The sequence below is a fragment of the Camponotus vicinus genome, unplaced genomic scaffold, assembly GCF_025532165.1.
Source record: "Camponotus vicinus isolate PSW18456_S1 unplaced genomic scaffold, iyCamVici1.0 SCAF_9, whole genome shotgun sequence".
Classification (NCBI taxonomy): Eukaryota; Metazoa; Arthropoda; class Insecta; order Hymenoptera; family Formicidae; genus Camponotus; species Camponotus vicinus.
Genome location: NW_028141981.1, coordinates 7,548,713 through 8,057,681, shown reverse-complemented (window position 1 = coordinate 8,057,681; position 508,969 = coordinate 7,548,713). Strand labels below are relative to the sequence as shown.

At 32.9% G+C, this 508,969-nt stretch overlaps 11 protein-coding genes, 10 long non-coding RNA genes and 3 other non-coding genes across 41 annotated transcripts; 14 read left to right on the top strand and 10 right to left on the bottom strand.

Annotated features, from left to right (window-relative positions):
- The first annotated feature begins 10,495 nt into the window (after positions 1 to 10,495).
- Positions 10,496 to 11,833, top strand: LOC145977392 (uncharacterized). The gene is made up of 3 exons (XR_014440496.1): positions 10,496 to 11,035; positions 11,461 to 11,530; positions 11,764 to 11,833. It is a non-coding gene; the product is annotated as an uncharacterized LOC145977392 (long non-coding RNA).
- Positions 11,834 to 29,592: 17,759 nt separating this feature from the next.
- LOC145977434 (uncharacterized) lies at positions 29,593 to 30,930 on the top strand. The gene is made up of 3 exons (XR_014440501.1): positions 29,593 to 30,132; positions 30,558 to 30,627; positions 30,861 to 30,930. It is a non-coding gene; the product is annotated as an uncharacterized LOC145977434 (long non-coding RNA).
- A 26,884-nt stretch (positions 30,931 to 57,814) lies between these two features.
- On the top strand, positions 57,815 to 65,322 carry Nompb (intraflagellar transport protein 88-like protein nompB). 2 transcript variants are annotated; one of them, XM_083109658.1, is made up of 14 exons: positions 57,815 to 58,179; positions 58,335 to 58,385; positions 58,864 to 59,033; positions 59,156 to 59,351; positions 59,434 to 59,651; positions 59,767 to 59,998; positions 60,381 to 60,538; positions 60,635 to 60,821; positions 60,889 to 61,223; positions 61,394 to 61,505; positions 61,645 to 61,713; positions 61,799 to 62,099; positions 62,420 to 62,536; positions 64,916 to 65,322. In XM_083109658.1, the coding sequence occupies exons 1-14, from the start codon at positions 58,051 to 58,053 to the stop codon at positions 64,927 to 64,929; spliced, it is 2,289 nt and encodes a 762-aa protein (XP_082965784.1). In that variant the 5' UTR covers positions 57,815 to 58,050; the 3' UTR covers positions 64,930 to 65,322. The 2 variants fall into 2 exon arrangements, with proteins under 2 accessions (XP_082965784.1, XP_082965783.1); XM_083109657.1 differs by lacking the exon at positions 64,916 to 65,322 and adding an exon at positions 63,171 to 63,790 and having other exon boundaries at positions 57,816 to 58,179.
- A 1,062-nt stretch (positions 65,323 to 66,384) lies between these two features.
- LOC145976816 (hexokinase-2) lies at positions 66,385 to 80,638 on the top strand. The gene is made up of 10 exons (XM_083108244.1): positions 66,385 to 66,646; positions 73,030 to 73,133; positions 75,907 to 76,060; positions 76,710 to 76,928; positions 77,198 to 77,517; positions 78,622 to 78,734; positions 79,185 to 79,343; positions 79,414 to 79,553; positions 79,632 to 79,765; positions 80,045 to 80,638. Exons 2-10 carry the CDS (start codon positions 73,050 to 73,052, stop codon positions 80,132 to 80,134), a joined length of 1,413 nt encoding a protein of 470 aa, XP_082964370.1. The 5' UTR covers positions 66,385 to 66,646; positions 73,030 to 73,049; the 3' UTR covers positions 80,135 to 80,638.
- A 2,020-nt stretch (positions 80,639 to 82,658) lies between these two features.
- Sesn (Sestrin) lies at positions 82,659 to 273,307 on the top strand. 2 transcript variants are annotated; one of them, XM_083109655.1, is made up of 11 exons: positions 82,659 to 83,061; positions 106,590 to 107,092; positions 108,638 to 109,724; positions 113,532 to 113,597; positions 149,834 to 149,863; positions 253,608 to 253,778; positions 263,870 to 264,052; positions 264,151 to 264,391; positions 264,580 to 264,845; positions 265,484 to 265,858; positions 266,506 to 273,307. In XM_083109655.1, the coding sequence occupies exons 2-11, from the start codon at positions 106,842 to 106,844 to the stop codon at positions 266,590 to 266,592; spliced, it is 2,757 nt and encodes a 918-aa protein (XP_082965781.1). In that variant the 5' UTR covers positions 82,659 to 83,061; positions 106,590 to 106,841; the 3' UTR covers positions 266,593 to 273,307. The 2 variants fall into 2 exon arrangements, with proteins under 2 accessions (XP_082965781.1, XP_082965782.1); XM_083109656.1 differs by lacking the exons at positions 82,659 to 83,061; positions 106,590 to 107,092; positions 108,638 to 109,724; positions 113,532 to 113,597; positions 149,834 to 149,863 and adding an exon at positions 228,845 to 229,375.
- On the bottom strand, positions 113,368 to 113,440 carry Trnak-cuu (transfer RNA lysine (anticodon CUU)). Its single transcript has one exon. It is a non-coding gene; the product is annotated as a tRNA-Lys (tRNA).
- LOC145977550 (uncharacterized) lies at positions 128,930 to 142,349 on the top strand. Of its 2 annotated transcripts, XM_083109660.1 has the most exons (4): positions 128,930 to 129,218; positions 140,296 to 140,393; positions 140,493 to 140,893; positions 141,635 to 142,349. In XM_083109660.1, exon 3 carries the CDS (start codon positions 140,564 to 140,566, stop codon positions 140,834 to 140,836), a length of 273 nt encoding a protein of 90 aa, XP_082965786.1. In that variant the 5' UTR covers positions 128,930 to 129,218; positions 140,296 to 140,393; positions 140,493 to 140,563; the 3' UTR covers positions 140,837 to 140,893; positions 141,635 to 142,349. The 2 variants fall into 2 exon arrangements, with proteins under 2 accessions (XP_082965786.1, XP_082965785.1); XM_083109659.1 differs by lacking the exon at positions 128,930 to 129,218 and having other exon boundaries at positions 140,474 to 140,893.
- Positions 191,035 to 191,107, top strand: Trnak-uuu (transfer RNA lysine (anticodon UUU)). Its single transcript has one exon. It is a non-coding gene; the product is annotated as a tRNA-Lys (tRNA).
- LOC145976957 (uncharacterized) lies at positions 191,144 to 191,986 on the bottom strand. The gene is made up of 2 exons (XR_014440355.1): positions 191,823 to 191,986; positions 191,144 to 191,480 (listed from the first exon to the last, which is right to left on the bottom strand). It is a non-coding gene; the product is annotated as an uncharacterized LOC145976957 (long non-coding RNA).
- Trnaa-agc (transfer RNA alanine (anticodon AGC)) lies at positions 219,466 to 219,538 on the bottom strand. The gene has a single exon. It is a non-coding gene; the product is annotated as a tRNA-Ala (tRNA).
- Positions 270,952 to 407,688, bottom strand: LOC145977546 (glutamate receptor ionotropic, kainate 2). Of its 6 annotated transcripts, none has more exons than XM_083109649.1 (19): positions 407,439 to 407,688; positions 397,418 to 397,624; positions 371,045 to 371,206; positions 350,815 to 351,066; positions 337,701 to 337,876; positions 337,117 to 337,170; positions 336,869 to 337,033; positions 319,864 to 320,016; positions 297,964 to 298,065; positions 297,768 to 297,869; positions 291,834 to 292,037; positions 286,146 to 286,250; positions 281,149 to 281,406; positions 279,603 to 279,800; positions 278,508 to 278,733; positions 277,857 to 278,021; positions 277,350 to 277,450; positions 276,104 to 276,409; positions 270,952 to 275,074 (listed from the first exon to the last, which is right to left on the bottom strand). In XM_083109649.1, exons 2-19 carry the CDS (start codon positions 397,509 to 397,511, stop codon positions 274,985 to 274,987), a joined length of 2,913 nt encoding a protein of 970 aa, XP_082965775.1. In that variant the 5' UTR covers positions 397,512 to 397,624; positions 407,439 to 407,688; the 3' UTR covers positions 270,952 to 274,984. The 6 variants fall into 6 exon arrangements, 5 of the variants coding, with proteins under 5 accessions (XP_082965775.1, XP_082965776.1, XP_082965780.1 ...); XM_083109654.1 differs by lacking the exon at positions 270,952 to 275,074 and adding an exon at positions 276,915 to 276,983 and having other exon boundaries at positions 276,265 to 276,409; XR_014440544.1 differs by lacking the exon at positions 270,952 to 275,074 and adding an exon at positions 276,915 to 277,101 and having other exon boundaries at positions 276,330 to 276,409.
- On the top strand, positions 300,157 to 306,650 carry LOC145977551 (uncharacterized). The gene is made up of 3 exons (XR_014440545.1): positions 300,157 to 300,410; positions 301,805 to 302,079; positions 306,206 to 306,650. It is a non-coding gene; the product is annotated as an uncharacterized LOC145977551 (long non-coding RNA).
- On the top strand, positions 346,259 to 352,057 carry LOC145977552 (uncharacterized). 4 transcript variants are annotated; one of them, XR_014440549.1, is made up of 5 exons: positions 346,259 to 346,489; positions 346,570 to 346,731; positions 347,882 to 348,461; positions 349,038 to 349,520; positions 350,832 to 352,057. It is a non-coding gene; the product is annotated as an uncharacterized LOC145977552 (long non-coding RNA). The 4 variants fall into 4 exon arrangements; XR_014440547.1 differs by having other exon boundaries at positions 347,887 to 348,461; positions 350,832 to 352,056; XR_014440548.1 differs by lacking the exon at positions 347,882 to 348,461 and having other exon boundaries at positions 350,832 to 351,653; positions 351,844 to 352,053.
- Positions 407,689 to 416,628: 8,940 nt separating the features above from the next.
- On the top strand, positions 416,629 to 417,904 carry LOC145976752 (uncharacterized). Its single transcript, XM_083108107.1, has 2 exons — positions 416,629 to 416,682; positions 417,476 to 417,904. Exons 1-2 carry the CDS (start codon positions 416,629 to 416,631, stop codon positions 417,902 to 417,904), a joined length of 483 nt encoding a protein of 160 aa, XP_082964233.1.
- Positions 417,905 to 419,910: 2,006 nt separating this feature from the next.
- Positions 419,911 to 421,711, top strand: LOC145977028 (uncharacterized). Its single transcript, XM_083108648.1, has 3 exons — positions 419,911 to 420,149; positions 420,249 to 420,549; positions 421,142 to 421,711. Exons 1-3 carry the CDS (start codon positions 420,129 to 420,131, stop codon positions 421,177 to 421,179), a joined length of 360 nt encoding a protein of 119 aa, XP_082964774.1. The 5' UTR covers positions 419,911 to 420,128; the 3' UTR covers positions 421,180 to 421,711.
- Positions 421,712 to 424,361: 2,650 nt separating this feature from the next.
- LOC145977027 (uncharacterized) lies at positions 424,362 to 427,932 on the top strand. The gene is made up of 2 exons (XR_014440388.1): positions 424,362 to 425,066; positions 426,969 to 427,932. It is a non-coding gene; the product is annotated as an uncharacterized LOC145977027 (long non-coding RNA).
- Positions 427,933 to 432,349: 4,417 nt separating this feature from the next.
- Positions 432,350 to 433,671, bottom strand: LOC145977026 (uncharacterized). The gene is made up of 2 exons (XM_083108647.1): positions 433,278 to 433,671; positions 432,350 to 432,683 (listed from the first exon to the last, which is right to left on the bottom strand). The coding sequence occupies exons 1-2, from the start codon at positions 433,669 to 433,671 to the stop codon at positions 432,538 to 432,540; spliced, it is 540 nt and encodes a 179-aa protein (XP_082964773.1). The 3' UTR covers positions 432,350 to 432,537.
- A 7,631-nt stretch (positions 433,672 to 441,302) lies between these two features.
- LOC145977162 (uncharacterized) lies at positions 441,303 to 443,142 on the bottom strand. Its single transcript, XM_083108913.1, has 3 exons — positions 443,082 to 443,142; positions 442,237 to 442,702; positions 441,303 to 441,853 (listed from the first exon to the last, which is right to left on the bottom strand). The coding sequence occupies exons 1-3, from the start codon at positions 443,091 to 443,093 to the stop codon at positions 441,585 to 441,587; spliced, it is 747 nt and encodes a 248-aa protein (XP_082965039.1). The 5' UTR covers positions 443,094 to 443,142; the 3' UTR covers positions 441,303 to 441,584.
- A 6,873-nt stretch (positions 443,143 to 450,015) lies between these two features.
- Positions 450,016 to 454,724, bottom strand: Apd-3l (apidermin 3 like). The gene is made up of 4 exons (XM_083109290.1): positions 454,606 to 454,724; positions 452,091 to 452,397; positions 451,634 to 452,008; positions 450,016 to 451,492 (listed from the first exon to the last, which is right to left on the bottom strand). The coding sequence occupies exons 1-4, from the start codon at positions 454,615 to 454,617 to the stop codon at positions 451,308 to 451,310; spliced, it is 879 nt and encodes a 292-aa protein (XP_082965416.1). The 5' UTR covers positions 454,618 to 454,724; the 3' UTR covers positions 450,016 to 451,307.
- LOC145977363 (acyl-CoA Delta-9 desaturase-like) lies at positions 453,770 to 485,172 on the top strand. The gene is made up of 7 exons (XM_083109289.1): positions 453,770 to 453,943; positions 481,793 to 481,994; positions 482,978 to 483,214; positions 483,888 to 484,018; positions 484,105 to 484,310; positions 484,605 to 484,787; positions 484,895 to 485,172. Exons 3-7 carry the CDS (start codon positions 482,992 to 482,994, stop codon positions 485,154 to 485,156), a joined length of 1,005 nt encoding a protein of 334 aa, XP_082965415.1. The 5' UTR covers positions 453,770 to 453,943; positions 481,793 to 481,994; positions 482,978 to 482,991; the 3' UTR covers positions 485,157 to 485,172.
- LOC145977135 (uncharacterized) lies at positions 465,150 to 471,324 on the bottom strand. 3 transcript variants are annotated; one of them, XR_014440425.1, is made up of 4 exons: positions 470,554 to 471,324; positions 468,621 to 469,002; positions 465,927 to 468,064; positions 465,150 to 465,298 (listed from the first exon to the last, which is right to left on the bottom strand). It is a non-coding gene; the product is annotated as an uncharacterized LOC145977135 (long non-coding RNA). The 3 variants fall into 3 exon arrangements; XR_014440423.1 differs by having other exon boundaries at positions 470,642 to 471,324; XR_014440424.1 differs by lacking the exons at positions 465,150 to 465,298; positions 465,927 to 468,064 and having other exon boundaries at positions 468,582 to 469,002; positions 470,642 to 471,324.
- Positions 471,733 to 478,246, bottom strand: LOC145977136 (uncharacterized). 3 transcript variants are annotated; one of them, XR_014440428.1, is made up of 4 exons: positions 478,113 to 478,246; positions 476,670 to 476,842; positions 474,980 to 475,036; positions 471,733 to 472,074 (listed from the first exon to the last, which is right to left on the bottom strand). It is a non-coding gene; the product is annotated as an uncharacterized LOC145977136 (long non-coding RNA). The 3 variants fall into 3 exon arrangements; XR_014440427.1 differs by lacking the exon at positions 471,733 to 472,074 and adding an exon at positions 473,526 to 474,106; XR_014440426.1 differs by lacking the exon at positions 471,733 to 472,074 and adding an exon at positions 474,695 to 474,811.
- A 3,610-nt stretch (positions 485,173 to 488,782) lies between the features above and the next one.
- Positions 488,783 to 489,645, bottom strand: LOC145977367 (uncharacterized). Its single transcript, XR_014440492.1, has 3 exons — positions 489,574 to 489,645; positions 489,068 to 489,296; positions 488,783 to 488,960 (listed from the first exon to the last, which is right to left on the bottom strand). It is a non-coding gene; the product is annotated as an uncharacterized LOC145977367 (long non-coding RNA).
- A 16,807-nt stretch (positions 489,646 to 506,452) lies between these two features.
- On the top strand, positions 506,453 to 508,591 carry LOC145977366 (uncharacterized). 3 transcript variants are annotated; one of them, XR_014440491.1, is made up of 4 exons: positions 506,453 to 506,716; positions 506,844 to 507,026; positions 507,093 to 507,200; positions 507,784 to 508,591. It is a non-coding gene; the product is annotated as an uncharacterized LOC145977366 (long non-coding RNA). The 3 variants fall into 3 exon arrangements; XR_014440490.1 differs by having other exon boundaries at positions 506,457 to 506,716; positions 507,106 to 507,200; XR_014440489.1 differs by lacking the exon at positions 507,093 to 507,200 and having other exon boundaries at positions 506,469 to 506,716.
- Positions 508,592 to 508,969: the final 378 nt, after the last annotated feature.

Genomic DNA, 508,969 nt, shown 5'->3' with positions numbered 1-508,969 from the left:
GATTTCGGTAGTCATTCAACGACGAACGCCATACGCTTCTTTAAAGTCGAATTAATTTAAATAATATATATTTAGATGTGAGAGAAATGCATCTATTTTTTTCTTCTCGTTAAAAATGTTCTGTCATTATTAGGATTGGTATTATTATTGTCTAATGCCAGAAAGATTTAATAGTAGATTAAATATGGATATAGCGTTGTGTCTAAATATCTATTTTTCAAGTAATTTCATATTGTGTAATAGTTTTTATTAACTGTTTGATAAAAATGATTACGAACGAATATATTTTATTAATTATTAATTAATTATTTCTAGGTACTGGGGATATTAATATTAGTTTTTAGTTTCTTTTAAGAAACTATTTGCAGGTATTGGACATCCATCGCCATTTTAGGATATTAGTTTTTAGATATATACCATTTTATATATATGTATAATAAAATACATGCACAAATTAACGTATCCAAAATATTTTTATAATTTTTATTAATATTATATATCATATATACGCGAAATTATACATGAATGTTACATAAAATGTGCGAATACTTAAAAATTTTGAGATGAATCGAATGGGTACCCCTATATCAGTAAGATGATGATTAAAAGAAAAAAAATTATTAATTTAAACGTTATAGGAATAAGAATCTAGAGAATTAATCTAGAATTTATTATTTAAAATTATTTGATTTATTTTATTTTGCAAACTATTCGAATTGAAATTTTTTAAATCTTGCTGTTATCGGGTTCGATTCGTCTCGCGCGCGCAAACGGTACCCCAAAACTATTTGTATTCGCACATTCACTACAAACTTCAATGATGCATGGATTTTATTATTTATAAATATAATCGTTCGTAATCACATTTCTATAAAAAAATTGCTATATCCATTTAATTTTCAATGAAGAAATATATTTCTTAGTAATGGAAGAACATGTTTTCTGACGTGAATATCAATTTCGTGAATTGAAAATAATGACGAGGGATAATTGTCGTTGATTTATTACTGAAATCATTGCTATTGGGAATAGTCCGGAAGATCCGGGATTCGTTCCCTCCTACAGTGAAGTTCCCGACGTTCAATGGATCACTTAACTTTTCTTCGCAAATTGATCTTGCGAAATCTGATGTAGAAACAAGATGTTAATCGTTCTCCATTTTTAAGGTCGCTCCTCTTTTTATCGAATATTACCGGTATGTCATCCGCGTATCAAATGGCGTTGAATTATATTATAAAATTGCGTATGATCGCAATCGATTATTTTGAATATTATAGATTTATTTATTTGTTGCGTTTTATTGCAAATTTTAAATCGCGATTTATCTTATAAAAATTCGCACGTAAATCAGTCGATGAATTATATATTCGCAAACATTACAGACCTCAAATTGTCTATCGAAATATCTTCGCCTTTGTGTGATAATAATTATATCGCGTGCGTGTCTATTGAGGGCGCTTCAATTATTATATTATAAAAATTATAAATATTGCGGAATCGGTTATTCCGAATATTATCAATTTGTTTATTTGTCGCGTTTTCTCGGGAATTTTAAATCGCGATGTGTCTTATATTTTAATATTATCTTATAATTTAATCGTTGACTTATACATCGAAGCTTTGTCTATCTTTTCACGTCTTTGAATATTGTTTCTAATAGTCCGCGCAAAATGCGTTAGTAGTGCAAATATATTTTTCAACTATTTAAAAAACAATCGATAATTTTTTTAATGACTGTTTTAATCGCGATTATTTACAAATTATGTGATAATTTGAGTGATAATAATTATGTCGCGCGCGCGTCTATTGATAATTTCGATTATCATATGATAAAAATTTTTCATTTTATCTTATTTAGTTAGTCATGCGCAATATGTATCTTATTTTCAATCGCGGCGTTCATATAAAATTGCATATTAATCGCAAATAAATCGGATAGTGAATTTTATATTCGCAAATATTACAGATCTCGAATGTCTGTCGAAATATATCTTCGCATTTATATGTGACAGCATAATTACCTTGCGCGCGTATCTATTGAGAACTTCGCGATTATTATATTATAAAAATTATACATATCGAATATTCCGTGTATTATCAATTTATTTATTCGTCGCGTTTTCCCGCGAATTTTAAATCGCGATTTACCTAACTTAATCGCTGACTTACATCGAAGCTTTGTTTATCTTTCCCCGTCTTTGAATATTGTCGTTAATAGTTTGCGCGAGTAGAGCAAATATTTTTTTCTACTTTTTAAAAGACGATTGATAATTTTATTAATGACTGTTTTAATCGCGATTGTTTACATTATTTAAATCTTATTAAACTCTACTATTACATTGATAGTTACAGATATAGTTAAATATGTAGTTAGAGTATTAGAGGGACGTTGATAAAATCATTCGTTCCGTTATTCTCTATTAAACGTGGTGATAACACGATTTTTTAATTATATAATAATTATATATTAAAATTGTAAAGTTTTAAGATTTATTTTATTTCATTGAATTAGTCATGCGCAAGATGTAATATGTATTTTCAATATGCGTTTCTTCAATCGCGACATTTATATAAAATAGCGTATTAATCGCAAATAAATCGCAAATAAATTCGCAAATATTACAGATCTTAAATGTCTATCGAAATATCTTCGCACTTGTGTGTGATAGTAATTATATCGCGCCTGTCTATTAGGGGCTCCGATTATATTATAAAAATTATACATATCGCAATCAAATATTTCGAATATTATCGATTTATTTATTCGTTATCGTATTTATCCGTTTTCTTGAGAATTTTAAATCGTTATTGATCTTGTATTTTAATGTATTTTGACATACATCGAAGCTTGATCTATCTTTTCGCGTTTTGAATAAAATTCTATTATGTCGATTAATAATAATAAATATCGCGTAATTCATCATCGCTAATCAGTCTTGTTTGTAGAACTTTTTAATAAATTTTATAGTATACGTATATTTTAAATACTTTCGTGTAATTCTTTGTAATAAATTAAAATTGTTTTTAAAAAATTAAATGTAATTTATTTTTAAAAATATTTTAAAAATGAAATTTAAATTATCAGTTATTTTCAAAAAGATAAAACAAATTGCATAATTGTAAATGTTCAAAATATATTTTAACATGTTATATTTTATTTAAAAAATTAAAAATTAAATATATAATTTACACATATATGTGATATATAATATTAAGTCCAAATGTTAATGCTGTCAATATCAAATTATTTATGTTATTAAACATTTGATAATAAAACGAATCCATTTATTTGATATTGATAACATCATAAATTCTATTTTGTAAGTTGTAATTTGTAAGTAGTAAATTGTGTTTTATAAATTGTAAATAGTTATAATTGTATATTAATTATAATTTAATATTGATATTTTTAATTATTGATATTTTTGATATTGATATTTGATATTGATATTTTTATTTTATTGAGATAATTGTGTATAAAATACAATTATAACTATAATTATATTATATAAAATTGTATTTAAGATTGTCAATTATATCAATGCATTCTTATGTAAATTACAGGAAAAATGGTCGAAAGTATACGTATAATGGTTATATAATAGTAATTTGTTAAATTAACATATTTGTTTCTATAGTACATATTTTTGAAATATTCATAAAAGAGTAACTATTTATATATTCATATCAAAGAATCATTAATAAATTCGGGAAATTTTTATATGAAATGTAAAAATTCGATGCTAAATTAATGATTAAATGTAAGCTTTATAAAATATGACGAACGTCTTCGTTATAGAATCGCGAGTCAATTATTATAAATTTAATGATATACTTTTCGTTAGATTTATCTATTTATGAATTCCATATTGCGCGGAACTGAATACTCGTCTTCGTAAAATAAATGAATAAATTATGATTACGAAAATACCGTGCATTTCCGCGTTCTATTCGCGTTGTTTTCGCGTTCTTATACAAAATTATTGTTTTAACAAAAGAATTTTCCCTCTCGTTAGATAATATTCCTAAATATTGCTAATTATATATAAAGAAATATCGAATAAGTGAAGATTCGATGTTATAAGTCAACGATTAAATATTAGCTTCACAGAATTTAACGATCACCTTCGATATTATAAAATCGCGAGTTAATTATTATGAATTTAATAATTTGTTTCTTTGGTTATATTTGTGTATTTACGAATTTCGTATCGGAAAATATTTATAAATAAATTAATAAATTACGGTTGCGAAAACACCGTGCTTTTCCCTCGTTCTCTTCGCGTTCTTAGACGAGATTATCGTTTTAATAAAAGAGTAATCGTTGTTCTTTTCGTTAGGTAAACGTTAATGAAAGTTGCGTGACTCGTACCACCGAGGAGTCGAAACGATTTTCATCATGGAGAATTATTTCTTATCGGTTTTTGTAAGATCCATTCGCGACGTCTAGTTCGGTGCCCCGTTGAAAATTGGGAATTTTTATTGTAAGATTGGAACTAATCCCAGGTTTTCCTGGCAATTTCCGACAGCAATGATTTCGGTAGTCATTCAACGACGAACGCCATACGCTTCTTTAAAGTCGAATTAATTTAAATAATATATATTTAGATGTGAGAGAAAATGCATCTATTTTTTTCTTCTCGCTAAAAATATTCTGTCATTATTAGGATTGGTATTATTATTGTCTAATGCCAGAAAGATTTAATAGTAGATTAAATATGGATATAGCGTTGTGTATAAATTTTTATTTTTCAAGTAATTTCATATTGTAATAGTTTTTATTAATTGTTTGATAAAAATGATTACGAACGAATATATTTTATTATTAATTATTAATTATTTCTAGGTACTGGGGATATTAATATTAGTTTTTAGTTTCTTTTAAGAAACTATTTGCAGATATTGGACATCCATCGCCATTTTAGAATATTAGTTTTTAGATATATACCATTTTATATATATGTATAATAAAATACATGCACAAATTAACGTATCCAAAATATTTTTATAATTTTTATTAATATTATATATTATATGTACGCGAAATTATACATGAATGTTACATAAAATGTGCGAGTACTTAAAAATTTTGAGACGAATCGAATGGGTACCCTTATATCAGCAAGATATTGATTAAAAGAAAAAAATTATTAATTTAAACATTATAAGAATAAGAATTTAGAAAATTAATCTAGAATTAATTATATATTTAAAATTATTTTATTTATTTTATTTTGCACACTATTCGAATTGAAATTTTTTAAATCTTGCTGTTATTGGGTTCGATTCGTCTCGCGCGCGCAAACGGTACCCCAAAATTATTGTGTTCGCACATTTAACACAAACTTCAATGGTGCATGGATTTTATTATTTATAAATATAATCGTTCGTAATCACATTTCTATAAAAAAAATCGTTATATCCATTTAATTTTCAATAAAGAAATATATTTCTTAATAATGAAAGAACATGTTTTCTGACGTGAATATCAATTTCGTGAATAGAAGATAATGACGAGGGAATTGTCGTTGATTTATTACTGAAATCATTGCTATTGGGAATAGTCCGGAAGATCCGGGATTCGTTCCCTCCTACAGTGAAGTTCCCGACGTTCAATGGATCACTTAACTTTTCTTCGCAGATTGATCTTGCGAAATCTGATGAGAAACAAGATGTTAATCGTTCTCCATTTTTAAGATCGCTCCTCTTTTATTGGAAATATATTACCGGTATGTCATCCGCGTATCAAATGACGTCGAATTATATTATAAGAATTATGCGCAATCGTATATTTTGAATATTATAGATTTATTTATTCGTCGCGTTTTCTCGTGAATTCAAGTCGCGATTTATCTTATAAAGGATTCGCAAATGAATCGGACAGTGAGTACTATATTCGTAAACATTATAGACATCAAATTGTCTGTCGAAATATTTTCGCATTTATATGATATTAATTATATCGCGCGCGATAATAATGTCTATTGAGGGCGCTTCGATTATTATATTATAAAAGATATACATATCGCAATCGGATATTCCAGATATTATCGATTTAATTATTCGTCGGGAATTTTAAATCGCGATTTATTTTATAATTTAATATTTTATAATTTAATCGTTGACTTACATCGAATCTTTGTCTATCTTTCCACGTCTTTGAATATTGTCTTTAATAGTCCGCGCAAAATGCACCAATAATGCAAATACTTTCTCCTACAATCGAAGAAACGATCAATAATTTTATTAATGACTTTTTTGATCATGATTATTTACGTTTATACGTTATTTATATAAATCTAATTAAATTCTATTAAATTCTATTATTGTATGTCGATTATTAATAATAAATATCGCGTAATTAATCATCACTAATCAGTCTTGTCTGGTCTATATAAAAATTTTTAGTAAATTTTATATTATACGTATACTTTGGACACTTTCGTGTAATTCTGTATAATAAATTTTATTTTGTATTAAATTTCAAATATTTTATATTAAATTTGTATTATATTTTGTAATATACATTGTATATTATATATTCTGTATTAAATTTTGTAATATATTTTGTAATATATTTTGTAATATATATATTTGTAATGTAATTATTTTTATACTACATAATTTAATATTTTGTAATGTGTTTTTTATGTAAATTGCAAATTATTATTATAATTTACGTTGTATACATTATAATTATGTAATATATATTTTATATATGTATTATATTCTCTGTTTGGAAACTCTGTATTAAAAGAAAATAAAAATAAAATAAAAATTTTCCTCCTCAATGTATCTCCCCACCTTAACGAAGACATTTGCTGGGTGAGGAGGTTTCAGTACTCTTATGAACCTGAGAGCTATGCCGGCGGTAACATACGCTGATATTCATATTCTTATATTTAAATTCATTTTAATAATGATCTTAGATCGCGTCTTAAGATTCCGTACAGTTATTAAAATAGTTGTGTAACAATTTCCAACGTATGGGCACACACATACAGGTAAGTACGTATAGGTAAGTAATTTATAAAAATTATTTATCACGTTTATATATTATTTTCAAAATAATGATTTAATTGTTTTATAAATAATCAATTAAATAATCTATAAATATTAAAATTCTTCATTAATATTTCGCGTGTATAATATATAATGCATAGAATATTTCGGCAACGAATTACCAATAATATGTTCAGCTTTGTTGATATAAACAGTAACGCGTTATTGTTTACATATTACGGTCTCGTTGTCATGTGTGTGTGTGTGTGTGTGTGTGTGTGTGTGTGTGTGTGTATGTGTGTGTGTGTGTATAGATGTAAAAATGTTTTAAGGCTTCAAAATTACAGTTATATTAAATTTTAAGATTACCTTTGATTAAATAAATCCCAGTATGGGTCCTAGGTGATTGTGCGAATAGTTCCCAGAGACCGGATATTAGTGTTCAAAGATGAGTCGTCTGAGAGGTTTTTTAGTTGCCCAACACTACCCCATCAGATCCGATCGATGCGCTATAAAGTGTATTTCTCCCTGCGCGAAAAAACAAAATTGAATTAATTAATACATTATTCAAAAACAATCGAATAAATTCAAATAATTAGCTCCGTGATGAATTGTTTAATAAATAATCAAATTTAATCAATAAATTAAAATCTAATAATTTAATATTCCGCTCGTGTATATTTTATAGTATATAAAATATTTCGACGAATTATCAATAACATAATGGTCGACTTTTACAACGTAAACAATAGCGTGCTATTGTTTGTATGTTATGGTTTTGTTATCATTTGCTCGGTGACATTCGAGCAGTAAAGTAATGATGCGAAATGCTTTGTATGTTAATTAATTGTTTAATAAATAATCGTTTAATTAATCTATAAATTGAAAAACTTCTACAATTTAATATTTTCATGTATATATTATAGTACGTAAAATATTTCGGCAACGAATTATCAATAACACGGTGTTCGACTTTTGACAATATAAACAATAGCACGCTATTATTAATATGTTACGGCTTTGTTATCATTCGCACGGTGATACTCGAGCAATAAAGTGGTACGAAACGCTTCGCATATTATCGAATTTCTTTCTAAATACGATTACGATTAATATCGAAACAATTTGATATAATTATTAATAATTAAAAATTAATTAACTTATGAAAAACGACATAAAATTGTATCGCAGCGATAAATCCTTATCGAATCGTAATCATTAATTACTGCGAATAACAATTGAAACAAAGGATACATAAAAGGGGATAAAAGAATTAAGATTTTGTTATAATCTTTCGATTATTAATGCTTATTATAATAATTTCTCTAACGATACTTATTAAAATTAAATATATTTCGATCAATTTTAAATTTTCTTAATCGGCAATCACTCATAGAATATTTCAACGACGAATTATAACAATAACATAGTATAAGTCGGCCTTGGCGATATAAACAGTATCGCGATAATGTTTATGATACGATCATTCGCACAGTATCCTTGAACAATAAAGTAGTGACGTTTCATATATTATCAAATTCTTCCTTTCCATAGTCAACCTTGGCGATATAAACAGTACCGCGGTAATGTTTCTGACTTACGATCATTCGCTCAGTGGCTCTCGAGCAGTGAGGTAGTGATGTGAGACGTTCCATATATTATCAAATTCTTTCTCTAACGACAATTGCAAGTGCAACGAGAAACTTTTCGTGAGTGAGTGTAAGTGCAACGAGGAGTTCAATCGAGTGTAACGAGGATTGAAGTGCCACGAGGAAAAAGCGAAGAAAGCAAAAGAAAAAAGGAGATCTTGGAAATGGATGGATCAATAAGATATGATGTAAGTCATTAATATTTTAATTATTTATTACATTAATTATTTATTATATTGTTGCGTCCCAGCGTCCCATCCCCTTGGATGTATTCGTCACCCGTTGAATTCTTTCGGCGGGAAGTACGTCGACGGAACAAGATTGTTTCCGCGCGCGTTGTCAAGATGTTATAAACAACGACTGTCAGAGAGTCTGAGCCCAGCTGTCAAACTGTGCGGACGCGCGTCTATCTCTGATCCGTTTTACGATTATTCTGAATTTTTCTGAAGCGTGTGTCGATCGATTGTGTCACACGCGTTCGATATATATCGTTTCGCGGACGCAACAATGTATAAATTATTTATCAATAGTATATATTGTTGTATAACAACGACGGTCAGCTGAGTCGAAGGATAGCTGTCAAGCTATTCTTCCGGACGCGTTTTACATTACGGGTCGTTAACGCGAGATTTCCCCTGTTATTATTTGTTGTTTGTGTATTCTGTGTTTCTAATTAAAATTCTTAATTTCCGTTAAGAGTGTCTTGTTATTTTACGCGGTACGCGAGTGCCCGATTGTGTTGAACGCGCTTCGATATCTCGAAGTCGCCGCCGCGGATGTAACAATATATTGAAAATTTATATATTTCTCGTTTGGTTTTATTTCTTTAATTGTGATTCAATAGTGATTTTAAATTGTAATATAGAAAAAATAGAAAAAAATAGAAATTTTTTTATTTATCATATTTTTAAAAGTTTATATCTAAGAAATATAAATTATTTTGTAATATGCAATTTATAACATTAAAATATATCTATTTAAAAGTAAAAATGTAAAAATTAATTGCGCGCAATAATTAGTTTTAAAATCAATTATTTTGAACATTGCTTTATATAATAGATTTTCTCTTATCTTTTATATTTTTATTTATCGTTTATATTTGCGAATTAAAATTTATATAGTATGTTACAAAATAAATTATATATTATATTATATATAAAATTATATATAATATAACCCTCCCATGGGGTACACCTTGTCGCGGTGGGAGGGCTTAGTACTTGGATGGTGCCTTGAGGTTTATCTTAAATTTTTCTATTTATGATAAATCTTAAGGAGCCTGAAGAGGAAGCCAAGTACCCTTTCGCGTCGTCGGTGCCGTCAACGTGCCGCGGACGGCAAGCGCTTCGTTACCGCGTTTTCGCGTTGTAGTATTCTCGCGTCGTCGCGTTTTCGCGAAACTTTTGGACTTTTTCATATAAAATCCCAATTTCATTTATTGTCACGAGTCTCTACTTCAGATGCCAATTAACTGGGATGTTTCACCGAGTTTGCACACGTTGCTATGCAACGTACACTCGCGCCTTGTGCATCGCGGCACTTGGTGATGCCGGCCGCGCAGAACGTATGTCCAGTACAAAATGTACATGGGCGCGCGGGTTCGAGCTTCGCGCTCGATCGGCTTAGTGATGGTCACGCTCTACTTCGTCAAGTGATTCGGCCCGAATTGTCTAGGACTCGATCGATTGTTCGGAATGGTCGTTAATGTGTCCCTTCTCTTTGCTCGTCTACAGCCACACGCCCAGCGTGTGTTAACCCTGTCGAGGAGTCGAGTGGATTCCCCTAGGCACGATTTTCGCTCGGTAAAAGGGGTTGCCTCCCCATTTTCTAAATTGCTGAATGTTAGCATTTAAAAAATGTGGGTATCCTCTTCTTTTACCGTCTACTAGCCTTGTGTACTGCGCTAGTGATATAGCATCCGTGCGGGTCACCTGAAATCGTGCTTAGCGGGTCCAGGTTCGATATGAGATAGGATAATTATGCGCGAAAAAGAGCTGGTGAACTTCATTTTCCTCTATTTCCGTCAATCGTTTCGTCTTCTTTCCGGTTTGGGCCTAGTCCTTGCTCGTTGTATCGTTGCATTCCCGACCGGTTGGCTCGAAGCTGATTCTCAAAAGTGAAATGGGATTTTCGCTCGTACCGAAACCGGGTGCCGTTAAAAGTATATACATATTAAGTATATACACGCGCGATCAAATATACAATTTTTAATCGCATCGAAATAGTGCGGACATCGTTAAGTATCGCGCGTAAAATAGCGGAAATAGCGATATAAAAATATCGCTCGTGAGTGCGGGAGTGTCGTTGAAAGTATCGCGCGTTAACAACATCAGAGAAGGAGGAGGTCTGGGAGAGACATCAGGCACCGGTAAAGCAACTCTATGGTAAATAAATTATATTACTTATATATAATTATTTATTAATTTCTACGCGAGATTTAAATTAAGTAATTAATCGCGTAATTTAACTTTTTATTTACATGACTTAAACAAGAGAAAAAAGCGAGAAATTTTTACATGAAAACTGTAATCTAAAAGTTTTTACTTTTGAATAGCTTTTAATAGTATTATTAAATCATTAAACTTATTAAAAAGAATTATAATTTATTAATAGAATTATAATTATAAACTTCTTAATAGAAATATTAAATTATTAGTTAATAGTAGAATCTTTTTCAAAATTTATAAAATTGTTTATCTGCTTATTGTTATATGCGTTGGATATAAAATTAAATACATATAATAATAATTTTTTGAAATGTTAATTTTTTGACCGTAACTACAATTGGAATCTTCTTTGTATGTTACAGATCAATGAACTATTGTAAGAGGAGGAGGAGGCCTGGGAGAGGCATCTTGCATCGGCGAAGCAACTTGATGGTGAATATTTATTATTTGTATATCGATTGTTATAAATCGCACAATAAAATATTTGTATATCGATTGTTATAAATCGCACAATAATAGTAGAATCTTTTTCAAAAATTATAAAATTGTTTATCTGCTTATTGTTATATGCGTTGGATATAAAATTAAATACATATAATAATAATTTTTTGAAATGTTAATTTTTTGACCGTAACTACAATTGGAATCTTCTTTGTATGTTACAGATCAATGAACTATTGTGAGAGGAGGAGGAGGCCTGGGAGAGGCATCTTGCATCGGCGAAGCAACTTGATGGTGAATATTTATTATTTGTATATCGATTGTTATAAATCGCACAATAAAATATTTGTATATCGATTGTTATAAATCGCACAATAATAGTAAAATCTTTTTCAAAATTTATAAAATTGTTTATCTGCCTATTGTTATATGCGTTGGATATAAAATTAAATACATATAATAATAATTTTTTGAAATGTTAATTTTTTGACCGTAACTACAATTGGAATCTTCTTTGTATGTTACAGATCAATGAACTATTGTGAGAGGAGGAGGAGGCCTGGGAGAGGCATCTTGCATCGGCGAAGCAACTTGATGGTGAATATTTATTATTTGTATATCGATTGTTATAAATCGCACAATAATTCGTTCCTATAATTTAAAGGAATTAAAGAAAAAATTAAAGAGAAAGATTTTTATAAAAATCATATTAAAAATTTCTATTTAAAAAATAATTTCAAACTTTATAAATTCTTTCCATACGTGTTTATATCTGCTTATTATTTTACACACCGGATATGAAATTCCGCACAATAATAATTTTTTGAAATATTGATTGTATTTTGAGTTGTGTTATAAATGAATTTTATATTTGCATGTTACAGACGTAGTTTCAATAACGACAACATAGTTTCGATAAAGACAACTCCGTAACTTCAATAACAACCCTGTAACTTCGATAACGACAACTCCGTTATTGCACATCAATGGCCCGGTGAGTGACAAAAACTTTTATTTAATTTTAATGTAACGGATCCATAGAGATTGCAGATGTAGATTGTAGATAAATCTGTTGCCTTAAAATGGATGAGCTAGGATAGTTTAAATTAAATAATTTTTAATAGATTCGTTCGAAATGTAATGCATCATGAAAATATATTGCAGTATTTTAACTATAAAGAAAGAAGATCGAGAAAAGATTATTTTTGTATAAATTTTACCTAATTTATTGAAAAGAACACTAAAAATTTTATCAATTACATCTGATGCTAATTTATTTTTATAACGCGCATTTATCTTATTCACTTATCTTATTTCTAATATCTTATAGCTCATCCATTATAGAATTTGTTGTAGATATTGTTTTTAAGCTTAATATAAAGCCAAATAAATCATTAATGAAATAACTTGTAATATGATAAATGTAATATGATTAATGTTATACACATATTAATTTTATATTTTATTATAAATTGTGTATTACTATAAAAATTTATTATTTATATATATTATTATAATATCAATCAATCTTTATTGGTAATCTGGACAGAGGTTTTTATATTATCAGAATTTTATATATTATACTAGGCTGCTAACAACTAAAGTCAGGATAACCATTTACAATTGGGCAGGATACATATACAGATTAGATTAATATATACATATTATTTCATTTCGCCGGCATTTATTAAAATAAATATAAACTGCAACGAGATAAAAATAAATATAAGCAGTTATAAAATATTAAAATATAGTATTAAAATAAATATACAAGCAATAATTATATAAATTACAATTGCATCTTTCGAGAGTGACAGTGTTATGTTAAATTCTGTGATACCCGGAATAAATTCTGCCCAATTATAAACGGTTGCTCTTGTTTTATATTTTACCATATGAAATATGGCCGTGTTAGCACTCTAATACAATATATAGAAATTTGTAATTTGGCTTTATTTCAGTTTAAAAAATGAAATTGAATTTATTTTTAAAAATGCTTTAAAAATAAAATCTAAATTATTTAAATTATTTTTTTCAGGAATATTAAGAAAATTGTACATAATTATTAGCGTTTAAAAAATATCATGAATACATTCTTATGCAAATTACACGAAAAATTATCCAAAGTATACGTATAATAATTATATAATAATAATTTATTAAATTAACATATTTAATTCTATATATTTATTGAAATAATCATAAAAGAGTAACTGTTTGTATTTCCATATCAAAGAGTCATTAATAAATTCGGAAAATTTTTATATATAAATTTTAGATATATATGTATAATTTTATATATTTTAAATTTCATAAATATTTGATTAGAAACTTTACAAATATTGCTAATTTTCGTGTCGGTATTAAATATAAAAAATGTAAAAATGTAAAAATACGATGTTAAATTAATGATTAAATACAAGCTTCACAAAATTTGACGAACGTCTTCGTTATAGAATCGCGGCTCAATTATAAATTTAATGATACACTTTTCGTTAGATTTATCTATTTATGAATTCCATATCGCGCGGAACTGAATATTCATTAAATAAATTATGATAGCGAAAATACCGTGCTCTTTCCGCGTTCTTTTCGCGTTTTTAGACGAGATTGCCGTTTTAATAAAGGATCTTATTGCCGTCCCTCTCAAATAATATTCTTAAATATTGCTAATTAAAAATAAAAAAATATCGAATAAGAGTATAAAGAGTCGATGTTAAGTTAGCGATTAAGTATTAGCATCACAAAATTTAACGATCGCCTTCAATATTATAGAATCGCGCGTTAATTATTATGAATTTAATAATTTATTTTTTCAGTTATTATATTGGTACACTTACGAATTTCGTGCCGGAAAATATTCATTAATAAATTAATAAATTACGGTTGCGAAAACACCGTGTTTTTCCTTCGTTCTTCTCGCGTTCTTAGACGAAATTGCCATTTTAATAAAGGATCTTATCGCTGTCCCTTTCGTGAATTAATATTCCTGAATATTGCGCTAATTAAATAAAAGAAATATGGAATAAGAGTGTGAAGATTCGATGTTAAGTCAACGATTAAATATTAGCTTCATAAAATTAAACGATCACCTTCGATATTATAGAATCGCGAGTTAATTATTATGAATTTAATAATTTGTTTCTTCGGTTATATTTGTATTTACGAATTTCGTATCGGAAAATATTTATAAATAAATTAATAAATTACGGTTGCGAAAACACCGTGTTTTTCCCTCGTTCTTTTCGCGTTCTTAGACGAGATTGTCGTTGTAATATAAGAGTCTTATCGTTGTTTTTTTCGTTAGGTAAACGTTAATGAAAGTTGCGTGACTCGTACCGCCGAGGAGTCGAAACGATTTTCATCATGGAGAATTATTTCTTATCGGTTTTTGTAAGATCCATTCGCGACGTCTAGTTCGGTGCCTCGTTGAAAATTGGGAATTTTTATTGTAAGATTGGAACTAATCCCAGGTTTTCCTGGCAATTTCCGACAGCAATGATTTCGGTAGTCATTCAACGACGAACGCCATACGCTTCTTTAAAGTCGAATTAATTTAAATAATATATATTTAGATGTGAGAGAAAATGCATCTATTTTTTTCTTCTCGTTAAAAATGTTCTGTCATTATTAGGATTGGTATTATTATTGTCTAATGCCAGAAAGATTTAATAGTAGATTAAATATGGATATAGCGTTGTGTATAAATATCTATTTTTCAAGTAATTTCATATTGTAATAGTTTTTATTAATTGTTTGATAAAAATGATTACGAACGAATATATTTTATTATTAATTATTAATTATTTCTAGGTACTGGGGATATTAATATTAGTTTTTAGTTTCTTTTAAGAAACTATTTGCAGATATTGGACATCCATCGCCATTTTAGAATATTAGTTTTTAGATATATACCATTTTATATATATGTATAATAAAATACATGCACAAATTAACGTATCCAAAATATTTTTATAATTTTTATTAATATTATATATTATATGTACGCGAAATTATACATGAATGTTACATAAAATGTGCGAGTACTTAAAAATTTTGAGACGAATCGAATGGGTACCCTTATATCAGCAAGATATTGATTAAAAGAAAAAAATTATTAATTTAAACATTATAAGAATAAGAATTTAGAAAATTAATCTAGAATTAATTATATATTTAAAATTATTTTATTTATTTTATTTTGCACACTATTCGAATTGAAATTTTTTAAATCTTGCTGTTATTGGGTTCGATTCGTCTCGCGCGCGCAAACGGTACCCCAAAATTATTGTGTTCGCACATTTAACACAAACTTCAATGGTGCATGGATTTTATTATTTATAAATATAATCGTTCGTAATCACATTTCTATAAAAAAAATCGTTATATCCATTTAATTTTCAATAAAGAAATATATTTCTTAATAATGAAAGAACATGTTTTCTGACGTGAATATCAATTTCGTGAATAGAAGATAATGACGAGGGAATTGTCGTTGATTTATTACTGAAATCATTGCTATTGGGAATAGTCCGGAAGATCCGGGATTCGTTCCCTCCTACAGTGAAGTTCCCGACGTTCAATGGATCACTTAACTTTTCTTCGCAGATTGATCTTGCGAAATCTGATGAGAAACAAGATGTTAATCGTTCTCCATTTTTAAGATCGCTCCTCTTTTATTGGAAATATATTACCGGTATGTCATCCGCGTATCAAATGACGTCGAATTATATTATAAGAATTATGCGCAATCGTATATTTTGAATATTATAGATTTATTTATTCGTGTCTATTGAGGGCGCTTCGATTATCATATTATAAAAATTAATACATGTCGCAATCGGATATTCCGAATATTATCGATTTATTTTATTCGTCGCGTTTTCTCGTAAATTCAAATCGCGATTTTATCTTATAAAGATTCGCAAATGACTCGGATAGTGAGAACTATATTGGCAAACATTATAGACATCAAATTGTCTGTCGAAATATCTTCGCATTTATGATAATAATTATATCGCGCGCGATAATAATGTCTATCGAGAAGCGCTTCGGTTATTATATTATAAAAATTAATATAGATATCGCGCAATCGGATATTCCGAATATTACCGATTTATTTATTTGTCGCGTTTTCTCGGGAATTTTAAATCGTGATTTATCTTATAATTTAATCGTTGACTTATACATTGAACCTTTGTTTATCCTTCCACGTCTTTGAATATTGTTTTTAATAGTCCGCGCAAAAGGCGCTAGTAGTGCGAATATTTTTTGCTACTATTTAAAAGACGATCGATAATTTTCTTAATGAATGTTTTAATCGCGATTATTTACAAATTGTGTGATAATTTGAGTGATAATAATATATCGCGCACGCGTCTTGATGATTTCGATTATCATATTATAAAAATTTTCTATTTTATCTTATTTAACTAATCATACGCGAGATAGGATATGTATCTTATTTGACGGCGTTCATATAAAATTGCGTGTTAATCGCAAATAAATCGGATAGTGAATTTTATATTCGCAAATATTACAGACCTCGAATGTCTGTCGATATATATCTTCGCACTTATATGTGACAGCATAATTATATTGCGCGCGTATCTATTGAGGACTTCGCGATTATTATATTATAAAAATTATACGTATCGAATATTCCGTGTATTATCAATTTATTTATTCGTCGCGTTTTCTCACGAATTTTAAATCACGATTTATCTAACTTAATCGCTGACTTACATCGAAACTTTGTCTATCTTTCCACGTGTTTGAATATTGTCTTTTATAGTCTGCGCTAGTAGTGCAAATATTTTTTTTCTACTATTTAAATAGACGATAATTTTATTAATAATTAATCGCGACTATTTAAATCATTATATAAATCTTATTAAACTCTACTAATACATCGACAATTAGAGATATAGTTAGATAGTTAAATTATTAGAGAGGGACTTTGATAAAATCATTCGTTCCGTTATTCTCTATTAAGCGTGACGAACAACGCGATTTTTTAATTATATGTTAATTATATTCAAAATTGTAAAGTCTTAAGATTCATTTTATTTCATTTAACTAATCATGCGCGAGATGCAACATGTATTTTCAATATGTATTTTTTCAATCGCGACATTTATATAAAATAGCGTATTAATCGCAAATAAATCGCAAATAAATTCGCGAATATTACAGACCTTAAATGTCTGTCGAAATATCTTCGCACTTGTGTGTGATAGTAATTATATCGCGCGTGTCTATAGCGGCACCGATTATATTATAAAAATTATACATATCGCAATCGAATATTCCGAATATTGTCGATTTATTTATTTGTCGCGTCTTCTCGCGAATTGTAAATCGTGATTTATCTTCTAAAAATTCGCAAATAAATCAGACAATAAATTCTATATTAGCAAATATTATAGATCTCGAAATATCTTCGTATTTGTTTGATAATAATTTCGTCGCGCGCTGTCTATCGACGGTTTCAATTTTCATATTATACAAAAATTATGCGTATCGTAATCGAATATTCCTAATATTATCGATTTATTTATTCGTTATTTTTTCTCGCAAATTTTAAATCGTCATTTATCTTGTATTTAAATCACTGATTTATAATCGACGCTTGCTCTATCTTTTCGCGTTTTGAATATTGATAACCTACATAAAATGCGCCAGTAATGCAAATACTTTTCTCTACAATCAAAAAAACGATCAATAATTTTATTAATGACTCTTTTGATCACGATTATTTACGTTTAAACGTTATTTATATAAAACTAATTTCTATTCTTAAATTTTATTATTGTATGTCAATTATTAATAATAAATATCGCGTAATTCATCATTGCTAATCAGTCTTGTTTGGACTATGTAGAAATTTTTAATAAATTTTATATTATTCATATATTTTGGATACTTTCGTGTAATTCTTTGTAATAAATTAAAATTATTTTTAAAAAATTAAATTGAATTTAGTTTTCAAAAAGTTTTAAAAATGAAATTTAAATTATCAAAATTATTTTCAAGAAGATTCAACAAATTGTATAATTATAAATGTTCAAGATATATTTTAAAAATTAAAAATATATCATATATATGTGTAAATTAATATATAGCTATAATATTAAGTCCAAATATTGATGCTATTAATATCAAATTATTTATGTTATTAAACATTTGAATAAATCGAGTACATATATTTGATATTGATAACATCATAAATTGTATTTTGTAAATTGTAACTAGTTATAATTGTATATTAATTATAATCCAATATTGATATTTTTAATTAGTGACATAGTTTTGTATAAAATACAATTATAACTATAATGATATTACATAAAATTGTATTTACGATTTTAAATTACGTGAATACATTCTTATGTAAATTACACGAAAAATAATTGAAAGTATACGTATAACGATTATATAATATTAATGTAAAAATTCGATACTAAATTAATGATCGAATATAAGCTTTACAAAATTTGACGAACGCCTTCGTTATAGAATCGCGATTCAATTATTATAAATTTAATGATATGCTTTTCGTTAGATTTATCTATTTATGAATTTCATGTCACGCGGAACTGAATACTCGTATTCGTAAAATAAATTAATAAATTATGATTGCGAAATTCCGTGCTCTTTCCGCGTTCTTTTCGCGTAATTATACAAGATTATCGTTTTAACAAAAGAATTTTATCCCTGTCCCTCTCGTCAGATAATATTCCTAAATATTGCTATTTAAATATAAAGAAATATCGAATAAGAGAGTGAAGATTCGATGTGATAAGTCAACGATTAAATATTAGCTTCACAAAATTTATCGCGATAACCTTCGCTATTAAAGAATCGCGAATTAATTATTATGAATTTAATAATTTGTTTCTTCAGTTATATTTATATTTACGAATTTCGTATCGGAAAATATTCATAAATAAATTAATAAATTACGGTTGCGAAAACACGGTGTTTTTCCCGCGTTCTTTTCGCATTCTTAGACGATATTGTCGTTGTTTCTTTCATTAAATAAACGTTAATGAAAGTTGCGTGGCTCGTACCGCCGAGGAGTCGAAACGATTTTCATCATGGAGAATTTTTTCTCATCGGTTCTTGTGAGATCCATTCGCGACGTCTAGTTCGGTGCCCTGTTGAAAATTGGGAATTTTTATTGTAAGATCCCACAATGGCTCTTATGTGGCACGTGCATTTAATGCGTTGAACGCATTGCGTCGTCGGTGCCGTCAACGTGTCGCGGACGGCGGCGTCTCGTTACCGCGTTTTCGCGTTTAGCTTTCTCGCGTCATCGCGTTTTCGCGAAACTTTTGGACTTTTTCATATAAAATCCCAATTTCATTTATTGTCACGAGTCTCTACTTCCGATGCCAATTAACTGGGATGTTTCACCGAGTTTGCACACATTGCTATGCAACGTACACTCGCGCCTTGTGCATCGCGGCACTTGGTGATGCCGGCCGCGCAGAACGTATGTCCAGTACAAAATGTACATGGGCGCGCGGGTTCGAGCTTCGCGCTCGATCGGCTTAGTGATGGTCACGCTCTACTTCGTCAAGTGATTCGGCCCGAATTGTCTAGGACTCGATCGATTGTTCGGAATGGTCGTTAATGGGTCCCTTCTCTTTGCTCGTCTACAGCCACACGCCCAGCGTGTGTTAACCCTGTCGAGGAGTCGAGTGGATTCCCCTAGGCACGATTTTCGCTCGGTAAAAGGGGTTGCCTCCCCATTTTCTAAATTGCTGAATGTTAGCATTTAAAAAATGTGGGTATCCTCTTCTTTTACCGTCTACTAGCCTTGTGTACTGCGCTAGTGATATAGCATCCGTGCGGGTCACCTGAAATCGTGCTTAGCGGGTCCAGGTTCGATACGAGATAGGATAATTATGCGCGAAAAAGAGCTGGTGAACTTCATTTTCCTCTATTTCCGTCAATCGTTTCGTCTTCTTTCCAGTTTGGGCCTAGTCCTTGCTCGTTGTATCGTTGCATTCCCGACCGGTTGGCTCGAAGCTGATTTTAGTAAGTGAAATGGGATTTTCGCTCGTACCGAAACCGAGAATGCTGTCCAAAGTATATACATATTAAGTATATACATCGCGCGATCAAATATAAAAATTATATGTATCGTGAACAAATATTCCGCATATTATCGACATATTTATTCGTCGCGTTTTCTCGTGATTTCAAATCATGATTTATCTTATAAAGATTCGCAAATGACTCGGACAGTGAGTACTATATTCGTAAACATTACAGACATCAAATTGTCTGTCGAAATATCTTCGCATTTATGTGATAATAATTATATCGCGCGCGATAATAATGTCTATTGAGAGCGCTTTGATTATTATATTATAAAAGATATACATATCGCAATCGGATATTCCGAATACTATCGATTTATTTAGTCGTCGCGTTTTCTCGAGAATTTTAAATCGCGATTTATCTTATAACTTAATATTATCTTAATTTAATCGTTGACTTGTACGTCGAAGCTTTGTCTATCTTTCCACGTGTTTGAATATTGTCTTTTATAGTCTGCGCTAATAGTGCAAATATTTTTCTTTACTATTTAAAAAGACGATAATTTTATTAATGATTAATCGCGATTGTTTAAATCATTATTTAAATCTTATTAAACTCTACTAATACATCGACAGTTAGAGATATAGTTAGATAGTTAAATTATTAGAGAGGGACTTTGATAAAATCATTCGTTCCGTTATTCCCTATTAAACGTGGCGAACAACGCGATTTTTTAATTATATGTTAATTACATTTAAAATATGTAAAGTCTTAAGATTCATTTTATTTCATTTAACTAATTATGCGCGAGATGCAATATTTATTTTCAACATGTATTTTTTCAATCGCGACATTTATATAAAATAGACATTTATATTAATCGCAAATAAATTCGCAAATATTACAGACCTTAAATGTCTGTTGAAATGTCTTCGCACTTGTGTGTGATAGTAATTATATCGCGCGTGTTTATTAGGGCTCCGATTATATTATAAAAATTATACATACCGCAATCAAATATTCCGAATATTGTCGATTTATTTATTTGTCGCGTCTTCTCGGAAATTGTAAATCGCGATATATCTTCTAAAAATTCGCAAATATATCAGACAATAAATTCTATATCCGCAAATATTATAGATCTCAAATATCTCGAAATATCTTCGCATTTGTTTGATAATAATTATGTCGCGCGCTGTCTGTTGACGGTTTCGATTATCATATTACAAAAATTATGCCTATTGTAATCGAATATTCCTTATATTATCGATTTATTTATTCGTTATCGTATTTATCCGTTTTCTCGCGAATTTTAAATCGTTATTGATCTTGTATTTTAATGTATTTTGACATACATCGAAGCTTGATCTATCTTTTCGCGTTTTGAATAAAATTCTATTATGTCGATTAATAATAATAAATATCGCGTAATTCATCATCGCTAATCAGTCTTGTTTGTAGAACTTTTTAATAAATTTTATAGTATACGTATATTTTAAATACTTTCGTGTAATTCTTTGTAATAAATTAAAATTGTTTTTAAAAAATTAATTGAATTTATTTTTAAAAATATTTTAAAAATGAAATTTAAATTATCAAAGTCATTTTCAAGAAGATTAAACAAATTGCATAATTGTAAATGTTCAAGAACATGTTATATTTTATTTTAAAAATTAAAAATTAAATATATAATTTACACATATATGTGATATATAATATTAAGTCCAAATGTTAATGCTGTCAATATCAAATTATTTATGTTATTAAACATTTGATAATAAAACGAATCCATTTATTTGATATTGATAACATCATAAATTCTATTTTGTAAGTTGTAATTTGTAAGTAGTAAATTGTGTTTTATAAATTGTAAATAGTTATAATTGTATATTAATTATAATTTAATATTGATATTTTTAATTATTGATATTTTTGATATTGATATTTGATATTGATATTTTTATTTTATTGAGATAATTGTGTATAAAATACAATTATAACTATAATTATATTATATAAAATTGTATTTAAGATTGTCAATTATATCAATGCATTCTTATGTAAATTACAGGAAAAATGGTCGAAAGTATACGTATAATGGTTATATAATAGTAATTTGTTAAATTAACATATTTGTTTCTATAGTACATATTTTTGAAATATTCATAAAAGAGTAACTATTTATATATTCATATCAAAGAATCATTAATAAATTCGGGAAATTTTTATATGAAATGTAAAAATTCGATGCTAAATTAATGATTAAATGTAAGCTTTATAAAATATGACGAACGTCTTCGTTATAGAATCGCGAGTCAATTATTATAAATTTAATGATATACTTTTCGTTAGATTTATCTATTTATGAATTCCATATTGCGCGGAACTGAATACTCGTCTTCGTAAAATAAATGAATAAATTATGATTACGAAAATACCGTGCATTTCCGCGTTCTTTTCGCGTTGTTTTCGCGTTCTTATACAAAATTATTGTTTTAACAAAAGAATTTTCCCTCTCGTTAGATAATATTCCTAAATATTGCTAATTATATATAAAGAAATATCGAATAAGTGAAGATTCGATGTTATAAGTCAACGATTAAATATTAGCTTCACAGAATTTAACGATCACCTTCGATATTATAAAATCGCGAGTTAATTATTATGAATTTAATAATTTGTTTCTTTGGTTATATTTGTGTATTTACGAATTTCGTATCGGAAAATATTTATAAATAAATTAATAAATTACGGTTGCGAAAACACCGTGCTTTTCCCTCGTTCTCTTCGCGTTCTTAGACGAGATTATCGTTTTAATAAAAGAGTAATCGTTGTTCTTTTCGTTAGGTAAACGTTAATGAAAGTTGCGTGACTCGTACCACCGAGGAGTCGAAACGATTTTCATCATGGAGAATTATTTCTTATCGGTTTTTGTAAGATCCATTCGCGACGTCTAGTTCGGTGCCCCGTTGAAAATTGGGAATTTTTATTGTAAGATTGGAACTAATCCCAGGTTTTCCTGGCAATTTCCGACAGCAATGATTTCGGTAGTCATTCAACGACGAACGCCATACGCTTCTTTAAAGTCGAATTAATTTAAATAATATATATTTAGATGTGAGAGAAAATGCATCTATTTTTTTCTTCTCGCTAAAAATATTCTGTCATTATTAGGATTGGTATTATTATTGTCTAATGCCAGAAAGATTTAATAGTAGATTAAATATGGATATAGCGTTGTGTATAAATTTTTATTTTTCAAGTAATTTCATATTGTAATAGTTTTTATTAATTGTTTGATAAAAATGATTACGAACGAATATATTTTATTATTAATTATTAATTATTTCTAGGTACTGGGGATATTAATATTAGTTTTTAGTTTCTTTTAAGAAACTATTTGCAGATATTGGACATCCATCGCCATTTTAGAATATTAGTTTTTAGATATATACCATTTTATATATATGTATAATAAAATACATGCACAAATTAACGTATCCAAAATATTTTTATAATTTTTATTAATATTATATATTATATGTACGCGAAATTATACATGAATGTTACATAAAATGTGCGAGTACTTAAAAATTTTGAGACGAATCGAATGGGTACCCTTATATCAGCAAGATATTGATTAAAAGAAAAAAATTATTAATTTAAACATTATAAGAATAAGAATTTAGAAAATTAATCTAGAATTAATTATATATTTAAAATTATTTTATTTATTTTATTTTGCACACTATTCGAATTGAAATTTTTTAAATCTTGCTGTTATTGGGTTCGATTCGTCTCGCGCGCGCAAACGGTACCCCAAAATTATTGTGTTCGCACATTTAACACAAACTTCAATGGTGCATGGATTTTATTATTTATAAATATAATCGTTCGTAATCACATTTCTATAAAAAAAATCGTTATATCCATTTAATTTTCAATAAAGAAATATATTTCTTAATAATGAAAGAACATGTTTTCTGACGTGAATATCAATTTCGTGAATAGAAGATAATGACGAGGGAATTGTCGTTGATTTATTACTGAAATCATTGCTATTGGGAATAGTCCGGAAGATCCGGGATTCGTTCCCTCCTACAGTGAAGTTCCCGACGTTCAATGGATCACTTAACTTTTCTTCGCAGATTGATCTTGCGAAATCTGATGAGAAACAAGATGTTAATCGTTCTCCATTTTTAAGATCGCTCCTCTTTTATTGGAAATATATTACCGGTATGTCATCCGCGTATCAAATGACGTCGAATTATATTATAAGAATTATGCGCAATCGTATATTTTGAATATTATAGATTTATTTATTCGTCGCGTTTTCTCGTGAATTCAAGTCGCGATTTATCTTATAAAGGATTCGCAAATGAATCGGACAGTGAGTACTATATTCGTAAACATTATAGACATCAAATTGTCTGTCGAAATATTTTCGCATTTATATGATATTAATTATATCGCGCGCGATAATAATGTCTATTGAGGGCGCTTCGATTATTATATTATAAAAGATATACATATCGCAATCGGATATTCCAGATATTATCGATTTAATTATTCGTCGGGAATTTTAAATCGCGATTTATTTTATAATTTAATATTTTATAATTTAATCGTTGACTTACATCGAATCTTTGTCTATCTTTCCACGTCTTTGAATATTGTCTTTAATAGTCCGCGCAAAATGCACCAATAATGCAAATACTTTCTCCTACAATCGAAGAAACGATCAATAATTTTATTAATGACTTTTTTGATCATGATTATTTACGTTTATACGTTATTTATATAAATCTAATTAAATTCTATTAAATTCTATTATTGTATGTCGATTATTAATAATAAATATCGCGTAATTAATCATCACTAATCAGTCTTGTCTGGTCTATATAAAAATTTTTAGTAAATTTTATATTATACGTATACTTTGGACACTTTCGTGTAATTCTGTATAATAAATTTTATTTTGTATTAAATTTCAAATATTTTATATTAAATTTGTATTATATTTTGTAATATACATTGTATATTATATATTCTGTATTAAATTTTGTAATATATTTTGTAATATATTTTGTAATATATATATTTGTAATGTAATTATTTTTATACTACATAATTTAATATTTTGTAATGTGTTTTTTATGTAAATTGCAAATTATTATTATAATTTACGTTGTATACATTATAATTATGTAATATATATTTTATATATGTATTATATTCTCTGTTTGGAAACTCTGTATTAAAAGAAAATAAAAATAAAATAAAAATTTTCCTCCTCAATGTATCTCCCCACCTTAACGAAGACATTTGCTGGGTGAGGAGGTTTCAGTACTCTTATGAACCTGAGAGCTATGCCGGCGGTAACATACGCTGATATTCATATTCTTATATTTAAATTCATTTTAATAATGATCTTAGATCGCGTCTTAAGATTCCGTACAGTTATTAAAATAGTTGTGTAACAATTTCCAACGTATGGGCACACACATACAGGTAAGTACGTATAGGTAAGTAATTTATAAAAATTATTTATCACGTTTATATATTATTTTCAAAATAATGATTTAATTGTTTTATAAATAATCAATTAAATAATCTATAAATATTAAAATTCTTCATTAATATTTCGCGTGTATAATATATAATGCATAGAATATTTCGGCAACGAATTACCAATAATATGTTCAGCTTTGTTGATATAAACAGTAACGCGTTATTGTTTACATATTACGGTCTCGTTGTCATGTGTGTGTGTGTGTGTGTGTGTGTGTGTGTGTGTGTGTGTATGTGTGTGTGTGTGTATAGATGTAAAAATGTTTTAAGGCTTCAAAATTACAGTTATATTAAATTTTAAGATTACCTTTGATTAAATAAATCCCAGTATGGGTCCTAGGTGATTGTGCGAATAGTTCCCAGAGACCGGATATTAGTGTTCAAAGATGAGTCGTCTGAGAGGTTTTTTAGTTGCCCAACACTACCCCATCAGATCCGATCGATGCGCTATAAAGTGTATTTCTCCCTGCGCGAAAAAACAAAATTGAATTAATTAATACATTATTCAAAAACAATCGAATAAATTCAAATAATTAGCTCCGTGATGAATTGTTTAATAAATAATCAAATTTAATCAATAAATTAAAATCTAATAATTTAATATTCCGCTCGTGTATATTTTATAGTATATAAAATATTTCGACGAATTATCAATAACATAATGGTCGACTTTTACAACGTAAACAATAGCGTGCTATTGTTTGTATGTTATGGTTTTGTTATCATTTGCTCGGTGACATTCGAGCAGTAAAGTAATGATGCGAAATGCTTTGTATGTTAATTAATTGTTTAATAAATAATCGTTTAATTAATCTATAAATTGAAAAACTTCTACAATTTAATATTTTCATGTATATATTATAGTACGTAAAATATTTCGGCAACGAATTATCAATAACACGGTGTTCGACTTTTGACAATATAAACAATAGCACGCTATTATTAATATGTTACGGCTTTGTTATCATTCGCACGGTGATACTCGAGCAATAAAGTGGTACGAAACGCTTCGCATATTATCGAATTTCTTTCTAAATACGATTACGATTAATATCGAAACAATTTGATATAATTATTAATAATTAAAAATTAATTAACTTATGAAAAACGACATAAAATTGTATCGCAGCGATAAATCCTTATCGAATCGTAATCATTAATTACTGCGAATAACAATTGAAACAAAGGATACATAAAAGGGGATAAAAGAATTAAGATTTTGTTATAATCTTTCGATTATTAATGCTTATTATAATAATTTCTCTAACGATACTTATTAAAATTAAATATATTTCGATCAATTTTAAATTTTCTTAATCGGCAATCACTCATAGAATATTTCAACGACGAATTATAACAATAACATAGTATAAGTCGGCCTTGGCGATATAAACAGTATCGCGATAATGTTTATGATACGATCATTCGCACAGTATCCTTGAACAATAAAGTAGTGACGTTTCATATATTATCAAATTCTTCCTTTCCATAGTCAACCTTGGCGATATAAACAGTACCGCGGTAATGTTTCTGACTTACGATCATTCGCTCAGTGGCTCTCGAGCAGTGAGGTAGTGATGTGAGACGTTCCATATATTATCAAATTCTTTCTCTAACGACAATTGCAAGTGCAACGAGAAACTTTTCGTGAGTGAGTGTAAGTGCAACGAGGAGTTCAATCGAGTGTAACGAGGATTGAAGTGCCACGAGGAAAAAGCGAAGAAAGCAAAAGAAAAAAGGAGATCTTGGAAATGGATGGATCAATAAGATATGATGTAAGTCATTAATATTTTAATTATTTATTACATTAATTATTTATTATATTGTTGCGTCCCAGCGTCCCATCCCCTTGGATGTATTCGTCACCCGTTGAATTCTTTCGGCGGGAAGTACGTCGACGGAACAAGATTGTTTCCGCGCGCGTTGTCAAGATGTTATAAACAACGACTGTCAGAGAGTCTGAGCCCAGCTGTCAAACTGTGCGGACGCGCGTCTATCTCTGATCCGTTTTACGATTATTCTGAATTTTTCTGAAGCGTGTGTCGATCGATTGTGTCACACGCGTTCGATATATATCGTTTCGCGGACGCAACAATGTATAAATTATTTATCAATAGTATATATTGTTGTATAACAACGACGGTCAGCTGAGTCGAAGGATAGCTGTCAAGCTATTCTTCCGGACGCGTTTTACATTACGGGTCGTTAACGCGAGATTTCCCCTGTTATTATTTGTTGTTTGTGTATTCTGTGTTTCTAATTAAAATTCTTAATTTCCGTTAAGAGTGTCTTGTTATTTTACGCGGTACGCGAGTGCCCGATTGTGTTGAACGCGCTTCGATATCTCGAAGTCGCCGCCGCGGATGTAACAATATATTGAAAATTTATATATTTCTCGTTTGGTTTTATTTCTTTAATTGTGATTCAATAGTGATTTTAAATTGTAATATAGAAAAAATAGAAAAAAATAGAAATTTTTTTATTTATCATATTTTTAAAAGTTTATATCTAAGAAATATAAATTATTTTGTAATATGCAATTTATAACATTAAAATATATCTATTTAAAAGTAAAAATGTAAAAATTAATTGCGCGCAATAATTAGTTTTAAAATCAATTATTTTGAACATTGCTTTATATAATAGATTTTCTCTTATCTTTTATATTTTTATTTATCGTTTATATTTGCGAATTAAAATTTATATAGTATGTTACAAAATAAATTATATATTATATTATATATAAAATTATATATAATATAACCCTCCCATGGGGTACACCTTGTCGCGGTGGGAGGGCTTAGTACTTGGATGGTGCCTTGAGGTTTATCTTAAATTTTTCTATTTATGATAAATCTTAAGGAGCCTGAAGAGGAAGCCAAGTACCCTTTCGCGTCGTCGGTGCCGTCAACGTGCCGCGGACGGCAAGCGCTTCGTTACCGCGTTTTCGCGTTGTAGTATTCTCGCGTCGTCGCGTTTTCGCGAAACTTTTGGACTTTTTCATATAAAATCCCAATTTCATTTATTGTCACGAGTCTCTACTTCAGATGCCAATTAACTGGGATGTTTCACCGAGTTTGCACACGTTGCTATGCAACGTACACTCGCGCCTTGTGCATCGCGGCACTTGGTGATGCCGGCCGCGCAGAACGTATGTCCAGTACAAAATGTACATGGGCGCGCGGGTTCGAGCTTCGCGCTCGATCGGCTTAGTGATGGTCACGCTCTACTTCGTCAAGTGATTCGGCCCGAATTGTCTAGGACTCGATCGATTGTTCGGAATGGTCGTTAATGTGTCCCTTCTCTTTGCTCGTCTACAGCCACACGCCCAGCGTGTGTTAACCCTGTCGAGGAGTCGAGTGGATTCCCCTAGGCACGATTTTCGCTCGGTAAAAGGGGTTGCCTCCCCATTTTCTAAATTGCTGAATGTTAGCATTTAAAAAATGTGGGTATCCTCTTCTTTTACCGTCTACTAGCCTTGTGTACTGCGCTAGTGATATAGCATCCGTGCGGGTCACCTGAAATCGTGCTTAGCGGGTCCAGGTTCGATATGAGATAGGATAATTATGCGCGAAAAAGAGCTGGTGAACTTCATTTTCCTCTATTTCCGTCAATCGTTTCGTCTTCTTTCCGGTTTGGGCCTAGTCCTTGCTCGTTGTATCGTTGCATTCCCGACCGGTTGGCTCGAAGCTGATTCTCAAAAGTGAAATGGGATTTTCGCTCGTACCGAAACCGGGTGCCGTTAAAAGTATATACATATTAAGTATATACACGCGCGATCAAATATACAATTTTTAATCGCATCGAAATAGTGCGGACATCGTTAAGTATCGCGCGTAAAATAGCGGAAATAGCGATATAAAAATATCGCTCGTGAGTGCGGGAGTGTCGTTGAAAGTATCGCGCGTTAACAACATCAGAGAAGGAGGAGGTCTGGGAGAGACATCAGGCACCGGTAAAGCAACTCTATGGTAAATAAATTATATTACTTATATATAATTATTTATTAATTTCTACGCGAGATTTAAATTAAGTAATTAATCGCGTAATTTAACTTTTTATTTACATGACTTAAACAAGAGAAAAAAGCGAGAAATTTTTACATGAAAACTGTAATCTAAAAGTTTTTACTTTTGAATAGCTTTTAATAGTATTATTAAATCATTAAACTTATTAAAAAGAATTATAATTTATTAATAGAATTATAATTATAAACTTCTTAATAGAAATATTAAATTATTAGTTAATAGTAGAATCTTTTTCAAAATTTATAAAATTGTTTATCTGCTTATTGTTATATGCGTTGGATATAAAATTAAATACATATAATAATAATTTTTTGAAATGTTAATTTTTTGACCGTAACTACAATTGGAATCTTCTTTGTATGTTACAGATCAATGAACTATTGTAAGAGGAGGAGGAGGCCTGGGAGAGGCATCTTGCATCGGCGAAGCAACTTGATGGTGAATATTTATTATTTGTATATCGATTGTTATAAATCGCACAATAAAATATTTGTATATCGATTGTTATAAATCGCACAATAATAGTAGAATCTTTTTCAAAAATTATAAAATTGTTTATCTGCTTATTGTTATATGCGTTGGATATAAAATTAAATACATATAATAATAATTTTTTGAAATGTTAATTTTTTGACCGTAACTACAATTGGAATCTTCTTTGTATGTTACAGATCAATGAACTATTGTGAGAGGAGGAGGAGGCCTGGGAGAGGCATCTTGCATCGGCGAAGCAACTTGATGGTGAATATTTATTATTTGTATATCGATTGTTATAAATCGCACAATAAAATATTTGTATATCGATTGTTATAAATCGCACAATAATAGTAAAATCTTTTTCAAAATTTATAAAATTGTTTATCTGCCTATTGTTATATGCGTTGGATATAAAATTAAATACATATAATAATAATTTTTTGAAATGTTAATTTTTTGACCGTAACTACAATTGGAATCTTCTTTGTATGTTACAGATCAATGAACTATTGTGAGAGGAGGAGGAGGCCTGGGAGAGGCATCTTGCATCGGCGAAGCAACTTGATGGTGAATATTTATTATTTGTATATCGATTGTTATAAATCGCACAATAATTCGTTCCTATAATTTAAAGGAATTAAAGAAAAAATTAAAGAGAAAGATTTTTATAAAAATCATATTAAAAATTTCTATTTAAAAAATAATTTCAAACTTTATAAATTCTTTCCATACGTGTTTATATCTGCTTATTATTTTACACCGGATATGAAATTCCGCACAATAATAATTTTTTGAAATATTGATTGTATTTTGAGTTGTGTTATAAATGAATTTTATATTTGCATGTTACAGACGTAGTTTCAATAACGACAACATAGTTTCGATAAAGACAACTCCGTAACTTCAATAACAACCCTGTAACTTCGATAACGACAACTCCGTTATTGCACATCAATGGCCCGGTGAGTGACAAAAACTTTTATTTAATTTTAATGTAACGGATCCATAGAGATTGCAGATGTAGATTGTAGATAAATCTGTTGCCTTAAAATGGATGAGCTAGGATAGTTTAAATTAAATAATTTTTAATAGATTCGTTCGAAATGTAATGCATCATGAAAATATATTGCAGTATTTTAACTATAAAGAAAGAAGATCGAGAAAAGATTATTTTTGTATAAATTTTACCTAATTTATTGAAAAGAACACTAAAAATTTTATCAATTACATCTGATGCTAATTTATTTTTATAACGCGCATTTATCTTATTCACTTATCTTATTTCTAATATCTTATAGCTCATCCATTATAGAATTTGTTGTAGATATTGTTTTTAAGCTTAATATAAAGCCAAATAAATCATTAATGAAATAACTTGTAATATGATAAATGTAATATGATTAATGTTATACACATATTAATTTTATATTTTATTATAAATTGTGTATTACTATAAAAATTTATTATTTATATATATTATTATAATATCAATCAATCTTTATTGGTAATCTGGACAGAGGTTTTTATATTATCAGAATTTTATATATTATACTAGGCTGCTAACAACTAAAGTCAGGATAACCATTTACAATTGGGCAGGATACATATACAGATTAGATTAATATATACATATTATTTCATTTCGCCGGCATTTATTAAAATAAATATAAACTGCAACGAGATAAAAATAAATATAAGCAGTTATAAAATATTAAAATATAGTATTAAAATAAATATACAAGCAATAATTATATAAATTACAATTGCATCTTTCGAGAGTGACAGTGTTATGTTAAATTCTGTGATACCCGGAATAAATTCTGCCCAATTATAAACGGTTGCTCTTGTTTTATATTTTACCATATGAAATATGGCCGTGTTAGCACTCTAATACAATATATAGAAATTTGTAATTTGGCTTTATTTCAGTTTAAAAAATGAAATTGAATTTATTTTTAAAAATGCTTTAAAAATAAAATCTAAATTATTTAAATTATTTTTTTCAGGAATATTAAGAAAATTGTACATAATTATTAGCGTTTAAAAAATATCATGAATACATTCTTATGCAAATTACACGAAAAATTATCCAAAGTATACGTATAATAATTATATAATAATAATTTATTAAATTAACATATTTAATTCTATATATTTATTGAAATAATCATAAAAGAGTAACTGTTTGTATTTCCATATCAAAGAGTCATTAATAAATTCGGAAAATTTTTATATATAAATTTTAGATATATATGTATAATTTTATATATTTTAAATTTCATAAATATTTGATTAGAAACTTTACAAATATTGCTAATTTTCGTGTCGGTATTAAATATAAAAAATGTAAAAATGTAAAAATACGATGTTAAATTAATGATTAAATACAAGCTTCACAAAATTTGACGAACGTCTTCGTTATAGAATCGCGGCTCAATTATAAATTTAATGATACACTTTTCGTTAGATTTATCTATTTATGAATTCCATATCGCGCGGAACTGAATATTCATTAAATAAATTATGATAGCGAAAATACCGTGCTCTTTCCGCGTTCTTTTCGCGTTTTTAGACGAGATTGCCGTTTTAATAAAGGATCTTATTGCCGTCCCTCTCAAATAATATTCTTAAATATTGCTAATTAAAAATAAAAAAATATCGAATAAGAGTATAAAGAGTCGATGTTAAGTTAGCGATTAAGTATTAGCATCACAAAATTTAACGATCGCCTTCAATATTATAGAATCGCGCGTTAATTATTATGAATTTAATAATTTATTTTTTCAGTTATTATATTGGTACACTTACGAATTTCGTGCCGGAAAATATTCATTAATAAATTAATAAATTACGGTTGCGAAAACACCGTGTTTTTCCTTCGTTCTTCTCGCGTTCTTAGACGAAATTGCCATTTTAATAAAGGATCTTATCGCTGTCCCTTTCGTGAATTAATATTCCTGAATATTGCGCTAATTAAATAAAAGAAATATGGAATAAGAGTGTGAAGATTCGATGTTAAGTCAACGATTAAATATTAGCTTCATAAAATTAAACGATCACCTTCGATATTATAGAATCGCGAGTTAATTATTATGAATTTAATAATTTGTTTCTTCGGTTATATTTGTATTTACGAATTTCGTATCGGAAAATATTTATAAATAAATTAATAAATTACGGTTGCGAAAACACCGTGTTTTTCCCTCGTTCTTTTCGCGTTCTTAGACGAGATTGTCGTTGTAATATAAGAGTCTTATCGTTGTTTTTTTCGTTAGGTAAACGTTAATGAAAGTTGCGTGACTCGTACCGCCGAGGAGTCGAAACGATTTTCATCATGGAGAATTATTTCTTATCGGTTTTTGTAAGATCCATTCGCGACGTCTAGTTCGGTGCCTCGTTGAAAATTGGGAATTTTTATTGTAAGATTGGAACTAATCCCAGGTTTTCCTGGCAATTTCCGACAGCAATGATTTCGGTAGTCATTCAACGACGAACGCCATACGCTTCTTTAAAGTCGAATTAATTTAAATAATATATATTTAGATGTGAGAGAAAATGCATCTATTTTTTTCTTCTCGTTAAAAATGTTCTGTCATTATTAGGATTGGTATTATTATTGTCTAATGCCAGAAAGATTTAATAGTAGATTAAATATGGATATAGCGTTGTGTATAAATATCTATTTTTCAAGTAATTTCATATTGTAATAGTTTTTATTAATTGTTTGATAAAAATGATTACGAACGAATATATTTTATTATTAATTATTAATTATTTCTAGGTACTGGGGATATTAATATTAGTTTTTAGTTTCTTTTAAGAAACTATTTGCAGATATTGGACATCCATCGCCATTTTAGAATATTAGTTTTTAGATATATACCATTTTATATATATGTATAATAAAATACATGCACAAATTAACGTATCCAAAATATTTTTATAATTTTTATTAATATTATATATTATATGTACGCGAAATTATACATGAATGTTACATAAAATGTGCGAGTACTTAAAAATTTTGAGACGAATCGAATGGGTACCCTTATATCAGCAAGATATTGATTAAAAGAAAAAAATTATTAATTTAAACATTATAAGAATAAGAATTTAGAAAATTAATCTAGAATTAATTATATATTTAAAATTATTTTATTTATTTTATTTTGCACACTATTCGAATTGAAATTTTTTAAATCTTGCTGTTATTGGGTTCGATTCGTCTCGCGCGCGCAAACGGTACCCCAAAATTATTGTGTTCGCACATTTAACACAAACTTCAATGGTGCATGGATTTTATTATTTATAAATATAATCGTTCGTAATCACATTTCTATAAAAAAAATCGTTATATCCATTTAATTTTCAATAAAGAAATATATTTCTTAATAATGAAAGAACATGTTTTCTGACGTGAATATCAATTTCGTGAATAGAAGATAATGACGAGGGAATTGTCGTTGATTTATTACTGAAATCATTGCTATTGGGAATAGTCCGGAAGATCCGGGATTCGTTCCCTCCTACAGTGAAGTTCCCGACGTTCAATGGATCACTTAACTTTTCTTCGCAGATTGATCTTGCGAAATCTGATGAGAAACAAGATGTTAATCGTTCTCCATTTTTAAGATCGCTCCTCTTTTATTGGAAATATATTACCGGTATGTCATCCGCGTATCAAATGACGTCGAATTATATTATAAGAATTATGCGCAATCGTATATTTTGAATATTATAGATTTATTTATTCGTGTCTATTGAGGGCGCTTCGATTATCATATTATAAAAATTAATACATGTCGCAATCGGATATTCCGAATATTATCGATTTATTTTATTCGTCGCGTTTTCTCGTAAATTCAAATCGCGATTTTATCTTATAAAGATTCGCAAATGACTCGGATAGTGAGAACTATATTGGCAAACATTATAGACATCAAATTGTCTGTCGAAATATCTTCGCATTTATGATAATAATTATATCGCGCGCGATAATAATGTCTATCGAGAAGCGCTTCGGTTATTATATTATAAAAATTAATATAGATATCGCGCAATCGGATATTCCGAATATTACCGATTTATTTATTTGTCGCGTTTTCTCGGGAATTTTAAATCGTGATTTATCTTATAATTTAATCGTTGACTTATACATTGAACCTTTGTTTATCCTTCCACGTCTTTGAATATTGTTTTTAATAGTCCGCGCAAAAGGCGCTAGTAGTGCGAATATTTTTTGCTACTATTTAAAAGACGATCGATAATTTTCTTAATGAATGTTTTAATCGCGATTATTTACAAATTGTGTGATAATTTGAGTGATAATAATATATCGCGCACGCGTCTTGATGATTTCGATTATCATATTATAAAAATTTTCTATTTTATCTTATTTAACTAATCATACGCGAGATAGGATATGTATCTTATTTGACGGCGTTCATATAAAATTGCGTGTTAATCGCAAATAAATCGGATAGTGAATTTTATATTCGCAAATATTACAGACCTCGAATGTCTGTCGATATATATCTTCGCACTTATATGTGACAGCATAATTATATTGCGCGCGTATCTATTGAGGACTTCGCGATTATTATATTATAAAAATTATACGTATCGAATATTCCGTGTATTATCAATTTATTTATTCGTCGCGTTTTCTCACGAATTTTAAATCACGATTTATCTAACTTAATCGCTGACTTACATCGAAACTTTGTCTATCTTTCCACGTGTTTGAATATTGTCTTTTATAGTCTGCGCTAGTAGTGCAAATATTTTTTTTCTACTATTTAAATAGACGATAATTTTATTAATAATTAATCGCGACTATTTAAATCATTATATAAATCTTATTAAACTCTACTAATACATCGACAATTAGAGATATAGTTAGATAGTTAAATTATTAGAGAGGGACTTTGATAAAATCATTCGTTCCGTTATTCTCTATTAAGCGTGACGAACAACGCGATTTTTTAATTATATGTTAATTATATTCAAAATTGTAAAGTCTTAAGATTCATTTTATTTCATTTAACTAATCATGCGCGAGATGCAACATGTATTTTCAATATGTATTTTTTCAATCGCGACATTTATATAAAATAGCGTATTAATCGCAAATAAATCGCAAATAAATTCGCGAATATTACAGACCTTAAATGTCTGTCGAAATATCTTCGCACTTGTGTGTGATAGTAATTATATCGCGCGTGTCTATAGCGGCACCGATTATATTATAAAAATTATACATATCGCAATCGAATATTCCGAATATTGTCGATTTATTTATTTGTCGCGTCTTCTCGCGAATTGTAAATCGTGATTTATCTTCTAAAAATTCGCAAATAAATCAGACAATAAATTCTATATTAGCAAATATTATAGATCTCGAAATATCTTCGTATTTGTTTGATAATAATTTCGTCGCGCGCTGTCTATCGACGGTTTCAATTTTCATATTATACAAAAATTATGCGTATCGTAATCGAATATTCCTAATATTATCGATTTATTTATTCGTTATTTTTTCTCGCAAATTTTAAATCGTCATTTATCTTGTATTTAAATCACTGATTTATAATCGACGCTTGCTCTATCTTTTCGCGTTTTGAATATTGATAACCTACATAAAATGCGCCAGTAATGCAAATACTTTTCTCTACAATCAAAAAAACGATCAATAATTTTATTAATGACTCTTTTGATCACGATTATTTACGTTTAAACGTTATTTATATAAAACTAATTTCTATTCTTAAATTTTATTATTGTATGTCAATTATTAATAATAAATATCGCGTAATTCATCATTGCTAATCAGTCTTGTTTGGACTATGTAGAAATTTTTAATAAATTTTATATTATTCATATATTTTGGATACTTTCGTGTAATTCTTTGTAATAAATTAAAATTATTTTTAAAAAATTAAATTGAATTTAGTTTTCAAAAAGTTTTAAAAATGAAATTTAAATTATCAAAATTATTTTCAAGAAGATTCAACAAATTGTATAATTATAAATGTTCAAGATATATTTTAAAAATTAAAAATATATCATATATATGTGTAAATTAATATATAGCTATAATATTAAGTCCAAATATTGATGCTATTAATATCAAATTATTTATGTTATTAAACATTTGAATAAATCGAGTACATATATTTGATATTGATAACATCATAAATTGTATTTTGTAAATTGTAACTAGTTATAATTGTATATTAATTATAATCCAATATTGATATTTTTAATTAGTGACATAGTTTTGTATAAAATACAATTATAACTATAATGATATTACATAAAATTGTATTTACGATTTTAAATTACGTGAATACATTCTTATGTAAATTACACGAAAAATAATTGAAAGTATACGTATAACGATTATATAATATTAATGTAAAAATTCGATACTAAATTAATGATCGAATATAAGCTTTACAAAATTTGACGAACGCCTTCGTTATAGAATCGCGATTCAATTATTATAAATTTAATGATATGCTTTTCGTTAGATTTATCTATTTATGAATTTCATGTCACGCGGAACTGAATACTCGTATTCGTAAAATAAATTAATAAATTATGATTGCGAAATTCCGTGCTCTTTCCGCGTTCTTTTCGCGTAATTATACAAGATTATCGTTTTAACAAAAGAATTTTATCCCTGTCCCTCTCGTCAGATAATATTCCTAAATATTGCTATTTAAATATAAAGAAATATCGAATAAGAGAGTGAAGATTCGATGTGATAAGTCAACGATTAAATATTAGCTTCACAAAATTTATCGCGATAACCTTCGCTATTAAAGAATCGCGAATTAATTATTATGAATTTAATAATTTGTTTCTTCAGTTATATTTATATTTACGAATTTCGTATCGGAAAATATTCATAAATAAATTAATAAATTACGGTTGCGAAAACACGGTGTTTTTCCCGCGTTCTTTTCGCATTCTTAGACGATATTGTCGTTGTTTCTTTCATTAAATAAACGTTAATGAAAGTTGCGTGGCTCGTACCGCCGAGGAGTCGAAACGATTTTCATCATGGAGAATTTTTTCTCATCGGTTCTTGTGAGATCCATTCGCGACGTCTAGTTCGGTGCCCTGTTGAAAATTGGGAATTTTTATTGTAAGATCCCACAATGGCTCTTATGTGGCACGTGCATTTAATGCGTTGAACGCATTGCGTCGTCGGTGCCGTCAACGTGTCGCGGACGGCGGCGTCTCGTTACCGCGTTTTCGCGTTTAGCTTTCTCGCGTCATCGCGTTTTCGCGAAACTTTTGGACTTTTTCATATAAAATCCCAATTTCATTTATTGTCACGAGTCTCTACTTCCGATGCCAATTAACTGGGATGTTTCACCGAGTTTGCACACATTGCTATGCAACGTACACTCGCGCCTTGTGCATCGCGGCACTTGGTGATGCCGGCCGCGCAGAACGTATGTCCAGTACAAAATGTACATGGGCGCGCGGGTTCGAGCTTCGCGCTCGATCGGCTTAGTGATGGTCACGCTCTACTTCGTCAAGTGATTCGGCCCGAATTGTCTAGGACTCGATCGATTGTTCGGAATGGTCGTTAATGGGTCCCTTCTCTTTGCTCGTCTACAGCCACACGCCCAGCGTGTGTTAACCCTGTCGAGGAGTCGAGTGGATTCCCCTAGGCACGATTTTCGCTCGGTAAAAGGGGTTGCCTCCCCATTTTCTAAATTGCTGAATGTTAGCATTTAAAAAATGTGGGTATCCTCTTCTTTTACCGTCTACTAGCCTTGTGTACTGCGCTAGTGATATAGCATCCGTGCGGGTCACCTGAAATCGTGCTTAGCGGGTCCAGGTTCGATACGAGATAGGATAATTATGCGCGAAAAAGAGCTGGTGAACTTCATTTTCCTCTATTTCCGTCAATCGTTTCGTCTTCTTTCCAGTTTGGGCCTAGTCCTTGCTCGTTGTATCGTTGCATTCCCGACCGGTTGGCTCGAAGCTGATTTTAGTAAGTGAAATGGGATTTTCGCTCGTACCGAAACCGAGAATGCTGTCCAAAGTATATACATATTAAGTATATACATCGCGCGATCAAATATAAAAATTATATGTATCGTGAACAAATATTCCGCATATTATCGACATATTTATTCGTCGCGTTTTCTCGTGATTTCAAATCATGATTTATCTTATAAAGATTCGCAAATGACTCGGACAGTGAGTACTATATTCGTAAACATTACAGACATCAAATTGTCTGTCGAAATATCTTCGCATTTATGTGATAATAATTATATCGCGCGCGATAATAATGTCTATTGAGAGCGCTTTGATTATTATATTATAAAAGATATACATATCGCAATCGGATATTCCGAATACTATCGATTTATTTAGTCGTCGCGTTTTCTCGAGAATTTTAAATCGCGATTTATCTTATAACTTAATATTATCTTAATTTAATCGTTGACTTGTACGTCGAAGCTTTGTCTATCTTTCCACGTGTTTGAATATTGTCTTTTATAGTCTGCGCTAATAGTGCAAATATTTTTCTTTACTATTTAAAAAGACGATAATTTTATTAATGATTAATCGCGATTGTTTAAATCATTATTTAAATCTTATTAAACTCTACTAATACATCGACAGTTAGAGATATAGTTAGATAGTTAAATTATTAGAGAGGGACTTTGATAAAATCATTCGTTCCGTTATTCCCTATTAAACGTGGCGAACAACGCGATTTTTTAATTATATGTTAATTACATTTAAAATATGTAAAGTCTTAAGATTCATTTTATTTCATTTAACTAATTATGCGCGAGATGCAATATTTATTTTCAACATGTATTTTTTCAATCGCGACATTTATATAAAATAGACATTTATATTAATCGCAAATAAATTCGCAAATATTACAGACCTTAAATGTCTGTTGAAATGTCTTCGCACTTGTGTGTGATAGTAATTATATCGCGCGTGTTTATTAGGGCTCCGATTATATTATAAAAATTATACATACCGCAATCAAATATTCCGAATATTGTCGATTTATTTATTTGTCGCGTCTTCTCGGAAATTGTAAATCGCGATATATCTTCTAAAAATTCGCAAATATATCAGACAATAAATTCTATATCCGCAAATATTATAGATCTCAAATATCTCGAAATATCTTCGCATTTGTTTGATAATAATTATGTCGCGCGCTGTCTGTTGACGGTTTCGATTATCATATTACAAAAATTATGCCTATTGTAATCGAATATTCCTTATATTATCGATTTATTTATTCGTTATCGTATTTATCCGTTTTCTCGCGAATTTTAAATCGTTATTGATCTTGTATTTTAATGTATTTTGACATACATCGAAGCTTGATCTATCTTTTCGCGTTTTGAATAAAATTCTATTATGTCGATTAATAATAATAAATATCGCGTAATTCATCATCGCTAATCAGTCTTGTTTGTAGAACTTTTTAATAAATTTTATAGTATACGTATATTTTAAATACTTTCGTGTAATTCTTTGTAATAAATTAAAATTGTTTTTAAAAAATTAATTGAATTTATTTTTAAAAATATTTTAAAAATGAAATTTAAATTATCAAAGTCATTTTCAAGAAGATTAAACAAATTGCATAATTGTAAATGTTCAAGAACATGTTATATTTTATTTTAAAAATTAAAAATTAAATATATAATTTACACATATATGTGATATATAATATTAAGTCCAAATGTTAATGCTGTCAATATCAAATTATTTATGTTATTAAACATTTGATAATAAAACGAATCCATTTATTTGATATTGATAACATCATAAATTCTATTTTGTAAGTTGTAATTTGTAAGTAGTAAATTGTGTTTTATAAATTGTAAATAGTTATAATTGTATATTAATTATAATTTAATATTGATATTTTTAATTATTGATATAATTGTGTATAAAATACAATTATAACTATAATTATATTATATGAAATTGTATTTAAGATTGTCAATTATATCAATGCATTCTTATGTAAATTACAGGAAAAATGGTCGAAAGTATACGTATAATGATTATATAATAGTAATTTGTTAAATTAACATATTTGTTTCTATAGTACATATTTTTGAAATATTCATAAAAGAGTAACTATTTATATATTCATATCAAAGAATCATTAATAAATTCGGAAAATTTTTATATGAAATGTAAAAATTCGATGCTAAATTAATGATTAAATGTAAGCTTTATAAAATATGACGAACGTCTTCGTTATAGAATCGCGAGTCAATTATTATAAATTTAATGATATACTTTTCGTTAGATTTATCTATTTATGAATTCCATATTGCGCGGAACTGAATACTCGTATTCGTAAAATAAATGAATAAATTATGATTACGAAAATACCGTGCTTTTTCCGCGTTCTTTTCGCGTTGTTTTCACGTTCTTATACAAAATTATTGTTTTAACAAAAGAATTTTATCCCTCTCGTTAGATAATATTCCTAAATATTGCTAATTAAATATAAAGAAATATCGAATAAGTGAAGATTCGATGTTATAAGTCAACGATTAAATATTAGCTTCACAGAATTTAACGATCACCTTTGATATTATAAAATCGCGAGTTAATTATTATCAATTTAATAATTTGTTTCTTCGGTTATATTTGTATTTACGAATTTCGTATCGGAAAATATTTATAAATAAATTAATAAACTGCGAAAATATCGTGTTTTTCCCTCGTTCTCTTCGCGCTCTTAGACGAGATTGTCGTTGTAATAAAAGAGTATTATCGTTGTTTTTTTCGTTAGGTAAACGCTAATGAAAGTTGCGTGGCTCGTACCGCCGAGGAATCGAAACGATTTTCATCATGGAGAATTATTTCTTATCGGTTTTTTTAAGATCCATTCGCGACATCTAGTTCGGTGCTCTGTTGAAAATTGGAAATTTTTATTGTAGGAATGGAACTAATCCCAGGTTTTCCTGGCAATTTCCGACAGCAATGATTTCGGTAGTCATTCAACGACGAACGCCATACGCTTCTTTAAAGTCGAATTAATTTAAATAATATATATTTAGATGTGAGAGAAATGCATCTATTTTTTTCTTCTCGTTAAAAATGTTCTGTCATTATTAGGATTGGTATTATTATTGTCTAATGCCAGAAAGATTTAATAGTAGATTAAATATGGATATAGCGTTGTGTCTAAATATCTATTTTTCAAGTAATTTCATATTGTGTAATAGTTTTTATTAACTGTTTGATAAAAATGATTACGAACGAATATATTTTATTAATTATTAATTAATTATTTCTAGGTACTGGGGATATTAATATTAGTTTTTAGTTTCTTTTAAGAAACTATTTGCAGGTATTGGACATCCATCGCCATTTTAGGATATTAGTTTTTAGATATATACCATTTTATATATATGTATAATAAAATACATGCACAAATTAACGTATCCAAAATATTTTTATAATTTTTATTAATATTATATATCATATATACGCGAAATTATACATGAATGTTACATAAAATGTGCGAATACTTAAAAATTTTGAGATGAATCGAATGGGTACCCCTATATCAGTAAGATGATGATTAAAAGAAAAAAAATTATTAATTTAAACGTTATAGGAATAAGAATCTAGAGAATTAATCTAGAATTTATTATTTAAAATTATTTGATTTATTTTATTTTGCAAACTATTCGAATTGAAATTTTTTAAATCTTGCTGTTATCGGGTTCGATTCGTCTCGCGCGCGCAAACGGTACCCCAAAACTATTTGTATTCGCACATTCACTACAAACTTCAATGATGCATGGATTTTATTATTTATAAATATAATCGTTCGTAATCACATTTCTATAAAAAAATTGCTATATCCATTTAATTTTCAATGAAGAAATATATTTCTTAGTAATGGAAGAACATGTTTTCTGACGTGAATATCAATTTCGTGAATTGAAAATAATGACGAGGGATAATTGTCGTTGATTTATTACTGAAATCATTGCTATTGGGAATAGTCCGGAAGATCCGGGATTCGTTCCCTCCTACAGTGAAGTTCCCGACGTTCAATGGATCACTTAACTTTTCTTCGCAAATTAATCTTGCGAAATCTGATGTAGAAACAAGATGTTAATCGTTCTCCATTTTTAAGGTCGCTCCTCTTTTTATCGGATATTACCGGTATGTCACTCGCGTATCTGCATTTGAATATTTTGAATATTATCGATTTATTTATTTGTCGTGTTTTATCGCAAATTTTAAATCGCGATTTATTTTATAAAAATTCGCAAATATATCGGTCGGTGAATTGTATATTCACAAACATTACAGACCTCAAATGTTTGTCGAAATATCTTCGATTTTCTATATTTACGTGACAATAATTATATCACGCTCGTGTATATTGAGAGCTTCGATTATTATATCATAAAATGTATACGTATCGCGATCAAATATTCCGCATATTATCGATTTATTTATTCGTCGCGTTTTCTCGTGAATTCGAATCGCGATTTATCTTGTAAAGATTCGTAAATGACAGTGAGTACTATATTCGTAAATATTACAGACATCAAATTGTGATAATAATTATATCGCGCGCGATTATAATGTCTATTGAAGCTTCGATTATTATATTATAAAAATTATACATATCGCAATCAGATATTCCGAATATTATCGATTTATTTAATCGTCGCGTTTTCTCGGGAATTTTAATTCGCGATCTTATAATTTAACGTTATCTTATAATTTAATCGTTGACTTATACATCGAAGCTTTGTCTCTCTTTCCATGTCTTTGAATATTGTCTTTAATTAATCCGCGCAAAATGCGCCAGTAATGCAAATATTTTCTTCTACAATCGTAGAAATGATCAATAATTTTATTAATGACTCTTTTGATCACGGTTATTTACGTTACATATAATTACGTTACATTAAATTCTATTATTGCATATCTATTATTAATAATAAATGTCGCGTAATTAATTGTCGCTAATCATTCTCGTCTGGACTATGTAAAAACTTTTAGTAAATTTTATATTATACGTATATTTTGGACATTTTCGTGTAATAAATTATTCCATGTAATAAATTATTTTGTATTAAATTTTATTTCGTGTAATAAATTATTCCATGTAATAAATTATTTTGTATTAAATTTCAAATTATATTTTACATTAACTTTTTTATTAAACCTAACCCTGTATTGAAAAAAAATAAAAAATAAAAAAAATTTTTCCTCGATACATCTCTACCTTAACGAAAGCATTTGCCTGGTGAGGAGATTTGAGTACTCTAATGAACCTAAGAGCTATGCCGGCGGTAACACACGCCAATATTCATATAGACTATTCTTATATTTAAAATAATCTTAAGTAAAATAATCTTAAGTTTTAGATTGCTTCTTAATATTCCGTTTAGTTAGTAAAATAAGTTATATAATAAGTTATATAATAAATAATTATATAATATTTTCCAATTTACTTAAGACGATCTTAAATATAAGAGTGAATTATGAATACTGGCCATCGTTACCGGCAGGAACACCCATGCCGGACAAGTCGAAGGGGAAGAGTCAGACTAACAATAAGAGAGATACCAAAATTATTATATTATTTATTATATTAATATATTAATTAATACTTATTAATTAATATATAATAATATTTATTATATTATTATATTAATATTTTTGAATAAATTGAATTATTAATATTTTTGAGTAAAATGAAGCAAAAGAGACAATAATCGAAAAAATAAAGAAAAATAGACTTCTGCAATTTGAATATTTGTTAAAAATCCCTGAAGACAACAAATGGCCACAGAAAGTATTCCGATGGACATCACAAGAAGAAGAAGCGTTTCTATAGTTTTTAGGACGAGGCAGTGGGACAGTTCATAACAATCCGAAGACTCTAAGAAAAAGATGCATTGGACAGAGACGCATAATGATTAGACATATAAAAAGACAGCTTGCAAAGAGTTATAAAATTTACTAATAATATAATAATAATATATTTTGTAATTATGTTATACTTTATTATTAAGTACATTGTATTATATAATATAGAGCATTTTAAATATAAAAAATATTGCAGCATTGAAGATTATAATAAAATATTATGTTACAATATTATAATATTATATATATAATATTTTATATTGTTAATCGTGTTGAGAAAGGATCAAAGACGATCCGAAATATTCGTTATTTTTGTAATTTTTTAATTCGAAATAAACAACAATTAATAAGAAGGAAGTATTGTTTTTTTCCTGCGCTTCAACTACCGCGCTGTAGCATTTATGTGCAATTTTGATTTAATTAATATGAAATCAATTTTTACGAGCGAAAATTATTTTTTATTGATATTTATATAGAGTCAAATATAATTCGTTTCCGACGTTTCATCTATTTTTCAATCATTTAAATATAATTCGGATTAAAAACACGCACTTTAAAACGTCGAATGGTAGAATCGTCTAAATAATTAACATATAACGAAAAGCTCCATAAAAGATACATTAATCTTTTAGTAAATAATTATGTAATTAATCTATATAATCTAAAATATTTCTCTATACTTTAATATTTTGCGCATATATTTGTTAAAGAATGTAAAATATTTCGATGATGAACGGACAATAACATCTTGGCCTTGGTGGCGTAAACAACAGCGCGCTAATATTTACATGCCACGACTTTGGTATTATTCGCACAGTCACTCTCGAGCAAAGATAGTGATACAAAATACTTTGTATATTATCGAAAATTAATAATTAAATGATTATTACATATCATGACTTCAATTACATTAATCTTTCGATCTTATAATTCGTGTTAATATACATATATTATACATATATCAACAATGGAAATAGCATTTAACAAGTAGTATTGAATTTGGCCCGATATAAATGTCGAGCGAATACGTCCCTCGTGTGTTCTCTATCTCTTACAATATAATAAAGTGCATTTCTTGTATAATTATTCCGCGATGAGGCATGCCGCAAGGTATCTCACAATCGTTCCATAAATATAATTAGTCATATTTTCGAGAGTGAGTGCCACGAAAAAATAACAAAGGACGAACAAGGGAGGAAAAGGATATTAGGAAAGGCATATAGGACAGGCAACATACGGAGTAATGAAATTGCGTGGTAAGTGTTTTCTAAATTTTTTATATATACTATCGTAATATATTATTAAAAATATTATTACCTGATTAGTAAAATTATGATTACCTGATGGATATATCGTTACGTTTTGAACGGTTTCAACGAATCTAAAATAATAAATTATACTTTATCACGAAATATATTTGACTATATGTATTATTAAAGAAGTAATTTTATTCGTATAGAACATGTAGTAATTTTATTCGTATCACTATCTATATGATGAAAATTCATTGCCGAAATATGTATTTTACGTACTATAAGATATGTATACAGGATGTCTGATAACTTTTGTAGTCCCGAAGTGTGAAGGTAGATTGGCCCAAATTAAGAAGGAAGGTGCTCTGTTTTGCAATATTAGCAATAATTAACGAAAAATAAATTAAAGAAAATCGGCCAATTTGGGTGAGGCAACGAGAGTCGTCCGATTGTAACCTTATACTAGGCGCGCGGCGGAGAGTGGGGAAGGAGTGGTGAGTTCGGGCAAATTGTTTAATAAATAATCAATTTTAATTAATAAATTAAAATACTTCTATAATTTAATATTACGCGATAGTGTATATTTTATAATATATAAGATATTTCAGCAACAAATCAATAACACGGTGTTCGACTTTGGCAATATAAAATATAAACAGTAGCGCGCTATACGTTACCGCTTTGTCATCATTCGCACGGTGACTCTCGAATAATAAAGTAGTGATGAGAAACGCTTCGTATATTGTAATTGTTTTATTAAACACAACTACGATTAATATCGAAACATAATTTGCTTTAAATATTAATAAAAATCAATTAATTAAAAATTAATTAACGACATGAAACTGTATCGAAACGATAAATCTTTATCGAATCGTAATGCTTTATTACCGCGATTAAAAATTGTAACAGGGGATACATAAAAGGAGATAAGAGAATTAATTTTGTTATGATCTTTCGATTATTGATGCTTATTATAATAATTTCCCTAACGATACTTATTGGAATTAAATAAATTTCGACCAATGCTTTAAATTTTCTTAATCGGCAATCCTTGTTAATTAAACAATAGTTATATATTACGACATATCATTACTTTAATCTTTTAATCTTACGATACATTAATGTGTTAAATATATGAGATATATTAATATATTAATACGTTAAAATATTTCATAATAATATAATTGTTCAGATATTTTATAAATGAGAATTATATATAATTATCACTCATAAAATATTTCAACAGTAAATTTTAACAATAACATAATATAAGACAAACTTGGCGATATGTAATGTTTTTGACTTACGATCATTCGCACAGTGAGCTTGAGCACTAAAGTAGGGATGTGAGACGTTTCATATATTATTAAATTCTTTCCTTTCATAGTCAACCTTGGCGATATAAACAGTACCGCGATAATGTTTTTGACTTACGATCATTCGCACAGTGAGCTTGAGTTGAATGATAGGAATCTAAAATATTAAATAATCATTTTGATCGTTACGGATTTTTCGATCTTTACGGATAATAATTATTATTTTAATAATAGAGTCACAAATATATTTCATACGTGTTACTTTATCGATCTACTTGACAATCTAAATATAATTTGGATTATGAGAGAACACGAAGAAAAACAATCGAATTATAGATGCAAATAATTAGCATAATGAAAGGCTCCGTGATAAATTGTTTAAATAATCAATTTTAATCAATAAATTAAAATATTTCTATAATTTAATATTCCGCGTTAATGTATATTTTATAATATATAAAATATTTCGGCAACGAATTATCGATAACACGGTTCGACTTTGGCAATATAAAATATAAACAGTAGCGCTCTATATTATGGTTCTGTTATTATTCGCGCGGTAGGAGCGCGCTATGTTATGGTTTTGTTATTATTCGCGCGGTATATAAAGTAGGAATGTGAGACTTTGTATATATTATCAAATTCTTCCTTTTCATAGTCGACTTTAACTTTGTGACGATATAAACAGTACCGCGGTAATGTTTCGGACTTACGCTCAGTCGCACCGTGGCTCTTGAACAGTGAAGTAGTGATGTGAGACGTTTCATATATTACCAAATTCTTTCTCTAAACACAATTGCAAGTGTAACGAGGAACTTTTCGTGAATGAGTGCAAGTGCAACGAGGAATTCAAATGAGTGCAACGAGGATTGAAGTGCCACGAGAAAAAATCGAAGAAAGCAAAAGAAAAAAGGAGGTTTTGGAAATGGATGGATCAATAAGATGTAAGTCATTAATTTAAATTATTTATCACATTCATTATTTATTATATTGTTGCGTTCCCGCGTTCCCGCGTCCCGTCCTCCTGGATGTATTCGCCACCCGTTGAATTCTTTTGGCAGGAAGTACGTCGACGAAAAAAGATCGTTTCCGCGCGCGTTGTCAAGATGTTAACAACGACTGTCAGAGATTCTGAGCCCAGCTGTCAAGCTGTGCGGACGCGCGTCTACCTGTGATCCGTTTTACATTTATTCTGAATTCTTGTATGTTACTCGTGATTTATTAAAATTCTTGTGTACCTTAAACCGCGTTATTATTTACACGCGCGAGCGTGTGCCGATCGGTTGTGTCGCGCGCATTCGATATATATCGTTCCACGGACGCAACAATATATAAATTATTTATCAATAGTATATATATTCAAAATATACATATTTCTCATTTCGTTTTATTTCTTTCATTGTGATTTAGTAGTGATTTTAAATTGTAACATATATAATACATATACTTATAAAAAATATTCCATTTTATTTTAAAATAATTAAAACATTTATAAAATTTTTTATTAATTAATATTTTCAGATACTTCTTATATTTTATAAAACATTTCAAATTAATATATTTATTTAAATATTTTATATATAAAAGAATAGAAATTTTTTTAAAAGTTTATATCTAAGAAATATAAATTATTTTGTAATTACGCGATTTATAATATTAAAATATATCTATTTAAAAGTAAAAATGTAAAAATTAATTGCGCGCAATAATTAGATTTAAAATCAATTATTTTGAACATTGCTTTATATAATAGATGTTCTCTTATCCTTTATATTTATCGTTTATATTTGCGAATTTAAATTTATGTACTATATTACAAAATAAATTTCAAATTATGTATTATATTATATATAAAATTATATATAATATAACCCTCCCATGGGGTACACCTTGTCGCGGTGGGAGGGCTTAGTACTTGGATGGTGCCTTGAGGTTTATCTTAAATTTTTCTATTTATGATAAATCTTAAGGTGCCTGAATGGGAAGCTAAGTACCCTTTCGCGTCGTCGGTGCCGTCAACGTGCCGCGGACGGCAAGCGCTTCGTTACCGCGTTTTCGCGTTGTAGTATTCTCGCGTCGTCGCGTTTTCGCGGAACTTTTGGACTTTTTCATATAAAATCCCAATTTCATTTATTGTCACGAGTCTCTACTTCCGATGCCAACTAACTGGGATGTTTCGAGTTTGCACACGTTGCTATGCAACGTACACTCGCGCTTCTTGCTTCGTGCTTCGTCAAGTGATTCGGCCCGAATTAGTTAGAACTCGATCGATTGCTCGGAATGGTCGTCAATGGGTCCCTTCTCTTTGCTCGTCTACAGCCACACGCACTGCGTGTGTTAACCCTGTCGAGGAGTCGAGTGGATTCCCCTAGGCACGATTTTCGCTCGGTAAAAGGGGTTGCCTCCCCATTTTCTAAATTGCTGAATGTAAGCATTTAAAAAATGTGGGTATCCTCTTCTTTTGCCGTCTACCAGCCTGGTGTAGCCATGTCCTGCAATCGCGGGAAACTTCGTGTTCCGGGCGAAGCACCTGAAATCGTGCTTAGCGGGTCCAGGTTCGATACGAGATAGGATAATTATGCGCGAAAAAGAGCTGGTGAACTTTATTTTCCTCTATTCCGTCAATCGTTTCGTCTTCTTTCCGGTTCGGGCCTAATCTTTGCTCGTTGTATCGTTGCATTCCCGACCTGTTGGCTCGAAGTTGATTCTCGTAAATGAAATGGGATTTTCGCTCGTACCGAAATCGGGAGTGTCGTTGAAAGTATACATATATTAAATATATACATCGCGCGACCAAATTTTTAATTGTACCGAAATAGTGCGGGAGTGCCGTTCAGTATCGCGCGTAAAGTAACGAAAATAGCGATATAAAAATATCGCTCGTGAGTGCGGGAGTGCCGTTAAATATCGCGCGTCTAAGACTGAGAGGAGGAGGAGGCCTAGGAGAGGCATCGGGCTCCGGCAGGGCAACCTTCTGGTAAGCAATTTATTTATTTGTAATTATATATTAAATATTAAATATATTTATTATAATTTAAATTAAACAATTAATCGCAACAATTAATTTGATGTTTTTATTTATATTTTTTTATTTATATTTAAATAAGAGAGAATTAAAGAAAAAGATTTTTAAATTAAAGCTACAATCTTGTAAAGGTGTAAGCTTTTATAAAGTTATAAGAGAATTATTAGTAATGTTTTTAAAATTTATAGAATTATTTTATTAATCTGCTATTATTATATGCATCGAATATAAAATTCAATGTATACAATAATTTTTGAAATATTAATTATTTTGAACGCTGCTACATTGGAATCTTCTTTTGTATGTTATAGATCGATACAACCCTGATGATCTGAGAGGAGGAGCAGGCCTAGAAGAGGCATCCTGCACCGGCGGAACAACCTGATGGTGAATATTATTATTTATATATTAATTGTTATAAATCGTTAACTTGTTATAAACGAACAATAATTTGATCTTATTATTTAAATGAATTAAAGAGAAAGATCTATATAAAAGTCATATAAAATTTTCTATTTAAAAAACAGTTTTAAAAATTTATAAAATTTTTCTATACGTGTTTATCTGCTTATTATTTTACACATCGGATATAAAATTCCGCGCGATAAAAATTTTTTTAAATATTGATTGCATTTTGTGAGCATTATTATAAATGAATTTTATATTTGTATGTTGCAGACAACTAGCTTCGATAACAACAACTCCGCTGTTGCGCATCAGTGTCGGTGAGTGAGAAAAACTTTTATTTAACTTTAAGGTAACGGATTCGTAGAGATTGCAGATGTAGATGTAGATGTAGATTGTAGATTGTAGATTGTAGATAAATCCGTTGCCTTAAAATGAATGAGCTAGGATGGATTAAATTAAATAAATTTTAATAAGTTCTTTCGAAATGCTTTGCATCTATTACGAAAATATATTGAAATATTAATTAAAAAAAGAAGAAATCAAGAAAAGATTTTTTTTGTAAAGATTTTGTCTAATTTATTAAATAAAGAACATGCATTAACAATTTTATCAATTTTATCAATTTCTCATGCTAATTTATTCTTATAACGCGCACTTATCTTCTAATTCCTTATAGCTCATCCATCGTAGAATTTGTTTGTAGATATTGTTTTTAAACTTTACCTTAACTTAATATAAAGTCAAATGATTAATTAATTAAATAATTTGTAATATAATAAAAATTATACACAAATTAATTTTATATTTTATTACAAAATATAAAATATATAGAAATTTGTAGTAATTTGGCTTTATTTCAGTTAAAATAAAGTTATATTCAAATATTTAACGAACGATCGTAAAATGGAACGATCGTTACTAAATGAGCGTAAATATTTCACGCTCATTTGCTGGTAATTATCCGGCAAAAGAAGGAGTGTTTATCTCCTTTTTCTATCTTTGATTAGAGATCGAGAAAGAAAATGGCCAGGATCAACGAAAGGTAGGTTCAACTGGCCTGAAGAGGACGCAGTTAGGGTACGCGGTTAGGATACGCGGTTAGGGCACGCGGTTAGGGCACGCGATTAAGGCATGTAATTAGGGCACGTGATTAAAATATATACATGATTAGATTAGGTGATGATTAGAAATAGGTTCCACAAATCTCGAATAATTTTAGTTAATCAGGAAGTAGGGTTGTTAGGGCTATATTAAGTAAGATCATTAGAATTCTTCTTTTAATATTAGGGTTGTTAGGGCTATTAAGATCATTAGACTTCTATAATACTAGGGTTGTTAGCGCTATTAGGTAAGATTCATTCTTTCTTTTAATATTCCAATAATCTTAGAGGTAAATTAAATTTATTTTAATTAAATTGAATTTATTTTTAAAAATATTGTAAATATAAATATAACATGTTTTAAAGTAAAAATGTTTTAAAAATGAAATTTAAATTATCAAAATTATCTTCAGGAATATTAAAGAAATTGCATTATTATTAACGTTTAAGAAATATCTTAACATGTTATATTTTATTTTAAAACTTAAAAATATATGTGTATCAAGTTAAATATTAAATTCAAATGTTAATGGTATCAATATCAAATTATTGATGTTATTAAATATTTGAATATTATTATTTGACATTGATAGCATCATAAATTTGTAAATTGTAAATAGTTATAATTGTATTTTAATAATAATCTAATAATGATATTTTAATTGTAAAATATAATACAATTATGACTATAATTATATTATATGAAATTGTATTTACGATTGTAAATTCTTATGTAAATTACACGAAAAATTATCGAAAGTATACGTATAATGATTACATAATAGTAATTAACATAATAGTAATTCATTAAATTGAAGTATTTGTTTCTATAGTATATATTTTTGAAATATTCATAAAAGAGTAATTGTTCGTATTTTCATATCAAAGAGTCATTAATAAAATCGGAAAATTTTTATATAAAATATAAAAATTCGATGCTAAATTAATGATTAAATATAAGCTTTACAAAATTTGACGAACGCCTTCGTTACATAATCGCGAGTCTATTATAAATTTAATGATATGCTTTCCGTTAAACTTATCTATTATATTTATGAACTCTATGTCGCGCGAAACTCAACATTCGTAAAATAAATTAATAAATTATGATTGCAAAAATATCGTCCTCGTTCTTTTCGCGTTCTTATACAAGGTTGTCATTTTAACAAAAGAATTTTATCGCTGTCCCTCTCATCAGATAATATTGCTAAATATTGTTAATTAAATATAAAGAAATATCGAATAAGAGTGAAGATTCGATGTGATAAGTCAACGATTAAATATTAGCTTCAAAAAATTTAACGATCACCTTCGATATTATATAGAATTGCGAGTTAATTATTATGAATTTAATAATTTGTTTTTTCTGTTATATTTGTATTTACGAATTTCGTATCGGAAAATACTAAATAAATTTATAAATTACGGTTACGAAATCACCGTTTTTCCCGCGTTCTTTTCGCGTTCTTAGACGAGATTGTCGTTTTAATGAAAGAGTTATCGTTGTTCCTTCGGTTAAATAAACGTTAATGAAAATTGCGTGGCTCGTACCGCCGAGGAGTCGAAACGATTTTGATCATACAAAATTATTTCTCACCGGTTCTTGGGAGATCCATTTGTGACGTCTAGTTTGGTGCCCTGTTGAAAATTGGGAATTTTTATTGTAAGATTGGAATTAATCCCAGGTTTTCCTGGCAATTTCCGAAAGCAATGATTTCGGTAGTAATTCAACGACGATACGCTTCTTTAACGTCAAATTAATTTTTTAATAATATATATTTAGATAAGAGAAATGTATATTTTTTTTTCTTCATTAAAAATGTTCTATCATTATTAGGATAGGTATTATTATTGTCTATATATATAATGCCAGAAAGATTTAATAGTAGATTAAATATGGATATAGCGTTGTGTATAAATTTTAATTTTTCAAGAAATTTTATATTGTAATTAATTTTTATTAATTTTTTGATAAAAATGATTACGAACGAATATATTTTATTAATTATTAATTAATTATCTCATTTGAAAAATTATTTCTAGGTACTGGGGATATTAATTTTTAGTTTCTTTTAAGAAACTATTTGCAGGTATTGGACATCCATCGCCATTTTAGAATATTAGTTTTTAGATATATACCATTTTATACATATGTATAATAAAATACATGCACAAATTAACATATCCAAAATATTTTTATAATTTTTCTTAATATGATATATTATATATACGCGAAATTATACATGAATGTTACATAAAATGTGCGAATACTTAAAAATTTCGAGACGAATCGAATGGGTACCCCTATGTCAGTAAGATATTGATTAAAAGAAAAAAAAATTATTAATTTATACGTTACAAGAATAAGAATCTAGAGAATTAATCTAGAATTAATTATATATTTAAAATTATTTCATTAATTTTATTTTGAACACTACTCGAATTGAAATTTTTTAAATCTTGCTGTTATCGGGTTCGATTCGTCTCGCGCGCGCGAACAGTACCCCAAATTATATGTGTTCGCACATTTAACACAAACTCCAATAATGCATGTATTTTATTATTTATAAATATAATCGTTCGTAATCACATTTCAATAAAAAAGGTCGTTATATCCATTTAATTTTCAATAAAGAAATATATTTCTTAGTAATGAAAGAACATGTTTTCTGACGTGAATATCAATTTCGTAAATTGAAGATAATGACGAAAGATAATTGTCGTTGATTTATTACTGAAATCATTGTAATCGGGAATAGTCTGGAAGATCCAGGATTCGTTCCCTCCTACAGTGAAATTCCCGGCGTTCAATGGATCACTTAACTTTTCTTTGCAGATTGATCTTGCGAAATCTGATGTAGAAACAAGATGTTAACAAGATGTTAACAAGATGTCGTTCTCCATTTTTAAGATCACTCCACTTTTTATCGGATATTACCGGTATGTCACTCGCGTATCTGCAATTGAATATTATCGATTTATTTATTTGTCGTGTTTTATCGCGAATTTTAAATCGCGATTTATCTTATAAAAATTCGCAAGTAAATCGGTCGGTGAATTGTATATTTGTAAACATTACAGACCTCAAATGTTTGTCGAAATATTTCCGATTTTCTATATTTACGTGATAATAATTATATCGCGCACGTATCTATTGAGAGTTTCGATTATTATATTATAAAAGGTATACATATCACAATCGGATATTCCGAATATTATCGATTTATTTATTCGTCGCGTTTTCTCTGGAATTTTAAATCGCGATTTATCTTATAACTTAATATTATCTTAATTTAATCGTTGACTTGTACGTCGAAGCTTTGTCTATCTTTCCACGTGTTTGAGTATTGTCTTTTATAGTCTGCGCTAATAGTGCAAATATTTTTTTCTACTATTTAAAAAGACGATAATTTTATTAATGATTAATCGCGATTGTTTAAATCATTATTTAAATCTTATTAAACTTTACTATTACATCAATTATTAGAGGAACTTTGAAAATCATTCGTTCCGTTATTTTTTATTAAACGTGGCCACAACGCGATTTTTAATTATATTTTAAAGCTTATAGAGCTCATTTCATCTTATTCAGCTAATCATGCGCGAAATAGGATATGTATTTTATTCTCAATCGTGAAATTCGTATAAAGTCGCGTATTAATCGCAAATAAATCGGACAGTGAATTTTATGTTCATAAACAATACGGATCACAAATATTTGCCAAAATATCTTCGTCTGTCATCATTTGTGTGATAATAATTATATCGTACGCGTGTCTATTGATGGTTTCGATTATCATATTATAAAAATTATGCGTATCTCGCAATCGCGCGAATATTCCGATTATTATCGATTTATTTATTCGTCGCGTTTTCTCGCGAATTTTAAATCGCAATTTATTTAGTAATTTAATTGTTGATTTTTATCGAAGCTTTCTATCTCTTCGCGTTTTGAATATTTCTTTTGATAACACAAAATGCGCCAGTAATGCAAATACTTTCTTCTACAATCGAAGAAATGATCGATAATTTTATTAATGACTCTTTTGATCACGATTATTTACGTTACATAAAACTTATTAAATTCTATTATTGCATATCGATTATTAATAATAAATGTCGCGTAATTAATCATAGGTGATCAGTCTCTTCTGAACTATGTAAAAATTTTTAGTAAATTTTATATTATACGTATATTTTGGACATTTTCGTGTAATAAATTATTCGATGTAATAAATTATTTTGTATTAAATTTCAAATTATATTTTATATTAAATTTGTATTATATTTTGTCATATATTTTGTAATATATATACTTGTAATGTAATTATTTTTATGTTAATTAATAATTTAATATGTTTATGTTAGTATGTTTATATTAATATTTTTTATGTTAGTTAATAATTTAATTTGTAATTTATTTTGTAATGTGTTTTTTATGTAATTGCAAATTAATTGTAATTTATGTTGCATATATTATAATTATGTAATATATATTTTATATGTGTATTATATTTTCTGTTTCGAAACTCTGTATTAAAAGAAAATAAAAATATAATAAAAAAGAAATAAAAAAAAATTTTTTTCCTCGATGTTTCTCTACCTTAACGAAGGCATTTGCCAGATGGGGAAGTTAAAAATGTTTTTATCCCACAGCAGGCATTTTGTGTTTTGTAAATAAAAAGATATAAATATGACAATGAATATAGAAAAATATTTATTTCATCTTTGAATATTACAGTATTTTTCGCGATTGAATAATTTATTTACTATCAATTTACATACATAAGTATCTTGTTATATAACACTGGTGCTACCGGCATTCCGTGCACATAGCACGGAACAAAACCAGAAATTGTGCACATTATATATTATCCTCTGAGAACATTCATGGACATTGGCTTCGTAGTTCATGTCCACCGTTTTTAATGTCCACAGAGGGCGTATCGCTTTCACCTAAAAGCGGCCATGACACCTCTCACAATGGGTCTGTTCTTTTTAGCTGCACTGCTACACTAATGCAATAAGTTAGAAAGAGACAAACATACTTTCTTTCACTCTAACTAATTGCACTAGTGCAGCAGTGTAGCTAAAAAGAACAGGCCCAATCAGTCTTCTCTCTGGTGTGATTGTGGTTGTATTTGATGTAATTTGGTGTGATCCTTCAGCTTTCATTTCTTTTATTCTTTGTAATTTTAGAGGTTTTTTTTATTAAAAGACAGTTTTGTTTAATTTATATAAGATATAAGTTATTCAAAAGTATAGGTTGATTCTCATATAATTATATGTATATAAAACAAATTCTAAGAAAAATTACAATTGTATTGTGAAGTGAAAAATTATAAACCATGGCTGCAGCAGATGTTGAGGATGACATTTATACGGGATATAATGATTACTCGTCGGTGTACAAGGATCTTGAGCAAGATGAATTATTTCAGGAGGTTATCAAAACAAGTTACGGAAAGAGAGCAATAGTAAGTATGATGATAAATCATTATATTTTTATCGCCAAAGAGAGTCAGTTTCTTGTTATAATATATGTATAATATTTATTTATTAGTAAATCTTAATGTATTGTTAATAATACCTCTTGTATTTTACTAATTTCTTGTTTGATATTTGTTGACAGTTTACTCCAAAGACACCGGGTACAGCAATGCGTTTTGGAACAGCAAGCAGAGTAAGAGAACATATAGTTTATATAGTTTAACAATATCCTATCATTATATTATTTAATAGTAATCTTTGTTATTAATTATTTTAAATTTTTTTTGAAGGAAATATTCACAAAATATAATTTTTTAAGTTATTAAAAGAAATAAGTTTTTGTATTATGAAAGAAACAAGTAAATGGTAAAGTTGTATCTTTTAATTCATTTTAGATTAACTTTATTTTAATAGCATTTTAATTTAACTACACAAGAACTATCTAATGTGTTAAAAATTGAGAAATCATAAAAAATGACAGGATAACATCTGCATTTTCATAGAGAAAAAAATTAATTGACTAAAGAGTCTGACATTGGTGGGAAAACATAATCTTTTCTATCTAGCTTTTATCATACTTTTATGATTTATTACTTTTATTATAATATATTATTAAAATTTTTATAACAGTTCCAAGTTTAATAATCTATCTAGTGCTTTTATTTTTCTAGTTTCAGAGAAGTGATACTGCTACATCCATGCAGCCTATGACTGGTGGACTTAGACCTATGACAGCAGTAAGAAGTGCTGGTTATACTAGTCGACAGACTTTTGATCCTCTCAATATGGGGAGTAGCGCCAAAGGTCCTGCACCTCCATTGGAAACTAACAAAGAAGACACGTAAGATTTAATATCTCTGTGTATATTTATCTGTATACTTTAATATATTTTCATTATACACACACATATACCAAAGAGCATGATATTAAAATATTTTGTACAATTTTTTTTTTAAATTTAAGACCGGAAGAAAAAATAAAAGCAACAGAAAGAAAAATAATGGGGTTGATAGAAAGCTCTACAGAAGCAGCTTCTGAAAATAATATGCGGATCGCCTTAGAACGTGCGCGCGAAGCCTCTTCAAGAGAGAGAGCTCTTATACGATTGCAAGAACAAGCTGGTCTCAGTGATAATCATAATATAGACTTGACATTTGCTGTAAGTTCATTGAATCATTAAAATTTCTAACATTTGATTCTACATATATATTTATAAATTTTTTAAATTCCTTTTTCAATAGGTGCTGTTTAATTTGGCGGTTCAATACACAAACAATGAGATGTACACAGAGGCTATAGCAACTTATCAGGCGATAACAAGAAACAGGATGTTTAGCAATAGTGCCAGACTTAAAGTCAATATGGGAAATATTTATGTGAAAATGGGCCAATTATCCCAAGCTATTAAAATGTATAGAATGGCTTTTGATCAAGCACCGACAGTCCATAAGGATCTAAGGTTTTTAAAGAATTTATATTGATCCATTGATTTATTTACATTCGATAACTGCGAAGGAATATAATTGCCTCATGTCATTATCAATAATATTATAAACTTGGCAAATATTTCGCAGAATAAAGATTATGCATAACATGGGAATGTTATTTGTGCAAATGGGTCGGTTAGAAGAAGCGGCTAGTAGCTTTGAATGGGTGATGAGAGAAAGAGCTGAGTTTAAAGCGGGCTTACATGCTGTTTTGTGCCATTTTGCATTATCTCATCGCGATAAAATGAAAAGAGCTTTCTTAGAATTATTAGATGTACAACTTAATGTAGATCAGGAGGACAAGTATAGCATAAATCCTGTGAGTTGTTGGCACAATTGTACTTTGCTTACTAAAGCTATATATTTCACAAAACATTGGCAGCACCTGCACCATGTATCACAGTGTCAACTTATTACCCATAAAGGTGCACATATTTCACATAATGGCACATTTTTACTAAAAATATTTCTTTTCACTAAATATTCAATGTTTAAACTTTTTCTTATATTATTTATCTTCATTAAATTTATTTATTACATGTAAGAATTGAATGAGATGATTATATGTGAATATTTATTCACATATAACTTTTTGTTTATGTATAAATTATAAGTCATATGTTAGTCAATATTAAGAGTATATTTATTATATATTTATTAATATATATTAATCTATATATTTTCTTATTTATATTACATAGGATGATGCTGCATCTAATATATTAAATGAAGTTATAAGGAATGATAATTTATCAATATTGGAAAAAGAAATGAAATTGGAAGCTGAAAAAAGTATTCTTTGTGCAGCAAAGCTTATAGCACCCGTTATTGAAGATACACTTACAGCTGGATTTGCTTGGTATATTTTAAAGAATTATTAACATTTAAGAAATTATATATCACATTGTAATATCTTCATATAAATTCTTTATATAAATTTATACAAATATTTTAGGTGTGTCGATGCGATAAAATCCTCGGCTTATGGTGTCTTAGCCGCTGATTTAGAAATAAATAAAGCTATGGTATTTTTGTATAATCGAGAAACACAACTCGCCATAGATACATTAAAGATGTTCGAAAATCGCGATACTAAAGCTAACAGCGCAGCAGCAACTATGCTTTCGTTCATCTATTATCTCGTGAGTAAAATTTACAAATATTTGTTATATATCGGTTTGTTTCTTTAACCAGAAAATTGTTGTTTAGCAAGGAGATTACGATCAAGCTGAGAAATATGGCGAAGCAGCTCGTAATTCTGACGCTTATAACGCGGCGGCCTATGTTAATTTATCTGCTTGTGCAATTAAAAAAGATGAATTGAACATTGCTAGAGAACTATTGTTATGTGCATTAGAAACAGATGCTAGTCATGTACAAGCTCTTTATAATTTGGGCTTAGTATATAAAAAACAGACTATGTATGAAGAGGCCTTAGAATGTTTCTGGAAAATTCGTAATATCGTTAGGCATGATCCACAAACCTTATATCAAATTGGACATTTATATCAGCTGATGAATGATGTGGACCAAGCATCTGAATGGTATTAAATTGAATTATACATTATTTTTTATTATTGTTTTATATTATTTTTCTTAAACTTTGTATAACTATTTTTTATATTTATATGCTAATGTTACCATTTCACTTAAAAATAAAAATTTTACGTTAATTTATGAACATTTTGAGTCTTGCATTTGAAACATATTGCAGGTATAATCAATTATTAGGTATATTGTCATCTGATCCAGGAGTTTTACAGAAACTAGGAGAATTGTATGACTCAATAGGAGATAAACAACAGGCGTTTCAGTTTTATAATGATGTGAGTGTATACTTTTTTATTTCTATTTATTTCTATTTATTTCTATTAAGTTATCTTTGATTGTCTATAATTGTATTATCAATATTTTAATTTATATTTATTATTTAACTATATATGTATATATATATACTTATTATAGTCGCACAGATTCTATCCTGCAAATTTTGAAGTGATAGACTGGATTGGATCCTATTTTATATCAATGCAGGTGAAAATACTTGTTATTAACAATATATTGCTTTTGTTAATAAATAAAAAATATTCTACATATATTTCTTAATTTCTACTTTAAGGTTGCTGAAAAGGCATTGACTTATTTTGAAAAAGCGGTAGAACTCGCGCCAGACGAACCAAGATGGAGATTATTGGTTGCTGCATGTTTAAGACGCACCGGACAATTTCATAAAGCTCTCATGGAGTATCAAGATATTCACAATAAATTTCCGGATAATATAGAATGCCTAAAATTTTTAATCAGATTATGTAGCGATATGGGTTTGAAAGAAGCACAAATGTATGCAGCTGAATTGAAGAAGGCTGAGAAAGCTAAAGAATTAAAAGATAGGCAAGGTTCAGCAAGGCCGGGCACGACAGGTGTGTACATTTGAATTAACAACATAATAACGGATATATATGTTTTAATTAACAATTTAAAGCTTTATTGTAATAATTTATATATATATATAGCAATTTTTTTCAATCAGTCGTTTTTGTCTTTTATAAAAAGGCAAATCTTTATGGCAAAAAAATTTAAATTTCTTATAAAAAGATAGAATTTATAAAAAATTTTCAACATCGAGATCCAATAAATTATATTTCATTATCAACTATTGCTTTTATTAAGTACGACAATAGTTATTTATTTTCTCTGACTTATATATCGTAATTAAATTTTGGTCGTATATTTTATGCAGGATCTAGAAAAAGTAATAGTGGAACATCATCGCGAGCTGGTTCAGGACTGAGTGTACTATCAGATCACAGGCCAAGTCCGGATCGACGACCGATTTCAGGCCGAACCGATTATCAAGGTACAATCATCCAAAATTTCCTGAAATATAAACATTTTCCACATATTTTGATATTTTCTATTTCGCTCTTTAATAATTTTAAAAATGTTTTGAGTGTAAATATATTGTATATATTGTGATTTTATTTTCATATTTTTTTATATATGTCTCTAATAATTTAATGTTTCATTACTCTGGTGAGATATTTTATCATACAACATTATGTAATTCACGTGGAAAATTCAATGGTTATTCAATTATTAATGCTTTAGCATTATGCACACTTCCATTGAAAATAAACATCGGTAAAAGTGATCTACAGGTGGTGCACGGGCACTCTAATGGATTGAATAAATGATGGATGACTACAGCCACTTTTACTAGTTTATTCTTGTTCCCTCTTTATCATTTAATACTCGGCAAACAGATATATTACTGATTCCAGCTTTGAATCTAGGAACTGACATTACTAGATATTTGTGTTATATTTATATATTGGATCAATCCTTGTTTAATATGTAACATTTATAATAATTATATAATTTCAAGTCTGTTTGAAAATATGTTAATCATTCACTTATTTATTTGAATATTAATAGAATTATAAAAGTATAAAGTTTTTTGTTTTTCTCTTTGCAATTCTAATTGTTTTTAGGTACGAGTTATGTAGATCCTATAGGACCTCTTCCTACTCGGCCTATGACAGCAGCCGGAAAACGAGATGATGATTTTGGTGACGAGGAACTTGGAGATGATCTATTGCCCGAGTAGTAACTTGTGTTGGTTATGTAATTGTATTGTTACATAGATTTATATGTTTTCTAATACTAAATTAATTGGAAGCAGTAAAAAATATAAGTTATGTTATGACAGCACGTATTAATATTTAAACTATATAACGTATTAATATTAAACTATATTTCAAAATAATAAAAATATAAAATCACAATAAGAGAATCGTGAAAAATTGACAATTTTATTATAATAAATATATATATTATATCAATTATATTATTCTTATTTTATTTATTCTTAAATATTCTTGGCAATATGTAGTTTCTTTAATGTAATTTTGATAAATTTATGTAACGATGTCGTGTATATGCATGTGTTAGATGCTTAATTATTTTTTTACAATATTACAGGTTATTATCGTTAAATGTTTATATTAATGTCACAATTAGTGTGAAATATTTTGTATATCAGTTCTATAATAGTATGTCAGTTCTATAGTTCATAAATGTGCAATAAAGTTTGACTCTCTTTTTTTTTATATATATAAGTTATTTATCTAATAATAAGTTTATGATATATATATATATATATATATATATATATATATATATATATATATATAGTATATACACACACACACACACACACACACACACACACATATATATATATATATATATATATATATATATAATATGTATCAAGTTTAAAGCATTAATACTTTTAGAAATTAATTGCTAAGGCACGTCGGCGAAATGCTCTCCACTGTATTTTTGAAGCGCGGTTAGCTCATATGCTGAGATGTCACATTTGATATCTCTTATTAACCTTATGTCAACGCCTCGCAATTCGTAGAATCTCTTTATCGGATGTTGCGTATTACAGAATTATAAAATCATCAGCATTACAGTGACTTTATACAAGATCATAATGTTACTTCTTTACGACTCTTGATAAAGATTTATGATATTAAAATATATTTTTAATAATGTGTGAAATGTATATAAATTTTACACACGAATAATTTATTGTATTTATATTAAAATTCACAATGAAGTTTATTATTTGCTTATAGGATTAATATCACATTATTTAGTTTTTAATTGGTAAAATATTACATATTTTATTCAATCAATTATGAAGCACGATTCAATTCAATCAAAACATATTTAAGGATGTAAGATTGGTCTTTACTAAAGAGGAATGATTTATATAGGCCTGTTAGAGTCAGGCAATTGCAACGGTCTAAATTTAAACATCGGCCGTTCTAATCAAACTCCATTCAGCTTATGTAGTCTGTTGAAACGGATGTTACTTTATTGCTTGTCCGTATATATCTATGTATATTTCATACGCATTGCCATGCATCGCATATGTATTACACGATTTTCTCTTATCAGGTGTTTTTCCAATTTTTATCAGGTCTTCTTGCAAGATTTTATATATATATAAATATATATATATTTATTTATTTATTTATATTTATATTTATTAAAAAATTTTATATCCTTGTATCTTTTTAAATATAATATTTTTCTGTCAAAATTAAAAATATTGTCCAATCAGTATTACTTCTTAATTTGTTTACGTATATTTATGTATACTTTCTGGAATATGCCGATTGTGATTTTTTTTATTCGAGATAACTATTTTTTTTCATTTCAGATAACGTGCGGTAAAAAATTGAATTTGATGATAAAGCAAATGAGAATATGAAAAGACAGGGGACACATCGGATCCGTTTATTCAGATTCGCGCAAAGCCACGTGTGTGTACGATAGATGATGCGTTGGTTTGACGTGCAGAGAATGAATAGATTGATACGGCTGTCACACGATGCGTAAACCACGTGCGATGTAAACGTATCCGACAATATTTTGCTTGGCTTTTTTAATCTAAATTATTTTGTTTAAGGTTTAAATTTTTTTTCAAATTTTACACACAAAAAACAATTTGAGATGGTTTTTCAGAAATTTGTATCTTTTGAAAAACGAAAATTCAGCTAAAATATCAACTAATAACGAATAATAAAATGCTATACCATCAAAATTCATACAGTTTGTAATCTCTTTTTCATAAATAAAAAAATGAACTTGTCATAGAAGAGAAGAATTAATTTCTTTTTATATATAAAAAAGCCGGTTTTTTTCAATTTAAATTTTTAAATTGTTTGCGGCAACATCTATTCATCCGCTTCCTTATCCTTAGTGACAGTGACTTAATTGATCATTTTAAATTTTAACGCTGATTTCAACATTCCTCTAATTGTTAGATTCCAATTAGCGTAACATCAATAACGACAAATAATAGTTTCTAGGTCCAATTAATTATCTCGCTTTTCGCTCGCCCGAATGAGGATTAGGTTTAACGTTTGAATTTACTTTTGAATAACCAAAAGCACATTCTTCGTCGAGCAATCGATAATCGATACACGCGTATCGATTTAATTAATCTGCGTAACTTCTTAAGCGTAATTTATCTTTAATCATTTCAAAAATCGAGTTGTTAGAATTAAGATTTCGGAAAGATTTTCCATTTATAAACATTTCAAGATATATCGGGGAATTATGAGAAACATAAACAACTGTCAAAATGTGCGTAATTCTAAAAGAAACTTCCCTAACAATACACATGTCCATAGAATATCTAGAGGACAGCTAAAGGATATTTTATGTCCTCTGGATGTCCTCTCGATGATCTCTGGACATCTTTTGGACATGTGTGTTGTTAGGGTTTATTTAATTTTATTTTAAATTTTGTTTTATTACGAACTGAAGCAATTTTAATTTGAAAAGTCTACAAAACTTTAGAATATTAACAATAAACTTGTGTGTATTGTCTCGGCCACGTGTTTTGGAATATCAAAAGTCAAAATCACGAAGAGAGAGCAAGGGAGGCAGGAGATAACATGTGCGGTCAAGTATTTCTCAAGATTCCGGGAATCGAGACTCGGGGAATTTATCAGTAAATACGAGTTCGGTATAACAATAATAATATAAAAACAATCGCCGTATATACGACACTGCTCGCCGACTCGCACGTCGAGCCTCTGTTTACATGAAGACGTCACGCGGGCCTCGCGCCGCGACCTCTCGCATGCCCGCGATTTACGCGCTATCGTAACGCGCTCGGCCAGTAGTGGTGGATGGCGCGGGCCGGCCGGTTGGTTGATCGTGCGATACGCGGGGGAAGCTTGCCGGGAGGCACGACCAGTCGACCAGTCGACCAGTCATCGCTCGTCGACCAGTTGTCGCGTGCACATTTCCAGCAGTCTCGTCTATGCGTGTGTTGCGTCCGAAGAGGTTCCTTGATCCTGCGTCCATTGATTTCGCTCGTCTTGGTCGGCATCGATATCGGGGGACGTCGCTAAAACGGAAGCGCGTGTACGAGATCCAGGTACGTTTTATCTCAATCGAAATCGCGAATTATCTCTGTTAAGAACGCGTTCTTCGATCTCGCTGGAGAAACCATTCACCTGTCGATATCGACTCACGAGAGCAGCGGCGTAGTTGAGGTTTCCTCGAGAAAGTACCTGACTCTTTTTTGCCAATTTTCGAATACAGGATGTTTAGTTACGAGAGACTTGTTTTGACGGGACGCTCTTGTATAAATGTATATGATGATCGATTGTGTATAACATAATGACGGGTGGCATGATTCCATTATGGAAATTATACTCTGGTCCTTTTGAATAGGACTCTTTCGATCATGATTATCTTTTTTTCAATAATTACAAACTCGTTGATATAAACATATAATGTATATATATATTTTTAAACTTTTTTAAAAGAGTCTGATATAAAAATTTATTTTTTCGATACATGTTTCTTTTCTTTAAAAAAAAAACGCACAGGCTTTTTTTCCGGTATTTTTGGGATTTTGCTTTTGAAGAAAATATTCATCATATATATGATGTGCATCGATGTAGGATCGATGAATCGCGGAACTTGGTCTTTCAATTCGGATCATTTCCAAGGTTCTGCTCTTGACATTGTAACAGGCAATTTGAATTTGAATTTACGAGCGATATATTCCGATTAGAATGACTTATGACTATTGCTCTCAAAATGGATTATTCGATACAAAAGCCATTTCTTCTTCCACATAATGTTGAAATGATCATTACAAAAATTAAACGAGGTCGCATTATTAGAGAAATCGACGGTAATGGCATCTTTTTTGTCGATAAGTCGCGGCGATTACAAGGACGTATTTCCAACGAGACGTTTTCCAACGAGATAGGCAGATCGCGAATCGCGAGGCAATATTTTTCGAATTGATTTATCGAGATCTATCACCGCTCCAATTTGGCGTTCGTTCAAACTCGCAAACATCAGCTCTTACTCCGACAATCAAAGCGTCATCGCGTTTTAGATATCAGATCCCCCAGCGAGCCCGCTTTTGCGATGTTTACTTTGCCGGCGAGAGAACCACGTGGGTCCTTGAAATATTAAACACGTTGCATACCTTGTCTCGTCGGGCATTATACCGTGTTGTAACACGTGACATTAGAAACGTGGAATGTAATCGCGCGACAGAGAATCTCCCTATAAATATTTACAATTTCCGCTTCTCTATGTTTTTCTAGGCAAACCGCGGAATTATCATGTTATCGGGACGATAAACGCTAAATTACTTCAACCGATAACATTTTTAGATTGTCTGTAGATTGGAGATCTAATTATCGATCTCGCAAACGTTAAGTAGCTCCTTTTGTCTCATTAGAATAATATGTGCTTACGATAAGCAATTGAAAAGAAATGGAAGAAATTTTAAAAAATTCCGCGATATTTGCGATGAGATTACATTGGAATTTTTATACTTTGCAGGAGGCATTTAACTATCTCGATATGTATTTATCGATCAACAGATCGAATCATCGTGACTATCTACGTATTACGTAAACGTATTGTATATCTCATTATGATTAAAGTTTAATTTTTGACATTTCTCAGTTAAAATTGCAAAAAAAGTTAAATTTTGAATTACATCACTTGAAATTATCATATTACGTTAAATTTGCATCTTCTAAAAGAAAAATTCTTTTGCCACCAGTTAATATGATTTAACGATGCGCGTTTATTTGAGAAGCGCAAACGAATTCGTGCGAAAATTTTCGCACAAAAGCGCGAACGTATTCCGGCAAAGTTACGTACTCCGAGAGCGCATTAAGGTTTCTTCCACCTGCGATAGCGTGGTCGTCGTAAAATATACGCAAGGTCTCTCGATCGAAAATACAATCTGCCGTTCCTCTTTATCGCCGCGCGTTTCGCGTGTTTTTTCCATACATACGAGAGTTTCGAAATCATCACACAATTAATGTAAGATCGTTAGCGGTGATATCTCGATCGTTTCCGTCGTTCCTGCCGAATGACAGATGATATCGAATCGTATCCCGTGTTTTTCACGCCGACGATATATTATTACGGCTCCAATTACAATTATAAATAAGGATCGTAATAAAAATCATTGTACGTCAATTCGCGTGACATCCGTTGCGCTTGGTTCACTTGACAGTACGTTATCATTTGACACCACGTGATATCATTTCTGCAACTTTATGCCTCTTATCTTCATTCCAAGAGCTTGGTTTCAGTTTTCGTATGTGTTTTTATATCTTATTTAAAATATACTCTATATTTAAAATCTCTGCCAACCCGTGGTAGATAAAATTATTCTTGTCATCACTGTCTCGCGAATCTCTTAGAAAGATATTTCTTTTTTGATTGCAATTATTCGTAAAAAGTTATCTAATCTAGTCTTAAATCTGCGAGTCGAACGTGATAAATATGTTCAATGGCAAACGCATCCGAGAATGCAAATCCTTGTTTGACATTTATGTATTCTTGCATTTGACATCTACGCATCTCACTGAAATTTATTCGGTGCCTCGCTGATAATAGTCATGAATTACGAAAGCTTCATTATTCAAACGGTAGGCAGCTCTTTGGGGAAGCGCACTCGATTAGATAACCGGAGTGCACTTGACGCCAGGCCTAATCTCTCAAGAGTTGTACAATATCGAATAAGTTCGAGTACATATAGACAGTATTACTCTTTCATTCTCAACGAAGATAAATTATACGTTGCATTTCCTGGTTTTATTTTATCTTAGTTTTATCTCATCTTATCTCGAAAATACAATAAAATCTAAAATAAAATCTCGTTAGAACGTGGAAGATTGAATTTAAAAGAAGTTTGATTTCACTTTAACTGAGAAATAATTAATATTTTTACTTATAAAAGATAAAATTTTTTACTTCGATTTTATAACTCGATAAATTTTCGCATTTGATTATAAAGGAGTTAAAATATACTACGAATGCGACATATTCATCTGTTCAAATACGAGGTGTTTTTTTCTCTTCGTAATAAGTGCATTTGATGCACATAATCTTTTTCGCAAAATTGGTACATTTTTTCTTTTAAAAATATTATGATATAAATAGCTGTTTATTTTGGAATTATAATTTAAGAATTGGAATTGTAATTTAAGAAAAAGCCGCGAATCCCTGCATTTTATTTTTCAGTTAATTATTTAAATGAGTAAAACTGATTTGAGATATTACATACATATAATTATTATAAGATATTTAATATAACAATACTTTAAAAAATATTATTTTAAATATATATATAAGTAAAATTTGTATAAAAATAGAATTAAAACCATATAATCTAAATCGCGAAATATTTTACGCGACATTTATATAGTATTGATAAAGTTGCAAGATAAATTATTTAGAATCCTTGCAGCTTCATTAATCTCGCGGCACGAACAATATTATGCTTACGTCAGATTTGTTAATCGCTGATGGTCGCAAAGTGTGATAAATGAAAGATGGATGGTCGATGGTAAAGTGGCAAGAAACGGCGTCGCCCGTTTACAGAGATGAAAAAGGCGCAGTCTGTGAAATAGCGGACTCGAAAGGATAACAAACGAGTGTGCGTGTTGCGCTCTGGATTAAAATCGTCACGGCAGGTCAACTGGCTGAATTATCTCGGTTGACGTTTTGCACCTTCCAATTGATTTCAATGGAGCCTCATTCGCCATCAGTTTACAGCCAGGAAAGAATATTCTAGCTTCGCTTTTCGCGGCTTCTCGTCTACCTGACTCTCGTCGTAAAATCGTCTTTTACGGTCAAAATCGTGTTACAGTTGACAAATAAATATGCTCATTTACGTCAATTTAAATTTTCAACTCTTTCTGTTACTATATCGAATCTTTATATTAAATCAATTAAGAATGAAATTATTTTTTTATAGAAATCATCGACCCGTTTTTTATTGGAGTAAATTATTTACATCTGCAAAATTTTCTACAGATTTCTATAAATATGCAATGAGCATATATATTGCATTAAATGTATATTCAGACTAAATACTATAACGAGAGCAGAATTTCTTCGAATCACCTTGAGAGTAAAATTGGAGTAACAAAACGAGTAAAAATGAAAACAATTATGCATAACGATGACACGCTATCTGAAACAACCAAACGGACTGAAAAGATGGTGTCGCTATTATATGTAAATGGTCGTTGATAAACGCGTTGTTACACATATAATGTAATACTACCATATATCACTATCATCGACATTACTCGATCGAATTGATATTCAAATGCTCGCGGCTAAATTAACATTCATTCGAATGAACAATCGAGTTTGATTAAGAATCGTTATCGGTAAACCGGTTGAAAGCCAGGCTGTCCTAACACAACAAACTATATATATATATATATATATATATATATATATATATATATATATATATTTATATATTTATATATTTATATATATATAAAATTAAAGTGTTGCTTTCTTCTTTTTGGATATTTTAATATAGCTCATTTGAGACCATAATAGTTCACTATTATTTTACTAATACGTTGCACTCTTCACATCATATTCTATATACTCATGTATTTAAAATTCGGTGATGTTTTATCACAGTTTATCATGAAACATTTAGCTAATTAAGTATTTTTTCATGCATAATCGCTGATGCAACGCGTTCCACTTTTTCGGATTCCTATTAATCGACAACGCATGAAATTCATTTACAGCAATACCCAATGATATGTTACAGTGAGGGGGATTCTATCTCAGTCGACTCACGATTTATAAGCATAATAAATCATGTTATCAGAAATTACGTATCTTAAATTAATCATTATAATTCACATGAAAAAAATAAACATAATTGATTATTGCATATCGTACGACTTTATTAAGTTTAATCACACATTTTCCATATAAATAATATGTCTAATATTATTTTTTTAAGTTTACATCAGTAATAAGTAAAATAATGTTATTTGAGAATTTTTGTTTTTTTAATAAATCAATTTAAAGCTTTTATCGTAGCTAAGAATATTTACTTAAAAAAATAATAAAAAAGAAATAATTTAAAGATTTTTACCCTTTATATTTTTATCTATGATATCTTATCTTCTTACAATTATAAAATTCTTTTAAGAATTTTTAAAATTAATTAAGATAATTAAATTATATTAAGAGTAAAACAAATATATATATATATATATATATATATATATATATATATATAAAATTTATGGGCCGAAGAAATTGTTTAATTATATAAAAAGTTCGTTATATATAATCAGGAAAATTATTAAAGAAAGTCGACTTAAATTGGAATTAGAAGAGAGAATATTGTCAATCTCTCGTTTAGAAGAAGAGAATATTGTCAATCTCTCGTTTAGAAGAAGAGAATATAATACTCTATAGATAGATAAGGACTGTGTTCTCATCATGCGTCACACGTATTGATAAAGCTCTGACCGTTTACCGACCCTGCCGATATATAAAGTTACACTTACGGCGTATAAACTGGCGGATGCATATTACTAAACCGTCTCGTGATAATAGGAAAACGATTATTAAGAAAGTAAACGTTATGTCTACGTGATAATCATTACAACATTTTATTTAGAGTCTAATCAGTATATTGAAAGCATTTATGTAACACACCGTGATAGATTGTATTCTATTGGCAATAAAATTTTATTAGAGGCATGAAGTATCTTTTAGATTTTTTTTGAGATGAAATATCGCCTTTGATAGCACCTTTATTCCTTTAATACCATTTCTTTTCAATGATACAAATTTTTACACAAGTTTTTCTATTTCATATTAGTTCTTTTTTATATATTTCTACAATTTAGGGAATGAATAAACATTGCTAATTATTTTGAAATTATTTCAAAATATTGATAAAATAAAACGATTTTCAATTATTCCGTATTTTATAAAAAATTAACTTTTTATAAAAATTATATACTGAGAAAAAAAGTCTGGTTGCATTAATTAGAAATCTGGTAGATTCGACCAGTATGTCTGTTGGAATCAGAATTCCTTTAGGAATTGCCAGATGAGTACGATTAATATCTTTCTGTTAAATTTACCAAATTTTATTGGTAATAATACCAAATTTACAAAGATCACTGTGTCCATGTTAGTTAATAAAATAAGAAGTTTCAACAGAAGATCCAACTAGAAGATACTAACCAAATCTTTATAAAGTAAAGTCTATTAAACTAAAAAATCGAGTCTTATCGTGATATCTAGAAATTCTGCTTGGTTTAGCCATGCCTTCTATCAGATACGTCTTGTTGGTACAATCAAATGATTTTTCTCAATGTATATGTGATTAAAACGAGATATCTCTTATTTTGCTACTGTTGCCTCGAGTTAACTCTGATGTTTTATAAACATTTTCCTGCTTATAAATCGATATTTTCTCTTTTTTTCCAGAAATTCGATAAGGTTTCGACATGGTCGTTCCAACGGACCATACGCTCCACGAGGCGATTCAAGTATCGCCGTTGACACTCTCTGACGATGTGAGACGACAAAAAGTAAGTATAACGCATGTTTGAATTTTATAGCCAATGCAATTTCGTAAACGTATACGTAACGCTTATGTTTATCTTATAAGATTTATCTCACATTTTAAACGCTTAATTTCATAAATTATTTACCCTGAACTTTTGCTCCTTTACACTTATCGTATGATGCAGTTGAAGGCTGATATTATATCAGACCATGAGAGATAAAAATGTATGTAAATAACAAAGACGATCGACACACATTTTTCAACGAATTCTCTCGTTAAGAAAATAGAAAAATTGCAAGTAAATTATTTCCTATTATTACATTGATCGTTTTCCATATGTAAATATTATTTACCTGAAAATAAAAATAAAAATTAACAAAGAATATTTTATTAAAAGTGCAATATGTCATTAATTCCACTTTTCCAGTCATTTTTCTTTAACTATTATTATTTCCCTTTAATACGACTAAACGAATATTTGATATAAAAATCATACAAATTTATTGCCAGATATAAACAATTCCCTCCTCCTTTTACAAATAATGTATTTAAAATAAAATGTAGTAAAAATGTAGTTTGATTGAAAGAGAATAAAATATATGAAGTAAAGAAAAGGTGTACTTTGTTTAGATTAGGTATCTAAATTTGTTTTCTGATAAAGCATTATTCCTGTCGCCTTTTCATGACACGTAGAGAGAAAATGACCTTTCAATTATTGCATTTCGTTATTAACACAATTCTCAAATATATAAGTGGCAAAGCAAGTGAAATCATTACCCTTGCAATATTAATTCAAAGTTTAGTGACACGAAATGATCGTATAGATATTTTCTCATTTATTAATTATGCTAATTGTATCACGTATACGATTAAATATTGTATGACATGTATTACATGCCATCAGATACAAAACGTTGTATGTAATAAAACCTTTTCTAATGAAAACAATATTTTTATTGAAAAAAGAAAAAAGACTTTATACTCGATTTGATCGCTATATTGAATTGTAAAAAGTTATTACACAACACTTACGCAATGCATAAGGAGATTGGACACATTGGTATTTTCGACAGACATTATCTTGGATCTTAGATCAAATAAATCTTGATAATAAAAGCAATCAGATCTCTTCTTTTCTAAAACTATCTAATACATTGCTTTAACGAAAACTCCTCTTTTAAATTTTTAAATGGGAAATTTATTCGTTTATTGCTTATTTGGTACAAATATATATTTTTATATATAGGAACTCAGTTTTTCTATATAAATGAAATCTATCGAAATCTTCTAAAAACTACAAACATGAGAAAATTAAGCTTGAAAATGAACGAAATTTCGACTTAATATTGATAATATTGTACATCGCAATTACGTTCGTGTGCTTCGCATCGAGAAACAGGATTAAATCGAATTTCGGGTTATCATGGCTTAAACGTCATATATTGTCGATTTTTATCGTTCTCTAAACTACAGGGTTATCGAGAGGTAATCCTGTTATTAAAAGTTCAAGGCATGTTAACAGTTTATCGGTATAGATAACAATGTGGACTCTGAACAACTCCTGGACAACCAATCGAATCGAGGGAAAGAAACTGATCTTTGGCTTACATATTATCCATAACAGATTTTTTTCTAAATTTACAATTACGAAGCAATTTCATTTTTATGGAAAAATCCTTACTCCTTCGATTGTAAACGAACATTCAGCGAGAATTGTATGATGCAAAAATTTATATTTCATCAGATAAATCTCTGGAAAATTTATATCCATTAATAAAGTAATCCATTAAATTGAAAATTAATACTATAATAATATTTCTAAGTTAAGCCTAAATATCATGTACTTCTTTAGAAAATAAAACCGTACTTTTTTAGATGATATAAGGAACTTATTATAGATCGAAAGTTTGCGAATATGCATTTTTTTATGTTTAGCATTTTCCCACAGTTTACTGCATTTATGTATTTGCTTCGATAAAAACGGAATACAGTACAGTCTTGTAGAAATGAATAATATTCAAATAAGTAAATATATGCTTCTTTTTTAAAAACTATTAATTTATTATGTAAGAAAAATAATTTATGTAAATTCATTATATTAATAATCATATTATGTAAATAATTTATGTAAATTCATTATATTAATAATTATATTATGTAAATTCGTTATATTTCCCATATTATTTCAGTTATAAGATTATATTTTATTATGTAAATTCTATTATATTATATTATGTAATGCGATTATATTATATTATGTAAATTCTACTGTCATATGGGAAATATAATGAGAGAGAGAATTTACATAATATAATATTATATTATATTATATAAATTCATTATATTTCCCATATTACACTTATGAATAATAATAAATAACTGTCCTTGATGCACGTGATTAGGACGTACACAATAACTAGATCATAATTTAATGATTCCGGAAGAAAACATGTTATGTTCATCCGGATGTTATAAACCTTTTGTTTGTTAAATATAATTAATTCTCTTAGGCTGCTTTGTACGTTATAAACAAGCATTACTATCTCTCTTTGATCTGTCTATTTAGACTCTTGTCAGAAATTGCGTAATATATAATGCGACGTTGTAAATAATGCATCGTGTTTGAAGTTCCGTGACATATACATATGTCGAGATATCGTCAAGATTTACGAATTGCACTTTTTTTGGTCGCGTGACAAGAATAACATAGATTGATATAAAGATTATTACGAGATACATCACTGTCACGTGCACGTGTAATATGCTTTTTAAAAGGCAAAAAATTCTGTTTGCAGATTGAGAATTATACAGCGAAGATGCGACTCTCCGCGGCAACCGCCAGGAAGATACAAGATGTTTTTATTTCGGAAATGAATAAGGGAATCCATCAACAATCCTCTTCGTTACAAATGGAAAACACCTATATACCGGAACTGCTCGATGGAACAGGTCATTAATGAAGTTCCCGTGTTTAATCCCGCAATGAGATAGCATATATGTGCACTTTACATCCCCTATTATAAGCTTTACCACTACTTAGCAAAGACATTTTCGACAGAGATAAAGAAAACGAAATTAATTTACATCTAATTAATATCTTACGTTGACGATAAAGTAAAATGTTTAGTCAAAATATTATAATGTATCGATTTAATTATTATGGATAATTAATCTTTAATTTGTCTGTAAATTTCACATGCTGAGATTTTTAATAATATTTTTATATCGAATAAAAAGAAGGAGTATCTGAAATATATTTACAAGGTTTATGTAAAGCTATTTTGTAAAATATACTTAATATATTTTAATATATTATAACCATTATCATAATCAACATTAACGTAAGAAAAATACATTTCTTAGTTTTCTGATATAATTTATATAACCTTTTACATAAACTTTATATAATCTGTTATATAAATAAATTTATATATAAACTTTTATTTTAAATTATTTATATAATCATATATATAAGAAATATTATTTCATTAAACATTTAAAAATGGGAAGAATAGGAAAAAGGAAAGAAAACGCAAAATTTTATCACTATTATATTTAGTATTGAGAGATTTTAAAATGCATATTTGAATACTTGCAGAGGAAGGTCTCTATTTGGCTCTCGATCTTGGCGGCACCAACTTTCGTGTACTTCTGTTGGAATTGGCTCACGGTGCTCCCATACGACAAGAAGTGAAGCGATACTACATTGGATCTGAGTTAAGGGTCGGTTCAGCAATCACTCTGTTTGATTATCTGGCTGAATGTGTCAGTGATTTCGTCATCGCTCAGGGTCTTCAGGACGTAGAGCTTCCTCTCGGTAAATTGACCCTTTGGTATTTATATCCCACTTTATTGAACACGCGAAATTTTTAATTAAATGCGACTCACCGCACAATTGTTTATAAATATAAATAACGATCTCGCGATGACACATTGTAGAAAAAATATTTTTTTCTGTTGTAGAAAACTAACGAAAATATTATATATTAATAGCCAGTTATATTAACATAATTATCTACACTTTGAATCATTATTTACATTTCACATTCTTTCCACTTCCAACTCTGATGAGCTTCGTCTATGCAGGTTTCACATTTTCATTTCCAATGATTCATCATTCGCTGGATGTCGGTATTCTCGTGACATGGACCAAGACTTTCAACTGTCCCGATGGCGTGAATAAGGATATTGTAAAACTATTGCGAGAAGCTTTGGATCGACGAGCCGATACGAAGGTGAAGGTCGTTGCAGTCGTGAACGATACCACGGGTACCTTGGTACAGGCTTCGACATTGGATCACAATGTAGCGATCGCACTTATTCTAGGAACTGGCAGCAACGCCTGCTATATGGAACGAGCCGAGCGGGTCGAGCATTGGGAGACTGAAAGACACGGTGAGAGAGAAGTGAGTATCGAATATCGAAAATTTTTTGAGATCGGTTTCTGTTTCTTATTCGATAAAGATATTCTTAAAAAGCAATATAGCGCACAGTTTATTTTCAAATTTAAAATAATTTTGACATTTGTAAATTTTTTTCTATTATTTATTTAATAATTTTTATAGAGGGTGGTCCTCGTAACGGTCGCCACGATTTTTAAGGCACTTACAATAATCTAACAAAAAAATGTTTCAAACAAAAGTTATATGGCTTGAAGGGGGCCATCAGATGGTGGCAATGATTTGACCTTGGAGAGTCATTTGAAGATCACGTAAAGGTCACCGTCAATTTTTTAAATGGAACTCCCTATTTTTTATTACATATTCTTGTAGCTTATCTCGAGGGCTTTCCAAAACACTATAATAAAATATTTTTCCCTCAAGTACTTTTTGAGTTATAAGGCTTGAAATCATTTCTTAATTTTACATAAACCGTAAAATATCTTGTAAAATATTCATTTTTCGATTATTTTACCTTAATACTTTTATGTACAAAATAATGAGAGGAATCAATTGGTGTAAAGAAAACACATAGTTATTTTTAAGAAAAAATATGTAATTGTTAATTGCAAATTACATATTTTTTCTTTGAAACAACTATGTGTTTTCTTTACACTAATTTATTCCTCTCATTATTTTGTACATAAAAGTATTAAGGTAAGATAATCGAAAAATGAATATTTTACAAGATATTTTACGGTTTATGTAAAATTAAGAAATGATTTCAAGCCTTATAACTCAAAAAGTACTTGAGGGAAAAATATTTTATTATAGTGTTTTGGAAAGCCCTCGAGATAAGCTACAAGAATATGTAATAAAAAATAGGGAGTTCCATTTAAGAAATTGACGGTGACCTTTACGTGGCCTTCAAATGACTCTCCAAGGTCAAATCATTGCCACCATCTGATGGCCCCCTTCAAGTCATACAACTTTTGTTTGAAACATTTTTTTATTAGATTATTGTAAGTGCCTTAAAAATCGTGGCGACCGTTACGAGGACCACCCTGTATACTTTTATTATATGCTTGGTGTATAGCCATAAATTATCGGTCTGATTCTTCGTTGCTCTAGGTTATCATTGATATTGAGTGGGGTGCTTTCGGCGACAACGGTGTTTTGGACTTCATCAAAACGGATTTCGATCGCGAAAACGACGCCAATTCCCTTATCGTGAATTCGTTTACGTAAGTGGACAAATCTGGTTGCATTATCTGTAATTATGTTATAATTATTCTGTTTGTGTGCGCGCGTGGAGTGGATATTATTTCTGATAATATCATATTTTAATCAGTTTGTCCGAATCACAACAGAGTTTGTCACAACCGGTTTTATCTGTACGAAAAAAAATTAAGATTTTGGATATCAAACTTGATTAATTAAAATTGACTATAATTAAAATTTAATAATTTAACAATTAGTGTTTTTAATCAATAGATAAATAACGATAACGGTGAATGTCAACGATAAATAAAATTTTTCCGAGAAATTCTTTATCCTCTTATATAAGAAGAACTTTAAAGAAAGATATGCAAAGAAATCTTATACAAGAGTTCTTGGAACAAAATCAGTTCCTAAGACGCTAATTTTAATATCTAAAAAATCCTTGTATATATCATTATAACTTCTTTCTTTAGATTTGAAAAGTACATTGCTGGCAAATATCTCGGTGAAGTGGTACGCGTGATACTTGTGAGGTTGATCAAAGAGGGGCTCTTATTTGTAGGAGAAACTGTACTAAATGGCATTTTGATACCTGACAATCTTACTACTGATCTGGTGTCGCATATCGAACAGTAAGTCTCCAATCGATCGCTTAATCCATAAAAATTCATAATATGTAACGAACTTATCGTTTTATTTCAGGGATTCTGTTGATGGCAGTAATAGCAATACCAAGGAGGTTCTCAAGAAATTTGGCATCATTCCAGATGAAGACGATATCAAAATTGTTCAATATGTGTGCGAAGTTGCTTCTAATCGAGCGGCTCTTTTGGTATCAATATGTATGTTAATAAAGTTATTTTGAAAAAAAACTGCAACTCTATGCAAACATAACATCTCATTGATGATTTTTGTTGAAGGCGTCGCGAGTTTATTGGATCGTATTGATAAGGAACAAGTCACGATTGCCGTAGATGGATCCCTTTATAAACATCATCCTCGATTAGAAAACTGGATGAAGAAATATATCTCGTTACTCACCTCGGGACGACAGGTATGTAAATGAAGCGGGTATCAATAGGAAAATCGATTCGCTTAGAAAAAGATCATCGTAGCTATAAAAATAAAAAAAAATAATTTGTCATTATAAAGTTCTGTTTTTAAAATTCTAAATTCACTATACCTGACATTAATAATTTTACATTTTTCATGATCTTTCTCTTTATAAAGATAGAAAATAATTATTTTTTATTATGCAGGTTTTTTACAAGTTTTCATTATTTTGATGGAATTTCTTTTCCTTTAATAATTTATTTATTTTTTGAATGTGCAGTTCAAATTAATCCACGCGGAAGATGGAAGCGGCAAAGGTGCTGCACTTATTGCTGCTATTGCGCAACGACTCCAGCAGCGATTACAATAATCGCGAATACACTAGAGTTGTCACAGTTATCATCGCAAAACAATATGCAAGTCGATAGTCAGAAATATTTCAACAGGTCCTAAATTACAATATCATAATTTTCCATTAGTATCTGTCAATATCAATCCCAATACTTGCATCGGATTATAATGTATTGTACAAGTGATGATTGAAATTAATCTAGGTGTAAATGCATTATGGAATTGCATTAGAATATACTTGTATCGATTTTGTACAGATGTGATAAAGATAGGGGTATCGATCGACTGAACAATGCGGGAAACGCGTGCGTGTGCCATTTTAGAAAAATAAATATATGCTCGTCAAGTATAATAAGAAGAAGAATCATGAGAAATGGATTATCGATAAAATAAAATGATAAATGATATATATATATTTATTATAATTAATTATTATTAATAATTATTTATTAATAATTGTTATTAATAATTATTTACTAAATGAAATCACAATTGAAATATATACACGTTTGTAAAGTTAAAAGTTGTTGCGTATTGTAAATGTTCTTTTTTGTACAAAAGAAATCAAATTGTTATAATAAAAAATATAATAAAAATTGTAATAAAAGTTAGCAAAAAGTTGAATATATAATAATAAGTAATTTTCTCAAAGGAAGTTTTGTCAATATGTTATTAATTGTATATAAAATTTTAACTATTTTTTAAAAATTCAAAATGTTTAGAGAAAACTTATATGTTCCTAGCTTATCTCTAAGACAATATACAATAATACTTTAATCAACAATAATATTTTAAAGTGATGTTTAAGACTTTAGAAAAAAAAATATTTTATTTTAAAATTTTACTTTTAATGGAACTTAACAGCAATAATAATACTTATAAAGACATTTAGTCTCTTCTTGTTTCATTTTATGATATTTCGTTACCGTTTTAAATATTTGGAGACACTTAAAAAATTACGTAGTTTATTTAATTAGATTAATTAAAACGGTAAATATATGTAAATAAGTTTCAAATATTTAAATTCTACCGCGCGTTCCGATATTTTACTATTATTTTCAAAATAGTGGGAATTATTTCAAATGTATTTTTAACATTAATACATTATTTTTGTGGTATTTATTAAAATATTTAGTATCTTATTTTACATATTGAATAATTCTATTATGACTGAAATACTATTTTGATCGTTTTACATTTTGATGTCTTGAAAATTGAAATTGTAATATAATATTATAAAATTCCAATATCATATATATACGTACATACTTGAACGAGATTTGTATTTCTCGAAATCAGTCACTAAACTATCGCAGAGTTACTTTGAAGTCGTTCTATGCTTTTCGCGATGGTCATGGTTTTAGTGAAATCTTGCACATAAAGAATTATCAAAAGTGTCTCTCTAAAGTAATCATCATAGTTTTTGTATCTCAATATAGGCGATTCTACGATATCAAACGAAATCATCTTTGCATATTTCAAGCTATTTGTTTGAAGTACAATATAAATACAATCTTGATGTACGATCATCAGATACGTCGTCATTAGGTACGTATACACACCTGGTAATTGGTTATATCAATTAAAATTCTCAATCATTTAATGATTTTTATAATCATCTCTAACATTCATTTAATTAAATATTTTATTTCTATATTAAACAGTAGTTTTCTGTTGTTTTTTCTGTTCTTTTTTTGTTCTTCACGAGAGAAAAAAAACAAAGAAAACTGGATGTTACCTTATATTGAGTGTAAATAAAATGAACAGATCTGGTTACTGCGATGTAATTGGTTGGCGCTTCGACTATACTACGAGAATCATATTTCGATAAATTTGAAATTGTCGAGCCACATTCAGGTTATTGTATCTTTACGCGTCCAACAATGAACCTCATCGCGCGCGAAGTATTATCGGAAGTGCCTCATAAAAAATGTCAGCAATTATTATTGTGCCGTTTCGAGTATCGACGATCCGTTTTCGTGTGTTTGAAATCGATTGCAATTCTCTTCGCACAATTCACGCCGTTATTTTCTCGCAATTAGTGCACGGTCATTGTTAGGTACGTTATCGTTCCACGATTAGTAGCAATCGATACCATTTTCACAAATGTTTCTCTTATAAATAATATTCGAATCGCTGCTAGTAATTAATAATACACGACATAATCTATGAAGACAAGACTGAGATCAGTATTTGCCGAGTATGAGTTTAATTCTGGATTCGAGGCAAGATAATTGCCGCCATTATATCGTTATAAAATAAGCAATTACTGCATCGAAATCTGAATCGAAGAAAATTATAAATTTCCCCGGTTTCTCAGTAATTTTTTTTCCACAAAACGTATCGAGGTACGGGATAAAAGAAGCGAGTCTATCGATCTTGTTGCTAGGCGGTCCGCGAATGCCCGCTACCGCCGCGACGCGACGCGACGGCCATCGGCTAATCGTTTCCCCCTAAGCGGCAACAGATGGCGCGGCGCAAGCGGCGCGCGCATCAAGGATCAGTCGGGGCCGCTCGAGGAGTGACAGCTCGCGAGCCCGAACTGTCATCACGGCGGTACCGCGCGCGTCGTCCGTATCGTGTCCGCGTTCCCCGTGCTGCGAGTAAACGCGAGTAAACGTGACGCGACGCGACGTGACGTATCGTGCCAGTGCCGTGTAACGCGACTCGCGAACGCGTCCCGTCCATCACCGAGCGATCGCGTCTCGAAATCGCGTCGTTTCTCCCCTTTTTTTCTTCTCCCCCGTCGAAAAAGCCGAACAGCCGCCGCGCACGGTGGGTGCGCACGCAAGGTAGAACAGCTCGCACCGCTCGCTCGCTGCCGGCTCGGCCTCAGTCTACTGGAAGATTCCATTGTGCGAGAGTGGGCTTTCGAAAAGTTTCGCGGCACCGCCGGCGAGTTTCCCCGGACGTCCACATCGTCGACAAGCCGGGACATCGAGCCAGGTAACGTGTCGAATCATTATCAGCCGGCGCCTTCACGAAATTCGCCGTGAGTGTATGTGTGTGCTTATGTATATGTGCGAATATGTATGTGTGTGTGTGTGCGTGGGAGAAAGAGGGAGACAGGTTGAGGTTATTACAGCGGCCGCTCTCTCTGGGTTCAGCTGGGCTCTCAGCTGATGCACCGACCGACCGGTTCGCTGCCTCCTGCGGTCGATTCCTGCGGACGTGATGTAGCGCTCATTCGCGTTCGTCGTGCTTTGTCGCTGACAGTGACAGCTTCACGGTTCATTCTAGAGCGCTAATTCCGAGATTCGATCCCGCTTTTTAGATTACGTGTAATTTACACGGGAGGGAGAAATTTGTGCTTAATAATTAGCAACGGTCATCTCGCGACAGCCATCCCGACCTTGCTTTTGTATCGAAAATACGAAACGGCCGAGGGGAAGAACGTTCGGTTAACTAGGGTTAGCGCTAACCCGAGGTCGGGCGGAATCGAACGTTCTCGCACTTCCTGGCGAATCGACTCGCGAGTCCAATTTCGACAATAGTTTGTGACAATAGTCATTAATTCCTGTTCGAAACTTTGAAAATAAACGTCCCATTATTTTTCGTTACTTGTAAAAATCTCGTCATTCTTTTGTGAAAATTGTTATGAGTATCACAAAATTCCGTAATGATAAAGGATCTATTCTTTAATTATCGATCTTGGGGACTCGCCCGTTGGTTGAAACTCACTTTTCAAGCACAAACGTTAATGGCTCCTCTAAAGAAATTTTTTTCTAAAATGAATAATTTGCGTGAGTGGTATTGATAAGATCAATAGATTAATTTTTTAGAAATAATTTGGAAAACATAAATATTCCATTTCATTAATGAGTTATATAATATATAGTTATTTTTATAAAGAAGAAAAATACATGTGAGAGACAGAGAGTTATGCCTATCATCCTGTCATTCTAATTGCACCTTTTACGCTCCTGTCGAGAACAGAAACGACTGTTCGCCCTCTCGTACGAATACGTGATACATCGGCGATTTCACCTCGCGAGATTCTCGCAACGCGTCGATTCCCGGTGTTGACCTCGACGACGATGTCACGTCGCATGGTAACCGATTGATACTATTAGAAAGGAACAATCGCGGAGAAATCGGTACCTCATTTCAGAAAGGAAAATCATCTCTCACTATTTATAGATGAAACTTTTACAGTCGGACATGCAGATTTAATGGAGAAACGGATGAAATGATCATGCAAAAATCTCTTTAACGAGTAAACTAATAGTCGCTTATAGCTCTTCATCGGAAACTAATAGTCGCTTATAGCTCTTCATCGGATTCTATTGTATTTTATAAAATATTAGCGCACTCTTGATTTATCTGAGAAACTCTCGTGTACAAGATAAGATTTTTTTAGAAAAAAACAAATTTCGGGAAATTGATACAGATACACCTAAAGTCGCGATGAAGAGTTATTTCATTAAATACCGTGTTTAAGTTGCATGAATAATTGCACAGGTGGGAGCATTCATTCACCATTCGTGGTAACTTTGACCGTCGAACAAAAGCGCGAATCGAATTTACAAAGGGCTAGAATATAATCGTGTGTACTCGTCGTATGTGCATTCGTCACTCTAACCGTAGCTTCAGTCGTGAAATCTTATTATGAATCTCTCGCCAGGATAACGTAAAATAATCCGCCGAGGACCAAAGTAATTTCATGCAATGTCATTCATTCTAAAGTAGCTCGTCTTTATGCTACTCTTGAGAGACATTGCCGAGAACGGCTCCGTACGTTGTGCGAATTTAATTCTGAACCCTCTCTTATTGTAAGATTTAATTATACAGAGAGCATCTCTCTCGTCACTACTACGTTAAATAAACTATTCGAATTAAAAGATTCCGCATGTGAATCATTCTTTATTTAGATACTTCAGATATATGTATTAGATTATTATATATTATATATATTTAAATATTCATTGGAATACTAGTTTTTGGGCGGGTAGCTGTGTAAATATAATGTCAAAAATTGAAAAAGGTCACATTAAGGATTTTTAGAAGAATAAATGGATAGATAAATACATATTTATTTTGTTTCCTTGAGATGTTTTTTTAATGAAACCCTTTATCAACAATAGAAATATGTAGCTGTTATATAAGAGTATTAAAAAAAACTATTATATAAGAATATTAAATGTAAAACGTACAACAGAAAAAGCAAAGTGTGCATGCACGACAAGCGGTAAAAGCGATAACAATACACGATCAGTAATTATTCGAGCGAGTAATTTTGTTTTACAGAAAACAAAGAAGGAAGATAACACAGAATCAACAGCTGTTAAAAGAAAATTAAAAGAGTTTCTTTCAAAGCAATCTACTATATCTATGTAATATGACAGTATAAATTACAGTTATCATCATATGAATATAGTTATCATAAACAATGATCAGTTCTTTTATATTATTTTTATTATCATACATTATTATAATTTTATGAACGCGACAATTTTTTTTATTATTAATTGGATCAATTTTGCTACACGATATCGTTCGATTATATGAATATATATATACCGTGTGTAGCTTAAAGCGACGCTGTATTATCATACCTGCTTTGATGTATCGCGGAAGCTCCTCGGGGGTGGGGAGACGGCAGGACGAGGGGACTGTCATGGCACCGTTATCGCTCGCAAATCGACTCGCTTTTCCGTGAAGCGCCGCTGCCGCCGCGCGTTCTGCAACGTCGAGGTCACCGCGCCCGGCTGCAGCTGAGCTTCCAGCTGACGAGCGGAGGCTGCGACCGGTTCGCCATGCTCGTCCACCCCCTCCCCACTCTTCTGTTTCCCTCACTCTCTCTCTCTTCCTTTTTTATCGCGGTCACCTCCTCCTTTTTCCCTTTAAATCGCCTTTCACGTGCTTCGCGTCGTCGTCCCTCTTCCTCTCCTCCCCCCTCCTCCTCCTCCTCCCTCACTCGCCCGTCTCACCCCTCCTCGCAAGTTTGCATTGTTCGTCCCGCGCGCGCACGGCCGGCAACGGCCGACTTCGTTGAACCAGTTCCGAACCGTTTTGTTCGCGCCTCTTTGGCACGTTCCGCGTGTGACGGCGAACGCGCGTCGAGCGACTTGACGGGGATAAGGAGAGAGAGTACGAGGGAAAAGAGCGGACGCGCGTTAATTCGGGGTGCAATAAGAGATACGTGATACGCACTGACGCATACACGCGCGCCGTGATTTTTGACGGATCCGGGACGAATTCCGCTTTCGAGTAATCATCCCCGAGTGAATCATTCACGGCGGTGGTGGGAGAAAAGTGAATGTTTAGCCAACGTTTTCCACGGTGTATCGCGAGGAACTTTCGCCGGCCGACAAAATGTGAGATACTAAAGATATACGTCTGTAATTGACATGTAAGATATACATTCTATTGGAGATGTGTACATGCTTCACCCTTTGCTTCCTTCATTTTTATTCATGCATTTGTTTATATTTCTAATTTTTTGAGACAATCCGTGGAGCTTACATGTATTCCGGAAGTAAATTGATCGAACAATGTAATATTGAAAATTATAAAATTATAACCAGGGGATGATGCGATGAAAGTCTCGTGCTCGAGTACATTTGATATGTATATATTTTTGTGGGGAAAAAGAGGAGGGAAGGGGACGAAGCGCGGGACACTTTCGAATCAATCTTTGGGGAAAATTTTGCCTTCCCCCTCCTCCTCCCTCTTTCATAGCGAGCGTGACAAACGGTCGATTATGTTCGCGGGAGCTCGTTCCGTGAGAGTAAAAAAAGACGCCGGCGGAGAAATTGCGGTACTTCTGGAAATCTAAACGACTCGAAATTGCGAGCTCGCCGGACACGCGATTCGACGTTGCGCCGTTTCGAGGTAAGGCTTATGTTAGGACACAGACAGAGGCGTGACATGCCTCGCGTAGAGAGAGATTCGTCGGTTTAAACCGCGTGTAGTACAATATATATAGCAAAATTACTCCAGCGCATTTATTCCGCATTTTCACCGCTAACGAGATCATTCGAACGGAGTGATGTAATTCTGTTTTGCTTCATTCATCATCTGGCATTATTTAACTGGATTTCGTGGATTTATTTTCACCCGTCTCGTTCGAACGAGACCAGACACGCGTATCATTAACCTTTCTGTCCATGAACAGATAGCGAACTTAAATGTTAAAATTTTAATATTCTCCGAAGTAGTTTCCTTTGTATTCGGAACCCCTCTAAGAGATACAACGGGAAAGAATTCCCAGCAGTTGCTATAAAGAAATTGTCGCAGTGTATGTAATGTGTCAAAGACACGTGGAAGGTACGCAGGTACCCATACATCGATGGAAAGATGAAAAATTATGCCTTGACAGAAGGGTTAAACGCGCGAGGACGAATCTTCTCGGTCAGCTGATGATCGATGTGACGTTGATCTAACACACGGCTGTATCTCTTGGAGCAAAGTGAATCGATCCGCGGCTTCTGCTGGTCGTATTAAAGCAGCTTGACGTTTGCGCGCGCGGCCGCGGATCGCTCAGAAAGAAATACTCTCCGCGCAGTTAAATTGATCATAATTGGGCTGTTGTCGGCGGCAGTAAAATATCGCGATCCCGTCGTTCGACTGCGTTTTATCGTCGCAACAACCGGTTACATTGTGGATCGCCTCGCTCGTAAAAACGCACGATTGTAAGGGGCTCCGATCTCTCTCGACCATCGGAAGAGAGAAAAATTCACAGACCGGTATTCCCGCCGCATTTAGCGCTAAAACGCTGCCGCAGTCTTCTTCTTCGTTTAGTGTAAACTCGCGCATCATTTCAGCGACGTCCAAGTTGCTTGTTTCAAATTAAATTGCGTGAAAGAGAGGGAATGATAGAGACAGAGAGAGAACGTATAGAGTTCAGTATATAAATTAAAGATTAATCGGGACACTAACTAACTAAGCGTGAAAACGTTCGCTTCTTTTTTTCCTCTTATTTTTGCGAGTTGTTTTTTTATTTTTTTTATTTTGCATCGTCGATACATTATTCATTGCGGTAGAAATTACTGTGCAAAGTGATACGCGCTACTTGGTCGCTATTAAATAATTCAGATTTCACCCCGAAGGTATGTCTGTTCCAGTAATCTCGTCGTTGCCGCGATAACCGCTGATTGCCGTTACATCGTGTCGGTAAACCTGTCATCCTGATCTGCAACCGTGTTACGCGACGACACGCGAAAATCGTATAGTCAACGATGGACAGCTCTTGCACACAAACACAATTCGAAAATAATATATTGCAGAGTGTGTGTATAATTCTAGATCTTTTTACAATCTCAAAATGAATATTGATTAGGTGTGACTGTGCAAGAAGTTTGACAGATATACTTTTCTCGATTGCGTTTGACTCTTGCATCTAGGATTGGTCGACAAAATTCAGTGAGAGAAAAAACTGTGATAAATTTCGAGTTTAATTATTTTAGAAATTTTATCTAATGGAATAAACTGAGAAAAACTATAAAAATAATTATAAAATATATGTAACTCTAAAATATATTTGTATAACTTTATGTAAAGTATATTTTTGCCTTAATAAATCATACTAATCATCACTAGTTTAGAAAATCTAATATATAAAAAAATATAATAATAAATCAATATGTGAAATTTTTAAAACAAAAACTGGAGATATTACTAAATTTTATATTAATTTTTAGTTTAAAAAAAGTGTAATAGTAACAGAATCAAAAATTTTTATCAATATAGATCTCGCGTTTATCTTCTAATAACAGAAAACTAATTTTGCTACGTTGATTCCTAATCTATTACAAATTTTATTTTAGATAGAAAGCTTAAATTAGGAAAATATTCTCTCAATTAATAAGTATCGTTAAAAAAGTTTTTTATTTTAATATTTTTAATAGAAAAGACCGGTTTGTTAGGTTTTTCCTAGAAAATGCCAGTTTTTTTATTACTGGCAGGGCTTTTATTAAAAAAATGTAGAATTTTGCTATATCTGCTTGCATCTGTTTTCTGCATTTGAAATAAAATATTCAGATTGTTCATTTGAGCTTTATAGAGCGGAAGATGAAGAAAAACACAAAGTTGTATGCTATCCAATTTCTTTCGACTTTACGTAATTTCATCTGGGCGTGTGAGAGCTATCCTCTCGTGCAAGCCATGCGAGCTCTTCGCGAGGATTATAACGTATTGCTTCGGTAAAACACTTCGCCGGCCTTCGCAACATGATGGAAATATTGCTCCCCCTCTCGGTTTCCCGGGCCCTCGTGGTAACTCTAGTTATGTAACGTGGATTGCAGCGCTTTAGTTGAGGGTTAATACTCATCCATGGGACCACACAACTTGGCTAAAGTTCATTATCGCGCTACTCAATTTATATCACACGCGAGAATACGAAATAATAGTCCTTATGCCGCGATATATCTCGATCTTTTGTAACTTTTTTATTCGATCGTATAAAATCCTTGTTAAGGAATTGCCACGCGAAATCATATTAATATATGAGTGCTGAAAGAAAAAAATACAACGGATGGCCGTTACGAAACGCGCATTTTTAATTCAGATTGAACCTTAACGAGCCATTCGCCAGTCATTTATGTCCCAGTAAAACGATAAAAGCCTAGTTGACGTTTTGATATATAAAATAATAAAAAAATATGTTAAATATAATTCGATACTTGTCTTACGGTATTTTTATTGCTTTTAGATAAATAAAGATGTAAAAACACGGACAGCGACGCGTGGTTAACACACATGAGCAATATATGTCGATGTAAAAGTAACGCATATATAATTATAAGATCGTTAAATAATTTATCTGCTTTTTATACAACATCTTTAATACTTGAAAAGTGTGTTTCAATAATATATACAATATAATATTCAATAATATATACAATAATACAATATATACAATAATATATATATACAATATATACAATAATATATACAAAAATACGAAGGGAGCTTTAATTTTTAATAAGGATTTTTAATAAGGAAATTCTAATTTTTGATAAGAAATATTGAATAATTTGCGAATCAAAATTCTCATTTGCATTAGTCATTTATTACTGATGATGTCATCAGAATTTTGGTATTCTTCTTTCATTATTAATTTTTAATAGGAGGAAGTTTTTTATATATGAAATTTATCTAAAGAGATAAATTTCATATATGAAAAAGAAATTAGTCTGACAATTTTTAAATAAATCTCCCCTCGAAGCAGTCATTATTATCTCATCGTTTATTTATCTTCCAGATAGTATATATGAAATTTATCTAGTAATTACTGCTTCGAGGGGAGATTTATTTGAAAATTGTCAGAGACTAATTTCTTTTTCATACACGTTTTTATGTTTAAAAGCGCCGTTACTTCTGTATAGCTCTGTTGGAGATATTTTTTGTTTGCTAAAAATAATAAGGATTTTTTAAAATTGAGAATTTACCTCTTTAAACTAACTTGAATATATACATTTATATAAATACATTATTCATTAATACGTGATTCATGCTTATTTCTATCGCTGAGTTAAGTGAAACGCACCGGCAAAAGAGCCACTTGTAATATTTCATTCTCTGTAACGAATGACTAATGACTGATTCAGCTCGTTTTAGCAAAAGGATCGATTGTGTCCAACAGTATTGCTCAACCGGCCGGTCATTCACTGATGTCGGTGCATCTATCTTTGCGGTTGGCAACTGGCGTTCGCTCGCTCGCGTTCGCGTTGTTGCTAAGCGGCCGGATTTCCGCGCGAGGCTGCGGCTTCCGAGAATCACGACAATGAGAACCACTGAGAGTTAGCACTCGCACTCGGTAAAGCGTCCCCCACTTCCTTCTCCCTGACATTAGGCATCGTAGACAGCGAGGCGCGCTGGCTCGCGCAATGACGTGTTACGTGTGTGTGTGTGTGTGTGTGTGATGTGTATGTATGTGTATGCATGTGTGTGTGTGTGGTGTGTCACTCGGGAGATTGAATAATCGCCGCGTTCCGTGCGACTCGAAAAATGCAATCGATATCGGTACACGCAGCCGATAACCGATAACGTCATCGCGCGACAGTCATACACGTGTCTGCGCTCGCGAGGCCACCGTTATTAGCTCTCTTTCGAAGGAGGGTAAACAGAAAATGTTCCCTAAAACGCGCGCCAGAAAAGTCCACGGACGTTGAAACTTGCGCAACACATGTACGATTTTGACTCTCATAATATATGCACGTTGACGTATGACGTGCATACACGCGATTCTTCTCCCGGCTTTCTCGTAAGTCGGTTAATTTTATTACGTAACACGAGATCAGATAATAATCTTTGTCTCTGAGATTTCTCGGTGATTATGCTGATGTATACGTACACTAGATTGATATATGCGCGTATTAATCCTTATCATTATAAACTATCTTAATATCGATTATTGTAAATGTTATTGTAAATGGTTTGGCTATTTATGCACTGAGAAAAAAAAAGTTGTTAACTTGATCAAACCGTTCAACTAAATTATTTTTTTAATTTAAATATTTAAATATTTAAATAAAATAAATGTCATGTTAGATTTAATATGTATTATTTAATTTAAATAGTTAAATATTTCAATTAAAAAAATAATAATTTAGTTGAATGGTTTAGTCAAGTTAACAATTTTTTTTTCTCAGTGCGGGCTACTTTGCATTCTACGGTGTTAATGTGTGTGTACATATACAGACTATCACTTCACTTGTTGATATGAATGAATTAATACACTAATAGCCCGGAGATGGAATTAGTATCAACGCACGCGACACAAAATTCCCGATTTAATTGCAGAAGAATTAATTACATTATCGAGTTCTCTTTACATTCTATAGTTTCTCTCAATGTTAATAATAATTATAATACTCACTTGAGATAGAGTTTTTCATCGTGAAGGTATAAAATGACCATAGAACAAAATGCAAAATAGAGATACATTTTTTTTAATGAGGAGAAATAACTACATTTTTCTTAATTAGTATCAAGGAATTTCTTGCGATTTCAAGAGGTTTCTTGGATATTATAACAAACGAGTACGAGAAAATTAATGGTTTTATATATATGTTGGGGAGAAATGTCTATGGAAGCACCAAGTAAAAGTCAGGTAATACCGAGAGATGAAGTTATCAACTATGATATCTCTACTAGCGCATCACAGCAAATGGAAATATGAGTGCGCTGCAATTAAAACGGTATCTTTCGCTTTCGTCTACTCTTGATATGAATTTTGCGCGATCTCGTGCGACTTATCAATCTCTTTCATTCGCGATGACGTGCCGAGGAAACGCGATCGCAACGGTTCACGTTCTTTTTAGAGTACTCGAGATATATATATATATATATATATATATATATATATATATATATATATATATATATATCTCGTCCTATAAACTGCTACATTAAAAAAAATAAGCATTAAAATTATGTGCAATAAAGAGATCTACTTGAGTCATCGCCTAAATATCATCGATAATATTAAATAATATTTAAACGATGAATCAAATAGATCTATTGCAGGTGAGTCAACAGAGAGATCTACATTATTTACTGTCATCGTTATTTATATCCTCTCCTCCTCCGAAAAGCGCGGACGAGTGGACTTGGATACGCACGTGTTTAAATAGGGTCCCTTTAAATTTTAAAGATTTGTGACGATTTTCATAATCATTTCATGAAATGCACTCGGAATTTAACTGATCATCGTCATCATCAGTACAATGATTTTTGATAATGAAACAAATTCACATATCAATGTTTCATTGAGAACCGTCTATTCTTCGCGTTCGTTAGCTCCGATTCTTCCGAGGCCTCTCTCTTTTCCTCACCTCACACGAAAAGATTTTCGTAAACAAAATTTACGGTCGTTGAACCGGGTGTCCAAGCTGCAGAGTAACTCTTTCTCTTTTTCTTCCTCGTCTTCCCCCCCTGTCGATCAGCGTACGCGACAGAAGTTAGAGCTCTCGTTTATTCTCGTTCGAAATACGATTAAAGTCCATCGTTTCAGTTAATTCGTTCTACTTTTCAATTAATTCGTTCTACTTATTGTTAGATCTAGAATGCGATCTCACCTGTTTATTTTTTTCCCTGATAATTATTAATCGAATAAATCATAATGTAACTTCATAATTTCAATAGCATAGATATAATATGGCTTATTTTGATATTTATCAAAATTGTATCTTTCATTTAAAATTTTTTGATTTCATAAAAATAAAACTTCAATTTCTTACAATTAAAAAAAATATATATTTATTTTAAAATTATTTTGAAAAAATGTATTTGAAAAGAAAAGGAAAAAATGCATTTATACACTTGTTTTCGTTGAAATACATTTTATGATAATATTACTATAATTATGTATCTTTTTTATCAACATGTTCAAATTTTATTAGTATTATTATTTTATTTATTGTTAATCTATGATATCAATCGATGTGTGTTTTATTATTAAAGTATGAGAAAGAAATCGATTGAATTTTCTATTAACGCTATGAACGTTGTTCTATTGACGCTGTTTTATGTGAGTAGTGCACGATTTATATGATTCTATGATACAATGAACTTATATGTTTCTTTGTGCATCATAATTGGAGCGTCATATTAATGACGCTAATTTTAGCGGTAATTCATTATTATCGCGCTCGTTTGAATACCCGCATTATTTTAACTTTATCGTTATTTTATACATATAAATACACACACAAAACTCACTTCACTATTTTCAAGATATCGAGTCACATGTGTTACTTTTTCATATAATTTTTTCGTATCTTATATTTCCTATCCTATTTAACTTCATAATTTATTAAAGGGTTTCCGCGAATTTACAAGGTTTTATTATCATCTGAAACAGCCAGGAAGCAACTAGAGTAACTAGAGTAGAACGCGAGCATTGTCTCTTTGCAATGCTCTTTTTTCACGTTTTCTTTTTCACATTTTATTTTTTATTTTACAAATTCATGTGGCATAATGTGTTCATGTATCCGGATTGTAACAAAGTGTGAGTGCAGAAAATTGTGAATTTTAGCCGAAAGTCGTAATATTATGACTGGATTTCGACCGTGATATTAAGAACTCTTCGTGGCAAATCGCGACCTTTTCTTTCGCGACAAACAGCACGGCTAATAAATTGCATATTAAATGTCATGCGCGATAACAACGTTGACTTGTTAATTATTCTCGTTGGAGCGCGTTATCTTATTTGCCGGACGAACGGACGTGAATACATTGCATCTGATTGGCTTTAGAAGAGGGACGGGAAAAATATTAGGGATTAGATGCGAGCAAAACGAATGATTCACGATAACATTAAGACCGGTATACGTATCGTATAATTCACCTGCGTTGTGCTAAATGAAATTGTTATCTTCATAGTGTGGAAAAATACTCCAAGACACGAGAGAGGGAAAAATAAATGGACTGCGAGTTCCCTACGTTGGATGGCAGAGGGTCATAAAATATCAGGATCGTGCGAAAATTTCCGCAATTCCCTATTCGATGTTTATAAGCTATCGTTGATCCCCCGTGTCCTTTCTCACGGAGGTTCTTGGGAGTGTAGTGTAGCACATCGCTTATTCTCTATGCAAATCGTTCGCGTTAAACGGTAGCGTTATCGCAAAGAAAAGAGCAAGCTTTCAAATCGTGCGTTTCTAACATTTCATGCATTTTAATGACATTATTACGTCATTGTTTGGCTGTAAAGAATATTACAAAATTATTTTAAACAATTAATATTTAAAGTATTAATATTTCAAGTAAAAAAGTATTAATATTTATATATTCTTATAAAGTATTAATATTTCAAGTATTTCTTGTATCTCTTCTCTTGTAGCCTGTGCTCTGTCTTGTGTTTGCAATCTCGTGGATGATCTAACAATTGTATGATAATGCAATAACACATGAGAATGATAATGCGATATATTAACTCCTAGAAAAGAGTAAATTTCACTTTTTAAAAATTCACTTTGGCCGAATAATTAGCTCCAATAAAGTTATATAGAGTGAATAGTTTCGTAGGTGGAGATATTTGTGCGAGATTCTCTGCGCGAATCATTATCGATATAATAACGAGACAGATAGGTCAATTGTCCGGGAAGGGAACGCATCGGATGAATCGCACATAGAAGCTGTTGCACCAGCAGTGTGCCAATCTGACCGCTGTTGCACTCTATGCAATTGCATGTGCTATAGCTGGCAGCACGCAGTATCTACCGTCCTTTTTGCAAACATCGCTCGCCATTTCCTTACGAGTCTACATACTAGCTTTTCCGATACTATTCCCGACTATTTCAACAACAAAGAATATATATTTGTCCTTTTACTCTATCATATAAATATGTAATGACATAGAAAGAGTAAAAGAATTTATATAAATATCTCGAACTCTTTTTAAAGGACTCGTTCGATGATTTTTAAATGAATCTGAAATAAATAATATCCTGAAATCCTAATTAAGGGTCGCAAAGAAAGAGAGAAAGAAAGAGAAAGAAAGGAAAAGAAAAGAAGGAAACTCTTCTAAGGAGGATTATACGAATTGCAATTAGAGTCGCGCGCTATTTTTCTCGCTTCCGCATTTTTTGCTGCCATAAGTGAAATTCTATGACCACATTGATAATCGATATCGCCCCTTTTTATGGGGCTCTATCGATATAATCCTGCGGTATTATACGCGAAACCGTACCGGCGTCGATCGGCGATTATTCCACGTTGCGTTTTACCGGGTAATAATCCTAGCTAGATCAAGATTGAAGCCACCGCATGTTTCCCGCGTCACGTTGTAGAATCGCGAGTTTTTCTTTCTCTCTTTCTTTTTTTTTGTGCCATTGATGGCATCGTTTCTTCGCGCTAACGATTCCACGCTCACAGACACGCCCGGTTTTCACTCATTCGTCTTTCTCGTTCTTACATGGTCTCTCTGCGTGGTCGATGAGAAAATTAGGTGGAAGACGAGACCATATAATTAGAAAGTACATGTACGTGATCACGTGGCTCTTTAGGCGGAGTCCGCAAATATCTCGCCAACCCGCGGAAAGTATGGGACTGGCGGTGGATTTATTTGCACTTTTTGTGTGCGCTCGATGATGCATTCATGTAGATTTTTCGTAATTCTTGCATCGTTGTTGATTTTCCCGAGCACAATTTTTTTCTCTCAATACATCAGAGCTTATTTCAATAAAATCGTGAGTTTACCATTAATAGCTCGATACTAGCATATATATAAATAGCATATATATAAACTAATCATTTTAATTCCTGAATTTTCCCCCTGAATAAATATCTAATTTTATTTCTAATCTTGTTCAATCTCGATGCTTGCGAAAAAAAGGACGATGCCCATCGTAGTAAATGTTTAGTGAGATTAGCATTCTATCTCTGGTAGCGTTCTATCTCTGGGGATATGAAAATTCGTTGCTACGTCGATTACAGGGGCCGATGAACACTTTCGGTCGATTTGACTCAACCGAGGGAAAAAGGGCTGTACCGAGTAGTTTGCAGACAGCCTTGTGTAAAATAGAGACTGTCGCACTGACAGACCGGCCCTTTACTGCGACGAGTTTCTCGTCGGATCGTTAAGTCCGATAATACGACGAGAGTGACTAGATGCGATAGAATTAGATTGTAATTAATTTAATTTTTCCGGCTTTGATGACACCACGGCCATGCCTCTGTAAAGCGAGCTTATTAAAAATATCGAGCTTCGTTTACGCCAATTTATTATCTTCTTTCTCGAGCGGTATCCTAGGATTTAAAGTGAAACGGAGATTAATTTCGAAAAAAGGGTCATGACATTCTAGGGGTCTCGATTCGATCTTCAATCGATCTGCCAGAGCACGTTTCGCTTCGTACATTTTAGAACGGGCTTAAGAGAACGGCGCCTTAAACGGTGCATCGATGCGCGTTGCGGATTACGCAACGGAACGCGCTATTCACGCACGACGCACCTTTCTGGTGTCCCTATACATGTTTCCGACGCGACGCAATCGCGCCTCGAGCATCGATGGATTGAACGGGGACGGGCCATCTCGGCCGGATGATTTACATGAAAGATCATTGAAGATTCTCTCGCCGAGAGAGCCTAAGCTGACACACGCATGTATTGCATCACGTGCTTAGCATGATATTTTTAGCGGATCGGCTCCTCTAGACACATGCAGTCTTTGCATCGACACGTGAACGTCACGGAATAAGCGTCTAGGACAAAGTGGGTTGATAATAATCTCGTTATCGGCGCTTAGCATTTCAAATTTTTAGCTATCTCTTGTTTCTCTTATCTGTCTCATTGTATTTTAAAATACAATATTAATCGTCTCGCAAAAAAATGCATTATCGAAATTGTGTCATCGCTCTATCAAGCACTACGTCGAGGAGATTTAAAGATGACGCAGGCGGAAATATTATATTATCCTCGGAAAGATATAATGCATGTATCAGTATCACGATTACGTTTCAGATATTCAAGTTCGCCAGGCATGCAGTATCTTGTAAGGAAGCGTGTATTTCGAAAACGAACGAATCATTTATGCCTCATTAAAATGCTGATTCATATTCGTACGCGCATAGTCATTTCATGTACGAGGTATCCTCGACATCTATTTTTTCTCGATATCGTGAATATCGGAATTGAAAACATTCATTATTTAAAGTATCAATAGCCTTCTAATTATAGCTTTATTATAGCTGTATAATTATTATTAATTATTATACGAATTACAACATTATTATTAATAAACAATTATTAATAATAATAATTCATATAACTTTTATTTTTTATATTCTGATTTTATATTCTTCTTGCAAACTTTCAAGTTTTCTAGAAATAAATTAATTTTTTTAAGTATATCAGGCAATAAAAAATTATAAAAATATTTTGTTAAAAATATTTTATTTTTCCAAATTTTAGGAACTAAATAATTATAATAATTGAAAATTTTTCGTTATATCGTAGCGCGAGATAACGATTTTAAAAACGACGGTAGATTTTTTTTGTGCAAAAATGAAGACTTACTTATTTTGTATTCAGAGATATGCGATAAAATGTATGATGAAACATTGTTTGTCAAAAATTTAATTTTATATAAACAAACTTTCTATGAAATTTCTTTTTGAATTTTTAAATCAATGTTGAGAAACATTTAATATGAAAAATTGCTAAAAGCGTTTCGTCAGATTTTCTGGGGAAAGTTTTGCGCTCTAGAAATATGCTAAAAAATCCTTATTTGAGAGAAAATACGAAGAATATTCTATATTTAATGTATATTTAATGCGAATGATGTGTGTTCACACACAATTATATTTAATCACATTTAACAGGATAGATATCATTATCTCGAGTGTTCGTTCGACTGTGTTCATTAAAATTCATGAAAAGTCAATTATAGTCAATTAATCATGGCGTCTTTAGGATATAAGGATTACGTATCTTGTCTGCTTAAACATCGCTCGTGAATAACTCTTATAATCAGTCCGTATATCGTAATTGCAACCCTGTTTTACATCAATAATATAAATAAATTATATATCGTATGGTTTTAATAAGATTTAACAATATTACATAACAATGTATCGTACGGTAAAATTACATATGTTGATGAAGGACGTTGATTAGAACGTTAAAGCCAATGTTGGCGAGCTGTTTTACTCGTGACGTGAAACATCTGGATTTTCTCATTGAATTTCAGAATTAAAAAATGAAAAATATATATCTATATAAATTATACATTTATAATAAGAAAATTATTTATACAGAGAATAACACAAATGCATTGAAAAGTCTCAGAGATTTTTTATTATATTTTAAATTAAATATTTATTAGATGTTTTAGTTTTAATTCGACAATGAGTTTAAGAAGTAAAGTCACGACTATACAATTTTATTTTTGCTGAACGAACGTAACTGTACATTTTCTCTTATCGGTCATTTCTCTTTTTCCAAGACGAGTCATTAAATATCGACCTGGATTCGCGCTGTTTGAAAGACCGGCTGCGTCGCTCTACGATAATCGCGAGCCGAGTTTTCCGTGTTCAGTAGCCGTGAAGGCACCGGCTGTGGAAGGGACCTTGTTTGTTTTTTAATCTTTAATCTATACTTCGCCTACGGTTTCGCGTTACTGTATTCATATGTAAGGCTACTCTATACGCGGAGTGCCACCGGTAATAACAACCAACGCTCTTTCTAACCGATGATGCAAGCAGACGCTCTTCAAAGATTTCGACGAACATTCGCGTCTTTTCTTGCAAATCAAAATCTGCCACGTCAATTTTTAATCGTTATCTCGTGCTACGATATAACTACAAAAATTTTCAATTGTTGTAATTTATTTTCTGTCGCTTGATACATTTAAAAAAAATTGATAGTTTCTAGAAAAATTTTCAAGAAGAATAAAATCAAAGTATAAGAAATAAAAATTATTAAATCATTATTATTATTAATAATTATTTATTAATAATATTTCTTTAATTCGTGTAATAATTAAATTTGTATAATAATCAATTTACATAATAATTTACTATATAATAAATTATTAATTATTATTAAATTTAATTATAAGTAATTATACGAATTAGTACAACAATAAAATTAATAATAAATTATTAATAATAAATGTTATTAATTGTTATTATACGAATTATTATTATCCCTTAGAAATTATAGTTTTAGCAGATTTAGGATATTTTTTTTTCATGCCATTGACATGTCCGAAATTTTTCTCCAAAGCGTTGTTCGCCGTCATCGTCACGATCCAGCGGGCCGTATCTATAATTTAATACAGCGTTCTCTTTTCGCGCTCGCCTCGACGAAGACGCATTATGCCTCGCTCGGAGATCACGCTGCAAGATTTCTCCTTGGCAATCAGGATCGTATTCCGCCTCCCGCTACGCTACGCGTCTATCTCGGCCTCCTAAGCCGTGGTAGCCTCGTTTCCGCCTCGACTCTCCTCGCCGCGCGTAATGCTATTATCCATCTCTCACTTGTTATTCCGCCAACGTTCGACCAGCATAACAGAATCAACGTTGCATTTAGGATACGTACAGATCGGTCAACGCCTTGGAACGCGCGAGTACCCTCCCGGAATGATTAATGACGATTAGAATGATAGTCGTATACGAAATTGGGAAGAGATCGATGAAAAGTTGTTTTCAAGCGGTACCACTAAATTTATAACACATCGCTTTTTTAGTAGTCAAAGTCAAGAGATTTATATATCTAGTACTGTAAAAATAAATGTCTAAATTCTTTAAAATTAGTTATTTTAGTCTTGCGAATTTTTTATACATATATATTTTATCGTAAAAAATAAAAATCCATTATTTTCTAGAAAATATAAGAATTGTTGAAAATTGATTTTGACGATCGGCAGAAGAATTATTAGCCAAACAAAATAATGTTGCACGCGATGATTTCGAAAATGGCAGTAATAAAAGCGATATGATGATTGATTGAATTTTTTTAGCGATATACCACCTTTGAGCCCTCATATATATTCATCGCCAACTTATTATGCCGCTCGTGTTTCGGATCGGAGAATCAATGTTGCATTTATGAAGATGGGTCATTGCCTCTCGAACGTGCATCCGCAAACGTTTCGCGGATGATGTTCGTGGATTTCACGCCCACGACGAGTCACACGAAACATTTGTATAACACGGATCTCGCTTCTCCATTTAAACCGTTGAATCCATAAACTCTGGTTTTAATCTTGATAGCAGATATATTTTTTCTAAATTTATATAGTGTGTGGGTTTTTATGAATTAAATTGTTCAATTGAAACATCGAGAAATGTACGTTTTTTAATTTTAAACGATTGCACGCTACGAATTAAATTAAGTAATTGAAAATATGTAATAAATTCAATTAAACTCGACAGAGATTTTTAATTGAAAATTTAATTATCGAGGTACTTTGTATCGAATTTAAAAAAATGTCTTCCAAGGAACCTTTGAAATTTGCGATGGTACCACAATTTTCTAGCTAAAAAATCTCACGGGATCTCTCGGGATAGCATCTCCGCGCTTGTGAGCAAAACCAGGCGACCATAAAATTATCAGGACCTGCGCGTGGCGATGGTAAAAAGCTCGGGCTTTTGCCACGAAGCGAGCAAGGGCTTTTTCGCTTATTTTTCCGAGTCGTCGAATGTTATCGGCGTTTTCTCGCGTGTCACGGGGCCGTAAAAGCGGCGGCGCTTTTGCAATTCGCGCGCTAACCATCGAGCGACATCGGGCCAACTTTTTGTCGCGTTATCATCGTATCGATCGATTCTCGTCCTCTGACGAGAAGTCGAGTCATGCTTGACTCGTCGTCCCTCGGGTTATCTACAAGTGAATTTCGAAGATGCGCGTGCGTACGCGATATCAGTCTGCGAACGGTACTTTGATAGATATCGAGGTACAAAAGTATTCAGATAAGAGCGCTTTTTATCCTCGAGAGATGAAGAAAAGATGTATTATATTTTGTCAAAGCGCGTGTACGAAAAGGAATATACGATTTTGCATGGATTGCAGATGACACGCCATCGTATCAGGCACTACCTCCTTTGCGTTCTTAACGTTGTGCATGTTGGTGCCAGGCGACAAACACGCTAGTGTTTCGGCTTCGCGAAAATAATCCTGATGGTGCCGTTTTTATTGTAGCGTGAATCATTTTTTATTAAGCCGTCGATGCTGAACTTGCACTTTTTCCAGCGAAGGACGTTCTTCCAGTGATTATGCAATCGTAGATCTTCGATTTTACGTGTGTGAATGCTCCGAAAACAGGTTTTTAATATATTGATATAAAATTTAGAAAAAAATAGCGGCGAAACGGGAAAAACGAGTTTTATAAGAGAAGAGTAATGGATCGATTTTTACGGGGGAGGTCCAAGAATCTATATCTCATATCGATCTCGTAAAATTCCACAAAGGGAGGGAGAAGAAACGTGGGAAATCCTCAATCTATAGTAATCTCATGAAGAGCTTACGGCGAGGAAGGAACGCGTGAATTCACTGCCACTCTCAAGTTAATCCTATCTGTGACGTCGGCGTCGTCGGGCTCGTAAATAAGCAGTCGTTACCGAAGAGGAGATGCGATCTTGCGGGAGTGTGTGCATCTCTCTCTCTCTCTCTCTCTCTCTCTTTCCTTCTCGGTCATCGATCCAGTCGTAAAACACGCTCTTTGACGGCGCGGAATAAATTCCGCGCGCGAAATTACGACGAGATATATTATTCCGCGGGGCAGGGTGGGACGTTAATCCGCTTCTGGTTCCGTTTCGTTTAATTCGCTCAAGCGCATCGAGTCGGTCGCGACCGCTTTATCGTCTCGCACGTTCTCCTCGGCGTGCCCTGACCATCCTTATATCTCGAAAGACAAAGTGTGTACGGCATATCGCGAATGCACGGCGCGAGCATGCGGTAGCACGGCGGGCCGTGGCATTAATAATTCATACTCCTCGTCGAGTGGTGGGGTTTAAGGCTTCTGGGCGTTATAAATATTTAGATCGTCATGAAGATATATATCGCGCGCTCGGACGCCCGGGGAGCGGAGCCAGAAGAAGACGACGAACCGCGATGAGAAGGTGCAGCGAGATGACGAGATACCAAGTGGACCAAACTCCAGTTGGAGAGAGAGAGAAAGAGAGGGATTATTTAGGATTATTTCCGAAAAAGAGACGAATATTAGAGTTTCACGCGATACATAATAATATAATATACATAATAATATAATATACATAATAATATAATATACATAATGATATAATAATTATATAATATATACGATAATATATAATAATGAATATATCTCGTCCGAGATCATTTACGAGTATTCTTATTAGAGTTAGCGTATCGGGGCAACAGATCGCTTGTCGGAAATGTTGTCAAGTTAAATACGTACGTTAAAACGAGCGTATAACTTTTTAAATGAAATCATGTCTGCGTTTACTGGTGATGTCACGCGTTAAATACCCTCGCCCGTCTCGTAGTTTCCTGTTAATTTCCAAGAACGGACTATTATTGCTCGGATAAACACAATGATTATTGCGGTCATTTTCTTACTTTACGTAGCGCACAAAGAGGAATGGAATACTGTTATTACCGCTATGATTATCGCCGGTTATAAACTGGTTTGATATGTTTTTTTTAATAATGCGCGAATTATTGTTTATAAGAAAATTTTATCATTTACAATCTCTTAGATTTTTGCAAAAATTCTCTCGAGAGAAACATTATCTCGCGGTTTTTTTTATAGTCGTGTGAGAGAGTTACAACTTGCGGGAATGAGAGATTAAGAGTCTGAATATATCTAGACTGTTTCTAATTATGTTCGATCATTTTCTTGATTATATAGAAGCAAAGCGGATAAATATCAGTCAATCATTGCTCGCTTATATAAATCCATACATCTAATAATAAAATCTTCCGATATTCACTGTACAATTTTTATTACGTATTTAAGTAGACTAAAATTGGAATTGAGCTTCTTTCAAAAATTAATAGCAATTTCGATTCTCTTTCTTTCTTTCCTAATTAATAACGAGAAATCTGAATCTTTTTTTTTTCTTATAAAAGTATCTCATATTTTTTACGTCTTTTAAACTATGTCATGTAAATGTAAATTCTGTAAGAACAGAAATAGAGAGGAAACGCACAATTGAGAGAGTGACCGAGTTTAGAAAATTATATTCTCTTTGTTTGCATGATAATGTATGTATTTTCATACATTACCGGTTATAAACGTGGTCTTATAGACTCTTAGTTTTATGGCAAAGAATATAATCAATCGTTGTTAATCGCGGTAAAAGTGCAGCGCATTTAATATCGGAACTTAAACGTTGTATGTACGCGCTAAGTGGATTATACTTCGACCTATAAAAGCGTTACACCGCGAAACATCATTAATCATCCAATAACGGGTTTGCAAAAATCACACACATAACATACGCATCTCGAATAGGATTTGAGGATTTGAGAAACATCGCTTACCCGATCGGTATATCGTGATAATTTGTATCTTAAATCTATTTATATCGATTCGATAATGAATTCGATAAGTTGATTACTCGGCTGCGACCGAGCAAGAGTGAATTTCAAGCCAAAGTTTCAGAGGGACAGAAATAGTTTTCCCTCTGCGGATATTCTCTTTGACGAAACATCGTCGAGAGCGTAACTTGCTCGTCCGAGGCCTTTTCCACGGTTTACACAATAAGAAAATGAAATATGAAATAATAAATGCGCGAATGTGCGTTTACGCAATCGCGCAAGTGCACCGTGAGACTGAATTTCAGGATCGAGAGAGAATTTCTATTTTTCTCGCGTCTCTACTTTTGCCACTTTATACATTATAGAGAGCGGTATCTCTCATTATTTCCTTTTTTTTTTTTTATTTTCCTCCAACATCGCTTCATCGCTAAAACTGACTGTCGTATTGATTTTCTCTTCCATGCGAGAGCGCATGTTTCTTTATTCCTTTCGATATTTCATTCTTTCGTGATCCCTCGATAAATTGCTACCGTGACGCGACCTTTCTTATTTTCTGACCCCGGAACCTTGACCCAGGCTTTCTCGCACAGCAATCGATTAATCAAATTGTAAACTCGAACTATGATATTGATTAATCATCCGATCTTGATAAAACGTAGCAATTAATTAAGTGCCATTTTGAGCTAGAATCACGAAAGATTATTCGTGTTCAATGTAGAATCGGGCACCCAGTATATTGTTAGCTCGTAATCTGTTAACTCAGCTGATCACTCTGAATTATTGGACATTAGTCAGCAATGGCAGCGAAGCAAATTTATAAATCTCTATATAATGATAAAATGCTTATTTCCATCACGCTTTCAAATGTCCGACGCGCATTGCGTATATATTACATACTTGATAATTTTTTCGTGTTACTCGACAGTAATTGTAAATTAAATCGATGTCAAAAAATTAATCCGTTTCAAGATAGAATTGATTGAGCGTTCGATTGCGAGCGATCGACTCGAGATTCGATTATGCGATCGGCGAAATGCTGGTTTCCTCAAGGTTCGCAAGAATTATGGACTCTCGATTGCCGTTGCATAATGCACGGCCGATAATTCACCGGTTATTACAGTTTTGAAAAGCGTTTCCCTATTAGAGGTGGCCCTCTTACGTCGCTAACGTATTAGATCCGTTTGGCATATAAGAGCGTAAGATTGATCGAGCTAGGCCGACGGTAAATTGAAGTTCAATACGAATGAAATCACTCGGCGAGTGCGCGCTTTTGCTCGCATTATAATCTGTCTTTTTGCCGCGCGCAATTTCATTTCCTTCTTCCCCGATCGACGTCGATCATTTCGCTTTAATGCGCCGCGGTACTTTCCGAGTTTTATTCACGTCCATTTCGCGGAGGAGAGAATCTGCTGGAGAAAAATGATTTCGTCTGTTGAGGAATTTTCTTGACTTTTTTTTCGTCTATAGGAAACTTTTTTCACTTTTTTTATTTTACGTGTAATTTATCCCTGCTGTCTTCCCTTCAGGTATCCTGTGGATGAATCCCAACGTGGGATGAACGCGAGATTAGATGATTCGTTCCGAAGTTTCGTTCGAAAGATTCGGTGGAGAACGCGTGCGGTGATGTAAAGGAAAATGTAATTCGGTCGGTGATTGCGTAACAGCGTTAACACGAAAAAAAAACAGAGATAGAGAGAAAAGCAAATCGCGTGTGATAAAAAAACGGCGATAAGAGATAAAGAGAAAAGTAGGAAAGAAAGACAAAAGCGGAGAAAGAGAGAGAAAGAGAGGCGCGAGTCGATCGGATCCGATCGGGTTAAAACGTTTTCCCGGTCGATCGTTTCCTCTAAGGTTCGTCAGAGAATCGCGTTTCCATTCCCAACATCTCTCCGCTCGAACTCGAATCTCGATAGATCGCGGCCGACGCCTCCTTGCCTACTTTCTATCGCCCTGAAACGTATCCCGAGGTGCAGCCGTCTCGGTAAAATCCTCCGAGAGAAACGAGTTTTATGGCGAAACGCGACGAAACGAGCGTAATTGCGCGAGGATAGCACCGAGATTTACTCTTCTTTCTTTTTCCTTCCCTCGATCCTTTCTTTCAACGCCGGCTGGAGGAGGAAGGGCCCTGGAAAACGAAGGAGCGCCCTGTTTAATCGCATCGGCTCGCGGCGAGCGATCGATCGATGGATCGATCGGCGAAGACGCGATCTCGAAGTGGTCCTTCCTGCGATCGAAAAAGGACCTACGATTTTAATATAGAAAAATTTAGACGAGATTGTAAAGAGCGAACGACTTACCTATATCTCTTCTTGCGTAAAAAATCGCAAAAGTAAAGAAATTTAACATTTCTTCCGTCAGGTTAAAGAGAAAATTTGCGAGTCAAGTGGGAATAACGCGATTATAGAGTCGACGATTTTATGTATTCTCGTTCGCGTTTCACTTTCTTTTTTTGAAAGAGAGAAAGAGGGGACCTAATCGATCTTAAATGCAAAGTGATCTACGCGATCGAGATTAATAAAACGGAAATGGAGGTTTTGATGACACAGCGAACCGTTATTTCTTCTTGCAGCACCAGCGCGGATCGTTTCGAGGGAAGATCGTTCGACGAGCTCGCAAAATAAAAGTATCGTGTCCCTGCAAAAGAGGGGAAACGGCGAATCGGAAGGAAGAAAAATATAGGATATCCCGTCGTTCCATCGCGCGCGCTGTTTATCCTGGGAATCGAGCCGAGCGCGCGGGCGCCTCGACACTCCGCGCGATTGCTTCGAGGCAAGAAGGATCCTGGAAGGATCGGACGGAAGGAAAACAACGTGCGCGGGATATGTACCAAGAGCCGAACAGCTCGTCGGGCAGCAACGCCTCCACCAAGGGCGACGAGGTCGAGCTTGTCAGTAGGTTCCTGGCGCCGCTCTGCGCCAGGGACGAGGCGGCCAGGAACATCGCCCTGGCCGCGGCCAGGACCACCGTCGAGGGATGGCTGGGCAGCGTCGGCAGTCCGAATCGCTGGGAGGACGCCAGCGACATCGAGGACACCAAGACCGCGACCGGCAAGTTCTCCGGTCAAGACGGAAGGTAAGTGTGTCGTTGCCCAACTATCTAAAAATGCTCGTTATAAAAAAAAATATTGTTTATTTCCCCCTTTTATTAGAGAATTATATCAAATTGTTGGAAACGTATGATATATATTCGATTTTACATTTTATTTGATTTTTTAAACCAGACGAGGAATATATTTATATTTCTGATATTTTTAAAAGCTTTCTTTATTCAATCCGCATTTATTGCAATTAAAATCAAATAAAATGGCTTTATTTTCTTTTAGCTTTTTGCTTTTATATCTTTGGTTAGTAGTAAAGATACACATAACAAAAACATTTATTATTTTGGGTAAAATTATATTGAATTGATGCAAAAAAATAATCAATTTGATTAAATTCTACTTGTTTTTTACTCAACTTGTTTTTTAAAAATTTGTATCTTTTTTTCATGCTGTATTTATGGATAAATGGACCAATGTATAATGTTAGATTACGGTATTTCGATTACAATCCCGTTAAAATTTAAAACTATATGTTCGCCGTTGCATGCCTTCATTCATTCGTATTTAGATTTAATTGGATATGCTGTAATAAATTCTCAGTCATTCCATTTTCTGTTTTATTGAATAAATACGGGCGTGTCGTTGGGATGTGTTAAAATTATGCAATCTGTTGAACAACTTTGTTTACCGGTATCAATTATCAATATCATTAATTAATGATTTATCAATTAACGATTTATCAAATAACAAATGATATGCGTACAATACATATTGTGTAATATTTTTTAAAATAATTTGACTTTGCGTATCATAATTTTGATCGAACGGACATGTTTAATCGGTGCAAACATTTCGTTCCATGCACTCTTGGCAAATTATTGGTTCTGGATTTAATATCAGCATTCAGTCACGCAAACACGTAAAACCCGACGTGAACGCGGTACTTAAATAATCACGAGCGGTTCATTAAAATGTGCACGTTATGAGGATTAATAATAAACACGCAGGAGAAATTATATTCATTTAAGCATAACTGCAAGGACTATTATAGAGAAAGAGATCTGCACAATATCTTCCTTTTTTTTTTATATAAAATTCGCTTAAATCGCCTTCGTTTGTTGCTAAAGTTGCAGAATATTTCTCGCGGGATTATTTTAACTCTTTTCAATAATTCAATAATTTCGAGAGAATATATATTTATCATTATAAATTATATAAAAGCTAAAATATTAGAAAAAGACTTATTATTACATAACATGATTATAATTAAAAATATTTGTGAGAAAATGAAAGTCTGTGAAAAATGTGAAGGTGAATTGCCGATCATGAATCGTGATATTTGAGCAGTAATAACAACTTTGGAAAAACATATAACAATCTCTCTTTGTTGGACTTTATTGTTTGTATATTTTTAACGTATTATTTAATCCGTTTCACATTATTTTAAAATTATAAATGATTCCTTATATTATACAGCTGTTATTCAATGGCGACAGTAACAACTCAAAAGTTGGAGACACATACATATATACATACATTTATTTGGTTTTTAATCGATATTTCATGTTTGATCGAAGATACGACATGAATGTCGAGCGGTCGCCGATGAGGTCATCGCCGAGGAGCGTCCATCAGCACCAGCTGCTGCAGGATACGTTCCAGACGGAGGGTTTCTTCCCGCAAAGCGTGAATGATAATTCGGCATCATTTCTCGAGAAGAACAATCCGGAGTCCTCGTACGATTGCGTGGACGGTCGTTTTCTGAACGAGAGGCGATTCCGCGAGCGATACGGCGACGGGGTCGAGAGCAGGTCCGGCCATTCAACGTCCTCCGATGAAAGTAGTAAGGGCTTCAACATCGAGGGCAGATGCCCACGCTTCGGCTCTAACTGCGAGAGCGAGCGAAAGTATCCCGGCTCGTCGTCGAGCGACAGATCGACGAGCGACGACTATTGTCCTGGCAGGACGAAGAATAATTATGCCAAGCTAAAGGGCGCCAAGCAGAAGCAGCTGGAGGATGATGAGCTTGATGCGGACACCCGGGTGTACGGCAAGAGTCCCAAGTTCGACGACAATCTGAGCGGCTTCGCGTCGTTCGACTGTCGGAATCGCCGAGCCAAAATCACCGCCAGCGGCGATTTGCTGACGCACGAGCAGCGCCGATACTATGATGCTGCCGACGACGACGTGTCCTTCAACGAGAGCGAGGCGGCGCGTAATGACGGGGTCGTCTTCAACACGCTCGACGGTTTTGAGAACGAGAACGAACCGTCTTACCGCCAGGACATGAGTCTGGAGAGCCGCGAGACAGCGGCGGGCCACGAGGATAACCCGGAGGATCCTCGTAGTCGGGCGCAGCAGCAGGACTATCTGCGCAAGAACGACGAGAGGAAGTTTAGTGCCGGCCAGATCAAAAGGCCGCTTTCTCAGGACGAAGATGTGTCCACGAAGAGCGGTAGAGTGCTCGAGAGCCCGGAAGTGACGCCCGGCGACGTTGGCAGGATGCTGAATCTCGGTAACGCCCTGGACGGACCCAGACAGGCGCAGGCTAACAAATATCTAAGTTTGGTGACGTTGCATCTGCCGGTGATACTCAGGCTTAGCGTCAACTGTCCCTTTCAGAACGTCAGAATCAAGTGTGCGGAAATCCTTCAGATGGTCAAGGTAAAAATTATTTAATTTCTTCCGCCGACAGTTTCGGATTTCGATTATGTGTGCCAAATAATATACACGTCCTTCGTTTAAATAAATCTACGTTAATATTAATTGGCGATCATTTCATTAGAATTCAAGAGACTACTTTATATATTATAGCCTTATTTCAAGTTTAACCTTTAATATGTATAGAAATTAATTTGTGACATACAATATAAGCATTTCTTTTTAATAAAATACATTTTTTAATATTTTTTTAATTTTTAATTTTGACACAAGTTAATATAATGCTTCTGCAGCTAGTTTAATTATGAAAGTAGTTAGCAAATTGATTGATTTTTCCGCGAAATACAGAAATTTCCTTTTTAATCTTTTTTTTAAAAGTTATAATAGAGGAAGTTGCGAAAATGAAAAGAAAACCGCTTATTGCCCGTGGTTATCTATCCTTTGACAGAAATTAAATACCGCTGTATGCCTTGAGCCAGAGTACACGGGACATTCCGACATTCCGGAACTCCGAAAAAAAGAATCTTAGCAAAACGGTGCAAGAGATAACGGATAGTCTAGATATGGCTGTGCAAGATTTCGCCCGCGAAGTCTCGACGAAGCAGATATTAACGCGACCGCGAAGTTTGCACTCTCGCGTGCACTCGGCCGAAATTCTTTCGCAAGGGTTTCACTAAAGTTTGCACTAGCTCGAACATTCGCTCTTGTATATATATTTGTAAAGTTGATTAGGTAACACGAGACAAAAGTTGAAAACGGCGAACACAAAGAGACATACCGACGCATACATATGGAATATCTTAGGTATATCACCTGTTCTTTAGGATGAACTATCTAACTTTATGACGCGAAATCATTTACAGCGTCATAAGTCTCGCAACGCGAACGAAGACTTAAATTATTATAAAACTTTCATTATATGCTATAATTTCCTGCAGAAACTATTTTAAATGATTCAATATTTAAAAAATATATAATTTTAAATATAACATATAATAAAATATGTAATATATTTAAAATTGAAAAAAAAAGAAACTCCACATGTCATTTGAATTTTACAAAATATAGCTTAATTTAGAAAGTATTAATTTTTGTTTAATTTATATATATATATCTTGGAAATCACTAATGCCGTCTAATTTTGGAGCAAACTCCGGTATTCATGTCTCGAAGAGGAAGTGCACAATTATTCTGAGATATGCTATACACATTCCGCGGCGGAATTGAGATTGTCCAGAATATTTCAAGCTTTATCTCTCTAGCTTTGTGGCAATTTATTCGAGTCCTTCGCGAAGAGTAACTGCCGGGCGCGATTCTTACGCTGTTCTGACTTTGTATCTCCGCTCTTAATGCGCGCCATTGTTTTATAGCTTTCTTAATAAATAAACTACTAGGAGACAGATTTACGGAGTCTCTCGTGGCAGCTGCTCACGCATTCCGGAAGTAACCGCTGCTCAATTTTCGCGCTGAAGTTTTGTTTCTTTAGACGAATTTGATTTTTTTATAATATTATACATTATTGCAATTAATCATGGGAAGTAACTTGAAAATTTTGAGTTTGAGATCTGGATAATCTTTGACGACGAACAAAATGATTACTTCAAATCATAAGCTGTAAAAAAATGAATGCGTGGGAATAATCCGGAGCAAGATGTGCTTATGCATAAAAGATAAACCGGATAGGAGTAACTGTCGGTTATATTAATGGACTTGTTTTGACTGGCTATTTGGGGAGGCGTTTGAACCGCGGCCTAAAAATATCCTGTACCTAGGTAGTTCGCAGTTGAAGCACAACTTCGGCCTATCGCTAGAGTTGCTCTTTCTCTCGTACCGAATAGTTTCACGACGGTCATTAATCTTATTACGACGGCAGTTAATCTTTTCGAAGGACCGTGGCAAATTGGACTAATCTATGTACTTCGGTGTGCCGTTAAAAGAAATACCTGACAATACTAGCGAAACTCGCACGGTAGTTAGTGTCAGAACAGAACGAACGAACGAACGAACGAACGAATGAGCGAACGAGCGAACGAACACGCAATGCATCGCAAATATTCAAGTAACCGAGACGGAAATAGAGGCAAATCGCAGAATGTTGTAAGATTGAATGGCTTTCAAAAAATGTTTCCGACCGGTAACTTCATATTATTTTAGTGTCATTTTTTTTCTCAGCTTTCGCAAGAACTACATTGCGCGCAATAATATATTTGAATTTCATTCGTTTATAATAGTAGGATGAAAGTAAACTGGAAAAATAATCGGCTATTTTTGAGCTTCTCGAGAAGGCCAAAGAAACGTGTATCATTGTGCTTTTTTAATACAAATTTCAAAAACTGTACCATTATAATTAATTCTTGGAAAAATGATTTAATTCTCTTAAGAAGGGATGAAAAATTTTCTCCTTATACGAATTTTGTTTCGTTTTTTATAAATGTGTATTTTTATGAACGTGTAATATATCAAACAAGCTCATAATTATTTTATTTTAATTTTAATTTTATTTTAATAGCATATAAATAATACGATCATTGTTTATGTGCGATCGTTTTTCGAGATAATCATTATAATAAAAAGAGTAAGATACACGCATGTAGGAAAGAATAATATAAGAAACATATTGGTATTTAGTCTCTGATAATAGCAAGGCAAAAAATATATATTATCGTGCGTGGATGTAGAATCCGTTGTTTTGGCCGACAGTTATGCTCACCGATATTGTCACACTCGAGGTCGATCGATACGACTTGTGTGTAAAGCTTTATACATAGTGCAGAACAATTTTCAGGCACGAAGTCGACAGAAACAGAAAGCAGGAAAAGAAGGCTTTACACGCAAAATACAATGTATCATATTGTGACATCCATAATCGCATGTAAAATTTATGAAATATTGTTAATTTCCTTATCTTTTTTTATTTTCGAATATATAATAGATATGTTCAACTAAATTTAGACTAACAATAAGATCATTATTTCATAAAAGTTTCAATCTATGTTATTTCAGTTGAAAGTACTTGATACTTTTGATAGATGTGGAAATAAAAATGTTCTTCTAATAATGCGAAGAAAGTAAAATACGAATTTACAAAAGTAAAATTTTAATTGTGATATAATAGATTATTAATAAACATTTTATCTAAATTCTGATTTTTATATAAAAAATATTAAATATAATTAATCAAGTTATTATTTTTTAAATGATACTCAGTTTTAATTGTACTATAATTATAAATTAAAAGTAATTGATAGTATCAAAATCCATCTATCGCTTATTCCCTCAGTTTTAATATTTTTTTTATTTCTATTTTAAGTACAATTTTTATTATAAATTGATAATATTTGAAAATTATATTTCGATTAATATCTCAAAAACAATTATACGATAAAAACATTTTTATTTCGCAACAAAGTTAAATTATTCAGTGATCTATTTATTTTAATATTGTATTCGTGTATTTGTAGCAACAAAATATTTATTGATTCTATTTTTTACTAAAAGAAAGCTTTTATTTTACAATATATTTTACGAAAATGATGAATAAAATAATAAATATATAATAATTATATATATATATATTTTTTGGTAATTTTCAAATACAGACTATTTACGGTAAATTAAAAATCATTGAAATATAAAAAAGAGAAATCGCCCAACGTGGGGCTCGAACCCACGACCCTGAGATTAAGAGTCTCATGCTCTACCGACTGAGCTAGCCGGGCTGTCGAGAGTCCGTTGTATTTTTTCCTAGTTTTCTTGATATTATATACGAATATAGTACAGTAAGAAACGTAATCTTTCTTTTTGTCACAGGATAGAGGACTTCCAGTACCAGTGCCGGCTTTCGATGGACCTAGTGCCTTCGTCCCTCTTTCGGAGGTAAGTGATTTTGCATGTGTCAATTGCTTTCGTAGATTAGTATATCAAATTGCATTAAAAATCATTCTCTCAAAATAAATGTTAATTAAAATTAATCAAAATTTGACCTATTAATCCTGTATATCTTTCTGTTTGTGTTTTCAAAGAAAGAGACAGAAATTCAATCAAATCATTATGGTTAATATTAATTAGCATTTGTGAAAATGATTTTGTATAAAACTTTATGGCTTAGTATATATTATATCATCGATTTTATCATCGATGCAGCATTATGGTTATCTTATGTGATTTATGCGATTCACTGACAGACAAACAAAGTAAAATCGGTTTTAAGATAAATAAAGATAAGTCATATATTAAATATAATGATAACGACTATTTAAAATACAATCGGTCGCTTTTTGTTTGCAAGGATAAATCATTTTTTTTTTGTAAAATGTTATTATTTTTATTATTATTACAAAATAATGCTATTTGAAATATACTCAAATTTTGATCGTAATATTTTTATCTCGTAATAACGTTAGATATAACTTTTTATTAAAATCATAAATGAAGCATGTGAGCGTCATAAAAATGAAACAATTTATGTCGCGTAATGTACGATCGGCAATGCGTTAAAATAAATACGCGCGACTTTTCTTTTTCTTCTTATTCTTATTTTTATTTTATTTTTTTTTTTCTTTAGAGATTGGCATGGATAGCTGAATTATTTTATTCGCAATCGTGGTCATAAAAAGTAGGACATGAAAAACGAATCGGTTAATGTTGCCGCAAAATCTGGGTCATCGCATTGGCGCCAACAGTGTCAATGATCTCGCCAGCTGATTGGCAATGGTCGGTAATGAGTCGGTCCTGACAATTGGTTCACATTATACCGGGTGTCAAGTCGGTTTATTTGTTCCCCATGACCTTTAATTTACTATAATTAAACGTGAGTATTATGACTATCTGGCTCTGGTTGAAATGTATTTCTTTATTATGTTTCTACATATCTATAGAGATAACTGCATTGCCGATCGAGTAAATGTACGTGGATCTATTGACAGATATTTTGAAAATATTTTTAATAAAATCTGTCAGTACCCGTGTTAGAAAGGTCTACACGAGGATTGCAATTAACATTGATTATTTCATTTTCTTATATTCTCTAGTTTTCTATATATTTTTGGTAAATTATTATATCTATTATAAAAAATAATATTAAACTAAAATACCTTTATCTTTTATCTTTAGCTTATTCTTCGCATATATTTTAAATTTTTATATCTTATCGGTATGGGATAGAAAAGGATATTGATTACAATATCAATTTCCAGATGGCGCCAATGATCAAGTTATCGCGCGATTCTAAAGCATCTAATTAGCGTGACTATTAATGTCATTCGATATATAAATGGGCACTTTTATGCAAATAACGAATGAATTTCCGCGCTGTTAAAAGCCACAAAGGAAATGCAGTTTCCAATATAATCCAGAGCTTTAATTAATTGTCTAATTATCATTGATGTCAATTATTAACTATATGGATTACTAATGTTGTTTCGTCGTTATGAATTTTAATATAATCTAATAATAACACTCGAATCACATTTCGTGCTCGAGAATCGCTGACGCAATGTGCAACGCATTGCATACATTAACGAGAAACTAATTTTGCACTGCAATTTATTTTGATTAATATATGAGTTTATCGCGATTCATACGCCAAAATAAATGGTAATTTTATGATTTATCGTAGTGTAATAATTTGTGGATTATAATTTCGAATCTCTTTTACGCCATTTCACAAAGTGCAATACACGCGAGCGTCCTTGGTTGAGATAAGATTACTAATCGGCGCACATTTTTGTTTTAAGACGAGGGGAAAATATCAGTTCGAATTATCGTAAAAATGTGTGCCGTGCTTGTAATAATTATCCATACATATTATACAATAGTTATCAGTACAGAGACTGTTCCATTGTATAATAAGAGAATACAAATTCCATTGTATAATAAGAGAATACAAATACGTTGTCATTCATAAATAAGTTTGATTATCTTATACATGAGTCTCACAAGTAAAGGTACCCAACTGTTACTCACGGATTCTAATGAAACTTTGTACACTTGTAAAACTATGCAAAATAATAGACACGTATTTTTTTTATCTGCGGAGAAGCGATTTTAAGGGCAGAAACAACCCCTTGTATACAAGGTGGGCCATTTTAATCGACACCTTGGCGACGCCATCCAAGGTCAAACTCATGGCGCCAGTAAATAGATTTTTTTACACCTTACAACTTTTGTCTGAAACAATTTTTTATGAAACTTAAATTTTTTGCGATACGAAGTCCGTATATCCATCCCATATATACAAGGGGTTTTTTCTGCCCTTAAAATCGCTTCTCCGCAGATAAAAAAAAATACGTGTCTATTATTTTACAAGTGTACAAAGTTTCATTAGAATCCGTGAGTGACAGTTGGGTACTTGTCAGAATTAAAAAAAAAAGACCAAGCTGTTATAAAAAAATGTGGTAGGCAACATCAAATTTCCATTCCATTAATTTTTCCTCAATAAAGGTAAAATTACGTGTTGTAAACAGATGTTACATATTTTTTTTAGAAGGAGATCTTACGCCGGTAATTTTTCTGATTTATTACAAAGTGATTATATGTATAAAGTATTGCATCTACCGTTTTTATGAGAGTTACAACATTGCATCTCTATCATAAAGTGTAAGCAGGTAAGTGTAAACAAGTGTATTCTTTTTTTACAAATAAATCGCACACTATGGCTTTACTCGGGCGCATTGTCCGTAATATCTTAAAATAGTTTTGTAAAGCGAAAAAAAATAGATATTCATTATAGATAAAATATATTTCTTTTCTTTGCCATGTTATTCTTAATACATAAAAAATAACATAAGTCAACTAGAAGAATAAAAAAAATTGAAAATTTAAATATTTAGGACTCCTCAGAAATATGGTCGTAATAGTGATTATTTTAACAATGACACTTTAAAATCTTTCAAGTTAAAAGCGAAATTAAAAATTAAAAAAACTCATATACTACGGTACTTTATAGATATGTTTACGACATGTATGAAATTATTTCGACGTATATATAATGAATTGCTTATTGATTCCTTTATGTCTGTCATCTTTATGTTATTCTTATACGTTTCGCAACGTCGACGAAGTTGACGATCGATCATCGAGAGCTCGGATAGCAAGCGATAATATATCGTAATCGCTGATTTTTATCATTACGTTTTTAGATTCGCACAAGATTTCTTATGTGGGTGACAGATGCGTGATTTATTTATTGCAATATATATAATATCATGCTCTCGTGACATCATTCTGAATATCTTTGAATGCACACCAAACTAAATACGTCGTAGTAATTTAAAACGATTTTATAGCGTATTGATTATGAATGTATTTTATTACAGAAAGACGCGTCACGTTACGTTATTATTTTTATCTCAGTATTTTTTATATATTAATTTTACAACTTACTGTGATTATATTTACCTCTTTTCTTTTCGTCTCTTTTTGCAAAATATTTTATTATCCAATTTCATTGGATCGCTTTTATTAGATTATTCAAAAGTATATATCTTCTCTTCTATAACTATCTTACATTCTTACACACCGGTCAATTTCCAAGGGATATTATCGAACGTTCTACTTTGCGGTAGTTCTCCAGATATCGCGGAACCGGTGTCAGATATCAAGAGAATAAGTTGGAATAAACGAAATTTTATTTTTCATCTGTGTAAAATCGTTATTTCTCGAAATTAAATTCGATATAATTCGAGTTTCTAACGCGACCAATTTTCACAACATTTGTTGTAGGGAGATAGTTTAAAATTTTACGAAAAATTAAAGATAAGAAAAGAGGAGAGAAGTATACGTGGAAAAGAAGAGGCTGAAAACTCGCGGGAATCTTGATCGGATCAATGAGTATTGTTCCTAGGTCAAGCGATTACGAATGGCTCATACGTGCTTCATATACAAACTCTATTGGAGCGCGAATTGAATCTTTGATTTCATTTGCACTTTTGAAAATAATTCATATCGCGCAATCTCGTTGATAACGCACTTGAAGATGGGCGATGAATGTTCTATATCTGTGTGTATAAATCTTCGCTTTATGGAATAACGTCGGTTGTCGTTATTTTAATATATTAACATTTTGTTTTAGAGGTGGGACTTTCTGTGAACGAGAAACATTTATTTTTCTGCGATATTTTATTATAATGTCAGTTAAAAATTTATTGAAAATTAAATCAGTATCTTATCGTGTTCCATTTTTTATTCCTCTGTAAATATTTTTTCTCGTCGTAAGCATTAAAGTAACTATTAATTACGTATTGGAGCGCGGAATTTAGCTCGCTTAGCTTAGCCTTAAAGCCCACAGCGTAGTAAAGAGCGCACAGTTTATCCCGTTAATGACGTTAATTAGTGTCTAAACTAGTGCTATTCGATATCTCGCCGCGTGCAGTACGATAAAGTGCGACCAAAGCAAAGTAATCAGTAGACGGTACTAATTTTAAAAATCGTTAATAACGAACATATTAAGATAATTATAGCGAGTATTAAATATTTTTATTTATTGTTTAATCATCATTAATGTAACCGCGAATGTTAATCAAAATAATAATCTTTTCTCACGCTAAGAAAAAAATATACTGATTAGAGCGGTAAAAAAAAGCGACCACTTTATCCGTGACCCCTTATCTCCCTCTGTGATGTCACGCCTTCATCCATATACGATTATCTACAGGTCGTTGACATCGCGCCTCGTCTTCTTTAATGCGCCAATTGTCGTAGTCGGTGCTTGCGTGCGTTTATCAATTCGACGTAATGACTCCTGTGAATAGAAGGTAGCAATTGCTTTAATTTCGCGGACGGTGTTTCGAAAGATCTCACAGAAAAGAATTCGCCGAACGCGACGACGAATGCAATCGTCTTGTCGTATTCGCGAAGCATGTTCTGTTTTTTTTTTGTCCCGTTAATTCGTACTGTTACGATGCGCGTAGGAGATAAAGATAAAACATCGTGATACCGTTCCTTTTTTTCCTCCGTAAAATGTAACTATTTTTCGTACTATTATTCGCTTAAAATTGCAACTCGCATCGGTATAATACGTGCAATGTGCGTTACTGCGCTTAATTATTATATTTAGTTACGAAACCAATAAACCGTCATCAAAGCAATTTCCATGGCAACGATGAAATGCCGTTGCGGAATTCGTGAAACTGTAATTCATTCGCAACAACTGCAAATGACAATTCAAGTCGCGGCAAATTGCAGCACATTATAATCTTCGCTGAGCGTAATCAAAAGTTACAATTCATTTTTTCCCCAATCTCTACGGGATTGCTATCGTATCTTCTTGTATTTTTTTTCGATGATTTTACGGTAACTCGGTCACACGGAGATAGCTCGTTGAATTTTTACAACAAACAAAAATATATAAAAGAAGAATGCGCATATAAAATTTCAGTCTTGTCATATATAAGTATAATTAATTTACATAAATTTATATAAACGACTCTTTTTTTTCCGAGATATAAAATAAATATGATGGGTATCATTATACACGATATATTAAATCCAGACATACAATAATTAACGTATATCTTTACTAATCGATTGATAATGCACAGGCACACAAAACACACAGATATATACATATATTTAAAAAAAATCTATCGATTTCTACATTTAATAATTTCTTACAAAATTCTTATCAGAAAATAAAATCTGGCATATTTTATATGTAATAAGAAAGCATAAATTCTTTAAATAATATTCGCAAAGTAATTAATTTTACAAATTATAAATATATAAGTTAAAATATAAAGTAAAAAAATACCTTCCGCAAATTGCATTCAAAGGTACAATTAGATTTGTCGATTATTCATACAATAAACTATGATTAGATTAAATAAGTGCAAAATTTTAATAGATTACACACACACACATTTAGATATGTATATAAATAGCGATGTATACATTATACATGTATAAATTTTCGTTATTTAAATATAAACTGTACGATTATATGTGTGTTATTTTATGTTCTCGATATTATGATTATGAACATGAACTATATTTAAACTGATAAGTAAACTGTTAACTTACTGTTAGTTTAAACTGATAACAAAATAGTTCAAAGTACGATGCAAGATATATTCGAATCTAAACATATAAAGAAGTATTAATATAAATATCTGGATAAAAAAAACAATATATTTATATAAATAATCTCTTATCAATACTATTACAAATTATTAATCATAGAATTGTTATCATAGAATTATTAATCATAGAATTGTTTCATAGAATTGTTCGGTCGCGTAAATCGCTAATTGCAAAAATTATAAAAGGTAACCTCGCATTTCGAAGAGTAATTTTACGATATACGTAAAGGCTCGCATTACTGACTTCTCGCTCAAGTTTCGCAATGTAAATGCAGAGCCGCACAAAGCATGTCAACAATAGCACTCAATACGCCGCGAAAAGCGAAGGTCAAATACTGCGTAACCGACAATCAATTTGTTATCACGACAAAATATCTACTTGTAAAATATACGTGAAAATACTATTTCAATATTATATTATTAATCAATAATTGATTAGTGTTGATTTTATCAATCTTGATGCTGATTGTTCGTTATTTTAACTATTCAATTCTGTACTTTATACTATTATTTGTTCTTAATTATGTATTATTACACATAAGTGATTAGCATTTAAAATCTAAATGAGAAAAGATTCAAAATATAAAATATATTTTTGAATTTTTTCTCTCCAAGTATGCATAAAGAAATAATTATCATCCAAAAATATATCACAATAATATAATTTATAATCCCTTTGATTATCCTCTGTCGCATTATACTTCGAGACACGATTATTTTATGACACGATTAATGATTATAATTATTAATTCGTATGATTGAGTGACTATCGCGGTAAAAGGCTCATGAGCATCACATGATCGTTATTTATCAAAGTTTTATATTGTTTAGCAACTTAAACTTTATTTGCTATTTTTAGATTGAGAGCGTACAATAACACACTTAGTATTCTATCGATTAGTGTACGCGTGACTGTAATTAACTGTTTTCGCGAATGAGTGCCATAAAGGAACAACAAAGGAAGAAGTCCACGGAGACATCGAGCCAACTATAATTTAGAATTTAATTTACTTTTAAAAATAATTGTTCGTTTATCTTCGCGAGTAATTTATTTAATTTATTTAATTATTACGTATAATGCATGTAAAATATTCCAGAATTAATTATATGTATATATACATGAGGGAGAAAAGATAGTATCGCGCGGAAGATAATTTATAACAGGTAAATAAAATGTGTGTACGTGTGTATGCGTGCACAACATATAGAAAGATTCTAGAGCTTAGTGGGTGGGCCACTAACGAAGTTTGAAATATTCAACATTTATGTAGCGCGTCGCGTGTGGTGCTCTCTTGTAGGGTATGCTCCGCAAGGTTTCTCTGGCTGGTAATTTTATTTAAAAAAAAATATATCGCGCACCTGGCAGCAGCATGATTTATCAAAGGTGTAACGATGCTAGTACGCCGTGTAACGCAATTATATACGCGTGTTTATCGGAACGTTGGCGCACATATAATGATTCTCTTTTTCTCTCTCGGTCTTCATTTTTCGCTGCCAACGATATCATTGACGCGAGATAGATGCACGCGTGGGAGATAACGCAAGAGAAAGGGCCAACAGTCGGGTGGAATAGAGAGATTTTTCATGTAAATCCCACCCCATTTTACGCAGTCCACGCTCGGCTCGGAGGCAAATAAATATCCGCCGCATAACCGGAATACCTATGGAAATATTACCTCAGAAATATGTTCAGGAGCGAATTGAAAATGAGCAGGACATTTGATACAAGCCGTCTGGGTGCCGGCAGACATTTCAAACGTTCTACTACTGTTGGAATCCTGATATTTTATCATTATTTTATACGGACAATTGCATTAATTTTCCATTTTTAGAATTAACTCTGATCACTTAAGCTATATCTTATCTGTATTGCAGATGAAATTTATTTATTATTTAAGCTTAAAAAGGAATAATAAATCGAGCTTATGTAACTCAGATTGTTGGTCCGTAATTTTATTTTTATTATTTAATGTGAAAAATGTTTTACGATATATCGTACATGTATGGAAGAAATATCTCACGAAACTTCTCAGAGTGAAAATAGCTTAAAAGTAATTGATTGAATAAGAAATACATTATTTGCAAACGTTTGACAGAATATTTGACTCGACCGATTTGTAAGAGCTGTCATTTTTATTAGTTCTTATTAGTTCTTATCACACACACAGCACATTTTATCGACATTACGCTTTAAGTGTCACGCTTTAAGTGACAAGTATTTGAAAAATATCGACATTGAAGAGTCGCATGTAATCTTTCGAATGATTTTGTAATCTCTGCGTTGATTATATATTTCTTTACAAGAAACCGTTTTGTGCTACTTTTGCTCCTTGTATTAACAGAGACCATTTTTCACAATTTCTTCCTACTGTGGTTTAATTGTTATATCTTTGGATCAATAGATATGTCGATACAAGTCGATGATATATATACGGCATCGGTGTAGATCGAGATAACAAATAGCTTTTAAGTTTTCTTGCTCTCGATTGTTCTTATAATTCTTTCGGTTCAAGGTAATTACAGTTTGAAGCAAAACATTCTTTAAATTTGTAAAATATAAAATATAACTATGATAGATATTTTTATCAGAATTATTTGATCAAAAATGACTGAGAGGTATATATAAAAAAAGAAAATAAATAAATTTAATAGCGGTTTTTTTTTAATTTTGCAAAAAACTGATTTTAAGATTGTGTTTCACAGCAGAAATTTAATGCATTTGCTTTTGAAACTTTAATTTTAAATATTAAAAATTGATAAAATTGATAATTATCTCTTCATTTAATTTTAATTAAACTTTTTAGTTGAGAAATTAATAAATATATATGTATACCAAAGAAGAATATACTTGAAGGATCAAGATATAATTTTTGAATATCAGAATAATTACTGTAATTGTTAATTAATATACGTGGCTTTAATTAATAATTAATGTACATATTATATGTATATGTGTATTAATAATTAATGATATTATTAAGTTGGCGAGACATATTAATCAGGTTTGGTTTATTGATTCAATCATTCCCAGAGATATTTCTTTCTTCGAATTGTAAGCCGCTAAGAGTATCATATGTTCTCCTTTGTTGGGAATAGAATTTCATTATCGCGTATCGATGTTTGCTGTTATACTTTCTGCGGGTGGTCGAGACATAAGCTAAGCTAAAACACGAGTTCTCTTTATGGAGTAGCATTGTTCAAGCTCTGATTTCTGTCTCGATGACAAACACGGGCGTCAATTTACAGAGGGACTCAATTCCAGAACAGACTCGATTGGTCGAAGTCCGACACGCCTCTATTACATTTTTATCTTAAGTTATCGCTTAAATTGCGTGTTATCGCCTTGATTGACGTAGCCAGTTTATTATTTCATGGTTTTCGTAGTGTCAAAAATGTCTTAAATTACTCATGATTAGTTTTTTAAACTAGTGATGTAGACGTCAAACAAAGACAGATTTATATAATAAGCTCTTTGTGGCCGAGATTCAAATCTAACATAAAATTAAGTAAATGTTTTGCAAAACATTTATCTCATGTCATGTTACCATCTTTCTATAAAGATTTGTAAATTTTACATATTTTCTTATATCTGTTTTTTTGCTATTACTTATCAAATACGCTAAATCTATATAAATATATTATAAACATATATTTCAGTTTAATTTGCTCGGTAGAGAGATATTTTATATCTTCTCTTATGAGACTTATATAAGACTCATATTTTAAGTAATTTAAATACTATAGTTTTTCAAATTTTCATTGTCAAGTTAGACTGTCTGGGAAATTTTTAGAAAGGTTTGATATTAGTAGCAATAGTTATATACCAAGAGCTGGCTGATATGTAGTTAATCAATTACGTATTTATCAGTATCTTTACTTAAACAAAGTAAATTAATCTAAAAAAATTGTTTTAAATTTAGATTATTCAATAAAATATATTTTTTTAACTATATTTTATTTATAATTAAAACAAGAAACAATGGATATTGAATTATTTAATCTTCTATGTAACAAATAATATATGATATAATAAAATAATAATAAATATAAATAATAAATATAAATAATAAATATAAAATAATAATAAAATAATAATAAATATAAATAATAATCTCACGAATATTGCTAAAAATTAAAATAAATAATATATATTTCTTTTTAATAATTTTTTCTATAAATAAATAATTCTGAAACATTTTTCTATTTTTTTTTAATTTTAAGTAAACGTATTTAACATACGCTTGTTTCGTGTTTTTTTTTTTTAAACTTGCCATCATTGTTCTTGTATACATTGGAGTATGTATAGTAAGCAATTTTCTCTTTCACATTTTCTCGGGCGATCTTATCTTTAGGGCAAGTTAACAAAAAAAGAGAAGATAAAGGAAAATGGAAGAATGATAAGACCTTTACGCAAATAATGGAAAAAATATTCGTATTGCCGCTCGAACGATAACACGCTACCGTAAAAATTGCCGTCGTTATATTATTCTTGGACAAAATCGAGCTCAAAGCGAGTGGCCTCTTTAAAACGAATCACGAATATTGCTTCTATCCGGTGTACATCATTTCTTTCCCCTCTCTTTCTCTTTCTGTGTGTGTCTCTTTTTCTCTCTTTCATATGATAATTGATTTTTTTCAATTTGTTCCATTGTATTCGACGTTTATGGCTCAGAATATTTATAAAAGTAGTTTCTTATCTTTGACCCCCCAAGATATATTGATATCGCGTATTATGTAATGAGATTCACGCACACGCGCAATTTATAACGCAGATTGCATTCACAAAGAGATCTAAAAATCATATTGTAAACTCTTTGATACTTGAGTTGAATAGAGATTCTATTATGATTTCCTTTTTATACAATTGAATGTATATTATTATCTCCATATCTTTCGAATTAATTTTTAAAGTAATAGTTTATTTTTTTACATTGAGATATTATTTTTGGAAATTTTCCGAACTACAAACATTTCCGATACAATATAAAGAAAACATACATTATTTTATGAAAAAAAATAAACATTTTCTCGGAAAATTCACGTATATATGTATCAATAAAATGAATGTAAAGCAAAATAGTATGCGAGAATAGAAAAATATCTTGGAAGATTTATTTTTGTACTTTTATACTTTATAAAATATAACTTATAAATTACTATATTAAAATGCAAATAAATAGTAAATATAACATTAGTAAAGTATAAAATTTTTAAATTCTTAAAAGTTCTCTATTTTAAATTCTTAGAAGTATTTTTATCTTTTAAATATATGCGAAAAAAGCTACGCAAAGATGTATTTTTTGTATTTTGTAGTTTCTCTTTAAATTGTTAGTCGTATCTAATTCTGATCGATTTATGCTGACTGCAAGCTTTTTTAGCAATAAAAATTTTTGAATTTATTTCTTGCATTACGATTCTATACTTTTTAAAATGTGAAATATCTTTTCTGTATTTCAAGAATTATATGGTTATATATAAACTACTATTGAAAGAATAAATGTGAGCTTGTGAAGCTAAACGGAATCTGTTTGATAATAGTAATAAGAAAGACAAACATTAGAGGATGTCATATATGACGTAAACATCATTGAATAATATATTTTATTCGTTTGTTTACTTCTCAATCGTGGCTTCTGTCTTCACGTTATTGAAATATAAAGATTATTTAAAATTTTTAAGTATCTTTATATAAAGATAAGCTAATATATTTTTTATGTTATATGGCCTTCTTTAAATTAATCATCTAATTTTATTCGATTTTATAGATTTATTCGATTTATTTCATTAATTGCGGGTTCTCATACTAGTAACAATTACATTAAGAATTGATTGGCAATCGATATTTTTTTAGTTAAAACTTAAATAATTATAATGTGTTATTTAAAGAATAACATATAACAACTTAAATTACAAGTTGAAATAAACATTTTCTATTATTTTTATATCATTCTTTTCTTATTTTTTTCTATAAAAAATAAGAGATTTATTAAGTCTTCAATTCCACAGTTATTTAATAATTCAAGATTGATTTTATTGAGACCTTATATTTATAAAAATCATAAAATTTTATTTATTTAAATCAATTTTTAACAATAATAATTATAAAAATTATTAGTATTAGTATTTCTAAATTTAACATAATTTATTTTCACGAATACATATTTCAAAATTTGAAATATGATTATTAAATAATATATGTATATATAACGAAAAATTTTTCCCATCTTTCCAATCTGTCCAATCTTTTCTAACTTTATATTTTTATAACTTTATATACATTTATTTTTGTTATTTATCTCTATATTTTTTAGAGTATACTCTTGAGATTTGAAAAGGTTCTCAATTTATCGAGTTGTAAAAATTTTTTATTGTACATTTTTATTGACATTTTTGAAGTTTAAAAAATATGAAGTTCTGAAATTTTTTAAATATTTTTTAATTTTTATGAAATTTAAAAATCTACAAAGTTATATTACTTTGCAGAAAGCAGTAAACAGATAAAAATAAATATATTGATTCTTCAACTTGTTTTCCTTCAAAGAGTTGTGCTGGGCAGTATCTAATCGTAATATTAATTTTTATAAAATACACATGTGGTTGTCTATTCCAAGTTCAAAAGTCTAAAATAACTACTTAAGAAACAATTTAATATACTCTCAAGTAAAACAAACATGATTTCATCTGAATGCCAAAAATTGATGAAGAAATACACATTAGATTAGGAAATTGAAATATCCTCTAAAAGAATTCAGAAAGCAAAGTAAAACGAATTTTTCATGACGACAGATTTATTATTTTGACAAGTATATTTCCAGAGAAAAATGGAAAAAATTGCGAAACATTTTATTCAATAGAAAACAGCTACAGCAATTGAATCTTTTCTACAACTTTTTAACAATTAATGAATTAAAAATTTATTAAATATGCTTACTATAGAAACAACACACAAAATAAAAATAATAGTTTAAATGTATCGATTTGAATTTTCGCCCCTAAACAATGATATTGTGAGCCAGGAAGGATTAAAATAGCTAAAAACTTAGCTATTTATATATTACGTATAATGAAAATAAAATCATTAGTTCACAGATAGAAGCATATCCGGGAAACATGGAGCGTTTTAAAAAAATTGAACGGCAGCGTTATTAAAATGAAACCTGAATATTTTACATAACTGAGGCAGTTTTTTTAGCGGAAAATAAAGGAGAAGAGGATATATTATATAACCGTGACATAATTTTTTTTACAATAACAGTAACCTTAATTTATCTACTTTATCTGTGATCTATAATTTTTTTTACGTAAAGTTTTAAACGTATTTTTCTTGAAAACATATTTTCTAAATTAGTTTATATGGTTTCACGAAAACAAACTAATCACTAAAATTTTACATGAACATAAAATACATCATAAGCACGCAGTCATTTATCTATTTAAAAAAGAAAATCATTTTTGTACAAAAAAAAAAATATTGAAATTAATAATTATACATGTCTCTCTCAAATTTAAAAATCATAGAGATATAATTAGTAATTATTTTCAGAAGAGATTTCCTAAAAATTACGCTCTAAAAAGAATTGAAAATTTTATTAAATTCTAATAAACTAATCCATAATTTAAGGACGATAAGGAAATATACATTTTATGTTTCTGTAAAATTTCATCTGATTTTCGAGAAATTATATGAATCAATTTAAAAAACATGGTTTCTCGAAAAACTTTTGCGGTAATGTTTAAGGTAAATGAGAGATCGGATTTATTTTTTAACGTTAATTTAAACGTTATATTTTCTGTGATAAAAAAGATATTTTTTTCCTCAAAACTTTATTGCTGGTAGCAGTCTTTAGTTCTATATTTTTTTCGACGCGTCGAACGTCCATTGTACAGTTTTCTCGATGTCCCATGTCATGCATTAACATATGCTTTTGTTTGCGATTCAATAGAGTGATTTTCATTACAGATATTAATTCAATATTGACACGTAATTCTCGTTGAAAAGCTAAGACTTTGGCTATCCTATTCGTTTCTGACTCACAATATAAACATCTAAGAGCAAAAATACGTAAAAATTTTTATTATGTATTTTATATGTGTGTTTTTAAGCACTTCTTTGATAAATCTTTGCTTGTAAATTTATTAATTATCGAAAAAATTGCAAAAATATGCAGTAGACTAACAGTCAGGATCTTTTGAATTTTTCCATATATTGCGCAGAGACTCGTGTGTATATATACCTATATACATATATATATAGAGCTCTCAACGATAAGTCTATTGCGTCACAAAATTCTTTTCTATCTAACGTATTTTTTTATACCATATCTTGTCTTTAAAATAGTTTTATACAGAGCATGACAGTAGATATTAATCACTCTTTTGTTAAATTAATCACTTATTATTATAATAATAACAATATATATGAAAATATTGGAGCTTGAGACAGTGCACAATAGATATAAATACTTATTGTGTGTGTGTGTATATATATTAAAAATACAGTCATTACATATATTAAAAGTACAGTCTAAACATCTTTCAAAGAAAAGACATGCAAGGATGCAAGATGTAAGTGTATTTTTATCTTTATATATGTGCGCGAGATGCTCTTCCTATAAATATAACTAATACAATATAACTAAAAATATAACTCATAATATATTAATATTTAACTTGGTAAATCTTGTAAGTTTTACTGAAATATTTTCAATGAGAATCAAATAAGACACATTTTCAAAATCTTGAACTTTAAGAAAATTGACCTTTAAAAAACAACAAAAAGAATTTACGACTCCAAAAATTGGAATCCTCCTTCCGCCTGCTTTTTTTCCTAACATTTATAAAAGAAGCTTTCGAAGGTGCTCGAAGGAAACTTGAAGATAACACAGATTAGAGATGCTGAAGACAATACGCTTACATAAAAAAATAAGATTAGATCCTTGGAATGCTCAGTAAACGCCTTTATGTATTTATTGTTACATTGTGGGTGAATCATACGTCACAATCATAGCTTTGACGTGCAGTTGCACGCTGCGCCGACTCGTGGACCAATCAACGCGCATCTCCAGTCGGTCCGGAGTGCAGTCGCAACGTCGGACTTATAGCAGGCGCGCGCAGAGTCCGCCAGTTGGTAGCGATGCCGTCGCCGTCGGCTGTCGCTCGGCCGTTCGCGTTCACCACCTTCCACTTTAGTCTCGCACGCCGTTGAGGCAGGACGTGCTCCGTTCCTCCGGCTCGCTGTCGTGTGTCAAGGCACGCACACGTCAAGTATACGTAACGTCACCCACGCCGCACGGAAACTCGTGCTCGCGGCAGGTTGTAACATCAAAGACGCTCGGGTCTTATTCGCGGATCGCAAGTTGTCATCGCATTGTGGCGACTTTCATGTGGCGAGAAGTAGCAATCTTTTCGGTAGTATTCAAAGGTAAGGATATAGGGTTTAGCGCGATATTTATTCCATTTATTATTTTTATTGTATGAAACAATTATATTTTTTACTTACGGTACTCCCTTGTGAGACGATTAGAAATTATGCATTTTGTTTATTTATTTATTTATTGTATTTCTATAAATAGCAAGTATTTTTATAATTAATCGTATTTGTTAAATGAATAAGTATTTTTATAATATTTTGATAGTGTATTAAAAAAAAAATATTACACGATAAATCGTAAAATCAATTTACTGAACATTTTCGCTACGCTATAATAAAATTGTCAACGTTTTTAAAAACATCATTTAAATAAATAAAATTATAATAAAACCTCATTTCAATAATTTTTACTTTTGAATAGTCAACATTAATATCCGCGAAAAGCCCGTTTATTTCATTATGTGCGAGAACTGTGAAATAAATAACTAATTATCATAATAAACTGCGCTGCAATTGTTACATTTATGTACGCATTTATGTTGCATTCACTCCATTAAAAACATTATGCGCCCGCGGATGTTATGTTTATGTATACGATAGCTGAATAAGCTGCGCTCACGAAATGATCTATGACGATGAGAGTCATTACAATGGATGTTGGATACGATTGCGTGCTAAAATAAAAGTGTGATAGAGAAAATGCGCGCTCCGATTTCGCATCGCATGGCTCGATTTATTTTTCTAGGTCAACCGGCGACGAGAAACGAGCTCTCGTGCGTTTTGGCGACGTGCTTCTTTGTAAAAGAAAAGACTTCTGTGAAAAATTTAAAACGCTAAACTTCTCGTGATAATATCGTGAATTATCGTGTCCATGTTACTTTCGTGTTCGTGATTGCAATCGCGATAAATAATAATCGTTTCCGGTGGAACATACGATTAATATTTTAATTATTGTTGTCAAATAAGATAAAATATTAAAAACAAAGTATTTAAGCACTGTAAAGCACTTTATTCATTATATCTTGTTTGCTTAAGAAATTGCGATCGTTGTATGTGTATTCAGCTGCGCATTATTGCAATATTCAAAAATTTGAATGTTTTTAAAAATTTATTGAATAAAGTTCACATAAAATTGAGTTAAGGGAGTTTTAATAATTAAAAATTAATTAAAAAATATAATTTAATTATTTGATGTAGTTATAATAGGCTTTAAATTTTTCAATCTCAAAATGCTTTGTAATTAATTTAATCTTTTATATATAGGAAAGTTTAAATTCAAATTAGCTTAAATTGTTTTTCTTTCTCTCTATTTATTTTTATTGTATTAATCTTTTTCATATGTACATGATCCTCACGTAACAAAAAAATTAAACATTGAATTATATAATTATTCAAAAAATTATTATTCTAGTCATATTAAAAACACGTGAATTAATAAGTGAATATTCTTTAAAATTATTTATTTATTTTTTAATTATTCTGAAGCAAAGAAACATTATACATAAAACGTTAAAATTGGTTTTAAATACAAGATGAATGATTATGTGCTTGATAAAGATTATGAGCAATTTTGCTGTTTTTACATAAAGGGATTTTTATATAGTTAAAAATTTACATATTTACTAATATTTACATACTAATTCTTCTTCTTCTATACTAATATTTACTTAATTTAATCGTTTATTAGGAGAGAATTGCTTACGGCACATTTCGTGGATTATTATCCCGCGCACTTAGTCGCATCTGAAATGTTAATATCGACTGTTCATCCTTGTAAGCAATGCTAAGTGACGATCCTTATTGCCTATGTAAACGCATATCCGGGATTTATACAGCGTCGTCGCGTAAATTTACGATTAAATATACGCGCGTCAAATCGAGACGAATGTATTCTTGAGAGAAATTTCACGATATGTGGTATAGAAAAAAGACGGAAAGAACTATAATAAAAAGAGAGGCATTATTTATATCATTTTTCCATATTTTATATTTTTTATTATAACTTTGTAATAAAGTATTTATGTAATTTATGTGTTTACATCATCTGATCTAATCTAATCCTTATTGCCTATGTAAACGCATATCCGGGATTTATACAGTGTCGTCGCGTAAATTTACGATTAAATATACGCGCGTCAAATCGAGACGAATGTATTCTTGAGAGAAATTTCACGATATGTGGTATAGAAAAAAGACGGAAAGAACTATAATAAAAAGAGAGGCATTATTTATATCATTTTTCCATATTTTATATTTTTTATTATAACTTTGTAATAAAGTATTTATGTAATTTATGTGTTTACATCATCTGATCTAATCTAATCATATCTAATTTAGATAATGTTTTTTTTTCTACTCATACAAATTTGACGAAGAAGTCTTGGACCATTTACAAAGTGTCCTGTTATCATTTTTTTCTCTATGAAAATGTTCATTAATAGCTTTCAGATAATTATTAATTAAAAAGAAAATTTGTATACTTAAGCTTTAGGCCAATAAAATTATATTCTTCCATTAATTTTTTGTAGATTTAACTTTCATCTAATTTAAATTGATAGTTTTTAGTTATATAGACATGTAATGTTAAAAATAAATTGCAAAAAATTATGATCTTCGATATTTATGTGGAGAAAAAATTCATTCTAAATTAGATAAAGAGAATTTGCTTTAAACATCAGTACAATAATGATGAAAAATTTTGTACAATTTTATGAGACATTTTATATTTAAAAAACATCTTGTGAAAACAATAGCTATGTATGCACAATTAATATATTTTTTTAAGCAATACAGCAATAATTGTAAAAAATGTCAACTAACGTTGATAAAGTGAGATTATATTTTAAATTGATAAAAAATATCTTTGAAAGATTTAAAAAGTTTGATACAAAATATACATACACATAAGAATAATAAACGTGTGATTATAAAATCCTTATGTACACGCACGTAGTTTAATCTAAATGTTTGTCGACTCAGATGATACTCGTTAAAAATTAAAGCATGAAGCTTATAACTTGAGTTAAAACGCAGAAAATGCGAAACAAACTTTAGTATCAAATCAATATTTACAATTACACATTTCCGGCATTATAGTTATTAAAATCATTTTTAATTTATGCCGAAATTATGCAATTATATATAATACAAATATTTAAAAAGGAAATACAGGAGTTGCGTAACTATTTCGTAATTTCGTTAATTGCTTTTGAGATCATACGGAATATAAATGTAGTTCAATTAGGCAATTGACTTTCAAGAAGTTTATTCGGTTAATTGAAAAACTATCTTGACGGTACTCGAAGCTACAACGAGAAGACAATTCTTATGACGCAATTTTTTAAATAACTGCTTATTTCAAAGCGCAGTTTCGCTTTGTCTCATTTACTTAATGAATGCTGAAAGTAAATTGTTTTTTAGTGATTTATTTCTGAAGTCTGGTATGTTGAATATTGTTTACTCTGTATATATTTCGTTTATCTGTTGAATAATTTAGCTTTGACGTCACTCTACTTGACGGATTGTTCTTTTTAAGTCACACATGTAGTGACCATGTAGAATTTCGGAGAAAACAAGGTAAAAAGCATGACTTTTGAAAATAAAATACTTACTCGTATTTTCTTTTAGACGTGAAAAATAAAGCTATATATATATATTATATCTCTTTTATAACTAGAATAAAGTATATTCTTTTTACGCAAAATATATGTACACATATGATATACATAATTTACTATTTAAAATAATCTGTTTTATATAATTTTGTTATTTTGAAAGATTGTATATACTGCATTCTAAGATTGTTATGTTATATTTCTTAATGTGCGAGTTATAGAGTTTACGATTATATATTTCCAAATTTTTTGGACGGAAAGTCGGTGATTGCGAGATGTACATTTTACTATACGTTTTAATTAGATAAAGCCATTTACGCTTTTTACGTCTCTTTAAGTTGCTGAAGTATTTATAAACGTTGCGTAACTCAGTATTGTTTACTTTTCCATTTTACACGAAATCCGTGTAAATACAAAAAACGATGTGATATTCCGACTTTTTACAGCGAGTCCACATTCCTTACAAAAGTGCTAAAAATACCGCGAAAGAATGATATGTTTTAACAAGTACACTGCGATTTAATTCTTTCTTAGAAATCTGTTAATTTTCTGTTTGTTTTAATATTATGACACATAGTTTAATGTTATTACACATGTAATCATACCTCGATATGCGATTAATTTACAAATTAATCGCATTTCTCTCAGAACATTTGATGAATTTCATTAGCAAAGTAATTTTCATTGCCTGTTATTTATTATCAGTGCTACAGTTATCACTATAAAAAAATTAGTATGGAAAGATTTATTTATCTTTTTCGAACTTCAACTGATACGCCAATGTAACTGATGTTTGGTGCTGTACATTTATTTTTGACAGTTTCTCTATATATGTATCGAGCGTTGAGAGATACTGGAAAAATACAAGTTTTAATAATCTTTTTAATGTTAACAGTAAAAATGTTGGATCAGCATTTTTTCATTATTTTTTTTTCTCTGGAGAGATTGTGATTTCGTCCGTGTAAAAAAAATCCGCTTTTATCATCACGTATCTTCACTCGCACAAAACGGCACGTCGTGTGTTCGCGTCTCACGAAGGATATCTATTTTTCCGTCCATCCGTAAAAACGGAGAATTCCGGACGCGCGCGAGAGGTTCCTTTTTTTAACGGGAAAGTAGAGATTTTTGCTATGGGATAAAAGGGACAATGGAATAAAAAGTGTCGCAGGAAGACCGACTCTGTCGCCGAATCCGTCAGAGATCCGGATGATCGACCCGATCATTACGAAACCGAGAATAACAGGCGTGTTTGTTCAGTTTGCGCTTCCGGTGGATGTCATTCTTCGATTTTTGCTTACATTAGTGGCGTAATCAGACGTGCCGATTGCCATTCAGCGATAAGGATGAAATATTATGCGATTAAGAAATTAATGACAAAATGTGCGAAGTATGCATACACATGTTTGATGTGTGAGTAAAAGAGAAAAAATCGAAGTAATTTTCTCACATTTTCTCTTAAATTCTCTTTTAAATTTTTAACGCATTTTTTTCCACTTGTGCTATAATAACAACAAAAAATGAAAAGTGCCTCTGCAAATAATTCTCTCAAATGAAAATTCTGTTCGAGTGAAAACGGCTTAAAATTACACGAAATTCTCTATCTCTCTCGCGACTGCAGTCATCGTCGCTGCTTTTCATCCGCTGCATTTCTCCCACATGACGCACGGCTGGCATTTTTTTCCCGTGTTTTTGCCGCCATGCATTCCGCGCGTACGGAAACGCCGCGCGCTTTTCCGAACGGCATCGTAACGTCAATGACCGCGCGCACCGAGATTTGCCAGTTCGCAGAACAAAAGGGTACAAAGCCTTTGCGAATGGCATGATCCGTGAGCTTTTCGCGTCATACCGCTGCAATTCAATGCGTCCACGAACGCGTACATACATACAGTAGAATTCATGCGCGTATAAAGGACGAGCCGAAAGTCGTTACTTTCCGGAAAAGCTTTGCGTTTTCGTTTATAACTATATCCGCTTGTACTCTCTCTTGTTGAAGAAAATCCTGATTTTTTTTTTATTAAACGAGCACAATCGCGAGGCATTAATATGCGACTGTCACAAAGGCAATCACTGATATCGTCGTATAAATAATAATTAACTTCGTATACGATTAACCTCGCGAAACAAATAATGTCGAGGGAATTTTGCACGAGTCAGAGAGGACAAGAGGGCAAGAAGAGGCCTTCTTCCGCCATTTACTAAATTGGAACGCTCCTGATCTCGTCTTATTCCTTCTGGGAGTACTTGGCGACATTAAACTTGCCGCTGTAAATCTAGCGCGGTGGAATATAATCATCATCGTCTTTCTCTCTTTCTGTGAGATCTCTCACACCAATCCGGTGTCCTGCCATGACTAGAAAATGCGATCGCAATCTCTTTCGTTACGTGTACGATTATCGGAGTTCTCATTTTCGCGATCCAAGCATTTAGAGATAATAAGGGTTCACAGAAATAATAAGTGCGCACACAATTTCTTGATGAATTTCGAGCTATCGTATAAAGTATCTCTTTGTATGACATCACTTATCGATCGAAAGAATTGTAAATCTTTGCATAACACGCGTATTCTGTATTTATTACATTTTTTATCTGGAGATGTTCTAGTACACACTTGTATATATGTCGTCACGAGTAACGGAAAGATCAATCGAATATGATGTTATTACTTTTTAGCGAGCTCTTGCCTACATTAGCATAGATGTGAGTAGCACGTGCTATTTCTGCCGCGATAAAAACGATGAAGATTCTCGGCATTAATGTAGAGAGATCGCGTAAAGAAAGCAAGAGAGAGAGAAAATTTTATCCATGATGGTGTATAATGGTGTGATTAGTGAATGGACGTGTCGTGATGCATGCTTTACCGTACGTATCAATGACCGCACTTTTGGCAAAAATTTTCAACTATCTAGAGAAAGTAGTACAAGTTGCAATTCGAAAGTATCGTCCTAGAATGCAAGTAGAAGTGGTATAGTCTGTATAAATGATGTATGATTCAAAATATTTTCCTGAGGATTATTAATGCATTATTCTCTTTACATTTGAACTTTATTCTTGTTTTTTATTCAAGAAACTTGTTTGTTGTTCGCTCTTTGGATTCTGGACTCGCGATGGCAAAAATGTACGATAGTCTGATACCTTTTATATCGTTTCCTCTTCCTTGAAATGCTTCTAATTTATTTCTAACAGTTCTAATAAAGTAATATACGGACGATAGTTGACTCAGGTAAACGAGACAGTATTTTCAGCAATTCTTTTACGTTACATTGTTATCTAATATTTATTTCTTATTTCTGTGAGCGCTAGCGATTCTCCTACAAATTCTGATTATGCTATTGGCGTAATCTTGTAATCTTTCGAATCACATAACAAATTTAAAGCATCGTTTTTCGAGCATGAATTTCGACGCATTCATCGTCAAGATCCTCAATTGATTCGAGTCCGCAATTTGTCTTATAATTGAATGAGTGCGCTGTCTACTATAATCGAGTTAAAATAATTTCGAGAAAAGGATCTCTAAACTCATCTTCTTTTAATAAAATTTGATAAAATAATTTTCGAATGTGGCAGTCGAAAAAGAGCCCGTCCAGAGCTTGCTTTTGAGAACAACGAGCCTAAAAATTTTATTTTTATGACATGTGGAACTAGTGATATTTTTAATAAATAATCTCGTCTCGCGTCTTTTAAGCTTTAAGCTTTCGGAGCTTTCTTTAGGAACGAGGACAATTTTCCATAAAAGAATAAAGGAGTCTGAAATTATTCGTGAAAATTGATCAATTGGTCTGTTCTGAATTCTACTTTTTCGTCTGTCTATTTTAGGAATTCTTTACTAAAAATTTTACTTTACATTTCATATATCTTATTACTTATAATTTAACGAATATTAGATGTTGGCCGCGACATAAAATAAATCTCGTCATTGATTTTCTTTAGTATGCAAATAGAGATGCAAATAACGGACTGTCGTATGAAATAATTGTCATTTAGAGTGGAGAAAAAAAACATATATAAAAACGTATATTGTCATTTTTAATTTGTCGGATTTAATTGATATCATATATTTTCCCTGTTGATCGTAGAGATTGAAGTAGATGAAACTTTGTAACGCTTCGGTTCTTCTTAATTTTAAGTAGCTGTAAGGCTTGAAATGAAGTCATTGTTCGTCATTAATAGAAACGGACTTTGCCCGATGACACGATATGTCAGTCATTTACAAATCCTTTGAGCAACTACGTCGTGTCCAATCTCATTAATATGTTGATTTCTGCATATTATAATCTTCTTCGGAATTAATGCAGAGAGAGTTTAGCAGTCGATTATTCTTTTGTGGTAAAATAAAAACGGAAGATCGGAGTTTAAGGAAATTCCATTGCCCCTTCATCTTATTAGCTTCAAGAAAGACGACTGTAAATTGTGGTATTTAATCTTCATTTGCATTTTTCTACTCCAAGAGCATTAAGAAATTCGCGACAATGAAGCGATAATGTTGCCTCTTTCACTTATAGTCTACTTATAAACGTGTTATCTCTGGATATCGGATAAGATTATTATAGTTGAACAAATTTTAGCTAATTAAAAGTTTTGTTACACGCGAAAATTATTCGATAAGCTAAACGATATTTGTAGTGCGCAACTTTCCCGAAATAATTATACAAGAGAATTAATATTATAATAAACTGCCTCATTATCCTGAAACATGTCGATATTTATGAAGTTAAGCAATATATTTTGAATTTATATTGTAATTTATAATTAATATATGTAATGTGAATATATATAATTATATGTTGATATGATATTCAATATGCTTAATGAAATAAGTTTTGAATACTTACATTTTGAAATTTTTTGAGGGGATTATTCATTGTGATATAGCGATTAATCGATAGACTAATTGAGTTCGGTATCTGGTCCTGCCATTCTATCGATGGAATTTTAAGTGGGAATACTAGTGTGATTGAACAAACGATCGAGAGAGAGGAAAATAATTTCACTGCGGTGAGAGTATGAGAAATCGTGGTCTCCTTTAATAAGGATGAAAATCCAAGGGAAAAAGGAGCAGAGGAGGACTCTTTACGCTAGGAATATGTGACACAAAAAAACTTATATATTCATGTCACTGTCTGAGAATTCTTTCGGATTTTGAACTTTGATTAAAAATTTCCGAGAGAGTTAGAATAATTAAAAGTGAGAAGTTTTCAAAAGTATTTATAGAAGAGATATATGCATAGGGGTGTCTCATGTAAGATATTATAGACACTTTTCTTTGATATCGTTAAATATAGTGATAAAGATAACATTTTTCTTTTAGTATTTCAGTGTTGGCTTACATAACAGATGTAGGTTATTGATATTAGATTTGCAAATAAAAGGAAGGATCATTTTTTTTAAACAAAATTATTTTATTTTGACATATCGATTCTCGACAGTAATTTTGCATATAAAGAAAAGAAACATATAAAGTATTAATCTAGCAGAAAATTCACAAAATCACAGTACGAGATATTCACAATTTAATTTGACATAAAATACATAATAATTGATACCAAATATAAAGTGCTAGTTTAACTCTCTTCACGTAATGGATATTAATTATAAAAGGTGTGAATAAGAAAAATTTAGTTTTTATAGAATAAGTCATTACTTCACGGAAATTGTTTGTATTATTATAGAACGGTTCTAGACGAGTGCTGATTGCAAAGTCTAAGAGATCCTTGAATATCTCGTTCAAATCGTGAAGGTGATTTATTTCTTTCACTGTTTGTATATTGTGTGTAATTTTCTATAATTACACATTTTGATTTCATATCTTATATATAAAATATATATTTATAGAAATTGTTTATTAAAAATATCAACTTATTCAGAAGCATGTATATTTTTCATATAATTCAAACATGTAGAAAAAGGGTAAATATTTCTTGTATCTTCTTTTTCATCTTATAACTTATTATTTATATCTTATCGAATTATCAAAATCTTATGAAGAGATATAAATTTATTAATATCTGCATTTTTATTTATTCATTGAATATGAACGATAAAGGTCTGCAATTAAGAGAAAAAGTGCGACAGTAATAAACACTCGTTCATTAAAGAAATATATTTTTGTACTTACAAAAAAAAACATGTTTCCTTCAATAATAATAATCGCGCATTTGCTTTCCACATTTATCCGTATCGGTGTGAATCGTCGTCGATTTGTAATTAGGCTGCATTGTCGCTCCCGGCCTGTTTACTCTCGCATGCAAACGGATTTAATTCGACAAGCCCTAATCATCGACACGGCAAATTGCAGTTTAATTATCTGCAGTGCGACGCTATTTCAGGACTTTGCAGAAAATTGAGTCTCTAGCTGAAGCTAGACGTGCAAGTAAAGCAATAAAAAAAATAGATCTGTCTACGGAAGATGGACGTATTTGAGAATGGATTTCGTATTAATCTTTAATGTCTGTGTAAATGTCTAATCGATACGTTTTTTCGGTAAAAATAATTACGATTTATTGCATCGATATCGAAAAGTTCATGATTTTCGACGAATAACAAAAAGATATTTAATAGCGTAGGTGAATTTGCATCTCTATTATACATTTCATGAATGGAAGAAAATTTATCGCAATGAATGCTTATCATTTCGAAAATTTTGCATTATTTTAACTCGTTTAACGTGTGCAAAATTGTTTTCGGGATAATTGCAATATTTAATTAGGATTGCACGAGTGGAATGAAACGTACACCAATGTACGGAATAAAAGCTGGAGTGTTATTTACAGTTTCACGATTGGCATATTTTTGTTACTCTCTGTTATTGGCTCGGTGGAGTTTTTGCTCTCTCTTGATCGTTTTTCGGTTATACTTGCGAGATTGCTGGTAATCGTGAATACGAGCTTGTCAGCGCGCGACGATCGACCTCGGGAATGGTATTAACAGCTGTTCGCGATCTCACTGCCGGAAGCCGCGGCGGAGTTGCCGAAGTTGCTTCGATTAATTCTCGTTTCTCTGCCGGCAGGAAGCCGATAAATCGCCACCGCTACGTTGACCCGACAAAGTACGAAACCGGTTTCTGTCAGAGGCTGCCATGCGTTTTGCAAAACGTGACACGCTCGATTCGTCGTGAAGATTTAGAAACTCTACGACAACTACACAAACTGTGGTGTAATTTAGGAAATGATGTCTGTGCATAAATAGCAGGATGCTCAAAGTACACTTAGTAATGTAAATCAATACGTAAGAATGGAAGACAAATATAATTTATAAGATTATCGTGTCTCGATATCGCGTATTCTTATAAAATTAAATTCAATCATGAGTCGGCAGCCAATAATCTCGGGATCCGTCACGTAATCGTAAAAACAAGGAATACAGGGGAATCTTACAATACCTACCATAGTCACGTGAAAACTTTCCGTCACGTAGAGTCGCTCCTTTGAGCCATCGTGTGCGATCGAACCTGATATTAAACCACCGCCGTGTGTTACAGCGCGCGATTCATCGATTTATGCTAGAACTTTCCTTTGCAGGTACCGGCAAGGTATTCTTGCGACGAACGCTGCATGGAACAACGACAACGCTAGCGAGGATACCGTCTTTGTAAAAGCGACGCAACTTCGGGAACCAAGTAAGCCAACTATCCTCTCCTCTGCTTCCCCTATCCCATAGAGAAAACACATCCCCCTCGCGAAATATTCCCGAACTAAGATTTCGATTTTCGATTCAGGGAGAAGATCTCGCGGGGAGTTCCCGAAGCCCGCTTGCTCCGGAACAATCCCTCGAGGAAGGATACACAAGATGATGCTGATGCAGGAGCCAGGCTGGAAGCTGGAGCGCAAGGGCTCGGGGGCGCAAGTTCTGCGCAAGGACGGCTCTCACTTCAAGAGCAGCACCGCGCGCGTCTGCTTCCGATGCGACGTCGAGGTGCGCGAGTTCGAGCGTGACGAGGATTACGGGACGGCGGAGAACGCGGAAACGGAAACGGCCGCGAGCCCGCTGGCGATGCTGTCCAGCTGCGTGGCGGCGCTTTGCGTCACCATTCTCCTGCCGTGGCTCCTGATCGGGGGCTAAACACGACGTTCCTGTTGTCGATAGCCGCGGCGGAACGTCGCTCCAGTTTAATGAAAGGTTTGCACGACGACTATCCATTATAGGCCGCAGGGTGTCTACTTCCGGGAGAAACATGGAAAACCTGGAATTTTCAGGGATTTCTTTTGTACCAGATGGAAGAATCAGAGAATTCTCATGGAATTTTATTGAAAAATTCACGAGGAATTTTTTAAAGGAAGTGCTCTTCTTGCTCTGATATTTTGCTCTTTTTGTAAACAATCGACAAGCCAAATGAATGTGCTTAAAAGATCTATCTTCGTTTATATGCTCAATGTTTTAACGATGACTGCGTTCGATATTCACCGCCAGTACTGAAAATCTATAGTTTACGTAATGTACACTATAGATTTTCAGTACTGGCAGTGAATATTGGAACAGGCCTAAAATATTGAATATACAGTACGTATTCTTTATTGTACATAATTTTTAAAGATAAAAAATGAAAATGTTATGCAAGTGAAAAATATTTAACTTATGAAAATTCTTTTTTTTTTAATATATTATGCATCTAGCACTTTCTTGAAACTTAAGAGGCTTTGTTTTTTTCTCTGTATGAGTAAAAAATATTGGAAAATGCATACAGTAAAAAATTTACCTTAAAAACTTTCAAAAAATCTTTAAAATATTCTCTCTACATATTTGAAATTTTGAACAAATATACCTGGAAGATCAGAGGATTTTTTACAAGATGCGTAGACATCCTGAGGTTGACTTTCAATTACTGCGAGTATTGATATGTCCGCCAATTGTCACACACAGGTGGTCTCAATAATCACGTTCAAGATGTGAGATCTAACGGTTGACGATGATCGTAACGCGAATCCTTGGATCGAATGGCTCCGCAACGAAATTCCAATCAAGAGCAAGAAAACTCGCGTTCGAATATCGACGATCGGATGATGTCATCCGATAAATAACATCTCAAATTGCGTAGATGCGATTGCCGTGATTATTGTTCGACTGAAGTGGAGAAATGAACAAGTTTTATCGCTATAATATCGTATAGGATTGTGATAACACGTATTTGTATTTGTGGTATCTGGTCGATACGGCGATCTAGAAGTTTGTGTACTCTCTCGTCGATTTTATAGCGTTCTCTGGAAACTCTCTGGAATTTATGTCCGAGCAATGTTTGCAAAATTCGAACGCGTCGAAGAGATTCCTGATTTAATATGTGATCAACGTAGTTATATATATTTATATATAATATAGTGGTCGGATAGAACATATTGCAAATAACAAGAATAATGTGCGATTGATTTTTCTGTACTTGCGTAATAAGAGAAAGAGAAAAGTGTTTGTAAGATATACGCATGTCGATTTTGTAATCGTGATGAAAAATTCAACGTGTGTTTGTATTTTATGCTAAATATTGCATAAACGAACTTTTATAAATATTTTGTACATATATATGTTGTAGAAGGGGAAGGAAGAGGTGATAAGATGATGAATAAAAGTCACTTCAAATTCAGAAGCATCGGTGCGTGATTGATTTCGATTCAACTTGCACTTGCTACAAGTAGCATCGAAACGCAAGTAATTTATTATCTTCTCCCGTTCCAAAAATCAACGGTTACATCGACAGCTGTTAAGATTTAATGGCCCTATGCGGCAGCTGTGCTCCTGCAGATTTATCTACGGCTACTTTATGGCCTCTGTTATATAGGGTGTATCAAAGTTGGCGCGCTATCTGCTAGTGGCAGATTCCGGAAATGGTTTGGAGATGAAAATTCCAATAATAAAATATCAAGGTTGTAATAATTCTTTTAAGCGGTTGTTGTAAAAAATTATTATATTGCAATATTTGAAAGTAAATCGATATTTGGGAGTATCTTTACTACTGTGCGATGTATCGTAAACTTGATACATCGCACGAATTTTAGATAACTTGATTGACTAAATTCAAATGTTTCTCATTTAAAAATTATTACATTTTGGTATTAGAATTTTTATTTTCAAATTATCCCAGAATCCGTTATTAACAGATGATGCGTCAACTTTAAGATTCTCTGTATAGGTTTTAGGTTGAATGACAGTACGGATATTCGCACATCATGACTGTCGGTTCGTAAGAGAACCGACAATCTTATGATTAAACAGTTCTATATAGTTCGTTGTTCGATTTTATAATTAAAATTAAATATAAAATTTTATCTTAAGATTAAAAAGTATAAAATTAACAGAGCATAATACAATAGTGTATTTCTTATTAGGTGATGAAATTGTCAATTTTTGTCATAGCATTACTTTCTTTTTTATTTTTTAGTACTAGAGTTCTACTTTTGAAAGATAAAATGCGACATTAATAATGAGGTTCTTGAAGTGAGAGTCGCTAGGTAGAATAATGTTGAACAAAGTAAAGATTTATATATATATATATATATATATATATATATATATATATATTTAATACAAAATATAAGAAATTGACATGATATAATTCTATTTCTTCAAAATATCATTATTATCATATTATATTTATTAGATTCACATGTTTTGTACATATAAAAGAACTTTATATTGCTAAAAATTATTATTCTATCGAACAATTATTTTTTCCCGCATTACCTACGCAATTATTTTTTCCCGCACTACCTAATTATATACCCATAAACAATCGATTAAAGCAGAATATAGAACATCAACGCAGTTTGAATGATTGCACATAACTATGCTTTAATATATTGTACATTTTATTATACATTTTATTATTTCATCAAAATATACATCTTTAAATTTTTGTTGAGAAAGTTTCAAAATTTATTTACATATAATAATAATGTTATTATTGAGACATTTTAATGATTTTTTGTATGCAATTATTTTTAAGTATAAAGACTGATTAATTATTGTATTTTCTTCCAATCATAATTTCATAATGATTTATAATGGTGTGCTTTTTTTCCCCAAAGAGGAAGAATATCTGAATTTATTCATTCGCGAAAGAAGTGATCTTGAAACTTTTTGATACTTCTTTGATAATTCTTGTTTATTTGATTTTCTTTTTTTATTATAGCATATTTTCATATTAATTTTATCTTGCAATCGTACTTTTCTTTTCTACAAAGTCTCTAAATTTATGCATATATTGTGAGAAAAGAGAATTGCGTAAAATGTTATATCGAGACTCTTATGTAATTCTTTTTCCCACTAAAACATCTATTTAACTTTTTACATTACTTTAATTTGATATTCTATACTAATGATATTTTATTCATCTGAAGTACGTTACATTATTTTATTATAATAAGTAAAGCTCTTATTTATATATAAAAATTGAAAACTTTAAACTGGTTTTCAAGAAAATGGTTCTTTAATTGTCTCATAATTGATTCTTTTTAATTTGATTTAAGTTAAACTTTTTGCATTATTTCTCGCGGATGAGAAAAATGCTCTTTTAATTTTACTGCATTTTTTCAAATCGCGCATATTATCCTAATGCATTATTATATCAAGGATTACAATAATTACGTAATAATTATTCTTAGACATGCATTCATGCAAACTATAACAATACTACAATACTGTGAGTTTCTCTGTTTCTTATTTCCCGGCATGCACATCGTTGATTAAATATACAAAATCTCGGTGAGCGTTTGCAGTCTTCCGTGAAATTGCACGAAGTGCAATACTACTGCAAATTAAAGAGATTTGGAGAAGAATCCCTCTAGTATTACCAGCCTTATTCGGCAGAAAATCTCCTTCGTTTCATCAGAATCGCCGATATCTTCGCGCGAGCGAACAAACGAGAAAGAGAGAGAGAAAGCGAATTTTTCGCACACTGGTGAACTAGCTTCTTCCTTTAGGTATCAAAACAAAAAGAAGAAATTTACCATAGACCTTAGTCGAAATTTATTTCTACTTACCTCTCGCGAAGTCCTCATCCATCTTTCCGGTCTGTAAAATAGAACCCGAGATGCAAAGAACATTCCAAGATTCGCTCTCAAGGACATAAACTCGCGCAAACACGTAGGATTACGCGTAAATTTACGGCCTTCGACAAACGGAAGATACTCATAGAACGACACTGATATTTTCAATCCCATCATTCGACTTTATTCTCGTATCTTGTTCAAATTTTATTTTTTAATTCTAAATTCTAACAATAGGGAAATGATCTTTAAACGATGGTCAATTACGAGGGAAGTCCCAGCCATTGATAGAGAAACAAGAAACTTACATTGACTAGATCACGATTGAAAAAATTATTTGTCTCGTGCTATAAAGTATTATTAAATCGGTTGTTCATCTATTGCAATTGTTTTTTCCGATGTTGACAAATAATTTACTATAATGGTTGAAGGTATTATAAATAGCCGTGTCAAATATAGTCATGCAAGTCATGTTGTATATAGTTGTTGTGTTTATATCGTAAAGAAACAAATCGAATCGATTGATTATTCATTACAATACGAATGATACGACACGGCAATAATTTCGTATTTGTTTTCTTTCTCTTTTTTTATTGTGGATCCATTTAGGCAGAAATTGCGTTCGGCGAAAGAGCGGCAGTAAATCAAAGTTTATTCGTCGCGTAAATCGCAAACACACGTGGCGAAGTACCGTCATCAAGCGGACGACAATGCTGTTCAACAAATTGTGCGCGCATATGGGATTTCGGAGTAAATACCATGCACATATACACGATTATGCATGAGATACCATGGACCGGGAGAATACATAATCAACGTTGTATTATATTTGTGTATATGTTTCTAATAAAATTACAAACAAGATAGGTCCATTGTTTTCGCATTGCTTTTATAGTAATCCGCGAATAATTATCGTATGTTGCGGAAACAAGTCAAATATCTTTATTTAATTACTCGTATCGATGATATATTACAATGCACTTGTATTATATATTTTTTTAAATTATTTTCATATTCTTTATGTTCTTTTTTTCTCTTAATATGTCATTTATCGTTTTTAATTCATAAATTTGATATATTAATTTTATAATCGTTTATTAAAATTAATACAATTTGTGATAGCAATCTGCAAATTCTGAATTATTTAGATTTTCTAATTGTTTGATCGGATACTACAATAGAAATTTGTAAATGTATAACATTTTAACCATTGAAATGTTTTTTTACAATCTTTCGTTTTATGTTTTTTGTAAAATATTGCCATAAACTATTTTTTCTTGTTTTACCATTACTTATTTATGTTTACAGATTAAATATTTTCGTAAATATGACATTACCTTTTCATTTTGATAAATGTTATTACAAATATTATATTTTACCTTATTGTTTTCAAATATAAAATATTAGTTTTCAAATATAAAATATTGCTATATTTAACTATGGCTTCTTCCTGCACTTTTTACTTTCATAAAGTGTTTTTTTTTTTTTTTAATTTGATGTTCTCTATCAATTTCACAAATTTTATCATAAATATCTATCTATATGTATTGTCTTATATCGTTTTTGATATAAAATTAATTGTTACCCTTTATTCTTTCTACGCTTTCTTTTATTTTCATAAGTTGCTTTATACGTGAGTTCATAAATTAAGTATTTTTTTAAATGATATATCGCTCTATTAGTTTCATAACTTTTATTACATTAATAACATTGATCTGTATCGTTATAAAATTGCATATATTTTTTTTCGATTTATATGTTCTCATTAAGCGCTTTTGTTAGCGCTGACATTTATTTATCTCGTCATTCGTTTCATTCAAACCTTTAATTAATTGTTTTTTTTCAGATACATTCTTCATCCATGAAATTACGTGAACTAATCAAATTAAAAAATAATATTGTTTACTAGAATATATTGATATTATATACAAATATTACGATGGAATGATTGAAAATGCCGTGTTATTTTTAAAACTTGATATTTTTCAAATTCCATTATTGGAAATAATTAATGTCCAATATATGCTATCGGAATTTTTTAAATTATTTCGAATTTAACTCTTTAATTGTAATATATTTGAGAAGTACACCTTTTCTGTGATAAATCAATATTAGGTTTATATGTATTCTTAGTCGCAAATAAAAGGAGGGAGACTGAGCGTGAGGAGGGCAGAAAATTGAGATATTGCTAATTTAATTTAATTTGATAACATAAATAACTTTTGTCACGAGCAACACACTTTATATATGATTTATCGGAATTAGCAACACTAATGTTATGTAGAATAAGTAACTTCAATAACTTAATGTAACGTCACGCGACGAACAGAGTGACTCAATTCACGAATGAAGCAAGCAACTTCGAAAGATTGGATCGACTGACTCAGACATACGTGGTTGTGCCTTTTATACGGTTCGAAAATCTCGATGCATCGAAACGTTTTTAGAGGCCGAAAATTCACTGGTCGTCCTTCACAAATTTTCTTCTTACACGAGCGTATTTATTTATTATATTTAACACACACTTATATATTATACATGTAATTTAATAATTACTCTTTACATCAAAAAAGGTAGTACTTTGATCGTTAAATATTCGATAATTTCGAAGATAGATATGTATCATTATTATGTGTTAGCAATATCTTGTTTGTTTTATTACTTGATTTAAGAGAGAAGGATCTCCTTAATCATCATTTTTAATTTAAGTTAATCTTTTAAGTTGTTTACGACCGAAGGTGGTTATTATGTCGTGGCTATAAAATATTCAAAATTACATTCGTTCTACCGTTTTTATCGTACCTGTTCTGGGGGGAGATTGTCTTTCGGGGGAACATTGAATGATTACCATAAATGACTAATTTATATTACATTTTATGTAATTCATAACTATAGTGTAGAAGTATTGCCAAGTAGTAATTTTGATAAATATTTTAGATTGTTGATAAATTATTATATTTCAAATTAATCGATGTAATATATTTCATCATTTTGTGTGTGTGTGTGTGTTTATGTATGAGCTAAAATAAATAAATGTCAATATTAACGTCAATATAATTAATGTCAATATAAAAATATACATTACACATTGCTATAATTCTGACATTTATTATGAAGGATAAAGTTAAATTTTAAATTACTCAATTAGAAGTCACTTTTAATACATTAAATATATCATTTTGAGAAATATATAATTGATACATATATCAGATTCGCGCGATTTAACGTACAAGTGATCTCGTTCGGGCAGATATATAATATCGTCGAGTAAAAATGTAAAATCCGTGGTAAAATCACTGTCGCAGTGAATAATATTAACGAATACTTGTCGTGCAAGACGCCCTCGGACGTTTTAATGAGGGCAATACAGTTAGTATGCGTGACAGTGGAAGAGATCATTGGTAGGAAGAACGAATCTCTTCCGGATCTGCTTTCCTCGCGACTCGCATTCTCGGCGTTCCATCGCGCAAAATATGCACATGCTTTATAGGGCCGATGAAATGTGTGAATTTAATTTCGCGGTGCCGCGGGCGCATAAATATGCATCGCTCCTTCTCCGCGCTGATTTATGCGCGATTACGCATTTACTGGAGCGAGGACGGATTCCGCTGACCGTCCTCGGTCAGCGATTTCGAAATTGTTCGGTAGAAGGTAGTGAGAAAGAGCGAGAGGGAGAGACAGAGAGAGACGGAGAGGCGACATAAAAGGACCGTCGAGAAAACTTTAATTGATAGCCAGGTCCTTCCGATAATCCGATCGGATCGATCCATCTTGCAGCATCGGCGCTTCAAAAATTTAAATTCAGAATCATAGTTATTGCATAGTGAAAATTTTAGAATGATATAGTCTCTCTCTTCCATCTTTTTTTTAGAGAGGAGTCAGAAGATAGATCTTTTTTATTCGATTTCTTCTCTCTTTTATATATTATATATTTCTATATTAAACATTTCTTTTTTATATGTTTCTGTATTAAACACTTTATTATATTTATTATATTTTGCTGTATTAAAAAAAATCCGTTATATTATATATTATTAAATATTATAAATAATATTAAATATTTAATATATTTTCTTATATATATTAAATATTTTATATTATTATTAATATTTATTATACATAATATTTTATTTATTATTATTATTAATATTAATTTTAACATATTTTCCAACAATTTAATTATTCTAATGCAAATATTTGTTTTGAAGTTTTATTTCCCTGAAAGAGCTTTTTGCAAAAGTTAACTCACTTAGCAATAAAATCGACAAAATTAATTATAATTAATTTAATTTAATTAAATTTAATTAATTGTAATTAATTGTTAAATACGAGGGCATTTATTAATGCATGCTCGATAATCGGTATATTGGTATATTGTTTTAATTTCTGTGCAAATAATTTTTTTTATAGAATTCATCTTTTTTTCTCGGAGCACGTACGACGACCATGAAAGTTAATCAAGCGGTCCGACACATCGGGCGTTAAATTAATCCCCGCACGTGTTTGCAGAGTCCGCGAGACTGTCAACCAGCCGCTACAGCTGATTGATACAAATTGACATCAATTTCCTTCAATTTGCGAGGGATCTCGAAGTTTTAGAGATTCTAGGCGGCATCTGCCGACGTTACGATGCGTTTCATCGGCGATTACAGCGAGTCAGTTATACGCAATCGATAACTGGCAGTTGTCGGTAAACTCGGGATGTCATTTCGAAATGTTTAGATAGGTGGCGTGCCGGCTGTATTTTTTTGGCGGCAATAGTACTTGCGCGATTTTCTAAATGGTACCGTTTATATCGAGTTATATCGTAAATTTTTGCACTGAATATTTATGCTGCATCGATGAAATTGCGTCTAAATTGTAAGTTTAAGCGTTTGACTTAATTACTCAATTTAAAAATTTAATTCTTTTTTACTTCCTCATTAATTCCAATAATATGTATGCATGTTTCTCACATTGTGCAGTTAGGTTAGTCTTATTTTCTACTTACAGTTATAGATTAACGATTGACTAAATATAAATTCAATGTCATTTATATGTTAACTCACAAATATCGAAGAATATAAAATTTATGTTCTTTTTTCAGCTGCCGGACCTGAACAATCTCGACGAGAAGGTGAGTCTATTATTACATCATATTAACGTTACGTTCGAAATAACTGTCTGGAGTAAAAAACACGCAACCCATTATTTGCTTAGAAGTAAAAATTATTTGTATAAATATTGTTACAACCAAGTTTTATGTATACAATAATAATTGTTACAAAGTAATAGATGCAAAAAAAGTCTGCATCTATAAGAGAAATATTCGATGGATTTAAATAGTTGTAATAAAAGAACAACATTGTATAATGGATAGATTAAAAAAGTTAAATATAGACGAAAATATTTTATAGACATATAAAGATTACCGACACTGCTAATTGTGCACGGAAAATTACATACCTACTACGTGACTATTATCACACAGTGGTGAGTCAACGCGATGCAAATAATAATGAAAATGTGAAAAAAACTTTAACGACTCCGACGTATCTCTCCGCAGTCTTATCTCTATTACTTTTTATTCGACATTGTCGCTAATAATATCTTAATTAATCATAATATAAAATAGACATAATTCATCTTTTAATCTTCCTAATTTTCATATTGTGCTTTGATGCATTTTAATTTGTTTAAATATCATTATATATGGAAGTTTGTTATCGATTCGTTAATACTGAATTTTGATATTCCATTGCTTTTTTTACATTGAAGACTTTTATATGTATAGTAATTGTTTTTAACGCATTATATATAATTTAGAATTATATTGTGATATATAAAGTTATAAAAATCAAAATTTAAAAAAAATTAATTATATTTATTATATTTTTATTTGATTACATTTATTGTTATTTTACTATTAGTGTTGTTTATTGATATATTTTATTATATATTTTTTATATCGTTTATTTTGTTATATTTATTATAATATTGTTTATATTTTTTTAAACTCTCTAAAAAGGTTCTACAAAATTTTTGCTCGACAAGTTTGATTTTATCAAGAAAATTGTACTTATGTGAATACGAAAGTAATATCAATCAGTGTCAAGAATTATAAAAATATCCGACAAGCAATGTCTTATTTATTTTTCAATGTATTTTTGACGGATCTTTCGCAAATTTGTTTTCATTAAATTTTTAAGTAAAAACAAAATTCGGGAAAAAATATAATGCAAAGTAATGTCCACAGTTGCAAATTGATATCAGAAATATCAGTTTTTTATTTCATATTGCCGACAAAGCCATTTATTTCGAGAAAATCCATATATACTGATGAAAACTGGCATGTGACAATTATCTTAAATGTCGCGTTATCAACTTGTTGCAATCATTATATATGCTTTAAATAGTACTGTGTGAACAATCGGACTTCTCAGAATTCCTATTTTTTTATGCGACTTTCAACAGCGCATGTAATAAAGTGCGAAAATAATATCGCCCGCTAACAAAATACAATTTAATACCGTGCGCAACCTCTCTCTTAATTGATATGATAAAATTAACTCCGCGAATTTTTAAGAATATACAGGAAATGTCTCCCTTAGAAAGAAATTTTTCTTCTCTCCCAGAAGAAAAATCGTGAAAAGTTCAGTCTTACATTAATCAATTAAAAGACTCTCTCTCGCCTTCTCTTATTCATTTCCTGGGTTCTATTAGAATCGTCGCAACCGCAATCGTAATCGTCGTTGCATAATTCGACTCGAGGAACGATTCTCTTCAATTTTACCGCGACACTACTCGTTATCCAATCGCGACGGTCATCGAACCTCTCGTCGTCGAAAATCGGGCGTATTTATTCACCCGGGGGTTCGATTTTCGCATTTTCGCACGTGGATTCATATCCGGAGAGGGGGAGCGGGGGGAGAGAAATGGACCCGGGTACTTTGCGTACGAGTTTCGGATGCGAGAGAATCACATGCGCGTAATTTCGCGCGTGTTCCAGTTATATGACCTTCGTGCGATCATTGCTACCGCTTCGTTCGTATGCACCGGGTAGCATAAACGATCGTACTCTCCTTTGACATGCAAATGAAGCCGCGTAGCATTCAAATTGTAGCTGTGTATAGTTCCGGCCGTATAGTTGAACGCGGTGCGATTTTTGCATCGCGCATAGGAAGCACGTTGCGTTAACGCGACGTCATTAGATCGCATCTCATCGTGGGCTTGCGGGATCTGCGTATAAAGGGAAGTAATGATTCGTGCAATTCTGTTACATTTACATGAGTGTAATAAATCGGCGGAGCGATCTCCCGTAAGTGAGACGCGAATTTCTTTCACTTTGCGTAACGTTCTCACGCGAAGCGCGGATTAAAATACGGAATGAGATTTGATAAGTAGTCGTCGAAATTAATAGTCCGTGTACACAAGGTAACGTAAACAAAGCGATTATCTACTCGTCGATTGTGTAAACACTGTGGCTTTCTACGTGAGTAATGCAGGTAGACAATCGCGTGATTAAAGGCAGTTGTGTGTCCGCTGCTTATCTACTTAAACAGCGTATTGGGTGATTTATTTATCGGGTGATTTAGATATTCGAGCGATGGAGATTACGCGACTGAAAGGTGGACTTGGAGTACAATTAATATGCGTTTGCATACGTCTGATTTAAATCCAATGTCATTAGCGTCTAGTCAGTGTCCGGGGTGAACATTTCATCGGTGTCTGCGATGTCGCACGTGCGTGACTGTTGCATTTGCAGGTGAAAAGTGTCGTGGACTAACGAGGTCGTCGATCGTTCATCGTCCAATCGAGTATTTTCGTTCGCATTCGATGGCGCAACGCGCTCTTCAAAATCGGGATTAAACATATCTTGACAATCAGACAAAGGAAAAAAGATACATGCTAAAGATTGCAATAATTCATAGGCAGATAATAAGTGATGTATGTGAAGTTGAATATAAATATTAAAATGTGAGTAGCTAAAAAAGAATCGATTTATAAAAGATACAAATTTTTGCAAATCGGCCAATAAATCGTATCAATCGTTTTTCGATTGATTTTAAATGATTTTAATCAAATTTATTTGAGACACGGTTGATATTTTTAAATGCTACAGTTTCAAAATTGTTAAAGTTCACTGAGAAAAAGAATCGATTATAATTATATCAATTTATAACTACAATTATTTTTTTCTCAATGTATGATATCCAATTAAATGATGGAAAGAAACCTGTTTAATTTTCAGCAAAGAATATAATATATGTCGAAAAATTGATTTATTGTTTTTGAAGAGTGTTTTTTTCTCTCTCTTTCTTTGTTACTTTTTTTAAGAAATATTTTTTTAAATTATGTATATCCTTCTCGTGCGATATTATTATTTCTGAAATTAATCACCGAATAAATAAAACCGAATGAGCTCCCGTAGCATTTTATCATTATTTTTCACCTCGTGTATAAATCGTTTTTAATAGCATGAAACTCGAGTGAGCATTTCGAGACGCGGTTATTCACTTCTTTGCACAGCAAAGTCATTATAGAAGTTCAGAGGAACAAGCCACACATACTTCGCACGCTTTACATAAACTGCAATCTCTCTAATGTACTTCTAATGTTCCTGTGCAAATGGTTATTTTTAACGATGCGAGCAACAAGTCAACACTTTTAGCTCGAGAGTGTAGTAGCAAGATCGCTATACGGCATTTAAATCACCGAGAACCGCCATTGCCGTCTCTCTTACGACAGAAAAAAAAATTGCGCATAACTGATTAAAATTTTCTGATGTCAAATATATTGTCTCTCAGAGATATATATTATCCTCTTTCTTTTCAACGTTCAAGTCAACATGGAATCGGTGGCTTTTCGCGATTTAAAAATAAACAATGTTGTGCGGCAACTTCGCTCGCTGTTGCGTAACAATCTTGTTTTCAATCGTATAGTGGAATCGCTAAACGTGACGGAGAGACCGGTTTTGAACTTTCGAACTGGCGTTAGCTCGGAAGCCATTATGCCGAGCTAATAACAATATCGCGGAAATAACTTTGAATTGTCGTTGCGTAACGATTTGTTTTTCGATCTGGAACGGAATCGAGGGGAAGATTCGACCCGCGCACACTTCCGAGAATCTTAGAATCGGCTGGCAATTCTTCGCTGGCTCTCGAAAGCCGCACCTTAACGTCGATTTAATGTCGAAGTGGGAACAATTTATCTTGCCGTTGCGCAACGATTTGTTTTCAAACTCAGGGTGGGATTATTTGCTATATGACAGGTAGAGAGAGAAAGAGAGAGAGAGAAGGAAAAGCTGGTTCGCGATATAAGTGCGACGCATTTACTTGGCCGTAGGTGAGCCTTTTAAAGGTTAAGAAAATATCTGTGTCACTCGCGATCACACAGTTGCCACTGTCGTTGAGCTTGCCAGATACTCGTTGTTGTAAACAGGATGGAATTCGCATACATATTCAAGTTGACGTTCGAGTATCGAGGTCGCGGGCTTAATTTTCCGTGGATTTCAAACCGCCAGAGAGTAAAAGCACTCTCGCGCTCTCTTCGGTGAAAGTATTCGGATGATGAGCACCGCGGAGAATCGATCAATTAGGTTAACGACTTTTCGAGTATATTCGCCGTCTCCGAGGATTAATTGAGACGATTATGACGGCGGAATAAATATTGCGCTCAAATAATACCCGATAATAAAATTGATGCTCATTACTTTTTAACGACCGCGTAACGACGTGCAAATAGTCGTAATAATCAAATGAATGGCATAATTTTTTGATAATATCGCTATTGCTCTCGCGCAATGATGATATAATTTATTGATAGTCGTTAATTTTTACAACTTTGTTATGGTGCGAATAAATGTATAAATGAATAACGATACTGTATAATAATTTGTAAATTAATTATTCATATATATTTTAGATGAATGACATTTTTATATTATTTGAATCGTGTGTGATATTTAATTTAATGATTATTATTTTTGAGGAATTTTCTGTCGTTTAATTGGTAAATTAATCAGAGAAATAAATTGCGAAGGAAAGAAAGTTACTTGAAAAAAAAACCGTCTCTATTTTGTTATAATTCCATGCTTTTTATTAAGAAATATATAATTTTATATAATTGACGGTCTCGTAATTGACCTTCTGAAGTGATTTGCATAAAATGTGTGTCATCGGACGTTCACTTACTTAGCATAATAGATATAATCGTTAATATGCGGAGACTATGATTTCCGCTCGTAGGGTATCGAAACGCGAAAATCCGACCGCCATTGTCGCCATCGGCGATGTCTGCTTTGAAATTCCCAAGCTCGCTTTCGCGCATTATGTGCAAATTCGCACGCACTAATACGCGAGGAACGCTCGCTGTCGGCCGTCTACAACGCCATCATTTACAATTTGCGGTCGTGCTCGTTGTGGAGCGAACTAACCGTGTGACTCGCCTTTACATGCGCAAAGTATAAATGTTCAAGAAGTACTATGTAACCCGCAATTCTTATTCGCAATTTTTATTCTTCATTAAAGCGGAGATTTTCAATTTTTGCCGAAGGGACGAAGCGATTTGCAGCAACTGAACAAAAGATGGTTCAGTCATTTTTTTTATAAATTCTACTATCATTTATATTTCAATTAATTTATGTTTTCCTTTATAGAGTATTTAAAGTATAAATATTCAAGAAGCTCGTAGCTCGCAATTTTTATTCTTGCAATTTTTCTTATTATTTTATTATCATTTTATTTTATTATTTTTATGCAATAGAGCGGGGATTTTCAATTTTTGCTTTCACATGAAGCGATTTGCAGCAATTAAAAAAAATGATTAAATCACTTTTATAAATTTTACTATTGTTTATATTAGTTTGTGTTTTCCTATAGAGGAACTTATAATCACCGCGTGTTCTTTCAAGATTCGGCGAATTTAAAATCGAAAATGTCGCATCTTATCAATAATTTTCAAACATTTGAAAAGGAAAAGTTTTTCACAAACTTTGAAAAAACAAAAATATAATAAAACTACATTCTTCAATTAACTTCAGGTGGAATTTACTTTACTGGAATAACAAAACTATATTCTTCAGTTAATTTCAGATGGAATTTACTTTTAATTTGAGGATTAAGTATAAAATACATAAATATATACTTTCAATTTGAGAAATAAGTATAAAAATATATAGAAGAAAAATTTTAAACTTGCAATATATGTGAAAATAATTTCCTTCGATATTTTCGTTAAAGAAAAATCGACTCTAAATTGACAAAAAAAAATCTTAAAAAACGATTCGATAGAGGTATATTCCTCCTCTGCATCTCTTATCATCTACATTATGAATACAATCGAAGAGAGAATTATCTCAAACGTAATTTCTTAAATTTTTACGTCGTTCGAATTGTTATGTCAGAGGTCTCGCGAGTGTTTATGCGCGAAATTTAATATGCGATATTTTATGCGAATAATATCACATCAGAGATTCTCGACTTGCATTACCGTCCGGTGATTAGTGTCCCTGAACGACGCTATACGCATACATACGTTAATTCCATAATAACCTGCGTACGTGTGTCGCACCTCGCGCGCGCGCGCGCGCGACGTATATGGCCGGGCTTGGTAAACAACAGTGGTTGCCAAATCGCGGCTATTAATAAAATGCAAAATCATTTACGTAATGAACCGCATTCAGCTATTCTGACGTGGAATGACCGCGAATTGTCGTGGCGTTCGGTATCGCGCATCGGTTCGTTTATTTCAACGAAATGGATCGGAACGATTAATTTCTCGTGATACATCGCGTGAAACGCGAGTAATCCAGAGAGAAACATTTATCTGAAACGGTAGCTATAACAGATGACTACGTCTAGTGTAGCTAATTGATACTTCAAGGACTCGATAATGCATTACAGGTTTTCACGAGCTTTTCTCGAATCTCCAATCTTATCGGCTCGTCGAATATTGCGTCTTATATGAATTTTCCTTGAGGAAAATTGCAGCGCGTTGAGCAAAAGAGAATCATTAATTTCTCCTGTTGGAAGCGTGAGTTAATTTAAAGTTAGGGTTTATCTGGAACGACAGCTCATAACACGTATGATTACGCCTAGTTTCGCTAATTAATACTTCAAGGACTCGATAATGTGTTGCGGTTCTTACGGGCTTTTCGCGTATCTCCGGCTTTTCGAATATTAAAGTTTACTCTGTCGCGTAACGAAAGTAAAGTGGGTATTTGCAGCAGGCTATATATTTTACTCGAAATGTGATTGGTGATGGCTTCGTAAATACGAATTTTAGTGCTTTGCACAGACCTCTTACTTTTGCATCATTTATTATGTGTATGCCTCAAGTATCAAACAGAAATGAAAAGAGATGATCACTATAAATCAATTTTCTCTCTCTCTCTCTCTTTCTTTCTTTATTATATAATTAAAATTATAAAATTAATATAATTATATAATTATATAATTTCAATCAATAATACATCGAATTATTATCGATATATTGAATGATGTATGTAAATATATCATAGTCAATTATTAAATTAATATTCAAATTAATAAATTACAGAATCAATAATTCATACACTATATTGAAATTGTATAATTTCAATAAATTATTAATTCTGTAATTTATTAATTTGAATATAATTTCTCTATCTTTTAATTTATGATGTTAAAAATGAATTAAAATGTTATATAAAGAATTTGAAGCAGAAAAATCGACCTAGTTTTCGATGTTAGACAGACATTATGATTACGGATACAAATGGATTGATGCGATAATTCCCAGGCGGTCGTTCACCTTTCGAGTACGCAAACAGTTGCAGACAAATTATGCCTTTTACTGCGATGACGCGCACGGCACGTCATACTTGAAATGATAATTCGCTATGACGTGCAACGCGCGTCATTGCACCGACCGCAGTAAAGAATCTATGCACATATGTTCGCGTTACACACAGTCGAACAAGAATGATTATTCTTATTTTTTTCCACCGTTGTAATTTTTCTCTTGACAATTAATAATACGCAAAAGTTTCTGTTGCCGTTCACTTTATTGGCACGTGTATGTGAAAAATATATTTTTAACAGAGGATTAATAAGCATTCCGATTAGCATACGACCATGCAAGATTTATGAGTCCGCATTGCGTGTCCTTTTTTTACGTGGCGCGCGTAAATCGCGTAGAGTTCGAACGAACGAGGAAAGAGCCGAATTTGTGAAATGAAAAGCAGTGAATTAAATAAAGATTGTAGATTACGGCCCTCTTGGATAAACGTCATTAAGCCGACGGTGATAAATGGAGGGGATTAACGTTCAATTAATTTCTCTGTAACCTGTGCGCGCGAATGCTATTTGTTCGTTAATAAATACGCTCGAATCGCCTCTCGAGCGTAACCGTTCGATAGATAAATAATGTAACCGATGCAGGTTACGGGATCGAAGCTGTAACCGGAGCGGGATATGTGCGTGTGTACGTTTCTATCGATGCGTATGTGTATGCATGTGTACGTGTGTGTGTTATGTTCATCGCGTACACGTGGTGTGATTTACATATAGCAATTAACCCTTTGCGGTCGTAGTGCGCGCTACGACGAGGATTTATGTGCCGAAGGGGTATATTACGAGAGACTTGCAAATCAAAGGGCAAGTACCTCTCTCACGATGAACGCGTGCACAAGGAGCTGATCGATTACCTGTGACATCGTTTCGGACATCTTATCGGTATAGTATGTCACATGCGCGGCAACTATCTTCGTTACATATTTGTCTGATTTTCCAGGGCTATTACGGGGGCAACAAGATTTATCATAGTTTGTGATCAGAAAGACTTCTTTTAGAACACAGATATGCTTCAATCTCAACAAGATTGATACAGCGGACGCATTTGTCTATTATTTTTATCAGATCGGTTCGTAAGTTCATGTATATTTACTTGCATCAATTTCTGACGCAGATGGACTATAGAAAATTGCTAGAAAGATAACAAATAATTAATAATGATGACAGAATATAAATGATTGATTAAAAAATTACGTGTGTTTATCTCATGTTCGAAATTATCTTCTCTCTGAGATACTTACATAAATAATATTTATTATAGTTGACTTTATAAATTTAAAATTTAAAATTTAAATTTAACCATTTACGTCGTTTTATTTTTGTATATAAAATAACTTTTTAATTTAAAATATCGCTGATTTTTATATCTATAGTCATTTGTATTATACATGTTCGAAAAAATTTAGTTTTTTATAATTGCTTCGAATTGATGGCACTTGCTAAAAAAATACTATCGAATGTATAGGATTACGAGTCGATAGCTTATACATAAAAACTAGTCAAATATAAATTTGATTTGATTTATTAAATCAAATCAAATACAAATTTTGAAAAAATCAGCAATATATCTTAATGACAGTTCATTTTAACTTCGTTATATATAACAAATACAATGACAAAAATTTTATTGTTTATAGTTTTATAATAAATACTTAATGGCACTCTTGAAATATAAAGACTCGTCTAATCTAAACATAAGGGTATTAGAAATGATTATATTAAAAATCAATCTCTCCAGATGAAAGATATATTTGCTAACATTACAACACATTCTCGATTAATTCTATTGAAATCACGATTCATCTGATTTACGCAATTATTCATATGTATCTTGTACAAGAGCCGTTATTCTTGTGTTTAGAAAGATGATATGCTTTAATGATTATATCCTTAGATGGTGTATCGCGATGTCAATAAGCTTGATTTAACTGCTGCGCCGGCAAACATCTCTTACGGAGTGTCTGGTCGATAATTATCTCGATCGATTGTAACGAGTCGCATTAGTCATTTTCGTCAACAATAGTTCGCAAAAAAATAATTACGGCATCGACCTTCGACGCTGCTGTTATCGTCCAAGAATTTCGACCTTAAAATATAGACTGCGTGCATGGCTCTCGCAATCAGTATCAGTGGTTATCAGTCTCGAGTATTACGAGACGATTGATCGTGATATTAATTTTTAATGATATGAAAGAAATCACAATTGTAATATAATCTTTCACGCAAATTTGTTATTTTTTACATTTATGGGAAATGGTTTTTATTAGATATAACATTAATTACTCTTATTCGTTATTTAAGGCACGAATAATTTATATATTCTCTAGAAATACAGAGAATATAGGAGAAAAAATTAACAATCTTTGATTATTTATTTATTTCGCGTATAAAACCAGCAATCGACAGGCAAAATTTAAGCAGTACGATCTGGAAATATCTTGTTGAGGATTAAAACAAAATTGCAATGAATATATCGCGATTAAATAAATTTGGAATTAATGCAGATTTTAAGATGTTACATAATATAGGATCAACTTAACGATATATTTGTTAAGTGAGACATTTAAGCTCGTGTGACTCTCTTATCTTACATGTCATAATTCGATCAAATATTACGTATTACTGATTACTATTCTGATTACTGATTTGAAACGAATGATTTCGCGTCTTTAAATTCGCGTCGCACAATATGTTCAAAGAAGGAGGGGATGCCGCTTTTATCGCTAATATTTATATATCTCGACATATATTTGTATCAAAAGTTGTTATCTCTTAACTGTACATATCATGAATATATTTTAAAAAATTTAGAAATAAAATTTTTTTTTGGATTTTGCACAAGTGATATACTCTCTATAATTTTAACGTTAAATTCTTTTCAGCTAACAAACATATAAACTAAAAAAAATATTTTTATCCTGTGATATTATTTTCCATGTACGTTTTACGATGCACAAGAAAGACATTGTGTCATTTTTATGTCAAAATATTTTTCATTTCCGACACTACATCTCGTTTAAGCTTAATCTTCCTCTTTTTTTCTCTCTCCCTCTCGCTGCCTCTCCTCGCGCGTTTATTTATAATGCCGTAAACTTTACGAGATTGTGCTTCTCCATGGATATAAGTGCGATTCGTAATACATACGGCACTCGCAATGAATCATGTATAAAGTGAGCGAAAACGGTTCTGCAAAGTAAGATAAACACGATCACACAGTCATCACCGACGATAACGTAACGCGACGACGAGTCCGCATAGAGAAGATAAACTCCGGTTCTCCATCTTTCCCTTTTCCGCGCGTTTCTTCTCATGGCATAAAATGTACAGTTGGTGATATCACACAATAATTTTCCCGAACATTTTCGTTCATTATTGTTCTGCTTTGTCCAAACTTTTTTAAATTAAAGTTGACGCTTTCATGTATGAATTAAATGCAATTAAGGCAATTTACACATAGCTGTGAAAAGACTATATTAAATATATCTATATCTTAAATTCAACTCCAAATAAAATCTATTCAAAATTAATCAGCGAGTAAAAGTTTGTCTATTCTTACAAAGTAATCTAAATTCGCAAAATTTGTAAATTATATATTAATTTTATATTAAATTTTTAGATTTTACATTAAATTAATTTTATATTAAATATCTCTCTATATCTTAAATTAAATTTCAAGTAAAATTTACTTGAAATTAAACAGCGAGTAGAAGAATTTATCTATCGTCTTATAAAGTGTCTAAACTCATAATATTTTTAAATTTTCAAATATTTCTAGAAATTATGAAAAAATTGAAAAAACATGCTTAATTATTAATTAAGCATGTTTTTCAATTTTATTTGTTTAAGACAACAGTTTTTAGTGTCTCGAAATTTTCATAAACAAGACACTGATCTAAAATTGATCGAAAGTGTAATTGAAAAAAAAAACATGAACGGACACCTGGAACGAACATCTTGTATAAAATTCGTTTGAATAAGCCGTTTCGATTCCATCGTTGAATCAGCATTTGACGACAGACAGGCCGCCGGCTTTCCTTTTCCTTTTGGAGCCTCTCGAGTGGCGCCAAAGTGCCAGAAACACCATGTGTCTGTCTGGCATCGAAACATATAACACGTAAGATCGCACATCTTAGTACGCACGTTGTGTACGCGAGAGAAAGAAACGCCGCCAGGGAGAATTTTTAATAGCCGGTTTTTCGTAAGATGACAAGTCAAGGACAAGTCATCTCACTCGTCGAGACCGTTAAATGACCATTAAGCGATATAAAAGGAGTCACGATAACGGATTAACGGGAGATTGCGAAATCCCCGAATGGTTTTGGGCTCGCCCGAAGAAGAAGACGATCTATTTCCGCGTCTATTAAGGTTGCTTAAACTCTGCGCGTTAATACGAAGCGACTGCTGCTCGATGTTATTATGGTTCCGCGAGTGTGATAGGAACAGACTGTTTTCGGCTAATGCGAAAGATAAATGAAAACTCAGATAAAATATTTCAGTGTTTACTTAATGTTAATTTAATCGATGCGCCAAGTTGGTCTTGCAAAGAATGAAAAATAATCCTATTTTTCGAACATTGATTTACAATCATTATTAATCAAAATCAAATTACATTCGTAAATTTGAATTTTCGTTTTTACTTGTATGTTTTTAATATTGAAATAAAAGACACTTTATGTCGGATTTTTTGCTTTTATATTCATCTTGTGCATATATTACGTGATATATTAATTTAACATTTATTCCTCAAAGCTATGTTGTGAGGTAAATCATATTTGTTTGATTATAAAAGGTATAAATAAATTAGACGAGAACAGGCAGAGGGATGAGCAAAAAATAATATTTAAAAATACTTGCATAATAAAGAATACTCGCTATTTTTCTTCTACTTGATTATAAATAATTCCATTTTATTATAATTAATGTGAGAAATAATACATTTTTATATAATAATTAAAATCCTATTTGGAATATTTGTTTTTATGAATCAGGAAAAAATGCATAATTCATATTTCAAAAGTCTTTCTCATTATAGAGTTTAAAAGTAAATAATTAAAACATAATAATGATTTAAAACATGAATTAAAATAATTCTATTACATCGTATGGATAATAAAATACTGAAGAAATATTATTTCCGCGAATTTTTACACATTCTATTTATTTTTCTCTTACGTTTCATATTAATTTTTTAATCTATTTTATTAAATTATATTAATTACTCTTTACAAATTTATATTAAACAGACGATGATTCTTTTGAAATAAATGCAAATTTGCTTTTCTAATTATTTTTCTTATTTATCTTATATTTGATATTAACATTTGAAAAGATGTTATACAAATGTTTCCAATATTACTTCAAAAATATCAAATATATATTATTCCAAATTAAATTCCCTGATTTTTTTTAAACAATTATTTTAGCTGATGTATATAAATATTTTCCACCTATTTATGTGTTATTCGCGTGGAAAATATTTTTAATAATTTGAAATTTGAATTGTGCTCTCTTTCTCTCGACATACACGCACAATATTGGGCGTGAAATATGTAGTACTTTGAAAGGATGAATCCATGCAAATAGTAAACAAGATGCTCTTTGCGACAAACTTAGCTATCGTTAAATTATATCGCCTGACTTTATAGCAGTCGTAAAGATTATTCCGACTCTCTAGTTATTCCAGAATTATAGCGCAGTCTTTGCTGCCTCCCCTTCCGGATGTAGTTTTCATCGCTTGCTATTTTTACGACCATCACCTGTTATCTTTGCACTTATTACTTATCGCTCATTAAAGTTGATAATCTGTTGTTACCACCGTGGGTCATTGTCCCGAAGCATAATGAGACGCTCCTATTCTATGTTGATCCTATCGTTTCTGTCTCTCTCTGAAACGTGCGTCGAGAAGATCGCGTCCGCGCTTAATATTCCAGCCCATCGCGCATTATTTCTATCAAGAGTGTTTGTTATCTCGTTGAGTGTTAGGTTGGGGAGATTATTGCACGCGTCAATACGGTACAGTAAGTTAAAAATTGCGATATATTTAGAATCGTATATATGTAATAAAAATGCTCTCTAATTTTAGGACGTGCAAATGATTATAAAAAAAATTAAATAATGTGTTTTAATAAAATTTAAAAAAATATGTAAAATTACATGAACAATAAGTGTAAAATTACACACTAAATAATGGAATCGTTATACTTGTACTATTTACTGCATAATTTTATAGTTACTTTTTGTTAATACTGTCATATTTTTACAGTGTAGAATTTTTTAATAGATGTAAAAATCTAAAGGATTATTATTATGGACATACATTTGACGTAACATATTGTCATATATTCACGACTTTATTCTCTCCTTTAGGTTACAAATTATAAAACTAGACACGTATAAAAAGAAATAATATTCCTAGACATATTGTAGGATTTTATTTTGATATTATATAGATTTCATCTGGCGACTGCTTTAACCTTGAAGTCCTCGCGTTAGCACAACGTGATATATTTCACGATATCAATTGATTTTTCTTCGTTCTTATGCTGACGATTTCAAAAAGCACTCGTCGGTGGAAGTATATTACGTTCGTGATAGTCGTTTCGCGATATAAATATCGCCATTGGCGCAGATGGTGATGCAATCGCGAAATCACGTTTACGGCACGTGGCGACGGTGGTGTGGGATCCATTGTAATCTCCGTCGATGCCAGAAACCATTGGGAATTGTTCTCGGAGAAGAAGCGCGATGTCTGAGAGCGGAGATTCTCGAAATAATTCCGGCGAAACGTAACGCGACGCCACGTGTTGGCCCTTTCACCGACCGAGGAAATGGGTCTATTAAAAGGCAGTCACGGCTAAGTTTCAAACAAAGCGCCGGCTACACTCGTTGAAGGTTACAGTATGAATCATAGTCTATTCGCATTATATTAGCATGATGTTTTAAAATTTTGACCCAGCAGCGTTTTATAACAATAGAAGAAAACCGATTATAAAATAGTTGTTCATAGATGTTTACGGCTGTAATTTTTACTCAAATTTATATATTATGCATATTCAGATATATTGTCCTTTATGCATTTATAATACATATTACGATAAGCAATGATAGAATTTTTTAACGTACTTGTTTGCCGATTCAGGTTTGACTATTGATGACGTCATTGCTAACTGTCATCTGCTTCGCTCCAGCGCGAGCACGCGACATTTCGTATTCAACCTTTTTAATATTCATTAGTGCTTATCTCCGAACGCTTATCAGCCGGCTTTTCCCTTTGTTTTTTTTTCACAAATCATCATTAAAAGCATGCCGCTTCTTCTCGAGCGCCGCCGCCGACCTTCCTCTGGTGCGCGTTATCATTATTTTGCTTGTTTAGCACGAAGATGATAAGGAGACAAGGTTCTCTCTCTCTCTTTCACTGCACGCGCGTATATGTAAATCGGAGGTGAGTAAAATAGTATTTGAAATATGGAGGATAAAAATACATATGAAAGCTACTTAAAATACATAAAACAGCTAAAATACATAATAAAGCTATTTAAATACATAAAAAAGCTCTTTTATTTTCTAAATTATTTAAACATAGTTCACGTGTAATAATTTATATATGTCTGAATATTAATTAAAATTCAATTTGAAATATTTAATAAATTTTATAAAAATTAGAAGTAAATATTCAAATATGTATTTCTTCATATATATAAAGACACTTCGGTGTTATTTTTCTCATTATATATGCAGTCAGAGAATTTAATACAACTTACTCTAATTTTATTCCATTTATTATTCTCTTATGATTTAGATTCCTTAGATCCGGTTTTGTTCAGATTTCAATAAATTACCTGTTTCTATAAGTTAGCATTTAATAAAGAATGATTATATGCGTAAAATAAATATTTATTTTGTTTCTCTTATCATTTTTCTAATTTTTCTTATATTTAAATTAATATAAGAAATAAAATATTGAAAATGAATATATATATCCCACAGAAATTCATAATTATACTCTATTTTGTAAATAAAAATTTCTAAAAATTCTTTTAATATTTTAAAATGTTATTTTAATTAATAATTTCTATTATTGTAGTAAATTTAAGTAAATATTTTCTACATGTTTTTGTATTTCTGTCATTTTCATTGAAAATTAATTTTGAATCGTTTTGCTGAAAGGAAATATTATTTACATAATAATAATTACAATTTAAAAAAAAATCTTTATTTGAAACGTGTTCACTATGTACGATATAATTGGCCAATTAATTTTGTAACATGCTAGAACTGACATATATTTGCGATTTTCGTTCTTAATTTCATTCGTAACCTGATATTATGACTGTAATTTACCTGAATTTATTATAGTCTAATTTATCTTCCACACTAGCCTGATTTTTCACTGTTCTGACAGCCCGATTAAATCGTACAAAATTGCGAGGTTTTTTTGAGCGGAGCTCTAAACTTTGTTTTACCTCATTTTAAAACAAGTAATACAGATCTGGAGTCCGTTTCTACGTGTAATATTATGTAGTAAGGATTTTTAAATAGTTTATACTTCATAGTTTTACGCTTGACGTGACCGAGAATTTTTATATAATTGCTTGGAAACAAGCTCTTCGGCTTTACATTCTACATTAGAAAATAAAATAAATGCACTTGGTGCCCGCAAAAATTTTAAAAATTCCACTCGTTCTATACAGGAAGATATCTTGTTAAGATATTTATTTTTTGACTTTTATCTATATACAAAAAAAATATAAGCAGAATCAACATATCAAAATCATTCTCGTTTATATATCAAGAGTTCTAAATCTTTGTAAGTTTGCGTTATCATCCATCCGACGCAAATAGAACGACGTAGACGGCCGGGGACGAATCGGCAGCGGAGAGAGAAGTAATGGAGAAAGAGGGAGAGAGAGAGAGACAGAAAAAAAGAAAAAAATCACAATACACTCGCATGCCGACGGCTCGTTCATTGCGCTCTTATCGCGCGAGGGGATTCGACGATTTATTGACGACTGCGTTTGATAAGTAAAAGGCGAATGAGCTACGAGGACCGGGCGAGTGAAAGCGTCCGTTGTGGGGACAAGCGAGTCAATCTTTCGGACGCGAAAAAAGATAAAAAAAAGTCGCGCAATTATCCGATTAATTCCATTATACCTAGTCGGATTATTTTAATCAAACGACTGATATTGTTTGTTTTGATCGCGCTTGGCCGCTCCTATTTTCAGATACGTTAAGATACTTTTTTTTCTTTTTTCCTTTCTTTTTCTTTTTTTTTTAAATAATTCTATTGATGATGGAAACCTTGTTTTAGGATAAATTAATTTAAGGCTTTATTCTAGGAAATATTTTTAAAAACAACTACATCACAATATTTTTAAAAGCGTTGCTTCAGAAAAAAACTACATTTAAAGTTTTTATCTCACGGAAGAGAGTAACTTTATTATTGGTTAATGGAATAGTAAGGTTATAGAGTTATATAAAGTTGTAAGGAAAAAAATATAGAAGTTTTTGATGGGTTTCTCCTACACAGCAGTGATCTTACGCACGTATGTTTTTTTCCAGCTAGTGGCTTGTTAAATACTCGTTATTGATCGCATTCTTTCTTACACTTGCTTTTATGATTTCGAAATTAATTGAATGATTTCACTTTATTAATTTGTTGACATTTTTGCACAGAGTTATAAGTGAAAGCTTCCTCCTGGGCAAGATGCGTTCTTGCGTAACTCGCGAATTCGAAAGAAACACATGTAAAAGTATATTATTCACAATGGGCGAACATTAATTATCGAAAATTCCATATTTCGCCAATCGAAGAATATATCTCTGGAGAATTACAGGCTCGAGATTTTAGACGCGCTATTTTTATTGAGCGAACGTCGTTGTGACAGTTTGCGAATAACGATATCGTCGAATAGAAAATATCAACGAGAAAAAAATCTCAGAAAATCGCGACGCGAGAACATATGTGGCTCGTTGACGTTGTCACTTTTATAATCCTCCGAAACGAAATTAGAGATGTTTCTCTTACAATGGCATCATTGTCGTCGTCGTATGCTCGATTTGTCCATTATCAGAGGTCCGTCTCTCTGTCATCCACGACACACAACACTGCTATATTATTATACACGGCGTTAAATAACGCGAGAGAAGCTGGCGCGTTAAAATATAGCGTGGCTACGTCATCATAACGGTGGATTACAGTCCGATTCGAGATACACCGGGGTCAAACGCCCCGTTATCGCGTGTAGCTGCATACGAGACCGTGCAATCGTACACATGTGTGTTATATACACCATGCGTGTCGATTGATGCTGCACGCTACTTCGCTGTCTCGCGGATTTCAAGGATCGCGTGTGAGGCAACAAATGATATTTTTCGCGCATGATAATTATAGGCGAATAGGTCAAAATCGCCGATTAGGTCTATAAAAAGAGCATAAGAAAGCTTTGATTGTTAGGTGAATTATTAATTAAAATGGAGCGTCGGAAAATCGTGTCAATATTAATCATGATCCAAAAAATTAATTAATTTAAAATACACACATTGACCTCAATTTATTAATTAGGTAAGGTCTCTTTTCAATTATTGGCTGCCTTGTATGTTTCGTTATGTGCGATCGAAAATTATCAATGGAAGCGAATTTGATCAAGTCAGATGCGAATCACAAAAATGCACATATCGCGGTGACCGATATGCGTTTTTGAAATGTATTAAATTATTGCTCGCTACATTTTACGTATGTACATTCCTAGACTCTTTCAACTGCTCCTATCTTAGAAAAGGGATCAAAGTAAGTCGCTTGGAAAGATAGCGTCGTGTGCATTTATACGGTTTCCGGAATGGATAACGATCTGATCCGATTTTCGATCGACATATTGTTATCTTTGTCCATCTAAACTAACTTTTCTTTTAGTCTAATAACCGAGAAAGAACTACTACCTACTTCAAAGAACGATATTTCACTGGAATAATACACTTTATCCTTACTTACGGTTGTATCATCGATATTAAGCCATACGATTATTGGAAGAAAGCAGATGCGACAAGAATATCCTCCAAAATATTTTTCCATTATCTATTTATTGCTTTGTGAAAATAAATAATAATTTTAACACACTGATAATAATTTAAATAGATTATAATTTTCAAAATTATTTAATCTTTAATCGTTATAATTAAAAACATCCTTTGGTGCCTCGAATATTAGTAGCTCTCGTCAAATAGACAAAGGACAGAGAATCTGAGACACTTGGTGCATTCTGATATCACAACAAAGGATACTGAAATGCGGGTTACGGGATTTCGCATATGTACTCTTCCATCCGTATTTGCGGCTATTTTCAGCGAGCGAACACATGATAGCGATCCGCCTCCGCGAACGGACATGTCGCGGAAGAGAGGCTATAGATATATTTCCGCGTTAAATATGCAGAGGCGAGTAAAAAATAGTACTTAAAATAGGAACTAAAAATATTTACGCGTATAAATATTTAAACCATATATTTTTTTTTCTCTATTTTTCTTTCTCTCTCTATCATAGATGTTTAATGTAAAATAGTTTATTTATATATCAATTAAAATTTTATTCCAAATATTTAATTTCTTAATGGATCATTAAATATTGTAAATATTTTATCATACAGAGTTTATTATATAGAGAAATTTCACAAATATTCGATTGAAAATCATTGTATGAGCAATAAGGATATTTTCATGAATTATTTTATTTTTTACTTTTTAAACATTTTTGATAAGCATTTTTTTTTTATAATTCTTTATAATTCTTTTTATTATTCTTTATAATTCTATATTATAATTCTTTTTAAAAATCATTACTTTTATAAATAATTCCAATATTTTAAATAAATCTGATGTATTATTTCTATCTATTATTTTCACAGAAAAAAAGAATATATTATTTTTAAATAACATTCTATTTGGATGAAACATATTTAGATGATTGCTTGTAATTTGTATTTAAAATGAATTTATCACTGATCGTACGTACACGTAAACATAGTGAAGTACAACTTTCGAAGTCTCTCGCGATCTCTGATCAAACATCTGCCAAAAAAACAACGAATCCTCTCATACTTATGTATACTTATTACGTTTCCCTCGATCAGAGATACAGCAGCGGCATCGAATACAATCGCGAATATATTAATAAATACTATTGTAACAACAAGATTACATATAAATAATCCTGCGCGCCACGTTATACATAAATTAAGAGTTTAGTGCAATACGTATATATCATAGTTGAAGCGCGTCAGATTTCGTCGTCACCCTTGAGGAGTTTTTTCCTAGGGTGAGCGGCAGGAGGGGGAGAGAGGGGAGACCCTATTTTCGTAGCGAGAGAGGCCTTGAGATGGGCCCGTAGAAAAAAGACAGGTCCAGCGAGAACGTGCGTCACCAATCGCGTGTATCCCGGCGTCGTCCTCGACCAGGGTCCGAGCCCGAGCCACGTGTCGATCTATTGCGCCGTTCGCTTCGTCTGTCGCACATTCGCGCGTCTGCTGATTCGCGTTGCGCACCAGATACTGGCGCCTTTTAAAGACGGTCGCTACGCGAGCATTATGCATGTGCATGCGCGACGACGCAATCTCAAGCCACGCGTGCAATCGCGGTTATAAGCGCCGGTTAACGACGCGGGGGTGGAGACTGTCTCGCACGCGTCGTTTTGACGTTATTTAAAATAATAAATCTTGGGAAAGGCACACGCACACAGGGCATGATGTGCGATCCTTGGCGGCGATATGTTTGGCACCTGCTATCCATGAATTAAAAGCGAATTCTTCAAAGTCGTGTTAAGTCGGAGTTACGTCTCAATAACGAGTTGATTAATGGAGAGGTCTCTTCTCTCTCTGTCTTTCTCTTGACAGAACAAAATGATACAAAGTTAATTTATTCCCGCGGACTGATACGCGGTGCACGTCGCCGTGATTACAAGCGCCGATGTGTTTGCATCAAAAGCCCTCTTCTCGTGTTGATCTTTTATTCGTTTTTTCGGAAGATGCGATGAAATTCTCGCTAAATTGAACAGGTAGGATATCAACATTCATATCAGCCGTTTTCATCGTGAGGATTTCATCGAGAGGATCCGATTAAGTGCGATTCAATGCGGATTAAGGTGTCATTACGGATTCATAGAGATTGAATCGCTCTTAATCGGATAAATAATCGATACACAGAGCGAGAGAGCGAGAGAGAGAGAAACTACTTTTCTCCATTAATTCTCTCTATTCACTAATCCTTATTTGCATACTTACAAATCCTATAAATAGCATCAGTTTCGGAACTAAAACGCATATTTATGAGCGGTTGAATCTACCGAGAGATTTTCTTTTCTGTTGTCTTTAAAGGAAAGTTTTAACCCTTCTGGCAATGAACGAGTATCCGGGTATTCAAAGGGCTCGATCGTTAAAAATTTTCATGTTAATGTTCAAGCTCCTGAACCAAAAGAGAATTTTCTTTGTTTTTTGAAACCCCCTAGAATATAATGAGAAAAAAATGTTCGTTGCCCAGTAATTGCTACAAAAAAATTGTTATAATATAATATGTCAAAAACACGCAGAAGGTACCCATACATTGATAGAAAGGTGAAAAATCATGCATTGATAGAAGGGTTAAACAGCGTTATTGCATCGATCGCGATAAAGGATTACATAAAGTAGGAGTACATAAAGTAACGAGACGCAACAATGTAGTGGACTGTGGAAATTGTGGCGTTTTCTATATGATTAACGAGATACAGATGCCTCTCGCAGGCAGCTGCGTAGCGCGATTTGATCAAAGGAGAATTTGGCCCGCTGCTCGACGCGCGGAAACGTAATAAACGCGCCGGCGGAAATACCTGGGCCCGCGTCCAAATGCGAATCAAAAGGCGCGTGTTGCTTTGCTCCTCTAATATAATTCCCCTTTGTTTGTCTCACTTAAATGATACTACGATCGCGCGCGCGCGCGCGCGGGCGACTATTTTTCCCGAAAATACGCGGGTTTGTTTATCGAGCAATAATAGCGCAGTTGCACGTGATACCGCATACATTTACACGTGCTCACTTACCGGTGAGAAATATCCTCGCATTCATGAAACCTATTTGCGCTGTTTACGCTTCTCGTCACACCTTGTGTTTACGATTTTGATTTAAGCTTCCCTCTCATCTTGAATTATGACGTCAAGGAATTATGTAAATTTTTTCGCAAGACACGTCAAAATAAGTTAGTTTTCGTTATTTACACGTCTAATACAGAATGAAGGAAAAATATGTCCAAGAGTCTCTGTTTCGGTTCGTGGATTGATAGAGAGATCTGTGAATCTTGATTTGATAAATTATCATATGGTTTATTTTCACTGACAATAGGACACATGTAGATCGAGTTGTATGTGTGCATATATTAACGGAAGATAATAAAAAAGAAATTTCGGTATTTTATTCACCTATATAATCAATGCAATGACAAAAAAATAAAAAAGTAAAATGTAGAAAAAAATTAAGTTATCTCGATAATACAATATCTCAGAAAACAGATGTCTTAAATGAGAAAACAGATGTCTTAAGCGTCATATATCTTTGTATATCGTATACAGTTATCTTGCTGGATTAGCTTTACAACAGATTAGAAAATGAAAATGTTAGAAAATCATTTAGCTCGTTTCTACAAGAGTTCTGTCCAAACCTATTTTTAATTTTAATGGGAAGATTTAACTCGGATACGACTCGTTGAATGATTTAGGAATAACGAATTTTTGGCACGTAAAATCTGTATAAACAAGAAATTTAAAACATTAAACTGAAGACATAATTTAAGCAACCGCGAAAGATTTGCATCGTTTTATTTCATCAACGAGCGTAGTAAAAAATATTTGCGACCTAATAATCCAATCAAAATAATAATTCTATTTATTTTGAATCTTTATTTAAATTCTTTTATCTTGAAACATCAAGAAGATACTATCGATTAACTAATTACAAAACTTTAATTTTCTTTTGGAATTCTCCAAAACCCACTTTACGTTACAGTTTTTTACTTTAAAAAAGTTTAATTTTACTTGAAAAATAAAAACATGAATAAATTCAAAGGGGCTATAAGACGCACCTCGTGATATTTAATGACGTCAAACGGTCGAACTTGCGGAATTGGGTAAAAATATTTTACAGCTCACTAGTGCGTGTCCACGAACGCTTCTTTTATGACGTGGTTACGTTATTTATAATACATATCAGCCAACGGAACATAACATTATCTAATTAGCTTGAAAACTGTACAACCGGATACGTTTGGTTCATCGCATCGTCTTCAACCGGTCGATAACGAGATCGGTGCGTAAGCGCGCTCGCGCGCTGCCATTTTTTCGCACAATGCTGCATTATCGCGCATTGCGCATTGTTTATCGACCACGTTCTCTGCACACAGAGAAAGCACTGTGTGTAATATTATCGTGAAACCGGCTATAACGAGTTACGCTTATCAGTCTCGTTTCACTTCCCTCCGTGATTGCATAGCGCTCATTAGTCGTCTTTGCAACAATAATGAATCGAAGATCTCGCGACTCGAACGAGCGCGTGGCACTTTCGATGAGAGTGTCCCCTCTCTTTCCCACGCGAATAAAGCTGCGAGATATAATTTGTTTTGCATCTCGGGGAACTGCATTGGTAGACTTATTTTTATCGTACATGTAACAGAATATTTGTATAAATAGTGGAAATATTTTTAACTTCTTTAGAATCATTTTAGAGAATCAATATTAGACAAGCACTTCTTCTTAACTAATTCTCTCCTTCAGAATTGAGATTTCTTTTATTAAAATACCGAGGCATTCTTGAATGATTGAAGACACGATATTTTTAACGTAAATTTATTATTGCAAATTTTTTGCAAGTTTTGAAAAGTTACCAATTTAAAAATTCAAAGACTTATGAAACTTTCGGAATATGTTAAGCGATAGAGAATCTTGATAATATTCTATTTTTGTTGACTGCTTAAATTCACTCTGAAGAAATAATATTTTTTAGACACAAGGCTATTTTTATTTTATTATTCGCACAAACTAAAAAGGAAATATAAAGGTTATTTTAGAGAAAGATATATCTTTAATTTTTACTATTTTTAATATACTTATATGAATAATTAACTGTTCGAACAATATTAATAGCCATATTAAAAATTCTAATTCTCGTTAAGAGAAGTATAATTTTCCTTTCATAATTATTTATAAATTACACTGTCTGATTATTTCTTCATTTAGATATCCTGCGTTTTCAACTTTAGCATATTTATGCATATATAAATGTGCAGAAATAAAAGAGATTTTTTTCAAGTGTTGCGGGAATCGTACATACGAGAAAAAATATGGATTTTCCACGATTGTATTTCATTTGTTTTTTGTTTTATGGCAGACCTTGAAACGCGCCGCGTACTATACTGCACGGTTAATTGCAAGCGCAGAGCTGCTGCTCGATCAGTTCGTCGTGCGAGATGATGTCACGCATCAAAAGTACCCGCGCATATAAATATTGAGCTCGTGCGAGTGCGTAAGTGCGTATATGCGTGCGTGGTGGGACACGTGCAAAACACCGACGATAACGATCGTGACTTATCATTCGCATACTGACATGAGCACACGTAGAAAGTGTACGTATGCATGTATAAACACGAGAGTCTTTTTCAAGGAGACACGGACGCGATTGATTCTCATTAATAAGTTCGTTGTTTTCGAGTGGACGGCGTATGCGCCGATCTCTTGTCGGTCGCAGAAATCTCTGCGTACGCACGAGATTCGAACCTCCCGACGATAAGATATAATAGAACTAAAGAAATACGACTTGAATAAACTCTACGCATAATTTAAGTACCTACAAAGCGTTTTGTTATTATATTAAATTATAATGAAAAATATTTATGACAATAAATTAGAGAATAATCAGAGAGAGAGAGAAAGAATTTATCTCTACAATATTTATCGAAATCTATTTTTTTTGAGTATTATAAAATATTAATAATTAGAAAATATTTGATTTTTTTAGAGAGGATAATTTTCTATAACATATTTTATATTTTTTATAAAAAATTGCATTACACAAATTCGCTAAAACATCGGGAATTATAATAACACTCGCGAAATGTGGACTTTAATCACAGGGGATTCGTTTTGAAGGTATATTGTTTCGAAAATTCTGGGAAAAAAATCTTTTATCGCGAAACTAATTATTCATTATGTACGCATATACATACATGTATCACTATTCGCGATCGGTATTTATGTCCGCGCGTGATCCCGACGTTTTCATAGGTCACGACGATGCCATGGGAAAGTCTGGAAAAGCCATTTTATGGGCGGCTGCGGGCGTTTTGAGGTGTGTGTTGTTGCGGCAATGTTATATTAAATACTTGGCGTTCTCGCGACGCGGTGCCTCTTACTCTACGTGCATCGAATGCACACACGAGGGATTCATAACGCAGCCGTAGAGCTCTAATGTGCGTTAGAAGCACGTCGGTTTATTATAGCAAGTAGGTTTACGATTATGTGTGCACGTTGCTGCGCTCGCAATGTTGACTATTTATATATTTGCATCCCTTATGAGAGCGCAATGCATCTCGTAGCCGCAACTTCGACTATTATTTTGCGGAACGATATACATATTTTCTCATCTGAACAGAATAACGGATTTCGATGTGTCAGAATAAATTTCTCCCTGAAATGGTGCAAAATTTTTTTCTTGCTTCTAACGAAAATTCGCCGACGATTATTATATGTAAAGTAATATTTTCCTGGATTCTTTTTCTAATAATATCTACGTATCGTGCATAGTTTGTTATTCACTCGGAGCGAACGAGCGAAATTCCTACGATATCCAGATAAGAACTCGTTTCACCTTGGCCACCGTTTACTGACGCATTATGGCAAATAAAGCCGTCTCGCTTGTTATATATACAATATTTTCTCGCTTTATTTCGCGCAACCGGCGTCGAGTCGACGGCTACTTTTACGCAAGATGGACCCGACATAATAACCGAGGGCGAGCGATATTACTCGCACATTACAGATTTAATTGATACGTTTTGTTTCACCCCGAACGAATTACATAAACTTAATAATGCGGCGTTATTTAATTGAGGCATTACGCTTTCACCGCGAGATGAAACCCTCATATCGTTGCACACGAAGAATTTTTAATACACGATTCCTTTTCCTGAATATAAATTCGGTAAACAAGAAGAGAAGGAAATTACGATCATTTTAAATTGTTAAAGTTAAGTTGCTGTATTATATTATCAGTCTTTAGGAAATAATAGTTGTTATATGTGCATCACAGATTTATTATAAAAATAAATTCATTATATAGATATTTATTACAGATTATTAAAAATATCGTTAATTAATCTGTATATACTATATCCAATATATGCATATAATTATGTGTAAGTTAAACCTTTTAGAATTTTTATTAAATATTTATATCGGGTATTGTTATGTATATATGTGTGTGTATGTATAATACGATATAATATTATTACATACATTATAGTATAATAATATAATAATATTATGTAAAATGATATATACATATGAAATATATACAATGTACATATGAATATATACAATGAATATATACATACATATGAAATATAAATGCATATTTTACAGATTTATTACAATTTTAAATTCGAGTTTCGCCACTTTTGACACCAACAATTCTCACGTAACTCTTCATATCATGGTATATTTATTTAATATTTTGTTACAAATGCACTAGTTTACTCGTGAATTATGAATATCCAGCGATATTATTTCCATCGCGGTGAATAGTGTCACGCGAGACTTCGTTGTCACTCCCACTATGGCTAAATATGAGTATCTATCGAGGAGTCGTAAGTAGGTCAACGAGTCGACGATTCGTTTATCTGTTTGTTTGCTCGCGTCTAGTGCGCGCGGTTGCGTGCTGCGTAATTCTGTATAAAACAAGCAGCTGGATGGCGGCGGAAGTCATTAAAACCGAAAAAGGAGAGCTTTACATGCAGCAGTTTTTACGCATAATTATTTTATATATTGTGATTCGACAAAAAATTTAAAAAAATTTTTCCTTTTTGAAGAAACACAAAATTTATTAGATTTTATATTAGAATGTGGAGGGTAACACAGATAGGAGTCTCAAATAGAAAAATTTTATCGCTTTAATTATTTGAGAAACATATTATAATTTATTTTTTATTATTATTTTATTAATTTATTATTTTTTATTAATTTATTTTTTGTATTCAGGTCTTTCTCACTCTTTTAATCTCTTTTCTTGATTAAATCAAACATTATTCGTTATTTCGGAACAATTGTGACTTTTAATATGCTCTTTATCTTTTTACATCCAAGCATTCTTTTCGCGCGTATGATGTATATTTATCGACGTTTATAAATAAAACTCTCATCACGTGTCCAAGCTATCGTGGGGCGTCGAAAAATCGTAAAGAGAATTTTTACAAAAACTGAAGATAAACTTGTGGTAATAGCGTAAAGTATATTTTCAACACTGTTATGTAAAATGATAATATGAGGAGAATATAGTACTATACACTTTTGCATAATAGTGCTTGAAAATGTAAATCGTATAATGTAATCGTATAAGCATATCTTAAAGATATGTACATAAACATTGAATTTTATTTTTTACTTCTTAAACAATGTGTTTAAAATTTTCGCAAAATATATTAAGAGCTTCAGGAGACTAGATATTTCAAAACAATTTTTTTCTTGCATTATAAAACTTTAAGAGAACAAATAAAAAAAAGAATTATAAAATTGTTAAAATGATTAAATATACAAAACATCTCTCGTGTGCGAAAAATATTTTTAAAAAATAGAGAGATTTTAAAGATTGACGTCAATTTGGTCGAGAGAAAAGTTTTTTTTTTCGAGCAAAAAAAAGCAACGAGTAGTTTTTTGGAAGAAATAGAATTCAACGCGCGATACGTTATTTTCTATTCAGGAACAAGCGAATTCGCGATTTATGGGATTGCAAATTGCGACTTGTGCGTGCGCGAATTGCATTAGCGCAAACTTTTGCCTTACCTTAAGTGCGGACACGTGTAAGCGAAGGCGCCGGCGACGGTTTGCAATCATTCACGATAAGATACATTCACGATGGAGCGCCACACGAGGGAGTTGTCGGAAATGTCCAAGTTTTTCGCGGAAAAGGACGCCGTCGCACGCGGCGAGACAACTTGTTGCTTCGCCGAGAAGACGACAAGAAGCGGGGGAGGGAGAGGAGGAGGGAAGCAGGGGATTCTCGTCGATTGCATAATATCTGCGTTAATCGCAGTAGTGTATCGCACTTTCCTGGTTTCCCTTATTGCAAAGTTTGAACAGTTCTAAATTCGTTTTATTCTATTATTGGTACTCTTGATATTTATTTTGATATTCTATGTTACATTATTTTTTCCTGCGTAATAATATTTTACGAAAAAGAAAGAAAATATATGTACGTGTGTGTGAATTGTAAGCAGATATTAAGTAACTGAAAAAATATTTTTATCTTTATAAATCGTTAATTGAAGAAGAGAAAATTAATTTAAATAACATGTATCTCTCTCTGATATACGTAACTGTAAACACGGGACAAGAAATGTTTTAACACATAAATTTGCATGCGTATCGAGGTATATTCGGCGTGCTTGCTTTGTCTTTAAATCTCTAAATATTTGCGTATCACGACTATTAATTATCCGAGAAAACGATAAAGCTATCTCAAAGTATAATAAAATCATTATTAAAAAATTATATCAATTTTTTAATTAATAATTCATATTTTTATTAATATTTATAAATAAAATTATTATTCATCTCTTGAATAATTAACAGAAAATATAAAAATAGGGATGAATCATGCGCTTTGAATATGCTCCGATATGTGTGCAAATTTATGTATTAAGACGTTACACCATGTTTACACATATGAATCTAGACGTATGCATATATTGGAAATACATACATGCTCCGATATATATGCATAAATTCGTATATTCCCGTCCTTGTGTATATATACGAGATTTTGCAGTGAACTTCAGTGGCTCTTGGAATGAGTAATGTAATTCAAGTTTAAATCTCAGGTTGTAACGCGAGATCACTAAACGTATCAGATTAGTTTTATATACCTACCGGATAGAATATAAATATAGCATGTGTTTTTGATATGTAGACTCAACCAGCCTCGGTTTTTGATTAATATTATACAGAAAACTTATCGCGTCACAAGGAAATGACAAGTCAACAGATAGAAACCTCTTGTAATCAATTGTAATCATAAATTTACACATTTCTGAAATGAAATCTAATTTGTCATATACACCAAAGTATAATAGTACAATTATTAAGTAAAATATATATATATATATATATATATATATATATGTACAATTATTAAGTAATATATATATATATGTTTTGAAAAATATTTCTTATAATAAATTAGCATACATGTTGTGTGTGTTTTCAGGACAAGCAATTTATCGCTGCGGATACAAATCAAGTATAAAATGACGATTAAATTCTTTGCTGCCTAGTGATTTATTTTAACTAGCGTTTTAATTTATTTTTAAAGATAGACATTATCTGTATATTTTTTTATGATAGAGCGCCAACGAGCGATTATCAATATATGTCATTTTTCAAATATGTCAATTTTTAATACATGAAAGTAGCTTTTTATCAAATCTATTATTTCTATCAGTTCTAAAAAATGTTATTACGTTTCTAAAATTTTTTATCTTATCAGAGGCTATAATTTGTCTTAAATAACGCGTCTTCTTCTATTTCCTTTTCTAAAAATTCATATAAATTAATATTTACTTCATACCTATCTTTTAAATAAATTTTTATTAGAGTTTTATTTATCTTTCTTAATATATTATATTCTATTTCCAAGGTAAACGTGATTCTCGCGAATGTTGATATTGCCAGTCGCGTGTGTTAATTTTATTGTACAGCGCGCGATGTCGAAGGCCTCTCTTGCCGGACTAAATATCGCGGTAACGCATTCCTATCGCGTGGACTGAACCTCATTATACGCCAGTGCGTCGATACAATGAGGAATTGTTCACCTTATGCAGTTAAGACAGGCAGACGAGTGTAACTTTTTGTCTGCATAATCATGTAAATGCATTTAACTCAGTCATCGCGTTGACTGTGTCCCATTGTTCGTCGAAACAAAAGGCACGAATGGCGAAAAATTGTTATTCGCAACGACGATCAAACGAATAGAAAGATTGATTCATAATTCATGTTCAACGTATTTATAATGCAGGCACGAAATCGGATATTCTGTAGCTTATGTTATAAAAGTTTGTTCAAAAAGTTGCTTTACAAGCTTTGAGTTGTGTATATTTTGTCTTGTAGTTTTACTCAAAGGATTCTCAAAGAGACATTTGAGTGCATTATCTCGATTGCTCCGCAATCTCACAATCTTGCGACCTGCTATAATTAGATCTTCTAGATGCAAGTAGCGTCGGTCCGTCTGTTTATCCGTATGGTTTGCGGTTCACCAATTTTCCTTACCTCGTGGCAACTTAACGAGGATGAGCAAGCGAAGACATTCGAGTTTGTAATTAGCGTGATTAGCACGACTAGTAAGTAAAGCAGTCAAGTACACTCGCGCTCAAAGTTTGCCGCCTTGATTAAGGAGACAATAATTTAACGCGCGTTTGTTCCCGCAATTAATTATCATTCGTTATATACTGAGCACCGCTTTGGGTAGAATCGCGTAAGGATAGAGAGAGTAAATCAAGATTATCGTTCGATAATCAGCGCATATCTATATCACAATTTTATTAATGTGTGTGTGCTTTATTATTTTATTTTATTAAAAATAACCTGTGGAAGAAAATTAATTTCAAATAAATGAAAGAGCGAACCGGAAGCGATGATTATTAGAAGTATCAAGATTATCGCATTAATCACAATATAGTTGTAATAGATAATATTTGAGATAAATAATTCTTCTGGAAGATATATATTCTTTAAAATATATTTTTAAAAGAGATATTACAGATAATTCGCGATATATATATCTATAATATTTATTTTAAAAACATAGGTAAGACAAAAATAAGTAAATAAACAAATAAATAAATAAATATATAAATTAAAATAAACGTTTTGAAACTAGGTAAAAGTAAATGCTAATGATTAATAATGCGTGTATGATAACGCAAAATTATAGCGTAGAAACAGCTACCTAATCTATCGCATCGAATAAATAAGAAACCGGAAACTGATTTTGATATCTCGCTTAATCAGCTCGGCTTCAGTTTCTTGATTGACGAGGGAGATTCAATCTAAATTCACCACCGGGCCGTCATTAGCCGGGATGTATTCGGTGATCCAAAAATAAAGCCGGACTGGTCCATTACACCGGTACTTGCGCGAACTCGCGCTACTAAGAGCGGTGGGGTTCTATCTTTACTTTGTGTACGAGCTAACGTCGCGCGATATCTTTGGCTTGTTTATACAGGGCGTGTTGCGAAACGCTTTTCTAGGATCGGTCAGATTCACGTCGGGTCTGTAAATTATAATTACCTCACGCCAAGCGTTCTCCATCGCACTTTCTCGCGAGAGTTCTTTGTTCCATCGCTGGCTTACGGCAATATTTAATTATTTGATAGCCGCCACCTTTAATATGGATTAGTCGTTTGTTCAGGTATCGAGACAAATTCGCTTGTATTTTCCTTTCGAGCCTACAATTTAATACGTATTTACACATTTACATTAATGAAATAATTATTAAGTGTCTAAGCAATAATTTCAGTTTTTACATGATTGATCGCTTCTGGTCTCGATGCCTCGGTTCTAGAATCAATATTTAATCTACGAATCTATAACACGCGCTTAAGCAAGATCTTAATCGTTACGACTAATTGGCAATTATAGGAGGCGATAAGCATCGCGTTGATCTCCGACGATTATCTCCGTAACCCTGGCTTTCACCGACTTGTAATTTCGCCGCGTTCACAATGGGAGTGGAATCGGGAATGCCGAGAAAAACAGTAGCCGGAGAACGTGCCTTTCCGCTCTCCATCTTGGCCAACAGTCATCGCAATTAGATGCAGTTCCCGGGATCGAGTCGAGTCGAGGTGGAGAGGAAACGAAAGAGGAAACTCCCTAGGTGATTAGCGGGCGCGAGTCTGCAATTAATACGATCTCGCAAGAAATTGGACACGCGAGTAGCGCGGCTGCTTGCAAAATATCGCGATCACCTGTATTCTACCTCCCAGCGACGCTGCTTTCTCTCGCGAGCGAAGAAAATCGGCCACAGGTCCGACAATAATGATCGCGCGATACGTTTCTTGCATAGTAGGCGTGTCATTAATTAAGAGCTAGCTTTCCAGACGTTTTTTTCCCTTCTTTTCCCATTTCCAATCGTGATTGCCGCTCTCGAACCGGCCGCGAGAGATAGACAGGAAATTACCCGGCACCATTTGTGCGTATCTCGGCCATTTAAGAGCGGAGAGCGCGTAACTCGCTACAATTATAAACGGTTAACGGCCTCTTAAATATACAAAATATCGCTAGGAATCTAATAATAGAGGGTTCACGGCTTGTATATAATTCAACGAGAGACTCTCGGCCAATAGTTTACTCGCAGGAGAGAAAATACGTTTGAAAACAATTGTCTGTAAAAATAGAAAGTTACGTTCGTTAACCCGATATATTTTATACTTTTCAATCGAGACGAGAATAGATGGCCGTGCGTATTTGTTACGCGGTATTCTTACACTTCGCGCTTCGTCGAGGGATTGCGTAAGGATTGGATGCGTGAAACGGTTCTACAGGTATCACGGCCTCGAATGCGCAGACGTTTATTATTTCTGCTATCTATAAATCCACCGTCGTTTAACACGCCTTACAATGTAGAGCAACCACTTGATGCTGGACGTTCTTGCCAACGCAAACAGGAGAATTAAGCACAACACACCCGGTCTATCCACTATGAATACCCTGCTGGGTTTCTTCAGGCGGGAGATATCAAACTTTTCGCGACGGATTTGCCTGAGTTTCGCGAAACGTGACTTCCTTTTTCTGCGTAAACTTGCGAAAATAACGCGGAACGAAATCGTCGAGTTTTTAGGGGGCGACATGCGTTTTTTCTCTCTCTATTTTATCTCGATATAGACGTCGTAAAACGTGAAGCTCTCGGGCACTCGGACAAAGTATGGAGCCAGGTATACTCCGAAATATCCGCTGCTCGTCACCCACATCACACAATATTGTCGTGCAGCGCGTATCGCGCGTACGTGTGCGTAAGATACTCGATTCGATCCACGTTATCACGTGACGACCTCGTGCTTGACGGCAGTTCCAATTTCGCTTCGCGAAGCGTTCCGCGCGAAGGTCTGCGAAAGATACAATTAAGTAACAGAATAATATACAGAATGTCTCGGACTTGGATATTAAAAGCGCTAGACGTTGATGCAAAAAAAAAATACCGTCTCGATATCGAGGCATTAGGACAGTTAGGGGATTATAAAATGTTGAGAGATTTGAAACACGCAAAGAAATGTTACGTATATGAATTGTATCCCTTTCTTAAACATTATTATGTCTGTAATTTAATACATTATTAAATCATTATATTTTTTGCGTCAACTATCAACGCTTGTGGTTGTTTGCATTGTTACTATCAGTTCTTTGATTCTTATCTAAGAAACCACTTTTAATTAATATTTTTTCTTTTGTATCCCTTTCATACCAGAAGTATGTAAGTTTGAGCCAACAGGAACTATTTATATTTCGAATCGCTAATAATAGTTGCACATTTATGAGTTAGAGAGACTTAAAAAGCGAAGTTATGAGACAACAGTTCGTATAATCGCCGTGTAAAAGTGAAGTGAACTATGCGCGACTTGGCAGTTCGTTGGTTCTCCGTTCGTGAACGATCGTAATAAATTCGTTACACGCCTCGTTTTTCTTCACAATTTCGTCATGCACGGCACACGTGATCGGCAAAGTTCTGAAGAGTTCTCTCGTGAGAGATCCTTGTCTTCGAATATTACGCCGTCAGATCGTTGAACGATTCGAAGAAAGAAAAAAAATACCAGCGTCAAAAATACGAAACGAACAAACGCTTTATCTTTAAAACAAAAATGTGAGAATCTGATTTTTTAATTTTTCAAATCCATTTACGTTTACTTATTTTTATTATATTTCAAAGACAACATCGGCGTCGTTTTTTCTACAATTAAGCTTCGCAGAATCTCTGTACGAGTTGTACTTTAATGCATGAGAATAAACAATAAACTACTTCTTGCCTCGGAGGTAGAATCTCAACGCGTGGATTACTCTCGACTCTAAGTTTCTTAAGATGAACTTTTCTCGAGTCCTCGCCATCTGTTGCCACTCGTGTACTCTTGAACTCACGACGAAGCAAAAGAACAAGTCAATAAGCAGCTTGAAGTTTCGCAGTGTGCTTCTCGTAGTTCCGGAATGCTTCGCGATGTGGACCGAGTTTCAGGACCATTGACCTAATTCCGTATCTCGAAATAAAGACACCAGAAGTCCGACGAAATGAGATTGTGAGCTTTGGGTAGCTTACAATGGATCAAATTTAGTATGAAACTCATTGATGTTTATCGTTTGAAATTTGCAAACATTATTTTTTACGAATTATATATAATTATAATATTTTATTTTATATTATATTATATATAATATATAAATATATATATATATATATATATATATATATATATAATTAAAAAAAAATATATATATATATAATTCAAAATTAGAAAATATAATTATATATAATTTATTAATACTATAATTATATATAATTTATTAATCATATATGAATTATATATATTTTTTATGAATCACAATAAATTAAATTATATATGAATTACATTTAAAAAAAAACTCTTTTTAATATAGCTTTGATATTCAATATCTAATTTAAAAAAATTGAATATAATATAAAACATCTTTCACGAAAAATAAAATGGTTACGATAAGGAAGAAGAGAGATTTAAATCTCGATGCGCACACAAATTATTTCGCACATATTGCATGCACACCTAGAACATGAATTGCTATTCCTGAGTTTTCTCAACTCGTCGTTCCGCTTCTCAGGGCCATGTTCGAGTAGATCGATCGATCGGCGAATAAATAAAGGCGCGCCACGCCTGCTATTGGATGTTTACCAGAGAGAATCATGATTCTCCATCACCTCATTTCAATAAACGTACAGCGGCGTTGCTAGTCCGGAAAATATCTAATCTCCGCCGAGATAAACCTAATCGAGATTCTCCAGTCAATTTTATGAGACTCTCATCTACGCAAAATGCATGCTAAGAAAAGGTCGCGCAAAACTCGTAACAATATCATGCCGACAATTGAAAACGAATCGGACACCGAGATATCTCTCATCTTGTTGTTCATCGATAAGAAATCTTGTGTGTGATTTTAAGTTTGGTACGCGAGGTCAACGATCTACTGCGTTTCTAATACAAATAGGTAGATAGAAGACGCGCGCGAGGAATGTAGTTGCTTCCCGAAATAATCGCGAGCGCTCTCGAGAAGTAGTCTGCGAAAATAATCACTCGAATTTTAACCGTTCGCAATCCATAGCGTATTTTTAAACAGATAAAAAACAGAGAGAGAGAGAGAGAGAGAGAGAAATTTTGGCACAAGTTGTATTTTCTAATCCAATAATTTTCGCACATGTCGCTTTACATGACACGAAGAAAGAAAAGAGCGATATTTATTTACTAGAGCGAGCGCGCGTTTATTTCCGGCGCGTCTCGCTTCTCGCGGAAGCTAACGATTGCGCGATCGCGCAATCTCCTCTCGAGCTTCCTTCCTAAACTCTGGGAAAACGATTCCGGTCGAGCGGTTCGATAAACATCTTATTTCGGGCCGTCTCGAAACGTCGCGGTGGTGCGCCGCATGCCGTGGTGTGATCGCTAAAAATACACGACATCCGCGGACGACCCGCCCCCCCGGGTGCCGGTGCACCGGCACTCGCGGGGAAACTGCAATCGAAAATAAACCTCTCGGAACACCTGGCACCTGGCACCCCCGGTGTTCCATTCGGCGCCCGCTTTGGATCCTCGTATCATTCGCACCCCTCCCCCTCCCCCTCCCTCCCTCCCTGTGTTCTCGCACGACACAGGCACCTGTCCCACGCATTCTTTCCGTGTAGGAGATAAGATATTCAGCATCTGTGTGTATTGTTATTTAGGTATCGTCCAACTGGCAATAGTCGCGGTCGACTGCATTTTATATAAAACAATCGCGTTGTCATTACTTAAAATAAAAATCCTATAAAAAATATTAATATTATCCTATAAATATATTAATTTATAATAATACCTCATTCGTAGGAATAATCGTCGCATTGAAGTAATTATTGAATTTAAAACATTAGTTAAAAAAAATGAGCGAATTAATAAAATTGTAAAGAAAATAATTCTAATGAATATAAAAAATAATTATATTCCATACTTTAAAAAAATCAATATATACCCTCGCTAAAATATTCAAACCAGAAACTAACTCTGACTCTCCCTCAATAAAATCTATAATAATATTGGTCTTTTTAATAAAACTTTAATAAAATGTATTAAAAACAAAGAGTACAAAAGTAATCAAAAATATATTTGAAAATTTATAAAAAATCCACTATTGAATACCTCTCTCTTATAATTATATTAAAATTAAAATAATTAAAATATTTCGAAAATCCGTGACACGGAATTCATTTTATAATATTTTAACCCGGAATAAGCACATAAAACAGTTAATTTAATTATTAATATAATAATTAGTATAGAAAGAAGAATTAATGAGCTAATGTTGTAACATATGATGTGATTGAATAGGATCAATCAATGTGCCGCAATGTGAGGAAATATACCGTTGCAATATCGCTCAACGCACTTCTCATCCGCGAAGTCTGTCACGATAAGATTACGGCGCAAAGATTTCACGTGTTTGCGTACTTGAGAAAAATACACTCGGAGATAAGCAAAAATCAATATTTGTCACGCATACATAAAAATGCAATTATTTTTGCGAGCGCTCGTTGGTGATTATATACAATTGATTACTTCTCGATAACCGACGAAACGGCATCCTAGGGCAGTTTTAAACAAGTGACTCATTTCTACACTCAAGAAAAAAAAGGTAGATTTAGACCCTCAGCATGGGGCTCGAATTCTACCATGACATTTAAAGCTACAAGATTTAGAGTCTCATATTCTACTGACTGAATTTGGGCTATTGGTTAACTCCCTTGTCAAAGACAATTTTCCAAAATAGTCAAGAGAGAAAATATATTGTAAAGAAAAGTTTCCACAATCTGGAACACAATTCTGAGATGCAGAATCTTATGCTCTTCAGGTTGATCTAGGTTACTTGCAGTTCATCCCTCAAAGATAGATTTTAGAAATAATCGAGAATTAAAAAAATATTTAATATTCAAGTATGTAATAATAATCTATCATCATATTTTACAATTTATTTGTTAAATATTTTAAAACTGTATTTTATAATCATTTTCTTATACAGATTATTAATTGACATTTTCTTATACAGACAATTAATTGACACTTTTTTATTGATACCGTCGTTTTTTATCATTGCAAAAATTTATCGCCATAGAAAATTGCAAAACGATTCTGGTTGATAATTAAAACTGAATCAGTCATAAGTTGCGTCATCGAGAGTTGGTGTGAGAGTTACATTAACCACCTATATTTGCGATTCGACACGGCTTGGCACCTTTCCAAGAAATGCCCGTTCTAGCACGCTGAGTTTCTTAGAAAGAGTGTGTCGGTGCATCGGATTTCTCTTCTTCCTCATCATTCTATCGTCCCTTTCCTATTCTTTCCGTGCGCAGATCGTTATGCGAGAAAGACAACTCGGATTTTTTTGAGTTAATCCCCGAACTCTTAGTCTCGCATACAAAAACTTCGTCCGATCCGGCTATATTTTACACGTACGATGATATACAGTACGTTGACGGCTGTAGTGTTTAACTTTAATATATATCCCTCGTGTTTCTCTCTTCTTTCATTCTTAATCCTACAAAGGAAAAAGCTAAGAAATTGATTTCATTCAATTTATCTAATTTATCTATTTTGTTGTAACAGATGTTGTAAGATGTTACAAAAGATGTGGAAGAATTTACAAAACTGACGATAAAATTGCAACTCTTACTTCTTTATTTAATCTATTTTTTTAGATTTATTCTAAATTTATATTTCTATCTTTATTCTTTATTTATTTTATATTTATTTTATTTTTGCGAATATGTTGAGAATCGTTTTACTTATTGGATAATCAAGAGATATTGAGATGTGTCACAAATGAAATAATAATTCAGTTATTTTACATGTGTTACGTAGTCTAAGAACTTTGTTGTTGCCGGATTAATCGTTACTCAAGTGTTTTTATTCGATTTTGCTCGGGCTTATCGTACACGATTCCATGAATCGCCGCAATCATTAAAATGACGCGAATTCAATACGGTATTGCCATGAGTCAATAATTACAACCGATGCTGCCAAATAATCACCAGTTATTTCATATTATGTTCCGGTGATAAATCGACATCATCATGTAGTATTGTATAATGTAACACGAGTGGAAAAATTGGATCACGCTCAATTCTGTATTTCAAGATTATAATTCCTGCATTTTTGTGCAAAAAAAAAACATTGCGTTTCTTTCGGCATCTTCTCTCGAATTATTATGTAAAATAAAATCATAAAATCATTTTTCTAAAAGTAATTTTAATCACATCCTCATAATATCATAATTTGTATAAATATAAACTACATTTTAAAAATAGAACAGGCGATATACGAAATAACGTTGGAGTCGAATTGAGGAGAAACTTACGTAAAAGTTACTTCAAAGCTGTTTATTCAAAAACGCGATACGTATACATATATATGTATGCACTCGTAATGATATCGAGGCTACGATAAAACTCTGAAATGTCACTGTGTCCATCATTTCCGATCAATTCAATCGTTAGTTATCGCTGCAGCTGTTCAGAGTCGCGAAATTATTTTGAACAGGGCGTCTATTGTCGCGTCGCATAATATCGGCAAGTTGACATATCGGGAAGTCACTGGCGCGATGCCAGATATATCGTTACGTTGAGAAACTCTGACGTTGGTTCTGGACAACGACCCTGAATCCGCGGAACTCTTATGGTTTATTCACAGTGTTTCATCGACAAGTAAATATCTCTTTTTTTTTTTTTAATAAAAAAACGAAGAAATATGAAGTACACATACGTTATTTCGAGTAATTTATCGCGACTATTCTCGTTGTTGGCTCATCTGAAAATATCGCCAGCGGGGAAATACTTTCATTGTTTCGAAAAAAAAAAAAAAAAAGAAAATTATAAGCGAACACAGCATCGATAAATACGGTATCGAAAACAGAAAAATTCTTTTCATGCATCGCGTTTTCTCGATGCTCGTTTCGGGTTATCGCGAATGTCACCGAGAAAGAAAGAATATACGAACGTCTTCAACCGGCTTATCATTATTAAAGTATTCGGAGTTCACGATTCGATCATCTCGCCGCGTAAAAACTTTATGCTTTCGTCATAAATCACGATAATTCGATTAGCAAAAAAAAACATTGACGGGACGACAGCACTAGATAGGATTTGTAGACGAAAGGCATTGCGTAGAGGCATCGAGTGCAAAGGTCCCTGCATATTACGTTATCCCGTAATATCTCTGAGAGAGTCGCGAGAGGAAAGGGGTGTCTTTGCTGAAACAGCTACAACGCGACGAGAAGCCATACATATTTAATTAATCGCCGATAATCTCCTCGGGGGGGGACTTGACCTCCCCGATCGCCGTGAATCTTCCGAGTCAAGGTCGTGGACCATTACTGCGTCTTCGATTCGATTTCACATTGCAACGAGCGAAAACATAAACAATAGCGCGTGTGAAGGAATTGAGAGGACGTGAACGATTCTCGCATATTTAAGAATATTTAAGAATATTAATATGCAATCGATTATCCTTGCACACGCGCTCTGAAAGATGCAACGCGATGTTTCTTCTTGTGTGCGATATAATCGCGAGAGGATCATCAATCAATTGCATTTTGCTATGAAATCGTCGACTGTGCTCTTTAGAAAAACAGGTCGCTGATACGATTGCACGATCTTGAGTCCGCTCGAGTTCGTCGTTTATCACGTCGGAGATAAAATTCAATGACGCGTAAATTAACATCTGTATTGCACATGCGGATCTGCCGGACACCGATTTGTTATATTTGTTTACGGGGTAGAAAGGAAAGGGAAGAGGAGTGAGTCACAAGAGCGAGGCGATATTTCATAAATGTTTTTTCTTTTTTATCGTGGACGGTTTTTGCTTATCCTTATCTACAAGATAGTTTAACTATCGTCATTATTTTTGATAATAGGAATTATAAATACTAATATCTCAATAAACATGTGATTAATTTCTTTTTTATATTGAAAATTATTGCGTATTAAAGCGAAGAATTATATAATTTTCAATTTGCAAATTTAATAATCATACCTCATTTTTTTGTATTTTTATATAAATATAATAAATTTAGATAAAAGAAGTATATAATTTTATAATGATCCCATATAATTTGGTAATCAAATAATGGTGATGCATGGATGGGATAAAACATCTGCGTGAAATGTCTTGCAGAATTACTGTAATTTATAATCAACGTGTGCGAATTAATGCGTTCGGGCTTGAAAAAAGGGAGCTAAATGCCAAACTTTCTCAGATTAATTCGGGAGATTGATTAACTTGCATTGCAACTGTTGCTTGTAATTTACAATGCGACTCGCTTTATTTATATCCTGAATATCATCTCGCAAATATTCCGTGTTTAACATGCAACGTTATCTTCTATTCGCAGTTATATATAGGAGATATTAATATAAATCAAAGAATTGCAACAATAACATGCTCAGGCACATAGATAAATACTTATAGACACTCTTTTCAAAAGAATAATATACGTTAGAGTATGCTAGTAAATTTAAATTATAATGAAATATATGTGAAAATTTTATATGAGAAAAAATATACTTATATTATTATATATATTAAAATTATTTATTATTAAAATTATATTTAATAATATATTAATATTATAATAATTAAATAACAAGAATTAAATATATCAAAATATTAAATATATAAAATAACAATTAAATATATAAAAATAATTAAATATATCTAATTGTTACACCTATGATATTTTATATACACACACAATATCTCCCTGTACAATTATTATAAAAAATAAATTGAAAAATATATTTTTAAATATATCTAAGGTGAATATTCTTAAGCTGCTCGTGCTTATCAAATTTTATTCCACGTGACTGAGCGTGTTATCTCAAATCCAGGTGAACCGATAGCAATTTCGGCAAGTGCATTATAAGAGTTTAGAGACAGCCTCTCTCTCGAGGCCCGGATAGCTCAGTCGGTAGAGCATCAGACTTTTAATCTGAGGGTCCAGGGTTCGAGTCCCTGTTCGGGCGTTTCTTTTGCCTTGCGCCCCATCGAAATGTCATCTATTACTATCAAAAAGAAAGTATTTTTATTTTGTCGGATGTACAGATTCGCACGATTTGCCTATTCGGCAAGAAAGTTTATTCTTCAATAAAGAGCCTGACGGTTCTTGAATTCCAACGACGATCTCGATAAGATAGAGAGAGAAGGGAAGAGGTTCTAGAGATCGTGATTACATCGTTCGCGTCGTTTCATCTTTTCGAATCGTTCCATTATCTCCGCGAATCCTCTCTCTCGTATTTGCTGCCGTAAAATGGGATATGCTTGCATACCGCCTTCCAGTCCGTTATCCAAGATAGAGCGATTATTGACGCCGTTCCGTAACATAACAGCGGAATTTTGCTGCAGGAGACGAACAGAGTATGAAATTTCGCAATTTCGCGTAAATAACACTGAGATCTTTCGAGGATATGGACAAATAACTGTTTGATCTTGGACAAATAACTTTTTATCGTTGAATCTAAAGTATCTCTTGATTTTACTTCGCTTTTACAGCCACATATTTTACATACATAACATTTTATTCCATCTATAAAAATGTTTCAAGCCACTGTGACTTTTTAATTCAATGACTTGTTAAAAGTTATATTAAAATTATAAATTTTCATAAGCATGGTTATATTTTTAGGTTAATAAGACGCGAGTGAAATATTGCGACAATATAAAGATAAAAATATAATTTACAAAGCAGGAATTCTTTTCACTATTAATCCCCATCTTCTATAAAGCGATGGACGACGACGGGAAATCATCGTGTCGATGATTTATACGCAATTATTTCCCAGAGATCGGCACTCGATGTAGAGAATTCCACTTTATGACATATATATTAATAGTGAACTTTGTGTTAGAACGTTTTGCATTTTTTATCTATTCAATTATTATAACCCGTTGTAATTCGACTAATATCACATCGTTAGACGCACGTGTGGTTTTTATTTATTTTTAAGAGCGAATCTCTAATTAGCCCTTTAATATCCTTTCACCAACCCATTTTGCACGTATCTGAATAAGTAAACCGGAAATTTCATCAATCTAGATGGAATTAAAAATGTGAGAGAAAAAGAATTTATATTTAGTGATTTTAGGAAAATTAAAATACTTAGAAATATTTTATATTATTTCACAATATTACAGAAGAGCTTTTGAAAAATGAAGATAGCGGAAATAATTTGCATACTTGTTCGATTTGTCCGAAAAAAATCGGCTTAATAATATTCGGCCATCGATATATTTTTCCCGATGAAGGGAGAGATTAACGAACGGTTAGAGGAGAAATTGCGCGACTTTTTTTTTTACGAGAATTGCATCTCGTAATACATAATATACGACAATCCTTCTGTGTGGGACGTATAAATGCGTCGCGCGTGAATAGGATCTACATATATGTAAATTAAACGCACACGTGCGCCTGATATTTCTAACGCAGCGTGCTCGGTTGTACAAGTTCCGCTTTCAAACCGCGAAAATATTCCGGTGGGAGCATACATTACGCGCGCGCACGTCGGTATTCCGAGGTTAAGAGAAAGAGCCGGATAAATATGCGTTGGATACGCAATTAAGGATTCATTCAAGACTAAGCGTATAAGCGAATCCTTCCGGCAGATGCCTGAGTCTTTCACGGAAAATCGCATATTAGACGATGTTTATACAGCAATTATCGTAACGCAGTTAATTGAATCTGCAACAGCACTCGATTCACGTCATCCTTTTATCGCTGTGCAAAAATACTAAACGTTAATTAATTGTCGCAGCCGAGAGCTCGAGATTGTCATTATAATAACATCGCCGATTCTGCTCCTGGCTATTTGTAATTGGAATAATTTAGTTGGTTATTGTACATGTCATATATAATATATTATACATATATGTATGTATATGTATAATTGTCAAATGTAATTTTAAACACACGTACATATATGTATGTGTGTATATGTGTGCGTATGTATGTACAATATGCATTATGCTGTTACATTGAAAGATGACAATTGAGTTGCAAACGATTCAGTTCGAATGTAAATTCGTGAACAATATTGGATTTGTGAATAATGTATATGACTGTGTATGTGTGCACACGTGTGCTTACACATACAGTATTTCTCTTTCTCTTCTTCCCCCTCTCTCTTTTTCATTCTCTCTTTACATAATATGTTATCGATGTCAAAACTGATAACTTTATTTATTGGAAATGAGACTCAATTACTTTTATTTTAAATTTTTCAAAAAACAATAATTAATAGCTTTCCAACACAAGAGAGAGAAATATGTCAGGAAGGTATAGTTAATTTTCTCCTATTTGACGATTTTAATGTTAATTATTATCATTCTCTTTCTGAGTGATCAAAAATTAAATGCAAACGAAATGTAATCTATTGGAAATTGGAGCAATGCTGTGAATCAGTTGGAAAGACTTAGAATATAAATCCGTTTTCGCGATAAGTTTGCTCTACCGTAAATGTGAAGCCACGCGCGCGGGTAAAAGAGGGCTACATATGTTCCATCACGTACGTGCAAAGGCGACGTTCTAATTCCTTTGTTTAATACACTGCTTCTCCAATCGTTACACTCCCACGCTTTTTTCCACCATCGCTCCTCTCATCCTCTCATCTTCATCCGTCGGCTTTTTTTTTCTAGAAAATGCCATACACATGTCTGTCTATCTATATCTCCGTCCATTCGTCGAACTAGGATTCTCTGTCCCTTTCCGAGAACTCGTTTTCCTTCCTTTCCCGACAAACGCGCGGCTCCATGTGGCGTCGGTCGAATTAAACTAGACTAGTTTATTTTCCCTTTGCCGGTGTTTTTTTTTCAAAACTATATACATGCTTCTCTATTTTCCTATCGGCCGTGAAAATTAACGTCTTCCCGCAGTCGGTTTGTATAAATGACACTATATATATGCAGGAAAGACGAAGGTGATATTTTGCGCGAAAGTAAATCGAAAATGTAGAATAAATTTCTTTTTACGAAGCTTTAGTTTTAAAAGAGTAGATTTTTAAGAATTGGAAAATTAATAATTTATTAGTTTTTTGAATATTAATTGATTAGTTAATTTTTGAGAAATTTTATATGAAAAACTTTTATTTTCTACATTTTCAACTTTTAGTTTACTATATTTCCCGATTCATCTTATATGTTATTCCGTATATGTAGTTAATTCAAGATTTGCCAAATAATTCTGAATTAATTGGTCAATAATTTAATGTTTCTTAATTTATTAAATAATAAATATCATGTATTATTTTGTTATTTACTTTATATGTATTAATATATATTGCAAGCTTCTTAAAATCAGTCCTTTTGCCACAAAAATCTAGATTTTTCGTAGAAAAAAAAACTGAATTTACAAAGATTTCGTAATATGATATAAAAGAATCGAGATCGTAAAAAATAAGGGTTAAAAAAATGTGTCTGATACTCATAAAGTATATTTTTCTTATTATATTAAGGGATTTATGCACATTTATGGGAAAAATTCTGACATTTTGTATAATACGAAATAATATATTCCTGTGAAAATATATAATATATATATAATTTTAAAATATATAATTTTTTAATTGAAGTATACTTTTAATTAAATACCATATGAATAAATAAAGCTGTTTAAATATAACTTTTGCAGATAAAATTCAGTTGTTGTGCATATATTTAACAAATTTTAACATACAATTTTCGTAGAATTACTTTTACATTTTTCACAAATATCACACATAATTTTCATTTATATTATCGTAATTAAATTGCTTCGTAAACTAATTATTAGCGTTCGTGGAAACACAGTTTTCACAATGTTGCTATGTTATAAAAGTATCATAATCTATTTAAATCATTTTAATTCTATGTGTTGATACGATCGTGTCAAAATATGAATAATTTTGCGTGATATTGAAATACTCGAACACTCCTCTTAATAGCGTTTTTTAATATGTAATTTACGATCTATAATTATTTGAAAAAATGTTGTACGATTACGTCTATTAAACGATTTAAAAGTTATTGTTCATCGTTTTAACTTGTAAATGTATTTTTTTTAATAGTAACTATTATAATAACATATTTGCTGACATAATATTTACTAATCACGCATGCTAAATATGCATAATTCTAAGAATCTAAGTTATTTTCTCGATGTTTAAGGTTGCGCATTCTAGCTATTCTATCTTATGTTCTAAGTATAGAATTTTTTTTCGATGTAAATGATATTTTATCGCTTGCTTAGGGAGAAAAAACCTACCCTATTTAACTTATGACAGAAATTATGTGTTTTTATGTAAAGACTGGTTTCTCTTCCCGGCTTTTTGCCGATGAGATCAGCCAATAATTATGTTAATTGATAATTGTCCTTGGCAAAGACCTGTTACTTGCCTCGGACGTCATCTTTGGAATCGCGTGATCTCGCGATCGATCAGTGCTTGTCAATTATCGATCAATCAAAGCGGCGGCTCCTTCATTCGCATCGCGATTCCTCGATTTCCTGTCATTGTATTTTTCCTGATTTCGATCATCGACGATAGCTAACGATTCGTAACTAAATCAGTGTCTAAAAATCAGCGTTCTTTACCATTTCTGATACTCATTAATTACGTCATTCAATAAGAAACTGTCCGATCGCGGTTAAACGGACATTGGTCAGGAAAAACTGCTCACGTGTCTCTGAATTGCGACAATCTTTTTATGTATATCTGGACGTTTTTGCAACGAAACAGGAAAATGAAAGATTGAGGCTATAAAGACCGACATTGAATTTACGAAGGTGGGTTTAAAATTCTGAATAGCCTTCTATTGAAGCGCTGAAATCGGTATAATTTTGAAGAGTTGTATTTTCGACGCTCGAAACAGCAAATGAGCGTCGTGAATGAAAAGAAACATTCCGATAGTATGAATGCTGGGAAAATGAACCTGGTGAAACACATTTCGTTACGAATAAACGTAGAGATTATTTACATGTATTGTGTTAAGATTCGAAATCGTCGCGAAACGATGACGGTTTCGATTTCTGCTGAGAAGCTTAATAAATATTTTTAAAGAAACTTGTGTATGCAGATTTTTGTTTAAACAAAGGGGCGATACTTGTCAGTTCGCGAATTCAAATAAAAGTCGGAATAAAATAATCCGACAGGTTGATTAATGTCAGAATCTTTCTCTTGCACACTTTGCTCACTTCGGTATTATTTTCACGATGACTGCCAATGAGGAGAATAATGCACTTTCGTAACTCGATAGAATCCCACGATAGAGTCCTGGCTACGCGATCGCGCGTAAATAACTCCCTTAATTAAAGGTAAACCATAGACCGCCCACGTATTGTGTAACAGCGACACGAGGATCATGGATGCTCGAGCGTGGGTATCATATCGGTGTTAGCAATCAATGATATTCAACGGCGTAACCCGTTTATTTGCGAACATTTAAATGCACCCGAGCGATTCCCAGAAGACACTCCCGGCGATTGGTCGGCGCGTCAGGGGTTTCTCGCACCTCGATGCTTCTCGTTCCTCGATGCATCGACATGCAACGGCGAGAGCGTATTCGGATCAATCCCGCGGTCATAAAACGGGAAACGAGCATCGGTGCTTCCCGTCATGGGAGAGAGCGTCTGCGAATTTCATCAAAATCACGGTCACGTCGCACGCGATTGGCCTCTAACTCCGCTCATTTCGGTGAATTCAGACAAATCAGACTCGAAGATGTCGGATTAAAATTAACGGTCCCACTTGATCCAATCCATTGCGCGATTTCTTCCTCTGTCCGACCATGTTATGCCTAAGAGTTTGAAGCGAGCGGCTCGAAACAGTCTTCCAACATCCCGTTCTCTCGGATGCGTAACGAAGGTCGTATCTCGATTTACGTTTTCCTGCCGACTCGTAAAATGGCTTCCGGCGACACCTGCGCCCCCCCCCCCTCTCTGTCCCCCGGAATTCAAGAGAGAGGGAGAGAACTTTATGAGCCGTGGCAAGATCCAGAGTCGTCGCGCGTAAAACGTTAACTGCTCCCGTTCCGACCGAACGAAAGAAACTATCTCTATTTAATTCATCGCGATTCTCTCTTTCTCCCGACGCGAGCGTTTCCTCCGCTCACGTTAATGACCATTCGGAGAAGAAAGTTCTCTCTCCCCTTCTTCCCTTCCCCTCGTTCTTAAAGTATCTTTCTGTCTGTTGGAACGCATTTTATGCGCATTTGAATTTACAAATCCAGGCATATATACAGGGCGTTTCGGTAAAGATAGGCGATCTCTCGTGGGGAAGTAGATAAAAATAATTCCGTAAGTTTCTGTAAAAATTTTTTATACGCATCTCTAAGATATCTGTTTTTAAACTTAAAAGTTGAGAGCATTTTTCTTAAGTAACTTTTATATCACTCTGTATATTTTAATAGTTTGTAATAATTATTTTTAATTATACTAAATAAAAGTCTTTAAAATGTATATTAAATAAAGGTCTTTAAAATGTAGCGTGATAGATTTCTTGCTATAATGTTCGAAAATCAGAGATAGACCATCTATAATTTTTCTAACTTACAAGACTTTGAAGTCGATAGATTTCTTTTATATTTTTAGATTCTTTTCATTTTTTTTCTAAAAAAAAAATAAAAAGGTATTCTTGTTTCATTTCATTATAACTTTTCGAAAGAGATACATTTAATTGGTAGAAAATAAATGATGATAATATGATGATGATGATAAAAGATTGTGGAAATATTTTATAGAGTTCTTACCTGCATGCCCACGAGAAATTGCTATCTTTACCGAACCACTCTATATATATTTCCATTTAATAGTGAAATAATTTTATTTTATTTCCGTGGGAAATAAAATAAAGCGGGCATGATTTCACGGTCGGTTTATATGCAGAGATCTTGTAATAAGTATTATAAATTTAACGGAACTTTAGGTTCCCATAGTCTAACGGAAAAATTTCGCTAATTTCTCTTTTTTTAGTGCGATATATTTAGCGACGCGAGATGCATTTTGTCTCCATCGCGATATTAATAAATTACCGAGAGCAACGATAATTCTTGGCGATGATGCAACATTGTCTCACCATGATTCATCGATGCATTTCGCGAAACGATAACGGCCAGGCAATTCGAAGAAAATAATTAGCCGCTTTCCTCTTATATAATTGGAACAATCTCAGCTCTATGCGAGTTTATTGCATTTTTTTCACATTTCTTATAACACGATTCGCTTTTATTAGCGCTTGAAATTTAATTCGTTGTCTGCGAACGCAGCGAAAAACTTAAGAAGTAAGCAAATATATAGATTGCCGTAAAAAAGGTGTTAAATCTTACATTTCTCGTAGCTAGTAATTCGCGGATATTGTGTTTTATTTTTCAAGATTACGGATTTAATTAGAGATTTTAAATTTTTATGTTGCGTTGAATATACAACCGCGTCTTTTATAGGATGTAAATGTTGTAATCTGCGGTTTTATAAGCTCGCAAGTGTTTTACATACACGGATGAGAAACTCAAGATTGGCGATGAAATCAAAGAACCTTCGAATAGAGACGTTCAATTCGTTCTTGTCGGATTAAAAGAGATGGCTGCTTTAAATCGCAGCGAGTTGCTTGCGGTTTTGAAAAGACGAGTTAACACGCGACACTCGAGTTGTACGATATCATCGCGTGTCAAGGGACCTATAAATGAATGATAGATGCAATACAATATTTATTATTATACACATTATTATACAATGCAGTATTTATTTATACTATTATATTTGTATATTTGTTATATTATTACTTCGGCATTAGCATAATCTTAAGCAAATCGACTTACTCTTTAATATCTTAATAATTTTAAAGAAATAGAGGGAGTTTTACTACTTGCAACAACGTTAAATCCTGCGAGTTAAATCGCTACGCTTTTCAGAACTAATCCGATAGGAATAATCTTACCCGAGAGAGCAGTCGCTCTCTTTTAAATATTCACGAATAGTTTGGAACCGAAGAACTTTTTTCCAAGAATTGACAATGACGATCGGAGGATTGAAAGCTCTTTAAAGAATTTCGAAATCTCTTCTGTCTCGATTACCTCTATCGGAAACGTAATTATATTTAAATATCTTTAATGAAATATATAATCTACGTTATTAATTATAATTTACGTCTATTTATTTACAATAAAGTTTTGAAAAAAAGAATGATAGATATAAATTTATAACAAATTCGCGTAGAATAAATTGGGATCATCTTTTGGGTCATTCGTCGATAAATGAAAATCGAGCATAGTCAAAGTACATCTTTCGATATTCTTCGCTTCGTACAAGTCGAGAGCTCATATCCTGCACGCTCGTGACGTTCACGCGAGCGTGAGTCGTGTACCGAGCGGCAATCTTGGGCTCTGGCAGAGGCCTGGCAATGCTCGAGGGAATACCGAGGTGAGCGGAGTAGACTGCTTGGTGCCAGCAGCCATTCGAGTCCCTCTGCTCTCTTTAGTCCACGTCCGTTTCTTTCTCCCTTCCTCTCTTTTGTCGCTGTCGGTCCATCTTTGTCTTCCCTGGTAACGTCACGGTTACTCTTTCCTCGACGTTTCTCTCTGGGAGTTTCCCACCGTTTTCCCCTTCTCCGCTTGTTTCTTTTTTTTCCTTGCCCTCTCTGGCACTCGAAACCCTCGGGTTATCTTCATCCGTTTTTTATTTGTATAGCACATTCGCTCGCCTTTCGCTGTTATTATTTTTAACTCGTTATATTTTCAAATGCATCTTGTTGCATCACGGTTCTATTCGTTCAGGAACACATTTTTCGGAGCACTTTTCGTACAATAGCTTTCTTTTCTTTTTCTGCATCATTTTGATTTTATATTTAGCTGTTGCCTTTGCATTTTCTTCACATTTTACGTTTCTCTTTGTGCTTTGCATTTCTGTTTTCCACGTCGGCTTTTCATTCTTCCTTTTTTTAATGTAAAGAAATCTCCTCTTCTTTTGTAACATTTTCTCTTCTTGCGCTCGTGGATATTTTTTTCGTCGACCTTTCGCTTCTGGCCGTGTCGAGATCATTCTACGAGCGGCCAAATTCTCATTTTACGCAATCTTATCTCGCGATGTAACTGCAACAACAGTTGCGCTTCATATATATAATCGAGGACACTCTCTACTGAAGGGAATTATGAAAGTATCATTGGTGCTTGCGCGACTTATACATGTAACTTTGGCAAACAGCGCTTTTTTTGTCATATTAGATAATCCGTAGATCGCACGTTTTACAGAGCATGTGCCAACAGTTCTAACAGTTGCATTTGAATTTACATTTTGAAAAGCGCTTGCGTCATTCGGCATTGAAACGCTCGTGATGCAATAATATTACAGCTTGCGTTATACAGAGTGCTCGGAAAGTAATAAATTTAGTGAGAAAGAGAGAACATTTTTTAAAAATTGAGAAAATATTTCCTGTATCGATAGTAGATTAGGTAATACTTTTTCCCATTTTCGATTAAAATTTCGACTTATTGTTAGTATCATGATGATTAAACGTCAATACACTTCAGGTATTCTTTTCACCAAGCACACTGTATATCGCGATTGCTTAAGAACGCTACTGTGAGTCTTCAACTACCACTTGTTTGCTTCTGTTCAGAGGTGATCTAATACAGACCGCTTCTTGATTTTATCCTTCGCTTGGCATAGACTCTTTGGATCTATTCAAATATACATACTTTCAAGACGTCAAGTACGTAAATCAATTCGCCGGGAAATTGTAGCTCTGTTTGTTGTATTGACGTCGAATATTTCTTTTTATATCACGCTGTTTTATAAAATACATCGGTTAGATCCTCGGTTAATTAATTCAAATTAAATATATTTGATTAATCAGGGTATCTACTTTCAGGAAAAATATGGAAAACCTGTCATTTTTAGGGATTTCTTTTTTATATTTAAAAAAATCAGAAAAATCTCATGGAATTTTATTGAGATTCAGGGAATTTAAAGAAAATCGTCTCTTTAATAATTTTATTTTTATATTGTAAGCAATCGGTAATCTATAGATAAGTTAATTATGTCTAAAATATATTATAAGAACATATCTATCTCTGTTTATTCAATGTCTTAACAAAATATTGATTATGTAATACATATTCTTTATTGTAATTTTTGTGCAAGTGAAAAATGTTTATTTTACGAAAGCTACTCAGTTTTTTTTCAATATATTTGCAAATTTAGCACTGAATGACTCTGTATTTTTTCTTTGTACGAGTGAAAAGTATTAGAAAACGCATACAATAAAAAAATTTATTTTAGAAAATAAGACTTGCACTAAAAAATCTCTAAAATATTCTTTTTATCAGGAATTTAGAATAAAAATACTTAGGAGGTCAAGAAATTTTTTTATAAGATTTGAGAAGACTCTATTAATTTTTCCTTCTCTTTCTTACATCAATTGAATAAATCAAATATCGACTGCTCTGCCTCCCATATCCATTTAATAATATATACATGACGTGAAGAAACTTTATGATATAAAAAATATGAACTTATATATCTTAATAATAAATATTCTTTTATAGGATACATCGTCGAAATTCAAAATCCCTTTTTATATCTCACTTCTATCATCACTGCTATTTTATTCATTTTCTCGCATCGCGACATTTCCTTTCATCAATTTCCTTGAGCCCGTCGAAATCATTCTCCCTGAGCACTCTCGAAATGTTAGTTTTATCGCGAAATAAATATTATATGAAACGAGGAAAGATGTTTCCTTATCGTCATGTTATTCTTTACATATTAAATCAATTATCGAATCTTGATACTAGGTGGTCCAGTCGCTGATGATAACCGCGATATTTTAATTAGCAAATATCTGATTACATTAAAATAAAATTAATATGGAAAATAATTCTCATTTTTTACATGAGAGAGATATTCTTGTTACCGTTTGCCCGAGAGTAAAACTCTCAAGAGGCACTCTGTTCAAATCGACGTGTCAGGGACATTCGCGCGTCAGATTTTTCAAACTACTCTACTATTCCAAACTACTTGGTGTATATTTGCGAAGTATTTTTCCGATACATAAGGCACCTACTTTGCGCACGTCGCGCAGTCGAAAACTTATGGCAATCTCTCCGGGTATATCTCGCGCATTAGGGAGAAATATTCGTCGGATGAAATTTCTCCGATGAGAGAGATTAAATTATTTCCATATGTATTCGTTATCACAATAATTGAGATGGCATTCGTATATGTGACGTCTGATGGAACAACGATGAATACATACATCTTGCATTTAGCTTCTTTTGTGATTTATTACAGCCACTAGGCAGAGTTACTAGAATCATTAAACAAGGATTAATTCAATATTCAGATGTACTACTCGTATTCTTTACATCCGCAGCTGTCGTGTAATTTTTGTTTTAAACTTTGGAATTTTTATTTTAATTTTAAATTCCAAGATCTTCTAACTCGCGCGAAATTCTTTGCACGTTTTCTGTGACTTTTCTCAGTTTCTCAAATTTTGCGTATCTTATCATGTTACAATTCAGATGCCAAAGCATCAGACATTTGACAGGAAGAAGCAGAAAATAAAGAGCAAGAATCAACGAACCATTTTCTGTACACGAGACATATAACATATAACCATATATAACGGACAAATATTCTCCGCTTGTTGAGGTACGCTGATCGAATGTGAAGGTCTTTTCGACTATCGTTCGCATGTCCAATCTCGGAATCTCGCACCTCAATCGTTCGTTCCCAGTGACAACGCCAATGCGAAACTTTGAAATTGAAAATGTACAATATCGAAGGATTTCGCTTCGGAATATAAGGTGGAAACGGGGTTATCTTGGGAAAATCTTATCACACTTTCTCGATATACGGATACGAAACGGTCTTATGAATCATATTTTTGTCGTTTTGAAGAATAAAAGCGTTTATGGAGACGCTCGCTCTCAGAAATCCGGCTATTTCGTTAAAGTACTCCTTTTCTTTATCAGAGAATAAAGTTGCTGAATTTTTAATTTTGATGCATTCTCTCTGATCTTCTTGCAATACAATGACTATAATGTAGACAGCGATAGACAATTTAGTTAACACTATGAACTCGCCTTAACTAACAAGTTGACAAGAACGATCTGTCAAATATGTCTGCTTTATGCTGATTCATCGATACAGGATATTGCACATCGTTTCTCAATATTCCCGTTGCGACTCGCAATCGTCTCAAGCACTTTCTCGAAACGACGACTTGCTCTCTGGAGATTCGTTCGACTGCAAATCATTGGAAACGACACGCAGGCAACAAGCAAAACAGGTAGACGATTTCGTGCCTATCTGATAAAATATAGAATACAGAGAAAAAACTACAAAGCTATTCATAAACTTAGCACTCTCACTACGATAAATCAAACTCGATTATACGCCATAATAAAGTGCCAATTTATTGCTGCAATTCCGAAAAAATTTATTGTTCCTACCAATCGAAGAAATTGATGTTGGAGATTTAAAAAAATTTAATATTTTTGAAATTTATTTACAATATCTTTGAATTAATTAACAATTAATTTTTGTTACATTTGTTTCTTGCTTACAATCTATAAATATTTTTCTATAAATATTTTTTGGAAGCGGGAATGTTAGTCTAATGTCAAATCAGATCTCTTCCTTTAATATCAATTTCCTGCTTGATAGGGAAATAAATTGGGAATTAGCGAGAAATTAGCAGTAAATTAGCACTTAATTATGCCGAATACATCCGAATTTGATTTCTCGTGGCACCGGTGGCGGATTAACGGAGATGAGGGACAGAACATGGAACTAATTTTGCGGTCGAGTGGACACGAACGTGTTGTACAGCCGTGTCGAGATACCGCCGACTCTAACGCACATGCGTGCACACGCGAAAGGATTGCGAGCTATCGATTCGCAGTAATAAATTCGGATCGATGACTCTTCGCACGTTGCAGCGGCGACTTACAGGGTTATCGCACCGTTTATTGCATGGATCTTGAAGCGATCGCGCGCACTCAAACTTACGCAACGTTGATCTTGGCACGCACAAACGAAGGATTTACGGATGATTAATGTGGAATAATAAAACTTTCTTATTAATCATATATTCATATCGCAATATTTTTACAGGGAAGATAATTTTATATTTTATATTTTTCGACAGGAAATATCGAAACATGAAATACACTTTTTATTGGGAATTCTGTATAAATAAGGTAAACGTTGTTTAAACAGCGCGCTCGATATTATGTAAGTGGAAAATAACTTTTCTCCGAGCGAAAGAAATGGAGAAATGTTCGCTGAGTATACGAAATATATGTAGGTATATTCGTGTGCCTATATATAAATACGTAAATGTGCGTATTTATATTATACGAAATATATGCGCATATCAAGTTGGAAAGAGTATTGTCGATAGGCAATGACGCAAGAGACGAAGCATCACAAATTCACGAAGAGAAATAAGCAACAGATGGCTGTCAATGAATGTTTACGGAGAATTCCTGCACGGATTCCTGACAAGTATATAAATATTCTTGTTGTTAGCAGAACCGTCTTACCGAACAGCAGAAACGTCTCGCAATTTCTTCCTCGAGGAAGTTCTCTGCACGCAAATGATTGATGTCAATACTTTTCTCTCTTGATACAAGCAACGTTAGCACGGTATTTTACACTCGATATTTTATTTATGTCGTATAAAAATTATTACGAATTTTAAGTGAAATATCGTAATAAATATTGTGTTTAAATTCACGCTTTTTCGCGTGAGTGAATTATTTTTTTTTTTACAATTCCCATTAATAATTTTCAGAATCTTTTTAGAATTAGTGAGCGTAATCTCCTAGGGAGATGTTTCCAAGCAAACTGTCAGCCGAATGATGTATGTGCGGCGAGCATCATGTCTAACTTGTTTGTTCAACTCCGCTTTCGGTGGAAGAGTGCTAATACGTAAACATGCTTACTTGTCCTATTTAGCTTTGTACTTGTATTACTACAAGTTACATTGAATTTAATAAGCAACTTATTTTTTTTTAATAATTATTACGTCATCGGAGCAGCATATATCCGACATAAATAAAATATTATTTAATAACAGTTATTGATTTCATACGTTTCTAGCATACTCATTGATATTGAAATGTAAATATACAAACCAGCAATATTTTAAATTCATTCAATTTAAAAAATTATTTTTAGAAATTTTCATATAAACGTATTGCAAAATGTGCAAGAATGTCGCATTTTTTAAATATTTTTGATGCTGCATAAAAGTTAATAATTATAAAAAAAACTAAAACATAATAAATATATAAAATAATTATAAAAGTAACTATATGAAAAGGTTTTTGGGCTTGATTGTACTATTACCATGAAGTACGCATCATCTCAAATTGCGTATTAGATGAGTCCCTTTCCTTGTCGGTCGCAACGCATATAAATGATGAACAATTCGGGGACTTGGCGAGGACATGTTCCGACTTCGTGGGTGCTCCCTTCCGCGATTATTCGCTTGTATAATATTATTACACGCTGATTACCATTGTACAATACTGACACGATTATCTGCGTTTGGCCTTCGTTTGGGATGGAGGAGGAAATTACATCGGCGGTGTAGGTGGCTCGGCCAATTTCCCCATCTTTCTTCGTCTCGTTCTAAACACTTTAAAGGCTTAGATCTTGAATATGTCTGTATAAAACCGCTGACGCATTTTCTTTTTTTAAAGATAAAAGGATAGATTCTTTTTTTTAATAAGGGTAGATTCTTTTTTTAAAGATAAAAGGATTTTTAAAGATAAAGTATATTTTCGTTCGTTTCCTTGGAAAAATATAAGGTACAACGTCTAGGCCAGTATGAATCATTAGACAATATTTTTTTTCCTTAAAGCTCATCAATGTTTTGCACTGACATTTGGATTCATACTGTATATTTTTGCGCAAATTTAAATAACGATAATATGATTGATTATGAAAATAAAGATTAGAGAATGATAATATGAATTGTTTTATCAAAACGTCTAGACTTGAAAAAGATGCGATACACGATACCTGGCCATATATTAATTCATGAAATAAAATGGAGATTAAAATGGAGACGTCGAGCGTTATGCAGGAATGTGATCTGCAAGTCTCGCTTTTTATCAAAAATCATTGCTTATCGGATAATCGAATAATATCGTGTCGAGTTTGTATCGATTCAATCTACTAATGGTCTAGACGTCTAGACGTCGGTAACACGAACCAAAAGTTCGCAGCGGTTTTTTTTCGCAAGCTTTTCAAGCATCCTGCGCTTCGCTCTGATCCTAGACTTGTTTTTATTCAATAATGCCGCGTAACGATTCCTATTTCCTCGAAACTTTTTACAGCATCCCGCAAGATGCATGTAAACATCCACATAAAATCTCATATCTTATCTATTTTTAATTTTTCGCGTATTATCAATTTAAATCTTTTATCTTACATACATTTTATCTCCATAAATTGATGGAATTTTCCAGAAAGTAATACAAGTTCATAAATTTTATCGTCTCTTTCGATGATTATTTCATGAGATTCCGTAGTGAAAGGTGAGAGAGAGGGAGAGAGATCGATAAACGGTTATTGAACTTTGATCGCCTCTAAAAATTACAGATAAGCCGCTTAAATATCTGCTTTTTCCATCTCGTTTATTATTAGGTTTCTACAGAAATTGACAAATGTTTGCCGAACCTGCGTCACGTGAACACGAAAAATTGGATAGGCAGGGTGTGTATGAACGTAACACGCGCATACCGCGTGGGAATGTTTACGGCAAAAATATTCCATCGTATACCGATACGTACGCGCGATATCGATCGACGATCCGAGTCCGTCAAATCTGCGTGAAATCTCTTCGCGGAACGATTCGCTCGACTCGAAATAATTCGCGGTTACGTTCCACCTCGGTGATATGTAAATGCGCATTATGTAAACCCCGACGTACCATAGATTTGACGGAATTAACGAGTCCCGCGGGCCAGGTTCTACCTCCCAGCTTACCTATTATTTGCCGGCTATCTGCGTCGACCGGTCGTGTTTTGTAAGACAAAGGGAGATACTCGCGTGAATTAGCTCACCCTTATCTCCTTTTTTTTTTTACGCAGCGCGTAGCCGTTGACACGTAACGCACGAGAGGAGGAAAGGGAGAGGGGAGGGAGGGGGAGGAAAGGAAAAGAAATCTAATTAGCTATTGTTAATCACCCTCGCTCACGTCCGCTCGGTCGGACTGGATTTCAAGTTAACCTTGTCGCTTTTATCTGCTCCTCGTCCATGCGAGTGTGAACCATGACTAATTAAATGACAGCGGGAAACACACTCGTCTCTCTTTGGATCGCAATTCACTCGCGACAAAATTGGAATCCATCGTGGAAAGGAATCGATGAATGAAATTTGTATCCTGTTTTCGACGTCGCGCTCGACGGAGCGATTTACGCGCGTATTTGCTCCGCTTCCTCATCGTTTATAGATGCAATAGCATTTTACATGTTATCCATGCACAGCGAACACCTTGATCTCACGAATCCTTTCGTAGTTGTTACAATTACTCTTCGGCTGTCTCGATAATACGCGAGAAATTCAAGAATTATTTCTCGAATCGAAAAGATGTAGTTTTTCTCCTTAAAGACTTGCTAAAAAAGGCCATTAATGGTGACAAGTTTCGTCGATATTAAACATATTGAAAAATTTGATCGATACATATTTTGTTTCCACTTTATTTTCCATTATCGAACGTGTGTTCGGAAAATGATTCGCGCGCTATTCATATTTCAACTATAGATTTTTCCATCAAACGCGAACGATCGATATATTGTACGTCGAGGCGTTTCGCTCTTGCGCAAATCATCTATCGTCCTCCGACGTTAGAACCAATCCGTTCGACAATGAAAGCTGTAAATCGACACGGACGGGGAGCAGGAAGTGTCGCGGTGGCGTTACAACGACAAGATTAATCGACTTGACACTTCCGCTATTAACGAGGGGACCTTCGTACGCGATCGTATGGTGTGTAACAGCCGTGCGAATGAAATGAAAAAATTCTCTGTTCGAGATATTAATTATTTTTCTGGTCCACGTCGCACGAACGAATGTTTTTCTCAAGCTGGCGGGAAGGAAATCCTTTCAGCCGGAAATCACTTTTTATCCTTCGGTAGTTTGCGATAGCGATGATTCATTGATAAAGTCGATGTTCGACTCTCGTCGTCTCGTGAAATCGCGCATAATAAAAACAAGTCTGATTAATATCATTTGGATGCACTTTGGAAACTGTTCGATGAAGAGATGTGAGTCTTGTTAGGAATCTATCATTGAAAGAAATTATATCGTAATGTTTAAAAAAAATATCATTTATGCTATTATTTATGAATGTTATTATTTTACATACGCGAAGCTTCTTACGGTCGCTGGAAATTTATGCCTAGATTAAATCTCACCTTACGCGAGAACGTGTAATAAAAAGGTTCATCCTCAGGGGAGGCTTCCAGTATCGTCCTCAGGGGAGGGAGATTTCCAGCCGTCTTCTATCCTTCGTGCATAAAAGGCCTGTGGAATTTTCCAAGACGGTTGAGGAAAAAAAATGGACTGGTAGGAAGGGTCGTCTGGAAAACCGAGAAAGGTTTCCCTCTGCAACGCTCTCGCGCCAACATCTACAAGACAAAGGATACTCAAAATCATACAGAGTGCATTAATTATTTATCTCTCCGTCTGTATATTTTTCAAATTTCAACTTTATTTTTTTATAGTTTATTGATGGTAAATTTAAACAGACGACAGATTATTCTGTTTAATTTATTGTTTAATTCTGTTTAATTTATTTACTGTTTTATTTTGTTTTATTTATTTAGTCTATTTGTTTTATTTATTTAGTATATTTGTTTTATTTATTTAATCTCTATTTATTCTGTTTTAACAAATAACAGATTGTTCTGTTTTCGTTTTTCATTTCAAAAAATTATGCAACAGGTAGGGAAGGTCGAACTTTTTCGAGAGTACAGAACTAAAATTGTAAAAACAATTTTACAACCGTGAAAAAGCTTTTAAATAAAATAGACCAAGGAATTTCAATATATATTTAAATAGATAAAATATGTAAAAGGTGATATGTGTATCTTTTTTTGAACAAAGTTCAAAACAAAAAACGAGAAAGTTTTACTTTAAATACGAGACCCGAATTGTATTTCTCGCGCTGGTTTATGCATAATGTGTATTATTGCAAAAAAGTAGTAATGTGTGCGTGCACGTTTTATTATATAATATTTTCCATACGTCAACTCGACAAATTACAGCCGCGATCATGTATCTCTCGTTACATAATCCTGTTAGTCGGTAGCGAGGCAATTGCTCGTATAAATAGATCATAATTACGTGCAACTTATCGCGTATGTATTGCGTTATCGTTGTTTTCACGCCACGAGCGTTTCCGAACGCGCAGAGAGAATGAACATTTTTTTTTTTTTTTTTTTACAAATACCTATTTTCGTCGATTATTCATCGTGGCAACGACGATCGCAGAAACTTCTAAACGCGATCCGCGAATGGAATTGTCCATTAATTTCATTGCGTTTTTCCGTTTAAGATCTCGGCGAGTTTAGCCATCGGGTGGGACCGGTTTTGTCGAGTGACTTCATCGTCTCCTCCGCTCATAATCGACTACCGGCTCTGCGCACAGAGGTTCTTTGTTCTCCCCGAACGCAGTCGTGTTATACATGTGCGAGTACATGTGTAGTACAGATTCTTTATTTAATTAACGATATATATTTTTCGACTTTGTGCGTGAATTTTTAACGAGAGTTGCGCGCCTTTGACATAAATCACTATCCTAATATTAGCACAATAGCTTCTCGTTTTAGGCATATATGTATATAGACAAATACACACGTGTGTGTCTCGCCTTTTCTGTAAAAAAGAAAAGACCGTTTGTTAATTATTAATCGCGAATAAATAACGACATTCGATTTCGCTCGTATTATCCGTTGTGTTCTTTTTTTTTCATCCGCTCTCCCGCCAACGCGTGCGATTACATTATCGCAATAATGAGCGCTGAGTAGATTCACTCGGCTAAGCAAAAAACGTTCTAAGCCTGTTGCACATAAATTTACATGAGTGCGTATCGCGTAAACGTGTCTCGAAACATCAAGTTCACGCGGTGACATTGAAACACTGTCGTTGTTCTTTTATAGTCCCGACTTCAAGTATATCCATGATTCCGAGGGAAAGCTCAAAAGGTCTCCTATACTTTGTTTTTTTTCTTAATCACTTATTTACGCACATTTCTGTCAACCAACTACTGGTAATTTTCATGCATTTTAGAGAGGAAAATAAGAAACGTCTCTATATCCCTCTGAGCAGGTAGAAGAATTCCTCATGAGATTTTGAAGGATACTCGAAAGGAGCAGAAGGAAAGAACGAGAAGGAAAAATGGAAGGAAAGAAGGGATAATTGTGGGACGAAATTTTCCTCTGCGCTTTGGGAATATTTTATTTTAAAATCGAATTTTACGTTTTAATTGTTTTTAACTTTTTATTAGAGCTTTTTTCTCCTAAAACATTTCTTTGCAAGAGCACTCGGAAATTCGAGATATATATATGTATCTCATGATAATATATAATATAATATTCGAGATACATGTATCTCATTTCGTCGAAGAAAAATATGCTTCCTGTGATTTATTTCTAATAGTTCAATACGTAATACACATTTTATTTTTATCGAGAAAATAAATTAAGAAATTTAGCGAAAAATATTTAATATTTTCTTCATTTTTTTGTCAATAAATTGATATAGAATAATTGATTAGTTTTATATCTGAAATATTTATTATAAAATTTAAATGTGATAGTCTAAATGAAGTCAAGATAATTTTAGCATAACATCGTAAAAGAGAGAGAAAGAGAGAGGGAGAGATAACTTTATTTATACAATATTTTCGTATTCATTAAATATTATTTATTATACTACCATACAAAAAGTTATATTTTGATTTATGTATTATATATTCTATGTAGCAACGGTAGTTTCGAAAGAATAAATCATTTCTTAAAAAAGTATCAAGTTTCTTGGCACATACGTTTTGTCAGAAGAGGATTAATTTTTTATCGTGTTACTCAAAGCACATCCTATCTATTCGAAGCATATATTTTATGCCATCAGTACACACATTTATATCAATCCCCTCTTCCTAAAGAAAATATCGCCTAGTTGATATTTTTGGATATTAAAACATATGCTTTGAAAAAAAATAATAGGTGTAGAGGAATATTGATTTCGGTAAAGTGTAAAATCCTTCCATATCAAAAATTATTGCAGACAACACGCAACCGTTGGGTTTAAAGCACGATATTCACGCAAACTTATCACGCAGGGAGATTAGTCCTTATACTCGACTGAGTCATCGTAGCTTTCCAGAACAAAGAAACCTTGGAGGGTGTTTCGTGCCGAGCCGGTCGAATCATTATCCAGCTTTTAGTCGGAAAAATGCTTACAATTACCAAGTAATCTATCTACGCTTGTACGCTCTATTTGAAGTGGCTGATGAAACGGATTTCCGCGTTGCATCAGACTACCGATAAACTTGTTGTTTACCGATCGTTAACAATGATTCCGTGCTGTCCGCCACCGCGTTACCCTCCCCCCCCCCCTCGCACTCCTTTCTGCTCTTCGCTTGCAAAATCGGCTATCGCTCGACGAAACCTTGATGTCTCCTAATTAGCATGTTTGAAATTCCACACGAAGTTGCGATTAATTCGTCGGCGCGCTTTCTCTTATCTGCAGTTCCTCGTAACTTGCAGATTCCACAAACATCTTATCAAAATTTCGACATAATAATTGTTTTTTAATTGCGAATGATTAAATTGAGAAAAATTGAGTTTCGGAGTGAATAATAAAAAGCCTCGTCTTTTTGATTAACACTTTTAAATTTAAAGTTTATTTATAAAATATTTAAATATACTTGAATGTATCTGAAAATTCTAAATTTGTCAAGAGAACAAATTACGGATTGTGAAGCTAGAGGTGTCTTAGCGTCCCTAGTGTCGTAATAACGCTCGGAGAAAACATTCGAAGGAAACGGAGGGCGAGGCGTGTCTGCGGTTAACTGTCCTTAATCGTAATCGTCCGGATAATTAGAGGGTTTATGGAGGAGAACGACGGACTTTGTCGAGAGCGAGCTCGATTCGAATACGAAAACGCCGGGAATCTACAGGGACGTCGCGTATTTTGCGAAAGCTCCGCGTCCTCGAATTACGTTTCCCGACGAGTCTCCTTCGCTTCATCACCGATTATTGTCTAGATGTGCACTTGACGAGAGACGTCGTTAAACAATCTCGCCAAACAATCACCGATATGCGTGTTTTTTTCCTCAACACAGAGAGACAGCTTTTATTCGCTTGTGCGTAAACAACTTTGTCTCCTGCCGATTTTCTTCGCATGCCATCCTCCCAGATTGCGTACCGCATAACGTGCGTTAGTCACGATTCTGGCCGCGCCCTGTGCAGGGCTCGGTAAGCGCCCTTTATGTTCCTTACACGAGGAGGAACGTCAGCGTGCCTAACGTGATCTCGGTCGTGCACAAAGGAGCGGAAACGAAGGGTGGCTGCTTGGCAGTCGTATCGGACATTGAATTTATTTTTTCTCCTCTCTCTCTTTCTCTTTCTCTCCTTAACAGGGCTCACGCTAGCGGTGGAAATCACGCGGCTTTTATCCCGCGTAACACTCAAGTTGACGTTTATTCGTTCAATTCAACGTTCTTCGAAAGTGCTCTCGAGTTCCTTAGGTTTTTCTCAGTTTTTGAGAATTTTTGCGGAGAAATCTTTCGGCCAATGTGTAGAGCTCGCTGTTTATTTTGATAGTATTTGATGTTATTTAACGTCTCTCGGGCTTTTAGTTCTAACAGGAGCATGTTATTTCGTTAGGAGAGTAGCGATAAATTAAGATAGTAGGATGAGTTTGCTATTTGACATCGACCATGAACGATTTATAAATCGTATCTAAGATAACAACGGAATCGAATCAACGTGAAAGATCAATATCCCGAAATAACTTCTTATCGCCAGAGTGGAAAAACAAAGAATATGTTGTTTAGCAAATATTCTCCGAATTCTGGAGAAAATAAGATAAAAAGAAAATAAGAGTCTTAAAATTAATTAAAGTCATAAAGAGGTTATTATTCTTAAAATTCTTACGTTAAAATTCCTTTTTAAAAAAATTTACTATCGTTTCAAAATTATTATTTCGTAAAAGTTGAGCGTAAAACAGGGGACAATTTCAGGGGACAATTTGACACTATCAATGTCAAACATTAAGAGACAATGTATTACTCGCATCACGAATTCGTAACGGAAACAACGGAGGGGGGGAGGGGAGAGACTGACGGAACAATAATGCTTATTTATCACGCGCCTCTTCTTCGTCGGTCAGAAAATGTTACGAGCTCCTGTTTACATTCGGAAGCGTAACTCGGGTCGTAAGACCGGTTCCCTCCACCCTCCCTGCTTCTTCCCTCATTCGGATTTTACGCGCCGTAAACGAAAGCGGGCCGATTAAATTCCTTTTCTAGGTTGGCTGCCGGGATGTTATTACCAGAGCGGGGTACGTAATTTCGGCCACGTCCCTCCCCCCCCTTCGGGCTCCCCTTATTACGCCGTTGACACATGAGCGACCGTCACCCCCTTCCGTCCCGGCCGCGTTCCAAAGTGCTTGACTTCATCCTTCGTCGTGACGAAGGGACGCTCCGAGATTTTACCTAACCGGTCCCTCGCCCGACTCCCTTTCTTCCCTCTGTCCGTCCTACTGCAGGTACTAATCTGTCAGAAAATAAATTTGTCCCTCTCGCGCTCGAGTCCCACGATGATTCCTTGAGTGGATAACACCGCATCTCGGGAGTTTTATCGTCGCACTGTGTAGCGCCGTATTTCTTTATACAGGGTGAGCCATTTTAAATTACCTACCCCAATAACTTTTTTATTTTTGAATGTACAACAAAATGTTTCAAATAAAAGTTGCTTGACTTCGAGGGGGACAGAAGATGGTGGCAAAAATTTGACCTTGGATAGTCATTTGAAGGTCACATAAAGGTTACCTTCAATTTCTTAAATGGAACCTACTATTTTTCATTGCATATTCTTGTAGCTTATCTCGAGAGCTTTCCAAAACACTATAATTAAGTACCTTTTCGTTAAGTACTTTTTGAGTTATGAGGCTTGAAATAATTTCTTAATTTTACATAAACCGTAAAATATCTTGTAAAATATTCATTTTTCGATTATCTTACCTTAATACTTTTACGTACAAAATAATGAGAGGAATCAATTGGTGTAAAGAAAACACATAATTGTTTCGAAAAAAAAATGTAATTTGCAATTAACAATTACATTTTTTTTTTCGAAACAATTACGTGTTTTCTTTACACCAATTGATTCCTCTCATTATATTGTACATAAAAGTATTAAGGTAAGATAATCGAAAAATGAATATTTTACAAGATATTTTACGGTTTATGTAAAATTAAGAAATTATTTCAAGCCTCATAACTCAAAAGCCACCATCTTCTGTCCCCCTCGAAGTCAAGCAACTTTTATTTGAAACATTTTGTTGTACATTCAAAAATAAAAAAGTTATTGGGGTGGGTAACTTAAAATGGCTCACCCTGTATATCCGTACTATTTTTCTAGGAAGGTCGATTTTATGGTCTAAACGATTGCGGCAGATTTACCCGAGTAACACCTGAAGCGAGTCATATGTCACATTTATATACGTATCATTCGGCAACTACAGGATGCTCTCCTCGAGGATATCTCTTTTATAAGTCTGGAGTTGCGGCTCTCTTCCTTTTAAAATCTCATAATAATCTTCATAATATTTTATATTCCGCGCAGCTGGAGACAATGCATTTCAATAAAGCCTTATAATTTACGAAGCATCTCGCGCAATTAGAACAAGAGATAAATCTCTAACGTCCAAGAGATCGGAGCAATACAATTTCTCGACTTTATCGCCGCCATTGTTTGACCGAATTTATAATTTAACGGCAAACATTTCTCGATCTGGCGTCGCGGAAGTTATACATACGTATATCGGACGCTGAGAACAATCTGTATAAGACACAATGTACATGTCCAGGCTACATATATATAAATCTTTAGAGACATTCGGGGGCCATAAGTTTTATAGCTCGACGGGAATGTAGTACGAGGTCCGATTTAATTTCGTCAGGATTTCGCGCGCGCGCAATCCGACTAATTTATCGCGATATAAAATTCGTCCGCGCGCGGCTGCGTACGATCGCGATAGATCATTGATCGCGCCGACGAGGGGCGATCCCGTACGACGAGGGGGAAAGAAAAACACATTGTTGATACAGCTCTGGTTTTACGACCCGACGTCCAACCACCGACGTTCTCGTCACCCCGCTATCCTGGCTCCGGAGAAGACACACGAGGCCCCGCGCTCCGACTGCTCTCGCAGGCGGGTTTCCCTTAATTTATCGGCGCATAAAAGTCAGAGAGTCGCAGTTATACGAGCCGCCCGTCGGCATTGATCCGCCGATGATCTCGCTCCGGAAGCGAAAGCGCACGCACGGACGAGGGGAAGGGAAATGCGACGATTAGGATGCGATACTCGCAGCGTCTCTCCTCGTTGATGTAACGTGAAAATCGCACGGCTGCTAGTTTCATCGCCCGATCGGACGGTTTTTATTTAGGGCGTCGTCAAGGCTCTTCTCCTTTATCGCTTGGAACGGTCCTGTGCAGATCCTTTTTTTTTGCACGCAAAAAATTATTCTGAAACTTCAACACCTGGGATATATTAATTCAGAATTATTTAATATTGAATAATAGCTACGAAGAGATACGATTGTACTGAAAAAATGATCATTTTTCTTTCATCGTGTGTGCTTTGTAGTAATTGAAATTAAAGATTTTAGATTGCTCAGTAAAGAAATTTATTTTCGAGCGAGTTATATAATATCTAACCCGCGAGAAAATTAATGCAATTATTCGGTTATCAGATGATCTATCGACCATCAGGAAATTTCACGCGAATCAAAAGTCACACCCAAAAAAAATCGTACGTATAAATATATAAATCATTGAATGTCTACACAATTTTATTAATTCGAGCAGACTGGCTAGTAACTACCGTGCGCGAACAATAGGAAACTCATCGTGGATTTCATTGGCGATTTCATTTCCTCTCCCTCCCTCCCTTCCATCGCATCCTTCCCACGGGGTAGAGAGCGCAAGTTTTCTCGTTAAACCAGCCTTTTGCGCGAGCGGCAAGGGTGGCATTGTCGGAAGAAAATAGTACGAGTGAAATTTCTAGGAGTTTCGTCGACGGGGCGCGGAAAATAAAGCCTGGAAAACTTGACAACGTAAACTCCCCCGCGCCAACTCCGCCTCCCCATCTCCCGCTGCTTCTCGGTACCTCTTTTATTCTCACTCTTTCTCTCTCTTTCTCTCTCCCCGGTCTGTTTACGGATTCGCGAGACGCTTGTTTGCTCCGAATTGCACGAGTGGAAACCTCGAAGCGACGTGCAGATAACTCCGGGGCGTTCGTTAATCGAGTTGCAAGCTGCGACAGGACGGTCCTCCCCTTTTTCTCGAACACGGAGTGTCTCGTGTGTGTCGAGACGGTTGTCCGTCGTTTCCTGTCGCGATTTCAATTTCGTATTAATGCGAAAAAACATGGTTCGAGCTACATTTTTTTCAGAGTTACGTAATTCGTGGATTCTTTATATTAAAAGAAATCTAAGGGGATATTATTATACCTATGTATGCGTCTTTATTTATCGATATCAATATATAATTGATAAAAGAATCGATCGGATTTAATGCTGAATTTTATTTGTTTGTTTTTTAATATCTTATTCAATAACAACGTGAAACGTGAGAATCGGACAAACGCATTTATCGCTAATTGTGCTGTAAGAACGCGGCTTTTTATCAGTTATGCTTATTGTGCGTGTGTTTGTAAGGATCGTTATTAGTTTTATCTCGTATCGCTTGTAATTACTTTGTTTTTTCTAAGATTCAATCTCTGTCTCTCCTTTTTTTCTGTAATTGAGTATGAAACTCACTCTTTGTGATTTTGACTCGATATCACTTTGAACATCGAATCCTACGGTTATTATGCTACGTATATCGAGAAACGTTTTTTAATGTATTTTGCAATTAGTTCGATTTACGTCAATCGAGACTTGACTTGATTACGATTAAATGGCCTCTTATCGTGTTTTTCACGTAATTTCGGGGTGATCATTTTTTTTTTAAATGGAATTCGATTTCTTGGAGAATATATATTGCAATATGTTGTCACGTGTGCAAATGTATTTTTAAGAGATTAGTCGTCTGTAACAAAATATATATTTATATAGTATCGTCAATATATACATATAACTCCAACATTTTGGATAATAGATTATATAACTCAACATTTCGGATAATAGATAATACTAAGAAGTCCTTATCAAAACCCGAAAGTTTTCTCGACGAAAATGTTAACGTACAAATCATTTTTAGATGTGAATTAAAGATTGTACCATGCATTTTTTATTTTGAAAGAAAATCCTGAGAGAAAGATTTCTAACTTTGGCATTTTCTGACTTTATCAGAATATTTCTTAAAACTTTAAGAAACAAGTGTGATGCTTCATTAAATTTTGAGGGCAGGAAAATCGTTCCAATAAGAGAAAAATATATTTTATTAAATATATCTACTCATCAGGCATCCTCTTCTCTCGATTCCTAATAACACTAACGTTCCTTAGAACTCTGAAAAGAAATGTTGGATAATCTAAAGTGCAAGATGTACGAGAAAGGAAGAAGAAAAAAAGGAACCATGTCGATCTCGTAGATTTGCGCGAAGTTTGCACAGGTGCATTCCAAAATAATGCTGCTCGAACAGCTGTATGACTCCTCGTCGCCTTCGCGCTCATTTGCAAATTATATTATCAGATGTTACAACAATGTTGCGACTCATTATTAGCGCCAAAGTGCAGCAATTAAACCGAAGCGACGTGAGAGACGATACGTTCGTAAACAGATTATAGATACCCGCGAGCTGCGTGTGCTTGCAACGTTATGCAAGCAGTTATTTAAGGCTTCAGGCTGTGCGGCTGTGTTAAAAAGTTATCTTCAATCTCGAATGTTCCGCATATTGAGACATCGATGCGATCGCGAATCTCTCGAGCGTTTTTTTTTTCCTTTTCTTTCCGACTGAAAGACCTTTTGTCAAGAGGCCGCTCCTCGCTGCACGTAAACATCGTGACAAAGCCTTTGCGCTTGCAATTCTGACAATGTTACGCAACGATCGGTCACGTATGCTCAAAGAGAGTGCCTCGAAAAAGGAAAAAAAGAAGCTGTAAAATTAAAATTAAATTAATGCCACGCGTTAAACGCGAATTTATAACGTTGCGTCATTTTCATTATTACAAAACTTGGCGACTCCAAGATGATTTATTTAATTTTTTGCTCTCATATTCTTCTCTCATCTCTCTTAATTTTTTCACGCATAATTTAATTTTTTACAGATTATTTATTACTTATCGAGTCTCGATTAAATGCGAGAGATGTTTTTTGAAGGAATTGTACGAAGATGCGAAACATGGGTCGATCGGACGATTGTGATAACGCTTTTTGTTAGCGTGTGTCCAATAAGAAGTTTATTTTTTGACGTTCCATTCGCGCGCGACTTTTCTGTCGTCAATAGTGATACGGCGATAGTAATAGTATGTTTTTCGCGTAACGCGACGAGTGAACGGTCAGCAGCTCGTGCATCGAGTTGACACGGATATCTCCCGTTTTATCAGGGGTCGGCGCGTGCATTGTCGATGCAAAATGTCCGCCGGAGGAAATCACGGATCGTCGGCGGATCTCGTACCTGCTCCACGAAGCTCGCAATCTCGCGGAATTATGTTATACCGTTACCGGGCGTGCTGGATCTCTGCACTACCTATGCATATCTTTGTATTTCTTCTCTTTTCAGCCTCGTATATGCAGCAGGAAGTTCGAGTTGCTCATAGTGATAATAGAGATCGTTATTACGCAATTTTCGAAGATTTTGCATCCATAAAACGATGAACTTTATTTACTTTTTTATAATTTTATTTACTTTTTTATTTTATGAAAAATATGATAAATTGCTTTAAATCTTCAATAATCATCTATCATTAAACGACATCAAGTTATAAAAATCGACTAGTAAATTGCCACAAGACTCGACTCTTAGACGTCAGACGTGTTTTCGATCTTGAGGGTAGCTTTCTCGATGGGATATAAAAAAAAAGAAAAGTTTATTTTTTTCCGTACGATGGCGATGTTTTTTTTATTTTGCCAGATTCTTATTTAATTCTATAAATAAGCAAAAAGAAGTTTCTTGGAGGCGCCGGGTATCGATCCCGGTACCTCTCGCATGCTAAGCGAGCGCTCTACCATCTGAGCTACGCCCCCTTGATGTCAGAGAGAAAGACAGATTGGAAGATTTTCAGCGTTAAACTCGCAGCATTACACTTTCTTTCGCTGTCTTACGTCTTGCAAATTGAAGAGAGTCCGCGTTTAATATATTGACGATAATAAATTTCATTCTGTGTGACATGATATGACGTTTAATCAGACATTTAATTCCTGTCGATTTTTGTTTTCGTTTTTCATGTTTTGATGCAACGTGATCTCTCTTTTCCTGGAGAACCATTTCCGAGTAAACAATACGTCAGAAACAATATGCTATCGAATCGATAAGGGAACAAGCGTTATTTTATCAAAAATATTGGCCACAAATATTTATCGTAATACACACATGAAACTTTGTTGTTTTTCTTCTCTTGTTTAAATGAACTTATCACATAATTTTCGAGCTAGTCATTGGTGAATCACCTGTAGTACATGTCAGATGGTTGCACTTGTAATTAACCGTACATAAAGCGGTTGGTGCAACGAGCTTACAATTGCACTTTATCGCATTGTGAATCAGCTCAACTTTCTTTCCACAATGCATTTTAATTGCTGCATCTAATGATGAAAAAGAGCCTCGACTTATCAATTTATCGCATTTTCGCAAAAGTTTTATTACGTACTTTGTTACATATTTCTGTGTCAAAATTTTTCCACTTCTATTTTTAAATTTAATTTTTTCACATTTATGGATTCTAGAAGATTTTTAAAAGATTGGATTCCTACTTTTCAATAAAGTAAATGGATAGATTCCTACATAAAGATGTAAAAGAGAAGTTTTGAACAAAACTATGGATTAAGTAGTTTCAAAAGAGAGTAGTTTGTTATATTTTTGATATATTAAAATAAATATTAGATTGAAAATTGAGATGGAAAATAGGAGAAAAATTTCGACTAGGAAGATGGCTCTCTGTTATAAAATTATGTATTCTTCTTTCATGCATTTTTTTCTTTCCACTATATCTTTCTCATATCTTTTATTAATATCACAGCAAAACATTTTTATGATTTTAAAAGGATCGAAAATTGGCTCATTAATAGCAAAGAAATAAAGATTGTGGGCTATAAAAATGATTACCGCGTTAATATACGACACTATATATGTATATGATATAATTTACCTAATCACTCGATTCTGCCTATATTTTTTTAAAACCAGATATATTTTTCTTTTTGTATAGAGAATTCGCACGCAAATTAACTCATAATAAAAATATTCATTATTATTGATCAGTTTTTTTTTAATAAGAAAAAACTGACGCGTTTGATTCGGTTCTTCTTTCATTTTAACGAAATAAATCTCGTGTCACGTGAAAACGCGAGATCCGTCAAACCTCTCCGTGCTCCCTTGTTCTCCCCCTTTATGGAACGCAAAAAGGAAACGACGTTACACAGCGCTAACGAACCTTTGTTCGCGATTTTACGATTCCGGTAAATAGCCGGCTCTCTACGAGCACAGCGTGACGTTGTCGTGGCTGTAACAAAGGGACGCAACAACCGCGTTTTCCGGCGCGTCGTCGAAAATTGCACATCTCTCTATCTCGCTTATCCTCGTGTTCTCTTCCGGAAAAGCCTGAAACGACTGTAATACGGGCCTCCTATACAGAAGTTTGCTTTGCTCTGCTTTTCCTCGCGCGTGTCTCCGCCACGTGTGCGTCTGTCATGTGCACGCTTTACATCGCGACGACAACGGTTCCCAAATTGTTGAAAAATCTCTTAATCTGAAATAAAAATATTGCGTTACGTTATGCAAGCAGTAGTATTCTTATCGATTTTTTTTTTTAGATTTCTTCCAATTTAATTTTACGATTTCAATTTCATCTCATCGGTATTTATTGATTTACTCCTTTTTATCTACATTTTTAATATACATTATTATTTTATATGCGATTGCGAATTCTACATTTGATTTATATTGATTTAGCAATACGTCTGATATGATGCGGGATTTCCAAAATATTGTCGTCAAAACGAGGAACGTGATATCGGGTGATATCGCATGCTTGACCCATATCACGCGTCTCGATAAAATGCAAATTATTCAAATCCGCACTGAATAATTCACATTATAAATACAAATATATGTCTGCCTAATGTTTATCCCTTTAATATTAATGGGAAACCAGTATAATCGTTACGCGTGCGCTCCATCTCATATCGCAGAGCCGAGAGAAACGTCCGTTCGATAAAAACAAATATGTATCGGCATTAACTTTTACTTAAACTTGCTTTGCATTATCGGAGATTTATTTGCGCTATCCCGTGGCGTAAACAGGATGTGCTCCAGAATCTCCGATTTCTGATTTTAATGAAAGATTCCGTGGCGAGTCTGGCAAACAGAGGAGCGAGTAGTTTGTCTATCGATTTACGGTATCGTGTAAGCTCTTTCCAAGAGATGTTATAAAAATTACATAACTCTCCGTGCCAGGGATAAACGATTTTCGGGAGCTTTATGCTCGTTTTTACGAACCCGTTTGATATCGAGAATTCCATTTCGTATCGTATATTTTCTTATCCAATAAAAAGTATTGTCGCAACGTACGAGTTTATTTTTCGAGTTATCGTGAGGACAAAAAAAACGTGTGTAAAGATATATCAAAGGCGTAAAAATATTATGTGGGCTGGACTCTGGTCAAGGAACTTTTATGAAAACAACAAAGATATAGCTTTTATTTTATTTTCTATTTTTTATTGAAATTTTTTATTGAATTGGTTGCATGTACGCATTAAAAAAGATGCATTTTAAAAGGATTTAAATATAAACTAAGAAATTATATAATTTTCATGCCTCTTTTTATGAGGTGTGTCGCGTAATCTTGAAGGTATATTTATAGATAATTTATTTTTAATTAAAATATTTTAATTAAAACATGTTGCTGTATGATATTTTGACATCGATTGTGTAATTTAAAGTGCCACAACAAACACACAGCACTAATTAATTATTTAAACTGCATTATGTATTTAAATAATTAATGTTGTGTGAATTTAAGGTTTATAACATTGTTCCCGATTATTTTTTTAACGTATAAATAATAAATTTGCACATATGCATATATATGTATATTTTTCTTTCTCTCTTTCTTGCTCCATCTGTTCTGTTTGTTGTTTTTATTTTTAACGATTTTATACTAATTTGTACATTTTTTGACATTAATATGCATCAGATACTTTGTCTCTATAAAGATTGTACTTAAGATCCCATTTAAGAACATCTGCGCGAATAGCCTTGTACAAAGTAGTCTGATCCTCGCTTAGTGATCCGGGTCGCGGCAGACGTGCCGCCATTATTACGCAAAATTTTACAGCCGACGTGACTCATTGTCGTTCTTAAACAATTTATATCGACGGCTCCGAAGGCGGCTTTTAACGGAAGATTACGCGCAAGGACATCGAGGGACAAGGAGATATAGATAGACTGCATAACTATGTCTGCATGCGTAAAGTGCAACAAAACGGTGACTCATATCACTCTTGATACCGACGTATTTATAAGAATTGTATGAATATTCTCTCACGCATAATGAACTTACTACATCTAACATCGAGATGCATGATCGCTGATTATTTTAGAGGACATCCTTGATTTTTTTTTTCACGCTGTATATATTTAATCCTACATGAGATTTTACGATTGACAGATATTTGCGCGCGTCCAAGGAAAACGTCTTTCAAATGAATTTTAAGCGTAGTTTTTTTTCTTATTTTTAAAATATAATTTTCGTCGATTCGTAACGAGAAAAAATTATCGTCGGCGATATTATAGGACCAGTTCAGTTTTTAACTTTTAACTCGAGCCCGAAATGTGTGCTCGGATGTTGTTTGGCAGCGTGGAACGACTTTATATTTTGATATCGTGATTCACACACACGCACGTTACTTATTAGCTGACAGCTTTTTCGGCATGTGATGGCATATCTTGACTATGCAAATGCGTTTGAAACGAAAAATAGCGAGTTGTTACGATGTATAACCAGCGTGAGTAACACGTGGTAAAATGCGGTTGAATACACACACTCTATGCGATAAAAGTATCGTACGTTTTCGTAAGATGTTTTTTTTGCGCGTATGAATTATCTGTTTTGCTGTTAATTCTACTGCAAATGTTGTCGACATATCCCAAATTCCGTAATACATTCGTAATTCATTCGTTGAAAATAAACGCGGGATACAGTCCAATGAATTTTGAAAAACTGTGGGAAACTTTATTACGACAATAATCTCGAATCGTGATGGTATCATTTCATGAATAAATAGACCTTTACCAACTTGTGTTAATTATTTCCTTTTTATTAGCAATTATCTTCAATTAAATAAAATTAGATGTCAATAATTACTCTAGGAGGGGTTCCAATTTTCTTATGGCTGGAAGATACTTGATATCCTTGGGGACATAAATATATATATGTAGGCCTGCGTATTAGGAACCCACTGACCGAAAGACCGATTGAACGAACTCTGGCTTCTTCCGTTTGAGCATCGCGCAAGGTAAAAGCAATTTTCGTCATTCGAGCGTAGAGCCGGTTATTACTCATCACGAGTTATGGTAGACAAAACTTTCCATTGATTTCGTAGCAACTAACCGTGTAGTATCCTCAATAGTAGGCTGCTCCCTGCTCCGTTATAACGGAACGGTAAAAGAGAGGAGACAGAAAAAGAGAGAGGGAGAGAGAAGGCAAAAGAAGTAAAACAAGTATATCGAGAAGACAAAATATACCGAGAAGACGGATATGAAAATAGGAAAACGATAAGAGCTAATGAAGTGGGAAAGAAAGAAGAATAAGAGGTGAATAGGAAAAATAGAGGGTGTGTATGAATGGTGCTTAACAGAAAAAAGAAGCTTAGCGGGATAAATTGATATGGAGCGATGTTATGACAGACAGCTGACCGACTGACAGTTAATACGAAGGGAAGAGAAGGGCACGCCTTTTTTCTCGGAGGTGTTGATCATATTTGGTTCTATGGCCATGTGATATTCTTAAGTTCTCTTTGCCTTATTGAGAGTAGAGACACATTTATGAAAGAGTCGTCCGTAAATTTGCGAAAACGACACATCAGTTTATTCACTTCATACAAGTAAGGTGCAAAATTTCATTTACATTTATTCATCTATTTTTATAAACATTATAATACGTTTGGTCCTTACAAAGGATCGCAGAATATTTCGTCACAAAATATAGAAAGAAAATAAAAGATGACCTTAATCAGAGTTAATTCGCTAAATCTTCATAGCCCCGGAGTTATAATATAAAAAAAGAGAAGGAACGACGATTCAGTTAACCGTGAGATGACCAATATCTCGTCGACCAATAAACGGCCGTAAGCCAGAATAACAACGCAAGTCAAGAGAAATAGAAACAATGGCGGATTCCTCAACGGATCGACGAGTCTCGGTTCCTGTCATTCGTAAGGGATGAAATCGAGCGAAGAAAACGGCGGAGGAAGGTGGCGGGTGAGGGACGGGATTGCCGTAAGTGCACAGAGGTAAAATGATGGAGCGTTCGCGAGGAAGCGAGAGAGGTGATCGAGCTCGATGGAGATGGACGAATAGAAAGAGAGAAAGAGAGAGAGGGAGGGTGGGAGGAGGGGGCTGACGGGGATATCCAAGCGACGGGCCTTGGTGGTAATATCGTATGGCAGTGCCGTAACGAGAGGCGCTTTTCCGAGCGTTGACCCCTTCGCTCTTCCAATACTAACCTCGCCCAAGAGCCTGTATCCGCCTCTCCTCCCGGGAATACGAAATAATAGAAACTTCACAGCGCGCTCGAGAGAAAGAGAGATCCCTCGTCTTCGCGGAAATCATGATTGACCGGGAGTTCGCGCGAAACTCGACTGAAATATCTATTTCGCCCGCGTGAATGTTGAAGACCTGGAATGAATTCGAACGCATGCACATAGTAGTATGTATGCGCGAGTATATATTAACTAGACAGAAGTGCAAAAATGTAGAAGATATTTAAAAAAAAATAAATATAGAAGGAATTTAAAAAAATAAAAGGTATTTAAAAAAAGTTAGAATGAGACTAGACTGCGATATTAATTTAATAACATAATTAATAATTGGAAAGAGAATCATTTATAATTAAATCTACATTCACCTCGCCTACTTAGGTTTACCAGTTTATATTTTAAATCTAATAATTAATATATTTACAATCCGGTCTCTATGAGAGAGTATCTTATATAATATTAATTATCTCTCCCTCTCTCTTTCTCGAAATGTGGAAAAATTTAACACAATCTTGACTGGAGTACATTCCGATTGTAAGGAATTGAATTCGCAGTATGTTTCTTATATATTGCTTTCTTTCATCTATCTATTTATAATAATCTAGCCTGTCAATTCGCGCATGAAATACGTTTCCTGGAGTTCAATACCTGTTCCTGCGACAGAAAAAATTAGAAAAGAATTTACTGCTATTGCGTTTCATTCGCGAGCGAGAAAACAACAACCTACGTTTCATATGTTAACTCCTTTACATAAAAGAAGAAAAACTACAATGTTTTCTCTCTCTTTTTCTACTGTCAAAAAATAAATTAAATCTTTTCCTTCATCTTCAAGAATTCGTGTAAGAGAGGCTATTTTTATATATTTAAAATTACCGAAATCAATTTTCTGTCACTTGCAAACTATCCGCGATTTGTCCGCGCTGTCAAATTGATCCGGAATCTGATCCACGACTGGAAAATATCCGAACCGTCGGCGATTGTCGCGAAATCAAACGGAGCTGCTCTGCTGATCGTTCCGCGGAAATCGCGTTACGCGATTGTCATTATCGGCGATTAATTAATGCGCAAGATCGTCGCTTTTTCCTCATCGTTCCTCTCGTGGCTTCCTATCGGATCCGCGTGACGCGTGCTTCATTTCCCAGCGATTAACGTAATGTTTATCCGTTATTTATCGACTCAAAAATGCAAAGTAGCTGATAATTAAGTAAATTGAATCGGATGTGATCTAATATTGCTAATATTATCGTTATATGCATGACGTTTTGCAAGAAATGCAGCGAATATAGGATTTCTGCGCAGTAATTTCTCGTTCGAAATATATGAACGTACTTTATACCCTCTCTTTCTCTCTCTTTTTGTCTCTCCTTCTCCCTCTCGCTCGACATCTCGTAACAAAGACTCATTAAAGGACTCGCGGAAATGAAGGGTCGATCCCTCTGGCGCCTTCTTCCTTTCTGAGTATCCTTAGGAGACAAAGGAACAAGGAATCGCGCGGATGCTGATGCGGCTTCGTCCGCGTCTCATTTACTTCGCGAAGGGATGGAAAGGAGTGAGGGGGAGGGGGAGGGGGGAAATGTGGTTTCATTGATCCCAACATTTACGACGCACGAAACTGTTATGTCACATAATACGTTTCCCGTACTTAATTGAATTTCAGGACCCACTTTTGCAGAGGATGACATAGGTGTGTCTCTCATTTATTTCCGACTCTTGTCCCTTAGTTACGGAGTGGATCTAATTTTCTTCGCTCTTCGCGTTATCGACCACGGGCTCGTGTCGCTTGTCGATGGCTTTCTTGACGATTAAGATTAATAATCTATTATCTGCGAATATTAGCTTCGATAATAAGCGGTATTAATCATCAACATAATTGCAGAGTATCAACAATGTGATGACAAATATCATCATCGAAATATGTTTCAGTGAAATCACACTAGTAGCATGGTCGTGTAGTTAGAGATAGCTTATCAGCAATCTGGAAATTATTTTTATAAGCTCTATTTAGGTCAGATTACACTTGTGACTTCTTGCGATTATACTTGTGAATTCTAGGAAAAGAGATGTACAATTTACGAGAATATAATCGATTATTTTATATCGCGCGAAAGTGTTACCATAATCGCATAATATAAACATAATTAACATAAAATTTTTTAACGTATGTATTAATATCTTTTTACGAAAAGATAAATATATATAGAATCTTAGACTGATTATATTTATACTATTTAAATTATATATTCGATTTTTTGCAAAGTATTTTTAAGTTGTAAAATTTTTCAAATTCTTTCTTTTTAATTAGCGATATATATCTTTCTTTGATAAAAAATCTTTAAGAAAAAAATGAAGAATTCTTAATCGATATATGTGCATGTCATAATTAATGTACATGCCAAGTATATTAGTGTACAAGTATATTAATATTAATAATGATTTTTTTAAATATCATGTTAAACATCAATTAATTTTTATAACCGCATCTTTTTTGATTCCCTTCTCATTTCTTTTCGAAATAATATTTTCGACGAAATTCTCATTTATTCTATTTCATTTATTTATTGTAGTCGCAACCGATAAAGTATGTACAAGTAATATTTATCGACGAGAAAGTGCCGTTCTTTAAATCGCTGCGTGCAGCAATTATACGTCATCGACGCGATTATGCGTCGCATTATAATCGTATGACGAAACTATAGTTATCCCTCGATGCGATGTTTCTCTCATCGTTCCTGTCGTTACAAGTTGCATTGTGTCGAGACGTGAACTCCCTCTGATATATTTAGCGCGGTTAATACCACTGTTGCTAAGGCATCAGCTGATCGGGCCGGCCGTCATCGCTCAGGACCGTCTCTTCGACTACGGCCAACGTGCGCTTTTTCCTTGCCTCTTCATTATAAATTCGCAGATAAAACATGCATAGATATTTATAGGTGCAGTTTTAAATCTTTGGAGAAATTGTTGACTTAAGATGTTTAGATTATCATTAAATCCTATGAGTTATATAGAATGAAGTATAAGTTAAAAACTCTCTAAATGCGATTATTCGGAGATTAATAAATATTTTGCTTGCGAATCCATAAAAGTAATAATGAAAATAAGTTTCTATTATATCGCACACACTGTAACTTTAAATCACCTCGTCATAAATGTTACTAAAATTATGGGAGTTTGTCTAATGAGCCTCTTTCTTTTTATATTCACGAGAAAAAAGGAGGAAAGACGAAAGAGAGAACGAGAGAACCGAACAATCAATTAAACTCTAACCCGCACTGATGTTTATCCTTGTGCATATTAATTAAAGAGAAAGCGGAAAGAAACTAAAGAGATAGTTTTTCGGGCTCGACTCTTCGCCAAAAATCTGCCTTCTCCCCTGCTCCTCTCGCGCGAATTGTGCCCAACATCCCGACGGACTAGGACTAGCTAATCGTACGGCCTTGTCCCGACCAATGGCAGACGCGTAAAACCGGCGTGCGTTCCCCTACCGCGCTTCGTCCTGATCTACCCCCTCCCCGGCCTTCCCCCACCACCTCGCCACCCGGCAGCCGGCCAGATGATCGCGACTTGCACGGGCCACCGCTTGGCGGCGTCAGTTGGTAACCGGCTGTCTCGAGGTGCGGATCGTTGCTTTGTACTCTCCTCCCGTAGCGTAGTTTGTCCGATTTCTCTCGTTCGACTTCTCGTCTCACTCGGAGTGCCGGTACGGTACGGTGTGACGTAGTCTCCGCGATTCCCCGGAGACGACTCGAGAGTCCCTTTGTGATAATATTATGACTGGTAATCCCGCGACGTCGAACTTCCTTCTGCTCGTTGCTTGTAGTGATAATCGACGGACGTATCGCACCGAATCTGATCCACCGACTCGCCGGTGATAATTGTCGAGATCTCGGATATAAATATCGTCGTACTTGTCGAGAGAAAGAGAGAGAGAGAGAGAGAGGGAAAGAGCGAGAAATTTGAAATCGTCAGCCGGAGTGCGCGTAGCTATCTTCAGTATCGAAACCCGTCAAGATTCCTATCGCCAACGAGAACAACCTGCAATCGGCAGCTGCCGATACGCTCGCGAATTGCGCAACGATGGGCAGCATGGGTCAAATAGGAACGAACGAGGTGAGTCAGCACCGGTACTTCTCCCTTCCCGGTTTTTCGGCTTTTCCGCTCCTCGAAAGAGCCATCTGAAGTTGGCCGGCGTCGACGCGTCGAATCCTGTAGTCGTTAATGTACGCGCTCGTCACATATTGTGTATTCGATACGAATCGTTCGAATCTTCTGGCTCGAGAGGAGCGGAAAAGGCCGAATTCCCGGAAATGATAACGATATATTCTTCGGATTTACGTTACTTGACATATAACCGGTACACAAATGTCACTCGCACAAATGGAAAGTTTCCTTCGCGAGAAATCGAGAGATTGTTGTCTAAATCTTAGACGCCAGATGGCTTTTAATTCTCTGGAACTTTCCACACGAGATGCGAGTACTTTTGTTATTTACTGATAAGCACTCGTAAATGTGTGTACTTTTGAAGTTAATTTTGTGCGCGCGCGCGTCCCGCATTTTGTTACTCGTATGTGTTATACTTGGGGATATATTTGCACAAATAAAGTGATTTACGCCCACCGATATCTGTTATTGTCGCTATACGCATAACTGACTTTGCAACTAGATAAACGAAATAACGTTTGACACTACGTGATAAAACTACCACGAAAGATACTGCGTTATTTCGTCATGCTTCGGCGTTTTTTTTTTTTTTTTTTAATCATATACATCTTGCAGGGTTAAACGTTGCCAACATATATAATTAATCTGGTCGTTTCTCCGCATCGAGAGAGAATCGCGCAAAAATTTCTCTTTTAATACATAATTTTTCGATTTCGCACATCGCGAGATATAAGTAAATTACGAATAAATTACATATTTAAATGTAAATGAGACGATTAAGGCAGAAATTTAATGTTTCGAATGCTATTCTCGGGGATTAAAATGAGCGATAAAAACTCCTCTCCTCGGATGGGAACGTTCCTCGTAAATTTTTTCATTTCAAAATAATCTTTTATTTTTTTTTCCTCTGTCTAAAATATTTTCTCCGCTCCTCGTTGCAAATTTCTGCGTGGTACGTACGTACATAAATATCGGAGACGATCGACGGTGTCTTTGATGCAACTCGAAGGACTCGAAGGACATCCCTCGCGATTGCCCTCGACTTTCTTTCTTTCTCTCGCGCACGTGCGCCCGGATTCGCAATTCGAAAAGTCACCGAGACCTTACTCGGCTCATCGGCAGAAATAGAGTACAATAACGCTGGTGACGGAGCGAGAGCAGCCGGCCGGGCGACGCGTGAATGCGAGAAAGAGAGAGAGAGAGAGGGAGAAATGAAGAGAGACGGTTGCTTGGCAACGGAGAGAGACGGAGACGGAAGGTCGGAGTCGCGTGATCCGACGTTGCCGGTTGGTCGGGAAACCTCGGGATTTAACAGCGATGAAGAAAGAGAGCGAGTAATTCCTCTTTTCCCTGTTTACGCGTTTGTTTTACACCCGTTTCCGCCCGTCCCTCATCCGATTAATCACTGATCTCGCGACGAGATAACGACACATCATGTGCGTGCGGACCATTTTCTCGGCTTTCTAAAAGTTTCTCGGGTTTTCCGGACGCTCGATGTGCGTGCTTTGCGTAAATACATAATTTGCGTAAAACTTTGGAAAATCCGGGATAATTTATATTAAACGAGACGTAAAAACTTGTTTAGCCCTGCAGATAATCAATCTTTATTCTTGCATGATATAATAATTGTATAAAGGAACCTTGGATACCACCCCACAGTACGTGCCAATTATTGAAATTTGGCACGTATTAGAAAAAGCAAGGTCAGTATAGATGCGAGAGATACATGATTTTCTGGGAAAAGGAACTATAAATGTACTTTACACTTGATAGTTTTGTTTTGAAACAAGCGATCGATTGCGCTTTTGCGTATATTTTACGATTTCTTTAGAGAAACAAATGTAAGATAGATTTTCTCGAACGTTTTAATCTATCTTTTTACAAGTTTTTTATTATAGAAGGCACGAAATTTTGAATCGTTACTTTGTTATGCTCATAAAAGTTGACAACAAGATATTTTTCTTACGAGATTCCGCATTATCAATAATGATGAATAATACTTACGAGGTGCTCTTTGTGCTCTGTCACGAATATAAAGTCTAAATATCTGTTTTTCATTATCTTTCTCGCTTTACAATTTCGATTAGCAATCCGCTGGCGAAGCGATGATTAATTCTACTGATTAATTAATTCTATCCGAATAAAAAAAATGTCGCAATACTAGTTTATACACTAATTTAATCGTGGTTAAGTCGGGACGAGTGTATTCTTCGCCACGTGCCTCATCCAATAAGCGATTGCTAGTAACTTGCTAATCAGGTGATAAAAATCAGGTGATCGCTCGATTTGATCTTGCGCTCGTGTAACAACCATATTTTAAGGCTTTCGATTCCTACGTCGGTTATTTGTAATTATATAATAACGATACAATCTATAATTGACGCAAATAAAATTCGTTATTAGATATTTAGATGATTAGATAATTTGTTTAATAGAAAAAGACGATAATAAAATCTACTTTTTCTTCGTATCATTTTTTCAACGTACGTATTTTCAGAAAGATATATATCGTACACAATTTATTGCTGAATTTTTTTATACATTTTTAAATTGCTTTATTATAAATCGTAACATGTGTCTATGATTAGACGAGTGTAAGAGAAGGGTCAGCTGGTTTGAAATTAACGGTCGTTTTAGAATGACCTACGAATTTAAACTAGGCATCCGGAAGGTTTCTCGTAAACAAAGTTGACATATGAATATTTATTCCTTATCTATTTTTACGGGCACGCTGAGCGTGCCACGAAATCGTGAACCACTATTGCATTTGTAAGAAGCAGCTGTGTTTTCACATAATTTGTCCTTCGTAGCATAAACGAGTGCAAGACGATGATACATAAGATTTTTGATCTTGCGTCAGCTTCAGCCCTCTTTCATCAGCTTGCTCTTTAACATCAGATTGAGAATTTTCGTCCTTGGACGTAAAACGCTCCGCATATAACATTTATAGCTCGATTAAATGTTTACGTGCCGATCATTTTCAATTTTAGGTAAATATAGATTTAATCTCTGCAGCAAATGTATTATATGTGTTATAATGTAACGTATACGATCCAGAATTATCAAATCAAAATTATTAAATGTTTAGAATTGTTAAATATTCCATTAAAATTATTAATAATCTAAAATTATTAAAGATTTATATTAGATTTATATTTATCAGAATAGATAGATTTTTATTTATCAGAAATAATTCAAGTTTTACATTTTCAACAAAATTCTAATTTATTTACTTTTTATTTTTCATTATTTAATCTTATTTTTTCATATTATTCAATTTTCTACATCTTGTGACAATTAGAAAAGAATCGAATCAAAATTTTATTAAAATTAAAAATATAAGGTTTGAATTCAAATAAGTCACAATTAAAGTGAATTAGAAAGATCAAAGTAATGCGTTACATATTTGAAGAATTTAGGATTTGCTGAATTTTCGATTCGCTGTCGAGCGTTTTTCTCAGGCATGCTTGAAACATTTCTTGGTGCGACAAGTCTCTTAGGAGAGAGAGACTAGATATCGAAGTCCATCTTTTTTAATTTCATCAGGCCTTTTCGTTATTCTTCGTCGGATCAAAGATCCTCGAAGGTAGCGGCAAGAAGAGACCATGACAGATTTACTCGAGATATCTCGAACATAACACGTGTTATTTTTTTTAATTATTCGCGTTTTTCACGCATCGCTATATTTACTTATTAACGCAAACGCAAAGTTGCCTCGAGTCAAGGTGATTGACTCATTAGAAACTCGTTAGCGAGTAGTGCTGTTGTTGACTTAAGCTAATTTTTAGCAACACCGTGACCGAAGGTGTAACTTATTACTTAACCGCAGCTCTAAGCGAGTCTAACCGAGCCCTTTTCAACTCGCCTTTTTCCAACAAAGAAAAAAAGGGCCGAGAATCTTTACCTGATTCGAACCTGATACGAACGCACGTTTTGCTCGCTTTTGCATGTTTAATCGTTACGTAATCGAGCAGCGTTGGTTTAATTTCTGCGGGAAATTGGAAATTCGCCTCACACGCTCCCGATGTAGCCGGTTTATTTTCGTTCGCGCCGTTTCTACCGGGAGTGGCAAATAGAGGAGGTGAAATTAAGCGGCCGTCTTTACGCAATATTAGACGCGGTTCGTCTATTTTTATCGCCACCACCGTTTTCGATTTCCCTTCCTTTGTCTTTTCCCGGCCACCCTTGCCTTTTTTCCCTTCCTCTTCGCTTCCTTCAACACGCCTGACAAGTTTCAGCGGTGGATGGCTCGTATCTCTCCGCCGGGATACGTACACGATTATCGAATTTTCTCCTTTTTTTCCCTTCTCGTCTCCCTTTCCCGTCCGGTCGAGCTCTGTCGGGACGTATACCTGTCACGATTACTCGACGTAGCATGTATCCTCTTCCCTCTCGAAATTTATTTCTCCCCTGCCGTACGAGAATCGGAAGATATCGGTTGTTATGTACTATGTTAGGGGGTGAATGGTCTTTTCCACTATGTGTTGTATGGAGTATCATCAGGTGTCGTTTCTCTTCTTTAAACTCGTCGTATTAAATTTTTTGAACATATATCCTGCGTAATGGAAGTTTTTTTATTTACGAGATACGAGGCTGAATTTTTCACATTCTTCGCATCTACGTAGCATCTTTTGTTTCTTAATCTACGCATGCTTCTTCCTGCTCGTCCTTGAAGGATCCTCTCTAAGGCGGAAATAAATGCCACGCTCACCCTTCCTTCCCCTTCCCCTTCCTCTTTCTCTGTTTCTCTATCCCCTTCTCTCGCTCCCCTTCTCTCGTTCCCTTTCTCCCGTTAAGATGTGTCCTTCTTGCTGTTCTCCCCTTATGTCGTAAAATTGTTTTCCAACCGCTGGAACTGGTTTCGGAGATCTGGGTTCTAGTTTCCAACGAGACGAGCCCGGTCATAGGCCACCTTCGCTCTCCTCGCGTATGGCAGGTTCTTCCCGCTATTTTCTATTTTTTTTTTAGCATCGCCATAGCGACGTTAAAGGCTTTTGCTGAATGAAAGACGGAGCCCCTTTTTTCTGATGTTGAACTATTCAAAACCGGTCGCGAGTTTCTGCTTTTTGCGACCCGTGGGCGAAGTCGTCGCGATAAATTTTGTTCCATCGCGCTAATGTTCCGATTAACGATTGCATAAGCGACTGAATATCTTTGATGTACGAGAGATTGTACGAAAAATCGCTAAGAATTTTGATGAAAAGATAAGCATGTTGAATTAATTTGAGAGGAAGAAGATAGAGATATATCTCGAGAGTTATTATAAATTATTCAATTGTTATTATAAATTATTAGAAATATATATTTCGTAGATAAATTCAGAAGAATCTGAAGCCATCAACAATGAAAATTCATTCGCATTTCTTGCCATATAAAGACACATCGCTTTAAACTCTTTATTTAAAATTCCATTCATAGCAATTAAGTTATAAGAGCCAATTTAATCTACGACAAATTTATAATGTTATAATAACATAAACAAACATTACATTAATATTATTATTATTAAAAATAATTTGAATTACTTGTAATGAAATTAACATTAATGAGATTTATTATAATTCAATTAGTTGATTGCAAGTTTTATTTAAGATCTTATTTTCTTACATTACTCGATATATTATCAAGGTCTAGTAAATGAGATTAAAATAAAAAGTGCATCAAATTTTAAAATATGAAGACTTAAAAGTTCGTTGAAAATAAGTTCGCAAATGGAGCAAGGCCAAGTCAGCGGAAATGTTCATCTATTTTGTTTGTATAAAATCTTAGCGACGTCTTGATTATGTACATACGATTTTGCTATATACATCCGTAGCTTTTCGAAATCTAGAGTCTTTTCCGACTTTATCCTGAAATCGCGCATAAACGTTATTTATAATTTATAGGACGAATGGCGCCATCCGGAGACTTTATTCGTCGCGATTTCTCGAGATTTGCGGCCGAGACGGAAGTGTTCGCATGCTTTCTGGTTTAGTACCGGAGAAGACCTAACGTCTCTTTGTGCATCATCGGCCTCGAATCGGCCAGTGGGACACGGGGTAATCTCAAGCGCGACGAGGACAGATCGTAGGAATGGAGAACGAGAGAAAGAGAAAGAGAGAGAGATGCGCGGTCGTCACGTGGCAGGCCGGCAATCGATACGATGACGTCGACTTTGCTGGCGACCAATGAGGCGGCTGCTCTCGCGTCTTGGTTATAACACTACCATCTACTGATAAGAAGGGAGCATCGAACTCGCGAAGTTTCCTTTGTTCGCGACCTCGGTCTTCCTCCTCTTTCTTTCTCTTCGTTTCTTCTCCTTGTTCTCGTATTTTCTCGAGTTTATTTTCTCTCTAGCAATTTCTCTCTCTCTCTTTCTCTTTCTTTCTCTCTTTTTCTCTCTCTCCTTCTTTTCTTAGTCTTCCCACCTTTTTTTTCAAGTTGTCCCAGAAACTCCGCATAACTTTTAATGACAAATTTTTTTAACGAATATGAAAAATTGATTTTTTTCATTGGAAAAAAGTTTAGAAGCTCGAGGATTAGAAAATTGCTGTAGAGAAATAAATCGGCTTTAAATCGTAGACTTCATGTTGGAAGATTTATGACGAAAGTTAAAAATAAACTGGATCACTCTGTATATTCATCGTGACTTTTTTCGTATTAAAAAATATTTCTCGAGAGGATGTGACATCGGGCGTCCGTGACAGAGTGAGAGAGATGGGAGAGTTGGAAGGAAGAGGGATGGTGGAGGGGGAGGGAAGATAAATATTCCGCTCTGGAAATCGGTCGGTCGAATCGCTTGAATTAAATTATCGGATTTTATCCGAGCGACCTTGGGAACCCGCGATATCGGTAGATATGTCGTTGCGAAGCACAGATCATTCGCATGACTCGGTCCGGCAAGGAGAAAAAAAGACCCCCCCCGATCTTTTTGATGATTAATGTGTTTGCTCGCGCGTTGGATAATTCGCAAATATCTTGCCCGGGCATTTATGATTTTATCGCACTTATTTGCGCATTGAATATCACTTATATTATTTTATTTTTATCAAGATTAAAACTAATTAAAATATTTTATTTTACAATGCGTGTGTAAGACGTTGAAAGGAAGATGCATGATACGTATATATTTTAATTTTATGCCATTATCTCTTTCAAAAATACAAAGCAATGAGAATATAATTACCTTCTTTCCTGCATGTTTGACAAAATGCAATATAAATCATCGACACATCGTTACAAGCAAAATGGATAGCGTGGTTTTTTTCTACTGTAATGTTATATATGTGATTAATATTACATTATTATAATGACATATATAATTAATAATAGAATAATATTATATTGTAATGTTTTTATACGTGATATTAATCATTCGAATATAATTATCTTGCCGAATAATAGATGGTAAACAAGTGCAGCGTGCAACAAGTTCTGGACTAGCTCTAATGCTCGAAATTGTGATTATAAATTTGAGCATGACCCTGATTGAGAGTTTAAGTGGCCGAAAGAGAGAAGCCGTGTTGATAATAGTCGGAGCAATCGGTATTCATCGCGCGTAATACGGCGCATGGAGACAGAATTTGTGCGTCCTTGGGAGTCATAATGCGGACACATGTAGAGAGAGAAAGAGACGTACCTTAGATCATTCAGTCGTGGTGGATGACATTTATACGGTAGAATTGATCCATGCATGTTTGGAGGCAGTGGCGTAGTTATACGTACATATAAAGTAAGAGGCTCGAGAATATATAAAGAGAGAATATATATTTTTAAAAGTTCTTTTTATATACATGTATATATATGTAGAAAAATATCAGGGCAATATTATGTCTAGAAAAAGAATTTATTAAATTACGATTTTTTTTTTATTGCGATTTAAAATAATAATCGGATAAATTAATAAATGATTTATTCTGACATATATATTTATATATTAAAGAATTTTATATATATGTATATATAATGTTAAAGAATATAAGGTTGACACGAGATGTCATAAAGATAAAAGAAAAGGTCCATTAGCAAACTTCATTCTATTGTTATTCCTTTCAGGATAACGATTCTCCTTTCAGGATAACGATCTCCGTAAGAGATAATGACTTGTGTCTATTTATGTGCCTACGCCATTGTAATATATGTATAGTGTACATGAACGATGCCTTTCGTCAAATAATAGACAAACGAACGTTCTTTGACAACTTTAAATAGCTTCGAACAAGTTGTGAAAAATTTTCTTTGTGTAGATATGCATAAAAAGACATTTTCTGAATTAAATTTCTATTATTGTCGTTGTTATTGTTTTACAATTTTTTAACAAAACTAGAAAATATACATATATGTATATAACAAAAATTAGAATAATTATATTAGAATATTTTTTAATGCATAAAGAATTATTTACAGTTAAATATTAGCCATAATTGATAATAATTATTAGTATTATCGTATGCAAAATGATTTCATTAATTCATAAAAAAATAAAGAAAAATGTTACTTATTATATATTTTATTCTAAAATATGTTTCTTTAAATGTCGCTGTTTCTCTATTGATCGCATTTTCTTGCAAATCTTCGCGAAAATTTAACTTTAGGTCCTCAGAGTAAATATCTTTTCGTCTCTTATAGAAAAAAAATATATCTGATTAATCTTATGTTTATCATTAATTCATACAAACATCCGTCATTTTTTTGTAATTTTTTATCGATTACTCTAGATTTGCGCTCTCTCACAATACTTACAATAAATCTCTCGTAAGATTAATTTTTTTTCGTCTGCGCGTGCTGTTTTTACTGCCAAAGAGGAGATATATTTTTTCACACGTCCTTTGATATCGAGAGAACGAATCTGCCGCTTCCAGCTTCACCGATCTATGTTTTAGTTCGGCAATGTCTTAATTCGTTCCGCTCGAAATGGCCACACTTTTTGTCGGATCACCGCATGTGGATCGTCGACGAAATGTGTAGCAAATGGCGCACACGCACGCACACATTAGATCTGCCCTAATTTCGATTACGTCTCTCGTAACACTTGTTCTCTTTATAACACATTTTGTTTTAAAAAAAAAGACATTACTTATATTCACACACACACATATAAATTGAAATATATCTATTTATATTTATTATATCTATTTTTAAAAATATTCTTTAAAATATTTTCAAAATAATTTTTTAAAATATTTTTTAAAATAATTTATTAGAAAGAAAAAAATGCACATATATGTATTATTTTGTGTGCGTGTTATATAAATAAATGTTAAAATATTAATTTCACGCCGTTTAATTGTTTACAATTAAGACGTTCAGCATTTTTTGTTAATCGTGCTCGTCGAAATTGTTGGAGGCCAGACTGAAATTTTGCACGTCACACGCGCACGCGCGTGATAAGATCGGCGACGCACGCACATACACGCAGCTTCTTTCTTCAAGCGTACATGCCACTCGAGCAGAAAAGACGTGTTGTTTTAGGCCAAGCAAACAAGTGCCGTAACCCGGTATACTGTTGTCTCACAGCCGGGGCATGTTTAGGCGGGGTTTATCGTCGCTTTAAAAGGATGCGAAATCTTCGTGGAAACTCGTATCCTCGCAAATGCGATGGAAAATGTGTTTGAGCTGCATCATATGCAACGGGACGCCATGAGATATTCTACGTAATATGACGTTGACATAACGATAAAACGACCGTGTCGCGTTGAACACAACAATCATTTTTCTTCACATATGATACGCGTGTCGATACATCCGTGACACTCGATGTATGGCGGATTTTTTTTTTTTAATCAATTATTGTAATATCCTTCTTTGTGTTCTTGATAAGCAACGTCGAAAAGTACGCGTTATCACAATCGCAACAAACACGTTCTGAAAAAAATGTCGATGACCGGAGAGCGCCTTGGTTGTTCAAGGTGCAGTCTGACTCTTTTTTTTCTTACTCTCGTATCGTGTGTTATGTAAGCGGAATCGCCGATCTCGCAAGTGGGTGATGAGATAGACATAATTCATTCACAGGCATGTACACTTGATATTTCTCCTCCCTCCTTATGTATAATTATGAGATTTAAATTGTAGTATAATACACGCATTAAAATATAATGAGTACATTATATTTTATCATTGAAGATTAAAATAGATTTTCTATGATGCTATGAGATATATCTAAATAGCCTTTTCAGTCTATCCAGATAAAGATGACTCACTTCCATTAGATTCTATTAAGTCCATTCTGTCTAATAATATCCTAAACACCAAAGTTGACAAGGCTTATATGGATTATAAGAGGCAAATATTTCTGCTCTTTTATCTGTCGAAGCAAATATTTTAAGAAATAAAAGATTAATGTATTTAATTATATTTTTAATTGAAGTGTTTGTGTCTATAAATAAGCAATTACAGTAAACACTGTAGAAATGTGTGAATAATAGAAAACGCAAACTTTTGATTATATTATAATTTTATTCATTTACGCGTGTGATTTTATGATCTCAATGGTGTTCATAAATTATTTGAAAATATACATTTGAAATATTAATTAAATGCTGTAATTAAAGGCGAAAATTGATTCGCATGAAATGTATTTCTATTAAGAAAATTAGTTATTTTTGCGATAATTTTATAATTATGCAAATGAAATATTTCAGACAAATTACTCAAAAGCGCGTGTCAATTTTGCATTTTGGCTCGCGACAAGTAAGATACCAATGTCGAGCTTGACATTTCGATTTGCTAACCGGTATAACAACCGACATACCCGTAATGACAGTTAAGAATGGCTAGTCGTTCATATATAAACACTACGCGCTGATATTGATAGGGCGTGTCTCAGAAATCATTTCCGATTTTAAATCGTAGAAAAATGTTTCTAACGAGAATAAATTAATAGCCATTACCGGCATGATTCGTACGACATTTTAGTTTGAATGAAGTCTTGCAAATTGCCTTTTTTAGGATTACATAAGATCCATCTTACGAATCGAAAATTAACATGCGGATTCCGGGACACCCTATGCATCCGCGGTTACATCGTAATGCATATCATTAGCGTATTCGTATCGTCTGGCAGACTAATCGGCCATTTGTGGGAAATGGGACGGTGAAGAGAAAACAATTGTTGAATCGTTCAATCGTTGCGAGTGCACGACACACACACACACGCGCATTTTGTCTGCTTGTTGATCATAATTAAGCCGTATCGCGGTAGCTTGCAATAGTCGCCGCGTAGGTGGCAATATCATATTCCATCATTCCCTTCCGCTTCTTATACGGCGACACTTCTCCATCCTTCTTCGAGATGATCCGTCGACTTTTTAGTCACGTAGCGGCGGTAAAAACCCACTGCTTCTTTACGCCACTTTAATTCTCGCTTTATGCTCCCGCACGTAATTGGCACTTTGCTCCGTATTTTCGATGGAATTATTTCTCTGTGGACCGATGGTCGGCCATTACCGTCATTAGCGAATCGATTTCGCAAATCACCTGCCATTAACTCCTTTTCGTGTCCACTTGAACTTACGGCATTTCCATATATGTAATGCTTTCCGAAAAATGAAGCATAATTTGTATTTGAATTATACTCCCTGCAATTTAAAGGATATTAGTTTTTATAAAAGACCTTTCGAACGGAGGTATTATTGGGCGACGTCAATGATGATGACGTTAAACGATGAAAAAATAAAATTTTATTCCCCAATTTATTTCCCGCGCATTCTTTATTTTCAACATAAAGCGGTGGGCTACAAATGCCCTGGTCTTTCTCTCTGTTTTACATATATCGATAAAACAAACATATTACTGAATTTCATTTAAAAATTATTACCGAATTTCATCTAAATTGTATTTCGCAATCACCAAAGGCGATTGTGTGTGTCGATAGACGGTGTGCAAATTCGCGCCAATGTAAAATAACAATGCGGACAACTGGATTTCGCATTTATGCGATTACATTTTAGCGTCGAGTTAACATTTTATCGCGCTATTCGTAATGTCAATCCGAGTTCCGCTTCCTATCGGAGAGATTCGACGGCACTCCACACGCATATTTTACTCGCCCCGGATATTACGATAATGCCTGGTGCTCGCGTATCGACGGTCACCTCGATTTCGCAAGCGACGCGAATAAATTTAACCGTCACATCGAGCTTCCTCATTTTGCTCCGCGATACAAATGAAATCGAATGTGTCTCGATTGAGAGACTGAACTATAAAAATTGAAGAATCTCCGATTTAATCAAACTTTCTCCACTAATCGTTCGATTCCTAATCTAACGATCAAACGCACGTTGATATAAATGTAATAGAGACAATGATATTTTAAGGCAGAGCTCTATTTCGCTCGCTAAATAAGATACGACGCGCCACGAATTTATTTAGTGCATGATATTTTTCTCTACGATATCGTTGCATAAGAGAGGAGAATAATCTTCGATCTTGGCGCCGGCCAGTTCATAGAGCGGTTCGCCGAAAAATTCGGTACCGCTACACGACAGTACGTGTGGAGAGATATATGCAACATGCAATGTGGCACAAGGCCCTTCGGTCAATAATCCACTTTTTTTCTTTCAATCGTGGACGTAAATCTCTCTCTATTTCGCGCTTCTTCTCGAGCGTTTCGCCGTTTAAGGTCGTATGTCCCCACACGAAGATTTATTCTAGCGATTATATACTCATCGTGACGCTTTTACAAGTCTGTTGTAGACTTTGCTTTCGGCTGTCGGGATAATGAAAAAATTTCGCCCGCTGACGAAATGAAACTCGAGATTAATACGAGAGGATTCACGGAGTGGCTTCGAGAAAATCGACGAGAATTATGGTAATCGGCTCACCGGCTCAACTTTATGGACAGGGGGCGAGAAAATCGGAGTCGATAACTGTGAAATGTTACGTTGTAGCGGCGGGATGATATTTGTAGAATGTCCCGAAAGATATTCGGGGAACATTGTCGGAGGGATATTTTGCCGAAAATATTTCTATCTCGCGTCATTCTCAAGACATTGAAGCGATCCCTCCTGTAGACGCAATGCTGACTTAGCGTAGCCCATTGAAAAAATATCAGTCAATTATTTCTTTATTATTCGCGAGGGGGAGAGAGAATAATATGATAAAATTCTTATTTCACCCATCGTTTTCTTAAACAACACTTGACGACACGCCGTCGAAATATACCGTTAAATATTCATCCGCAGAATTTTATAAGGTTCTCCGGAGCTCATATTTTTTTTCCCGATTTACTCGGCGAAGGCTCCTGCCAGGCAGCTCGGTGTAAAGCTCCTATGAAGCGGCATCGCAATTTACTCTACTCAGGTCGAGGGATACCTCTGGTGATCGATAAAATTTTCATTTCATGCGTCTCCCCCTAAGCGAGTATGTCAGAATCTCTCTCTCTCTCTCTTTCTCTCTCCGGTTGCGAAACTAGGCACGCATGACCGAACAATCGAATCGACTTTTAAACAGGCGCTACCGCCCCACCTGTCGCTGCCTGACATTATTTGTCGCGTTTCTGTCCTGTCGCTTGTTCCGCGATGCGAAACGTTGAAAAAATATGCGACATGTATATATACGCGAAACAAGCCTTCCGTCTCTCTCTTTCTCCGCTGGATGAAATTTCAGTCGATATCTTTCGCTCTATCTGTTAATTTGAAGGAACGAATTTACGCTTTCGATCAACTTTGCATTAGTAATTTCTCTCCGGCACCTCTCGCTCGAAACAAGCGACGTTGCTCATTGATCAAGTCCGTGTATATCCGATGTAAATAGCGGATTAAAGCGTCTACAATGTTGAAACGTGGCGGGAATACGTACGACGATGGCGTTTAACTCGGCCAAACGTGACGAGGATTGCGAAGCGCGCGACGCACGTGTGACGATAATTGACAGCTCGCCGGCTACCGCGCGCGGAGAAATTGGGTCATGTTTTTCCAAATCTCCTCAAAGCGCGGGAGTCGAGATATATCGGTGCTCTGTGACCGGACGCGCAGTTTTACGATTGTTTCGTTTTCGGCCATCTGGCGAGCAACGATCCAGCGGAGTGTTGGCTCTCCCTCTTTGAACCTTTCGGCGAAGACGCGAGAAACAGCACGAGTCGTTTTTCTCAAACAGCACGTGTCGTTTTCGCTCGTAACGAGACGAAAAGGCACGCTTAAAAGGCTCTGGCGCTCTTTTTACAAAACAGGTTCGTTAATTACATCAGCGTGTAATAATTGGAGCTGGTGTTTCGAGCAATTAAGTTTTTTCATGCATCGCGTCTTCCATTTATAACAGTAACTTCTTTGTTGTTGTATCTTTTATTTTTTAATTTTACAAAATTGTTACTTCGACAAGAGGAATAAAACATTGATACCTAAAAATAACAGAGCGTTAATTAAACAAGTTTATCGACAAATAAATATATTATTTAATTCGGCGATATAGGGACGATATTAATACGAAATCTGCATTTGAAATCTCCTTGTATGAGGAGCAAAGGGAACAATGGGGAGCCCTACGGGCGTCAGTTCGTCGGCATTTTGCGCGAAATTTCGCGAATAACTCTGTACGTATTGTCTCGGGAATAACTTCGTTAGCGTCGAAATGGGAGAGGCAAAGAAGGGCCATGACCGTCCGCCGAAGCAGAAATCGACGATGGCACGCGAAACGGGTTTCCCATAACGGACTCCGTTCGGAAACGGCGTCAATTACCGGACAACAAAGCGGAGCGTGGATAAATCGCGAGGCTAATAGCTCCTTTGTTCACCTGGATCCAGCACGTCAGTCGCCGCGCGAGCTCGACGATAAAATAAACGGCGCGCGCGAGCGTAACGCTTTATTATTGCGCTTAAACCAAGCTACTCGAATCGCCCATTGAATCGTAATAGGGCGTGTAAGTAGCGCAGTCATGAAGCGAATCTAAGATATCGACTAGTTGACTCGCTCTTTCTATCTTGACGATCTCGATGACGAAAGACTGAACCCGAGAACGAAGATCTCAAGATTATTTTAATATCTTTCACCCAGACTACTGATGTAACCGATGACACTTGAATATAACATAATAGAATAGTTGAATAGTTGAAAATTTCAGCTGCAGCTTCAATCTTTCTTCAGGTCACCGAGAGAAACGAACAACGACTGTATATTCTGTTTTGTTATTTTCGAAATGACTTTATTATTATTTATGCGCGCGCGCCGCGAACAATGATGGACGTGGCGTGACTAAATCGATTAGAAAAACATATTGTGTTTTGTGACTCGTGCACAATACGTGACAATACGTCCATAAGAGACGGACGACAACATGTTTGGGCTTCGACTGTTTTTTATTTGCCTTACATGCTTGCAACGTCGCACATACATCTCCCGCATAGATAATTACCATTTGCCACCGATCGTTAAATAATCTCGCAATACCGGCGGCAATTCCGGACATTGAAAGTATTCGTACACCGAAAAAATTGTATTCTTAACTTAAGAATATATACCACTAAAATAGGCGCCAAGAGGATCCTCTTAAATTAAGAGGAAAATCTTCTAAAGAGATATTCTTAATACACAGAGAAAAATATTTCTTTGGATTTAATAAATTTTGTTGAAGTCAAATAAATTTAATTATTGGTCTAAAAGTTTTTTTCCGCCTAATTTCAAATAATCTGTTTAATATTCTGAATCCCAACAAGGAATCCAGATTATTAAATAAATTATTTTAAATTCAGCTTGAAATTAAACTGATAAACAGTGATGTCAGAAAGAGGATGCAGCTCACATGCACACAGAGAACCTGTGTGTGAGCAGCGTCCTCTCTTTCGCACTACTGCTAAGGGAAGAAAATATACTTTAGATCTTACGTTAATACAAGTCCTTTATATACATTTCATGATAAATATTGAATACGAGAAAAATTAAGAGTGGTGTCGTCGCGTAGCGGCAAATGAAGAAACATGTCGCGCACACAAAAATCGAGTTGCGGCGTAGCAAATTAAGAATATATTCTTATTCATTAAGAATATATTCTTATTTATTAAGAATATTTATTAAGAGGACTTATAAAGTATACATTTCAAGAATACAATTTTTTCGGTGTATATTATTACGGAGATTATTGGGCTTCTCTCCGTTTTCGTGTCCAATAATCGAACCCCAATCACGATCAGTCTCTGCTGATAGCCGTGGATGATCAATGGACTGTGGGGGATAGTAGGTGAAATTGTGGCAATTGAAGGCAGGCGTTTTTAAATTGAACTAATGATTATCAATGTAAAATGATGTTACATCGTGTGATTGCATCGCTAAATTTGTTTCTACAAGATAGTTCGTAAATTTGTATATCTTGTTACTTTTCTAGATTTAATATAGTTAGGATATCGTCACATGCGGAAATCAAATGTTCCTCATCTTCGTATGATGAAACTTTAAATTCTTCAGTATCCCTGCCAAGGGACCTTTCATCACCTGTGCTTTTAACGCAGATGGACGTAAATGTGTTTTGATGACCGTCAGTCACGACGTTACGCTGCACTTTGCCTCGTGTTGCGACAATCTAAGCGAAATGTTAAGTTCGCGTGGCAAATAATCGCGTCGGATAAAAAAATCGCGTAAATATAGCGGGATTGGCAAGACTTCGTATTTATGTGCGGATACAAACACGTCATTCGCGCGTCTTAAGACGTTCAAGCGTGACAAATATACGATCCCCGGGACGCGGTGGTGTTTATTCGCGATAAATGTCGGTGACGCGCGTGGCATTTTTTCTCCCTTCTTTCGCGGAACGCGAAGCTGCATTTGTCCCGATGTATCCCGCCCACACAAAATCGCGTCTGTTAGCGACTCGGTCTGATCTTGCTCGCGCTGTGCAATCGTGAGATTCTATCCAAAATGCCCATCGAATGTCCGCCAACTCGAGCTACTTCCTTGTGGAATGCATGGGGCGATAGTGGTCGAAAATTTTCCGAGCTCGCGTCGAATGTCGTTATTTAATGCGATTTTAATCCGTGATTTTATATCGATAAAAGCTCGAGATTTTCCTACAACATCATTACTCCGTACGTGCAAGTTTGCGCGATAATTTCGCCCGGCAAATGTACCGTGCACTTTTATAAATCACCGTACACTCGGGACATAAATTACAATTCTTCGCGTTACAAACTTTGCCAATAAGATCCCGCTCGCGAGCAACGATTCCGAGATTCTCCTCTCTATCGTATGAATTATTATAAAGAATTATAGAGAAGTTTTCAGACTCTATTTTTCTCCATCGAAAGGAGACATTATGCTTTCATTTCGAAAGATCCTACTTTAGACCAATTTTACTAACCTTCCTCTTGCGGTTCTTATTTGAAATGTATTAGTGTAATCATCAAATACACCGCAAATTCGCAAACCTTGTACCGCAACTTTTTCACAGGTGCTAATTTACAAGTCAAACGTGATCTCCGCTTCTTCTTGCGGAAGATTTCTCCTATATCCTTGAAAATTCTCTTAGAGACTCAAATTTTAGAGGACCGCAAATAAATCTCTTATTTAACTGTTCATTCGCGATGGGAGCGTAAATTTCTTAGCGATCTTCAAATATCTCGGCTGTCATTTGTCAAACTTCAATTTATATTTCCAAAATGCACGAAAACGAAAATTAGGAAGCTCGGAAGCACCTAGAGAACCGTAAACATTTAAGAGATCTTTTTAACGGATTTTTATCTCTTTACGCGGATGTCACACAGTGAAAAATATTATTCTACTGCCAAGAAAAGCAACTCAGTTTATTTTTCTTTTTTTAAGTAATAGTTTTCTTCAACAAAGAATATATTCTTGATAATAGTCTTAAAAATATACTCATCACAAGTGTTAGAAAATCTCATTATCACCAAAAGAAGAATTTATTTTCTCTTCAAGAATATTGTAAAGTTGTATCAGAGAAAAATCAAACTTACTTTACGCCAACTCTTTGTAGTAAGCAAACCAAATTTTTGTTTTGATTTAATATTCTTGACTAAAATATCGCACTTATTAAAATTCAGAATATATTCAATTAAATTTAATGCTTGTGGTGAACTTATGATATATTTGCGGATATACAAACTTACGATATACTTAAAATAAATAATATTTACTTGAATACAGTATACATTTTTCTCTATGCACGAGAATGTCGTTTCCGTTATTCCGAAATTTTCAGCCGCGACACCGACGCATATACATGTCCTTAGTGTGCCGCATACATAATTTACGCAGCTTTGTTCTAGTAATTATTGCCGCGACTGACAATGGACAATAGCGTTTAATGTATCATTATGAAAAGAAATATTCGTCCATCCATGCATTGTCGTCTGTTACAAGAGACGCGCGACGTTGCACATCGGTTATGAAATATGGATATCGCAATAACGATACAATGAAAGCCGAAGGAGATGCACTGTCCTCTGCGTATCGCCATTCATCGTTTGTTTATTGCCTATTGACTGTCGAGATATACGATTCTGGTAGGAATGGACGCTGGTCCAGGCGAAGAACGAGGTTTTCTCCCGACGATAATCGCATCGCTAGGATTTGCTCCCGAATAAAAGGACCGTTTTGCTACTTTCTATACGCGTAGCATCTCTATCTCAGCATTTTCCATCGTATGTCGTCGACGTACAGAAACCACACAGCATAAATTTTCTGGTTTCTATTCATGGCCGCAACTCTGGGGATCATCGAGTCACGATTCGACACGGGCGAATGACCAGTTGTCCTCTTTTTGAAGATCGCGACGCTTCCGGCACTTTTTCATTGTCCTAGTCACGTACGAGGAGATACGGTCACTCTACTTGAAGTAAATGACATTCGATCGCAAGGCGCGCGCATGTTTGGCGAGGGAAAATCTCGACGTGACGCGAAATCCTAGGAGGTGAGCAGGGTCGAGGAAATCGGAGTTCGCCACCAAGTCTCAGCGAGTCTCGGGCCGATCGCCAGGAGTCTCCGCCAAGAGAAAAAGGGTTCTCCCCGGAAGAAGAGAAGGGGGCTACCTGTTTGTCTGTCTGCCTGCCTGCTTGCGACTCTGGCTGTGCTTCTCGAGGGCTTCGGGGAGCGAGATAAAAAGCGAAAGGCTTGCCAAATCGAATGCGCGAATTAATTGAGTAATGTCTAATACCACGTCTATGATGCAGCTGGCTATTTTCGTAAAGCGAATCCCGTCTAATCGCGACTTTCTTCATCTCGAATTGTTGTTATGATTATTTGTTACTCTTTTTATAATTGTTAATTGATTTATCTCTTGAGGAGATTAACTTTTCTTGATCAAAGGTGATACAAAAAATAATTACAAGTGTTTGATATAATAATAAAATAAAAACAAGATACAAAAAAGAAAAATATAACGTAATATAGCATGCAAATATTAAATAATTGTAAGAGATATATTAAATAAGAAAAATTAGAATAAACATATATAAATATGAAATAGTCAATTTAAAAAGTTATATATATTTATATCATATAATAAAAAATTAAAAATTAGAAGCAATGTAAGATAGATTTAAAGTGGCTAGAAAAGATGCAAGGGTAGAAGAGAAATAAATATCGGGAATTATAAGAAATTAAAATACTTTATAGCAAAGTAGAAAAATGAGAAATTCCATAATATGAATAAATAAAGAAGGAAAATGCAATCTAGTAATAACATCTATGTCGACTATTTTCTAAATAAAGCGTTATGATTTTAATGAGTTCTCAATTTCCAGTGCTTTAGATAGACACGGAAGAGAGAACTTTACGTTGAATCATCGCGTTTCCATAATCGCAAATAAGTATAGAAGTCATTTCTGCTAGGTTGTAGTTTCGAAAATTGAGCTCGGCAAAATTATACCGGTTTTAGTCACAAGCTCTTGAATCGTCAGTGAGGAAATTGCGAGGAAATATATGAGAGAAAAAGAGAGAGAGAGAAAATTTCCCTGTGCAGCTTATGTCCATACAAATAACTTCATCAATGGAATTGTTCCGGTTAGGTTGGAATAAAACAGCAATTTCGCGGAGTCCCTGAAAACGCGCTTGTGCGATGAATAGCTGATAGCTAATTTAGTGGGCAGAAAAAAATACGCTGCGAAAAAATAGACTGATGTTGAAAACAACTTAACAACTTGTCTCTCGCGTCAGCGTTTAACGGTTAATGACTGTCGATGGAACATATCGCAATGCTGACTGTTGTTCATGTTTTTTTTTTTTTATGTTCGCCAACGTAACGCAGAAAAACACCAGCTCGAGAAACGAAATGGGTCATCAAGCGGATGTTTACGTAGTAAAATGATGAATGTGTTAGATAATCGTTATTAATATTAATATCAGTTCGTGTGCGTTTCTTGCGATGATCGCACAGTAAAACATTTATGGAGTTTAAGCCAATAAAATGTGTGACGGTCAGTAAAAATATATTTCCCGATAAACAGTTGGAAGAAGATGATTCACGTTCGCGTTGATTAAACAAACGCATGTGCGGATTTCTCTCGGGGATCTTTTTCTCTCTTTTTGCAAGCTTTCTCGAGGTCTGCCGAAAAGTAAATCGAGCAAATTGTTTCGAGTACTCGACTATTCTCTCAATTTCCGGCCGCCACGCCGGTTAACTGACACTGAGTAATTTGTTATTTCCGCCGATGCGTTGAATCCGACTTCTCTCGGCAACGCAAACGTCGCTTAATAATAAATGGGCCGATTCGAGAGCAACTTCCTTAACGAGACGCTCAACTCTCGACTATTAAATTCACTTTCGTACACACATGTGACAGCGAGTCCACGTGTCGATCTGTTCGACAAGGAAATATTAATCGGTAGGGATTGCGTGAAAAACGGATGCATAAGTTATCTCGTGGAGATTGCTTTCGTCGTCGTGTCCAAAATAAACTCTATCCTAAATTTAGAACAAAGTTCGCGCGGAAAGCGAACTTGACATTGTATTATAATGAAAAATATGAAGAAAATTTGAGGGAATTTGCTAAGGTACGAAACTTTTAATTTTTTATAGCACGCAAGAGGAATCTAAATTAAACACGTCTGCGAATTAATTTATATGAATTTACATAAGTGTAGCATATGCATGTCGATCAGTTAAATGCCTGGAGTATAATTTTTACGAAAGCAAAAAGCGGCGATTAATATTTATTTTTATAAAGATTCATATTTATTTGTACAACATATGAGAGGAAAATAAAGCCATATTATACGAGAGATATCCCATGGGATACGATATATACTCCATTTCCTTCCTTTATTTATAAACTCATGCGCTTATCGACCACTAGTAGTAACTTTTGCAAAATACAGTTACGCGTTTACTCGATATTTGATGAAAATTACAGCAAATTCGTCGCTCGGAAAAGATTTTTATTTTATAATCGATCGTACAGCAATAATAATGATAATAAATTGTACGTGTTTGAGTCTTCGATTAATTATTCCATGACGTTGATTTTAGCTTCGTAAGCGCGTTTATTTGAAATCCGTTTTTTATTTCGCTTGTTTGCAACGAAACCGGGGAAACCGATCGCATGACGAGCGAATATATTAATCTCATTTAATTTGTTTTCTTTCTTCATCTGATTTTTTTTCTTCATCTGATAATAACAATTCGAGTCGAAATCGAAGCGCATATAATTGTTTCGACCTGATATTTCGCCGTCACGTAAAATCGTATCCTACTATTATCGCACTTACGATACAGTTGTTCTATACGATTATAACGGGTGATATGACGTGTCCCGTTTGCGTATGTCCGTGAAACATCATTTGATATCTCATCCAGGCGAAAGTTGGCACTGAAAGCTTGAAAGCTTTCAGTGTGTATGTGTGTCTATTACAAGAAGGATGAACCACCAGACTAAAATTTTACACATCAAGTAATGTCCAAGAAAAGAAATGCTTACATCAGAAAAGATAGTTTAACGAAATCTTCTCTTCATCTATTAATACTGAATAATGTTACACAATATCACTCATTTTTTTTAAATTAATGTTTACATTAAAATCAAAACGATATGGATTTATAAACCCTCGAGAACTTACTCCTGATATTATATATATATATATATATATATATATATATATATATATATATATATATATATTTGCACAGGCTAGCGACCCAAGGTCGACCACATCATTGGGGAGCAAATCATGCATTGTATACACTTGCATCACAGCTATTTACTTACAGTTTGTTCGCGACATTCGCACAAATTTGCATTTTAATGTTTACTGGTTAATCAATATTTTTACTATTACTTTGTTTCGACCTGTCATTCGATGAATGGCATAGGATTATCGATATGAAAATCGATAAGAAATATTTATCGAATTGTTAATAAATCGATACAGCGTATATTAACAATATAATAACAATGCTTTAATGATTAAGCAAGCGACAAATGAAGTGCGATGACTTGCGAAATAATACTCGTTATCGATTGTCGAGATATTGCGAGGGAATTTAATGAGAATTATCTACCTACGCCTTTTAGGAAAAAACCATTCTCTTTTACCCTTGTATAGATATCATTGAAACTTAATTTGCGATATTGAGCAATTTTCATGCGTCGAGTTACCGAGGTTTTCGCAAACCTCGTCGTGTATTCTTCTGTTTACGCATATGTGAAAGATAAATAAGCGTCTCATACACGAAGGAATTTTTGCACGTATGCGGAAGAGAGGCATCGCAGGAAGGATTAGGCGAATGCCTATCTCCCACATTCCCGCGAAATGACCTCGAATTTAACAATGGGAGGCAAAGGACTTGGAGCCCGATTTTCTGAGCCTCAATCGACTCACACATACACCGAGTGATCCGCCTATTTCGAAGCGCGACATCCAAAGTACGATCCTAATATGTGATTACGTCAGCGCTCATCGATCGCAGTAGCTCTCCCGACCGGCGAAAGCTTGGCTAATAAGCTTGACAGTAGGCGGAATATTTATAACGGATGAGCTGATTTCAATATCGATGGCACAAGAAACTGGCAAACAGGAACTATGTATAAATATTAACGAGCCGGTAAATCGCATTAAGCGGCGAAACGTGACTCGGTGGAAAAGTCACGTTTGTTTATCCTCTTAACAACTGGTTATTTTCTATGTGTTGTGACTTAGAAATGTAAACGTTTACTTAAAATTTACATTAATAAATCTCCATCATTTATTTTTGAAAACATACAAAGTTGTAATAAAATCATGTAATCTGTGGATACTCGAATATCTCATGGATTAGAAACATGAAACGTCAGTTTGTATAATTTTTTTGTATTTATTTTTGAGTTCTTTTTGATGGCAGATTCTTGGGCCATATTTTGTCTATAAATAATCTCTATAATAATCTTGTACATTGATACATTCTGCCGCGATTAATGGACAACCACAAGTTATAAATGGTGGTCATTAAAATGCGTGATACTCCAATGTAACGTGTCTAGCACGCGGAATTGTAATTTATGTCGATATCTATTTTAGCTGGCTTTATCTCTTGCGACAAGGGCACGAGGTGATATATTAATCAGTAGTAGTCAGGACGAACTGACGAATGATGCAACGCAAACACCTGATTGCGTGGATCACTTTCGGATGACCCGGATATTCCTCCTTTACACTCGAGCACATGTCACAAACGCGATTATGTAATTGATATCGTGATAAACGTGTGTCAATATTTCCTCCCGTTTTTCCCCCACCTGCTCTTTTCGCTCTTTTTACGATGATACAAGCTGTGAAGTAAGTACGATAAGGTAGTAGAATCGATTCGTGTCGTTATGTATGAGTCGCTGACTTTCTAATGCTCAAAATTTATCGCGAGACGCCAGGGAGAGGAGGGAGGAGGAGGGGCAAAGTACGACTAACGGGTTTTAGGCACAACCGAAAATAACGTGACTGGGTTGACCAATTAACAGATAGAGTCTAATGCGGGGATACATTTTTCTACTCGAAAAAAAATAAGCGAAACCCGAATACATTCTAACATTTCTAACGTTTCGAAGCAAAGTGTTGAAGATAATTTCCATAATCCGTTGTAACGATTGAATTCTTAAATAAAACCTCTCGATTATCTCTTCTCGCGCGCCCTCTTTTTCATCTCTATCAAATACTTGTAAATTTTAAGTCGGACAACACGTTATCAGATGCAAGATTATTTCGTTGTACAAAAAATATGTTGACGAAGTGACCTATATTCTAGTGACACTTGACTAGAGCTTTTATTTACGTGCAATGTGTTTTGATTGTGTTGTAGACGCATGTGCTATTGATGGATGCTTTCGTACAGAACAACAGGCTGGATCATGTCTCCAGAGTAATGTCATCGCACCCATCGTATCTGGAACATTTCCTACGGACTCAGCATTTCACCCTTCGAGGTGATGGACCTCTCCCTTATGACTACCGACATCTCATCGCCATTATGGTAAGTTTTCATTCTTGTCCTCCTACAAAAAGTTTCATAAGTCAAGTACATTTCGAGTCGGAAAAGAATTTTTTCTATTCTTGCATTGATTGATTTTTTGAGAGAGAGTCTGAGTTAGTTTCAGGATTTAACATTGAATATTTTAGGGGGAGGTTTATTTTAATTTTTTAAAGAGAATATGGGATAATTATATATTTTAGGATAATAATAATATTTATATTTATAAATTTATTAATATTATCATATATTTATTTAATAATTTGAATTAATTTAATATGTTTGTTAATTATTATAATACGTGGTTTATTACCTCGAATACGATATGATGAACTAATATATTTATGTTGAAAAAAATTATTTTACCTTTAGGATTAATATATATATGTTTTATTTTAGGGTATAAATTTTTATTAATAATAATTATTTAATATAAAGTTAATATAAATTATTTTAATAATTATTATAGTAAAGTTAATAGAAAATTTAGGATTTCTTTATTATATTTTCAAAATATAAACTTTAATCAAGTTCATTAATTTATTTATGGATGTTATTTTAAAAATATTTCTCGTCCTTTTTGAAAGACGTTCATCGTTTTTTCGAAGAACGTTTTCTTTCGCGAAGCTAAGCTTTTCTTCATCGCGCCTTCATCTTTTCTCTAAAGTTCCCCGATCGCCCTCAAGCGGCAGCGGGTCATCGGGTCGAGGGTTATCGTCGTCCGAGTAAATGCAACACGCGTGTGTTTCGTAACGTCACGCACGTTGTCGTAGAAAAGACTCGGTGAAGATGTGAAAAATAACATTGGCTGTTCCTTTATGATCTTTACCACTCGACGATTCATGTGCGCTCGTTCGTCATTACTCTTAGCTATTTTTGCATCAAAATATGCCGTTTTGTTATATCAATTATATAACTATGACACTCTCTTAGATATAGACGCGTATAAAAAATATGACGCGTGTAGGAATCGTCTTGAAAACAACGTTATCTCCTTTCACAAAATTGTGTTATTGTAATTGAGACAGAATTTTAATTTTAAAAGAGCTGGTAGATAAAATTGTGTTTTATTTTTAAATTAGACAATTTTGTTCTATTTCTATTGATGATTTAAATCATAAAATAGAAATAGAACTCGTGTCTGTGAAGCTGGCACGACAATCTACGAATTATAAAAAAATACTAAGAGTTCTGACAGCACTTTTCATAGTTCTATAGTTCCTGATAAAAATTAAAAAGAGTTCCGCATTCCTTATATTAAAAAATCGAAATCGAAAAAATGTCGTGCTAACTTCGCGAATCTAGCACGACACTCTTTCCTCTAAAGTACCAAAACGCGTTGAATATTATTATTTTTAGCAAGAGTTCCCGATAGTTCTGTTCAAGTTCAGCCTATATATGCAATTTCAGATCGATATTTCAAAAATTAATAATTTTTAAACAATTTTTAAGATTCTCGCCCAGCACGACATTCTCCCTCTAAAGTACTAAACCGCGTTGAAAATTATTATTTTTAGCAAGAGTTCCCGATAGTTCTGCTATAGTTCAGCCTATATATGCAATTTCTGATCGATATTTCAATAATTAATAATTTTTTACGAATTTTTAATGTCCTCGACCAGCACGACACTTAGTAAAAATGTGTCGTGCTGATGATTTTCCGTAGTTTTAACGGCAGTTCTAGACAGTTCTATATAAGTTCTATCTTTTAGAAACATTTTTACGCAGAGTTCCGGCCGATTACTATTTTTTAAAATAATTTTTTACAATAACCCAGCACGACACTCTCCCTCTAAAGTATTGAAACGCGTTGAAAATAATTATTTTTCACAACAGTTCTCGATAGTTCTGCTATAGTTCAGCCTATATATGCAATTTTAGGTCGATATTCCAAAAAGTAATAATTTTTAAACAATTTTTAAAATTCTCGCCCAGCACGACATTCTCCCTCTAAAGTATTAAACCGCGTTGAAAATTATTATTTCTAATAACAGTTCTCGATAGTTCTGCTATAGTTCAACCTATATATGCAGGTTTAGGTCGATATTCCAAAAATTAATAATTTTTTATGAATTTTTAATGTTCTTAACCAGCACGACACTTAGTGAAAATGTGTGCTGATGATTTTCCGTAGTTTTAACGGCAGTTCTGGACAGTTCTATATAAGTTCTATCTTTTAGAAACATTTTTACGCAGAGTTCCGACCGATTACTATTTTTTAAAATAATTTTTTACAATAACCCAGCACGACACTCTCCCTCTAAAGTACTGAGACACGTTGAATATTATTATTTTTAGCAAGAGTTTCCGATAGTTCTGCTATAGTTTAGCCTATATATGCAGTTTTAGGTCGATATTCCAAAAATTAATAATTTTTTATGAATTTTTAATGTCCTCGACCAGCACGACACTTAGTAAAAATGTGTCGTGCTGATGATTTTCCGTAGTTTTAACGGCAGTTATCGACAGTTCTATATAAGTTCTATCTTTTAGAAACATTTTTACGCAGAGTTCCGGCCGATTACTATTTTTTAAATAATTTTTTACAATAATTCAGCACGACACTCTCCCTCTAAAGTACTAAGACACGTTGAATATTATTATTTTTAGCAAGAGTTCCCGATAGTTCTGCTACAGTTCAGCCTATGTATGCAATTTCAGACCGATATTTTAATAATTAATAATTTTTTATGAATTTTTAATGTCCTCGATCAGCACGATACTTAGTAAAAATGTGTCGTGCTGATGATTTTCTGTAATTTTAACGGCAGTTCTCGACAGTTCTATAAAAGTTCTATCCTTTAGAAACATTTATACGTAGAGTTCCGACCGTTTATTATTTCATAAATTATTTTTTACAATTATATTATTAATTGTTGGAATATCGACCTAAAATTGCATATATAGGCTGAATTATAGCAGAATTATCGAGAACTCTTGCTAAAAATAATCATGTTCAACGCATTTTAATACTTTAGAGGCAGAGTGTCGTGCTGGGTTATTGTAAAAAATTATTTATAAAATAGTAATCAGTCGGACTCCGCGTAAAAATGTTTCTAAAAGGTAGAACTTATATAGAACTGTCCAGAACTGCCGTTAAAACTACGGAAAATCATCAGCACGACACATTTTTACTAAGTGTTGTGCTGCTCAAGAACATTAAAAATTCATAAAAAATTATTAATTTTTGGAATATCGACCTAAAACTGCATATATAGGTTGAACTATAGTAGAACTATCGAGAACTGTCATTAGGAATAATAATTTTCAACGCGGTTTAGTACTTTAGAGAGAGAATGTCGTGCTGGGCGAGAATCTTAAAAATTGTTTAAAAATTATTACTTTTTGGAATATCGACCTAAAATTGAATATATAGGCTGAACTATAGCAGAACTATCGAGAACTGTTGTCAAAAATAATTATTTTCAACGCGTTTCAGTACTTTAGAGGGAGAGTGTCGTGCTGGGTTATTGTAAAAAATTATTTTAAAAAATAGTAATCGGTCAGAACTCTGCGTAAAAATGTTTCTAAAAGATAGAACTTATATAGAACTGTCGATAACTGCCGTTAAAACTACGGAAAATCATCAGCACGACACATTTTCACTAAGTGTCGTGCTGGTTAAGAACATTAAAAGTTCATAAAAAATTATTAATTTTTGGAATATTGACCTAAAACTGCATATATAGGCTAAACTATAGCAGAACTATCGGAAACTCTTGCTAAAAATAATAATATTCAACGTGTCTTAGTACTTTAGATGGAGAGTGTCGTGCTGGGTTATTGTAAAAAATTATTTAAAAAATAGTAATCGGCCGGAACTCTGCGTAAAAATGTTTCTAAAAGATAGAACTTATATAGAACTGTCGAGAACTGCCGTTAAAACTACGGAAAATCATCAGCACGACACATTTTTACTAAGTGTCGTGCTGGTCGAGAACATTAAAAATTCGTAAAAAATTATTAATTATTGAAATATCAATCAGAAATTGCATATATAGGCTGAACTATAGCAGAACTATCGAGAAATGTTATTAGAAATAATAATTTTCAATGCGGTTTAGTACTTTAGAGGGAGAATGTCGTGCTGGACGAGAATCTTAAAAATTGTTTAAAAATTATTAATTTTTGAAATATCGATCTGAAATTGCATATATAGGCTGAACTTGAACAGAACTATCGGGAACTCTTGCTAAAAATAATAATATTCAACACGTTTTGGTACTTTAGAGGAAAGAGTGTCGTGCTAGATTCGCGAAGTTAGCACGACATTTTTTCGATTTCGATTTTTTAATATAAGGAATGCGGAACTCTTTTTAATTTTTATCAGGAACTATAGAACTATGAAAAGTGCTATCAGAACTCTTAGTATTTTTTTATAATTCGTAGATTGTCGTGCCAGCTTCACAGACACATAGAACTCAATATATGTAAGTTTTATAGAACATAAATAATACATAATTTAATTTCAATATATGTAAGTTTTATAGAATATAAATAATACATAAGTGGAGATATATCTAATCGATCAATCTATTCGTAAGGATCAGACAAGCCAATATTTTTCAGCAAATGAATCATTTATTATATAGCACTTGGAATATACAGATTTGTACGAGAAACAAGTTTATCTAGATAACGCACACAAGCAGAGAGATAAAATATATTTGTTGACTTTACTTTGTACAGCAAGAATCATATAAATTCGTATGTGTTTACTTACGAAAATAAAATTGTAATATATCTTTTTTCGAAACATCATCAAGTTGATATTTTTATTCGTTTTTAAAAATGTGTGGGAAATAATTTATCGATTTTTTTTTCAAGAGCTTTTATAAACAAATATTTCAGTATTTTTTTGGCTTTTCTGCAATATTCGAAAAAAACAAATTTATTTTTTTCCCAATTGTTTGAAGTTTATTTGTTTTTTTATCTTCTTTACAAAATTGTTGTTCCTCGATTAAGATTTCACTTCATCTCGGGAGATATAAGCTCGGATTAGCTGATAAATAATTATTCATTGAATGTATTTCCATGAATGTAGAAACTGCACAATATGAAACTGATGAAAACTATTATGTTGATACATAGCACTCGATGTAAACGCGAGAGTAAGTATGCTAATTTTATGAACTAGTTTAGTTTGAATCGTCGAGTTAACAACTGCTTAACGAGCACTCGCGCGATCGCAACTGTCTTTGTTTATTGCAAAATTTTGGATAAACTGCAGAAACTTGATAAAAATTGCTGTTTTTCCATATATTGTAATATCAAGATTACAGCTTCCGTCTTTGATGTAATCAAAAGTTTAATCAGAAGTCATATGATTCATTGTGAATTTGATCTCGTATTCAGCTGATACAATTTTCGCATATCTTAGGAGATTTTTTTTTAATATATATACTCCAAACTCGAATCGGAAAAAACTCTTGTATTTATATTATTTACATAATATATCTGAGTCTAATTTTATATTAAATCGAAATTTGATTCATTTTAAATTTGTTCCAATTTAAATTTGATTATTGTGCCTTCCGCACGCTTCTTGATTCGGTCTTCGAATTATCTCGATTTGATAATTTGGGAGACATACTGGCAAGTTGCGCGATACAGAAATATCATCACGGCATGTAATGATCATTCGAGAAAGACTTTATCTCGTGAGAGGGTCGAGGGTAAATTGTTGATCGGTACACGTGGATGGAGCGCGATAAAGTGATAAGGTATCTGAAAAACGGCTTTTTACTGATAAATATTTTGCACGGTGCGCGTTCTCTTTGAGATTTACCTCGCAATGAAAATTGGAAAAATTAATTATATCATTGTATCTCATGCACAGATTTATTACAAATTTGAAACGAGATTAAAAATAGCTATGTAATAAAATTAATCGCAAGATCTCGTTTGAATATAGAAATAATAATGAAATATTTCTTTATCTATTTATTCTCTAATACTTTCAGAGAGTTATATTTTATTAATTTTTATCTGAATTAGATGTAATAATTAGTAAATTCCTTTTCTCAAATATGTTAAAATATTTTGAAATCTTATTCTTTTTAGATATAGATATATCTATATCTAATTTATATATATTTAGATTTCTAGATTATATATCTCTAGATGTTTAATTTATATATAAATGATAATGAGAAATTTTATATTTTTTATATAGATAAATATTCTATATTTGTTCTGCAAACAAAAATGTAATTTTGTGATGATAAAAAAATATATATATATTTGAAAAAGTATATATATATTTAAATTTTATTTTTGTAAGCATCAAGCATATTTGTGTAATTCTTGCAATACAAAACAAATACAACATCATGTTGTGCGTGTAAATGAAAGAAAATAATATCAGACTGACTTTGAAAGAGAGAGATAAATCATTTAATTGTCGCCAATCATCTTGTCTCAAATTATATCTATTAATTAATAGATATACATTTTTTGCGGTTATCAATATTTGCTATCGATGATTATAATAGGCTAATTAACTTATTTAGCTTTTTTAAAAATAATGTGCATAATATAAAAAGATAACGATAATGTGAATATCGCGAATCTGCGGATATTTGCCGATTTCGAATTATGACGAAAGGTCGCCGCGAATTTATCGTTATCACGGATTGCTCGTAATTTCGCAGCATATTTGCGATGGGGTTATCAGAGGGTACCAAAGGTATGCTCTTTCGCGATTCGGGAAAGAAAAATAGGATGTGTTTTTCGCGCGATAGTTTCTGCGATTGGCCCCGTAATATCGGGGAGTATCGGATATATCGATTATTGAGATGCGTTTTAAACACGATGGATACATACTCGCGTTTTTCTCACGCTTATCAATCACGTACATGACGATTGTTTTCTGACGATAATGAATTATTTGCAGTACTTGTTTTTGTTTTTTTTTTATCTTCCCAATTTTTCCACGATGGCGCGAAATAAAAATCTATATCGCCATAGTAAAGTCTCGCTGGCAATTAATGCTTATTAATCTCTGATATAAGCATTGCATAAACCGATAAGTTTAAATTTTGCAATCTTTCATAATTGACGAATTTGATGATAATTGGATCTGGATGCTGATTGATTACGCGATAAAATTAATGCTAATAATCTTTATTTTTCTCTTTCAATATCGATGCACGCTGATAATTTTTTCACGCTTCTTTCGAAAATTATAAAATTTCTGGACTCCCTTATATGAATTGGCTTTTCCCTTTTTTATCTTTCTCTCATGAATCAAACTGATAAGCACGATAAAATATTAATAGAATACGCCACACACTCTCTGGATTATTACCAAGTCATGTTTTTCCGAGAAAATCCGTTAGATTCTTAAAGTATTTGCGAACTCTTCTCTTATCTACTTTTGAATCGATTGATTTCCAGAGATGTTTCATGGCAAACAGATGTCTTGTTTGCCTATTTTATCGCACTTTCTTATGTACACATACATACACTCATACATATTCTTTCTCTATCCTCTTTTTTATCCTGCTTTTTTCGCTCGCGTTCTCTCTTTATTGTGATATTGGTACCCTATCCTATCATGATGATCGATCGATTCCGTGGCTGGATCGCGCTGCATCCACCACCTACGTATTCCCCGCGGTCGGGGATGCTGCTAAACTAACACGATCTCCATGCCCATGGGCTTTGCAAAGTTACTCACGCAAAAATAAATAAATCATCGACGAATTCGCATCAGGTAATTTAACCCTCAAATAATTGCGTTTATATAAAATTCATTTCAAAAATAACTTTTTACGTTGATAAAAAAAATCACACATACATAATCGGTTTTAAATTTTCCGTTATTCGAGAATTTATTTTTCTCTCGATATCAATCGAAATATATAGATATTTTTATGACATATGCAATATGATATTACAATGTGGGATTATCACGGGTTTAAAACGTTCATCACATAATTTTTTCACGCAATTCTTTTCGATATTATTTTTCAAATTTACATCTTATTTTATCGTCTTCTCGATTATGCTTATGACTAATTTTCCGTATCTTGGAATTTTTCATTGTTGTCAATTACAAAGCCGATAACGCGACTCGATTCGATAATTCGTAAGTTTTTCTTTAGATTGTTTGTTCGTCAGAGGATTAACCTCTTCACTGTCAGTGACCCCTATAGAGGCCAAAAAAATTCGTGCCACTTTTGCTTTATGACCCCTATAGAGGCATCTTGAAAAAAACATGTTATTACTATTACGATTTGGTTGTCCTTGGGTATTTTAAGGTTTTTGAGGTCGCTGAATTCGAATCTGAAATCAGAATTTCGAACTTCAAAATGGCGGATCAAAATTCAAAATAATTTTGGGTTTGAATAAAAATGGGTTTCTTATCATTTTTGGGGTTGCCGAATTCGAATCTAATATCAGATTTTCCAAATTAAAAATTGCAAATTTAATATGGCGGACCAGAACAAATAGTTGCCATACATAAAAGATGTACACTTTTTTCTTCAATTACTTATAAATCCCGCTATCTGCCGAATCCAGAGTCACGAATTATCAAATCAAGCTGTTTGCACAGAAGTGGAAACGTATACCAGTTTTCAAGAAATAAAAAAAATAAAAAAACGCAGTCAATAACCGCCATGTTCTCGATTCGTGACTCTGGGTTCGGCAGAGAGCGGGATTTAAAAATAATTGAAGAGAGAAATATACAACCTTTATGTATGTCAACTATTTGTTCGAACTCTGATCCGCTATATTGGATTTGCCATTTTCAATTTGGAAAATCTGATATTAGGTTTGGATTTTGCAACCCCAAAAATGATACAAATTTTTATTGAAATCCAAAATTATTTTGAATTTTGATCCGCCATATTGGATTGACCATTTTGAATTTTGTAACTCTGGCTTCAGATTCGGATTCGGCGACCTCAATAATATTTATACTGACGTATTCATGCAATTTTAAAAACTTTTTTCTTCGACACACTTTTGGCACGGAAAGTTTCTTTTCGCTTGACAGTGAAGGGGTTAAGCACAGCGAGCATGAAGCTCGAAACTCCATATCTGTTGGATTCAACACGTGCTGAAAATGATAACGCGATATTGCCGGTCGCGACCTCGCGCAATTTTGCGCCGCGATGCATCATCAATTCGTCTCTCGCCGTTCGAAATTTGCGTTGTATCGAAATTGAAAAACGCAGGGGATGCTCGAGAATGAGAGAGAGAGAGAGAGAGAGAGAGAGAGAGAGAGAGAGAGAGAGAGAGAGAGAGAGCTAGGAGTCTCCACCTTCTTTCGTCCCGAAAATCGAGCCAATAAGCTCGGGCGCTCATCCTCGGAAAATTTGTGAAACGGGAAATCTATCGCGTTTATCGCGCGATATCACACGCATGCATGTACAATATACATGCGCACGTGTATGGGAATACACGTGCAAATTGACGTGCAATAATGCATGGCAGACGCGATCGGCATCCGGCGTTCAATGCTCGAATGGAAATTCCTCGCGGGACGAAATTGCTTTCGGTCGATTCGCGACCTCGGTCGTTTTATTCGCGCTTATTTCCCTATGGATAGTATCTTATCGACGAGCATTATCTGCCCGAGCCAATTCTGCGGGCCTGTATACTACATATCTGCTTATTGTGATGCGTAGCCTGAGGCGAGCGGCAATAATCGAGATTACGAGGCTTGTATCGTCGAAATGCCCATAAATTAAATGATTTATTGCACGTAGTGCGATGTGTGCATTGTAATTAGGCTGTAATTATATTATATCGTTACTCGACATTGCCCGGCATTAGAAGCATTTGGAACAAATTATTTCCATTTCGCGGATCTTCATTTTGCATTCAAATTGTGCTTCATCATAAAGATCAATTGGCGGCGTATTCAGAAAAAAATTGCGGCTTTTTCTCGAAGATTGTGTTTAATCTTTTTTTTAAATCCCTTTCAATGACGTGCGATTTAATGTGGTACAATAAAATTGAGAAATGTATAAGAGAGATTACATTATATGATGGAAAAGCGGCGTCAAGTGGTATCTCGCATAAATCGACAGATAAGTTGATGAGAAAACAGGTTTGAAGATCCATCTATCGTGTAATTTCAGGCCGCTGGTAGACATCAATGTAGCTACCTTATAAACCTGCAGAAGAGAGAGTTCCTTCTTCAGGGCGGTGATCCCTTGTGGCTCCAAGGTCTTAGATCGATCCCGGGGAAACTGCAAGATCTCTATGAGATCAACAAGATCCTAGCTCACAGACCGTGGCTCCTGAACAAATCGCACATAGAGGTAATATTCTCGTATGAATTTGTTGAAATGCCGAATCGTGCTTGAGAATGTTAATAAAATACGTTCGTGTTAATTTTAATTTTGTTTCCTGTTTGTAGAAGTTGACTAAGGGCGATGACAATTGGTCCTTAGCCGAGGTCGTCCAAGCGATAGTGTTATTAGCTCACTTCCACTCATTATCGTCTTTCGTATTTTCCTGTGGAATTAACGAGGAATTGGATAACATAACTGGCCACCACTACAAGGAGAACATACAGGACAATAGTAATAACGTACCGCCCGCCAAAGATAAATTATCCAGCAGTCCGAAGAAAATTCTCAACGGTGACGGTAAGACCGGTACGTTGCACTTTACCTACTCACTATAGATACCTTTCTAGAGATAATATCGATCGTAACTGGACGATTAAATTCGAATCTTTCAATCGTGCGCTTTTAATTGTGCGAATTATACGTGTAATAATTTTATACACGAATATCAAATAATCCGTGATATTAATTTGTGATTTTGTCTTGATTTCACGCAGAAAATATGCCATCACCACCCTCGTCACCGAGCATAGTTGGCGAGCAGGAGGTCGGCGTGGAGACTCTGATGGAACGTATGAAACGCCTCTCGGAAAAGTCCGAGTCCTACCAGATCACGCAAGAGGAACTCTCCAAGAGATTCGAGACTGTTGAAACACAATCGGCCGAGCTGGCGGCGGCGCCGCAGAGGAGTAGCTCGGTCCTCAACTCGGATATCGGTCTATTCATCGAGGATCCCACCTTCATTTATCAGGATTTCGCTAAGGTGAGGTTTACTCATCGCTACCGAAAATAACCGTCAACCGATGGCTGGAGTCCCCATTCTCATAGATTATTGCGATGTGGTCGTGGTCCTTAATTGGATCTTTTATGATAACGTCTTCGTCCTTCTATGATAACGTCGACGTTATTCGCGTTCCTTATATTATTTACTCGACGTTCCGACGATGATTCCGCGCGTTGTTTTGGCATGCCTAACAAGTAGTGCGTAATCGATTAGAGCCGAAAGGATATTCTCAAGGTTTTAGCGTGTGGCTCATCCATGAATATTTAAGTCAGCTGCGCTTGCTTCGCGCTCGCGAAGCTTACGGCGATGCTCGCGTAACTGTCATGAATATTTACCGCGCGACAACAACGTTGTGTACCGGCTGACTCGAGGTAACCGTGCGAAGGCGGGGTAGAGCCGACAGATCATGCCACGCGTTAATTATGCGCAAGTTATTAGAAAAAAAAGTTGCTTTGCGCCGGATATATAATTCAAGTTATATATTTAATTTCTCGCTTTGTTCTTGGGCGTAATTTTTTCATCTCTTTCGCGACTTCTCGACGGTGCAGTTTTTTTTTCTTGTTTTTTTCAGCACCGTGTCCTCTCTTTTAACGTGATTCTTCTGTTCCTTTTTCCAGCGCGGTCAGCTGAACGATATACCGACCTTCCGTGTCCAGGATTACTCTTGGGATGATCATGGTTATTCCCTGGTGAATCGTCTTTACAACGACGTCGGTAATCTTCTCGACGATAAATTCAAGATCGCGTACAATCTAACGTACTACACCATGGGCACGCACAATAAGGTCGACACATCGCGCTTCAGACGGGCGATCTGGAATTACATACAGTGTATGTTTGGCATCAGGCACGATGATTACGATTATAACGAGGTGAATCAATTGCTCGAGCGTAGCCTCAAAACTTTCATCAAGAGCGCCGTTTGCTATCCGGAACGTGTCACTAAAAAGGATTACGATCGCGTCATGAGGGAGTTCAAGCACAGCGAAAAGGTAAGCGTAGATATATCTTTCGAATTAAGATATTTAGTAAAATTAATCTCTTGAGAATTTCTTTAAATTTCATTAAACGTTAATCGAAATAATGTATCAAAATATTCGTTAAACAAAGAATGCCATGCTACGTAACTTTTAAATAATTTTGTCATTGAACAATCACTTTAATCTGCGCGCGTTTGATTAAAATAATTTAACTAAAGAAAAAAAGTTTTTCGTACAATGTCTTTTATTTTGAAGCTGTGCGATGATTTTATATGCATATTATTTCACTGATAAAATGATTGCGATAATGTTGCGTCAATTCTGTTACTTTAAAAATGTCAAATCTTATAGAAATTTAAATGAACAGCAATTTATGCAAATAAGTTCAGAAGTTAAACGTGTTAAATACAAAGTGTACGCTTTACACAGTCCGATTAAAAATAGCTTCTCTGCTACTTAATTCTCGTGATAGTTAAGATTAGATCGCACGAATAGTGTATAAAATGGGGCGCTTAAAATAATTAGCCATTTCGCGTCTTTGAGACATTTAACATGACGAAAAGAAAAAAGAACTATATTAACATAAGATAAATTTATTTTTGCATAAGGCAGTAGAACGAGACATTGCTAAATCATGTTTCTGTTGCGTTCTTTTCCAGGTCCATGTAAACCTGATGATTCTAGAGGCTCGCATGCAAGCGGAATTGCTATATGCTCTTCGTGCCGTGATGCGATACATGACCTAAAGCGGAGTTTTGCGTCATCCCTTCGTCTATCTGCTGTCTGTCAGTTTTGTCGATTTGTTTTCTCAAACCACTCTCCGCGCTATCCGGATTCCCGGGCTCTGCGCAAGAGATGGAAGGAACGAGTGAGCGCGATATCATCGAGTTTCATGTGTGAAACATACATATATACGTGCGCGACATCATGAAGCTACTTCATCGTCAACTTCACCGTGAATCGCGGTGATAAAGAGCAATCGTGATTCTTTAATCAAGGAAAGGCGATAATGAAGAAGCAAGGAAGAAAGAAGAGATGAAATAAAGGAAGATATGAGTCGGTAGGAAAGGAAGATGCAAAGAATCGCAATACTTGGCCGTTTAGCTGCGCTTGCTGCGTGATCTAATGGCGTATTCAATGCATCTTTGTTCCTCGAGCGATTTACTATTAATGACATCCATCGCAAGTTGCGGTTCCGTCTATTCATAATAATGCTAATATAGTTTGTGGCGGATATATAGGATCGGCAGAGTGTTTTTTCTTTCGTATATGTTTGGGAGAGAATTAGAGAGGGAACTAAGAGGAGAGAAAGAGATTGTGCGAACAGACAGAAAAAAGACAAGGCTAGGGATGACAAAGAGAGGAAAGTTTATAATTTGTTTTGTACATAGACACTTGTATTTTTCTACGTTCGACATCGTAGCAGACTGTTATTTGTGCGTTTCGTTTATGTTTCAGATCTGTTAAAAAAAAGTTTGCTCTCGCCTGTTAGTAGCTTTCGCGTCGGGCTTTAACTTTATACACATACACATAATTTTCTCTGCGTTTATGTTTCGATCTTTTGCGCCATTCGCCAACAAGTTCATGGATAAACGCATCATCAAATGCGTGCACACACGAAATAAAATTTTAGCTCCGCGCGCAATATTTTGTTTCTACTTTTGTGTCGGGTGATAACTTGTCGAGAAGGAAAATTAATTGTAAAATTAAATTAAGAAATCTATTAGCGCTGAAGTTCTTGTTGCATGTGACTATTAGTTCTTGTTGCACGCACACGACACATTGCAAGTTATCATCATATAAGTATACAAGAGAGACGATTTCTCTCTCGATGTTGACACCATGTTCATGAAAATTTGACATTTCTGCGACGATAATAGATTTCTTAATTTAGTCTTACAATTAATTTTCCTTCTCAACAAGTTATCACCCGACACAAAAGTAGAAAATATTATACATGTACAATATACACATACACATAATGCGTTTTATCTTCGTTTTATTTCGATGATTTCATCTCATAAAAACAAAAAGAAACGTGAAAGCTAACGTAAAACTGTATCTACTTACCATTCGTTATACGCATATGTCGAGCAAACCTTAGATTGTAGGACGATCCGCGATCACGTGCAGCACCACATACACGTACACATACGCATATACACACATATACACGTTTCGATGCACGCGATCGCGGAGAGAAGCAATGCCTATCGGCTGTGTTTATTTACCGAGGGATGACGCGCTCTATTATCGTTTAGCCGAATGCAAAAAGCATCGCAAATCGCTTGCTTTCAATCATCCAAGAACAAGCTGTCTTTTCATTTTGATATTAAGATACAGTGGATAGATCGGTTTTTGAGAATTGAATATTATTATTTTTGTCGGCAAGTAAATTAAATAAGGGAGATTAAAGTCTTGGTTGGAAACGAAACTTGAAAAATATTTGTCGCCAAACTCGTATTGAATGATAAATATCGATCTACTTCGTTCGCGTATTGCGTATATCGCGTATGTCGAGTTTTGCACGAGAAGAAAATTCGGCTGCTATTTTGAATTGGAGAAAAAAAAATTATTGTACTCGTTCTGTGTCGATGGCACGTAATTTGAAGAAGGAGGGAGGAAGATGGTACGAAGGAAAGCGTGGATCGGGATTACTAGACCTCGTATGAGAACCGCGACCGACCACGAAAACACCAATCTCTCTCGACGCCCAATATCATGCGCACACGCGCGCGTAGGTGTTTATCAACGAATTTCCATGCCTTCTAATAGCCTCCCTCCGTAGCCTCTAATATAATGCACTATAGAGGAGAAAGAGAGAGAGAGAGAGAGAGAGAGAGAGAGAGAGAGAGAGAGAGAGAGAGAGAACTTAATAGAGCGATGGGGTACGCAATACACAATTGACGGAGCCCTGTCTCTCCCTCGGCGATTAATTACGATCGTTAGAACAGCGAGGACACTGAACAAACGGTGTCAAAGTGTTGTGCACGAGTAGGATCGAGGAGAGGCTGTTTAAACACAAATCAAATCCTTATAATAGATTGTTAAGGTATACACACATACACACGAAGAATGTGGCACAAACTATTACACGCGAATTATACGTGTTCTGTGATCGCATATATCTACATTTATATGTATAACACATACAAATACACACACACAAACACACAAAACAAATGTAAATATGTATGTGATATTATATATATATATATGTATATATATATATATATATATATGCATATGTATATAATACACATACATACATACATACATACATACATACATACATACATACATACATATATATATATATATATATATATATATATATATATATATATATATATATATATATATATATACGCATATTTAAAATTAACTTGGCGAAAGAAAGAGAAAGGGAGAACGAGAGAAAAAGCGAGCGCGTATACAGAAGTTTGACAATTCTATGTATATCATTCGTAATTATAATGTCTCTTTATTGTATAACTGTGCATGTGTGCGTGTATTGTGTTCGGCGCGCTCCAAATAATCGATTTACTCGCATGTGTGTTAAACGATATCAGAATGTCGGTACTTTGGAATGCAAATTTATGAACGATTATTATGATCTCGATTGAGCGAACGGTGATAAGTGATGCATAGCGAGCAAAGACGCATGCTAAAAATTGAAACTGGCGTAATTTCGGTGAATTGTGATAATTCGGGCGATAAGAAGGGCGCGAAATAACATTTTTATTAAATATGTATAAATGCAAAATATATATTATTTTATTATATATGTAAATATGAAACTTAAAATTTTTAATAGAAAATAAAATTTTTATCTAATATATGTATAATAACATACAAAGTAAATTCTTTCTACAAAATATCAGAATTTCAAAATAATGTTATGAATGCGTCGTTCAAAATTTTACGAAAATGTTCTCACAATCCCAAATCCATCTATTTTAATCAATTATTAGATATTTAGATTTTCCGATAAATTACACCGGTTCCGATTCTCGATTCTAATTTTCTAGTTTACTGGCATCCGGAAGTGAATTTGTTCCGGCGATATAAAATCGTGTTCCAAAGTACCAGTCCACATATGGAGACATGCATACACACACGCGCACGTCCGAATGATGCGGAACAAAACGTGGATAGCAACAGCGAGACATTTCGACCAACAAAGCGACGCGTTTTTTGTTTCCTTAGATGAAGTCTCTACATATCACTCCGAGAATTTAAGATAGAGAAAGAAAAACGCGTCTCGCGCGATCGCTTAGAGCTCGCCTCGCCAGAGCGGAACAGCCGAATCGGCAGAACCAATAACTTTTTGGCGATCGAACTTTTTCTCTCATTGCTTTGTGTCTTGTCGTTGTTCGTGAATGGCAACTGAAGGAAGGAAGCAACGATTTTGCGACACAGTCGCAGTTTTTGTCATGTTAACGACAATATTTTCAGTTTTTTCTGTTCTTTCTTGTATTTTTCTTTTTTAAGTCATTTTTCGGTCTCCACTTCGAAACTCTTTCTCTTCTCTGCTCTCCCTTATATATCTTTCTATTTATCTATCTCTTCCTCTCCCTTTCGTTCTCCGGACAATTCACGAAATTGTCGATCGCGATCGATGAGTTTAGAAACATCCGGACGTTTTATTTTTTTTACAAGGATACGTACGATGATATCAAATTCTTAAAAATCAAAATTGATCATTGGATTTTATAGTACATTATTTCTTAATCAAACTCACGTCATACGAGTATCCGAAGTTCAAACCAAAGAGATGTATAAGGGGAGTATTGTTGCGATCACCCGAATTTCAATAGTACGTATCAGTTTATAAATTATTTACACAAAATATGTTCACACATAAGTTCAAAAGAAAAATGTACTCCGTTCTGTACTGATGGTGAAATATTCGATAGCTTTTACTCACGAATATTTTATACGATTACTTTATGTGTCTGAATATTCAAGGAACAAAATTATTCGCGCATTTAGTTTATAAGTATCACGATTTCTCTGACATACACAATGGTTTTACGTAACTCCGATCCCTTTTTTTAATACCGTTTTAGGTGACTAATAATATAGGTTTCAATTCATATGTGTTTTCGGCGCGTTATGCAATCACAGATGAGTGAATATTCATTAATTACCATAATAATCACGTTTATCATTTAGGGTAATTGTATCGCGAAAGCTATTTCAATTCTTTTCGAATTTTATAAAAATAATAATATACGTGGATGTGTATTTTTAATACATCCCGATTCTATAAGAAAAGATATAAGATTTTATATAGAATTTTATTTATTCAACATGTTCCGAAAAAAAAACGGCGCTACACGAGTCTTACGAGATCTTAGTCGAATTTTTTCCATTTTCTCTTTTTTCCCTTCTTTCTTCTCTCTTTTAAATCAGTTTTTCTCTCTCTCTCTCTTTCATGTTTTTTATTTATTTCTTTTGCGTTATTTATATTTTACATTATTGCTCTCGAACATAAATCAATATCTTTTGTTCTATCTTTCCAGTTATGTGTCTTTATACTCGCCAATTTTTGTCATTATTAGCATTGTTCATTTTACGATCAGCGAAAGAGAGAGACTTCATAATAAGTTTATCGATGTAAGTGAGAGCAATAACGAATCGCAACAAGTGTTCGCGATAATCGTGTGCGCAGATTGATCTCATAATGTAGTAATTGCGAAAGACAGAGAAAGAGAAAGAGAGTTATAGAAGGAGAGACAAGAGAAAATAGAAATATGCGTAAAATTTGTAAAAGGGAGAAAAAAAATCGTCGTAGTAACGAGAGAAGAGCGTTATAACGATTACGGACGTTTATGAGCGTCTGTTCCATATCTTTTTTCATTATTCTTTTTCTTTTTTGTATTCTAAATGCGAGAAATTCTCATCGAATTCACTCGTGAATGCCGCTGTAGCGAACCACATTTTGCGGCAGATCATAATTTTGCGATTCTAAGAAGAGAAATATGATAGGAGAAAGAGAGAAACAGAGAGCAAGCAAGAGAGAGAGAGAGAGAGAGAAGGGGAGGGATGGAGAGATAAAAAATAGAAGAAATCGAGATTTTTAAGTAAAAACGATTAAGTCGTGCGTGCCGTATATAAGTGAATGCTTTTGCAGCAGGATACGATCAAACATCGGATATTGACAGATCTCTGATTTTCACGTAACGAAACATAAAATTATTGCAAAGTCAACAAGATACTTGAAATACACTTATAACGTCATTATACTATCTTTTCAATAGATCTTTTGAATGCATTTCAAATGTCTATATAAGTTCTTCTACCGGAAGAACAGAGATCTCTGATTGTATCTCGTGTTTGATCATAATTCCACTTTTATCAATTTCTCTGTTTCTCTCTTGGACACGTGAGGCAGGGCGTGTCGAGATTTCGAGTCGAGTTGATGCCTCGGTAAAGTATATAGTGAGAATATTGGAGGTGGACGAGCACAGAGAAAAAGAAAGTGTTAGAGAAAGGAGCAAGAAGATGCGCACGGTGGAATGAAGCATTTTTAAAAAAAGTAAAAAAAAAATAAATTTTTATGTACATATAGACGTTGAATTGGATCTAAGCTCGTCGTTCACTATTGTCTGAAGTGGGTATTCTCAAGAGAGAAAAAGAGAGCGAGAAAGAGAGGGAGAGAATGATAGAAAAAGTGCGAGAGGAAGAGAGAGAGAAAGAGAGAGTGAATAAAAGCACGAACGTGCAAAGCCGAGTGTCCACCTCCGAAAGTCACAAAAAGCATATTAAAAATAGTACATGCCACCGTATCGGGAATGATTGTGTGATAATTACAAGTGATTTGACCAGGCCCCCCCTTCTCGATTATTGAGCGAATTACTATCATCGAGGGTTTTTTTTTAATTGCACATCACTTTTGAGTAATTGGATGTAGAACGATAAAAGGAGAAAAATGTTTTCTCTTTTCTCGTTTTGTGCTCTCTAGATTTAGTCCTTGAATTATAAAAAGAGAAACATCCTTTTTGATAATAATTCACTGATTGCACCGACGAGAAAGAGATTTCGAAAGACACTTAGATCAGATAGAAGGAATTCCTCGCACGCGAAGCTCGTCGTAACATCTCGGTCATGTTGATTCGATTAAGCGTCGCGGTCGTAGCCTAATCTTATCATGGACCGACACGAGCTCGCGACCTCTCTTCGAGGCTCTCACTTAGGAATTCCGCGGAATTTGAGTTCCCGCTAATCTGCGTATTGTCCGGCGATATTTCGTCGTATATCGTGTGTGAATATTCGAGCGATCGCCGCCATAAGTGCGGCTCCTGGAGGGAGGGGGGGTCGTATGTGATGTGATTTCTTTTATATCATAACGAATAATGAACACTAAGAAATATTATAGTTTCATATATATATAAGCGATATGTTATTTGTCATTTATTTTATCCCTTAATAAATGATGTTATATAAAAAAGACAATCTCTGTGTCGATGGCGTTTCTCTGTATTTTGCACCTCTCTAATTTAAGAGCGATTCGTTTGATACAATTCATGTATATTTGGATGTGATATCAAAAGATTAATTTATTTGTAACGTCGATTAATTTAGATAACTTTAATTTTAGTTTGATCTTAAGTTAAATTAGATTGCTTAATTAAACTTATACTTATGGTTTTCTTTTACTAATTTTTTAATAATTTTTTCACAATTTTTATTTTAAATTATAGATTACAATTCGAAGAGGATTAAAAAGAAGAGCGAACAATGATTCTCTTATCTTACATTTATTCGCCGACTATCAGTATTGTTACAGCATACGACGTTACATGACATCAAACATCTAAGTTGTACTCCATTAGTACTAATGATTACTCACTCGCATAACTCACTTTTGCATAAAATATTTCCATTACGAATTTGATTGCTCTGTTTTTTTATCCGCGGCGATATTTACAGAATACTTTGCAAGTACCTTACACTTTAGGCAGTCTTTCATAGAGAAAGAGAGAGCAAGAAAAAGAGAGAGAATGCATTTACAGAATGTATTTAAAATCGTTCTGTGCATGGATCGAGCATTGGATCTCGTGCGAGAGAGTAGCATGAATGTGCTCTATGACAGATATATCGGCGTAATTGCGGATATATCAGATCATTTAGTTCTCTAAACGTAGGACGGAGGATTGTTCATCGTCTATCGTTATAGATTCAGCGTACTACTCTCTTGATAGAACTTGATATTGTATCAGTTTAAATAGAATTGAGGGTTTAATGCCTGACAGATTGATTTCGCAATCTTCTCATAATAATTGAAGACTTGACATAAAAAAGACTGTATGCGCTAAAGAAAAGTCAGAATTGGAAATGGGAAAAAACACATTTCGCTAGATAATTTTTATTTCAAGATGAAAGAAAAAATATAAAAGAGGAGAAAAGTTTTCTTTTTTGTACATCTTAAATTTTTTGATAGATTATACTTAGATCCTTTTATACAATCTCGGCGCGTCTGATAATTTAAATAAAACTTGAGAATGAAGCGTTTACAGTCTATTTACGTAAAATGTTCAATTAGTTGTAACGCATTAAAATTCGTTGTCAAACAGCTTAATTCAATTCGATCTTGACTGCAAGGGAAATTTCTTTTGACAAGGTCGAGAATTAATATGTATACCGCGAATTGATTACAACTTACTTTTCAATTTAGACATTATATTGAATTATTATGTATCTCAACGTATATTTAATATAATAACATACTTTGTCCCAAAATAATTATATCGTTTTAGAAATTGATTAATCGTACAAAACTTGCGGCCAAGAAAAATCATTTTAGAGTTGTTACATTATTTTATCAATTAGATCAGTATCGTGTCGATTTTTCGATGGATTTGTCAAATGTGTGCGAAAAAGCGACACACGCTTACAAAATAAAAATTAAGCTCTTTTCATGATTGCGAATGTCGGGAACGTGACAAACGCTTTTATTAAATATTGTGCAAAATTCTTTGAATGTCGATACTTTTTCTTGATGAGAGTCCATTCTTTATCAATGAATCGATAATTGCTTTCCGTGATGTGCGCATGTGTGATACGCTTTGTAATTATTTCTGACTAATGATTAATGTCATCGAGATTCGTCTTGCTAAAGACGACGTCCCTCTAATTGCCGTCATAATCATGTGGCGGTGCGTGATGATGCATGTGGATGTGTGGAGGCAGTTCGACTACAGGTACAGTCAGGCTGCTTCTCTGTAACACGATTATATAACATTTACATGAATATCAATGACTCAGTCGTCTGTGTAAAATATTTTGAAATTTGAAAATTTTATATAATATTATAATAAGTGTATCCATATATGTGTCCTTTTTTAATCGTAATTTTACCACTGACTGTAATTTTATTTTTTATTACTTAATTATTATATTGTGTGTAATTTAATTCATATAGCATGTTCAATTATTTTAGTCTTTATTATAATTATTTATTTACAATATATTTTATTAACCATTTTGGAATTCGTGATTTTTCCAGGGTCTCAAATTCTAAATTAGAAACTGAAATGTTTGCTTTTAATTTGTAGCAAATTATGAAACATTTTTAATACGAAATTTAATAAATTACGTAGGTCTTTTAATCACATTAATAAAATGTTTCCATCTTGTTATATGTGTGTATATATATATATATATTGCGCGAATTATTTCCCAGAAAGAATGGTAATATAATAAATTCCGTGCCCGTAAATCCGCTTGTTAATTAAAGAACATTTGAATGCAATTATGAGTTTAATGAACATGGGGATATAGAAGCTCGGTGAATATAAAATTGAATAACGATATAACGGGGAGGATTGACTTCTCTCCTGGATAAAGCTATGATAATGGGATATAAAGTCGGCTTCGAATATAAAAGATAGGAATATAAGTTTGATCAAAGAGAAATGTATCGTTATCAGAATCTTTTCTTAAAAAAAAAAAAATGAACATACCCAAGTAATATAGCTATATAATTATATTTCACATATATATTATATTTTCGTTGCACACGAAAGATATACAAATCAATTTTCGAATAAATATTTGAGAAAAAAATATTTTTGGTACTTTTATTATATATTCCGAGTAGATAATTATATCCATTTTTATTTACATATGAGATAAATATATTATTTTTATTATTAATTAATTACGTGCTATTAATTAATCTGTGTTGGCATTTTGCAGAAAAAAGATATCAATTCATAGATTAATAAGGGATAAAGGGGAATTTATTACCTGAGATCTGATCCCATTAATGGGGGTGGCAGTGGGATTGTCTGGCGAGTAGCCGATCACGTGCGTGGAGCATTTATCACAGGTGCGTCGTCGTCGAGATGACGTGTGACAACGTAAAGCACGACAAAATTCACGTGCCATCTCCGAGCAGAGTGACTCTTGATTCGATTGTTGTTGAGATTGAGGCTGATGTTGCTGGCTTTGTTGTTGTTGCTGCTGCTGCTGCTGCTGCTGCTGTTGTTGCACGGCCTGAGAAATCCCCTGAAGAGAACCGGAAATAGGCGTCGAAGGGATCGGAGGCCTTTGCTACATTCACAACCCACGACATATTATTTGTGCATGTTATTGATCGTGATTATTAAAGATAAGAAGCACAATAAGATCTATTATGACATAGAAGGATGTTTTAGAATTAGCGACAAGGAATAAATAATATTATTTCTTATTGTGGAACATTTTTCGAGTTATAAACTGCATTGAATATACAAGCGAAAGTAAATAATTAATCGTACAATTTAAAGAGAACTTTAATATAACAGAAATATATAATCTGAAATATATAATCTTAATTATAGATCTAAAATATTAAAATTTTTATCTTAAAATTTTTGAAAAATAAGTTTCCCTTTCAACATATTAATAAAAAATTAATTTCCACTTTCATTCATCCCACATTTTGTGCTATGATGCACGAATAAAAAATTATTAATATTTTTGCGCAAAATATGTAAATATTTAAAAGTAATATTTTAGAAAGAGCTTGTGTGTGCTGAAGCAAGCGGATTCGTAAAAAGTTTTTATAATGACGGACCTCTCTTTGCAATTGAGTTTAGGGTGAGTTGCAGTCGAGCGGCATGCTTCAATGGACGATGAGCTCATGCTGATACACGGTTGAATCCATGGTGTAGCGATAGAACAAAGTTCAGGGACCGTCATGCAATGCTTACGTACGATTCATGCATATCTCTCAACACTCCAGTTGTCAGATTAATCGTCCGCTTCGATAGATATGATATCCTTGAAAATGCAACCTCTGCTTTGTTTCTTATTACTACGACATTTACTTGACAAGATTTTGCGCTAATTAATTTTAAATACATTATAATAGCGCAACGAAAAATAGTAGCTTGAGAGTTACTCAAACGAGCATCTACAATCGAGAATTTGGATGGAATCATGCAACGCGAACGAACTGACAACAATCGAAAGCTATTTTAATATTGATTTTTAAGTTCGATACACTCACCCGTTCCGCCGGTGCATTCCTTCTGGAATTGTAACAGAATTCGAAGATGGCTATAAGCACGGCAAATGCCAAGCCGCACAGTAAGACCACGAAAATTCCACCTAAGCAGAAACAAGGCGTAATTCTTGAGCAGATGCATAAGACGTCGATAGGGAATTTTGATAAAAGTGAATACAGTACTTCGATATACATATAAATGCAAATAATTAAATAATTTGATAAGATCTGCGTTTAAAATGCTTTGAATAATTTATTAGAAAGTATATATAAATATTACTAAGAAAAAATATATAATTAAATTTGAATGTGTTTATTTTAAACGTCCAGCAATTTCTGTCTCTAAAAGATTATGTTTAATAGTCATTTTTATTGACATAAGAATGATAAGAGAATAGCATAAAAAATATTCGCGAATGTAACGAGGCATTCTTGAGTTATGATTTTACGGAAAACTTATGGCGTGTATAATTTAAACTTTATGCGCTATTTCAGGAAAAAAGCGCTCACCTATGTTGTCGACACCTAGAGAATTGGCTTTATTCTCTTTTCCCTTTTCTGTTTTCATGCAAGTATCTCCAGGACTCTTCCACCATTTGTCATATAGCATCTGAATTTCACCTTTCTCTTGCAATTCCAGAATTGCCAGAGATATCTTGTCTCGCCATGGAGAGCCTAAAGATTTTTCAAAGAATCAGAAAAAGCGGAATTTTTTGAGAATTATATATATTACGCAGATGTGACGAAATATTTTTTACATTTATTTTAAATTTATTTTAAAAAGATTTATTTTACAAAGAATTAAAGTTGTATTTTATATGCATATGAGACAGTCAATATAATATGTTGACACATAATACGCAATACACATAATATAAGATATAAAATTTTTGGAAAACAGAAAATATTGTAGGAACTACATGTTACTCTCTCTCTCAAAATTGAGATAAAAATATATATATTTGCAAATATTGTTCCAATTACAAATTTCAATTTGTTGATCATATTGTTCGTTTTAAAATAAATATCGAGATTTGTTTTTCCAAAACAATAAATAAACTGTTATGAATTAGTGTATAACATTTTTTTATATACACAATCTTTTTATAAAAAAAAAACTGCAACATATATATACATACATACACATACGTATACACTTACCCATAGGTGTAGCGATACCATATCCTTTAGTGTCCAAAAGACTGCCGATTTGCGTGAGATTGCAGTTTCTTTGGACAATGTAATCCAACATAGTCGACTCCATCAGGAAGGCATAATCACCTTGGAGAACCCGTTGAATACCCTCTTCGTAAGTTGGCACGAATACCGATGGCTTCTTGTTTTCCATGAATCGCCACATTTTCTTGTACGTCTCGATCATTGAGTCCTTGACCGAGATTGAAGAAATATAGAAAAAATTATATTCCATTATCATCATATAAATTCGCTATTATTATATCGATCGAATATTATTTTATAATTTAGATTTTTGATTCTTCATTTTATTTATTACAACAGAAGTGAAAAATGTAAATCATTTTTTTCACATTATCAAAGTAAATTAATTTTCTCGTATTCCAGCATTGATAGTATAGATTGATAAAACATACTAAAGTAAAAGACATAAAAAACAGATTGAGTTATATTGTAAGATAATAAAATAGAGAAGTTTCGGTATGTGTTTTAAATTCAATCATGTATTTTAAATTCAATTTATCGAACACATGAGTGGCATTTGAGAAAAATAACAAATGTATTCGATATTTCGCAAGAAAAAATTTTGGAAAATTTCCGTTTTGATTTAATAATTCGATATATTCGAAATGAGGAAAAACATTTTATCAACGAAAACTCCGAAACTTTCGCAAACTCGTGTGAAAACATGATATAAGCATTATCATAATAATTGCAAAAAAATTACTTTTGCATCGATCGCGTGATTATATCGCACATTCATTGTTTCATAAACTTGATACAAACTCGCAAGAATATTAATGTACAATGCAAGTGAAATTTCTTTATACATAAACAAGAATTATAGTTCTTTTATATAATTAAAAAATATAATTTTTAAATATTTTTAAATATTTGTAGAATATTTTGTATGCGGAAGAGACATAGAGTTATGTTCTTATATTTTGCAGATTGCATTGATAATATTGCACAAATGCATTGATAATATTGCACAAATATTAATGCTAGCATATTATTACTCTACCTACTTCGCGAATAAATAAGCAAGAAAATATTAATCACCCTGAAGAAAGTCATTGTGCTTCCACTGTCGAGAGTTCCGTACGCAATGTCAGTTTGGCTGGCAAGATCTTCAGCATTCTCTATCGGTGTAATCATCCTTTCTACCGTGAGGAAAGCTGCCAGATTTGCAGTATAGGATGAGATGATAATCAACGTGAAGAACCACCATATGCCTCCCACGATACGCGTGCTCGTAGCCTGATAAAGCGATCGTTTTATAAAAATTAACTTAGTCCAGTATAATTAACTTGTATTATTTTTTTTCAACTGTCAAACAATGATAGATAGACGTATATGCATCTAAATATTGATTATATTGATTACGATAAAAATTTTAATTATAGATGTTATACAAGGTGTTCAGAAAATAATTATGTACCTGTTACATTTAATTAATAACGTAAAAGTGTAAAATCTTGAAGCTTAAAGATTTTATTAGAGGCATGTCATCAGAAGAGAATTTTTGATAACAAGATTAATTCAGGATTGTTTGCTCGTCAAAATCACTTTCAACATTTTGTGAAGAAAGTCTAATTTGCTAATAATGTTAGATAAGTGTTTTTATTTTTAATATTTGAAATAAATGTATAATTACTTTCCGAACACCCTGTAGTATATTCTGTCTCGCATGTCTATTACAGTGTCTTGTAATAGCATCTTTAAATTTTCATTAACGTTAATTTCTCATTAACGCTGGAGCTAAGCCAATACTCTCATCCCTTTTATATCTTTTAATCGTTTCAGGGATTAACATATTTCACTTTGTTAAATAAAACTCTCAGTGTTTGAAAACCAATTCGAAAGCTAAAGTCCGCAATTGAAAACTGGAGATTACTTTAATGGAAACGCTCGTGTTCGCTTATTAAAAGAATTGTACAATGTTGGGGAATATACCTGACACCTGAAATGAATTTCCTCTGACTCGTTTTTTTAGTTCAAATCCCGCGTTTTATTGCACTAACAAACTTTAGCACATCTTTTGTATACTCATCACCGCAATACAAGACGTTCGTCATCGCGGAAATATCTGTGACAATCACTCAAATACATAATCACTTCAAATACAGGCAATGCGCGCAATTAGGAAAGCAATTTAATTAATAATTATCGTTAGTGACATACATAATGTCAACATTAATTAATACTCCTTTTAGTGTACATATCTCCTATTAATTTAAATAAGAAACAATATAGTTGCTGTAACTAATATGCAATCTATTACGTATTAATGAAACTAGATAATGAATTGTTTGTAAGCTAATTAGTATATTGATTAATGATGTAATAATATTAATGATGATATCACGATAATAAATTCTTATAAATTTCTTATAAATTTCATCTATATGCAATGCTAAAAGGAAATCTACGCAATTTCAAATAAGGTTTCTTTTTAAATAAAAAGGAAAAAGTATGTTTGAAGTAACAATTACTAAATAAGAAATAAATAAGAGCCTGATAATTGGATGAAAGAATCGTATCTCGGTTTTACTCTCCTTTTTTCTCACGCTCTTTTTATGTTTACGATACTCGAGTGGGCGCAAACCTTGGGATTTAAATCGCTGCCCTGTTGCATGAGGGTCCCGATGGTGAACCAGAAGCTGTTCGATAAAGAGAACTGATTTTCGACAATTTCCGATCCGGCGTGACACGGATGCGGATTGTTCCATTCGTAGGGACTGAACCGCGCCACGACGAACATGGTCACCGATACCAGAACGTACGCTGCCAGAACGTACAGCCAGATCTCAATCGCTAATGGATTCATGAAGGAGAAGAGCCGCGCCTGATGGCTGGTTGGCACCTGCAAGGAATTTCATTTTGATACGCGCCGCAATGGACGTTCATCTTACAAAAACTGAAGATATGAATATCTTAAAAAAATATCTACTATTCCTTTACATGCAAAATATATACCACGTATATTTGCACGTATAAATTAATCTTTGCATATTAATTTTGAATAAAAATTAACATCAAAATATAAAATATTCATATATTGTTTGGCAATATTTTGTACGGGAGAAATGAATAAATGATTGTATATATAAAACGAAATCTAAAACACACATGAAAATTTTTATGCAATTTTATTTGAATGATAATTATTGTACTTTATTATTGTGTACATGTACATTCGAGCATATATTCGAATTAATTAAGCTATATCAACGTAAAATTTATTTCCTCTTTTATACGTACACAATAATGAAGTACAACACTTATTCAAGTAAAATAGCATAAAAATTTATATATATATATATATATGAAAAGCAAAACAATTATGCATCAAACGTTTAATGATTTTTAATTAAGTTTAATAATTCTTTTCTTAATTAACATTAAAGGTATAACAATATCAATTAGTATACTCAATATAATATGCGAAATTAATTTTGCTTGCATTCGAATTAATATTCAATTGTACATTTGTTGAGATTTTATATTTATACGCTTCAATTAATGTATAATTTAACCAGTCCATAATTTTTAAATATTTTTCAGAATATTTTTTAAAAAACAACAATCACAATGAACACGAACCACAATATGTATAAAATTTTTTAATTATCACATTGCATTATAAATATATATGTAAAATAATTTGCATGTCAAATATAAATTTATTAAATTTATTTATTTCGTTACATATGTTGCACAAATGTTTAGAAAAACGATAAAACGGATAAAACAGAAAAAATATAAAGAAAAATGATGTAGAAAAGAAATATAAAAATACATATACAGTATATGTGCAAAATAAAAGATACGATAAATTTATTGGAGATCTTTATTAGAGTAGCGAGCTCGTTGTTCAATGAATTTACATTAGTTAATCGATCTCAATGATTTTTTATTCCTAGTGTATCGGATACTAAAAGTTCCCAACTGTGGATTCTTTTTTGCCATCGATAACTTTTGTGCGAGCGAAATTAACTGATGCATAATTTAGCGCTCGCTCTTGAAAGCAAATGTTGATTCCGAGAAAATAAAGCACTCGAGCAAAAAATATCGTTATTATCTATTGACGGCAAAGAGAAATAAAGAGACCATTTGGATCTGTAAAATTACCGATATCGCACTCGAAGAATTTATAATGCTAACATAATAACAGATCGGTTTATTTCATATTTGAAATAATTCTAGCATATAATAAGACGATAATTGTAACATACGTGTGAAGTCGTAAATGGATAGGTGACAGGATAATTAAAGGACGCTTTGAGAATACGGGGAATGGCTAACGGCTGCAACATTAATTGCAATTAAATGATCGCCTTACATTAATTAGAAGATGCGCTCACGCTTGTCGACGTCGATTGGTGCAATCAACGAAAAGAGACTCGCTCTTCCTCCTTTTCTTTCTCTTTCTCTCTCTCTCTCTCTCGTGTTTGTCGGAAGAAAATTCCACTCAGACAGAAACGAACCTTCAGTCTGCATTGGAAAGCAAGCTATCGTCATCAACGCGGTCAGGAAACTTCCGTCGTCTTAATCAATTTATGAGAAGTCCATTTATCGGCTTTTTCACACCGTCATTTTAGTGAAAATGTAATTGTAATGAATTATTTCCAAGTTATCGCAAGTTATAACTAATTAGTCCGATCGATTTCTAAAATTATTCGATAAACAATTGCTTTTTTTTAAGTCGAATATTATGAATGAGAGAAAGAGAAAAAGAGAGTGTCATATATTTTATGTAATATTTATTTTATTATATCGATCTTGACAAGGGAGATTTATAAGTAAAATCTTGAAATTTAAAAACTGTGTAAAATATAATACATAGTTCATGATTAATTCGCAATCAAAGATTATTATGTCACTGTCGCCTAATTGGACAACAACAATTTGCTTAATTGTCTTCATTAAGCAATTGATTTGTGTCGTCGGGAATTGAAATGCAATTTCATTCGGGCATTGTGTGGATCTTTAAGACAATATGTGCAATTATCCTCTTTCCCTCTCTCTCCCTCTTATATCTACTCCCATCATCGTAATAATTTATTTAACAATATGTAACAAGTAAAAGGATTAAATGATAAGAAAAAAAGTATTACAACATAAAAATATAGACAATTCAAGCTAGATAGATAATATTCGGAAAAAAGCGATAAGGGATAAACCTTTTATGCAAATATACACATATGAATTAATTTTATTGATTCTTGGGGAAATTTATTTAACGATTACTTTAATAGGATTTAATAATTCTTCATTATTAATGTAGCTATCTGATAAAATAGAAAAAAATGACTCGATATATAGATAGGTGGTGGAAGAAAATTGTACTTTTATAGCGGGAGAGAGTACAGGCCGGCAGCGAAATAAAAACGCAAAAGCGGAAAAAGAAAATTTTACAACGGCGAAGAGATCGGGAACTGCCCATAAATTTCGTCGGGCCAAATGTCAGGTTTTCCGCGGAAAACCGAGAAATTAAAAATGAATCTAGGTAGGAGCGGAGGGACACAGTGGGGTGAGGCGATCTCGTCGTCGCGAAAATTTTATTACAAAAGCTCGAGAAATTAACTTCTCCATCGGTATCGTTCCGCCCGCCCGCCCGCACCCGCGATCCTACTACTATGGCGCAATACCATTATTAACTTCGGAGTAAGCGAATCCCACCGTCGCTCGTTACGGTATAAAGTGCAGCTGCCCGAGAGAAGTTAACTCCGTAGATCCAAGCATCTCGAATTATTTAGCGCGAGTCGAAACTTCAGGAAGGGATTCTTGCACTGTCGTTGGAATCGATCGCGGGTGGAATCCGCGAGTCGAAAGAAATTCCCTGCGGGACATTGTAAGAATAATTAAAGCTTCAAGCGGATAAGATAGATCGAGAGAAGAGACAATCGGAGTTGGATACAGAAAGAGAGAGAGAGAGAGAGAGGGAGGGAGGGAGAGCAAACTGATGAGAAAACGGTTTGTCGAGCAAATATTGAATTAACCGGCTCGCTAATTCGACGCATAAGCCGATCGATGGTACATTCCGATTATTAAATCACCTACGCGCCATCACTTGCGAGAGCGGCTCTAATTAGTCTGTCTACAGTCCTACAACACGTGCCGCGCCATTATAAGCGAGAACATGTGCACACTGATGCGCGCGGATGCATCGCCAGGATCCAGGATATTACTATGATAGTGCGATTTTATAACCGAAACGAGAGTTATAACGAGGATCAAATCTGTAGAGAGGTACCTGGAAAACTCTTTTTGCCCTCGTTTATAAGACGCGTGCATATTTTTTAAATTAATTTGAATAATCAGATTAGTTTCTTATTCTTTCAAGAACGAATTAGAATCTATAAAAATTAATATGATTCATAATAAAATATATATTAATAATATATATAAATATATTTTATTAAAATATACGTAAATACATACACACATAATAAAATAATATGTTATATAAAATTAAATAAAATATGTAAATATGTTGTCAAATAATTTACTTAAAATATATATTTATACACATTAATATCTCCATATCTTTTTACCAATAATTGTTGTAAATTTTTTCTAGATGTTTAAATAATAATTATTTGTACATTTGTAGGGTTTAAACGTAAACATGAACATAATATGTATCTCGTTTCCGTTTAAAAAAATGGAAATCATATATTATTTGTGAATGATATTCCATATATAAAATATAGATGTTGAGCCGGATCATATGTAATCAGTTACTACTGCCACATGTATAATTAATAATTATTACAATTTTTTTATACACACACGCAGTTGTATTTACACATCCGACTATTAACTAATTGCTTCAGTAAAATACGGTGATATTATATGGCCCCGACTGCTATCAACCAATGGTCGTTTCACGGGCAAGTAGATAAGGACTAGTTATGGTCAGCCAAAGTCAGACGGAATTACAGTCATATGGATAACTGCTCCCTCCGTTATTCTGACGGTATTATCTCAGATAAAATTACCCGCCAGTAAATTCGTTATCAAGCTAGGGAAAGAGAAGGAAAACATACGCCGTCCGTTTTCGATAACAGCCATTTCACTTCGTATCGTCGGACGAATATTTAAAGAAAAAACAAAAACACCAAGACGCAAAATATCGACAGAGATGTCATATTTCACATAACTTTCATCGACATTGCGCTGATCCTTGAGCGCGGAGCGAGTCGGATACGAAAACGAAAATAGCCTAACAACAACAATAGGGGATATACGGCGATAAAAAAAAAAGCAAATAAGAATAACAGATGCGCGATGTGGAAAAATACACAGGATGAGGGAGGAAAGACCAACAAGACCGGACGGGTGAGAGAATCAAGATTCGCCGACAACAATGCGCCGGGATGTGGGGGAAATAAAAATATGAGCTATCAGAGAGTGGCGCCATTTCCAGCACGAACCAGCATTATGTGGTTTATAGGAGGTAGCTTTAAACGTGTCGCTGTTCTCTTCGGTCGGAATTGGATGTGGATGTAATTGCTACTTTGTGTAACGAGATTAATTGCGCGGTTCTACGCGGTTTCGAGAAGATATTATCCTTCTGCGAACCGCCGGTCTACTTACCTTGAAGAGGATCGAGATGCCCAAATTCATGAATGGCTTCGTGAAATCGATGACACTCTCACGCGCGTAGTTAATCGTCATCGATCCGACAGCGAGATCAGCTTTCTATGAAACAGGAGAAAATAATGAAGAGACTACGGTTATTAAAAATCGAGCAAAGAGAAAGAGACATTTCGTTAATTTATTTCTGTTATTATAACAATCATAATCGAGCCGACAGTTGGTTTGTTCGGTCGAAATAGCTGACGATGGTCGAGCATGAGTGCTAACTTCACGATTGAACGAAGCCATCTGGAGAAGAAGCTCTTCATACGCACTTTTGGCGCGATATCTAACTGCTTTTTCAGCGTCTGCGAAGTTGCAGTAGTTTGGGTAGATTTATTTCCGGCTTGCTGTCGCAGCGAGACGGAGGTCGAGGATATCTGGTCTGGCAATGCAACCGAGATAGGGAAATCCCCTGTCTTTTCCCTCGCGCCTATACGTACATCACGGTGCATGTTATATATTTCCGGTAAGTACGCGAATGTACACGTTGCGCGACAATTTTATTGCGCGACGAGTCGGCGAAACACGATTTATGTCCTCGCGTTCTTAATATTCGCGAAACGTCGATTTCTAGTCGCAAAGCGATATGTAACATCGATTTTCATGTCTTACGTATTTATTTCGAAAAGTTATGACTGCATTTCAATCGTGCGATGCGTATTTAAACGAAAAGCTCTGCCTCTTTTGACGATTTGTTTTTTCACCTATTTATTTCATTTGAACATGCAACTGTTACTTGTTACTTGATTTTATTTGCATTTTCTCTATCTACAGGTATACTAAATAATACCTGATATAAAACTATAAATAATATATTGGACATTATATAAAATATTTTACATGCTAAATGGCGCGCTTACACGCATGTACCTATCTCGGTTTTATTTATTGCGCTCCATAAAGCACATGAATTATATTTTCATTATTATTCTTGATGATAAACGGGATTTCAATTATGTATACTATGCACAACTGTCCTCTTGTCAACTATTCTATTATATTATATTGTATATGAAAAAGAAGCATTATTATTTTAAAATTATAAAAAATTAATTTATTTTTATTAATTTTAATTTTATTGTCACTAATATTAATCGTTGCTTATTCATTTATTTTATTATATTTATTTTATATGAATTTTATTTACTTTGATGAAATCAAGAATTAAAGATTTTTTTTAAAGAAGATAAATATTATTAATTTTCTTGTGATGCGATTTTATTAAATTTGAAGTTGAATGCTTTTTTTCGGTGTAAATCTGGCGTTTCAATAAATATAATATAACGGGAATAAAAATATATTCATATTTATAACAATTGTTTAACAGGACATACGAAAATGTTCACGGAAAAAGTTCTGCAACAAAATCCATAACAATCCGCGTTAACAATTTCATTATTATTAAAAATGTTCTAAAAGTTATCAATAAAGCTTTATAAAATACAGTTTTATAAAGGCTTTAAAAACTCATGCGCTTTATATGCTGTATCCTGCGAATGGGGGATTTCGACGCGGGAGATCTATCGAACGACGGTCGATATCGATGTGGCGACGTAAAACGGTAGCTCCGGTTCATTCCGTGAAAGATATTTCAGGTTTGCGACGTCCCTAATTCTCGCGTGTGATTTATGCGACCGATGGATGACGGTCGCAATAATTTGTTGCGGCGTGCTCTCGCGAGCGATGACAGGCACGGCGCCAGTGCGGGGGAGTCGCGCGATGCATCGCGCCGTCATTTGCGAATGTATGTAGTAACGAGCGATGCTGTTTTCGTGCCTCCGATGTGTCCGGGGGAGAAATTGAACGTGCCAGAGGTCGATTAAAGCCGCAGTCGTAGATACACCGGAAAAAAAAGCGCGGTATTAATTTAACATAGGACTTTGCGAGAAATATTTATATACCGCGCGTGGGATGTTTGCATTATTTACTTTAACATTTTTTTTCCGTTGAGAATTCCGCTCTTTGTCGATTAATAATTTCCATGACGACGATGATACATCGCGAGCAAGAATTTTTTTTGTTTTGTTCATTCGTTTTTTAGCTTCGTTACCTTTTCACGTGGCGCCGACAAACGATATCCCATTTATCAACGTGTTCAGATAAAAAAATGAAATATCGATGTATCATCCTATTCAGAAGAATTCACGCGGGGAAAATTAATATCTCGTGTAACATTTTGCATATTTCGCGTGTCAATGAATACTCTAAAACTTGTTGCATTAAATTGCAAATTAATATTATATTTATATATTTTCACATGTAAAATAATATATCTGCTCGAAAAAATGCCTCAACAGTATTTTGAAATGATATGTAAATCGCAATAAAATCCGAGATAGAATTTCTATTCACAATTTTGTCTCATGTAATACGAGAAATACTTGAACAAGCGAGATATACGCACATTTATTAGAATATATTGAACATGAAATCATGAGATTTAGAATTATATAATTATAGAATTATATCTAAAGTCGGATTTATATAATTGCAAGTTTCTAGAAAGAAACAAAATAGTATAAACTATAAGAGAAGATTTAGAATATATTATACGATAATTAAGACCTAATTAGACTTGGTCCCGATTAATCTTCCCTTTGACGTTCCAGACTGTGGACTTCTCGGTGAGATCCGCTTAACTATGTTTAAGTCGCTAAAATACGACGCCGTTTCTAGGCATATTACGCGCCGTCGCCTTTTTATCATCATTTTTCCGTCCTCGGTTTCGCTCTCTTGGTGAACGAGGGCGAGAGGAAGGGTGGCGAGCGGGGGAACGGGCGACGACTGCGGCGAGCATTATTAATGATCATCTGACAAAATTAATACCGCCGTCCGAATAACGTAGTGCTGGTCGCTTTGTAACGACCGGCAGTCCGCGGGTCTCGACGAAAATGAGAAATTTCGCCGACTCGTATCGCGATTTCTCATGATTTCACGTCAGGCCATATGTGCGCGGGCGCGCACGTTTTCACGCTCATCATCGTATCATCGATTGTATAAAGCATCAGAAGGGCTTAATGCGCTCTGATTCGAATCAGGTATACTATAAGTAGTATCTGTAATAATACTAAATAAGATATACTATGTAAAATATTTTACGCGCCAAGTAATACGCTCTTACATATGTATGTATTTATCTTTCCCTATCAAACATGTATAAATTTATATTTTTATTAATGTTTTTCATATTATTCATAAAGAAAAACAAGATTTCAATCACAGCCTTTGTTGCACAATTATTCACAATTATCTTATTGTTTATCTCTTTAGACTGTATATTATAGTATGTGTATGAAGAAGTATTATTATTTTTAATAATTACACAGAAATTAATTTATGAAAAAAGTATCATTATTCTTAAAGACGGAAAAATTATTTTTATTAATTTTATTTTAGTGAAACTGAGAATTAAAGATTTTTTAGAGGAGATAAATCAATTAATTTTCCTACAATGTGATTTTATTAAATTCAAGAATGATTCATTATTAAATATTTTTTTTTTAATTTATCTTTTTACTGATAATTTGGCATTTCAATAAATATAGAATATAGAAAAATGTTGAGAATAAATATAAAGAAATATTAGATGATTAATAATCGTTATGTCGCTTCTTTCTTTTCAAGGTTTGAACATGTCTAATTATTCCATTTGCGTTATCAATGCTACGATATCGACAGCTCCTCGTTCATTATCTGATTAAAGTAAATGCACGTTTAAACATTTTATGTGCACATGTTTTTTTTTCTCTTTTAACGTTATCCGTAAAGCCAACAGTATTACGTCGAGAGCTGTATCGTCTCTCGCGCTTACATTGGAATTAATTATTTCTATACAAGGTTGTAGTTTCTATTACACGCAGGATTATACATTATTCATCGTGATAAAAGTGCGCCCTTGCAGTTTCGCAGCAGTCGGATACTGAACCCAATCCCGAAGTTCGAAATTTATGGCGAAAGTAGTTCTGGAATGTAGATATCGCCGCTAGATACACGACTGGTTACATCCTACTTAGTTCTTTCCGAAAACCGCGAGCGCGCTCTTAAATGTACCGGGGTGAAGAAAGTACGTGCGAAAACAAGGGATGAAAGCGGGCGCGTTTGATCTCTTTCTCTCTCTCTCACTCGTGAGAAAATCTCGTTTGTGAAGCGTAGAAAATATACTCGCGTGTTTCGCACAACGCATCGAGAGAGATCTCGCGATCTACGTTAACGTAGATTCGAACCGGAATCCAATTGATTCTCATCCATGATAAAACCAACTGCAAATTTATACACGGGTTTTTATTGCTTCAACCACGTTAGACTATACGTTGCGATCGGTGCGATGCATAGACGTCACAAATGACGTAAATATAATTAATATAAAAATTAGTAAAAGTATAAATATATTTTATAATGAAATATTATGCATTTAACGTTGGAAAAACTACTTTTATACGATGGTATCTTTGCCTCTATGATACTTTGCGACAGACGAGCCGGTTGACATCGTTATCGCGGCGCTGTCGCCGTCGCATCTGCTACAAATGTCAGCGGGATATTGAAATTCTCTAGAACGGAATTGCGCGCGCGTATGCGGCACTTAATCAATCGGCTACTTGAAATGTAGACGTAGCAATATACGCGGGCTAGTTTCACGCCTTGCCGGTAGAAACGTGCTCATACACGGCATCTGTCCGCCATTTGAATTGCAAAAGCGAACAGTATCCAACGCGTCGCGTCTCTAAGCTCTACGCAAAGTGCACTGATTCGCTGGTTGCCAATCGGAATGCGGTGACAAAATGGCACGATGGCTTCCGATATTACGTTACACCCCACTGTATCGTTCGGCTCTGCAGTTATGGTCGTGTCAATTTGCATGATTAATGCCCTTCTAACATGGAGCGTGTCTGAAACGATATTCCAACCTGTATCGCGTTTTGGGGATGTGTAAGGAAGAGTGATAATTTTTAAAACAAGTAATTGTAACTCGCGTTATTTCGAGTGGCGAAGTCCCCTAGTTTGCTCGTTGACAGGATAACGCCTATACTTATACTATATGGATAATACCAGCAACGTGAAATGTAATTCAATGTAATTCAATGTGTGTAATCCAATATACATCCGCGAGGAAATGTAATTCCCGAGGACGCATCTCCTCGCCAATGTCAATACACGTTCCTTATCGGGATTCGGTTAACCACCCTTTGTTGTGTTTATCAAAACTATCTGTGCTGCATGGGACTTGACAGTCAACAATCTCTAAACATGCTAGATTGTGTAATATACTGCTATGTAAGCATCGTTTCTATTACGGGTAAATTATACCGCCGTATCAGGTAATGTCAGCATCTCATTTCGAAAGTTCATCGCAGTCCATGTTTCATACACTCATCGACACTCACTAATAGCAAGTTAATGTACCTAGAAGATCCACGCGAACGAGAAAATGACGTTGAAACACTAATATCTGTTATCAATATTTCGCTTTAAGAATCATACATACTGGTCTTTATAATAATTGTCATAATTCCTTAGAAAGATCGAGTTTTTTTTCGAGTGTTTCAAATATAAACTGTGTTCTTGTCTTATCGCTAATTCGAATCAATTATTGACGCGTATAAACGCACGAGATTCGTGCGTCTTACCTATCCAGACACTCACCTTGTCCATCAACTGGCGCACTATCCCGTTCCATTCGCCGGTCTCGTAATCGTAAACGCCATACTTGCCGTCCGGCACGAGCTCGATCCTGTAAGCGAAGCCCACCATGTGCGCTATCTCCTTCAGCAGGTCGATGCAGAAGCCCTTGTAGCGAGCGTTTCCGCTGAAATTCCCCTCGCTCCTCAGCATTACATACGGCTGCTCCTACAGGGATCATAAAAAGGAGCTACCGCTCTTTTACTCGCATCCCATACAGGCTTTCTTTCGCGATTCTCCTCTCTCGCTTCCTTTCTCTGTCTCTATTCTCGTCTGTCTCCGCCAGTCTTCCCGCCCATTTCCTTATCCGACATCCGCTTCGCGGAGCTCTCCTACGCCGGATCTATCGATATGATCGGCGAGAAGGTCGGCGCGCAACGATAAGGCATTTACATGTCTGTCATAAGAATTTTACAGGGGAGAGACTGTGTGGAGACGTAAACTCTTTTTTCTTTCTTTCCCGAGTAAAAGGGTCGCGCATGAGGTTCAAGTTTTACGGCTTTGGTCTGCTCGAGAAGATTAAGGAAATTTTACCTTGCTCATTTTGCCGAGAGAAACGACTACAGGCCTGATTAAAAAGTAATAAGCTGCGCCTTATAACTATCGATCAATTAGATAATATAGGTCGATAGTTGAATATAAAACTATCCGTTTATTTCAATTTCGTGACGCGAGTTTTGAATAAATAAATGCATATTTTTTGGGGGAACTGTTCGGGAATAATAAAACAGAATTACAGACTAGTAATATACATTTTTTGGAATTCAGCGAGTGAAACGGAAATATGCGTGTTGCGAAAAAGACTTTTTAAATTGATTTTTGAGATATTTAATGAATTATGCACCTTTGATCGATTTCTTAGACTTGAATGATTGAAGATATTAACCTTTGCGTTTTCACATAAATAAAATAATTGAATAAAAATATCTACACAAAAAAATAAAATAATTAAATAAAAATATCTACACACAAAAAACATAATAAAAAAATTCTTGCAAGTTACAAGCGGCGCTACGGGGTCCCATGACATCTCGACTGAGAAGAAATGCTTGCGTTTTTCGTCAAAGTCAAAACAAAACCCATATGAATTCCGCGTGAAAATGTCATGTCGCCATTCTCAGCACCAAAGAATTGGAACGATAGCAGATCGTGCATCTTCGTAGCGATGTGGACAGCTTTAATTGGTATTTACGACGGCATTCCGAGTATGTTTGGGCCTTCGGTAGCGGAGTGCGCTTGCACATCGCACGCGATTCGATGGCTCTCTCGATGCTGATTACTGGCTAAATGGATTACTCTTCGATAGACTATTACATTGAACATTCGCGCGGGACGGAGAGAAAGGAGAGGCGGAGATGCGCTTTGCATGCATAACAACTGCGTGTCGCAGGTATCGGAGACGCAGGTGCGAGAGTGGCGATCAACGTGCGTAAAGTTATATGTCAGCTAGACGGCAGTTTGCTTAGTAAATCTCGTTTGTTAGGTTTATAAAAAGCGAGTAAAGAAATTTAATTTAATCGACATAGAGATGACATCATCGACAATTAATCTTCGATTCATACATTGACATAATAAGATACATATGATTGATAAGAGAAGTGAAAAACTTTGGATGAATTAATCTCTTTCCACGTGAAAAGTAAAGTATGATTTACAGTCTATATCGCATAACGTTAATTTCTTTCGATAATTTTTTTGATAAATCTAGATTAATGTATTCTTTACCAATGATCTTAATCTTGACTCATGTTAAAATGACGATAACTTCTAAAAGATTTCTCTCACTTGTTGTTTATTAAAAAGTGATTAACAGTTAAAGATTCATGCAAATTAAATATTCGAATATAAGAAGGGTACACTAATTTAGAGATTTACTATTTTTTCACCTTTTACTTCGACGGAATAAATACAATAGCAAATATAATTTTCCTTGAAAAACAGGAAAACTTCAAATATTTAATTTTCATCACATATCAGACATTTAATCCACTATTTTTTCATGCGAGATATGTGGGATTAAATGTTTGGTAAAGCGTCGGTATAAATAATCAATGTTGGAAGGATACGTTTTGTTAACGGAGAATATAGAGAAGAAAGAAAGGGAAAAATTGTGTGGATAATTTCGATAATTGCACGGTAAAAACGTACGCGAGCAAACGAGGGTCTACCGAGTAAATATTATCCTTATGAGGAACGAGCGGTGTTAAAAAGGTAAAAAGTCAGTATTATCACGCGGTCGCTATATATTCAGAGAATTGAGAACTCTAGCGCATGCGCGCGTGCGATCTAGATTTAAATTTAAATTCAAATCGGCTTCTTGAAATGCAATAAAGTAACTTCACTTCATGAAGCTCTCCGTCGTTTTAGATGAAAATGGGGCCAGTTCTGCGTTGCCGCGAAAACGTGAGAGATTTAATTAGAGGAAATGTCGACCAGATTTAATATTTACGAGCTGCATATGAGAATTTCGACCGGATTAATTGTAATAGTAGTATTTATGCAGAAAATACATTTGGCATGGTAATTAAGTCGACAAATAATATATCAGGAAAATAAGTAAAGAATATGTTGATTCACCCAGACTTTTTAACTCATTATCCAATACTTTGTTTTATCAATATTTTTAACTTCGTTATTATAATAGTATTAATTTTGTTAACTAAATTTTCAAAGAGAAAATAGAAACATACACATATTTTATTCATACTATTTGAAATTTTATATTCGTTTGCAAAAACTTGATATGCAGACGTATGTATACATATGCATGGAAAAAGCTTGAAAATTCAAACATAAGATTTAATCCAAATAAGCTGCGCGAATGCACGCATGAAAACAGAGATGAAAAACGTACATAGCTAGAAATAAAATTCTTATGGAGAGAGACATTATTTTTCGCGAGATATGAATCGGACGAAAATATTTATCCTAGATTTCAATGTGAAGGAAACGAAAATCTCCCCTAAAAGACTTGATTCTTTAGACGCGCAAATTAAGAGAAGGACGTATTAAACAGCCGGTGGCTTTTATGAATGATTACTTAATATGGCATATTCTTATGTGAGCTGAGAGAGTATTAAAATCCTCAATGTGAGGAAAAGACAAAAAATGAGATATAAAATTAATTTAAAGCCAATTTAATGGAGATTGCAAGGCCACTTTTAACTCTCCTTTGAATAATACATGAATCTTGAATAAAGCGGCGAAGTACGTGAAGCGTGAAGCTGCAAGACCGTGAAAGATTTAACAAGAGAAGAGCCCAGCACAAATTTCAATATCGAACATGATCATATTATACATTGGTATAGACCGACCCGTATGTATATCCTTAATTATTAATAAAGATTCGTGCGCTATTTTAGGTAGTTTTCTCGTATCTAAGAAACAACAATTGATTATTAAAGTAAATAACTGTTACGAAAAATCCTATTCAGGATAAATACTATTCAGAATTGTAAATTATTTCGTATATAATGGACGAGAAAGAGAATTATATTTGCGCGAATAACGTTATGGAATTTATAAAGCATTTTATTAGTTTTTATTATGTCAACAAAGAATATAATTTTATAAATATTCGCGTTTTTATTTTCATCAAAATATAATTAGACGTCATTACTAAAATGTATTTCACGTATCATGTTTTTAATTAAGAAAAATTTTTCTACTGTTTTTAATACAACATTTAATTTTATGATATGCAAAAATTATCGCATTGTTTTTCACATTTGCATAGAAAAAGAGAAAGAGAGAGATAGAGAGAAAAAAATTGTGCAATTAATTAAATTATTTGCATATACATATATTATAGTCATATTAGTAGACTCGTTTGGTATCAATTTGGCACATAATTAGAATGTTATATTAAGGACATTTTTCTTTACGTACTTATATTATAGTACATACATATACATATATACACATGTATTATGAAACATTAAATAAAAATAGATAAAAATATTATCTTTCATCATTAGAAGTAGAATATATATTTCGTTTATAATATATATTTTAAATGATTCGTTTCGCTTTTATCATTTTACGTTTCGTCATAATTATTATAACATTAAAATGTATAATAAAAGTAGTGAGATGTTGAAGAGCCATTTTATTATATCGAATTTCCACGCTTTTTAAATTAAGAATTTTTCGAAGAATCGCGCGCATATATGTAGGTCAGTGTTCATATATAAAATCGAAAAAAAAACTCAGAATTTAATAACATTAATCTGGAAACTCGACACATTGCTGATAAATTTCACGATGCGATAAACCGTGCCATTAATAATTAACTTGCTATGATCATTGATTGATTTACGATCTTATTTCATATCGACTGGTATTTGCGAGTTGCCAATATCGCGGGCGCATTATGCCGTACACACCGCATTGTGATTTACCTTCACCCATCGCGGCTCCTCTGTTCTATGATACGACGAGATACGCGGTGTAATTGATCATAATGAGTTACTAGGAGAACAGATTCGAGCTGCGCAGCATAATAGAAACATGTAATTGGATACATAAACTAAAATCATAATTGAAAGTAGGGACTACAGCAAAATAGAACATCTAATCGTAATTATATTTTTTACATTCTGAAAAATTTTTTTATAAAAAAAATAATAAATTAATGTTTATTCTTTCTATTAATGAAATTGTATATATATATATATATATATATATATATATATATATATATATATATATATATATATATCTTGATTTTTTCAGTTCAGCCAATTATATTGGGTGGTTAAAAAATTTTTAGTTTCTTTAATTGAATCCACCTACGAATTGTACATCAAATTAAACTACATATTCGTTTATGTTGATTATTCATGATAATTCAATACGCAATGCTTGTGATTCATCGATATCGTACCGGCTGACCAATAGAAAGTTTTACTACTGCGAAAATTTCCTTGTTAGATAAAATCTCCTCAATGCCTTGATAGCTCAATATATATATATGGGCTATCAAGACATTGAGATTTTATCTAACAAAAAAAGTTTCGCAGTAGTAAAACTTTGTATTGATCAGTCACAGTACGCTATCGATGAATCACAAGCATTGAATGTTGAATCAGCATAAATGAACATGTAATCTAATTTGACATACAATTCGTTGTAGATCCAGCTAACAAAGATAACAATTTCTTTCATCCAATATAAGTCGACTGAACTGAAAAAATCGAGATAACCAGTAACATTCTAGCGATACGAGTGGCGCAGAACGGAACAGTGCGAATTAAAACAGAGAGACGAAACTGAAACAAAACAAACCAAATCATACGAGTACATGTCGCATGAGCTCTCTGACGATGCCATTTCACTCGCCGGTTTCCGGGCTTCGCGTGCCATACTTCCTGTCCAGTACCAGCTCCAACTGATACGGGGAACCCACTTCCCTCGCCACTCCCGCCATGAGGTCCACGCAAAAACCGTAAAACCGCGAATTCCCGGTGCAGTTTTTCTCGTGATGCATCATCACATATGGCATCTCTTGCATCTGTGCCGAACGCACGGATTCATGCAAGAATAACGGAAAACGCTTTGAGACCATAATGCGGATTTACGACGAGACACGTTGGCGCCGACCATATCGAGGAACTTTCAACGGACATCGCGCGTACCTTGTTCGATCCGTTTCTTCCAAAATGAGTGGATGGATAATATCGGATAGTCGGTATTGCGATTGACAATTTCATTTTATATCTTTTCGAAAGCAGCGGTTATTGTGCATCAATAATAATTACCGCCAAATAATTTAATTATTTTCGAAGAGAAATGAATATTTTTATCTCGTGTTTTATGTCTTATGTCAACTATGAAATATCTTTTTGTGATGGCATTTTTACCACGCTAGGCGTGTAATGAAACTATCGTGCAACTCACCAGTATAGTGATCACGATTAGAGTTACGTTCCCGATGCTAGGCTCGAAGAAGGCTGCGGTATCCGTGACGTTGATGCCGGTGCCAGGACGCCACTCGCCGACCTAGTTTCGCATATATAATTTTATATATATCCCATCTGCGTGTTATATAGATTCACGTTGGTCTTCCTGTTTTGCTCAGTAAGTCAGGACGTACCTTGACGAGCGAGTGTTGTTTCAGTTTCAGCAGATCCAATTTAAACTGTATTCTGCGTCCTTCTTTAAATTCAATTGGTCCGGAGATCCCTTTCATCTCAACCTGCAACAAAAACCGTTGTCGACGTTTGTGAGACAGCACTCTATGTTCCATGCAGTTAGTTGGATGTTATCTCGCGTGCAGGCTATATTCAAAAAATTCAACTTAAAATAACAAACTTGGTTGAAAACGTACTTCATAAAACTGTTTCGATTTTCTTCGCTTGTTTGACTCTGTTAAATAACATTTCTTTTAAACATCACAGTATATATAACATAATAACACATCAACAAAGAAGAAAATGGGAAATGCGAATTTATTCTGTCATCGGTAATATCACAAAAAATATACGAGATCAGAGTGTGTTGTACTATTTATGATCGTAGGTGAGAAGTCGAAGACCGAAAGAGGATTTTCTCCTTGCGCTCTGTATAAACTGTAGACTGTATTAAAATGCGATGCAAGACGGGCGCGCATCATCGGTGTAAATCTCTCAATCTCGTCGTGCGTATCGGATGCGGAGTCTTCCGGTCGCGGAGACCAAACTCGCACGGTGTAACTAACTGTAAGTCTGTCTAACGGCTTTAAAATCGGGTGTATCACCGGCTCAGAAATTTTCTTCCGGTAGCTTTAAAATTTTCACACTTAGGAAGTCGTTACCGTTCGTGCGAGCTCTGCGAATCTCGTAAAGTCGTTATAAAGCTCCTCCTTCACGGGTATCTCGTGCCGGGGCGGGAGGGTGATGGTTGGGGGCGGCAGGTGGCTTTTCATCGTTTTCGTTTAAAAATGTCACGGAAATCTACGGAGCCATCGATGTTGGGCGATATTAAGAGAGTGACGGGGGCAACAGCGGCGAAGGGAAAGAGACGAGGCGGAGATACGCGTAGCCTCCGCCTCTCAACGGGGATCGTGGAATGCATAAATTTGAGAGAGATCTTCAAAGTTGAATTTTCCGCATCGATGATTTGAGAAACTTTTTAACCTCCGGCTTCTCCCTTTTACCGCGACAAAGTCTAAAGTGAATGCAAATAATGAATGAAATAATAATAATGAGTGAAAAACTGTTTAATCACACGCGCGATATAGAAAAAATTACTGTGTGAAAATGATCAAAAACGTTTAAATATTTTGAAAATTATACGAGTTTTATGCTTTCTCGTGTATAAAATATGCTGATCTAAACCATAATTCAAACGCTTTCCCCATTGTTCCATTGTAATATTGTAAATTTTCATTCTTTTACGCAACAGAATTTTCTATTATATTATATTTATTTTTATTTGGACATTTGTAAAATTACTTTTTAAAATTAAAAGAGTTATAATAAAAATAGTTATAATTAGAACATACTATATATATTTGTAATTATTCATCTATATTTACATTATAAAATTGATAAAGTTGCAATTTATTTAAAGGAGAGATATTTAACAGTGATTTCACTTCGTATTTTTAGTTTTATGTGTTCACTAGAAACTTAAGTCATTTATCTTAAACTGTAAAAAGATTAAATAAATTGTAATGTAAATTTATTTATCTCTAAAAATAGGAGAAGATTACATATATGAAAAAGAAATCGTTGCATATATAAAATTATTGAAACACGCGCGCATAATTTATTATGTAAAATTTGCTGCTTCTGTTATAAAAATGTAATCGGGCTTGATTAAAAGAGATTAATTAGAACCATCAAAAATTAATCATCAAAAAATTAATAGACGCACTAAATAAGATAAAAAAAGTTTCTACTATAATTATAATTTTTGACAACTGGCAGGTTTGTACTTTTGATATAAATATTTAGAAAATGTAATAATTTTATAATTTTATAAATGTATTATAAAACACGCTTTATTCGAAATTTAATGAGAATACGGAACAAGGTGAATTGTTGAGACGCTCTATTCCTTTCATCATCCGAGATGACGACATGGAAGAATTACGCGAATCGGAAGGAAACCGCAGTTAAGTATTTAAGAGCCGAAGTTCTCTCCGCGTATCGCGCTAAAGTTATGACGTGAAGCACGCGCGCAAACGCGTCAATATATTCTCCCACTTTATACAGCGAGATGCGTCTCGTAACAAAATCCCAACAGCAAATAATATCAAACATAAAAAAAACTTTATGAGTTTATTGTGCGGCCGGTCGTGAAAATCAACCCATCTGGGCTTGACGATGTTTGACAACTCGAGTTTTTGACGATTTCCGGGATAAAAGAGCGGCAAAGCAAAGCAAAAGTGCATTTAATCCTTCGTACCATTAAAACCGGGATATAATAAAAACATATCTAAATGGGATATAATAAAAACATATCTAAATGGGACTTGGATAAATACGTCTGGTAAGAATGAAAATATATTCGAGAGTTCCTCCATAGCGTTTCGTTTTTCGCGGGATAACGCAAGAAGTAAGTAAGACGAATGCATAGAAATGGAAAATAAAGTGGAGCGCGGAGAATAAATGCGACCTAAAGTTTGATTACCTCATTTTGCAGCAGCCAGGAGAGAATTCACGATTTCTCATTCCGATTGTAACGCGAAGTTTCCACGCTTTCCTCATTGAACGAATATATAAGAAATATTTTAATATAGCACTCGAGACTTTGTTCTGACGCTGAAAGCTATTAATGAGATTATTATAAATCGTGTCGATTTTTAAGCGACTTCAAACTTTACCTACGTAATGCATAATACGCCAACAGTATAGGATATATAAATATAGTTGTGCCATATTTATCTCGTGCGACTACATTCCTTTGCATAGCTTTGTATTTTTCGCGAATGTGGCCGAGCTCTGGCCAGATTTTTCGTTAGCGCATAACCACAAAGTGTGAAATTAACGTATGAAATGCGACATTGTACTGAATTAGCAACATGGCATGTTTTAAATATATTATATATACCGTTGCTCTGTAAAATATTCATAAAATATACATTATGCTGTTGCATAAATGAATGCAAATGTAAAATGTCATGACAGTTTGCAGACCGCGAATAATAAACATCGTTTTACGCGCGTTTGAACGCGCGTGCTTCACAATAAATTAATAAAATAAATATACTACAGTATTATATGTGTCGCGTGTATTATTACTGAAAAAATTAATTTTGAATCCCTCTCTAAAAGTGTTATGTAACTCTGTTTGTCGCTGAAAAAATTATTATCACCTCCTTCTGCGTGTACGAATACCTTTAGCGAGTAGGACAATGTTTCTTTCCGCACTCGAGAAATTGATTTCACGCCAATAGAAGATTGCAGGCTGTTGGCAAAAAAATCAAGAAAAGAGAAGAAGACGTAGTGATTTTTACATTTGAAAAATTATGACAACGATGATTTTTTTCATTTTCCACGTGAAAGGAAATGCGCGTCGTATTTGATTCTAGATTAATATTTAAATTCTTGTTATAGGATAGCATTCGCACGGTAATATTGATCGTTTCCATTATTAGAACGGACAACTAAAAGCAATAGAGAGAAGATTAAACGAGAAGAGATTTTATTTGAATGCGATTGAAAAATAAACGGATGAGTACTATAAAACCGCGCAATCATTGCATCGCGATAAAAATACAAGAGCAAAGCCCGAATAAATTTTTTTGCATCAATTTTTATTCCGCTCTCTGTCTACCTCAATTATTATTTATTAAATATTAAATGACAAATACTTAAACTGTTCAAAAAGAGAGATGTTAGATTTCCATCATATATATTTATTGTATGTGTATGTGTATTTTTCTGCCAAAAATATAATTTTCAGTGAATGCCTCTTGTAATAAATAATGTGTCGTAAAATTCTTGCAGATGATGCGCGCAATTCATTTATTACATCGAGATTAGAATTCAGGTGCGAAGACGGAAACGGTCGGAACGGACAATCAGGAAATTTAGCGATATTCTCGGTCGTCCTATCCGGCAGTTTCGCTTTTTGTGACGGGTCTAATTAGAGCCAAAGCGGAAGTTACCATGGATTGTCGGGCGTGACTCAAATCCAAGAGTGTGGCGATGGTCAACGAGGACAAACGTCATCACGCGTGGCAACGGGGGCAAAAGTCGGCCCCGCCAGATATATCATCGAGGTAATTATAAATTGTTATTACGAGGAAAATACTCTCCTCTTTTGTCCACGAGAAAATCCCCTTTTATAGCTGAACGTGGCGCGGCGACGACGGCCACGACTTTTATCATTGTGTCCTTTTCGCGAGTCTCGTGTCATGTCGCGTATATTCTGCCCATGCGAGCGGAATATGAGAAGCTGCCTTAAAAGCGAAATGCGCGTTGTATCTATACGAATTTCCAGGATACATTCTCGCCTTACATATGTACAAGATGTATAATAGTACTATTGGATAATAGATGATTCTTACTATTGAAAATAATCATTAATAATAATTATTTTTAAGTATTATTAAAGTAAAATATTATTAAAAAATTTATTTCTTCCGTGAAATAATTTATGTAGATATAGATCTAAAATATAGATCTAAAAATATAGATCTAAAAAAGATATGTAGGAATCATTTATTTTAAGTACGATAAATAAAATAATAATTCTAAAAAAATATTAGAAATTTATATTTTTAGAAAAAGATATTTCAAGTTTTCAAAAATAATTTAAAAAATGACAAAATAAATATGCATTTATTTAAAAAAGAGTCATCAATTTAATGCTAATTGACCAATCAATATTGAATGAAACGTCCATAAAAAACGAAGATGACAATCGTAAGTGACAATTAAATATATAAAATGAGTCAAAATACATGAAAATACTATTCAGATATTTCATTATCCATGTAATAAGAGAAAAAAATATGTGTAATTATTTTAAAAGGTTATTTAATGATTATTTTTTTTAATATGAGAAATATATATTTCAAAAATGTTATTATTAATTAGCAAAATGTACTAAATATTTCGGTTAAATGTACAGATCTCACATTTATAACTCAATAAAATCTTTACGTATAAATATCTTTATTTTATATTATAAATAATAATTATTTTGTTTTGATATATCATGCAGTAAAAGCACAAATATTATTCAGATATTATTGTGTATATATATCTTATAATTTAAAAACTCGATTTATTTTTTAAAAAAAGAGAATAATAAATTATATTAAAATATATATCTTTTTTTGGAAACATAATACCGATATTTAATTAACGAATAAGTTTGAAAATGTAATTAATTATTGTATGCCGTATATATTTTATATTTTTTATCATCATTGCGATTCACTGAATAAGAGATTTGCATCAATGGGTGGTTTTTCGAAACAAAATTCCATTAGTAAATTATTCGCAGTTTAACTTCGTTGCTCCTCTCTCAAAGTTATTCTAGAACGAATGCAAATGCTACGCGTTACATTCTCCAAGCAATCAATAACCATGGTCACTCTTTGCACGCACATGTGTACCTTCGAAATGTCTATACTGTACTTAATTCTTTTTCTTTCTTTTTCCGTCTGATTTACATACTTATTCTCGTAATGAAAGTACACTCTAGCTAAATATCTTCTGAAAATGGAATTTGGCACGAAACGAAACTTGCTCTCGCATAGATTGACCCAATAAGAAATCAAAGCTTTTCTCCATCTGCTAGTATAAACCTGGCTGAACTAGCAGTTAGTAAACAACTCGTGTATGTGACTCGACACTTTTGCTTCCGCAATGTCGCTTGCCTGCGCCGACAGATTGAGCTCTCTCGCCGGCGTCGTAAAAAAGTCACGACTCTAGAGAAAATCGCTTATTTTTCCTTCGCGCGTCTTACGTGAACGTGTAGCAATATTTTTTTCTCTTGACCGAAAATTCAAGATGAAATATCGTGTAAGAGATAACATATAAGATGCAGCAGCGAAATATATCGCTATGACTCGTTATAATTTTTGCCAATCGCGTAAAAGCTTACTTTCATAAATTAATAATATATAATTTAAAATATGTTAAACATTTTAAAGAAAAATTAAATTTTGAAGTCCTATGGGGTTATATTTTTCACATAGACTTTATTGTTTTAGAGATAATCAGTGTATCTTGATTTTATATCATTAGAAATATTCTTTATAAAACAAAAAAAATTTTGATATTTTTTAAGTTTTATTATAAATAACCTTATTTACTTGCTTGCCTATTGTACGTTAAAGAGAATATTTATTTTTATTGTTAAAAAAAAGATAAAAAATATAAACAAAAAGTAGCAAGTAAGCAAGCATTTAGCATGTAGCAAGAAGAGCTGAAGTTTCTCCGGGATCGTGGGAAGGGAAGTCATCCGTATTGCTAAATTTAGACACTTATATTTCAATCGTTCGTGCCGAGATAGCGTCTCCCTCGCGGAATTTTGTTTCGCAGATGAAGTATGTATTTACAGTCGCAAGATTTTATTAGATGAAAGCTTCGTCGAGACGTATCCTCGGAAAAAGTTAAAGAAATAGTATTTAAATTAAAAGTACCTCGCTCCGTGCAAATTTGATACTATATTTCAAGCTAGAGAAAGAAAGAGAAATAGAGAAAGAAAGATATTGTAATTTAAAAAAGAATGTTCGGAGCGCACGATAAATTATCGTTTCATCGATTTTAATTTATAATAGTTTATTTATTTGAATCATTGTATCAATTTTATTTTCTTTCGACGATTTATTTTAAATAATTGTAACAGACGGTATCGTAAATTCACGCGCTGCTGACTATTATAAAATCAATATTGTTGTACGTGTATAAGATGTTTGTGTATACATGTATAAGATATTATGACATTATTTATGACACGTTCATAATTTGATCAAGAATCCTCATTGTAACTCTGTCATGGATATTACATAAATCTCTAATATATGCAGAGTATTAAAATACGCAATTTATTTTTTTCTCTTGTATACATTCCAGTGCGAGTATTATCCGCAAATAAATGAAAATTGAACCGAAATGGCTTCTTGTTTTTAGCACAGCCGACAAATTTTTCATAATAATAGTATTTCGTGTATGGGCGGCGCGACATCAACATTTATAAATTATTCGTTCATGTATATCGATATATCGCCCTAGTATCACGAATACACGATTGTTTTATATCTCTCTGCGGAAAATTCGCAATTTATTGAATAATTTTCACTGCCGTTATATCGGGTGTAATCAGATAACGCCCCGAATCCTGATAACATGAATTCATATTACTTTACAAAGCCATCGTTTATAATATCGAGTCGTCCTCACCGTATATTCTCATCGAGAAATAATTACGAGGATTTCTCCCGACACACTTTGAGATCCTCGATTTCTCGAATTCAAATCATCCAAGTAGCCCGGGCGAGGGGGAGGCAACTCGAGAGTTGCGAACGCGCGCTGATCTTGTAAGGATTACTTTCAATCCCCTTGAGCGATTTAAGATTCCCGGCAGATCCATTTGAAAATTAAATAAGATCGATGAGATAGCAGACACGCGATGGAATCAGCTTCTCGCTTCTACAGACAAGCGATTCGGAATCAATCGAGCTTGACTGTATAAAATTGAATGAGAGCTTACAGAAACGAACAAGAATGGAGGATTGATCGTCTCATCCTTCTAAAGATAAATTTTTTATCACGTGACGGAAAAGCCGAAACTTTTGCTACGACGGATAAAAATGTAACTGCATATAAATGTAATGGTTTCTTTTTTCTACCACAATGATATAAAGTTTGGAAGATATTAACCATATTACCAGCGGGATCTCGTGGAGAGATATCTTTTCAGATGACAATTGGAAACGATAGAAATCACGCAATCAAATCAATATGAGCAATATCGAGCAATTTTTAACCTTGTTTGACAATAAAATTGTAACGCAAATGTCAATAGTTGATGGAATGTGCAAATATTGTGATCCGGATTTAGCTCCAATATGATTCGATAAATTCTAGGTTACATGTTATGGTTTTGGCAAGGATGCAATGTTGTGCAGGCTTTAATAGTTACGCTTGGATAATATACGCGGTTACGCCCGGAGCTTTATTTACAGCTTCCAATCCCTGTGTTCGATAACTGCTACGTGCAAGCACATGCATTTTTCGTCCGTCGATACACGAACAATATCAATTTATTAATAGCGTAATACTTTCGTGAATATTTTGTATTAAATGCGACGTCGCCCAGAGTTTATAGCGTTTCTTTTTCGTCGAACGAGAATGGATTAATTAAAATACCGTTCGCGTGGATCGTTTCAGCAAGGCGCAGGACGCAGTTCCTACGGAACTGGGAACGGAACCGGGGATAACAAAGTACGGCCGTAAATTAATGGACCCGTCCCTGCCCCAGTTAAAGCCTCGAACTTGGACCAAGTCGTGAAACAACGGGGGACAACTCCCAGTGTGTTCCTGACGGGAATGGCCGTCGAGTAAGGCCGTAAACGACCTTTAAAAAGTACCACAGGCCGTACAGAAGCCGCGGCTGAATTAAGCGGTAAACCGCCTGAACGTGAATACCTAATTACGACGGCAGCCTCTATCACGCTTCTCTAAAGACGGAAGTAAATTACAAGGAGCACCGTGCCTTGTAATGTGTGTCGTGGATATTCTTAAATGCCAATGAAACCTGATATCATTGAAATTTACATCGCAATACTGTAAAGAATCAGTTTTCTCATAATATGCGTATCACAATTTAATTAAAATCGACGAAGCGAAGGGGATTAATTAACCGAGAGGTGAATTTGATCTTTGACTACTTTGCGTTGATCTCTAAAGCTGGGTTAGGTAATTTATCATCCACTCTACCCCACTTCCCACGTCATAGATTTTGACGCAAGCAATTCCGTATTCAACAGGTTGTAAGGCATCTATATAGATGCGTACGCGGTATATCATTATAGTTTAGGCATCGTGCGATTAAGCATCGATTTGCCTTTGCTTTGCGGAACCGGAGGCGCAGTCGCGAAGTTGACGCTTGTGTTTGGCACAAGAGGACCGTTTAAATAAATTATTCAACAGCAACATTCTTCCTGTTCCTCCAAGATTTATCTCCCGGAACACGTATCTCGTTCCTCGCGTCTCCTCCGTCTCGTTGGCGCTAAACGTATAAACTGCGCGCGGCTTATCAGCGAACGCTTAATTAAGGGGAAAGTCGGCGGGTCTTCTCTCGCCACGGTGTAATCTTGTCTTCGTGCGCCTGTAGCGTTCCCGCGTGTTCCCGCGATTAATCAAGCGCTTTCATCCCACTAGTTCTCCCCAACGCGGTTGTCTGTGTATGTGTGTGTCTCGTTGTGTTTCTCCGGTCGTGATAAAAACGGGGAAGCTCGTTTGCACGCGCTTTCACGTGCAATCATCCCTCGCGTTTACCCAAAGTAAGCGCTTTAATCACGTCGCTAATTACGTCGTGAACAACGGGGGGTTTGCACGTCGAACATCGCACGGAACGTAACCGGAACTATGTTATTGGCGAACGTCACGTCTCACGGCTGTGATCACTGAGATGAGAGATTACCGCAATGTCAATTGCATTGACAATACAATTAAGTTTAGACGGAATGCTGACTGGCAGGATGTCGATACTGAAACAGTCAGTCGACACATCGCTGTCGCCATCGAGTGATAATTAAATTATTAATTGCTATAATAATCGTGCTGGATCATTAAGTAAAATGAATCATTCTCGCATTTCGGTCGTCTATATTAGAATCGTGGGAGCGCGTCGTCTCTCGTCTGCAATTGTAATTTTACAAGCGGGATTTAGATTACATTCTCGGCGAGAACGACCCGGAAATGCGTCTTCCATTCGCGTGACGCCATTATATTCAGCGCGCGAGCTTCGCCATGGCAATTATTTCTCGTTCGGTTCAATTAAGCTACTCGGGAGGCTGGAGGCATAATGTCGCTCCGGTTAGGATTTAGCAGAATGCTGAAATGCCCTATTAGGGAGCAGAAACTAACTCGGTTATACCGTGAGGCAATTCCCAGCGTCGCCCTGGGTCATACCTCGTGTACGAGGAATTTGGAGGAACGGATCCTCGATAACATCGCCCGCGGGAACGTTTGTATAAGCCAGGAATGTTTTCGTCGCGAAAAACAGACTCGGCATCTCTCTCACATGTTCACACGCCCCACAACGTTGTTTATTCAGAGAATGCATGCTTACAATTATTGACAAAATTATTTTAATAAAAATATCAACTTGTTATTAACAGTTAGTTAATTAGTAAGAAATTTAAATTAATCATTTTAGACAATTTTATACAATATGTAACGCGCACTTTTCAGTAAAAATAAATTTTAAAAATGGAATACGTTTGTTATATTTAAAAATTTAATTAGAAATTAAACCGACAAATTAAATTGAAATGCTTAAATAAATTTATTTTATCGTAATGGAGAAATTTCATATTTTTGAAAAATTATTATTGTGTTAAATTTTCTTTTTTTGATAAGCTAAATATCATTAAAACAATATAACATATATAGATTTCTTTGTAATTAAATTTTAAAAATAAATGTTTGCTTCTTATTCGAGAAAATTAAATTAAATGAATGTTAAATTGAAAGTTGAATTATATTAAATTACAAATTAAAAATAAAAATCACAAATTTAAATACGTTTAAAAGGCTTAAGACCTACGCCAGTTATTAATGCGTGAAAATATTACAAAAACATAATAAATTATATAATAAAATATCAGAAAGATACAAAATACATTAAAACGAACATGACAAACGCTCGCGTTTCGACTCAATTCGAGTCCTTTTCAATGCCAAAATGAAATATAAATTAAAACCGTTGGAGAATAGACTCTATGAATATAAAACCGTAACGCATGAAGGTCGGTAAATATAAGCGCACGGAAATATGGAAAAACGCATGATAAATCGCTCGAAGATCGCCAATACATATGAAAATCGCAAATCATGATCGACTAATTACAAACATTCGGCAAATGCAACGCAAATCCGCGAATTATTTGAAAATATATTATTATTTGTCCGCCTCCGGGGCATTCCATGAAAGAGCCGTTCACCTGTTATCACAGCCATCCAAAAAAGCCAGGAATAAAGCAATCCACAGCTAATACCATCCTTCTGTAGTCATCCCAAAAATTAATAATTAGATCCAAAATTAAAAAGCTCCTGCAGTGCAAAAAATTCCATGATAGAGGATAAAATACTGCGATCAAGCGTATGACGTACCAAGGAGGCTGTATTTTCGAAAATTCACAGACAACGAACCGCAAGGGTCAAACACTATATTATTTGAGAATAATCGCAGTATTTTATCCTCTATCATGGAATTTTTTGCACTGCAGGAGCTTTTTAATTTTGGATCTAATTATTAATTTTTGGGATGACTACAGAAGGATGGTATTAGCTGTGGATTGCTTTATTTCTGGCTTTTTTGGATGGCTGTGATAACAGGTGAACGGCTCTTTCATGGAATGCCCCGGAGGCGGACAAATAATAATATATTTTCAAATAATTCGCGGATTTGCGTTGCATTTGCCGAATGTTTGTAATTAGTCGATCATGATTTGCGATTTTCATATGTATTGGCGATCTTCAAGCGATTTATCATGCGTTTTTCCATATTTCCGTGCGCTTATATTTACCGACCTTCATACGTTACGGTTTTATATTCACAGAGTCTATTCTCCAACGGTTTTAATTTATATTTCATTTTGACATTGAAAAGGACTCGAATTGAGTCGAAACGCGAGCGTTTGTCATGTTCGTTTTAATGTATTTTGTATCTTTCTGATATTTTATTATATAATTTATTATGTTTTTGTAATATTTTCACGCATTAATAACTGGCGTAGGTCTTAAGCCTTTTAAACGTATTTAAATTTGTGATTTGATCATCAGGACCTTTTTTGTAGATTGTTTTCATTTAAAAATAAAAATGTAGTTATTTCTTGTGATGGAAATTTTTGTAATATATGTATATACGACTCATATAATTTCCCTCAAAATAAGTTTGAAAAAGTGTTTATCTTCAAAAAAAATTATATCAAAACGCTTAAAGATAGATCATATCAAATTGAGAATATAATTAATTATATCTATCATGTGTGTGACGAAAATTTCATAAACATTTCATTCTTTTGCAAAAATTACAATAGTGATCCCAAGTAATAATTCTTCTTGACAAACGTCAAACCAATAATTTTCAGGATAACATATTGGATGGTATCTTTTTTGCTCGTACACTCTGGAAGCATATCAGCTGTTTCAGCTGTCGGATATGCCGTAAAACAGAATGTACTATGCGGCAGAGCCGCAGAGTCAATAGAAAAAAATCTATTTAAACGACGTGTCGCAAAAAGGCAGTTTGCGTACCGCAGCTTCACGCGCTGTGCATCCGGCAAGATCTGATATACGCGACAGGATTTGAGGGACGGCGGCGCGAGAGTCCCGGAATTGAATATCGACCATTGTACACGCTTGGGTATCGTCAATAGGAGTAAGCGATCGCGCGTTGGGGAAACTCGGTTACCTTGGCGCGCCTCCAAACGTTATCTAACTAAATGCCAGCCGGCTGTCATTAGCATTGCAAAGCGAGAGCGGGATCATAAATACGGGCGAATAAACAGCGTCGTTTGCGACGTCGGTGGTGTCAGTTCGTAATTGTCGCGTTCAATGCGAATATAATATTCTCGAAGAAAACAGATCCTTAGGGGACCTGTGAAGAAAAAAAAATCCCTTCGCTCTCGGCGAGTCCTCGGCTATCGCAAATAAACCGCGCGAGCGTTGATCATATTTGCTGACACCCTTAGCGACTGAGACTCGGATCGTTTTGTTATACGCTGGAAAATCCGTGTAAATCGTTAGCGCGAAGCTTGTACACAATGGCTTTACCTCTCTCTCTCTTTTTCGTTAATTAACATCCCCGAACAACACTCCGCGAAATAGTCTTGCCGTATAACCGATTAAATAATAATGAATATGTGTGGACCATCGTCGTCGCGCGCGCTTCCGATATACAAAGGCCAAGTAGCCGTAGAGCGTGCTTTACGTCGCGTGTAATCTCCTCAGACCGCTCAACAAGCTCGCTTTTATGAAACGATATATTAATCGCGTTATACCGCCTGTTACGCGCCAGCAAGTAGAACGAGAGCAATTTGGCCGGGCGCAGCAATCCGCGTCCCTGCAAATCCGGCACGTTACGACGTTACGCCGTCCGAGAGAGAGAGAGAGCGAGCGTTAAATCCTACGGGATCTAAGAGCCGTCACAGGCTGGCTTAGGGCAATCACGCGAAGAATGGATATTCTAATCACTTAAGGAAAATCTTCACTTCCAGCCGCGAATAATCGAGCCATCAACGCGTATCCATGCGTCCTTCGCGAGAGGACATTGAAAATTTGACGAACAAAACTATTAACCTACGGCTCCAATTAGGCCTGATGGACGATAAGACGTTTTTCGAAAGCGTATGATGTTGATAATAGAACTACATATATCGGACATCAAGGAATTTTAATATTTATCTACTGAAATAAAGCTTTATACGACAGTTCTTAAAATAGTTTATGCAAAAAATTCTCCAAAAATTTTTACAATGTTAAAATTACAAAATTGAGAGAGATTAACGCACTGAATTATTCGAAAGAGATATTCGGGATTTGAGCTTTCGAGTTAGTAATGGAGTAGAAAATAGAGAAAAAAATAGAGTACTAAAGGGAGACAAGTATGATAGGGAATGAAAAAAGACAGAGCCGGAGGAGGGCAAGGTTGCGGTAGGTAACTGGAGAGCATAACGGAGGGCAATTTCAGTAAGCGGTCATCCAAAACATTGCACAAACTCGGGGGTGCTTCGGGAAAGTGGTATAGCGTAGATGTAGTACTATGCGGAACATGTGAGACAGGATAAAAGAACGACTTGCAATTTTAACGTATCCTAGATCAATAGTCGCCACACGCGCATACATGTACGCATACGCAAAACGCGTCTCTTCTATATATTCATTGTGTTTTCTCGTATTTTGTACTTTATTTTCGTTAAAACTGTGAATTATGCGTGGTTATACAAGCATGCACGATGAAATATCCAACAATACGAAAAAATATCCAATAAAATCGAAATCGATGTGACTTTTGCTCTGCTATCGAAAATTATTCGTCAAATTGTCTGGCAATTTGTGACAGCGGTATAATTCATGATTGGAAATCGATTGTACGCGCATTGCAATACCGTTTACTCGATTTACAATGGTTTTATGGATATGTTAGATTATGAAAACTAGTTACAGCAAAAAAAAAAACACATTTTCATGAATTCAGTTCGGCTACGCAATACAAAGAATGTTGCTTTTATCTTTAAAAAATTCTCTTGTACTTTCATACGCCTGTATTTTTCCTTGAAAAAAAAGCTAAATCGATTAAAAGCAAAGCGTCAACAATGGGAGAAAATCAAATATCATATCTAGTTGTGCAGCGGACAACAATAAAGAAACAAAGCGTTCTCAAAAGAAAAGGTTCCTTGCATGCTGGTATAGGTAGCTGATATTTTCGCATGAGTAGCGAATGAAAACTTCTAAATTGATTCTTGTTTTTATGTTTGATGATTAAAAATACATTTTGCTTTCTAAAATCATTATTGGCTTTCACAAGTTGTTTCTATATATATAAATATTATTATTATATGTGAAAAACAACTTGCAGATAAATATCGCTTTGTGCATAAATATCGCACAAAATTTGAGTGTTTATTTACAACAATTTTTACAATATCTGATGTAGATAATTTTTCGTTAAACACGACTTAGCGTTTTTTATTGATGATAATAACAGCAAATAAATATAAATTATATTTCTAAAGTAGCTACTAAAATGGATATGAATATAAATTTCAAATCATTGTTCGAGATACACATCGATTGCTTGATTGAGAAAGATGGAACGAATATTAGCGAATAAGAAAAGTTTCTAATGAAGGGCGAAGGAGTGAGAAGAACGACCGATTTTACTATTCATACGAATGCAAGTTGAGTTTATTGGTATTTGCACACTTTGAAATCATAGGCATTCAAATGTATTGTGATACATATTTTATCTAGACAAAAGAAATATATATATATATAAATTTAAAATAATTAATTTTAATTTATATTTAACTATTATTTTTTTACTTATAATATTTACATACATGAATAAATTTTTAAACAAATTTTAATTTATATTAATTATTTATACATAAATATATGTAAATTCTATAAATAAATATATGTATATATGTATATATGTATGTATGTAAATTCTATAAATAAATAAGTAATGATTAAATATAATATAAATTCTAAAGAATATAATATTTTGGAGATTCATAATAATCTCTGTATATTTCAACGAGATATAAAAGAAATGTAAAGGCGGAGGAACAAACAGCAAAAAACTTTTTTTGAATGAATTGTTGCAAACATGCCATCAATAACCGACTATGCGAAGGGAATTCCGAGATGAAATCGCAGTTTCAGAGATGCGGGCACATGAAGATAATAAAAGGCTGACCAGGGTGCAATTGTAACATGCGTCAGAACAGCTCTGCTTTCACAGGCGAATTTTCTGTACGCCGTAAAGATGCAAAGTTACGAGCGCAGTGAATTTCGTTTTTGCAGACCGTTTCGTTAAGTACTTGCAAAAGAATGATAACATGGTAGATAACTGGCTGCGCGTTTTGTAACAAAAAATTTACAACAAAATTAAAAAATATGATACATTTTTCGTACAATTTAAAAGAGTGGCTATCTAAAGTTATGAGAATTTTACACGAAACTCCTATTAGAAACTATATGTGATAAATTCTTCTGTCTATTTCATACTCCAAATATTTTAAATATAATTTTTAAAACCATAAGCGTTTTATTTAAAACATTATTTTTAATTTTAATTTAAAAAAACATTTGTGCATATTGAGATTTTTATTTTTTCTCGCAAATTAAAACATGTTTTGATTAGAATTTTATTATTATTACTTTTTATATTTTTATATTATTATTACTTATTATGCTTTTATATTTCATAATACGTTAAAAGAAAGAGAAAGTAACAATAATAGAATTTTAATTAATATAATAAGAAAATAACAACAATAAAATTTTAATTAATATAATAAGAAAATAACAACAATAAAATTTTAATTACAGACTTGTATATTTCTATATAATTATTTATCGATATTAGATACAGAGTAGTTTATATTCGTAGATAAATAATTACATGTGTGATTGATTATGTAAAATTTGTAATCTAATTTATCAAATCAGAAATCCATTTTTGGTATAAATTAATGCGAATATTTATTTAGCAACCTATAAAATACTTTTATTTCGCAAACATATTGTACGGATATATTATTTTATATATCGATTGGATCGTACTTGAAGATAATGTAACGCGAATTACGAGCGCTATAAAATGTGCTTCGACGTGATTTTCAATGTGTAATTTATATCTCTGATATCTCCATTATTGTGTAATTTATTTACAAAACTAAATATGTTGTTTAATTCAGTCGAAAATTTAAATTATTATAATTAGTGAATTAAAATTATTATTATTAGATCGATAATAAAATATCGATCTAAATATAAAATGTTAATGCTTAAAACACATTAATATTTTTTTTATTGTTTTTGTTACATGTAACATTTATTATATAGTAATATCTATTTTTAATTATTAATATAATTTCTTTTTTATTTCTTTTTCAGTTCATCTTTTCGATTATTTTTATTTTATATTTTTATTTTATTTATATTTTAAAATTATATATTTTACAACAACTACTTTATTTTCACCTATTTTATGCTGATACCTTATTTGAATTTTTATTTTCTAGATATCACGTAATGCTCCACTGTAAAAGCTACGCTGAGATAACTTGTCCTTTGTATAAACCCAATTTACTTGTTACGAATGTAGAAGAAGAAATGTCCATCATGTTATGTCGAAAAGCGTGATGTTTTCAAAATATATCACATGTTTTAAAAAATATTCCATATAAAATTATAAATTAAAATTATTATAATTAGAATGATAAAATATCAATCTAATTATAAAATGTAAATGTTTAAAACGTCAATTTACTTCTTCTTTATTGTTTACTCTTTCTTTATTGTTTTATTACATGCAATAATATTATTATAACATAATACAACATTCTATTTTCAATTACTTATTGTAATTTCTTTTTCATTTAGTATTTCAACAAATTATTTTGATTAATTTTTATACTAAAATTATATATTTCATCACGCGACCACTTTATTTTCATCTATTTTGTGCTGATACCTTATTTGAATTTTTATTTTCTCGATTCCACGTAATTCTTACTATTATAATTTTGCGAAATTTACGATCGCGGTCGTCCAATTTTATAAACCACGAGGGATGAACAATTTTTTAGAGCTGAGTTCGTAAAAGCAGGAGCACCGGCGTTAAGTTAAACGGAATGCGCTCGGTTAAGATTTAATTAAACGAAGTTGAGTGTGCAATAGAAAGAGAGAGACAGAGAGAGGGAGAGAGAGAAAGAGAGAGGGGGGAAAAGAGAGAACACACGGATTTGTCTGCGTATACGTGTAAGCCGGGCCGTAAATTTCTGTTGAATAGCATATATAAAAAGATTGTTAGAGGAGTTTGCGAAAACTCGGATCGCGCTACTTGGCGCCTCAACAATCCGCCCACTGTCGCGCACAATATTCGTTTAACTTATTTATGGCAAATTTAGCGAGCGGATGGATTTTAATCCGACGACCCATTTTACATTTGCCCTTGTCGTGGGGACTAAATCGGCGTAAGAAAGTAATATAATGCCAATAGGGCACAAACAAGAATCTACCATGCGTGCCAAAATCCACACAACCAAATGAAAGACGCTCGAAAAGCATCGGGACAAACAACGCGAAATAGCTAATTCGGCAATAAAAATTTCGAGGGGCCGTCAAGTATAGGGTTTTGCGATTTTAATGCTATTCCGTGGCATTTCTACGAAAGGAGAGAGGAAAGCGAGGTGATATTATAAATATATCGAAGGATAAATTTCTCTTTGACTGCGCAACAAATAGAGATGATATTAGCAAATTTCGATAAATTCCATATTTTTATGTTTTTTAATTTCTCAACAAAAAATAAAATTAATATTTATAACGTTAATATTATAGAAATTAATTTTATTTGATGGATCTTTTCTTTTTCTCTTGCAATATATTTTTTACATCTAAAAAATATTGATATAAAAACATTTTCTAAACTAAGATTTTCGCGTATTGATAATGAACACGTAACGATATTTTTCTCACGATTATAAAATTCTAACAATCTTATTGTATCGATAAAAACATGTAGCGTGTCCAAGAGATTCTATAAATTAAGAGCACGAAATCTGAAACGTTTTTTTCTTATCTTAAGGAAATTCTACGTGATATTCTCAGTTATTCGGCTGTGAGCACACATGCTATATCCTTCTGCGGCGCGATAGCTGCATTTACGTGCGAATGTGCACGAATGCGTATTCATAGTTGGTCGCTTGTATGCTGCCGCGTGCGAATCATATCGCGCGCCATGTGATATTTATGGGTCCCGTGCGTCAAGATGGACACATACGTGTGCACAGCATGTAGAACGCGCGTCGCGCGCGTCATTAATTCAATTTCGACATATTCGGCGTCATAATCTAACGTTTGGCACGCATGATGCTATGCCGGAATTTCAGGAACCGGCAGGGGGGGAAATTGACAGCAGACTGCGCAAATATTCCTCAATTAGAGGCTCCACCGACCGATATTGGAATCCCGCTATTAAATTAATGATCGCGCGTAGACATTCGATATCGGCGAGAGGATGCTCGCTTAAAGTTTGCGAGGAGAAGGAGGTGAGATATTACAGACGGTGGGGCATTAAAGGGCCCGGTTTCTCCTACGTTGAAGATGGTCAAATTTGTAGCTTGTACGTGAAAGAGACGGAACAAGACGGACAGACAGGCAGAGAAAGGGAGAGAGAGTCGGAGGAGATAAACTTAACTAATTATGGATGCAGGTACGGCAAGGAGACGCTTTCTACTCTATGCGCGGCAAATTCGGGCGGTCGCATTGTACCGCATCCAAAGTGCACAATGTTATTTCACTCGTGGGACGTGGAGCCGGAGAACGGTACGACGATGTTTGTCGTGCTCTTAAGACGACGCGACGGTTGGTTTAATTCCGCGCCTTGTCTTGGGTTCGCCGCACGCGCTTCCTTTCATCTGCGAGCGCTTTGACTAATCCTCTCGGAGTGGATCTTTTCTTGACGAAGGGGAGAAAAACGAAGGGAATAACGTGCAGATGTACTGACGGCTATTATTTTCTTTCTCGGTATAAGACGATACCCAAGAGATTTTTATTGCTCTTTTTTTCTTTTTTTTTTTAACTGCAAAACTGCGAAACGCGTTTTCGTCTTCGCTTCTCTCCTTCTTCCCCTTTCTCTCTTTATCGCTCGTTATTCGCAATGTCTATATCTTTGTTAGCTCTCCACTTTTCCCATCCCTCTTCTTATACTACAGCCGCGTTCAAATTCTCCAATGGTCTCTCGTGCCGTTGCTTTTACCGTACAAACTTTTTATTTCCTAACAAGCAGCGCGAAAGTCACGTACGCGCCAGGTTACGAAAGTCTGTACAATTCGGGAAAATTGAACTCTATGCGCCGATTCAGATAGTACGACGGACTTTCCGACTTAACGAAGGATCGCCGAATCAAAATCGTGGAAATTGAATCGAACGTGTGTAAAAGAGACTCCGTTAATGTGGTGCACGTTTTGAAGAGATTGGTTGCGCAATTATATTCATCCGGAATCAAATATAACATGAAAAATATAGAAAGAAATATGTAATAAATATGTTACGTGTATAATTATATTTGACGAGGAAAAGTTTGCAAAGAGAATTCCAAAGATATTAAATTCCAAAAAATATTCATATTACATTTGTAAATATTTTAAATAATTTTTCATCATTTATATCAATTTTTCAGTCGGGAGTAGAAAAATTAGAGAAATATAAAAAAAGGTGAAGATTAAATTTAATAAATAAAATCATATTTTATATTTCTTTCTCGTGAGAGAGAGATTAGATTGTATATATGTAATATATTTTACGAGAAAACACATACACACGACATATATATCGCGATATCTTCGCGAGTGGATATCAATCCCGAAACACTATAGCCGGATATCGTACCTTGTCGGACACGGGAACGGGAAGAATGTCGTACAGGTTGAAAAGGGGAAGTACAACATCACGGAAGGATTTGTGGCCTCTGCCTGTGACAGCTTTGGAATCGTCCATCATGGTATTAAACAATTTATCCGTCGCGCTGTGCTATACGCTACGTCGCGGTCCTGCCTCATACGAGCGACGTGCACTCGCGCACAAAACGTTGATTGAAATTTATAAAAGCGCGTTATGGCTGTGTTCGCTTTAACGCGAAATTGTTAGAAATATACGGCGTGTTCGAATATTGATAGTAAATAACAATCCGAGCTTCGATCACGCCAACTCGAATGTTTATCGAATATTCAAAATATATTACGCGTATTTTCGTATCCTTACGCTGCATTGATGGATAAGATAAAATTGATAAGACAACTGTTTGATGGATATAATTTTTTTTTTGTGGAGAAAAGGTTTTTCTTTCCAGATTCCATGTATCTGACATGTGCGCGACGGTAAAAACCGAGGTTTCCTATCGCGTTAAATATTTAATACGAAGCGAGTGCTTGCCACTATATCGGATACTGTTTGTTTTGGACACCGGATCTTACCGGCGGTAATTTACGGTAAGCTTACGCAGCACGTTTCTTCCCCCTCGGGGGGTGTCTGCCTCACCTCCTGGGCGGACCCGACACTGTTTAAAGAGCGATGAGGCGAGCGCGGATTTTCTCTGCTACGACGATACCTATTTTCGCGGGGAAAAGTCGAGAGGCAGATGCCGCGATATAGTCGAGAATGTATGCGAATGGTGTTATGAAAAATTAAAATATGTCCCGCGGGTGTATTTACCGCGCGAACATCGCGAACTTGTGGCACGGATAAGCATCGCTCGACGAGAGGATACATACTTCTCCTGCAATATTTCGAGCGTGCATTTATGAAAATGGACTCTTTCACATTTTACAATTTCGCATCTTCATCTTTAATCCCTGTTGCATAGGTCGTCAAATTAATGGTGGCCTAATTAATTGGAAAAGAGATGATTCCTAATGGAAAAAGTTAGTCGAAAATACGGAATAAAATTCTTTTTTCAAATCAGACATTTCTCCGATAAAATTTATGTTAAAAATTTAAAAGTAATATGCACTCATTTAAGCTTAAAAAAAGGCGGAATAAATTTCCATAAAAAAATAAATCAAAAACGTAGAATAAATTTTTTTTATAGAAAATAAAATTTATTTTATCAATGGTTAATATAAAAATTCTATTATTGAAACAATAAAAAATATCTTCATATTTGCACACATAATATTTTTTTTACATAGAATAATAAAGATTATTTTAACTTGTTTTATATTAAACAGAATGTTATTCTTTTTTATTCGTAATTGTTAATAATTGCTATCAAGATGAGTTCGAATAACAAAGTTAATTTTTTTCGAAAATAAATACATTTCTATAAAACAATTTTATTCTACATTTTCGATTTATTTTTCATGGGAATTTCTCTCTTTTCGATTGTATTTACTTTTTCACTCTCTCTATAAATTATAAGCGCATATAATCTAAATATATATTGTTAAATGTAATTTGAATAATTTTCCAAATATCTTGTGTTATTGTTTCCAAATTTAATATCATATAATTTATGTTGTATATATATTGACATGTTATGTGTAAAGAAATGCAAAAAAGGAAGAGGAAAGGAAAGGACTTACCGAGTTAATGTAGTTGATAAGAGACAATCCTCCATCCCAGGGGTGCTCGAGCTCGCAGGAAATATTGGCGGGTCTTAGCGCATGGGATTGCTCCAGGGTACGTAATCCCACCGCGAACACCTGTACACTGTCGTATATTAATGCTGGTTCGGCCTGCAAAAGATATGATTACTTAATGTTCGTCGAATAACACAAAGCGCGTACCGTTTCAGAAATAGCAGAATATTTTTGATAGTATTACCTTGACGACATTAACCAAGATTAACTAACAATAAGATTGCTCCATTCTACATTTTCAAATGATTGGTAATTATCATCTTAACGTGCGACTAAGATCGCGCTTTATGATGATATATAATCGCCGTCAAGTCGATGAATGGAAGAATTATTCCAAAAGTATTAAACTTAATAAGGCGTATTTAATGGGAATGTGCAAAATTACGATCATTAAAACAGAACTATTGATTACCGTAAATTGATAGAGATTTGAATGAATTCATAGAGAAAGGGAGAGAGGCGAGCGACGAAATGCGAGGATGTGATTTTGGAGAAGAAGTGAATGGACGCGAATTACATATTATTAAAATAGAGAGAGGACGGTAACGAAATGCTCCGGTTATTAATTGTAACGCTGTTAGTCACGCGCATGTATGTGTGTATGTGTACGTTTATTTCCGTAAATTATGAAATTCACAGTACGTTGCCGCGTCGAAGTTGCCGCGCCGGTTCTAATCCACTCATCTCGTCGTCGCGTTCTCGACGGAAACGTCGGCGGAAAATGTAATATTCAACGCGAGAAGACTACGACAGATTTGATAGTGACGTTGCGTGAAATAATTTCGTTCACACGCTATTTATCCCATCTCGTCGAGAGCTCGCCGACACTCGTTGCAATTTTCTTATCGCACTTTAAATTTAATTATGTACAAATATCGTCCAAAGAACGCGCTGTTAGCGAAATAATAAAATATTCCACGCTCGTTTCCCTGCCACTCTATGTATATTTATTAATTTTAACTTCCTCGCGCATTCCTTCGTATAGATGTTTTTGTAAGCAAGTTATATATTTGACATAAAATACATATATACACACCGAAATTTTGCATGATTTTATAGTATATCCATAAATTTATCATTATCATATATCTATAATTTAAAAAATGCATGTAAATATTAATCTTCGCTAAATATTAAATTAATGTGTTGCAAGCGGTGATATTTCATTTCGCACATGCAAATAACGTCATTGAATATTTGCTTAAAATGAATAAATGAATAAATTGATGGATATCAATATAATTAAAAAGATTCTCACTTGAACTGCCAATTCGCAAAAGAACAATTCAAATAATTAAACGGAATTGATATGTTTATCGATTATCGACTTATAGTTTTCAAATCGATATTGATCGATGTAAGATAGACGAGGGGGATTTTCGGAGACAAAACTATTGTCTGCAGACAGCGGATCATCTCCGGGATGTATTTTTAGTGGTTTTTCCGCGGAGAGAGATCGACACGAAAGACGGTCACGTCGCGAATTGATTTCGCTCGTATTTCAGAGTCGCGAAACGCGAGGATTCCGTCCCGTGCGGCCGCTTCCCGTCTTCATTTCCTTCCTTTTCCCTTCGGCGTATCCTTCGCGTCGCGTCTGTGCAGGTACGTGTTTGAGGCGGACAAACACGCAGGAAGCATCCAGTAAACGAGCGGACTCCGTGCTTAGTCTTGCACGTTTCCCTCTCTCTTTCTCTGCTACGAGTAGTTTGCGGAGCTTTAATGTTTGCCTTGGGTTAAAATGTGCGATGTGTCCCCGCACCTTTCCGTTGATTCAATATTTCCGTTGACGACGCGCGAATTTCGTTAGTTCGACTAATCAACTTTTCCGACGCGGTTTTAACCAATTTCAATGTCTTTCCCCGTCTCTCTCTCTCTCTCTTGTTTGTTTTTTCTCTCAATATTCTCTACCTTGTCTGTGATCGACCGTGTCTGTGTTTTTTTTGAGATGATAATATATTTGCCATGAGCAATCTCTAAGAGAGAAATATGCTTATTAATTTGCATACCGTTATAATATATTTTTAAGCACAAAAAGTGAAGCTAAAGCGACTCACGGGCGCCTATACCTCCGTAATGTGACTTTGGACGTGGAGAGAAGCTCTTCTATCTATACATGATAAAGCTTTCTTGCGTGGCACCTCCAGGGAGTTAGGATTCTTAACCTGATGGGAAACTGAAAGCTCGCGATTTTATTTACATAATGTCAAGATTACATTTAGCTGTGCATACAGCAATTTCTTCAGAATATTATTCAATCTCATCAGAGGAAAATGTAAGACTAGAATAGAAATTAGCAACAATTTTCGAAATCTCGAGATTTTCATAACTATTTTCAAAGTTTAAGGAGAATTTTGATAACGCACGATTTTTGAAATGTTGCACACATTGTATCCTAAATGTTCTTACAGTATTATACATATGAATTGTTTGTATAACTCTCTCTATTAATGATCTCAATAATTAAATGAGGAAATGTACAATAATTTCCCGTAGTTTCACCGTAATTTTATGCGAAATGAGTTGTTAAAAGTTTCGCGTGCAACTTCGTTCGATATTAATTTATGAATTATCGAGACAAACAAGCGCGCTGTGGTTTTACAATTACGTTAAAAACCCCCCTGGTGATGTGTGCGGGGCAGTAATAATCCGAAACGAGAATTCGCTGGAAAGTTTGCGAAAGTTGATAAACTGGCGCTAACGTAATTTATATGCGGCAAGACACAAGCAAATGCGCGAGCGTGACATGAGGGATGAAGCAAGTGTGATTCGGACGGACGGAGGATGGGTGGGACGCGAATACACCCTGTCTTACCTCTGCCCGAGGCAAACAATAAAGTTCCAGCAAACTATTTGTAGGCGAGAATTCTCGTCTTGGCGAACTTGAAATCTGTCTGGGATAGCTTACGGGTTCTATAACGAGCAATTATGATCCTTTCTATGTAATTAAATTTTCATCTGTAGAAATATCCTTTTCACTGACTTCAATGACATTGAAACATATGGTCAAAGGCTGAGCAATGCTTAAAAAGTTGTTGTTGTCGCTAATTGTTTATTACAAAGTTATAAACAAGGAAAGTTAGTCATAGTCATGCTTTAAATGGGAAAGTCTAAAAACGTATAATTTTCCCATTTTCCCATTTTCACGTAAAGTGAGATCAGTTTATACTGCATCAAAGCATTCCACTGTCCAGTGTTTTGGATACAAAACGAAGTCTAAAAATGTACAGTTTCGTTTATGTTTTCAACTTTTTAATAAAATGACGTTTATCTCATATCGCAGAAGATAAAAGGGAAATGTGATCAGATATTTTTAGAACTGTAAAACTATGCATTTTTAGAAAGTTTGTTTCGCATTCAAAGTATCGGATGATGACAAGATGATAAAATAAACTTTCATCTTTTGCTTATATTTTCCAGACTAGAGTTGAGCCGGTAAAACCTTCTCTCACATATTTTAAGGTCATTGAAATCGATAAATTCGTATTTTATTCAACTTTATTTCCTATTTTTATAATTTTAGCTAATATATTATTGAAAAATTACGGTAAATAATTAAATATAGATAATTAAATGCAGTTAATAAGCGAATATTTTACATTTCCTGTACGATATATTATTGATATTGATTGATACATAACATTGCTTATGTATTGAATTTTATATTTTCCGATTTTGCAAAATTGCGCTTGAATAATTCATCAGCTATGTATATTATAGCCGTATTTTATAAAATGCTGATAGACTTTTCTATTCTCGATATAAATACCAAAAAAAAAAAAAAAAAATAGAAATTATAATGAAGAAAAAAATTAACCTACTAAGAGCAATCTCGGATTGAAGTTAATAATTAAATCCGAAAAATATTTTATAGGTGTAATAGACATCAATTATTATCATTAGGCTTGATTTTCGGGAATTAATATCACCGAAGAAGGCAGTATCGAATATTCGTCAGTGTCAAAATGTTCCTATCGACGAAGATATCCGATGATGTGTGTTATATCATAGCGGATGATATCAATTTTGGGAGGTTAATATGATTCGAATGCGAATCGAGGATGAATCATGAAGGCAACTGAAATCATTATATATACGCACATCAATCAATTAACGATCATTATTCTATGCAATTTAATTCATTATCGTGTATCTCGTGCCAATATCTCGATCTACGATTATAAATGCAATAACGTATAAAATATGATAATTATACATGTATAATAAAATCGTCATTCTCCTTGTTACACACAGTTACAGACATTTTTGTATTGAAATAATATACAACGTTTAGTTATAAGCGTTGTTGCGTGCGAAAACAGCAGATCAAGCTGATGCGAATAATGCACTTGTCTATAAAATGATCGTTATAGACGATCGAATGAATTTGCGAATTTTTCCAATCGCCGCACTCATTTGCCGATCAGTGCGACGATGCGCGAATCAAAATAAGGCTGACTGCGCAAATAATAATTTAGCACAGCAGAGTAAATAATGATCAATTATTTACGAGAATATTTATGACACAAAATGCAAATATATTTTTCCTCTCATACAGATAAGCATTTCATTTTCGAAAAAAACAGCTAGCTTTATTATTATTATTTTCTTTAAGATTTTTTGCTCTCGTGAGACACTGTCGAGCGCTTTTGTGTCATGCCATTTAATCGGGCCGAGTGAAATATCTTGTTATTGAATTTGTACTCCGTTGTGTCGTGATGATCATACAAAATGCAAACGATAACAAAATCATACAGTTGCCGCCGCATGTCTATGCCAATTTGTATTACACGTACATTTTCCCAGTCGCCGCACTCGTCGTCGACCGGACAACACGATCCGGAAGTGCAATGACACGCGAACGGAATAATAACCGGTATGCGATGCGACAGTACGTACGAGTATTTTGAATCGCTATCGATTTGATGAGAATAATAAAATTGCATGTAGGGCCGGAAATGACAAGTTTTAATCGGCGGCACGTGATCGGGTCGGCGAGACCTGATATATTGATGGGACAAAAATTCGTAAAAATCAACGTTGGACAAGTCGCAATAATAGCGAAACAGTCGGTTCTGCCATCGTGAATCTTTCATTTTTGCCGACAGGATGAATTCCTAATTTTATATCACTTTGATATTGTTGTAATTTCATATTATACATGATATACAATATGATTTAACTTATATGAAGAATATTTTAATGATATTACTGATAGAGACGTGAAGTACAATAATTTAAAATAATAAAATGTAATTTTTTTTAGGTGATCTAATGATATTAATCCTAGAAAAGCTTTTTAATTTTTTTATATATTTTTGTAATATATATATTATGTAATTACATATTAAAATATTATAAAGTGCAAGTATTACACACATTCGCTTTATATCATATATTTTTTAATAAATCATAAAATTAAAAAATATCAAATTATTCAAAATAAACGTGACATGAATTTTATCATACTTCAAATACTTTAAAAAATTTGGTATAAAATTTATGTCTAATAAGAATAGAAAATCTAAAATTGCCCATTGTTAAATTTTTTCCTGTCAAAACATGTAATGACAGCCATTCAACATGTCGTTGTAAACTCGAAAAAAGTATATAACAATTTTCATCTTTAAAAACTTTCTATTAAATTCGCTCGCGCAATAGATAAATAAAATCACTCATATTACTCTCTTCAAACTTAAAATATTACTACTTCAAAATACCACTACTACTTCAATGATGACAGCTATGCTCACGAAGCAATTACAACGAGAAAATCAATCAACATCGCAAGAAAGCAACAACAAACATGAAGAAAAAAACATTATTGATATTTTCCAGTAATCGATTTTATATAGTCTTTTTAAAGAATGAAATTACTTCGAGTATTACACGTTCATCTGTTTTCTGATATCGATATCTGTTATCTGTATTAATGGAGCTAGCTTCGCAAAACGGTACTGCAGCGGCAGCTATAACTCGCATATTGCTCAAAATGCGAACTCGTACAGTCGTGGAATGCAATTGCACTGCAGGTGCGTGCGTGGTCGCGTCGCGGAAAAATTGCACGAACTCCAATGCGTCCGCCGAATGAATTCGGGATGGAACGAGGAGAAATTAATGGCCGGCGATAGACGACACGGTTGTCACTCCCTTTTTTTTTCCTGTTTCGGTGATGGGGACAAGCAAGGGTGCATGAAACGTACGCCTCGATCGAATCGATTGCGGCCGATATCAAAACATTTTATCGACGAGTCTCGTGAGATCGAACAATTCAATGTTTCACTCGCGAAGAGAAGAAGAATCGAATCGAACGCGATTTCCCGCGTCGCACATTTAATTTTACTCTCTTTGAACAAAACTGAGTAGATTATCGTGATTACTATGTAATCAAATTGTAGCCGTGCCAAATTTTATTCATAATGCACGCGATACGTTAAATGCGATTTCACTCGAGAACGGATAAAAAATTCCTGTCTCGATATCAAATTTTTAATTTAATTTATAAAGAGATATGAGTGAGTTTACTTAATTTTCTCTCTATATATTTTACTGCGCGTCAAAAGTAGATTATTTATTTTTTAATTCCCACTTTAAAAACTTGAATAAAAATAAATAATTATTATATTACATCATTTAATAATTATTATATTACACGATCGTGTAAAATAATATTAATTGTAATAAGTAAAATATACATAATTTCCAATATAATTGTAATAAACGATATAGATAGTGTTTCCAAGGTAATAAGAGATTTTTCACAGCGATTTTATATTTTTTAATAAATTCTATTATGAAATATTATATTTGCGTCGAATAAAATCAATTACAAATTGTAATACATAAGATAATTTTAAGATGAATCAGTATTTTAATTTTTTGATATGAAATAAAGATTGCATTTTTCTACATTAAAAAATTTAAAGATATATGTCATATTATCCACTTTTATTATTACACTATGTTGAGAGACGAAAGTGAGGTGGACGAGCACACGCATTATCAGAAATCTCCTAGTTGAATGGAAGTTGCGATAGTTGTTGCACCATGAATACACTCTGGTTATCCGGGGGCTAATTGGAGCGTGCTTTTAATTACACCGAGTTCAACTTAACGCAATGGACGGAAATGGTAGCGTGGCTTTGCCTAATTGCGTTTAATTCGAATGTAATTTAAAGTTATACATTTTTCATGTATATATCTAATGCCTACCAAAATATTTGTCGGCATTATTTGGAATACTACTTACACAAAAATAACTGATAATAATAAGGTAACGAGCTTTGTAATATTCTCGCACTTTATCGCGCTCAAATAATCTGATCGTGGTATATTATGCACGAGCATCTCTCGTAATACTACTTAAAGTTTCGATTAAGCTGTTTTCGAAATTATATTCCTGTGATACATGTTGCTTAAACTTTAGCGTAAGAGATAAGTATATATTAATATTACCTATATTTCCCTGAATTAATTATAAAATTAATTGTTCTTTTATATATCCCCGATTTATATCACGATTGAATTGTATTCAAAGCATTTTGCAATATAATGGAATCTTTGTAAGAGAAACGCTGCTTTCACAATCGTTAAATTTGTACAATTAAAAATGATCGCGTTACGTAAATAAAATATTAACCAGTACAAGTATTCTTTACAAATATTTGCAATATTTGATTTAAATAAAATTGAACATTTCACTGCATCATACGATTCCTATTTATTTAAAAATAATAACTACTTTAAAACTGGATAATTATATATCTGTTCCCATCAAAAGGAACAATAAAAAAGTCTGTGGAATTTTTACGCTTTAATTTTTATATATTTAATATTTGTAAGACATATAAAACAGGAAAATGAAATCTCTGTTTCATATTTAAAAAACTCGAACGCTGACCCATTTATCCTGAAATTACTTTATAGATATATATATAATGTATAATTATGTTACGTTCAAAATGAGGTTGTTGGATCGATACAAACGATCGCACGAGACCACGCGGATTGGCTTCATCGGTCCAACATCTTGACATCTTGGAAATTGGCAATCTCGCGTGAATAATGAAGAAACTGATATACAACTTCGCGGCCAAGCGGTCATCCGGCTACGCCAGATTTAAGCCTTGTCCAGGAGATGCAGGTCCGGATAGATCGAGCGGTTAGTCGCCGGACATCCGTGGTTTTCGTAAGTTCTACCACTAACATCGTGTTCGGCAGAGAAGCCGAAACTGCCGCGCTTTCCCTAATCCGCTATTCTCGTCCGGATAATCGCAATGTGGAATTAATTTGAAAAGATCTATCATTTGTCCAGTCTCGTCTTTCTTGAAACGCGAGTTTCACTTCGCGACGGACAACGACGTGCCCAACGATTTTGGTCCGATTCAGCCTGTTCATTAGCATTTAAAGCGAAATGGAAATGCCTCGGTCGAACTACTTGCTGTCTAACGCGAGGTCTTCACCTTTCCCGCTAGTTAAGTCGGGAACGTTGCAGTTGAGGGATCTGAATAGCTTGCAGATGACAATTAACTTGGCGGAAGTGAAATATTTCTGCCGTCGGGCTACTATGATTAATGGCGATGTTTTAAAGATCAGTCTACCATATGTCTTCATTAAAACATAAAGGACAATCTGTCATTTGTAATCTAAGTTGGCTAATTCATTCGAGCCGGCAATAACGACAATTCATAAGCGCAAAATGTGCGCAAATGGCTTTCGACACACATACACACACACACATACATACATATATGTTTTTCTCGCGTTACACGTATTTTCACTCCTCGTAAATTTTGCCTTCGAATAGTAAGTGTCCATTTATTACAGAAGTCCGAAAAATTCCCGCTATTATGAAGATCGATATTTCCCTTTTACCTGACGTAATTGAAATAAATACTTCTCGGACCGGCGAATTCTGAAACAAATCTTGCTTTGTGTCGCGAAAACCCATGGACGTGTTTCTTCCATTACGCTGACCAAAAATGTTGCGTTTGGTAAATAGAAATTTCTTTATGAAGTCACTGGCTTAACCAATCTTTCGCGTGCAAGCACCGTTCTCATAGTCGGATAACGGAAAGAAAAACGGTTATGGTTCTTATCCTACTTACCACCGAACACAAAGCTACGATCCGAGTTGTTTAAATCTGAGAATGTTCACAATTTTTCCTTAAAGTAAGCTCTAACGTATTTGAGTTATGATTTTAAATAATTTATTAAAGTTTAGGATTTTAAATAATTTATTGTCTTGTATCACGTACTCGACGTGGTACAATAAAAATATAATAAAAATATAAAATTATACAGAAATTATTATTCCATTAGAAATCCTGTCAATGTCTTTTAATATAATTTTACATCATTTATGCATCTTTGAATTCTCCGCTGAAATGATTTTAGAAACAGATGATAAAATATTTCAAATAGAAAATATAAAAATATTTATATAAATTATATTAGTTATTATGTATATATTTAAATAATTATCTTCAATATTTCGCATTTGAAATATATCTTATTGGATTTTAGTCTTGAACTTTAAAATAGAAATTTTAACATTCTTAAATTCTTAAATTTTTTTCTATATATAAAAAATTTAGCAAAAAGCATATCGGAAAAAATCTCTTTTTGATAATGTAATTTCTTTTTTCATATATATATATATATATATATATATATATATATATATATATATATTTTTTTTTTAATTTATTAACATAATAATTTCAATTTTGAATAAATATTTTTTTCAATTTTATATTATTATTTCGTAAAAACATGAAAAGCAAAATGACACAAATCAAATGTCGCATTGTCGCAAATGTTGCATTTTGACACATGCTTTTTAAACGAAAAAAGTTCACATGTGTGTAATATTATATTTTGTAACCAATAACAGCGCCATCAATGTTTATTTTGCTGTCCGCAAATATAATAGATTTCTGTCATGTAATCAATAAATCACCTTGTTTTATACATGACAAAATTTTGAAAAAATTGGCATTATATGCTTTTTTCTATCTCCATCAGTTTTTAATATATTCGATATTGTATATTTCATGTTTTTTCCACAAGAGGTATTTTTATTACAATTTAAAGCAAAATAAGTTTTATTTTCAATTAAATAGTAAGCTTAATTAAGCGTATTTTATATTCTTTTTTTATTTTCAGCTTAATTAAGCGTATTTTATATTCTTTCCGTTTCATGCTTCAATGCGATTCTTTTATTGTGAATTACCGGCGAAATTTTGAATGCCATAGAATATATATTGCATCCGCGACGATAAAATATTCTGCTGCCAAACTGAAGTCCGATTGTCGTTAACCCATTAAAGCATTATGAAAGTGCGAATTACAACCAGTCGAGCGCGAAGAATTAGTTGAATTAGGTAATGCGCATTAATGAACACCTGTATTTTATGTGGAGGAAATTCCAACATTGACCGCGCGCAGCAATGTTCCGCAATGATTCGTAATAATTCGTTAAGCCGTTCGCAGCGGTCGCTGTAAATTGGTTGTTTGCAATCGGCCTGCTATTGACAGTTTAACAAGCAATGGATATGATTTATGATTGCCGGAATGCAACTCAATTTGTACGCGATAGTAGTCTCATACGTGCTATTGCAGCAATAAAACGATTTGTAGGAAAAATCCAAACGCATTTTCTCCGTATTTAATTTCGAAATTATCCCATGTTTAATGGCAAATCTAACTAAATATCCCAATCTAATTATATAATTTTCGATACTAATAAATTGAAAAAATTGCGCGAATGACACACCCATACAACGTATCACGTACATAAAATAGACATTCACAGTTAGCGAAGCGCACGTCAATTTTTTTTTTGGCCAGTCGGTGCAGATTTTTCGCGAAGAGATTCCAGCCCAGGCCAATGTCATGCCAGCCATATTTTTGGCCAGCCACCACAGTCGCTACGGAACTTACCTTCCCAGTGTGACTACACACTCCGGCTGGCAAATAAAATAATAAAACCTTTCGAGTGCGCGAGATAGCATGATTTATAGCGCCAACAGCAAAGGTTATCCACCGCGGTGCAGAGAATTCAGTGATTCATTGGCTAAACGGATCGGAGAAGAGTTTGGAGAAATATGAGACAGAAATCTTGACGCTACGGCTGTTCCTTCCCTTTCTCATTAATCCGCGCATTAAGCGAAAATTCGTAATTAATGAGGCCACCGGTTAAATACACGTTCTGGGACAGCTTACAAATGTACAGCTTTTCCGTTTCCTCCAGAATAAGGGAGGATTTTTTATTCAATGTAATTAATTCTTCTTTCATGGCATGAATCTTTGTGTTTTAAGCGTAACAATTGATAAAAGTAGAAAGCTAATTAATTATTATATTTTAAAATGTTCAGATTGTGTTGTACTTATTTAATTATTATTATTAAAAGGATTATAAATGCTTAAATTAATATATGTTCTTCGATGACATATAAGTCATGATTCACTAAAGTTTATATCTATAAAGAATTTATTATATTCCATTTATTGTATTTTCTAAAAGAACAAAAATAATTTATTTAAATTATAAGTAATTCATTATAGAATTTATATCCTATAAAACGTGCTAAATTAGGAATATCTTAGGATCTGAAGATCTCCCAAAGCGCGAAAGCTTATTCGAAAGAAAACAACTTTTACAAAATTCGAGTTCGAAGAGCGGCTTTACATTAATGTCCCTAAAACATACAATCTTTTTTTTATTCAGGAAAGTCGTTGGAGTTTACGGAATCGCGCAATTAGGCACGCTGTTATCCAACCAGCCCCGGCGGTTTCTTCATCACGGTTTGACGTAGATCCCTCTCGTTACGCCGTTACATCAGCAGCTCTCGCGCACCTCGCACTCGTCTCACCTCGCTTTACCTCGCGTTTTCCACACATAGAAGAGAAGAGACCGAAAAAGTCCATCTCGCCTCAACGCGGGTGTTACCTCGCTCTCTTCTCTTTCTTCCGCTTGAAAACAACCTGCTCGAAGCAGACAGGGGAAAGAAACAGGCAGAGAGGAAACGTTCTGCCGCCGGTAAGCGCAATCAGTATGCATCTGAGGTTTCCACGTTGATGTAACAAGCTTCTTCTTATCCGCGTTCCCACTTTTTCCTATTACGTAACAGTCTGCTTTTCTCCATCTTTCTCTCGGTCTACTTATATCGCGCTTCTTCCAGAAACCACCACCCGCATCTATATTTTTCCCCTTGAAGCTTCTTGCGGTGAATTCGTGGCGAGAAGAGTCGGAGAGAGGCTAACCAGGTATGCCTCCTACTTATCCCGGCGGCTGTTTGCTGGCTAGAATCGCCCGCTTCTCTTTCTCTCTTCGAGAGCCTAAACTGCGTCCTCTTTCTTTTTTCTCTTTCTTTCGCTCCGCTATCGCCAAGCGTTGATTGTGACCGAGCTTTTTGTGCGGCTTTGCCGGAGTTAACTCGGTCGTTTAGTGGCGCGGAAAAGGAAGGTGGCGGTTGACGTGAGGACGTGGCGGTTGACGGGGCCGGAAGAGCGTAAACGACGAGGGTGCATCCGCCTCGAGTGGTGTCGAAACAAAAGCCACCTAGGTAATTTTACCACGTAGTCTGCGGCTCGACGATGCGAACAGGTTGTCCTCGACGATATAGAGGCGTTTGACAATTCGCTCGACTGAAGGCCTCTATTATTCGGACGTCGGTCGAGAGGAATGTCGACATCTTAAACTCGATCACGATCGATCGCAGTAAAGTTAACACATGCTTCTAATTATTGTAGTATTTATTGTAGTATTTATTTTTTTTATTGTGTAATTATTGTACTATTTATTGTAGTATTTTAAATTATTAATATAATAATATTATAAAAGGATTTAAAAATAGTTTTATATAAAATCAAAATATAAATGAAAGCGTATAAATGAATAATTAAAATATATATGTGTCATAATTAAATTTTTACACACATGGTAGACCTTGAAAAATTTTAATCGATGACACCGCGCAAAGATAGTCACTTTTAAAAGCGAAAGGAAGTCATAGGAAAGCAGGGAGTATCTGCGCCCATTTCGCTAACGAGATATAAAATAGTAATAACGGTCGAGCCTAGCTTCTCTTGTGACATCTTTCAGTAAGATTACAAAATCAAAGAGAAGATATACATGTCCTAATTTTTGCGCTGCAATTTTATATGCGATAATTACATAATCATTTGTATTTTGTAATGTTGTAAAATATATTGTATATGATATATTTTCCCGATAGCAATATATATTCCAAATTTTGGTCCTTCATTCCGTTTAACATTTTCACAAGCGCATCTTAAATCTTTCTCTTCCCTGGCAATATTCCCAGGCAACTGTAGAGACGTTAATTCGAGCTATTTCGTTGATATCCGCCGATATCATCACGTTTACAACGTTTTTGCGAGCAATTAGAGTGTTCTTGAATTGCTCGTAACTATGTTGCGGCTAATGTCCGAAATTCCGACAAAGCAATAAACGCGGAAAATTCCACGAGAGGGATAATAATCTTGAATTTTAGCTTCCCAGAATCGAGAGAAAGTGGTACACGGAATTTTTTTGGTGGAAATCTTTTTAAATTTTGTGCATTCTACGCGATGGCAAAATATAAGATTATTGTTTATCCAGATTAAAACAAAAATGCATTTAAGTTAATTAAATCTCGCAGCCCGTTTCTGACAATGAGTATATATTACATTTGAATATTACGCCTCCGCATTATGCCACCTCGGGAAGTTTAACGGCTGTAGCGGAAGTAATTAGAGAACTCTTTTTCTCGTGGATCTGAACCCGGACATTTTCTCATGAATTGTAAATGCGACCAAGTTTTTTAATCTCAGTATCGCATCTGGAAATTCAGGTTGTTTATTTACAATTCTCTCTCGACCATAGATGCGACGAACGGAAGAGAATATTTCGATTATTTGAAGAATGAAGGATTGCGAGAGATTTACTCGAATCTGTATAATTTCTATCTTCGTCTTTTCTTCGCGGACGCACAACTGACAGAGTAACGTGAATTAATTTTATTATGAGTTATAAATTGAAAGAAAATAAATTATCCTTTTAAGTATCTTTTTCAGCCGAAATACATTTATGCAAGGATAAAAAAGTTGATAGATCTAAAATATTTTAGGTGACGTTAGAACGACTTTAAGCGGCACGAAATGCTCACTGAATAAAACATCATTTTCCTTCGTCCTTTCCATCGCAGACTGAGCTAGAGAAATAGCAAATTTCCTTACGAATGCATATTTTTTTCAAAAACGGTAAATATGCGTTTCCAGGAAAATGTTATTTTATCCTTTCGGACAATCGTTCGGACAAAAGATCGCGCTTTTCTCTCAAACCTGACTGAATCCCCTTGGTTTTGTTATACATGCAAATAACCCTTCACAGTTCCTGAAATACCGGTCCTCTGAGCGAACGAGATTGGAGGGTGCGAAAAATAATAATAACCATAAAAAACGCCTCAGGTATAACGCGAATATATTCCCGGAATAATATCGCTCTATTTGAATTATTAGAGGTAATTTCGAAGAGACCCTCCTCGCGCAAATCGTTTCTTGCGTATTGCACGCGCGAAACGCCTCTTTCACTTATCGTAAACATCGCATATTTTGCTTGTAAATCGAAGAGAATTCGACGTTTGTAGAAAGACGAATATGTTCGTGCAGTTCCGTGATGCGAATCGTCCACATGTTTGTGGAAATCCGGCGCGAGATCACGCGCCTGGAAAATCGATTTATTTATTCGGGTTTCAACGCAGGGAAAGGATTATTTGCATTCAAGCAACCACGACGCAGACAGAGCAAATAAAGAGAGATCTGTGTGTATTTATAATCCCATGAACTTATATTCCGTATTTCACGAAACACATTGCGTTACGCGAGAATATTATTTGGTTTTGATACTTTCGCCAAGATTTTTTATAAGACATTATCTATTATAATTATTTATTATTATTATAATTGTTATCACTGCCAGCATAGTCTCTATTTTTGTATCCATGCAATATATATTAAACGAAAGAAGTCAAGAACAAAAGAAGATCTCTTAGATCCCGAAGCTTAAAAATTCAAGAAGTCGATGAAAGTCGAGGGATCTAAGAAACTGAAGACCCAAGAGTCTCTCAGAAGAGCGGAGATATAAGAGCTTAGAGTCGAATATAACAATTCAGATGACCTATTTGAAAATCCAAAGACTTATAGAGGGATATTCAACTAATTAATGTAGAAAAAGTTAAAACCTAAAAAATTGTAAGCTCGATGAATTGCGGGAGCTGAATGAAATCGTGATCTCCCATGTACGTACCGTGCTTCATCGATACACTTTAACGTATTTACACCTGCCCACATGTGCATGATACGAAACGCGATTATGGAACGTCGTCGTCGCGACGACAGCACCGCTGGAGTTTCACGAATGTCGCAACAACATTCTGATCTGCATCTAAATTGGAAAAAAAGCATTAAGCTTCACGCGTCGCGAACGTGTTGCGTTGCTCGCGAACGGACGTTGTTTGCGAATTTTTACATACATAGCGTATGTTGTCGCGTAATTTTGTTATACGTCATCAGGGAGAAGATTCGCACGTTTTTCTTCCGAGTTTCTCTTCCAACATATCATATCGGTTATAAATAATAAGAGGTTATCGGTTATAAATGATAAGAGCATTGGGATTAATTATCCTAAATAATAGGAATTATATGAGAAATGTATGTCTATTTTCATTTCCCATACGTTATACAGATTATTTCTAACGAATAATATTTCGCAAATTTTGTATTAACGGTATAATTTGATGATGAAGAAAATGTCATTTGAATAGACGTATAAATGTATATCTCATGTTATCTCGGCATATTTGCGTATATATTCCATTAGTGGAATTTGCAACAACGTCTTTTGAATAAAATGTTATACAATTTAAATGCAAATGCGATTTTCTTTTTTCATATGCATTACGAGAAACTCATACATCATAATTCAATATAATCGAATCGACTAGAGAAATTGTGTCTCTGTACAAAAGTACGAAGACAAACGCTGGATTTCCATTTTCCGATATCGCAATATCTGAATACTTTGCAAGAGAGATTCTACGATAGAGTGCACTCTTTCTATTGATATATATATGTATGTATATATATATATATATATATATATATATATATATATATATACATATCAGAGATAATAATAAAATTGGAACAATTCTAAAGCCAGTATTTATTTTATGATTCGTTTTTTGCACTCGTTCGACAGTTTATTTCAACATTTACGGCTACATTTACAAGCTTGTTACATAGGAAAAGGATCTTTTGTGCCTCATATTTGTCTGTGCACTTTATTGCTTCAAGAATAGTTTTATTGTTGCTTTGGTAGCCATGTAATTCTATCCTCAACCGGTAAACATGTACGTTATTTCGAATAGCTTTTAACCGATTTTGTAGCTCCATAAAGTATCTGGGTAGCGTTGACGTATCGACATACAGATGCGGTAACGGATATGTAACGCGACAATAAATTGTTACACCTTTCATCGAGATCATGCCAATCTTTCAAAGATACGATACCATTGGCCATCGCTTCGCGAGAAATTATAGTCGATGAGATGTTATCGCGAAATGAAAACGCGCGGTATCTTGGTATAAAACTTTATGAATGTGATCGCAATTTTCTCATTTTGACTAAAGATTTATTTCTCTGAAAATGGATGCGAGAAATATTTTTCTTATCAAATGTAAGATATATATTTTCTGATAAAATTGTGCAATTGCTATGTATATAAAGATGTCAGAGAAGAGCGTTAAAATAAAAATAAAGATTTCACAAGGTGCAATTATATTTGGACTCTCGATTCTTAAATCGAGAATCGCAAGAGTGTTTCCATTTTTTTTCTCAACGCATCTCGCAGCGCGCATGTTTCTGTAAACACAAACAGCTTACCTGAATGATTCTCGATTTATTGAGAATCGTATTCCCTGCTGGTTGATAACGTTCCATGTCCCTCAGGATACTACGTACGCCAAGATCGTCCGCGTCGACCAAACGAAAGGCAGTGATATTGACAAAATTGTACTTGAAGTCCTCGAGGTCGAAGGTTTCGATATCCTATGGAGAAGCCGAGCGGGTGAATCGAATCGCGAACCGAGTGGATCTTCCACTATGCGTTTCAATATCCCTAGGGTACTTACGAAAGTCGTGAAGAGGTAGTGGTACTTGTAATCATTCATCTGCAGCTGCAGGATCTGCAATGTATGCGAAGTGATATGGTCAGCCACTTCCACGAAATAGAATATATAAAATAGCTCTCTCTTTCTCTCTAGCAAGTTTTCATCTCTCGAAATCATAATACTATCAACTTTTTATAAGTTCACAATTCGCGATACATGAATACGAATGTTTTTATTTTTTAAATAATGTACTTTGATGAAAAATCTATAAAAAATATCAATTCAAGATTATTTTATTCTTAAAAATCTGCTGCCATTTTTTTCATAATTTTAAAATTTATAATTCAATTTTTAATATTTTTTCAAGCTGATTAATTTTTTTAAATTTAAATTAACTTAATTGCTTTCAAATATTTATTTGGCCAATATAAATAGAATTAATTAATGCTAATAAATATAATTGATATTAATTATATAAATCTAAATAATTGACGTTACGTATAAATTGATTAATTAATTAGTCGTTTAATAACTTAAAAGCAATTTAAATAAAAATTATAAATAGAGTCCATATCTCTCGAGTGTGAATGTAATGAATGATTTACCATTCGTAGAAAATGATGCATGTGCTCAGGCTTTGTGTCCACGATGAGATTCTGAATTTCCTTGCTCTTCATCTCGGAGAGGACCTGCCTGTACGAATTCGGATCTGCCTGTCTGAGACTGATTTCGATGTCACGGATTTTCGGTGACCTCACCAACTGTCGCAATTTTACCAATCCTGAAAGACCGAAATAAATTATTAGTCACCAAGAATGTATCAATGATATACAAGATATATATCGAGTTAGTGTCTCTAAAGCAGAGTCGAGACTAGAATCATTCGCGACGATACTTGTCCACACGAGAAAATCATCACACGATCTCCACACGAATTACATATTAGGTCGGTCGCTTAATGGCATGGAAACCCGTGAATCGCGCTATCCGACGAAATCAATACTCTCCCGAGCATCTAAGTATAATCAAAGCATCCGACTTGCGGGTCTTCCGGGGGAGGCGCGGATACCGTTGCAAGTTACCGTCAGGAACTTTGACTTTCGTGATTCTAGCGTGGAAAGGGATAGCGTATTAGTTTGCCGGTCCCTTCGGACCAGAAGGACAGATGTCCAGATAATCTGTGAAAATAAACTTTGCATATGCAAACGATTCGCTAATTGATTCGCTCGAGTTTGCGCATATGTGTTTGCATATATTAATTCGTATTTTTATATAGAGACCACGTGTTTAATGGATCATAGTAACAAATCGTGCATCTCTGAAGAAGAACGCAATTTATTTTAAAATTTATGTAATCGTTTAAAAATTCCTGTAGAGATATGAAATAAAATTATACATCAATTAGTATTATAATCAGTTTTACCATTAAATTTATTACATAATTAGCGTTAGAAAAGAATATTTTATTCAGATTCTTGATATTTTTTCTTTTAAGAACGAAGAGAACATTTTAAATGCAAATTATTGAACATATTTATTTAAAATATAATAACATAGAAATTGTTAATTGAAATAATAATTTCAATAAAAATCAGAAATATAAACATTACTTCAAATATTATATATACTAAGAAAAGTTAGAAAATTAATAAAATAAAAATATATATTTTTTTCAAAGTAACCATCAGATCAAAATAGATCAAACATAATATATAAACATACATAATGTAAAAGAGAAAAATGAATTGGATTATATATGTAAAATTTTCCTGGTTGTTTTTATATTTTTTTATTTTTCATATGTGCATATTTATAGGAAAAAGATTGGAAAAATTTTCCAAAATGGAAATCAAATCAAAGTGAAATCTATGAAACTAGTATTCAGATACTCATTATCCATGTAATAAAAATCATTTCATTTATATTAATTATTTAAAATGTTAAACTAAAAATATATATCTAAAATATATTTTTGATTTAAAGTCAACAATATATCTTAAATAAAGTCAACAATATATCTTAAATAAAGTCAACAATATATTTTAAATAAGTTTTTAATTAATATGTAAAAAATAATAATTTATATTAATTCATATACAAAAGTAGGAACAAAAATAGTTAATATAAATATTTTTATTTGTTATTTTAAATATTAAAATTTTGTCTAACAATAAAATGTGCGTATCATTTTAAATATAATAAAGACATAATGTAAAATGATAAATATATATATCTAATGTAATAAAAAGTTCTTTAAAAACAATTTAGAATAATTTCTGACAAAGAAACATGCTTTGTTATGCGTTTCGTCCGAATGTTAGCAATAATTAATTCAGAGGTGAGCAAGAAACCGAGTTTAATTGAAGCCGTGTCGGCGGTAACTCGAGTAAGACCAATGTTCTCATGTAAGCAGATTTTGCATCCTAGGGGACAACACACCGGACGACTATTCTGGGACAACACACTGTGAATATACCGTACAATAGCTCGAAGTTAAGCTATGTCCCGTTAATACAACACCACTATGATAGCCGAGAGTGTAGTATCTCTTTGAGATATATCGCATAATGAGAGCGAAGAAGAAAACGATACCGTGTGATAATTATTTATATGAATAGCATAATAAAAATTTGATTACTTGACATAAACATTAAGTAATTTATCGATAATTTATTGGTATTTCAATATTAATAATTGTAATTTGGCGAACTTGGCAAATGAAAAATCTTGCGTTTTTTTTAAGAAGCGTTTTTATTATTTGAGAGTTCTTCACAGTGAAAGATAGTTAAAATGGTTAAACTGTAGTATGGGTACTGTTGCTTGAGCTGAGAATAATAAGTAGAATATTTCTCGCGGTTTGCGGCGTGACTCGTTGCAGCTCAAATTATTAACACTTCGCGTGCAGCGGGAAACGGACTTTCATGGGAGTCGTTTGAAACGGCGGTTTTAATTAAAATAGCATTTCAAGCGTTCTACTGCGCTTTGCAATTTCACAGGCGACACATGAGAGCGGCACCTCTTATGAAAATTGACATGGCGAGAAGCCATAAAATACGATGCATTATCACGCGAGGTACGTTTCATAAGGTGCTACAACTAGAATAATCCGTGAGCATCAATCAAAGTGAAAGAACGGGACGTCGTTTACGATCTTAGGATGCGAATATTCTGCATCGTTCACAGATTACTACGTAGACAGAATTGTCATCGTTAGACTTTATGTATATTATTTAAAGGATATCGGGGGAAATTGTGTTTCTAGAGAGCGAGCAAACGTCACATGTGAAATACACGCGATGTGAATTTCTCATTACAACCAGTACAAAATATACATATAATGGAAATGATCCATAATTTACAAAAAAGTTTTATCATTCTTTTATTTTATCTTATATTATAATAAGATAAGAATATAATGAGAATTATTAATAACAAGCGAAAAATATAGAGATCATGTATAATATTTAGTATAAAGAAAAGAATTATTAAAGAAAAGAAATTATTATACGTATATAAATGCATGCATAATAGTTTCTTACTAATAATATTAATTTTAATTCTTATTAATAATAATTATATTAATAATAATATATTAATAATAATATATTAATAATCCTAGTAATAATAATATATTAATAATAATTATATATGTATAATAGCTTTTATATATATATTTAATAAAGATTGAACAATAAAAAAAATTTTAAAGACTCTTCTGAATATAATCAAGTCAAAATAAAAAAATATAGTAATTTTTCGTTGTAAATATAAATTTATTGTAACTGTGAAGTGTTATACGTTTCGATTTCTTTTTTTGGTCATCAGCGCAATTAAAAAGTAAATTGAAACATTGATTACATAAATAAATGTTGTTATACGAATAAAAAATAAAAAAGAAAAAAATAAATAAAATTACTGACATAAAGTGAACTGAAGTCTTTCACGTTATTTTTTATATAATTGCGAATTTATTCATGTAACCGATGTTTAAATTTACTTTTTAATTGAGCTGAATTGAGAAGAAACTCAAAAGAAGAAACTGAAACATGACTTTATAGTTACAATTTACAATAATTTTATATTTATAACAAAACATATGCGCTTTATATACTACGCTTGCCATGCTCTTATTGCCATTTTTTTACGTCGATTTAATTATAAAGATTAAAGTATCTATTTTATGAAACTATATAATACTGACCAAATAACTAAGGATTATTATTTTTATGTTAATGTGTGTCGAGATGTCCCTAAATTATTTTACAAAAATATTGTGGTTGTCACACAAATCTTGGAAGAGACCGCTAATCGAAATAATTGACTACATCGCTTGTAGTCTAGAGGACGCGGAACAAGAGAAAAATTGCGAGCTAAATCGAAGCGCGGTTTATCCGACGATAAAGATAATTTCTCCGGGGTTTGAGAATGCGCGGGGACATACGCGTTTCCCAGCGGGAAACAGATTATTATATCCTTTTTTATACACACTCTAATGGCGACCACTTACGATGCGTTCTCGAAATGTCGATATGCCCCCGTATCTCAACGGCACGGCGCGAAATATTGCGCTGAGTCGGCGTGGGCGAAAGGAAGCTGTCAACGACTCTACTTGCTTCCTCCTTTTTCCCTCTTCGCCTCGAGTGGATCGCCGCGGTGACAGACGATCGAAATAATTGGATCGTTGGCTGTCTTAAACATGCACATTTCAAGAGGATGGCCGAATGAATATTGGGAGACGCGAGCGAGCGATTACGTCCGAAAGATTCGATTTAGAAGTATGCATTATAAAATAGCGCCTTATAGAATATATATACAGATAAATTTTTGTGATTATGTAAAAAATACTTGGTAGCGTTTTTAATAATACACCAAGAAAGTAAGAGGGATACAACTTTTCTTGCGTCGTCAGAATTACATTCCGAAAGAAAGAACGAAGGAAGATATAAAAATTGCTTTCGTAAAATTTCCCATAGAAAGCTGCACAACTTATTCCTTGGAATTTACTGCAATATTATGTATCATTCTTAAGAAGAAATATCTCTTAAGATTTATACGATCTTTTTAAAGAAGAAACTACAACGTAGGTTTTACTTTTTTTCGCTGCTCGTCGAAAAGCAATGCTGCAAATAAATTTATCCATTGTGGTTGACATTCAAAAAACCGTCAAAATACGTAATCAATGCGAAAATATGTTTTAATATTTAAATGTTGCAAATTCGAGAGAAGAATATTTTTTCCATTCTTTTCTTAAAAATAAAAGTATTTATATTAAATGAATAAAATTATATATTATATATAACATCTTCAAGTTGTAAAAATTACATGTTCCATAACAAATCTTTATCGGCATGAAATAATGTGTGGTGCATATTCAAATGATCAATCGACATTTCAATAAAAAATAACAATAAAATCTTTAATACTATCAATTTTATATTTTAGTTTTCTTAACCAATATAACCTATAATAGTTAAAATTAGCTACAATACTGAGAAGAAATGAATTTTTGTTAATTTTTCAGTTACGTACATATGTAGCAAATATATTAATTTGCTATAGTAATAATGAAAAAATAAATATATTAATTCTTTGAATGTCATATTAACTTTAAATCAAGATTGCCAATCTTTTTTATGGGGAAAACGCAGAGCAAAAACAAAAATAGGAAAAAAGCGAAAAAAGCTTGCTTATTGCTCTTGGGATAAAACCGCAATACGTAAATGGAGTTTAAAATGTCAATTATAACATGAGCGTATTGTTGAAAAGAGAACTTCAACCAAATAACCGCATAAAAAAAACAGAATATAAAGTAAAATTGTCTAAAAGTAAAAAAAGAGAAGTAAAAATTCGAAACATTTGTTTAAATATTCGAAATTTAACTGTTTCCAATAAAAATATTTTTATGAAACTATGTCGCAGCTTGAAATGCGAATTCCATTTCATTCGCACACGTATTTATACATTCAACCTATCAATTATTTTGACTATGCCATTTCTCTCATTATTAACGCGAAAAAACGTTTTAATATTCAACGCATTCGTAACAACGTTGTCTGCTTACTCGCCACTGATCAAAGGCAAATTTTTAGAACATGTGTGACGAGATGGGCTTTCATTAACCGCCCGAAGGATTCCAAAAAGGCATACCGTTTTGCAGAAACTTTTCTCGTCCCATCAAGATTGACCAGTCATCTGTGCGAAAAGAAATATCGAACTTCAACGATCGCCGAGTTATTCGAAAAGTTTTCGAAGACTTTCGCTGCGTCTAGGAACGAGCAAACTCCCGCTCTCCTTCTCAGGGTTCCCTCTTCATTTTGATTTAGCCATCGTATAGAACATACATACCCGACTGGACACGTTTCGCATGGGGTCGCCCATAAAATTCTCATTACGACAGGGAGGAGCGATTTCTCCCTTATGCGTGTAAGAGCACAGCACGTAACCGAGAGTACTTGCTAAGGATCTTGCGCAAAATATGGTGGCGACCGCGTGTAATTTTCACAAATGCGTTCCGCTTCTCGCGGATTCTTTGAACTTTCTTGTAATTACCGAATTATAACGCTCAGATCGTGCGAAGAATATTGGCGGGGTTCACGTTCGGGGGCAAAATCATTTAGAACACGTGGCTGAAATTAGAAAGAAGGGAGGGTAGAGGCCTGTTTGCCGAAATTTGAAAATACGTGAGAGAAATTATCGATCTTTCTGACAATATTCGTGGTACGTGAGGAAAATGACTGGCAGAGTCACTGGCGGTAGTCACTCAGCGAGATTATTGAGAACACGTGAGAAAAATGGCTGATTAAGATATGCAAGAGAGATTACAAGTAATTTTCTTTTAAGAAATTTATAATACATGGTGAAAAAAAGGTAAAACTATGCGACTCAGGGAAAGATCGAACTAAATTCTGACGCTAATATACATATTGTGTGCGTTATTTGTTTTATAAAGTTTCATAGTAATGTATATGCATGAGATGTGGTTTTTATATAAATAAATTCAAGGCATTTTTTTGTAATTTACATGATATAGATAATTTTTGCATAAAAACATAAATTTTATATTACCTTTATATTCTTTTTTTTTAGCTAGAAAATAATTGAGGATCGCGATATGTCCAGAATTACAGAAAGAGAATATTTGTAGGACAGTTAGGTACTAGATATTCGAAGCTTTTCGTCATATAAGTTTTGCAGAATGCTGCTGGCCTGTCACTATCAGTGGTTAAATAAAAATATGATATGGCCACGGCGCGCCTGGTTTTGACGGAACTCACGTAAGAAGGATTTGACGTTTCCTGCTTGAACTAGCAAACTTTACGAAGCGAACGTATAGAATAAGAACAAAAGTATCTTTTTGCAAGCGGAATATATTTCTCGCGGATAAAATGTCAAAAATAAAGTGAGTGCATGGCATTAAATATTTTGTATACTCGCTTGTTATTAATATTAAAAATATTAATAATATCTTACCGTCAACTATCTCTAACTATCTCAACTATCTGGTTAAAAATATACGTTTTGGACGATGTTATTGTATTATTATTTTAAATTTATTCGCAATGCATAACCGTGACATCCGATAATATCCGCGAAATATAAAAATTTCTCGATAAAAGTACCGAGCTGCCACGAAGAAAAATGAAAGATATGCTGGGCGGAAACTCTGCTTTTTTCATCATTCTGCATTGAAATATAAAAATGCAGGGTCGTGCGTTCAGCGTGACGATTCGTCCTTCCGCCAGTGACTCCATTATTCTGGGGGTTTCGCGAGGAATGTGGACGATAAGAACTGCTGAGGGAAAAGGAATGAAAGAGAGAAAAAGAGAGGGAAAGAGAGAGAGGATGGACGCGGGGGAGGAATGCGGAGATGGTTGGTCGATAGGGTGAGAGAGCCTTGAAAGTTTCACAATGGACTGTGATGGGCCAGGTTGAAGGTTCATTGGCGATTCTCGGGACGTAAGGAGACGGAATCAGGTTTCGGCGGGACTACGAAGCAGGCTCGAAACCATTTCGACTGCTCGACCTGCTCTTTTAGCCCTCCTTTTTCCGCGCGGAAGAAAAAAAGCAAAGCGAAAAGTACCATCATCTCTAGTGCTGTGGATTTTCCCTCCCTCTTTCTGTACCGAACATCTCCCGAGATGAATGGGGGCTAAACTTATTACGCGATCGTAGATTGAAAACTCGAGCGTCGAATTAATCGTGAAACATTAATCCACGCGGTGGTTTCACTTCGATGGACTCCGGATGTAATTACGACGACGTCGGAATCTCACCGCCGACTTGCCGCTGAATAATGTCTGAGAAGCACGTCGTTATTCAGTGCATATAAAGACCGGCGCGCATGGAAGAATGTTCGCTTAATATCACGTCATATTACCCGCGTATATATTATCTCGTTTTTCCAATCGGCAAACTTTTCCAGCTTCCTTTCTCGTCTGCATAATTTCAAAAGCTCTTAGTATTTCAACGCGATCGTTTGATCAGTCTAATATGACGTCTAACCATAGGAGAAAAAAACAATAATGCTTGTTTCATTATATTATTACTACATGTATAAACAAAATTTCGAAAAATTTAATTTAGAATTAAATCACATTGTAGACAAAGTTACATCCGTAAATGATATAATAGACTGTTTGCATCTCTAAATAATAGAACATTAAGATAATAGTGTTATGTGACACTGATACGGTTAGTAAATTGTGTATCATCTTGTCGGCAAAATCGGACAGAGTAACTCTCGCTTAGTCACGATTTCCCTAGCTTACCATTAACATCGCAGATCTATATACATGCGGAGAACTTGGCGTTGATTTTACATCGTACCATGGACACAGGGTTTCATTGTAAAGTCTATTCATTGTCTGCCAGCAGTGCTAGCGAATTATATGGAGCGCGTTTATTGTGTGGAGGAGCAAGGTTTCTAATGCACTGACTTGATTTTGCTCGTTCTGCGTTAATGCGTGATCTTTCTCTCTCTCTCTCTCTCTCTCTCCCATGTATGCGGAAGGAACTCGATTAAATTCGAGCAGATGAGTGAATAAATGAATTGTACATCTTAAATTATATATCGGAATCTGTATGTAATGAAATTTGTGAATATATGTGATGAAATTTGTTCAATTCTTTTGTTTATTTTTAAATTTCTTTTATAAAATGGACGAAAAACTATTATCTAGTGACAAATGTGGGCAAAATTATGGACAATCAAATGACACAACAATTTTGTAAAAATTTGCATTTCCGTTTATCAACTGATTACAGATCTTGAATTGCTCCATATTCATGTAAATGGCTTAATATATGACTTAATATATACCTCTTGGAGTACCTAATGGAATAATTATATTAATTTAACGATATTTCAATGAAAATCTTGCCTCGATTCACACAGGTAATTATTATATACAATAATTATATATACAATAACATTAAACATTACATATGTATATAACATTTTATAATTTTATACAGATGCTTTGTGAACGGTTCTATACTAGCGGATCACGGTGCTTGAAGAATTTCACAATCTTTATTCCCTATATGCTTTTAGACTTCTACGGAATGTCAATTCGGTTCTTTCTCGAAAAGTTCAAACATGCTTCTTGTGCAATTTCAAATGGAATTTCACATAGAGTACGTATAGAGAATACCAAAGAATTTTTTGAACTATAAGAGAATTTTCAGCAGCGTTTCTCTAAATATTTTGTATTTGAATGTAAATGTGTGAAGATAAATTATATATTATTGAATTATATATATATATATATATATATATATATATATATATATATATATATATATATATAACATGAAAATTGCATTCCTATGCATAAAATTCGAATTTTAAAATGTTTTTCCTTTCGTTTCTGTAAAGGTACGATTTCTCTAAATGCTTATATAACGATCCTATATAACCATTAAAATATGCAGAAAAAGATGCAATTTTTTCTTTAATAAAAAAATTAGTTTATTTTACATATTTCATATAATTTTATAATTTCTCCAATATACATTTCTCTTAAAAATATTATGTTTAAATAATTTTAAATATTAAAGCAATATTTGGAAAAACATTATTTTATAAACTAACAATTTCCTAAACTTCAAAGTTACTTTTTCTCGAAAATGAAACTAAATAAAAAAATTTTATTTTATATTTTTTACTTCTTCAAAAATTATTTTGTTGCTGATTATACTCTCAGTTACAAAATACTCTGTGCGTATACATGCTTAATTTTGTTATATATAAATATAATTATTTATTTAGTTAATGTAATTTTAAATATGCTTGATATCTGACCGGATTGTGCACAATAATGTGCCTTAAATTCTTGCATGAGTTAAACTATTCGAGATGCAGGAACATCGGTCGCTTGATTAGATACGATGCGACGATTTGAGAAGCGCGCAAAGTGGATAGTAGTTGTTACTGGTCGGGTAAGTTTCCGCGTCGTCGCAAGAACTCCACGAGACGGAAAACGAGTAAAGTAATCGCGAATCGATATCAGCGACTCTCTAAACTGCTCGAAAGTTGAAAGAGATCTAGTGCCACGCTATCTGGCTCACCGAGATCACCGTCGAGAAACTCGCTGCATTTGCTCGACGATTGAATCATGTCAATTTCACAAACTGCCCGACAGACAGTCGAGAGATTTAAATTCGAATTAATTGATTCATTAATCATTCTCAATAATCTTCCGAAAAATTCATCCGATAAAATTACAAACTCGGCATAATATACATAATTCCCATAATTCGGATTCTAACATAATTCACGTATAAGTCTAGCAGCGGTTGGCATAATCGGACGACGCGGATTCGAGGGGCTTTCCGGATAAAGCCGACATTGAGCCGCTAAAACGATGTATCATCGCCGCGACGACGATGTTCGATCCTGCGGGAAACGTGAAATTCCACAGGACGAATCGCGGATTCTCTCGTAACGGCAAACATGCCCGAGACGTGTACGATTTTGTCGACTTGGATCCCTTACACTTTGCGGGTACATAGCGCGCCGGAATTGAAAGTGGAGGAAACACGAAGATCGCGGAGTCCTGGTAAATCTCTCGAGGAATTCAATGTCGATCCTTGAAGGAAGCGCGAGGAAGGGAGGAGGGTGATGAACTCAACCCCAAGGAATCGGGGGCGTTCTAATCGGCTTGTACGTGTACTTCTGTGCACTCTCTCACAAATAGCTAAGCTCGTTGTGGAAGACGGTTTAAGCTCGGGAGATGTTTTCATCAAAAGCGGTCAAATTCCGGGGGAAAATCTCGTGGAGACGCGACGAAATGAAATTATCGACGCATCAGGTTGGGAGATGAAGTTGGATAGAAAAACTTCGAAACACCTATCGCTTCATTCATGTGAGTGCGTCGGTCCATTAATAGTATTATTTAATTTCACCTTACCAAATCCTAACGCGTTCTATTCCACTGTGTATGTTATGTGATGAAGTTTTGTACGCTATATAATAGTCTCTAATAAAATACCGGTATTAATACCGGGAATTCGAGCCATGCGTTTGGTTAATTACGTTATCAATTTCATATCTATCGATCTATTTAGTACAAATGGCTCATAGTATACTAATTTTCATTTGAAAGGTAATATAGGTAATAAAGGTAGTAATACACGAAGCCAAGTTCATGAGATAAATTTATATGACCTTCTCCTCTCTCTTCGTATCGATATTATTTTACGACTCATGTAACTATTTCTGGCGTCGCAAATTTGTCCCGCTGTAAAATTTTGATTTAAAACAATGGAATTCCATTAATTCTTATAATTAATTTCTACGAGTTTTAAATATCAATTATTTTATTTCGTCAAATGTATTATACAAATCTTCGTGATAATAATTTTTTATCATTTATCGCGTACCATCTCTTGACAAGATGCTGGATGATAATTACAGCGATTCGTCTCGCGATGTGTTACAGGCGACTGGGATTTGCGAAAAACCGCCTGCGGAGACCCACAAAATATCTCTCGACGCGACAAATGCTTCCGGACAGTGGATTTAGCAGCGATCTTGCAGAATCGTCACGCGTCGCAGTAACCGCAGTGACGGCTCACGTGCTGCGATAATCAGTCACGGGAATATTCCGGCGTCGCAGAACTCAACGTTTATGTCGTGCGATTCTTCTTCGTGCGTTGCCAGCATCGCACTACCTAAATTCGACGCAATCGTGCCCATCCAGAGAATCGTGTTCCGTCGATCACTCGTCACTCGCTCGTTATTTCCGCCAAATTACGGGAGGTGTGCAATTTGAGCCATCCGCGTTTGCATAATTAATGCGTCTTCGCCAACGCGGCTTCGTTATATGATGAAAACATGAAAGCGCATCAAAAGTGCTCGCGATCTCGTGATTGCAATTTGCGTATAAAGATTCGAAAGCGAAAGCGAGAGGATCATTTAGAAGGTAAAAATAACAAGTAAAATTATATACTAGCGAAAATTCGTTGTTTTACTTTCCAAAAACATTAGAAATTAAAAAATTATCACAATTTTTGTTAAGATAATAAAAGATAACATTGTATATTCTTTGAAATTCCTCTTTATATTTTAGCACCTTGAATAAGTCTTTATAAGAGTACAATTTAATCTGTCCGGGAGATTAGGAGAAGTTCCCTATCTGGGAACGTGCTTGCAACGTTTTCAAATTATTTAAATAAGTCCATTATGCGAATTAATTAAAATCATAGAACCGACTTGCTAAAGTGAAGAGAGAACGTTCTTCTCCGTAAAAGGAGGAACTCCAATCCGGTTTCATACCTAGCTAAATGTTTTAAATCAAGCTCATCTATCGCTATTAACTTCTTATTTCTTTCGTCGCTTTCTCGACTAGATAAAGTATTAATTTCACACGAAAGTGAGATGTTTTTTGCCCACTGCGTATACGCAAATTTTTGAATAAAATGCTCACTTCGAACTGTAAAGGATTTTAAAATTAACTCTGCATCGACAAGAGTGAAACGAGAAACTTGAACGTGAACAATCGCTCGAATTTCATTGAACGCATGTTGCTTTTCTACAATATTTTTAATGTGAAAAATTTGAACGAGGAATATCTTCTCTTTAATTTACCTATGATTTTTACAGAATAAACGTAACGCTTCGCAATCGAAACATTAAAAGAAACTCGAAAGGCTACTATTGCTAACTCTTGACTCTTTAATCGATTAAATTAGTCACGATTCGCTCGAGCCAGACGATAAAAATAGATGATATGAATATGCATTTTCTGCATACATAATTCGCGATAAAGAGAAGAGGACATACTTGAGAAATTTATCATTTATTTTTTTTATTTCGTTTAAACAATGAATTCTATCTTCATTTGCAACTAAAAATGCGCAGTACCATTAGCGCGATTTTACATTCCTAGAATAGCACGTGTCAAAGGTTCCAAGCAATTTTTACTGGGCATGTAAAACAGATTTCTAGATGCCAGTAAGCGCAGAGAGATTCGTATAAGCTAATTTGCCTTTGACTTTTCGTATTCTTACGCAGCAAATGTTACTATACGTATGTGTCCCAGAAATTAGTATCACATTTACTAAGTTGCGAGCACAATCATAGTTTTTAGCAAAGATTAATAAAATAAAACAAAAAATTAGCTATAAAAAACTAAATTTCTGTGCGCGTTTTATTTAATTATGCTGTATCAATTTAGTAGACGTATTATCATTGCAATTAAAATTATTATCACTTACCATAATCGTCCTCGTAGATGATCGCCACCTTGGTCCAATTGAGAAACTTCATGATGTCCTGATAAGCGATGTTGAGTAGACTTTGTGCGGGATAGAGATTAATGCTGAATTCTTTCGCCTCCGCGTCCAGATCCAGCCTAGCCTCGAGATGCGGAATGTCGAGGGCATCACAGATGCTGTGAATGTGCTGGCCGAGGATGGGATCAGAGGGTCCGAAAACCGCCTGGACGCCGTATTTGACCTGCTGACACGCTGAAACAAAAAGTGACACTCGCGTTAGTTTTAGCAAATATGTATCTTGAGCGCAAAAACATATAAAATGCTGAGATATTAGACATACAGCTTAATATAAACTCCGTCAAAAACACACACACACTGATACAAACTATATAAAATATTTTACAGCGTGATGAAAAATATTTCCGCTTCTAAAAAAAATAATCAATTTTTATTAATTTTTATATATAAAAAAAGAATATGACATTTAAAACTCTTAGTTAGTTTTCATTTTTATGATGTAGCTTCTTTTAGAATTTCAAGAAATATTCAATTTTTGTCAATCAGTATTTAATTTTGAGTTCAAAGAATTTAGGTCGGCATCATACACTGGGCCTAAACTTATCGCAGGAAATCATATTGTTTAAATTTATTTTATTTATTGAGCTAAAAACCTAATTTTGTTATTTTTAAACATTTTGCTTTGTTTTACATTTTATTTTCAAGATGCAGTAAATGTAAATGTGTCAATAATTTTTGTTACATGTATCGTGAAGAGACTTTTTCATCTGGAATACAAATACAATTATTTTTTCAATCAAGAACTTATCATTATTTCGCAAGTAATTCGTAATCAGCGGTTGTAAGATAGGAAACTAAGATAAGTTGGACACATACTTGCTGTAATTCATATACAGTGAATTTTTGTGGTTGAGAAGTAATGTATAGTCAATGTCTTTCATCATTTCTATGGTATATCGAAAACTTAAAGATCATAAAAATAATTATTTTTGCATGATGCCTCCCTTTCAGCATGGAATGTCGAAGAAAAAAAATTGTGGATCATCAACTATTCAAACATCCCATCAGTTATACGACTAGTATCACATGGAGATGACTTGTTCGTTCCTATCTTACCAGAATAACATAATCTAGAGATATGAAAATTGGTCGCGAAACATCATTGAAACTTTAATATCAAATTATCCCATAAAACTTACTAAATGAAATATTTTATTTTGTTGAAAAAAGTTGAATATTATATCTCGAAATCTAGAACTAATAAAAATATTGTAGTATCACGCTTGTTTTGTGCCTCATTCTTAATAAGAATTGACTAATTTTATAAAATAAAGAAAAAATTTTTACTTTTCTGTATACCCGTGTAATTTAACTCGACCTTCTTCTGAAGAATTAACAATACGGTAATTTTAATTATCGCGGGTAATGATGCTATTCTATTCGCTATTAGTTTACAATCGAGTTATGCTTTTTTCTTTTTTCCCTTTATGCAATTAACGTCCATTTCTCCGTTTTCGCCGAATGAGAAAGAGGAAACCGATTAACTCGGAAATTAGCGGCGTTTTCCGGTACCGGAAAACGCCGTAACCGGACATAATGACGCCGTGTCACGGTCGATAATCCCAGTGTGGCGCGGAGAAGTCCACCCATAGACGAGCACTAACGCCGCATTAACGCCACATTAAATGTAGGACACGCGAGCATAAGGGAGGGTGTACGTCGTTGTACGTGCAGAATGACCGAAGCCGAAGCACGCTCGCGTCGGCTTATCTCCCGGTAAGTTCTCCAAGTGTTGCCTTGTATCGGGTTTAGACAACCGACCGAATCGGAGTTTGGTCGAGAACACCACCCACAGGAACAAGCTCTCGTCGTCTTCTCCTCTCCAATTCCCCCTTATATAGTCTCCCTTTGCCTCTGCTTTACCAAATTAATTTATGTTGTTGCGCGGATGAAAATCGATTTTCCAAGTTGCGTGTCCGGGCAACAAGACGACATTAGTTACATCAAGTGTCGCGAGTTTCGATAAACGCGAGCGAATGTTGAACTCTGCGCGAAATGCAACGTGAGGATTATTATGAAGGAAGAAGCTGCATGGAATTGCGACGAGTCAATATGCGCGTTCAATAATGCCTTTGGGCAAAGTAATAAATTAGCTATCATTCGCTCGTTTGCGGCGGATGTAAAAATGGCGAGGCGTTTTAATTGAAGGAACATTCTTTTATATGTAAAGTGATTCGATGTCAACGCTGACCAATAAATTATTTGCGACAATGATTTCTGCGAAAATGTTGAATCGTTTAATACGCCGACTGATTTAAGCCGAATCGTTTGATTTCCGTCCAATTATCACGATGGAACAGTGGAAAAGATCAACGGGAAGCTGGAAGCCAGCGAGTAATGGCTTCGTGTGCAACAAGATAATGGGTATTTGGAAGTTCCATTATCATTCCACGCTACAGCAGTGATATCGTCGTCATTATACGCGGATTACAACAATCCGGACAATCTCGTTCTTTACTACGTATCGTTTCTGGTTGGACACAGTAATACAAAGCCGCGGGGTACAAAGATGGTCGGCGTGATTGATTAAATGAAATTTTACACGGATAGCATAATGTTACTTCGATCTCAAATTGGTCGAAATAAATATTGAATATCACGTGGTTGTAGAATTTGCATTTAATGAAAGGTGCTATCTGCAAAGAAATTTTTTTTATTATATTTTTTCATTACGTAAAATCATAATGGATGTGTATCTAACCAATTTATCTGAAAATATCTAAAGATGCAAAGGAGATCGTGAGGCTTGTAAAATTGGGGCAACTGAAATTGCAGAGAATTATCCATATTTCACCCATATATACATAAATACATTTATATTTAATTTACAATGCGCTCGATATATTGATTTAGCGTTATGGCACCTATATCAATATTTTGAACACGGCTTATTGCATTACCTCTCAAGCTGCTCGACCATTAAATTTGCACAGATTAAAATCGTAGCTAGAAATACGTAAAGGCCAAAATAAACTTTTAAGACTCGTATTGACGTTCAAAGCGCAAAGCTTAAAAAAAATTAAATTGGCTGCAAACAAATTTTTCTCTCTCTTGAAAGTAAATGAAGTTTAATTCGTTGCTTAATCGGGTGATCATTAATCTGGCACATGCGCCTCAACTTTTTCTTTTTCTTCTTTAAAGTACTTTACTTTTCTAGGGAAATAACTCTCATTGTCAGTGTGAAGTGCGCTCTAATAAATCGAATTCAATCTACCTTCCGCTCATGTTTCTTTCATAACTTGCGTACCGCGATATATTTTTCTTCTTTTAAATATTCGTACAATCGGTTCCTTTTCAAACATATCCTATTTTGTTTTTTAGCAAGTGCGGGTAGTTGAAATACGATGCAAAGAAATAAAATACACATTGGAAAATGGAAAGATGAGCAAAGAGAACATGCATGAAAAAATTGCAATAGTAAAAATAAAGTGAAAATATAAGAATAAGAAAAAAGATTATTTGATCGTTAGTTGAAAACGAATGAATTTACTCCTCATGGAAAGTGTTAGAGAGAGAGTCACTATATATTTTTTTAACTCCAAATTTTTTTGTTAATTAAAGTTCAGTTTATTGTTAACAAAAAATTAAAAAATGTCTTTGATTTTTAAAATTTTATTTTTTTATTATACTTACCTTTATCTAAAAAGGAAACTTAATAAATGGAATTTTTTGTCTGTTCTTGACCAGATCAAACTTCTCAGATTAAATGGCATATCGTTTTTATTTTTTTAATAGTATAATCGATTTCCTTTCAATCCAACCGTGTCCCGTTATTGTCAAGAGAAAGGAAGAAAGAACATCGAACAGAGTGGTGCGATGGGAATTGAGATGAGAGCAAATGGGACAGAAAGCGGAAAGTAAAAGGACGTTAGGTGGGCAGCTGAATAGCAAGGAAATAAAATGCACGTCGAAAAATGGGAGCGGACAACTAGCGCAAGCAGAAAGGATGTGTAATGGTGAATGTAACGCTAGAATGCAGGCACCAACGAGACGGATAAGAAATAATGCGATGATGCCCGATCCATCAACCTTTCTTCCTGTTTTCCTTTTACTTTGCTGCTTCTAAACTATTGGCGTTTATATTATGCTTCGTAAGAAATAATAGAATGCTATTTGTGTTTAAATACAAATATTAGATTATAGATAAAGATTATATGTAATTGTCCATATATTTTCCTTTCAATTTTTGTATTAGTATTCTGTTTTACATTTTTCTATATAAGCAATCGTCATGATTTTATAATAGCGTTTTACAATATGCATATTTCTTTATTGGAAAACAATTATTTTAAAAGCATTGTTAATATTTTCATATAATACATTCTTTGCCGTATAGAAAATCAATAAATCCTATTAGGTTCGTACAAAGAGCTTAAATTTCCATCAAAATTTTATTACCCAAACATTTAAAGCTAAATTCGTGAATAATTGTCAATTTTTAAAATTAATTCATTATTTGGTTGTGTCTTTTCTTAAATTATCAAGGTCCTTTTGAAGTGAACTGCAATTCGAAAAAATTTAAGATAAAATCATTCATTCTATAATTTTATATGTTGCATATTCTAAATATATGTGTACTCTGATCCATATGTTTATTTAAACACATATACTCGCAAACATATATGTATTGCATATTTTTAATTTCTCAAATATTTTCTGAATTATATGACATACGACAATTATAAGAATATTTCCCAAAATTTTGTCATAAATCATTTAAAGTAGACTTATATAGAAAAAAATAAACTTTTAATAAATTTAATTTTGCAAATAGCATAAGTTGAAAAAAGATAAAGTGGATATATGTAACGCTGTACAAAATCTATCGCGAGATAAATATGATTTTGATATGTAGTTGAATGAAAATATCGAACTTATTGCGGCGAATATATCTCTCCATGTTTCACAGTAGCAAAAAAAATTTGCGTTGCTCTCGCAAATAGTTCCATATCGCTGCACATGTTTACGCGTACACAAATATTTTTCGCGTAATGCGTCGCGTCGATCGACGAGAAATATAAATCTGACATTTTATTACTTTTGTCTTCAGTAATCCCACCAAGGAACTTGCAGGATATAAACCGAGATGGGGAGAAAAGCGGGAGGGCAATAGGTTCGATATTATTTGTCAACCTGCGCCAGACGGAGCACTAATCGCAATTTCGGTGTGTTTCATGGTTCGAGTATTTACCACTCGGTAATTATTTTTGGTCACTAAAAGCACGATTTCCGTGCGCCTCCAGAAATGAAAGAAATATAGTTTTGTTATTTTTATTAAGAATCTCCATAAAAATGATATATTTTGCAAGAAATGAACTTAAAACTCAATTATACTGTTGAACCATAAATTCAGAGATGAAATAAAGTATATTTAGTTCGTTATGACATAGCTTTGTTTACTATTTACGAAATATTATTAAAACTTTAAAGTCCATTATCTAAAAAATCAGAGATATGGACTTTCATCAATTCAATTTAACATGATAAATGATGCACAATTATATGTGCATTATTCGATATTATAATATAATATCGAATAATGTACATATAATATTATATATAATATCGAATAATGCCGGCAATATGTCAACTTTAAAACTTCATATGTTGGCGATGGCTTGTATAAAAGATATAAAGATATAAAGATATAAAGATAAGTAGATGTTTCGAAAATGTTTCGATATTAGCTACAAGAATATGCAATAAAAAGTACGGATCTTTATTTAAAATTAAAAATTGTTAACTTGACCATGTAATCGCGCAGTCAAATAAATATTAACATCTGTCTTTTTTAATATCTCATAATTATTGCTTCAAACATTGTTTCATGTTTTTCATATTTATTAGGGGCAATTGATACACAAGATCCCATTTTAATTGCCCCAAACAAATATCTCAAAAAATATGAAAGATAAAAAGTTTGAAGTAAAAATTGTAGAATATCAAGAGGGATAAATGGGGGACACTATGTGTATATTTATACATTTTGAATTGAAATTAAAGATATGAATATACATATATGCATGTATATGCAATTTACATTTTTTTGATTTGCAAAAACTCTGGTTCAGAGATTATATCCAGAAATAATCCATTCCAAAAAACATTTCAATAATTGGATCGATATATGCGAACATGTGAAATTTCGCCGCGTAATTAAAGATCCGAAATGCAGTGTAAATGTATACTAGGGCCGTTTTGCACTATCGATCCGCCGCATTTGTCATCCGAAGCGAAATGAATTCAATTTATTCCGTTTGCGACGGATCTCGTCGCAGAGTTTCATCACCGGAGTTGTTCTCAGTGGCGATGTAGCCCACGACTTTTGTCACTGATGAGGGAAAAAAAAATCACCTAACGGAGATCCCGGGAATAAACGTAATTTCGCAATCGCCGGGATTTATATCGCGGAAGAACTATCTTCTATAAAAAAAAAATCCAGTTACAGCTCTGGTAAACCCATTTCGTTTTTCATACGTACAAACAACTCGGGGCATTTGAAACGATTTAATTTGCATGAAACGTTTCGGGTGAGAAAATTGACGCTTTTAAAATCGATTTTTCTAATTATACATGTATATAAATAAATGTAAATTATTTATATAAATTTACGTAGTCGTATATAATTCTATTAATGCATCGTACATATTTAAAATTATATTGTTGAAAGCAAATATAATTTTTAGACTACACAGATCGTACATGCATTTCCTACTGCAAATTCATACAGCCATTAATAGTGCGAATGGGGTTATTCGCGAAATGTCGATGGTCTCTACCTTGATTTATTTCAAAGTAGTTGCTACTCTCTCGCTGGAATTAATCGAATCGACTTATTTCCTTGCGGTTTCTCTTGGACGTCGGTTGCGTTTCTGAGTTTCGCGCTGCAGCTCTTCGCTATATCGCCACTTCATTATTGCGCAACTAACTTGACGCTGCCTTGCTAGAGTGGTCAATCGTATAGTCTTCGCTGATTGATTGCGGTAACTATAGTAATCGGGTAACCTGAATTCGCTTGTCCACTTGATTCATTAGGAATTATATCATCACCGATCGAAGGGTCTTTAAAGCATCAATTAAGTGGTGCCTTATCGATCCTCAGCAGAATCGTCGGTGAAACGAACTGTAGTTTCGGCGGAAGATCGCAATGCGGAAAATCCAATTTGTCGACTGTACCGATAAATATATTATCCGGCTTTATACTCGGTTCTATCCGATGGAAGTCGTGCGCGATTTGTTCATTAATCCGTTAACTCTCCGAGATACTCGCGACGTTGTCGGTCTTATCGTCTCCGCGCAAATTCGTAAAGGCAAATTCGAACTTCAATTCGATAAGCTCGAGATATCTTATCTGCAGAATCCATACTATAGTAATACGGCGTTGGTCTCGGAGTGAAATTCTAACTTACGTTCGCAACGACCAGACGGAATCGGTAATGTTACAAAGGGCAACGTCGGCATTCTGTGTTTCAAGGACGTAGTCTCCGGTCTCGAGACGGTAGTAAATTGAAAAGTGAGATCGATAATGGCGCGAGAAGGGAAAACAGTTCGCGTATTTTCGCGAACACAAACGGAGAGTGGGATATATAAGCGGTTGGTCGCAGATCAGGGGGCTCCTCCGGAAATGCGACGTGAAAATAAGAGAAGGAAAGCGAGTAGTGGAGGCGAGCCAGCCAGCCAATCGTATCTGAATTTGTTTACGATGACAGCACGCTGTCGAAAAAGTTTCTGTGGCTGCCGTCGACGTCGTCCACGAGAAATACGAAAGTTAACCCGCTTTTTTAAACGTCAGTTCCGATGTTATGGGGCGAGGGATCGCCATTTCTCGTTCCCCGCATTTACCCCCGATGATTCGACGAAAATCAATCATACTTCGAGAGGATCGAGACCGGCTCGGTTCCTCTTACGTTCTCCGATCATCCACGGCAAGATCCACTCGATGGTCGGCTCCTCATTTCGGGTAAGTCCCGAATCCTCATCCATGAAGATCCGCGCGATCAAAGTTAACGTCTTGTCCGCGAGCACAAAAGGCGGAGGATACGTCTTTACGCGAATTTTCCGACCATAAATCGGAAGGGAAGCGCGCACAATGGACCCCGAAAGGAATATCGGTGCCTATTCGAGTTCCTCGATCCTTCTTTTTCGCGTTCAACAAGATCCATTTCGCGCACGATGCTCGATCTACCTCGTTGCCGTCGTCGAACCAAAAACCGTCGAGATCGTCGCGGGAGGCTCTGATACGTTACGAGCTTGGCCGCCGGCCACGAGCGGTTATCTTCCCTCCGCTACCCTCTCGCTGGCCGTGCCAATGGTGCTCGCGATGATGAATCAAAGTCGCAAGGCGATTCCGCTATCTGGGATTGCGCGACCGGGGGGGAAGGGGGGAGAGTGATTCGGGCGCTCTTCTTAATTTCGTGAGATAAGGCGGCTGCGTTTTAAATCAATGGTGCGAGAACATCGCAGATAAAGCCCGACGTAAGTATAAAAAGAAGCCATTACGCGCGATTATGCCTCTTCTTGCGCCGCGCGCGGCGCACTTACTGGCGTTTAAGTGCCACGTTGTAATCAGGCTGATTAGAATCTTACGTGAATTAATCTTACGACTTCACGCACAGGAACGACGTTAAACGAGATAATAATGTAAGCCGGTATTAAAATTCTAGTCCTCAGGGATTGAAAATATCGACATTATTGATTAAAAGTATATGCGATGCATGGGTTGTGAATTTAACTTTAATGTTAATTCATATTATATGACATAATATAAAAAAATATTTTTCTAAGTATTAATAAATAATTATTTGCTTTTACGTATTATCCAAGAGCAGATTCATTATGAATGAATAAGTCCGTTTATTAAAAATTGCATTCAATTATATAATATTTTGTCATGTAATGGATTTTTAAGAGATGATACCTTAAAAAATTAGACTGTTTCTTAGAGCAACCTTGCGTTAACTTATTTTTCACTCTTGTGAAAAAAATTATGACGTACTATTTTAGAAATATTAAAACAACTGCTGCGATTTCCCTAACGAGAAATTGTGAGGCGTGTAGGGCTGAGTTATTATGGGGGTGTACGTCGTGAAAATGTGAACAGCCGGACTTGGACTCGTAATTATTCCGCGCTCGTAAAAAGATCTTGCCGGGTCATTGCCAAGGCATTCTCTCTCGAGATGCAGTAGATTTAAGTTGCTGTAGAGGAGAGTGTCTTGAGTTCCTTGCCAAGAGAGAACTGTCGAGGGACCTGCGTGATACATCGATATCCATAGTAGTCGCCTGGTGATATCGTAATATTTTATCTTTAACAATAATATTTTTTATGTAGGGGAAAAAAGCATCTGCTTTTTCGAAAACGTTATATTGTGCGATGATTGCATTACACTGTTATAAATAAATATGTAACATCCTAAAGTATTATTTTACATTAAAACAATAAAATATGAATAATATCATATTTACGAGACAAATTCTTTATTTTTTTCCCTTTATATTTAGTTTATGCGCTTTTATAATTTGTGAAAAATATATTGTCAAGGGAAAAGATATTTTCCAACATTCCTCTTGTTTATACAATCATCACATCCTCTTATTTTACAATTATATTACTGTGTTATAATTATAAGCAATGGAAGAAAATTATACTTCTTTCAATTATTTTTTAATTTACTAATGTACTAATTATTATGTAATAATTATTTCAAACATATAGCTTAGAAATTTATTTGTTAAAATATTCATTCACAAATACAAGAAACTGATAATTTATAATTCTATATAAAACGAGAAGAATTTTCGCAGCGATCTAATACACAGGTAGTAAATTTAGTAAGTTTTCCATAATACAAAAGCGTATTATTTTACCGTGTCTTGCGCATCGCATAACGAGCAGCCTTATTGGCGGCGGCCTCTCTTCCTTTATGTTCCTTCAGATTATCGTATATACCAGTAGCCGGAAGCTTAACAACCGTGTCGGGCATTCTCGTGAAAGGTGCGCCATGCTAATTAACTTTGCAACTTTTCGCGGGAATGGCCTTTTCTCGGCAACTTTCAACTTTGTCGGCTTCGAGGACGGTTTCTTCTCATATTGACGACGAAGTTGGATAGAGAGTAAGAGAAAGAGAGAGAGATGGACGAAATAAGGAAGAGGAAAAGAGCGCAACTCATTAAATTTTCAAAGCACTATCTTGGCATCACGTTCGGCGCGAAAGTGGACCGTTTCCATCTCATCATCCCTCCATCAATTTGTTAATTACTATGTACGTAGGCATTAATCGGCAGTAATCTCCGCATTTTCAACTGTTGGCACCATCGAAGACATTTTATTATACATGTAATTTTTATATTATTATTAGAAAAATGCAGTAACATGTTAACAGAAATTTTTATAATCTAGATTTAGAGAGAAAGAGCTTGCTTTTCAAAATAGTATTTAAGTACATGTGTATGAATAAATGTAATACTTTTAATACATGTATGGATTTAACACTAAAAATTAAAAGAAGTTAATTAAAATTTAAGAAAATAACTACATAGTTAAAAGAGTACATGTGTATATTTCTTTGCTTAATATATATACGCACTTTTCTTTCTGCAAAATTTCAAAAAATTATTAATTTTTATATCTTCTTTATTTTTTATTATTTTTGATTATGTTTTATTATTTCCATAATTTTCAAAAACATATAGTTAAATTTACATACAAAATATACTAATTATATGTCTATGAATAACTATGTATTTAAATATAGCAACTAGTAAGTAATTTATTGAATATATGTAGATATGTGTGAAATCTGATCAATAAGCTTGATGAGGACCGCGTAATTTATTATTCATTTGTTTAATATTTGTGATGTAAATACTTGCAATGATAAGATTAATTTTCATAACATATATCAGTAAGTACAAATAGGATATCGATATTAATTTTGCGAATGCTAATAACCACAATTACTGCGCGCCCCTATGCTCAATTCTTGACTTTAATATTGTTAATTATCATTGACAATGAGATATTGTCCTAAATATATATATACATATATATATATATATATATATATATATATATATATATATCCTAAATATATATATTTTACAAACACATAGCCTGCGGGTTATAATAAAATATTCCATCTATTAATTTGCTTTGCGCATTCGATCTCATGCATATGAATATAAACTATAGAATTGAGAATTCTATTGTTTGTGTGAGATATTACGTTGTAATAGTTTACATTTTTTAGTATTCCCTATAAAATAAACTAATATTTATAAATTGTTCGAAATATAAACCGTAAATATATAATATGTAAGTTTTTCTCTAAATATGGGTAAAAGTTGTATGCAATATTGAGGAAAATATTTGCAAATTGTTTATTAATCCGATTTGTCATTTTAATGGGAAGGATTATAGGAAGAGTTATAGAAGAAACGAGATGTAACGTGAAAAATAAAAAATAAAAAATAAAAAAGAGGATGACGTGTTTTATACAAAACAAAATATTATTTTGCGCAAAAGAAACAGAAGGAAATATTGCAGTTATTTTACAAAAGGATTAATTTCAAATTATAATGCGACATAGTATACATTAATTCAAATCATTATAGAGATTTTTTTTTCCATGATTCAACAATATTCGTTAATTTTAAAGATGGAGCATTTCTGCGTATCGAAGAAACTTAAATGGATTTTCGACCGCTTAAAACAACTGCGAAATTGTTAATTGTACTTCTTATAGTTACATCATCTATGTGTGTCAATGTGTCTTCATCCCAAGTATTCATTATACCTGGCAACTTTGACGCTTGTTGCTTTTGATTCAGGACATCTTTCATTTGCAAGTAAAATCAGCTTCTCGTTGTGTGCTTACCTCGCGCAAAATATTATCGTAATCGAAGTTTGAAATTGATAAACTTTTGCAATACTATTCTTCTCGAGTTGCTTCCGGCGGACAACTCGTTGTTTATATATGAACGTGCTTATCCGTCGAATTTCCGACAGGATCGGCAAATTTCTTAAGAAACTTCTGTTATGAAATATCAATGTTCATCACTAATCAAACGTATTCCGAGAAATGTAGCAAAAATTCGCGCAATTCACTACCGCAACAGGTGGTTGCGTAAACGTATCCATTAAATAGTCCAACAGAGCAAAAATATTTTATGTAAAGAGTTCTTCTCCCGGTATATCTCTTCTGCTGGTGAAAACAAATATTCTCTACGAAAATTCTTACACAGATTTTAAAAAAATAAAGAAATATTTAACAAAGTAAGTATTCTCTAATTTCAATTTTTTATAAGAGAAGAATGTGTGTGAAAACTTTTTGTACATTAAACAACGAATAAAGTGAGAGAAAATTTATTTAACATGAGCTTCTTAAATTAAAAATCTTGATATTTTCCTTTCTTTCTTGCAATTTGATTCCTCTTTTTGGTATAAAAAACAACGTGTTATGCATCTAATGCTAATTGCGCTTTTTATATTAGATGTCCGTTAGATATATGTTGAATCTGCGGCAACAAACAAATCAGCAATAACGACAAGGATGCATTGTTTTAGCGGAACAATGCGTGTAAGGATGTCCAGCGTTTGTTGACTCTCTTTTCAGTCTTAACGAGGAGTCGAGTGCCGGTCTGTACTTTGACGTCGGCAATTCTCTCGACGGATCCCAGGCCATCAGCTTGGTTCAATCAGAGTAATTGCGCGTTAAATCTCTTTGCTCGCCATTGAATCAATTTTGCAGCTTCCCGAGCTCTATCGTATATATTCCTGCTACAGGGCTCGCTAGTGTTTCTCCGTAACTTGCTTCTCTCGCGCGAATCGAATGCCACCCGATTAATCAGTTGGGAAGAATTAAAGATTTAGCCGTTGTTAATTCGTTTGCTCAAAGCACCGAGAATGCAATTATTTATCAATCTATCTTTTAATTTTTCTCTTCCTCTATCTCTTTTTCTTCTCAAAATCATATGATATATACATTTCAAAAATATTATGAGTCGGAAAAAATGTAGTATAATCTAAAAAATAATTTCTCGTGCAAAATTAAATATAAAATAAAATTTTTTCCTAATAGATTTCGTTTACGACAAATTTGTCTTTCAAAATTGACAACTCATTTATGCTATTTAACTTATTTATGATATTTTGACTGATTTTTAAAGATCTTGTGTATTATATATTATTGAAATCTCAACAGCGGTTTTATTAAAATATGCATAGAAAAATATAAAATTATTTCTGTTGATAAATAAAGTTTATATTTTCTTGATTTAAATTTGTTTTCTCTTAATTAAAGATTTTTTTCTTAATGCTTTATACATAATTTATCTTTCTTTTCTTCAATATAATTGAAATTATTTTAAATTTTTATATTAAATAAAATATACTTTTATCTTTATATACTAATCATCACTCATAATAAAACAAGTTTGATAACAAAAAATTATTAGAGATTAAGCTTTAAAAAGGTATAAAAAATGTGTCATTAATTTTCCAAATTTTAAAGTAACTTTTTCTAAAACCTTTCATATAAAAAAATGTTATTCTGTTATTTTTCTAAATTCTGTAGTCTATATATTCTATTATTCTTCTATATATTTTCTCTTATTATTTCTAAACTGTATACAAACAAATAAAATTCAATTTCTATATTCTGTTATTTTTTCTAGACCATACAAATAAATAAAATTAAATTGTCTACATTTTGGAATGTAGAATCATCTATTCTTTCCGGATTTTAACTATACTTCCAAATTCTCCTATATATATAAATATCATAATTTTTCACATGACATGGCACGCTCTTTTCTCAACATATTCGTGAAATATTACGTCAGCGATGATTCAGCGAAAAGATTTTTCTACGTAATAAAGATATCGAATAAAATTTCTAAAGCGTCCAATAACTATATAGTTTATGCATGTCGTACGACGTATCGCGACCATGCTTTCGCTCTTTCAAGAGGAAATCGAGGAAGTCCCCGTATGCCATGGAAGTGTGCTATATACGTAATGATATTACTAACTTAGGCGAATGCAAACTGACGCCCGTGTGCTTTTAAATCTCGCAGCAGAGGAAAGGCAGCAGCTCCGCTCTCAAGGCTCTCTCGCTATATCCCGGGGCAAAAAAATTTCCTCGGCAAATTCCCAACTGAATTTGTTAGGGAACGAGGAGCGGCGAGACGCGCGTGCTCCTCTCGTACATATTCCGCATGCAACGTGTCCGCGTGCGTCTCCCGGCTCAAGGCAAGTCTGCTTCGTTTCCGTGTCGATATTGGTTTCGCGCGCCGGTTTGCGCTTCCCTTCGCGCGTCTGACCTCCTCTCTATTTCGCCAACCTCGCGTCCCCCACAGCGTCTTTCTCTGCGTTTTCTTTAACTCCTCCGCCGACGCCACCATCACCCTTCCTCCCCCTCGTCGGTTTCCATCCCTCTTTCCATCGCGTCAACAGTACCGCGGTATTTTCGCGTCGGGAAAAAGCGAATCGAGTGGGATGTTCGTGAAAGAGAGACGGAGGGAAATGAAATTTGAAGAAACGTCGATATAAAGTGACTCCTGACTTCCCTCTTCCCGCCGCCGGAAGTATGGTTTGGTCTCGACGGGTCAACAGCGAACACACTCGGCCGTGTAAGCTCGCATTGTGCGACGAAGATCAGCATCGAGAGACCGGCCATGATTATTATCGCATCCTAACGTTGTAAACGCGACTAATAAGTAAAATAAGAACGCACATGTAAGATTTATGAAAATTGATTTGCGAAATATTTTTAGATAAGAACGGAGGAAGCGGCTGAAATTAAAAGCTTGCGTTTGACACGAATATACGAGGACAGTATTATATGCAATTGTGCATCCGCGAGATAAGAAAGAGGAGCGGAAATTTCGAGGGAAGAGAATCATACGATCTCGGATTTGAGAAGTGACGTCGAATATGTACACGTACCCGTTGCCGATGTAGAAGCGGCGGAAAACGCAGATTATAAGACTGAAATATGGCCCTAAGCCTTTTATTCTGCCGTCGGTATTATATCCCGGGATTTATTTACAAGCGGCGGGGCAAATCCGCTTCCGCGCGCGCGTATGCGACAGCAAGAAAAATTCCAGCTAAATCGATAAACATGTCCCCCGGTTTCGTATCCGGAAGGATTTGCGATGGCACAAAAAAGGAAAGATTAAGGTATTAAACTACGTGATGTGGCCAATAATTGTGCGGACAATATCGATTAAAAGTGAGTTTTTCCCCGTGATTCTCTCTCTCTCTCTGTTTTCGAAGGATAACGGAAACGCGGAAAAATGGTAACTCGAGTTGATTTATCGTTTGTTCTCGCGCGTATTCCGATATCTGCATCTTCATACCCGGCTGTTTATTCGATCGATACAATTGCGACTCGTAAATGTTCGCACGCCAAAGTTTAAATTGTTGAGCAAGCAGCGACGACAGCATCGCGCTCGACTGAACTGTATGCTCACTCTCAGAGGATTAAACTGAAAGTCAAATCCGTGGGATTTGCTGTAGCACTCATTACTTGCAGATTTCACGGTGGCATATTCAGCCGTTATGACGCACCAAAAGAGATGAGTGGACGACAATAGCGTCTGCCACGCGGCAAGCTAAGAACCTTCGCGTCTGACAAATGAGTTTTTACATTCAACGATGAATGCTGCTCTGCCAGACGCTTTCCTTTAAGTCTTCCCTTCCATTTTTCTCATTTTTCTCAATGACATAGATTTCACACAACCTTTGTCCGCGAATCATTTATCTAGTTCACGTACATATTTTTTTTGGCTCTAATATGCGTTTATCATGAAAATATTCATTTAGCAAAGAAGCTGAATTCAGTTTAAAAGTTAAATTAGGATCACTTGTCTATTTCACGCGTGTATTATCTTTTCGTATTATAATACGTATCTATTTTATTATAGCAATATTTTTATTTAGTAAAAATAAATCATTTTTTTAATGATGCGTCTTCTGATACATCTACACTTGCTCTACTTTCGTAAAAATTATTTAATTATTTCCTGTTTATTTGTGTATCATCTTCACTCAATTTCATTTTTCAATCAATTTTCAATCAATTTTTCACTCACTCTCTAACAAATTCAAATTTACTTATAAATATCATATTTTGTTAATTAACTTATATGAAAATATTTTTTTAATTCGAGTTATGTAAGCCACACTAGCGATCGTAATTTTATCGACAATGCAAGCTTTTTCTGTTCGTGGAAACTCTAAAATAGCTCATGGTCGAGAGTTCTTGAATGTATACATAATCGTGACCGAGAAACCTTTGCATCGATGATCGAAAATCAAGAGCACTTCCGGCTGGAAGACCTGTAGTGCTTATAAGCGAAAGAGCGACCTATTCGAGAGGAACACGTGACATGACGTAACTAAAGCTGGATCTCTTTTGATGAACGAATCTTGAATTTGGGAAATTATATGTTTATGTTTTGCAAAGTTTGTTTTGAAGTTTGATAACGCCCTTGTTGAATGAATATCTTGATTTCTTTTCAAGAAAATTCTTTCGAAACAATGATTTTGAAAATTAAGAGGATAAATAAAGCTACGAATGTATAAATCGACGATAAAATCTTATTTTTTCATTAATTGATCAAAAATTATACTAAGAGAAACGTACTAACGAAATAAGAAACGACAAGTGTAATGAAAACTTTTTGAAAATTAGTCATTTTATTAATATTTCAATGTCATTAAAGGATTTCAATTCTGTATCCAAATTTTCTTGCATGCAACACGTCACATTCAAACCTAATTTATCTATCGCACAATTTTTGACGCGGGCACTGAAAAGTAAGATACCGCTATTACAAATAGAATGAGAGAAAACGTAATGTATAATGCATGTAAAGAGCTTAAGGAACTGCGCCCATTGACTAGTACTACTTGTCGTGTCGCCTTAATATGACATTGTTTGCATAAGTGTATGCACGTGCGTATATATGTGGTCATGTAAATGGTCCATGTAGGGACGCAGTGATGATCGTTGGATACCGCAAACTAGCGTTATGTTCGCCAACGAATACGATTTTTTATGGACTTTTATGGTTATAGCCGCACGTGTTGTATGGAAGTTGCTTATCGGATTTCCTGTGCGATGCATCGGTACGTTAATACTTGCATAGCTATTTTACGGGAAAACGAGCGATGCGTTAATATCGCTTCTGATCATCGAAGGATATCTTTTTTTATTGATTCAGAAGAGACGTTTGAATCTTCGTTAAATTTTATTACCGAAAGACAAAATATCTGAATAACGAAATCTAAACAAAATTTATGTGTACAAAGTTTACTTACAATTAACGAAAAGTTATTGTAATTTTTATGTATCATACATACATGTGAAATTTTCAGAGAACACGTAACTTTGAAATAAATTAATTTGACTATCTCGTACTATCGTGGATGAACCAATGGGTCCATGAAAAATCACTAGAGAAAACCTTCGGCGCTACAAGCAGACTATGGACTGGTTTCGAAGTGGCTTCCCACCCATAGTGGTACACGATACATGCACACATTCTATCGATCCACGCGGCAATTCCGAGGCACAAATTCGCCAATATCACCGACGAAAGTTTCCCTGGTTGCAAGCAATTGAAAGTTGTATATATATATTATATCGTTCGAGTTTAGCGTTACTTCATTTGAGAGATTTACCCTCTATCAATAAATTAATAATATATATTCATGTATATATTCCTCCTTTATATGTCAAGAAAATTCGACAAATAAAGATATTTCAAGTAAAATTGCATAATAAAAATAAATCTCTATTAATAATCTTATTATTGAAAGTATAGCTTAAATTTTTAATTATTTTTTCCACGAAATAATACGCCAGTTTCACAAATTAGCTAAAGGAAATTGATTCAAATGTATAACATTTTTTCAAAGTAAATTTAATATCGAATTTGTAATATGTAATTTATACTACTGCAATGAGTAAAATGTTTTCTTAAAAAATTACCATCAAATAAAAATTTTATGTAGACATTTCCACGCATTATATTTCAGGAACGTGAATTTTTCATGTAAAACGAGCCTCGTATAAAATTTTTTAAAAAGCAGGAGCACAATAGTGGAAATCGGATTACAAAAATCATATGCCGAGAATACACATATAATGCGATATAAAAATAAAAATAGATGTATAAGTTGCGAGTTACGTTGAAAAATGAATTTGACTAAATCGGATTTCATAAATGCATTTTATGTGCTATACATGGGAAAAAGCGTAACAGAACCATTTTCACATATCGTATTCAAAACGTAATCTCCGGACTTCGCAATATATAACAATTACTTATACAACATTATTAATATTATAATGGGGCAATATATAACAATTACTTATACAGCATTATTAATATTATAACGGGCTATATTTATGTTAAAATATTATAATTAGAAATAATATCAAATTAATATTAATATAATATCATATATAATTAATATTAGTACTAATCATGTATAATTAATATTAGTATTAATATTACCTGCTCAATAATTTTCGATATTAAAATACATTTTCGATTTATAGTATAAGACAAATAAGAACAAATTATTTGAAAATGCATACATCTCATTGAAATGAAATAATATATAATTTTTGTTAAACATTGATTGCTCAGTAAAATTATAATTCGCGATCGAAAATAACAAAGGTAGCTGATCGAGATTGTTAATTAGTTCTATGCTAATCAATATTGGCTAAAGATTGAAAACTAATCACCCTCATCGAATATAGTTATAACGTTTATATAACGCGCGTATGCTAATATTCGATCAGACACGATGTCGACATAGATTAACATCTTTCATGTAGTTTATTTTCGAGAAATAAAAGAACCTCCTCCGATATGTTGATGCGCTTTACGGAGAATTAAATATGACGCAAATCTCTCCGGATATTCACCGAAGGAGAAAAGAAACGGTATATCTGCTCGACTGTTTGTGCCAGAATTATAAATATCGCTGTATCTTGCGAGAACAACGAAATTAACGAATCCATATTGAATTTAACCACATATTTAAAAATAAGCTCGTGTCGAGAATCTTTTTACAAGGAATGGAAATAGGAATTTCACTTCGATCTATATCAATGCAATCAGCATTAAGGATTGCTAGCAGTACGAAGGAATCAATACATGCTGAATCATATTATCAGAATACTTTCATGCGATACATCGCTTAAAGACGACAATTGATTTTGCCTTGGAAATTTTCTCGTGTATGAAACAAGAAGCATGTAATACGCTTTTAATGACGCTATGAAACGAATTAGATATGGTTGTTCACGGCATGTATCCGATAGCAGAAGACGGAAAGGATAATAATGAGTATATGCTACTTTAATAATAACGAGCGGCGAGCGAGCCTATTATTCTCGGTTGGTTTGTACGCTGTCAAGAGATAATAAATTTTGCTTACGGAAACGCTCCTTACACTGCATACGACACGTTAACTCTCGTGATATTCAAGATACTTCGAAGTGTTCTCGCGAGTATCGTGATTTTGCCGGATAAATCAGCTCCCTTTATCTCGACTCAGCTACTTCTCTTAGAAGCGATTACCGTTCGCGATCGATTATTCGATTCACTTATCATTTCTATGTGAAAAGAATTTAACATAATAATATGGGACCGGTCGTGTTTTTCACACTTTGATGATAAAAAATTATACGAATGAAAATTTTGGCAGACGCAAAAACGGGCGAAACTGTCTCCCTCATATTTTCGAAGCTAAAATAAAGCGATAGCTATCTCAAACTTGCGTCAGAAATGTACATCTAGACATTTTGCAACTTTCTGTAACTGTGAAAACGAAGCGAGCTTTCGGGAATAAATCATTTTTGACATGCGGAGTGCCGTGAGATTAATGAGCGTGAGGGATGTTTTTTAACTTTAGTGAAATTTCTTATAGACGTGTGCAACGCGGCGTCGTTTCATTACAGCACTGAAGAATTTTCTACGCGCTGAGTTTCGACTCAAATCGCGCCAATTCTTACTCCAATGGATTACGATAATGTTAAAATTATTTAGACAATCTATTCGAAAGTAAAACATAGAAAATATATACAGACATGCATTAATCACGTGCAAGACATACATGAATAGCACTTACCCTTCTTCGACGCGTGAAAGGAATCATCTTTTGGCACGTACTGGATGTCATACTCCAGCGTGGTCTTCGGCAGGATAATTTTGTCCTTGTTGATCTTGTAAACGGCGTATTTGAAGGCCAGCTCCGTGCTGCTATCCTTTTGGTCATGAGTGAATATAGCACCTGAAAAGTAAGCATACGAATAAAATCGCGTTAATCCTTAAAGTAAAATAGCGAACTTAAATTCCGTTCCATAATAATAATATTTTCAAACTATTAAAGTTCATCTATGCTAATAACCAACCTCTGAACAAAACTGAATCTTATCTAACTTACGAAACTTACGCACAATTTTAATGCCTACATTACTAAAATTTGATGATATCAAATATTTTTCTTGTGTTAAATATATTATTTATTGTAAATATATTGTATATTTTCATGCCGATTAACTTTGATAAAATTTAAGAAGAATATGCGCTTTCAGCTTTAAGGAAAAAACAATTAAATTATTTCAATATTTAAAAAAAGTAGAATTTAATCGATTAATACTAATTAATTAAAAATCTACTTAATTAGTTAAAAACATTTAATTAATTAAAAATTTATTATTAAATATATGATTAATTAATATATGATACAAGGCTTGTCTGTTTTTAACAACTTGACGTCGAGGAAATTATCTGCCCTTGAGCATAGATATCTTTATATTGATTTTAAATAGTAGTATACTTTTGTAATCAATTAGCGCAGATAATAATACATATTATATATAATATATATTACATTGATGTAACATTGAATTTTATGTAGACAAAGAGCATACATTTCTGCTCAAAATACATTAAAATCTTTGCAATACTAAATTTTCGAATCATTCACCATTTATTATAGTGAGCAAAGTTTATCATTAATCGACTGTCGTCGTGATATAGAAAAATATAAAAGTAAAAACGTATCGCGATTAAAAATATGCTTGCGTTAAGGATCGCCATTATTGCATGACATACTTGAATGAAGAGCGGCTTCAAATAACATCTATTCATCGACTGACACTGATTAAATAGCCTCTGAAGATGTTAATAGTGTGTCAAAGCTCATTTCTCTTGCGACCACAACCTTCAAAGAGGTCACGCGTTTCAAAGTCTCGAGAAAATACACTTCTAACTTATCGAACAGCAGATTCTAGCGGTCCTACATACATATTTTGTTCTCATCATGCTAGCTAGTCGGTTCTTCGAGGGAAAGGAATACTTATGTAAAGATGCTCTGTAATATTGAAGAGAAATTAATCTCTTTCCTTTCGGTATTCAGATTCTCATCGCAAAATGCTCGAGGTCGTTTGCGAAAACTAACAGGCATCCTCGCGATAAAAAGCGGCAGGATGCATTCCTGACCTAGTGCCAAAGGCAATTTTGTGGTCAAATGCAAGCTACGCTTATAAAAGCGACGGGGGCAGACAGCATTGCCGATTAACACATTCTCTATTTTTAGAAAATCTGAAAACTCAAGGAAAGCTACGCCGATTAATAACACATCATCGTTGTCTTCCTTCCTCTCCCTTTTTCTCTCTTTTTCTTTCTGCCTCTCTCTTTTAATTATTAATAAAAATTTAGTTCTATAAATTGATTGATTGACATAAATCAATATGTACTCTTTAATTTTTTAATAAAATTCATGTATGTATTTAATTATTTAATAAAATTCATGTATTCTGGTGTGATTATCAAATGTACGTATCGTTATTTACAAGAAAAAAATAAGACTGTTATTTTCTTGTTTTCAACTTTACACGCACTGAGAAGATTCACTCCACATTGTGCAATATCGCTAACTATATTGTTGATTATGCCTATATATGATTATAACTACTGGGAAATTTGGAACATAAAATTTCCAGACATATCGATACACAACAAATTATACGACAATAAAACTAGACTGATCAAAACGCGGCGTGAAATAGCACGAAGATGAAATAAAATTCCTAATGGTTATAAGACAAATTTATTAAGACATTTCAATCTTGCTTTGGATTATCTTTAGTTATTATAAATTAACAGAAATCATACATTATGTAAACGGAACAGTACGATATCTCAGAAATCGCAGCGAACTTGTATGAGGGCCTCTCTTCGGTTTCAGCCATTAGCAATGCAACAAGCAATGTATTGCATTTCATTTCCATATTAGCGAGAATCCGCAAATTCACAGGATACACATAAATGATACATTGCGAATATATAACCATACAAATGGTTTACTCGGCTATCATCTGTTTGACAATATTGAAATTACGGAAAATATATTCGCTTCATTGTGTGTGTGTGTGTGTGTGTGTGTGTGTGTGGATGTATTGTGTTATAGATAAAAAACATGGTATTTTAAAATATCTCAATATCATGTTATAGATAACATGATATTTTAAAGCATCTCAATATATTTATAGAAAATAATAAATAATAGAAAAAGAGGCTAAAAAAATTGATTGAAAAAATCAAGATGTAAAAATCTTATTATAATTTCTAAAATTTTCTTCTCTACTAAAAACAGATGTATTAGTAGTCAATGCATCATTTGTCATTTTAAATATATTCAAATAAAGGATCATTATATTTTAATAGTTCTTAATTAATAATTCTTATTACTTTAAATAATATTCTAATATGATGCTTCTTATTCGTTTACTTATTATATAATAGATAAAAAGAGAAAAAAAGAGAAAAAAAGGAGGGAAGAGAATTTATTATCAGTCTATTTCAATCATTGAAAAAGTACAAATTAAATACTTAAAATACATTTATTTCAGATATTTCAGATGTAGTTGTTTTAGAAAATATAATTGAGACTTTCCGTATTTTAAAATATTCATTAATATTGTGTGTGTGAATGTTATTAATTATTTTAATTAAATAATTAACAATTTTTCCAAATATTTTGTAGAATTTAAAAAGTATTCCTGTGCTATCCAAATAATGATATTTTTGTATAATTGATAATTTCATTATTAATGTATAATAAACTATCGTTCGTGAAAGATTGCACTCTAATTTTTTACTTTCTATTTTTATACTTAATTTTAATTCTTTTATTACTCTATTCTTGAAAATAATAATTATTATAAATAAACTATTTGTAAGAATTATTATTAAAAGAATTATTATTAAAAGAATGTTATTAATTAATGTGTCACAAAATTTATATACCGTTTTGTAATTATATTTTTATCTCTCGTATAAATGTGCAAAATCTACGTTTTTATGAGATGCAAATGCTTGAACACATTAATATCGAACATTATTGTGGAGAAAAAGTAAAATAAGAATGTACAATCAATTCTGATAGAATCTGATATATAGGTGCATGTTTTTTGTGTATATGATATCGTTAAAATGCTGTATCGAGATTTAATCGAATATTTCTTTCTGAATTACGTTGGACGTTGAAGAGACGTTAATATTAACCGATTTATCCGCAAATAAAAAGGGGAAGTTTATTCGATATCGTGAAAATAAATGGATACATTGTGAACGATAATGAGAGCTGTGTTTGTATTTACGTCTCATCAAATCTTCCTTTCTCCTTTCTTTCCCCATTTTTCATTGGCTCTTAACCCTTCCTGGCTGATGGCATTTTCTCTCCGTCCGATGCTCTCTTTTGCTTTTCGTACTGTGTAGTAACTAGCTAATCCATTTATCTGTAACGCAGTGGATGCGCATTAGCGGTCTTCCATCTCTCATCCCCCAGTATTGTTCTTTATGCCATCCTTTTTCCGTTTTTCCATTTTCGCCGTAACACGTTAAGTACTCTTATCCTCTCGGAAATCCTCACAATGATTTCTTTTGGTATTTTCTTGCAACCTCATCGACTATGGCTGCGCTCAACCATTACTTTAAATAAGAAATAGATAATCCCCACATATTTTGTTTGCCACATATTTTGTTTTCAGTGATTAATCTGACTTTATGATGCATTTAATTGTTTTAATTAGAAGTGATTACCATATAATCAAATACGAGTGATTACCATATAAATAATATTGGTAAATATAGTTCAAATTCGATTTATATATATATATCAGACGTTAATTATTTCTAAAAGATACTCAATTATATATTTCAATATGTAAAATAATTCATATAATAAAAATCATTTATATTTATTTCGAGAAAAGTTTCTTTTGATGAAATATAACATATTTTTCTCACACCAAAATCTATATATGGACATTAATGATAAAGAGATATATAAAATCAAATACAAACAAAAAAAGGCTCTGATATATTGAATATAAAATGTCGAAAAGAAATACGGCTAGTAATAAAAAGATATAAATCAAGTAAAAAAAGGCTCTGATATATTGAATATAAAAAGTCGGGAAGAAATAGGGCTACTAATAAAAAGATATATAAATCACGTAAAAACAAAAAAGATTTTGATATATTAAATATAAAAAGTCAGAAAGAAATAGAGGGATAATAAGAATCGTGCGTAGTAAATAAATGCATTTGTATATTGAATAACAATTCTCTTTAATAATAATGTTGATTAATATTGCATTCAAGTCTTAATAGCTCTATTCTTTTCCGATTTTTTAGATATATAAATTATAGAGATAAAAAAATTGAAAAAGACGGGCGAGATTGAATGTTTATTAGAACAATATTTTTCTTGCGCTCGAACTCCGTTTGCAATTTCGCGCAAATTTCCTTGAATTGTTTTAACTTTCAAAGTTATTATTTTCCAAAATATCAGCAGAATCATTTATCATCTTTAAATCTCTGGAAAAGCATTTCTGAACAACGACCGGAGATTATCAATGAAATAATTTAACGCTCATTGCCAGTGAAACGTATCGCGTCAACGTGATACTCAAAACTTCCGTAAATTTTCAAGATGCTAGCCGGTATAAACTACGAACATGAATCAAAGGATATTTCAGTTTCTTGGATAATAATATTAATAAAAATAGTAATAATAGTAATAGTAATATTGATAGTAGTAATAATAATTCAAATAATGATAATAAATTTTGTGATTAAACGTGAGCAACAGTTAAAATAGTTAGCATTGTCAATTTCATTTTCATAAAAAGTTTAGAAAAGCTATGTCAATATTGTAAGCTGATTAATGATGCATCATTTGTTGCTGTCAACAAAATTTCAACTTAACAATTTCAATATTGACATAGACCAAGATTTGCCATAGACCAAGAAGTGTAAAAATAAAAAAAGATTAGCATAAAAGAAACTTCTTAAATATAATATATGATTTTAAGATCATAAAGAATCATTAAAGTCACTGTGTGTATGTCTGACTTTGACGTTCCTTATCTCCTCTTGTCGTTGTCTTCTTGATATTTCAATAGCAGCGCAGCGGTGAAATAACGAGGAACATCGCATGAAAGTTGCTCGTTATAACACCTTGTGATTACATGCATGCGTGAGATTAAAGGAAGAACCGTGCAAAGATGAGCAATTGGAGAAACTTCGGAGCAAGAAATTTACCCATCACACAGTTGTGCATCCACGTTTCTAAAGATACGATTCAACGCAACTCGCATGTATATTAAAGTTTCCTGTCTAAACTTTGGTTATATAACTCTGATCAAACTGTAGGAATCCCGAAAATATGTACTTAATCGTAAATACACACACACACACACACACACACATATTATATAAAAATAGAATCGCATTCTTTCTCTCTCTCTCCTTTTCTTTCTCTTTTTCTTTTTTCTCTATATTTTTTTAAATATATATATATATATATATTTTTTTTTTAATGGAATAAATAATAATCATATATAAAAGTCCAAAAAAACATTCGATCAAAATTATCTAAGTTAAAAAAAGAAAAAGATACAGAGAGAGAAAGAATGCGATTCTATTGTTATATAGAAATTGAATTTTTAAAAAATTTAACAAAAGACACACACATAATTAAAAGAAGTTAATCAACTAGAGCAACAAGACTAGCGCGAATTTATAAAGTTAAAATAATAGCGAAATCTCGGCTGAATTTCCATACGTATATTCTATTTGAAAAGGAACTAACACAAGCAATTAATTTGCATCGGTTGGTTAACGAATGCCGAAAGTTAGGCCGATTACGCATTCATAGGAAATCAGTCCACAAATTATATAGCGCGGACGAGTTTATTATAAACGGCGGAACATACTCGGAAATTTATTATATTTATTTCCGATGGATAAAAATGATTTATTGTGGCTAATCAAAAGCGGTACTCGGATCATTTATAGTTTAAATTAATTTTAGAATTTTGTCTTGCGAGAGGGCATGGAAAAATATGGGCGTTTTCAAGTACCACCTTAAGTAGAATGAGACTCGATTAATACGTCATTGCGTTTCTTATCGGCAGAAAGAATAACATTTACTTTTATACAATGCAGATCTTTTCTCGTGTAATATGCGTTCGCCATTTCTCTGCGCGAGTGAGTAACGCATGGGCTCGTAAAGCATGCATTTCGCGCAATTCTGTATTACTACGATACTTTCACATTCTTATATGAAAAATAATAAATGGAATGCTAAAAGGATAATTTAATATTCGTGATGCTTTCTTTATTTAGTAAATAAAAGCTTACGCGCTTCTAGCTCGTAAATATACTGCCATTGTTTACGATTCTTGCATGATAATACAGTCTTTATATGAGAATTTTCTTTTTTAACAGATAACACAAAAAAGAAAATACAAGAATATAAAATACTTATCATTGTTTCATCTATAATTACAACGTTTAGTTTTAATAATTAATTCTTTATCCAATTTAATGAGAATTTTTCTGTTTAATATAAACGAGAAAATGTGTGTTGGATACAAGTTATTTTATACAATAGCGGGATATGTGCGATATTCAGTGTGCGTTCTTTTCGCACTGCACTCGTCGTTAAGCGACTCCATTGCGTTGCTCGGTTCATTCGACCGCTTTTATCAGTTTCGGTTATGGACTTTGCTATTTCACCCCATAACACGATAAATTCAATCTCTCCTGCTATATATTCCCTTGTGTGACCACTTTCCAACGGATAGTATTATTCCCAAGGTATAGCAAGATATATCCGCGTCGGAATATCATAGTAATAATAAAATAGATGCTCAATATTCTTCATGTATTTGGTTATGGAAAAATTATAATAAAAAATTTATGATATGTTAAAAAGCAAAAAGAGGATTTGTATGATAAAGGAACAAAATATTTATAATGCATAAGAATAAATAATAATTTAATGCAACATCACACATAATGGTTTTTTGTATTCGAAGACTGTTTCACTGTGGATGCAATGTTTTTAGCCTCAACCTCGGTTTCATAAGCGTCGCGAATTAACATTAGGATTGCTCCGCGTCCTTTGTTCCATCATTTTAGAGGGAAAAGGGAGATAGCTTTCGTCACCGCCAGATTTTCTCTCTGGACGAGACTCGAATTTCATCGAGCGAAACGATTTCCTCTCTCATCCAGATAAGACTAAGATGTGAACGACGAGGACGGAATGGAAGGGACGGAATAAGGCAGCAGCTGATGAAGAGAGGATTGACAAAAAGGCACGAGAAATGCGCGATGCCACGGTCTTTTCCGGCATTTTAAAAATCACTCTTTTCTCGGCCGTCACACGCCTCTGAAATAAGAATGCAAAAACTTTGGGGAGAAAGTCAGATCGAGAAACGATTCGCAGTAGATACGAGGAGATAGAGTACTGGAACAGTGAAGGAAGGACGACGAGATAAGAAGATGAGCGCAGATCAGCGACATAGTCCTCTGAAAAGTGGAGTGAAACTTTTCTCCCGGAACTTTTCCATTTCACGGATTATACGAGCTGCGAGAACTATTTTGAAAACTTTGGCAAATCGGGAGTTGCTGTAATCTAAAGTTGATGAGTGAAGCAAGCAACATCGCGGAACTCAATAATTAATAGTAATAATTATAAAATCGACAGCAATCGATCTCGATTTTATAAGCAAATCGAAAAGAGATATCCAAACGGAATTCTTACTATTATTGACATTATTATTATCATTATTATTATCATGATCAAAGTTAAAAAATAATACAATAAATATTTTATCAATTTTACACACATATATGTTACTCAGATGATATAATAAATTTATTATACGATATGGCCATTCGACATAAATAAAACACAAATGAAAGAATTAAAATCTCAATTTTCATTATCTATAAAAACCTTGAAAATAATGAAAATAAGCTAATAATAAAGATATTTTGTCAAATTAAATAAAACAGAAAATTAATATAGAAAAACAATTAAGTATTAAACAAAAGATATTAAATGCGTATAATTATAATTATGACTCATTAAGTTAATTGACAAGCAAACTAGAAATATCGGAAAGTGGACTGAGAAATAGCTTGTCAAGAATCAGAATCGCTTTTGCACGAATTACGTAACCCTAATTTGGTACGATCGAAACCGTAGCGGCGTGAGTTACTGCCAAATGGTTTCTAGGACGGATTTCCTCTGCTGCCGCGTAAAGTCGATATGCTCAGTTTGCGACCGAGATCGTAGCCTGGCCAAGAACCGTTTTGGTTCGAAACCATTAACGGCACATTCTAACATATAACGTAAATGATTTCTGCAAAACATCGTTTTTATTTCGAACAAGATAGAAGAAGATAAAAAATGTTAAATTGTAAAGAGATCGACTTCTATAAAGTCTCGGGTGAAGAACAAAATTTAATACTTGATCGAATTTCACTCATTGTATGACTTATGTATTCTATGTGAGCGACAAGAGTTTTCAAATTTGCTATTCGCATAAAAAAAAGGGAAAAAAGCATTATCGCCTGTTCATTAATTATTTATGCCGGCGTGAAAGCCGATTAAAACTCCGTTGATGATGATGGATAGGGATTTACCGCGCGGAATGCACTCGAAACACGCCTTCCCTAATTCTCTAGTAACGAGTTATTAAACTAATGTCTCTCATTAACGGAAATCCTCCTTCGATTGCGGAAGAACGTGGCGGAGCCCTTACATACTGATGCGCAAAAGGGAGGGGGAGGAAGAAGAGAGGTCACATATAGTTTCCGGCGTGCTACGTGCCACTCGAAATTGGCCTCGTTAGTATGCCATGTAGTTTCGAGTCAAAGTGCGTTTGCGGCAGCAGCCACTCCGTCACGCGCGTGAAAGAGAATCGGCTGCGAGCAAATTTAACAATGTGCCATTAAACGCACGATCTGTTTTTGTTCCGCGCGAATTTGTTGTTCGTAGACCGAGTTTAAAATTCTTTTCTTTTCAACATTTTTATAATAGATTCGAACATTTTTGTAAGAAGGAGAGATTGTTAAAGTTAAAATAGATTTAAATTTTTGAAAGACAGCATAACATTTCCACGTACTTCATTTTAATTAGTCCATTTCCAATTAGTTAATGGCGTCCCTTAATACTATCAAGCTTACATACAGCGTATAATCATGATGTAAAAAGAAGGCAAAAAAAGAGAAAAAATATTAAAATTTTTTTTTACGACAACGAGAGAACCGCAGAGAGAGTATTCGCATGAATTATATATTATATTTCATCTATATAATAGCACTGTTTATTAAATAATTTTAATTTTAAATAAATAGATTAATCATGTTTTAAAGTTTCGAATTTTGTTTGATTTGTTCTTTAAAAAGGAGAAAGTTGGATTAATTTCAATCAAGTAGATATGAATTTATGAAATTTAAATATATGAAATTTAATTCTAAATCTCTTCTTTATGAATTTTTTTTTTCAAATGAATAGATTATATAATAGACTTTTCATTACTTTTTTTATGTAAAAATAAAAACAAATATTTTGCTAACAAATATTAATATCAAAATATTAATAGAATATTTAAAAATTAATCATTGTTTATTAAGAAGTTATCAAAAATTAAAAATTCATATGTGTATGTAAAGTAAATTTTCGAAAATCTAAAACTAACAATGAAAAATATACTATACATATATAATATATGTATATATATATATATATATACACATTGTATATATATATATATATACATACATATATATATATATATATATATATATATATATATATACATTATATATATATATATATATATATATATATACACACGATATCTAAAAAATTATAATATTTCAAAAATTATAATCTTATTTTGACATAGTTTAACAAATATCAGGTTGAATTGCGAGTAATGTAAGCGCCAATTACAAGTGTAAGTTAATAGATAACAAATGATATACATAATTAAACAATAATTATAGCTTACGGCGATAGGAATGCAATAGATACCAATTCAGGGATGGAATTTAATATCTGGCTTCATTGTACGCGCAATACAAAAAAGAACTGTTGCAACCAATTGTAGTTACCCGCGAATTATGCTGTTGGTGGTCGTATCTGACTATTCATTCGTGGTGGAGCTTCCGCATGGGCTTGTGGTAATCCGCAGAACCACACTTTGAGAGGCCCTGTTCCACTAATGCAATTTCTGGTGTGATCGATTCCGACTACACGCAAAGACCTCGTGGAACATACCGGACTTATCGAACATTTACGCAAATTAGAATAGATCCTGATTACAATCCTGACGCAAAATCTCAATATTAACGTTACCAAGGATTATATTCCAATTCGAACTGTAAATACTGATAAAAATCTATGGAAAATAACAGTCATGTTACTTTCATAACTTGATATGAAAATGTTAACAAAAATGAGCACACATCTCTAAATACATTTTACTTAATTAAAGAAAAATATAATTTTTCTCTCAAAGATGTGTTATCTTAGTTCTAAAATACAGTTAATAAAACCTTAATTCCGTATCGCTAAATATATGCTAATCATTTTATAAATGTGTATCATTCGAAAATCTAAACAATTCGTATTTCAAACGAAGTCATTTTGACAATAACACGATTACAATTGGCGTATTGAATTTTGATCGTTGAACCAATATATGGAAATTATACCCGTATGAAATCCAACTTGAGAACTTGGTTAGCGATCGAACTATTAGATAATAAAGGGAGCTTAAACGATTGTTATCTACACGGAAATGGAGAGCATTCAGGATAGAATTCAGGACTCCATTTCGCATAAATTATATCGCGTAATTTTTTATAGTGATAAGAAATCTCAGTGACGCAATAAAATATGCTCTGCGATAATCGTAAGATATTTCTAGAATAACATTGAACCATTTGCAAGACGATTCCTATAGCATTTCAATAACCGCGACAGTACATCTTCCGAATTCTATCGGCGGTCTCTCGTCTGCTTGTCGAACAAGCTCGAGATCTTCCGACGAGGTTTGCTCCGAAACCTGAGCCCACGTTGAGATTGAGGGAATCCTCATGCTTCCATGAATACGGAATCAGGGTTTTGTAAGTTCCAATCTGTTGTATCTATCATGAGCGAAAACTCGTTCCTAAAAGAAACTGTCTGTAGTAAGGCTAAATAAATCGAATCTGCAGATTGCAATGGTGAGATTCGAACGACACTGTCTACGTTGATAAGCTGAAGGCAAGAAATTCTTTTGCAAAAAATATAAAAGGAAAAGTGGGGACATGGCATATTGTGGAGCGTGATTTTAATTTCCTTCTGAAAAGAATACAGAAACTCTGGATGTGTAATGATGATATTGATAGTAATTTCATCACATGTCAGTTCGCACGTAATCTCTCCACGTATTTTAAAAACACTTGCAATTTCCACTTGATAAGTAAAAACTGAAAGAAGACTAGACTAGAATGTGAAGATAAACTTTAGAGATTTAGGAAAAATAATTTAAATGAAAAAGAAACAGAAAAAAGTAAGAGTGCCAACGAGATAATTTAGTCTTGAATTGCAATGAAAATCGGCCGCCAATTTAAAGGGGCAGAAAACGAAGTATTTGAATTAATGGCCGGCAATCGACGCTTTCACCACGCAAGTCTTACCGATGACAATCGGTTGTCGTAATTCATTTATAAAGGAAATCATCATCTTCCTTTTGTATTACGTAAACCGAGGAGAGGTATAATCGATTTCTTCGATGTTAGTTTCTCGTGGAAAATAATTATATATACTAAATACTAATAATAAGGGGAAATTTTCTCTTTATAAAAACTTTAGAACGTAACGTCACAAATTTTCGGAGTTATATTTTAACTTATAAACTTAATAACTTGGCTTATTGTATATCGGAATAAAATAATATACAAACACATGATTATTAAAAATGTACTTATCTCGTCATTTAAAATACTTATCTCAGTAAAAAATTTAATTTAAAAACCTTTTGGTATACCCACTATTTTTGTATTATTATAAATTAACTTTAGTCATACAACTCGAATATAATTATGAAAAATGCATCTACGATATTTGGTAATCTCAAGTCAATTCTTATTCACGTGGATTAGCATTTCCAATATTGCTTTCTAGGCGAGATGGAAAAGGATATTAATCGATCATCGCGAAAACAAAAATGTTAAACTACAGAGTATTTTGGCGTGAAAGAAAAGAGAAAGAGAGAGAGAGAGAGAGAGAAAATCAAACTTTCATGAAAGTTAATAAATATCGCCTGGCACACTTACGTCTTATTCTTATTTCAAGTTATGAGTCTCGCGACATTTTGATCGATTACCAATAATATTGTACTATCATCATGGATATATTCTGCTAACTTTTCTTTAATATTTTTTAATTATCGGCACATCTCGTAATCGGAAAGAAATTAGTATATGTCATTAATATAAAATATTCCTAAACCTTATAAATAATAATTATTCACGATTATTCAATTCAAAAACGTAATAAAACGTGTGACATTTATTTTAAATTTATATTAAAATTTATAGATTATGTCTACTATATCTTCCTTCTTCGACACAGTTCACGGAACAAACACTCGATGAATAATTCTGCAGTTCTGGATCGCGACTCAATTGTCGGAAACTACCGCCGATAGCATTGCGCTGACAAACTAATGTCGGTAGACGCACCTTTGAACCAACGTTACAAACAGTGTTGAATAATGCAATATATGCCCCTAATACTGGATTAATGTTGTTGGTCTCGCACGCAGATGCAAAACTTTGTTGATCGTACGCGATGTGTACGAAGTAATTTTGGAAAATAATATCCCTCGGATCGACATAAAGCATAGGGAGAAAGCAAATGGAAACGTCATCGAAATTGATTTATTAACGAATGCACTTTTATTCAAGAGAAATAATATTAGAAAAAATTTTATTCTCTATACGGATCCACTCGATCTCACTCGCGCATGTAAAACTACAACAATACACGATACGCTTAAAGCATATAATTTATCACGGACGTTTTAGAAATGTTCCTATTTGAATTCGCACTTGATTTCATAACACGCGAGGTTTCATGCTCTGTTGGATAACCGGGAAACGGAAAATTCTGAGACACTTTATATATGACTAACCCTGATGATGATAACGCTGATGGATAGAAGGTAGGTAGGTAAGAGGCGGAACGGTACCGTGAAGGATCATCTTCGCGATGTCGTGGAAAATTGTTCACAGCGACATGCATACTCGCTACATATTCGCAATTTTAGGCAAATTGCGCGAAGATATACACGTCGTATTAGCGGCGGAGAAAACCACTTTGAACGATATACCAAATCTGTCACTACGTGATATACGTTTTTTTCTAACGAGGGTATAAGTCATCGCGCTGAAGGTGCAAAGAAAGTATCCGGAAGTGATAAATGAAGCTTCGTGTATTATACTTACAGCGATGTTTCTGCGAACGACAGGTAAATGATTTTAATAACAATAATTTTAAAGTAATTAAAATAATTCTAAAATAAATTCCGCCAATGAAAACGTTATCAAAATTGATATTAAATTATATTGTAATTGTCGACAACATCGGGGTGATATCTGATCACGATAAAACACATATTCTTCCAATTCTATTATTTTCAATTGATGTATATGTGCTAATGTATATAAAATTAGTATAATGATGAACATTTTTGTCAACATCATTATCTCGATCCGGATTATGGTAATTATCTCAAATAACAGCGGAAACAATCCAATGCTAATGCGCTCATCTCAGTGAACACGATATTTATATAATTTGAGCGGATTTATCTCCGTGACGTACAAGAACCCAATATTGTCATTAGCTGCCGCTCATCCTTTTCAATTACAATTTTGCAACAAATCAAACAAAATCTCTCTTGATACTTGTTACGTATATACATTTACAATAAATATTGGATTTTAATTCTATTCTATGCGCGCAAGGAGAAAGATGATATATTTAATTTACTTAAAAAATATATTGAATTATTATATTATTATATAATACCGAGAAAGTAAAGTAAGTGGAACTGTTAGATTCGGATAATAAAGAAAGGGAAAGAATAATAAAAAGATAATAAGAAAGATAGAAAGCAAAATACTCTTTCATCTATAATGATAACTCAACTGAAGAGACGTTCGAAAGTCAACTTTCGAATTTCGCGATTGGAGCAGTTCCAACAGTGATATATAACACCAAGGACATATATAACATATACGTCTATATATTTTGGAAAATATTTTCCATTTCTTACTATTCTTTTAAGCGTGCCGGATTTCTGATTCTACGTGAGGATTGTGATACGACACGGGTCGCTAAAATGTCGTCACGTTTAAGTCGCATCCGGATGCGACACAAGAGGATGCATCCTCTTGAACTGTATATCATGTATCTTTCGGAGGGACATAAAACTCATATCATTTTTATTCTGATGTTCCATATTATTCGAACGCATCTCGCTTTAGAAAACAGCGGATTGCGAGATGTGGCAGTTTTGACCCTGTCTTTGCGAAGCTGTCAAAAGCATTCTGAAAAGTGAGAAGAGTTGGAAAAGTAGAATACCGCTAGATATGAATTTCATGTATTTTCTTTCTTTACATTTTATGCTATTTGTCTTATTTTAGCAAGGAAATTACAAAAAATCCATTTAAGATATTGCTATTTATTTGATATTTTAAGATTGTGAGAAACAGCGCGAGAGAAACGATCAGAGAAAGAGCGCATATAATGGAGATGCACGATTACTTCCTGATTGAAAGACAAGATATTGTTTCCCAAACGGTAACGTTGACTCGTGTTTTTCCTATTCCGAGCCATTCGTACAAAGCGCAGAATGCAAATGGAGAGAAAGAAAATTAAAAGAAAGCATCAAGAAAATTGTCTGTTTTCAAGGACTTACTTCACTTCCGACTTCACGTTTTCAATCTGTAGTAACTATATCCATTTCCGTAAAATCTAGTTATTTCTCTTAAATTATTTCTTCATTAGATGATCCAGAATTCGTGATAGAATTCTTTGTTTATAATTTTGTGTCGGATAAAAAAAATGTAGACATAAAAATCAAACTCACATATATATAAAATATATAAAGGCGCATGTATGAGAGTAAATACATACATTAGAATGTGCGAATAAAATTATAAATAAATTTCTTTTGAATTCCGACATAGGTTTCTGACAAGTTACAGATCGTCGCTTCTCTAAAGTGGGCTTTAAATTTTGAATGCGTGTATTAATAATAAAATTGTATTTTGCATAAACACTAAATAATTAAAAGCAGACAGATATAGGTTTCTTGACTGATCAAATCTCTGGTGTCGCTATTCATACTCGAATATCTAGCCCATGTGGAACGCTAGTTGGGAATCTGACGGGTTCAGAGGTAGTTGGCTGAAGCCCCCGAGTGTAATCGCATTATGACCCTCGTGTATAGCTCTCATTACACCCTCGACAGCACTCCGTCATTGTCCCCACCAGTTCGCTACGGCAGACGAATGGGTGAAACCAAGCTTTATTGTTCCGACCCCCTTCTCCCCTTTTCCCTAGGTGCAGCTGGTACTGCATGGCGCTTCAAACATTTTAATAAAATCTATTACGTGACATCTAGCTATTGTTTCTCACGCAATTACACCGCAATTACATGACGTCATACACAGATATGCGTAATGTTATCACTGCATAATGCATTACATGTGTTTAATGATAAATAATCTTCGTGAAGCAATTTGAAAATTATTTTAATCTTGATTTAATAATATTTATATTGGCCATTTTTTAAATCTTTATTTGTTTCCCTCTCTCTTTTTTTCTCTCTCTATCATGTTGCATTTTATTGCTGTTATAGATACTGCAATAGATATGATTCAATTATATTGAGCTTTCAAAAGAATTTTACTCTACATAAATTTCGATCGACATCGAATTTTCAAAAACGAGTTTCGAATGTTTTCATGCGAAAAAATAAAGTGCCCATTAGTACGCAAATGCAATTTTATTCGACCCAAAAGAACAGTGTTTGTGGACATGCTAAGAATAGTTCCGGTCGATCAGGATAAGCCGACAGGTTGTATTTTAGACAGGATTTCAAATCGTTTGGCTCCTATTGCGATGGAATCCCGATTTCGTTGCGTCATGAATTCTTATAAAAGAATTACATGTAAGCACTGTGATTAAAATAGCAACTTTTAAGAAAAGATTTCATTCTTCATATTAATCAGAAAGAAAGAGAGAAAGGAGAAAAATTATTGTATAAAAATATAATAGGATTATAAGATATAAAAAAAGAATTAAATATATTTTTTTTTAATATTTTAGATAAAAATCTAAAATATGTAATATTTAATTCTTTTTTTATTTAGAGTCTATTGTTAAATAGTATAACAATATGATTACTTGGTATCTATTAAGTAAATATTGTAACCACTAAAATAAATGTCTTTATGTAAAAATCGTGAAAAGAATATTGATGTAAGGTAAGATTTAGGAAATTTAGACATCATTTTATGGGAAACTACGAGTCACGATACTAATGGCCCTAATCCATCAATCGGGTCATCACCAGACTGTTATGATTGACGGGAGGTCAGTGGTATTTGAGAAGCATCTAAACTATATCCATTCATGTCAAGATAATCGAGGGTTAAAATCACATGGAGAGAGCGGATTCGATCTTCACTATATCTGTTCGATAAATCAACGAAGATAGAACGAAACAAAACATATCAATCAATATGTAAATCTATGTATCTAATCAAAGTGAAGTAACTTTCAATATCATCATTTGAGACAGACGTTTTCAAGATTCAAATATTTTATCATCATCTTTCTATTGTCGACGAAACTTGTTTTCTTGTTATGAAAAGCTATTACCTGAGTTTGCTAAACTATTATTCCGAGAAAAATTCGTTTATTTATCGTATCGTGATTAAACGCGGAAAAATCTACGAGAAAAGAATTCGCATGTATAGGAACGTATAATGTCCATTGATGCTCGCCGACATATTTATTTTATATAATCCAGTCTTTCAGGAAATACTCTTTTAAAAGAAAAAAAATGAGCGTTGATTAATATTTGTCTCATTTTTTCTCTTATATAATTGCGAAAATGAAATAAGATATGACATGCGAAAAATCGAAACAGGATATGATATCGAAAAATTCTATTATAAAATCTAATAATATTATTCTTTTCAATCTTATTTTCAATTTAAAAAAAAATTAAGCGAAATTATAAAGAAATATTAAAATATCGAAAATTTTTCAAAGTCCTGGATAATGTATAAAATATTTGCTCTGAATAATGTATAAAATATTTTCCAGTTTTCGCATATCAGTTTTGTTACTATCTCTGTATTTCTCAAAAATGTTTCAGATATGCAGAATTCACTCGATTTATTCCTGACCCGATTATGTCTTGAAAAACGGCTTTCCGCAAGTTTCCCCCTTGCTATTCCCCGGCGCATCGACAAACATTTCGCGGCTTGGCGAAATTACCATGGGAAGACTGAGAATGCATGCAATTTCCGAATTCTTCGGGGACACATTCACGAATGATCCTACAAACCACTTGTGAAGCATGTGTGAAACATTCTCTATGCTTTCTCGTACAATTTTGGTTATGAATATTCATTACTTTCTTCAATCAACTGGAATCAATTATATTTCTTTTCCGTCTTTTGTTTTTTTCATTTGCATACATTATATATTATTATTGTAAAGTTAAAAAATAGATAAAAAAATATTTTTCCTAATATTTTAAGATTATTTTCTGCAATTTATAAGTAATAGAAAACAATTAAAAATGTTTTTGTTTGTTTTTTACAAACAAAGATATATAAAATGAATAAATGAGATCGCACAACAATAGCATATGTCGTTGTTTATATATGTTACATAAAATCACAGGTAAAATCTAAATAAATGCGACTCATATCATCAGCAGCATTACTTTACATTATTCATAATCAATTTTCTTTATCTAAGAAGAGCAAGAAAATAGAGCATTTGATATAAAGTATGCGATTATAAAAGATTTCCAATAATTGTAACTCTTATTAATATAGTAAAGTAAATATCGCGTACAAGAAAATAAATTTAATAAATTTCCTGTTTTTTTGTCGATAAAAAGAATATTAGATATCATAAATAATTAAATATTTTTTTTATTGAACAGCACGCAAATTCCAACGATATTCTTTTAAATTTTTCATCAGTTATTAAAAAAGAAACTTTTCACTAGAGACTATCTGGAAAGCATGCAATCACCTTGCGATTGAATTCAGGCGTCTAGGGCGAAGTTTATTCCGAAAAAAATATGAACGAAAACTTACTTGATTACGGCACGTTCGGTCGAGAACTTACGACATGATTACTTACTGATTTTTCCGGATATTAATATTTCCGTCAACTCGCGAATAGATCGGAAGAAGCTATTATCATAGTTGCAGAAAGTATCGATGTAATTACCGATATTTACAGAAATGTACACGCGATAAATGCAATTATGAATCATTGTTTTGAAAAAAATCTTAAATAATTTTATAAAAAAGATATGCTTTCGATGATCCTGAATGTGAACATAGCCAACGCAAACTTGAATAAATTCACTGAAAAAAATCAATGCATTGATTATAGATAGTTTTCTTTACATGAAAACGCGATTCTGCGCATTTCATCTGTCCTTAATGTTGACTTAAGATCTCCATTTGAAGGAACATGTTCAAAGTTCAAGTTTAGTTGATCTCAATATACATATATGGGATACACGGCGAGCATCGGGGCTGACCGACAGGGTGAGAGGAAAACGGATGAGTCAGGAAGAGAGCAAATACTTATGAGTTATGAGAACGTCTCGGAAGTTTGCACCCGGTCGTCGCGATTCGGATAGGGCGTTTCAATCTTGGAGTTTAAGAAGCCGTGGAACAAGAAGACTGGGCAAAGTAAAGAAGAGAATTGAGAGGTGATCGAGGCTATACGTGGGGAAACTCCCAGGGAAAATACACGATCGTGAAGGACCGAGGAATAAACCGGTTCGGCGAACTATCGCGGAATTATTAAGAGCATTTCTCTGTTTACGACACTTTTCCACCGTCCGACAGTCATTTGGATGTTGGATGCTATTCTGGGATGAACGACTCGTTGCGACTCTCTCACGATTCGCTAAGTGACTTCCATGATTTCTTAAATCTCTTACTGTGCGCTTCGGCAAAACGATATCCTCGCAAATATCACTTTAATAAGTTTGCTAAATTCAAATTTAATGTAATTTAATTGAATTTCTATATTTCTAATTGAAGATCTATATCACTCGGTTTTATAGTAAAATCACAGATTTATAATTTCCAATTTTTAACGTTTTAAACAAAATTAGAAGAATGTTCTCGATGCGTAAGTTCAGTTTTCTCATCAAATGTGAATGATCAATTAAAACAAGATAGTTTTTTATATTTAGAAAATTTTTCACGATAAATTGAGTAATATAAACAAGAGAGAAAGAGTGAAGTTAAAAATGTGAAAGTTGATAATAATTTCAATAATGTTCTTAATGTTTTATTCTGCTATATTTTATTATATTATATTTTATTTTGATCATGTGACATATAAACACATAATAATCTTTCCTGTAATTCTCAATATTACTAAAAAATAAAATTTCTGTTCAGAATATTCAAATGTTCAATTAAAATTCAATTTAAATGAAAACGTTTTTATCCCTAGAAAAAGAATTCTTACAGAGAGAGAAGACTTCTTTAAATAGAATAATTTTCATACACTCTGGTACATTATTCAAATCATTTGTAATTGTAGCTCCACCATATAGCAGAATAAGTGTGATTAACTTTTCGTGCTAGTTACTCTAATAAAGCAAACCGTTAACTGAATTTAACCGATAAAGATTTTCTCGTATACTTAAATTTTCAAGCGACTAGTGTTAATTGGACAGCTAACTTCTCTAACCCTGATGAAATATGCAACTTAACTGAATTACGTACATAATACGTTATCAGTTGAGGTGAAAGTATCGCGCTGATGATACTCTACAGAGAAGAAGAGAGAGAAAGTGCAGAGATCTGCAAGATCTAAGAAGGAGAACTCTCGAGATACTGATACTCGCACGGCGCCACGAAGTCGTATCTACTCCTTCGTTCGCTCTCTTGCCTTTCTCTTCTTTTTGTCGATTTGTTCTCCCTCCTTCCTTCTCTCTCTTCCTTTCTTCCTCCTTCTCGATATAAACATACCCTCCGCTCTCTCAAGTCTCTTATTGCGTTACCACAGTAGTCTGATCTCCTACAGCGTGTAGAGAATCAGTCGGGGTAGTTGACCTCACTTTTCACAGATCAGGGGTGGCGAACGCTCGTGTGTAGCGATGCAATCAGAAATGGGAAAACAAATGTTCGAAAATAGATAGACAAGACGTTTAAGCTGCATCGAGAATAAAGCGCTCGTAAATTGCGCACAGCATGATTCACTCGTGTACAATAGCATTTTAATACCTCAATAATATATATCCTGCGTCTCTCAGTGCGACAAGTTTCTTTATATTGTAAGAAAATATGTTTGAAGAAATTATATGTAAAGAACTAAAAGTTTTTTAATATCCAATTCCAAAAAATTATACATTTACGTTATTCATCCGATTTATATATTTTTTGATGATTTACGACGCATCGATGCTCTCAAAGATGTAAAGATTCAACGCTAATTCCAATATTCCCATCGCTCTGCTCTAAGCGTTAAGTAGGGAATCGATGTCTCAGAAAGGTTTAAAGCTTTAATCTCGCAATTACCTAAAGGGGGCGAATAGCGTGTTCATTCAAGTCGCAAATGAAGTTGGCCAATGCAATTTATGTAGTATTAACGACAGAGTTTTCCCTTCGCAGGTTTTCTCATTATATCGCTAATGATAAAACGAGATATAGACGGGAGACGGAATCTTTATGCAAAATAAAATGATCGAGCAAGTGACGAAATTATTAAATCGGCAAGATGTTCGCAAATACGAAGAACAAAGAATGTCGAGAGTTTCAAGATTTACGATGAGAAGAAGCAAGAAGAGAGAAATAAAGAACTGTCAGGAGTTCCCTTTGTTGTGAAAGTTACTCGCCTCCATTTATTCACTCTTTTCTTTCGTCACTCGCCGTTGACAGGGGAAGGAAGTAGGAAGCTCGCGGGAAAAGCCGGATTTTCCGAGACATCCTCCTCGCGTGACAAACGTGATATCCCAAAATGTCCTTGGTACGATATTGTTGCGGAAATGCTTCAAAGATCTCACGAGTACGCAATATGTAATGGATGAACTCGGCGCATTGTACGTATCATATCGTACAAAATGCAGGAGATACGCTATGAAAGATGAATATGCCATGTTTGCATTTTCGCTTTTACGGTTACGGAATACTTTTATCGCACTTTATATTTCATCATACTTTACTCCACGATTCAAGCGGATAAAAATACACAATGAGGTATTTTAATGTATTGATTACATTAAGAAAAATATCTTTAAACTTTTTTCTTTTTTTATTTTTTGAGTGTGTCATTTAAGGAGAACCGTATTAAGTCGATTATTAAGTGACATTGACGGAGTTGTCAATACATTACAAATTGCTTCGTAATGTAAAAGCACAAGCTTTTTCATGTTACAGTCCTCTCGTGGATAAGACTCGTATCGCAGATGAATGGTGAGCATGCACGAACGGCACCGAGTTTCTCTTTTCCCTCCTCGATTCGCTTCCTTTTATAAAAGACAGCTAAACTTACCCGGAAGATTTATTGAAAGGATGAATACGGACGATTAACCAGTGAATTCCCTGCATTTCCGTACGACCCTTTTTCTTCGTATTTCGCGTCGCTGTGGCGAACCGATCGATTTTGACACTTGCGATTCGCAACACATTTTTTCTTCTCGCAACTTTTTCGTGAATTGCAGCGAACAAGTAATTTTTTGTGTCGCAAGTCGCGCACATAACTTTCAACTTTAAAATGTTAATTTTTTTCGTCTCTCGATGGAGAATATATTGGACGCATAATTTTTCTCTCGAATCTGCAAAATTCGCTCATGACTGTCACTACTTGCTATTCAGAATAATAACAAATTTTGTAACATTTTAAATAATATTTGCGTTGGTAGTTACATGTTTTTGTGCACGCATCGCCGTTTTCCGCTGGTTATTTCTCTCGTAAAATTATAAAATAAATGTTTTACGGGCATTCATTTTATGTGCAAAAGGTAAAACGAGATAAATAGACAAAAATTAATTTTAAGTAGTTCGCTTTTACAAAATTTTGCAACAACTCTGTGATACATATGCGCGGATAAAATTAACGAAATGAAAAACTATATATATCTCTATGAACTCTGTTTGAATTGAAGCAAATTTGTTTGTAAGATAGAAACATAGATAGAATGTATATTAAATATTGCTTACAAGATAAGAAGATTATTTATATATAGAAGCATAAAAATAGAAGCAAATGTGCTTCTATATAAACAATTTTCTTGTCTTGTAAACAATATTTAATATACATTCGCGTTATCGCAAATAATTTATAAGCTCTTTATTTACGCGTCGTTAATTAATCAGCGAAACCGATTTATTCGAGCATCATTTAGACGTCGGCGGTGTCCTTTGTCAACCAGATGCGCTGAAGAGTAAAGAACGTCCGCCCCGGAACGATTTATCGTGATAAGCCTTTCAACAAGATTTCCTACCCTTATTTATCCATCAAATTAACGGACGTTGATTAGGAAGAGGGGGTAGCACATTGTGATTTAGGAAACCCCATTGATAATTAATCACCGTCTGCACCATTTATTACGTAAGGAGGTTTTATAGGATGGTATTATTTCGCATTTACTTACTTTCTCATACAGAGTGTCTTACAATTAGTGAAATTTAACATTTTTTAGTCTCTCTTGTTAATTTCATTTCAGTAAATACATAAAAAAATTATTCATTGCAAGTATCTCATTTTTAATACTTTTAATTTTTAATACTTTTAATACTTTTATTTTTTTAATTAGAGTTCTCCCAAAAAATTGCAAGTTTGTGAAAAAAGCAAACTTCACCTGAAAAATTAAATGCAGAATAAGATCTTGCTTATATTTGCCAACGAATTTCATGTTTTTTCGGCGTAAACAAATGTCGTGACTTGCGAGGAAGCTTGGCCAGCAATGTTTCGTATTTAATTATTTTTGTAATAAAAAATCTCATTTGTTGATATAATATTGTCGTAAGAAGCGAATGAATCCAATTGCGAGGTAGAGAGCTCGTAGTGAGAGATAGTTTGAATTAGAATTCAAAGGGCTGATGTAAATTATCTCCTCTTTTCCTCTCTTCCCATTATTATTTGACGAATTATTATGTTTCACGGGCATTTATATTTGCGAATTCTCTTTATCCGTGTATCCGCTTTCGCGTTTTCGCTGTCTAAACGTCTTATGTGTGTTACACGGCGCGCGTGTTCGCGGTCGTCTCGGGGGTATTCAAGAGAAATCCAATTTCAATGAAAAGGCGGAACAAGAGGTTACGACGCGAGACAAATATCGCGTTTCAGGTCGTTACACTATTGTGTCCGCGATTACGTACACGTTGTCTACATAGTTCTTGGAGTCTGTCGACTTATATACTCGAAGAGAAATTATCCGATGTATCGCAAAACGAGAGAACCATTACCGAAATTCTCCGCTTGTCTTCTCACATACGGATATTAATACTCATTCAATCGGATTACTAAGGATTTCGAAAATTTTAGAAGAGAGTTTAAGTAATTTTCATAACGAAACTAAAGCAGCCGTATGATTAACAAAACAAAATAAAATCAGTATAAAAGTGTGCTACAAATTTTTCATTTTAGTTTTTAAAACATATTAATTATTTTTAAAGGGCAGTAATATTTTAAGGTAATATTATGCTAGTAATCTTTTAATTGTGAGATAGTCTTTAATCATGCACGTGCTATTAAGCAAAATGAAGTAAAGTATTAGTAATTTACACCGGTCATCCATATTTAAGAGCAAATGTAGCTGCTCAGCTGCGAATGCTTGTGTATCGCACACATTAATTAACAACGATCGTACTAAATACACAGAATCCATTGCTGCGATCCCTATCCGTGGGGATCGTGCCAGAAATTTGGCAGTTATTTCGATAAAATCTCGTATTTCTACATCGCGTATAAAGAGAAAATAATACATTGATCACATGTAACGTGTAAAGCAATATTAAATTATTTTCTACGAAATTAATTGCTTCTTCATTTTTTAATAAATGTAATATTTTAAGCAGAAATTAAATTATTCATTTCCACTTTAATGAAAATTGATTAAACATTTCGCAATATCGTCCTATTAATATAAAGTATTATTTTAAATTATTATCATTAATGTAATAATTGATCATTAAACGTAATCGAGATGTATCGAGGCCACTTGTTCAAGTAAATTTTGAAACCGATAATTCCATAATCTATATATAAACATCTAATTTCCGGATAATTTAAAATTTTTGCCGAAATAATATAAATTTATCAAATCATATGTATAATAAATAATGTCCAAATATAATGATTACTGATTAACGATACGATCAGTTCATCTATTTCACTCAAAACATCTCGACATTTATTGACTAGAAAATAAGTCAAAATTGATATCTTTTATTGTTTAAAACAAATCATTTAATAAAATAGACAGTTAAATTTTGACAGTGCTGTACAATTGTACGTCTAATATAATGTATATACCTCTGAGGATAAAAAATGTGGGGCATGTGCGTAAATATATCGAATGTACAACTAATTCTTATATGTCGCAAAAATCTTTGTAAATTCAGCTATTTTATAAAATAAAGTTTTTCTATATAGAACAAAATTTACATATATATAAAACGATATTTTATAAAAAGGATACATTTAGAGCTTGCACAAATATTATCATATCAATTTTTTTTAGAAAAGCTTGGAAAATTTTTATAAAGCGTCTCCTTTCTAATATTTGTGTAAGTCAATGTTTTATTAAAAGCGTAAATTTTTTGTAAAAAAGTAAACTTTTGAAAAACCTGAATTTACAATCTACGACATATATATACGACATCCCCTCTCGCAGGAAACACTGATAGAAATGTTTTTACTGGTTGAAAAGCGAGAAAGAAAAAGGAGCGCAAACAGAGCAGATGAAATCGCTGAGTTTCAGTATTTCAAGATCCAAACGTGCCTTGAATGCAATAATTATTATTGTCGGAGACATTGCAGCAACGAGCCTAGAGGTAACTTCTAGAGAAGTTTGATTTGAGAAACGGCTCTTAGATGGTTTAGATGGCTTGATGTTTTTATGCGAAAGTAACTTAACTGTAAGGGGGAAAGGACAATCTCCGAAAAGTGTAAGGGAAAGATATCAACCCGCGCGTGTCTAGTATGGCTCATACTTGATAAACTTTTCTACGCTCGATATCTGATTCAGATTTACGAGAAGCAGGAAATGATATTCCTAGCAGTTTCGGTTTTGGTAACGTCAAATCAATACAAGGTACAGCAATGCCGACAAATATTATTCGATAAAAGCAAACACATGCAGGTAAAATTTATTTTTTTAGATAACTATTTGAGAAAATCGCAATATATCCAGGATATTAATTAGAATTGAAATTTAGATCTTAACAGTGGAATTTTAATTTAATATATTTTCTACTCTGCATGCTTTAATCGCATCCATGATATCAGGTGTATGAAAAAAGTAATATTTTAATACGTAAAAATTAGTATTTTAATATATTCTCCTTTCCAAAATAAATTATATTGTATGTTTGTACGAATATTTATTATTTATTTAAGATTGTGTAATAATTTCAATTTTTAATTTATTTAAAAATACTTCAATAAATAATATGTATGAAAAAATAATAATATAATAATATAATATAATATTGTAAAAAGATATTTTTTTACAATATTATTAAAACGTTTTTATCATTTTATCGTATCGAATGGTTAGGAATATGCAAAGCAATCTCGAACGAAAGTAGTTCATATAATACAATGGAGGTATAAACTCACCGATTTTGACGACCGAGGGTAGAGCGTGGAGCACTAAGGGCAGCTGGAGCAGCTGAAGGACGAAGACAGTGGCTACCAGGCAGCCCAGATTCATAGCTCATCTCGGAAGCCCACCGCCGCGGCCTTTTTCGATGGCCCTTCACACAAACACTATCGCACGCGAACTATGTTTGTGACGGATAAGATCCAACACTTTTACGCATTTATCTAAAAGACAGAAAAATATAAATATATATCAATATTAAATCAATCAATGAAAAAAATCCTGGTTTTGACCCATATAATAATTAATTAAAGATTAATTGCAATTAAAATTAATACTAATTCTAATAAATATCAGAATTCACGCTTATCATTTTATCATCGAATAACTTTGAAGAATAAATTTGAATGGTATGCAAATATAAGGCTACGAATATACAAGTCGCTTTTGTCTGTTGCTACTCGAAATTAATTCTGATATAATAATTAAAACTTTTCATTAAAACGTATTAGCCAGAGGCAGAACGTCATATTTGACTTTTACCGCTGAACACAAGATTCACAAGAGCCGCTTTGATATTTTATCTGACGAGATTCTACACTTTTCAATTGAAGAATAAAGCTTTTCGCGAGCAAGCTAAAAATCTTGTGTAAACGCCTGAAATCCGAGTGGCTACTACCGTCCGTTTTTACTGCTTCGATATGCTTGTGGAACATTTGCATGTTGTATACGAATCTGAAGATTTTTCTTCGCGAAAAATTTTATATTCAATTTAAAGAAAAATTTGATATTTTAAAAATGAGTTTTAGAACATCAAATTTTTTTCTACAAAGCTCTCAATGCAATTTTATCTATGCTTAGTAATGCAAATAATAAGTGTAGGTATTTAATATGTTTAGATATTTATTAACTATAAATTTGATACTGTACAACACATACATATGAAATACTTTAAAATTCCGTAATAAAGGAAAACTGAAAAAGAAATACATTTTGAATATTTTGCAAATCTAATTTTTACTGAGATTTTTCTATCAATATGTTTAATTAGATATATCACACGATAAGACGCGTATTATTGGAATAAAAAGGCAAAGTCAATCTAAGATACATTATATTATCAAATTGTAATTTAAATTGTAATTTAAATTGTATTTTAAATTTTAATTTAAAATACACTTTAAATTACAATTTAAATTGATAAGAAATTTAAAATGATAAAAAATTATCAAATGCGCTCATTTTCATGATGCAACAGCAGTCATTTAATTACTTGTATGGTTTAGAGCTCGTTTAGAGCAAGCTACAATTTATCAATTCTTGTAAATCCTCTCCCTCACACACACACACACACACACACACACACACACACACACACACACACACACACACACACACTCTCTCTCTCTCTCTCTCTCTCTCTCTCTCTCTCCCTCTCTCTCTCTCTCTCTCTCTCTCTCTCATAATACATTTTTCACGTTTCGTGAACAAACCCGCATTATTCAGCAAACTTTGCATTTTGTTCCTATTTGCACCGCGCTTCTTGCTCGTCGTCGCTGTCTCATAAATCGATAAAATTACGAAATAACCGCTATGTTTTGTTGCTGATAGCACGCAAGAATGTTGGCAGGAACTTGCCGGCATTATTTGATTTTAATTCAATGTCACGATTTCTTCGCGAAACGGGGAACAGTTCGCGAAACTTGCCACATGCGGCTTCCTCCGGTAGTGGTAGTTTCAAAAGAAACAATAGCACACCGACGTTCAATTCGCGATTCGCGATGTCGCGCATTCACCACCGTCTAGCGAATCGCACAGACTGGCTGGCGACTTTATCCATGTGGATTCCTCGCGTATATATATGTATATTCCCATGCCGCGATTCCTTCACTCGACTTTATTACGAGAGGAGGGGGATGTGCGTTTCTTACTTCCACTTTTCCGGCGCGAAGTTTCGACCTGAGTAATTGCGACTCTTTTATTCGAGGCGCGGCCCGCTTTACAATGTCGTGAAAGAAAGAACGGCGAGTGATAATCCCCTGAGAAATACAGCTATACGTTGCGATAGATAATCCTTTCAGCAAGCAGTCGGTGAATACAAAGTTTATACAATTTTTTAAATATAAGCAATTTAAAATACTACATTAAAAAATTAAAATATGCAAGTTTTAATTTTTATTTTTTATTCTTTTTCTCAAATTTTCCCTTTGCTTTACTTTTTATATTTGCATTTTTTCATGTTTTCTTAAAAAAAAAATATAACACTCAGTTTCTATGGAGAGAAAATGGAGTTGCAAAAGAATTTCCTTCGCGTCAAGATGGACGCAGACGCGCGTGAGAAATGTAAGGAATCCAAAGTGAGGGATTAACGTTATCGTAATTAAAGCGCCGAGAAAATTAATTCACCTTCCCTACCGTACTGGGAAATCGCAACATACTGGTAATTTGTAATCTTGCAATTAGTACGTCGGAGGTGAAAGGCCGCGAACATCTGGAGGGAAGATATATCCGGTCCTCCTTCGTCGGTCTTCCCGGGAGGCATCTTTGAGGAGAAAATGAGCGGGCTGTTATACCAAATTCTTCCGATTCATTGTACGTCGCGTCCAGGTTGCCTTAATTGCGCCGCTTTATTCGACGATAATTCGCCGACACCATAGAAACCGCCTTAATGATATATATAGAGAGAGAGAGGAGGAAAAAGCAGCGAATGTGTTCGCCCGCATGCGCACAAGGGATGAAGCTGAAGGTGCTGAAAGGAGCGAAGAGTTGGCGGGATCGGGAATAACAACACGGTCGGTAAAAAACAAGGGACGGAGCAGAGTGCTTTAAATATATTTTTTCTTTTTTCTCTCCCCTTTCCTTCCACCCCCTTTCCACCGGCCCGCGTCTGGCCGCCCGCCACCTTTTGTGATCTACGATCGTCCTAAAACATCTTCGCAATATCGCGTCGTGCCGACTCTCTGGCAGGAAAATAGGGGGAAAGCGGTTCGCGCGCGCTAGTGAATCTTCCGGAATTCTCGTTAACACGGTCATTTCCCCCCGTCTGTAATACGCGGTTTGTACAGAAGCGCGCAGAAATGCTTGCTAAGCGCTAAAGAAAGGGATGTACATTATCCTTTTTTCTTTTTTTCACAGATTTTTCCTCCGCTCGTACGTATACTATTTTAAAGCGTATTCAGATCGACCGATTCCCGATCTCGCCGATAGACGATCTATCATCAACGCCTTTCCGCGGAAAATCCCTTTCTGAAATACTTCGCTTTCTGTCAGCAGAATGTAGTTTCTCGCTCATGCGGGCGAATTTTATAGAAAATTCGTGACCGGATGACTATGTCAGCTGATGCAGCTGCTTCATCAATTTTTAGAAAATCGTCCTGCCTTTAAAATAAAATCGACAAATTTCCTAAAAGAGGGGAAAAGAAAGAAAGACAATCTTCAACTTGATCGAAGAAGAGACGCGCGAAAGAATAACATTCTGCACGAAAACTTAACCATATGTAATGTTCATATGCCGTTTTCTGGGTTTCAGTGCGACACGATCTCGTTCGCGATACGATGGAAACTCGATAAAGCGCGCCCTTTTATCCCTTTCTTCTCCGTTCCTCCGCGTTTTCAGGAAACCTATCTGCGCTCTATCTTCGATTTATTGACCCTTGATGTTCTAGATATCGATGCCACAGATTCCGGCGCGATCATTTTGCGGCGCGCGATGCAATAAAATTTAATCGTCCATATCGAGAGCGAGTGTGCAAAGCTGGCGTGCGGAAGCACACTCCACTTTAATCCACTAGCTCGTACGAACGCTGTGCAAAATAGATCGCCGTTTACTTAACGGGGAATGGAGTTAACAACAATCAATATTTATTGCGCGTATAGATGTTAAGAATCCTCTTAACATGGTTCGCGAACTATTCTAGAGTTGCGCGACATTCGCGACAAGACAATATTCGTAAAAATATTGTATTGGTATTGAGAATTTATATATAAATCTTGATCGAATCTTGAGTGATCTTTATCTTAATAAAAATCTCGTCTTGTACTGCTTTGTCTTAATTTTATTAACAATTTTTATGTAATATTGACAATAATATTTAACATAATATTTGCAGTATAATTTTAATTGTAATTATCGTCAGTTTTGTAACAGCATTGACATCAATATATAAATTGCCATTAACTCTTTTCTTTGTTTATTTCCGCACTTGTGTACACATGAAATAAAATAAAAGCGGTCTGAATAAGAAATATGTCTAACAATATAAAACACGCTGTTTTAAGTTGATTCAATAAAAATATTAAAATCACTAATTAAAACACAACATTTCAGATACACTATTCTCATTTAAGAAAATATTGAAAAAAAAAAAAAATATATATATATATATATGTATATAGAGAGAGAGATATGTTTTTAAAATCTTTAAATAATATTAGATATTTTAAATATATTTTTATTAAATATATATTTTAAATAAATAAAAATCATCATAGTGAATTAATATTAATATACATTAATTATAATATCTTGTAGATATGAGAATTAAAAGAACATAAATAATTTGTAAACATTGACTTTATATAAATGAAGATGATTACTATAATCGCAATATATATAATATCAATGATATATGTATATATATATATAATATATATATATATATATATATATATATATATATATATATATTAATCGCTCCTTTAATAAATTGATTGTCGAGAAAATGTTCGGAACTACACTGATGTTCTAATCGCATGTATAATTAAAATGTGTGAAATAATTTATGTAATTAAATTAAAACACAAATCACTCTTGCGATAGGAAAATCGAAGTGGATATGTAAATGAACATATTATTTCACATTGTCGATATAATGTGCGATATCTAACAACTGAAAGTTGCGAAAAAAGTATCGGTATATTTTATTTTAGTTTTTATCTGCATATCCCGAATGCGGGGGAGCTAAACGATGCTCCCTCGAGTGTACCTTTCTGGGGGAATTAGAGATTAGATAACGTGATAAGGGTACGAAAAGAAAATCCAATAAGACGTGAGATGTTTTGCGAGTCGACGAAATTCAAGTTTTCTACTGGATCAGGAATCACTCCATGCGGATTATTTAATTCAGAATTATCTGAAAAAAAGTTCATGAGCTGACTCCTGTATTTAACAATTTCTTAAATATTCCAAAATACAATTTAACATACTTTATATAACTTTGAGAGTATAAATAAATTAAATTACACTTGCAAACACAACTGATTAATTTCATAAACAACAAATAAATTATAAATTGCTTACCCCGGTTATTCTGTTGATGCCCGAGGCCGCTTCCTCCTCCTCCTTTCTTGTTCATTTTCGTTGTTGTCACATAATATTTGATGAAAACACAGTTAATTCACGCGATACTTTGCACGACACTCCCGTTTATAAAACGCGTATGTTATTATATTATGACGAAAAATCGATGGTTGCTTAAAATTTCGACTAAATTCATGTAATATCAATATTATCTCTATTTTTTAATAAATAACATATATTCGCACTTTAAAATGATTCTATTATCTCATATCAAAACAATGTATTTATAAATGTATTTATAAATGTATTTAACAATGTATTTATAAATAAATATTAAAACAATATATATATAAATGAATAAATATATATAACTTAAAATTGTTAAAATAAAAATATTTCTTCGCGAATTGTATTCAAAATTTGCCGATTATTCATACAACAGACCTCGATCAAATAAATCTCGTGAAATACATATTTTAACAGTTTGATATGTAAATACCTGTTTTCCGTTATTTAAACTGTTTGGTGATACATATTGTTTAGTACTCTCTATGATTATAATAAAGCTATATTGAAAAATTGATGAAAAGTTTGAAGCACGATGCAGGATATATTCAAAAATCTAAGCATGTGAAGAAATAATTATTAACGTAAATATCAGAGTGTAAAACAATATATTTATATATGTATAATCTTTTACTACTATGCGATTATGAGTTATTAATCATAGGAATTGTTCGAGCGAAATTTTGTGAATCATTAATTGCAGAAATTATAAAAAACAATCTCGCATTTCGAAGAGTAATTTCTACGACGTACGGAAAGACTCGCGTTACTGTCTTCTCTATTCGACTCTCGCGACGTAAATGACAAGGTCAGGGCATGTCAATAACAGAGCTCCGTACGCTGCGAAACGCGAAGGTCAAATACCGCGTGACATCAATTTGTTACGACGAAATATTTAACGTGCTATAAAATAGATTTATAAGAATAGTTTATTCTTTGAATATTGTATTAATTATTAATCAATAATTGATACATCAATGTTGATGTGTGCGACTACTGACTCTTCACTATTTTAATTACACGATGCGATTTGTATATTTCTTAATCGTATATTATTAAACGTAAATTATTAGCATTTTAAAAAGAATTCAAAATCCGAAATACAAAATATATTCGAATCTTCTCTCTCCAAGTATATTTAAAGAAATAATTGTCGCCCGAAAAAAATATCACAATAATATAATTTATAATTCTCTATCACTTTGATTCGTTGCATTAGACTTGTAAAATATTATTATCTTATTATATGATTAATTATTATAATTATCTATTCGCATGATTTATTAATTCTCGCGATGAAAGGTTTGTATGTATATCATAATAATCGCTATTTATTTTATATTGTTGACCAACAAACATTATTTGTCATTTTCGGATTGAGAGCGTATAATGACACATAAATCGAAAATCAAATTAAATGAAAAATCGTAATTACGTATCTAACATCAATCTAGCATGACATTAATCGTTAATTAATATTTAATATGAAAGAATAAAATTTTCTATAAATTTATTTTGCGACAAATATTTTATCGACAAATTAAATTATCTATCTATACGTTTATAAGTGATATAATTTATCAATTACGCAAGTTTGATAATCGCATTAGTTATAATAATTAAATAGTTGTTTTAATATGTCTTTAAATACGATTGCGACAAGTATTATTAGGAGATGCCCCAAGTGTGATTATATGTATATATTTCTTAAAGTAAATACAATTAAAGATTATCAATTTACGTGATTGATTAATTTCCGTTTAATATATCAATAAAAAATTACAAATATAAATTATTGTTTTATTCCAAATTTAATGATAATTATTTATTTAATCCTTGAATTTGAATATATCTGGCATCCCCCTATTTAAATTTTTTGCTTTAAAAATGTGTAATTAAATACTTTTCGATTTAAATATAATCCGCGCACATTCATCTCGAATCGAAAAAACGAGGTAATATATATCGAATAATGAAAAGCCGAGATATATCATTTATATAATTTTGCATCATTTTATATACACGAAATATAACATATGTACCGAATTTCGATTATTTTTGGATATGACAAATTAATAATTCGAGTCGTATTATATCATATAATATTAAAGCAAACCTGCTGATTGTACATTTATATCTATTGCGTTTAATTATTAAGTGCAATCATTATATAATGCTGAGCAAATTATATAGTTTTCGAATTATTCCTTTGAAAATATAATAAAATGTGCGTCGCATGCAATTAATGCGTTTGGAGTGCCGTGCAGTGTCGCGTATTTGTCGTACTATATTAATTAGTACATACGCAATCATAATTAATTATATTTTCGCGAATGAGTGTGAATGTCATGAAGGAGCAACAAAAGACACAAGAAAAAAAGAGGAGAAGAAGGAGAAGGAGGCTTAGGGACGCATCGAGTTATGGCGAAGCAATCCTATGGTGAGTAATTTAGAATTTATATAATTTATTTTGAAAAATAATTGCTCATTTATTTTCGTGATAATAATTTATTTTATATCATTATAAAATATTCTAAATCTTATTTTGAAAATATATTTAAAATGCCTAATAAAATATTTATAATAATTATATATATATATATATATATATATATATATATATATATATATATATGTATATATATATATATATATATATATATATATATATATATATATATGTATGTATGTATGTATGTATGTATGTATATATATATGTATACACACACACACACACACACACACACACACACACACACACACACACACACACACACACAATATATACATGATTATTATTATATTTTTTTAATATACTTTTTTATATTCTTTTATGTCATTCAGTAACTTTCATGTGTGAAAATTGTTAAATACGGAGAAAAGATGCATAATTTATAAAATTATCTCGGTAATAACCACAAATGTTATTTAATTCCTCGATGAATGGCAGAGCGGTGATTAAATTTATTCGTTCGATATCAAAGCGATAGCATCGATATGGATTATGCATGTGCATAAAATAACACACAGCTTCGCGATCGATTATAAAATTTCATTAAAAATTGTCTTGCCTCATTCGCGTATTATTACTTCCATAACGTCGTCAAAATCCTTCGGAATTCTCTGATTTACTAAAAAATTCGAAGTGAATAATTTACTGAAATTAATTTAACATATATGATGCAATAAATAGATGAAAATCTCTAATTGAAATGATCAGAAGTTCATAAATTTGGTCACAAATCATTCATTGTTAAATCAATCATAATCAATTGTATTTATACTTAGCTATATAATTTCAATCTTTTTTTGCATATACAGTTATGTACATTATGCAATATAGCAATTAGTCTTTATAAAAAATAATGCATTATATATGATTGCTTTTGTAGTAAAATACGAGGAATTTTTATAGTTCACAATTATGTCATGAAATTATCTTTAATCGAACATTTGTTTACACACACACATTATGCAGTTGCAATATTTTGTTACAATTAGTATAAATAACTTATATTAGTGTATAATGCAAACAAATATAAATAAACTAATATATTTCCATATTTATTATAATTAATATTCCATTCATCATTATCTTTCGTATAATCGTATAAATAATTTTACCTTTTTTTGAATATAATTGTCAATCAATTATAGTAAAATTAAGCAATACATAATAAATTAAAGAATTAAAATAATAAAAAATTGATGTATGTAAAGCAATATAATAAATAGAAACAGTTTATCGTACAACTCTATGTTAGCTACAAGTTGTACGAAAAACAACGAAAAGAAAGTTATTGAAAGACTTGGTCGGCTGACAAGTCACGTGGCGGACGACAAACTTCAAACTAGGAGAACAATTCGTTTCGGTTCGGAAGGCAGTTATCGATTTCGCCAACGAACCGAACAGAACCATGTCGCGACACGAAGCTTGTTCACTAAATTGGAATAAATGAATGGCGTATATTGTTTTCACCGGTAGAAATGTCACAAAAAGAGAGAGAATAAGTTACTCACGCGCTCTTTCTTGAACGAAAATCTGACGAATTCAATTTCGCGATATTATATTCTCAAGAAGAATATTCATTGTTAAATCGATATTTCACGCATTTCCAGAGAATCAGAAATTTAACAAGAAGTGGATTGTTTCTTTATAAAATTAACTTTTGATTGATTATATCGTCTTCTAATGAAAAATAGCAGAGTAAATCAAGGAAAAAATATTGAATATTTTTCAATATCGGAATATATCAATTGGTTTTTCAATATAAATAATATAAAATTTGATGATTCTATTTAATTTCTTTATAAAATAATTTCTTTATAAAAATAAATTTGGTTATCTACTCATTTAATATTTAACATTTCAATTATTTAATATTTCATTTTTAAAGTTTAATATAATGTATCTTCGATGCGAATGAATTTCAAATGGAATGGATAATGAATTGCAGAGAACTTCAAGTGTGTGTGGGAAAATAGAACACATCAATTATACTCGTTCCGACCGAGAATATATATATATATATAATTTATGTTTCTCTCTCTCTCTCTCTCTCTCTCTCTCTCTCTCTCTCTCTCCCTCTCTCTCTTTCTCTTATTCTTCATAAAAAGTTTTGTATATGTATATATATTTAAATTAAGAAAATTATAATCGACATTTTACTTACGTTTTTGTCGCAATGTTTTCGAAATGTCGGACAATCATGCTGTTGAAGAAATCTCACGAAATTCTTCTAATATCGTTGAAATAAAGTTGCGAGGTGCACATGGACATTTGGGAGCGACGGGAGCCCTTAGGAATACCGGTGCGTAGAGACGTGCGTCGTCCTTGAGCAAAGCGCGTAAACATAACCTCTATGGTAGCCGAACCGTAATCATCGCGGAAACATAAACATACACATCCTATCGTGACAGCGGCCGGCGCGCGACTGCCTCTCCGCGGTCGGTCGTCGACTCGCGACAATGGCCGAAGATGCCCGAGCTCCAATTCTCGCCGCGACTGAGCACGTGCTCGTCCTCCGACTACGCTTGCGCGCGCTCACGTGCTCGGAAGCACGTGAGAATTCACATCGTGCAGTGCGTGTTTTATCGTTGTACAAAACGAGTGATTTTAAATTCGTTTGTTGTGTTTATTTTTACTTTTTATTTTTTAAGTATATAGCTTGAGAGAATATATATGTTTTTATTTGATCTTACTTTTCGATCCAAATATTATGATAATATGTGGTGCCAGAGAGAATATATATATTTTTATTTGATCTTATTTTTCGATCCAAATATTATGATAATATGTGGTGTCGTGCTTGCGGCGTATGCTTTTAAAAATATATTGATAATCGATATATTATTTTTAAATAATATGTGTATTATGTTCTGAATTCAAAATAATAGTTGACTTGTTCATTTCCTTTTCTGATGACTATTTGGACTTTAAAATTTTCGAAAAATTTTTATGATGTCACAAGAAATTGCGTACAATGTAATATATGTATTTATGTGGGTGGAATATAAAATTTAACAAATATTAACTTTTACTTATTAACAGTACTGATGTTTGATAGAATAAATTTTTGATTAAACAATAACATGAAATTTTATTGTAAAATGTAGTGAAAATATCTTATTTTGGAATATTACTCTTCTCGTTTCAAACAAGTTACGAAACATGAAGTTGCGCTGCAGAAAAAAAATAAAGGGAAGCGAAGTCGCTATATTAAGTTCTACCAGCTACTACCAATTTTAGTAGCTATTTCATGCTTTTTATGTACCGTACATGCGCTACATGCTCTGTAAACTTAAAGAGCTTTTATGGTAATTTACGACGACGAACAGAGATCATTATCCGCTTTCGTATAAACTTCTTTTCATTATAAAAATTTCACGTGCTTAGAGGTGCACTCCATCTCTTTCACATATAAACGTGATTTTGGAAAGTTGAAATATTAATGATAACAACTTTTATAAATATGAGATATGTGACAGTTAATATAAAATATTTACTCGCGAATTCTTTATTAGAAGAAAATTAAACAAAAACTAAAACTATGTAAAAAAACAGTACATGATTCAATAAAACAAAACAAAACTATTATTATCGTTTATAATATTTCTTTAATTTATAATATTTCTTTCATATTTTATTTAAAGAAATGTATCGAATCAAAGCAATCACAACTGTATGAAAGCTTCATAGTCAAAATAACCTAAATTTTAAGATGGATAAGATACAAAATGCTGCAACGAGTATTAATTAAAATTATTCATTAAGAAACTGCGCTGTTAGAATGAAAAATCAGATTATGTCTTCTTTTCAGATATCTTATAACTATCGTATTTTGGCTTATTTATTTATTTAATTAGATTTTACAAAGAGAAGTATATTAGCGTATCTTTCTGTAGGAAATGTTAGATAAACATTACGTATCGCAAAGTTGCATTAATTTAAATGCAAAGAAAATATGTCAAGATATATAAATATTTTAAACAGCAACAGGTTTCACGCGCGCGACAAGAGCGAGTTAGCTGAGACACAAACCTTATGATAGATTGAAATCGAGTTTCCAAGTGGTTGGTTGGAGTTGCAGTCGAACTTGGCGCAATAGCAGTTGCTCTATGCATCCGGAGGATGGCGGTATGCTCGATGTATAGCTACTGTAATATATTTTTTGAGAGGAGGGAAAAGGAGGGAAGGGAGCAATGCGATACGTATTCGCTTTAATGTGATAGCATTGTTATTAATCTTATTAATATTAAAAAATTTTTACAATTTCTCTATGAGATATAATTCTATAAATACAAAATCTCTCTTTTTCTCCCTCAAAAAATGTTTTAAGAAATAAAAATTAGCAAAACCAATCAATATTATGCATGAAAGCACAAAATTCAAATACATTCATTGATAAATTATAATGAAAAGGATCAGTTTTCTTTTAATTGATGTATGCTTGATATTTTCTCTGATATTTTTCTAGCAGGTATTATCAACATCTCCTTTATGCAATCAATTTTTGAGTAACTTTATAATTAAATTTCATTAGAAGCAACAGAGCTAATTTCTTTAACAATTATTAATTGTTCTTAAAAGTTGAAATTAATTAATTTCATTCAGTTTATAAATGATTCGATTAAAAACATTTTTCACTAAGTACGCGAATAATCTTTCTGATGTAGCTTCGACAATGTGACTTTTTATTAATTGATATATGAAATAAATAAAAACACTTGCGGATCAAGTAACTGATGAAGTGAATTAATTGCGCTCGAATTAGCGGCGACAACATAAAAGTCCCCTCGATTTTTCCGCGTGACTTCTGCGAACGAAATCCGACTGGTACCATTTTCCTCGGGGAATCCATTTCCGACCAACGCGGCATTCCTCTAACTCGTTCGTCATCGATTTCGCGCCGATCGAGACCTGTGGCCCGAGGGGGGTGAACTTTCAGCCGCACAAATTAAAACCATTACTAATGGCACCGAGCCCCGAGTCGCGAGCTCCGAGCAGAGACACCCCCACCCTTATCCCGGAGAAATAATTCCTCGGTGCACTCGCATCGACAGCACGGCAGGAGAATTACACTCCTCTATGGACGTCGTGGAGAACTTTGAGTGCGGTCAAACGCATCGACAGTGAAAAACGCCCGCGATCTGGCCAGACATGCGAGAGGAATTTCTTATCTTTAGGCATATGACGGCTGCGATGGACACCAAAAAAGTTTCACTGTTCAACGTTTCTTGCAAAATATCGAAAGATGAAAGGATATGTGGTTATATAAAATTTGAAGTAATGGGTTTATAAAATGATGAGAATTAATTTTTTAAGTTCCCATGTTCTCTCTTTCTCTCTCTGTATCTATCTATTTATCTATCTATTTATCTCTCTCTCTCTTTTATATCTTTCACAGATTGAATTCCTCATATTTAAAATTTTTTATTCTTATGTTAGAATATATAACTCAATGTGGATTTTTTAATTTCCCAAGATTTGCAAGTTTTCGCATTCGTAGATTTATGAAATTTTACTTGGTTGTACTTTTCTATTTTGACATCTTGATTGCTAATACTATTGATGTCATAAAGTATAATAAAAAAATATATGTAAATGCTGGTGCAACTTAGCGTCAAAGGAAAGCGTTAAAAAATTTATTTTTTGTATCTTTTATAAAAGGAAAAGATATTTTATTAAAATTAACTCTACTACATTTGAGTCTCTTCTCAAGAGAGATGAATAGGCTGACTGAAGAATGAATCTCGCGATTTAATTTTTGGAGCGCTTTCCACATAGAAAGGGGAGCGTAAAGAATGGGCGTGACTCAATCCCATGAGGGGAAAAACCACCGGAGATTGTCGAACAGAGACGTCTTTTGGAATTTCGCGCGATTCCACTGAGCTTTCGCGTAAGAAAACTTTTGGATGGTATCCAGAGGTTATAGATTTATCGCCGTGAAATATAATGGTGCCATTGTATACAGCCGAGCGGTCACGATGTTACCATTGCTGGTGTATAATTTTGAAACTGATGATTGCGCATAAATTATTGTAGAATGAAAGAAATTATGCGCTACGCTTGATGGAATCGTGGTTTCATCCAATAATCGCATTCATATTTATAATACAAATTATACACAAGTTACATAGATCGTAAATTATCTAAGTGTCCCACAATTCGTTGCACTGGAGGTAGAAATTTAAAAATAAATATAAAGATGTGCGTTTGATAAAAGATTTCTAAAAAATTTCATTGTGTCCATTGTTTCTTCTTTAAAAATCTAGAAGAAAAGAATATTACAATATTATTTTTAAACGATATCTATCGCTTCCACTGACAGAATCGATTCGTTTTTAATTATTGCAATAATTAAAATGAATGCGATGTTGCACTCTGAGACATTTTTGGCAATGCTCCGTGTTGATTTCGATGCTTTTGCATTAAACGTTTATCTCTTATCGTGGCTCGCATGCAAGGATTATCTGCAGCATACCTTAAGAGCGGTTGCGAAATTTATCGGCGGTTTCGCCATAATGGCCACGTGTTCTCGGTATTGTTTTGCCGTTATCTTTAAATTGGTCTGGGTTAATTTCGAGTTTCCGGGTAAAAGATAGTCGGTCACAATTGTTGGCAGTAATAATTGCGATGATCGCGTATAACAACTTAGAAATGATAAGCGTTCAGTTAAATAGCAGTTAAATGCAGGCAATTAGCTACTAATAATTGATGATGATAGGCACAATGTGGCACGTGTCATTTGTTGAATTACGCAAACGTGTCCTCGGCGCAATTGCTCGTGTGTTATGACCAATCGATAATCGCGTTTTATCATTCCGAAATGACTCAACGTTAGGTAATGGGATGCCACGCACTGTCATCTGTTTTTTTCCACGTGCATATTTAGCAACTCACCATATAATTCAGCATATTCACCTAAGATTGTGTAATTATTATACGCAACGTAAAAATGTATCGTATTTCATTCCATCTTTCGTTTATAATCGATGATTCAATCATCGGAATCTGCATTTAGCTCGTAATAAAAGCAATTTGCGCGAAGGTCGCAGTTTTTCCTCGACAGATCATAAATCGTCCGTTGGGTAAGTCTGCCGTGCGCGTCACAAAGATCAAATTTGAAATTGATAACCGTTTGATAATGGCCTAGGACGACGCGATTTGTATGCGAAAAGCAGATTACGCGGATGGTAGGAAGACGGGCGAGATCGTAACGAGAATGGATGGAAAACCAATGCTTGACCTCTTCAGATCGATAAGATGACAGTGAAATGATCGTGTCCATCGAGCGTATGGAATTATGAATAATGACTATATAGTATAACATATCTTACAAATCCATATTTTGTTAAATCTACTTTTATTTCAACAAATTCATCACTTTTATATATGTACATTAAATATAATTGATATATATCATTTAGATAATTATAATCTAATGCCTTTGTCTAATCTAATCTAATGTTTCTTAATATAATGTCTTTACAGAATCTTTGTAATTTAATATTAATTTGACAGCTTTTATTAAAATAGCTTTGTAATTAAAAATTTGACTGCTTTTACTAGAATATTATTGTTTATCAATGTGTGTATATTTTGGGACATTTTACTCCTAGAATTAATATTAAAACGAAGAAATATTAATTATAAAACTCATGTCTCTCTCTTTCATACATTATACAGATGTTGTAATGTTTTAATGTTTTAATATAAATTTTAACACACATTAAGTTTATAATTGATCAGAATTCTAACTTTATTATATATATATTTAGTTCTGAAGTATAGTTACTTGCTTTTTTTCTCTTTTTAAAAATAAATTTTTGATTTATCAAAGTAATTCTATAACTATCAATACTTTAATATTGAAATTGCTACCATTCTTATCAATTTGATTTCAATTTTCAAGAGATAGAGGACCTCCATTAGACTGCTTTGTATGCATTGTGTGTGCTGACATAAAAAAAATTTGGCTAGAGGAAAAAGAGAATATGAATTTTGTAGGAGAAAATCTGTGATGATTTTCATGCTTAAATAATAAGAAAAATATGTTACAATCGTATAGTTACAATAATATACCTAAATTGTGCTAATGTGAAGCTCTATATCTAAATACAATTGAAGGTCTATGCATAAATATTTCGACGTGTCTTAGAAAGAGTTGTCACTCGAAAAGTTTCTGAATTATGTTTAGTATATTGTAAAAATAATTTATAATATTCCATACGCGAAAGAGGGATATTTTCCGCACTTGGAAAGGATCGCAAGTTTTGTACAAATTATACGAAGAAGGTATAGTCTGGTGAAATTCAGTATCATGGGACCATTAATCTTCGTCTGGAGCCCTTTTGCCGTCAGATTAGGGAATTCTCCTTGATTCTTCGTAGGTTCTCTCGCAATGGCGTAGCGAAAGGGCGAGCATTAAAAGAGTCTCTCGACGAATATAAGCTGTTCTTCGAAGGGCACTTGATTTAATAGTACTTAAAGTTAATATTACCGTCAAAATTAAGTCTTGAGATTCATCTTTAACGCTAATTAATACACAAAATTTTGCGTATCTTGACACCTCGATAATAAATCAAATGACTAATTAATCACTCTCTGTAAAAGATATCTGAATTAATATAATAATATAAGTGCATCTGAAATTTTTCATCTTTATTTATAAGAAATCTTGATCAAGAATAATTGGCTTATAAAATATCGAAATGTGCAACGTAAATTTAATTAAAGAAAGTTAAAGTCTCAGATTTAATAACTGATGTAATTACAGTAGAAGATTGTCAAGATTAAATCATTTCACTGCAAGAAATTGGATTAATTGCATTTCGCTATCGCGCTTTTCTTCTTCTCCCTTTTACTTCCAGGAATCTTCGATAGCGGAATTGACGTGATCCTTTACGCCATTGTTTGCGTGTTGCGGAACGATCCTTTTAGCTAGGTGTAAACGAATAAATCCGAATTCGCACGGGCGCTCTCGTTTACGTCGTTGTCGGGCTTATCTTGCCCACAGTCACAAAGTTGATAGCGTTATCAGGGATGCTGGTCGCTTTCTCACGGGAAAACTCACGAATACCTCAAACGCCGTCATCCTCCTTCGTGACTGTGATACGTCGTTATCTCGCGAAAGATTTTGTTTTTCGATCGAAAGAGCATACAATCTACCGATTGTAAGGTGAGCATGCAGCTATCTCTGTCGCACGCGTCGTATCTTACATTCAGATTTCTAATATGTCCTCCTAAATACTCAAACATCCGCATTCTTTATTAAGAATGTAGACTACAAATAGGCGCACACGTTTTATGACTTTGCAGTAACGCGTATGTGTTTTCGATTGTGCGTTAATTAATTTTTCGATTAGGGATATTTAATACAGAGTGGGACGGGAAAACGCAGGCTGGAAATATATATATATATAAGGCTATAAAAATATAAGTATATACGAGCTTTAACATTCTCGTCATTATCGTCCGCCAGAATTCCCGGCGATATCCTACAATGAGATATTATTTTCAAGCGTTTCATTTCTGCGCATTGTTGGCGGTCGCTGAGTGCATTAGAGCAAAGTGCATCCAAGCCCCCGGTTGCGTTATGCCATTATCAGGATTACCAGCGGGAAATGCCTCTCCTGTTTTTCTCCGCACCCGCGTAAAATTGTCTGGTTAATTGTATTTCATTGTTAACTCCGCGCGGGGTTCGCGTTGTCTCTATGCGAGCGTACATGCAACGAGAAAAATACATTCGATGTATACGTACTACGGAATCGCTCGTTAGCTTTGCGCGTTTCGCTGTTAACGATATATATATAAAAAAATCACGATTGTAACGTGAACCTTTTTTTACTGATTCGCATTATTTACATGGTATTTCAAAATTGTCGGAAAGTTATTAGGTTTAAATTGAACGGCGAGTAATGTTTTATTATTTAATTATTCATTATTTATTCTTAGAGAAAGAGACGAAAAAAGCATCAAAATTGTAAAACTTATTGTTCTGCACTTTTTGTTGTTTTTAGCATTAAATTCCAAGTGTATGTCTCGTTAGTTTTTCTATTCTACATATTTATATGCGATTGATAAATCTATTGATTACTGATTCTTATTTCCTGATTTACAATACTAAAAATTAGAACTATTTTTAAGTAATTTGAACATTATCGATATAATTTTATCAATAATATTGATGACAATTTGAATCAATGTTTTACTTATATATTTTTAATTAATATTCTCTTATATATTATTTATTATTTGTCGCTTGCTTCTTTGTATGTATTATCTTTTGCAAATTTATTTTTTCTTTTTTTATTTGTTTTCTGTTGTTTTTCTTAATTTTTCTATCTTCTGTTTTCCTATCTTTTATTTCAAACATATTGACAATAAAGCATATATTTACAATTTTTTCAATCCTATTCCGTAATTACCTATTTTATTAAAATAAAATGGGAGTCTCATTATTGAATAATAATTATGAAAATTATATATGGTGATATTTATTTATTTTCCATTTAGAATTCAACGAGAGGAGAAGAATGTCTCTTTGCATTCAGTGATTTGTGTGCCGTGCGTTCGCTGTGTACTCACATCAGATAATCAATTTTGTCTAATTAAAACTTACAACAGCGCCACCGATACTATACGCATTGGGAGACTGACAATCGCGCACACTGTCGATGTCTATACAATACATATATTCCATCGAATTGTCTGTTTATTTACCAAAAATAGACGAATTACTCCGAAAAATTGTCATTATAATGATCAGTATAGTAAAAGTTTTTTATTGAATAAATTATTATCTTTTAATTCTTCCTTTTAAAACAAATCAATAAACATATTAGTGTTATTATAAAATTTATTATATATATATTTATATAGAATCTGTATCGATTCATTTAAAAATTTATTTTATTTTATTTTTTCACGTACATGTCGTTTTTACTCACTAACTCGTTTAAATTTTATTCGTCGATATTGTATTTTGCTTATGTGAATAATTTCTCCAAGGATATCCCGAAACGTGAGATCGCTGCTATTCGATTGTAACCATTGTAAGCGTTCCTGTTTACATTATCACGTCTGCACTGCAATCGCAGTCGTGCAAAGAGCCGAAAACCGATGAACGCAGAGACGAGACATATCAATGTTTAAAGATATGTTTCGATACACAGGAATTTTGAATATTATACCATCCGTTTCGTGAATGATAGTTATTTGTGCGAGGAAATATGCAATCACTGCGAGTATAAAAGGACAGTTTCGAACAAGAGCAATTAATCGTGTGCAATTATTTAGCACAAGTATTAAAGTGATTCATTTCATTGTGCTACATAAAGCGTCATTTGTGTGTAATAACCATGGTACAAAGGCAGGTTTTGTCTGTGATCTTCTTGGCGCTTGTTTCTGCCAATGTACGTACATATTACATTTCTGATATCGGTATTTTAAAATACAGAAAGTATAAAAAGAATTGTAGTTAAATTATATGTTTTAATATGACTTTTTTAAATTAAATTTGCGTCGTGTAACTATGATAAATATATTTTATATTGATGATTATTAAAATTAATTTTAACAAATGAAAAAGAATATTAGTCAATAATATATTATAAGATGATTTAAAAGCATTTCGATGTATGAAAATAGTAAATTAAAATGGTGAATTAAAAACTAAAAATAGTAGATTAAATAGTTAAAATATTAATAATTTATAAAATAAAATACTTTATATATATATATATATATATATATATATATATATATATATATATATGTCTATATAAAAGAAGAAATTATTAGAAGAAATTTTAATATAAATATTTGAAATTTTAGATATTGATACAAGTAAACTACTATTTTCTTTTGTTACATTAAAAGATAGTCTAGTTCTGCTACATATACGGACATTGTTACGTAATTTTTGTAAAATCACTTTCGACATTCTCCATAATATTATATGTTTTATTTGATTTATTTATGTTATAATAAATTTGCCGTATATAAGCGATTTCAAAGTTTTCATAATGTGGCTAAGTAATAAAAATTTTTAGATCTCCTACATATCGAAATATTTCTAAATTACCTCCCATTTTGTTTACATGTGGTATTAAATATTACTGTGTATATAGTACTATTTATTGTAAGATATTTATAGGTATATATCATTTTATTGGTTTAACTATATTTTGTATAATTATTATACAGGTGATACAAGCAGGAGTGTTACCACTAGGATTGTTTCATCATGAAAATCTACCCAATTTTATAAACCTCTTAGATATACCAAGAATTGGCGAGTTTGCTACATCAGCTGCTAATGCGGCATCACATGCTTTCAGCGGTTTTGGATCATATTTCAATAACTTTCGTACTGGATTAGGCGGTCTAAATATTCCATCCAGGTTTGGTTTACTACATCGTTTCGCAAATAGAGGAATAGTGCCAAGTGTTACGAGCCCCGCAGTTGTAAACGGAATTGCAGATCCTGTTGCAAACGGTTTATCTACGAGAGATATACCTAGTGCCGATCATTTAAGACCAGGTCTTTTCGGGGGACATCTTTTAGGCAATTATGGAATAGGAAGTCCTACAGGTGCAGCATCCTCTGGAGTTGCTAGTTCTACTACAGCTTGAATTTAAGCTTTTAAAACTCTAAAATATATAAACTGAGACTACTAATTATACTGTGTGTCAGTTATGTATATTACAGTCATATATATATATATATATATATATATATATATATATACGATATATAATATTTTTAATATATTTACCATAAATTAAATACATCGAGATTATGAAATATTGTAACATCAATTGTATTGTAATTTTAATATTGGCTGGAAATTACATATATTGTAATCGCAAGAAACTTGTTTATGGATAAAAAAAATAAAATATATTTTTATAATAGAGATGATGTTAATTAATCTAACTATATATCTCATTAATTTATTTATTGTTATCTTTTACTTCTAATTTATTATTTTTACAAAAAGGATTTTTACTAAAGGGCAAATAAAGACTAAACAATTAAACATTTATTTATCATAAAATTCAAATGTATATCCTTAATATCGACAATTTAAATATAAAATTATAAAGAAAATATGCGAATATCGCTAAATATGTTGCGTCAATAAAAATCAACATTCACATAATTCTGGAATTATTACATGTATAAATATTACGTGTTTACTTTGTTTATATCTTAATTTTTATATTTTTATACTATTTTAATTTTTAACTTTTTACACTAATGTAAATATTTTGAGAACTTGTTGGCTTATTTTCCGTAAGAACTACAATCAGATGTTCAACTCGCGCGTTTTATGCTTAGTAATTTTCTAGAACGTGATTTGTATACAGATTTTCAAGGTACTAGTGAAACTTATTGAAAGATATGACTTATTTTAATTATAATTCTAATTCGAGTTAGCTCATTTTCAAGTTTGGATTCTTGCTTGCATACTATCACGCATTTAACTAACTAAGAAAATCGCCGAAATTATTACGTTGGCGCTAAAAATATCAATAGACAGATCAAGATAAGCTCGGAAGATTTAAAATAAAATATATGATCTCATAAGACATAGTGTATTTTATTTTTTATGATTATATAATTATATCAAATACTCTCACATTAGCCTTATTTGGCTGGAAATGTTAACTATAAACGTATTAACAAATTAATCATTCTATTATAGTTTTCAGTTTCTTATTATAATAATTATTATAATTGTCAGGAAATAAACATATTTTACTAAAAAATGTGCAAAAAAAAATAAATATATACATACTTAATTTATATTTTTATTGCTTAAAGCAAATAATATATAATTGCGAGCGAAATACAATTATGGAGATTTATTTAATAATTATCATATATAGCTATCGTTTAGTTTAGCATTTGTTTCTACATTGCCTATTAATGTAATGTACATATATATGTAGCATATTTGATTATTATGTATTATGATTATTATAGTATTTAAAATTCTATTCTCATTTTATAAAATGTAAACTTAACTCGATAACTTTGTTTTCGTCTCCTTATACATTTGCAATAATTTATTTAAACCATTTAATTTTTTTCCAGTCAATTATAATATAAAAATTATTATTGAGAAAGGGAAATAAATTAACTTCATTATATTTTACTTATGTATTAAGAGAAAAGCATATATTTTAACTAACTAAGTTTGATTACGTACACATAATTAAAACCAAGATCATTATATCACATATTACTTAAATTTTCTAAGTAATATAAATGTGAATTTTCTTTCTCTCTATTTTCTAATAATAAAATGTTTATATCATATATTTTTTTAAAGGCAATATATAATATGTCTGCTATATAGATACTGTTTATTTCATACATTCTTTGCAGACAATATATAATATGTCTGCCATATATAAAGTATAAATTCATTTTTCCTTATGAATATGCAAGGCTATAAATAATTAGCCATAAAAATTACCTATTATTTTGCTAACTCATAAGTAATTTTCTGTCAATTTAAAGATATTCGATCATTAAAATATTTTTTATTTTACCTGCACAAAATAATGTAGTAGTAATAATTAGTATGATAATAGTGGTATATATACATAATAACAGTACTAGATATAAAGTTACTATATATAAGCACATAGTAATAACAACATAGAATATCAAATTGGGCCTCTTAGTATCATTTCTGAGTTCATTCTGTCAGTATACAGTGTCATATATAACGTTATTTCTAAACAAGAAAAAGTGCGTTTAACATATTGATCTACAACTATACTTAACTTTTTGAAAATATCGTTGAAAGGTGATCATAAAAAAACAAAACAAAAATTTCTTAAGATGGCTAATATAAAATACATCGTAAGTTTTATTCAGTCGTCATTTCCATTTAATTGTTACATATTTTCTATAATGAATAAAGTTGAAAGATTAATGTTTCGACTTTTTTCGAAATTTCAGATTTTACTTTCCTGTATAATGCTACTTTTGTTAGACATAGATAATCTAGTTTTAAGTTCATCTCAAGGTGATTCAAAAGAATCTAAAAATTCAAAAGAATTTAAAGATGATTCAAAAGAATCTAAAAATTCAAAAGAATTTAAAGATGATTCAAAAGAATTTAAAGATGATTCAAAAGAATCTAAAAATTCAAAAGAATTTAAAGATGATTCAAAAGAATCTAAAAATTCAAAAGAATTTAAAGATGATTCAAAAGATTATGGCAAACCTAAGGGAGACAAACCTATAGATCCACATAAAGGTAAATATATAGAAGTGAAAATACAATTGCTCACTATACACAGAGAAAAATGTATACTGTATTCAAGTAAATATTATTTATTTTAAGTATATCATAAGTTTATATATCCGCAAATATATTATAAGCTCACCACACGCATTAAATTTAATTGAATATATTCTGAATTTTAGTAAGTGCAGTATTTTAGTCAAGAATATTAAATTAAAACAAAAATTTGGTTTGCTTACTACATAGAGTTGGCATAAAGTAAGTTTGATTTTTTCTTTGATATAACTTTACAATATTCTTGAAGAGAAAATAAATTAATAATTCTTCTTTTGAATACATGATAATGAGATTTTCTAACACTTGTGTGATGAGTATATTTTAAGACTATTATCAAGAATATATTCTTTGTTGAAGAAAACTATTATTTAAAAAAAGAAAAATAAACTGAGTAATCGCTTTTCTTGGCAGTAGAATGATATTTTTCTCTGTGTATCAGCAACTGAAATTCCATATGAGATTATATATTCAAATATATTTAAGATTAAATATATCTTAAAAAATATACATTTACAAGAAATGTACTGATCAAAATTTTTCCTTTTAGGAAAGGACTATGATCACAAATACCACTTTTTTTTTTGATTTAATAATGACTATCAAGATGGGACTGGAAATATGTAATCGAAATTAGCAAAATTCATTGAAAGTAAAGATTTTCTCTAGAGCTAGAATTTTAATTTCTATTTTAAATTCCAGCCGAGACTCAAATTTGGATTTTATCATGTATTCTGTCTCGGTTAAAAAAATTTTTTCAGTTTGCATTTAATTTACAATCAACGCAAGTTTATAAATATTAAAATAGTAAAAGCTGATAATTATTAATTGAAAATTTATAATAATACTTGGTTTTACAATGAATGGTATATGATTTTATTAGTTTTACTTGGTAGTGGTTCAATATGCTTCAATATGGTGACGGAATAATATTGTTTTGAAACTTGGATTAAAATTTAAGCAATGTAAAAATAATAAAAAAAAATTAGAAATAAAAAATACAAAAATTAATAAATATAAGACTCGAAATATAAAATTAAACAAAACAGTTATAATGGCAATACGAGTCGAGTGTAAATAAAAAATAATTATACAATCCAATAAAAAGTTAATGAGATAATAGTTGTATTATATTGATTTATACCACCTTGATACTTATTATAAGAATATATTTTATTTTTATGTGTCAATAATAAGTATTTTGGATTACAACTATATGATGTCCAACAAATGTTAAAATAACACTTATTTTATAATTTCGATCTATTTAATTAGTAAATATATTAAGAATATTATATATATATATATATATATATATATATATATATTAATATATTATATATATATTAATATATATATATATATATATATATATATATATATATATATATATATATATATTAATATATTATATATATATTAATATATATATATATATATATATATATATATATATATATATATATATATATATATATTAATAATATATATAATATATATATATATATATATGTATATAAGTTTTATACTTTATTTCTCTTTTAATTTTTATAGTTTTAATTTGAATATCTCTTATATATATAAGTGAAAGTATTTTTTTATTATTTTTTTTACGTGAATGTCATATAATCGTGATTTATATATACCTTGTATTTACAAATGTGTTCTTAAATTTTGTGCATTTTATTTGAATAGGTTGTATTATATATATAAAATAAAATGAGTATTATAAATAATATAAATATAGTTATATAAATAAAATTTCAAAACAGAAAAACAGAAAACAGAAAAAAATCGTGATTGTATCTGCTGGTGATAGGTTTTATTTATAATATATATCGGAAGAAATTTACGAAAGGACAAAGTCTCAGAAATGAATTACAGCTAAAAGTTGAGATCTAATATGTAGTCTAAATACATTTATTTAATAAAAGCAGGACATTGACGAATGAGTTTCCGGCGTAAGGTTTACATTACACGTGCGCTAGACTCACCTCACGTTTACATAAAACTACTAGTATGTCAATTGCGCTACATTTGCACTTCATTTGCAACATAGTTGTAAGTTGTTATAATTTTTTAAGTGATTTCTTTGCACTATTTCTAAATAATTTAACTTTATTAATAATTTGACGTTATTAAAACATTACATGTATATGAAGAAGCCATAAGTAGAACAGCTACGTATTTCAATAAGTTTTTATTACTTGTTTCATGTAGAAGCTGGCTATAAAACGGCTATAACGAGTATTATAAATTCTAACTAGGAAAAGTATTGCGACATTTGTACACAGAAACAACAATATAAATCTCATCGACGGTAACAGTTAAGAAAGCAATTAACGATCGCCAATGCCAACTAGTCGTATCGCTATTTTATTGTCCTTGCACGAGACATTTTCTTCCTGATATATATTTTTTATCGTATCTACTTGCATTGTATAGATCTAGCATTTTTCTGTTTCTTACTATCTATTAAAAATTGAATACAATGATTGTTTGATTTGATAGAAATTATAAAAAACGAAATAATATCCGATATGTAACTGTGTAGTATAATCGAATAGAAAATTACGAAATGTTCAGAATTTCTATTTAGTAGCAGTTGTGAACTGCTTTTCAAATCTGTAATTGCAATAACTCCTCGATAAGATTTCCATATTAAATATCTTTCGGATTTTTAGATACTTTGTTTAATGATATATTTCTCGCTATAAATTGCGATAGTTCAATATTTTTGTTTTTATAATAATATAATAATAATTTTTATAATGATGATTATAGTGTGAGTCTAAACTGTTTGAAAAGATAAGATAATTTATAGACAGGTCTTTCGGTGTTGGCGCGATCATGGATATATATATGCAATAGGAAAGCTGATTGAAATGTATGGTTGTGCCATAGCTATTACCTTTACGATGTTCGATGGGTCGACACATGATGGTGCTGCCCATAAATATTCAAGTCGCAATCACAGTTGGAGTATATATCGTAGAAATTCAACATATTTCTTAGGAATACTATATCTGCGGATGCTTTACTTTTCAATAACAATCTGATTGAATAATACAACATTATAAAGCGACATAAAAATAATTAATTCTAAAATAATCGTAAATAGATTTTTAAATTTCTTTAGCTGATTTATATAAAAAGTTTTTTTTTTAATGGAAATGTCAAATTATCAATAATTTTCAAGTTATAATTAAAAAGAAAATCTTTTTCGAATTAAATTTTGAAAATAGGTAGCAAAATTATATTATTTAATAAATTTTAAATGGAATTTATTTTATAATTTTGATTTGAAACTTAATTGCAAAGATATTATGCAAGAAATGAAAAGCTACTATAAATATTAAATACATAAATATTGTACATGTTTACGAAAAATAAACTTTGTTGCCCTTAATATTAATGAGATTAATTCTCGAATATTATTTCTACTATAAATAATGATTTCTGATATTTTTGTCAAAGAAAGAAATTGATTTAAAATTCAATAAAGATTTTATCATTGAAAGGATATACATATATCGCTCTCTCTTTAATCGTTTTAGAACACACACACACACACACACACACACACACGCACGCACGCACGCACACGCACGCACGCACAGGCACGCACGCACGCACGCACGCACACGCACGCACGCACAGGCACGCACGCACGCACGCACGCACGCACGCACGCACGCACGCACGTACGCGCACGCACGCGCCCACACACACACACACACACACACACACACACACACACATACACACACATGTATTTAAAATAGTGTGTTGGTTGTAAAAAGATTAATTATATTTCAACCAAAAATTTTGGGGAAAATCATTGTTTATTATAATTACATACATCCTTAATTTTAAATAAATTTGATACCGTGATATTGAGTAATATCAATTGTCCGCAAATATCAATCACACAGGAATATATATTGTATTATATATCCGGGAAAATTAATAGAGGAGACATACACAATGTGTGTATGTGTGTAGCAAATCCGATAGATAGTTTTACTGTAAAATCATTTGACAGCTCAAAGAGTTAAATATATAAAGGCAGAAGTCACTGTGTATGAAACGTTGTTCGTGCGAAATCATGCGAATGATTCAGACGTATTGCTGAATATGCATAGTAAATCAATGTATTCCCAATCGGATCGTATCATTTAGAGGGTATAATCGCATCGAGTCCGGGATATCATCGTCGGCTGCTATCACTGCGCGTTCATTCCCGTGTCCCACGTCAGCATGTCGAGTGATTTGAGAACAATATCAACGACGTGCATCCATCCCGGCCAATGAGAACGGATACAGAGTTACGCGTATGTGAATTTGCATAACTCGGTTCGTTGCGGACGTGCGGTGCATAGTTCGACGGTTGGTGTTGTCGTGCGATTTCATTCGTAACGTCATCGCGCGGTTCTCTTTTCCGGAAACGAAAAAAATACGAAAATAGCAACATGGTAGGTATTTCGAAAAAATTTTAAATTTTAGATTAAAGAACTTAATATAATAAAATCGATAATTTATACGCGCAATGCAATGTGTGCCTTTCCATATTATATTTTCAATAATCGTGTAAATAAAAAAGAGAATAAACTAAAGCTTGAAATTTATTTATTTAAAAATTACAAATTTATATTTTTGTAATAACTTGCAATCTATTTAAATTATGTAAAATAATCAATATCGAGGCAATATTATTCCAAAACAGCTCGATACCGCGTGACTTATATTTCATAAGTGACACAAAAGTGCATTACGGGCCAGTAGATTAAACTTTTCTCATCAAGCACGCGGCAGCGAATATTTCCGACATAACAAGCTCCCCTTCGACCACTTGGTTGATGAAGTACAATAAAGTTTGCTCGCTTACTGGCAACTTCATTGACTGTTTTTCCATGGTGACTTTTTCAATTCTCTTTCGCGCATTTTCCATGCGCGGACGATCTTCGGATTTCTTTGCCAGCTGCAATTTAACTGATTTTCTCAGTTCTTTCCATTATAGATTTTATTTACAAGTAATTTGCAAAAAAAAAAAAATTAAAAAACGACAGCGTTAAAATATAGGTATTCTGTTTTTCATTATTATTGAATACAAAAATTTAGAAGGAATTTTATAAGCTTTATTTTTTGTAATTATATTTTATTTAAATATGAAAGAATAAATATTTTTGTACTAAAGTGCACACATATTGTAATCTTTTAAAGTTATGCTTAAAAATATATTTAATGAATAACAAAAATATTTATATATATATATATATATATATATATATATATATATAAAACACATAAGAATATAATTAGATATTACCTGATATCACAAACTGAATCTTCCAACATCAAGATAATATTTTCTCTTTTTAATCGTCTTAGAAATGGCCATAATAATTTTTATTCATATCCAGCTGAGTAAAATCATCCGACATATACATTTTTTAAGAGAAGTGCAATAAATAAAGAGCAATTTTTATATTGTCATTTGTCACTATTACTATTATATATTCTGTATAATATAATATTATTGAGCGAAATATATCACATTGCTATTCTTAATTTAATTTATCATACATACTACACTCAATGACAGAATCATGATAATTTACTGCGTGAACAACAAACTGAGTGTTTGTTCCGGGTGTGTGGATGGGGCAAACGAAGTAGAAAAAGAGTACTATAAAAAAACAAAGACAGTCCAAATGATCCATCAGTCGATTGTCTCAGCTTCAGAAGCTTTATAGAAAACAAAATAACGGCGCCAGCATGAAATCTTCCATTAATAGCACGTTCGAAATTACGGATTACTTACCTGTTGTTCCAAATTTTTATAGAAATTTTTATAAGAATTGTATATTTTCATTATTAGGATTAAAATTTATACATAACATACACATATAATATATAACACACATAAGATATACATAACACACATATATTTTCGATATTATTTATTTCTTTGCTATTCAATTTAACAAATTAAGAAGTGGATCTCCTATATTTCTTTTCTCTAGGTAGTAATTTTCATTATGATCGCGATGACAGTCTCGATCGAGAGTGACACAGCGTTTTGGGAGTTGTTCCACCAATCTGTGGTTCCAACAATCGCAGTGATAGGACCAAGAGCTGGTGCGACGGCTGTCGTAAATTCAGCTGCTATAGTCGCTGGCCAATTTATCAGACTTCATTAGCAATTGCAGCTTCCGGCGCTGTTATTGTTCCTGCAGATCACAATGCTTAGTGTTGCAATAAAAATCAATAATTTTCATTTATTATTATATAATTTCATATGAAGACAATTAATATGTTAGTTATAAAGAGTCTAATATTTCGAATTAAAGATACAAAGCTTTTACCTACGGTAGGATTCACGACAGCTATTGGCAGCAGGTCCAACTACGGTCGCGGAAACAGCAAAAGATTCAACTATGGTTGCCGAAGTTGAACCAACTAAGCTACAGAACCGGGTCCGACAACGATCACGGAGGATGAAACCGGTCACTGCAGCGGCAAATGCAATAGGTCCTGCAACTGCTACGCCGTTTCCTGCAGCATTCAGAACCACCGCGCTATTATGCCCGATACTTCAACCGATAGAGCGACGTTGACAATTCGAAGTAGTTGAAGCATTGCCACTATAGCAGCGATAAAAATCTTTATGACAGAGAGAGAAAAGATGTCAAGATTCACAGTTTCTACAAAGATTAATATACAAAATTGTTATTTTCAAAAGTAAAACTATTATTTTCTAATATTGCCAATTTTCAAGATTTGGATAATTAGTAAAATTCTATTGTTAGATATGTTAAATTTATATAATCTCAGAATGAGCAATGTAATATATACTTACCAAGCACTTTACATTTGTAAATCGAAGAAGTCAAGTTTATTGATTTGTCCTCGGGGTTTATGCAGATCTAATGGGAAGTTATGACGGTATAGCTGTCAATTCTACGGAAGATCGCTAATAATATACGATATGAACCGTTTATATAAAGGCAAGACTATGACATATAATTAAAAATCTAGATCTTTCATAGATATACATATAATATAGATACATATAATATAGATATATACATAGATATATACATATAATTTATATGATACATATATATAATATATATACATATATTCCGTTTCTTTCTAGAAATGTTGTTCATGACTCATGAATACTTTAAATTAAAAGAATGAAGTAGGAAATCATATACTTAAATGCATAAATAAAGTTATAAAAAGATAACAAAAATATAATTTTTATATATAGTTGATATAATTATACCTTTGAAATTTAATATCATTCAAAACATTTAAGAAATAATGAATACCATAAACTCCGCAATACTACAATATAATTTAACTGTTTAGTTTGTTTATAATATTTATTTTGAGAACAAACCATGTTGAATTTATTATGTAAGTGTGTATTATAATTTCATTAATCTTCCAAATATAAGTATAGAACGAATAAAATTGTGTTCTTTAAACATTATGACTCAGACATGAGTCATAAATGTTTTATCTTTCAGTAATTTAGATATCCGATAATTTAGATATCTACATTGTGCTTATAATGACAAAGAATAATAACACATAAGTAGTTCGATAACGATGGAATATCTACTCATACTTATCTACTATTATTATAAAAATAATTATATATATAATTGTTGTTCCATGTTAGTGGAGTGGGAATAATATATCGGATCCTATTTAAATTATCGAAATATTATATGAATCATTATGTGTGTTTAAGTGACTTGTTACACGAAATAGTATTACACAATATTTAAATAAATAAAGTAAATAAATTTTTAAAGATTTTTTCATTATATTTTTAAATCAGCAAATTTTTTAATGTCTCTTTACAATATACAAATAATATTATTATGTACTAATTATATAAAAAAAGAGAAGAAGTCTCCAACATACCTTACACATTCAATTTGTTAATATTAATATTGGTTGAATTTGAAAAATACAAAAGCAAAATTTGTTTTACTTATACTAATATAAAATACAAATTAAATATACATAAGCTTTATTAAATTATTATCATTTAGCAATTAAAAATATATGTAGATTTTATATAAGAAATTTAACAACTTAAATAATTATGATTAAATATTATAATTATATTAAAGAATTATTTATTTCTCTCAATCTTTTTAGATCATATTTTTGTCCTTTAATACTGATAATGTTCGCTGCGAAAAACTGATGCTGCAAAATTTAATGCCAATTTAATTACTCCGTGATACACTCATCGCCTAAAAAATATATAATTAATCCATATTTATGATAAAAAATTTACAGATCATCAATGTTGATTCTTCCTGTAAAATTTGTTGACAATTGACTTTATGTATGTTGGTTATACAGCTGGATCATATATATTTTACCTATTTATTGAAAGAAGATCAGATATTTTAGTTTTAGCGCTTTTTATTACTGTAATTTTAATTTTGAAATAAACCAGTAATAAAAAAGAAGTAAGTGTTGTTTCTTCTCTGGGCTCCAACTACCGCTTTGTGGCTCTTATGTGCCAATTTCTATTTAATTTCACATATTTTAATTATTAATTATGTGTTACATGTATAGTCAAAATTAAAATCATAATATTATGACATTATTTAAGATTTCTAAATAATATAAATATGGATTCTCTTTTTCTCACTATTCTAATAATAGAAACCGTTTATTTCATAATAAATTTTTTTAGAAAGTAATATTATAAAATATCTGCTATATAAATTATTAATTAAATTATAAATTTATTAATTAATTATAAATTATAATTAATAAAAAAAAAATAATAATTTATTAATTAAATTATAAATTTATTTTTTTTATAAATATATGAGGCCATAAAAAATTGCTTATCATATTTATGACTCATGAATAATTTTCTGGCAATGTTCGACAACAAAATAATTTTATTTTATGTACATAAAATAACGTAATAGTAACAATTAATATGATATTAGAGATAATATAAACTGTATATTATATATATAGTTGTTTCGGCATAGTAATAATAACATTAATATTTGTTCTTTTAGTGTCATTTCTGAGCCAGTGTTATTATACGTGCTACGTATGTAACATTATTTCTAAACAAGAGAGAGAGAAAGTGCGTTCGACGTATTAAAGTACAACTACACTTGAATTTTCAACAATAAAAAGTGATCGTAAAAAAAAACAAAGCAAAAATTCCTTAAGATGGCTAATATGAAACACATTGTAAGTTTTATTCAGACATTACTTAACTGTTACACACGTTCTATAAGGAGAACAACGTTGAAAAATTGATGCGCTTTTCGACACTTCTCTTAAAATTTTAGATTCTACTTTCTTCCATAATGTTGCTTCTGTTACCTAACAACAGTCTACAAAATGATCCGAATGGTCTTGAGGATGTACTAAGTCTAGATGTACCAACACAAACAGACGCAATTAAAGCTAGAGATAAAAGAGATATAGCCCGCCCCCTCTCCCTCCGGGAACCGACGAAAACTATGGGGGGGGATTAATAATTTTATTGATAACAACAATCAAGGGATCGGGAATATGTAATCGAACTATGGAAAATTTTATTGGATGAAGATTCTTTTGCATTAGAGTCTGGCTTTGAATCCTCGTTATATTCTAATTGAGTTTCTAATTAAATTTGACTTTATCTTGTATTCTTTCTTGAAATCAGTTTAAAAAAATCTTTCAGTTTATCTTTGCATTTAATTTACAATCAACGCAAGCTTACAAATATTAAAATAAAAAAATATCAAAATTAGAAAAATTATTAATTAAAGAAAATAGAAAATCCATTGGTGTAATATTATCTTGAATTTTATTGTATTTCATACTTAATTTCACAATATTTGCATTTGTTATACATGATTATATAATAAATTTTATTAAAGAATGTGCAAACTGAGCAGACATATATATCCTCGAACACCGATTGCACGTTTGATATTAAAACATGCAGCGTAGTATTACGAGAGTGTCAGCAGTGCTGACATTTGTTTTGCATGTCTCACAGCTGTCGCTAAGCTGCTTCAATTTCGCAATTCATCTGGTATATATATATATATATTTCTATTCTGTGAATATGTACGTGCATGCTAGTCTTATCCAGCTTACAGAAAATTACGACATCATTTATCTAATGTGTTAAACACAGAAAACAGAAGCTGCTGCATTTATTCAGAGTTCTGCTGATATTATGTTACTAAATTACATTTAGAAATTTTTATTATATGTCGCGATATAAATATTGCTATAAGAGAAATGTTAGTTTTATATTGTTTATCTATGTAAAAAAGTTTAATAAAGCTGTGCGATCCTGAACAATTAAAATGACGAAAAATAAAAAAATCACTTTTATTTATTATAAATATTAACAATATATTACTATTAGTCTTGTTGTTATTAATGTTTGTTTAACTAGCGTGATACGGCTTTCAATTATTAATTATTTATGATTTAGGCTCATTATTGAATTGTAATTGCAAGAAATAATAAATGTTTTCTCTTTTATAGCAAATATATTTTATTTGGATTATTATCAATAGTTACACACATTGAATAACATATTGAAACTTTATACGATGCAATAATAATATAAAAAAAATATATATGCACAAATACGTAAAATTAAGTTTACAAAAAGTCATTACTATGAATAATAATCATACAAATAAACATAAAAAATTAATTTGAGAAAAAGTATAGTCAGAAATAGTTATAGAAACTGACAGAATTTCGATATATCAATGTCTACGTTATTTCTTACAAATATCAATATATATTCATCTTACAGTTATTAATGCAATCCACATGTGTTTGACTGCACATTGTTTTTCTAATCTGCGACATAACGGTATTTACATCAATTTCATTTTAGCTTGCTGTTATAAGAACTTATAATACTCGTACCGGACTATGTTTTCCTGAAACGCAGAAAAATCCTCTTTGAAATGATAATGTGCGCGGACAATGCAGCCATAATTTTCGTAGTTTCCATAGCTGTGGAGATGGATACGAGCGGATGGTGATGAGACAGCTCCGTTATAATGCGGTGTCTTGTATTCCGTGACCATGATTAAAAACGCAGATTAAAGGAGCGAATGTCACGGTGCAAATGTACATCGCGAAACGAAGCGGGAAATGCTTCGATATTCGCGCGAATGTTCTCAACGCCAACGCGGAGAATACAGGACTGATTGGTGTGATATTGAGGCAATTTCCAACAATTACCGTAGATATCATCGCGCAATTGAAACATATCGAAACCAATAGTAACATAATGGATAGAGACCAGCCAATTCTGATTAGCTTCTAAGCAGGTATTATACATAAAAAGTAATTTATGAAATACATAATAGAATAACAGATATTTGCTGCTATAATAGATATTGATTATTAAAATTTTAATTTGATATGCTATATAATGAGCTTATGACGAAATTATCATATTAATCTTAGCTTATTCTTGTAGGTATATTTGTAACAAAAACATATTTAAAGAGAAAAAGTTTAAATTAGAAATAGAATTATTTTATTAAGTAGGTTTTATCTAATATTTTCTAGATACATAAAATATATATAGAAAATACTAGATATTAAAGATTATTTAATAAATTAAAGATTATTCTTATAAGTGAAAAAATTTGCATGGATATATCTAATTATAATAAAATTATTAATAATATGAGATGGAAAATGAAAAATGATAAAATTTTTTGTTCCAGAAATGCATTTATTATTATTATTATTATATGTAACAATGTATATACGAAATTATGTTATGTACACGTAATAGATAAGAAACGAAGAATTACGCCGAATGACGAAGATCGCGATATGATTGAGTTGGCGAGTATCGAAGAGATCAGTCGTGTGAGAGGGTCCTTTATGTATTTTACCAGTGTCCTAATATCCAGCATATCCACGAATAACACCGCCTAATCCGGCGTGTCCAGCAGTGATGCTACCAGATGGACCAGCGATCAGGGCTGGAGCTGCGATTGGTCCGGCGATGGCTGCTGGACCTACAGCAGGACCAGCAAGTACCGCTCCTAAGAAACGCAAGATATCATGACATAAAATAAGTAATAAATAAAGGTAATTGTATATTTTAAATTTAAATAAGGATTTTTAAGAACAAAGTTAATAATAATATTTTCTAAATGAGATAATATTTTGTAATGAAATATTTTTTAAATGAAAGTTTTTCAAATTTAATATAAGTGACTCCGGTCTTATAGTTGTTTACAATATTCCTCAAATTCAACAAATTTTATAAATCTAGAATTTTAATATACATATATATATATATATATATATATTCAAAAAAGCTTGTTACGTTTTATTTCGGTATTAAGATATGTATTGATATGACATTAACATCATGTGTAACAAAATTATGTTTATACTTTCTCTCTCTCTCTCTCTCCTCCCTCTCTATATTAAAATATCGATATTAGAACTGTAAATTGTCTCGATTTCAATTTTTTTGAAATTTCTCTAATATATATTTCTTTTCATTTTTTCATTAATATCATATTTCAAATATATATATTATATAAAATATAATAATTTATAATATTTATCTTGCCATTTTAATTCAAATAAATTAATAAATAAATTTCTAGTAGTTTATTGTGTTTTACCATAAGCTGCAGGCAATGCCAAGGCTGGCGCCGCGTAGCCAAGAGCTGGGCCAACCACCGCCGTGTGTCCGGCGACGCTACCGGAAACGACCGACGGTCCAGCAACTGCCCCAGTAACGACAGCACCGCCATCGACAGCCCCGGAAAGACGCGCAGGTCCGACCACCGGCCCAGCTAGTGCGGATGGTCCGTTAGCGGGTCCGGTGAGAGTCGCAGGGCCTAAAACCGGGCCGGCTAATGCGGCGCCGAAGCCCAGGTAACCCGATGGTGCCGCGGTCGCCATCGACAGAGCGGCTACGAGGAAAATCGCGATCAAGGAGCACATGATGAAGAGGTGGACGATGAAATAACTGGGAGAATTTCCCTCGATGGCTGAGGTGGATATGGCTACCATCGATCGGCGCCCAACGCGCTTTTATAGCGACATTGTCTCCCCGAACGCCGGTCCAACGCTGCCACCGACCCCAAGGGCGGGGCACAGGACACGCCAAACATTCTCTGCGAGCTGCGACGCCGACTTATCAAGTCCGTTACCTAGTGTTGGTGACATTAAAGTGTGCCTCTAACGCCTCACCTCTCATACGTCTTGCCATGTGACACGAGGGTCGCATTGCTCCATTTCAACGCATCCGTCTATGGACTCGCGTGTTACGTTTTGCCTTGGTTCGTTTGCGCAATCGGCAGTAGCAACAACAACAGATTGATATCTCGGTGCGATATCGCCTTTTGTTACAATTCACTCTCGAAAGCGAGTATGGAGATGTGATTGACATTAGGTCAACTTGTTCAAAAGCGAATGATATGGTTTTTATTTCTTTCTACCGATAGCATTCCACGTTGATTTTTAAAATTTTATTATTTTATCTAGCATCTCTCTTTTATTTCTGAGATCTCTTAGATTCTTTAAAAAAAAGAAAGAAAAAAGGAAAAAGAAACATCGTATAAATGATGAGAAAAAATCTTTTTTTTATTTGAAAATATTATTTAATTTATAACATCGTCACATATTTTATAATCTCGTGAAGCGATATCATAAAAATGATATCATAAAAAAAGATCAGCGACTATTTATCGCGACGCATTCAATCATCTCGACGACCTTGAGAGTAAAGATGACTCACGTGTCTCTATGCGTATCATCTTCCTGCTTTCTCTCGACTTGGTAAATAGACACGTATCCATCGCCATTAGAACGATTGCATTGCATTGCATTGTACATCTGTCTAGGCGAGGCATGGGTTGCATTGCCCACGCGTCATTCGGGCTTTGCAGATTGTCGACAGGAATGAGGGTCCTATTGTTACGTCAAATATGAATATGTGTGCGTGCGTATATGTGCTCGCGCGCATATCACCAAGAGTTCGTAACATATCTCTCGCAGACAGGAATCGTTTGCGGTGCCATTATCGGGCATCACGCACAGCAAAGGTGAACTGTTGATTGAGCGGTACGGAAACTCTTTTTCGCCGCTTTATCCATATCACGTCCTTCTGTCGAATGAATTCAAAAGAATTGCAGCTTCGAATGTGTATAAACGTATGTGTATGAAAAGCAACAGACGTGTCAACTTGGACATTTCGTCATTTACTTTCATCGCGATATCTTTTTCTTCTCGACGAAAGAGGAAATGCATTGTATATGTCTAACGTAGATCGACGGTTCTCAAAGTTTCTTGATTTGAAACCAACGGTTTTTCAACAGCAGAATTTGGCGGAGCCCCAACAGCGTATTTTCTCATAACACGACTTTAGTTTTTTTCAATCAAGTATTTCTGATCTTCAATGAATTGTACAAATGTCATATTCTTTCCGTTAATATTTTTATTATATTGAATTCATAAATTGTATTATTTCTTGTAATTGTAGTTGAGTATTGTATTCTATTATTATCCTCGTATAAAATGATTCATAAATTAATCGTTTCATTAATCATGCTGCCTGCCATATTATTGGCAATGGTATATGTTTCTCTATTTAGTTATCAAAGCGCAACCGCGAAACGTGATCGGCTAAGCAGGTTTTTAGCTACGTAAACATGCATTTATACGTCCTGATATCTCTTCTAACTAGTTTACAATTACAAAGCTTGGAACGCGACATAAAGGGATTATCAAAGTTGCTTACAAGCGTGCGCATCGCTTGCATTAATCGATTACCATTCGACTAATGGTTCTGCCGAGCCGTCGGCCGCAACGTTACATGTTTTCATCAAGGTGATCAGTGGTAGCCGCTGTAAATTTAGATTTGTACATCATCAATCACCGCGCACTGCCAAGCGAGTTGTGCTACAAGTACTGTACGGTAGTGATGGCTTATCCTTCATTGCGTGGATTTTCAATATGCACGAGATTGATCGATCGTAGCATCGAATTATTTGTCTGCCAAGCGCGATAGATCACTCCATTGATCTTACCGAATTGTTTTTTTTTATTTCTCTGCCCGGAACGAGTGCATTTAATACATATAATATTTTAATTATAATATTTCGATTAATTTGCTTGCAATAACGTACCAACTTTCTCTATATATACTATCTATATTATCTCATCTTATTTAATAGTTAATTGATAATTAATATTATTAATAATAATTAATATTAATAATAATTTATTAATATATAATAGCTAATATAAATATATTAATAATAATAATTTATATTAGTACACATTCATATACACACATACATAACAACATATTTTATCTACTCGTCTCCACAAGTTTTGAATGCCTTTTCTCCGTGACAATAAATACGTTGTAGTTTATTTTAGTGCTTCATTTGTAATACCGTTAAAAGATTTTTCTCCCTTCAATCTCTGGACAGACACAATCACGATCAATCCTATTATCGATAAACGTCTTGCATGAAGGTGATAAAATCAACTTTCTGGACCGTTGTTCGCCCCAACTTGAATGCTTGGGCGCGGTTGACGTTTCCGATTCTGTTCGAGGTTGCGTCGCGAGACCATGGGTATTTTCGATCCGATTAATCGATTTTTTTTTAACCTCGTCACGCAGGCTCCGCCCTGATTCCGACGTAAGTTCGCGCGTCCCACATGCCCGCCGTATCCCGGCTATAAAAGCTCACTTAGCATCAGCTTCCGTGGCAATGTTCTGTAGTGATGGCTGATGGAAAGTTGCTGCATCGCCGAATCGCAGCATCCTTCATCGTCGCCAATGAAGATACTCTGCGCGGTGATCAATCGGCTGCACGGCTTCAATGAGAGGGAGTTCGATATCGAGGGATCGAGTTGAATGTGATGCTGCCGCGATGGTTTCGCACAGTTTCCACCCGAAACTTTGCGGCGAGAGGATTCCCACAATCGTTTGGCACTTGAAGTGTTTACAATCCAGGTGAGTTGTATTTACATAAAGACTACAAACTGTTGAAGTAGCATAGCATGCAGCAGGCATGATTTAAGAAGTTTTATATCTTTTAAAATCTCATTGGAAAAGTATTTGCTCGTTGCTTCAACGAGATAAATCCATGAACGTTATGTAGTAAAAATCACATTTAAAAATATAATAGAAGATGTGTGCCGATGGCTTGTAAATGTTTCCATGTTTCCAATATTTGATTTTAAAATAGATTACGGCAGTGATTGCTTCGTGAGACAATTGAAAATAATTATTACATCTAAACAAAACTATAACAAATTATTCTCAATTGCAATTGATATTGGTTAATAAAAAAGGCGCAATTATTTTACCCTTAAAAAGCTAAAAGCTTGTTTTCTGAAATATTAATTAGTACAGATAAATTTTATGTTTCGACAGTTTGGTTTTAAAATTTTTGGGCAAACTTTTAAATTTTGCAATCAAATAAATATAAATACTGCGTACATATATATATATATATATATATATATTATATGCGTAGTGGATTATGTGATTGGTGTGATCTCATTTTAAACGATTACGCTTTAAAATTTTTTGTTTTTACTTTTTAAAAGAAATATTTTAGAAAAAATTGTGTAATTTGGAGGAGAACAAATTAATGCAAGGGAACAAATATGCCAAGTTAAAACAATCAATTTAAACAATCAACTTAAAACAATATTCAAAATTCCGCGCGATCTCTTTTCAAAAATTATATAATATATTTTTTTCAATTTCTCGTAGGGTTTCGAAAAGAAGTGCGTCGTTCGCGGATCTGCATTCCGAAACTCTTATGGCCGTCGAAGAATCTATTCATCGACCTTGCGCGATCCACATCAACTGTTCGACGATCTTTCACGCATTCTGTTCGCCTTGTTATTAACAGCCACGCCTCGCGCCATTTTCGCGTACATTATTATACATATAACGCGGAAGAAGAAAGCGAGAGAGAGAGAGAGAGAGAGAAAGAAAATGACATGACCCTACCAGAAGAAAACAATCCGGCTTTCTTGTTTCGCATTCTCCTCAGATCGATCGCCAGGAATGTTACTGGCTAGTAGTCGACGATCGGTCTCGGTCGTAACTCTGACCCGCGACAAGACTCGTGATTTATAGCGGCAACGAAGACGAATTCACACACGGATTCTGTCGTTTTCAGACCCTTATAAATGCATCTCGCAGAAAGCGCGAATATAATAATGTTTTGTTAGAGTTGCCGGACATATAGTCGATACGTATGACAACCTATTCAATTACGAGCAAATTGCACGAACTCTAGTTCGCTTTTATTCAATGGCTTTCAACTTAATAGAAAATATTGTTTTCAGAATCGTGATATTTAATAGTAAATATTACATGTAAATTTGTAACTTATTTCTCTTGAAATTGAAAAACGAAAATTGTTATTCTTTATTTAATCGAAATAGGCAATATTGCTTTTTATAACATTGCATTTAATGCTTAAAATATTTTATTTTAATATATACATATGTGCAACTAAACGATAATGGCACTTTGAAATAATTAAAAATAACTAATATATCGAAAATTGAGATGCTATCACATTTTTTATTAAATAATCTATTTAAAATTCTCGATACGAATTGATCAATTATTTAAACATTTTTTTAAAGAGGCTGATTTTGCAAAATTTGAAAGTTTCTCTTAAAAGAAAATATTGCAAAAACTATATTATTTTATGAAATATGTAACTTCTTTCACTCATAAAAATTCACAATGTAAATGGACACACTGTTATTCGTCAAGAAAACATTACTTTAATAAAGATACAAAGTGCATTATGGTATTTAATTGCTAGGGTCGCGTTAACGTTAAAAGGTCGATGATTTCTTTCAATAATTTATATCATTTATCTATCTCCATTCTACACATCTACCTCATTAATTATACTATACACGTAGATGTAATCAATTATTATATATAATATTTATAACTTAAGCAATATAATTTAATTATATTAAGTAATAGACATATGAATTATATTAAATAGTATACATATGAATTTATATCTCTTTTAAAATGTGTATTTTATGTTAATATAATTAATATTATTAAATTATAATATGCTCAAACATATAAACATTATAATTGATAAGGAACGAGATCAAATAAATTCTTTTTATGCATAAATAACATGATGATTTAAATAATGATTTAAATAATAAAATAAAATTATATATTACCAGCAATTTTTAAAATAACTCATTTATATGTATATATAATATTTATTTCGGAACTTTTCACGATCTTTCATATTGCTAAATCTATTCGTATATGAAACAATAGGAAAATTTATTTTATTTTACATGATATTCTATCATAACACGTTCTAGAATATTATTTTTCATAATTTTTCAATAGTGCTTACTGCTAAGTAAATCTTGGAAACTTAAAAATGTAAAATGGAACAGAAATTTCCCACGGTTATGATTGTACGTCAACTTACCGTCTGCATGAACGGACGCCCGTTCTAATTCGCGATCGATTATCGCCCACTGTCGACGTACAGCAATTAACATCCGCGCTTGGATGCGCGTATCCACGCATTCATCGTGAAAACGCGAATGCAGCCTCCCTGGCGCAGCCTGTTGCTCGGTCTGTGCCTTATTCGCAACGATGGGCAGCCGATTACAAACGGGTGACCTTTCGGAATTTGTGAGGGTTCGGTGCATTCTCACAATGCAGTTCCACCATCGCGATGATGAAACATCGCGAGATTACGTAGTCGTCATCGCTATCTCGGCCGAGATGCGGCTCGGGCCACGATTTTCCCATAGGGCTAAGGCCGCACTTAACGAATTGCTCGATATTCCAAGAGTGTGCATCGCGAACGAATATAGCACTGCATGACATATCTCATTTTTTTCCGATAGTGATCTATTGTTCAAAAAGAAGAGAGAAAGAGAGAGCAAAAACAGACACATGAAAATCCGAGATTAAACATCCATGCGCGTCGGTCCGGCGATTGTTAGAGAGTCGCGTGACAAACTACACATGTACGCACGTAATAGATATCATAAATCGCGTTTTATATATTCGGCTTTGCACAAATCCTATATAAATTACTCGCTAGTTGCTCGCCGATGCTCAAATATATCGAAGGGATACCTTCTTGATATTCGATTCTCATCCCCGTAATTCGTTATCGAGCCTCGCTTGTAAAAATTTATGAGCCGATCGTATCAAAACTATACATTTTATTCCGACAAATTATAATTTTAGATGTATGTTTTATTTTAATCGCAAAAATATATCATAGCAGAGGCAAATACTGTATTAATAATAACGAGCATTATTAAATTAAAGATGTAAGATTACGTTAGTGTAATTAATACATTTAGATACGCTATTGTAATTTGTACTAATATATTAATTGTATAATTTTGATGCACGATATCGCAAATTAATTAAATAAATATTTGATTACATTTTTCATCTCAAAATTTGTATCCATAAAATATTAAATTTATACGCTGCTTCAGAGACATAATTTTATTATCTAGTTTTTTCTTTAATCGTGACTTTTCATGCTTATTGTTAGTTTGCAAGTGACGGATTGCGCCGAATGGTATCCGCTTCGAGTCACGCTCTTGATGGCCTTATCCTTTACCAACGACGCGTTGCATTAAGGCTAGATTTATGTTAGTCTGTCCGATTATGACTTTTTGCGCTTAGCGAGCATGTTCGATGGATAACGCGAGTTATCTACTATCGAGCGACACGAATCGCGCCGTCGATAATGATCGATCTATGTCGAATATGTGTGAAATAAACGATCGTGCTGACCAATCAAGCGAAACATGAACGATTGTTTTCGCACCAATGATTTTTACGCTGAAAAATAACGACAAATACATATTCGAAGATAAGCAAATGCAAGAAAGCTAGTAAAATGAAGAGTTCCGAGTTTAATAAATCGTTTGTATAGTAATATACGTAATATAAATTGCGAAGATTGATAAAAGGTAGATTTCAGATATTTAGTTATTTTGATAAATTATATCATATTTTCATCGTTAAATTCGAGCAGACTAAAATCTGATGAGTGCAATATATCAAAATGATAAACTAAAAAATGAATTGAAAAAAACCTAATGCATGAGCGTGTGATTTTATAGTATAATTTACAAGCTATATTTAACTTTTTTATCCAAGTATGAATACGCTTCCTACATAAGATTAGCTTGCAAGACGCTACTGTACTTACTTTCAACCATAAAATTTTCTGTAGTAATAGTTTGCTCAAGTAGTAAACAATTATTCAAGATTTTTTATCCCACCGGATGTGATCGATAGTCGCTTTCATCATGGATAATTCGAGTTTTGCCGATAAAGATCGGGTCGGGGTTAATAAGCCGTTGTCACGACAATTTGCGTAAGACAATCTGACTTAACACGCAAGGCTTCCGTACGATTTTGCACAGGGAAATTTCAGGAAACTTTATTGAAGCAATGCTCTTTATAATCCTATATGTCGATTTCATCGCGTTCATCATAAATAATTGTGCTTATAAATTTTGAGGTTTAAGGATACGTAATAAAGAGATATAATAACAAGATTCGTGAATTCAATAGCCAAAGATCGGAGATCAAATTTGAGACACGGGTTAAAATAAATAACTATTCTGAATATTTTATACTACAAGTGCTTCCTTTCAAAGAAGAAAGCGAATTTATTCCATTCATACACACAGAAGACATAAGTATTCATGAAAAAATATCAAGCGCGACGAACGACGTCGTGTTATACATAGCAACTTTAAATATTTATAATTTAAGCTTCCCCTTGAAAAAGATGCCGAGGGGGCGATATTCTATTTTTGGCGCGACGAAGTGAAATTCGGGAAGAGGGTCCTTTTTCTCGTTTTCTTCTTCTTTCTTTTGCGTTTCACAGGGACGTTTGTACGCGCGTTTACCAGTGGCCGTGGCCATGGCCGAGTCCGGCATGGATGCCAGCACCGTAACCACTTCCGTGAGCCGTAATCTTACCGGAAGGACCGGCAATCACCACCGAACCAGCGTGCGGTCCAGAAACAGCCGCGCTTCCGGAATGAGGTCCGGCTAGGACCGCGCCATGGCTGGCTGGTCCGGCTACAACCACTCCGTGCCCTCCGTGATCACCGGCGTATCCTGCGTAACCGTAAGCAGGACCAGCTGCATATCCTCCGTAACCTCCTGCGGCTAATAGAAGAAAAATAGGTGGTAAAACGGACCAGAATCGGGCATAGAATCGTTTTAAAGTAAATTTTTTGTTTCATACTTTAAGACATATGTTCATAAATGTGTAAAAATAAATTTTGGAAATTTATAGAAATTGTTTCTTATGTATAAAATAATATAATGATGCCTAAAATATTTTTCCTATTATATTTATGCAACAATTATTTACTTTATATATTTTTACAATTTTTACAAATCTTAAGACTTATTCTTCGACTTTAAGATGCTACATCTTGTACATAGGCGTTTGAAGTTTTTACATCTTTCAGTAGAGAAGCTTTTATACTACAAATTTATCACACAGAGTAAAATATTTCAAGAGTATAATCCTTATTATTACTTACCAACATGATCACCTCCACCATAGGCACCATCGTACGCGCCACCGTATCCACCGTATCCACCGTAGCCTCCCACGTGCGCAGGACCAGCGACTGACGGGGTCACGACAGCTGGACCAGCCACGGCGCCCGATACATGAGCAGGACCAGCAATCGATCCGGATAATCGAGCCGGACCTACTGCCGGAGCGGAAACGGCGGTAGCACCCACGTGTGGACCCACGACGCTCGTCGCTCCCAGCAATGGTCCAGCAATAGCAACTCCGTGTCCGCCATAGCCCGCTATACCTCCGCCCGCTATACCTCCGTAAGCCCCATAAGCACCATAAGCTCCGTGGCTCCCATAAGCTCCGTGACCACCCCCGTAAGCTCCATGACCACCCCCGTAAAATCCGTGACCGCTCAAGATAGCTTCTCGTCTTTCACGAGGTGCCGCAGCAACCACGGCGCATAGGGCGAGCGAGATGAACTGAAGATGCAAAATCTCAATTTCAGGTAAGTGCAGCAATAAATTACATAGGATTTATTTCAGCATTGCATTTCTATTGAAGCAAAAGAAGCTTTTGAGGAAATATACGTTTTAACTTCGAGAAGCTATATTTATATACATATATACATCATATGAATTACTCGAAGCATCGAATAATCGCGTGGAATTGTTTTCAAATAATATTATTCAGTTATCGCAAAATCTCTCGACAGAAAAGTACTCGACACATTTGTCACTATCATCTCACTCTATTGTCTCGCTAAAAGGCACAATAGACCCGATCGCGACACGTTGATTGTTTAGGTAACAAAGAAAAAGAGAGAGTCGCGCACTTCTGACCATCGAGACGAATACTTACGAGGGTCTTCATCGTGTCGACCGGGAATGCTTGAATGTGCCTACAGTCGACTTCGGCAGACTTTATATATACGTCTCCCAGGATCTCCGCGACCGCGCCCGCGCTTGATCCCTTCGAATCATATCCGTTGACGATGGTCTCTCGTTCATTGTGTAAGAAGGTCACCATCCGACACACCCACCCTTCTTCGGACCCTTTACATGACCCGCGCCAGGAAACTAGAACCTAACCTCTGGTTTAGAAATTTCAGAAACAACCTCCTTTAACTAATCCGTAAAGAGCACGTTTAAACTCACTAATTAAACATAATTGCAGACATACCGTTCAATTTACTTTGCAATGAATGTTTCGAAATTCGAGACATATATCAAATAGTTATGATTGAAATATTTTTTTAATTGACTGATATATCTGAAACAAATATAATTTTCTTTATTTTTTTTTCGTTTGGATCGATCTGTGTAGATTGACATATTTAATTAAAAATATGTATGTGGAGTGTATTTCTCTTATTTTTAAAAAGACCATGGAAGTATAAAAGACAAAGAAACTTGATTCTAATTTTTTTTTATAATATCAATTATTTTTCTGAATTATATAATTTTTAATCTTTTTTTTTTCTTTTCTTCAAAGAATATTTCATTATCTTGAAAAGAGAAAAAATTTTACCTTCTTACATATGTACTTCATTTTATACACATCTATATGTTGTTGAATAAATCTTTCGCACTTTTCTTTTTTACGAAAGTTGTCGCAGTGACTTTTATATCTTTTTTTAAAATCTCTTTTATTTTTAATGAGTAAAGAAGAGTTGGCTATAAAAATAAATATCTATTCAACAGGTTTTCATATTTTCTTGTTATAATTGCAGTTGTTTCAATTGCAATCATATAATCCAATTTAATCTTTCAAATCATGCACGTCTGCAATGGAATCCTGTGAATTATACAATAATTAGCATTTTACATAGCCACACTCAACAACGTTGGTTCCTCGAATACGATTTCCATGAAGGAAATCCTGGGAAAAAGTTAAAATGAATTCATTTGGCTCCAGAGCTTCGAAAAATGATGTCTCTTGCATGAAAATTCGTCGATTTCCATATCTAAGCGGAAGATAAATAGCAATGAAAATTAGTTTTCAAAATATCAGCTGTCATGCATAAATTTCCAAAACAAATTGTAAACAAATTGCTTGACATGTTTTGTTTCATACTGCGTTTTAAGAAAGGAATTTTTAGAAGTCATCGAGATGTTTTCAATTAGAAAGAACGATGCGCATAAATCATTTAATAAAAAAAAAAAATAGTTTTCTTCTATAAAACTCTTTGAAATTATAATTTTGCACACGTTTTTTCGGGCTTTCCGAATGTTTGCAATAATTATATCGTTCCATTTAAAGTAAATTATTGACAAGACTTACACATATTAACTTGCTCTCATTCCGCGGCATAATCTGCGAGTTGCATAACCGTGTCGTAGAAACAAAGCGATATGCCTTACATCATCTCCCGTAACAAATCAGTTATAATCAGAGAAAATTGGCAATTTTCATCAAATTGAGAATAATATACTTCTTTGAAGAATCCGCTACTTGGATTTTGAATCTGAATTGCGTGACCACGTAGCAGGATAGGTCAATCGGGCGATTGAGTCATTCGAGAGAAGGGCAATCGAGCCTTAACCCCAAAGATTACAGATTATATACAAGGTGTTCTAAACTCGTTGATATATCTCTAATAAATTTAAAAAGACTTATGCGTAATTGAGTTCATTAAATTTAAAATCACTAAGAAATACAATAATATGTGCAAGCTTATTGAAATATGGAGAATTAATTCTTGTGTTATATGCGTATATCGTGCATGTATAATTTAATTATACATTCTGCAACGTTATACATAATGATGAGGACGATTTCATGCAACTCCAAAGTAAATTTGATTATGTATGCTAATTATGAGAACCACATTCGTGAGATTACGTATCTATTTATGTAGTCGTTTGATTACACTTAGATCAATAAATAAAGTTTGTGTTCAATTTATATATATTAAAAAATAAGTTTACGTCTTTAATATACAACGATAATTATTCGACAATAAAATTGCTAAACAATCTTTCACAATACTAATTGTTTCACGTATTTCAATCACGATTAATTAAATTTTCTATTCTGAGCGTTATTGCATATTTTTGGAGTAATAATTCTATATTTTAAAATATGAGAAAGAGAGAGAGAGAGAGAGAGAGAGAGAGAGAGAGAGAGAGAGAGAGAGAGAGAGAGAGAGAGAGTGTGTGTGAGTAAGTGAGAAAGAGAGAGAGGGAGAGAGATCTTATATGCATCTTGTCATAAATGCAGCAGCTTGTAATATGACGAAGTTCTAGGTTGCAATTTATGCAAGATGCGCAAGGTGAATCGAGACGCGAGCTGGCTGGGAAAGAGCCGCGCTCTCAGGAATTAATGTGTTCTTCAATGCCCACGATATATAACCGATGAAGCCAGCCGACATCGCGCATTCGACCTTTAATGGGTGCGATGAAAGACGCGATCTCTCGAATGCTCTAATTCCACGCGAACATCACGTTTCTGGTCACAATTACGAAAAAGACCGTGAGAGTTCTGGATATTCACATTTCTAGTAAAAGAAATATTTCTCGCGTATAAAGAATCTCTTCTGCGATGTTACATCATTTTATCTTGCAATGTTATATATATCATTATTTTCTTCTAAATTAGTTTTTTAATGATATTTATTTTTTAATAATATTTATATACGTTATATATATTAATATATATACGTTATATATATACGTTATATATTAATATATATACGTTATATATATTATTATATATATTAATAATATTTATATATGTTATAAAAATGTTATAAAAATGTAAAATAAAGAGTATGGATTTCATTTTTCGCTTAAAATAAGGTTTCAAGCATAGATTACAAATATGTAAGTTTCCAGATGAGTTACTGCTTCAGAGAAAATGGTCGGTAAATAAGTATTTTTAATAAGCGAAAAATTAAAATTTTTATAAGAGCGAAAATTAAACGGTAACTTAATCCACTTGGAAATTTGCATACTCATAATCTATGTCATAGATCTTATTTTAAAGTACAAATGAAGTCTAATCTTGAGTTGAGAAAATTTTAGCAACAAACCTACAGCAATTTTTTTCGCCCTCTTTATTTTAAGATTTATTTAACCCTTTTTTATATAAATTCAAATCTTATCCATTTTTAATAATAGCATTTTAGTGTCAGATCAATATCGGAGATACTATAACATAATTTTTACATTGCTTGTGAATATAATTATTCAAGCCAATATATATAGCTGATCTCAAGATAGAATTGTCTCTCTCTTTCTCTTTTCCAAAATCAAATTGTTCAATTGATATACAAGTTTAAAAACGTACACAAGATAGTTTTCAAAGCACAAAAAAGCAAGTTAAGGAGATACTTTAAATGCGTTACTAGACGAATAGGGTGCGAACGCGGGTATTCGTGAAAAGGAAATCGGAAATTCGACCTTTATAAGCATGCTCCTTTCCTCTTTAATTGCGCTATAAAACGCTACATGTCTGTAAATGTTTCACAAAGCGTTGCGCCGCTGTACGACTTTATTCGCAGCATCACGTTCTGAAAATTCGTACTTACGTGAAGCGGTTGAAGGTGGTACGGTTGCCCCGCCGCGATTGAGCGTGATCAATGCTAATGGTGAGACTGACATTTGCAGTCATTGTCTGCGGCGCAATACAGATGCAATGCATAGCAATGTTTATAGGAGCATGTAACCTACTCGCTCTGCGTGAGACCATGAGAAGTATAAAATGTTGCCGAAGTTCAGCTCTTTTTTAAAAAAACAAGGAGAGAGATTACTATAATTAGTTATAAGGGTAATTAAAAGTTTTGTAACTGCGCTTGAAATATTCAAGACTGCTTGAGATCCCTTTCTCTCTTTTTTTTCTCTTTATTTGAGAGAGTATAAATATTTTTTTCTTATAAATTTTATTTATTCTTCAAGCAAATGAAAATGTCTCTGTCTATACATAACTTATATTTTGTTAATATATGATCCATATTTGTGAGAAGTTTCCCCTGTAAGATATTTATACGAGAAATTCTCTCTGAATTGACCTTGATCGTAAAAATGGGACGACCTTATAATACTTTGTGAATAAATTCTTCTGGGAAACGCGTATAATATAGAATCGTACACCCCCGAGAGTGAAAGGACCGCGCCTCTTCGCATCCGGCATGATAGGCTTCTATCTCCGCTGATTATTCCGCGACGGTCGCGCATTACGAAAGGTATATCTTCTAGGACACAATTTACGACACTTAAGCAACAACATCACATAATCTTGCTTATATTTTCCTCTTTCTTCATGTTTTCATGTGATCGTTCAGCGTAGAAAATCGTATCAGAAGCGATCTGCGTAGTTTTATTTCGTGATTTATGCTTAAAAATAATTTTTAAACATAGGCATTGAGATTTCATTTTCACAGATCTAAATTTATTAATTAATAAATTCAAATCGTTCTTGATAATTATTTGTATTAAAACGTATTATATGTATTAAACGTATTATATTATATGAATATGCCTATTTTTTTAGGATTTTATTTTTTCATTGAAATTATAGAACGTAATATTCATTAATAAATCAAAAATTTAGCTGCTGAGTATCTATATTCAAATTGCTTCGAAAAGGTAAACAAATTTTTAAAGAGAATACCACTGCATGAGGCAAGATAATGTTTTGTGATGTAAAACATTGCTAATTTTCTGGATAATAGCGCTATAAATTATTTTTCCATTCAATCTCTACATCCATGGAGTAACATTCATGTTTTCAATATTTATACGCGAATTTTTTAATAACGATTTAATGGGCGATTAGATGGAATTAAAAATTATAATTTTTTATTATTTTAAAAATTAAAAATTGATATTTAATCTATCTTTAAAAAAAAAAAATGTAAAGTTTGTCATTATTTAATAAATCCATTTTATATTTGAATTTCATATTTATGTATTCCAAAGAATACATACATACATACATATACATTTCTATTAAATAAATACAACTTTTTCGCCTATTAAAACAGTGAAAATCTGTGAAGTAGTTTTTTCCGTCCTATAAAAGGACTAAAAATAGAAAAAAATAAGAGAAGGTTGGAATAAAAAGAGGAACGCATTCACATTTCATATTCCACATCACCAATCGGTGTTCCAACCATAAAAGAGGTTTCATTTTATTCTGAGACTTATGTAGCACGTGTCTGCATTTTTTGAAATTTTATTTTGTCTGTTGTATCACGAAACGTAAAAGTAGTAGTCGTTCAAAGTACTCAAAGTACTCAGCGTATTCGAGAGAGAGATATATAATTTTTTTATAAACGTTTAACGAAAATTATGCGACGAAGCATCATTATTTTTTCTTTCTGATAACGCCGAGATGCAACAGAATACTTAATTCATTGTATAATAGTTGCAACCGTCGTAAAAAAGTTGAAACCTCTTGCATGTAAAAATAATCTTTATTAAATTAATTATTTCCCAATTATTTTTTATTTCACATAAGAAATTATTTCCTATATTTAAGCTAAAATTATTCACTTTCGATTATGAAAACCATTATTACTTAATTTCTTTGATTTAATTAACATCGTTAGCGCACTATTTCATCACGCTTATAGTTACTTTTATTGAAGCTAATAATTAATGACTAATCGATCGTTAAATGTTATAATCTTTCTTGGAAGAAATACATTACGCTTATATATTTTAATATATTTATAGATATATTATTTTATTCTTTAATATATTAATAATTATGCTCATGTATATCATCTAGGAACATATAATAATAACAATAATAATAACATCTAATAATAAATTAATACTTTTGTCAAATTTCTATGTATTTTAGGTAAAAGTGTTACGATATTTTTTCGAACATTTCGAGAACATTACAACCGAGTAACTTTTCGTGGAACAGAGGCAAGTACTTTTTTGCGGTTTTAATGATCTATTAAGCGCACAAATTAAATACAATGGTAGAACTTTGAAACGAGTCGTACCGGCTCTTTAAACGGACATTAGCAAAACAAATTTCTTTATTAAAGCAGATTAACGCAACAGGCGGTTCATTTGCAATCTAATGTTTCATTAAAAGATGGTTTCTGATCCTTCCAGCGTTTCCCCCTGCTTTACAAAGTCGACAACTTAATGCTGAATATAACGAATATTTCTAAAGATATTCAAATACATTTCATCTTTAACGATATTTAATAGTAATATCTAAAAAAAACACATTTCTAGAGTCATATTTCTAGTTTATTAGAATAAAAAGCTCTCTCTTATTGAACTACACAGACACACACACACATATATATGTGAATATAAATATATATATATATATATATATATATATATATATAAGCTAATCTTATAAATTATATTTAATATTATAATAATGTATAATTACTATTGTTTTGCTTAATTTGAGGCAAAACTTGATGCTAAAAAGGAATCTCAGAAGATAAAATATATTTAAAAACTAAATCATTTCTAATCTGTGCTTTATGGTTAAGGGTACTTTAATAAGAATTTTGAAGATGAGGAAATAAGACATTTTCCATATAACAAATGGAAAAAAAGATATAATATATATCTATTATAATATTTTAATATTGATGCGCACATACAGATAAATTCTCTAATAATATATTTGAATGGTGATTATATGAGAGGTTATAATCAAATTTTAATAACATCGAAAAACTAATGAAAACTAATTATATTGAAAGCGAATAAAGTGAATTGAGAAGTACAATGAGTAAAGTAAAGGAAGGACAAAGGAGTATGATCATTATAAAATGTGCTATGGAAGGTATGTTTGATAAAAACAAGAGTGAGTTTTAAATACTGATGCTTTATTTTATATAAAGTATTGTATAAATGTATAAACGCTATAAATATGTGGTATCTATCTATGGTGGTGGTGGGGTGCTAGTCGTGATCGCAAAGAAAGGGTATGACGAGGGCGGGCGGGGTCGGAGGCCGGCGGCGGCGAGCCATCTATTTACATTCATTCACTCACAAAAAAGGCTGACCTACCATAATCTACCGGTCTCTCCTTTTCACTAACATATAACACGATTATATAATATATGTGTAATTGTGTGTAAATATATACGAATACACATATATGGTAATATGGTGTATGTGTGTGTATGTATGTGAGCGCGCATGTAGCAATGTGTTCATATATATATATGTGCGAAAATAATAGATAATAGTATGTATACATATATATATAAGAAAAACATATATGTGCATGGACGAGTATGTAATAATAATATGTATGCTTGGGGAAAGTGCGGCGGTAAGTATAACAACATGCGGGAAGGTGCGCTCAGAAGCGCGACCGACCCAAAAGAAAAAAAGAAAGAAGTAGTAAATATGTATGTGAAGAGCAGCGGCCTTACGGATGGTGGAAGACGCAAGAGAAGAAGAGCTTAGTGTCGGAGCAACGGTAAGTGTTCAGAAAACAGAACAAATCCGGTTGATCCGACGACGAAGTACCAAAGCTTGTCCACTTGCCAGGCCCATGGCGGTGCGGCGTGTAAGGCGTAACACGTGTGTGCACGGTTGATTTTGTTGCACGCAATTTGTAACTCGGAATATACGCGTCGTTGAATGATAAATCCAAGAGAGAGCGATGTTTCGCCGATTCGCGGGCGAAAGTTCGTCGAGAGGCGACGAGATGTTCGAGTAAGCAGAGATCGGTGAACGCGGCACGAGTCATTTCTTGCCTTTATCGTTGGTCTCGTGAGATGAACGGTAATTGACTAAATTTTACCCGAGTTTCTAACGGGTCGAGAACGAGAGGAAGAAACAAAACGCGAAACCGCGAATCATGAGTAGCCGAATCTCATTTGTTGTCATCTCCGGGAGAATCCGATCCGAGGCGTCCGTCTTTCGAATTGCGCTTCATCGATCGTTTCCGCGTTTCATGTGTGTGATTCCGAGTGATCTATCGATCATATCACTGGCGCCAGACGCGCTCCGACCATGTTCCGAGACTGGACGAAGCTTTGGGAAGAAGACGTTGAGCGCGTTTGAGGATCGTTCAAGACCGGTAAGTGACTGTGGTGGGTTTGCCGCCGTCGCCGAGCCGAGATCGCTGGGGTCTTAAAACGTCCTACCATTTGCCAAGGGGCGCCGGGATGATAGCTCCGTGGGAGCCGAGTCCAGCGTGGATGGCGCCAGATGGTCCGTTGATCACAGCAACTCCGGCATCACCACCACCGAGAGCGCCACCATATCCACCACCAGCACCACCGCCGATGACAGCAATGGCACCAGCACCACCGCCGAATCCACCTCCTAAAGAAGATATCATTAGCAATGGATTCTCATATATTTGACTGATAGAGAAAGAAAATATGAAAAGAAGAAGTTAAATATTAGAAATGCATTAACTTTAATAAAGTAATACAATTTGTTTGTACGATCGGTAAAACTTACCAAAGCCTCCAGCACCTCCACCAAGACCTCCACCAAGACCTCCACCGGGCGCAGCGTTGGCAGCAGCTCCAGAGCTTCCGTCATCACCGTTGATGCCACCAGATCCGGCGTAGAAGGCAACACCACCATAGCTAGGTCCAACGAGGTTAGCAGTAGCCTGGGACGGTCCAACGAGGGTGGCAGTTCCTTGGGACGGTCCAACGAGGGTGGATGGGCCAGCAGCAGGTCCTACAAGACTGGCGGGTCCAGTGCGAGGTCCACCAACGGACTTGGCGCCCTCCTGAGGTCCTACGAGATCAGATGGTCCGGTCTGGGGTCCAACGTTGGCCTTGGGTCCCTCAGCGGGTCCAATGTCGGACCTTCCGCCGATGACTCCTGCGAGAAGAGCGAGCGATCATTCAACGTCGACGTATTTTGCATTGTTGGCGGTAAGTTGAAACTTGGATAGGCTACGCACCACCAGAGACAATTTGCTGAACTCCAGCAGCACCAGCCGCCGCCGCCGCACCAGCAGCATAGCTGGCACCAAGACCACCAGATCCCAAACTAGAGGCACCACCCTGAAGGGAGGCAGCGGTTCCAGCACCAGCGGCGAGTCCACCGGTCAGACCGGCACCACCACCTCGTGCACCGTGTCCGGTGATGGCCAAACCGGCGCCACCGTAACCGCCATAACCGCCGTAACCACCGCCGTAACCACCGCCATAACCGCCGTGGGCGATTCCAGCGCGGGCCGTCGCTACCGCTAAGCAGGCGAACACAATCTGGAAGAAAAGTATGAAATGATTTTTTCACTGAGTTTTGCGTGATCAGATATTCGATCAAGACTTTTAGAACTTAAAAACATTAGATGAGTATTACACAATTTACGGAAATGCGTCGTTAAGTGGCTATCGCTATTACGGATCTAGATTTCCATTGGCTTGGCGCCGATTACCGGGCACAAGCAACATAATCGCGGCGGCTTTCACTTTTGATTTCCGCGAACGTCGACTCGCGATCGTTCGCGAAGAAATTCCGAAACGACGGAAACGGCATCGCGCAAGAGGAAGTTTCTAAATGATCTTCAAGATGATCTGGAAATCTCTCCTCGACATTGCGTTGCAATATGCAGTAAGAAATGCGCGCAAATGCATCGAACGACGAGATGAAATATCCGTAACTATTCGCCATAACGTTTCGCAATCGATTCGATAGCGCTACGCGATTCTCCCCTCCTCTCTCTTGCACATACATCGGTTACCCTAGTCACCACACCTAATGACCATATTAGGAAAAGAAAAGAAACTCTTCCAAGGTATCCGCTAATAGGCCGTGTTGCACGCGCAACACGCGTATCGCCGAACCGTGGAAAAAGTGCAGTCGCGATTGCATAAAATCCGCGCTAGCTAGTTAATACGAATCAATCGATGCGAGACATTTCATGAGGTTAATAATTAACCGGCTGAAACTTGCTTTTATTTAGTAAGATCGATTTATACGATATTAAGAGATTGAGAGATCCGTGACTTTTTATTAATCAAGCAATTTCGAGAATTCTGAGGAATTTTCAGAAAATCGTGAGATTTAGATACGAATCGGACGTATCGGCAACATGTGATTACGTCACGTCTCGCGAGATACGCTTGAATCCGTAATGCTTTGCGGCACGTAATACGGGAAGTGGCGTTTAGAAAGGAAATGTTTCACCCATGCCGAGCAATCGACCGATTAGATATATCGGCGCTGCCATACGTAACCGATATTTCGCGATCGCGTGCGAGAGTGGTATTAGACGGCGGCATGTGTCACGCCCGATTGGAGACCGTTGCGAACTTAAATGGCACCGCGGTCTGGAATTATGCATATCTAACGACTTCGCGGAACTTTCACATCCGCGGAACGTAAACGAATCGACTATCACTTCAGCCGCGCTCGTGTGACGTGGCCGACCGAGCGTTCCCGCGACCTCGCGATCGGAAAAGAATCGATCGTGTGTCGATTTCAAAATCGTTCGCACGATCGAGTCGCTCGCTCCGTCACTTCCGTCGACATTTGCGAAAAACATTACGAGATAATGTCTATCGCAATGCAACGGAATTATCGAGAGTATTACGATAATTAATCGAAAGATCCAACAATTAACGAAATTAACATGTATTATATTTTTTCAGAGGACAAACGAAGCGGGGAAAGTAATGTAGAGAATGACAAGATCGCGGTATTTATGAATGAAGATGCACCGGGAATAGAACCGGTCCGCTTACTCAATGACGAGGATGATGCTGCTGGGACAACCGGTTTCGCCAAGAGCGGTTGGCGCGCGATGCGGTAAGATTTCTTTGTTTTATGAATGAAAGTCGTGTCAGTTTGTCTGTTTGCGTTCGTCGGAAGAAACAGAGAGTATTCCAACCGTGACATTGAATCATCGCGATCGCAGTAAGAAGCGAAGAAATGCAACGGTACAACGGAGACGCATTAGTAGACTTGGATATGTATTATTGATCCGAATGAAAGCTTTCGAGCTTGTAAGACGGTCTTTATCTTTCGTTTGCAGATACTCCGATGTATTCTAAAAGCAATCTCGTATTATTCTATTTCTTGTTTGATTTCAATTAAAAAGCGTCAGAGTGAGACATTTAAGGGCCGAAATAAGCAAAGAAAAACTTTCTCAGCGATTAGCAGAAAAATTACGAGTAATATTGTTAAGAGAGAAAAGTCGAAGTAATTTAAAGATCGTTCAAAGTTTTGAAATTGGCACTATTCACGGTAGCGAATGAAGACAATCCGATTAAAGGACTGATGAACTCGAAAAAACACATAATTTTCAAGTAAAATTACTCGAGAAACTATTTGTTTGTCAGAGTAGCCAAGACGCGAGCGAGGATATGTGCAAGCAGCAAAATCTAATAAAGTCCGACCGAGATCTCAAAGAGACTACGAGTTAAACACCTCGCGAACACCTCACCAACCCTAAGCCATGGAATACTCACAAAGGCCTTCATGTTTGGTGTGTGTATTGGGCTGGTAGTCCGGTGAATGACTGACTTGGGCCGGGTCGGCGGGCCTTATATACGCCTAACTCTACTCTGGACACGCTCCACAATCACCATCCTTTCGAAAGCAAGCAAGGCGCTCCACCACCCTCTCCTCCAGAAAAACTATAATCCACGCGGGGCCCCCGAGCGGTCGTCGCAAGCGATAATCCCACCGCCTGCTTCGAGGGCGAAGGGGGGTCCCTCCCGTTTAACGGCAACGATGTGGATAGAGATTGCCGTTGTAAGTTGTATCCACGTCTAATACGGAGCAGCCTTCTATTCTCCTCTCCTCGCCCCGTCAGATCGACGTGGACTACACGCTCGACTTGTACGCCGCACCAAGTGCAATCGAGCACCACCCGGGTTACATGGTCACCTATGATACAACTCTCTTTCTTGCAGATATGGTGCATGCGAGTGGTTCGAACAGCACAGAATCTTTCCCGGCCACGATAGACGGCGCAGGTGCAGTGTTGATAACAGCAACAGTAACGCCGGATAATTGTCACTTTAGCTAATTGGATCATCTCTCGTAATGCATCGTCGTCCAGCATTCGCAGAATGAAACCATGCAGGTTTTTAGGTGATGGAAGACGTTTTCCATTGAAGTGCTCTCATGATAGTCTGTGATATTTTCGGAAAAATCAAGGACAAATAATATTGCTTTGCGTACTAATAATGATGAAAAAGAAAATAATTGAAGAGAAAAAGAGATCAAACGATATACTTTTGGAGATTGTTGTATTGCAACGAGACAGTATATAAAAAAGTGCATACTATATACATGCATAATTATATTTGTTAAGAGGACAATATGACAGCTAATGAAAATTTTTACAGCATTCTGTGATAAAGTCATATTCCCTGTATCTTAGTCTTTTATAATTTTTTGTTGCAATTTTAATGCTAGAAAAATTTGAAAAGACCACTTAATAGAGAGTTACGGTGATTGGCAAAAATAATACTCTGATCTTGAATTATAATAAGTGATGATCAAAGACACTGCGTAATACGATTATTTCAACAGCGCTCGCTTTAATATAAGCCGACTCTGAGCTTTTGATTTTTTTCATTCAAAATGTAGAGTGCTTTGTGCAAAAAGTTAAAATCGATACAAAATGTTAAATAATCGAAAGTTATTACTATTCATGAAAATTGTTATCTCTACACTCAGCGTCGGAGTAAAAATCACGATAATGCGAGCTGAAATTTACATTTGAGCATGAACGGCTGTCGCACGAAAAGTTTGTCTCCATCTGGAAATATCAGAAGGAAAGGAGATCCAAGGATGGCAAAGCGCAATCCTGATTGCGGTCCGCTCATTACTCTAGAAACGAGGCGCTCGCATCGTGAAGGAGTTTCACGTTTGGCGCGAATGCTGAAACGTTCTAAAGAGTTGGAATTACGGGTCGTTAAATGGCTTTAAGAGACCTGAATTCTTTTCTAAATAGATTGCTTGCCGCCGCCGCCGCCGCCGCCGCCGCTCCAGCTCTGTCGGTTGTTACTTATTACCTCAACCCGTTAATTCCAGCTGAAAGCTGGAAATAAGATAGCAAGATCTAAGGCCTAAAGAATTGTCTGCTATTGTGAGCGATTGAAATACGATCGTCGTATAATACTCGACGAGCCGATCATTTTCGAATTGTATTAGCCAATTACATTTGTTATCTCAAAATACTTATAAATTGTCATTTTATGGTTGTACCAGCTGATTTTATTTTTATGATATACATAAACATGTCATATATACATAAACAGCTATACTGCTACGATATTATTTTAATAATCTTGGATATATTTTATAGAAATATTAAAAAATACTATAGGAATATTAATAATATATAAATATTTATAATATTAATATTATATAATATTTATAATATTAAAAAATATTATAAACATTTATGATATTATTATTATAATATTAATATTATAATATAATAATATTATAAATATTATATGAAAGTGTGTCCGCACATTGATTATATTGCTGAGTAAAAAATGATACATGTACACGTGCAGTACATTAATTAAAAGCATGTTAAAAACTATTTACTTTTATAAATGTGTAATTAAAATGTAATAATCTACAAACATTAGATTCATTATCGCATACGTATGTTTAGCGCTTTTCTTATAAACTTTCTTTTTTTTGACGTGAATTTTCCATAATTTTATGTCTATGTAACAATAGCGATGAGCGATTGCAAGCAATTTCAACCTTAAAAGTGTTGAAGTGCGACGCGTCGAAACGTAACGCGACTAATTGCATCCCAATTAATTAGTTTTCGTTTTCGCACGATGCCCCGTTTATCATACGAGCCGCGACTTTTCCGGCACGCGCGAAGTGAAAGCCATTATATTATTTGGCCGACCGCGAAAAATGTCGATCTATTCGCGAAAGTCGCCCGCGCCCCGTATCTTTTCTCGTTCGCCATCGACCGGTTCTGAATATATAAACGCGACTAGTGGCAGCTGGCAGTTAGCTGTTTTCGATATCACCCTTCAAACGAGTCGACAACCCGTGCGAGTGTTAATTGACCCGTTAACTGATTAATCGCCGAATTAATTAATCAGCAGCGAACAACCGTGTCACCCCCTTTTTTTTCGTCACTCATCGACTCATTGACGCGCTTCGTTTGCAACGATTGAAGAAACGAATTCCACACGATTATCCGCGATCGATCGATCCTTTCGGAACGACTCATGATTTCCCTGAATCCTACGGAATAATTATTAACTAATTTGTTTTCTCCCTTTTGTTGGGATATTTTTGCGACTCGATCGCGAGAGATAATTACGTAATCTCGATTTTTATGCTTTTGGAATCACGTCCCGGAATTCAGTTCCGCGCCCCTATTTTGAATTATTGAACGATTTTCACGGATCGATGGAGTATCGATTGGCTCGCGTGGCCAATATTCCCAGATACATTTCTGTGATAAAGCGACTTTCTCGGCGACATGCAGACCCGATATGTCCGTGAATCGAAATGGAGATGCCGAGATTTGAATGGGGAGAATGGATCGCGAGATAGAATTATTTCGATATAAAAATTACTTCATCTCGACAGTTTATTTATTCAAATAACTTGATGTATACAAGACGATCGCACAAATCAAACATCATTTAGCAACTTGTTGTAATATATCATTTTGAAACTGTGATTATTCATTACGTAATAACAGAATATGAATAATACTCGAGGCATTAAAACTCCTACATGTGATATTTTCATATCAAATTACTATTTGAGAAAATGTCAATAAGCCAGTATTAACCAGTTGCTAACTACATGAAGTTATTATCTTCTTGATACTGGATTTTGAAGACAAGTCTACATAATATTCAATCTATATAATTATTGTATCCTTCTTTGATTTATCACATATTTTTCAAATTTTTGTTTATTCGTATTTTTCCTTCCGTCTTATTTTGTGTTAACTCGTTTTATTTTTTTTATTTCAACGTCTACATAGATTTATTCTAAAAAGCATTAACACGCATATTATATTGCTAGGTAATTTTCTGAATTTTTCCTGAAATCTCTTTTATTTAGACAATTTTACAAAGTTAATTATCTGCCGTAAAATTTGTAATTATGATGTACATTCTTTTTGCCAAGCGTTACGCAGATACATACTTTCTCTTTCTCTCTCTCTCTTTCTCTCTCCTTTTCTTTCTCTATCTATCTCATCTATATTATATATTTATTTATTCAAATCAGAAATTGCAATATCTCGCGCGACGTAGTCGCTGTATGCAGGCTTACGTATTCCATCTCGATATATCCCTGCTAGCTCAATTTTCGTGAAGAATACTCCTCGTCTAGGGTGACGACCCCCACACGCATACGCACACGCGTCGAAGTCTCCGCAACATTGCGTTTGCAAAACGATGCCGACCTCACGCCGTGACGACGCGCGTCGCTGAGCGCGCGTTCTGCGCTTTTGCACCAATTTTTACATAACACGAGGATGTGAAACTAGAGAAATTTTATTCATGAAACAGCACGAGCGGCGCACAAGCACACGAGATCCATGGGAAAATTTCTTTCTATTGTAATGTAACATGATAGCGCGATATTACCGAGACGATTCATCGATGACGCGCAATTCGGTCAATATTTTATCACTTCTGTAAAACCAATCTGAATCTACTTCAACGATTAGGTGAATAACTCGAATATTAATTCGAAAAATTTGTATGATCGAAACAAATTATTCGAATAATTCGATATATATCAATTTCATTTCCAAATTCGAGCGGAATTAATCGGTTCAGATACAAATTTCCGAGAAACCATATGTAAAAATATTTTTCTTTTTAATTTATTTCTACAATAGAAAATTCAATCATCGCAAAATCATAATTGTAAAGTTATGGTATTAAATACTGTGTCAAATTCAGTTGATTAAATGGATTTAACACAAGTCTGATCAATGATCGGTTCATTGATTAATTCAAATTACAGCGCTAATTGTATTAAAGATTAACCTAATTTCATTATTAGGTTGAAACGTGTATTGTGTTTCCATTTCTCTGTTTCGAGCAACATTAGAATGATCCATTTATTCACCATATTACCGAAACAGCACTGCATATGCGATTATACATTCTATACTAATTGTTCCATTATTGATCTAATTTGTAAAACGCTTTCGCAAGCTATCGAGCTATGAAATAAGAAAAGGATTGCGTACAACGCTATATATTTAATTATACTGTTTACTGCGTCATATTGAGGTCAAATGAATCTATAATTATAACTTCGATTTATAAGTAGATATCACACATCGATATCTTTATATATACATATGTATGTGTTTTTAAATTTAAAATACATAGCAAAGCACATATATTGTTACAAACAATATCTATTTTGTCAGACTTATAACAAATAATTCATGTGATATAGATATGTTTGAAAAATAAAATTATAGCAATATTAAAAAGAAAAGCATATTGCCTTCTAAGCAATTTCATAAAAAATTTTCTTACGTCAGCATTTTAATCATTTTAAGTCAGATATCGCTTTATATTGGCATAATATACGAATGGATTTGCAAAATACAAGTATATAATAGCAGTTTCTGTCGAATTGTTTCGATTACTATAAAATAAATGTAATACATTGTAATGCAACAGTTAATGTTAGTACTTCGACACATTCAATGTCCTTTTAATGCAGTAACTTTAATTGATTAAAGATTAAACTTTGATCGCTTTAATTCTAGCACGTTTGCTTCGATAGCTTTTTATTCTGTCTAAGTTAAAATACAGTTATTAAGTTGAAGTCAAAATTAAAATTATTAAACACAATATTTCAATTATTAATAAAGTTATTAAGAATACTGTAAAGAGAATAATACGTACTCATTTCAAATTTTTAATTGAAGTATTGAAGAATGTGTATATCATACTTTCGTCATGTCTTAAAAATTACTTCGTGATTTTTTTGAGACAACATTTTTTTATACCATTTAAGTTTGGTGCGTGCTCTTGGTTTCATAATAGTGGCTTATAATTTAAGTGTCAATTAAATTTTATCTTAACCGACAACAACGCAATTATTCGCATGCTTTAACATTAAGAGGTGGCCTGTAAGCTACACTTAAGTTTTAAGTAAAGACCTTATAGCTCAGTTTTACTGAGCGCACCATTATTACACCTTCAGTCACGTACCGTAGATATCATTAATGTCGCTGAGTCTTCTTTCCAAGTATAAACTTCCGACGAAATCGCAAGGCTGCACTAGATGCTGAAAATTAACCTTCGCGAACCTCGAGTTAATTTACTGTACGCAGACTAGGCAGAAGACTAATTTTCCAACGTGTTACATCGTTACATAATACATGATCTGTACATGAAGTAGAGGAAAGTAGCGTGCTGCGATATATTGTAGCAATAAAGAGAACAGATAAAGATAGGTAAAATAATATTTGAAGTGAAAATATTTTAAAATTATTATAATATTATTAGATATACGTAAACTATTTTCTCCACTATGTTATAAATATGATTAATGTAAAGTAATAATTTATTTAAATATATTAGTTAATATTTTATTTAAAATATTTACTTTGAATTTTAAATAAAAGCTTCAAATATATATATTTCTCATAGGAAGTTTTAAGTAATCAATTAAAATAAATTTTCTTCTTATATGTGTAAATGTACACGGACAGTAAAATATTTTGTTTTCAATATCATTTTTCTAAATTTATACTCATTGTAATTATTTCTTTTTCATGCTTTATGTCTATTAGGTAAATTTTTAATTCATGCTTCATTAAATTAATTAGTTATGTTGTAAATTAATAGTAAATATATAAATAATATGTGATAAATATATAAACAATATATGATTTCTTTTAAAATAAAAATTAATTTTTAATACATATATTTTTTCTGATTATCTCTTTATCATATAATATTTGAAATAATACCTCAATGCAAATTCTAAAACTTCAAATTATTTCACAAAAAAAGTATTTTTCATAACTTTTTTAAAATGATTATTTTAATAATTTCATTTATCCCGCTTCAATGAAATATTTCCCATATATATTTGTGTTTGTGTGTCTGTCTGTGTGTGTGTGTATATACCTATTATTTTCACGGAGAATAAATTTTATTTTGACGAAATATTATTCAAATAATTATTTTCTCGTTACTTTCGCGTATTTCTTAATAACAGTTTCTTTTTCAGGTGAAAAGAATTTATAATTAGGGAATGTTTTAGTCGAGGAAGTATCTCGGAATTTCGCCGCAAAGAGACGGGATGGAAAAACGAGGGCATATAGTGACGACGGATCAGCGCGATCGCGAGACGCGCGCTTCCACTTGCGCTCGCCACTTCGTTGCAGCGTCGACCAAGCTAGGAAAGTAGTCTTACGCAATAAGGTGGAGCGCGGAATAGTGTTGGCTATTGCCGTTTGCAGAGCACAGAACTGCCCATCATTTCCGTGTTCTGTTAGCCGCTCTCGGTCGTGAGCGCATAGTTCGTACGTGAATATCGCCACATTGGACGCATAGTGTAATCTGGTCGCTTTCATTGTGCACTTTTACGATGATCAGAATGTGTCCATTAATTTATCGTCATACCAATTTGATAAATAGCGAAGATAGTGTCGATCGATTAAATCGCTCATATCGGAATTGAACGATAATGTTTTGCGCAAGAAATGGCATATATCGAGGAATAAACAAATTAATTAAATATGATTTTGATTAGGATTACGAATTGGAAAAAAAAGATGGAGATAATTTAAAAGAGAAACATTTCGCTATAGTGTAGTTATTAAGTAGCCGGAGATTTTTATTCGTAGCTGTATCTTAAGTAAAAATCTCAATCATAACTCTTTCAAAAACTGTCATGTAATTTTAATTTTTTTATAATAATCAATTTATAATAATAGCAAAAAATATAAATTACTGAAGATTGTTAAAATAATTATGAGATATAAGTATATAAGCATTATTTTATGAATCCTAAATCATTTATTTATTAATTGATTGAAGAACAGTATTAAAAAACAGCATTAGAAAAAAGCTTTGACAAATTTTTAAAAACTTAAGAAATTCTGATCTGCGCAAAGTGTTTTACAGTTTTAATCGATATTTTTTTATAATTAAATAATAAAGACATCACTCCTCCCTTGTTACCAATTATTTATAGATTAGCGTCGCTTATTATATATCTGCACAGCGTCAAGAGCCATTAAAAAAACATTAAGGATAATACACGATATTACAAGAATGATTAAGGGAACTTCAGTTCCATAGATCTCTTAAAGATGATAAAAATATATTGATTTCATTACGCCGCGTACAATGCCTGCAAGATTAAGCTAATGGAAGTCCGCATATGTTTCCTTTCTGCTCTATTTCATTCTATAGCACGCGAAATTGATGCATAAATTCAGGCGATCTTTTCAGAAAGGTTGAAAATTAAAGGTTTACCTGTTATCACGTGGCTCGTTTTTTTATCGTTTTCACAACGAGAGCATAGTTGATCTGTGCGTCGGTTAAATCTGTGGTTATATGCAAATCTGTGTCGTCATTTAAAATGGACTCGCGTTACTAAAATTCACCAGAGGGAAATCGCTACTAAAATTCGTCAGAAACTGCCCGAAAGCGTTGATAAGTTAATTGTTTAACAAACACACATACAATATATCGGTGTGTTTTTAAATTGAAACAGAGATGACGAGCAAATCGGTGCAATAACGTTTAAACCTTCAACGTCAAACTGCTCTTATAATTGTCGACGATGATGGATCCGTTAAATTGTATTTTTTTTAAATCACTCGAAATGAAATCACTATAAGCGCTACGATTTAATTTGCTTTGTACGAAGGCGAAGAGAAAGGAAACCAAGAAAACGTAAAAGAGGAAAAATAAATCTTTTGTAGAAACGTTGACTGGAAAAGTTATTATTTCTGTATTTCAAAAGTCACACACATTCACGCATATGTTTGCATTAAATTGGCCTCGTTGTGGGACTTATGTAGATATGTATTGGATTTAAACGTTTCTTCCAGGGACAATCACTGACGATTTGTATCTAATCTGATAGTCGTTATCTCTTGGCTCTCTTGTTGTTCAGCATCTTTAGCTCTCGAGATTAACACAGTTAATCCTTTTATACTGCAAGTTTACTTTCTGCGATAGTGTATCAAGAAGAAAGACGGGAAAGATACTTATAATATATTTCTGAAAATATTTTTTCTGAATCGATCTAATTAACATAATACCGATATTTTTTTTACAAAAAATAGAAAATAAAAATTGCAAGAATACAAAAATGTGGCGTTTTTTTATCTAAAATTTTATAATGCTCAGTTATGTGTGTCAGTTTCATTTCACGATGACAGTTGAGAATTTTATAATTTCATCGAAAGTCTTTCTCTTCTTACAAGGTCTTTCGTAATATTTTAATATAATTTATAAAGTTAGAGCAAAAGTTGTGCTTGATAATTAAAAAGTAAATAAAAAAATATTCTGTTTGCTTTTTAGCATGCATATCAAGTAAACATAACGTATTTTGCGGTCAGTATTGCATCAGTATTGCAACTTTTCCTTCGTAGAACTCGAACGAAAAATTTCTATCCAATCGACAGGAATAGTATATCACAGAAATTTATGGCTACAGTTACGTCAGTTAATTATCATTTCACATTATTAAGTGTATAATTACTAATAATCAACAATAATTTTTAAAATAATAAATGTTTCATTTATCTTGTATTAAAAAAAATAATATTATTTTTTAAATATATTATTTTATATTAAAATATATTGAAAAATATAATTCACAAAGAAAAAAGATATTATTGCAGTTGTTATTGCATATAAAGATCATATCTTGCACAGTGTATTATTTTGCATTCTTTGACGAGTCCATATTATACATTTTATTGTTCGTTAGTAATCGTTTAAAATCTAAACTTTAGATTAACAATGATATAAAGCTGATCCTCTTTCTCAATAGATTCTAAGATCTTTGTAATATTTCTACATTTGACTTTGTATAGAATCGATCAAATTTATCTTTGATTTAATGCTTAAGATACTCGTTATCGAAAGAATTCCATATCAAAGTTATTCATAGAATCCATGCGATTCTCTCCAGTTCAGATAGTTCCATTCGATATAAGTTGATATCTAAAAATCTAATCGAATGAGTTTCTTCTAGAATACGAAAATGTTTTCACAGCTATTTACTAGAATGTATTCATCCGATTCAAATGACTATAAAGAACAAACTTTTCTGATTCACTTGCGTTTCATGACGCAAAATGTTTTTCAGAAATTATTTTTATTATTAATTATTATATATACTTATGAAGAGGATATATATTAAAATAATAACAAAAGAATAATTGGATAGATTGTTTTATTATTTTTCCTTTAATGTCTGCTAATTAAATGCAATTTTTAAACCGGTTTAAAATTATTATATTTATTAAAAATTATAACGTATACATAATCTTAATATATTTACACTGTCTTTTATAAAAAATCGCATACATTGCAACACTTATTAACAAATATGATGAAGAAGAAACATTGCCAGTCAGATCAAATTATTTTATATGTATTAACAAAGAAGCAAAATTTGAATTTAAGATATATTGATGTCATTCAAATAAAACTCTGCAATAAAATATGATAAAATATATTATTACAAATATTTATAATAATTAAAAACATCTCATAAAACTTGTTATTTTTGTCATGTATAATACGTTTTATATTGTAGAAAATATTTAACAGTTTTCAATTAAGTTCTCGATTAAGAAGAATATTAATTACAAATATTTTTTGAGATGAAGAGAAACTTTAAAAATCATGTTGCATATTTAAAAATATTTAAACTTTTTATAAAAATATACAAATGTTTATCTATACAAATATAATATACAAATTTATTTATTTAATATTCCAGCTATCATGACATTTGAGAGAATTTTTTTAAGAAATATATCGTACTTTTAAAATTCACTAATTTTTGTTTGATATTGTACACACAAACACATACTTATAAATATCATTTTAATAGTATTAGTTGAAAATTATATCGACGTTATTGTATCGATATTATTGCTCAGTTCTAAGGAATGCGATCTTGATTAGAAGGTTGCTGCGTAAGAAAAAAATAGAACTGAAATAGAATATATTAATATAAAGACCTTTCTATATAAGCTTCAAAAAGATTCTTGAATAATCTTTTATTTTCAGAATAAAATCTCGCCAAAAATATATGTGTATATATTAAAATTTGATATAATGAGTAATATCTATGATAAATATATATACATATCATAAAACAGTTTTATTGGGTTTGTAATATAGCCAGACGTTTTATGGACGTAATAAATTTCCGAAAGTTGAAAACACATATTAAGCATCGTTGTATACATTTTATGACATTACGGCATGTTTTAATGATTACATACAATATTGATATAAAAGTAAGATATGTAAGATTGCATTAGAAATTTTAAAGCGGGTGAAGGAAAATATGTAATGTTAAAAGTTCCATCAGAAATAATATCTTCTAGACACTATATCATATTTTATCTAAAACTATTTTGCCATTAATAACGAAACAAATCTGTTTAATATTTATTTTTTTATACAGATTATCGTTATAAGAATAAAAATCAGAATAAAAAATCAGAATAAAAAAATCACAACCGTATATATCGATTGTTTGTAGATTCTACAAAAAATATGAAAAAGGAAGAGACTAATTAATTCGCTTTTACCTTCGTATGGTCGTCACGAGTTGGCAATCCCGATCAGCATGATCACGCGATCATCAAGCGTAGTGTGATTCAGTGGTTAATTACCAACTCATAGTCACGTTGCAGGAAGGAGCTGTAACATACTGTTAAAAGGAGGTTTTCGGAGCGCGTACTTTCATTACTTAACCGTATTAGGAAATCCGCGTTTTGATCATTTCGTCCTGGCGCGCTCGCTCTCTGTCAGCCTGATTAATCGCGAGGAAATTGAAAAACCGTGGCTGGTACAGCTCATAATTTTAACGTGGCGAATGCCAGGCGCGTGAGTAAAATTGGCAGGTAATTGCTTTATTCCAGTTATATCACTCGTACGCGCAGGTAAGTCAGTATGCGAATCAACGCGTCTTTTCTCTGATAAGCAAGTCTTTCGAAAGAGAGTATGCGAAGAATGTGATCTCCGTTCTTATGGTCTTTGCAGAGTCTAATTATCGAAATGTCGATATATAGAAATTTATTACGCAATCGTTAATTCTTTATAATGATTGTAATTGGTACAGTGGTGACTATATCTAATGAGTTACGTGTAATCAGCATCCCAATTTCATCTTCTGGTTCCATCTATTTCCATTTATAACGAACGCAATTATATCGAAGCAAACGAGATTTATAATCCATATCCGGATAATATATACGGTATTCTTATTTTTAATCATTGATATTAATATAAGCTTGAAATCAGACGAACACATTTGACATTAAATGACATTAATATGCGATATTACGATATCTGCTGTTAATAAATGTCAAGGATTAATATTCGTCAAAAATACGCTGAATGCATAAATAAACAATCTTGATCTTCTAATTCTGATTGAAAAAGAAATTGCATTTTACAATGATTTACAATCAACGAAGTGGCACTTATAGATACGAAATTACATTATACGTCCGGGATTACGCGCGTAAATAGAAATGCCAAGTTCCGTGAAGACTTTCTCGCAGATAAAGCTCATTATACTATTCCGGTTCCCATCCGGATAAATCAGGAAAAAACGAGACCAATAGCCCGAAATCGCCTTCTCCTTCCGCTCATTGAACGCGCGTGTTATAAAATAAATTCTTGAGCATTCAAGTACACAGCACGCATGTATAACGATCACGGTATGCCGGGAATGACGGCTGTCTTCGTTCATTTCCCATTTATGCCAGCTGACAACATGTGTACCCCACGATATAGATATGACGTTAAATAATAGCTATGTGTATGTGCGTGTTCCCACCTTATTAGGCTTATATATCTCTTCAACTTTCTCAAAAATTTCTTCATTAAAAGAAACGTAGTACAACGCATTCATTCTGCGCAATAAATTACGCAAACCACGTAAATTTTACAACGTGTGCGTGCATTATACATATGTGCATAATAGTACTTAGATAATATTACATTGCGTTTTTATTACGAGCGTTACAATCGATTTCAGTTTTTCCTATCTGTTGAAACTTTCTTGCCATTTATTCGCGCTTGTTTCATTTCCCCCTCCAAAAAAAAGAAAAAAGATAACAAAGATGCATAAAACGCTACGTTATCGAGACCTTTTATCTCCGCGATTTTGCACAATTCAAGTGCAATTCGCGCACCGCGTTCGATTATTCTCGCCTCGCCGCTCGCTCGTGCGTTCCCGATTTTTTTTTTTTTCTATTTTCACAAATCAGTTAACTCGTGTCGGGGCCGCGCGCGCAGATACGCTACAGTTCTCTCGCATATCCGCTCACATATTAATGAGCCTGCTGGGTCGACTTGCTTTGCGAGCAGGCAAGCGTAAACGTTGAATAATAACTGCATTCCGCGCGCCGCACCGGCCGGTCGGTCGGTAGGCTGTCGTCTACGTGCGCCGCGTGTATTGTATATACATACACGCACGCGTGTGACAGCGGCGCGTACACGCGTACACCGTGTTGCGTGCGCGGACAGCGCGGTATATATATTACCGCAGCGAATAGCCGAGAAGGATCCACTGGTCCCACGGACCGCAATGACGATGGATTCTCGCGTTGACCTCGCTCCTCATCGCTTCCGGTCTGTACGCGACGCGAAGCCGCTAAATAGGATACAATCCTCGCGTTCGGACACATGAGAGAAGTCTCAGGATACTCCTCGCGCGCTACACATCGATTAATTCCGAATGCCTTTAATTCTTGTTAATTAATTTAGAATTCAAAAAGAGCATATATATTATATATAAGATTTTTTGACTTCTAGACAAAATTAAAAATTACTTTTATAACGATTTTATGACACAATTTTTGACGCATAAAGGAATCACGAAAGATTTTTAATTAAAAAATGTATACTCCTGGATAAAATTATTAATTTTTTTTCACTTTTTCGTTAAAAGCTGACATTTAAATTTTAACGAAAAATTTTAAAGAAAAAGTGAAAAAAAATTATGCGTTAATTTTGTCCAGGAATATATATATATATATATATATATATATATATATATATTTTTTTTTTTAAATTAATTTTTTACAATAAAAAATTGTGTTATAACATTATTATAAAAACTAATTTTTAATTTTTTTTAGAAATCTAAAAAATCTTATAATTTTAATTAACTTATATAATTTCTCGTATTATTAAATGGTAACATTTTTCAGAAAAATGACCTTGATCGCCATATTGTTATCATTGATACGCTTAATAATATTTGAGAATACTTGTTAAAAATTGTCGATAATTTTTTCGCTGTCGCTCCTATATACACGTTATAAAAATCGCTTTATAGCGCAGCTTTCTCTTAGCTTAGGGAAGGACATAGTGTCGCCGATATCCGAGAGCAAGGTTAACAGCGACGTCTGAGTTTCATCCCTTGGACATCTCCAGACATTTTTATCCTGTTCGTGTCGGAGATAAGACTCGTGTGTGGCGCGCGAAGCGGAAATCGTTTTTCGACACACGGTGAAATACAGTGGAAACTGATAAATTTCAAGAGTACTCTGCTAACTCTTCTATACCGATCAATATAGACATCATTCCGCGCAAACAATCTTCTCTTGATATTTGTTTTGTGATTATTAATATCCTATAAATCACGATGATCTGTAACCAAAAATTTTATAATTATTTTTAAATAACAACATACATTTCACATTAGAATTTTACACTGAAAAAACCTCTTATTTTTAGATCGAAGATCGAAGACGCGCTTTATAAGGCTTATATGTGTACATAAAAGTTTTCATTATTTTAAAGAGAAGATCGAAAAAGAAATGAAAAATAAAAAGAGACAATTTTTTTACTCTGAACCGTCTCAAGTAAAACGAGAACAAAAATGAATTTTCCTCGATAAAAGTTTATAAAGTTAAATAGCACGAGTAACGCGGTATATTTACGCATATTACTAGATTTGGGACCAGGGGTACATGATGGCGAGAATCTCAGACTCTGTGTTTATTCTCTCATCCGCATATTTGCTCAAGTTGTACATATTTCACGTTCATATATAATTTTCTGCGTTACGAAATCGCATAAGGAAACAGTCATTAGCTAATTTTGCAGCTTTATGATCCGAAACGCGGCCCTTACTGTGTCATTAAAATCGCTCACCATCTCCGACATTAAATAATGTATATGTCGAACCATGATAACGTTACATCGGTTCACCGATCGGATTCACGATCGCCGATCTTTCCACATATTAAAAAGTCATATCCAGTCATATCACACTTACAAAAATAATCAAAAGTGAATAGAAGATAATAAAGCAAAAATTTTTAGCTTAACAACTTCATAATTTAATTCCATTTGATGAGATTTAATGAGAAATTCTACGAGATTTTTTATATAAACGCACATATAAAACGGATATAAGAGTATAGCTGACATTATTAACAACAGAGTAGATATAATTAAGACCGAAATAAACATTTCCATGAAATAGTATTTGCTTTTATACATGTATAAATGCATTAATATTAATATAGATATATTTAAAAAAGAAATACGTGTAACATGAACAAAATAAATTAGTTCCATCCGTCGAAAAATAAAAGTAGCAGGATCGAGTAAATAAATGATGCAGAAACGTATGAAATCTGAATTTCATGTATGTAATAGCTATTCTGACAAGCATCCTTTAACGTCTGCATGATTAGATTTGAGTTATAAAATCCGAAGCAAAATCACATCGCTGTTTCGCTTTAATTGTAAGCGCGTGCAATAGATACGTTCTGCTCGCTTCCATTGACGCTTGTTTTACGAACGTAATCACGCTTTAAAATATCGCAAAATTTTCTGGACATGCAGAAACTTTTGTGTAACGCAGTCAGTTCGAGTTGCCGCCAATTTGCGAAAACTGCGCGACTGTGCAAAAACATTTTGTCGTACATCATGTTATCGTGTTACCGTTTTACGAAACATAGCGGTAGTTTCAGAATCGGAAATCACGTAATGGAAAAGCGTCTTCTTTTTGTACCTTTTTCACTTTCGTATTTTTATATCGATATCAATTATTAAAAATGTATATATAATAATATAATAAATTATATTAACTTCGTTTGTATTGTATTAATATTATAATATTAATATTATAATTATATTAGTATTAAAAAAATACATATATGAAGATAAAGCAAAGAATGACTATATAACTCATTTATAAAATTTCATATCTTTCTCCTGTATTTTTCTGTCGAAATATCATTATCAGAGATATTCACATCCGCAAAACCATCATAACCGTTTTTGTTTCTTTCTCTTCTCGTTTCTCCTTCTCATCGTAATAATAGCTTCCACCGTAATGCATGTCGGCCGATAATGCATGTATTTGTGCGTCCACGAGAGCGGCAGTTGTATCGCCAAGTCCACAGCATCTTTCATTTCCCGCTTCCTCCGTCGAGCGTTGACAAAATCCCGGCATTATATTCTCAGAGTGGGACAATCTTTTACGCTTTAACGGCCCATAAAGACTGCCGGAAATTGTCCATTCCGTCGCTTCTCGCCGATATATCCTCCGTCAAAAGAAAAAAAAAAGAAAAAAATAACTCGCGGATGGCGACGCGCTTCCGCAATTGTGGAAACGCGATCAAAACTGACGCTGCGATTCGTTAAGGCGGCCATTTCACAATTTCGCAAACACGAAGATACCGCGAATTAAATTTCTCGCGAATTTTCGCCAGTAAATGCGAAAGTAACTGATTTCCCTTCCGATTATAATCGCACCGCTATCGAACTGTAGTTGCTGACAAAAGTGACAATTAACAACGTGTCGATTCTCTATTCACGATCGATAATGCTCGCAATATTTCAGTGAATATCTAATCAATGCCAGTTCACATCTTGCAAGCTAATTCTGTATTTATATTTGTTATTGCGTAGGTATGTATTTTGACGTGACATGTTTGCGCAAAAACGCGTAATGAAGCCAACATAACGTAACGATAGCAACATTTTCGTTAAAGAGAAAATTTTCGAGAATCGATCTTATTGATCGATATTTTAAACGAGACCACTCTTCAAGTTAAATTCAAGAGCCGATAATTTTTCTCCAGGAAAGCATAATTAGGTCTCAAAAATTTATGATCAAAGCGGCAGGTCTATTAAAGCAAAGTCGGCTCTCGAGATTAAGCAAAAAGTAAGTTTTGCTATCTTCTCTTAGTTTGCCGGTTGGTACAATTTATAGTAAACCAAAAAAGTCCATAAGTTTGTTCAGGATGTTTTATTTAAAAAATTTTTTAAATGTAATTCCTTCACACGCTAGATTAAGTTATAAACTAACAGTATTGAGAAGAAAAATAACTTTTAAAATTTCCAAGAAAGTTCACTCTACATTTTGGCTGTTAAAAAAGTTTTCTTCGAAAACATGCTATTCATTGAGTTCTCTGAACTTTTTATCTCTTTCGATGAGATTGTAGCATTATTCTTCGGGATTAACGTTGTATCTCTGGTTATTACAGTTTTCCAGCGTTTTAGTAGTCCAGAAATCTCCCACCTCCCTCTTTCTCCATGCACTGTATACGCTCGATGAGCTTAAAGGATTCTATCGGTTAGATTTCGGGATTTTGCTTGCGAAAATTCCGATTTACCTTTCTACATTGTTTGCAATAAACCACAGCACCAAGCAACAAATAGTCCACTATTTTAATAATTCACTATCTAGGTTGCCATCTCAATCTAGAGAAAACATAATTTGCAAATTTATTTTACATGTGATAAAATAAAAGTGCACAATAATTTATTTTAGAAAGTTATTCAACATAACTCTATACATGGAGAAAAAGATTACTCTCTAATAACGTAAACTGTGTCTAAACGATTTAAACATGAGTGTAAAGATTAAGCGTTCTTATATAACGAGTCCTAGATTAAGTAATTATATGGTTTATATACTAACAAATTTGATCATCAATTAATTACATGTATATCAATTTATACAATAACTTTAGAGTGTGTTTCTAAATGCACAAAATAAAATGATTCAAGGCTATAAACCGTAAAATTTAATTTTACGCTTTCGCTTATTGCTACTTTTGTAAGAATCATGCCTTCTAAAACATGCAATAAGTTTGTAACAATGTAAAAATGCGAAAAGTTATATGATAGAATTTGTTAACCAGTGTTATGAGATACAAAATCGGGATTATAAGCTAAGGAACACTTACTCTACCCAATGGGGGATCTAATCCTGGCTTTAATTAGGATTATCATTAATAGTGGGCGTTCATATATTCATTTTAAAAGTTTTCAAACAATTCTAGTATATTATAATATTATATAAAATTCAGATTTCTTTGATAAACAAGATTAAAAATTTTGAAAATATCTTGATATTTTATAGAAGTTTAAATATCTAGCAAAATCTGTCTTTATGTATATGTATGTATATCTGAATACTGGATACACTCCAAAGATTTTTATGATTCTTGAACATAGAATTATTATCTGTATTTACTATAAAAAATGTGTAGTGAAATAATAACACGAGATAAAGTACATTTTGTTTATGTGCAATGATAAAATCTTATTTAAAAATTTGCCTTCTAAAGCAATTTCTTTATTTCTTAATCATATTTCTTGCTTAAAAAATTTTTTTTTATAAAATTAATTTTACAAAGCAACTTAAAATAATTACTGTTAATTGTGACACACATGAAAATGTTTATCTTTATTAATTATATATATATATATATATATATATATATATATTTTATATATATATATATATATAAAATTAAACTATATTATATAGTAGGAGAAACTATATAAATAGCGCATACTTTGTAATGTGTGTTTTAGTATTTATTAAACATTTGATATTTTTTTAGACAAAAATTTTATGTATTACATATTTTACGTTATATTATAAAAATAGTATTGGCCTTTAAAATATTCAAATTAATTAAGATTTTCAAAACTTACTTAATTTCGAATAATATTCAAAATAATTCTAGATTCTCGTCATATATTCGAATGTAATTCAATATAATTTAAATTCATCAAGTTCTCAGTTTACAACTGATATCTTCTTCGAACAAGATCTCTTATCATCTCTCTTTTTAAAAAAAGTGGAATGTAATGTAGTTAGAAAAATATCAAATAATAAAAAATTTTTTGCTGGAAAACAATCTCTGAACGAAGATTAATATTGAGACAAATGTAATAGCGAATGCCAGAAATGATAAGATATGGAAAGGTAAGAATGGTAATGAAGCAATTAAATATACATAGCGCGGACGTTTTTCTTTCTCGAGAGCTCCAAGAAAAGCTTGATAACCATGGCCTTGATACATAATATGTCGATAATAACGTGCAGCAATCGAAATCGATGTTTTCATCAGCCGTTTTCCTTTTCACGGCAAAAGTTATAGCGTGGTTCTCGCGTTGCAACGAGTGCCAATCGCGACCAATCTCCTCGATAATTCGATCGACGGAAGGCTTGCTTGCTCGCTCGCTCGCTCCTTCACCGCGTACTTTTTACCCGATCCGAAGGCATTGTGAGCCAGTTGCTTGCGCAATGATAGCGCATTTACCGCCTCGCTCCCGATAAGTTCATGCTCTAGAATCCAGGCCGAAGGCGTTACCGCGTCTTATAAGCCTGACGGTGTCTTCGGGAATAGCGCGAGAATCGCCCTATTTGCACACGACCGGAAGCTGGATGACTCGTTGCCGGCAATGTAAATATTACGAGGGGGGAATATACGTCAGGCTGCAACATGAACAAATATAACGGGAAACGTCTACGGAAGGCGTTTACGCCAGAAATCGTGCTACGAATAACACGGCATCAGACCGTGCATGAAAAGTACGCCGGGGACGTTGATATGAAATTTAACTCGAATCAGTCCGTTTGCTGAGTTATTATTAGATATACTCTGAGATACGCACAAAGAGAAGAAATATATATAAGAGCATTTCCACTCTCGTCTCTCGTCGATTTTATTTGTTATGAATTTTCAAACAAGATAATATGGTACCCATGAAATGGAAAAATGGTACCTCAGAAAAATGTTACATTTTTATAAAGAATAAAAATGCAACAAAAATTCTCATTGATGGAAATAGTCTCATTAATAAGAGAAAAAAATTCATTTAAAGTTAAAAAAGAAATTTTAAATATTTAGATAAAAAAGATAAACATTTTAAATGACAGTTATAAATTTTTAGAATATAAGAATATAATTTTTATCAATTATTATTAATTCTCGTAATCAAAGATTCTCGAACATTAGATTATAGATTTCACCTAGATATTCAATTTTATTTTTTAATATACTTATATTATTAATTTCCTGATGTATGTTATGAATATATGGTTAAATTTTATGGTTTCATGGTGCAATCTCTTGTCTTCTTAGTTTCTTGGAAATTCTTAGAATTCATAATACATTCGTGTTTAGGTACGAATTAAACGCTGTAATATATACTTTGAAATGTATTCGAAATTTACACTCGCCATTCGCTTTGCATAGAAATTATTTTACTATTCGACAGATATTGCAAATCAAATAAATGCACAATAAAATACTCTGCTAATGGGACTATTATTTTGTTAACCATATACGAGACGTTAATGACTTACATTACAAAAACACAATAGGCGTTTCTCTCCGATTCCATTAGCTTCGATAGTTTACTTCTGAAATAACATTGAAATATGAACTGTAATTTGATAAAATAATGAATTATTAAACTTTCAGAAAACGTAATATTACGAGTCGTATATTGCTTGAAAATGTAATGCGATCTATGACAGAAATGATTATCGATTTTATGATATATGTATGAAATAATCTGAATCAATTTGACTCTTTCATTTTTGCGTTTAATAATAAAATTGAATTAAAATACACAAAACTTATTGAAATTGATAAATTCTCATAAATTTCAGAGAGTCAAAGAGATGCAACAATGTCGATGCCATTAAATTGTCGTTAATTAATGCACACGATTGATTCTCGAATAAATACTTCGACCGAGAAAATTATTAGCGTTGAAGTTTGGAAGCAATTTCACGGCTTCACCGGAACATATGATTTGCTCGCAATGTGATGCATAATATGCGTGGTTGAAAATTATTCTTTGGAAGTAATGGTTACAAATGAGAATTTAGGATGGAAGCAAATAAATGTTCATAATACATAATTGTAAGAAAAATGTCTTTCAATCTAAAAGAAATGTTTCCAGAAAAACACAGCTTTTTATTATTGGCATATAATATTCCTTAATGTTAATTGTGCGTGTCAATTATCCAACTGTTTTATATTATTTTAAATATTAGTTATATATATATATATATATATATATATATATATATATATATATATAACTAATATTTAAAATAATATAAAACAGTTGGATAATTGACACGCACAATTATATATATATATATATATATATATATATATATATATATATATATATATAAGAATTTTTAGTAAAATTTAACTAATATTTAAAATAATATAAAACAGTTGGATAATTGACACGCACAATTATATATATATATATATATATATATATATATATATATATATATTACTAAAAATTCTTATATATATATATATATATATAAGAATTTTTAGTAAAATTTTATTTCAAAATTTTATATTATTTTGCACGCACGCTTATTATATTTCTAATATTTTGCGCGTACGCTTTCGGAAAAAGTTCTCGCGTCTCTTAATAAAAGTAACACACCTGAACTTATATTAGTTATCGCGTGTTTATCGGATCCAAAGGAGACATGCAGTGATAGAGCTTTATCCAAAATCCGAAATTCGAATCTCGAATTTCTCAATATAAACACATTTTGAATTTTAAATTTTTTTATAAAAGTGTAAATTCATCATAGTATATATAAAAAACACCTCCTAAAATTTTTAAAAATAATTATAAAGAAACGCATTTGTGCAAGAGCAAAAATATTATTGGTTTTTGTGTAATTTAGTTATTCAATAAATTCAGGTCGGTTTCATAAAATGATTAAAATTATTATCCAATAAAATCGGGTCAATGGTCAAAAGTCGCGCGGTTGCGAACCGTTTAAAAAACAAAAGTTCCATTGCATGTTTTCCGAAAGACAGACAAAAGCTTCATGCATGCATGCACGTTCTTTTGCGCCACGAGAGGTTGCGCTTAAAAAAAAAATCCGCTTTCTCTGGCGCGAGGAAACGATGATAAATCGTTGATCACGCCTACGATTTCCCGAAGCAAAGTGAGGCATTTCGATATCGCGAAAGCGCATCTCCCAGACGTCGATCGTTAATTACCGCGGATTTTCGACTTCTCTCTTGCGTCCGTTCGCGGATGCAGCTGAGTTGACGAGCGTGCATGCGTGCGATTAGATGCGAAGGAGAATCCGTGGAATGCGCGTTACATTACAGTCATCAGTGAATGTGGAAACTGCGGTCGTAAATCCTTCCGAAGCTCTACGTTAGTATGCCTGTCGATAGTGATAGAATCGATAGTGTCAGTGGTATCTCATGCACTTGTGTCGAATTGCCTACCATTGATTATCAAAACTTTAAACGCCCTAATCTCGATATGTTTTCTAAAATATTTCAAGTTTCCTTTATATTAAGTTAACTATGATCATGAAGAAATAAAAATTATGATCAATATTCTTTAAATGGATTCTTGAGGATATGAATTATCTTTTACAGCTTTTCGTCGTTTTATATCGAATCTTTGATATCGAAAGTACAATATTATATAATTATAAATATATTCACTAGATAAAAATTATTTTCTAAAGCAATTTTAAAATCATATTGATATCATTTAATAAATTAATAATTTTATTTGATTCTCATTCTTATCGAAATATATTATATGATAACATAAGTTCCACAATTTCTTCTATCGCTATTTTTTATTAGAGAAGTATGTCAAATCTATATAATTGTTCAATTTTTTTAATATCAGTAAAAATAATGCAATATTATTTATGCTATAATTATTATTATAAGATGTAGAAAGTATTAAATATAATTTTGCTGACTTCCTTATAATTCATTTATTTATAAGAGAAATGTTTTTATGTTTTTAAATGATTAGAACTATAATTATGTACTGTTTTATATTATCATGTAATTATTATAATTTTTATTTTCATGCATAATTACTACATGGATAATTATTTCAATATTTTAATTGTGTATACAAATATTTATAAATAATTATTACTATTCATTTTGTTATTAATTTTACATACTTATTATAATGCACTAAACGAACATTTCTCTGTTATATAAATCCTTTCTTTTCGATAGCATCGAATGATTATTATTTGAAATTATTTAAAATTCTAAAATATTAATTAAATTTGCTTTACTTCCATCACATTATTTGTTGGATGATGTGCAATTTCTTGGAATGTATTTTTCCCATATAAACAGTTCATGGATTAATATACTTCTAATTTATAAAGTTTTGTAAATTAATTTTTTATTTTCCATGCGAAGAATTATGTAATATCGATTTTGTTATAGCTTTTATTTTCATGTCATCAATAATAAATAACTTTACATAGAAAATTAATCTGGACTATTGCTAAAGAAATAATAGGTTCGACATGTTTTATTCATTTAACAGTATTAAATAACGCATGTGAAAAGCATGGCAAAGAATATATATTAAATAAGACAAAAATTTACAAGTAATTATATTATATGTGTTTATATTTGGCTTGTAAAATAGATATATTTATTTACCTTGCGCTCCAATTATCATACCTTACTGGCTCTTGCGAATTTTTAATTAATAATTTTATTATTTATTATTTAACTTGCACTTTATTATTTATCACTACTCAAAGTGCGGTTAATGATACATGTCACTAATGACACATATGACACATGTCATTAATATCGCAAATATCGCAAAGCGTCATTAGCGCAATCTTCCGTCGAGAGTAGGAAATGTACGTTTTTTCTTTCTATGTGTTGTGTACATGTGCGTTGATGACGATGATGATGATGATAAAGACGTTTCTTAATTGAAAATTTTCATATTTCGACTTTGCGTTATGATATCTCCGTTTATAGATCACGCAGCACAAAAATAAAGATACTTTCTTTATACAATTCAAACCCGCTCTATCGATTAAGGCTAGTAAGAATTCGATCCGTTCAGCCGTTATTGAAATCCGATAATCTGAGTTCTTACTCTCAACTGTCCGACTCGCGTATAGATACACGGAGTGCCGCGCTAATGCTTCGCATGAACTTGGCGCGAGACACTGCCGTGTCTCTTGATAAACGTTAAAGCTGTGTTACTAATTTGTTGTTGCTCCAAAATATTATTTTATAGCAAATATTTATTATTACACAATAATTTTGTAACAAACATTCTGCTTTTCATATTTCTAATTGATCATTAACGTAACAGATTTCCATTTCTTAAACTTGACAATTTTGTGTGTTTTTAATCCAAAAATAATAATAATATAAAATAAATTATATCAGCGCAAAAATGTTTAAAGTTCTATCTATTAATATATAATGTTTATTAAGATAAACACTATTTTAAGTTATAAAGGTTTAAAAGATAGTAAATAAAAATTAAAAATAAAAACGAAAAAAGATCTTTACGCGTCAGCAACTTCTGTATCATAAGCGAAAATTTTTATTTAAACTAAAAAAATAAATATATGATGGTGAATATTTTTAGAAGGAAAAGATGAAATGTTTATTTGGTAAAAAGTATAACTTGTAATTTTCTAGATCTTTCCTAATGAATGTATCGCAAGTATCGATCATTGTATTTGTAAAGCATTGCTTAAATACGTATATCGTATTATCTTATACTGTGATTCAATCATAGAAACTTATCAGGATTTTATATCGCGGTTTATCATTTTTATGCAACTTATCGTGACCTACTAACTTGTTTTCATCGATCATAATCTGTTGTTTTTGCAACCCACTGTTTGAATGAATTTCCCGCTATCGAAGCTTTAAACACGCAGATGGACTTGCTATAAAATATTTCGTACATAATTAAATTTAACTTATTATATTTATTTAGAATTAAAACTACGATCAATATTTTATATCGAATTATCTCTCTCTCTCTCTCTCTCTCTCTTTCTCTATTTCTTTTATTGTCATTCATTTTGAGAATAATCCTGATTGAATATACATGTATATAATCAACTAGATTATCGGAAGGATTGTTTTCATTAGGTACGACAGAGTGATATCAACAATTCCTAGATCACATCAGGAGGAGTTAGACGGATCTTCGATGTAATCCCGTAGGAAACTGCCGGTGTTAATTCCAGGAGTTATTTGAAGAACACGTTAGATATTCTCTCTGTCGTGAGATAGAACGTGTATCTAAGCTTCATTTCTCATTTGAACAAGCTTAAACTGATTTATGACAAATTGTTAGATTGTCTGCTATAATTATATATATATATATATATATATATATATATATATATATATATATATAAAATATATATTATATATACTTATTCTATATATATTTTTATATCATTTGCTTATATATTTAAAAAAATATACATATACATATATATATATGTGTGTGTGTGTGTGTGTGTGTGTGTGTGTGTGTGTGTGTGTGTGTGTGTGTGTGTGTATTTTAATATAATATCTCTTAGCAAATTAGACTAAAAAAAGAAGTGATATAATCCCCAAAAACTTACCTTTTTAAAAAAAGGTAAAAAAAGGGCGCCAGGTTCATGCACTAATTGTATCCAACTGTCATATTGTCTACAAAAGTAGTGATATAAAAAAATTGCGGCAACTAAGAATAAAAATTTGTACAGATAAATAGAAGTACAAGGAAGAAAACTTGTACAAGTTAAATAGAAATATTTTAATTGAAAACATTGTTATACAAAATAGTTTTAATTTTCAAAAATAATAATATTAAAAAATTAAAAATTTATTTAAAAATTGAAAACTAAAAATTAATATAAAACAAAAAAGTAAAAAAAATTTTAATTAAAAAAACTTGGCGCTGCCAGTTTTAATGTATTGTTCAGCTTATAAGTCTAAATTTCCAAATGTAAATCAATATAAATTAATTAAAGAAATTAGGTCATTAAATTTAAATGTTAGACTAATAATTGGAATATATTCCAATCTTTTAGATTTCCATACTATATAAAGTTGATAAAATAGAAAAAACATAAGCTTGAATAAATCTCATAGAAATTTCTAAAGTAAAAAGTATAATTTGTGAAAATAATATAAGAATTATAATAATTAAATTATTAATTGAAGATCCAGAAAATCTTAAGTTTAATATACAGTGAAAAAATTAAATCGAAAATTAAATAGAAGAACTAAATAGGAAATTAAATCCAACCTTTGTAAATAACAACTTATCAATTCTTGACAGTAATAAATGTTTCTTGGATATCAATCAAAAAGCAAAAGAATTAATAAACTAATTAATTGATAAAATTGTCACACAATAATATAATCAATAAACAATGATTAACTTAATAAATTAATTATTAAGTAAATAATAATTAATATAAAAGAAAAAATATATACTTATTAAATATTTTTTTTCTTAAATGTGAAAATGCTTCTAAAATATAGATTTAATTATAAATAAAATATAAAATTTTTCTAATATATATACATACATATATATTAGAAAAATTTTATATTTAAAAAAATATTGTAACATATATATATATATATAATATGATAAATTATGTTACAATATTTTTTTAACTAATTTTAGTGTGTCAAATGTTTCTAAATTGTAACATAATAAAGTATTTTGGAAGCCAAATTTATGTTCAGCGTGAATAAGGAATACAAGAAATAATTATTTCTTTCTTTATCTTCATTGGTCCATATTCTGAATCTTCTTTTATCGATAAAAGTGCTTCTAAAAGTGGCCTATAGCCAATCAGAAAGCTTATATGCCACTTGTAGAGGCACTTTTATCGATAAAAGAGGATTCAGAATATGGGCCTTTGTCTTCTTTATATATCTTCCTCTTATTAAATAATGTAATTTCAATGAATCCTTAATTATAATCAATAAATTTCATTCTTATTTATAATTATTTGCCTTATTTATAATTATTATATTTATAAACAATAATTATATTTGATATTAATATAATCATAAATTACTCTATATACATGTATATATACATACATACGTATCACTAATAAGCGATAATCCGCATCTATGAAGCCGTAGACGAAAATGTCACATGCAAATTGCCGGCTCTGTTCGCTAAGTGATTGTACGATGTGGCCAGCGGCAGTGTCGATAGTCTCTCTCTTCTTCTTTCTCTCTCTCTATAAATATTACCAATAATATATATTCGCCGCGTGATATCGGTTTCGCAGTCGTATTTGTCGTCGTTTCTTGACTTCGTTTCTCGTTGTCTCTAGATCGTATGTCTCTAGATCCACCTGTACAATTCATCTGTATCCGCAAACAGCGAAACTACCAGCAGAAAAAAATAATCATTGCACGTTGGCGGAAAAGAACCACATTTTGCTATTCGTTTGCTCAGCGTGTCGTCCTGGCGAAAGAAACAATTTGTTACCGGCTTCAGCATCCCAAACTAGCTGTGAGGATTTATAAGGAGAGGTAAGTCGATACGAGATTGATCTATCTATCAAATTATCCTCCTATCAAATTAGTCTACTCTGCTTTGCCAGTATTAGTTATTGCTTTTTTTCCAACCCCTTGATATGGCGGCCAATCACGCTTTTTTTTGTCTTTCGCGATAAATAACAGCAAATTAACGTGCATATAATCCGAATAAAATTATTATTAATACTCACCCGATTCCGCGCTTTTTTTGGTGAGTCATGCTTCCAACTATTAATTTTAAACATAAAAAAGAATCGTATAATATCGGTATTTATTTTTACTTGATTCGTTAGATCTATTGCGACACAGAAAATATAATATATTTGATGAACTTTTGGAATGTCTGTGAAGCTGGCACGACAATCTACGAATAATTAAAAAATACTAAGAGTTCTGATAGCACTTTACATAGTTCTACAGTTCCTGAAAAAATTAAAAAGAGTTGCGCGTTCCTTATATTAAAAAATCGAAATCGAAAAAATGTCGTGCTAACTTCGCGAATCTAGCACGACACTTTTCCCTCTAAAGTACCAAAACGCGTGGAACATTATTATTTTTAGCAAGAGTTCCCGATAGTTCTGCTATAGTTCAGCCTATATATGCAATTTCAGACCGATATTTCAATAATTAATAATTTTTTATGAATTTTTAATGTCCTCGACCAGCACGACACTTAGTAAAAATGTGTCGTGCTGATGATTTTCCGTAGTTTTAACGACAGTTCTCGACAGTTCTATAAAAGTTCTATCCTTTAAAAACGCTTTTACGCAGAGTTCCGGCCGTTTACTATTTTTTAAACAATTTTTTACAATTACACAGCACGATATTCTCCCTCTAAAGTACCAAAACGCGTTGAACATTATTATTTTTAGCAAGAGTTCCCGATAGTCCTGCTCAAGTTCAGCCTACATATGCAATTTCAGATCGATATTTCAATAATTAACAATTTTTAAATAATTTTTAATGTCCTCGACCAGCACGCCACCTTGAAATGCATGCGGAGAAAAATTTTTGCGAAGGAAAAGAGGAATCTTCAATCATCACGGATGATATGCAAAACCGAGACGAAACATGTATAAAGTCTGAAGGATTGTTCAAGTTCAAGACTGAAGTGAAGTGGTTTAATGCCATATTTATTATTTTTCTTCATATGAGCATGTTGTATGCTTGTTTCACTTTTGAATGGTGCAAAGATTTCAGGACGAACATTTGGAGTGAGTATTCTTTGGAAGATTGCAAATTCTATTAATTCGAATTTTTAATTTACAGGAAAAAATATTTAAATAAAAAAGATGAAATTTATCCTTTTTTCAATATATAAGACTGATTATTTTTTTAAGTACTCTTTTACAAATATATGTAAACGTTTCACATATATAATAATTTCATTGAAAGTGTATCGCACGTTTACTAAGAATGCCATAGTTAACTACAGAAATCGACATTGACTGACTGAAAACAAATCGATTAGACTTACGTGATAAAAGAGAAGAATGATAAAAGTTTGACAGCAGACAAGCCAGAGCTTTCATTTCTATTGTATAACTTTGATTTCATTACAGACATTGCGTCAGTCACTTATATCAATTACCACAAACACATTGTGAACAAACATACATATTTGATTCCATTTTGAGAATACCCGAGTTAAAAATCTTAAATTTGATTGTATGATCAAATAGATAGATTTTAATCTTTATATAATTTTTGGCAAAAATTTCATATCTTATATTTAATTAAAATCGTTATAATTTATAGTAGCGTTTTATAATGGATTTATTGTAGATCAATCAATACATGACATCCGTGCAAAATACGTATAATTACATTATTAATTATGCATAATTTCATAAATATATTAATTAATTTGATCCTTTTTGTCTCAAGTGCTCATTCACATTGCGATAGAAGCGATAGGCATTACTGCCGGTGCTCATCGTCTTTGGACTCATCGAGCTTACAAAGCAAAATGGCCGCTTAGAATTATACTTTTGGTTTGGTATGCTTCGGCCGGCATGGTAAACAAATTTTTAATTGATTTTTTGAGCTAGAGGGAAAAGTTTTCTTTGTAATAAAAAGTTTTCTTTGTAATAATTTTTTATAGAATAATCTTTTTGACTGGGTTCGAGATCATAGAGTGCATCATAAATACGTGGATACGGATGCGGATCCGCATAATAGCAATAGAGGATTTTTCTTCTCTCACGTTGGCTGGTTGATGTTGAAGAAACATCCAGATGTGATTCGAAAGGGTAGTCAAATCGATATGAGAGATATATTGGCAGATCCTGTCGCCATGTTTGGTTGCAAGTAAGTCCATATCTTAAAGATATTAATTATGGTATATTATGTTGAAATAATTATCTAAGAAACGAAAAAGAATATAAGATGTGTGTGAAATTTATTTATATCTATACATATAATTCATCTTGAAAATGCATTTATTATTCTAAATACGATATTTTAGCAATTCCTTTTTCTAAATTTTACACTTTCGTGTTAATCTTCTTTCTTTTCAAGAGTTTTTTGCAAGATCATTTAACATACGATTTCATATAACGAGAAATTTTATAAGTGTACTAATTAATTTATGTTTCTTTGCAGATATTTCCCGATACTAAGCTTCATCTTTGCTTTTCTACTACCGGTAATGGTGCCTGTTTACGGATGGAATGAAACTTGGTCCAGAGCTTTCATGTCACAGATTATACGTTATGTTTACGGTTTAAACTGTACATGGAGAGTCAACAGTGTGGCTCACATTTGGGGTTCAAAGCCATATGATGCGTAAGCAGATAGAAATTACACGAATGTGTTTATATAAACTTGACTGAAAGAAGCTTCAGTGTCTCTTTATTGCATAATTAATTTTATCTGATACATTTTAAAAACAGGTCCATAAATCCGACGGAAAACAAATACGTTGCCTTTGCAGCGTTCGGTGAAGGCTGGCACAATTATCATCACGTGTTTCCATGGGATTATAAGGCGGCCGAATTAGGCAATTACAGTTTAAATTTTACTACGATGTTTATTGATTTCTGCGCGAAAATTGGTTGGGCATACGATCTCAAGCAACCGTCCGAAAAGCTCATAAGGAATGTCGTAATGAAAAAAGATCTTTCTCTACGACAAAGTGTATCACATTCCTTATAAGCTTTTCGGACGGTTGCTTGAGAAATATATGCTGTAATTTGCTATTTATATTTATATTTTTAGAATTAATTGTAAAAATGAAAATATGTAATAATTATATAAATCTTGTAATTTAATTCTTGTAATTTAATCTAATACTAAAAATTATATGGAATTATATCTTAAAATATAAAAAGATAATTTTAAAAATAGAAATTAGATTAAAGTAATGATTGCACAATATAGTTAATGATAATAAAATTATTATATAATATATTGAGAATTTGATCATTCGAATTTTTTGCATTTCTTACAGTTTTTAAATTTCTTCCAAGATTCTAAGAGTTTCAATAAAAATTATGCAATATAAACGTTTTGTAGCTTTTATTCTTTCTTTCCTTAATTTTTGTATTTTTTAAATATATTTTTATATATTTTATCTTGTGTATTTGTATGTACATGCATGCTCTTCAATATAGGAAAAAATTCTGATATAATCATATATATTTTAATATAAAATATAAAACTTCCTAAAAATATTTATTTTTGCGAGTGATAAATATTATATGATCTTAAAATAAAAGTAGATAAAGTAATGACAACAGAGATCAAGTATGATTTTAAAATAGAAATAAATAAAGTAACTGCAGATAAAAAATGATTACATAGTTAAATATGTGATAAAAAATTATAATGTGAAATTCGTAATATTAAAATTTTTGACTGAAATGCAAGAATATTATAATAGAAGTTTAATAAAGGCACTACACTTTACTATTACATATATTAAACATATTGTTTACAGCATGACACTCAATAAACATTAAAAAATTTTGTAATGAAATTTAGAGAAATTGACGAAGTGTCGGCGAAAAAACTACGTACAATAGATTATAAATGGGAAATTGTTTGGAGAAATGTCATTAGTTTCATTTATATTCATCTTGCTTGCCTTTATGGACTTTATCTAACTTTTTTTTATGCTAAACTTTAGACGTTCATCTGGCGTATGTATTTTATTTATTTTTTGTGCTGTTCTATAAGTTATTAAATTGCATTGCTTGTATCAATACAATAATAAAATAAAATATATACTATCAACAATCATTTATAACTTATAGACTTCGCTATTGGTGTCATTTCGGGAATAGGCGTTACTGCTGGCGCTCATAGATTATGGTATCATCGATCTTACAAGGCAGAGTAGCTGATGAGATTTATTCTTATGATTTTCCAGACTGTGGCTTTTTAAGTAAGCTTGATTTTAACTTTTTTTTTATTAAATTATTGATTAGAGTTCTACATTTTGTTTTTTTTTGTAGCGTGAAGTAGTTTATTTTTTAATAAGCTATATTTTTCAGAATCACATTTATGAGTGGGTCAGAGATCACAGAGTGCATCGTGAATGCACTGGTGAAGAAACAGCAAAATGAGTTGTTAACTAATCCATTAATCGTGTAAAATGAAATATAACTCCAATTAATTTTTCAATTTTTAGAATAGGTTTGCTTGAAAGTGAAATTTTGTGAAAAACTTAATTAACATTTTTTATTTATTTTTATACATAAATTCGTATCTAATTGATGATTAATTATACAGGACATTCTACATATCTTACCACTTATTGTCAGTATAATTTCAGTGTATTCTTTATTATTTATATAATTATTATATATAACAATATATTTTTATATAATTATTATATAAAGTATTATATAAACTATACACAAGACAGATATGACAAGACAGATGATATGCATAATCGATCTTTCATATTTGCGAACATTCTAAGAGAATTTTTCGCATTACAATGTGACTAAAAAACTCGCAGCGATAATAGGAAAAAAATCGTAAAAAAAAACATTCATGATGTAAATAATTTAAATCCTGCTAAAAAGAGAGTATGTTTATGTTTTATATATTTATATTTATGAGAATGTTTGTTTTATATATTTATATTTATGAGAATTTATATATGAATTTAAATGCATTTATATTAATTTTCAGTTTTCAATTTTTAAATAAATTTTTAATTTTTTAATATTATTATTTTTGAAAATTAAAACAACTATTTTGTATAACAATGTTTTCAATTAAAATATTTCTATTTAACTTGTACAAGTTTTCTTCCTTGTACTTCTATTTATCTTGTACAAATTTTTATTCTTAGTTGGTGCAATTTTTTTATATCACTACTTTTGTAGACAATATGACAGTTGGATATAATTAGTGCATGAACTTGGCGCCCTTTTCTTACCTTTTTTTAAAAAACGTTTTTGGGGATTATTTATATATACACTAGATATTTGTGCACCGAATCTCGAATCTGTAAGAGTAGTGGTACATAAATTTCTCGAAACGCGATTATTCTCTAGAAATAATTAATTTAGTCTGCACAAAATAATTAATTTTTAGTCTGTACAATTAATTAGTTCTGTAATTAAATATTCGTAAACAAATCAACGAGGCAATAGTTATACAAGCAGTTATAAAACGAATATTTTGTTCAATACATTTATTCGAAGTAGAAATTGAAATAATAAAGGATGAGAATAATAAATTACCGTTCTCTTATAAAAGACTTATAAACAATAATTATTTCCTTAACAATTCGTATATGTATCTTTTTATATATTTTACATCGTGCTTAACAATTGAGTAATCCAAATAATAGAAATAATATGTACATTGATCGTTTATTAATAATTAATTTGTATAGATTACAGAAAATATACACACAAATTCACCATTCATATTAGTTACATGTATTTTGTATCACATTAGTATACATGTAATTTTGTAATGTAATATATTATAATATTATTATTATTATTATTAAGATAAGTATTATTACACATAAAACACACATAGCGAAGTCGAATTTTGTGACCAATACTCGATGTACGTTCTTTGCAATATATTTGTATATCGGTTTTCGTTGACCTTCTCTCAATAGATATACTTTAACATTGATGGTTAAATATCTTTATTTTGAAGGAAAAACTATTCAAATAGTTTAAGATTTATGAGACTCATTTCATTATTTATTTTCTTTCCTATTATTGTAGCCAATGTCCAATATCAATAGAATATCGGAAAATCTCATCGAAACATTGCTGTACAATATTCTGCTCCGACATGTGGTTCAACCTAAATTGATCGGGTTCGATCGATACATGTTTTAGAATTATCGTTAATATTAACCAGAACAAAATAGCTCAAATCGCGTGATGAAAATTGATTCTCCCATTTGATCCTCGATTATTTACATTGTTAGTTGCATTGAAAATAATTTTCTCTTATCGTGTTCACCTGTCATTATGATATCATTTGTGATATGCAGAGATAATTGTATGATATAAATTACATGAAAAATACATTTGCTTTTACAATATTTTATGTAAAGCTGGATAATAACAACATATTTTAAAATATTTATTATTATAAAACTTTAACGACTATATATTTGTTTCATGTTCTAAAATATTTGAATAATTACTTTTAGTCAATTACTTTTATTTAATAATATCTCTCTTCAAAATATAAAATGTATAATATTATTGAATAAAAATACTATGATTTCTCTTATAAATTATAAACCACAATCATAAAAATAATAGTAATTTTTATTACAATATTTTTTTCCGTGCAGATACTCTAGTATCTTATAACGAATCGTAACTAAACGAGTTTGCGTCGATAAGATACGAATACACTCAGAGACGAGATCAGAACGAACCCGTTGTGTTGTTAATCCTATTGATTGATACCGACTTCCTTCGTTTCAAATTTAATCCTTGCTTGAAGTCACTATTACTATTGCGACTTGTTTAAAGCGCAAAAACAAAATATTGATTCGTTAATTTGTTTGATTTGCTAAAAATTGTATATTAAAAAATAAATCGAGCATCTGTTTTCCGAAGACAACATACATTTTATCATGTGTTACACAAGTCGCGCAATCCCTATGGAAGATGCGGTGGCAGTATGTTCAGTTTGTTCGGAATTCAAAGACGATAACGTTGAGTATTACGTCCTAATTACGTCCCATGTGATCGTTACGGCACCCATTTTCGCCTTGCATCGTGTCTTTCTTATTCCTTTCCGCTTGCTGTGCAGAAATCGGCAAGAAACGATCTCTCCCGGGAAATTCTTCCGAAACTGCAATTACGGAAGAAGTTGACGGCGATTATCCGTATGCCTCTACGTTTAATTAGAATTTTATTAACATGAGGAGATGAGCAGGCGTTTATGTGTTCCCTCGAGAATTTCCGCGATTTTCATGGATAGTGGAAATGTTGCGAGACGCACTTGCGTGCACCTCTATTTGCGATAAATCGAATTGAAGCGTGCGATTCCTAATAATTTTTTACGCTTTACATATCTACACTATTACTATTATGCTCCATATACACTCTATATAATTTTAGATGTCGACCTGTTAATAGATGAAGAGAATTTTCCTAGTTATAAACTCGATGCTTGTGCACGCTCAACGCAGGTGTTGACGAATTCTCGAAGGAATTATCCCGGACCCCAACAGTGTGCCGACGGTTTATCCTGCGTCTCTAGTAGAAATTGATATACGTTACGAGACTGCGGTCTCATGCGGCAACTTTATATGATGCTAAAACATACTTACACAACCATCAGACATAAATATGAATGCCGCCTCTCATAACTCGCTAAGCTATCCTGAAATTATTGTTGACTGAATAAAACAAAGAACCGATAATATAGCTGAAATATTATCTTATAAAAGCAAAAAAGGACAATTTTGCGATTATTATAATTGTTTTAGTCCAAATTGTAATAATTGTTGACCATTTTATTAGCCCGATACAATATATTGCCTTTCTCTCTTTGGCTTTATTATTGGAATTAATATATTTAAATTAATAATTAATACTTTTTGGGATTAATAAATAATTAATTACAAATATTAAATATCGAAGGCTATAATAAGAGTCAGATGATCGTAATTAATTAATACTTTAGTATATTTAAATTAATAATTAATATCTTTAAATTTTAATCATTAATTCTATTTTAATATTTCACTTATAAAAAATATTTTGCTATTATCATTTATGTAAGTAATAAAATTACTATGTAAGTTATAAAAAAAAATCGGGCGCACGATATATAATTTTAATACTTTTTCTCTTCAATTTATTTAAGTGTTATAGTACGACAGTTGTAAAGTCAAGACAAGTTGACAAGTTGACACACAGAACCGAGTTCTACCTGTAATTTCAATCGCCTTTAACCGCTCTCGATATATAGTGTCCACTATAACGCTGACCCTTTCTCATCGATTGACAGCCTGGAGACTTGTGAGTGGTTCTCGCTCGACGATAGCAATTTTTTTGCATAGGATTCGCTATTAATATATCGAAGGACGATGGCTGTAATTACGGGTCTAATACGTGGCTTTCTACTTTCCACTACTGACTCGCGAGTATCGGCTGTCCTTAGAGACTTAGATCGCGAGTGAATATTCGGATTTTTTTATGTTCCGTCAGATTGAGACCATACGCGCCGTCGTGAGATAGACACCACATCGGATCGAAGTATCTTTACGTGCGGTGCATACGTGCACGTACGCACATACGAACTTACATATGTGCAACGCGGGCTAGTTACTCGTTCGCTTTTGCGTTACGCAAGAACCACGCCTAAGTCCGGAGCTGATCTCGGTTGAACTGTCTTGTTCTACTGCAGTTACGATCTGAGAGATCGGTGATTGCAAGTTGGAATCTGAATTTTTGAGGAAAAATGCAAATGTCACGCGAATACTCGAGCGCTCGTAAATGATAAAATGTAAATTGCATCATAAAAATTCGTGAGTTGTGAAAAGTTTTGTCCCACTCTTTTTCTCCTTTTTTCTCCATTTTCCTCTCTAATTCCTTTAAATAAAGGCGTGCATACATACATATATATGTAAGAGTAACAAGAAGAGGAAAAAAAAGTTTGATTGTAATCGTTCGTATCAAAGGCCGCGAAAAGATTCCGATATAAGAAACTTTGTTACGCGGATTTCTCAGAACTCTACGCGTTTTTCTCTCTTGATCTGTAACGAAACGAGAGTAGCAGCGTTTTCATTACGTTCACTCAGCAAAGCGATCGCTCACCTTGACCATTAACCGTAAAATTTCTTTTTTTACACTTGTACTGAATTATCTTGTTACATGATAATATCTCGAAATATAAGTAAATAGTGAAAATTAAATGTCAAACAACAATTTTATTCTATGACAAAATTTGAAAAATTGTAATATTGCTGCGCTAATAAAATAGCGAAATCAATTTTGACAAAAATTGAAGAAACAATTTATTTTTAATTGCAATCTCACACTAGTACATTATTTTCGAGATTTTTAGAAGAGAAAGGGCTTTGCGATTTCAAGTTTTATTTTTAACAAGAATCCTCTAATCACTAAATTAACAATTTATTCTATACTATATCAATATTCTATACTATATCAATATTCGATACTATATCAATAGAATAATAATCATGTGAATAATAATCATTTCAAGAGAGTCTTGTTTGTAGTTTTAAAAATATCTATTAAATCGCAGACTTTTGGAAAATTAAATTTTATCCTCAGAGATCTGTAGAACCATCGATGTAACTGGATTACTTATTACAATCGACATTCGATCGTTATATATATATATATATATATATATATATATATAATATCACTGTTCGCTAGTGCTGGCGAAGCGAATTGGCTTTGCAAAACTTCTGTTACGAGCATTTTGAATTTTGCGGTTGGCGAAATCCAATCGTGCCCACCATTCGGACATGTATTGCCGCAAATGTTCGTGTAAAAGGATTCTGCGAAGTTACGCAATGAAACGATTTCGTATTTTGGAAACGCATTCAATTCTGTTTGATTGAGAGAGAGAGAAAACGAGGAAACGAGAAAAAGAAATATTCTTTTATTCAAGATATTTCTAAAAAAAATACAAAATACATAAAGTGTAATTGCATATTTCATTACGTGTTGACGATAAAATATAAATAAATGTTTATGGGAAATATTTCCCTACTCCGTTTACGAGTTAAAGAGCTATTCCTTCGGTAATAATATTTGACAACCATGCGTAGATCAAATTTACATAAATTCATTTAGCGAATTTACATACGTCATTGCAATGCACACAAGTAAAGCAAACGTCAATTTGTCAGATAAACTGTCGTAAACGTGTTATAAAAAGTAACATGCATCAATAGCTCATTGTTTTGCTGCTTTCATAGAGAGGAGATGTATTTCTCGAACTATATAAACTCATTTCGTCTCAAGAGCCGGTCGAACATTCCCTCATTCGAAGTTTCACTCGATCTCAGAAACTCCATCTATACATCAGAAATACGTGTATATGTATATTACGAAACATAATTACAACTTATAATTACACTGCTGAAATTAGCAGTAATTTCGATATAATTTATAAAGTTTTAGCTTTTCTCCAGAATTTTTAATTATTTTATTTTAAAAAAATTTTCGATTTTAAATGGAATAAAATAGGAATTCTTGAAGAGAGAAAGAGAGAGATCGATTGAGATTTTCCGACTTCATGCGTTCCTTATTTATTATTTCAGCTGCAAGTCGAATAATCTACGCGAATTAATTAAATGTTTGATGTACAAGTTAAATAAGCACTCATTATTATATTTAAACATTAATATTAATTATAGTTCATAAAAAATACATGACAGCGATCTTTCCGCTATTAATTCGGCAGGGAAATGAAAATTTGGACACAAATGAGAGGTAATCGCGCGACATGCAAAAAATCGAGACTCTTCGAAATTTCACAGTTACGCAGTAACACGCATGGTTTGTTACGAGAAAATCTCTGCAGTTACCTCACTTACTTGTAGTAACACATCGGGACGGGAAGCAGCGACAACCACGGAATTCGATCGCAACGAGCCCTGGATTGGGGTCGGATGCATTGATACGAAAATAAAAGACGTATGTACATACGTTTATACGAGATTTCACTAGCGCCCGATCGGTCTCCGATTTCCTGGCTTTCCCCGCGAAATATTTGCTACCGCACAAAATTGTCGCATGAACTTCGAAAAATCAACGTTTCTATCGCTGACGTTAACAGAACGTCGGGTGCTGTTGAATTTTTTAGATGTTTTCTAAACTTCATTTTTATTTTATTTGTATTTTTATTCTGATTAATATCGCTTCCGATATCCGTATCCATCATTCTATATTTACAGTAAATCTAAAGATATCGAAGTTGCGTGTTTCGAATAATTATTAACTACTACTATATTATAATCAACTTGTAACTTCGAAATTATACTGAAATTTTCTTATATATATAGATCGGTTTTATATATAACAAGAGTATTTTTTTCAAATGATTATTCCCTTGCTAGATAATCACGCGAGCTGCAGGTAACATTTGCATTTGCGCAGTGCTCTCGTAACGTCACGGATTACATAAAGGTTTCGGCGTATGTCGACTACAAGTGAAATCGGATTGAATGCGTGGAATAAAATGGAAATCAAAGTTCAATAACTCCGTTATTAGCTGCCGTGCAAAACTACCGGCGAATTCCTAAATTGTGTGTAAATTGCGCGTAAACCATAACTCTATTTCCTATAAATGGAACTGCATATGGATATTTTTGATATTACGATGCATCGCAATATAAGTTATTTTATATCTGAAAAAAATAAATATTGCCTTTTTTATTTAATTACACTAGTCACGCGAGTCTTTATCTTCTTACAAATACTATACATTTAAAAATGTTAGTGCAAATGATGCATTAATATTTTCAAATGTACAGCAATATGTAATTTCATTCTCTTTGACAATAATCCACGAGTGAATGGAATTCTTTATCTTTCATTCGTATAAAACGCGTTTCATGTAAAATTCACGTTGCCGTGTAAAACAGGCCACGCTCGAACGACAATCAGTTAAACAAAATTGTCAATGAACAAATTGAATTTATTCGTCGAATCGATAATCTTCCTCGCCACGTTCCCCTTCCATTTTCATGCAGATACATTCGCAATCAGCTTATCGAAATCGCACTCGATTAACACTCTGGCTCGGAGACGGATTCTGGTGAAAATTCAGATTTACAGGAAATCGCATTTTTCTCGCATCGGCGATAAACATGGAGAATCGTGCATTTCAATTTAATGCTGCAAGTGTGCGGCGGTTTCGGCACAAGGATGGTTTCGTCGCGTTCTCAACGTTATTTCGAGCCTTTTCGCTGGTTCCATATCGATTCTGACGAGAATACGATCCTTCCGTACATATCGATGCGACAACAGACTTCTCTCCTCATTGTTCGCGTTGCGTGATGTTCCGGCGTCTCGCGTCACGCGTCAAACGCAGACAACTCAATTGCGAATCGCTTGCATATTATCGCGGCTTTTCGCGTCCGTGGAAAAATTAATCCGATTACGGCACGTCGAATGGTTTTTGCAATCCCATTCATCGCATTATTAGCTCGATCGGGCAGGCCGGCATTTAATTATTCACACGTGGAGCGTATAGCCTCGATTACTACCACGTGATTTCGCTTATTAAAATTTTGTAAATATAACGACATATATTATAATTGTTGTAATGTTGTGATTATATATATATATATATATATATATATATATATATGTATATATATATATATATATATATATATATATATATATTTATTTATTTATTTATTTGTTTACTTGTATCTATTTATAAAATAAGGAGTAATTAAAATAAAAGTAATTAACAAATAATTAGTATATAACATTTGTATAGGCCTTTTAAAAAAGCTAAATCTACGGTATAAAATAATTGAAGAAAGATAATAAAAGGCAAGTTTACACTATTCTATAAATATTTATCGCAAATAAAAAGTTATATTAATGATCATTTAGTTAACGTTTATACACTAATCTCTTAAAAAATGTTATGCTTTTAATTCAAATATTATCTGTACAAATATTATCTGTGTAATAGTATATATGATGTATTTTTACTTGCAAACGTCGGATTTAACAGAGAAAAATACAAATATCGCTGGATAACTAGTGGTTTTGATATTCATGGTCGATGGAAAAACGAGATGTTATGATTTGTTCAAAAAAAAGAAAAGAAAAAAAGAATGAATTTCTTGAAGTTTAAAACAGAGACTCTCCTAAAAATGTTACAAAAATATATAATGAAAGTTTAATTGTCATAATCCAGATACAATGATTTTTCTCTGTGTATCCATTCTAGAAATCGACACGAATGTTGTAATTCCATATCACTTATTTGTTACTCTGGACACGCAAAATTACAGGAAATATAGAGCCTGTTATTATACAGGGTTGGCTTTTTCACAATCTTCGACAAACATGTTTATCATGTATTTAAAAAACGTGCTTTTTTCAATCATTATTCACATAACGAATCAATATTTTAATATCATGCCGTCAACAGTTTCCAATATTAAATATATAATTGTTCACGTATTTTTCAATGAAAGAATTTATATTTCACAATGTCATATTAGACAATCGCTGGCAAAGCGATTGAGATACTTATAATTTCACAAATAATGCATTTAAAGCTTTATATTGAATAATAACAATAAATATTAAAAATTATGAAAATAATAATAATTTTATACGCATTTAGATTTATATCATTTAATGTGTCAATATATTAACACTTTCATAGGTGGAAAAGATTGCATCTATTTACGTATTTACGTCCTTCTTTTCTTCTTCTCATCATTATATCGCGACTAAGCAATCGTTACCACTTTAATCACCGACGAAGGATCCGCAGCTTTTTCATCCGGCTCTTGTACCCCGACCAACCAGAAAAGAAAGATCTTTTCAGTTTTGCGGGCTTGTGTAATAAAAACACTGGATGAGTCGCGCGGGTGGGAAAGACGGGAAGCCGTAAGGCGTGAAGGAAAGAAAGGCGCGACCCTAGCTCGCACCGGCAGCCTTGCCATTGAATTAGAATTTCCGAGTCGTTAATTTCTGTCGGCCTCGTAAGAAGGAAAGGAAAGAGAAGCGGAGAAGGGGATCCCGAAGGAATAAGACAGAGGATGGATAAAGAGACAGGACACGGGTGCGTCAAGCAGCAAACGGAGGCTGGGAGGATTTCTAGAAAGAAGAAGGCGAAGAAAAGCGAAAAAACGATAAAGAGAGAAAAGGACAAGTTTCATCGAGAAGCGGAAGGTTTTCTCCTTCTTTTCTTTTTTCACCCTTTGCGGTAGCGTCGGGGTAATTTCTTTTACGAGCTGCCTCATCCACGCTCGATTAACTCCTCTTCGAAGGGGTCCGGTTGCGGGACCTTGCACAATGGACGGTGCGTGCCACCCGCGGCTGCATAATGCGATAATCGAGATGCAAAATACACACATACACACATATATATAGATTAATGATTGCCGATTTTTAATTCGTCAAATGTTTTTCTGCTCGAAATTGTGCACTTTTTCAATGTCAGATAGTTTCTGCATTTCTTGTTATTTGTGTGTGTGTGTGTGTGTGTACATAAATTACACACACACACACACACACACACACACACACGCACGCACGCACGCACGCACACACATATATGTATATATAAAGATAGAAAGAAATTCGAAATTGACACTTCGAATTGATACTTACTGAGAAAGAGAGAGAGAGGAGAAGGAGAGGGAGCGAGAGAGAGAAGAAGAGAATGTCTTTAGCAATCAGAAATACTATATATGTTATACAAGAAAGTATGTGAAATATAAATCTTATGAGATCACGTCCGACAAATCATAAATTAGATTGCGAAGCTTGGTAAAACGGCGAAATTAAAGAGACGTATAATCTGCAATAATACCGCCGTGTTTCGCGAAAAACGGCGATTAATTTTTTTCTCTCTTCCGCGAAGCTGATTTGCCGTCATCAGACGAGAGATAACGCGATTAATAAAAATATCGCCAACCCGTGCGCGCTTTACATCCAAGTGCCTTCTCGTCCGTTCGAGATACTTATCGATTTACAAGGGAATATCGACGATGGCTACGATAAGTATAAGACTCCGGTTATTTTTCGAGGGTAAAAAGGGGAAAAGATAGCGTGATTCTCTGTGTTCAGTTTCGGCGTATTATAACGTGATAACACGCTCGAGAAATCGATTGCTTCACGCAAACACCTCGACTAATGCACAATCGCCGATACCCAGACAATTGTAAAATTGTGCAGGCTATATAGGTTTTTAACATTTCAATATACTTCCCGGGAAAGAGAAAGAGCAATTTAATCCACGTAGCCACTCGGCCTTGAAAAAGAGCGCAATAATTACAACCACGTGATGCCAAAGGTGATATGAGAGACATGTGCGGCGAAGTTAAAAGGCTAAAATTGCAGAACGCGCCCGCAAGCAAGTGAGAGATCAATTTAGCAAAGTAATTAGATAAAGTAATCAAAAGGATTAAATCGAGCAATTTGGGAGAATAAAATGGAACAACAGGAATATAAAGAGCATTGTACGTTTGGAATGAGCGAGGTTACGCGAAATCTAGTGGAGAGACAGTGAAATAATGATATGAATTTTTTTTTTTTTCATAAATTACATACGAGAGAGTATATGAGTTAACACTACGTGGCGGAAAAACATGCGTTGGAATTTTCGCGGAAAGAAAGCAAGAGCGAATAAACGCGTTCCGCGTATTTAAACCGTTTGTATCATTACGGTGACTTAATAAATGTATGCGTATGAAAGGAGGAGACATATTTTTTTACACACGCGCGCACACACATATCATACGTTATAATTTTAAGCGCAAAATATTCGCTCGCAAGTTCGTCGTCATCTTTTCCTTGGTATATTTTCCAAAGTGTATTTTCTTCATTCAGTAATAGTGAAAGCGTTTACTTCATATTAGTTGCACGGCTGAGTAGTGCTCTAAGGGAAGTCAAATGTGACGTTGCAGAAATGAATTTCACTCGGTCTTGCATGTGTGCTTCACTTCCGGCATCTCGATACGTACGATATCAATTAGGCGACCAACGAGAAAGGGGTAAGAGGGGGAGAATAATAAAAAGAGACGAGTGAGGGTGAGAGAGTGCCGAGAGGGGAAGGAGGGCAAGTCTCATTGACTTTTGTACGTGTAGAGCGCGATGGCGAAATGCGGAGAAACGCGATTGGCACTACCACGTAGGCGGGAATTCGTTGCGTAAGCGTCCCGCTGCATTATTACGTTATCAGCCTGGCGTGTTATTATGTTATCATTTTTCACAGAGCTCTGGGGAAAGTGCCAGCGCGGAGGTAAATTTAATTACGCGCCTTATATACAGCGGGATGTGTATACTGGAATGGCCGACGATGTCGCCGAAGGAAAATAGAAAAGTGCGAGATACGAGCCGCGTTTTTCTCACTCGATACATCCTTATCGCCTCCGCGACCGTATCGATTGGTAGCACATACCATCAGCAATATTTCTACTTCATGAACGCTTCATAGATTTCTTGTGGAGAATGTTCTCGGAAGGCATTCTAATTTCACGCCCGTGGATCTTGGTCTGTCTCAAAACTTACAATTTATTTTGCACCTTTCTAATTAACATTAAATTATTACAATTAGTTAATAATGATTTTTTTATTAAATATACCGTAATATGTTGATAAATATCGCTTTTGATATGAAGTATATCGTAATATGTTGATAAATAACTCCAAAATTATTCTTCTTATTCTTTATTCAAAATTATTCTTATCTTACATTTTATTTTTTATATATATGTATGTGTATGTACCTATAGGTATTAATATTATTGCTATTAATAATATATTTATTAATAGTATTAATATTAATAATATATTTATTATATAGTACTTATTCTATTTAATATTATTCTTGAGTATTTATTATTTTGTATTGCTTTATCTAAAAGTTTTTATTTTCTACATAAAAATTCTCAATTTTAATTATAAAATAGTCTTAAATTAAATTATAGATTCGTCGAAGATCAAAAGATCTAGAATCAACATAATTAAAGATGCCTCGCTTATTGCTATAATCTTTTTTTGCATAATATTAGTACATGTATTCGATAAAGTTACTATAAAACACAAAAAATTAAATGCCTTAATTCATTTATTGCGATTTTTTTAAACAAAAAATAAGGTATTTATTTTTTTTCGACACACATATTTTCCATATCGCTATTAATTTTCATCAAAAAATATTATTGTATATTTATCATTTGTAGCATAACGTTATAATTATTCGGACGTAATCCTATGCATGTCCAATGCAATCCTAGTCATGTCCAATGAAGAGAAGCTGGAAACAAATGAGCGAGCGCACGCGGCAAATTCGTCTCGAAATGTCTTTTTTACAGCTCGTTGTGCCGTGCAAACTACGCGTGTTTACTAGCACGATGACCATAGAATGAGAACATTTCCGGAAGGTTTCTTGAACGTTTCACGAGACTCCTTATTATCTACACCCGTAACTTTGACGAGATTTTCCCGAAATACAGGATGGTACTTACTTGACGCGATGTTTATAGTGGAAAATTCAACTTTATGGAAAATTCAACGCTATCTTTCACACATCTTATTCCGTTTATCTCTCTTTTTTCAAGTATTAACAATTACTGTTTTTTTTTGTCGAATGCCAAATGCGAAGTGACTGCTCGAGTCTATTTAATTATTTAGGGAATCCATGATGCAAATCGTACCATTAGTCGTTTCTACTAACCAACAAATTCAACGATATATATATCCCTGTTTACCTGTAAAAATACGAGTTTTCATCGGAAGCTCGTTATTTTTTCACGCACGTTAATACGTAATATGCGTCCACTTTGCACAGTCATATGCGCATTCTACATAACTCGAATCGATTATACCTCCAGTCAGCGACATTCCTCGACATTTCCTCCCCCTTACATAGCATTCCGAATATCCGCAGAAAATTCCCTGGATACCCGGAGGATTTTCATAGTCGGCGGCTGCGCGAGAGGCGCCGAGCTGGCGCCGCTTCATTTCCACGTCTTTTGAGATCGTCGAACCTGACTGCTCACCGAGCGCACGTTTCACTGGCGTAAAAATGTCCGCGGACACAGTCCGTCGTGTGCCGAATTTTTCTTCGCGAATCAACGGCGAGAAGGACGAGAAAAACGAGGAGCCGTATCATCGCGCTTTTCTTACCGGCGAGTGAAAGCCTCTGATGCTCATTCAACTTCCGCGGTGGAGAAATAAAATTTCGACGCTAGCACGCGAGCACAATTTCCTCTGATTTTGACCGTTGTTGCGTCATATTCGGCTATTGTTCCTGCGAACGGGGATTCCGAGGATTATTAACAAATCGCTGAAACGTTGCGTATTTTATCATCTATTTCGCGTTTTTATTTTGAAATAATCTAGAGAATATTCTCAACAAACGCGGTTTGACGCGTTTACGCGTCCCTCATCTCGGTTTTATGTGAAAATATCGTACAATAATATACATTGATATTAATTCGATAAAATTTAATTGTTTATATCATTTTGTTCGTTTAATACTGTTTTGCGAGTTATTTTCTGCTCTCTCGAATAAGGACGATTAAACAGACAATTGAGTAACTCCGGGACATTAACGAGCAACGCTTTTGCGCGGGACTCCGTTGCTAGTGTATTAAAGTTAAGGATAAAGTTATGAAAAGACGGCAGGGGCAGAATAATGGCCGAGATTCGCGACAAAGCAAAGAAGTTTAAACGCTCCGAGAACGAAACACGCGGATTTACCTAATATTTTTGCCAGCGAGAGTAGAGCACTCGGGGGGAATTAGATGTAGATGATTAAAATAAATGATCACGATTCTCGCTGAAAATTTACGAGTTGGATCCTCGCTCGCTAAAATCATATTTTGATCTCTCACTTGGGTTGTTAGTGAAATTGATAAGCGTTTAAAATATCCGCCTTCAAGTTTAAAGATGAATCATAAAGTTCCTCCAGGAACATTCGAGATTATTAAACTTCGCGGTCGGATTTTGGCGCGTACAGCATTAATCTGAAACCACTTTAATAGCGCGGAACCTTGATCGCTTCCCTGGAGTTCAGTCAATTACGCGCTTCATTAATTTCCGGTGGCGCGCATCCTCTTGTCAATCGATGTGAATTGTTCTCTCGCGGGAATCGCGTGCAAAATTCATGATGTATCGCGGATCCGACGTGAAAAGCGATTAATTCCTACGCGCGTTACGCTTTCTCTATCGTCAGGTGGATGATAAATAAATTGCTAGGCGCGATTATTACGCGTCAAGTATTACAGAATTACGAGTGCGCTTATGTCTCACGTAATTTTGGTTATTAAATACACGGTATTTATTTTATATTAACTTTCGAGGCGCGCGATTATAAGTTTACAATTAATTTAGGGCACTAACATACATGTATATGTATGTACATATATCTGTATATGTGTATGTATGTGTTTGTGTTTTTACGTGTGCACATAATATGCGCATATCTAAATGCGAGGCCGTGGAATGCGATGCATTTTGCAATTATCGTGCATTAGCTGTGCCTATATCGAGTATACATTGATTTGAAAGGCCGATAAGGACTTATGGAATATAATTGTAAGTTCGAATAAGTGCGCGGCGCGGAATAAAAGCTATCTTGCGCCATATGATTTCACATGCGGGCGAGCGAAGGAATTTCAAAAAAATTCCCAATAAAGTCGTTCGACAATCGTTTTTTCATTCTCCACCATCAAAGATGTTTTTCATAAATATATCATAGAGAGAGAGAGAGAGAGAAGATGTATAGCTAAAAAAATAATTTGCTAAATTAATTTAAGTTTTTTTATATGTATTATATGAAGAAATTGCGTTTTACTTCAAGTGATAATAAAAATATAATTAAAAAATAATAATAAAATTAAAAAAGAGACTATTTTCTTTCTTAGAGATAATTTGCACAATAATTTATCGGCAATATAGAATTGCTACAATCTCAGTGATATCAGTATCTATTTAATTTTTAAGAAACTATAATATTTTATAAATTTTAATTCAATTAAAATGTATGACATTTTGTTGATTGAAGATACAATATGTAATTGAAAGATTTGTTTATTTAAATGTTATTAAGCGGATAATAATCGTGCATAATACATGATGCAGTAAAACTGAAATATGATTATGAAATATATTTATTTCACTAATAGGTTTATAAAGTGGAGATGTTTGTGTCCATTAAAATCAAAGATAAATATAAATTTATTTCATACACCAATCGATTCCTCTCATTATTTTGTACATAAAAGTATTAAGGTAAGATAATCGAAAAATGAATATTTTACTAGATATTTTATGGTTTATGTAAAATTAAGAAATTATTTCAAGCCTTATAACTCGAAAAGTACTTGATGACAAAATACTTTATTATAGTGTTTTGGAAAGCTCTCGACATAAGCTATAAGAATATGCAATAAAAAATAGGTGGTTCCATTTAAGAAATTAAAGGTGTCCTTGACCTCACCTTAACGATGCCATCCAAGGTCAAACCAATGACACCATCTTATGTTCCCCTCAAAACCATACAATTTTTGTCGAAAACGTTTTTCTCTAAAATGCTTAGTTTTTGAAAGAAAAGGGGTGTACGGGTGGTCTAGGACACCCTGTATTTGCTTAAGAGAGAAGAGAAACTTTTGCACTAAATTATTTAAGTATCTATTGATCCATGTGATTCGCAGCAATAGGACGGAAAATACATATTAATATGACTCTAAAAGAAAGAAAGAGAAAGAGAGTGAGAAAGAGAGGGACAGCATTTTCTTTTGAAAACCGCAAAGTCACGAGCAGCACTGCCTTTATAAAGACTAATTCTGAAATTAGTTTCGCAAAGTTCCTAATTGTTTAACTCAATTGCGTGTCAATGAGAGATGCATACATAAATTCGAGCATGTCTCGTTTCCGTAAATTACAATTTGACTTTATACAATCTCATCCTCTCTCCCAAGTACCAACTCCGTTACAATATTTACATATGTCTTATCATCGCACGCGACTCTGCGAAGAGAACATGTTATTGAGACTTACGACACAGTTACGATTGGATATTCGATTATATATTTGCCAATTAACAGATATTATATATATGATACTATACAGATATTATACATCGCGAAGAAGGTATTAATCTTCTCTCTGGCTTTCTCTTTAAAATATTAATCTTTTCTTTCTGCAAAAATAAGAATTCAATATAGGACATCTGTTAACAAGCCATATATACAGGGTGAGTTTTAATGGTTGTATCAATCTTTTTATCATGAGGGAGATTACCGATCGCAATTTTAATAAATTGATCGATACATAGATGTCAGTTAATTGGATCGACCGTATCGAAGGCCGAAATATGTGTACAATTAAAACAAGTTAAAAGCTAAAATTATGTAGTATGGATTTATTATTATTGTTAAAGCTACGCACTTATTATTATTATTATTATTATTATTATTATTATTATTATTATTATTATTATTATTATTATTAAATATATATATATTATTATATTTATTATTATTATTATTATATTATTATTATTATTATTATTATTATTAAAGCTACGTATACATATTTAATATATTAAAGCAGTAAGAATACATATTTAAAAATTCAGTTCAAATTTAACACTTTAACGTTTTATGTAAAACTTTATTTCAAATTCCCCATTTATTTTTATGATAAAAATTTTTATTATTGTTATACGCTAAAGGTATGTAGTATTTCTGCCTTCTTGAAATAAAATCACGCAATTGTTCTACAAGAAATACATTCTTATGAAACAATTGCGTAATTTTATTTTAAGAAGGAAGAAAATTTTTTGCTGCATATTTTTAGCATATAAAACAATAAAAATTTATCATAAAAATAAATGCGAAATTTGAAATAAAGTTTTACATAAAACGTTAAAGTGTTAAATTTGAATTGAATTTTTAAATATGTATTTCTTCCGCTTTAATATATCAAATATGTATAATAATAAATCCCTAATTTGATCACAGTAAAATAATAATAATAATAATAATAATAATAAATATAATAACATATATATTTAATAATAATAATAATAATAATAATAATAATAATAATAATAAATGCATAGCTTTAATAATAATAATAAATCCACACTACATAATTTCAGCTTTTAACTTGCTTTAATTGTACACATTATATTTCGGCCTTCGATACGGTCGATTCAATTAACTGACATCTATGTATCAATCAATTTATTAAAATTGCAATCGATAATCTCCCGTATGATAAAAAGATTGACACAACCATTAAAACTCACCCTGTATAATATATTAATGCGTAAAATTATTATAGAATAATTTATAAAGAACGAAACAGTTTTAAAATAATTTGTCTTTTTATTAAACTTTTTAATAATCATTGTGTATATATATATTTCCGAAGATGTCATACAAACTTCTCTTGTTCTCTTGTTAGTCGCGCTGCGACTCTATCCCCGCTTTTGAAGAAGATAAAGAACATCAAGAACCCAAATCCAAATGAAGTCACACATACATATATAGAAATACATGTGCAAAGTTAGAGATCATAAAATATTCAACGAACTCGCGAGAGGAAACGGATATCGCGTCAAAGCGAACTTGAAATGGCGTGCGAAACTCTTCGAGCTGGTGAAGCTAAAGACTTGCTCGTTTGCCATGTTAGTAAAGTACTCGAGATGGATCGTATCGGTTGATCCATGAAATTTTCGTGCCCGTCCATGTCGGTGCACGATTTGCACCAGTGTAAACGGCAGGCTTCTCTCCGTCAGTTTGCTTACAGTGACAACACTAAGACGTTCGTCAAGGAACACCGTCCTCGCTCCTTCGGCAAACTGCGGCCATCATGCTTGATTCATACATCCAGCGGTTCCAACGAACGTACCCTTTACTTACGTAGCCGGCGAATCGTGGCGAGTAGATATCTACTTGAAAATTTAAAATACGAAATTTACAAGATGATTAACTTTTCAAAGTTTAAATGAGCGTATCCACAAATCTCCCAAGATTATTTAATAAATAAATTAAAAATTTTTAAATAACGATTACAGCTCAATCGTTATTTTTAAATATTTTTAAATAACGATTGAGCTATTTATATCCTTATTTTTATACTCATATTCTCTCTATTCTTATTAATATAAAATTTGGATAGCATGAAAGAATATATAACATTTATTTTTCTTTTTATTTTTCGGCTCACAAAAATATCGAAAATTTCTTTACAATGCTTCTTGTCTGATATATTTCCGCAGAACTTTGAATGTCGTAAATAAATAGAGATAGTTTTGGATTTAAGAACGTAGGTGAGTAAATTTCTGGTTATAAAATTCATGTGATCGTAAAACTTCCGAGTTAGTTTACGTGATTGCTGTGGAAATAGCATAGATCCATAAGAATAAAGTTGAAATGTAAGAGAGAAAAGAAGATCAAGAATAAGTAAAAAAATATCATAATTGTATGTATATGTGTATATATTATTAAAATACTATATTATTTTAAATTTTCTTTTGGAATTTGATGAAGTTTTAGGTCTACATAAAAAAAATAGATATTTATAAGCTGCTTCATTTAAATGAGCGATATAAAAATTTTTTTAGTAGGACAAAACATTTACACAGAATTTTTCGCTACAAAGCATCATTCATCGAAATTGAGATGCGCACCTTTATGATAAGCAGCTTCACATAGCGCATAAAGTTTTACGGTATTTCAATATCCAAGAACATTATACTGTCATGTATTATCATACGATCTCCGCAATAGAGTTTCCACCTACATATGCTAGGATTAAGAATAAAATGAGCATGCATTCTAAAAGCATTCTAAATTCTGTCTTATGGTTTATTAAGCGATTAGCGATATGATATGAAATTGATTTTGCGTCTGCAACCATGAAAGCAATTTTTTTGAAAGCTTTCAACAAATTTTGACAATTCTAACGATAAAAAATTAAAATACGAAAAAACAAATTCAGAAAAAGAAGTAGTATTATGTGAAAATTGAGATATAATAAAATTTTTACATTTCATTATGGAAAAGCAGTCAATTGAATAAAAATTTTAATTGAAAAAGAATATAAATTTGATAGATGCAGTTTCCAAAATCTTTCTCGATATTTATATTTATCGTATAAATGTGACAGTAAAAAAAAATGTAAAATATATGTAAAATTTTACGAAACATCAATCAAAAATTGCATTTTTAGCTTGATTTAAATTAATTTCTCGTGACGTGTCATTTTATTCTCGACGCAAATTTCCGACAAATTCGTTGCAGATCTAATCTTTATATATAAAAAAATAAAATTATGAGGGGCTTTATATTATAATATTGTCATTCGTGATGCCACATAGCGGCGGTGGCGACACGCAATACATAACCAACGTTCGCATAATTCAATTCTGACATGCTGAAATTGCCTTTCTAGGCCATTCCGTGAAGAGCTAACCGTATGAAACGACGTTTCTAGTCTTCCGTTTCCAGCTTTCGGGTTTTGGGACAGAAAATCGGGGTAAAAAGAGAGAGAAGGATGAACCGCGTAAGTGAGACATGGCATCCCTTGTGAATATGCAACGAAATAACACAATATATCGCTAGTCCGATATCCAATATATTTTCAACAATGAGGTCCGCCTCGAATTATCGCGCTTTCGTCTTCTCCCTAGTATTTTCCATTCCCCGTCCTCTCTCCTATGACAATTTCGACGCAATTTGTGAAGAATCGGAAAAACGGGTTAAGGAATGAGTATGATATTCCAGCAATATGAATATTAATTTATTTTTTAATTATATCAAGAGTAGGGAGAAAGAAAGAAAAAAATAGGAAGCCAAATAAGATAAATTTATATGTACGTATACTTCTTTTCAACGATATACGGTTAGAATATTTTTGTCGCATAGATTATATCACACAGATTGATTCTGCAGACGACAGAAAATTAATTGGAAATAAAAAAGGGACATATGGGCAATCCATTGATAGAAGTTTTTAATTTTTGAGTGGCAAAAAAATATTTACTGTGGTAATTGGACTGGAAAATATTTATTTCAAAGCTCTATGCTTATAAAGAGATTGATATTCTCTCAGAAATAAATTACAAAATTGTTGAAATGATGCAGAAAATATATGGAGGGTTTCATAATGGAGAGGTATCCTTAATTTCAATACCAAGTTACAATATCAGAAATTAATATTTTGCAAATCTAATAAATAAATATGCCTGTATTCCTAATATCTTCTTATCTGAAACGAATGAAAATTACATTCTTCTATATGACATTTGAATTTTAAAATCTTTTCTTTTCCTGTAAATTTGCAATTTTAATCTTACACCTTTACATAATGAAACTTTCGATATGAATGAAAGATTAAAAATTTGTAATTCAAGTAGTTTCCAAAAATCATTAATTTAATTATTTATGTAAGATGATTGGATTAATTTATGTAAGATGTTGCGACTTTTATTTCTCTCTTCCTCTCTCTCTCTTCCTCTCTCTCTCTCTCTCTCTCTCTCTCTCTCTCTCTCTCTCTCTCTCTACACGTATTTTGATGTTTTAAAACAAGATTGTAATTTTGTATCAGTGTAAACTTTTGCTCTTTTATAGATTTTTGTACAAAAGATCAATTAAGTTGATGTGTGAAAAAACAGAAAAAGAAGAAACGAGGCGAGAAATATAAAAGAGGAACAGTTGCGACAAGTTGCGACAATGCGAGAAAGTTTGTAAGGGGATAAGAAGACTCGGCTATCTTAAAAGACAACTCTGAAATATGAACAGGAGGTAGAAAGGAAGAAAGCCGAGTAGGAAAGTAACGGAGAAGAAAGAAGAAGAAAAGAAGAGGCATAGTATATGGCTAATACAAAGGATGTTCACGAATCCCTGAGACAAGGAAGTCACATAAAGAAAGACCGGTCTAAATTGTTAAAATCGGGTAGGCAATCTAGAAAGTAATCTGAAATGTCGAACAAATGAATTTCCTTCTTTTTGATCAATATAATTACTTAGAGATAATTATTTAGTCTCTTTATACATATATACTCGATAACGGTTTTTAAAAAACAGCACTATTTTAAGATATCATCACATTTACTCTCTTATTAATCAAAAATTAAAGTTGATTTGATGAGGTAGTAGTGCGTGAAATCACAATAATTCCTTATTTAATACGCGTAAATAGCGTATTATTGTTACAATTATTGTAAACGAAGATAAAAGGAATGCATAAATATTAATCAAGAGAGAGCTTCTACTTTTCAAAAAAAGAATATAGCATCTAGATAAAAATGCAGCCATATTGTTTAAAATCTCTGGACATAATTTTTATGTACAATTTATATCTATTTTGCATTAAAGAAAAATCGTACCTTGTTATGTGAAGATGATGAAAAATAAATGAGGATAATAAAAAATAATAGAGGATGTAGATAGTATTTTGCAAAATAAATTGATTTTATTATAATAACTTTTATTGTAATGGAAACTTTTATGTTTCGAGAAAAAATGTTTTGTGACCTTCATTAATTAATCATAATTATTACATCATAATTACATTTCCTTACACAGAACTAAAAGGCATTTTAATGCGCAATTTATTTCTTTTAATTCTTATAAAAATTACGGAAAATTAGATAACGATATATAATTGCTGTCTTACAAAATCATTATTACTTGTACAAACTAATGTAGTGCAACGCATAAATAGTTTTTGTCGTTTTATAATTATGGAGCGGAATTATGATCACGTAATACGATATCATTGTTCATGTTTCATTATCTGAGTAGTATAAAATTC

Coding starts and splice junctions, on each gene's coding strand:
- Apd-3l (XM_083109290.1), bottom strand. Junction 452,009..452,090: donor TCAGCAAATTGTCTCTGGTG/GTGCGTAGCCTA, acceptor CTCTTCTCGCAG/GAGTCATCGGCGGAAGGTCC. Junction 451,493..451,633: donor TGGAGGTGCTGGAGGCTTTG/GTAAGTTTTACC, acceptor TATCTTCTTTAG/GAGGTGGATTCGGCGGTGGT.
- LOC145977028 (XM_083108648.1), top strand. CDS start 420,129: ATGGCTAATATAAAATACATC. Junction 420,150..420,248: donor TGGCTAATATAAAATACATC/GTAAGTTTTATT, acceptor TCGAAATTTCAG/ATTTTACTTTCCTGTATAAT. Junction 420,550..421,141: donor ACCTATAGATCCACATAAAG/GTAAATATATAG, acceptor TTTTCCTTTTAG/GAAAGGACTATGATCACAAA.
- LOC145977026 (XM_083108647.1), bottom strand. CDS start 433,671: ATGGTAGCCATATCCACCTCAGCCATCGAGGGAAATTCTCCCAGTTAT. Junction 432,684..433,277: donor GGCATTGCCTGCAGCTTATG/GTAAAACACAAT, acceptor TGCGTTTCTTAG/GAGCGGTACTTGCTGGTCCT.
- Sesn (XM_083109655.1), top strand. CDS start 106,842: ATGTACCAAGAGCCGAACAGCTCGTCGGGCAGCAACGCCTCCACCAAG. Junction 264,392..264,579: donor CAACGGTGACGGTAAGACCG/GTACGTTGCACT, acceptor GATTTCACGCAG/AAAATATGCCATCACCACCC. Junction 264,846..265,483: donor TTTATCAGGATTTCGCTAAG/GTGAGGTTTACT, acceptor TCCTTTTTCCAG/CGCGGTCAGCTGAACGATAT.
- LOC145977546 (XM_083109649.1), bottom strand. CDS start 397,511: ATGAATCTGGGCTGCCTGGTAGCCACTGTCTTCGTCCTTCAGCTGCTC. Junction 337,034..337,116: donor ACTACCTCTTCACGACTTTC/GTAAGTACCCTA, acceptor GCTTCTCCATAG/GATATCGAAACCTTCGACCT. Junction 286,251..291,833: donor TGCGCCAGTTGATGGACAAG/GTGAGTGTCTGG, acceptor CCTGTTTCATAG/AAAGCTGATCTCGCTGTCGG.
- LOC145977550 (XM_083109660.1), top strand. CDS start 140,564: ATGATGCTGATGCAGGAGCCAGGCTGGAAGCTGGAGCGCAAGGGCTCG.
- LOC145976816 (XM_083108244.1), top strand. CDS start 73,050: ATGGTCGTTCCAACGGACCATACGCTCCACGAGGCGATTCAAGTATCG. Junction 77,518..78,621: donor AAAGACACGGTGAGAGAGAA/GTGAGTATCGAA, acceptor TCGTTGCTCTAG/GTTATCATTGATATTGAGTG. Junction 79,554..79,631: donor GGCTCTTTTGGTATCAATAT/GTATGTTAATAA, acceptor TTTTTGTTGAAG/GCGTCGCGAGTTTATTGGAT.
- Nompb (XM_083109657.1), top strand. CDS start 58,051: ATGGCTGCAGCAGATGTTGAGGATGACATTTATACGGGATATAATGAT. Junction 60,539..60,634: donor CTTACAGCTGGATTTGCTTG/GTATATTTTAAA, acceptor CAAATATTTTAG/GTGTGTCGATGCGATAAAAT. Junction 61,224..61,393: donor GTGGACCAAGCATCTGAATG/GTATTAAATTGA, acceptor AACATATTGCAG/GTATAATCAATTATTAGGTA.
- LOC145977162 (XM_083108913.1), bottom strand. Junction 441,854..442,236: donor TGGTGGAGGTGATCATGTTG/GTAAGTAATAAT, acceptor TTCTTCTATTAG/CCGCAGGAGGTTACGGAGGA.
- LOC145977363 (XM_083109289.1), top strand. CDS start 482,992: ATGCATGCGGAGAAAAATTTTTGCGAAGGAAAAGAGGAATCTTCAATC. Junction 483,215..483,887: donor TTTCAGGACGAACATTTGGA/GTGAGTATTCTT, acceptor TTTTGTCTCAAG/TGCTCATTCACATTGCGATA. Junction 484,788..484,894: donor GGTTCAAAGCCATATGATGC/GTAAGCAGATAG, acceptor TTTTAAAAACAG/GTCCATAAATCCGACGGAAA.
- LOC145976752 (XM_083108107.1), top strand. CDS start 416,629: ATGGTACAAAGGCAGGTTTTGTCTGTGATCTTCTTGGCGCTTGTTTCT. Junction 416,683..417,475: donor TGGCGCTTGTTTCTGCCAAT/GTACGTACATAT, acceptor ATTATTATACAG/GTGATACAAGCAGGAGTGTT.